This window comes from Lagenorhynchus albirostris, chromosome 2 (genome assembly GCF_949774975.1).
Source record: "Lagenorhynchus albirostris chromosome 2, mLagAlb1.1, whole genome shotgun sequence".
Lineage (NCBI taxonomy): Eukaryota > Metazoa > Chordata > Mammalia > Artiodactyla > Delphinidae > Lagenorhynchus > Lagenorhynchus albirostris.
The window spans coordinates 46,274,832-46,745,420 of NC_083096.1; the positions used below are offsets into that span (position 1 = coordinate 46,274,832).

Here is a 470,589-nt window from a genome sequence, read left to right on the forward strand (position 1 = left end):
GTGAAATGGGGGGACGCTAGAAGTTGCTCTTACGCTTTCACAGCATCCCTCTTCCTGAAGTGTTGAGAATAGACCTTAGGGGTCAAGGGTGGAAGCAGGGGCTGGTTAGGGGGTATTGCATTAACCAAGGCAAGAAGTGACTCTCCAGAGTCAAAGTACCAGGCAGGGACAGAACTTCTGCTTCCAAATATGACAGACTAAGACTCTACTGGACTATCCCCCCAGCAGAAAACATCTAGAAAAATGGGACATAATACAAAAAGCAACTACCAGAATGCCCTGGAATGCGAACACAAGCATGACTCTGGTGGGGAGGGCAAGCTTGCTTGGAGAAGGGCAGTTGAGGAACCATAAACGAAAGTTGCCCTTTCCTTGGACTTTAGCTTGGAGCTAAGTGCAGTCCAGGAGGCAGGCTCTTTGGCAGCAGGGGTGCATGTGGGAAAACTCCCAGTTTTTCTTATCTGGAGAACCAAAAATGTGAAGCCAGGAAACTTTGAATGCTGAAGAAATTAAGAAATCCCAAAAGGGCAGGAGCCAAAGAGAGGATCCCCTAACTCTGCTCACATCTCTGACAGATTCTGAACCACCTGAAACAGAATTAAAAAACAAAAGATCTGAACTGAGACTAGGGTTATCCTCAAAGAAACAGAGTTTACAGTTCAAATTTAGCCGAGAAAATAACCTGCTAATGCAAAGGAAATAACACTCATCATAGAAAAGTAATAGAATCCAGAACCTCCACAACTTATTATTCATAAAGTCCAAGATATGATTCAAAACTACTGACAAATGAAAATCAAGAAAGTGGATCACATTTTGTAAAATCTGACCCTGAGATGAATCAGATGTTGAAACTGACAGATAAAGATTTTAAAGTAACTATTATAACTATCCTCAATGAAGTAAAACAAAACATATTTTCAGTGAATGAAACTCTCAGGAGACAAAAAAAAAATCTCATCAGAGAAAAAGAAAAAAGAATCACATAGAAATTCTGGACCTAAAAATTAAAGTTTCAGAAATAAAAAAAATTTCACTGGTTGGATTTAACAGCCAAATGGAAATTACAGAGGAAAAAATTAAACGAAATTGAAGGTAGAGCAGTCATCCAAGAAATCATCCAAGACGAACAAGGAGAAAAATGATTTTTTAAAAATAAACAGAGCCTCAGAGACCTGCCACATGATATCAGTCAATCCAACATACATGTAAATGAAATACCAGAAAGAGAAAAGAAATAGAATGGGACGGAAAAAAATGGAAGAAATTAAAAATTCCCCAAATTTGATGAAAGAAATTTGCAGGTGCAAAATGCTAAATGAATACCAAGTAAAATGAACACAATGAAGTCCATGCTGAAGTCAAACTGTTTAAAACCAGATAAAAAGCTTGAATGCATTTTTAAAAATGCATTACATATAAGGAGAAGTGCATGAAGATTCATAAATTGCCCTAGAATGTATTACATTTGAATGAAGTCATTAACCTTTGCCTCTACAAGCAGCTGCTAAGCCCTAAAGAAGCAAATGACACTGAAATTAGTAGGCTCCTTGAAGCACTGAGCACTGACACTAATTCAAGTAATTAGAGGTAAGTAGATCTTTCTCTCTCACCTCTAAAGATCCCAATCAGTTCAGGTGATGGTACTTATAGAAGCATTTAAGAGTGTTCTGTTCCTCATATGAGGAAAGGGGAAATTTTATAAATCAGTAAGGAGATCCAGTGGAATTAGGTACTATGTGAACAAAGCTCAGACATCTTCAAGGGAAGAGTTTCAACTTCAGAAAAAAAAAAAAAGGTGTATGGAGCAGGGAGGTTAGGGAATCCCAAAAGTATACAGAAAGAACCATAAACTGGAAAAAAAAAAAAAAACAACAGGCTAATGCTATCCTTTGGTAAATAGATGAAGTTCTATTACTTAGAAAAAGCATGGTATATTTAAGCATAAATATTAAATGCTTCTGACTTTTGATGTCATCATCTATTATAAAGAGTTGAAGAATGAAAATAAAATGTCTTTTGCCATTCGTATTAAACAATGGAAACATAAATAAGTCTTGGTGATTGGAAACGGTTAAGAAAGAAAACAAAATGTTTAGGAACACTTAACCTAGTATTTAAAGTACAGTCAAAATGTCTGTTGTGACAATCTAGAGGAAAATCCACCAAGGACAAGTTAGAGTTTCAGCTTCTGATAGACTGAAGAATTTCTCCTTTTATAAATGCTTCAATGGTTCACTATATCAGAGAACCAAAGTGGTTAGGAAAAAAGCTAGATAAGTAACAAGTAAAATTCCCCCTGAGTATACTGGGTGAAATCAAATTCAGTGTAATCTGGCACTTGCTCTACTGATTTCCCATGTTGATATCTGAGCCAGACCATTTTATTCCTACCAAAAAGTCTGTAATGTTTAGGCAGAGACATTAATTCAGTTAGAGTCTTCAGAGGAAAAATGAACTTTGAATTGTGATACGAATGTTTAGCGTGTTAAAAAGAAAAAGCTTTGACACAGTATTTGTAAGACAATGATCTCAAGCTGAAAAATGTAGGCTAGCATTCTGGATCAGCTTTTAATTCACTGATTGTAAGAATGTTCTTATATATCTCGTTCCTTCTTTTGTACACAAAGTATACAATTCCCCATTCTCTGTGTTTCCAGGAGAATAGGTGAGATGCTGATACTTAAAGTAAAATATTTAGAATGCTATGATATTTTACTATTCATATGTATGAGCACGAATGAAGAATCTCATACATATAGAAAAGAATTCAGAATAATCAAAATATGTTCTCTCCAATTTCTCATAAATTTAAGAGTGCAATCTAAATTCCCCGTTTAAAAAATCAGAATATAGTATATTTAATTTTTTAAAATACTGCTTACCTTTGGAAAAAAACCAACAAAAATAAGGTACCTAGAATAAAAATGAGCAAACCCTTTATGGAGAACATTATAAATGATATTGAAGCTCATTAGAGAAGTATATCTGTCCATTAATTTAGGTCTTCTCTAATGAGCTTCAATAACATTTATGGGTCAGTTTGGGGCGAATTGCCATCTTTATAATACTGATCTATAAATTGTATAAACTGTAAATTTCAATCACAGTCCCAACAGGGATTTTCTAATACTCGATAAACTGATTCTGAAATGTGGGCATAAAGGGCCCAAAATAACCAAGACCCTGCTGATGAACAAACTGAGGGAACTTATAAAGGTCTGTAATTAAGAGTATGTGAGGGCTTCCCTGGTGGCGCAGTGGTTGAGAGTCCGCCTGCCGATGCAGGGGACACGGGTTCGTGCTCCGGTCCGGGAGGATCCCACATGCCGTGGAGCGGCTGGGCCCGTGAGCCATGGCCACTGGGCCTGCGCGTCCGGAGCCTGTGCTCTGCAACGGGAGAGGCCACAACAGTGAGAGGCCCGCGTACCGGAAAAAAAAAAAAAAAAAGAGTATGTGATATTTCTACAGGGGTAGATAAACCAACAGAATCAAGTAAAGAGTCATACAAATATGGACAGAGATGACATTGCAGACACAATGCAGGGTTGAGGCAATGAATACATATATGTATACATATACATAATATATATGTACATGTATATTCATATATATTCATATACATGTATGTATAAAAAGAAATTGGATCCCTAATTGCACCATAAACAAAATCTGATTTCTTCTTTTTTTCCACTCTTTTTAAATTGAGGTATCGCTTGATTTACAATTTTGCATTAGTTTCAGATGTACAACATAATGATTCAATATTTTTATACATTATACTCCATTTAAAATTATTGTAAAATAATGGCTATATTTCCCTGTGCTGTACAATATGTCCTTGTACTTATTTATTCCATGCATAGTAGTTTGTATCTCTAAATCTCATACCCCTATCGTACCCCTACCCCCTTCCCTCTCCCCACTGACAACCACTACTTTGCTCTCTATATCTGTGAGTCTGTTTCTGTTTTGTTATATTCATTTGTTGGTTTTATTTTTTAGATTCCAAATATAAGCGATAACATATAGTATTCATCTTTCTCTGTCTGGTTTATTTCACTAAGCATAATACCCTCTAGGTCCATCCATGTTGTTGCAAATGGCAAAATTTTATTCTTTTATATGGCTGAGTAATATTCCATTGTATATATATGCCACATCTTCTTTATTCATTCATCTGTTAATGGATGCTTAGGTTGCTTCCATATCTTGGCTATTGTAAATTATGTTGCTATGAACATTGGGGCGAATGTACCTTTTTGAATTAGTGTTTTTGTTTTCTTCAGATATATATCCAGGAGTGAGATTGTCCCATTATATGGTAGTTCTGTTTTTAGTTTTTTGAGAAACCTCCGTACTGTTTTCCACAGTGGCTGCACCAATTCACATTCCCACCAACAGTGTACTAGGGTTCCCTTTTCTCCACATCCTTGCCAAAATTTGTAATTTGTAGACTTTTTGATAGCCATACTGACAGGTGTAAGGTGATATCTCATTGTGGTTTTGATTTACATTTCTCTGGTAATTAGCAATGTTGAGCATATTTTCGTGTGCCTATTGGCCATTTGTATGTCTTTTTTGGAAAGATGTCTATTCAGGTCTTCTGCCCATTTTTTAATCAGGTCGGTTTTTTCTTTTATATTAAGCTGTTTATATATTTTGAATTTTAACCCCTTATTGGTCATATCATTTGCAAATATTTTCTCCCATTCAGCAGGTTGTCTTTTCACTTTGTCAGTGGTTTCCTTTGCTATGCAAAAGCTTTTAAGTTTAATCAGGTCCATTTGTTTATTTTTGCTTTTGTTTTCTTTGCCTCAGGCAACGTATCCAGAAATAAATAAACAACAACAAAAAAGAAATAAACCCACACACCTATGGTCAATTTAATCTACAACAAAGGAGGCAAGAATATCCAATGGGGAATTAGAAACTGTTCTAATTTCATTCTTTTACATGTAACTGTCCAGTTTTCCCAGCACCACTTATTGAAGAGACTGTCTTTTCTCCATTGTGTATTCTTGCCTCCTTCGTTGTAGGTTAAATTGACCATAGGTGCATGGGTTTATCTCTGGGCTTTCTATGTGTCTTTTTTTGTGCCAGTACCATACTGTTTTGATTACTGTAGCTTTGTAGTATAGCCTGAAGTCAGGGAGTGTGATACCTCCAGCTCTGGTTTTCTTTCTCAAGATTTTTTTGGCTATTTAGGGCCTTTTGTGTTTCCATACAAATTCTAAAGTTATGTGTTCTAGTTCTGTGAAAAATGCCATTGGTATTTTAATAGGGATTGCATTGAATCTATAGATTGCCTTTGGAAGATTTGGAAGATTGTACCTTTTTTTCTTTCTTTGGATGATGGTACCTTTTGACCACCTTCACCCATTTACCCCATCCCCTGCCCCAGCAGCCACCAATCTACTCTTTGTTTCTATGAGTTTGGCTTTTCAGGTTCCACATAGAAGACATCATACAGTATTAACCTTTTTTCTATCTGATTTATTTCACTCAGCATAATGCCCTCAAGTTTCATCCATGTTGTCACAAATGGAAGGATTTCCTTCTTTTTTATGACTGATATATATAACATCATACACACACACATACACACACACATATAGAAATTGCTGGATCATATGGTAGTTCTATTTTAAATTGTTTGAGAAACGTCCATGCTGTTTTCTGTAGTGACTGTACCAATTTTTATTCCCACCAACAGTGTACAAGTGTTCTCTTTTCTCCACATCCTTGCCAGCACTTATCTCTTGTCTCTTTGATAATAGTCATTCTAATAGATGTGAGGTGATATGTCAGTGTGGTTTTGATTTGCATTTTGCTGATGAGTAGTGATGTTGAGCACCTTTTCATGTACCTGTTGGCCATTGTATATCTTCTTTGGGAAAATATCTATTCAGGTTTTTTGCCCATTTTTAATAGGGTTATTTGGTTTTGTTGTTGGTGTTGGTGGTTGGGTTTTTTGTTTGTTGTCTGTGTTTTTTTGCTATTGCATTGCATGAATTCCTTATTTATTTTGGGTAGTAACCCCTTATCAAATATATGGTTTGCAAATATTTTCTCCATTCTGTAGGTTGCCTTTCCATCTTGTTGATCATTTCTTTTGCTGTGTAGAGGCTTTTTAGTTTGATGTAGTCCCACTTGTTTATTTTTTGTTTTGTTGCCTGTGCTTTTGGTGTCATATCCAAAAAAAATCATTGCCAAGATAAATGTCAAGGAGCTTTTCCCCTATGTTCTCTTGTAGAAGTTTTACATTTTGGGGTCTTACATTTAAGTCCATTTTGAGTTAATTTTTCAAGTGGTCTAAGATAAGGGTCCAAGTTCATTCTTTTGCATGTGAATACTATTTAGATTTCCCAACACCATTTATTGAAGAGAATATCCTTTTCCCCATTGAGTATTTGTGGCTCCCTTGTCAAATGTTAATTGGCATATTTCTGGGCTCTAAATTCTGCTCTATTGGTCTATGTGTCTGTTTTTAATGCCAGTACCTTACTGTTTTGACTACTATAGCTTTGTAATATAGTTTGAAATCAGGAAGTATGATGCCTCCAGCTTTGTTCTTTCTCAAGATTGCTTTGGTTATTCAAGGTCTTTTATGGTTTCATATGAATTTTATGATTTTTTTTTCTATTTCTATAAAAAATGCCATTGGAAACTTGATAGGGATTGCATGGAATCTATAGATGGCTTTGAGTAGTATGGACATTTTAACAATATTAAGTCTTTTAATCCATAAAGATTTATGGTTCCATTTATTTGTGTCTTCTTCTGTTTCATTAATGTCTTACAGTTTACAGATCTTTTACTTTCTTGGTTAAATTTATTTCTAAATTTTTTATTGTTTTTGATGCTGCTGTAAATTAATTAGATTATTTTCTTTATTTCTTTTTCAGATAGTTTGTGTTTAGTGTATAAAATGGCAACTGATTTTTGCATATTGATTTTGTATCCTGCAACTTTACTGAATTCATTTATTAGTTACCCAAGCAGATAAAAGAGTTTTGCAAAGACTGTGTAATCTACTCCACTGTGGAACCACTTCTGCGCCAAGCTTTATCTACAGACTAATTAAATCTGCACTACATCTCATACGTATAAATTTCTGTTTTCATTTTTTTGCGGTATGTGGGCCTCTCACTGTTGTGGCCTCTCCCGTTGCAGAGCACAGGCTGTGGATGCGCAGGCTCAACGGCCATGGCTCACAGGCCTAGCTGCTCCGCAGCATGTGGGATCTTCCCAGACCGGGGCACGAACCCATGTCCCCTGCATCGGCAGGCGGACCCTCAACCACTGCGCCACCAGGGAAGCCCTGTTTTCATATTTTATACATGCAGTTATGATTAATAAAATATTCTGTTAGTATTTTTTAATTCAAGTATAGTTGATTTAAAATGTTGTGTTAATTCTGTTAATATGTTTTAGAACCTGCCAAGATCAAGGGAAATTCCATTCTCTTTGCCAGGCCATAATTAATTAACAGGCTCTTTTTGTAAATCAGTAAGGAGAACATTCAGAAAACTAAAATACACTCAAGAACACCAGCAACTGTCCATCGATCCCATCTCATCCCAGAGAAAAGGCAATGTCAAAAAGTCCCTATGGCCTATGCAGGGTAGTCCAAGAGACTCCTTGCACACAGTGGCTGAGGCCAGAGCAGATCATGCCATTAGGTACTTTTGGTGGTTACCAAAAATACAACTACTGTCATGTGCAAGGTCTTATCTTCTTTTTCTTTATATTCGAAAAAGGGTCTTCATTCTAAAAAGTATTAGGAACTATTGTTTTAGATAATAAAATGAAGAACTAAATGCTTTTATATGCTCGTAAGATGTTTTTATATGTTGAAAATAGAATGATTTTTATCTGTTTAAAATAAGATATTTAACCATGTAAATTCAAAATTACTGAGTTTGAAAATTTGTATATTTAAACTAAAATTTTGGTTTTGATACTTTAATCACCTGAAACCTGCAACTGCCATATGATTGTGACCATTCAGTATCTTTAAAAACAGATGAACATTTGAAAGCACTATGTAGGCTAACTATACATCAGCTATTTAGCTCATTTTTTTCCATTTTTAACTGAATTTTTGGCTTTTCTAGAAATGATTGTCTATATATGATAATTATATAAAAATCATGTAATATTCCAGATTTCTCTCTTCCCACTTCCTATCCTACCCTCCAGTCATGCTGTACTCATTGTGATTTCTCATGTGCTATGTTCTCTCATTCTTTTGCTTTTATAGTTCCATCTGCCTGAAATTCCAACCTCTCCCTACACTCTGCCCACTGGCATAAAACATGCTCCTCATTTTTCAATACTTAGTTCAAAGGCATTTCTTTAATACGGCATTTCCCAACCACGTTCACTCTCTTCCTTTTCCACCATAAGATGTATACCACTTTATTACATTTATTCGTTCATTGGATGTATCTTAATTATCCATGCGTTTCCAGCACCTGTGCCTTGACACAGCAGGCAGTGAGGAAACCCTGAAACAAATAAGTGAATACAACTTAAGAAACATATCTAGTCTTTTCAAATGAGATAAAGGCATGTATTTTAAATTTGTGTAAATGTGTTTGGAATTGAAAAACATTTTCCTATGGTGACTATTATATCGTTCTTGGATGCAGGCCAGAGCTTAGACAAAACTTTGAAAGTGGAACAGTTTAATTTTAGCCCTTTCCACCTTGGTCATGGCTCTTTTTCTCCCTCTACCTTCCCATATCCTTTCCCCCTCTTGGACTTGGAGGCCTCAAGCCCACATATCAGAAATCCACAGGATTTGCTTTGTCATCAAAGGCTTCCGTGCTCCAAATGAGGATCCCGTTCTGTTCCCTTCATCAAAGCTTCTTATAGTGCACCTCAGTTTAGGTACTGAGATTATGAACTCTGATTTAATTCACACAAATGTAGCAATGACAGAAACTATTGCCTAAGATTCTTCTCTCAAGTGTTTTTGTGTTGAAATTGGCATCATTGTCAATTCAGATAAATGTTTACATTGTAGGATTTTAGGCAGGTTAAGAAAAGGGAATAAAAGATCCAAGTAGTAAAAAAAAAAAAAGGTATTTCGGTGCAGGAAAAACTATCCCTGTTGATTCATCCAAGAGACTCCCTTCTCCAACTCTGACCCAGCAGGACACCAGGGCAGGACACCTTCTGCCCCTTTCTCTAGAGAAGAAGGATTCAAACACTCAACACCCAAATGATTGACACTTAGTAATTTCATAAATGTTTGTGGAATGAACAAATAAGGCAAGCATTTAAAAATGTTTTTACATAGAGAGAAACTGATGTCCAGAGAGGTCAAGTCTCCAAAGTCACACATATAATAAGTGATGCATGTGAGACAAAAATTTAGCTCCAACTCTAAGCATCCGTTTCTCTTTCTAGTGTTACTTCTGCCCCGAAGTCATTTATTTCCTCCTCTTCTTGGCTGCTGGAGCCACAGACACCTGAAGACTCTTTCCTGCAAGAAGCCCTCTGTCCACCTCAGAGGCCCTGCCCCTGCCACAGCTGTGCTGAGAAGGAGAGGCAAAGAGGTTTTGTTGTCCCTGGGGAAAGACTAAGAGGGAAGTTCCCTGGGCTGGCACAGTGTGGAGAGGGGAGGTGAGCAAAAGTGCTTACTTCTAACATGCATGCAAGAACTATGGGGGACAGTCTGTTAGCAGCAGAGACAAGGAGATGCGTGTGGCTTTCAATTCAACAAGTTTTCCATGGAAAGAGCATTATAAGTGATGAATATTTTGAAGCACAGTTAGCTTTTATTTTTAAATTAGTTTTTACAAATTAACTGTTTTATAACATTGATTGTATGAGGAAAGAAAATCATCCAAGACTTGCATCACTGATTTCTAAAGAACTTGTGGCATAAATCTGTTAGTAAGATGAGGACGCAACTTTCCCGGAGCTTCCCCTCCTCGCTCCCCACCCCTCAACCCCCGTCTTTAAAATGATCCACTGTTACCTACCCTATCATGCCCTCAATGACTAAATGAACTCTCTAAATTGACTAAAAGTTTTAAATAGGTGTTTTTCAAGGTGCATGGCTGTGAAACTTGATTTTATCTGTAGACCAGGCCGTAATTATTTTAGAACTCTGTGCAGCTGATTTCATTAAAATGTCATTAGAGGTCATACAGGGCGCAGCACCAGTGTAGTTTTGGTGCCTCATTTCATTTTTCAAAAAAACATGGATTTGGATAAGCTTTGGTAACAGAGGTGAAATAAGACAGAAACATGGTTCCCTAGCTTTAATGCCCTGCATTTACAAATGTAGGCCATTAAACCAAGTTTTGCTGGAGTGGGGATCTTAGTCTTGAAAGATGAGGGAAACAGGCCAAGAAAGGGAAAGAAGGAAGACAGAACAACATGGAGATGGTCTCCATGGAACCTTTCAAATAGTCCCTCCAGCAACATGTCCCCTGCATAAGTGGCTGTGCCTTTGTCTGTGCCTCCAATGTGGCTGGCGTACATGCCTGTCAGGACACCTCTGACAGGTGTTTAACTCTCAGCCTGCCCTACAAAACTGAGAGTGAGGGCAATTCCTGTAGGAGGATGGAGCAGAAGGAAATGTCTGCAGGCCATTAAACATAAAAGTATGAATGTTAGCAAAGAGGTTAGAGCAGGAGACAGAGATTTGGAGGCTGCAATCACCGTGGGAGAACATGTAGGGCTAGAAGAGTAGTACACGGTGAAGGGGCTTGCACCCAAGTAGACTCAGAGGAGACCAAGGAGGAGAGATGACACAACAAATCCAGGAAGGTGAGAACTGAGGATAGTTCACTGAATCTTCCAATACTGAGGTCATCTATGGCTTGGCCAGAACAACCTCAGTAAAAAAGTGGGAAACCACATGCACTGTGGTAGGAGAGATGGAAAATGAAGAAGTGGAGAAAGCAAGTGTAGAGCTCTCTTTCAAAGGGACTTGGCCAAGAAAGGGGATTGCTAGAAAGAGAGCCAAGATTTTTTGTTTTTTAATTCTTTAAGGATAGAAGAGGACTGATTGAGTTTTTCTTTTATTTCTTTTTTTAGTTTTCTTTCTTTTCTTTTTGATTGATTGATTGATGCATTGGGTCCTCATTGCTGCACGCAGGCTTTTTCTAGTTGCGGCAAGCAGGGGCTACTCTTCGTTGCCATGCATAGGTTTCTCACTGCAGTGGCTTCTCTTGTTGCGGAGCACAGGCTCTAGGCACATGGGCTTCAGTAGTTGTGGCACACAGGCTCAGTAGTTGTGGCGCATGGGCTTAGTTGCTCCACGGCATGTGGGATCTTCCTGGATCAGGGCTCGAACCCGTGTCCCCTGCATTTGCAGGCAGATTCTTAACCACTGTGCCACCAGGGAAGTCCCCTGATTGAGTTTTTAGCTTGAGGGAAAAGAGCTGATGGAAAGGGACAAGTTGAAGGTTCAGTAGAGTGGAGATAAATGGAGAAAAGTCCTGGACTAGAAGGGAGAGGATGGGATCAGAAGCTCTGTCATGAATAGGCACCTGCAAGTAAGCAGTGCATTGATAGGGATATTAATTAGAGACAGGGGCGTTTAGGGAGTTCAGTAAAGGAGGTGATATTCTTCTGAGGAAGGGAGGGGGTGGAAGGAGAGTGAAGAAGGTGTCTAATAGTTGTGGAGAAGTTTGGATACAACTAGTAAAAAGACCGTGTAGGGCAAGCTGGGATTGGAGGTCATCAATCCATCCTGCACACAGATAATTTAAAGTCTACACAATTCCACAGAGAAAGAACTCCCGATTTTTTAACTAGCTTTCCTCCATTATGTTCAAGATTAAATATCCCTCAATAGTGTATCCTAGCAATTTCACTTTATCTGCTAATTTACCTTCCCTCTTCCTTCCTTCTTCCTTATACTTCTCCTCCAGCATGTACAGATTTTCCCTCTCTTTGTCAGTTTGGATCATTAAGGAGAAAGAAAACCATCTAAGCGAATCTCCTCCTTAACATGCCACCCTGTCAGGAAGCTCAGGACCCTGAGTTGGCAGGTAGAGGACCTGGCCCCCAAGGGGCTTTCTTTAATTTCAAGGGTTCGATCTGGCTCTAAAATTCTCCAAGTCTTCCAACTTGATCTTATTGGGGGTCTACTCAGTCAAGAATGAATTTAAAGAGCACTTGAGTGTGAGGAAATGCAAACATTCTGCCTTTGTGGAAGTTAAAAAACTGTTTATCACAGTAGTGAATCATTAGGTGACTTTCCATTTTAGAGCTCTACCCATTTAGTCAATAAGTGCATTATGAAAAACTGGATACATTGCATCACTGTGAAGGACTTTAGACTGCGGTTTGCAAAAGCAGAATAAATTTTCTTGGAGTCGTACCGTTATGTACACACGCTCGCGCGCGCGCGCGCACACACACACACACACACACACACACACACACACACACACACACGCATTCACACGCCCATTGGCAGACACGGCCACACCTCACGGCTCTGGGGGAAGCCACAGACCTCAGCTGTACAGGCTGAGCCTGGACTAGAGGAACTTTCCGCGGGACTCGGGACAAACTGCCGCACCGACACGACTGTCTGCGAGCCTGAGTCCCAGACGAGCGCCGGCGGCGGCAGGTACTCCGGGCCCCCGCGGCAGGGCCTGAGCAGTGCAGCTGGGGCGGCGGCGGCGGCGGCGGCGGCGGCGGCGGCGGCGGCGGGAGGGTCCCGGGCTGCCGAGGTCTTGCCAGTGCGCGCGCGCCAGCCGCCTCCCCTCCGCCCCTCGCTGTCGGCCTCGGGCATCCACGGCCGGTGGTCCAGCCGCCCGCCACGGCCCTGAACATGGCCGCAAGCCCCGCTGCCCCCCTGGCCTGGGCGCTGCTACTCCTCTCGTGGGCTCTGCTCCGCGGCGGCTGCCGGGCGCGCTTCGCTGCCGAGCCGGACTCCGAAGACGACGAAGGGGAGGCGGTAGTATTCTCCGAGTCGCCCCTGCAGAGACCCACGGTGATGGTGGCCGTCCTCGCGCGTAACGCTGCGCACACGCTGCCTCACTTCCTCGGCTGCCTGGAGCGGCTGGACTACCCCAAGAGCAGGATGGCCATCTGGTGAGCTGGCTGCGCCGGGCCGGCGGCGGGGGCGGCGCCCGAAGTGTCGCTGAGGGGAGAGGGGGCCGCTCGGGGCACGCGGAGACGAGGTGCGCACACTCCTCACAGCCGGCGTGGGTCCTGGGCGGATCAGCGGTCGGGGTGGGGAAGGACGCGCGCGTCTGCGTGCGCACCGGCTGCTAACCAGGATAAGCTGCCCGCCCCGAGCTCCCGTGGGGACAGTATGGAGCGGGGTGACCTCGTCGCTCTCCCGGACAGGACTGGGGAGACCCCGCAGGAGTGCTGCCTTCTCCCCGCTTAACACTCGCGAAGATTCCTTTTCCCCCACCTCATATCCCTCGCCCCGGAGTGCGGGAACAAGGTTGCCCGTTGCCGCCTACTCGTCCGGACGCGACATGGACCGAAACTGCGGCTGGGGGCCCGGGGGGGGGGGGAGGGCCCTCCGGAGTGGCTGGAGTGCGCTGTCCTGGCTTCCCGGTGCCAGGTTCCTGCTCCCAACTCAGAGGCTGGAAAAGCGGCTCAAGGTTCTCCCTGGGTGTGGGGAGGAAGGGGAGAAGGGATCAGGACCCAGAGTTTGAGGCTAGTTGGGGCCAGCTGTGTCTTCCTAACTACGTCACCGCCGTGGGTCCTGTCTCCTCTGAGCGCTCCAGGCTGTCCCGGCCCTGCATCCTCCCGGGACCCCGCCGCAGATGCAAACCGCGCGGGGTGCCTTGGGGTGCCGGCGTCCTGGGGACCGAGCCGCCCCGGGGAGGCAAACAGCTAAGTTTTGTTGCACTTAGGGTAGAGACCCGGGCCTAGGCCCTGTGCTTGCTGTGGAGGTGGCTGCCCACTTCAACTTTCCCACTTGGTTCTGTCTCCACATCTTTTTATAAAAGCAGGTATCAGAGGGTGAGAAGTTGGTGGCCAGGTGAGCCGCTAAGGGGCCTGTGGAGGAGGAGGTGGGCACTGGCCAGGGGAGATAGGCCACCAGATACATGGACAAGAGGCCTCTGGTCTCTTGAGGAAGACAGAGCCCAGGTCACTCTGGAGCAATTTCTGTCTTGTGTTGATAAAGGGAGCTGTCCACAGACAAGACATCCTTAAAGCCACGGTTGGGCATAAAGGGAAAAGGAAGGATAAAGCAGTAGCTGGAGCTGGCAGCCTAATGGTACCTGGTGGGAAAGGTGCAGAGGTGAGAAAGCAAACATGAGATATAGTGCAGCACTGTGCTATACACTGCTTTACTATATACCCTGTTATACGTGACGTTTGCCACGGAGAAGGGCATGTTATGTGGAAAGTAGGAACGTTGGTGCAGTCAGATTTTAAACCAGAAAGATTTTTTTTAACCATTTCAATACCAAAAGAAAATTTTACAAATGTCAGTTCTTAGATGCTTTCTTCAAAAGAGATGCATTACAATATAGTCTTGGTCTTTCTGCATTGTTTAGTTTTAAAGAACATCACAATAGTTGCTATAGGAAATTAGTGAGGGGGGAAGTGAGTACCAGGCACAGGTTTTGCTACCTGATGTACAGACATTACCCCTTTTATCATATAGTAGACTTTTAAAAGATACTATCATCCTTATTTTACAAACGAAGAAATTGAGGCTTGGATCAGTTCAATAACTCAGTCACAGAATTAATAAATGGTTAAACTGAAATTTCAACACAGGTTTGTTTCTAAAGACCACCCCAGAAAGGATAAAGGGAACATGATACAGTATAAGCAAAATGTACATAAAGCTACAAATAAGGAGACTTGAGTTGTTTTGTCACTAGCTTGACATGTAGTTTTGGGCCAGTGGCTTGGGATCCATAGACCTCAGTTTTCTCATCAGTAAAATTAGGGAATAGGAACAAGTGATTTCAAAACTCCTTTCCAGCTCTTGAATTTCATAGATTTTGTGATATGATCAGAATCACTCAGCAATGATTGTACATCCGAGTTCCCTGGATGTTCCAGATTCTGTGGATGTTGGTGTTCTCTTTAGATGGGTAGCATTCTCAATTCTGCTTAGACCTTAGGGACCTCTTTTCCCTCACCCTTATTCTTGGTCCATGTGACTGTACCTTTATGGTCTGTGTTGGAAAGTAAAGGAAGAAACCCAAGGCTTGGGTAAGGCCTTGGGCAGCCCCTACATTAACCAGCCACTAAAGACTCTTCTTTGAGTTCTGGCTTAGAAATCTTATATAATTTATTAGGTAATAATAATAAAATGCCAGTTTTTAAATAGTCCTTTACAGCTTTCAAAGTACTTTCATCACCTAGTTATCTCATTTGATCTTAACTACCATCCTATAAAGAAACAAGATTATCTCCATTTCATAGAAGATATTGTGTCTAAAGTAACTAACTTACTGAAGATTATATTTACTTGTTAATTTTACAAATTTAATAATAATATTTAATAATAAGAGCTCACAGTTCTTCTAAGCACTCTACATTCATTTTCTGGTTTCCTCTTCACAATAACCCTATCAGTTATGTCTTATTATTTATACCCTTTCACAGATGAGAAAACTGAGGCACAGAGAGGTTGTGCAAGTAATGACCTTCTTTTGTGAGAATCAGGCACTATGCCAGGTTCAGGCTGGAAAAGGTTGAATAAGCTGTGGCTCCTCACAGATAAGTATGGCTTTTTAAAACTAGGCAGTGTAAGGTGATCTGAATGGCATTTATAGCATTTGGGAGAGTGACAAAAGACTTCTATATAAATCAGATTGGGGCAGTTGTGTGGTCATGAAAGTTTTTTTGAGGAGAGTTGACACTTAGTTTGAACTCAGTTTTGAAGGACAAATAGGAATCCACAAAAACCTGGGAAGGAAGGAGGGTTCCAGAAAGAGGGAGAAGCATGGAAAATAAAAAGGTACTGGAACATTAACCAGAGCTTCCTAACAGGGGAGATAAAGTGAGTGGCAGGTCTAAGTTTTGCAAATCTCCAAACTCATTGCACTGTACCCTGGAGCTGCTGACTTCATGACTAGTGCTAGAGGAGTATTTGCGGGGAAGGTGATGGGTTATAACCCTCCAGGAGAGGCAGTACCTCAGTTTAGGATGCTGCAGTTTTGAGGGGCTTCTGCCAATGACTTACTCTAGTCTCTCAGTCCCAAGCTCTCCTCAACATTCCGAGATGCCAAACTGGCTAGTCTCCACTCTGCAAGGCTAGCACATGCTGAGGTCAAAAATGGTCGTGTCAAAAATGGCCAGAACTTCATAAAACAGAACCACGTTGGGTATAGAGACTGGGCTGCCAGCTTCCATTTCATCTTATTTTAGTAACTCTGTGCAGACTCTCTCTTCTTATTCATCTGCTTACTTCTAACGATGGCTGGAGGAGCATCTGATAAGACTTCTTTCCTGTATGAGTAATTGAGACCCTGGTTCAATGATCGTATTCAGATTTCCCGGTGGTGTGATTTTTTTTTTCCCCTCACCTAAAGTTCTGGACCAGATCTGCACTGAGTGCCAACAAATTGACCTGAAAACTTTTTCAGAGGTTGAGTGCGGTTATCTCAGTATCAAGTTTATTTGGATTCAGTTGAATTAAGGAAAGTTTATATTTTAGAGATATTTTGTACCGGCATAAGGGAAAACTTATCACATTTACCTATCTGATCTCAAAACCCCACCAAACTAATTGTTTTCCTTCAGATATCACAGTTCTGTGATAAGGAACTGAGATAATCCTTGTGTTGTAATTAAAACCAGCACTGGGTTAATGGGGATCACTGCTGTGCTGAGATGAAGGGGACAGGTTGGCATTGTAACATGCGGCAGTGCGCTTGAGTGGGTTCTCTTTAATTCAGTGGAGCCATGAATAGTGGCCTTAGCAGTAGAGGGAAGGCTGACCTCATCCCCCTTCCCAAGCCTATGATTAAGGGGGGCAGTGGCAAGTAACATGATGATGGAAAATGGAGCAGGGCACAAGGAAAAACATTTGACCCAAAAGATACATTAAGTTTGTCTTTTGGAGAGCCTGCTGCTCTGTGTGGGAAGACGGTTGGGATTCACGGAGTCTGTGCAGTCACAAGGCAGTAACTATCGTGTAATTACAGAACAATTTGGGCATTTCATTTGGTAGAGTTTTGAAAAGTAATATGTATGCTAAATTGAAAACCGTCATATGGCTTTTAAATAAAGAGATGTTTCTGTTGACATAAACATTAACAATGACGAACTTCTACTTGTTCTGGGGTACTGACCCTGACATTTTGCACCAACTTTGTGGGGTGTTTGGGGATTAGCTTGGATTTATCTCTACGTTTTAATGCCCAACCAGTAGCATTTGGTGAATGTTTAACTTGATACACTAATATAAGTGTGTTTACAAAATGTTCCAAGCTACTAGTAATGCTAGTTTTCATCAGTGGTGAGAATGATGTCACATTTTATCCTTACAATCTTGACATTAAGTGTTTATGTTTTCCCTCTAGTTGCAGCTCATGGCTGAAAATGTATATGGTACTTTGGTCTGCTTCTCTCCATTAGTTTATTTCTCTCACCTTACCCCCTCCTCCTCCTTATTTTTCCCAGCCTGGCAGTTTATTACGGAGGGCAGGGTATGCAGCTTACAGTCAGATAGACTAGGGCTCAAATCTCCTGTGTAATCATGGGCACATCATGAAGCTCTAAGCTGAGCTGCCTCATCTGGAGATGACTAATAATAACACCTACCTCAAAGAGTTGTTATAACAAGCAGATGAGATAAAGTATTACAATGTCTTTTACACACATGCTACTAAATAGATAATAGTTGCTATTTCCTATACATCTTTTCCTTTTTGTCTCATCTCCATTACCTTTCTCATCGCAAATGAAACTTTTAAAAAAGAAAATACGTTCAAAAGAAGCTCTGTTTATTTTCTTCCTTCCAACAAAAAGTTGTCAGCATAATGGAAACTAACATTCATGGAGGGGCCGTTCTAAACACTTCGGTGTGATAACTGATTTACTCCTGACGGCAACCCTAGGTGAGAAGTGTCATTACCCTCTTCACTTTACACAGGAGGAAACTGAGGCACAGAGAATTTACATAACTTGTCTGAGGTCACAAGGCTAGTGCACGGTGGAGCCAGGATGTGACTCAGGCAGCTAACGTCGCAGACTGAGTACAGATGCTCTGTTTAAGATCAAGAAAAGACCAATTAGTTCTAGTTTTTGCTTCTGTCAGTTGACCCACCTTAGGAAGATAAGAGTGTCAGTGTTTTCTTTCAAAGAAGAATGGCTCCTTCTGCTTGAATGACGCAAGGGACTCAGTGGCTCCCTTCCACTGTCTTGATGATTTTGTCACTTAGGCCCTTTCTAGTTACTAAACTCTGTTCTGTGTTGGTAGATTTCACAGGAACAGAACGAGACTAAATATGTGGGTTGTACTTAAATATGGAGGTCACTTGTTATGATCACAGCTATATAGCAACAGAAAGAAATTTATCACGTATTGTTAGTGACAAACGAATAAGGCCGCATTATTCATATGCATGGTGGCTGCAGCATTTTGATAAGACAGAGGGTCAGTTTTTCAGCCTTTTTAATTAGTGGTCTTGGATTTGGTTGACACGTAAACTCAACTTTCTTCCAAATAGTCGGAGACAACTATCAATCCTCCCTCCACTGTACAATTTTAAAACACAATTGGACCTCAGAATTATATATTTCCTTTGGGTAAAAACTGAAGTCACCTATCCTCTTGCTCTAGTTTAGACAAATCACTTGCGAGTTAGAATGGATGCCTAAATTGTCCTGGATCTGTTTTATTAATTGACTTCCATAGGTGGGGAAACCAAAGCACAGGGCAGTTAAGGGATGTTCCCACAGTATATTACATAATAAATGTCGGAGTGAGATAACAGTTTTCTAGATTTTAAACCCTATATGGCTGTTTTAATGTTGAGTGTTTTATAAGGAATATAGCTCATGACTAGAGGAGCATACCAGTTATTCTAAGCAGGGTTTGGCTTTACGTACTTGTCTTCAACTCCTTTCTCCAGGTGATTCTATAGCTAGTGCGTGGTGCACGCTTATGACTCCAGGTACGTAAGTGTGCTTCCCACGGCCTTCTCCCTTGACTGTCTCGGTGGTGGTAGGAATGAACAATGAAAACTTTGTAACCTGAAAGGCGGTTGGTTGTGCCTCGTTCCTTTTTCCAACACTTAAATGTCCTCATGGGTCCTATCACGGTGTGGCACTGTCTTCAAGTCTAAGGCATTCTATAGTAGGACCATTATAAGGCTTATATAGGGACTATAGTAGGACTATTATAAGGCTCATTTCTGCACATTTCTTCAAATAACATAACAATATACATTCGAGTTAAAGTTTGAGAGAAAATGATTAGCCTGTAGTTTGGTTCTTAGTTCTATTCCCCAGTTACCATATTATGAAGAGGTTTCACTATATGTGTTTAAATCATAGCTGTTATTCATCAGGAATTACAAAGTGTGTGTATTGTATACGTTTTGACGTTTTTATTCTCAAAGGAGTGATCTGTTCATTTTATTGCATTTACATCGTTAGCATATCAAAAATTGCCGCTAAAAGAAGTTAAATCCGTCAGAGTCCTTGTAGGTTTATAGTAATTTAATTATTTTAGGCATTTTTCTTTCCTGACGTTTTCTTTTTAAAATTGAAAAAATAATACTCTCCCATAATAAAACTCCAAAAAGTGTGAATGGGAATACAAAAAAAAGTTAATCTCCCTTCCACTCCATACCACCTGCCAGGGGCAACCATTGTTAACAGTTTCTTGTGTATCATCTAGAAACTTTCTGTGCATATACATATATCCTTTTAAGTGTTAACCCAAATATTGGTTGGCCAAAAAGTACATTTGGTTAATGCATATGTTGTTCAATAAAGTTCTTGGTGAAAACGAGTCTTTCATTTTTACTTAAAACAGAACAAACTTTTTGGCCAACCTAATAGAAGTGTTTGCTATCTCCTATTCTGCACAAATGTGATGTTTTTAAGTCAATCTCTCTATCCCAGGTTTTTTAAACTCTGCCATCCCACCTGTACCTATGTCCTGGCTGGCACAGTGAAAGCCAGCTTCACGCAACACCTGTTCTAGGTAGTTACTCTGAACCCTCCCTGATGATACCCATCTTGCTCTCTTGTTCTTGTGTCTCTGGCCCCCAGAAATGTGGCCCTTAGCCCATTAAAAAAAAAACTTTTTTAAGAAGCATAACACACATCCAAAAAGTGCATCTATCACAAATGTATAACTAGATAACTTTTCACAAACTGAACATGCCAGAGTGAGCAGCACCTGCCCCACCAGGCCTGCATTTGTCCACAGCAACAAATGGTTAGCCTAGGAGCTGCTGTCCCCCGCCCGGACTTCGTCCCATCAAGCCCACCCTCTGTGCACTTGTGATTGGTCCCTGCTGTCTGGCCCGTGCAGGCATTTGGGTGGTGACCTTTGCTCCCTGCTCAGCCTCCTCAGGAGACTTAGGACTCGAGTAGTAACTGCTTTCTAGAACCAGCAGGCTTGGCAAGCTGCCAGTGAGTGACCTAGTAGTAAAGTGATCAGGATTGTTTTACTTTTCCCTCGGCTCTCCATCCCTATGGTTGGAAAGCTATGCGTTAATGTTCATAAAGGTAAAAACCATCTCGTTATAGGTAGTAATTGAAAAGCCATGCAGAATATAAATAGAGTGGCTGTAATTAATTCACTGGAACTTGCTGCCGTCCAGAGCCATGAAAACGCAGCATTTGTGGTTGGTGACATTAGCGAAGTCTCTTGTATGAATTAAACCTTAGATTTGGCTGCAGGGCATTCCTTTTCCTCTCTAGGAGCACTGGACAGAAATCATTTCGGACTTAGACTTCCCGTAATAGCCTCATGACATCCTACCAAGGTTGAATTTATGATATCATAACACACTTCATTTAATCGAGGCAGTCATTGTTATTATTTAGTTGTTTGTCAAGTTCAGCAAGCTGAAACCTGTCCCTGACTTAATTGGTTTAGCTGATGAGATCGTGTTCCTCTGCAAACATAGTGCAAAGTAATCCTCTTCGCCCCAGAATTTTTTTTTTTTTTTTTTTTTTGCGGTACACGGGCCTCTCACTGTTGTGGCCTATCCCGTTGCGGAGCACAGGCTCCGAACGCACAGGCTCAGCGGCCATGGCTCACGGGCCCAGCCGCTCCGCGGCATGTGGGATCTTCCCGGACCGGGGCACGAACCCGTGTCTCCTGCATCGGCAGGCGGACTCTCAACCACTGCGCCACCAGGGAAGCCCCCGCCCAAGAATTTTTGATTAATGTTTCAATACCCCTTAGAAGACGTGCATTTCAAAAACATAAATGATAACTTAAGTGATGATCCTAGACTACACACCCCTAAGAAGATGGCAGAAGGCTGTGTGTGGAACCAGGCGCCTCTGATGAAGCAGCCTCATGAGTATTTGATTTAAGTGATAAATTGCCTACATTGGAAGAATTCTTTACCTCCTAGGTTTGATCACTTCGAAGTCTATTGAGGCACATGTCAGGCTGGAGAGAGGAAGTTCCTCAAATGGAGCTTTCCCCATCCACCACCCTCCCGGCAAAATTCATGTGTTGAAATTCTAACCCCTAAAGATGATGATATTAGGAGGTGGGGGGTCTTTGGGAGGTGCTTAAGTCATGGGAGTGGAGCTCTCATGAATGGGATTAGTGTTCTTATAAAAGAAGCTCCAGAGAGATCCCTCACCCCTTCCACCATGTGAGGACACAGCAGGAAGTCTACAACCCAGAAGAGGCTCTTCACCAGAACCTGACCATGCTGCCATCCTCATCTTGGACTTCTAGCTTCCAGAACTGTAAGAAATAAATTTCTGTTGTTTATAAGCTACCCAGCCTGTAGTATTTTGTTATAGCAGCCCAAATAGACTAAGATAGCTGTCAAGCCCAAGGAAACCATGAAGGTGGCCCAAAGTGCCTACATTTTAGGCAGTAAAGAAGTAGAGCTCTTGCTTTCCATCCCCTTTCCTTTCTGAGACTGGTTGTATACATTTTGGAGGTGGGAAGGGCAGCGGGCCACGTCAAGCTTTCCTGTTCTCACAGGGCGAGAGATGATTCTGAGAAAGGGGAATACATGGATGTATGTTGATAGACATTCTCCCTAAAAGTCATATTAAGTGAGAAATTGCCACTTTTCAGGGCCTTGGGAAAGGCAGGATTTTCTGGAGACTAACAGTGGAACTTAAATTCCTGGGCTGTCCATGAGAAATATGGTCATGGGCATTTGGGGCTATGGCATTTCCAACACAGAGTCCCTTGCTGGACTGCTGGACTGCTTTTTAGTTTCTTGGATTCCAGCCAGCCCCATAATCTGTCCAAGCTCCACACACCACAGTGATTATGGCTGAGAACTGCCAAGATACTGGAAGGTTGCTGCCAGGTGGAATCAGGATTTTTCATGTCATCACTGCAACATTGAACAGTAAGCTTATATGAAGCTCCTACATTGCTGCATTCCCTCTGCTAGAAGCAGGTGGGGTGGGAGTGCATTCAGACAGTCAGACCGTGTCTTATGTTTCAGATGGATTTTGTGGAGTTGGCCTTTAAGGCTCAGCATACTAAAATGTTTTAGAAAATTACAAATCTCCTTTATGCCTTTCCTCAATCTTGTTAGACTTTAAGATTTACTGGACACATTGATTTCTAGCCTAGAAAATTCTCTTTAGCAAGATAAACTATGAATTTCTAAAGCAGCAGACTAAAAAAAATTATATGCCTCCTTTTATTTATTTGACCATCATGGATTGTCTAGGTGGATAAATTCAGGTAATCATGTTGAAATTAGTAGTTGAGGTGGCCTCAAAGCAACTCAACCCCATTGGTCGAGTTCATTGGCCATGAGTGGACGTGGCCCTCATCACTCTTCTGCTGACCTTTTGCTATAAGGCTGCTGGGCTTCTACTAGTGGTTCCTAAATACTGGTTCATGGGCCAGCTGTATCACAACACCTAGGACATTTGTTAGTTACATAGATTTCTGTGCCCCGTTTCAGCCACATTCAATCAGATGGCCTGTGGAAGGGGCCTGGGAATCTGTGTCTTAACCATGTGCACAAGTAATTTGTATACACTTCTGGATCTGGGAACTGCAGGAGATGAGCTCCCAGAAGCCCCCATGAAAAATAGGGGGCCCTCATGGAAGGACTGAAAGCTGTATATGTGTCTGAAGTACAGGCCGTGGGATTTTCAAAGCTTGGTAATTTGGCACACACTGGAATCTTCTAAACCCCAGGTTCCAGATGCGTAAGCAATCAGGAAGGCCAAGGGGTTTCTTATTAAGAGAAGTAGTAACGTACAGGATTACAAAGAAGAGGCTCTGCCAGACAGACATCATCTGTGTTTTTTATTGAGTCAAGCACATGTGTTTTCCCGTCTTCCAATAGCGGCTATTTAAAAAAAATAATATATATATTTTTTAAGGCAGTGCTCCAGATTACCCATTGTAGGAAGTGCCTTGCACTGGGGCTCCGTATAATGTGACACTCCCTCAAACCCTTTTCTTTGCTCAGGTATCTCACATCATGAGCTCATTAAGCATGTAGGTTTGTAGAAGGAAGGATAGCTATTGATGAACATCTCTTAATAGACTGGAGGGAAATCAAACCAGTGCATTTCCTCCAAATAAATAGTAGTCGTGTGAACCACTTCAGTCTCCATATCCCCTCATCTTGATTCTTTTGTTGCTGGTATTTAATTTTCTTACCTTTGATTTTCTCTCTGGCATGCCTTTAAAAACTCCTCCCCTCATTTGGGAGAAGAATAAACAGTCTACTAAATGAGCTTAGTTGAAGTTCAGCCTTAACTACATGATATTACAAAGTCTCTAACCTAGTGTCTTCACCGGTTATGAATCCAAAATAGAACTTTTGGGAAATTTACACTATTCGAGTCCGCCGTACAAAAGATTTTTCTGAGTTTGTCGCTGCTGCACGGAAGTATGTTCAGAGTTGATATAGTAGCATTATTATAAGCTTACCAACAGGCAGCCTTCTCTGGGGATGATCACAGCTCCATTGATAAATCTCATACAGTTCCACACCCTCGCTTTATTGTGTCCTCTGGTGACCGGTCTATCACAGATTCCACTGTAAATGTCCTCAAGTTTATGTGTCCCATTTTCTTTTTCTTTTTTTTTTTCCGTTTTCTTTTTTTTGCGGTACGCGGGCCTCTCACTGTTGTGGCCTCTCCCGTTGCGAAGCACAGGCTCCAGACGCGCAGGCGCAGCGGCCATGGCTCACGGGCCCAGCCGCTCCGCAGCATGTGGGATCTTCCCGGACCAGGGCACGAAGAACCCGTGTCCCCTGCATCGGCAGGCGGCAGGCGGACTCTCAACCACTGCGCCACCAGGGAAGCCCCTCCCATTTTCTTTTTAAGTCCTTTTCCTTCCCTGAAATGTGAGCTGCATTCTACTGCTTAATGCGTCCTGCCAGGGAGCTAATGATCACCTGGGGAGGAAGATGAGGCCAGGTTCCCCGGCGGGGGGGGGGGGGGGGGGGGGCGTCTCCGGAACTGTTCCCTCCAGCCAAAAGCAGCCGCCTCCATTTTCCCCCCAGTATGCAAATGCCCTCATTTTGTTATTTATGTTGTCTTGTGAAAGGACTGGGAGGCATTGTTCATTTGCTCGCGCTGTGTCACTTAGAACAAACCCCTTATTCCCTCTGGGCCTCAGTTTCCTCTCCATAACATCGGGGAGATGTGCCAGAGTTGTGGCTCTCAAACGTGGCTGCTTATGAGAATCATTTGATGAGGTTGAAAAAAGTACTGATGCCTGGGCCCCACCCCCAGACCACTTAGGTCTGAATCTATGGGGTAGGACTAGGGCAAGTGACATATTTTGAAAACTTCCCAGGGGGTGATAATGCGGAAACAAACTTGAGAACCTGTGGATGAGACAGATGTTCTCTCGGGTCCCTTCCCCGTCTGACATCAGTACCCCCTTCATGGAGTGAGTGGATCTAAAGAATTGTCATGAATCGTAACTCTGCACGATTGATGTTTCCTGGACCCTCAGCCCCATTTTAGATATTTTTCGGAGATCTGAAACAAAATATCTAAGTTTTCTTGGAAGCTCATTTGTAGATCACCCTGTTGTGTGCTGTGCCCAGAGGTGTTCCCTAATAGTGTCGTCTCCTGTGGAAGGCCTGCGCCACATGACGACTGAACTGCCAAGGGGACCATGTGGCAGCAGGAGGGCTGGCCTTGAGGGCACAAATTGGAACTTCTCAGGAAAGGGCTGCGTGCACCAGGTGTAGAGCAGCTGTGGCCGAGGGCTTCCTTCCTGCGGTACACAGAGGCTGCCCCTTGGCTAAGGAGCTGCGGACATCAAGGCCTCTAAGCACATCCAGCCGGGCTGTGGCCTTTCAGGATTGCTCCCCAGTGTGTGTTTTGGTGTGTTGCCCAGCCTCACTTTCAGGCATTCTGTTTCATACTGGTGTAGGGCCTCTAATCACCTCTGGGTATTGGATTTCTGATGTTACTTTTAATGGCTTTGGATTCTAGCTTCTTTTGTTTCTAAATTTGCATAAACAGTGCTGCCTTTGTCCTGTGGTCTTGACACAGCTTCAAAGCCTTGACTGGGCATCAAAGATGTACTGGATCCTCATTTCTTAGGCATCAGATTGCAGCAATGCCAGAAGGTGACTGAAGGTTACAGCCCCACTTCTGGGCCAGTTTTCTGTCTCCCAAAGATTAGAGGCTGCCAAGTCCCCTTTGATAATGGTGCTGAATCTTAATAGCTTTTCCCAAAGCCTGGGCAAATACTAGTGAACTAAAGGGACACTGCTGGCATTTGTCTGAGGAGGAAAGGACAGTAACTCACTAATATTTACCGAACTCCCCTACCCCATGAGAGGCAGATTATTGAGCCCCACTGGGAAGCATGAAGTCCCAGACCCATTGGCCAGTCTTTGCTGATGTTGGCATGGTGACGGCCAAACTCTCATTTTCCCATGAGTCTTATCAAAATAAAGGCAGTATTTGAACTCTCAGTTATCCATGCATGGATTGTCTGTCTTTTGGATATACAGAGGCCAGCTTTTGATAATGGACCAGTTTGGTCCAACCATCCAGCACCCCCTTGAGCTCTCTCTCTCTCTCTCTCTCTCTCTCTCTCTCTCTCTCTCTCTCTCTCTCTCCCCCTCTCCTCTCTCTCTCTCTCTCTCTCTCTCTGTGCCGCCCAATAGTCGTGTGTTTAGACAATGGAGAGTGATTGTTATCTCAGTAACGTTCCACATAAGGCATTCCAGTATGAGTTTTATCTGGTTTCTTAGCTGTTGGCTCTTCTGCATCATCTATGCCATGCCCCACCATATTTTCGGATTTTCTTGAATTCTCTACCTTGCCTTGGTCTCCTTAGCTATAGCATGAGTACTGCGTAGGCTGATCTTTAAAGAATTTTCTAGCCATAGCATGCCGTGGATTTGCAGTTCCACCACCGACACCATGAATAAAACAGCTTACTCTGTTGCCACATTATTTAAAATGCCACTTGGGCCTTTGTTTCTTTATTTGTACTTAGATGTAACTTTTCAGTAGTTTTGCCTTATCCTTGTCTCATATCCTTGGTGAATAGACTGATGGTTCATATCTACATCAAATTATAAAAATTAAACATTTTTTTTGCCCTTTGGGATGGTTAATTTTATGTGTCAATTGGGCTGAGCATGGTGCCTGGATATGTGGTCAAGCATTATTCTGGGTGTTTCTCTGAGGGTTTCTGAGATTTATATTTAAATCAGTGGACTTTGAGTAAAGCTTTCCATAACGTGGGTGGGCCTCGTTTAATCAGTCGAAGGCCTGAATAAAACAAAGGACTGACCTCCTCGAGCGACAAGAAAATGTGTCGTCGCACTGCCTTTGGACTTGAATTGCAACATTAGCTCTTCTCTGAGTCTCCAGCCTTCTGGGCTACCCTACAAACTCTGAACTTGCCAACCTCCATAAATGCACAAACTAATTCCTTAAAATCATTCCACCTCTCTCTCAATAGATAGATATGAAGTAGATATATTATATTGAGGTATATATTATATATATATATATAGATAGATAGATAGATAGATACATTCTCTCTCTCTCTCTCTCTGGCTCTCTAGCTATCTGTTCTATTGGTTCTGTTTCTCCAGAGAACCTTGACTAATATAACCTCTAACCTGAAAGAAAATACCATCTCTTTCATGAACAACAACAGCCAAAAGAAGGGCTGTGCTGAGAAGAAAAAGAACACAGAGAATTATGTCAGAGGAGATAGTTCCAGATCTGAAAGCTGGGAAAACCATTGCTGTGGGCACCAGGGATGGAATAGTTGTGGCATGAGTGCATATATTGACTTCTCTCATGCGTGCAAAATAAGTAAGTGCAGGTCTTCCCTAGAAGGTCCCCCTTTTTTTTGAAGAGGCAGAAATAGGAGTTGGACATTTGCCATTGTGATGGGAAACAACATATGTGTTTGTTCTTTGCAAAAGCTGCTGGCCAGCGTGCAGACCTGTGTATTTTGCTCAGTCTACCGTGTGAGGGAATTAGCTTGCATGTGCACTTTGGGGTTAGGAGAACCTGGCAATAGAAGTCACGTTTCAGCAGGCTAATGGGCTATTGCACTGAACTGATAGCTCCTCCCCAGGGAGAGGCTTTACTTCACAGCGGTGTCATTTACCGTAGAGATGCTGAAGATTGGTCCGCACTGACACCTTCAGAGTCCAGGAGCATGAGTGCCTGTGAAAGGTCCTTGTAACATGGAGCTGGTTGGGGCCGCGTCCTTCTTTGCTGAGGCTTTAATGTAGGAGCAGAAGAAAAAGTTGAGTTTTTGTATATAGGCTCTAGAAAGATAAAATCAGGAGGGCAACAATTTTCTTTCCAAAGAGAGTTCTCATTGGTGTCTCCGACTTATATTCCTGGGGTTCAGCCTCTAAAATCAAATTCTTCCTTTTTTGAGCTCAGTAAAAAAGCAGTCCTGCTGGATCAGAATTATCCTGAGAAAGCACTGCTCTTTGGCTGCCTCTCTCAGCTCGCTCTGATCTTGGCTACTCAGCTGATACTCTCAAGCTGCAAGCTAGCTGCCTGCTTTCCCAACAATCTAGCGCCAGCTGTTTTGAGTTTCTGAAGTAAGATTTTTCTAGGATGCTTTCATTACCCCGGGGTTCAGGCATGGTAGCATAAAATGTGCTAATGAGCTTTTCCTCTGATATAACAGTAAATGTGATTTAAGGCACAGAAGGTCAATTTCTGCCCTGTAGTGAAGTGGATTTTGAAGCTTTTCCTCTCTTCTGTGTAACAAGGTATCTGAGATTTGGTGTTGCTTCCCCTAATCTGTGTATCATCTGTCAAGTTTTAGATAATAAATTGCACTGACATTCTGTAGCTTTGAGCTAGAAAGCAAAGAGTTTCTCTAAAAGGAGCACTTCATCTTTTTGATGTCAAAGGAGAAGCAGATAAATAAACCACGGTCTGTGTTTCACCTTCTGAAATCATTTCTCCGTAGCAGATTTTTGGGGTTCTAGTTAAATCTAGTTAGCTAGAATCTAGTTTGAGATTCCAGTTAAATCTCACTACTTTTACTCCTATTCTTACTAACATCATAGATTTGTCTCCATTTTCTCTTTTCCAATCCTTTCTTTTTCAGTTTTTCAAAGCAGCATTTTTCTAGATAGGTCTTAGTTAGTTTACTGATGGATTGATCTGTTTATTTAAATATAGAATTAGCAGTACTAGAAATGCAAGTGTCTTATCTGAAATAATTAGGAGAAGCTATTCTTCGCATCACCTTGTAAAAAATGATTATGAATTTGAAAAAATCCAGACAGATAATTCTTGTTTTCAGCAACTTAAAAAAAACTGTGTTTGCCTTCCTTGGCCTTTGATCCCTAAGAAGACCAAGGTTACCACATGGCTATGGTCTGTAGTTAATTTCACCCTGGGTGGTAAAATAATACACTGTGGTTTCCAGACCCCTGAACAATCAACTGCTAACAAGTGAGGTCATTTTTGGTTGAAGGATTGCATATGTCATGGTCTCAAAAGACACATGGGCTGCAGATCCTGTCTGGGGACCTGCTTCCAAATACTTGTGTGAACTCCTCCCAGCTCAGTTTGCACTTGGCCTTAATCTTACTTTTACACTTCAAAGAGCTTGAGTGCTGCATATCCCCAACTAAGTAGATAGTAAAACAAAACCAGCAACCTATTGTTAAATGAAAAATGAAAGGGACAACAGTAGTCATTTTATGATTCTTTTCATCTAATTCTGTCACTAAGAAGAAATTCATATATTTTTTCAGGCTCCATAGAAAAGTAGACAGCTTTTTTTTTTTTTTTTTTTTTTGGTACGTGGGCCTCTCACTGTTGTGGCCTCTCCCGTTGCTGAGCACAGGCTCCGGATGCACAGACTCAGCAGCCATGGCTCACGGGCCCAGCCGCTCCGTGGCATGTGGGATCTTCCCAGACCGGGGCACGAACCTGTGTCCCCTGCATCGGCAGGCGGACTCTCAACCACTGCGCCACCAGGGAAGCCCAAGTAGACAGCTTTGATTATTTCTTTTAAAGTGTTTTAAATATTGAAGTAATATGTAAAAATATAAGGTGTATGGGTATTTGCTTGCCTTATCTTAAAGGCCTGCTTTTTTAATAGTGAACTAACTGTAACCAGTGGTATGGTAACCAACCTCCATGGTGGCCCCCAAGGGTCCTTGCCTTCCGGTACTCTCTCTCCCAGTCTCCTCCCACGCTGACTCACATGGCCAGTGGCATGGGTGGAAGTGAGAGTGCGTGACTTTCGAGGTCAAATCATAAAAGGCATTGCAGTTTCTGCCCCAGTCTCGTGGATTGCTTGTCCTGAGGGATGTCCCCCATGCCATGAGGACATCAAAACAATCCCAAGGAGAGGTCCATGTGGGAAGGAACTAAGGCCAGCAACCAACAGCCAGCATCACCTTGCTGCCATATGAGGAATCCACCTAGGAAGTCAGTCTTCCAGCCTAGTGCGGCTTTCAGGTGACATCTATTTACAAGCTCATGAGAAACTTCAAGCGCAAATGTCCTAAACACCTGACCTACACATCTACGAACATAAGCAATGTCATTGTGTGAGATGCTGGGTGTACAGATATAGGCTCTGCATCCAGGGAGCTTCTGTTTTACTGGGGGAGAGCAGTGACAGACAAAAAATAAACAAAGCAGATGATTTTAAAAGATGTGTTAAGGAGAAAGTAAAACAGGATAATGGGGTATAGATGAAGTGCTTGGACAGAAGAATACTTCATATATAAGGTGGTCAGAGAAGGGCTTTTTGAGAAGGTGATACTTGAGGCAAGGCCTGAATGATGAGAAGGAGCCACCTTGGCAACAGAGGGTAAGACGGGAGAAGAGAAGGGGAACCAGGCAGATTCCTAAATCAGAGAAAGATTACACTTGTTGGAAGGAAAGAAGAAGGCTGGTGTGGCTGATCTGTCTTGGACTTAGGTCAGATTTGCCCTCTAAATTGCATACCATTCTTCTTTGGGCTTCTTTTGGGGAAAATATGGTCAGTTTTCAATATCATCAATAATAGTATAAAGTTTTTATTTTAATTCTTCTCAACCTGTGTAACTTATACAATTATAAGTTAGTGGAAATAAATGTGCTGTTAGTGGAAATAAATGTGCTGTAAACCTTTGAGCATTACGTCAGCAAATTCTCTACTTTTCCCCTGCATCCTGATTACACAGTGGAATGTTCTCAAAAGACTTTTTTTTTCTTTTTTTCTGTATGTCACCAATGGCAATGCCATTACTAATAGGATTCCGGGGGCAGTATTCATAAAAAAATTAAAGTGCTTTGTTTTAAAATGACAAAATAAAACTAAACACAACATATAACCCCAGCAATAAATGAAGACATTCTACACAGCCATCCAAAGAGTCTAAAAAAACAAGTGAATGCTGGACATCGCCAGTTCTGCATATAACTGTTTCTTAAACCACAGAGTAGGAGTGTTGAACGAATGCACTAAGCTTAGGGCATGCATCACTGAGTGTTAGTTGCATACTATTTGCTGTACTTGGTTTTCTTGAGGCATGAAGCACAATTTTGCAAAAACACAGATCGGTGTTTTAGATCCTGCTCTGTATCTTTCCGTGGAAATCATCTGAACGCAGTCCACTTTTGATGTCCTTGGTCCCTCTGTTAACATCACAGCATATCTCATCTTGATTATAAAGAACATTTCTCAGGTCAGCTCTAGGCTAAACAGAGCAATTTGTTTTGGGTTTGCTTCAGTCTGTGCTTAATTTCTGAGTTACAACTGTGGAATATTAAACCCCTTAAAAACTCTTCTATCCGTTTCAAATGTTTGAGGCTTTGATTTCTTTATCTCCTAAAACAGGAATGAGACCACCAAACATAAAGAATGTGAATTAAAAACAATCTGCTTTTGTTGAATATTTATTCTCTTTTTATTCTTCTACTTTGTCAATTAATGTAACCGAGAGCTATGTCAGGCTCAAGTGCAGACAAAGGCTACTGATTACTGATTTAAAAAGAAAAACTCTGCAAATCAATATTCGAGTTATGTTTTCTGCATAAAGCCATTAGTTCTGTGCTGGAGAAAAGTCTCAATGGGTAATTATTTCAGACCAGTGAGCTCATAGCTGTCTGCTTGGCAAAGCTCAGCTCTGGTTTCTTCATGAAAAATAAGATAACTGCCAGGATTTTTCTGTCTCGTACCTGAGTCCTCACAAGTGCTGCCTGTCACACCTTAAGATTTAGCTTCTTAAGTCGATGACATTTCCTCTGCCTCTCATACAGTGTAACCACAAAGTGAGTTGATACTGAGAAGCCAAAAATCAGAGCAGAGAGCAATGATTTAATTATTTCAGAAGCGAGAGGCACATTTATGGGGACTGTGAGAAAGGACTTGAGCCGTTCAAATTCAAATGTTCAAATTTAAGACGTTTCAAAATCTAATCTCTAATAAAGTAATAATTATAATCTGGTTTACTTTAAGCAGATATATGGTTCCACAGAGATCTCTTCTGTTTTTTGAAAGCTTCCCTATCTCCCCCTACATTTGACATTCTTACTGCTTGCCTCTGGCAGAAAATATTTCTTCCTTCTCAGTTTATTCTGGTCCTGCTGTCTGGAGCATCTTCCAGCATAATAATTTATGACTTATGACATATTTGGTTTTATAGGGGCCTCTGTGTCAAGTTTGGCTTTAAAATATCTTAAGCTTTTTCACTTAGGTAATTTATGCAGTAATTCTATGTATATTTTATTAAATATCTAGACTTTGAAGGTAAAGTGAAGAATGTGTGTAGTCTGAAAAAGGGTTATACTGTTCCTTGATTTTATTAGCAATGAGAAGTTTCCTATGAAGGCAACCATTGTTAAGATTTGTTTTCCATTTTGTTTACTTTGCTTCTGAAGATGTCTTGAAACCTTGATTTCTGGGACTGGAATTCTTTATATGCTTCCTAGGAAAGGAAATATAACATGCCATTTAGAATAATGAATACCAGAAAAACAACATCCTTCTTGCCCCTATAATACTTTAGTGGAACAAATCACCCATCCCCCCAGCTCAAACATAATGAGATGGGAAGAAGAGGTGTTCATTTTGTACAAGTTAAATCTCTCAGATACAATTTTTCAAAGTAGTTTTATTGTTCTCAAATACATATGGTAATTAGGGTAATTCTATTGCTATCCTTAGAGAAATCGTTAAATTAATATATGGCACTTGTCTGCTTAATATCTTTATTGATGGTATATGAATTAGTTTTCTAAATAGTTTATTATCTTATATAGTACTCTGCAATATAGTACCCTTCACTTAATCGTGAGAGCTAATATGAATTGGATACTTATGGTGTCCTGAGCATTATGATAACACTTTCCATGAGTTAACTCATTCAGAGCTCACAACAACCCCGTGAAACACCTATTATTAGCCGCAGCCTCATCTGACAAAGGGGAAACTGAATTGAGACAAACTAAGATTTTTCCAGAGCCATAGACTTAGTGGCAGAGAGTGACCTGACCCAGGCCAGAGGCAGATTGACTTGGAAGTTAAGCAAGCTTAAGCTTCAGTCCCCCTGCTGGGGTCCCATTGCAATGTATTCCCATCTGTTTTGGTAAAACATGCAAAGGGAAAATATTTCATCAGCAATGGGCTAAGACCACGGAGCCAACTTGCCCTCCATCCCTCTTCCCCTTATTTCGGGTGGTGATAGAGTGGCAATGGTTGTATCTGGGATCTGGTTAAGAGGAGGCTGACTTGGGGATACACTTAGTTTGGGGATAGTGGGAAAAATGTGGTTCATAGTCACTTCCATGTATAGTTTATTACTCTTGTGGTCCACTTGACACACAGGTGAAGGACCGAGGGTTCTGCTGCGTAGCTGGTCTCAGAAGTAACTGAGGTGCAGAGGAGCAACAATAATCGAAACTTGTCTGTGGAAAATACTTCCAGTCATCAGACATGAAAATTTTTAAGTGGATGATTTAGTTCTCTCATAAATTCCTGGGCAAAACAAAACTTCTGTTAGAAACATACTTGGTAATATAGTGAATACAGTTGAATATAATAGTGTCCGAAGCTATTGGACACTTCCTTTTTTCTATGGGAATCACATGGAACAGAATATATCAGAATTGCTCTCTGAAGAGCACAACCAGAGGCATTGTGTCTGAGTATATGGAAGTTTTCTGCATCCCAACACCTCAGCTTGTGTTCTAGCAGACCGAAGGCATCTTGGCTTCACAAAGTCTGTCAGATCCATTTGAAATGGCATTCAAAACTGTTAGCAACACAGTGAAATGGCTTGAAAGCTTTCTACATTATTAATAATAAAAAGAAAATTCCAGCCAACCTTAGTTGAGGAAAGACTAAATTATATTTCTCTTCTCTTTATACATGAGATACTGTAAAATAATTGCCATATGAAGAGGTGATCAGAGTTTTTTTTAATTTTTATTAAATTTTTTTATTGAAGTATAGTGATTTACAATGTGTTAGTTTCAGGTGTACAGCACAGTGATTTGGTTATATATATATTACATATATATTCTTTTTCAGCTTCTTTTCCCTGATACAAAATATTGAGTATAGCTCTCTGTGCTATACGGTAGGTCCTTGTTGGTTATCTATTCTATATATAGTAGAGTGTGTATGTTAATCCCAAACTCCCAATTTATCCCTCCCTGTCCCTTCCCCTTTGGTAACCATAAGTTTGTCCTCTATGTCTGTGGGTCTATTTCTGTTTTGTAAATAAGTTATTTGTAATTTTTTTAAGATTCCATATATAAGCGATATCATATGATGTTTGTCTTTCTCTGTCTGACTTACTTCACTTAGTATGATAATCTCTAGGTCCATTCATGTTGCTGCAAATGACGTTATTTCATTCTTTTTTATGGCCGAGTAATATTCTGTTCTGTATATGTGCCACCTCTTCTGTATTTATTCATCTGTCGGTGGACATTTAGATTGCTTCCATGTCTTGGCTATTGTAAATAGTGCTGCACTGAACATTGGGGTGCATGTGTCTTTTCAAAGTAGAGTTTTCTCTGGATATATGCCCAGGAGTGGAATCACTAGATCATACGGTAACTCTATTTTTAGTCTTTTAAGGAACCTCCATACTGTACTCCATAGTGGCTGTATCAATTTACATTCCCACCAATAGTATAAGAGGGTTCCACACCCTCTTCAGCATTTATTATTTGTAGATTGTTTGATGATGGCCATTTTAACAAAATCTAAGAAAGTAAGTTTATAGAAGTATGTCAGGTAGTTAATAAAATGTTTTTTTCTGGATTTTGGATGTTTGTGGCATTTCTCAGCCTTTGAAAATTTCTTATAATGACTTGATTATAAAACAAGTTTATTAATGTGTTATAACTATTCATACAGTAATTTTCTCATCCTAAGTAAATATTCACTTTCATACTTAATTTTACATTTGGAATCTTGTATTCCTTTTCTTAAAGTGGGTTCCCCCAAGTTATATAAGCTCCAAGCCCCATAAAACCTTGATTCAATCCTGCTGAAGCCCTGAGATTTCAAACCCAACTGCTGCCCTTCTGCACACCTCTACCACTTGAGTGGTACAAATTGTCCCTTTCAAACCTTGCTTTTACTTTTGGTAGTCTCACAAACCAGCTGTTCTTTCAATTAAATTTTCATGTTAGGGCTTTCTGAATTAATGAAGTTTATCCTTATTTAACACTGAAATCTCACTACTGAAAAAAAAAATCCCCAAACTTGGAGTTATAAATAGTATTTCAACACCCATCTTCATGTCCCGCAGTAAAATGCTTTGAAAACATTCTGTCCGGCTGCTTTGCCACACAGCATGGCAATTTGCAGGACGACTCACCCTACTCCAGGCTTGCTATATAATTCCCTCCTGGATCTTTGGTGTAATTCAGGGAATGATAAAAATTTTAGTGACTGATAATTTATAATCACAGTGGAAATTTTTAAATCATCTTGACTCTGAGATAAATGTAGTACCTAAGGGTTATTGAGTCCATAAAAAAACCATTTTGTCACATTTTATTAACTGTATATGACCTCAGAAACCACCATGTGCCTATAAATAAAGCCACCCATGACAATATGAGGTTTGGAGTAAGAATTCATTTTCATAGCATCACCTTTGACATTTTAAGATCTTCAGCATATTCACTGAAGTTAATATGTTGTCAAGAAATTATAATGAGTTAGAATTTCTGTTTGACTTTCACATACATCTATGATGTCTGCATCTGGGACTCAGGATATTTTCATAGTTTCACATAAATAGCCTTTTACTTAATTCACCAAATCCTCTACACACTCAGAAGGTGCCCTGAAAACAGTGTGACTTGTCATCTGCCACCGAAGCCTCACTTCTTCACATCAGCCACATGGTTTCTTCTTCAGCTTGTTTTCTAACTTTCAATATAATGACTTCACGGCCCAGGGGCGGGGACTTGCTCTGTGGATTTCAGAACTAAGAATGTTCCACATGTACCTGTGCAGGGAAAATGAGCAAAATAGTCTGCATTTCACCAAATTAGAAGATATGCAAATACATGGAGGTATACTTTTATCTCTTCATTCACCAAAGATGTCAATAATCTTTCTAATGGCAGGAATTCTGTTCTGAAAGTGAGTAAAATACTGCCTCTCTCTATCTTTAGAAGCCCAGCATCACAAAAGAAGCCCAGGGGGTTCAGAAACAAGGCAGTGTTCTGAGAGCCTGGAGGGGCACTGAGACGGAGTTGGAGAGTTCGGTTATGGCTCCGTGTTAACGGCCATCCAGAAAAGCGCCAGGATTAGATGTGTATTTACCTTGCATTTACATAGGATGTCCTGCTCTAAGGAGCCTTCAACTCTCACTCTGTCATGCCCTCTACAATCTTATCTTTGTCCTCTGTAAGACTTCATTGATCCTACTTGCTACCAAAGTCCCTTTTGTTCTTCCGTTCCTTCTAGCCTGGCCCAGTTGCAGATACCTTAGATTTCCCTTGTCTTTTTTGTTGTACTCACTTAGAAAAAACCAATCCCAGATCAGTCTTCCTGCAGTCTCTACTTTGGGGTCTGGTTCATTCCCCTCCTCATTCCCCTAACACACACTCATGCTAATTTTGCCACGCGAGTTGAGCTCTCTACCCTCAAGTGGGCCCAGTGATCCTTCTGTTTCCCAGTTAGTTGTTCTTGTTCTGTTCTCCACTCTTGTAAGTCTACTTACTCCATCATCTCCACTGACATTTTCAGCATATCACCTTGCTTCTGAATTCAGCAAGAAAATGGAAGCCATTTGATGACCATGGTTTCAATTTCCTTGCCTCCTTTAATCCTATCTGGATGGAAGAGAGATTTCATCTTGCCTAAAGTAAACTTCTCAGTTTCTTCTCTGGATCCCATCCTCTTCCTTGACTTTATCGTCCCAGTAGCCTTTATCTCATCTTCTTCCCCTTAATTTAGCATTAATTCAGTGGATGTTTATTTCTCACTTGTTATGTTTTAGACCTGGGGATACAATAGTGTTAGCTCTCAAGGACTTAGAGTCAAGCTGTTTGAGAGAATGGTCTACATTTGCCACTTTTGCATTCTCACCTGCATTCATTCCTCCTCTGGTTTCTGTAATCTGGTTTCCCTAACCTCCTCTCCATTGAAAGTTTCCTCGCCAAGGTCACCAGCAATTCCAGTCATTAAATCCAGTGGCACTTTGACAACTTCTATACAGTGATCTTTCTGCTGCATTCCATCATGTGGACCACACTTTCCTTTTTTATAAGAGTGTCTTCACTTGGATCCATAATTCCTCTGTCTTAAGAATTCCTCTTAATTCTAACTCATTATAATTTCTTGACAACATATTAACTTCGGTGAATATGCTGAGGTAATTTTCTTCTTACCTTGTTGTCTTCTCTTTGGCTTACTTCTTTCTCACTTCATAATCCTTAAAAGTGGTGTTTCCCAGGGAATCTAGATTGGACCTTCTTCTCATTGGACAACCTCACCCTAAATGGTCTTCTCCATTCCTGTAGCTTCAGTTACCATATGTGTGCAGATGACTCCCAACTCTTAATTCTACCCCTGATTGTTTCTCCAGAGCTCCACACCTAGTGGCCTCCTAGACATCTTCATGTGGATGGTCCAGAGATTCCTCTAATTTGTAAATCTCACACTGAACTCACTACCTTCTCTTCCCTTTTCTCAGCCAGCTGCATCTCCCATGTTCCTACCACCATGAACCATTCCCTCAGAACAGAAACATGGACCTCTCTGCTACCATTCATATCAAGTTATTATTTAAATTCTGTCAAATCTTCTTTCTTAATCCTCCAGAGTTTTTTCGCTTTTCCCTATCCTCTCTGCCATGTCCTTAGTTCAGGTCACTGTACTCTCCCATCTCCTAATGGATTGCTCTGCCCTCAATCTCTACCCCCAATAATCCATGACCCACATAGTAACCATCTTTCTTTAAATAAAATCAGGCTTTGCTACTTCTAAACTTCTGATGGCCTTTGAAGGTAAAGTCTATACATCTTGAAATGGCACACAATGCCCTTCAAGTTAAAGGGCTTCTGCTAGTTCTCCAGCCCTATTTGTCCTCCCTCCTCCTTTATGCCCCATGCTGTAATCATGTTGAGCTGCCTTCCAGGGGACCACAACTCTCTCTGATTTCTGTGTCCTTGTTAATGCTCTTTGCTAGATCCAGATTGCCTCTCTACTCTTACTTGCCTGTTTTTCAAAGTTTGTAACAGACCTTACCCTCTTCCAGTAGGGTCTCCTGGGGGCTGTGATCTGGGCAAGACCTCTTTGGTGTGGTTTCATGCGTCTTCCATAGCTTTCTTGTAAAGGTTTTTAAATTACCTCTTTGCTAACAGGGCCTGTCTTCTGATCGTATCCTCGGATTCTGGCACTGAAGTGCCTAGTAGGAAGGGGCTCAATAAATATTCAGGAAAGGGTAAATAAGTTATTTTAATAGATTCTCTCATCAATATCGACTTTATTTATTTACATTTTATGATAAAACTGAGGCCCCCGAAGATAACTAATGGTTTCCTCCCAGTTCCTCAGGGGCTTATCTGGTTACAGAGTCGGGACCCCAAACTGAGACCTTATGCTTCTTTTCCCAGAAGCAGGGGTATTGGAATTCTCTTCTGTGGGAGCCCGTCTCTTATTTTGCTTATGTGATGATGGAAATGGAGTGCATTTTAAAGTACACAGTGAGGATGAATTTCACGTTTATTAGAATCCCACAGCCACACTGAAAACATAGTTTTTTTGTCATGACACTAAGTTCAATAAAACAGTGATTCATTGTTTCAAAGAGTAATCCACCCTCATTATGCAAATTAGATTCAATCTTTTTTTCCTCTCTCTTAAGAAAAAGAATTTTGAAATGTAATCCACTATGGTGTTTTCATTTTTCTCCTCTGATAACCCTAGATGCTGTAGGATACCACATACGCAGTTTCATTTAGATTTCGTGACTATCAAAATCTCTAACGAAATAGTTTCTTTTCTTTGTTTGTATTAGCAGATAACATTTTTCAATGGTTCTAATCACTTATAAAGACATCTGCACAAAAATGCTTGTAAGGATAGTGGATTAAAAATCATTTGTACTCACCATCCTAAAGAAGGAGGCAGCAGAAATGTTGTAAGCTGTGGATGTGATGGGATTCAGGAGAGATTTGGGGGAATCTCTGCTCTCTTTCTTTTCTTTGTTATTCTATTTTTCTTTCTTCTTTTTGGGGAAGAGGGTTCTGAGAAATGTGTTTCCAGAAGGCATAAGGAAGGACAAAGAAATATAATTCTTTCTCTGCCCTTTTCCTTCTCTTACATCCTTCTTGGAGATAACAGTATTCTGAATCATAATAAAGTATTTTATAATAACAGCCAGGGTAAGTGCAGGGAATTTGTACAATTTGCATTTCCTGCCAAACTATAGTGGTCAGGTCACTTCATTATTGGTTTATATAACAATCTGGGAGCATATTGACCAACAGATCAGACTGCTGCCCACTTGTGTCTCACATATGGATTTTACACATAGGGTTTACACATTCTAAAAGTGAGACAAGACAGACAGCTCAGAGAATTGCATAAAGATACTATATAATTACATTGAGAGCTAAGGGGAGGTGTAAGATTGTGATGCCTTGGATTACTAAGAGTGGTCTCTGACCATGTGTCAAATATCATGTCAGCCAATTGGAATGAGGAAGTTGGTTTTGCACGTACTGGCTGGCACCTTAAATAAGAGCTGATAGTAGAGATGGAGTCTGCCTGGGTTTCTGTGCAGCAGACAGCTTTGAAGGTCACTGGAGGTTGGAAAGAGACAGGAGCTTGTGAATAGCAGAATGGTCTCCAGTTTGCTGTCTCTTTCTGGATACTTTCTCTTTCCCAGTTAAGCCATCAGGGGAGCTATGTTGGAGAAGGGTGCTAAAATGAAAGCTTTACTGGCCCAGATTCCAGCTTTCAGTTAAATAGGCTCTCAAAACAAACCATGTGGCCAACACTTGTGTAACTAACATTAACTTAAGAAGTGTTTACAAGTGTCTCTGTGTTCAGCTCTAGGTCAGAACGTGCACTAAGGAGGGAGGTGAAATATAGGTGGTATTGTTCTGACCATGGTTTGAATTGTTTCTTGAAAAGGCTGCAGTAGCTCTTGGATCTCCACTAGCTTCTACGGTAGGTTGCCGCTACTGGTGATTATATGTCAAGCAATGACCTTCTCCCAACTCGCAGCCCTTCACTGAGCTGCCATATGGTGCCACTGAGAATTAAAACCAGACCTTCCTTCCCCGCTGGTCTGTTGTCTTTGCTTCCCCTGGCTGTAAGGCACCACTGGCTCCCTGCTTGGTGGCTGTGATTCATCTCCTCGAAGTTGATGATCATTTGTTTCAGTTGCCCCAAATCTGGCCAGGAGTTCTGTTGGTGCCTCTGTGACAGGTGGCCAGTACTTTTGGAGCAAAGACTGGCCCGGTTCCAAAGGAATCTTGAAGTTCTTTCCTCCAGGAGTTGGTCAAAAGCAGGGCGTTTGGCAACTCTAGCCTCAGATTTTTAGTTGCCCCGTCATTTTCCTTTCTATCCTTACATAACCACTATTCTTATGAACTAGAGTACATGAGCAAGAGTGGAATGGATATAAATTATGTCCAAAAAGTAGGGAGAGAAGTCATATTTTAAGTCACCAAAATAAACACAAATTTTAAATTTAAGCCAAAATCTTTTTTGTTTTTTACCTTTGTCACTGTTGACTTCATGGGATGCCACCACCAGTGTTCTGGGTGTTCAGAGATTGGAAAAATGTTGTGTCATCTTCTGTCAACCATACAGATATAATCCCCAAGATGATCGACTCATAAATCTCCATGTAAAGTCTGAAAGAAACACAAAAACTGATGTTTCGATGTTTAGAGAAAGGAAGGGGGATTCATATGGAGGGCAGAGTGTAAGACAAGTTGACTGAAGAATTGCCATTTTCAGTTCATTTAGAGTTTCTGGAATAATTGGCTAATGCAATGCATGTGGCTGAGAAAGAGACCAAGATAAGAATCACACATCTGTTAATTTACTTATACTTCACCTGTTTCCAAAAAGGATTTGAGGGAATTATGTTGATTATGAAAATGCCAATCTCTTAATAAAATGTAATCCTAGGAATGTTGAAACAGAGGGGAATTTTTTTTTTTGCTCTTAATTCACATTTAATTAGTTATGTTTAATTCTGACAACTCCCTCTCTGATCTTGACTTCATTCAGGTTCATTTCTCAAGATCTGGAGGTTAATGTGTTAGAACTCTTAACCCCAGGTTTGCAAGTTTACTTGTCTGTACCTCTCATTGGATTTTTTTTTTTAGTTTAAGAATAGAGTTCTCTTTCTTTAAAGTTTAATTTATTCAAGTATGATTGATTTACAGTGTTGTGCTAACTTCTGCTGTACAGCAAAGTGATTCACTTATACACATATTATACATTCTTTTTCATATTCTTTTCCATTATGGTTTATCACAGGATATTGAATATAGTTCCCTATGCTGTATAGTAGGACCTTGTTGTTTATCCATCCTATATATAATAGTTTGCATCTGCTAATCCCAAACTCCCAATCCATCCCCTCCCCCTTTGGCAACCACAAGTCTGTTAGAGAACAGACTGTGAGTCTGTTTCGTGAGTCTGTGTCTGTCTCACAGTCTGTCTGCGAGTCTGTTTCGTAGATAAGTTCATTTGTGTCATGTTTTGATTCCACATATAAGTGATAGCATACGGTATTTGTCTTTCTCTTTCTGACTTACTTCGCTTAGTATGAGAATCTCTAGGTCCATCCATGTTTCTGCAAATGGTATTATTTCATTCATTTTTATTGTTGAGTAGTATTCCGTGGTATATTTGTACCACATCTTCTTTATCCATTCATCTGTCGATGGACATTTAGGTTGTTTCCATGTCTTGGCTATTGTGAATAGTGCTGCGATGAACGTAGGGGTGCATGTGTCTTTTTGAAATAGAGTTTTGTCTGGATATATGCCTAGGAGTGGGATTGCTGGATCATGTGGCAACTAAGAATAGAGTTCTTTTTAATTGTGCTACAACCTTACAAGTATATACAAAAGACTTTCATGGGGATTATCTGTTTTTTACTTTTTATTTTGAAGTAAGTTAAAGCATTACAGGAAAGTTGCAAGAATAATACAAAGAATTTTTTATACCAACATTTTGTCATATTTGCATTATCATTCTCTTTTTCTATATGTGTGTATATATGTATTATTATTTTTTGAGCTGTTTTAAGATAGTTTGCATACCTCATGACTCTGTATTTTTCCTAGGAACAAGAATATTTTCTTACGTACCTGCAGCAGTTCAGTTATCAAATTCAGGAAATTTAACATTGATACAATACTACTTGAATTTACAATCTACATTTCCACTTCCTGAATTGTTCTAATAATGCCTTTACAGAATTTTCTTTCTTCCTTCTTCCTTTCTTTTTAAGAACAGGCTCCAGCCCAGGATCATTTATTGCATTAAGTCATTCCATCCCTTTTATCTCCTTTAATCTGAATAAATATTTAATTTCAGCCTTTCTTTATCTTTCACACCACTGAACCACTGACCTTTAAAAAACTCTACAGGCCAGTCATTTATAAGATGTCCCTCAGTTTGGTTTCTCTGATGTTTCCTCATGATTAGCTTCTGTTTAGGCATTTGGGCTGGAATACTAAGTCAGATGTCTTTGGGATCCATCTGGAGGCTGATGTCTGTTTGCTCCTTTCTGGTGATGTTAATTTTGATCAACATGTTAACACAGGTTCATGTGTTTCCAGTTTCTCCATTGTAGAGTAATTTTTTCCTTTTGAAATTAGTAATTTGTCTCAGTAGATTTTAAGTTCCTCGTTAGCAGGAAACATTCTGTGTTTCCCAGTGTATCTTCATTGTGGACCTTGGGACCTGGTAAGTGCAGGTACGGAGTATTTGTTAGATAAAATGGATCTGGGTATATATTCTACTTTAGTAGGTCTCAGAGATTTTGGGGGGAAAGACGAGCTAACTTTGGTAAGGGAAAGATGAAAGAAGACTAGCCGGGTGGGGCTGTTTTCAAGATATTTGTTTGAGGACCCAGGGAGTGTGTGTCCCTGGGGACCTGTCTCACAGAACTCCACACCAAATGGAGCTGTGGTCTTGTTTCTCCGAAGAACCACAGTCCCAAGTAAACGAGCTTCTGTTCTTACTCTTCTTCAAGAGTGACAACAGATTAGGAAGGAAAGACCTATAAACAGTTTAAAATAGGAGGCACGTGATTTGTTGCAAGTATAAAATATATTAAAAATTGCTTCAGTTGCTGTTAATTTAAAATACGGTATTTTATCAAATCCAAGATACACCATGATTTTATGTATTCTGAGAGAAACAAAGGAAAGCTGCCAGTTAAACTAAAACATACAGTTTTCTTATCACTTAGAATTTTTATACGATCACATTGGAGGCTAGGATGTCAACATACGAATTTGGGGGGAGCGCAAACATTCAGTCCATGACAATAGGCCTGGCGGAGGAGAAGTCCGGTGATTCATACCAGGAGTCTCCTGGGAAGTAATTCAAGTTAATATCAGCACACGGGGACCAGATCTGCATGGCGTGCACCAGCTGGGTGGGGCGGAGATGGCAAGGCAGAGTGTGGGTGGGCTGTGCAGGATGCTGAGAAAGCCTCTAAGAGAAAAATTATCCCATCAGACTAATTCCAGGCAGGAAGGGCAGGGGGGTGGAAATTCTGAGTATGACACGCCTGGTCATTTGGTAATCAACAAAGAAGTACTACGGGCAGGGAGTGACTAAGCAGCTAGGAGAGATTAAGATGACCAGCTCCCGTGGGGTGATGGGGGTCGGGGGAGCTCTACAGGAGCTAGAGGTCCTTGCAAGAAGGTGAAGGATCAAGTCAGGTAGTTGGGGGACCTGATGCTTATTGATGAGTTTGTGTCTTCTGGGAAGCCTGAAGAGGTTTGGGGCTTCCTTGATATTCATTCATTCATGCATTCATTCAGAAAATCTTTCTGGAGCCCCCACTTTGTGCTCCTTCATGTTTTGCTATAGATCTGCCCTGGTTACAGGCAAAGGGGGCGCTGAGCACAAGCTAGCACTTTGCAGCAGCTTGCATGGGGCCCACTGTTTTTAGGTGCCTCCTGCCCTCAGTGTGGGAATTCCCTTCTTCTTAGTAGAAAAAAAAAAAAAACTTCCTTTGGGTGGAAAATATGAATTATTCCCAATTATTTTCATGAACCTCATTATATGAGGAAGTCTTTTAATGATATTCAGAGTCAATCCCTGGACTAACCACTGATCCCAACCTCAGTGAGCGACTCCCACCCCCCATCCCCTTCCCGGATACATGGCTTCCTGTTGCTCCGTACTGAGATTGTTTTGTAATAGAGCAAAGTAAAATGATTTTTCTACAGGAATTCCCAGAACTAATGTTCTCTAAATGTCCAAAAAGGGCCAGTCTGTCCCTCAGGATGTTTGTAAAGCATCCATTATTCCTATTTAGAAGTTATGGAATTAGAAAATTCTGTATCATGTACTGTTTAGTTGCTGAGTAATTTTTATAGAGAACTGGTTGTCTCTTGCTACAACTCCTCCTAAAAGAGTTTTGTAAATTTAAGGAAATGGGAGGATACTTTAAAATGCTTAAGGAAGTTGTTGTAGAACGTGATTAAGTACTTTAGTTGTTTTGGTTTATCATTTCTATTCCTATTTCCTAGTATTGTTTGGAATAAGTCCTCTGAGTTAATGGTTACATCCCCTTTTCTCCATTAACTTTACAGTCTGGCGAAGAGGATGGGTAAGGGTGTTTCTGCTTCTTTTCCTGTCATTACCAGATTTCAGAGCACTTGTATGAATTCTAAGGACACATGCTTTCCTGCAGTGATTGGGGAAGATGGACTTTCTACCTTTCACATTTTAGGTTCTCACCTGACTGCCCAATGCCTCCCTTGGTTACACGGGACAGGGGCTTAAGCCCGTGGCCAGCTTGCTGTTTGGAAGATGTAAAGTGAAAGTTGTGTTCAATGTGCACCTTAATCTATGATTGAAATAATGCCGTTTTAGATCCTAGGCACTAGGCTAGATGGTGGTAATTTTTTTAAATTAATAATTCATTGTGGAAAAGAAAGTGATACAGATTTATCATAGTGCGACACTATACTTGATGAAGTTGGTAACATGTTCCCTAATTTTAAAAACTGGAATGCCTGTAATATTATCTTCATCTTCTTTGGACTTTTTAGCACATGCGCTCAATGGGGATTCGGGCTTTTAGGGTCATGTCGCTAGTGGGAGCTGGCAGGCCTGCTTGACTCTGGTCACATCTTCCTAATAAATGTCCTTTTTTATACATACTTGAAAGGTGCAATAATACATGCACATAATAAAAGAAAAATCGAAATGTTATGAAATAGCACACAGTGAAAGCTAAGTCTTTTCCCCACTCTAGATCTCCTGTCTCACTCTCCAGAAACAATCAAGGTTAAAGGCTTTATTGTAAACTCTTCTCGAAAATTTTTATACACACACAAAAAACATGCTATTACTGTGCAACCCCAAGCTTCATGACATAAAAAGACAACCATTTTCCTACGCTCACCAACTCTGTGACTCAGAGATTCAGAAAGGGCACAGCAGGGATGACTTTCTTCTGCTCTGTGATATCTGGATCCTCAGTTCAAAAGACTTGAAGGCTGGAATCATTGAAGGCTCATTCACTCCCATGTCTGGTCCCTGGACTGGGTGGCGTTGAAGACTGAGACTGCTGAGCAGAGCACCTACTTATGGCCCCTCCACGTGCTGTGGTTTCCTCACACCATGGCGGCCTCTACATGGTGAGTTTGGGCTCTGGGCTTGAGCCTTCTGGTCAACAAGGAGAAAGCTGCCTCACCTTTCTGACTTAGCCCTGGAGGTCACGCAGTGTCATTTCTGCTACCCAGATTCAAGAGAAGGAGACCAGCCCCCATATCTTGATGGGAAGAGTATCAAGGTCACATCACGAGATGGGAGATATTGTTTCAGCTATCTTTGGAAAACAAAGTACATAATCTTTTTTCCCCCAAATGGGAATTTACTCCACTTGAAGATTATTCCATATAGATTTCTCAAGCTAACAGCTGCATAAAAATATACCACTTGAGTACAAGTCATTTGCTTAACCAGTCTCATACTGTTGAACATTTAGTTTGTTTCCAGTCTTTTGATATCACAATGATGCAATACATATTTTTGATTATATATTTTATGTACATATCTCAGTACATTTATAAGATATATTTTTAAAAGTGGGATTCTGGGTCAAAAAAATGTGGAATTTTAATGTTGGTCGATAGGAAGCCTGATTTTTTGCATCAGAATTGTTTGGTTGAATGTGATTTAAAACAGAAACTCAAAATAATATTGACTTAAACACACGAGAAAATTCTTTTTCCCCGTAAAGGAATTTGGAGATAAAGAGCCCAAGGCCGGTATGGTGATTCCATAGTATCATTAGGAGCCCAGTGTTCTTCCAACTCTTTACTCTGAATCTCTACTTTGACTTAACTCAGAGACAAATATATCCTTTGTCTTCCTAGTCCTAAATGGTTACTGGCCATCTCATCTAACTTCCAGGAAGTAAGAAGGAACAAAGGCCACCCAATCCCCTTGCTTTAAGAGCACTTCATGGGAATCACGTGCAACATTTCTTATATATCATTGTATATTGTTATTATATATATATATATATCCCAATCTTATACATTCATAGGTGTGTTACTTAAAGGAGTGTATCCTTTTCTCTGAGTGGGGATGTGCCCAGATAAAATCATAGTTCTTATTACCAGGAAAGAAGGGGAAAATGGATACCAGGAGGTAACTAGTAATTTCTGTATCATTTCTTTATATGTATCATCTCTGATTTTCATAGAGACATAGTTATAATTATGCCCATTGTTCAAATAAGAGAACTGAAGCTTAGAAATGGTAAAATGTTTGCCAATGGGCCCCAAAATAGAAAGTGTGGAACAAGAATTCAGACCCAAGTCCTTTTTCTACTATTCTAAACTAGAAGAGGACTTCAAGTTACAAACTCAACATTTACTCAGCCTGTTCTATATTACTGCTTTTCTCTGAGATCCTAGTAAGGTGCTTTAGTACTGTTTTGTTATGTGGTGTTTGCATTGTGTACACAAAGATTAACCTTCCCACGTGATGATTATTCTTTACGTGGAGCATTCTCTTCCTGTTGCTACAGAGCAGAAGCAGCCTCTAACAGCTTCCTTTGCACCTTGATTTCAATGACTTAATCATCTCCGCAGCTTTCCTCTGCTGTTCCTTCTTTCCGATCGTCTAGCCTCCTGCTCCTCACATACAGTGAATCCTTTCATGAAGAACGGCTGAGTCATGAAAGGGAATGCAGATGGCCACGAGTTTATTTGCAGGCCTGGAGTCCAACCCAGGTTTCTTCTTGCAGCCTGCCGGGCAGTTACCTGACAGCTGTCCACTCCAGGCCCAGCGGACGATGTTCGCTGTCGGGATCAGGGTCTCAAACACTTGGTGGTAGGAGCACCACCTGTGGAGCTTGGGACTGGCACGCAGTGAGCACTGGGCTTCCATCCCAAAATCCTGGTGGAGGAGTGTGTGCTTCCTGCAGCAGCAAAATGGGAAAATCGTAGTCTTCAAAATGGAGTGAGGAGGAGAAAAAAGGAGCATGGGGTAGCATAGCTAGAGAGTTTAAACTTTGTCATTCAAAATCTCCAGTTGAAAGACCCTTATAAAGAAATGAGATTTTTGTACCAGAGAAGCATAAAGCCCCAAACTGCAGGCCTGTGGAATATTCCCAACTATAACTAAGGGTTTAGACTCCTGACTGGACCTAAAAAGATTGTAAAGACTGAGATTCAGGGGTAAGAAGGCTCTGGAGCAGGGCATTTCATGGGGTTTTATAAATGAGACAGAATATTTCTATGTGATTCCAGCCGACTTTCCTAATAACAAAGAGACTCATATACTAAGTTCAATAATAGCTTAATCAAAAATAACATGAATTGAATTGGCCTGTAATAAAAGTGCTTTGGAAAAATGTGATTCTCTGTATATATGAAACTCTGAAATAGGGATGTGTGAGTCATTTGTAGAAATGAAAAAAATATGATGCTTTAACTTAGAAATGCAGACAGTATAAGAGCAGATTAATAAACTGGAATATAGAGTTGAAGATTTATCCTTAATTCGGTATAGAAAGTCAAAGAGATGGAAACTATGAAGGAGAGGTTTAGACATGTGGTGGAAGGGATGAGAAGACTTAATATATGCTTGTTGGAATTCCAGGAGTAGATTTGAAAGAGAATAGGGGAGAGGCAGTATTTGGACAGAATATGGCTGAGAATTTTCAAGAATCTGTAAATGATACCAGTCTTCAGATATAGATTCCAATGAATCCCAAGCAGGGTAAGTAAAAAGAAATTCACTTGATACATCATAGTTAAACTGCAAAATATATATATATATATTTTGTTTGTTTGTTTTTTTGTTTTTTTTGCGGTACGCGGGCTCTCACTGTTGTGGCCTCTCCCGTTGCGGAGCACAGGCTCCGGATGCGCAGGCTCAGCAGCCATGGCTCACGGGCCCAGCCGCTCCGCGGCATGTGGGATCTTCCCGGACCGGGGCACGAACCCGTGTCCCCTGCATCAGCAGGCGGACTCTCAACCACTGCGCCACCAGGGAAGCCCTGCAAAATATATTTTTTTAGAATTATGAGACCATAAAAACAGCAGAGAGAAAGGATAGATCACTAAAAAAGAACAACATAGTACAGCTGAGTTTTCAAGAGTGAAATCAAAGCCAGAATATCTTTAAAGTGCTGAAATAAAACTGCCCTCCTAAAATTCTTTAACTGGCAAAACTTCCTTTCAACAAGGAGAGTCAATGGAGACATTTTCAGACAAACAAAAACTGAGAGAATTTTCTACAAGCAGATACCTACTAAAGAAGCATCTAAGTTTCTGTACTTCAAGGAGAAGGAAAATGATACCAGAAAGAAGATTTAAGATGCAGAAAGCAGTGGTGAACAAGGAAAATGTTAAACATGTGGGTGAATCTTAAAAAATTATTGGCCTTGTAAAATGGTAACAATGTCTAAAGAATTAGAAAATCAAGATAGAACTAAAATATAGTATAACAATAACATTTAGTTTGGGATGTGATGTGACTGAGTTAAATCATTCTAAGGTCCTTGTATTGGTTTGCAGAGAGTAAAAATGTTTGCTAAATTAAAACTTTGTTAAGTTATATACATATATTCCAATGACAACTAATAACTATTGGAGGAGAAATTAATGAAATGAGAGGAAAATATCTCAATCTAAAATAAGTTAGGAGAGGAAAAATTAAAAAAAAAAAAGAACTACTGTAGCTGCAGAACACATATTCTTCCTCAGGCACACATGGAATAGTTATAAAAATTAAACCCATATAGGATATAAAGCAAGCCTCAAAACATTTAACAGTATGGTATCATACAGACTGCATTCTCAGATTATAGCACAACTAGACAGATATCAACAACAAGATAACTCAAAAATTGCCATATATTTTGAAAATAAAAATCTCAATTATAAATAACTCAAGGGCCAAGAAAGAAATAATAATGGAAATTTAGAAGACATTGAAGGTTGCATACTACTAAATAAGCTAAGCGGCGAAATTAAGTCACTAGGGAAAAAAATAGCATAAACCCAACAAGAGATGAAGGAACAAAGTAATACAAATAAGATAGAAATTAATAAAATAAAAACTGAAGTAAAAAGAATAAATCAATCCAATATTTAATTCTCCTAAAATATTCTAAAAATCAATAAAATCTGGTAAGACTGATCATGCAAACACTATAAGAAATGAAAAAGAGAATATATAAATAATGATAAAACTAATGTTAAGAACAAAAATACTATAAATGTTTATACTAATAAATTTGAGAAATTAGGTAAAATATTAAAAAATCTTAGGGAAAAGATACAACAATCTGATTCATGAAGAAAGAGAAATCTGTATGTTCCTAGAACCATTAAAGAAATTTAGTCAGTAGTTAAAAAATCTTTCCACAAAGAAACCATTAGGCCTAGAAGATTTTCTAGATTAGTTCTACCACCTATTTAATGAACAGAAAACTCCAACATTCTGTATACTCTTTGAGCTATTAGAAAAACAGCAAGTACTTTCCAACTTGTTTTATGAGGTTAACATAACTGAATACTAAAATCTTAGAAGGGCAATACAAGGAAGGAAAATACTGGCAAATCTTACCCATGTTTTCATAGATGTAAAAATCCTAGGCAAAGTACTAGCAAACTGAATCCAGCAATGTTAAAGAGATATTTTATCCTAAGTTGGGTTTATACCAAGAGTGGAAAATTAGTTCAACATTAGAAAAATCTATAAATGTATTTTATCACAATAACATATTAATGGAGAAAAACCATGTGTTCATTTCAATAGATGCAAAAAATTTTGTAATATTTCACCATCTAGGAAAGCAAGAAAACTTTCTCAACCCAATGAATGCTACCCACAAACCAAAATTAAGCAACAAGAAAAACCAAACACCAAAGCAGACTGTAACAAACATGATATTTGATAGTGAAATGCTAAAGCATTTCCTTTAAAATTAGAAACAAGACAAGGGTGCCACTGTCATCACTTTTATTTAGCTTTGTTCTAGAGATTCTGGCCTCAGCAGTAGAAGTAAAAGAAGAAATAAAAGGTTAAGGATTAAAAAGGAAGAAATAAGACACCATCGTTCCCATATGATATGACTGCATAGAAAACCCAATAGAATTTGCAGATAAGTTATGAGAATTTATAGAAAAATGTAGCAAAATCCATATACAAAAGTCTGGATTTCTATTTACCACCAAGTAACAGAAAATCCATTTAAGAAAAGATATTATTTATAACAGCTACCAAAAATGTGAGATACAGAGGAACAAATCTAACAAAAATAGGTAACGGTTTTATAAAGAAATTCTAAAACTTTATTAAAATCATAAAGAAGACAATGTGGAGAAAGAGATGTTCATGGATAGGAAACTCATTAAAGATATTAGTTCTCTCCAAGCTGATCTATAGATTTAATGCAATTCCAATCAAAATCCCAAGAGGATTTTTCATGAACCTTGAGGAGCTGTGATTATAAGATTTATTTGAAATACCAAAGAACCAAGAATACCTAAGTCATTCCTAAAGCAAAAGAACTAATTGGTGGGGGGCAGGGGGGCAGACTTTTTTTTCATCAGAAAACACCAAAAAAATATTGGGAAATTATTTTTGCACCTGACAGAGGAGTAGTATTGAGAATAAACAAAGAACTCCTATGAATAAATAAGAATAATCAAAGAACTCAATAGAAACAGGGGCAAAAATCATAAACAGATATTCACAAAAAAGGAAGCATGAATGACCATAAATATATGAAATTTTGTACTACCTGATCAGTAATAAAGGAAATGCAGATAAATGCCACAATTAAATATCATTTCTTACCAGCCAGGTGGGCCAAAATTTTAAAGCCTGACAACACCAAATATTGCTGGAAATACAACAGGAGCTCACATATACTACTGCTGGGAGTATGGATCTCTGCGACTACTTAGAAAACAGTTTGGCATTTCCTTGTAAAAGTGAATATTCTCAGACCTCTGACCCAGGAATTCTACTCCTAAATACACTATTGGCCATGCATATCAGAGAATACATACAACAAAGGTCATAGCAACATGGTTCTAATAGCAAAACCTGGAAACACCCTAAATGTGCATTGACAGTCAATAGATCACTGAATTACAGCATTAACAATGGATTAACTATAGATATAAACATCAACATATGTGAATTTTAAAGTCAAAGGTAAGGCCACAGAAAACACACATACTATGAATTTATTTATATAAAGTTCAAAAACAGTCCAAAATAAAGTATTCATTGTGTAGGGTTACATACATTTGTGGTGAACATGTAAAGAAAAGCAAAGGAATTAATAACCAAAAATTCACACTAGAGATTACTGGCTGAGACGGAGGAGGAGTGACTAGGAAGGACACATAGGGGACTTCAGAGGTATTGATAATACTTCTTAATATTTCTTAAGCAAGGTGGAGAGGGGCACATAGGTACATTTACCACTCTTTTACACGTATGTTGTATTCACTTTTGTGTGATGTAGTTTACAGTAAGAAATATGACAATTTATAATTTCTTAGCTTTATGTAATGCTGTCCCATAAAACTTTATTTTATATTTATCTTCATAACACCTCTGTTAATCCTACAGAAAACAAATCTGGGATATAAATGTATTTGCTTGAAATTCCATACGAGGCTGGCTGGGGCCAGATCCTAAGTCTCTTGTTCTATAGAGAGATTTCTGCTGCTCGCCATTTCCCATGCCATTAATTTATTGTTCATGTATTTACTTGTCCACCCATTCATTCACTGAATAAACTGTCTTCCTTTTTGACTCAGGCACTGTACTTTTAAAATTCTCTCAAGGAGATAAAAGTCAAGAATATAAAAAGCTTAAGTACTTACTATTTTGATTATCTGAGTGCCAGTGGCCTCTGGGTGCATATTCACCCAGGTACACAGCATTATAGTTCAACATGTGTACACACTACACAGTGATCACCACCACCACCACCATCCATCACCATACAGTCGACCCACTTCACCCATTTAGCTCACCCCCCAATCCCCTTCCCCTGTGGTAACCACTGATCTGATCTCTGTATCTATAAATATGTTTTTGTTTTATTTTGTTTGTTTATTTATTTTGTTTTTTAGATCCCACATATGAGTGAAATCACATGGTATTTTTCTTTCTCCATCGAACTTATTTCACCTAGTATAGTATCTTCAAGGTCCAACCATGTTGTCACAAATGGCAGAATTTCATTCATTTTTATAGCTGAGTGGTATGCCATTGTGTATATATACCATATCTTCTTTATCTCTTCATCCATCAGTGAACCCTTAGGTTGTATCTATACCTTGGCTATTGTAAATAATGCTGCAGTGAACATAGGGGTGGATATACCTTTTCAAATTAGTGGTTTTGTGCTCTTTGGATAAATAACCAGAAGCAGAATAGCTGGGTCATGTGGTAGTTCTATTACTAATTTTTTGAGTTTTCCATGGTGACTGCACCAATTCACATTCCCACCAACAGTGTATGAGGTTTCCCTTTTCTTCACATCCTCTCCAACATTTGTTATTTCTTGTTTTTTTGATAATAGCTATTCTAACAGGTGTGAGGTGATATCTCATTGTGGTTTTGATTTGCATTTCCCTAATAATTAGTGATGATGAACATCTTTTCATGTGCCTGTTGGCCATCTGCATGTTTTTTTGGAAAAATGTCTGTCCAGATCCCATCTTTTAATTGCGTTGTTTGTTTATTTGTTTTTTGCTCTGTTGAGTTGTATGAGTTGTTTATATATTTTGAATATTAACCCCTTATCAGATATATGATTTGCGAATATTTTCTCCCATTCTGTAGGTTCCCTTTTCATTTTGATGATGGTTTCCTTTGCTGTGCAGAAGCTTTTAAGTTTGATGCAGTTCCATTTGTTTATTTGTGCTTTTGTTTCCCTTGCCTTTGGAGTCAGATCCACAAAAACATCGCTAAGACTGATGTTTTTAATGTAGCGAAAACTAAGGGATACAGAAAAAGCAGTTCTAAGAGGGAAGTTCATAGCAATACAGGCTTACCTCAAGAAACAAGAAAAATCCCAAATAAACAATCTTACTTTACACCCAAAGAAACTAGAAAAAGAAGAACAAATGAGTCCAAAAATAGTAGAAGGAAGGAAATAATAAAGATCAGAATGGAAGTAAATGGAATAGAGACGATAAAAACAATAGAAAAGATCAACGAAACTAAACTGGTTCTTCGGAAAGATAAGCAAAGTCAACAAACCTTTAGCTAGACTCACCAAGAAAAAAAGAGAGAGGACTCAAATAAATAAAATCAAAAAGGAAAGAGAAGTTACACCAGATACCACAGAAATACGAAGGATCATAAGAAACTACTATGAAAAATTATATGCCAACAAATTGGACAACCTAGAAGAATGGATAAATTCCTCGAAACATGCAATCTTCCAAGACTGAATCATGAAGATATAGAAAATCTGAATCGATGATTACTAGTAAGGATAATCAAAAAATCTCCCAACAAACAGAAGCACAGGTCCAGATGGCTTCACTCACATATTTCTACTAGGTCATGTCCTTCAGCCTTGCACATATTTGCTTTCTTCAGGATCTCAGACACCTTCTGTGTGTCCTAACCCATCCTTCAATTTCTCTCAGCAGGTAAGCTGCTGTCTTCTCCAGTTAACACCCTTGCCTGTGTTTAAAGAACACTGGTGCCCTGAGGTTTTAGGGCAGATAAACAGCACTCAGCTGACAGGTCCTGACCTCCAGGCAGGCCAGCCTTTGTTCGCAAGGTGGAGGATTCAGTGAGCCTGCAGGGCTGTCAAAACATTTATTCTTGTCTACGGAGAGAAAACTTGGCAGAAAATATTCTGCCTTTCTCGGAGTTCCAGAGTCCGAGGTTTGAGCTAGGTCTCCTTATTGCAACTTCATAGTTTTCTCTTCACTTGTCTCATTGGTCCTGAGTTTTGGGGTTTCTTTATTGAACACGGAAACCTAATCACTCTCTATACCTTTAAATCATTTTATGATTAGGTGGATTTATTCAGCTTCTAGTGACTTCTAAACATTACCAACTTGAACTTTCTGCATTCTGTTCCTCATATAGGTTTTCTTTCATTAGCTCAAAAGGATCACATATGTCTTTCATGGGCCCAGCATTGTATTGGGCGTTGGAGTGTCAAACTAGTTAGGATGGGGCTGAAAAGAATACTATAAGATTTAAAATAAAGGAAACCTAAGATTTGTTTCATTAGATAACACATAGATAGCTAAAAGAGCAAAACATATACGCATGTATTATAGTTGGGATTGAAGATTAAGGACAAGAGATAAGGGTAAATAATGAATAAAAAGGGTTATACTTTTTAAAGAATCATAAAGAGATTAGGGAAAGATGGTAAATTAGAAAACCCCATAAAAATACAATTAAGGGTATAAATGAAGACAATGCACTTAAATATATTAAGGTAATTGGGATATTTTTAAGTAAATTGAGATATTAACAGAAAAAAAATTGTGACGAAAACCCAAAAGGTTTCCTTAGAAAAACAAATAGTCAAACCAAAAAAAAAAAAAAGAAAAAAACCAACACACCAGCTGGCATCAAGGCAGTGATACATGAAGCCTTTGAGCACTTGCTGGCCTGACGTGGCTCTTCTCCCCTGGGCTCAGGGTCCTCACATCCTGAAGAGGGTGCCTGGGGATATCCCCTGCCCCTCTCCCCACCTTCCCCACTAGCACAAGTGAATACTTCTTTTTCTGAGTTCTACACATTCATTGTATTCTATTTTGCTAAGGTTTTATTCAAGATTTTTTTTCATCTCTGTTCATATATATTTGGAATTGTTCATTATAGATTTGGGATCCCCAAATCATTTTTGTGAATAAATTAGTTTTTTTAAAGATTCTTTGGTTATTTGGAGGATTTTTTTCCCCACTGAATCAGGGCCAAATGCCTTTTATTGGATTACACTGTCTATGTCTTTTATAAACTGTATATATATATACAATGTATACATCCAATTACAGTGTCTTGCTACGTGTTTGGAAATTTTGTATATTCAAAAAATGACTATTGAAGTTATGCATCAGTACTATTATTTCTCTCCATTTTGTTTCTTTCTGTTAAGTTTATTCTTTCTGTATGTTGTGTCTTAGTCTTTATAACAATACAGATGAAACTACAGCTTAGAGATGTTAGGTAATTTAGTCAGACTTAATAACTGAAAGATACCAGAAGCTACTTCAGTCAGCACACAGCTTCCTGGATAGGATGGACTCTATCTGTAGATAGTATAATCCGATACACTTGACTTTATTTTCTATTTTTTAAAAATGTGACCAAATATAAAATTCTTGATATAATGCCTGGTATTTTGTTATTCCTGCCCCTGAGATGTTACCACAAGGAAATCTCTTCTTCTATTGCTTTTGAAAATTCATCTTTAATTTGCAGGTTAATTAGTCTTGAATCCTGCGTCCATCACCTACTAGCTTTGTGGCTGTTTTCTCATTCATAAAGTGGGGAGAATACCTATTTCCTAGGATGTTGTGAGGATTAAATGAAAAAATACATGTGATTCATTTTACCAGATCCCCATCTTGAGTGCTGCCTTGCACAAAAGAGCTCCTGTTATGTCTTCGTACAAGTAGTAGTCCAGAGAAAAATTCGGTTCTTCTCAGGCTATGCTCTGCTGAAGAAACTTGGGTCAGTTGCTTCAAATCTGGCTCTAGGAATGCCTAAGTCTCTCTCTAAACATCAGCTATGTGGGAATGAAAATGAGAATGTCACCAGTGACACGTTATGAGGTAACTTACAGAAAAATTGAACTGAAAAATTGGTTAGGAGATTCTGGGGGAGTGAATTTGAAGGTTGGACCTCGTTGGCTTCCTTCCCATGATGCCACCAGGAGAATGGGGCTGCAGCTGAAGACTAAAGCTTGCCTTAGACCAGGCCTGACCTGAGGCTAGGGAAGGAAGGGCAGTGAGAGCTACTGTTGGGCTGCGTGGTCCTGGAGAAGCCACTGTACCCTCTTGTAGGTCTGAAAGGGAAGTTGCAGCCTTCTCCCTGCATCGACTGGATCTGAACTCTGTTTATGACAGTGGGTGCCAAGTCCTTTTGCTGGTTTTCTAATTCGGTTTGAGGGACACACCCTAATGAAAGCCGGGAAGAGTGATTCACCTGTTGTCATATTTACCATGACCACATTCCATTTGCTTGAACTCTTCCCTGGCCAAATGTCTCCAGGGATTGCCTTCAAAGCAACTGATGACACCTGCCCCCCTACTTCCTCCCGAACAGGCTATTGGGCTCATTGAGAGCCTTTCAACAGCTCAATACCCAATAGCATCTGACCCCAGCCTGTTTCCAGGGCCCACTTGAAAGTCAGACTTTCCAGATAAGGATTATGAAGCAGACAGGAAGTGCTCTAAAAGATATTTCCCCAATCTTGTCTGATTGTGTGTTTCATTTTTACAGTAAAGTATCCACATTTTAAATGTTTAGTGATTAAAAAGGAAGGTGGGGACACCAATCTTGCATTCAGTTATTCAGTTAGCGTCCCTTTACTCAGTGCCAGATGCTGTCCTGGGCTTGAAGATACAAGGACGGGCAAAGGCAACCACATCTCTGCCCTCAGCTTATAGACCAGACACGAGAAATAAATTACCCAGTACTATAGAAATAAATATAAAATTGCAACTCTGATAAGTACTAGAAAGAAGAGATGCATGGTACCCAAAGAACTTATAACCAGGGGATTTGACCCACGTGGGGAGGTCAGGGAAGACCTTGGAAGCCTAAGATCTGGGATCTTTGTCCTACTTTCCAAAGTCACAGGATGAAATTTGGGGCAGGCTTTTAAAAAGCTTGTGTCTCCATTGTCTTTTCTCTAGATCCTGGTGTCTCCATTCACAACAAGGGCAAAGATCCTTAAGCCTATCCATTAGAGAGGAGATAACCAAGTTAACATAAAGCTTTGAGAAACATTAAAGAGAGAAATCAATTAGCCATTGTTAAGTGCCACTTGCTCTTCAAGGCATTATTCAAAATTGTAAGAGCTTGAAGATAAGAGGCCAGTGACCCCTGGGGGCTCTAAAATAACATATATGCCCATGGCTACAGCCATTTTACTAATCACATAACATCTGTTGGTATATCTATCACTTTGAAGACAAAGCTGCAATATACTCTCTACCTTTTAAAAAGTATTTCCTTCTGTTTTAAATTTTACTCCAAGTACAATTTCAAAAAAAGACTTAGGTGTTAACAAGACAATCATCTGAGTCCTGTTGTGTGACTTCAAGTCTGGCTCTCTTACTGAGTCTTGGGGCATGATGTGTCCCCTCTTGGACCTGATTTTCCTCATCTGTAAAATAGGTTGATAAGAATACTGCCTCATAGGGTTGTTGTGAGGTTTAAATGAGATGTTACAACTACAGCGTTCTGGTTCAGTGCCTGTCTGGTAGTGAGCGCTCAGCTGAGGCTGCTCCCTTCCCTGCAGAAGTGTAGCAAGTAATAAAGGTAGCAGAGACCCATTGAGACCCTATGTATTTGTGCATGCCCCCCTCCCCAGTAGCGTGTTACAAAGCCATGTGGATCCTGGAAATGTTGGGAACACAGAGTGTTCCTTCTCTCTGCGTTAGTTTTCCATAATAGAGGTTGGAAAAAATACCATCAGAATAGCCTCCTGTTTGCCTCTGACACCAGGAATAAGAGTAAAATACCTTGAAATGGCTCAAAAATTTGTCTTGCTACTCTTCGATTTGCATGAGTGAGTACAGAATAAGAACGTGGATCTAACACCTGCCAAACAGTAGTCCCTGCCTCCCACCCCTCCCGGGAAGGAAACCCCAAATGAAGTGATGTGGGGAGGCCAGACTTAGAACTTTTCAAAGCAGGTAACTTCAAGGCAAACATTTCCTCTTCTCCCTCCTGAGCTGGCCGGGTGTGTTATTACTGGAACCAAGACAACAGGTATTGGGTAACAGCGAAGGACTGGATGGAAATTTTTCACCAGCTGGAGCCAAGTTCTCATTCTAGGTGACTCTGTGGGAAAAAAACAGCCTTGAAGTCAATTTACATATTGGACACTTTCTGTCTGTTCATGTTTCTAGCCCAGCTTTTTCAATGGGGAAACAAGTGCTATAAAGGAAAAAGTTTGATAGCTTTTGAAAAAATCAAAATGCTTTGTATGAGTTTCATATTATTCTGTTTGCTGCTTTTTCTGCCTGCGTGATAGACCCTTAATAAATACAGAGACCTGTGTTTTGATTTTGTCATCAATTTATGTGAACATTTATTTATTCTCTTAGTCATTCAACAAGCACATGCTAAATGTTTATTATGCACCGGGCACAGTTTTTGAGTGAGAAATTTGGATACATGGTCTGAGAAATATAAATGAATTTATGAAGAAAATGGGTCAGCATGTTAGACATCACTCCTTCCCCAAAAGCCCATCATATATGGCTGCCAAACCTGTGTATGAAAATGGAATAAAGTGGGCTGGCACTTCGTATGTCTTTTGAGCATTTCCTTTGAGGAATTCAAAGAACAGATCTATCCTAAAGGCAATACCTGTCACAATCTAGCAAAATATATTATTTCGGATAATTATTCATTGGTTTATTTTTCCTAGTAGGGCAAGATGCCGAGGACCCAGGAAAGCGGGACACACATCTTCACTGCTTCCCACGCTTACCCCTTTCCTGAGGGACGGCTGTGTCATCCCTGACCTTCAGCAGCTACCTCACCATGTGACCTATAAGTCCTAGACCAACAAAATTACATGTAGTTCTGAAAACACATCATACTGTTTCATACCTCTCTGTCTCCACACTTACTCTTCCTCCTTCTGCAGTATTCTATCTACTGTCCACCTCCCTCTAGATATCTGCTCGTTCTTCAAATCCCAGTTCAGGCTTCTCATTATTTGCCCCCTCCCACACTTTCCCAGCCACTCTCTCCTCTCTGGTACTTGGAGACCTTGCTATACATCCACCATTGCAAATATCACACTAAATTACAGCTGTTTATTTATACAGACCTTCCCTGATTTATGATGGGATTACATCCCGATAAACTCATCGTAGATTGAAAATATCAGAAGTCGAAAATTCAGTTCACACACTTAACCTACTGAACATGATGGCTGAGCCTAGCCTACCTTCAGCATGCTCAGAACACTTACATGAGCCACAACTGGGCAAAATCATCTAATACAAAGCCTACTTGCTAACAAAATGTTGAATATCTCATGTAATTTATTGAATGCTGTACTGAAAGTGAAAAACAGCAAGGTTGTCTGAGTACAGAATGGTTGTCAGTGTATTGGTTGTTTCCCCTTGTGATCCAGTGGCTGACGGGGAACTGCGGCTACTGACCCTGCCCAGCATCACATCTTACTGCTTATCAGTAGCCCAGGAAGAGATCAAAATTCAGAATTTGAAGTATGGTTTCTACTGAACGCAAATTGCTTTAGCACCATCGTAAAACGGAGCCATCGTTAGGTCAGGGACCATCTGCGCACCTGTATTTTCCATTAAACTGTGTTCTCCAGCAGGTGCTGTGGTGCCTGGCACAGAGGAAGTGCATAGGAGATGCACAGGTGTCTGTTGGACTGAGAGCACTGTACAGGTATTTTTACAGTTCTTATTAGAAGTTTATGGGAAAGGAACCATCCAACAAATATTTGTTGAGCACCTACTGTGTGCCAGGCACTCTTTGAAATGCTAGGCATAGAGCAGTGACCAGAACAGACAAATGTCCTGCTGTCATGGTGCTTACAATCTACTCCTTAAAGCTGTTGGTCATGGGTTCAACTAAAAATTCTATTACTAGGGAAGAAGAGGAAAAACTGATATTGAGACAATTAGCAGTCTTTGCCACACTGTTCTTTCCCTTTCTCTGTGTTTAAATGGGCATGTGGCTTTTTTATTCTTAAATAATGGTAGACTGTGATAATTCTGCTTTCTCTGACTTAAATGCGTGTGTTGAATTTTGTTTATCATGCATCTTAAGAGCCTATTTAATAGGCTGTCTTATTTCTTATTTGAGGCTGTGTTTGTGTGTGTTGGGGACAGCTAGAGAGAGCCCCGTTTTCAAAGTAAGTTATCAAAAACTCCTTCACATGCCGTTGTCTCCTCACAATAGCCCAGTGAGCTAGGCATGAACAACAGTGTTATTACTCCACTTTACAGGTGGGAAAATTAGGCACAGAGAGTTCAAGTAAATTAAGATTAGAGAGCTAATTGTCAGAAGAGCCGTGTCTCCCGTCTTGATACTTTTTTATTTGGTTAAGGATGTGGTTAGTTATATAATAGTGTCAAGTAACTCAGGCTCACTGGGTGACTGAAATATTTACTGTTGTTTTTAACTACAGTTTTCTCTAGAAATGAGTGAATCAAAGTAAATCTTTCTGTATAGAACACAGACACTTCTTTCACCTTTCTTCTGATCCTCCACCCAAATGCCCACCTTTTCTTTACATTTTTAGCCCAGATAGCCAGTTTTCTTCTTCACACAGAGATTGGATCCTAGTGGTGAGTTCTCCCATCGTGCTTCATTTAGCCAGCCCGGTCCTTGGGCTGTGACTTTCTCAGTGGGGACACTGGCCCCAGTTCATCATGACCTGTTGTTTAATGGCTCTGTGTTTGGCCAGGGCATTGCCCTGCCAGGCCTGAGGACCAACTGTTTACATCGGTAGCCTTTCCCAGCTTCTCTGCTGAGACCTTGCATGCTTGTTGATTGCCGCATGTTCCTGAGTTGCATCTCTTCCTATCATATACAGTCAAGACATTCATATAGCTGAGTAAAGGGGCCCTTTTTGTTGCATTGGAACAGAAAACTGCACGTTTCAGAAATTAAGAAAAATACGTATCAGAGATGAAGTAGAAGTGAAAAGAGAACAAGCTTTGGGAGAGAGTCTCTAAGCCTCAGATTCCTCACCTGTAAAATGAGGATAATAACACCTACGTTGAGAATTACTATAAGGGTTAGAGATATAGCTGGAAAATGCCGAGCTTAGTGCCCAGAACATAGTGGATTCCCCATAAACGGGAGAGAATAAAATAAAATCTATTTTGTTCACTTTCCATAATATTTAAAATTTGGGCAACAATCCCAAGGGAAATGAAAATGCAGGTTGACACAAAAACTTGTACATGAATGTTCATAGCATTGTTCATAATAACTAAAAAGTGAAACAACAAACTTCTAATAACTGATCAATGGGTGAACAAAATGCGGTCTATCCATACAATGGAATATTATTCAGCCATAAAAAGAAGTGAAGTACTGATACGTGCTACAACGTGGATGGACCTTGAAAACATTATGCTAAGGTGAAAGAAGTCAGACACAAAAGGCAACAGTTGAATGATTTCATTTATATGCAAATCCATAGAGACAGACAGAAAGTAGAAGAGTGGTTACCAGGGGCTAGACAGAAGGGAGGATGGGAAGTGGCTGCTAACAGGTACAGGGCTTCTTTTGGGGCTGACAAAAATGTTCTGAAATTAGATCATAGTAATGGCTGCACAGCTCTATGGATATGCTAAAAACCACTGAATTATACACTTTAAAAGGATGATGTTAGGTGTGTGCCTTGTATCTCAATAAAGCTCTTATTTAAAAATGGGGGCAACAGTAATTAGGCCTTAGTTGCTCTGCAAAGAGCTGTTACATATGGCATTTGTGGGAAGTGTACCTGTATGGTCAGCCCATGCCTGTATCATTGTTTTTACTTTTCTCTAATAGCAACTCTATTGCTATTAGACTGACTGAAAGAATTATTTAGACCTTGCTCAACCTGTGCATGTCAATCTTTCTTTGTCATTGAAGATGCTTTCTGGGTATGTGAAAGCAGAGCAGTGATATTACTGCTATCCTCCCAACCATATTTGAAATATTGAATTACTGAAATGTGTGCCCTGAACATGTGCGGATGGATGGGCAGTGGCTATTAAGAGGTGAAATAATGTGGTCTTTGTGTTGGGTCCCTGGTTTCCAGAGAGCCGCTGTCATGCTGGAATATATTCGTGGCGTTTCAGCCTAATAGGTTATAAACAGACTTTTATCTCTAAACCTGGATATCTGGCTTCTCTTGAAACGATAGGAAAGTCTAGCATTTCTGGGCACACATTCTAGCATGGCAGCAATCAGATGGGGCCTGCGTGTGTCTATGCTTAACAGTCCTTCTCTCACACTGTCGCTCACTCCTTTATGTTATCTGTGCTCAGCCTTTGTAGGCATTTGGGTTGAACTGGGGAAAGTCCTCTTGAAATTGTTCATTCATTCACTCATCAAGCCCGTGATTAGTGCCTGTTTTACACAATAATCTGTTAGGTGCTGGAATAGTCCTGTCCTCAGGGAAGAGAGTCAGGTAATGGAGAAAGACATAGAACCAGTTAATTATATTACAGGAGCAGGTTCAATGTTGGGAGTATGGGCAGGGAATTGATGTGTAGTTACAGGTGTGGGGGTGGGAGGTTCAGGGCTCCTGGAGAATAACACCTTTCTGGATCCTGTGGTATTCTCTCTCTAGTATTGGTGCTTTAGTCGTTGACCGTGCAGGAGAACATTTCACCAGTAACTCCATTTCTTCAGGGCACACCCACAAATTTAAAAACTTAATAGAATTGGAAAATCCAGCAAGGAAGAGAAAAGAGGAAATGAGGAGTGGGTGAAAAGGAGTGGGAAGAAGAATAAACAAAGGACAAAAGAGAAGAAAAACAGGAAAAAGTACTTAGGCAAACAAGAAACATACTTACCTTGTCTCAGACACTGCCACTGATGTTTTCATGGAATTCCAAGGATTTTGACTCCAAGGAAAATTATGCTGAAGGGAACTTCAACACAGCTTAAAGGGAACTAATGAATCTCCCCATTTTTCTTGTTTTATTTCCTCCCATCCATTCACACTGAGATGATCCCATTGGTCATGGTGATTAACGTCTTTAACGATGCAGAGAATTCCTTCCAGTTTGACGGGTGGGCATCCACTCTCTGTGGGTGAGTGCGGTGGGGAGGGTCTGAGCTAGGGTTGGGAGGGGCACCAGAAGGCCTGAAGGAAGAGTCCAGGCTCTAACCCCCACCATTTGTGTGGCTTGAGCAAGACATAACCTCTCATCCTCAGCCTTCTCACCTATAACATGGGGAGATAAAAAGAATGCCTACCTAGCTAATCATGAGGCTCAAAATGGGACAGTGCAAGACATACAGGTGAGGGGTTCTTAACACCAAGAGAGGAAAACTATAGCTCACAATCAAAAGTAGCAAGAAATGGCTTATTTGTAATATGTTTAATTAAGTTCATCCTGATTTTATTAAGATGATATTGGGCTTTGGAATTGACTGTTAATGGGTCAGTCGGTAAATTTTAACCACTTCTCTTTCCTGCCCTTTAGGAATGAAATTGATTACTTGGTTAATTGTATTTTCAGAATTAACATTTCTTTTTACATCACTTTTACCCAGTCTTCAGGTGTGTAACGCCTATGATTGTTTCTGGGATTAAATGGTACATACTGAGGAAGGATACTGAGAGAGTATAAATATTTATTTGTTGGTGAGGACGGTTTCATGAGAAGTGAGTTTTCCTGATTTCTTAGTTCATTAGGAAGAATCGCTACTAAGTGACTTGGTAGGACCTAGGAGAAGGCTTTTGTTGGGAGAGATCCCCAGCCCCCAGTTCATATTTGTATCCTGAACCGTATCTATAGCTAGTTTCCACCCAACAGAAGGATTCTAGTTCTTTAAACAGCTCTGCACAGTAACCAAGAGGCAAGAGTCTATCATCACATTTTGCCAAGTGGCCAAGCATATCTCTTCCCACCTTGGCAGAGCAGCTGCTCGTGAAGCTTTCCCTGAGAGCAGAGACAGAGGACTTGATGACATTCCCTTCCTTGAAGATGAATTTCACTAGTTGCTTCCAAAAGTGAAATATTATTTTGAGGTGGAACTCTCTCAAGTTGGAAAATGCATTTTTTGCCAGATTATTGGTCATGGTGTGAATCTTCCAGGTGGTGACTAACTTTGTTGTTCATTCCGTCACAGTTCCCTTGAGCCTCTTGGAAGCATATTTTGCAGGTTCTAAGGCAGCAAAGATCAATCGCTGCACAATATTGCTTTCCTCCTGCCCCACTGACTGCAGTCCTGTTGTTCTGTAGCATCAGAAGTCTAGACCTTCTGGGGTGGCAGGGAAGCTAAGAACATTCCCTGAGGGTCAGTACAGGTGGAGGTGATCAGAACTACCATGTCATCAGTATCTGTGTTCCACCTGCTGAGACATCCAGCCTGCATCTTTTTTTTTTTTTAACATCTTTATTGGAGTATAATTGCTTTACAGTGTTGAGTTAGTTTCTGCTGTATAACAAAGTGAATCAGCTATATGCATACGCATATCCCCATACCCACTCCCTCTTGCGTCTCCCTACCACCCTCCTTATCCCACCCCTCTAGGTAGTCGCAAAGCACCAAGCTGATCTCCCTGTGCTATGCAGCTGCTTCCCACTAGCTATCTATTTTACATTTGGTAGTATATATATATATATATATATATATATGTCAATGCTACTCTCGCACTTTGTCCCAGCTTCCCCTTCCCCTTCCCTGTGTCCTCAAGTCCATTCTCTACGTCTGTGTCTTTATTTCTTTCCTGACCCTAGGTTCATCAGAACCACTTTTTTTTTTTAGATCCCATATATATGTGTTAGCAGACAGTATTTGTTTTTCTCTTTCTGACTTACTTCACTCTGTATGACAGACTCTAGGTCCATCCACCTCACTACAAATAACTCAATTTCATTTCTTCTTATGGCTGAGTGATATTCCATTGTATATATGTGCCACATGTTCTTTATCCATTCATCTGTCGATGGACATTTAGGTTGCTTACTTGTCCTGGCTATTGTAAATAGAGCTGCAATGAACATTGTGGTACATGACTCTTTTGAATTATTGTTTTCTCAAGGTATATGCCCAGTAGTGGGATTGCTGGGTCATGTGGTAGTTCTATTTTTAGTTTATTAAAGAACCTCCATACTGTTCTCCATACTGGCTGTATCAGTTTACATTCTCAACAGTGCAAGAGGGTTCCCTTTTCTCCACACCCTCTCCAGCATTTATTGTTTGTAGATTTTTTGATGATGGCCATTCTGATCGGTGTGAGGTGATACCTCATTGTAGTTTTGATTTGCATTTCTCTGATGATTAGTGATGTTGAGCATCCTTTCATGTGTTTGTTGGCAATCTGTATATCTTCTTTGGAGAAATGTCTGTTTAGGTCTTCTGCCCATTTTTGGATTGGGTTGTTTGTTGTTTTGATATTGGGCTGCATGAGCTGCTTGTATATTTTGGAGATTAATCCTTTGTCAGTTGCTTTGTTTGAAAATATTTTCTCCCATTCTGAGGGTTGTCTTTTCATCTTGTTTATGGTTTCCTTTGCTGTGCAAAAGCTTTTAAGTTTCATTAGGTCCCATTTGTTTATTTTTGTTTTTATTTCCATTTCTCTAGGAGGTGGGTCAAAAAGGATATTGCTGTGATTTATGTAATAGAGTATTCTGCCTATGTTTTCCTCTAAGAGTTTGATAGTGTCTGGCCTTACATTTAGGTCTTTAATCCATTTTGAGTTTATTTTTGTGTATGCTGCTAGGGAGAGTTCTAATTTCATTCTTTTACCTGTAGCTACCCAGTTTTCCCAGCACCGCTTATTGAAGAGGCTGTCTTTTCTCCATTGTATATTCTTGCCTCCTTTATCAAAAATAAGGTGACTGTATGTGCATGGGTTTATTTCTGGGCTTTCTATCCTGTTCCATTGATCTATATTTCTGTGTTTCTGCCAGTACCATACTGTCTTGATTACTGTAGCTTTGTAGTATATTCTGACATCCGGGAGCCTGATTCCTCCAGCTCCGTTTTTCTTTCTCAAGATTGCTTTGGCTGTTCTTGGTCTTTTGTGTTTCCATACAAATTGTGAAATTTTTTTATTCTAGTCTGTGAGAAATGCCAATGGTAGTTTGATAGGGATTGCATTGAATCTGTAGATTGCTTTGGGTAGTATAGTCATTTTCACAATGTTGATTCTTCCAATCCAAGAACATAGTATATCCCTCCATCTGTTTGTATCATCTTTAATTTCTTTCATCAGTGTCTTATAGTTTTCTGCATACAGGTCTTTTGTCTTCTTAGCTCAGTTTATTCCTAGGTGTTTTATCCTTTTTGTTGCAGTAGTAAATGGGAGTGTTTCCTTAATTTCTCCTTCAGATTTTTCACCATTAGTGTATAGGAATGCAAGAAATTTCTATGCATTAATTTTGTTTCCTGCTACTCTACCAAATTCATTGAATAGCTCTAGTAGTTTTCTAGTAGCATCTTTAGGATTCTGTATGTGTAGGATCATGTCATCTGCAAACAGTAAGAGTTTTACTTCTTCTTTTCTGATTTGGATTCCTTTAATTTCTTTTTCTTCTCTGATTACTGTGGTTAAACTTCCAAAACTATGTTGAATAATAGTGGTGAGAGTGGGCAACCTTGTCTTGTTCCTGATCTTAGAGAAAATGGGTTCAGTTTTTCACCATTGAGAATGATGTTGGCTGTGGGTTTGTCATATATGGACTTTATTATGTTGAGGTAGCGTCCCTCTATGCCTACTTTCTGGAGAGGGTTTATCATAAATAAGTGTTGAATTTTGTGAAAAGCTTTTTCTGCATCTATTGAGATTATCATATGGTTTTTATCCTTCAGTTTGTTAGTATGGTTTATCACATTGATTGATTTGCGTATATTGAAGAATCCTTGCATTCCTCGGATAAACCCCACTTGATCATGCTGTATAATCCTTTTAATGTGCTATCAGATTCTGTTTGCTAATATTGTGTTGAGGATTTTTGCATCTATGTTCAGCAGAGATATTGGCCTGTAGTTTTCTTTTTTTGTGACATCTTTGTCTGGTTTTGGTATCAGGGGGATGGTGGCCCCGTAGAATGAGTTTCGGAGTGTTCTTCCCTCTGCTATATTTTGGAAGAGTTTGAGAAGGATAGGTGTTAGCTCTTCTGCAAATGTTTGATAGAATTCGCCTGTGAAGCCATCTGGTCCTGGGCTTTTGTTTCTTGGAAGATTTTTTAATCACAGTCTCAATTTCAGTGCTTGTGATTGGTTTGTTTATATTTTCTATTTCTTCCTGGTTCAGTCTAGGAAGGTTGTGCTTTTCTAAGAATTTGTCTATTTCTTCCAGGTTGTCCATTTTATTGGCATAGAGTTGCTTGTAGTAATCTGTCATGATCCTTTGTATTTCTGCAGTGTCAGTTGTTACTTCTCCTTTTTCATTTCTAATTCTATTGATTTGAGTCTTCTCCCTTTATTTCTTGATGAGTCTAGCTAATGGTTTATCACTTCTGTTTATCCTCTCAAGTTGCTGGCTTTTAGTTTTATTGATCTTTGCTATCATTTCCTTTATTTCTTTTTCATTTATTTGAATCTGATCTTTATGTTTCTTTCCTTCTGCTAACTTTGGGTTTTTTTTGTTGTTGTTGTTGTTGTTCTTCGTTCTCTAATTGCTTTAGGTGTAAGGTTAGGTTGTTTATTTGAGATGTTTCTTTTTGTTTTGTTTTGTTTTTGCGGTAAGCGGGCCTCTCACTGTTGTGACCTCTCCCGTTGTGGAGCACAGGCTCCAGATGCGCAGGCTCAGCGGCCATGGCTCACTCGCCCAACTGCTCCACGGCTTGTGGGATCTTCCCAGACCGGGGCACGAACCCATGTCGCCTGCATTGGCAGGCGGACTCTCAACCACTGCACCACCAGGGAAGCCCTGAGATGTTTCTTGTTTCTTGAGGTAGGATTGTATTTCTATAAAGTTCCCTCTTAGAACTGCTTTAGCTGCATCCCATAGGTTTTGGGTCATTGTGTTTTCATTGTCATTTGTTTCGAGGGATTTTTTGATTTCCTCTTTGATTTCTTCAGTCATCTCTTGGTTGGTTAGTAGCATATTGTTTAGCCTCCATGTGTTCGTATTTTTTACAGATTTTTTTCCTGTAATTGATATCTAATCTCATAGCGTTGTGGTTAGAAAAGATACTTGATACAATTTCATTTTTCTTAAATTTACCAAGGCTTGATTTGTGACCCAAGATACGGTCTATCCTGGAGAATGTTCCATGAGCACTTGAGAAGAAAGTGTATTCTGTTGTTTTTGGATGGAATGTCCTATAAATATCAATTAAGTCCATCCTGTTTAATGTATCAGTTAAAGCTTGTATTTCTTTATTTATTTTCATTTTGGATGATCTGTCCATTGGTGAAAGTGGGGTGTTAAAGTCCCCTACTATGATTGTGTTACTGTCGATTTCCCCTTTTATGGCTGTTAGCATTTGCTTTATTTATTGAGGTGTGCCTATGTTGGGTGCATAAATATTTACAAGTGTTATATCTTCTTCTCGGATCGATCCCTTGATCATTAGGTAGTGTCCTTCTTTGTCTCTTGTAATAGCCCTTTATTTTTAAAGTCTATTTTGTCTGATATGAGAATTGCTACTCCAGCCTTCTTTTGATTTCCATTTGCATGGAATATCGTTTTTCATCCCCTACTTTCAGTCTTTATGTGGCCCTAGGTCTGAAGTGGGTCTCTTGTAGACAGCATATATACGGGTCTTGTTTTTGTATCCATTTCAGCCAGTCTATGTCTTTTGGTTGGTGCATTTAATCCATTTACAGTTAAGGTAGTTATCGATATGTATGTTCCTTTTACCATTTTCTTAATCGTTTTGGGTTTGTTATTGCAGGTCATTTCCTTCTCTTGTGTTTCCTGCCTAGAGAAGTTCCTTTAGCATTTTTTGTAAGCTGGTTTGGTGGTGCTGAATTCATTTAACTTTTGCTTATCTGTAAAGGTTTTAATTTCTCATCAAATTTGAATGAGATCCTTGCTGGGTAGAGTAATCTTGGTTGTAGGCTTTTCCCTTTCATCACTTTAAATATGTCCTGCCCTCTCTTCAGGTTTACAGAGTTTCTGCTGAAAAATCAGCTGTTAACCTTACGGGGATTCCCTTGTATGTTATTTGTTGTTTTTCCCTTGCTGCTTTTAATATTTTTTCTTTGTATTTAATTTTTGATAGTTTGATTAATATGTGTCTCAGTATGTTTCTCTTTGGGTTTTTCCTGTATGATACTCTCTGTGCTTCCTGGACTTGATTGACTATTTCCTTTCCCATTTTAGGGAAGTTTTCAACTATAATTTCTTGAAATATTTTCTCAGACCCTTTCTTTTTCTCTTCTTCCTCTGGGACCCCTATAATTCAAATGTTGGTGTGTGTAATGTTGTCCCAGACGTCTCTGAGACTGTCCTCAATTATTTTCATTCTTTTTTCTTTATTTTGCTTCCTGGCAGTTATTTCCACCATTTTATCTTCCAGCTCACTTATCCATTCTTCTGCCTCAGTTATTTTGTTACTGATTCCTTCTGGAGTATTTTTAATTTCAGTTATTGTGTTGTTCATCACCATTTGTTTGCTCTTTAGTTCTTCTATATCTTTGTTAAATGTTTCTTGTATTTTCTCCATTCTATTTCTGAGATTTTGAATCATCTTTACTATTATTACTCTGAATTTTTTTTCAGGTAGGTTGCCTATTTCGTCTTCATTTATTTGGTCTTGTAGGTTTTTACCTTGCTCCTTCATCTGTAGCATATTTTTTTGTCGTTTCTTTTTTTTTTTTTTTTTTTTTTTTTGATGGGTGGTGCTGTATTCCTGCCTTACTGGTTGTTTGGCCTGAAACATCCAGTACTGGAGTTTTCAGGCAGTTGGATAGAGCTGGGTCTTGGTGCTGAGATGAGGACTTCTGGGAGGCTTCACTCCAACTGATATTCCCTGGGGTCTGAGGTTCTCTGTTAGTACAGCGGTTTGGACTCGGAGCTCCCACCACAGGAGCTCGGGCCCGACCTCCAGCCTGGGAACCAAGATCCTGCAAGCTTCATGGCGCAGTAAAAAAAAGGAAAGAAAAAAAAAGGAATAAAGAAAAAAAGGACTAGTACAATATCAAAGAATAAAAAACAAAATAGAATTAGAAAGATACAAATAATATTAGGAAAAATAAAACCATAATCGTAACAACTGCAACAAGTTAAAATAAAACCACAACAGAAGAAAAAAAAAAAAGGTTGTGAGTGGGGGGAACAAGCCAAAAGGAGAGAACAATAACAAAGTATAAAGAATAAAATAAAATTAGAAGAATAAAAGATTTATTAGGAAAAATAAAAATTATAAAAGAATCAACAATAGTGAATCAACAAGGTAAAACAGAACCCCATTCTAAAAGAGGAAAATGGAAAAAAGAAAAAAAAAAAAAAAGACTTGGCTATGGGGACGGAGTTTAGGTAGGGTTGGAAACTAGGCAGGGGAGGGCTTAGGGTGGGGTGGGACCTAGGCGGGTCGGGGGTGATGTTTGAGCCTGCGGCGTGGTCTAGGCGGGGCGACGTTCAAGCCTGGGGTGGGGCCTCTGCTTAGCACATGGCCAGAAGGCGAGAGGCAGCAGGTGGAAAGGAGGGCCTCTGGAGTGTGGAGTTCTGGAGTTGGGAGTTAGGGTCCTGAGTGAGGGTGTGTGGTGGGGCTTAGGCCCAGCTCATTGGAGGGGGTCTCCCTAGAGGTAGGGCCCTGGGTGGGGGTGTAGGGGCGGGGCTCGGGCTCTGTGCGGCAGGAGGGAGGCTCCAAGGGCAGAGGATTAGGCCCGGGAGCCCAACAGGCGCCCCAGTGCCTAAGTGGACAGGGAAGGAGCTGACCGCGTTCCCTTCTGTTTCTTTGCAGCCCTCCCCACTGTCTCCCCCAGGGTCTCCCCCATCCCCTTTGGACCCCTAACCGTGGGTGGGTCCTGCTGGGTGTAGGAACTCCTCCCCTCCCCCAGCCATCCCTCAGGGGTGTGGGTCCTGAGGTCCAGCCTTTACTTTTGCTCCCCCTTCCCTCCCTCCCACTCCCTCAGGACCCGCATGGCTGGAGGGGGCCTAGGTGGGCAGAGGATCAGGCCTGGGACCTCAGCAGGTTCCTGGGGGCCCAAGTGGGCAGGGGAAACCTGGCCATGCTCCCTTTTGATCCTCTTCCCTCCCGGTGGTTCCCCAATTTCCCCCTTCGGGCGTGAGATCCCTTCCCCTCCCCCAGCCACCCCTCAGGGGCGCCAGTCCCATCCCACCTCCACTTCTCCTCCCCCTTCACTCCCCCCACATCCCACATCCTACCCGGTCACTGGGGGTCCCCCACCGGTGTCTGGTAGGTGCCCTAGTTGTGAGAAGACACGAATTCTGTGTCCTCCTAGTCCGCCATCTTGACTCCCAAGGCACCAGCCTGCATCTTTAATATGGCTCCAGTGGCCCCACACTTACCAGTGAGTTTAGCCCTCACAATCTCAGTAGTTCTTATAAAAGGAAATGAGTCAGTTGTAATTATTTCAAATTGGCTATTAGTTTAGGAGCCAAGACTGAGGAATGAAAACTGACCTTCTAAAACAGGGAGAAATGTCAGTGTGTTTAGATGTTGCCAAAGAAACCTCTATTTTATTTTTGGCCACAGCCAAGTAGGAAAGCTCTGTCATCCTGCAAACATGTTTATCTACTGGTCTGCTCCAGGGTCTCTTGCTTTCCCCTGTAACAGTGACAATGCACCTGCTGGCCTGAGAACTTCATGAGCCAAGGAGATCCCTGTACATGCTGTTGATTGTATTTGCAATATGTGTTTACCCCCGTCCTAATGTGACTTTGAATCGGAGACTCATGGGCCTTTGCTGCCTTGCACAGCTAGGGAAGAGGAAGAGGCAAGAGGAACTAGAAGCAAAATCAGAGAGAAAGCAGATGTGCAGCTTTATGGTAAGAAGTGGCCTAGCCTTCCCCCTAAGGCCATGTGGATGTTGCACCTGTATCTGCCACCTCTTCCATTTCAGGTACTAGCTCCAAAGAAAGCCAGCAAAGACTATTGGACAAAGAGGGGACCAACCATGAGCCTCACAGCTGTATCAGGGCCACAGCTCTCCTGAAGGTGGAGGAGGGAGACCTCTTAGTGGCTGGCAGGTCCTGGTGCTCCTTAGAGATAAAGAAAAGTCGCTGTCCCAATGGGGCCTTCAAAGAAAATTAATTATGTGATGATTGGCACAGCTCAAGATCTGAGCTCTCCTTACTATGTCAGCCGGAGCCAGAGATTTAATGTGATTTAATGTGATTCTCCTCTGGTTGGGACAATTGAAGCAAAGATTGAACAGGCTTAGCCTCCCAGCAGGCTGGTCCTCTGGCCAGTGCTTGCTTGTGCTTTCATAAACACTGGTTTTCCAGTTTGATTAGTGAAATCACTAATCACTGTAAATCACTTGTAAATCACCTCTCCAGATGTATCTTCACTTCATTTGTTTCCTTCAAGGAATTCTTTAGCAATGTCCGTTACCTCTCTGGGTGCCTTTCCTGATCTGATTGGGAGAAGGATGGCAGACTCATTTTCCACGGGAGTGGAGGGAGCTGTCAGTTTGGGAGAGAGCCCTCGGCTTCTCCTGAAGGGGTTCACACCTGCTGTGTCCTCAGCGTCCTAGCTTGATGGAAAAATCCATCTTAGCCACAAAGACTTTATTTTATTTTTTTAAACATCTTTATTGGAGTATAATTGCCTTACAATGGTTAGTTTCTGCTTTATAGCAAAGTGAAACAGCTATACATATACATATATCCCCATATCTCTTCCCTCTTGCGTCTCCCTCCCTCCCACCCTCCCTATCCCACCCCTCTAGGTGGTCACAAAACACCGAGCTGATCTCCCTGTGCTATATGGCTGCTTCCCACTAGCTATCTATTTTACATTTGGTAGTGTATATATGTCCATGCCAATCTCTCACTTTGTCACAGCTTCCCCTTCCCCCTCCCTGTGTCCTCAAGTCCATTCTCTAGTAGGTCTGCGTCTTTATTCCCATCCTGACCCTAGGTTCTTCATGACCTTTTTTTTTTTTTAGATTGCATATATATGTGTTGGCATACGGTATTTGTTTTTCTATTTCTGACTTACTTCACTCTGTATGACAGACTCTAGGTCCATCCACCTCACTACAAATAACTCAATTTCATTTCTTTTTATGGCTGAGTAATATTCCATTGTATATATGTGCCACATCTACTTTATCCATTCATCTGTTGATAAGCATTTAGGTTGCTTCCATGTCTTGGCTATTGTAAATAGTGCTGCAGTGAACATTGTGGTACGACTCTTTTTGAATTATGGTTTTCTCAGGGTATATGCCCAGTAGCGGGATTGCTGGGTCATGTGGTACTTCTATTTTTAGTTTATTAAGGAACCTCCATACTGTTCTCCATAGTGGCTGTATCAATTTACATTCCAACCAACAGTGCAAGAGGGTTCCCTTTTCTCCACACCCTCTCCAGCATTTATTGTTTGTAGATTTTTTGATGATGGCCATTCTGATCGGTGTGAGGTGATACCTTATTGTAGTTTTTACTTGCATTTCTCTGATGATTAGTGATGTTGAGCATCCTTTCATGTGTTTGTTGGCAATCTGTATATCTTCTTTGGAGAAATGTCTGTTTAGGTCTTCTGCCCATTTTTGGATTGGGTTGTTTGTTTTTTTGATATTGAGCTGCATGAGCTGCTTGTAAATTTTGGAGATTAATCCTTTGTCAGTTGCTTCATTTGCAAATATTTTCTCCCATTCTGAGGGTTGTCTTTTGGTCTTGTTTATTGTTTCCTTTGCTGTGCAAAAGCTTTTAAGTTTCATTAGGTCCCATTTATTTATTTTTGTTTTTATTTCCATTTCTCTAGGAGGTGGGTCAAAAAAGATCGTGCTGTGATTTATGTCATAGAGTGTTCTTCCTATGTTTTCCTCTAAGAGTTTTATAGTGTCTGGCCTTACATTTAAGTCTTTAATCCATTTTGAGTTTACTTTTGTGTGTGGTGTTAGGGAGTGTTCTAATTTCATTCTTTTACACGTGGCTGTCCAGTTTTCCCAGCACCACTTATTGAAGAGGCTCTTTTCTCCATTGTATATTCTTGCCTCCTTTGTCAAAAATAAGGTGACCACATGTGCATGGGTTTATCTCTGGGCTTTCTATCCTGTTCCATTTATCTATCTTTCTGTTTTTGTGCCAGTACCATACTGTCTTGATTAGTCTAGCTTTGTAGTATACTCTGACGTCCGGGAGCCTGATTCCTCCAGCTCCGTTTTTCTTTCTCAAGATTTCTTTGGCCATTTGGGGTCTTTTGTGTTTCCATACAAGTTGTGAAATATTTTGTTCAAGTTCTGTGAAAAATGCCAATGGTAGTTTGATAGGGATTGCATTGAATCTGTAGATTGCTTTGGGTAGTATAGTCATTTTCACAATGTTGATTCTTCCAATCCAAGAGCATGGGATATCTCTCCAACTGTTTGTATCTTCTTTAATTTCTTTCATCAGTGTCTTATAGTTTTGTGCATACAGGTCTTTTGTCTCCTTAGGTAGGTTTATTCCTAGGTATTTTATTCTTTTTGTTGCAATTTTAAATGGGAGTGTTTCCTTCATTTTTCTTTCAGGTTTTTCATCATTTATATATAGGAATGCAAGAGATTTCTGTGCATTAATTTTGTATCCTGCTACTTTACCAAATCCATTGATTTGCTCTAGTAGTTTTCTGGTGGCATCTTTAGGATTCTCTATGTATAGTATCATGTCTTTGTGTCCTGTTGCTTGTGGAGCCTCACAGCAGGTCAGGCACTGCACTGTTACATTTTCTACAGGACTCTGAAAATAGAACCTTTAACTAAAGCCTCATGTTTCCTTCAGGGAGCTTGCATCTGGGCCTTTTCTATATCTCTTTCTCCAACCCTCTGAAGAGACAAGCGCCTGCATGTTTTCATGATTACATATTCAAATGGAAACACACTTTCATAAGAGGGATTAAAAGGCAGCAGTTAGAATTATCTGCCTGGATTTCTGTTTATTTGCCTTTGCCAGGGGAGTGGAGAGGCAGGGCAGTTGGTCTTGAGGGGGGAATGTAAGCCTTCCTCAGTGGGCTGGTGTTCTCTGGGACAGTGCAGGAGACTGGCCCTGCTCATAAAAGACCAGAGTGGATGAACCTGTGACCACAGCTGGAGGATTTGCTCATTTCCTCAGAAGCCTGAGAACAAAGAGAATCTTAACAATTTGGGGAAGTATCTGTACAGGAAATTTTTTAACTCCATCAGGACAGTATTTAAAATCTCTGCCTCCACTTTTAATTAGAGACATCTATCTTTGCATACACCAAGCAGCTAATTTCTCTGGATGTTTGTCAGTAGTGGATACTTAGGCAGAGTTTGGAGTTGTTTAGTCTGTACTCCAGGAAAGTAAATTTCATACAATGAGAGCTTTGTTAAATTTAACTTTGTTAAAATGATTAGGAGGAAATGCATCAACGTGTATGGAGGACAAAGAGAATATAAATCCTGTGTAATGAAGAAACAACAGTCAAGGAAAGAAGTAGATGCTATCTAAAATTTCCTACACTATTTATAAGTAATTTGGGAATAATTTAGAATTCCTAAAACTTTTGGCTAACACTACCGTCAAGATTTTTTTGTTTTAACATACTCTTACTCATAGTACTTTGAGTGAAGAATAATGTGCATTGGAGTGGATTTCCAGTTTCAGGAATTGCTCTACACATGCTTCATACTGTGAGATGAGTGGTTTGACAATTCTAGTGCCCTTCCTGGCTATGATGCTGGCCATCATGCTGGACATTAGTGGCTTGCGGCAGTGTGTGAGAGTGGATGTGATTTTTGCTGACATGCTACACTTCTCGGCACAGTTGCAAACTGGATGGAGCCCGTGTCTCTCTCCCACATTGCTTCCTGGCCCACTTTCTCACCTCCTTGTACACCCCCATCTCTGTCCCAACGTACTTACCTGGTATCCCCCAATACCGTCAGCTACACACATCACCTCTCTTCCCTCCAGATAATGGAATGTCTGGGTGGGCCTGTGGGTCTCTCTCCCTCCTAGACCTTGTTTTGAAGAAAGGAGCTGATTCTAATCTGATTTCCAGAAAAGACTTGAAAGTAGATCAGGTGGCCATCGGCATCACCTCTTGATCTTCTGTTTTTTGAATAATGTTTTAAAGAAGGATAGTTTTCGTTCAAATATCCATTTTATGAAATAAGATTTTCAGATATTAGTCATAGACCTCTATCCTTCATTTTTCTATACCTTGTGACTTAAGTGCATACCTTCACGTTACTTGGTGTTTTATAGAAATTTATTCCCTATGTAACATGGAGTTTCACCATGCTTTGCTTAACAATGTTTTTTCTCTTGAACATTCCTAAATATTCTCTCACTTAAAGATTTCATTTTTTACTTTTGGAGCAGCAGTGACCACCAAAAGCTCAAGTAGGAAAAACAAAAACCATTATAGATTGGGTTTAACAAAATCCTATTTACTGAAATTGACATAAATGGAGGACATGACCACTGTTCACATCTCTTCATTTGCTCTTATCAAGGCTCTCAGGGAACCACTGCTGCTGATAATGCCAATAGCTTTCCCTCCCAGGAGGAACTGCTGAATTGCCAGTAAAGTATAAGCCTTTTAAGAGTCTCAGACACCTCTATCTTCCCATGACTCTTTCTTTCCTGTTTGCCTGCCCTCCCTCCCTTCCTATTTTAATTTTATTCAGTGTGGTTTTAAAAAACCAAGAATAGGTGTTGAATTTTGTTAAAGACCTGCTTAGCATTTACAGAGATAATCATATGATTTTTCTTCAGGTCTATTAATATAGTGAATTATATTAATGAATTTCCTTTATATTGCACAATCTTAGGCTATGATATATAATATTTTCTTAATAGGATATTGGATTCTCTTTGCTAATACTTTAGGATTTTTGCAGCATATTCATTGAAAAATATTGGCCTATAGTTGTGTGTGTGTATCTTTATTAGGTTTAGATATCAATATTGTACTTGCATTATTAAAAGGACTTGGATTTTTTTTTTTTTTTTTTGGCCATGAGGCTTATGGGATCTTAGTTCCCCAACCAGGGATTGAACCCAGGCCCCTCAGCAGTGAAAGCACCGAGCCCTAATCATTGGACTGCCAGGGAAGTCCCCCTTTTTTTTTTTTTTTTAATGCTCTGGAGAACAAGCTACATAACATTGGAAATATCTAATCTATTAAGATATCTGGTAGAATTCCCTTATGAAACCACCTGGGCCAGTGTTTTCACTTTTCTCTTTATTTCTTCCAAGAAAATTGTTCTGTTTAAGTTTTGTCTCTCTAATGGAGTCAGTTTTGCTAACATGCATCTTGCTAGGAAGTCTTCTATTATATCTAGTTTTTAAACTTATTTTTCATTGAGTTGCACAAAGTGACCACTTATGATATTTTTTAAAAATTCCTTCCATATCAGTCATATTCCCGTCATCTTTGTCATTTCTTATTTGTAATTTTTGTGTTGTCTTGGTTAGATTAACTAGTGATTGTCTTTTGTTGATTTTGTTCTCAAAAAAAGTAACATTTCTTTTGTTTATTAGTTCTGCTCTTTTTCTGTTTTCTACCTCATGACTTTGTCTTTATTTCTTTATGCTTGTTTGTGTTGTTGCTCTTTTTCTAGCTTTTTGAGTAGGAGTTCAACTCATTTATTTTTATTGATTTAAGGATAAAAATACTGAATTTTTCTCTGACCACTGCTTTAATTGTATCCCCCAGCTCTGATATCTAGTGTTTTCATTATTTATATTTAGAAGTTATAAAGTTGATTTGTAGCTCTTATTTCACTCAATAGTTGTTTAATAGAGAGTTTTTAATGGAATTTGGGGGGTTTTATTTTATTACTAATTTCTAGTTTTATGACATTGTGATCAGAGAATGCTGTTTATATTATTCCAATGTATAGAGGCTTTCTTCATAATGTAATTGTTGGTCAGTTTTTGTGAGTGTTCCATGTGCACTTGAGAAAAAAGTATAACCTCTATTATTGTGTTCTGTAGATCCTCTATATATTTACTTTTTTCCCATTTGCACTTTCTTCAACTGAAAATGGTATATTAACATCTCTTATTATTGGTGCTTGTTTTTCCTTGCAGTTTCTATGCTTTCTGCTAAATCAGGGGTTGACAAACTACAACCTGCAGACTAGTTGCCTACTTTTGTAAATAAAGCTTTATTGGAGTACAGCAATGCTCATTCATTCATGTATTGTGTATGACTGCTTTACTGCTACAATGACAGAGTTAAGTAGTTGCAACAGAGAGTGTATGGTCTGCAAGCCTAAAATAGTCACTATCTGGTTCTTAAAGAAAAGTTTGCCAACCCCTGTGCTATATGAAGGTACATGGATATTCACATTTATTATATCTTTGATGTGAATTATATCCTTTAGCATTATTAGTAGAATTACAATTTTGCTTTGTCATGTTTAATATTTTTTGGCCTGAATTCTACCTTATTTAATGTCAAGTTTACAATCCCTGCTTTCCTTCTTTCTTTTCCAATTGACTGGAATATCGGTTCATTTTTAGGTGTTCTGAATAACTTTGTTTTAGTTGTATATCTTATACTCAGCATGCGTTTGCTTTGTGATAAAATTTGAAAATACTTTTGTTTTAATAAGTGAGTTAAGCTCCTTTTGAAGTGGATCAGTTTATTAAACTTTCAAGGTAGAACAGAAACAAGTTTTGTGTACATTGTTTGAAGACTTTTGAAGGTACTCTATGGTGTATAAGTGATGGTAGAGTTAATCCAAAATAGATAGGTGAAGATACCTTGGATTTTGAATTTTATACTGGGAACTGTTATTGTGACCTTCCCCTCTAGTGCATACGATTGAAGCAGCACTGGCTAAAATTTTTGTTGGACTTGAAATGAAAATGCAACTCTGAATAATTGCTTAAATCGAGGGTTGTTGTTATGTAAGTTAAAAGATAGAGTTTACATCTTGGATAACTAAAAATTCAAACAAACAAGAAACTTTCCAAGAATATTAGTTACCTAACTCTACTTTAATTCATTTTATGTATATACTATTTTAGTACAACCACTTATTGATTCTATTGGCCAAGTCCTGCTTAAGGATCTAATGACACAGAGATGGTTTAAAGCAACATCTCTCACTTCAGAAATTCATTGTCTAGTTTGGACCATGAGGGAGTCATTTTCATACACACAATGTCTAGAACTGGCCATTCTCCTTTCAGTTAATCTGGGGTCTTTTGCTTTTCCCCCTCTTTCTTTGGATGACATAATAACTGAAATGTGTTGTGCTTTCTTTCATGCAGGGCAGCCACTGATCACAATGTGGATAATACAACAGAAATACTCAGGGAGTGGTTGAAAAATGTCCAGAGAGCCTATCACTATGTGGAGTGGAGGCCTATGGATGAACCTGAGTGAGTAGCAAGAGAAAATTTTGTGAACTCATTATTCACCCTTCCCCCCTTAACCAGTCTTCCAGCCGTGTTAGGCTTCCAATCTTGGGGGCACATGTGACTTTCCCTTGTCTTTTATCTCTGTGTCTAGTAAGTTACAAAGACCTGCCATTTCTTCCTTTGACAAATCTTCATGTCTCTCTTCCTCTTTACTCCTGCAGCTACTGGCCAAGTTCAGGTTCTCATTAGTTCTCAAGTAAATTACCACAGCAGCATATATTTTTAAATATTGATATTATTTATTCATACTTTGAGGATAACCCTTTTATCCTTGAGGGAGCATAGTGAAAAGTTTGTATACTTCTGACATACACCTTGCTTTTTCACTCATCATATCTTGGTAATCATTCCAAAGCAATAGTTAAGGAGTGTCTTCCATTATTTTTATGACTGCAGAGTATCATTGTGTGGATGTATCATAATTGTTTAATCAACCTCCTACTGATGGACATTTACGTTATTTCCAGTCTTTACCATAGCAATTTCTTAGTAGCCTCCATCTTCAAATCATTCTCTATACCACACTGTCAAATCAGTCTACCTAAAATACTAGCGATGTGCTGTCATTTCTCTATTAAAAAGACTTCAGTGACTCTCTAGTACCTACAGAATGAAGTTCAAATACCTGATTTATATTTTTAAAAGATTTCATAAATTTAGCATCCCTACGTATACACCAATATTTCCTAAAAGAAAACTGCTTCATCTGGATGTTGCTACCAGTTAACTGCTACCAAAAGCTGTTGCTAATCATTCCAGTTACAAAGATGTACCTTCTCTCAACACTTGTATTGCTTATGTCCTATATCTTCTTGTTTGACACAACAATAAACTTAACTAACATTAACTATCTGATTCATGCATTTTTTTTCTAAGTATCTTTTTTATTTCTTTGGCAGGGGCTAAAATATACAAATACTTTATATTTCACTCAGTGCTATGTTCTTGGTGGGCACTAAATTTATACTTGTTGGATGAACAAATAAGTAAATGAGAACATGAATAAATATATTTAAACTTACTACTCGAAATGTTTCCAAGGCTACTACAATTCTAGCTTAAGAAATTGTAGAAATAGGATGAATTAAGCTGCTGAAATTTTGCCCAGGATAAGTCATTTATTGGAAGCCAAATATGTATTATCATAATAAGAAGTTCTATTCCAGAACAAATTTTTGTTCTTCTAGTCTCTCTTTATATAATATTTTTATTATGTGTATGTATGTACATATCTACATATATATCTCAAATCTCAGTATATGGTCCATATATGGAGCAAAATTTAACAACCAAGTTTGAACACTGTAAAAAATTTTGAACAATCTTTTGGAGTTCCTTAATGGAATTTGGCCTAATTAGAGTAGCCCAGAAAGACTCTATGTACCTCTCTTGCATCCTAGTAATTTTCTCCATTGCCAGATTTTGACTAAATATATTGTATGCCAAGGTCATTGTGAGAAATACCAGAGAAGGCGTTTTTGGGGGCAACATATTCAGAAAAACAGAAATTCCACTGATTTTTGTAGAAACAATAATTGAGGAAGACATTCCAGAGACTTCCTGTGCAAAAATAGTTTTATTAATTTTATTTGTATGGTTACGGTCTCATTGTTTTTTGCGGTTTCTCATTCACTGAGGGAAATGTACTGCCAGTGCAGCATTAAGAACTTGAAGTGGTGGCCAGTTTGGGGCCACTGCGACTTTATCAATGACCATACCAGTTGGGAGCTTTCAGAAAGGTTCTTGAGGGTGTGCTAACCCACCTGCCTCCATGGCCGTGGACGAGTCCTGGCCTGGCTGCTTTGTGGATGTTGATAGAAAGCCCAGCATTATGCATCCGCTCCATGATCTCACTCCATCTGGGGCAGATCAACGTGTTAGACTCTGTGGAATCATTTACTCAGACTTGACCATGTAAGGTAAACCTTTGTTTTTCCTGGGAAACTCATATTTTGATGCTGTAACATTTCCAAATTTATTTGATGTCTAAATGTATAAGACTGTCTAGGAACATGAGCGTTGGGGTTATGCCTGGATTCAAATTCTGACAGTACCCCTTATTAACTGCATAATGTTAAGCAAATGATTTAACCACTCTAACCAATTTCCTCAGCTCTGAAATGGGGAGAGTGGTAGCACTTACATCACAAGGACTCAGTGAGTTCTAATGAGAACCCACTGAAATATTTCATGTAAAGAGTCATGTGTATGGGAAGCAGCAAATTACTTAATCTCTCCTTGCTCCAGTTTCTTATCGGTAATAATGGAATAATGATAGCCATAACAGTATCGACTTCCTAGGGTTACTACTGGAAGATTAAATGAATTAGTACATAGTGCCTGGAATATATAGGCACTCAATAATTATTAGCTATTATTATTATTAATATTATTGCTATCATTACTATAGGTCTTATCCTGATGAAATTGGACCAAAGCACTGGCCTGGCTCCCGTTTTGCCCATGTGATGAAACTACGACAGGCAGCCCTTCGAACTGCGAGGGAAAAATGGTCAGACTACATTCTGGTAAAAACAGATGTTTAATTTCTTGACAACTGTTATCTAGAATGTTTCCAAATCAATTGTTGATAATGTAGGACTGTGGGAACAATCAAAACAACCCTTTTTTAGACATCTCCTCCTCAACGTTTTAATAAAGGCACAAGAAAAAATCTGGAGAACTTAATATCGGGATACCTGGATTTCATCTCAGACTCATTCCTGGCATTTTTAGTGAATAAGCAAATAAGCTCCTGAATTATTCAATCTCTTTATTGTAGTAGGCATAAGAAACTCTAATACTTTTTAGTTCATAGAGAATGCTATGGGTAAAGCAATATAAAAGGTCTTGACTTTTTAGAAGAGTTTTGGGGATATGAGAAATTGATTACGTAAAAAGAGATTCAAATTAACAGTTCTGAAATGCTATTATTCCCTTTTGCTCCCAAGTGTCTGGGGAATGGTATCTCTTGCTTGGCTTCCTGGTTGCTCCGAATTATGCTGGACTCTCCTGGAGAATTTCTCTCCATGAAGAGTTTCCATTACTTCCCTCAGAACTTCGAGAGTGGTCCAGAAAAATGCTGGACTTGACAATTAAGAATCAATGTTATCCTTATCCTCCAGGAACCTGTCTCAGTTGGAAAGGACAGCTCCCTAATCAGCAAGAAGCTACAGTCCCTATTCCCTTTGGAAAATTGACACAGGCTTTTCTCCCCCAAAATTTATGGGAACAAAGTTCTCCCTCTGTGGCCCCCAAAATCCATTTAATTCTTTTGGCAAACATTTTCCAGTACAACACTACAAATAACGCCAGTAAAGCAAAGCCAGTGTTGTTTCATTAAACTTATGGACGTCTGTTCTCTGTCACTAGACTCTGATTCCTAAAGGGAATACTGTTGACCTATGTCCATCCTCAGCCTCTCAGCCACAACAAAAATCAGCCCAATAGTTTATCACACACATAATTTCAATACAAATAATTTCATAGAAGTTTCAAATTGTGCTGATATTTAATGTTGTATAGCTGTTTAAATGTCATTGAAGTGTACAAGTGCTGAACTACAAAATTTTTGGTGAAGAGATTGACTCTCAAAGAATGAAAGCTTCTGATTATTTACTTTGTGTGTTGCAGGGGGGAGATATACATAACATAAAATCTACCATTTTAATTTTTTTAAGTGTACAGTTCAGTGTGATTATTTTATATGATAGAAACTGTTGCTATACTGTCCCTGTAAATGAATCAGTGTTAACATGGATTTCTGGTAAGAATGGGAAATAGCTTCATTGGTTAGCATGGGTTGCTATAATGTACTTTAAACAAAAATTCGAATTGTAACATTAAGATAGCATTTATGGATTGGTTTGGGGCCATTTTGGCTTTACTATTGACAACCTGAATAGGTGTGTTCCTTTGTACCTAGAGTGGGCACTCCGTGAGTGTGAATAAGTCCTTATTTAAGGGCTTGAGAGCCATTAGTAGCTTATACTTAAACCACTAACCAAGGTGTAGGTTAGGTCCTCGTTGAGTATGTGCCCAATGATGATACCAATTCATTACTCAGTGCCTTATGCAGAGCTAAACATGTGGAAGTTAGACTAAATGTATTTTGCCTGAATGAAAGCCGTCCAGCTGCAAGGGGTTTCCATAAGGAAAACACGGATAACATGGATAGCTGGTTCCATATGTCATGAGCAAGTTTCCATGATCCTTTGCCAAGTGTTGGGTTACTCTTGTACCCGTTACTGAAAAGCACCTTTTCATGCGACGTTATCCTTTTCTTTTCCTAGTTCATAGATGTTGACAACTTCCTGACTAATCCACAGACCCTCAATCTACTGATTGCAGAAAACAAAACCGTTGTGGCCCCCATGCTGGAGTCTCGGGGCCTGTACTCTAATTTCTGGTGCGGAATCACACCTCAGGCAAGTCTTTTGGGTAGTGAATTAAGGTTATGAGTTTTAACAAGGAAACCACCTGTCAACAGCCCCATCAATCTTTTTCTGATTTTCTCCCTTGAAACATGCCTGTCATTGTGTTATTGGAGCAAGCATTTTTAGGAAAGGTGGTAAATCCAGGTCCAATGCCACAACCCCATGAGCTCTTCTGTATTGATGACTTATGAAGAAATTATTCTAATGAACTTAGCATTAGAAGCTTTAAATTCACCACCATAGCTTGCTGAAATTTGTACTTTTTTTCTCCCTGATTCAGAGATTTTCAAAAAATTAAACATTTTTTTTGCTCATCAAAGCTAACATAAGAACACTAAAAAACTGGGAAGAGAAAAACGTTTTTTAAAGAATCATTTTAATCCCTACCACTCTAACATCATAGATGACAGCTTGCATGTTTTTAACTATATCATCAAGTGGCTATAATGCAATTTACTTAACCTTTCTCTTAGTTTAAAAACATTTAAGTTATTTGCAACTTTTTTTTTTTTTCCGGTATGCGGGCCTCTCACTGTTGCGGCCTCTCCCGTTGCGGAGCACAGGCTCCGGACGCGCAGGCTCAGCAGCCATGGCTCACGGGCCCAGCCGCTCCGCGGCGTGTGGGATCTTCCCAGACCGGGGCACGAACCCGTGTCCCCCGCATCGGCAGGCGGACTCTCAACCACTGCGCCACCAGGGAAGCCCTATTTGCAACTTCTAACTATTATGATGACCATCATAATTAATATAAAATTTTCCATATTTAATATTATTTCCTTGGGACAGCTTCTGAGAGCTGGAATTAGTGAGTCAAAGAGTATTAAATATTTTAATGACCTTTGATATGTTGCCAAAATATTTCCAAAGAGATCTAATAATTAGAACTGCCATGGTAGATGTTTTTACAAAATTTGAGTTAAAAAAAAATTTCAAATTTCCATCATCTCTCTTTTCCATTGTAAAATATTCGAAGTCTGGAGATCTGTTGCAGTGAATGTTTATGGCTGATTATAGTTTTTATTCTTTAGTTAATAAAATAGAGAGATAAACTGATCAATGTAGTACATATCAATGTAGGACAAAGATTCTTTAAGGGAAAAATTATATGTTAAGTGTGTTCTCACGCTCAAAGAGCTAAATTTTCAGTCCCTCTTTTATATTTGGTTTGGTTTTAGATGAAGAATGAGGCCAGTGGTGTGCTGATAAATATATAATGACTGGTTCTCTGTGGGGGAAAACCCTTGATTGGTAGCATTTACCAGTTTTCATGGTGTAAGGACTTCTACCATACAAATGTTGTTTAAGCTGAGGGAAAGGTTAAGTAAATCGCAGTACAGTCACTTGATGATATAATTATTACAAATATGCAAAGCTTGCTGTCTATGGTTTATTTACAATGGTGGGGATTAACGTGATTTTTGATTTTACAGATTTTAAGCTACCAACGTGTCAACTGACTTGCAAACTTCCTGGCTCTAGCACGCTGCTGGATGCAGCGGTACTCTTTCGTTACAATTATCTCCCGTAGCTCCAAGAGATTTTGAATGCATGTTATCCACATGTCTTTTAGGGACAGATTAAGTTCATATTTATAAAAGCCAATCAGTTCCTTGGGGAGAAGCTGTTATATTAAATTTAAGTTCATACACTCTCAGTTAATAATCTGCAGTGCTTCACATGGCAGAATCACCCTGGGGTGTTTTTAATGAGTTGTACATTGACACCAGCATCAAGAGTGGATTATCTTAGTAACCGCAGCCTCCCAGTTTCTGTTGTCTTATTTGCTTGAATATTAACAGCTCACTTACTCTGCACAGTGAAAGTAAAATCTAAGCAATTTAGAGGCAATTCTAATTTGTTTCTGTTTCTGGCTCTCTATCATCCCCAGTGAGGCTTCTGCTAAGGCAGGAACAGAAACAGCCGATGACTTCATAAGCTTGAGGCAGGCCTTGGTTTCCAGAGCCTTTAAACACATCCAAAACCAAATGACCTCAGTTTTATCTGGTCAATAAACCAGAATCATTACCAACAACATTCAGTTTATGTGGAAAAAATGACACATCTATTGCCTCTGCCTGTCTGCAGGAAGCATATTAAGTCTCTTTCTCTCTTTCTTTCCTTCTCTGCTTCCTTCCTCCCTGCCCCCAGGCTATTCAGTGATTCATTATCATCATGAGTTTTCCAAGCTTCTCATTCTGACAATATTGTCCTAAGTAGTCTAGAACCTTGTATTTGACATGTGTTCTTAGGCGGTCCTCTGAAGAACCAGTTTTCCCTTTGTCCCTTGGAAGAATATTGATAAGTTGAAGGATGTTAAGTGATCCTTAAGTTTAAGGCTTGTAATAAAATTGTAGGAATAATAATACTTCATATAATGCGTTACAGTTTCCAAAATATCTTCACAGACCGTATCCCATGTGATCCCTTCTACAACCCTGCGAGATAGACAAATCAGCTTTTACCCCATTTTTTCAGGAGAAGAAACTTAGGCTCAAAGAGGTTAAGCATGGGCCTAAGATCAATCAGCTAGATGGTAAAGATGACTCTAAGACGCACATCTTCTAAGTCTTAATTTGTGATCCTTCTTCCTTACCACGTGGTCATTGTGAGCATTAGCTCAGCTAGAACACTAGTTGAGACCCTGAAAGGAATGTCAGAGATGAGGCTGCAGTGCCTAATGTGTGGGTACTGACACCACTGCAGAAAGTGTGACCGTAAGGGAATGTGACTGATTAATGAATATGAGAGAACTTTTGCAACTACTGAGTATTGTGCCCTTCAGAGTGCTGGCCCTGTGAAACTTTACACTCATTCCATGAGCCTGCCGTTGCCTAAAATGTTTTTGGAAATGCCTTTCCAAGCTTCACATGCTTTTAAGTATGTTTTGTCAAGACACATCTTCATCTTCTCTGGAATGGGTTTGAGCTTTGGCAATAGTCAAGTTATAACTGGTGCCACTGGAGTATAAAGCTCCAGTGGTTTCTGCACCCCATGAGGGCTAATAACACTGGGGTTGTCAATTTACTGCTAAGCCTCCAGCATCTAACACAGCCTGGATTACAGTAGGCACTCAGTAGATGTTTGTTGAATGAACAGTTGAGTTTGGAGGAAAAACAAGCTGGGTTGCTCCAAACCAGTGTGTTCAAAAACCACAAAGTAAGTGCATTGGTTGTCCTGTGTGCTTGCCCAGAGGGAACTTTCAAAAGGGGAATCCCCCCAAAAGTGTGGAGCAGTGGCAGCTCCACCAGGATAGTGAATAAGTAATTGCATTGAAAAAAGACCCCATTTATATGTTTAAGTACTGCATGTTTAGTTAAAAATATCAGCCAATGTAATGTAGTCATTTTAATAATAGCCAATATTTATTGATGCTTTCTTGGTGCTAGGTACTGCTCTAAGCACTTTTCAGGTTTACCTTCCTTAATTGTTACAGACAACCCCATGGAGTAGATAGCGCCATCATTCCTATTTTACAGATGAGGAAATAGGCACAGCAAGGTTGAGTAACCTGACCAATACCTACAGACAGTAAGTAGCTGAGGTGTGATTTAACCTCAGGCAGCCAGATCCCAGAACATGTGTTCTTAACTGCTCTGCTCTACCACCTCTGATAACTCATGTCATATTCAATCATTAGTCAACACAAAGTATACTTTTATGAAACTATTAAATCAAGAGATATGCTGAAGCCAAAATTATTTCTGGTAACAGGACACTTTTTGTATTGTTTTATATGTAAATAGCATTTCCTGAGCTCAGCTGGAAATTCTTAGGCCAAGATAAGAAGAGAGAAGGTGACTTTGCTTGGGGACTTGTACTTAACCTGTGATGACTTAGGAGTCAGCCTAACAGAAGATTGGGAAAGAGGAAGCCCTCAGCTCAGTGAACATAACCCAGCCATTTGTTCCTTACAGGGCTTCTATAAACGGACCCCAGACTATCTTCAGATTAGAGAATGGAAGAGGTTGGGCTGCTTTCCGGTCCCCATGGTCCACTCCACATTCCTAATTGACCTCAGGAAGGAAGCCTCTGACAAGCTGGTGTTCTACCCTCCGCACCAGGACTACACCTGGACCTTTGATGACATCATCGTCTTTGCCTTCTCCAGCAGGCAAGCAGGTACTTGTTTGTATGTGGTTGTACTGCCACCATGGAAACACTGCAAATAACCAGCTCCTTTGTTTTGTGCATTTTATTAAAAAAACACTCTTAATAAGGAAATAGGCTTCCTATTCAAGTAGTGTTAGAGGCAATTAATTGTCTGCAGTAACCATACCAGCACCCTCTGTGTTGCTGTCCCTGTGAGCACCAATGACCAAGAGCCAGGACTGGTCCCTACCCAAGAATCCACTCTCTTTTAAAAAAAAAAAAAGGTGGTGGTGGTTGCCGTGGGCCTGTGATTCGTTCTTTACGGTGCTATTGCATTGCTTTGTTCAATATAGGAGTCCTTTACTTAATTAGAAAACTGTGACAGAGGGCCAAAAGTACACTGGGGAAGACCCAGGCTTAAAAAATGGAAGTTTATTTCTTCTCAAAAAAAAAATCAGAGCTAGTACAGTGGCTCTGTTCCACAAAGTTTTCAGAGACCCAGGCTCCTTCTCTATTGCTTCTCCACCTTCCATGAGGTATTGTCCTTAATCCTATGATCCAACATGTCTCATCAGTATAGATGCATTTCAGCTGTTGAGTGAAAACCATAGAGGGGAGGGCACTCTCCGGCCCTTTAAGGGTACCATCCAGGAGTTGAACACATCACTGCCATGCATAGCCCATTAGCCAGACTTAGGACATGGGACCACACCTAGCTCAGAATGTTGGGAGGCTCAAAATGTCTTTATTCTATGCAGTCTAGAGCCCCAATTCTCTCTCTGGGAGGAGAAAACAAATTTTGGGAGGTAACCAGCAGTCTCTGCCACAGTCCCCCTGGAAGGAAAGGCAAAACCAGACTTCACTCTTTCATGAACCATTGTAGACTTTTAGAGGACGACAAGTCAGTAGGAAAGTAGGTTATTACTCTTGTGTCACTTGCACATGCAGTCAGGGAGGATATAATTCACTAAAGTGGTTCAACATGAAGATACACAACATTCCTAAAGCAAGGCTTTCTTCTCAGGATCATTCAGACCTTCCTGACAGAGGCCAGGTCCCATTATCAATGAGCCAGAAATGTGCCACTTAACCACTAGCAAAAGTGAGTTTAGAAACCGGGCAGATGGTGTATAAACTCATGTGGCTGTATGGTCAGGGTGGATGAGATCATGCACAGACCCCAGGCAGTTGAGGCAGGTTGCTGGCCGCTGCGAATATTAACAAAATTCAAGCTACAACTCACACATCAGGCCATCCTAGAAGCCTTAGGTATCCCACTTGTCAGTTGTAGATTTGGTAGGAATGAGAATATTTGGTGGAAATGTGGAAAGCTGATTATTTTTTCCCTTGGCAGCTAGAACCATTTAGACCCTTTGGCCAGGTGTAGACATGTTTTAGGTCTGTGTCAGGGCAAAAGCAAGGTTCTCATACTCATGTGGATTGGAAGTTTTCATGAAGGTCCTTGTGTCAGCGTTAATGGTAACTGCTTCTTTCCACTTGGTCTGTGATTGGCTCTGATTTCTTCTCCAGGATGGGAAGCAGACTCAGGGCCTTCCCAGTCCTTCAACTTGTGCCAGTCCTTTTGCTTAAGAGCTTGAAGTAAAGATGCTCCAAGAAATTGAGCTATTAACCATTACAATAATGATCTTTGCCTAACAAAGGCCTCCTTGATAGACATTGCACAAGGCATTATTGTGACCCAGTCACTAAATTATTATGATATAGTTTTTAAAACCAAGAATTGGATTTGGGGCTGGAAGAATGACATGAGCTAGATAGGAATTTTTCAGCTATGCCCCTTGCTTGGCCTGTTCACTTTGACTTCATTCTTTATTGGTCAGATTCCCATAGGCCTACCCAGGACATTGAAAGCAGGTGCAGAGGCCCAGAGCTGTTTGATGATTCCGCTGGGAGGAGAGAGGCAGAAAAGCAAGGAGAGAGGGTCAGTCCTGTAGGCTTTCCTGCTGTGCCTAGCATTGTGTTAGGCTCTGTGACAGTGGGGGAGATAAGATCTTTACATGTGGAAACAAATAATAGTTATGAAGCACTGAAAGCTGAGGGGTCAGATCAGTGGTACAAACTGTGAATAGGGCAGGAGTCAAGATAGGAAAGAATGACTGTCATTTGGGGGAATGAAAGAGCTTTCTTGACAGTCGTGTGGCTCTAAAATAGCACTTTTACTCAGCTTGAAGTATTTTTAGAAGAGACTTGAATGAGCCTGGAGTTCTGTGCAGCCCATGGAGTGTTTCTAAGCTCTTTCCCTCTTAGGTTCAAAGCAAGGCACTTCCCTTCTCTCTTGAAAGAGTCTTGATGAAAGATGATTTATATTCTTTTGTTCTCACTCTTATGAAGCTCCCTAGCTATGGATCATCCATTGGAGTATCTTTTTTTTTTTTTTTTTTTGGTGTGTTGGGTCTTTGTTGCTGCACGCGGGCTTTCTCTAGTTGTGGCGAGCGGGGGCTACTCTTCGTTGTGGTGCGCAGACTTCTTACTGCGGTGGCTTCTCTTGTTGCAGAGCATGGGCTTTAGGCGTGCGGGCTTCAGTAGTTGGGGTGCACGGGCTCAGTAGTTGTGGCTCGCAGGCTGTAGAGTGCAGGCTCAGTAGTTGTGGCGCCTGGGCTTAGTTGATCCGCAGCATGTGGGATCTTCCCAGACCAGGGCTTGAACCTGTGTCTCCTGCATTGGCAGGATTCTTAACCACGGCACCACCAGGGAAGTCCCATAGAGTATCCTTTTTTAAATGTCCAGAAGGAAATAGAGGGTCCACATGTCCCAGGCAGGACCATCTAACCACAAACCTCGACCCTTAATCTTTCACCTCCAACTCCAGGCATTGCCACATGTGGGTGAGGCGTGACAGGGGCAGTCCAAGGGTGCTGGAGTGCTGGGGCGTGGCTGCCCATCCAGCCCAAGAAGAGAGCACAGGGGTCATGGGCAAGTCTCCGTGGCTCTAATGAAGCCAGGGTTGGGAGTTCACCTCCCGCTGTGGCCAGTGATCTGGGCTGTGTGTCACGGCCACAGTAACCACCTCTGGCACCAGCCAGTCATCCTCCACATGTCTGCCGTGAGTCAAAAGAGGCAAGAGATGTGGGTGACGGGCAGGCAGAGCTTCCTCCTGCACGTCACGGGGAGTGCTTGAAAGTGCCTCCCATGCGCGGGGATGGCAATCCAGAGTGTTTACTGGTTTTGAGACTCGGTTTCCAAATCCTGGGTGGGTAGAGAGATACTTGACGTTGGCTCTTTAGGGGCAGACATTTGGCACTAATGGCTCTTTAGCGACAGAGGTGTGACCTTGGGCAAATCACAGCTTCTCAAACTCTGAGCTTCCATCACCAAGGATAAAGGTAGGTAGATCAATCTTGCAATGTTAGGGTACTAAGTGAGTGCAAGAAAATGTTTGCTATCTTCATAAAAGAAGTACAGGCCATCAATCTTGATGGTAGATCAATCTTGCAATGTTAAGGTACTAAGTGAGTGCAAGAAAATGTTTGCTATCTTCATAAAAGAAGTACAGGCCATCAATCTTGATGGTAGATCAATCTCGCAATGTTAAGGTACTAAGTGAGTGCAAGAAAATGTTTGCTATCTTCATAAAAGAAGTACAGGCCTTCAAGGTATAGTATCCTTCACCATTCTTTTTCAAAGAGAAAATTGTTTGCCCCAGAAGTAGCTTTCACTGAGTGCCAAGTTCCTTCATAGATTTTATCTAATTACCAACACATTTTCTTTTAAATTTTTTATATTTTTATCGAATTATCCAGGTAGATAGTTGAATCAATTCGAATAGTCCCCCACAGTTTATTATAAAATCAGAAGTCCCCTGGGTGTCACCTCCCTGTACCATTTCCTTCTTTTAGAAGACAAGCACTTTTAACTCTTCTAGATGATGGTACAAGTGTAATAGTCACATCCATGTTTCTAAGTAGCATGTTTATAATACTGCTTCTTGATTTTCTGGTTTTGCTTTAGGCAAATACCTATTGACTCACTAGTGAAGAGGAGGAGTTAGTCCTCTTCCCTCCCTCTGCCACGTTCACGCAAACGCATTCTTCCCATCACCCTGTCCTCTTGATGTAGTTATGTGGTACTTTAAGAAAGAGCCATGGTCAGTGTTTTTGTTCTTATAATCATGTGAACCTAATTCCATTTATGGACTATGGCTAGTTTTCCTTTCATATCTGACCTAACAATTGCCTTTTATATTTGCTTAGTTTTATTATTACTAATGCCATCCAAAACTAATCCCTGACTGTCTAAAACTCCTCTTAGAATGGTCAGATTCAGCAGATGTTCTTTGTGTGTGTGTGTAAAGATATCTGTCTCAGAGCCTCCTGTTGTTCTCTAACGTGAGAGGTGCCACAGCTGCGGAGCTGCAACTCCCTCCTCTTCTCTTCTGTATTGACCCTCCTGTTCACTATGTCCTGCATATTCCCTGTTTTTTGTTTTTTGGTTTTTTTGTAATCTTCCCCCGCCCCTCTTTCTTCTCCTTCTTCTTCCACATCATCCAGTCACTGTCTGAGGAAGTGTGATGGCAAGTAAATATGACCTTGCACGTCTGAAAATGCCTTTCTTCTCCCCTCACACTTGATGGATAGCTTGGCTAGGTCTCACCTCCCCTTTTTACTGAAGCTTTGGAAAATTGAATGGTAAAATTATTTACCTAATTAGGGTAGAGAGGCAACCTAAACATTAAATCATTTCCCTTCTGTTTCCTGAATTCATCACGACTTTGCAAGAGGGTCCGTTTGGATTTGAAGTTTCTCAGAAGCATTCATGTCGGCAAACAGTAGAGCTAGTGAGTCCTGTTGGTGAAGGCAAGAGAAGTGACAGTGCTTGCTGGACCAGCCCTGTTGGGAGCCGGGTTCAGTAAAGGGGAGGATAAGAGCTCTTTTCTTTGTTCGTTCTTCTCTGTTAATGCCACAAGACAGCTCCACCTGATTTGGCAGGTGATGCAGCTGACTGGAGGAAATTTCATCTGCACAAAATAGAGAAGTCGCTGTGCAGGTAATTCCCTGTCTGCAAAGCATAGGTGATTATAGAAATTAACAGATCAGAAGCTTGGACACATGGACCAGAGCTTGGCAGACTCATCCTTTTACCTAAGCAGTCTTTTCATTAGTCAGGACTGTCAGTTGCTGGATCTCTCTGAGACCCTCTTGATTCCAATATTCATAGCTACCTGGTTGAACACAGGTGCTATATATAACTCTTGGAGTTAGCCAGCTGGGGCTGTGAAGACGGGTTTTGAAAACAAGAGGGCTGTGCTATGTCTCTGGTATTGTCATACTGAAGGTTCTTAACAGGACTTGAAATGCAGACTTTCTTTTGTCCCTTTCTGTCTCTTTTATAGAAGTTTCATGTCTGTTGGATGACTCCAAATCCATGCGTGCTAAGAGAAGAAATCAAACCATGGAGAATCATGGAAAATTTTAAGTTTTCTTTGTTTTTTATTTTTTGTTCTACATATGCTTAGAGTTAGCTTTAATAATCTGTCAGCCTTACAGGATTTTCCTGTTTGCTTTCATGTCAAATGTGGCTTTTATTCCTCATTTTCTCTTTATTTCCTGTAGGTGGATTACAGCGTTCCATTCTGTTCTCTGGAGCGGGAATTCCTTGCCTCCTTTTTGATCCCATCATGCCTTTAGTGTTCATTTCAGGCCACAAGGATGCTGTCTCTTCAGAGAGAAAAAAATCAATTTCCTCTGAGCCGAACAATGGCCCAGGGTTTTTATTTGTCCCAAATTCTGGTTACACTTTCTTAATAAAGGAGCATTTTTGAGGTCTACACAACCTGCCCGGAACAACTACTTGTTCAATTTCAGTGCCCAACTCAGCTTTGGCCACAGCCTAGTCTCTTTTTTCTTAGTTGTCACTGTAGAACTAAGAAGTGTATTTTCTGATTGGCCAGTTTTGTCCCTCTCTTGTGTCCTCAGGCATCCAGATGCACCTCTGCAACAGAGAGCACTACGGCTACCTGCCCATCCCCCTGAAGCCCCATCAGACCCTACAGGAGGACATTGAGAACCTCATCCACGTGCAGATAGAAGCAATGAGTGAGTGACCCAGGGGCCTGGTAGTGGCTCATGTTCCGTTGCCACCGTGAACATACCAGCCACTTTTTCCCTCTCCCAGGACTGGAATCTCACAGCCATTCGTCAGCCAAGGCTGAAACATAGTTGTTCATTTGTTCATTCATTCTCAAACTTTTCCTATGTGAAATATGAATATGACAAAGTCTTTGCCTTCAGGGAGCTTCCCTTCCACGTGGAGAGCTGGGTACACGGTAAATACATTTCACACAGTGTCCTAAGGGCTATAATGGTATTTTGTCTATGGATTTAAAATCTAACTTTGTTGCTTTCTAATTATATGACTTTGGGCAAGTAATCTAACCTCCTTAGTTGTGAAATGAAGATAAACCATCTAGGGTTTGGGGGCAAATTCCCCATGATATATGTAAAAAGTATACTAGCAAAAACAATAATTATGACTTCAACTTAATAATAGCTTATGGTGTAACAGATACCATACTAAACATGTTTTGTACTTTGTCTCATTAATCCTTACAACAACTCAATGAAAGGTTTTATTATTGCTCATATTAAAGATGAAGAAATTGGGATGTAGAGAGTTTAAGTATCTTGCTGTAGATCATTCTGCTAAATAAATGATACATTGGGATTTGAACCAACCTTGCTATCTCCAAAGCTCAGATTCTTAAACACTGTATCATATTGCCTCTGGGTCTGGCATGATGTCAGAACTGGTAAATGCTCAATGATCAGGGACTACACTAATTATTATGTGTAATGAGCAGTGGTGTCCAAAGGAGAAAGTAACAAAAGCACTCTGCCTAAGGGAGGATGCTGGAAATGGCTACCCAAATGAGAGAATATTTGCAATGAATTTTCATGCAGTATCTGAGAAACTCTGTTATTCATCACCAGAGCATAGGATGTGTGTATGTTGGCAGTCGGGGTGATTGGGGAGGCACAATGGGAAGCAGGGCTAGGAGGTAGGCAGGAGCCCAGTTAGAAGGACCTCTAATGTATAAGAAGGTGTTTGGACTTTTCCTGAAGGGAAGAGAGATTTTAGCAGCGAAATGTCAGGTTAAAAGGTTGAAATGTCGGGATTTAGAAAGGTCACTCATGGTAAGAGAAACACGGCTGAAGCAGCATGGGGCAATGGGTGCTGGCCTTAGGTCAGAGGTGAAGAGACCGTTTTGGACATTACATGGTAAACTAGGCAAAAGGTGGTGAGGATCTGAGCTAGGGCAGGAGCAGTGGGAATGGAGATAAACTTATGACATAGACTTGAAAGGACTTAGCCAAGAATTTGTGGATGAACAAAAGGGAGGCAGAGGAAACCTTGTAAGTTCTGACTTGAATGTCTGGAATGACTGCAGGAATTTTAAATGCATGTAGTTTAAAGGAGACATTTGCAAAGAAAAATCATGAGTTCATTTTTAGACCCATTGAGTTGCTTGTGAATATCTGTTTCCTGCTTCTCACCCCCAGACAATAAATCCCTTGTTCATGTTAGTCTCAAGACATAGCCCATTCCCTGCCACCCAGTAGGCACCCAGTAAATATTTGTTGAATGAATGAATGAGTTGCCCAGTGGATAGATGGAGAGATGAATCTGAAACTTAAGTTCTATCAAGTCTAAAGATGTTGAGTTGGGATTCATCAACAAGATAATGTGATATCACAGAATTTTAAGAAAACAGGAGCATGAGATATGGAAGGAAGTTCAAGTAAGATAAGGACTGAAAAAGAGTCCAGTGGGTTTTTTTTCAGCTAATTTCCATAAGAAGAATGGCTTCAGAAAAGGCTGACTCAGAATTTAAAGTGTTTGAGAAGTAATTAAAAAGCAAGGACATAGAGAGAAAGCAGAATTTTTTCTTTTAAGAAACATGGTTAGGACCAGAAGGTAAGACAATAATAATTATAAAGGTTCATCAGAAGATTCCTTTAAATAGCAAGCTCTCCTACTGTTTTTACACAGGATTGTGTTTGCAAAACATCAGTTAGCCCAGTATACCAGGGACATATTGGTGGTGATGAGCAAAGCATATCTGTAGACTATACCTGGGATGGAGAGCAAAGCACCCCTGACATTACAGCCTTTGTTGCTGATGCACATGATAGTTTGCAAGCCATTTGGTCTTTCCCGGTCTCAATGTCCCTGAGTTTGAAAACAGAAACAAGAGATCACTACTATTCTCTATGAGTACAGAGAATAATAGAGATAATGGAGAAATAATAGAGTATTAATGGTAGTATTAATACTCTATTAATAATAGAGTAGAATAATAGAGTATTCTTGGGGGGAATGAAGATTGAATAATCAGCTGGTTCACTGGGATAGTATGTCTAGGACCAGCCCTTAGGAATTTCTTTTGTGAATTTCTTTAATACATAGTGTCTCTGCCTCTTCTCTATGTTGTAGACACAGAGGCCAAGGGCAGTATCTTATTGCCTTCTATCCCAATCACCTAGCACAGTGCCTGACATATAATTGGTAACAAACAAATATTTGCTGAATGCATGACCAGACAAGTGAATGAAAGAATGAGCAAATGAATAAAAACTGTGTTGCAAAGAACATGCAACATGAAGCCAGAATAATGGACTTGAACCCAGGCTCTATCCTGTAAGAAGGGAGAATCAGCCTCTCAGAGCTTTAGTTCCTTTATCTGTGGAGTGAGGATAATAACACTGACTTTGCTGGGCTGAGAGGAGCAAATAAAAGAATATACATCAACTCCATAAAACAAAGAGGTGTTGCTATTATTAGGACTCCATTTAATGCTTGGTGATGTGTGTCTCCTTATCATCCCCATGCCATGGCTTTCAATCTTGACTCCAAGTAGATGTCCACCCAGAGAGGCTGACCAGAGCCTTGCCTTCTCTTCTTTTCCCCCACAGAACTGAGAGCATAGAAAGTTCCCTGTACACAGAAACACACACACTGTCAAAATCAATTTTAATGATTACAAATATGTACAACACTATGCTAGGCAGGTAGATTTCATTTGGGAAGAACCTGTAATTTATAGCTGTCGTTATTGATCCCCCGTACACTCCAACTCTAGTGAGAGGCACTTTATATATGGCGTTTTATTTAATTCTTGTATTTACCTTCTCTAGTTATAATTTTGTTAAAATTTTACATCCTGAATTTTAAAAGGCAGAGCATAATTGGGATAATAAAATAATTGGAAAATAAACCTTTGAGGGTAATAATGCAGAAACACACACTGAAGGCCTATGTAGGATTAAGAAGAGGCTGGTGATGATGAAATCACAGCTGTCAAGTGTCCTCAGGAAAGATGAACTAGATGCTAAACGCACTAGTTCATCTGGAACCCAATGGGCAGTTAATAAATGGCTGCTAATAGACTGTACAACTGAAGCATTAGAAGAGGCGTAAAATTTATGTACAAACACCGAATGCCTACCTACAATGTATGAGTCACTCTATGAGGGTACTGGGGATTCACAACATTTTACAACCAATTCTGTTTTGGGTGTTTATATTTAACTAGGGAGACAGGACAGACATTTTAAAAAGACCCCAATGATGCAGTATATTGCTTTGTGAAAGGAGCAGTTATAAGGGCAGTAGGAATTTGGAGTAAGGAGAGATTGCTGTGGGCTGGTGTGATCTAGGAGAGCCTGACAGTTCTTAAGCTGGGCTTTGATAGAAGTGTGGAGTTTAAACAAAGGGAGTGTTATAGTGAGGGCACTATACGTAGAGGAAACAGACTGAACAAAGGCATTGTTCAAAAAGCATTCACACCCTGGAAGAGAGCAGGCTTTAAACAGTAGAAGGCAATAAAGTTTGAGTGTTGGAGGGGTTTAATCGTTATGATTCTTGAATGCTCAGCTAAAGTACAATGCCCATTCTAAAAGCAGTAAGGATGCAAGGAAGGCTTTAGAAGAGCGCATCAGGCTATAAGTATTTATTAAACACATACTACGTTCCATGGATTGTTCATATGCTGGGGATGCAGCAGTCGACAAAACCAGCAGAAGCTCTGCCATCAAGGAATTTATATTCCAACACAGAGAAATATACAATATACAATATCAAGGAAGTAGCCACGTGAATATGTGGGAGAAGAGTGTTTCAAGCAGAAAGAACAGCACATGCAAAGGCTGTTAGGAAACAGCCTGGGGTACTCCAAGAACAACAGGCCAGTGTGTTTGGCATGTACAGAATGAGAAGTTGAGTAGGAGATGCGGTTATGGTGGAAGAACTGTCCAGATCATGCAGAGCCTTGTGGCCACAATAAGGAATTAGGACTTTATTCTTTGGGTAACAGGATTCTATGTGGGTGGGGCAGGGAGAGTGGCATGATGTGATTTATGTATTTAGGTAAATCACTCAGGCTGGGGTGTGGATACTAGAGTGTAAAGGGACCAGTACATCTCTCCTGGTGAGAGATGATGGTGGTTGGAATGCAAATTGTAGTAGGAAGGTGAAGAGAAGCAGGTGGATTTGGGATATATTTTGGGGGTCGAGCCAACAGGACATACAGAGACCTGGATGCAGCCCATGAAGGAAAGAAAGGAATCAGTAATGACTCCAGGATTTTGGCCTAGTATACCATTTAATGAAATGGGAATGGCTTTACAGGAAAAGACTTAGGGAGGGAAGTTGTGGTCATATAAGCTTAAGATAATTATTAGACATCTAAATTGAAAGTTTAGGAGATATTTGGATATATGAATCTGGAGTTCAGGGAAGAGACTCCAGTTGGAAACAGACATTTGAGAGTCATCAGCATTAAAAGGATATTTGAAGCCATGGGATAGTGTGAACTTGTTTTGTAGGAGAACGTAGAAAAGAAGAGGAGAGAGTGGAGGACAGATCCCTGGAGGACACAAACAGGCAGAAAGCTGGAAGGAAGAATTAAGAAGTGATTCAAAAAGGAACCAGATGCTGTTGAGAAGTGAAGTCAAATGAGGATACAGAACTCATCACTGGTTCTCTCAAGGTAGAGATCTGTGATGACCTTGATAAGAACCACGTCAGTGCAAACGATTGGAATAAAGCCCACTGGAGTGGGCTGAAGAGAGGGCCATGGGGAGATGAGAAAGTGGACTCTTGTTGGCACGGGAATAGAGAAGTAGGGTAGTGGCTGTAAGAGAGTGACAAATCAAGGGAGAGGTTGTTTGGTTTTGTCTTTTATGCTGTTTGTGGGGTTTTTTTAGGTAGGGTTTTAGCATGTTTGTATGCTGATGAGAAAAATCCAAAATATAGGGAGAATTTAATGATGTAGCAAAAAGATAATTTAAGATCCTTGAGAAAACAAGTTCTAGATAGAACAGGGATGCTATCGCAGATGGGAAGGCAGAATGCGTAGGCAGAGATGCAGCTGGGTTTGTAGACTTGAGGTGGAAGGAAAAGGTAGGTCTAGTTTGGCTCTAAACATTTTCTCTATGACATATATAGTCCAGTCAACAGCTCAAGAGAGATGTTGAAGATTCCAGGAGAGAGAACAAGACATAAAATAGACCTCTCAGGGAATGGGAAAATAAATTTACTAGGGAAGTACAGCTGCATCATTTGGCAGTGTCGAGTGCCAATTTGACATCTGTGGCTATAATTTTGAAGTGACTCAGTATACGCAGTTGTGTGAATTTCTTTCATAGTGTTCTTCTTGGTGCTAAGAGGACAGTCAGGTTTAACTAGGATTGGGGTTTTGCTAAGCAAGATCAGTAAAGGGAATCAAGGGTCTTACAAGGGATGAACTATGAAGTCTAGGTTGGGTACTGATGAGAGTGAGAACAAGAAGGGTGTGATGGATGCAGACATGGTAGTGGGTCACTGAAAGAATGATTGTTGGTTCTAGATTGTTGGTTGTCGGATGGATCACCATGTGGATGCTGAGGTTTGAAAGAACGATGGCAGGGACACTGAAACTGTGAGCCGGAGGTTGGAGACATCAGTGGCTGAGGGAACATGATTAGGAGGTACAGAGTGCTAAAATATGCTTCAAAGAAGCCAGTTTTTGAAGGATGAAAGAGAAACAGTTTGCAGTGAGTTGGGGGACATGAGAAAAATCAGCGTTCACTCTGACAGCTGAAAGGGAGGCAGTGTCCTCAAAGGAAAGCCAAGTTTTAGTCAAAACAAAAAGGCAAAGAGACATTAAGAAAAAGTGAAGGGACTGAAAATATCAGGGAGTTTGTGAATTTCAGACTGGAGTTTCTGAGATCAGAGAAGAGTTTGGGCTGGGTGGAGATGGGGTATAACAACAATGGCTAACACTTTTTTTTTTTTTAACATCTTTATTGGAGTATAATTGCTTTACAATGGTGTGTTAGTTTCTGCTATATAACAAAGTGAATCAGCTATACATATACATATATCCCCGTATCTCCTCCCTCTTGCATCTCCCTCCCACCCTCCCTATCCCACCCCGCCTCTAGGTGGTCATAAGGCACCGAGCTGATCTCCCTGTGCTATGCAGCTGCTTCCCAGTAGCTATCTATTTTACATTTGGTAGTGTATATATGCCCATGCCATTCTCTCACTTCGTCCCAGCTTACCCTTCTCCCTCCCCGTGCCCTCAAGTCCATTCTGTACGTCTGCGTTTTTATTCCTGTCTGGCCTCTAGGTTCTTCAGAACCTTTTTTTTTTTTTTTTGAGATTCCGTATATATGTGTTAGCATACGGTATTTGTTTTTCTCTTTCTGACTTACTTCACTTGGTATGACAGTTTCTAGGTCCATCCGCCTCACTACAAATAACTCAATTTCATTTCTTTTTATGGCTGAGTAATATTCCATTGTATATATGTGCCACATCTTCTTTATCCATTCATCTGTCGATGGACACTTAGGTTGCTTCCATGTCCTGGCTACTGTAAATAGAGCTGCAATGAACATTGTGGTACATGACCTTTTTGTTTGTTTGTTTTTGCGGTACGCGGGCCTCTCACTGTTGTGGCCTCTCCCGTTGCGGAGCACAGGCTCCAGACGCACAGGCTCAGTGGCCATGGCTCACGGACCTAGCCACTTCACAGCATGTGGGATCTTCCTGGAACGGGGCACGAACCCGTGTCCCCTGCATCAGCAGGAGGACTCTCAACCACTGCACCACCAGGGAAGCCCCCGACTGTTTGAATTAATGTTTTCTCAGGGTATATGCAGAGTAGTGGGATTGCTGAGTCGTGTGGTAGTTCTATTTTTAGTTTTTTAAGGAATCTCCATACTGTTATCCTTAGTGGCTGTATCAATTTAAATTCCCACCAACAGTACAAGAGGGTTCCCTTTTCTCCATACCCTCTCCAGCATTTATTGTTTGTAGATATTTTGATGATGGCCATTCTGACCACTGTGAGGTGATACCTCATTGGAGTTTTGAGTTTCATTTCTCTAATGATCAGTGATGTTGAGCATCCTTTCATGTGTTTGTTGGCAATCTGTATATCTTCTTTGGAGAAATGTATATTTAGGTCTTCTGCCCATTTTTGGACTGGTTTGTTTGTTTTTTAATATTGAGCTGCATGAGCTGCTTGTATATTTTGGAGATTAATCCTTTGTCAGTTGCTTCCTTTGCAAATATATTCTCCCATTCTGAGGGTTGTTTTTTCATGTTGTTTAGGGTTTCCTTTGCTATGCAAAAGCTTTTAGTTTCATTTTGTCCCACTTGTTTATTTTTGTTTTTATTTCCATTTGTCTAGGAGGTGGGGCAAAAAGGATCTTACTGTGATTTATGTCATAGAGTGTTCTTCCTATGTTTTCCTCTAAGAGTTTTATAGTGTCTGGCCTTACATTTAGGTCTTTAATCCATTTTGAGTTTATTTTTGTGTATGGTGTTAGGGAATGTTCTAATTTCATTCTTTTATATGTAGCTGTCCAGTTTTCCCAGCACCAGTTATTGAAGAGGCTGTCTTTTCTCCATTATATATTCTTGCCTCCTTTAACAAAGTTAAGGTGACCATATGTGAATGGGTTTATCTCTAGGTTTTCTATCCTGTTCCATTGATCTATATTTCTGTGTTTGTGCAAGTACCATACTGTCTTGATTACTGTAGCTTTGTAGTGTAGTCTGAAATCAGGGAGCCTGATTCCTGCAGCTCTGTTTTCCTTTCTCAAGATTGCTTTGGCTATTCAGGGTCTTTTGTGTTTCCATACAAAGTGAAATTTTTTGTTCTAGTTCTGTGAAAAATGCCATTGGTAGTTTGATAGGGATTGCATTGAATCTGTAGATTGCTTTGGGTAGTATAGTCATTTTCACAATGTTGATTCTTCCAATCCAAGAACACAGTATATCTCTCCATCTGTTTGTATCATCTTTAATTTCTTTCATCAGTGTCTTATAGTTTTGTGCATATAGGTATTTTGTCTCCTTAGGTAGGTTTATACCTAGGTATTTTATTCTTTCTGTTGCAGTGGTAAATGGGAGTGTTTTCTTAATTTCTCGTTCAGAATTTTCATCATTAGTGTATAGGAATGCCGGAGATTTCTTTGCATTAATTTTGTATCCTGCTACTTTACCAAATTCATTGATTAGTTCTAGTAGTTTTCTGGTAGCATCTTTAGGATTCTGTATGTATAGCATCATGTCATCTGCAAACAATGACAGTTTTACTTATTCTTTTCCGATCTGGAAATCTTTTATTTCTTTTTGCTGTGGCTAAAACTTCCAGAACTATGTTGAATAATAATGGTGAGAGTGGGCAACCTTGTCTTGTTCCTGATCTTAGTGGAAATGGTTTCAGTTTTTCACCATTGAGAATGATGTCGGCTGTGGGTTTGTCATATATGGCTTTATTATGTTGAGGTAAGTTCCCTCTATGCCTACTTTCTGCAGGGTTTTTTTTTTAATTATTATAAATGGGTGTTGAATTTTGTCAAAAGCTTTTTCTGCATATATTTAGATGATCATATGGTTTTTCTAGGGTTTATCACATTGATTGATTTGAGTATATTGAAGAATGCTTGCATTCCTGGGATAAACCCCACTTGATCATGGTGTATGATCCGTTTAATGTGCTGTTGGATTCTGTTTGCTAGTATTTTGTTGAGGATTTTTGCATCTATGTTCATCAGTGATATCGGCCTGTAGTTTTCTTTCTTTGTCTGGTTTTGGTATCAGGATGATGGTGGCCTCGTAGAATGAGTTTGGGAGTGTTCCTCCCTCTGCCATATTTTGGAAGAGTTTGAGAAGGATGGGTGTTAGCTCTTCTCTAAATGTGTGATAGAATTCACCTGTGAAGCCATCTGGTCCTGGGCTTTTGTTCGTTGGAAGATTTTTAATCACAGTCTGAATTTCAGTGCTTGTGATTGGTCTGTTTATTTTTTCTATTTCTTCTTGGTTCAATCTTGGAAGGTTGTGCTTTTCTAAGAATTTGTCCATTTCTTCCAGGTTGTCCATTTCATTGGCATAGAGTTGCCTATAGTAATCTCTTATGATCCTTTGTATTTCTGCAGTGTCAGTTGTTACTTCTCCTTTTTCATATCTAATTCTATTGATTTGTTGAATCAAAGTCTTCTCCCCTGCTTTCTTGATGAGTCTGGCTGATGGTTTATCAATTTTGTTTGTCTTCTCAAAGAACCAGCTTTTAGTTTTATTGATATTTGCTATTATTTCCTTCATTTCCTTTTCATTTATTTCTGATCTGATCTTTATGATTTGTTTCCTTCTGCCAACTTTGGGGGTTTTTTGTTCTTCTTTCTCTATTTGCTTTAGGTGTAAGGTTAGGTTGTTTATTTGATATGTTTCTTGTTCTTGAGGTAGGATTGTATTGCTATAAAGTTCCCTCTTAGAACTTCTTTAGCTGCATCCCATAGGTTTTGGGTCATCGTGTTTTCATTGTCATTTGTTTCTAGGTATTTTTTTGATTTCCTCTTTGATTTCTTCAGTGATCTCTTGGTTATTTAGCAGTGTATTGTTTAGCCTCCCTGTGTTTGTATTTTTTACAGATTTTTTCCTGTAATTGATATCTAGTCTTGTAGCGTTGTGGTCGGAAGAGATACTTGATACGATTTCAATTTTCTTAAATTTACCAAGGCTTGATTTGTGACCCAAGACGTGATCTATCCTGGAGAAGGTTCCATGAGCACTTGAGAAGAAAGTGTATTCTGTTGTTTTTTGATGGAATGTCCTATAAATATCAATTAAGTTCATCTTGTTTAATGTATAATTTAAAGCTTGTGCTTCCTTATTTATTTTCATTTTGGATGATCTGTCCATTGGTGAAAGTGGGGTTAAAGTCCTCTACTATTATTGTGTTACTGTCAATTTCCCCTTTTATGGTTGTTAGCATTTGTGTTATGTATTGGGGTGCTCCTATGTTGGGTGCATAAACATTTACAATTGTTATATCTTCTTCTTGGATTGATCCCTTGATCATTATGTAGTGTCCCTCTTTGTCTCTTGTAATAGTCTTTATTTTAAAGTCTATTTTGTCTGATATGAGAATTGCTACTCCAGCTTTCTTTTGATTTCCACTTGCATGGAATATCTTTTTCCATCCCCTCACTTTCAGTCTGAATGTGTCCATAGGTCTGAAGTGGGTCTCTTGTAGACAGCATATATACATGTCTTGTTTTTGTATCCATTCAGCCAGTCTGTGTCTTTTGGATGGAGCATTTAATCCATTTACAGTTAAGGTAGTTATCGATATGTATGTTTCTATTACCATTTTCTTAATTGTTTTAGGTTTGTTACTGTACGTCTTTTCCTTCTCTTGTGTTTCCTGCCTAGAGAAGTTCCTTTAGCATTTGTTGTAAAGCTGGTTTGGTGGTGCTGAATTCTCTTAGCCTTTGCTTGTCCGTAAAGATTTTAATTTCTCTGTTGAATCTGAATGAGATCCTTGCCAGGTAGAGTAATCTTGGTTGTAGTTTTTTCCCTTTCATCACTTTAAATATGTCCCGCCAGTCCCTTCTGGCTTGCAGAGTTTCTGCTGAAAGATCAGCTGTTAACGTTATGGGGATTCCCTTGTATGTTATTTGTTGTTTTTCCCGTGCTGCTTTTAATATTTTGTTTTTGTATTTAATTTTTGATAGTTTGATTAATATGTGTTTTGGCGTGTTTCTCCTTGGATTTATCCTCTATGGGACTCTCTGTGCTTCCTGGACTTGACTATTTACTTTTCCATATTAAGGAAGTTTTCAACTATAATCTGTTCAAATATTTTCTCAGCCCCTTTCTTTTTCTCTTCTTCTTCTGGGACCCCTGTAAATCAAATGTTGGTGTGTTTAATGTTGTCCCAGAGGTCTCTGAGACTATCCTCAATTCTTTTCATTCTTTTTTCTTTATTCTGCTCTGTGGTAGTTATTTCCACTATTATATCTTCCAGGTCACTTATCCATTCTTCTGCCTCAGGTTTTCTGCTATTGATCCTTTCTAGAGAATTTTTAATTTCATTTATTGTGTTGTTCATCATTGTTTGTTTGCTCTTTAGTTCCTCTAGGTCCTTATTAAACGTTTTTTGTATTTTCTCCATTCTATTTCCACGATTTTGGATCACCTTTACTATCATTACTCTGAATTCTTTTTCATGTAGCGCGTATATCCTCTTCATTTGTTTGGTCTGGTGGGTTTTTACCTTGCTCCTTTATATGCTATGTATTTCTCTGTCTTCTCATTTGCTTAACTTACTGTGTTTGGGGTCTCCTTTTCACAGGCTGCAGGTTCATAGTTCCCGTTGTTTTTGGTGGCTGTCCCCAGGGCTAAGGTTGGTTCAGTGGGTTGTGTAGGCTTCCTGATGGAGCAGACTGGTGCCTGTGTTCTGGCGGATGAGGCTGGATCTTGTCTTTCTGGTGGGCAGTACCACGTCCAGTGGTATGTTTTGGGGTGGCTCTGAACTTGTTATGATTTTAGGCAGCCTGTCTGCTAATGGGTGGGGTTGTGTTCCTGTCTTGCTAGTTGTTTGGCATGGGGTGTCCAGCACTGTAGCTTGCTGGTCATTGAGTGGAGCTGGGTCTTAGCGTTGAGATGGAGATCTCTGAGAGAGCTCTCTCTGATTGATATTATGTGGGGCCGGTAGGTCTCTGGTGGACCAATGTCCTGAACTCGGCTCTCCCACCTAAGAGGCTCAGGCCTGACACCCAACCAGAGCACCAAGACTCTGTCAGCCACTTGGCTCAGAAGAAAAGGGAGAAAGAAAAAGAAAGAAGAAAAAAATAAAAGAAAGTTATTACAATAAAAAAGAAATGTTATTTAAAAGTAAAAAGTAAAAAAGTAATAATAAAAAAAAGATAGATGGAAAGAAGAGAGCAACCAAACCAAAAAACAAATCCACCAATGGTAACAAGCACTATAAATGATACAAAAAATAAACCAAACTGGACAGACAGAATGCTAGGACAAATGGTAAAAGCAAAGCTATACAGACAAAATCACACAAAGAAGCATACACATACACACTCACAAAAAGAGGAAAAGGAAAAAATATATTAAAAAAAAGGAAGAGAGCAACCAAATCAATAAACAAATCTACCAATGATAATAAGCTCTAAATACTAAACTAAGATAAGCATAAAACCAGAAACAAATTAGATGCGGAAAGCAAACCCCAAGTCTACATTTGCTTCTAAGGTCCACCACCTCAATTTTGGGGTGATTTGTTGCCTATTCATGTATTCCACAGATGCAGGGTACATCAAGTTGATTGTGGAGATTTAATCCACTGCTCCTGAGGCTGCATGGAGAGGTTTCCCTTTCTCTTCTTTGTTCACACAGCTCCCAGGGTTCAGCTTTGGATTCGGCCCCGCCTCTGCATGTAGGTCGCCTGAGGGCATCTGTTCTTCGCTCAGAAAGGATGGGGTTAAAGTAGCAGCTGATCAGGGGGCTCTGGCTCACTCAGGCTGGGGGTAGGGAGGGGTACATTCGGAATGCGGGGTGAGCCTGCAGCGGCAGAGGCTGGCGTGACGTTGCAACAGCCTGAGGCGCGGCGTGTGTTCTCCCCGGGAACTTGTCCCTGGATCACGGGACCCTGGCAGTGGCGGGCTGCACAGTCTCCTGGGAGGGGAGGTGTGGATAGTGACCTGTGCTCGCACACAGGCTTCTTGGTGGCTGCAGCAGCAGCCTTAGCATTTCATGCCCTTCTCCGGTGTCCGCGCTGATAGATGCAGCTCGCGCCCATCTCTGGAGCTCGTGTAGGTGGTGTTCTGAATCCCCTCTCCTCGTGCACCCCGAAACAATGGTCTCTTGCCTCTTAGGCAGTTCCATATTTTTCCCCAGACTCCCTTCTGGCTAGCTGTGGCACACTAGCCCCCTTCAGGCTGTGTTCACACAGCCAACCCTAGTCCTCTCCCTGGGATCTGACCTCCGAAGTCCGAGCCTCAGCTCCCAGCCCACACCCGTCCTGGCGGGTGAGCAGACAAGCCTCTTGGGCTGGTGAGTGCCAGTCGGCCCTGATCCTCTGCGCAGGAATCTCTTCGCTTTGCCCCCTGCATCCCTGTTGCTGCGCTCTCCCCTGTGGCTCTGAAGCTTTCCCCCCGCCACCCCCCATCTCCGCCAGTGAAAGGGCTTCCTAGTGCGTGGAAACTGTTCCTCCTTCACAGCTCCCTTCTAGAGGTGCAGGTTCCATCCCTATTCTTTTGTCTCTGTTTATTCTTTTTTCTTTTGCCCTACCCAGGTATGTGGGGAGTTTCTTGCCTTTTTGGAAGTCCGAGGTCTTCTGCAAGCGTTCAGTAGGTGTTCTCTAGGAGTTGTTCCACATGTAGATGTATTTTTCATGTATTTGTGGGGAGGAAGGTGATCTCCACGTCTTACTCCTCTGCCATCTTGAAGGTCCTCCTGTCTGAAATGAGTCTTTTATGTTTATTTACCTATGTTTACATCTTCAGGACCCATGTAATATTTCTGGCATATAATACATGGTCAGTGTGCAAAAGTGGGGAAATTGGAGCCAAGGCACTTCCACTTCCCTCCAGGTGAGGAGAAAAGACCTCTCCAAGTTCCGGCTGTGGCTCCTATGGCAGCTGGCGTGGCGGCACTGGCTAACACTTTTAAAAGCCCTCTTCATGTACTTGCTCATTTAGTACATTAGGAGCTGTATGGAAAATTGGGAGATGAAAGGCAGGAGGCTGGATCTTGTAAAGGTGATAGTCGTAAATGGGTTGTGAGGCATGAGGAGATTGGTTGTGCAAATCAGAGCATGAGGCGATGGGAAATCTTAGGTACCTCTTCTCAGTGACATTTTGAGGCAACAGAATGTCATGTAAAGTTCATTAGGCATATTGGATCTGAAGTCAGAAGATCTAAAACTGAGTTCCAGCTCTGCCAATCACTCACTATTTGACCTTGGCAAGACTACATCTGGGTTGGTCTCAATTTCTGTATCTATAAAAACAAACAATACCACCCCCCCCCAAAATAAAAGTGAAGATAAAATGACATGGTGATTATGAAATCAGTTAACAAATTGTAAAGCACTTAAGTGCCAAGTGTGACTGTTATGGTCAAGAATAGAGCTATGCCTAAGGAAGAAGGTTATTTTGGCAACAGTGTGCATAATCAGTTATAACGAGGCAAGACGAAGAGCATACAAGTGTTTGAAAAATATTAAAATGGCCCAAGCATGTGAGTGAGGGAGGACCTGAGCTAGGGTGGTGGCTGCGGCCATGGAAGAAGTCCAGGAGAAACTATAGACAAGTGTTAGGATTCGCTCCAAGCACAATCCCTCCAATATATCTCTGGGCGTGACTGGGCTGGTACATTGTACACTGGATGGGGTGTGCACCAGTGTAGACCACAGAAAGAGCAACAAAGGAGCGAGGACTTACCTAACTGAGCTACTGTGAACCCAGCCCAGTTGCCCAAGGCCAACTTGATGCTAATGGCTACCAAGGTCTAGCTCTGGGGGTAGAGGAGAGTGGGGGTTAAGGGTTCAGGTGCAGGAGTCAGACCTAGGTTCAAATACCAGCTCTATGAGCTCTGTGATCTTGGGCATGTTATTTAAGTCTTTGTTTCCTTATCTGTAAAAATAGGGATACTCAGATCTATCCTGTGGTACATGTTATGAAGATTAAATAAATGTAATTACATATGTCAAGAGTGTAGCCCGGAGTGCAGTGAGTAGTAAGATCTCTATACCAATAGTTATTATTATTCCTAGATCTTGAAACTATCCTGGAGTCAATGAAGCACATCCCAATTGGTGGTAGAGTGAGGGACATGTATGGAGAGGGATTCAAAGAGGAACTGAATTAATTATGAATGATGGAGTCAGAAATGATCCCAAACAAAAGCTGGGATGTACCTAATCTTCAAGTCTGATGTCAGCAAAGATGCATCCCTTCTCCCCACATAGTAAGCTTCTTAAGTCTAATTAATATCATCTCCTGTTTTTCCCTATGGCTTAGCTCTACCTTCAGTGACAAAACCCAGGCCTGTGTCTCATATTTCTGCTCAACGGTGGTCTTCAGGACCAGCCACTTGTGGCTTTTGGGGGGATACTTGTCCTGTGAACACAATGACTACCCATGTTTGATGGAAGCAAAGTGGCTAAAAGCAGACTCTTTGGCTGAACTGTTAAAGCCAGGCAGCCCATGTGAGTGCTGAACAGAGACCAACAGGGTGGAAAGGGTAACCCGAAATATACCGCCCTCCCAAGTCTAAGGCCCGATGAGAGAGGGCCAGACAGCTCTTCAAACAACATGAACAGGAAGGAGTTGGTATGTTAAGATTTTTTCTCGTAAAAACCTAACGCTGTACATGGTGACCCCACAATCAACATCTGTTGATTTTAAAAGAAATTAATGGAGTGAGGTGAAGCAGGGAGGACCAAAATATTCTGTGTTGCTGAGGGAAACAGAAACACACACACTGTGTACTCATAGAAATGTGACGGTTAGGATCAAGATTGAAATAATAAGACCAACTCTTGTGTTTGGCTTAGGAAACCTGTTTCACTACTTTCTACGGTTTCACATCGTTTGATCATAAGTGAAACTGGATGTCGTGGTTTCTCTTTAATATACCAGTGGAGGCTAAGTTAAACAAATAATACCCTTTGGACAGGATCTCAATCAGGACAGGTGATGTTATGCTGGAATATCAAAGAATGCTGAAATCTCGTTGGCTTCATACAACAATGGCTCGTTTCTTGTTATGCAAAGTCTACAGTGGTCCTCGTATGTTTCCTGGGCAGCTGTCCTCCACATGTTGGCACATCATTCTAGGCTGCTTCAATGTTTTAGCTTCTCCATATCAACATAGGCTGCTAAGATCATTGAAGTGGGGCTGGGGCAGGGGTGGGAGGAGGGTTTGGAGAGTTGAGTGGCAGCAACTCATGTGGCCATGACTAACCTGAAGGTGGAAAAGCCCCTCTCATATGCCTGAAATAGAGGGGAATGGATACCGGTGAACAGTAGCAATGGCCATCAACTATAGTTCTTCAAACAACCCAGTTACCAGCTCTCACTTAACATTTTCCTTGTATTATGTCTTCAAGGAAAACCAAGTGAGTACTTTGAGTTTGTGAAATACTAAAATTTTCAAGACCTTCTCAGGTTCTTTAATCAATATTACTTTCAACCTTTAAAATATATAGTTTATAAAGAAAGCTTTTTTAGAGTATGAAATAAATAAAACTTTTATTACTTGAGATGCAACACCCCTCCCATCTGGAAACTTCCTTGTTAGCCCTGTACCAAGTTCTGGGATGTGGGCTGGGCCTTGGAGGTGAGTTTGTGTTAAAATAAAGGACCTTTTGAGTACCTGTAGCTAAACCTGCCTGGATGGGATCTTAAAATAAAATAGTCCCAGAGTTTTACAATCTTAAACATATAGAAAAAAACCATTCTTTAGAAAAAAGTCCAGCCTATTTCTGAGCTCTTTCATCATGGGCCACTGTGAGTAGTAGCTAGGAGTTATTGAGCATTTACCGTGTTCATCTACTGTGGCTAGCGCTTTGCATGTAGGTCTCATTTAAATTTTATAACTCTAAGAGATACACTTTTATTATCCTGATTTTACACACAAAGAAACAGGCTTAGAGAGGTCACCTGTCTGCTCCAGACCTTCCTAGACCAAAGTTTGGACCCAGGTCATCTGACTTTAGAGCCCTCACCCTAAATCATTACCCTAGACTACCTTTCAAATGCTCTTAAAATAGCTCTTGAGGGAAATGGAGCAAATACTGCAGTCTGCATATAAACAGGTGCTCTCAAAACCAGCGTTGTGACCATCTGGGGTTCTTATATAGCCACTCAGTCCTAGAAAACTGCAGTTATCCCCTGCCCTGAACATGCAGGCTGTGTTTCTAGAGGTCAGACCTGTGGTTGGAATGCTGTTCTCTGAGCCTCTCACTAACAAAACACTCTGTGTGTTTCTCGTGTCTTCCAGTTGACCATCCTCCAATGGAACCTTCCCAGTTCGTCTCAGTTGTCCCTAAATATCCAGACAAGATGGGATTCAATGAGGTAGGAAAGGTGTCTGTGTGTATGTGCACGTGCACCTGTGCACCTGTGTACGTCATGCTTATATGTTTGTATCAGAACACAAGCCTGACACACGTCTGGGAGCCAGCCAGACCAGCTTGGCTGCTGAAAAGAAACCAAGGTCTTGGAAAAGGTTCTCAGTTTTTGTTGTGCCTCAGTTCACTTATCTTAAAAAAGGAGCATCATGGTAAAAGTAAATTAATGATTGAGTCAGAAAGACGTTACTATTTAGTCATGAAAGTGATGTTTTCTAGGAGCAGATATTGCCATATTTTATCAAGCTTCAAGGGTAAGGTAAGGAAGATATATATTTTAGGTATTGGAGGACTTTAACTTTATTCTGAGTAAGCGGAAACCATTCTGGAACATTCTTTGCTTTATTTTCTCTCTGCTGTTTTTCCATGGGAAAAGATTGGAGGGCAGAGTTTAGAGGACAAAGCAAAAGTGAAAAAAGAAACCTATTCTAAAATTCTCCCTTCAGCAGGCAAGAACTTCATAATAGTGCTCTGAGAGTCATATTTATTATTAAGTTTCAATTGTGTAAAGAATGAAGCAGAAATATAAAGAGATGCCTGTCTTAGTAATATGCACAGCAGATACCTAGTGGGACCAGAATTGAGACTCCAAGTCCCTGAATCCTTCATGGGTCCCTCATGTCACATAACTGCTGATCAGTGTTCAGGAGCTTGGTGGTCTAGAAGCTAGGACAGTGCCTCAGGAATCCACAAAACTGAGACAGAACTTTTCTGTGAATTTTGGATATGTTATAAGCCAAGCTTTGTGCTGCATGCTCATTGCCATTGATTAATTGAAAGAAAATGCCCTGTTTATCCCCCTGTACTATGTCATACAGGTCCCCAAAGTACAGCCATCTTAAATTGCTGCTGGAACTGGAAATTGGAATTTATTCTATAAAATGTATTTGCAGGCAGACTTCAGGAATGGAAAGGAGTATTTCATGAATATTAAGTGGAAAGGAATTAGCAGCTATTATGCTATTTCCACAGAGGGCAGGATGAGACAAGATGATTTTAAGTGTGGTAGAGAAGAATTAGACTAAAGTGTACATAGTTTTATAAACAATCAGGGCTGCAGAAAAGTTGGACCACCCAGGCACTGAACCCACTTCCACATATTACTACAGCTTTCCTTCCCTGCAGCTCTCACCAGCTCTCAGGTCTCCAGGTAAAAGAACTCAAGGGTCTTTACATATATTCATTTTTCCCTTTATAAACACATTCCAACGAGGATCAAGTCAGAGCAGATACAATGGGACAAAGCAGGATATTCTAGCTCTGGTCTTCCATTTGGAAGGACTGGGTCACTCTTAGAAGCCTTCTGGAAAAGGCCAACTCTGTAAAGGATGCAGATAGGGGGACTCTACTCTCCTGAACCCTGGTCGTCATCTCTGTGCTCGGAACAGAGATAGGATAGTGGAAAAAGGGATTTTCAGGGGCCTTTTCAACCTTCCCAGTACTCTGTGACCTTGTTGGTGGTGTCTGGGCTGCATTCGGCTGTGTGGCTTTTTGTTTGTTTACTATTCACTAAGTATGAGCGAGCCGTCTGTGTTTTTCCTTCATGGCTGCAATTTTTATTGCACTTGTCCTGGCAGGATTGTTATTTACTAAAGTCTTCCCAGACTAGAGGTCTTGGATCTGTGGGGACTTTTTGTTGTATTTCTGTCAATTTTTTGTTTTTTGTTTTGTCTTGCTCTCCTGGAGTGACCTCAGGTAGCTCCGTGTGAACACATGAGGAAATGCCCATTCCTTTCCATAGCCATAAAATTGGGAGATGGAACATGGCCCATCACAGTATGATTCTAAACAGGAAGAAAATGAAATATAAATGAACATGACTCATTAAGTTTTAAAATCCCAGGTAACAAGGCAAATACAGTCACCACAGAAATTGTTTTTTAAAAAATAATTGCCCAGTTATAGGGGTAAGACAGGAATAAAGACACAGACCTACTAGAGAACGGACTTGAGGATATGGGGAGGGGGAAGGGTGAGCTGTGACAAAGCGAGAGAGAGGCATGGACATATAGACACTACCAAACGTAAGATAGATAGCTAGTGGGAAGCAGCCGCATAGCACAGGGAGATCAGCTAGGTGCTTTGTGACTGCCTGGAGGGGTGGGATAGGGAGGGTGGGAGGGAGGGAGACGCAAGAGGGAAGAGATATGGGAACATATGTATATGTATAACTGATTCACTTTGTTATAAAGCAGAAACTAACACACCATTGTAAAGCAATTATACCCCAATAAAGATGTTAAAACAAACAAACAAACAAAATAATAATAATTGCCCAGTTAGATAAACAACGGAGGTAATGAAATCATGATTTCATGATACCTAATCCACTTTGCTCTGATTCAGATGGATGATTTCTTCAAAGAGGACATCTTGCTCCCCCATCAGTTCTTTGCCCAGAGCTGTATAAATGGATAGAAGTGAGAATATTTTGTAAGGAAGAGTTGAAATTTTAGTTAATTTAGCTTTTGATCCAGTAAAACATATAGCATCTTGATGATTACATTCATAACGACTGTGTGAACCACAGCTTAACCCCCAGTAAAGTCTGAACTCCAGCCTGCTTGTAAGACATAGTTTCTTCCTTATTCTAGACAGCATAAAGCAAACTTTATCATAAACCACATATCATAGACATTTTAATCTGTACTGGTCTTGAGAGATGAGGTTGTTCAACTCCCTCTTTTTACAAACAAGGGAACTGGACCCTGGAACATGAAACGTCTTCCTCAAAGTCATCTAGATGGGTCGTTAGGATGAAGCCAATGTCATCCGGCTTATTCCTGGAGGGTTCTCCTTTCCCATGCTATTCAGTATTTCTTACTGGTAGCTGAAGTCTCCCTCTTTTGCAGGACTAGTTTAATGGACAAAGTGAGTTTATTACTGCTCGTAGAAAAGAACCTTATTAAAGCACATAGATATCTGTAATAACATTCATGAGCCTTTGGGTACTTATTTGGCTCCTTAAATCTGGGAATAATCAGGCCAGCCTCATTATCTGTGTAACTCCCTGTAGTAGCTTCAGGATATGTGTGTGTTTAGTGCAGTCATTGGGAATTTAGGGGCTGAGGTGAGGGGCTGCAGGAAGACCCAGTCCTCATGCGGGACAATCTGAATGCACATTTCTGGGACTTCATGGACCAGTATGTGTCCCCTCTATAAGGTTTCCCTCAGATCCACGTGATGTGGAAATGACGCCTTTTCCCAAAGGGCTACCACCAAGTGCAGGACCCTTTCTCTCTCTACTTCTTTCAGAAAAATTCTAAGGGAGTTGAAAACTTCTGGTAAAGAAGCTACTCAAATTAAGACCTTGGTAATTCAATTTGGAACCTTTGGAACTAAAAGGAATTTGTTAAGACTAGATTTTTCTTATTCTTTGAATGACTTTAAATTTTTCTACCGTGGATATAAATGATAAGAATAGCTAATATTTTGTACCCAGGTGACAGGACCAGTATTATCTCAGTTTTACAGATGATGAAACTGACGCACAGGAACTGGTCCAAGGCAAACACTTAGTAAACTTAGGTCTGCTGATAAATCTAACCATTTGCCAAACTGCTTCCTACCCCCTTCATCTCATATGTTTTAGGTTTGATTTACCTTTGGCCTCCTGAAGAATAACTTTTTGACCTGATATGAAATATAAATAAATCTTCACCACAGTTTTCCCTGTCTTTTCCAATCCTTATTCCAAAACTTTGTTCATTACATTTACTTTACTTTTCAAATAGCCTAGAAAAAGAGTTGACTAATCTGTGTTTCTTTTCCTGTTTTCTTCCTGCGTTAGATTTTCATGATAAACCTGAAGCGTAGAAAGGACAGGCGGGACCGGATGTTACGTACCCTGTACGAGCAGGAGATTGAAGTCAAGATTGTCGAGGCTGTGGATGGAAAGTGAGTTGGGGTTTTTCCTCGAGCCTTTGCAGATGTGGTTGGAGTGGGGATGCACCCTCTCTGACAGAGGTTTAGTCTTGGTGGGAGGAATCTGCACTCATTGCAAGATAGACACGTCTTCACAGTGCAGCCTACTTTGGGAAAACTTTATGACTCATAGTAGCTTATATATGTTAATTTCACTGAGTAGAGCAGAAATCCACTCACCATCCAGTGCTCTCTGGTCTTCATTATGCTGAAGGTTTGCACTGGTTGTGATTTTCCACTGTCTCTGGGGGTTCTTCCAGTGGTTGTGGTGGTTTCCAGCCCTGTAGTGCATTGGAAGGAATGCGATCAGAGTTGCATTCAGAGCCTGATTTAGAGCAAAGCGTCTAACCTGGGGTGACCTGAAGAAAGTAAATGGAAAAAATGCATAACAGTCTGTGTCTCCTGTTGCATGAGATGCTTGCCACAGTCTGCCTGGGCTGATCACTTTTCCCAGGAACATGTTAGGAAAGTCACATAGGGTACCCAGTTAGATTCCTTCAAGGGTTTTTGTTATTGATGTTGTTCTGTTTTGCTTTGCTTTGCTTTTTTATTTGACACTGTTATTTCAAGGCATAGATATTTGCAAAACCTGCAATTCCATGTTATATGTGAATTTGGAATATGAATGGCTCTAAGGAGTATGACTAGAAGCCGTTGTGGAAGTTTTTATGACTCCTTTAGAGAATCTCATCAGTGTTTCTCAAAGTGTGGCCTGGACACCCATGTCAGAGTCCCTAGGGGCTGGTTAAGAGGGCAGCTTCCTGAGTCCCAGAGCCGCTGAATTATGATCTGTAGGGAATCTACGTTTAAGAAGTGTCAAGGTGATTCTTTGGTAAGGTTGCCACATAAAATACAGGATACCCAGTTAAATTTGTCTCAAACATTGCATGGGTCTTATTTATACTAAAAAATTACTGTTTATCCAAAATATAAATTTGACTGAACATTCTGTGTTTTACTTGCTAAATCTGGCAACCCTATTCTTGGATGCACTAGAGTTTGGGAACCACTGTTTCAAATACCTCTAATAGCCCCAATCTCCTTCATAGGCCATACGGACCAAGAAGAACTAGTTGAATTGTGGGAGTTTTTTATATACTCTGGATACAAGCCTCTTGTCAGATATATAATTTGCAAATATTTTCTCCCATTTTATGTCATCTTTTCACTTTCAGGATGGTGTCCATTGAAACACAAAAGTTTTTAATTTGATGAAGTCCAGTTTATATTTTTGTTGTTGCTTGTGCTGTTGGTGTTGTATCTAAGAATCCATTGCCAAGTCCAAAGCCACAAAGACTTGGTTCTGTGTTTTCTTCTAAGAGTTTTATCTTTTATATGTATCTCTTACACATTAGATCTTTGATACATTTTGAGTTAGTTTTTTATATGGTGTAAGGTAGGGGTCCAATTCATTCTTCTGTACATGGTTATCTAGTCCCTGCACCATTTGTTAAAAGACTATTCGTTTCCTTTACTGAATTGTCTTGGCAACCTTGTCAAAAAATAATTAACTCTAAATATAAGGGTTTATTGCTGGATTCTCAGTTCTGTTCCACTGATGTGTACACCGGTCCCTATGCCTCACAGTAGCTTCTTATGTAAGGAAGTATGAGTCCTTCAACTTTGTTATTGTTTTTCAAGATTGTTTAGGCTATTCTAGGTCCCTTGGATTTCCATATGAACTTTAGCATTAGCTTGTCATTTTCCACACAAAAAAAGACAGTTTGGATTTTAATAGGAATTGCATTGAAGCTGTAGATCAATTGAGGGGAGAATTTCTATCTCAACGATATGAAGTCTTCTGATTCATGATCATGGGATATCTTTCCATTTATTTAGAGCTTTAATTCTTTGATGTTTTGTAGTTTTTAGTGTGCAAGTCTTGCATTAATTTTGTTAAATTTATTCTTAAGTATTTTACTCTTTTTGATGCTATGGTAAGTGGAATTGTTTCCTTAATTTCATTTTTAGATTGCAAATTGCTAAGTGCATAGAAATACAGTTGATTTTTGTATACTGAGCTTATATCCTACAACCTTGCTGAACTCATTTATTAGTTCTAATAGTGTGTGTGTGTGTGTGTGTGTGTGTGTGTGTGTGTGTGTGTATGGTCAGGCCATTCAAGATGGCTCTTCTCTTGCTCTTTGTACGTCTGCTTTACCAGTCTCTGCTTCACTCACATGACTATCCAATCCCCTTAATTATAGGGCTTAATCAGTAACTACCTGCATGTTTGCCCCTGCCCCAGCTGCTGGTTTCCCTGGTAACTGATGAGAAAGCGTGATGTTAATTCCCCCTATAAATGGTAAACTCCTTCTCCCTGGAGTAGCGGAGATTTCTGCGGCGTCCTGCCTGTTGTCTGCCGCACACAGTGGAGTGATGTTCCAGGACTGTTGGCTTCAGACTTGTAAGATCCCCCTGTCCGGTAAACCATTGATGTCTTTGTGGCTGTGTCTGGGCTCTTTCTTCAGTCTCGAGGCTGAATAATTATAAAGCTTGCAGACCTACGGGGTGCAGTTCAACAACTGTCGAGCTAGCCGGGAGGCTGAGGAAATTCCTGTGAGCACCAAAATGTTGGGAAATAAGGACAGGTAACGAAAAGTTGTGGGGGTAATCCTGAGGTGGCTGTCCACTAGCACATGGGGCCCTGTGGCTGCTGTCCTTGATGAATGGGGGCTGTCAAGAGAGCCTGGATGGTCAAATTGGGACCCCAAGGTGTGGTATCCTACCAAGAGTGATGGAGGAGAGGAAGAAGATTGGGACGAGGTCAGAGGTCCCTTGTCCCACAGGATACAGATGGAGAGCAGCTCCTTTCCCCAGACTGGAGGCAACTGACCACCATGAGAGATGTCTTTCTCTTCCATTATATTGATGATGTCCTGTTAACCTCAGAGTCTCTGACCAGTTTAGAAACATCAGCCCCATGCTCATGGCTCATCTGACTGCACAGGGATGGCTAGTGAATACAAACGCTTTGTTTAGTCTGCAACATGTTACAGCAGGTGGAAGACATTACAAAAGGCCTACCGGAGTCCTGGAGCAACACAAAAAACCACTCTGCAGGATCTAGAACAGCCGTGCACGACATACAGGAACCCCATGGACATCGATGGAGACCAAGGAACCCACTTTACCGGCCATGAAGTTGAGAAATGGGCTGATAAAAGTGACATACACTGGTATTTCCATCTGCCCTACAACCCCACTGCTGCCAGGCTAATCGAAAGGATAAATGGATGATTTAAACAACAACTGAGATGGGAAACTTGCCCTCTCAAGTTTCCAGGAGGCTAATTCAAGCCCTACAGACTAAAACTGAACATCCCAGGAGCTATCATCCCAGTGCCTATGCCATGTTAACCCTGAGGCAACTAGTCAACACCATCCAAGTTCAGCTGTTGACCACCAACGGACCATTGCCAACTATCGGTCAGGACAATAACTCACTTTTGCCCTTCCACAGGATCTACCCTCAGGGAAACACATTATAAAATGGCCCTGGGACTGGCAGATAAGTCCCCGGTGGTTTGGATTTGCCGCCCTGTGGGCAGTAGGATTGGAAAGATTTCACCTAGCTTCTACCCGGCCCCACCTGAGACTACTAAGGTAATTAATCAGGACGCCCTACTGGAAAAAGGCACCATTATATTATTCTTGTGCTCTGTTGTTATACCGTCTCTCTGTAATTCAGCAGCAGCTGGGCTGTGGGGACTGAAGGTGGACAGGCTGTATGGTACATCAGGCCAGGCAAAAAACCACAGGCGAGGGTATGATCTCAGAATGCTGTTACTGCTTATAATTTGCTTAATGGTCATAATCTCCCCTGTATTGTGCCTGTTGAAACATCACATTCCATCCCTAGCATCAGTGGAGGGAATCTGTTTGAGGACTGGGCAAAAACAGTGGCCTTACTGCAAACTGAGTCGGATTACTGGGTCTGCAGTAAGATGCCAGAGAAAGCTGACGTCATTAATGTGACCACGTTGGGGACGACTGCAGACTCTCACCTTCCTGTCCTGCGAGCCAAGCCCCTGGCTTACTCTTGGTACTCCTTAGCTGCTATTGTTTGTGTTGCATTTGTGGTGCTTGTTTGCAGTGCACCTCTGCATACCTGAGCCCAGGGATATCTCAGAAGAGGGGCAGACCAAGACTGTAAGGGTCGTGCAGGGTACTTAGGGGTGGAGTGTATGGTCAGGCCACTCCAGATGGCTGTTCTCTTGCTCTGTGTATATTCTCTGCTTGACCAGTGCCGGCTTCATTCACATGACTATCCAATTATCTTAATTATAGGGCTTAATCAGTAACTTGCCCCCTGCCCCAGCCACTGGTTTCCCTGGTAACTGATGAGCCCACCTGAAGTCAATTCCCCCCTATAAATGGTAGCCTCTTTCCTCTCCTAGGTAGCAAAGATGGCTGCTGTGTCTTGCCTGTTGTCTGCCATACACGGTGGAGTGTTTCTCCAGGACCTTTCATTTCAACTTGTAAGATCCCCTGGCCAATAAACCATTGGTGTTGCTGTCTCTCTCTCTGGGCTCTTCCCTCTTTCTTGAGACCAGGCAATTACGAGGCTTGAAGGCCTTCAAGGTGCAGCCCAACAGTGTGTGTTTTCCTTTGGATTTTCTCTATACAAGGCTATGTCATTTGCAAATGTAGATAGTGTTACTTCCTCTTTTCCAACCTGAATATCGTTTTATTTTGTTTACCCAATTAAGTTACCCTGGCTAGATCCTCAAGTACAATGTTGGATAGAAGTGGTAAGAGTGGACAGTCTTGACTTGTTCCTGATATTAGGGAGAAGCATTCAGTCTTTCACCATTAAATACAATCTTAGCTGTGGAGTTTTCACAGATGGCCTTGATTCGGTTGTGTGTTTTTTATCATGGAAGGGTATTGGTATCTTAGTTTGGGCAGCTGTAACAAGTTACCATAGACCAGGTGGCTCAGATAACATTTATTTCTCGAAATTCCAGAGGCGGGGAAGTCCTAGAGAAGGGTGCCAGCATGGCTGGATTACAGTGCGAGACCCTTTCCTGGTCTGTAAGTGGCTGTCCTCTTGTGCCTTCATACAGCAAAGAGAGGAGAGAAAGCAAGCTCTGTGTCTCTTCTTATAAGGGCACTAATCTCATTTATGAGCATTGCACCCTCATGACCTAAGGCCCCACCTCCTAATAACATCAACATGTGAACTTGGGGGGAATATAAACATTTAATCCATATAGAGTTGGATTTTTGTCAAGTTTTATGTCTATTGAGATGATCATGTGATTTTTGTCTGTTAATAATTAACAGACAAACATCCATGACTTTTTTTCACATGTTAAACGAACCTTGCAATTCTGGGATAAATCCCACTTGTCATGATGTATAATGCCTTTTATGTGATGCTGGATTCTGTTTACTTGTATTTTCTTGAGGATTTTTCTATTTATAGTAATAAGGGATATTGGTCTGTAGTCTTCTTGTGATGGCTTTTTCTGGTTTTGGTATCAAGATAATACTTCATAGAATGAGTTGGGAGGTGCTCCCTCTTCTATTTTTGGTAAGAGTTTATGAAAGATTGGTGTTAATTCTTTAAATGTTTGGCAGAATTCTTTAGTGAAGCTCTCTGGTTCTGGACTGTATTGTGGGACATTTTGTTTTACTAATTCAACCTCTTTACTTTGTTATAGGTATATTTAGAATTTCTATTTCTTGAGTCAGTTTGTATCTTTCTAGCAATGTGTCCATTTTATTCAGGTTATCTAATTTGTTGGTGTATAATTATTCATAGTATTTTCTTATCCTCTTTACTTCCATAAGGTCAGTAGGGATTGCCCCCTCTTTCTTTCTTCATTTTAATAATTTGAATTTACTCTCGTTTATTTGGCTAAAGGATTATCAATTTTGTTCTTTCCAAAGAACCAACTTTTGGTCTTATTTTTTCTCTATTTTTCTATTCTCTATTTCATTTATTTCCACTTTAGTCTTTGTTTCCTTCCTTTTGCTTGCTTTGGGTTTACTTTGCTCTTTTTCTACTTTCTTAAAATGGAAAAGCAGATTATTTGAGTTTTTTTTTTTATCATAGGCGTTTGTAGCTGTAACTAGCCCTCTAAGTACTACATTAGGTGCATCCTGTAAGCCTTGGTATACTATGTTTTCATTTTGATTTGTCTCAAAATATTTTCTCATTTCCTTTGTGGTTTCTTTAACTCATTGGCTGTTAAGGAGTGTGTTGTTTAATTTCATATATTTGAATTTTCCAAGTTCCTATCAATTTTTAATTTCATCATGATTGTGGAACATATTTTATATGATTTCAGTCATCATTTTAAGTGTACTGAGGCTTTATGGTCTGTATAGTCTTTATGGTCTAACATGGTCTTAGAGAATGTTACACGTACAGTTGAAGAATGTGTATTTTGCTGCTTCTGGGTAGAGTGTTCTATAAATGTTAGGTCTAATTGGTTCTGTTTCCTGGCTAGTTCTATACATTACTGAAAATGGGGTATTAAAGTCTCCCACTATTTTTGAATTTTCTGTTTCTCCTTTTAGTTAGGTCAGTTTGTTTCATGTTTTTGGTCTATTGTAAGATGCATATGTATTTATAATTATGTCTTCCTGATGGATTGACTCTTACCATTATAAAATATTCTCCTTTGGTAATTTTGTCTAAATTTTTTTGTCAGATATTACAGCAGTATAGCTCCTCCAGCTCTCTTGTGGTTGCTGTTTACATGGTATATCTTTCTCTATCCTTTTACTTTAGACCTATTTGCCTTTGAATCTAAAGTCTGTCTCTTGTAGATAGCACATAGCTGGATCGTCTTTCTAAAAACTCATTCTGCTAAGCTCTGTCTTTGATTACAGGGTTTAATCCATTCACATTTAATGTGATTACTGATAAGGTAGGATTTACACCTGCTGTTTTCTATTTGTTTTCGATACATCTTATGTCTTATTTGTTCCTCTATGCCTCCATTCTTATGAGGCATAAGAATGTCCATTCTTTTATGTTTAAAAGATATTTTCTACTTTAACATTTTAATTCCTTTGTTTCTTTTCCTATATATATTTTTAGTTATTTTCTCAGTGATTGCCCTGAGGATTACAATTAACATCTTAATTTATAGCAATCTAGTTCATATTAATACCAACTTCCTAGAAGAAAACGGGGGAATAAACTCCTTGACACCGGCTTAGGTGATGAGTTTTTGGATTTGACACCAAAAGCAAAGGTGACAACAACAAAAAATTAAACAAGTAGGACTGTATCAAACTAAAAAGCTTCTGCACAGCAGAGGAAACCATCAAAATAAAGAGGCAGGCTACCAAATGGGAGAAAATATTTGCAAGTCATATATCTGATAAGGGTTTAACTTTCAAAATATATAAAGAACTCGTACAACTCAACAGCAAAAAAAAAAAAAAATCTGATTTAAAAATGGGAAGAGGATCTGAATAGAGATTTTTCCAAAGAACACATACAGAAAACCAACAGGTATTGATACATGAAAAGTTGAGCAACATCACTCATCATCAGAGAAATGCAAATCAAAACCACGAGATCTCCCCTCCCACTTATTGGACTGTCTGTTATCAAATAGACAAGAAATAACAAGTATTGGGAAGGATGTGGAGAAAAGGGAACCCTTGTTCACTGTTGGGAATAAATTGGTGCAGCCACTGTGGAAAACAGATGTTCTTCAAAAAAAATAAACTACCATGTGATCCAGCAATTCCACTTCTGGGTATTTATCCAAAGGAAATTTAAAAACTAACTTAAAGATATATGCACCCCCGTGTTCATTTCAGCAATATTTATAATAGCCAAGACATGGAAGTAACGTAGTGTTTGACAGTAGATGAATGGATAAAGAAAATATGTGTGTATATATACAATGGAATATTATTTGGCTATGAAAAAGAAGGAAGTCATGCCATTTGTGACATCATGGATGGACCTTGAGGGCCTTATGCTAAGTGAAATAAGTCAGAGAAATACAAATATGATATCACTTATATGTGGAATCTAAAAGCACACAAAACAAAACTTGTAGAGAACAGATTCATTGCCACAGGTGGGATTGGGAGGTGGATGAAATAGGTGAAGGGGTAAAATGTATAAACTTTTTTATAAAATAAGTCATGAGATATAATATACAGTGTGGTGACTACAGTTAATAATACTGTGTGGCATACTTGAAAGTTGCTAAGGATAAATCTTAAGTTCTCATCACAAGAAAAATTTGTAGCTATATAGTGATGAATGCTAACTATACTTATCATGGGATCATTTCACAAAATATACAAAATATTGAATCCTTATGTTGTACACCTGAAACTAATGTTATACGTCAACTATACCTCAATAAAAAAATACCAACTTAACTTCAATACTATATAAAAACTTAGCTACTATATAGCTTCATTCCTTCCCCCCTCCTTTGTTCTATTGTTACACAAATTATTTCTTTATACATAATGTTCTTTATACATTATTTGCTCTTATTGCTTTATGCAGCTATAATTTAAATCAGATAAGGGGAAAGTTATAAACAAAAGAACACTTACATTATTGGTATTTATTGATACCTATGCAGTTATATTTACCAGTGCTTTTCTTTCTTTATGTGGATTTGAGTTATTGTCTAGTTTCCTTTCGTGTCAGCCCAAGGGATTCCCTTTAGTATTTCTTGTAGAGCAGATCTACTAGTGACACTCTTTTTGTTTATCTGGGAATATCTTAATTTTTACATTTTTGAAGCCTAGCTTGACTAGATATAGAATTCTTGGTTGACGGTCTCTTTCAGTCAGCACTTCGAATACATCAATCTTCTGCTTTCTGGCCTCCACGGTTTCTGATGAGAATCAGCTATTAATCTTACTGAGAATACTTTGTATGTAGTGAGTCACTTCTCTCTTGCTTACAAGATTCTCTCTGCATTTTTATCTTTAACCTTTTTTTATGTCCAAAGGAAAGATGTACACATACACACAATTTCTCTTCTGATTCCTTCCTGTCCTCATCCCTTCCAGTGTTTAATAGTATTTAAGCTTTCTGTTAGCCATTCTCCTTCACTAGGAAAATACCTTTTCAAAGTTGTCAATAGTGATGACACTTAAGAACTGTGTCGGGCATTGCGAGGGGTATATAAAGTATAAGACTCTTTCTTGTCCTCAGAAAGCTCATAATGCTACCACAACACATTAACCCTGAGGAGCTTGTAAGGAAGAATGGGAAACATGAGGAGTCCTTCTCAGTGTGCAGAAAGGCTCCGGGGAATATGCAGAACTCTTCCTTCTGGCTTCTGTGGTGGGGACCTCTCAACCTGTTAATTTTGGGGCATGTTCTGTCTTGCAGGGCACTCAACACAAGCCAGCTGAAGGCCCTGAATATTGAAATGCTGCCAGGATATCGAGATCCCTACTCCTCCAGGCCTCTAACTAGGGGTGAAATTGGCTGCTTCCTTAGCCACTACTCTGTCTGGAAAGAGGTAAATAACGCTTCATTTCAATGTGCCGTTCTTTAATGAGGAGGAAGGAGAGTGGGACCTTGTAGGTGAACTCGGGCCAGATATAAAGTGAACCCATAACTGTTCTGGGAGTGTGCTTGGAAGCTGTCCTTGCCTTATGTCTCCCTCTGACACAAGGCCAGTGACAAACAAGGAAGGGTAGCCTTGGTGCCACTTGGGATGATGGGGAAGACACCCACGTTCTGGGGACCGCACTCCTAGTGATGCTTCCTCATCCGTAGTAGGAATGCCTTGTGTTTATCTAGCATGTCATCATTTATCAAGTGACTCAGTATAAGAAATCACCGGGAAGTCATGTGAGATGGGTTAGGAGAGATGGGCCCATTTTACCCAAGAGAAAATAGTTATCTTGTTCAGGCAAGAAGGGGCAGAGCCAGGACTTGAACCCCTGTCTTACAGATCAGACATTGATACAGGTGGTATTAAAGTGTGGGGTTCTTGGTTAAGGGTCAGTTCCCACAAGAAAAGAGAGTCCCCAGAGAAGGTCCTCTTGAAAGGGCCTTCTCCCTTTTACTGATCCAGTCTATGCCTATCTTTTTTTGTTCAAGAAACTTTGTTTTATAGATAAACTTTAAATTTTATAGGAAAAAATATGTAGATCATAAGATACTGGCCAACGACATTTCACAAATTAAATAATACAGCCAGGTTAACCAGCACCTACATCAAGAAACTGGTTACCAGCACCCCAGAAGCACAGCCCTTCTCTGCGTTTTTTCCTAGCCATCAGTTCCCCAAGGGTGACCACTCTCCTGACTTCTAACAGCACAGAATAATTTTGTCTACATTTTTCCTTTTATTATGTGTACACACCGTATGGTTCCATTCAATCTCTCAACATTACATTTGTGAGCTTCACCCATAACTTTGCATTTAACTGTAGATCATTTACACTCATTGCTGTAAATACACCACAGTTTATTTATCCATTTTACTGTTGATGGACTTCTGCTTAGATTCCAGTTATGAGCTACTACATGTTGTGCTACCATACTTTTGACTTTTTGATACCTATTTTTTATTAGATAAATAAGTATCAACTTTTCATAAGGTATCTTCCCACTGGCCTTTACAGGTAATTGACCGAGAGCTGGAGAAGACTCTCGTTATTGAGGATGATGTGCGTTTTGAACATCAGTTTAAGAAGAAGCTCATGAAGCTGATGGATGATATTGATCGAGTCCAGCTGGATTGGGAACTGATGTGAGTGACAAGATGACAAGCTGTTCAAAGAGTACTGAGAGGCTTTCAGTTCTTTCCAAGGGGCAGAGAGCCCCAGCTTGTAGGAGATGCAGCTCAAGCTTCCATTTACCTGGTTTTCTCTCCATAAATGTTCCCAGAAACAAGAAGTGAGTAGGGGATAACCATTAGATTTTGCATCTCTATGCTCCTCAGGGTGAGAAAGAAACTTTGGGAGATTCTTTGAGACCTGGAGTCTACCTGCAGATCAGGGGCCTTCAGACTGAGTGTTCACCTGGGAACACAGCAGAAATCCACTCATGAACCAGTGTGGTACATGGAGGGAGTATGTAGAGGGAGGACCCATTCAAGGGCAAGGTTCCTGTGTCACACTTGAGCCTCAGCTCCCAGGAGAACAGGTTTCCTCTGTAGCCTCTGATGGTGTGGGAGGTTTGGAAGGTCAGTGGGAGAGCTCCTGCTGGGGAGGGAAGCTGTGCAAACAGGGAGAACACTAAAGTTGGGCTTAGTGGAGGCTCAGAGGCTGTCTTAGAAAAACCAGGCTCATCAAGGGAGTACTGGCTCCAAACTGACAATTTAGTTAATGCTCGTTGCCTGCTACCTCTGGGAATTGAGCTCTCTCTTTTTCTTTTTATGCTAAGATGACACTTTTTACTTCCCTCCAATGAGGCAGAAAGTTCCCAAGCATTATGTTCACTTCCCAGCTGTGTGTCAAAGGCAGTTTCATCAAATCAGAGGCTGTTCCTTTGGAGCAGCTGCAGCAGACAAGCTGTCCCTGCTCCTCCCATCCTTGGAGGGAAACTTAACTATAGGCCCGGGTGGAATACTTGTTCTCTTAGAAAATGTACCATTCTGAGCTCAAAAAACCCAGTAGTGGCTCAAGTAACCTGTGGGAAATAGACCCAGGACTATGTAATAAAGACTGGCACCCTGTCATGTGATTAGATTCTGCACTGTCTCTTCAGAGCATTGTTCCTAAAATCCTCCAGAAGTCCCCACACCTCAGCCTTTCTGAATCTATGGCTCTGCAGCCTGTGGTTAAGGCCCCACAGGCATGGAGCCTGAAAGCTATTTTATGCTTACATGACATGTGCAAAGGTGATTTTCCCTTAAGCCTTGGAATCACAGAGGACTGGACTTGGGCAGTCTAAGGCTTAGAGGTGACATACATCCCAGTTCACTTCCAATTTGGTTGATGCGTTTCTCAGGACAAAGTACCAACAGATCCAAGAAAGAAAAGTTATTGTCCTGGTAAGGCTACAGGAAAAAAAGATGTTTCCTAAATTTCCCAGACTGATCAAGTCAAAATATTTCATTGAAATCTATTATGTAATCATAAAGAATTAGTGGTTTCAAATTTTTCACATCTCATTTTCTGAAATGAATAAAGCAAATGTTATTTGAACTCAAAACATGAAACCAGATAGACTGTCTGTGACTGCAGTATTAAGTTTCTCCAGAAAAAGAAAATAGTAAGTGGGAGGAATAGAACAAGCCATTGAAATCATCTAGGGCAGCATGTCAGTAGAAAGATAATGTGAAAAACATCGTTTAAAGTTTTCTAGTAATCATATTAAAAAGATAAAAATAGGTGAAATTAACTTTAATAATACATTTTATTGAATCCAACATATCAAATATTATTTTAACATATAATCAATATTTTAAATGTATTAATGAGATAGTCTATATTCTTTTTTCATACTGTCTTCAAAATCCAGTATGTATTTCATGCATATAACACATCTTAATACAGCTGCTAAATTTTCAACTGTTGAAGTAAACTGTAGTCCTACTGAAATAATACATTTTATCTAACAGAAAATATTATTTTACATATCTTCGATTTTTTAATTACAATTTGAATCTAGTAAAATTAATAAATTGAGCACAAACTCAGTTCCTCAGTCACTCTGGCCACATCTCAAGCGCTCAGTAGGATTTTCTCTTCCCCTTGGTACATGAGAGAAATTCAGGCTCTTTGCTCTGAAGAGACATTGACTGAGAGACATTGACTGAGAGACAGGTATATTTGTCCTCAGAAGAACTGAAGGTGAACATAGACTTATTCTACAAATCCTAGGATGTTTCAATAAGTGGGATCCCTTGAATGTTGAAAGAGATAGCTTTAGGGCAAAATAGAGCAAGTCAGCTTTACCTAGCAGGTAGGAAGCCAGACCTCCTCAACTTGGTCCAGGCAAGTGGGAACAACTAGGCTCCAGACAAAAGTAATGGATCACAGATGCATGAGTAGACTGGGGAAGGTAGGAATGGCTGAGGGTACATCCTGTGTTGCAGGAGTTGTTCATGGAAGACAGGACCCAGGAGGAAGCATAGGCAGAGCTGGGTGAGAGAGAGAAAGCCAGGCAGGTGTTGTCATTCATTCTCCCCTGGAGGAAACCCCCTTGGGGCTACTCTTGGCTTCCTAGGTCTTTTACTGTGGACTGTATCTTTCCCAAAGCATTTTCTGTCTTGTGTTTACCACCAGAATTTGGAGAACTGTGCAGAAAATATCAACTCCCCAGGCTGAAACTCTGGTGACTTGAAAGCAAACTCAGGATTCTCACATCTGGCCTTTGTTGTCCCCTTCCAACCACTATAAACACAGCTAGAAATCCTATACCATCTTTGGGAAATGATCTGAAAGACGTTTTTTGTCTGAAATGTTTTTTATTTTTATTTTATATTGGAGTATAATGGACTTACAATGTTGTGTTAGTTTCATGTGTATAGCAAAGTGATTAAGTTATAATTTTCAGATTCTTTTCCCATATATGTTATTACAAAATATTGAGTATATTTATTTCCCTGCGCTATACAGTAGGTCCTTGCTGATTATCTATTTTATATATAGTAGTGTGTGTGTGTTAATCCCAACTTCCTAATTTATCCCTCCCCTCCACCTTACCCTTTTGGTAACCATAAGTTTGTTTTCTAAGTCTGTGAGTCTGTTTCTATTTTGTAAATAAGTTCATTTGTATCATTTTTTTGGATTCCACATATAAGTGACATCGTATGATATTTGTCTTTCTCTGTCTTAGTTCACTTACTATGATAATCTCTAGGTCCATCCATGTGGCTGCAAATGGCATTATTTCATTCTTTTTTTATGACTGAGTAATATTACATTGTATATGTGTACCACATCTTCTTTATCCATTCCTTTGTCAATGGACATTTAGGTTGCTTCCATGTCTTGGCTATTGTAAATAGTGCTGCTCTGAACATTGGCTGCATGTACATTTTTGAATTACAGTTTTCTCCAGATTATATGCCCAGGAATGGGGTTGCTAGATCATATGTAGTTCTATTTTTAGATTTTTAAGTAACCTCCATGCTGTTCTCCATAGTGGTTGTACCAATTTACATTCCCACCAACAGTGTAGAAGGGTTCCCTTTTCTCCCCACCCTCTTTAGCGTTTATTGTTTGTAGACTTTTTGATGATGGACATTCTGACCAGTGTCAGTTGATACCTTATTGTAGTTCTGATTTGCATTTCTCTAATAATTAGTGATGTTGAGCAACTTTTCATGTGCTTTTGGCCACCTGTATGTATTTTTTAGAGAAATGTCTATTTAGATCTTCTGCCCATTTTTTGATTGGGTGGTTTGTTTTTTGATATTGAGCTGCATGAGCTGTTTGTATATTTTGGAGATTAATCCCTTGTAGTTCACATCGTTTGCAAATATTTTCTCCCATTCTGTACATTGTCTTTTTATTTTGTTTATGGTTTCCTTCACTGTGCAAAAGTTTCTAAGTTTAACTAGGTCCCGTGTGTCTATTTTTGTCTTTATTTTCATTACTTTAGGAGGTGGAACCAAAGAGACATTGCTATGATTTATGTCCAAAAGTGTTCTGCCTGTTTTCCTCTGTTTTATAGTATCCGGTCTTACATTTAGGTCTTTAATACATTTTGAGTTTATTTTTGTGTATGGTATTAGAGAATGTCCTAGTTTCATTCTTTAACATGTGGCTGTCCAGTTTTCCCAGCACCACTTATGGAAGGGACATCTTTTCTCCATTGTATATTCTTGCCTGCTTTGTTGTAGATTAATTGACCATAGGTGTGTGGGTTTATCGCTGGGCTTTCTGTCCTGTTCCATTGATCTATATGTCTGTCTTTGTGCCAGTAGCATACTTTATAGTATAGCTGGAAGTCAGGGAGCCTGATCCCTCCAGCTCCGTTTTTCTTTCTCAAGATTGCTTTGGCTATTTAGGGTCTTTTGTGTTTCCATACAAATTTTAAGATTTTTTATTCTAAATCTGTAAAACATGCCATTGGTAATTTGACAGGGATTGCATTAAATCTGAAAATTCCCTTGGGTAGTACAGTCATTTTGACAGTATTGCTTCTTCCAATCCAAGAACATGGTATATCTTGTCATCTTTGATTTCTTTCATCAGTGTCTTATAGTTTTTGGAGTTACAGGTCTTTTGCATTCCTAGGTAGGTTTATTTCTAGGTATTTTATTCTTCTTGAGGCGATGGTAAATGGGATTGTAACCTTAATTTCTCTTTCTGACCTTCTGTTGTTAGTGTATAGAAATGCAACAGATTTCTGTGTATTAATTTTGTATCCTGTCACTTTACAGAATTCATTGATGAGCTCTAGTAGTTTTCTGGTAACATCTTTAGGGTTTCCTATGTATAGAGTCATGTCATCTGCAAACAGTGACAGTTTTTTTTTACTTCTACTTTTCCAATTCGGATTTCTTTTATTTCTTTTACTTCTCTGATTGCTGTGGAGGACTTCCAAAACTATGTTGAATACAAGTGGCAAGAGTGAAAATCCTTGTTCCTGATCTTAGAGGAAATGTTTTCAGCTTTTCACCATTAAGTATGATGTTAGCTGTGAGTTTGTCATATATAGCCCTTATTATGTTGAGGTAGGTTCCCTCTATGCCCACTTTCTGGAGAGTTTTTATCATAAATGGATGTGGAATTTTATCAAAAGCTTTTTCTGCATCTATTGAGATGATCATAATGGTTTTTATTCTTCAGTTTGTGAATGTGGTGTATCACACTGATTTGTGGATACTGAAAAATCCTTGTATCCCTGGGATAAATCCCACTCGATCATGGTATATTATCCTGTTAATGTCTTGTTGGATTTTGTTTGCTAATATTTTGTTGAGGATTTTTGTGTCTATGTTCATCAGTGATAATTGGCTTGTAATTTTCTTTTTTTGTAGTATACTTGTCTGGTTTTGGTATCGGGGTGATGGTGGCCTCATAGAATGAGTTTGGGAGTGTTCCTTCCTTTGCAATTTTTGGAACAGTTTCAGAAGGTGTTAACTCTTCTCTAAATATTTGATAGAATTCGCCTGTGAAGCTTTCTGGTCTGGGATTTTTGTTTGGGAGTTTTTAAATCACAGTTTCAATTTCAGTACTTGTGATTGGTCTGTTCATATTTTTTATTTCTTCCTGGTTTAGTCTTAGGAGATTGTACCTTTCTAAGAATTTGTCCATTTCTTCTAGGCTGTCCATTATATTGGCATATAGTTGATAGTAGTAGTCTCTTGTGATCCTTTGTATTTCTGTGGAGTTGGTTGTAACTTTTCCTTTTTCATTCCTGATTTTATTGATTTGAGCCCTCTCCCTTTTTTTTCTTGTTGAGTCTGGCTGACGTTTTATCAATTTTATCTTTTCAAGGAACCAGCTTTTAGTTTCATTTACCTTTTCTATTGTTTTCTTTGTCTCTATTTCATTTATTTCTGCTCTGAGGTTTATGATTTCTTTCCTTCTACTAACTTTGGGCTTTGTTTGTTCTTTCTCTAGTTGCTTTAGGTGTAATGTTAGGTTGTTTGAGATTTCTCTTGTTTCCTGAGATAGGGTTGTATTGCTATAAACTTCCCTCTTAGGACTGCTTTTTCTTCATCTCATAGGTTTTCGATCAATGCATTTTCATTTTCATTTGTCTCTAGGTATTTTTTGATTTCCTCTTTGATTTCTTCAGTGATCTGTTGGTTGCTTAGTAGCACATTGTTTAGCCTCCATGCGTTGTGTGTTTTGTTTTGTTTTAGTTTTTTTTTTTCTTGAAGTTGATTTCTAATCTCATAGCATTGTGGTCAGAAGAGATGCTTGATATGATTTCAATTTTCTTAAATTTACTGAGGCTTGCTTTGTGGCACAGCATGTGATCTATCCTGGAGAATGTTCCATGTGCACGAGAAAAGAATGTGTCTTCTGCTTTAGGACAGAATGCTCTATAAATATCAATTAAGTCTATCTGGTCTATTGTGTCATTTAAGGCCTGTGTTCCTTACTGATTTTCTGTGTGGGTGATCTGTCCATCGATGTAAGTGGAGTGTTAAAGTCCCCCACTATTATTGTGTTACTATTGATTTCTCCTGTTATGGCTGTTAGCATTTGCCTTATGTATTGAGGTGTTCCTATGTTGGGTGCATATATATTTACAATTGTTATATCTTCTTCTTGGATTGATCCCTTAATCATTATGTAGTGTCCTTCTTTGTCTCTTGTAATAGTCTTTATTTTAAAGTCTATTTTTTCTGATATGAGAATTGCTACTCCAGCTCTCTTGATTTCCATTTGCATGGAATATCTTTTTCCAGCCCCTCACTTTCAGTCTGTATGTGTCCCTAGGTCTGAAGTGGGTCTCCTGTAGACAGTATATATATGGGTCTTGTTTTCGTATCCATTCAGCCCATCTATGTCTTTTGGTTGGAGCATTTAATCCGTGTACATTTAAGGTAATTATATGTATGTTCTTGTTGCCAGTTTGTTAATTGTTTTGGATTTGTTTTTGTAGGTCTTCGTTCTTTCCTCTTTTGTTCTCTTGTGATTTGATGACTATCTTTAGTGTTTTATTTGGATTCCTTTTTCTTTTCTTTTTTTTTCACTTTTTATTTTTTCATTTTAACATCTTTATTGGAGTATAATTGCTTTACAATGGTATGTTAGTTTCAGCTTCACAACAAAATCAATCAGGTATATATATACATATGTTCCCATATCTCTTCCCGCCTTTTCTTTTTTTTTTTTCCCAAAAGGATGAGAATGTGGTTACATGTGTAAATTTCCAAAGCCGGCTTCAGTTTGCAGCTTTTGCCTGGGGCTCAGGCAGGGATGATGCAACTGCAGGGGAAGCTGAGGGAAGCCTCAAACCCAATGGCAGGTGGCATCCGTTTGGAGCGAAGGCAGCTGCAGATTTTGCATCCTAGGCCACTGATAGCCATGGCCCTGAGGTCCCTTCCCTTACCCACTTGCTGCCCCAGGTTCAGGTGCTCAGCCTCTGTGCTCTTCCTCCTGCTCCCAGCTGGGCTGCCTCATGAGAGCTGGCCCTTAAGGGGGCCAACACCTGGCCCCAGACCTTCTTCTCCCCATCTCCCAGCATTACCTACTTATCCCTACCCGTGCACAGAGCACTGCAAACTTTTCTCTACTATGTGGAATATCAATGACTTTAAATGACATTTATTAGACAGGACTTTAATGTCCAGGGATATCTGTAATGGTGAGGTTTCAGACACTGGAAAGGTCAATGAGAATGCTCACCAGAATGGAAAATCCTCAAGGTTATCACCACAGCATCCCTACCAACTGGGTGTTCCATTGGTGTTGAATACCTCCAGTGATGGAGAACTCACTGCTTTACAAGCAGATCCTTTCCTTCTTGATAGTTTTTTTTTTCATTTTAACATCTTTATTGGAGTATAATTGCTTTACAATGGTGTGTTAGTTTCAGCTTCACAACTAAATGAATCAGTTATATATATACATATGTTCCCATATCTCTTCCCGCTTGCGTCTCCCTCCCTCACACCCTCCCTATCCCACCCCTCCAGGCGGTCACAGAGCACCGAGCTGATCTTCCTGTGCTATGCGGCTGCTTCCCACTAGCTATCTACCTTACGTTTGGTAGTGTATATATGTCCATGCCTCTCTCTCGCTTTGTCACCGTTTACCCTTCCCCCTCCCCATAGCCTCAAGTCCATTCTCTAGTAAGTCTGTGTCTTTATTCCTGTTTCACCCCTAGGTTTTTCATGACATTTTTTCCCTTAAATTCCATATATATGTGTTAGCATACGGTATTTGTCTCTCTCTTTCTGACTTACTTCACTCTGTATGACAGACTCTAGGTCTATCCACCTCATTACAAATAGCTCAATTTCGTTTCTTTTTATGGCTGAGTAATATTCCATTGTATATATGTGCCACATCTTCTTTATCCATTCATCCGATGTTGGACACTTAGATTGTTTCCATCTCTGGGCTATTGTAAATAGAGCTGCAATGAACATTTTGGTACATGACTCTTTTTGAATTATGGTTTTCTCAGGGTATATGCCCAGTAGTGGGATTGCTGGGTCATATGGTAGTTCTATTTGTAGTTTTTTTAAGGAATCTCCATACTGTTCTCCACAGTGGCTGTATCAATTTACATTCCCACCAACAGTGTAAGAGGGTTCCCTTTTCTCCACACCCTCTCCAGCATTTATTGTTTCTAGATTTTTTGATGATGGCCATTCTGACTGGTGTGAGATGATATCTCATTGTAGTTTTGATTTGCATTTCTCTAATGATTAGTGATGTTGAGCATTCTTTCATGTGTTTGTTGGCACTCTGTATATCTTCTTTGGAGAAATGTCTATTTAGGTCTTCTGCCCATTTTTGGATTGGGTTGTTTTTTTTTTGTTATTAAGCTGCATGAGCTGCTTATAAATTTTGGAGATTAATCCTTTGTCAGTTGCTTCATTTGCAAATATTTTCTCCCATTCTGAGGGTTGTCTTTTGGTCTTCTTTATGGTTCCTTTGCTGCGCAAAAGCTTTTAAGTTTCATTAGGTCCCATTTGTTTACTTTTGTTTTTATTTCCATTTCTCTAGGAGGTGGGTCAAAAAGGACCTTGCTGTGATTTATGTCATAGAGTGTCCTGCCTATGTTTTCCTCTAAGAGTTTGATAGTTTCTGGCCTTACATTTAGGTCTTTAATCCATTTTGAGCTTATTTTTGTGTATGGTGTTAGGGAGTGATCTAATCTCATACTTTTACATGTAGCTGTCCAGTTTTCCCAGCACCACTTATTGAATAGGCTGTCCTTTCTCCACTGTACATTCCTGCCTCCTATGTCAAAGATAAGGTGACCATATGTGCGTGGGTTTATCTCTGGGCTTTCTATCCTGTTCCATTGATCTATATTTCTGTTTTTGTGCCAGTACCATACTGTCTTGATTACTGTAGCTTTGTAGTATAGTCTGAAGTCAGGAAGCCTGATTCCTCCAGCTCCATTTTTCGTTCTCAAGATTGCTTTGGCTATTCGGGGTCTTTTGTGTTTCCATACAAATTGTGAAATTTTTTGTTCTAGTTCTGTGAAATGCCAGTGGTAGTTTGATAGGGATTGCATTGAATCTGTACATTGCTTTGGGTAGTAGAGTCATTTTCACAATGTTGATTCTTCCAATCCAAGAACATGGTATATCTCTCCATCTATTTGTATCATCTTTAATTTCTTTCATCAGTGTCTTATAATTTTCTGCGTACAGGTCTTTTGTCTCCTTAGGTAGGTTTATTCCTAGATATTTTATTCTTTTTGTTGCAATGGTAAATGGGAATGTTTTCCTGATTTCACTTTCAGATTTTTCATCATTAGTGTATAGGAATGCCAGAGATTTCTGTGCATTAATTTTGTATCCTGCTACTTTACCAAATTCATTGATTAGCTCTAGTAGTTTTCTGGTAGCATCTTTAGGATTCTCTATGTATAGTATCATGTCATCTGCAAAGAGTGACAGCTTTACTTCTTTTCCGAATTGGATTCCTTTTATTTCCTTTTCTTCTCTGATTGCTGTGGCTAAAACTTCCAAAACTATGTTGAATAAGAGTGGTGAGAGTGGGCAACCTTGTCTTGTTCCTGATCTTAGTGGAAATGCTTTGTTTTTCACCATTGAGGACGATGTTGGCTGTGGGTTTGTCATATATGGCCTTTATTATGTTGAGGAAAGTTCCCTCTATGCCTACTTTCTGCAGAGTTTTTATCATAAATGGGTGTTGAATTTTGTCAAAAGCTTTCTCTGCATCTATTGAGATGATCATATGGTTTTTCTCCTTCAATTTATTAATATGGTGTATCACGTTGATTGATTTGTGTATATTGAAGAATCCTTGCATTCCTCGAATAAACCCCACTTGATCATGGTGTATGATCTGTTTAATGTGCTGTTGGATTCTGTTTGCTAGTATTTTGTTGAGGATTTTTGCATCTATGTTCATCAGTGATATTGGCCTGTAGTTTTCTTTGTTTGTGACATCCTTGTCTGGTTTTGGTATCAGGGTGATGGTGGCCTCGTAGAATGAGTTGGGGAGTGTTCCTCCCTCTGCTATATTTTGGAAGAGTTTGAGAAGGATAGGTGATAGCTCTTCTCTAAATGTTTGATAGAATTTGCCTGTGAAGCCATCTGATCCTGGGCTTTTGCTTGTTGGAAGATTTTTAATCACAGTTTCAATTTCAGTGCTTGTGATTCGTCTGTTCATCTTTTCTATTTCTTCCTGATTCAGTCTTGGCAGGTTGTGCCTTTCTAAAAATTTGTCCATTTCTTCCAGGTTGTCCATTTTATTGGCATAGAGTTGCTTGTAGTAATCTCTCATGATCTTTTGTATTTCTGCAGTGTCAGTTGTTACTTCTCCTTTTTCGTTTCTAATTCTATTGATTTGAGTCTTCTCCCTTTTTTTCTTGATGAGTCTGGCTAATGGTTTATCAATTTTGTTTATCCTTTCAAAGAACCAGCTTTTAGTTTTATTGATCTTTGCTATTGTTTCCTTCATTTCTTTTCATTTATTTCTAATCTGATTTTTATGATTTCTTTCCTTCTGCTAACTTTGGGGTTTTTTTGTTCTTCTTTCTCTAATTGCTTTAGGGAAAGGTTAGGTTGTTTATTCGAGATGTTTCCTGTTTCTTAAAGAAGTATTGTATTGCTATAAACTTCCCTCTTAGAACTGCTCTTGCTGCATACCATAAATTTTGAGTTGTCGTGTCTCCATTGTCATTTGTTTCTAGGTATTTTTTGATTTCCTCTTTGATTTCTTCAGTGATCACTTCGTTATTAAGTAGTGTATTGTTTAGCCTCCATGTGTTTGTATTTTTTACAGATCTTTTCCTGTAATTGATATCTAGCCTCATAGCATTGTGGTCGGAAAAGATACTTGATACAATTTCAATTTTTTTTAATTTACCAAGGCTTGATTTGTGACCCAAGATATGATCTATCCTGGAGAATGTTCCATGAGCACTTGAGAAAAAAGTGTATTCTGTTGTTTTTGGATGGAATGTCCTATAAATATCAATTAACTCCATCTCGTTTAATGTATCATTTAAAGCTTGTGTTTCCTTATTTATTTTCATTTTGGATGATCTGTCCATTGGTGAAAGTGGGGTGTTAAAGTCCCCTACTATGAATGTGTTACTGTCAATTTCCCCTTTTATGGCTGTCAGTATTTGCCTTATGTATTGAGGTGCTCCTATGTTGGGTGCATAAATATTTACAATTGTTATATCTTCTTCTTTGATCTATCCCTTGATCATTATGTAGTGTCCTTCTTTGTCTCTTCTAATAGTCTTTATTTTAAAGTCTATTTTGTCTGATATGAGAATTGCTACTCCAGCTTTCTTTTGGTTTCCATTTGCATGACATATCTTTTTCCATCCCCTTACTTTCAGTCTGTATGTGTCTCTAGGTCTGAAGTGGGTCTCTTGTAGACAGCAAATATATGCGTCTTGTTTTTGTATCCATTCAGCCAATCTGTGTCTTTTGGTTGGAGCATTTAGTACATTTACATTTAAGGTAATTATCGATATGTGTGTTCCTATTCCCATTTTCTTAATTGTTTTGGGTTCGTTATTGTAGGTCTTTTCCTTCTTTTGTGTTTCTTGCCTAGAGAAGTTCCTTTAGCAGTTGTTGTAGAGCTGGTTTGGTGGTGCTGAACTCTCTCAGCTTTTGCTTGTCTGTAAAGGTTTTAATTTCTCCATCAAATCTGAATGAGATCCTTGCTGGGTAGAGTAATCTTGGCTGCAGGTTTTTCTCCTTCAACACTTTCAATATGTCCTGCCACTCCCTTCTGGCTTGCAGAGTTTCTGCTGAAAGATCAGCTGTTAACCTTATGGGGATTCCCTTGTGTGTTATTTGTTGTTTTTCCCTTGCTGCTTTTAATATGTTTTCTTTGTATTTAATTTTTGACAGTTTGATTAATATGTGTCTTGGCGTATTTCTCCTTGGATTTATCCTGTATGGGACTCTCTGTGCTTCCTGGACTTGATTAACTATTTCCTTTCCCATATTAGGGAAGTTTTCAACTATAATCTCTTCAAATATTTTCTCAGTCCCTCTCTTTTTCTCTTCTTCTTCTGGAACCCCTATAATTCGAATGTTGGTGCGTTTAATGTTGTCCCAGAGGTCTCTGAGACTGTCCTCAGTTCTTTTCATTCTTTTTTCTTTATTCTGCTCTGCAGTAGTTATTTCCACTATTTTATCTTCCAGGTCACTTATCCGTTCTTCTGCCTCAGTTATTCTGCTATTGATCCCATGTAGAGTATTTTCCATTTCATTTATTGTGTTGTTCATCATTGTTTGTTTCATCTTTAGTTCTTCTAGGTCCTTGTTAACTGATTCTTGCATTTTGTCTATTCTATTTCCAAGATTTTGGATCATCTTTACTATCATTATTCTGAATTCTTTTTCAGGTAGACTGCCTATTTCCTCTTCATTTGTTAGGTCTGGTGGGTTTTTATCTTGCTCCTTCATCTGATGTGTGTTTTTCTGTCTTTTCATTTTGCTTATCTTACTGTGTTTGGGGTCTCCTTTTTGCAGGCTGAAGGTTCGTAGTTCCCGTTGTTTTTGGTGTCTGTCCCCAGTGGCTAAGGTTGGTTCAGTGGGTTGTGTAGGCTTCCTGGTGGAGGGTACTAGTGCCTGTGTTCTGGTGGATGTGGCTGGATCTTGTGTTTCTGGTGGGCAGGTCCACGTCTGGTGGTGTGTTTTGGGGTGTCTGTAGACTTATTATGATTTTGGGCAGCCTCTCTGCTAATGGGTGGGGTTGTGTTCCTGTCTTGCTAGTTGTTTGGCATAGGATGTCCAGCACTGTAGCTTGCTGGTCGTTGAGTGAAGCTGGGTGCTGGCGTTGAGATGGAGATCTCTGGGAGATTTTCACCATTTGATATTATGTGGAGCTGGGAGGCCTCTTGTGGACCAGTGTCCTGAAGTTGGTTCTCCCACCTCAGAGGCAGAGCACTGACTCCTGGCTGCAGCACCAAGAGCCTTTCATCCACAGGGCTCCTTAATTTGGGATGATTCGTTGTCTATTCATGTATTCCACAGATGCAGGGTACATCAAGTTGATTGTGGAGCTTTAATCCGCTGCTTCTGAGGCTGCTGGGAGAGATTTCCCTTTCTCTTCTTTGTTCTCACAGCTCCCAGGGTCTCAGCTTTGGATTTGGCCCCGCCTGTGCGTGTAGGTCACCGGAGGGCGTCTGTTCTTTGCTCAGACAGGACGGGGTTAAAGGAGCCGCTGATTCGGAGGCTCTGGCTCACTCAGGCCGGGGGGGTTAGGGAGGGTCACGGAGTGTGGGGCGAGCCTGCGGCGGCAGAGGCCGGCGTGACCTTGCTAGCCTGAGGCACGCCATGCGTTCTCCCAGGGGAGTTGTCCCTGGATCCCGGGACCCTGGCACTGGCGGGCTGCACAGGCTCTCCGGAAGGGGGTGTGAATAGTGACCTGTGTTCGCACACAGGCTTCTTGGTGGCGGCAGCAGCGGCCTTAGCGTCTCATGTCTGTCTCTGGGCTCCGCACTTTTAGCCGCGGCTCGCGCCCGTCTCAGGAGCTCTCTTAAGCAGTTCTTAATCCCCTCTCCTCGTGCACCAGGAAACAAAGAGGGAAGAAAAAGTCTCTTGCCTCTTCGGCAGGTCCAGACTTTTGCCCGGACTCCCACCCGGGTAGTTGCGGTGCACTAACGCCCTGCAGGCTGTGTTAACGCCGCCAACCTCAGTCCTCTCCCGGAGCTCCAACAGAAGCTGGAGCCTCAGCTCCCAGCCCCGCCCGCCCCGGTGGGCGAGCAGACAAGCCTCTCGGCTGGTGAGTGCCGGTCGGCACCGACCCTCTGCGCTGGAATCTCTGCGCTTTGCCCTCCGCACCCCTGTTGCTGTGCTCTCCTCCGCGGCTCCCAAGCTCCCCCACTCCGCCACCCGCAGTCTCCGTCACCTGCAGTCTCCGCCTCCGAAGCTCCCCTACTCCGCCACCCGAAGTCTCCACCCGCGAAGGGGCTTCCTAGTGTGTGGACACTTTTCCTCCTTCACAGCTCTCTCCCGCTGGTGCAGGACCCGTCCCTATCCTTTTGTCTCTGTTTATTTTTTTCTTTTGCCCTAACCTGGTACGTGGGGGGTTCCTTGCCTTTTGGGAGGTCTGAGGTCTTCTGCCAGCGTTCAGTAGGTGCTCCGTAGGAGTTGTTCCACACGTAGATGTATTTCTGGTGTATCTGTGGGGAGGAAGGTGATCTCCGCCTCTTACTCTTCCGCCATCTTCGCGGAAGTCCCCAAAGCTCATTTTCCGCCCGAACAGGGACATGAGCCCTGGATCCTCAGATTAAAAGTCTGATGCTCTACCGACTGAGCTACCCGGGCCCACTCTTTTTCTTATTTGTGTGTATATCTATTGTAGATTTTTTTTTGTTTGTGGTTACAATGATATCGCAATCTATATAAATACAAGATTGTTTTAAGTTGCTGGTCTCTTAATTTCAAGTACATTTCATATATCCTGTATTTGTACTCTCCTCTTCTCATGATTGCTGGTTTTAATACCATATTTGTGTGTGGATGATTTCCTACCTTTATTGTATGTTTGCCTTTACTGGTGAGCTTTCCCATTCATACTTTTCTTGTTTCTAGTTGTGGTCTTTTCTTTTCCACCTAGAGAAGTTCCTTTAGTATCTGTTGTAAAGCTGGTTTGGTGCTGGTGAATTCTCTTAGCTTTTGCTTGTCTGTAAAGCTTTTAATTTGTCCATCAAATCTGAATGAGAGCCTTGCTGGGTAGAGTATGCTTGGTTGTACCTTTTTCCCTTTCATTACTTTAAGTATATCATGCCACTAATGGCCTGCAGAGTTCCTCCTGAAAAATCAGGTAATAACCTTATGGGGATTCCCTGTATGTTATTTGTTGCTTTTCCCTCATTGCTTTTGATATTTTATCTCTGTTTTTAATTTTTCTCAATTTGACTATTATGTGTCTTGGCATGTTCCTCCTTGGGTTTATCCTCTATGTACTCTCTGCAGTTCCCGGACTTGAGTGACTGCTTCCTTTCCCATGTTAAGGAAGCTTTCAGCTATTATCTTTTCAAATATTTTCTCAAGCCCTTTCTCTCTCTCTTCTCCTTTTGGGACCACTATAATGTGAATGTTTATGAGTTTAATGTTGTCCCAGAGGCCTCTGAAACTGTCGTCATTTCTTTTCATTCTTTTTTCTTTATTCTGTTCCGCAGCAGTGATTTCCAATAGTCTGTCTTCCAGCTCACTTATCCTTTCTTCTACCTCATTCATTCTGCTATTGATTGCTTCTAGTCTGTTTTTCATTTCAGTTATTGTATTGTTCAACTTTGTTCTTTATATCTTCAGTCCTTTGTTAAATATTTCTTGTATCTTCTCAGTCTGTGCCTCCATTCCTTTTCTGAGATTTTGTATCCTCTTTACTATCATTACTCTGAATTCTTTTTCAGGTAGATTGCCTATCTCCACTTCATTTTGTTGCTCTTCTGGGGTTTTATCTTGTTCCTTCATCTGGAACATACTCCTCTGCCATCTCATTTTGTCTAACATTTTGTGCAGTCTGTCTTCCACAGGCTGCAGGATTATAGTTCCTCTTGCTTCTGGTGTCTGCCCCCTGTTGGGCAAGGCTGGTCTAGAGGCTTGTTCAGGCTTCCTGGTGGCAGGGACTGTACCTGCCCACTGGTGGGTGGAGCTGGGTCTTGTCTCTCTGGTGGGCAGGGTTGTGTCAAGGGGTGTGTTTGGAGGCAACTGTGGGCTCAGGAAGACTTTAGGCCTACAGGCTCTTGTGTGGGGCCAGTTCTTGGTGTCAAAATGGAAGCCTCCAGGAGAGCTCATACCAATGAATGCTCCCCAGTACCTCCACCACCAGTGTCCTTGTCACCACAGTGAGCCACAGCCTCTTTCCTGCCTACTCAGGAGACCCTCCAAGACCATCAGGTAGCTCTGCCTCAGGCTCCTCTGAAGTCATTGCTTTCACCCTAGGTCCCACTGTGCATGAGACCTTGTGTGCATCCTCCAAGAGTGGAGGTTCTGTTTCTCCCAGTCCTGTGGAGTTTCTGTAATCAAGCCCTGCTGGCCTTCAAAGCCAAATGCTGTGGGGGCTCTTCCTCCTAATGTCAGAGCACCCAGAACAGGGAGCCTGATGTGGGGCTCATAACTCTCACTCCTGTGGGAGAACCACTGCAATATAATTATTTTCCAGTTTGTGGGTCACCCACCCAGTGGGTATGGGATTTGATTGTATCACAGATGCGCCCCTCCTACCATCTTGCTGTGGCTTCTTCTTTATCTTTGGATGTAGAATATATTTTTTGGTAGGTTCCAGTCTTTTTTGTTGGTGGTTGTTCAGCAGTTAGTTGTGATTTTGTGAGAGGAGGTGAGCTCAAGTCCTTCTATTCTGCCATCTTGTCTCGAACCTCTGAAAGATCTTTTAATCTCTACATCTCAACTTTCATGCTTCAACAGTCTGCTAGGCAAGAATAGTTGGGATGTTGATAAGTGGAGCCACAGAAATGGCCCCATTGATGGGAGATGACAGCCATGGTTGATGTGATGTGCCTTGTTGTGTGATACATTTAAATAAGACACACTTGGTCCAAGCTTTCAAAAGTCTGCAGAGCTGTGCTCCATTCTTATGGATGTCTAATACTAAAATTGGAATTTTCTGCTCCACCCATTTCCTTTTAGTTATATTGGCAGGAAGAGGATGCAACTAAAAGAGCCAGAGAAAGCTGTGCCCAATGTGGTAAATCTGGTTGAAGCTGACTATTCTTACTGGACTCTGGGCTATGTCATCTCTCTGGAAGGAGCACAGAAGCTTGTTGGAGCCAATCCTTTTGGGAAGATGCTACCAGTGGATGAGTTTCTGCCAATCATGTACAACAAGCATCCTGTGTGAGTTACCCTGAACTGCCTGCCTATCCCTTGAGCAAAATCCATTCATAAATTATGCTACTTGGTTTCTGGGTAATACTTAATATATTTTAAGGGGTACTACTTTCCTAAGTGATCTGTCCATAATCATGACCCAGAGAGGCCGATTTGAGTGATTATCCCCTTTTACAGATGGGGAAGATGAGGCAGAAATGGTGAGTCTTGCATAGGAGTCCTCTTTAATACCCAGCGGGTAGTTTAACTGGACGTAATCTGCTCAGTCCTCTCATCTCTGATTTTCTTACTTCCATAAACCCATATACACCTCAAGGTGAAGGTCATCTTCCTAAACACCTCAGATTTTTCTGTTCATTTCTTAGTTCATTGAGTGTACTGTTGGCCAGGCAGTAGCTCACAGGCTAGTTGGGAACCCAGACTCGAGAACAGTCATTGTGATATATTGTGATACCTGCAATCACAGAGATGTGTTAGAGGCTCAGAGAGAGTGGAGGTGGCCTCTGAGCAAGGTGTCCATAGAAGAAGGCAGTGTGTTGCTAGAGTTCCTGTAGCCTGGGAGTTCACTCTGACCTAGTGCTTATCAAGGGCATGGTAAATTATGGGTTTATGTGTCAGTCTCCCCAATAACCTATGAGCCCCTGAGGCAGGAACCATCTTTTATCTCTGTGTCCTTAGAGCCTAGTCCAAACTCTATACATAATAGCTGCTTGATCAGTGCTTCCTTAAATTCATTACTGGAGCAGAAGACCAGGTTCTAACCTTGGCTTCTTCTCTCAGTTGCTGGGTGATTCCTCCCTAGATGGTCTTCATGTTAGCAGTTGAGTGTTCTTGTCCTGCATCTTGCTCATTTTGTCTCCTGTCTTCAGTAAAGATGGATAACGTGTCGGAGACTGATTTTTATCTCTGCTTCCCAACATAAACATGGAGGTCAATCATCATCCCCTCAACAGAAAGGAAATTGAGACCTAGCAGCCAAGCAGATGTCACCTCATGTAATCTGCACAGGAGCCCTGGGAGGGAGGGCAAGTCATCCCTCCACTTTACACTCACTTGTCGCTGGAATGCAAAGCCACGCTGGTGTGCCTCCAAGCCTACACCACATCACTCAACCCTTCATTGCCATCCAGCTCCCAGCCGTCTAATTTATTAATCCGGGAACAGAGCATTTTTCTACAAAGTGATCACATTTATTTATTATTATGGTCCAACAGAGCTTAATCCTTAATTTTTAGAATAAGACCTGAAATTCATTTTTAAACTAGTCTATCCAAATACAACAGAAACATTCTGACCTTTTTCTTTGTGCATTTGTTTAGACCATCTGAAAGCTTTTAAAGAAAACTGTATTGTGTTCGTAGACTAAAATTTTCCACACAGGACACAACTTGAAAAATAATCAAATGAGTCTATGAGAATTTAAGAGATAACAAGTGGGGCTCTTTTCCCCTGTTCTGTAAGTGTCCTGCTCCCTCACCCACCTGTACACCTCTTGTTTTCAGTGCTGAGTACATGGAGCATTACGAATCCAGGGACTTGAAAGCCTTCTCTGCAGAACCCTTACTCATCTACCCAACACACTACACAGGCCAGCCAGGGTATCTGAGTGACACGGAGACCTCAACCATCTGGGACAATGAGACAGTGGCCACTGACTGGGACAGGACACATGCCTGGAAGTCCAGGAAGCAAGGTCACATCTACCGCAATGCCAAGAACACAGAGGCCCTGCCACCGCCAACCTCCCTGGACACTGTGCCTTCGAGAGATGAGTTATGAGGGCTCCATGGGGGGGTTACTGCCCTGTGGTTTTCCTAATGGGCTGTTGATATGTTTGTTCCAGTTTCTTTTCATGGTCACGATCATCTAACCAAAGTGGTCTAATGTGATTGATCAAAATTAGTATATTTTTGACAGGGGAAGGGAATAGGGAAACTAAACCCAAATTTCCTAGATGGCTAGAAAATAGGCTTTATGGAAACCATTAAGATGAACTTCAATCCAGACACCTTGTCCCTCAGTTCATTACCCATATGATACTCGTTCTCACATTGAGGTTGAACAGCATGGCTCAGAGATTCATAAAAGGGAAAGGTGATCACCACACTATCACATCAATAAATGGGTAGGCCTGGCAGCCAAGTCAACTGGACCACATCTATTGGTCTAGTGTGCCCATTTTATGTCATAGATGTGACGTTGAAAACTTGAGTATGTTCTAAGTTCGGGGTGTGGGGGAGGGGGAATCAGACCATTTAAAATCAAATTAATTGGGCTTTTTCTTTAAAGGCATTTGCCGTGAGCCTTATTGCAAAGTGACTTTTTCATCTTAGTCCCCGTAATCCAACAGGGATGGGTATTTGGGTCTGTGTGTAACTTGGCATTTGACTATCATGGCAATTGAAGCTCCCATGAAGAGATGTCCATTTTGCCATGAGCATATAGTTTCATAGATATTTGAGGGTTTGTGTAGATATTTGAGGAAAGCACTCAAACTTTGGCCTTCTTTATTATGGTCGCTTGAGTTGGGATGCTCTATTTATGAAGATAAATTTAATATATAAGGGGCTGGGACTGGTGTGTAATTGCTGTCCCGGGGGTTCATGTGCTGCCCCAGCACGTCAGACTGTCCTCTCCACCCTGAGCCTGGGAGTGAGTTGCAGGTGTGAGTTTTCTGAGTCACTGTTAAGAGGCAGAGCACATCTTTAGGCCAGAAACTGTCCTTGCCTGGGATTTTCATTCTATTTTGAATTATTTATTTTACAAAATGTGGGGGAAGTGTCTGTAGGATAAGGCAGGGAAACATATGTGTTAGGCTTTTATTGCCCCCTGGGAAGTGGTGAGTGTAGACACGTTGGTTCCAGAGTCTGGTTCTTCTGCATTTCCCAGCCTGACTCTTACAAGGAGGCCTGTTGAGTGGGAGGTTCTAACCTTCTGGAAACAAATGATTCTCCACCTGAGGCGAGAGACCTTGGTTAGAAACAATGGACTGATCAACTGATTTAGACCAACAACCAGGGACGCCTTGGAGTCAGGATCCTGGGCAGACCACCTCTCTGCTTTCTTCATAAATGGATTTTATGTAAAATGCAGAGTTGGACTACATCATCTGTTTCAGCTCCACAATCTGTGATCCTTGGATATCTCATGATGGTTTGTTTCAGGTTTCTGTTCTCATGCCTGCAAGCAGTAAAACTTGGTCTCCAGAAATCCCCTCCCCAAGCATCCTGTCCACACACGCTCCTCTCTCCGTGTCCTGGGTGTTGACTCTGAGCTTCATGCTTTGGAGCAGAACCCGTTGGTGGCCTTGCTGGGTGCACCAAGCTTCCTGCTCCCCATGAGGGCACCAGGCTGCAGGACAACCCGGCAGCTTCCTTCCACAGAACACCAACCTTGGCCTTCCCTCTTGACTTATGGTTGGTTCTTCTGCATTGACCAATAAGCCAGGAGACTGAGGGAGGGGATCTCAGCTGCCTGATTTTTACTGCTTAGACATAGCTATCAGAGCTTGACTCTTTGTCTAGAAAAACAGAGCATCTGGGGAGCCAGTGAAAAACCCTTAGGCGATTCCTAAGGTTTCCTTGGGTATGCTGTACTTCGTTTGTGTGTTTGAGTGTGTGCAGGTGTGCGTGAATTTCATGTTTTGTTTTTTTTTTAAAGGGGTGGGCGGAGGCTGAGGTATTGGGAGTAGAGGAAGATTTAATTAATTTTTGTGTGGTTATGTTTCATAGAGAACATTGGTGGTCTTTTTTTTTTTCTTTTTCCCTGTCAGCTGGTCTGGTGGGTTTATGAATTCCCATTCTTTTTTTTTTTTTTTGAATTCTCATTCTTAAAAGACATTGTTCATAAATTCTAGAATTTTAGATTAGGACTGTTCTACTGTGAATAAAATTCTGGCTCTTTTAGCCCAGCCGTTGCTTTCCTCCACTCAGGTCTAGAATCCCAAGCAGTGTTCTTTCATTGTGAACATTGTGAGCTGCAGACGCAGCTTTTCTTTAAAAGGTCATCTCTTCAGCAATCCAGGGATTCCTTGACCTCATTATTCTCTCCTGCCTCCCGTCTAGCCTTAAGTCAAGACATTAGACCTTTGCGGTGTCAGAGGACTTTGCCTCCGTCATGGCACCTGCTGTCTGCCTCTGGAAGTTAAACCCTCTCTGGATCTTGAGATCCAAGGTGTAGTCTTCTGGATGGCCGGCCCTGACTTCAGCAGTGCTGGTGCTGCTAAGTGTGGACTGAGTGTGTACAACGTGCAGATGACACACTGCACGGGCCTTGCTTTGTTCACTGGGGCCTGCTCCAGGAACTCTGGAAAACAAGAGCCAGCATCCCAGCATCCTACACTGTCTGTCATGCTCTGTCATTTCAGGGTGGGGAAGTGATAAACTACTTGCCTTCTAGAGCACTTTGTGAAAAATTAAAAAACGTGCAACTCTATGATTGTTCATTGGTTCCTCCAACGCTGGTCAACGGCCAACACTGCTGGAATTTCCAGGTCTGCACCGGCCAAGGATGTCAGAGGCCAAAGGTAATCATCACTGCTGTGCAATCCCTGTGGCAAAGAACAGAGGGTGGTCACTGGCCTTCCTGTCCAGTGGGACATGTTTTAGACTGCTGGAGAGGTGAGTAAGCCAAAAAGGATTCCAGGCCTCCAGTGGGAGGGTGATTGATGGAGGATTCATTTTGCATTTCTGTGCTATTGGTCAGCCTATCTATCCATTCATCAAAAGATACTGAAATGCTTGTCCCAGGCCAAAGAGATTTATCTTGGGGCAAAAAAAGGAGAACCCATGTTGGCCTCAATGACCCCCTGTATTTCAGCTCAGGCTCCCCCCCCAAAACCTCAAAAACCAGGTGTGAGCGCTCCCTTGTTTCAGGCCCTGTGCTGGGCACTGAGATGCTCAGAGGTCTAGAAAAGGTCCCTACTGCTGTGGCGTCTGTGGTCCAAAGGAGCAGCCATGTAAGCAGGATGGCTTTCTTTCAGAGGCTGGAACAAAAGGGGCCATAGGACCCAGGGAACCTGGTTCTGCTGAGGAGGGGGCCATTGGGGGCAGCTTTGCTGGGAATGTGACAGTTGTGTTGGGTTTGGGGCTGTGGAAGGGCCTACTAGGGAGTGATGGGGAGCTGGGTAGGACCGAAGAGTCAGCTGTGTGTTGGGGTTATTGACAGGAAACAGTCTTGAGACCCGATCATGATGGCAAGGCGGCTACCCTCCTGCTCCAGACTATTCTCACGAACGCAGAGGCCGTTGTTTCTGGGGGGAATTCTAAGTTTGGTTGCTCTCCTGACAGACAATGCAGAGATTTCCGGTAAAATGCTGGTGTCGGAAACAAAATTCCCGTTCAGCTACACACATGGGAATATTTTCACTTACAGTTGGAACAAATCCATCTAATTAGTAACTGTAAGATAAAGATGAGTTTTCCCAAGAGGCTTCTACAATGTGCTTTAAAGACATTCTTTCCAAGTAAGTGATCTTTATGACTGACAAGAAATTAATTCAGTGAGGATTTAACTAATGACAAGGTGAGAGTTAAAGTGAGGCTGGTCATTTGATAAAATAGCATGTCATGGATGGTCTGTTCAGAAACCTCAGCACAGGCAGCCTTGGAAATCATTTCACCCACATTTTATGTTTTGTGGGGATGTTTGTTATCTCAGAGAGAACCTTCCTTCCCTGGAGACTTCCTGATTAAATGTGTCAGTGGGAGGGGAGCCAGGAGGAGAGAGCAGTGACATGGGAGGGGACTCCCTGTGAGTGGGCTGATGGCATTCCCTAAATCGAGCAGGGTGGCTGAGACAAGGGTGAAGAGTCTGGCCAGTGGTGGCCAGTATGTTGTTTTTGGTTTTGTTTTTGCCTGCTTGGAAAAGAGAGAAATGATAGGTTTTAGTACATTGTGTTAACAGATTACATAGAAAATGGTGCCTTCTCTTTAATTTTTAATTAAAAAATTTTTTTTAGTTGAAATATAGTTGATTTACAATGTTATGTTAGTTTCAATGTACAGTGAAGTGATTCAATTATATATGTGTATATGTATGTGAATATATACTTTTTTACCTTCTCTTCCATTATCGGTTATTATAAGATATTGAGTATAGGTCCCTGTGCTATACAGTAGGTCCTTTTTGGTCGTCTATTTTATATAGAGTAGTATGTATATGTTAATCCCAAACTCCTAATTTATCCCCGCCTCTCCTTTTGGTAACTGTAAGTTTGTTTTCTATGTCTGTGAGTCTATTTGTTTTGTAAATAAGTTCATTTGTATCATTTTTTTTTTATTCCACATATAAGCGCTATCATGATATTTGTCTGTCTGGATTACTTAGTATGATAATCTCTAGGTCCATCTGTGTTACTGCAGATGGCATTATTTCATTCTTTTTAATGACAGAGTAATATCCCATTGTGTAATATATGTGTGTGTATATCATATATATACACATTATATATGTGTATATGTGCCACATCTTCTTTATCCATTCATCTGTTGATGGACACTTAGGTTGCCTCCATGTCTTGGCCATTGTAAATACTGCTGTTATGAACACTGGGGTGCATGTATCTTTTCCAATTATGGTTTTCTCCAGGTATATGCCCAGGAGTGGGAATGCTGAATCACATGGTAGCTCTATTTTTAGATTTTTAAGGAACCTCCATACTCTTCTCCATAGTGGCTGTATCAATTTATATTCCCAACAACAATGTAGGAGGATTCCTTTTTCTCCATACCCTCTCTAGCATTTATTATTTGTAGACTTTTTGATGATGGTCATTCTGAACAGTGTGAGGTGGTACCTCATTATAGTTTTGATTTTCATTTCTCTAATAATTAGTGATGTTGAGCATCTTTTCATGTGCTTTTGGTCATCTGTATGTATTTTTTTGAGAAATGTCTATTTAGATCTTCTGCCCATTTTTTGATTGGGTTTTTGTTTTTTTGATATTGAGCTGTATGAACTGTTTATATATTTTGGAGATTAATCCCTTGTCAGTAGCATCATTTGCAAATATTTTCTCCCATTCTGTAGGCTGTCTTTTTGTTTATGGTTTCCTTTGCTGTGCAGAAGATTTTAAGTCTAATTAGGTCCCATTTGTTTTTGATTGTTCCTGATTTTAGAGGAAATGTTTTCAGCTTTTAGCATTACGTATGATGTTAGCTGTGGGTTTGTCACATATGGCCTATATTATGTTGAGGTAGGTTTCCTCTGTGCCCACTTTCTGGCGAGTTTTTATTGTAAATGGATGTGGAATTTTATCAAGCTTTTTCTGCATCTATTGAGATGACCATATGGTTTTTATTCTTCAATTCGTTAATGTGGGGTATCACACTGATTGATTTGCAGATATTGAAAAATCCTTGCATTCCTGGGATAAATCCCACTAGATCATTGTATGTGATCCTTTTAATGTCTTTTTGGATTCTGTTTGCTAATATTTTGTTGAGGATTTTTGTGTCTATGTTCATCAGTGATAATTGGCTTGTAATTTTCTTTTTTTGTAGTATCCTTGTCTGGTTTTGGTATCAGAGTGATGGTGGCCTCATTGAGTTTGGAAATGTTCCTTCCTCTGCAATTTTTTGAAATAGTTTCAGAAGGATAGGTATTAACTCTTCTCTAAATGTTTGATAGAATTTCCCTGTGAAGCCATCTGGTCCTGGACTTTTGTTTGTTGGGAGTTTTTAAATCAGTTTCAATTTCAGCACTTGTGATTGGTCTGTTCATATATTCTATTTCTTCCTGGCTAAGTCTTGAGAGATTGTACCTTTTTAAGAATTTGTCCATTTTTCAAGGTTGTCTATTTTATTGGCATATAGTTGATAGTAGTAGTTTCTCATGAACCTTTGTATTTCTGTGGTGTCAGTTGTAACTTCTTTTTCATTTCTAATTTTATTGATTTGGAGCCCTCTCCCTTTTTTTCTTGATGAGTCTGGCTAAAGGTTTATCAATTTTGTTTATCTTTTCAAAGAATCAGCTTTTAGGGCTTCCCTGGTGGTGCAGTGGTTGAGAGTCCGCCTGCCGATGCAGGGGACATGGGTTCGTGCCCCGGTCCAGGAAGATCCCACATGCTGCGGAGTGGCTGCGCCCGTGAGCCATGGCTGCTGGCCCTGCGCGTCCGGAGCCTGTGCTCTGCAACGGGAGAGGCCACAACAGTGAGAGGCCCACGTATCACAAAAAAAAAAAAAAAAAAAAAAAGAATCAGCTTTTAGTTTCATTGATTTTTTTCTATTGTTTTTTAGTCTCTATTTTATTTATGTCTGCTCTGAGCTTTATGATTTCTTTTCTTCTAACTTTGGGATTTGTTTGTTCTTCTTTCTCTAGTTGCTTTAGGTGTAAGGTTAGGTTGTTTATTTGAGGTTTTTCTTGTTTCCTGAGGTAAGTTTGTATAGCTATAAACTTCCCTCTTAGAACTGCTTTTGCTGTGTCTCATTGGTTTTGGATCATTATGTTTTCATTTTCATTTGTCTCTAGGTATTTTTTTTATTTCCTCTTTGACTTCTTTAGTGACCCATTAGTTGTTTAGTAGCATATTGTTTTGGTTGTTTAGTAGCAGGTTGGTTAGCCTCCAGGTGTTTGTGGGGGGGGGGCGGTTTGCAGTTTTTTTCTTGTAGTTGATTTCTAATCTTATAACATTGTGGTTGGAAAAGATGCTTGATACAATTTCAATTTTCTTAAGTTTACTGAAGCTTGCTTTGTGACCCAGCATGAGATGTATTCTGGAGAATGTTCCATGTGCACTTGAAAAGAATGTGTATTCTGCTACTTTGGGATGGAATGCTCTATAAATATCAATTAAGTCTATCCAGTCTAATGTGTCACTTAAGGCCTGTGTTTCCTTACTGAGTTTTCTGTCTGGATGTTCTGTCCATTGATGTAAGTGGGGTGTTAAAGTCTCCCACTATTATTGTGTTACTGTTGAGTTCGCCTTTTATGGCTGTTCGCATTTGCCTTATATATATTGAGTTGCTCCTATGTTGGGTGCATATATATTTACAATTGTCATATTTTCTTCTTGGATTGATCCTGGATCATTATGTAGTGTCCTTCTTTGTCTCTTGTAACAGTCTTAATTTAAAGTCTATTTTGTCTCATATGAGTACTGCTACTCCAGCTTTCTTTTGATTTCCATTTGCATGGAATACCTTTTTCCATCCCCTTGCTTTCAGTCTGTATGTGTCTCTAGATCTGAAGTGGGTCTCTTGTAGACAGCATATATACAGGTCTTATTTTTGTATCCATTCAGCCTATCTGTCTTTTGGTTGGAGCATTTAATCCATGTACATAGCTATATGTATGTTCTTATTGCCATTTTATTAATTATTTTGGATTTGTTTTTGCAGGTCTTTTTTCTTCCCTTCCTCTTTTGTTCTCTCCTCTTGTATTTTGACGACTATCTTTAGTGTTGTGTTTGGATTCTGTTTACTTGTGTGTATATCTATTAATCCATTTTTGGTTTACCATTACCATGAGGTTTTGATATATGTATGTTTTGATATTTGTCTGTGTATATATATGATTGTTTTAAGTTGCTGGTCTTTTCATTTCAAATGCATTTCAAGATTCCGCATTTGTACTCTCATCCTCTCACAATTATTGGTTCAGATAATCATATTTGTGTGTGGATGATTTCCTGCATTTACTGTATGTTTGCCTTTACCAGTGAGCTTTCCCATCTTGTAATTTTCTTGTACCTAGTTGTGGCCTTTTCTTTTCCACCTAAAGAAGTTCCTTTAGCATTTGTTGTAAAGCTGGTTTGGTGGTGCTGAATTCTTTTAGCTTTTGCTTGTCTGTAAAGCTTTTGATTTCTCCATCAAATCTGAATGGGAGCCTTTCTGGGTAGAGTATTCTTGGTTGTAGGTTTTTCCCTTTCATCACTTTAAATATATCATGCCACTCCCTTCTGGCCTGCAGAGTTTCTTCTAAAAAATAAGCTGATAACCTTATGAGGATTCTCTTGTATATTATTTGTTGTTTTTCCCTTGTTGATTTTAATATGTTCTCTTTATTTTTAATTTTTGTCAATTTGATTACTATGTGTCCTGGTGTGTTCCTCCTTGTATTGATCCTGTATGGGACTCTCTGTGCTTCCTGGACTTTGGTGATTGTTTCCTTTTCCATGGTAGGGAAGTTTTCAGCTATTATCTTTTCACATATCTTCTCAGGCTCTTTCTCTTATTCTTCTTCTGGGACCCCTATAATATGAATGTTGGTGCGTTTGATATTGTCCCAGAGGTCTCTCAGACTGTGCTTTTTTCTTTTTATTCCTTTTTCTTTATTTTATCCCGTGACAGTGATTTCCACCACTCTGTCTTCCAGCTCACTTATCTGTTCTTCTGCCTCATTTATTCTGCTATTGATTCCTTCTTGTGTTTTTCATTTCAGTTATTGTATTCTTCAACTCTGTTTGGTTCTTTATTTTTTCTAACTCTTTGTTAAAAACTTCTTGTAACTTCTATGCTCTGTGTGCATCCATTCTTTTCCTGAGTTCTTGGGTCATCTTTACAATCATTACTCTGAATGGTTTCTCAGGTAGATAGCCTATCTCCACATCACTTAGTTATCCTTCTGGGGTTTTATCTTGTTCCTTCATCTGGAACTTATTCCTCTGCCATCTCATTTTGTCTAAACTTCTATTTGTATTTTTATATGTGTGGAAGGTTAGTTACATTTCTTGACCTTGGAGAAGTGGCCTCCGCTGTAGGGGATGTCCTATGTGTCCCAGCAGTCCACTTCCCTCTCATCACCCAGTGTCTGGGCACCAGCTGGTCCCAGGGTAGGGTATTTGTAGACTTAGCGCCGCAGGCTGTGGGACTGTATATTTCTTGCTTCTGGTGTCTGCCCCCTGGTGGGTGAGGCTGGTTTAGAGGCTTGTGCAGGCTTCCTGGTGGGAGGAGAAAATGGTGCCTTCTCTTATTATGCAAACGGAATGAGGAAATGGCTTGAATTGCAGCATGAAGAGTTTAGGTGTGCTTTCAGGAAGAATTATTAAATACTGAATGGGTTCCAGGCAAGTGGTGGAATGGCTCCATTAAAATTTGTTGTTGGGCTGGAAAGTGGCTTCCTTTCTGGTCTATAGATTTGCCTAAGATGGCCTGTGTCTTAGCCTCCACCCGTAGGTGTACTGATATTGAGATGATCTTAGCTCGGGTCCCTCCTGCCACACCAGGGAGGCTACTCACAACCCCAAACCGCCTTCCTGTATGCCCTCAAAAGGGATGGAAAGAATGAAGGATCACCTCTGAACACTGGTTTCTCTTTAATTTACTGAGTTTATTTTTTCTGCCCCTCCCTGGAGTTTCTTCAGCTTGGCTTCCTCTGCTGTGGGCACTTTGACCAAATCTCTACGTCTGAACACCAGCTTCGTGCCCCACCCCCCCGATGGTCCAGAGGAGGCTCCTCTGGGTGCTTCCTGTTCTAGGGGAGGCTGGGCAGGCATCTGGGCTCTTGCTCATGAGGGAACATGATTTTCAGTGTCCTGGACAGCGCTTGCTCTCTATTCTTCAGAGAAGATTAGAAAATAACTTGTGACAAAGTGTCCTCTCCCAAAGGGAACTGGCAGTTCGGGGAAGACCCTCAGAGAGGAGTTGAGATGTTTGTATTGATGGTGTGGTCTGAAGGGTTTTAACTGCTCTGTAAAATGCCAGCATGAATTGGGAAGACTTGAAGGGGATATTACTGTTTAGAATGGCCACAGGGAGGAAACCATGCCCATAGCTGAGCAGGGAGGGGACAGATGAGGGGTGCAGGCCTTAGGGAATTAGAGGGGAGAGGAAAGAGGCAGCTTCCAGGGCACAGCACAGAGGTTCAAGTCCAGGAGAGAAGTGCAAGGGCCAAAGGGATAAGAAAACAGATTCAGGCTCATTAGTGGAGAAGTGAGCCTGGTGCACAGGCTGGAAAGGGAGGGAACCAGAGGGAAAAAAATAGTAGGAGAGGCTTGGAATTGAAGTGGCAACCCCAGCCCTTAAAATGACTATTTTATCCTTGCAAACCTGCAACAACGGGAGAGGCTGAGGTGGCCGTGAGCTGGACAGCATGCAAAGGAATAATTGGGATGCCCAGGGCCCCCAGTGCCTGTGGAACAGCAACAATTCACTGTCCTGCATGTGAGTCATCCCTGGGCAGAGGGAGAGTCAGAGCAGAGAGCCCCATTCTGCAGGGAAAGAAAGATACAGGTCTGGGAGAACAGGGGAATGGGGGCTCAGCTTCTGGTGAGAGACCTGTCCCCCCCTGACCACAGAAGGAATCCAAAAAGGGTGGGGACCCTGACAGGAATCACCTTAGGCTCTGGGAGGGGGATGCTCCAGCTCAGGGCCGTTTCACACGGGCCAGTGGCTTCCTTCCGAGTCCGCCCAGTGTGTGTCCCTGTGCAGCCTCAGCCCCGCCAGGAGGCACTGTGGTCAGGGCTGCGCTGGGCCCACACTCCCCTCTCCCCAGCCTCTTTGGAGTGGGTCTGTGGAGCAAGCTGCAGGAGCCCTGGCTGCCCTCCAGCTCTGTGAGTCAATCTTTCCCCAAAGCAGCAGCAGGCTCAGTTTTCCCAGGGTGCTGTTCAAGCATCTGAAGTCCCATGTCTGAGTGTCACATCTGCCCTGTGTCATTGCTTATTAGGGAAGGAGGCTGGAGGGCTTCTAAGAAGACAGCACGCCCCCCCCTTAGGCCACGAGCTTCCCGGGAATAACAGCAGTGAACTCTTAAAGCAAGCACCAGAGGGAAGTGCTTTCTTTACATGTGCTGTGTAATGTAATATACTACATGAACCTCCAGAAGTAGGAACTATTTTCAATCCCCACTTTTTAGATGAAGCAATAGCTAAATGACTTACCTAAGATAGTAAGTGGGCTGGGAGTCAAGAGCTAGGCAGTCAGATCCCACCCACACCAAACTGCAACCATGCAAAGCTTCTAGAGAGAAAGTTTGCCTCATTTCTTGCTTCCTCACTAACATCTAATGTTTCTGTCGCTTTCTCTCTCATACACACACAGCCTGATGTATAAAAAAAGCTCGGCAACCCCATCCCCTGTTTACTTCTCATCTATGAAATCTCATCTATTAATTTTTTTTTTAGCTGATTAGACCAATTCGCTGGCTTGCTGGAGGCTTGGACGTCAGATGTTGTATAAACGAGGATCATCAGAAGTAGACATCTGGGGGCAAGGTATTATTTAGAATGCTTCTCCCATTTAGAATGCTTCTCTCCCATTTTGAAACTGGTGCCCTGGTATTGGGCTGGCCAAAAAGTTCGTTCGGGTTTTTTCCAGGAGCTGGTATGAAAAGCCCGAACGAACTTTTTGGCCAGCCCATCTTTTTTTAAAACGGCTGGAGCAATCTAGAAACAGTTTAAATCATTGACTTTTCGTCTTTTTTCAACTTGACTTACCGGTACCCTTTGTGTGGGAGAGTGTGACTGCAGCACAAAATGTTGCTCTGAGTTGAGACAATCGTAGGAATAAAAATGATTTCTTTTGAGGAAACTGTGACGAAGTACTCGATACTGATCACTGGTGTTCGCTCCTTTAACTCCTCATTCAGTTGGTGCTTTTCACCCACCCCACGAGTTCATCACGCATCCTAGGTGGGAGTTAACTTGCAATGCCATCCTGGTCCTTACGGCCCCGTTTCCCCATCTGCAAGATGAAATGATGCTCAGGATATCAGGCAGCAGTTCTCCGACCGGCAGCAGATCTCTCCTTGGAGACTTGACAGAACCAACCAGATGCACATCTAACCAAGGTAGCCTGTGGAAATTCACATGTAGCTTTTGGAAATTCACATGGTTGGAAGGCTGGGGATAGAGCCAACAGACCCCAGGCATCCTGTCCAGCTCCAGCAGGCTGTAGAGGAGCATCTGTCAGGAAAGCCCAGTCCACTGTGACACCCACATAGCAGGGTTTGGTCATTCAGAGCCCTGCCCTTGACCTTTGGCAACTGACGTAACTGCTCTGGGCCTCAGCCTCGGGATCTGTAATACAAGGGCCAGGACTACATGATTTGTAAGATTCCTTCCAACCCTTAAGAAAATGTTAAATATCTCAAACTGTTAAATAAGTGAATTGCCTCCACACAGTTTTCTGGGTAGAGATGTTGAGAAACCACACCAAGTGGTGGTTTTCTAATTCAGAGTCTTAAATTAACTAAATTTGGCTTCTATTTGAATCTCACAGTTTATGTGGAAACACTTTAAATTTCCTAGATTTTTTAAAATTTGACATACACCTACATCTGCAAAGTAGCTCCTAGTTTAAAGTAGGGACCACATGAGAAGCATGTAAACTGGTGGTGACCGCATGTTAGAAATAAATTCTATAAGGCTAATTCTAAACAAAATTAAATTACTCTTGTTTTTTCTCCTCCTTTGAGCACCTCTCTTTCTTCAACCCTTCCTTTGCTCTGTGCAGCCCCCATCTCAAGTCCTCACTGCCATCTCCTCCAAACACTTTTCGGAGAATGTGGGAAGATGAACAAAGCCATGCACCCTAGTGAGAAGACAGAACTCCTTTGTGCGGGGACGGAAATGCTCGTCTAGTCCAGGTGCCCTCCTACATTTCCCCACCTCCCCTACGTTTAGATTGGAGCCATAGACTGGCCAACGGACTGTGAATGGAAGTGATGTGGTCCCTTTCGTCTAAGGCAGTCAGGAAGAGTTGTGAGTTTTCTCTACCATCACTGGGAGTTGAAAGAAAAATCTGAGATGGCGGAGTTGCAAGAGGGAAGCTGCCTGGACCCTTGGAGCCGCTAAGGAGAGCTGCCCGATTTGCAATACCTAGTTCAGTTTTCAACGTGTCATATCTTAAGTTACTGAGATTTCATGGTTTGTTACTTTAGTCTAGGCTAGCCTAATAATCCCTTCCAGAATTATTTCATTTTAACAGAGATCTTAGGGGAAACGGTAACTCAAAACAGGACAGAAATAACTTTTCATAGTGGAACTGTGGATACAGGTTGTAACTGGTGCCGTTGCGGCAGCCCTGTAGAAAAAGAGGGTTGACATCGGGGCAACTTCTCGATACCACTAAAAATAAATACTGTATGCCTCTAATGGTCCTGTGCTGCATGGCAAATTTGAAAAGGCTCCAAAGAAGGAAATTTTAAGACATTATTCCTTCAGGCAAAATCTCACCAAGCTGCTTCTGCAGGGAGGCAAAACAAGGGAACCCATTTTCTCAAATGATCTTGAAAACATAGTCACCTAGTGCCAGACATAGAAATCCCTTTTTTTCCTGCCCATATTATCGATTATTAAAACACCTACTTGGCTTTCTCCACTATCCCACAAGGACCCAGAAAACTTGATAATTTGGATCCATTTAGGAATCCCTTTTTTTTTTGGAAACAATGTGACGGAATGACAACATGCATCTGTTGAATGAAGCTGCCTTTTGGGAAGACCTTGTTTCCTTCCTTCCACAGAGGCCCTCCCGGCTTCCGGAGCACCGTGGACGGTTTCAAGAATTGTGCAGATGGTAGCAGTTGGAGACTCAGGAAAGGCTGTCAAAAAGAAGGCAAAGTACTGCCTTGGATCCCAACTCTAAGTTTGATTTTATACAAGGTGTCCCCAGCCAAACTACTCCTAAGAATGCTGTCCAGCAAGGCATCACATCTGATGGCAGTCTCCTAAGACGTCATTCTTTCCCCTAAATGCGCATGACACTTACCAGTGGAGAGGGTCCCTCCTAACTGTGCCACTGGCTTTCCCTCTGCTCCCTCCAACTGAACCAGCATGGGCTTCCAAAATGCTCCTTGACATACCTGGAACCCAGATCCACCAGATTAATACTCCAGATACAATCCCTTTGGGTCTGGCCGCACATGCCAACCAAGTCCCAAGCCAGTTTATTAATTTGACCGAAAGGTAAACAGATGATGGAGATGCAGAAAGACAAGCATATGCGAGCAGCTAAAAGTATTAACCCGGCTGTCCACCAGGAAACAAATTTAAGACATTTAAAGTGGCATTAAATAAATGAGGCTACGTTTTATCTACTTGTAACTTCCATTGTCTTTTTTAAAAAAGGAAAAAAAATATATATATATTTTACATTGCAGTATAGAAATCTAGACTCTACATGTACAGTATAAATACACAAGGCGAGCACGTGGGCACAACACGTATGTCTTGGTAGCCGCGCCCTAAACCAGGCCAACAGTTCTACATTTTCTTCTTGACCTTCCAACCAAGAAATTCAGGCTGAGGCTATGTTTCCTTCAGTCCCCATGACGTCTAGCACCCTGGCCATCCCTCCTCCACGCACAGAAGCACAAATCGAACCAGCCTCGCAAACACAGAACAAAAAGTGCTTTTCAACTAGTTGAAACCAGTCGGTCTTTACAATGCGGTCTGATCTAGAAAGACCTAAAGGAAATCTGAAGCCTTCCTGGCTCATTCTCGTTCTTGGGTCCACCGCCACAAATCTCTAGCCTTTCCCTGGTGTTTCTTGCAGATTTCATATGGCTATTTATGTAACATAGATCACACATAACCTTTGGGAGCTGTCTTACAGGATAGGAGGAAAAAAAAAGCTCCACGTTACAATCCGCACTTCATATCTGGGTTCATTCTTTATTTTTGGAATAAAAACCTGGTATTTTGAGAATTTTCTTCTTAAAAAGGACAACATTCTGAAAGTGCTTCTTAAACGTGTCAACATCCCACGTATGGCTTTGTAGTTCAAACCCCAGCCACAGCTCAGATTTGGAAGGGAGAGGATGATGGTGGTACTGGAGACAAAAGTGTCACTTAACAGTGATACTGTGATACCAAGTGTGGAAACCTGAAAAAAAAAAAGTTATTGATTCCATCTGGAAGAATGTACCTCTTTAGAAACGAGTTGGATAATATACGGAGCCCCATTTCTTTCCCCATGACTAGGCACAGGAAGGCTATAAAAGTTAATAAGTAAAACAGGACACTGCTCTCAGCAGTGAACATCTTCCGAGGGGCTAATCACAGAGCAATCGCTCTTCAGAAGTCGTTCACAGGCTCAAAATCATCAGTTATAGTCAATCGCAGTAGGAATTTCTACACCTGAGGAACAAATTGCACGTAATATAGAGGTACTGCGATCCAGATGGCAAAAGACTGCAGACATGTAGTTTCACATGCAAAAGGCAATCAGAAAAAAACAATGAAGTAGTGGCATTCCGAGACAGATCAGGGTCCACATGAGTCATCCTCCTTTTGTGCTTTCCTTTCTGGCTGATAAGTTACCAAAGAACATGGCTGTATGTGCAAGAATGATTGTGATATGTTCTTTAGGGGCGGGGAGGGAAACAAACAATGAAGTTGCCAGAAATCAAAATGGGCTTGTGTTGCCTCCAGAGGTGTCACAACGGCTGGACCAGTGGCTCCGACAGTCCTCCAAAGCTGCTCCTAGCCCTCCCTGGGGTAGCAGAAATTGGCCGATGCAAGCAGAGGTCAAAGCCACTGGCTCATCCAAAGCCTTTCCGAGGAGGCCTTTCATTCAGCCCGTGGCAGTTCCCGCCTCTGCGGTTGTTCTTTTCTGGTGGCACTTGATCGAGAAAGTAATCCTCTCCCTTTATAAAGATAGTCTGGACTGCTTATAATACTGGCACCAAGGACACTCTGTATTCCTAGGGTTGATTCCGTTTACTTGGAAGGTATGAGACGAGGTTCTCAGTTCCTTCTAGTTCCCTGTAAAAAGTGACCTCGACTTCCCAGGCCATTGTGCAAATTTGTTTCTCCATAGTCCAGAATATCCCATAAGTCCCTCATATTTATATATATACACACACATACCAAATATGTGTACATACATATATATTTATAAATGTGGGTAATTTTGCATTTCGGTCTCAGGTCAAAGAGAATCATCCTTTCCGTGTCAAGTTCGTCTCCGATTGCCCCACGACGCCTGTCATAGTGCCTTGCACACCAGAGGTACTCAATAAATATCTGTCCACCTCACCAATGATCCTCTAACACTGGGTGGCAGCTGCAATCACCACGGCCTGTTCTCAGCCCCACCCTGCCTTTGGCAAGCAAGGGGCCACTGGTCTCTCCTTTCAGAGGGTGATTTTGCTGTGTCTGTTGCTCCAGCAGCCCCGTTTGGCTGTCCTGGGCAACGTCAGGCTGGTCCGGCTACGCAGTTTTACTTGCTCTTCCACAGAATTCTTTTTGCGTAAGATGAAGTCAAAGTTCACTTGGCTGTTCATGGCATAGAAGACGTTTGCTGAGTCTGGGATCACGAGTTCTAAAAAAGATGAGGAAAGAGAAGGTAGTCAGCTCGTGTAGGTCAGCCCAGCACTGACCATGGCAGGTGGAAATTCTGCTCAGACACACGGCTGGGACTATGGCCCTTTGTCCCTGGAATGCAAACGGAACCAGACAGTGACCACCACTCCCTCCCCGCAAATCGGTTCCAACAATTTCCCAATCCCAAGTTAAAAAACCTAAGTGCGAATCCAATCTTAGAAATTCAAGCCACGAACCAAATGCGCAAATGCAGGATGTTTTAGCTGGAAAGAAGTGCAGTAGGAAGCAGAGGCCTACAGGAGTTAAAAGACATTCCCAAGAGCACAGCTCGTCAGGGGCAGAACTGGGACCCAAACCTGGGTTTCCAGCCTCCCGCAGGTCATTTTCCACTCCACTATGCAGTTTTTCACAGAGACTAAGCGAATCCAATAACACGGGAAAAAGGCAGAAAATCTACACCGTTTTCCAGAACTCTTTACTTGGAAAATCAAAATATTTTTTAATTAATCCCAAATCAAACCAGTATGTTACACCATTTGAGGCCTTGCTTCCTTAAGAACTTGCATTTTAATATTAAAGGGCAACCAAATAAGACAGTATCTATCTCTTAACATTTAAACCATTGCCTACTGCAGTGACTCCCACCTATATAGATAGCTGCAATTTTTGAACAAGGATTATTCCAAGCATAATATGAAGTTATTGAGCAAAGTGATCTGAATTCATTTTTATTTTTAAAAGAAGCTATTACTCTTTAGCACTCAGGGGTAATGGATAGCTTAAAAAACCAACAGGGAATAAAAAAGGTAAAATGTGCAAGTCTTGCTTTGCGGCAGTGGAGTGACGGAGGCAACCAGGAGAGGTGTCTGCCTGCAGAACTGGATTAAGTCGACCTTATGTTAACTTCGACCACTGAGATTCCACAGCACGACTGATGCAATCAGGTTCTGCGTGACTCCGCTACATTTTGCACAAATGTTCCATAAAGGATAACTCCCTTCAAGTGTCCCCAGTCTCCTGCCCACATATTCCTGGGTCAGTAACAACCTACCTCACAGCTATATATCAACATATCTCCAATACGGTACACTTTGGGGTGCGTTATTTCCTGTCATAATCACCCATGATGCACAAGGAACCAGTAGGGTATTGTCGCCATTTAACTAATTAAGGACCAAGGCCCAGGGAGGTCAAGCAGCCCACCTGCCACCACACAGCTGGTGAAGCTGGGCCCCAGCTGCATTCCGGGACTCCTGGACCTTCACACCCACTGGCTTCACCTTGGCGTGTTGGTTTGTGGACGACACGGTAAAACCCAAGAGACCACTTTTCAGGCTTGGACTTTTAACAGTAACTACATTAAAAGATGAAACTGAGAAAGGTTTGCCCCACGACCTTGGGCTCAGCTGGATGAAAGAAAACTTCCAAGAATTTTCTCAGAGGCTATAGTTTTTCATCGCTAAGAAAAGGTACGACTCCAACTTCGCCTACTCTCGTCGGGGCCCGAGATCTAGCCCTGGGTGATTTGTTGGTCAAATGGAGTATGAATAACTGCTCCCTTCCATCATCCCCGCCTTGTATAATTCTTCTTTTCCTTTCTAGGGGGAATGCTTGTTGGGGAACAGCCCTCCCTTGAGACACTTGCATTGGTCTGTGCTGGGTCTGTCAGCAGACAGGGTTGGCCTCAGTCAACAGTATTGGCTGTTCCTTGTGCACTTGGAAAAGAGACTCAGTCTGCCTGAGTCTCCTTCTCGGATGTGACACGGCATAGAGGAGTTACCTACCAGCTCGCCTCCTACCCCTCAACAAATACAACCCCAATTCAGATTAGCAAATCGATACATGCAGGGGGATTATGTGCCTGGAGTTTTCATAAAAGGGATTTCTTCAACTAATGGACTCCTAGGCAAACTGGAGCATTTCATAATCACCAGTTCTTTGCCTCAGTAAGTGTGAGGTAAAGAACCTTCCAATCCTGGCGCTGGAAGCTTTTGCCTCTTGAAGATCAATCATGAATAAAGATAACTGAAGGACAGACTCTCATAAGTGGTTAAACTGAAACCATGAGAAATTATCACAGGAACTGCGACCTTTCTGGACACACACTATTGGTTAATGGAGGTGCGTGACAGTCTGCAAAGAGCCAACAGACCCCGTCCATCCCCCAACTCCTGACACAGGGAGCGACCTCTTCCTACAGGAAGGCTTGAGGAGAAGTTTACAGAGAACGGGCGGGAGGAACGCTCAGCAAAACCGCAGAAAGCAACAAGGGTTGCTGGGGGACCAGCCTGAGACACTTGATTCTACAAGCGAGGTGATGGCATATGGCTCCCGGCAACGCCGCCCTAGCGTGATTAAAAACCCTCACTTGGGCTTCCCTGGTGGCGCAGTGGTTGGGAGTCCGCCTGCCGATGTAGGGGACACGGGTTCGTGCCCCGGTCCGGGAGGATCCCACATGCCGCGGAGCGACTAAGCCCGTGAGCCATGGCCGCTAAGCCTGCGCGTCCGGAGCCTGTGCTCCGCAACGGGAGAGGCCAGAACAGTGAGAGGCCCGCGTACCGAAAACAACAACAACCCTCACTTGGTTCCATTTAAGAAAGACATTGTGTCCACTTTCCGTCTTCTCACACTGGGGCAATCTGCCTTGAGAAGGAACACGCGCCTACCTTTGTCCTCCGAGATGACCTGTACCAGCTCGTACCCCTCAGCCGGGTCCGAGTCCAGATTGTGCTTCAACATCGCCCTCTGGATCACGGCGGGAGTTTTATCCTGGCTCGTCAACTGGAAAGACAATGAAAGGGTGTGTAAAGCATTTAGCTTCATGTCTCCTGGAAGAGTTGTGCTGACCTTCTTATTCTTGCTGTCTTGTGCCTTCCTGGGAGAAATGGCCAGGTGGAATGAGAAAGGACCAAGAGCCAGCACTCCTAAGTTCCAGTCCTGGCTCCATCCTCAGATAACAGGTCATCTTTTCTCTCGGTCACCTGCTCTCTCAGAGCCACAGTGTCTTAACCCCATCAAAACAGAGAGACTGGGTGCCTTGCCAGTTCCAATGGAGGTTCCGGTGGAAGAATATATATGAGGGAATTGTGAAAAATGCACAGCGTTTGCAGTCCTGGGCCAAAATTATCCTCACCTGTTGAGCACTGGTTACAACCTGTGGGTCAGAACGGCCACGGTTCTGCACACTGACCATTTCAAAAAGCACAAGTGGGTCTACAACCCAGGAATCCCACCCCTAGGTATCTACCAAGAAAAATAAAAGCATTATGTCCACGAAAGGACTTGTACACAAACATTCATAGCAGATTTATTCGTAACAGCCCCAAAGTGGAATCAACCTGCATCTCCATCAATAGGAGAACAGGGGAGGATAAAGACAGTGTAGTGCGTTCACGATAAGAGCACGACTCAGCAGCTAGAGGGAGCTGAGAACTGAAACATGCAACAATGTGATGCATCTCACAAACATCACGGGTGAGCCAGAGAAAGCAGCCGCAGAAGATGACACGCTGCAGGAGTCTGTTCTTTCAAAAACAGGCCAAATTAACCTGTGGGGTTAGAAAACTAGCTAACCCTATCTTCAACTAAGGTTAAAGCAGGATTGAAGGGGCATAAGGGAATTTTGGACGGGGCGGATAAAAAATGTTATTTATCTAGACTTGGGGTGGTGGTTATATAACAGAAGTATACATATGTAACTATATGTATACATATATATGGTTATAGTTATAAAAACCCAAAGAACTGAACACTTCAGATCTATGTATGTAATTACATGTAAATTACGCTTCAATAAAAATGAGCTTCTAAGTGTTTAAAAATAATAAATCTAACATTTTTTAAAGTGCAAGTTAAGCCTCCTCTCACCCCAATTCTCCCCTTCATCTCTGCCCATCAGCCAGCTATTCTCAGGGTGCTCAGAGCAACAGGAAAAGGGGGCTGACTTATGTACTATCCCTTGGGTGATTTCTTTAAATTTGAAAGAAAGCAAAATGAAACACAATTATTCTTACTTAAAAATAAAAGCTGGGCTTCCCTGGTGGTGCAGTGGTTGAGAGTCCGCCTGCCGATGCAGGGGACACGGGTTCGTGCCCCGGTCCGGGAGGATCCCACATGCCGCAGAGTGGCTGGGCCCGTGAGCCATGGCCGCTGGGCCTGCGTGTCCGGAGCCTGTGCTCCACAACGGGAGAGGCCTCAGCGGTGAGAGGCCCGTGTATCACAAAAGAAAAAAAAAAAAAAAAAATCTGTTCTCACCAAGAGGTAAGAGGAGAGAGACAGCCAAAAAAAAGAAGAGATGACGACATAGTAGTCTGATTTTTTCCAAGAAACTGTTATTGTGAGCCCAAGGATGTCTGGGCCCACAGGCCTCCCTCCAATCTGGGGCAGCAGCTGTATTTGTGATTCAGTAAACAATATGCATTACAATGGGGTCCCTATAAGTGACAAAGACCGTGCTCAAGGGTCTGTTACCAAAACATCTGGCACCTCCTTACACAAGGGAGAAAGAGATGCATACAAAATTCTAAAGGAGAAAAATAAATTTTTTTATAGTCTAAAGGAAGTACTCCTGCAGCTGGATCAAACTGGTCCAGGAGCATAAAAAGCCAGAGGAGAAAGGACACCAACTTGGGGGATGGTTGTTGGGTTAAGGTGGTTAATGTTAAGTTATCAGCTTTAAACCTACCTAAGGAGAAAACCAGGCTACGCTTGTTTTACCTTAAACCTCCCCAGGTGTGTCCAAACAAGGATGGGCTGGCCGAGGGCTTTCCTTGAGAGTCTGTCACTTTGTACCATAAACGCTACTGCGGGGAAATGATGATCACAGACAATACTAACAGCTCAGCCGTGCAGCCTTACGCTGATATCCTGAACCAGCACTGGCCAATAGATACATATAGTTCGAGTCTCATCTGTAATTTAATTAATTAATTTTATTTTATTTTTATTTTTTTTAGTTTTTTTTTAATGTGGACCATTTTTAAAGTCTTTATTGAATTTGTTACAATATTGCTTCTGTTTTATGTTTTTTCTGGCTGCGAGGCACGTGGGATCTCAGCTCCCTGACCAGGGATCGAACCCACACCCCCTGCGTTGGAAGGCAAAGTCTTAACCACTGGACCGCCAGGGAAGTCCCTCATCCGTGATTTTAAATACCTAGTAGCCACATTTAAATTTTTTTCAAAAGGGAAATTTTAATATTTTACTTAACCCAATATGTCCAAAATATTGTATCAGCATAAAATCAATACAAAATTGTTAATAAGATATTTTACGTTCTCATTATTGTTATTTTTTTGTACCAAGCCTTCAAATACCTGGTGTGTATTTCACACTTACAGCATATCTCAATTTGGACTTTGCCCATTTCAAATGCTCGGCCACCACCTGTGGCTAGTGATTACGATACTGAACGGTGCTTGGGTGTCACCCTCATACACCTTAAATAGGAATGCGAAACATCCCCTGTGCCCTCCCCGGAGCTTAGTTTTCTAACGCCACAGGTTGGGCCTGCTTTTGAAAGATCAGACTCCGGCAGGATGCGGGATATCTGATTTCTTTGGCTCAACGTGGTGTTTTAGAGGTTCATCCACATCGCTGCGTGTTCAGCTCTCGGTTCCTTTTAGTTCAGAGACACCGTAGTTACCCAGCTGGCACTTAACTCCCCTGGTTGGCATATGTGAGAGAAGCCATGTGAGTAAACCACCCTGAAAATACAATAATGCGACTGACGACCTCAGCTGCCTGGCGGCGCCCCTTCCTCTCGGACACTCCCTTATCGCCCCTCCCTCACTACCACGTGGGTTCCGCCTCAGCCCTTCCTCACTCGCTGCGTGACCGCATCCAGCCGGTGGAGCTGGACAACTCCCAGCGTTAGACCCCAGCACCACCAGCCTTGCACCAACCTGTGTTTCTCACCATCTACTAGCTGATGCCATTTGGATGTCCTGTGGTGACCTTGGATTAAGTGCACCCCAAACCCCCTGCTCCAGTAGTTACACTGCACTGGACAGGACCACCAACCATCCGGCTGCCTGGACAACCTTTCGTCCTCCCTCTTCCACTCGCCCAGAACAGTAACCAAAAAGTTCATAACTAAATGGATGAATTCCATAATTCTAACTTAGAAAAATCTTGCAAAAATCCATACCATCTCCAGCCACATGACCATCATTCAAACCCTTAACACGTCCTACATGGAATATAACGGCAGCTTCTAACTCGCTCCGCCACCTCCAATCTACTCCCCCTGCACTTCTGAATCAGGTCTCCACAATGCCAGCTACTTCTCTAAAGAACAAATCTGATCGCCACCTAAAAGCCTGCCATAAGACTCTACTGCAAGATTAACACAAACTCCTTCATGAGGCCCGCAGGCCCTTTACAATCTGATCTGACCTCTATTAAAGTATTTAATACGTTTTGAAAAATGCTTTATGATCTCCTTTTTGATTATAAGTTCCTCAAAGACAGAAATGTCTCATTCATCTCCCTGTTCCCAAAGCCTGGTCCAATGACTAGTACACAACTAATGTTCAAGAAATATTTTGTTGATTCAGTGAATGCTTTAGTAAAGCTTTTCTTCAGATGTTAAAAGACAGTGACTCCTTATCACTTACATCATATTCAAAGCTGAGCTTATAAGCAGTCAGTGTGGCTCGAAGAAGGCAAGTCATGAAGATGCGGAGAGATGCGAGATTTGCATTTTACTGTGGGGTTTTACTGCAAAGGAGAGTCTGCTTTTCAATACATGATACATCCTTTAAGATAAGGAGTCTATTCTTGTAATAAACACACCAGACCTTACACACCCAACATTATTACCAGGAGAGGCCCTGTACGTATTCCAAAAAGACTGCCATTATTCAACACATTTTTGGGACTGTGCTCAGAAACAGTTTTTACAGGAAGCTCAAGAAGGTGTCTTATTTATAAGCATAGCTCCTCGTGGACGCAAACTGTATGTCCAGCTTGATCACCCACTTTACTAAGTCTGAGTCCAAGTGACTAAAGGAGAAAACTTTGCCACCACCGAGGAGATTGCTAAGAATGCACAGCAATTCAGTGATAAACGCAGACACGTTAATCCCCAGGAAGACCTGCAAGGAGGCGTGCAGCAGTGGCATCTTCCCTGGGATGCATTTATGTAGTCATCTCAACCGAGAGTTTTGAAGAGGGTGATACTGACCCGGACGAATAAGGTTTAGCAACTTTTAAGACGTAAAAATTATATCCTATACGCACTGCTGATATGCAGATTTTTATACATCATTAGTCTATATCCAGGGAGATTTCGGCATTGATGCATGTGGCACATACTCATTTTGTGTGAACGCACGTATATGTGCTGACACGGCACGTGAGTACTCGGGTGTCGGTCTGAGAGCCTTACCATGATGCTCTTGTACATGTTGCCATTGTTGTCCTCTATGCTGATGCGGATTATGCAGGTGTCTTCGTTCTGTTGGTTGTAAACGGGGGGCAGCACTGTCGAGGTAATGGATGTCACAGAGACAGAGCGCTTGTGGATTTTCGGGTTGTTGTTGCAGGGCGGAGGGGAGGAGAGGGGGTTCATCAAGGACGACATCCCTGAGGAAGCTGTGTCCATAGAGTGGATGGAGGAACATGAGGAAGAGGACTCGGAGAGCTGGAAGGGTAAACACAGCCCAGAAGGAAACAGAACTGTTAGGAACCCTGGCCAACAGTGTGCTTCCCAAGTTTCAAAGCAGAGGTCGAGGTTGAGACTAATAAACTTCCGTTATTTCCTCCACAGCCGCCCACAGCACACGTGCGTCTTATTTCTGGTGGAAGCACCCCCATGGCAGATGCCTGTCAGTGACTCAGTACTCAGCAGAATCACTCTGCATCATGGGAGGCAAGGTGGTCCTCTCATTTCCAGAGCTTTTAGCTGCTCTGAAGGAGGGTAACCAGCAGGTGGCAGCAAATACCAGAAACTAGAGGCAATATGGGCTTGTGAAGGAGCCCCGAAGCTCACCGGGCAGAAAGCCCAGTCCTACTGCCTCGAGCAGGAAGGACGCTTGACCTGCCCCCAGAGATCCTTTCTACTGTGATTCCATTTCACCGTCAGATTTTGGAGCAGGAGAGAAATGGCTATATTTTTAGAAGTCTCTAAGATGAGGACCACGGATTATCCAGCTCTGCAGGGAACATGAGCCCTGGAAAGGCACCTGGAGATGGCCTGGCCCCAATCCCTCTCTACTGCTGAGGAACCTGAGGCCACAGCTGTTGACAGCACCGTCAGGCTGTGCTCTCAAGTTTCCTGACTTCCATGGCCAGGTTCGCAGAGCAAGGGTGCAGCAAGGGTGTAGTCGGTGAGAATGTGGTGAGTGAACACAGCGCACCACTGCCCCAGGGATGCTCAGCACTGTGAGGCTGTGAGGTTTGTGATGAGCTTTCAGACATCTTACCTCATTTTGGTCTCCCAACTATCTTGTGAACAAAATTCAGAGCATTAGAAATACGAGGGAAACACGATTCAGAGAAAGAGAGTGACTTGCCCAAGGGAACACAGCCTATGAGAGGCTCCACCACTTAACCACATTTGCTTCCAGAACCAACTGTACACATTTTCATGTTGTATACCAAGGATAATTAAAGAATGAGGTACTAGAGTTAATGTGTTTTTCTGATTAACGACAGGGTTCTTATATGTGCAACACCAAATACCAAAGAAATAGGATGCCCCCAACTCATTAGGTGGTGGTCCAAAAAAATGTCATTAATTGAATCATTTGAAATAGCAATTCTTTTTATAGAAACTTACAAATAATTTCTCAAAATGAGCTGAGCTAAATTATACCACATTAATCCAATAAAATAACCTGGAAGTCATTTAAAAAATAAATAACTTACTAATTTCTTTCATACCCATCTACCTTCCCATGGAAACAAAGTACAGAAATGTAGCTTTCTGATTCTCTGGCTTCCAAGTAAAATGGAGTCTCCTCTATTTTATTTCCTATGACTTCCCTTTCCTGTGGCATAACTGTACATCAAATAACCATACATTCAATTCGACTGCATCATTAGTTTAATAGAGCCAGCAAGATGATGTGACAACTCTAGTAATGCAGGAGTCTAACTGAGGCTTTATCATAACATTGTTTAGTTACTTTTTTTTTTTTTTCTTAGCTTCCCAAGTGAATCAACTTAGTGGCTCAATTTGAGGGCTAACTGGTGGTGGATAATTTTAACAGCCTGACTTTGCTTGCAGGTATACTACACAGTAGCCAAGAGGGTCCCCTTTCCAATTACTGGTTCAATTTTTTCCCCTTCCCTTTCCTCCACATAAATCCTTTTTCTTTTGTTAGATTTTTTCCCATGATTTTAATGACATTTAAGATAAAGCCTTGAAGATGCCTGGGTTATATAGCACCATTAAACAGACCACCTCTTGAGCCCAAATTCTTACTGGGAATTTAAGTAGTGTGGAGCAAGTGTGAAATAAATGTTTAGAAACCACCATCAGGGGAATGAAGAAAAAGGAATGCAAATTACACTTTACTCAAAAGAGGGACCTCACAGTGTGGCCAGTGGGAAAGGCAGGGTGGGCAGGGAGGGTTGCAGGACCTCAGGGTAGGGAGGAGCTGTGAAGGTCTCTGGGGCCAGCCAAGCACTGAGCAAAACTGAGGCCTTTCCAGTTAACATTCGGAGCTTCTGCAGCCCAGCAACTACTTGCGTCCAATTCAATTACTCATTTTTAAACCCACAGAAATTCGTGACTCTGAAAACCGTTCATCCAAAGAATTAAAATTCATGACTTGCGCAAGAAACTGAAGAGCCGGTGTCATAAGGGGGGAGACAAAAAGGATGCAGCAAGGGGTGTGCACAGGACACACGCAGGGCTTCTGCATAGCTTTAAAAGGGATGACCCGGACCTGTGTGCACGTCCACTGCATCAACAGATGCAAATGCGATTCTCCCTCCTTCCTGGACAGGGAGAAATCCCACAAAGATGTGGGCAATAGCTTAGTTGTCACTGTTGTACAATGTCCATCAACAGAAATGGGGCCTAAAAAGCTTAAGAACCTGTCAAAAGGTGAATGATGGGGCCTCACTCCAGATTTTGACAAAGTCAATGCTGAGTGTCAAGTCACGGAGAATGATTCCATCCTTGATTAAGGAGATATGCTTGAGAGAACAGCCAGTCCCTGGGTGTTCGCAGAGCTTTCCTTCAATATTTGGGGCATTAAAGATGTGTCTCCAGATTTCAAAGCAAAAAGGTGAGAAATCCCGCTAGGGCAGCATCTGAGTCATCTCAGGTCTAATGAGCCCTTCCTGGATTGGCTATTTTGTGACAAGGCCACCTGAGGGTTCCCAGGTTGCTGCTGGTGCTTATAACGCAATGTGAAACAGCACACGCATCCCCTTGCAGAATGGCAGATACAAATGAAAGGAAGGAATTGTTACCAACACCCTACCTCACTGGCCTAAGCATAAGCTAAGGGGCCACAAGTCACTTACACAGCAGGTCTGGCCACAGCCAAGATCCTCCCCCAAATGGTGCAAGTCCTATAGTCACATCGAAGTTGACATCTCTGACCCAAGCTCCTTGACCAACAGACTGAAACAGGTGTGTATAGAAGATGAAGGTGGATCTTTTGTTTCCTTTTCACTTATTTATGCAGCTATGGAGAATAAAAACTCTCTCTGGGAATTCCTTTATCACCTCTCATCACTTTCCCTTTTGGCGGACACAGTAGATTATACACTTATTACCAATTCCTCAACCTCCCCTGCATCCGTGCCCTTTGCCCTGAGACTCCACAGTTCCTCCCATGAGAAGTGGCATGTAGTTCCCCACCTCATTCATTTATGTGGGATTTGGCCACATGATTTGCTTTGGACAACAAATTTTGGGAGACAGAACCCAACTGAAGCCTTGTTACGCGCTTGCAGGACGGGGACTGCCCTCTTGCTTATCCAATGTAGCGCGATAAGAGCATGCCCTGGGTGGCTCCTAACTCCAAAAATAATGAGAGGCAGGTAGAGCAGACCTGGACCAAACCCATGGCCTAGAGTCAAGCGCAATCCAACCTGCAGGTGCAGGACAGAGGCTAAATGGTTGCTGTTTGAGGTCACTAAGTTTTGGAGTGGTTTGCCCTGCGCCATTATTGTGGTGAAACCTTGGCTGAGACAAGGTATGACACCGAGAGACTGACACATCTTTGGCTCTTGACTTTTTGCTCCAAGAAAATTCTCCATCTCCTGAATAAAGTGTAGCTCATGTTACAAGTCGCAGTCCTTCAGTTGCCTCTGGATGTGGGAATGGAACAATATTTCAAAGCCTCAATGAATGTCGCTTCTAGACATGTTTCTATAAGGAATGAGTCCCCAGGTTGAACTCTGCTTTTAACACCTCTTAAAAACATGACTTGCAAAATGCTGTAGAGTGATCAACTGGAAAACAGACACCCCTCGTGTGGCAAACACTAGATCAGGTGCCCGCATTAGGAATTACGGAAAAGGGTTAAGTATATACCTTTTTTTGAGCCTCATCAGGTGTGTCCATGGGAGTGATGGAGCCCTCCTCCGCCTCTGAGTGATTTGACTCACAGGATGACACACTGACAGAGTCCATGCTCTCACCAGAGCTCCCGCTGGCAGTGGACTTGGGCTGTTCTTTGGTGGGAGTGCTACTGGTGATAATGTCCGACCCCAGAAACAGTCTGCAGAAAACATAATGCCAGGCATTCAGGCTCTTACAAATCTGGAATCCATGATTAAGCAAATATTTTTGTGTTAATTGAATCCTTGATGTTTTCTCGGTCTTGTGTACCCTGTCATTATTATTTTAGGGAAACATTTGCTACAAAGTTTCTAACAGATCACAGTAAACATCTTGTCCCAATAGATTATTCCCAACCTCAAAGAACACACAGATTGCTTAGCTGAATGAAAGGCCATATTAATCTGAGGTCTTTCTGGGTCAACGGTTCTCCATTTTTTGAGAGTTCTGTACCACTTTGGCAGGGTCAAATTGTCGTGGCCACACCCCTATCACTTCCCACCATAAAATAAAATCCAGGAGGCAGAAGAAGGAGGCCGGCACTGCGCTGGACAAGAAACCAAGAAGGAAGACATCTTTTCTAACAATCTAGTGAACTAAAATAACCTAAACTCCTTCACTATAAAACAACTAGATGAGAAACGTTAAAAATTCTTTTTAAAGTTGGGCTTGCAAGACAGTAAGAAAAGTTCCTGCGGGCCAGAGATGAAAAGTGCACTGAAAACCAGAACATGCAAACTAATTCTGCTCTGGATGGGGAGTGGAGGTACCAACCCTGGCAAAATAGGCACATGGGTTTCAACACGTACAAAGGGTCCAAAGATGAGGGCTTCTGTCTATGTAAGGTGGGCAGTGAGTACTGACATCTTTTACAAAGAGCCAGGGTCCTCAGAGGGCTGTACCCTTAGTAAAAAGATGGGCTAAAAGAAAAATCTTCCTACTGACATAGGAAGACAGCAGTGAAACTTACCTGTTGGCCTGAGCTTGGGTAGGAGAAAAATGTCTCCCCTGATCATGTGTGATTTTAGCCAGCACCTCACTCAGATCTGCTATTACTTAGCTGATCTAGGAACTAGGAACTCTCAGGCCAGTGATCCTTCTGAAGAAACTAGCATTTAAAAAACAACAGCAACAACAACAAACTTCCTGGAGGAGTACACCTTCAACATAGGCTGCAGAGAATTCCCTGATAAAGATGAGCTCACAATACAAAGTTACAAAATACACACAAGGAAATAACCCACCCAAAGAGAGAGTCAACCGGCATAACAAAACAGCAAATCTAGGCTCCTGAGATCTTTAGATTACAAGAACTGTCAGAAAAAAAGTAATAATTTATTCATTCATTCATTCAACAAATATTTGAGTATCTACCATGAGCCAAGCTATAAAACAAGTATGTTGAAAAACATTAAAGACGTACAAGAAGAAACTGAAAATGGGAGTTAAGAGCGAGACGCTCTGACGAAAGGACAGGAAGATAATTTGCAAAAACTATTTCACTTCTAGAGTGAAAAAGGTAGTGACTTAAATTTAAAAACTCAGTGGAAGGATTAAATAAATGTGGAAGAGAAAAATTGTGAACTAGATGATATGTCTGAAGAAAATCCTCAGAGACCAGCATCAAAATATAAAGACATGAATAATAAGAGAGGGTAAAAGACACAGAGAATGGAATAAGAAACGCCTGCATGTATGTAGGGAGAATTCCAAAAGAGGACAAATGAGAGAATGGAAAAGGGACCACATCTGAAGAGACAGTGGCTGAGGAGATTCCAGAACTAATGAATCACATGAATCCTCAGATCCAGGAACCACATCTTGAATAGGATAAATAAGACTAAATCCCCACTTAACCTGCACAGTGGTACATCAAAGACAAAAGAAGTTCTTAAAAGCAACAGGGCAGGGGGCATAATGCAAAGGAACAGAATTCAACGGACATCTCAAAAGCAACAACAGAAGTCAGAAGACATGGAATAATATCTTCAAAGTGCTGAGTGAAAGTAACAGTAATCCTTCAACTCCATACCCATCTAATATAACTCCAAGAGTGAGGGCAAACTAAAGACTTTCTCAGACAATGACTGTTTACCATTAACAGACAGCAAGGAAGGAAGTTGTAAGATGCAAGAAGGAATGGCACGTAAAGAAACTAGCAGACAGGCCCAAACCCAAACAAGCACTGGCTATATAAAATAACAGAAACAATGAAGATGGGTTTGATTTTTTTTATTAAATAATTTTGGGAATTACAAGCTCAAATTCCAAGACCTAAAGCATATCTTTGTTCTGTCTCATTTCCACCCCACCATCTCTTGCCCCATTTTCCATGTCACTTCCTTTCTTGGACCTCCAAGCACTACTGGGGCTTTGGGAAAAAAGCTAAACTGACCACAATTCACAGAAGAGAAAATAATGCTACTGTCTTACTTCTCCATGAATTACAAGGTAGACCTTTGAAGGCTGTGAATTAGTGGTCCTTAGCCCGTTAACTGAGAGTCTCTAACTTAGAACTAAATTGTTCAAAGACTAAAGGTTCTTCTATTGGTACAATTCCATGAGGTCATTCTGCTTTGCAAAGATTAATTCTAGCACATTAAGCATCTCTGACCTTCCAATGAGGCACCTCTTCCCCTAAGCCTCCAAAATTCTCTCCAATCTCTTTGGATGATGGGTGATTAAATGTGGGGAGAGGAAGAAATACATTTTCAACACTTGTAAAAAATGCTAAGATCATAAAACTTTTTGAAAATGAATGATGAACAAACACCTTTATATGTATAAGGAATAAGATGGGGGACATGTGACCTGTGCTATTCCTAATAAATGTTCAAACTCAACTGCAGATACCAAGGGCTAAACTCAAGCATATCGGCAAGATTTCACTAACGAGAGAGATGTATGGAGTGTCCACCACACTTTGTGCAGGACTCTGCACGCTGACAGTACTGCCTCTCCTGGATGTCACGTGAATATCCTCACAAAGGCTGCACGCTGCCAGAGTGGGTGCTGGAAGGGGACCCCGAGCTGCTAGAGCACCCAGCACAGTAAATACAGATACTCGGAGTCAAGGGAAGCAGTTATATAAAAATGAGCATGCAGTGGCCACTTCCAGGCACAGGGTCTAATTAGACTGACATCAGTCTTCCTTTCCTTCCTTCCTCCTGAGCCTTTCTCTCCTCCTACTTTTCTTCCTTCCCTCCCTCATCTTCTCCCCTCCTCCACTTCTTACTTCCCATTCCATCTTTCCTTCCCCTCTTCCTTCAGAAAGTATTTCTCCACTAGGAAGACGGTAAAAGAGTTATAACCTTGGCTCTAGAGCTAAATCTTGGATTTGAGTCCAGATCCTACAATAACTAGCATACTACTTACCTTGTCTGTGCCTTACTTTCCTGGTTTATAAAGTTGGTATAATAGCAGGACCTACTAGGTTATTTTGCGGATTGGACCAGAAATACATGTACTGTTTTCTCAGAACAGTGTTGGCACACGGCTCAATGTATTCATTCAATAAATATCTATTAATCATCTATGTGTCGGGCACCAGTCTAGGTTCCGGGGTTAGCAATGAATAAAAAACAGACATAAATGCCCGTCTTCATAAAGTTTGCATTCTAGGTAATAAACAGACACATACAACATAGAGCACGTCAGCCAGAGGGAAATGCAATGGAGAAATCCAAAGCAGCTGAGGGTGAGACAGTGTCCCACGGGCAGGTAACATGGACAGGCTGTAGTATTAAATAAGGTGGTCAGGGAAGGCTCATGAGAAGGTGACAAAGATCTGGGGGAAGTGAGGGAGTGAGCCATTTGGCTATCTGGGGAACAGTGTTCTAAGCAGAAGAAACAGCAAATAAAAATGAGTGTGACTTGTGTGCTCAGGGTGGCCTGGGGGGCCGGAGTGCACAGAGTAGAGTGAGAGGGAAAGGTGAGAGGACAGACGGGGATGGGACGGGCAGATGGGGTTCGGTTGGTACTGCAGGTCTTGAAGGGTCTTGAGGGCCACTGTAAAGACTGGATTGTACTCAAAGGGAGACAAGGTGTTACGAAGTTAGCTACGCCTGGCACTGAGCTGGGCAAACAGCCATGGGTATGATGCACAAGGTTCCTGCTCTCAGGTGGCTTACATTCCAACGAAGGTGACCGCCGGTATGATTGGGACTGACTGGGCAGACGGCAACATTAGACAGGATGCTCTCTCAGGAGGTAATGGTTTTGCCGACATCTGAAAGGAGCCAGCCCCAGAGAGAGCACACGCCAGGCCACAGGGACATCTAGTGCAAACACCTGGTGCATCTAGCGCAGAGCAAGCCTGGTGTGGTTGAAGGATGGCTGGGAGACAGGTAAGCCTGGATCCTGGTGAACAAGGGGGCGTGTCGGACAAGAGGAAGGTGGTAAGAAGAGTAGGGGAAAATCACGCTGCACCTAGTGAAACAGGATAAGGAGTTCAGGGCTACCTTAAAATAAGACCATCAGAAGTTGTAAAGCAAGGAAGCGATGTAATCTGGTATACATTTTAACACATGACCAGACTACTGGGTGGAGAACAGATTGCTGGAGCAAGGGTGGGGCCGGAAGCCAGTACTGATGTTGCTGGAGTGCTCCAGGCAGGAGATGATGGTGGTTCAGACCAGAGGGAACACTGGGGAAGAATGAGTGGATTTAGAAAACCTATTGAATTCATGACAGAAAGATAAACTATTTAGTGAGTGAACTGGCTCAGGGGAACTTTGTTGAATACCCTTCCCCTCCCGACTCAGACGGGACCCCCTTGGGGCCCCGGGACCCCAGGGTGGCACTCACAGGCTGAGCCTCTTCACCATGCTCTTCCGAGGCTTGGGAGAGGTGGCACTGGCATCGGCAGCCGCTTCGATCTCACAGGAGAGGGCGTAGCTGGGGGAGAGAGGGGAGCTCATGAGGGCGGAGCTAGGGAGGCGAACAGATTTAAATCCACACGATTTACTGGCTTCCTTTTAGAGGCGGGCTCTGAGTATTCAAAGTAAAGATATGTACCATGTTGTTCTATGGCGAATGTCAGAGGGTACTGACTTAATGACCAGACTGTACAGATTGGCACATCCCTCCTCAAAGCCCTGCTGGTGCACAGTGAGGCTGTTTAGTTTCGCAGGCGTCAGACACATGAATTTGCCTGCTCTGGCAGCATCAAAACCTGACTCCCTTCTGTTTTCCTGATTGTTCTCAACCCACTGCTGGGCCAGGGGATGAATCATTTCTTCTCTCCCACCTCCCTCCCATTGCTCTGTGTGTGTGTGTGTGTGTGTGTGTGTGTGTGTGTGTGTGCTCGCGCGCCCATGCACGTGCTCAACTTACTGTTTATCTAAGGGAAGTGAAAGAAGAGACATTTGTAAATGATCTAATCTTCAGTAAATAGACATAGGCAGTTATATTATTGATAAAAATATATAAATATGATTTCTAATTGACAAAACCTCCTAAATTAAAAATGCTCCAGATTCAGACGTCTATATGCCAGGCAGATATAACTTCCACAGGCACAAGAAGAATTTATATCTGCCTTGAAATGTCTTTTATGAAAGCTTGTAGCTCTAGCTAGAAGATGTACTTGATTCTCGGTAGGCGAGGAAGGCTAAGTGGTGAATATTAGCTTGGGAAGTTGCTTATTATGTGTACTTTTTTTAAACCTAAAGATGTATCCAGGTAGTTGATCAAGCAGAAGTATTCATTGAGATGGGAATTATTCAAATATTAACTTAAGCCGTAGGGGTTTTATAAACAGCAAGAAAAAAATGGGATGTGTTTAACAAGATTCCTTTAATCATTAAAAAGTCAATTCCACAGCTGATATTCTGAGTCTGAACTCTCTGATCCAAACCACCAGCCATGGTGTGTATGTTCCATATGTGAGAAGGATATCCACAGAGGAAGTTCATACACACTGATCATCAGACCAGAAAAGGTAAAGAGAGGCAGCAACTGTTTTGTTTTCTACATAGCAAAGAAAAAGTCTCATTAACTGATGAGTACTCTGAATTAAAGGTTGTTTTTTTTTTTCTTGAGTCAAAGGTTTTAATGTAACAGGACCAACCCATTCTGAGATTTAAAAGGACCTCAGAAATCATCTGGCTTGCAAATGAGGAAACAGGCTTCCAGGGTTTACATGACCTGTCCAACATTATATAACCACCTTCAGAGCTTAGGCTTAGAGTCAGGCAGACCTGAGTTTGATTCCAAACTCTATCACTGACCAGTTATAACACTTCTCTAAACCTCAATTTCCTCATTGGCAAAATACTTATTTTGCTGTCAACTTCACCCTCCCTGCTGATAAACTTTCAAGGAAATCCCCTAGTCTACAGCAAAAGTCAGCAAATATTTTCTGTACAGGGCGAGTCGCTGTTGCAACTACTCAATTCTGTCTTTGAAGCACGAAAGCAGCCATAAATAAGAGGGAAATGAAAGGGTTGTGTTCCAGTACAACTTTATTAATGGATATTAAAATTTTAATTTCAAATAACTGCCTCACGTCACAACATTCCTCTTCTTTTGTTTCTTTTTCAACCATTTAAAAATGTAAAAACAGGAGGTAGGCTGGGTATGGCCTGTGAACTCTAATCCTCTGAACTACAGGGTAAAGGCTACACACCCCTCCCTGCTGGGCCAACATTCAAGGCACTGGAGTTAATGTACCTTTCCAAGCTCGTCAACCTCTATTTTGACACCCATCCCTTGTGAACCAACCAGAGTCCAATTGTTCTTCCAAATGCCAAGCTGGTCAGGCCACCAGGCCTTTGCTCACGTTCTCCTCTCTGTCTGGAATGTTCTTCTCCAGTTCTCCTGGTGAAATCTTTTCTTTCTTTCACAGCCCAGCCCAAATGTTAATGCCTTCATGTTATCTTCCCTTTTTCCCCCCCTTCCTTGGCCAAGTGAACTGTTCCTGCCTATGGGTCCTGCAGCACTGTGACTATCCATTGTATTTCAATTCTTCATGAGTCTGTCTCTCCTCCCCACTTGAAAGCTCCCTCAAAGCTAGTACCAATTACTAATAGTGACAAACATGGTAACGATGCTGTCTCAAATATGATTACATTTAATCTTCTCAAAGAAACATTTTAGAGTAAGCATCCTGAAGATCAGGAAGAAGAAGTGACTTGTTCAAGGTGACAAAGATAAATAAATGGTAGAGCAAGAATCTGAAAGCACATTTTCTGATGCCATCAGTTCAATTCTTCCTGCTATACCATTAACCTTTGAAAACCGAGGATCTGGAACCTTGGAGCTGCTCACTAAATAGTTGTTGAATAAACGGCCAAATGAGGAACCAGATGCAGTATCCCTCTGGCCAACACCACAGCTCTGCGCTGATGGGCAATGTGTCCTCCTACCTCTCCTCCTCTGTTAGGAGCTGCTGCCTCTGGAACCACTGGATGAACTTTGGGTCTGGGGTCATACAATAGCTGTTGCAGGCAGACTGTAAGAGCTTGATTTGGGCAATCACTTCAAATTCCTAGAGCAGACAGAGCACCAAAGAGAAAGAGTGAATTAAAAGGCCAACCAAATATACATCTTTTCAACATGAAAACACACCACAGTAGATAAATGATGGACAAATGCATCTAGGAGGATTCTAAAGTACTGCTTGTAGCTCTGACTCACTGGTGTCTTTGCATGCTTTAGTGGTCAATCCTTCTTTCTCCTTGAAAAAAGCAATTTATGTGAATAAAACAAGCTACCAAAGTGACCCAAACTAGGTACTACCTAAAGTCATAGTGACTTCCTTTTTCTCTTTTCCATCTCCATTCTTGAGACAGAAAAGTTACTTTTTAAGCCTGAGTCCTTCTAAAATGTATTTAAAAATTCTACTTCCTAAAAGATAAGGAAAATAATTACTCTAAGTCAGGAAGCACACAAGTTTCCCACCCCCATCTTCTTCAACCCTTACCCCTCAATAAATAAGTTTTGGTAGGGCTGAATATCTAAACAGTCTAGGGCCTCATAAACTTGAATGTTTAGATTTCCTGAATCCTTGGGGTATTACTACTCCAGTAAATCATTTAACTCAGTCTTTTAAAGCTCACAAGAGAAGCAAGTGTATAATTATGTCCAAAATTATTTATACTTCTTTAGATGTTTCAATAAAGATGTTTTTAAAGTCAGCAATGGAAATAAGCTTTAGCTTTAGGTTTTACACTCAAACTTTCCCTAAGTTTAACACGCTAGTCTTAAAAAGAAAGAGATTACCATCCAGGGTTATTCTGAAGGGAAAGGACAGAGACGGGTAACTGTGGAGGCAATAACTGAATTTGTTTTAATGTTACAGGACAGAAGCAGCCCAACAACTGGCAGATTCCGTAGGTGTCAACTTCCCATCCAGTGACCTCCACCCTTGGTCTCAGTATCCAAGGAACATTTATCATCAAACGCTACCAGGGACAGAAGGCTTACATTCGTCTAGGGTAGTGTATCTCGTTACTGATGAGTTCAGCCTGGTCAGCTCCTAAAACTTTGGTTTTAACTGCAATGTCATTTCCTCCTGGAAGTTTCTCTGACCCCACAAGTTGGGGCTAGATGCCCCTCCCATGTGCTCCTATAATACCCACTACTTCTGCTCACAAGCCCTTATCAGGCTGCATTGTAACTGCCTGTTTGTCTACTTTCCTCCTTGACTGTGAACTTTATGAGGGCAGGGAGCTCTGGGCTTTTTCTGCTGCAATCCCTAAACCTACCACACTGCCCGACCCCTGTTAGGTCTGCAGTCAACGTTTGTGGGATGAAAGAATGAAAGAATAAGTAAAGAACAATGAGAGTTACTACGGGGTGAAGTTATTATTTTTCTCACTCATATTCCTTGGAATTGTTTAAATATACGATTTTAAAAAACACTAAACCCACAGCGAATTTTCAAAGCTGTTTTATCTTTTTTCATGCAGTGTGGAACTCTTCTACTCTCCACAGAAAAATTTCAAATTGATGTTGCACACCCCTTCCTATGCTGACAGGAAAGGAAAAGAATAATTATCCACATGTTAACAATGAAGACCGTTTCCTTTCCTCTCTTCAGTAGGCCTACAGGAGTTAACCATCTTTATTAACCCTTCCATAACATATACTCTTATGAAACCCTTTCTCCTTAATAGAATGGACCTGTTATTGCTGAAGCTGATTGTAAAGAAGGAGATGATGAGGGGGTAAAGGAAGAACTGCAGGCTCAGGAGAGACAGGACAGCATTTGAACCCTGGCTGTGCTACCCGGTGACTCTGGTCAAGTTACTTCATTTCTCTGCGTCCTGGTTTCCTCACCCTTGAATTGAGGATGATAAAACCTACCCCACAGGGCTCTTGGGCAATACCACATAACAACATGCCAAGGACAATGACATCTGATAAATTTTCAATAAATGCTAAATTTTTTCTGCCTCTGCAAAAAATTTAAGTCTCCACTCCTCTAATTTTTTTCGTGCCCAGATGAAGTAAAATGGAAAACCACAGCCAAGACCCCTACTTACCCTTCTCCTCTTCTCAAAGTTTATCAGCCCACCCTGAAAGAAATTTTTTTAAATGAATGACAAACCAAGCTACTTTGAAACTCAGCCTTATTTGTTCTAGGTTTTTGTTAAAATAGCTCAAAGGGATAATAAAGTCACAATTATTCATGACACTGTAATTATGGCTACAATGGAGGAAAAGAAACATCATTCACTTAAAAGAAAAACATTCTTTTAATTATAATAGGACAGGATTGGCAGACGGCCTTCTCTTAAGATGTCTGAAACCAACTAAAACAGTCATGATAAAGGATTTACAACACAGAATCCAAATACATTTGCAGAGACAGTAAAGACAAAAGCTTGAGTGAATGTTCTGTTACACTTTGTTTTCTTTACCAAAAGCAACAAAAACAGATGGTCATTGACTCATACTGGAAACCACATTGTCAATGTTTTATCAAAAGAAGTTTATCAAACTTCTACACAACATCATCACCGAACACCGAAGTTAAGTTTCAATTCTCCATCGTCCCAGTTCCTATTCTCAGTAGGCTGAATTTAACTTCTAAATCATTGGTCACTCCCCCCAAATTCCCCAACACTGATGAGTGTTTCCTGAGATAAGCTGAGGCAGAGGATGTGAAGAGACGGGAGCATCTCTCTCTGAGGGAGCGTGTCCACAACATTTACGACGACCTTGGAGGTGGGAATTTGCAAGATAACTGCTACTCCTTCTAATTATGATAGAGTAAAAGCAGACTGACTGACTGCATGTGATAACCAGGAAGGTGAGATAAACTTAAATATACAGGAGATCCTTAAATTTCATTTCAAATATCCAATCTCTTCTCCATGTAATATTCTACTGTATTACTGTTACTAACAAGTAGCTTGTTTCACTTCTTTCCCCATTCTGAGAGAGAGAGAGAAGGTAATCATCTGAAACAATAAAGCGATACTTAAAAATCCACGAGCTTGACTGACTCCCTACCCCAGCAGGTAGAATGTGAGGGTACACTATCCCCCCAGCTCCACCTGCCAAAGTCCCACCCAGCACCTCGGTCTTTGCTCAAACCCACTCCTTCCTAGGGATCTGCCATGACCTCCCCTCACAGGGAATGGATCGTGGCCTGTCCTCTTCTCTCTTAGCATTTCTGTTTGAATTCTTACTATTTCTGTCCAGCACTGCCTGCTTTGATATATCCCTTCCACTGGACTGTGAGCCACTGCTGGTGTCACTCATCTTCGTATTCCTCAGAGCATCTAGCACAATGCCACGTTCATAAAAAGCCCTCGATAGGTACAAACAAAGGTGTATTTCTCTCCTGGGTAACCAACGAGAAGGCTGCCGATCCACCTGCACCAGCAGCCTGGAACTCACCTCAATGTAGTCCTGAAGGGCAGTGTCAAGCATGGTCAGGTCAGTCAGGAAGGTGCCCAGGTAGGGCACAGTTCCCTGCATCACACCCTGAAGAACAAGCACAGTAAAACCATCTTCGCTGTTATTGAAAGTTCAGCGTTTCAATAACCTCCACACTGGACCAAATGGACCTGTGGCCCGCTACAGTCAGCAACGTGCCCATTTGCAGATGGAAGCAGCAGTCTTTGAATGGCTAGGTGATCCTCGACAGCATTTGGAGAATAATTAAGGACCATTCAAGGCCTCATCTAAGGCCACTAGTGCTAACCTACATGAATGAGATTTTTAAAAATCCCTACACAAATAGGTCAGGAACTCTGTCACCAAGGTAACTTTCAAAGTCATGAAAACCAAGCCTCAAAGCCAGGAGATGGTTCAAGTGTGTTCACAGTGGGGTTTACACATTGCTTAGGCTCAGGTCAGAGGGACCTCTGTTCTCTTTCACAGCATGTGGACACTCCCGGTGGTTCAGAATGGCCCTGGGAGGGATGGTCTCACCATTGGTAGAGGATTGGGCTGCTGCCCACTGGAGAAGTGTGACCACAGGAGGACGGGGTGTCACTAGTAAAGTGGCTTGGTGACTCGGTTCTGAAGAATACAGGAGGGAAAGGGAAAAACAGTCCCTTTAAAGTAGAAAACCTGCCAAACTCTACCTTAACCAAGTGATGATGGCTAATATCACCAGTGACATCAGATGTCATTCACTCCTTGATACGATAAGAAGACACTTCACATCTGTGATATTCTTCCCCAAACCCGTGACCTCAGTCTAGTCACTAGAAAAACAACAGACACCCCCTGGTTGTGGGACATTCTAAGGATACTAGAACAGTCTTCCTGAAGACCGTCAGGTAATGACAAACAAGGAAAGACTCAGAAACGGTCACACAGCAGAGGGTACTAGGATGGCAACTAAATGCAGTGGGGTGCCCTGGGTTGGATCCTGGAACAGAACCAGGATGCTCATGGAAAACTGGTGAAATCCAAGTCAAGTCTGGGTTTCAGTTAACAGCAGTATGCCCATGTCGGTTTCTTAGTATTGACAGATACGCCACGGTTACAGAAAATGTCAACGGGTGGGGAGGTGGGGAGGTGGGGAGGTGGGGAGGTGGGGAGGTGGGGAGGTGGAAGGGGGATGGGGGAGGGATTCACAGAAACTCTATGTATTATCTGGAACTCTTCTCTAAATTCTAAAATTAAAAGTTTATTTAAAAAGAAATTTCCCCGGGCTTCCCTGGTGACACAGTGGTTGAGAGTCCGCCTGCTGACGCAGGGGACATGGGTTCGTGCCCCGGTCCGGGAAGATCCCACATGCTGCGGAGCGGCTAGGCCCGTGTGCCATGGCCGCTGAGCCTGCGCGTCCGGAGCCTGTGCTCCGCAATGGGAGAGACCGCAACAGTGAGAGGCCCACATACCGCAAAAAAAAAAAAGAGAAAAAAGAAATTTCCTTCAGAAATAAAGGTAGAAGCACTTCCACTGCAGGTATATACATACTATATTAATTTCACCAAATTTCCCTTGAAATCATCCCTATTCTCCACAAGGCCACAGAGGCACTAACCATTCTGAAGAGAAAATAAAAAGGGGCTTCCATGGACACCTTATCCTACAGTCCATTAAGGCACTTATGGAAATTCTGGCCAGAAAACAGTCTCCACCAGGGCAGGACAAGGCTGCCTGATGTGTGTGCAGCTGGCTGTTTCCTCAGCCAGAGCTGCTTCTTGAGGTTCACTCCAGGCAGGGCTTTGTCCTTCAGGAACTCTATGTCAGCTGCAGTATGTCCTTCCCTATCATGTGTACAAGGTCTCATCCTGAACTGAAATAATCTCTCTTTTCTTAACGGCTATTTTTAACTTGTCTTTGAACCACCAAAAAGGTCTGAAGTGCTGTGAATGCCTTACAGGCTTTATGTTACAGAAGACTCCCATCACTCAAAACCAACATGTCTGATTTATGCCCAGCTTTCCAAAGAAGGAGAAAATCTTCTCAAAGCAGGGATGACAGTATTTTGAGTTTGTCAGTCTCCATTCTCCTCTCTCTGGTTTTCCCCTTCTATGCTAAAAGTTAGGAGGGTGTTAAAAATAAAGCCAATGATGTCAAGGACTACCTTTCAGTCTTGAACAGGGAGGCATCACGTTCCTTTGAGTACTGAAAAACTAGAAAGATTTGGCTAGTACTTGGGGTTAGTGACGAGAGCCAGAAAATGACTAGAGGATTTGGAACAAATGAAAAGATCTCCGAGTACAAGGACCAAGTCCTCGTGGGAGCTGACACTCTCTCTCCCCGGCAACCAGGTACTGGGCCACCGTGTGTTCCAAGCTGGCTACAGTAGGCATTCCCGTCGGGGAACTGAAGCCCAGGGGTCTCAAGGCCAAGGTCGCGGTAGCTCCTAAGTGCAGGAGTGGATAAAGAAGACAGCAAAAGGGACAGAAATCTACCTGCCGCAGATTTTCCCTCACTTCCAGAAAATAAAAATGTTCCAGAAAACAATGTGATTTGCGACTTTCAGTGTTTATTTCCTGCTGGGTCCAGTGGGAGTGAAAATAGCTTCAGACCTCCCAGGGCTGCTGAGAACAGATGAGGTAAAGAATGGAGAACTTCTTTGAGGGCAGGGGCACCCTGCAGACTAAAGGGTCCAGGGCCATGCAGGAGCCCAGCCCCTGACATAGGGCTGCTCTCTGGTGGGCCCTCAGGGAGACCCAGGGCCTTACATACCATGTCCTTCTGGAGCTGAAGCCGCCTCTGAGTGCGCTTCTGGTTTTCCTTCACGCTGCTGTCCAGGTTTGCAAATTTTGAGGTTCCTTCCTAAGAAACAGAAGCACACACAGAGGAAAGTGATACAGGGGCAAGTGAAGGGGCACCTAGTTTCTGGGGCGGAACCTCTGCACAACTATCTGGACGTCATGCAAAGTGAAGAGGCCTCCAGCAGGCTCTGGACTATTATGCAAACACTCGGCTGGCTACTGGTTGAGCCATCTATTCTTGAGGGTGCCTGGTGGCCATGGCTTATCCCGTTCCCCCCCCCCATTTTGTAAGAAGAGCCCCTGATTTGGTTATAAAATCAATCATTAATACAAGGCAGGCAATTCCTGGAACTGGAGACAATTTTTACACATCCCAAATTTCACTTGAAGTAATCACACATCCTGGAAATGAAGATCGCTTCCTCTGTAAATTTTATGATTTCTTGATCTTGGCCTGAAAGGCCTGTGCCACCATTCTGTGAAAGAAAAGGGACTATTTCTGTGGTATTTCTTAGCTAAATGAAACTTTTTATACCGGAAGTTTTCTGAGGAAGTCCAGCACTGATCTGTGAAAGCCAGACCTTCATACATTTTTCTCCCCTTTTTCTCCCCCAGTCCATCCTCCCAACTTGCCTCTCAGGTTTGGAACTCCTACAAATCAATCTTTCCTCCTGGCGCCTGAGAACAGATGGCTACCCTTTCTCTCCTCCCATCTGTTGCGACAACAAACTCTTCTACATAATGACTAATCTCCAGTTTTGCTGACTGAACATAAAGTGTTTTTGGTTTTGTGGTTTGGGGGGTCTTGTTAAGTTCTCATTTTCCAGGAACTGCATGAATGGGAGGCAAATTTCACAATTCAGTAGTGCATAATTGCATTGTTTTTCCATTAGTCAGTTCTCCCTGGGTTTATCATATGACCACAGCACGTGACTTTTCACTACTGTACGACTACGAGGGAATCTTTTCCAGTGACTTAGCCTTTCCAATGACAGTGCGACATCAATGTCTTGTATCATTCACCAGCCTTTACCCAGGTCCAGGTACATCACTGGGGACAGAATCCATAGTGACTCATTACCAATTTTCAGTCTCCCTATTACAAGTGATAATAAGAAGAGGTATCGTTTAATGATTCCCTGCTTACAGTTTTTCCTGGGGATGAATGAAAGTGTCCTGAAATGTGCCACTTCCTGTGCTGGGTGGTTGAGTCCTCCCAAACTATTGATAATTTTTTTTTGAATTTTATTTTTTTTATACAGCAGGTTCTTATTAGTTACCTATTTTATACATATTAGTGTATACATGTCAATCCCAATCTCCCAATTCATCACACCACCACCACACCCCCATCACCAGCTTCCCTCCCTTGGTGTCCATACATTTGTTCTCTAAGTCTGTGTCTCTATTTCTGCTTTGTAAATAAGATCATCGATACCATTTTTCTAGATTCCACATATATGAATTAATATACAATATTTGTTTTTCTCTTTCTGACTTACTTCACTCTGTATGACAGTCTCTAGGTCCACCCACATCTCTACAAATGACCCAACTTCGTTCCTTTTTATGGCTAAGTAATATTCCATTGTATATTTGTGCCACATCTTCTTTATCCATTCATCTGTTGATTGATATTTAGGTTGGTTCCATGTCCTGGCTATTGTAAATAGTGCTGTGATGAACACTGGGGTGCATGGGTCCTTTTGAATTATGGTTTTTTCTGGGTATATGCCCAGTAGTGGGATTGCTGGGTCATACGGTAATGCTACTTTTAGTTTTTTAAGGAACCTCCGTACTGTTCTCCATAGGGGCTGTATCAATTTACATTCCCACCAACAGTGCAGGAGGGTTCCCTTTTCTCACATGCTCTCCAGCATTTGTTCTTTGCAGATTTTCTGATGATGCCCATTCTAACCAGTGTGAGGTGATACCTCATTGTAGTTCTGATTTGCATTTCTCTAATAATTAGTGATGTTGAGCAGCTTTTCATGTGCCTCTTGGCCATCTTTACGTCTTCTTTGGAGAAATGTCTATTTAGGTCTTCTGCCCATTTTTTGATTGGGTTGTTTCTTTAATATTGAGTTGCATGAGCTGTTTATATATTTTGGAGATTAATCCTTTGTCCATTTATTCATTTGCAAATTCTGAGGGTTGTCTTTTTGCCTTGTTTCAGTTTCCTTTGCTGTGTCAAAGCTTTTAAGTTTCATTAGGTCCCATTTGTTTAGTTTTGTTTTTATTTCCATTACTCTAGGAGGTGGGTCAGAAAAGACCTTGCTGTTGATTTACATCAAAGAGTGTTCTGCCTATGTTTTCCTCTAAGAGTTTTATAGTGTCTGGTCTTACATTTAGGTCTCTAATCCGTTTTGAGTTTATTTTTGTGTATGGTGTTAGGGAGTGTTCTAATTTCATTCTTTTACATGTAGCTACCCAGTTTTCCCAGCACCACTTATTGAAGAGATTGTCTTTTCTCCATTGAATATCCTTGCCTCCTTTGTCACAGATTAGTTGACCACAGGTGCATGGGTTTATCTCTGAGATTTCTATCCTGTTCCATTGATCTATATTTCTGTTTTTGTGCCAGTACCATACTCTCTTGATTACTGTAGCTTTGTAGTATAGTCTGAAGTCAGGGAGTCTGATTCCTCCAGCTCCATTTTTTTCACTCAAGATTGCTTTGCCATTTGGGGTCTTTTGTGTCTCCATACAAATTTTGAGATTTTTTTGTTCTAGTCCTGTAAAAAATGCCATTGGTAATTTGATAGAGATTGCATTGAATCTGTAGATTGCTTTGGGTAGTATAGTCATTTTCACAATACTGATTTTTCCAGTCCAAGAACATGGTACATCTCTCCATCTGTTTATGTCATCTTTGATTTATTTCATCAGTGTCTTATAGTTTTCTGAGCACAGGTCTTTTTGCCTCCTTAGGTAGGTTTATTCCTAGGTATTTTATTCATTTTGTTGCAATGGTGAGTGGGATTGTTCCCTTAATTTCTCTTTCTGATCTTCTGTTGTTAGTGTATAGGAATATGAGAGATTTCTGTGCATTAATTTTGTATCCTGCAACTTTACCAAATTCATTGATTAGCTCTAGTAGTTTTCTGGTGGCATCTTTAGGATTTTCTATGTATAATATCATATCATCTGCAAACAGTGACAGTTTTACTCCTTCTTTTCCCATTTGTATTTCTTTTTCTTCTCTGATTGCCATGGCTAGGACTTCCAAAACTATGTTGAATAATAGTGGTGAGAGTGGACATCCTTGTCGTGTTCCTGATCTTAGAGGAAATGCTTTCAGTTCTTCACCACTGAGAATGATGTTTGCTGTGGATTTGTCATATATGGCCTTTATTATGTTGAGGTAGGTTCCCTCTATGTCCACTTTTCTGGAGAGTTCTTATCATAAATGGGTGTTGAATTTTGTCAAAAGCTTTTCCTGCAACTATTGAGATGATCATATGGTTTTTATTCTTCAGCTTGTTAATATGGTGTATCACGTTGATTGATTTGCATATAGTGAAGAATCCTTGCATCCCTGGGATAAATCCCACTTGATCATAGTATATGATCCTTTTAATGTGTTGTTGGATTCTGTTTGCTAGTATTTTGTTGAGGGCTTTTGCGTCTATATTTGTCAGTGATATTGGTCTCTAATTTTCTTTTTTTGTAGTATCTTTGTCTGGTTTTGGTATCAGGATGATGGTGGCCTCGTAGAACGAGTTTGGGAGTGTTCCTTCCTCTGCAATTTTTTGGAAGAGCTTGAGAAGGATGGGTGTTAGCTCTTCTCTAAATGTTTGATAGAATTCACCTGTGAAGCCATCTGGTCCTGGGCTTTTGTTTGTTGGGAGATTTTTATACTTTTTTTTTTTTTTTTTTTTTTGCGGTACACGGGCCTCTCACTCTTGTGGCCTCTCCCATTGTGGAGCACAGGCTCCTGACACGCTGGCTCAGCGGCCATGGCTCACAGGCCTAGTCACTCCGTGGCATGTGGGATCTTCCTGGACCGGGCCACGAACCTGTGTCCCCTGCATTGGCGGGCGGACTCTCAACCACTGCGCCACCAGGGAAGCCCTTTCGGGAGATTTTTAATCACAGTTTCGATTTCATTACCTGTGATTGGTCTGTTCATATTTTCTATTTCTTCCTGGTTCAGTATTGGAAGGTTATATCTTTCTAAGAATTTGTCCATTTCTTCCAGGTTGTCCATTTTATTGACACAGAGTTGCTTGCAGTAGTATCTTAGGATGCTTTGTATTTCTGTGGTATCCATTGTAACTTCTCCTTTTTCATTTATAATTTTATTGATTTGAGTCCTCTCCCTCTTTTTCTTGATGAGTCTGGCTAAAGGTTTATCAATTTTGTTTATCTTCTCAAAGAACCAGCTTTTAGTTTTATTGATCTTTGCCATTGTGTTCTTTATTTCTATTTCAGTTATTTCTGCTCCGATCTTTATGATTTCTTTCCTTCTACTAACTTTGTGTTTTGTTTGTTCTTCTTTCTCTAGTTCCTTCAGGTGTAAGGTTAGATTGTTTATTTGAGATTTTTCTTGTTTCTTGAGGTAGGATTGTATTGCTATAAATTTCCCTCTTAGAACTGCTTTTGCTGCATCCCACAGGTTTTGGATCATCGTGTATTCATTGTCATTTGTCTCTAGGTATTTTCTAATTTCCTCTTTGACTTCTTCAGTGATCTCTTGATTATTTAGTAATGTACTGTTTAGCCTCCAGGTGTTTGTGTTTTTTACGTTTTTTTCCCTGTAATTTATTTCTAATCTCATAGCGCTGTGGTTGGAAAAAGATGCTTGATATGATTTCAATTTTCTTAAATTTACTGAATCTTGATTTGTGACCCAAGATGTGATCTATCCTGAAGAATGTTCTGTGTGCACTTGAGAAGAAGGTGTAGTACGCTATTTTTGGATGGAATGTCCAATAAATATCAATTAAGTCTATCTGACCTATTGTGTCATTAAAAGCTTGTTTTTCCTTATTAATTTTCTGTGTGGATGATCTGTCCATTGGTGTGAGGTGTTCAAGTCCCCCGCTATTATTGTGTTACTATTGTTTTTTCCTTTTATAGCTGTTAGCATTTGCCTTACATATTGAGGTGCTCCTATGTTGGGTGCATATATATTTATAATTGTTATATCTTCTTCTTGGATTGATCCCTTGATCATTATGTAGTGTCCTTCCTTGTCTCTTGTAATATTCTTTATTTTAAAGTCTATCTTATCTGATATGAGTATTGCTACTCCAGCTTTCTTTTGATTTCCATTTGCATGGGATATCTTTTTCCATCCCCTCACTTTCCATCTGTATGTGTCCCTAGGTCTGAAGTGGGTCTCTTATAGACAGCATATACACGGGTCTTGTTTTTGTATCCATTCAGCCAGTCTATGTCTTTTCGTTGGAGCATTTAATCCATTTGCATTTAAGGTAGTTATCGATATGTGTTTTCCTGTTGCCATTTTCTTAATTGTTTTGGGTTTGTTATTGTAGGTCTTTTCCTTGTCTTGTGTTTCCTGCCTAGAGAAGTTCCTTTAGCATTTGTTGTAAAGCTGGTTTGGTGGTGCTGAATTCTCTTAGCTTTTGCTTGTCTGTAAAGGTTTTAATTTCTCCATCGAATCTGAATGAGGTCCTTGCCTGGTAGAGTAATCTTGGTTGTAGTTTCTTCCCTTTCATCACTTTAAATATATTATGCCACTCCCTTCTGGCTTGTAGAGTTTCTGCTGAGAAATCAGCTGTTAACCTTAAGGGAGTTCCCTTGTATGTTATTTGTTGTTTTTCCCTTGTTGCTTTTAATAATTTTTCTTTGTGTTTAATTTTTGTCAATTTGATTACTATGTGTCTTGGCATGATTCTCCTTGGGTTTATCCTGCCTGAGACTCTCTGTGCTTCCTGGACTTGGACGGCTATTTCCTTTCCCATGTTAAGGAATTTTCAACTATAATCTCTTCAAATATTTTCTCGGGTCCTCTCTCTCTCTTCTCCTTCTGGGACCCCTATAATGCGAATGTTGGTGTGTTTAATGTTGTCCCAGAGGTCTCTTAGGCCATCTTCATTTCTTTTCATTCTTTTTACTTTATTCTGTTCCACAGCAGTGAATTCCACCATTCTGTCTTCCAGGTCACTTATCCGTTCTTCTGCCTCAGTTATTCTGCTATTGATTCCTTCTAGTGTGTTTTTCATTTCAGTTATTGTATTGTTCATCTCTGTTTGTTTGTTCTTTAATTCTCCTAGGTGTTTGCTCTTTAATTCTTCTAGGTCTTTGTTAAACATTTCTTGCATCTTCTCAATCTTTGCCTCCATTCTTTTTCCAAGGTCCTGGATCATCTTCACTATCATTATTCTGAATTCTTTTTCTGGAAGTTGCCTATCTCCACTTCATTTAGTTGTTTTTCTGGGGTTTTATCTTGTTCCTTCATCTGGTACATAGTTCTCTGCCCTTTTCATTTTGTCTATCTCTCTGAGAAAGTAGTTTTTGTTCCATAGGCTGCAGGACTGTAGTTCTTCTTGCTTCTGCTGCCTGCCTTCTGGTGGATGAGGCTATCTAAGAGGAAACTCTTGAGAATTTTCTTGGAGTGAGAAATCAATTCTTTCTGACTTGAATGCAATGTCCACCTCTTTCCAGGGAGTAGGTTATCCTGGTTCCCTTTCAGTTTCTCAATCACTGACAGACATTTAATGTATGGACATTATTGCAGGTATACTTAAAATTATTAAGAAGGATTTCTGAAAATTTAAGAGGCTCCTGAGAATCACAGAAGTAGGATCCTAAAAGAGCACTTAGGAAAACCTCCTCATTGGGAGGACAAAGATCTGGGATGAGGAGCTGGAAGGTTTGCTGATTTCATGACTTCATGAGAGCGAGATTCCACTCCTGGATAGAGAACTAAAAAAAGACTGACTAGTAGTGCCAGCTCTTCCAGGTGAGGTGTCAACTGAAATCCCCTATGTGCCACATCCAACCACGTTTTGGATGTGGAAGTGTTTTCCTTCCTCGGCCCTAAATCCTTTGCCCTGCAAGGTCTCACAACACCAATCCCTTGAAACTTCTTGAGACTCTTCACAGGATTTGTGATTGCATTGCTCTGGGTCCCTCCTCTGGCCTCCTTTTGCTGCCTGTGTTCACTCTCTCTTAATGACTCTTCTTTCTGACAATGTCATCTTGTTTTTCACTCTACTCAGGTATTTGGAAATACTATCCAGTTCTGTGACCTCAATCATCACCCATGTTTGGATGAATTCCAAATCTTGCCCTCCATCAACCTTCCACTCTCCTCTTGTCTCCTCTCCTCTCTGTCCTTCTTTCTCTCTCTCTAGTGCAAACTTCTCACCTGAGTCTCACTTTCTCTCTATCTCCATCTGTGGCAAAGGACAGCTGCCCTCATCCATCCTGTTCCTGGGCCTCAGAGGGGCCTCTTCTACTTGGGTGCTACAGAGACATTTGGATCCCTCTCCATACATGTTGATTAAATGACAGCTCAGCAGTTAATGGTAATTATGTGAATAGGCCTTCCCAGCCCTACGGTCTTCTACCCCAGCTCTGACTTCAGTGTGCTTGGAGCTTCGCTAAACAGACATCTCCACCAGAGACTGGGCCTTTCTAGCATTTGTTTCTAGCAATGTAACCCAGAAGAGTTCTCACCAAGAATCCCAAGAAACAAGAAGATTTGGTGAGATTCTGCCTTCCTGTTGGTTTGAAATGTGCAGACTCCATAGATAACCTGCTTGGAATGATCCAAGTTTCGGAAGTCATAAGACAGTAACAGGTTTAAGATAATCTCCGAGTAAAATAAAAACATTTGTCTCCAACAATTAAAAGGAAAACCACAGATTTTTGCTAATTCTGATGTTGCCTCAGCTGTAGTATTATAGAGGTAGCACCTTACATCTGTCCAGAAGCAGAAGAGAAGAGAGGTCATTCACGACTAGGATTACCCAACCACAAATCAGTTTAAGTCCAGGAGTGGCATATTAAAAACAGAGACCAGCCATGGTTCTTCTGAAAACCAAAGTACCTTCATTTCGTTACAACTGTGCTGAGAATTCATATCCAGAATTATATACTTAGTATGAAGAATAATAAACAAAGATGACTGGAAAGGGACCCACAGAGACGTATGACCTGCCCAAAACATTCCACTATCATTGACGATAATGTGCAGGCCACGTGAGTTCATAGCCAAGTTTTTCATCTTTGGAATTCCAGCCACGTATAAGAAATTTAACCTAGAGCACCGAGGTAAACTTCTACGTTTCAGAAAGTTTTATGGGACCTTTAATGTCTAGATATAGCTCTGCTTCTAAGGTTTCAGCCAGAAGACAGCCACCAGGCAATGAGCTGCACAGTATTCAATTTATCTGCTTTGGAAGGATGACTCAGAGCTATTGGGATTTGAATGTGTGGCTCCAATTAGTCCAGCTTTGTATTACTGACAGGGAGACCACTAAGCCATCTCCTTCCAGCCAGATGAGTTTCCATTTAAAGTCTGCAAATCCAAGGGGATGTGAAGCGGGGAGTAACACGACCTCAGCAAGCCAAGCATTGTTTAGTGTGCAGTTCATCAGGTGAGCCTAATCCAAAGTCAGACAGCAGACGCCCTGCCCTGCTCACATCATCTACGCCAGGAAGGGCTAAGAGTGGGCAAGTTGTTAAAGTCCTGTGAATGAGGAGGTCCATCAATGGATGTCGGTTTCTGAACACTTGCTACATGCCCAATGTGTTAGGCATTAGAGACATAACAGTGAAAAAGGCCCTGCCTGCAAGAGGCTTACAGGCCAGCAGGGAGACAGGTGAAATGCACAAGCGATTCTAATGGAGCATATGATAAGTGTTAGGACAGAGGAATGACGGGCTTCTGGAGGACATGGGAAGGGGCCTAATCAGACCTGAGGGTGTCAAGGAAGGATTCAAGCAGAAATTTAGTCCTCACTGAGACATGAAGGAAGAGAAGCAGGACTTAGGAGAACAGTCAAGAAGACCGTAACAGATGCTCTTACAGGAACGACTAACCTAACAGTTATCAACTGATGCCTTTTCTAAGTAACCCCATCCCCACTTGACTCTCATTCCTACTCCAAGTGTCTACTGTAAGCTTACATGTATCACTTATACTTTCTTCATTTTCATTTGTTATGCATACTTTGGTTTCACATGTAGATAGCCTGCGAAATACTAAAAAAAATTGACATTTGCACATGGCTTTCAAATATTTCCTTAGTCAATCTTCAAAACAATTCCATGAGATCAGTAGACTAAACAGTACTATTATCATCTCCAATTCACAGAAAAAGAGACTAAGGACAAGGGTCCTCTGTTCTAACAGCCCAGTTCAGGGCTTCCCCCTAAGGTAGCACATATTATAGTTTTTTTGTTTTTATTTTTGGTTTGGGGATTTTTTTTCATAATTGCCCACTTCACCTCCCCCATGAGACTGCAGTCTCCTTAAGATTGGAGGCTGCCTTCAGAACGGCTGTACCTCCCTCACCCAGCACACAGTGAATGCCCAATCAGGATTAACTGAATTACCAACTTATTTTCCTTCTCCATGAAGTTTCACATGACATACCCTGCCTCCTACTCCCAAGTGGTCAAAAGAAATAGTTTTATGCCTAAGTGATGAAAGCACTGGCTTTACAGTCCCACCAGGCTGGATTCACATTCTAGCTCCACCACCTACCAGGTGTGGGACTTCGGGTTTGTTCCTTACCTCTCTGAGGCTTGGCTAGCTGCAAAATAAGGAGGATAAAATCTACTTTATAGAGAGGCCGTGAAGATAATATCTGGTCTATGTTCCCCTCTGATGATTGCTCACAACCTATCTTTGTACCTTTCTTTGACTACTCGTTCTTGTTTAGTGTCTATATCCACCCACCAGCAGGTTAAGTTCCTGAAAACAGGGTCTGTGTTCGTCTTCTTCATACTCCCAGAGGCCGGTCAAATGCTTTACAAATATTAGATGTTTAACAAACATCTAGAGAAAGAAAATGAACCGAGCTGTAGCTTTACCTAGCCTGCCGTTCAGAAGCCAGCACTCATCTGGTGTTCGATAAAACTGCTGACGGACTGGCTGCGCAATTTAGTGCAAATAAAGGATGTAGAATTGCAGGCTTGGTCCCTGTCCTTCTAGAAGCTGTTTTGCTGAGGAGGATATTCCAGGCTCTCTCACCCACCTCACTGCCAGCACTCAGTGTTTCCAGGGCAGCTTGTTGAGGAGCTGCAGGCAGCAACGCAAGTTTCACAATCTGGTTGCGTCGCGGTGAAGCTGAGGAGCTGGACTTTGAATTTTCTCAGCCTCAGGCTTCTTCGATTTGGCATAAAAACCAAAAGTTCTGCCTTCCAGTCCCTGTAGCCTCTCTCAAGGGACTGCAGGCATCCAAGGAGCCCTCAAGCTACCCTTCCGTTGAACGGATGCCAGAGCGGTCAGCACAGTACAACCCAGCGCCCTCACCTTCATCAGTAGCTCCCGGCTGGTCAGGTGGTTATTATGGTCTGAGAAGATGTCTGAAAGTTCTTCAAACATCAGCATTCGGTCCCTACAAAAGGGATGAAGAAAACATTAACAAATGAAGATTAGTAAAAGTCCCACACCTTGGGCCCAGGTGCCCTCAGTACCTCTGGCTACAGAGGGGAGGGCTACATGAGCACAGACAAAGCCAATGACCTTTCTCATGCAGGGTGGCTTTTTTTTTTTTTTTTTTACAGGTAGACATGATCACCTGTGTGAAGAGAGGGATAGTTTCTAAACATGCATGTTATAATCATAAACAAAGATCGTTAAACTGGGGTATTAAGTTGTCTAATTGGGACATGTTCTCTTTGGCAAGTTAAAAAAAATTCTCTCTTAGCAACACACCCACAGCCCTACAGGACCTGAGAACTCTTCTTGGCCAGTCCCCTCGTTGGAGAGATGAAGATGCCAGGGTTGGGGATTGGTCTGAGCTTCCACTACTCACTGCTGAGAGCTGCAGTACAGAACCCAAATTTCCTGAACCTCTTAGAGTCAGAGTAGATGGTGGAACCAGAACGGGCTCTGGAGTCAGAGGTGGTGGGTTCCAATCCCAACGCGGCCACTCACTCCCTAAGTGATCTTAGACAAGTTGCTCAACTTTCCTGAGCTTCAGTTTTCTTATCTGCACTAGGGAAACAGTGACAGCCCCCTCGCAGGATGGCCGTGAAGGTCACCACAATCACACGTGTGAAGCACCTCCTCCTCCCTTGCCCCTCCCCGGTACACTACGTCTCCACGGGCCTCGCGCTTTTCTCTACGCCCCTCCAGGGTTACTGAGAGGATGATCTGAAGGCAAAGAATTAACAGAGGCAATGTCATTCTACACGCAACACTTTCATTATTATGAGAAAGCCATTACTAAGAACTTATGTGTCTTACAATGAGTGTAGTATTACTCTTAGAATTAAGAAAACCATTAAAGCTATTTATAGTTTGGAAAAAATCATTAAGAACTTAATTGCATGTGGGCCTAAATAAACAGAAAGAAATAGATGTCTTCTCTGTCCACTGAAAGTTATCAACATAAAGGGTTATCAGGAAAGTAATAACTGAATAAAATCTCTTAACCCTGTTCCTTGAATTTAGCAATAGAAACTATATAGAGCTGATATGCAAGTGGCTTCTCTCGGGAACTGTGATACTTCTCCAGCAGCCCCGCTAAAATATGAACCCACCAACCAATGAAGACACAAACCAGACACCCATGTTGTAAAGAATAGGGCTTTGAGGTTTGTTTTGTGGTGTTTCTTAAATACAAAAGCCAGCTGGTATTTGTAATGAGGTGGATAGACCTAGAGTCTGTCATACAGAGTGAAGTAAGTCAGAAAGAGAAAGACTAATACCGTATGCTAACACATATATATGGAATTTAAGAAAAAAAAATGTCATGAAGAATCTAGGGGTAAGACAGGAATAAAGACACAGACCTACTAGAGAATGGACTTGAGGATATGGGGAGGGGGAAGGATATGCTGTGACAAAGCGAGAGAGAGGCATGGACATATATACACTACCAAACGTAAGGTAGATAGCTAGTGGGAAGCAGCCGCATAGCACAGGGAGATCAGCTCGGTGCTTTGTGACCGCCTGGAGGGGTGGGATAGGGAGGGTGGGAGGGAGGGAGACGCAAGAGGGAGGAGATATGGGAACATATGTATATGTATAACTGATTCACTTTGTTATAAAGCAGAAACTAACACACCATTGTAAAGCAATTATACTCTAATAAAGATGTAAAAAAAAAAAAAAAGCCAGCTGGAAGAATGGACCTTCTCATATGGTAACCAAGGAGATGAAGAAACAAGTCCACTAATTTTTTTACTTGTGTTTTAGCCTCAGATTTGCTATGGTAGAAATCTTTGCCTGGCTAAGTGACTTTCTATAGTGTTCTACGTATCAACCACCAAGGAAAGATAGGATTACCTTTCACTGCCACCAGAGAAGGGTGCAGTGGGGCAAGGCTTCGTTTTAGCCCCTGACCGTCCCGTTGTTGCTGATACCACAGTTGAGGAGCAGTGATGAGAGGAAGGAGTGGGGCTGGGGTGCTGAGGATGGGGACGCTGTACGCAGCTGATTTTCCCATCATATTTCGCCAGGGCCTAACATCTAAATGATTTTATATGATCCTTATCTTTCCTAAGACTCCTGTGCAGAGGAAAATCAATCAATCCTCTTCATTCAGACTAATGAAGAGGAGAAAGAACCCAGGAAAAGAGTGGTAATCGAGAAAATTGCACTGGACTTTGAAAAGCCTGTCTGCCACTTTTTCTCCTGAGAGATAACAGAACACGAGCTCTGGAGTCCAAGTGGCTGAGGCGTCTGCAGATGTATAACACCAGGCAATAAGATCACCTGCTTCAAAACCCATCAAAGAATTATATAATAAATAACGTGACTTCCCCTGGGCAGACTTTCCTCTGATAGAGAATGTGAGCTTATCAGTAGGTTGAACACTCTGGCACCCCTTTTTCAGCATAAATCTATGAAACTCTCGTTTACCAATCTGGATCTCTGTTGGGTTTGGGTAGTGTCAGTCCCTTCAGGCTTAAGCAGCTCTGAGTGAGTTGATGAAACTGAATACCTAGACCTTCCACTCTAAGGACAGAGCCCACCAAACGCACAAGGCAGGCCTGCCTGGGGAGCAAGCTGGCCTGGCTCCCGACTGGAACTGACAGTGCCTCACACGGCACAGACTGCACTGCACACAGTATAGACTGTGCTGCATACAATACAGGTTATAAACAGTTCACGCATCCTTCCCTGTTATGGCCTGACTTCTTGATTCGTGCAAACCGAGAGAGACTTTGTTGAAAGTAGCTGACCTAGTTTGTAGTCACGACACATGCCCCAGCATCTACATCTGTACTCATGGGGGACCAGAACTGCCTCCTTACTCACTCTTCCCTCCTTTGCAAAAAGCCCTCTGGTCTAGAGTTCAGTGAAGCTCTGGACATGGGGGCGAGAGCGACAGTGAAACAATAAGGAAGGACACAATTGTTCATTGTTCGAAAGGTTACAGCAAGAAATACGAAGAAAAACACAATACAGGATGTGGGCGGTTAATCATTTTTAGTCAGGTACCTAGGAAGGAATACCTAGACGTTTTTAATATCATTAAGATAGCTTTTAATAGGCGGAAGCAGAAACAAACTAAGTGGATTCTGGTTGAACAGCAAGAACTAATGTCCTATCTGCACACGCTATCCCTCACAGCTTGGAACAGCTTAGGGCTTTGGAATGTGGCTGGAAAATAACCAGAACTAATGGCAAATTGCTGTAACTTCATCACTCCACAACCTTATCCCTCAAAGCCCAGATAATAGGCACATCCTTAAAATCATCCCCAAAGCCAATCATCTTGGCTTTGGCACCCTTTGAGAATGAGTTTGATTTCTGCAGCAGCCCTGCCTCAAAACTCATTCATGATGATGTGTAAAACACACCCTGCCTGGAACACACAGAGGCTTTCAAAGATGTTTCTCTAGTTATATAATATGAGCTTTGAAAATGAGGACCCACACCATCTATGCAGCCACGAATCAGCCCAGCCAAAGAAAGCAGAGCAGAACACTTGGGAACTTACTTTGGGACCGCGGCCCAAGTCTTTTTTAACCGATAGATGGAATTGGACTGCAGTGCCGAAACGATGGCCCTCAAGGAGGAGAAATTCTTCAGGATTCTACATTCCTGTAGGGAGAGTGATTAAAACATACAAGGTATTTAAATATCAATAAAACAGTGAGTTGGTGGTTTCCTGTTTTAGAGGTATCACAGCTGCCATGAACTCTTACCACGAAATAGGCGGCTGTATAAATACTGAACATCAAAAAGTGGCTCCTTTGCTCCCACCCCAGTCACTGAAACACTTTACAGATTTTGGCCCTGAATGCCTGTTTTTCTCCCTGTAATATATTTTCTGTGTTGTTGTTACAGTTTTATAGTTTCCAGCTTTCCCAGTAAAAACACGAGTGGAGGTGAGTCTACAGAGCTTTGCTAGAGAAAGCAAACTTTCTTCTGAAGAAAGCACACATAGGCCCTAAAAATACACATGAAAGATGACTGTATCCTTCAGACCCACAAAGTGAACCGGGCAGCAGCTGCTTCGAGGTCAGATGCTATCAAACATCTCATGACCAACTCTTGTCCAGAGAGGGGTATATAACTTGGCAATAAAAACTCACCACAAGTTGAACTTTGGCTTTTATGTTCTTAGCCAAGAGGGAATATTTTGATACACATCCATTCGGTTTCAAATGGGCTTGTGCCGCAATCATAAACATTCAGAAACACCTTGGTACTTACAATGGTTCCAAAATAACTTGGGCTTTTAAAATACAATTCCCTTTGGCAGCGTTTTCAAACAAAATAGAAAGAGAACAGGAAACATTCTGGACGTCATTTTCTGGGGAAGGAGAAAGACTGCCTGATCCTGAAACTTCAGCTACCATTCAGTCTGTAGCATCAGCAGGCAGCGACCCTGAAGTCAAAGTCCTGCTGAACGAATGGCAGGGGACGGCAAAACAGTCAGGGAGAGGGTCCCATTTGCGGCCGGAATGGGGAAGGTGGCAGCCTCGAGAGAGTGGACTGTGCCTTATGCCCAAGGAGATGCTCCGTGTGCAGGCGTATGGGGGAGGGTACTACACCCACTGTTGACTATCGAGTGCACTGTGTGAGCCTGGGCTTGGCTTCGTGCAGAACATCTGAGGCAAGAGGTCCCAGGGTGGTTGGGCATAAATGCACGTCGCTTGAAAGATCACTTCATGAAGTCACGCGGGTCCTGACTGTGAAGGAAGAGTGGCATTCTCTGACTTGGCACCCCCAAATCTGGCTACTTAACATTACTACGCCAAACAAACCCCACAACATTTTCTTAGAGTAAATGCCAAACTTCTTTACAAAAGTCATGCCCACGCTTTTTAAACGCCTCAATGCTTTCCCTTTATTTAAAAAGAAAGAGAGAGAAAGCTAAGGAGAGAGAGAAAGCTCGCGCTCTGAATTACAGTCAGTCTGGAAACCAAGCCCATGACAGCATGGTTCAACGAAGGTTCAGAATCCAAAAGTTATGTTCTAAAAATCAGGAAACTTGCAATAAATAAAGGGACTCGGGCCCAGATATTTCATGCAAATTGTGATAAACATATGGAACACATTATTCAGAAAGAGGCTTAGGCTAAGGGTTTAAAGGAGTACAAGGGGCATCTGGCCCCATTTCTAGAAAAGGAATGATCTTTGAGGAGAGGTGATACAAAAGTAAAAATGTAGCAGTAAGGCCAGTCCAAGAAAATTCAGTCATGTTAGGTCAGAAATATTTTCTGCGTGTAAAATTATCATTTTTTCAAACATCCTCTCAATAGAAAATGACTGTGATTAATGCAGGAAAAGTAAAATAAATCTTGGCTGGAAACCACCTGTGAGTCTTGTTATTTTATTAAGTTACCTACACAATTTCAAGGGACACAGCATGCTCCACACTGGGAAACTGCATCACCAAGAGTTAAGGACCCTTGGCTTTTAAGCACGTGCTATGGGATTTGGAATATATCTCAAATTATACAACTTGTATTTCTTATTATCACATAAACACACGATTGATATTTATATGGGCCAAAGTCATTGTTTGAGTCACCCTGTCACATATACAGATGCTACATGCTTGCTACAGATTTTCTAAGCAGTTGAATAGATTAAAAGTAGATAGACTATTTTCTTTTGAGACATGTAGATGACTATAAATGATATGGCGTTTGTGGCCAAAAAATATTTTTTCTTTTCAGTCTAAGAAGACAGAGAAATTCCATGCTCTATCAGAACTTCTTTTGTAGCTCTTACTTGTTGATAAATAACCTCAATTCAGAATAGGAGAAGTGAAAGTTGCATAAGATAGTTTTTTGTTTTTTCCATATAGTATTTTTCCATGTACTAAAAAGTCTGTGGTATTAGACCACCTACAGACTCAAAATAAAGCAAATTCTCTGGCACAATTATGGCTTTGCTATTTAATCAAAGACCACAAAAGAGAATGTGAAAAAAAAAAAAAGCAAAAAAAAAAAAAAAAAAGCAAAAATGTGTAAGTTTAAGCCTTATGCCCACAGATAGGGGCTTAATGAGAAAAATATATAATGGGGTAGAAAACAAAATGTGTTTTGGTTAGGATTGACCCATATAGCCCAGAACAGAGTATATTTACATAATAATTATTTGTCAAAATTGTTGTTAACTACATAGCTCTTGCTGATGTAATTTCTTCTTTTGAGAAAAAAAAAAAATCTTCCCAAATCTTCAAATACCCCAAATCCTATCAATTATTCAAAGCTAAATTCAAATGTCATCCTACCCATGAAACCTTCCTGGATCACCCCAGTCAGAAGTGATTTCTCGCTCCTCCACTTTTGCAGCGCTTGTATCATACGGCCCTACTCCTCTTCAGCCCAGGCTGAGATAATTCCAGTATATGTTAGCTTCCTTGTTTGACTATAGGCTCCTGTAGGATCAAATTAATTGTGTTTAGCTTATCTATGTCCGCAAAGGACATAAAATTGTAGCTCTGAAGCATTTAGGGGCTCATGAAATATGTGGTGACTGACTGAACACTGTTCACCTTTCCTCACTCATGAAATAAGATGCTGATAAATGAAGGTCAAGGTCATATGGCATGGAAGGAGTTGATCCGATAGACTGGACTGACACCCAGGAGAATGTAATTCAGGCCTAGGAATAGACTCTGCCCCTCCAACTTCAGATATAAAGCCCTCAGGAAAGCCCTTGATTAATGTGAAATCTGTATATTTCAGTCTTTTAGAAAAGAGATTCGAGATCCTAAGAAGGTATTGGCTCTTCAAGTCTGCAGAAAATAGAATGCTCCCAGGTACTGGAAGGGTGGGAGATAACCCTTCTGCATTGTCAGAGCAGTCCATTTGACACTGAGGCCACCAGTTGATATTTACTGAACACGGCGCAGAACCAACACTCAGGCTGTGAAAAAGCAGACATTCCATTGCACCCGGAAGGGGCCCATGAGCAGAAAGAAGTGAGCAAGGGACGAATTTTTTTAAAGAGGAAAAATAAATAAACTCCCACGTTAAGAAAGGCAACTTTTTTCTTACCTTGGAAGGACAACAAAAACTATACTAAAATAGTATAAAACTATACTAAAAACTACACTAAAAATAAATGGTTCTGAAAAACCTAGGGGCAGGACAGGAATAAAGACACAGACGTAGAGAATGGACTTGAGGACACAGGGAGGGGGAAGGGTAAGCTGGGACTAAAGGAGAGAGTGGCATGGACATATATACACTACCAAACGTAAGGTAGATAGCCAGTGGGAAGCAGCTGAATAGCACAGGGAGATCAGCTCGGTGCTTTGTGACCACCTAGAGGGGTGGGATAGGGAGGGTGGGAGGGAGGGAGACATAAGAGGGAGGAGATATGGGGATGTATGTATACGTATAGCTGATTCACTTTGTTATAAAGCAGAAACTAACAAACCATTGTAAAGCAATTATATTCCAATAAAGATGTTAAAAAAAAACAAAACCCATGGGCCCTCACATATGGTCTTTTGACTGCTTTTCAACCAAATGGAAACATCAGAGTGATGGCAGCATAATCTCCCATATCTACTAAACCCAAAGAATATTTTTAAAAAGACAATTACATGAGCAATGTTAATCCACTTCTCGATGATTTTGGCTCTCTGCTGAGTTTTGAGTTCTTTGCCCCCCAGAATGGTGCTGACAACGCATTTGGTGAGGGTATTAAACTGAGAGATGGTAGCACGGATCGTAGGAGCCAAGTGTTTGTTTTCCTTCTTGTCCCTTCGAGACCAAATGCAGCCCAGGCAGTGGTGAGGCACTACTTTCTTGAATAGTTGCTAGAATAAAAGAGGAATTGACTTTAAGGACAACACACACATTTCACATGGCAAAGCAGGTCATCTGTAAGTTGGTACTTTGTGAATGGACAAATAACCCTTTCCGACTTGATTTGCCTCATGGTGTTCATTTCAATAGAAAAAAGTAAATAATTAATACATTAACTGATCAGAAAAGCCCACGTGTTCCTTCTAAATCTGCTCAACTGAACCAATGGAACACGATGACCAAAAGAAAAGTTAAATGTCCAAAAACATTTTGACTTTTCTGTCTTGGAAGGAAAGCCAGGTAAAAATCTGTACTACTAATCTAAAAGAAGTGGTTAAGATTATGTTGACCTCAAAATCATATCCATGGTACGTCCTGGACACTCAGGATCATGAACTGTGTATAATGCATATGAATGACCACCTGAAAAGTGATTCACAGAAGTACAGTACTTGTGACACTCATCAATGTCACTATTCTATTTCCCATTATTTAAAATGAAGAAGCTAAGAAACATACAAAAGGAAAAGCTATTCAACATCACACAGTAAAAGGAAGAAAGAGGGATTTAAAGCCTGGTTTCCAGGTCTTTGCCTAAAAGTCATAGCCAATGAAGTCTTCCATCTTTCTCTTCTGCTATCAGTGTGTGAAACAACAACAAATTTGTTGAACAAATCTGATTCTCATTTGTACAACAATTTCAATACAAGACGTGCAAGGGCTTGTGTAAGACAGAGAACACCAGGATTTACTTTATATAGACTATCTGATTTACTTCTGAGAATCTATTTGCATGTTAACTAGATGGAAACTCTATGCTGCTTCCTCTAAAGTGCTAAGTGTGGAAGAGCTAAAAACCATTGTGATCACTGATAACAGCCCTTTTTTCTTTAACCAGCTAGCACTGAGCTATGAAACGTGGCTGATGAAACCAAATATGTACAGCTAACAAAAATATCCAAACTTCAAAAGACCAGGAAGCACATGTGGAAATGAGCTGCCAGATATAGTCACATGTGGATTCAGTGAATTTATTTTATCCTAACTTATACTTTGACCCCTTTACAATCCTCCAAATAAACAGTTTGGATCTTGAAATATTCATGAGTCTAAAGGGAGAGAAATACCCATGGAACAGGATAGATTTTTGTTTCCCTAGAATTAGAATTCTTATTTCCCTCTGGGTATTGAGTGCCAAGTAAAAAGCACCTTCTCCCAGAATTGTAAGAAGAGCTTAGGCCTGAATTATTCAGATGATAGATTCAAATCACATCTTCACTCTGCATTTACAGGCACAGCCTCTCTCGGGGATTTGGAAAGACTTAAATCATGTGACCCGGGGCCACCAGTACTGTCACTCCCCACATTCTAAGTAGAAGCACATCGGAGGCACAAAGAGAAGACGTACTGCATCCATGTAGGTCAGCTGCTCAGCCACGAGATCTTCTGAGAAGCACGTGAACTCTGCAGACCCGCCACCCTCCAGTTCCTCTTCCTCTTCCAGGCTGAAGGAGATGGTGCTGGGAAACCCATCTGTTCACAGGTGGAAAAAAATTAGTAATTTGGTGCTGCTGTATACAACCTTGTTTACAGAGTCCAACTGGACTTCTTTAATTTAGGAAGAAAAGAGCTGCTCCTTTAGAAAACCCACAGGGAGAGAACAGCAAGGACAATAAACCGGAGTGAAATGGAGGTTTTCCCAGTCTCTGCTTGTTCCTAGCTGCGTTATTAAGTGCAGAGGCCTCATGTTGTCACCTGGACAAACCACTGGTTCCTCGGTCAAGGACAGAGCCAGGTTAGGCAAAGTCTAGAGAAACAAAGCTGGGCTACATTCAGGGGGTCACCCTCATTTGGGGGCTCCCTCAAAACCGCTGATCAGCTCAAGCACTGATCCAACTACTTCCTAAACCCCAACTATGCAGTTCTTAATTATTGGGCCATTTATAATCAGAAGCCTGGAAGGAATGGACATGAAGGCAGGCCAGGCTCTGGGGAGTAGAACAGGCCATCTGGTATCAGAAATGTTGATGAAGTCCTCAGAATTCTCAAGAAGTACTTAGAATCCTCAAAATGTTAGGATTAGCTTTCAGCTTCCACCTAAAATTAAGTACGCATGAGACTACTACAAGCAACTCTATGCCAATGAAATGGACAATCTGGAAGAAATGGACAAATTCTTAGAAAGGTATAACCTTCCAAGACTGAACAAGGAAGAAACAGAAAACATGAACAGACCAATCACAAGTAATGAAATTGAAACCGTGATTAAAAATCTTCCAACAAACAAAAGCCCAGATGGCTTCACAGGTGAATTCTACCAAACATTTAGAGAAGAGCTAACACCCATCCTTCTCAAAGTCTTCCAAAAAATTGCAGAGGAAGGAACACTCCCAAACTCATTCTATGAGGCCACCATCACCCTGATACCAAAACCAGACAATGATACTACACAAAAAGAAAATTAGAGACCAATATCACTGATGAATACAGATGCAAAAATCCTCAATAAAATACTAGCAAACAGAATCCAACAACCCATTAAAAGGATCATACACCATGATCTAGTGGGATTTATCCCAGGGATGCAAGGGATTCTTCAATATATGCAAATCAATCAATGTGATACACCATATTAACAAATTGAAGAATAAAAACCATATGATCATCTCAATAGATGCAGAAAAAGCTTCTGACAAAATTCAACACCCATTTATGATAAGAACTCTCCAGAAAGTGGGCACAGAGGGAAACTACCTCAACATAATAAAGGCCATATACGACAAACCCACAGCAAACATCATTCTCAATGGTGAAAAACTGAAAGCATCTCCTCTAAAATCAGGGACAAGACAAGGATGTCCACTCTCACCACTATTATTCAACATAGTTTTGGAAGTCCTAGCCATGGCAATCAGAGAAGAAAAAGAAATAAAAGGAATACAAATCGGAAAAGAAGAAGTAAAACTGTCACTGTTTGTAGATGACATGATACTATACATAGAGAATCCTAAAAATGCCACCAGAAAACTACTAGAGCTAATCAATGAATTTGGTAAAGTTGCAGGATACAAAATTAATGCACAGAAATCTCTTGCATTCCTATACACTAATGATGAAAAATATGAAAGAGAAATTAAGGGAACACCCCCACTTACCACTGCAACAAAAAGAATAAAATACCTAGGAATAAACCTACCTAGGGAGACAAAAGACCTGTATGCAGAAAACTATAAGACACTGATGAAAGAAATTAAAGATGATACCAACAGATGGAGAGATATAACATGTTCTTGGATTGGAAGAATCAATATTGTGAAAATGACTATACTACCCAAAGCCATCTACAGATTCAATGCAATCCCTATCAAACTACCAATGGCATTTTTTACAGAACTAGAACAAAAAATCTTAAAATCTGTATGCAGACACAAAAGACCCTGAATAGGCAAAGCAGTCTTGAGGGAACAAAACGGGGCTGGAGGAATCAGACTCCCTGACTTCAGACTATACTACAAAGCTACAGTAATCAAGACAGTATGGTACTGGCACAAAAACAGAAATATAGATCAATGGAACAGGATAGAAAGCCCAGAGATAAACGCACGCACATATGGTCACCTTATCTTTGACATAGGAGGCAGGAATGTACAGTGGAGAAAGGACAGCCTATTCAATAAGTGGTGCTGGGAAAACTGGATAGCTACATGTAAAATAATGAAATTAGAACACTCCCTAACACCATACACAAAAATAAACTCAAAACGGATTAGAGACCTAAATGTAAGACCAGACACTATAAACCTCTTAGAGGAAAACATAGGAAGAATACTCTTTGACATAAATCACAACAAGATCTTTTTTGATCCACCTCCTAGAGTAATGGAAATAAAAACAAAAATAAGCAAATGGGACCCAATGAAACTTAAAAGCTTTTACACAGCAAAGGAAACTGTAAACAAGACAAAAAGACAACCCTCAGAATTTGCAAATGAATAAATGGACAAAGGATTAATCTCCAAAATATATAAACAGCTCATGCAGCTCAATATTAAAGAAACAAACAACCCAATCCAAAAATGGGCAGAAGACCTAAATAGACATTTCTCCAAAGAAGATATAAAGATGGCCAAGAGGCACATGAAAAGCTGCTCAACATCACTAATTATTAGAGAAATGCAAATCAGAACTACACTGAGGTATCACCTCACACTGGTTAGAATGGGCATCATCAGAAAATCTGCAAAGAACAAATGCTGGAGAGGGTATGGAGAAAAGGGAAGCCTCCTGCACTGTTGGTGGGAATGTAAATGGATACAGCCCCTATGGAGAACAGTATGGAGGTTCCTTAAAAGACCAAAAATAGACTTACCGTATGACCCAGCAATCCCACTACTGGGCATATACCCAGAGAAAACCATAATTCAAAATGACACGTGCACCCCAATGTTCATTGCAGCACTATTTACAATAGCCAGGTCTTGGAAGCAACCTAAATGCCCAGCAACAGACGAATGGATAAAGAAGATGTGGTACATATATACAATGGAATATTACTCAGCCATAAAAAGGAACGAAATTGGGTCATTTGTAGAGATGTGGATGGATCTAGAGACTGTCATACAGAGTGAAGTAAGTCAGAAAGAGAAAAACAAACATCATATATTAACGCATGTATGTGGAACCTAGAAAAATGGTACAGGTGAACCGGTTTACAGGGCAGAAATTGAGACACAGATGTAGAGAACAAATGTATAGACACCAAGGAGGGAAAGCGGCGGGGGTGGGTGGGGGTGTGTGTGATGAATTGGGAGATTGGGATTGACATGTATACACTGATGTGCATAAAATGGATGACTAATAAGAAAAAAAAAAGTATGCAAGAAGCAGTAGGATAGCCTTAAGCTAAATTCACCTGAGCCTTATTAGAGATAAGATCATCGATTAGCAAATTAATCGGATACAGACTGAAGAAGTAGGAAAAAGTAAATTTTTTCTTCCTAGGGCTCCAAATCAAAAGCATAAGTGCTCAGCACATGGAACAGGACCTCCAGTCTCCATTGTGAAAGACTGTGGACCTGGAAGACGTTCACCTTGGGTCCCTAGCCTCTCTTCCGGGGAAACCTTCCTCAATTCCTGGGTTGTTCCCCAACCTCATCCCCCTTCACACTCCTTGCTCTTCTGCCTGTCAAATCCATTCTCAAGAAGAAAAATCTAGCTGCATTCAGTTATATCTTAGCAGACATTTAAATCAGGGCGTTACTACTCCCCCAGAATGTTTACATTGTAAGCCTTTGCAGAATAAAAGACTTTTAGGCATCTTGGATCAAGTTGGGGTGGCCGTGTCTTAGTTTCCGAGGGGAAAAGGGGCGCTGAGTGGATCCTACATCACCTCCCCTGTCAGAGCACCACGTGGGTATCTGCCAACTTTGGTGACAGGTATGTGATTTAAGACTGGCCGCCTCACCCTGGAGTTGAAGGTACTGATGTGAACGGGGTTGGTTACAACCAGGTAAGGAAGGAGGGGATCTCTGCCTGCCTCTGGAGTCTGAGACACAAACAAGCATGAGCTAAAGAAAGCTAAAACCCCATGATTTCACCACTTTTCCTCCACACAATTCTGGTCCTCTCTCACTGGGTGGAGGAATAAGATATTTGAAATCCCAAAGGTTCAGAATGGGCCTCTCAACCCTCTTGCTAACCACTGTGCATAAATCTGTCCCAGTCGCTCTGCAATGCAGAGGCTGGCCCACTTCAGCCAAGGAGTATATGTGCTAAGCCTTGATCTCATTCACCCAACACTCCACAGCAGCCTGATATGTGCCTTGGATCAACGCTGCTGTATCTGAAGATTACATGGTCCTTTCTCTCCGGGGTCTAGTCCACGCTTTCACTGTTTCTGCTTTTGATTCTTTTCCAGTGGTAAGTAGGTAAAAACTTGAAGCAAGATTTCACTTTTGGAAAACATGTAGGAGAGCTTGTTTGCTTTTGCCGGCATGAAACTGGGTAAAAAAAAGCACATGGGAACCAAGCTCCTAAAACTCTTTTTCGGTAATGGTTCCTGTACTTAATAAACAGAGAGTTTAGAGAGTTCTTGATTAAAAATTTCCAAACACAGAAAAAAATCATTTCTGGGATTGCCTAAAAGCTTTACCAAAGTCAGGCCATCTCGTTCTCCCCTGCCTCAGCCTGCCAAATGAGCTGGCCTTCCAGTCCCGGTTGGAAACAATGAACCACTGGTCCCACCGGTTCCCCAATTAGGCCGGAAGCCAGGGGCAGCTCCCGTGGGGACAGCTGGGCTCTATTGGTGTATCCACTCCAGCACGAAGACAGGAGGGGAGGCCCTGAAGGGAGTTGAGGTCCGGCAGCTGGAGGAGTGCCCCTGGTATTGAAACATTCCTGGCAAATGAAGTCATCGGAGATACCGAGGACTTGGCAGTCAGCTTTTAATGATGCAATTGCATTTTCCCCTCTCTGGTCCCCCACACGTAAAAAATTCAACAGGTCCTGTTTGGAATTTAAGGGTATTTTCTTTGGCGCTGATGCAGCTTCCCTTATCGGTGTTGAGGAACCATTTCCTTTCCCTCACTGAGGAAATCAGGCGTCACTTCAGGGAAGTGCCTGTCAGAAGCTCCAAGTGGGTCAGCTGCCATGGCAACCATCCCCCAGCAGCCAGTGAGGGGATAAAACGTCACACTGAAAGACCGCCCTAGCCTCTTTCTGACTTTCTTCAAAGCCTGATGGTTCCAAGCCACCCGTGACCTGCAGTGGTGGCCCTTCCTCTGTCCTTGAAAATAGGCAGTCAATTCCTCAGATAGGAAAAAACAGCCACAGAAACTTCCTTTGGATGAGGCCATCAGAGATGCGAAATGATGGTAATCTGCCCCAGTAGGGGACAGATTACAGGGATGCTTTCCGGCTGAAGGAGAAACATCTTTTCTGAGCTTTTCAAGCTTTTGTGAGGACAGGAGCAGAACTGGATTTAATTCCTCGCCTGCTGAATGGGGGTGGTGGTTTGTGAGGCGTTTTCATTTGCTAGAAGGAGGAACCAATGAGGCAGATAATGAAGAGCAAATTCAAGTTCAGCAGGGTGTGTGATGACAAGGAAAGGTAAAAGACCATCAAGGAGATCGGCCTCTTTATGGTATTAAAGGAAACCCTGAGAAATCACTTCACCTCTGAGCCACGGTTTCCTCCCGTAGAAAATGAGGGAGTTGGACTAGGTGATCTTGAATATCCCCTTCTCTGCTCTAAAATGCTATATAGGTCCTGTAATTAGTACTTCAATAACCTTGAGAATTTTACCACAGTCCCCCAGCAGCCCGTCCTGCAGGAAACCAAGGCCTCCTATTCAACAAGTACAGGGAGAACATTTCCTCACTGTGGAGGTTTGCAGGATCAGAATCTAGCTTCTTCCCTGGAATCAAACAAGTAAGTACTCACTGTCAGTTTCTACTTCTTGCTTGTGAAACTGCTCAAGAAGGTTCTGTGCTCTTCTCTCTGGGTCAGAGCCTGGCATCATCTGCTTGAGATAATCCAGCAGCTTCTGTAAGCAAGGGAAGTGAGGGGGCTCCCGGAAGTCCTCTGCGCACTGGTCAAGCCAGGCCCTCAGGATGGAGGCGATTGCACTGAGAAAGAGAAAACAGAACGTCACTGCACTCAACTGGCTCTGGAGACGCAAAACCAGCCCTGGACGCCAGAGCCTGTCCCAGCCATGCCTCAGGAAACCTTGGGCAAGTGATCAATGGATAGTTCCCTAGAAGTTCCCAGCAATGTCAGTGAAGTTAAAGCATCTGAAAACAGCCTGACTACCTTTTATTATTTTAAGTGGTGGTTGGGGAGCTGGGGAAAGACTGGTAAGTTAAAAATAAAACAACAAAAACAGGACCATAACCTTTGGAAAAACCCACACAGGACAAAAAAAAGACACGGAAGAGAAGATTTAGTGAGTCCTGAAGCAACTTCAAAGTAACCTGTATACAACAAGATTATGTGTTTCCAATTCTGGATTCACTCAAGTCAGAGACCACAAAATCTACTGTGATAACATTTTAGGAAATAACAGACAGTGGGCCAGAACTTTGATGGGCGGAAGGGCCTAGGTTTAGGAAAGATAATGTGTAAATTTAATTTTACAAAGATCACCAGGGTTTCAGCATAGCACCAAAAACGTCCTCACAAAATTATCCTTTCACTTTTCAAATTACCAGAGGACAATGTGTTTCCAGTGGGAGAAACAGTATGAGTAGAAAGTTAGGTTTTGAAAAGTAAAGGAGAAAAACTTGATAAGCAAAGCCATTCATTGAGAGGGCGACTTCTTCTGATGGCTCAGCTGAGTCCACCTTGGGTGAAACAAGGACCAGGGCACAAAGAGAGACCGGGTCATCATGGGGGCACATTTCCCTCCTTTCATGTTACTAATAACACAAGCTTGTTCTCTTTAAGGTAGGTGCAGCCCCTCACTCAATGGAAGAGACAAACAGCTGACAAAAAGGACAACTTTGGAGTGTTATTGTCCTACGCTTCATATTCGAAGAAGGCTTTACAGCCACTCCTGAGTCGGGCACTTGCTGGGCTGTGTCCCATGCACATGGTACTTCGCCTCACTAATGACCAGCCAGCCCCAGGAACAAGGTGCAGCCATTGACGATGGCCGGAGAAGATGACAGGGACTATAAATGAATCCAAGCATGTTTTATTGACAGAGCTGGGACACTTTGTTTTAGCGAAAGACCTAATTAAAATTTTTTCAGCTGAAAAAAAATGTCTAGCAGATTTTAAAATTACCATCTGATTAGACTTCAAACAAATTGTTCACTTAGTTAACGAACTGCAAAGAAACGAAAAGATATAATGATCCATATATATGAAACCGCCGCCTGGACTTTCACAGGTGTGTCTAAACTTCACAGGTCTCAAGTTCATAGCAGAGAGCTAGACTGTGATCAAGGCAGAAATGCAGCTAAAGCCAATCTAATGCTGAACTTCTGGAACTGACGTACAAACACAGAAGGGAAAGAAATTAACTGTTTTCACTGCTGTGGAGATCACTGTTTCACCAATATGGACATGAAGACATTTGGAACGATAATATTCACATAGCTACAGCAGAAATAGATGACATAAAACCATTAATTAAGGTTGGCATTTAAAACCATAGAAATAATTCAGTATTTTCTAAATCTTCAGTGCAGATTCAAAAAAGAGAGAAACAAAAGTTTCATTCCCTCACAGAAAGCTAGAAGAAATTAATCTGGGCTCTGGGATTAATTGAAAGAACGAGCAAAATGAAATTAATGAACTTCTAGTCAGTGAACCTTCAATATTCGGGTCACTTGTCACATCATCTGTTATTTATGAATGTTTATGGCCCCCCAAATTCATATGGTGAAGCCCTAACTCCCCCTGAAATGACGGACTTCAATTATTTTGAGAGCCCACACACGGCACTCATTATTTCTCCTTTCTTCACCAAAACCAAATATCATGAATTGAAGAAGATAATGATGAGGCGGCATCCTAATATTTCATTTTTATAAGGAAGATGACTTTTTCTGTGGATAATTTCCCTTCTTTGCTGACGAGCATTGAGTCCAGAACTGGGGTGGGCACATAGGTGGGGTGATGGCACAGAACTCAGGAAAACCTGACGTTTGCATACATTATGGTGACGCTTACAGTATGGTTTTGCACTTCTCAAAAGAAGGGTGATTTAATTTAATTAGTACTATCACTCACTTAATATTTTTTAATATTTCAATGAGGGAATACTCTTGCGATGACAGTGATTAAAAGACAGATATGGAGGGATGATAATTCACATCACTAAATTAAAGATCTAAAAGAGCATCCAACCAACGAGACCAGCAACTCAATGACCCTGATAACACCTCAAAAGTTCATAACCTAAAAGAAACCCAGGTAGAAATCCAAAATTATAGTAAAAGACAGATGTTAAAACATATCAATATGTCATTTACTCATTTACCCCCCATAATTGCTAGTTTTAAAATTATAAAACAATTTACTGAAAAAAGTAAATATTACAAATACACAAATATCTATAAATTAAAACAACAAAGTATCTACCCCCTTCATTCTAATCTTATTACCATGACCTTGTGTGAACAGTTTGGAGTATATCCTTCTAGACTTTTCTATGGATATGTTTACATATTTAAGTAGATGTCATATGTATAAACCATGGATTTTTTTCCCCCATGAATAGTATGTCATAGACACCTCTCCATCCACGCCAGGACCTCTAGCTCTCACTGTTTCTCAGGGTTACGTAGTATCCATTGCATGCACACACCATAATTAATATAGGTATTCTACTAGTGCACAGGTAGTTAAGTTATTGTTAGGTTCTCACACTTACAACTACAAAATGAATATCCTTGTTTACATCTCTGTGTACTTGTATATTTCTATGGGGCACGTTGTATAGGACTTCCTTCCATGGAAAGCTGCAGCCTTGGAAGGTCCAGGGGAATTCTGAAGGGGGACCTTAATCCATACTGGACTCACCTTTAGGTGCACATTTTATCCTCCTCAGACTGGTATTTTCTACTAGCGTTGTTAATCAACTCATTTTACTCTTTGTGACAGTGCCCTTCCCACAGCTTAGCGCAAGAAGGCTTTGAAAAGTCACTACAAACCCAGACATTGAATTAAAAAGCATTTTCAGACAAAAGAGAAATGAAGGCAGAGGAGGAAGAATAAAGAGAAGAAGGAAAAGACACATACAGACAGCACAATACAACATGAGGCAGACCCCTGCCCTCTTATTAGCAGAGTTTTACCAGCATCCCAGGGAGGCAGGCTTTCTGGAAAGGCCTGGGCGTGTACCCAAAGCTCAGAGCAGCTTTATGTTCGCCAGTCCTGGGAAGAAACTTTCTGTTCTTGATAGGCTAAGAAGCAGATAAAATGTGAAACGTTTGAAATTTCAGAAGGGAAAGCAACATCACAAAATCATGACAGAGCAACAGGATTACTGGCCAGTGAGTTTTCCATCTTACCTTTCCTGGCTCCACTCCTAAGATCTAAGGTACATCCTAACCAGACCTGGTTAGTTGGAAGGTGTAAAGAACCTTAATAACGAAGGGAAGCCCTCGTTAAAAGTCACCACCTTACAGGAAAGGTGTGACTGTTAAACTAGAGAAGCTACTTGGCTCTATGCGCAGAACAAGAAATGAGGTTCCAGAGGAAAACCTGGTTCCCGTCCTCACTGTGCCACCTGTGAACAATGGGAGTGGGACAGATCACTTAGCTCCACTGACCCTTATCTGGAGAAGAGACATAAATAATACCTGCCTTCATCTACCTGACACAGATCAGTTGAATTTCAAATGACATAATGTCAATAAGGATATTGAGGTATCTGGAGAGAAACGTAACTGTTAGCAGTCTTAAGACTACTTGCCGTAAGTCACAAAAGGAAGGGATTAAAAAAGGTATGGCTCAGTGAACATCAATCAGCACTCATGGAAAGAACTCAAGGAAACTGCCACGTAAAATAGAGTGCTACAGGATACAAAGCATGCTCCTGCAACACTTGTGGCTCCAGGCCTGCTGGAGGAAGGCGAACACTGTGAACAAATACCACCCCCCCCACAGATACCACACACTCACACCACACCACACACACCACACACTCACACACACACCCCACACACACACTCACATCACACACACACACCCCACACACACACACCCCACACACACCACACACCACACACCACACACACACCACACACACACACCACACACACACCACACTCACACACACAGGCCACACACACCACACCACACACACACCACACACACACACCACACACACCACACACCACACACACACCCCACACATACACTCACATCACACACACACACCCCACACACACACACCCCACACACACCACACACCACACACACACCACACACACACACCACACACACACCACACACACACACCACACACACACCACACTCACACGCATGCCACACACACACATGCCACACACACCACACCACACACACACCACACACACACACCACACACACCACACACACACACCACACACACACCACACACACACACACCACACTCACACACATGCCACACACACATGCCACACACACCACACCACACACACACACACCACACACACACCACACACACACACCACACACACACCACACTCACACACACGCCACACACACACCACACACACACCACACACACACACCACACACACACCACACACACACCACACTCACACACATGCCACACACACACATGCCCCACACACCACACCACACACACACCACACACACACCACACACACACACCACACACTCACACCACACACTCACACCACATCACACACACCACACACTCACACACACACCCCACACATACACTCACATCACACACACACACACACCCCCACACACACCCCACACACCCCACACACACACCACACACACACACCACACACACACCACACTCACACACATGCCACACACACACAGGCCACACACACCACACCACACACACACCCCACACACACCCCACACACACCCCACACACACACACCCCACACACACCACACACCACACACATACCACACACACCACACACTCACACACACACCCCACACACATGCCACACACACACACACACCCCACACACACACACCCCACACACACCACACACACACCCCACACACACACACCCCACACACACCACACACACACCACACACACACACCACACACACACCACACACACACACCACACACACACACCACACACACACCACACTCACACACATGCCACACACACACATGCCACACACACACCACACACACACACACACACCACACACACCACACACACACCACACACACACACCACACACACACGCCACACACACACACCACACACTCACACCACACAACCACACACTCACACACACACCACACATACACTCACACCACACACACACACCACACACACACACCACACATACACTCACACCACACTCACACCACACACACACACACCACACACACACCACACACACACGCCACACACACGCCACACGCCACACACACGCCACACACACACACCACACATACACACGCCACACACACACACGCCACACACACACCACACACACACACCACACACACACACACCACACACACACCACACGCCACACACACAACACACGCACATCACACACACAAACACACACACCACACTCTCACACACACCACACACACACTCACCACACACACACACCACACACACACTCACCACACATACACTCACACACACCACACACACACACACACACACACCACACACACTCACACACACCACACACACACATGCCACACACACACACACACACACACACACCACACACTCACACACACACCCCTGAGTTAGCCCCCCTCAGGACAGACCAATTCAGGAACATCAAAGTGTAATAGAGGGACTTCCCTGGTGGTGCAGTGGTTAAGAACTCGCCTGCCAATGCAGGGGACACGGGTTCAAGCCCTGGTCCGGGAAGATCCCACATGCTGCGGAGCAACTAAGCCCGTGCACCACCACTACTGAGCCTGCGCTCTAGAGCCCGCGAGCCACAACTAGTGAAGCCCACGTGCCTAGAGCCCATGCTCCGCAACAAAAGAAGCCACGGCGATGAGAAGCCTGCGCACCACAACAAAGAGTAGCTCCCATTCACCACAACTAGAGAAAGCCCACGCACAGCAACAAAGATCTAACACAGCCAAAAATAAATAATAAATTAAAAAATTTTTAAAAAAAACTTGTGAAGACTGAAGAAGTAATTTCTGAAGCCAAATGGAAAGATTAAGATTGTGACATAATCTAAACTCAGTAAGGAGAAAAGCCAGCACTCCTCACTCCCAAGGGAACGTGTGTGTCTGATTAAGAATGACTGGACGGGGGGTGGGGAGAGCAGGGGCAAGACCCAAATCTGATGGCAGAGCAGACAACCAGGATTGCTTTCTCTACCTCAGACATCCTTGGCAAGGTGCAAATTCTTGCAGTATGTGAAGGAAGGAAGTCGTGTCCAGACCCAGGTGCGGGTTCTAAGACTTTTACTGGTAATAGAGCAGACCCCTGGGGAAAATGAATTCACTAATCCAACTAATATTTATTGAGTACCCTTTATTTTCCATATTCACAAAAACTATTTATGTGATGAATGTCACAGTAGGGGAGTCTAGGGTATTTACCTTCAGAGAGAGTAAACCTGGTCAGGGCTCCATGGAGTGCTTCCCTGAGGAAATGACGTTAAAGCTGAGATCTTAAGGATAAGGGAGAATTAGCAGGGTGAAGACTCTGGGGTAACAGCGTAAGCAAAGGTCCTGAGGTGAGAGAAAGCAAAACACTTTTAAGAGACATAAGGAAGAACTGTTTAAAGAATAGGAAAAGAGGGGAGAAATGGAGCATGATGAGATTTGTTATGCTCATTTGATTTCTTAGCCAAACAGAAATCACACTTAAGAATACCTGGTTGGAAGACATCAGACAGATGTCTTAGCTGAGAGGTATAAGGAAATAGTACAAAACTTCTAATCACTCTCAGGGACCTTCAGGCGTGCAATGCAGAGTAAGAGGGCTGACTGAGGTGAGCATTAGGCTATTATGGTCAAACCACAGATTTTTAATACACACAGGGATTTTAAGATAAATGCATTAAATCATGTTAAAATTGCATAGGTAGTAAAATACTCTAGAATTGGTAAAAGGTTTAATAAAAAAAAAACCTTCTAGGTATGAGGTCATCGCTCCCATGATGTATAACTTCCAAGCCAAGAAATAGGATTATTATGACAAAAAGAATAACTCTGTCCATTTAGAGCTTTCTCTCCCCAGAAATCTATTTGAGGTAATTTTTTTTTTTTTTTTTTTTTTTTTTTTTTTTTTTTTGCGGTATGCGGGCCTCTCACTGTTGTGGCCTCTCCCGTTGCGGAGCACAGGCTCCGGACGCGCAGGCTCAGCGGCCATGGCTCACGGGCCCAGCCGCTCTGCGGCATGTGGGATCTCCCCGGACCGGGGCACGAACCCATGTCCCCTGCATCGGCAGGCGGACTCTCAACCACTGTGCCACCAGGGAAGCCCTGAGGTAATAATTTATCGTTACTTAATCATCAGCAGAAGATTAGACACGGAAACATTTTTTAAAAGCAGCAAAACATTTTTTCTATTTTAGGATACTCTCCAAGAATTGGATCTTTCCCTAATATAGATAATGAAAAGGTAAAAAGATCTATGTAGAGGGTGGCCTTTGAAGCAGTGTAGCACAGGACACTGCCAGGCCCTCTGGGTGGGAGCCAATGCACTTTGCCCTTCAGGGAAAGAAAGCAAAGTAACCTTGACACTGACTCTGAGCTAGACCCTCCACCTTGTTCTCCTAGTCACAGAATGATTTTCTGCTGTTTCTGGGAAGGCTGCCAGTTACAGTCTGCCTCTAAGACCCCTGGCTAGATGGTTTTCCTGATGAGAAAGAACAAAGGGAGATGCAGAGATTTTTTTTTTTCCTTTTTTTGCCTGTAAAAGTATGTAAAGGATGGAAACATTATCTAGACTCGTCAAGGTAATCTTGCAATGCTTTCTTGTACATTTTCCATTGTACATTTTGGTACTGGTGGTGAGTAGAGGTTAGAACGCTGGGAGGGAAAGTAAAAGAGGAATTAAGAGAGACCCAGGGAAATAAATGTAAACAAAGCCAGAGTAGGGACTAAGCACCAGAAGGCAATATAGGGCAGAAAAGCCAGTGAAGGGCCATGGGCAGTTAAAGAAGAGGAAAACCTCCAAGGCAAGAAGGAGGAAGAAAAAGATTGGGATAGGAAGGACACGTAGTAGAAAGAGTAAATATGGGTGGGAAAGGGTCAAGGGAAGGAGGAGATGAGCTCAAAACCAATAACTCAAAATCAAGTGTTTACACACCTGTCTTTCATTCCCAAACTACATGTGCAGACCCTGGCAACTGAATGTAAATTTACAGAAATTGAAGAGAATTGTTGTGCAGAGACTTAATCCTATATTATCAAACCTTACTCAGTATGTCAGTGACTGCACTCCATTAGAAAAGGAACAAAACTAAGAGGTCCCCTAAATGCCTGTTTTTCATGAGCAGTATAGCCAATGTGGTTACACACATTCTCCGGAGTCAGACTGACTCTCTGGTTAGTCAGACAAACCCAACCTCTTTATGCCGCTGCTTCCTCATCTGTAAAATGCATACAGTAATAGATCCCTCCTCACAGAGTTCTTGTGAGGCCTAAAAGAGATAATATATCTGAAGGATTTAGAATAGTCCCTAAGACATAGTCAGTGCTCAAAAACATTAGCTATTTTCATTATTTTAAAAAAGAAGAATTACAATCTATAAGATTAAGGACTAAAGGCAAAAGGAACTACACATCAACACTGGACTCTGGTTGAGAAAGTTGTTTCCCTCGGGGGTACGAGTTAACGATTCTGATACTGCTGTACATATATACTGAAACTGAACAATTAAGTAAATGGAAGGCAGAGGGTAGAAGCTGGTTTTCTCACTGCTGGAGAGGATACTCACAAATAAGCAAGGGGAGGAAGCTAGAATGGTCCATGTGGTAAGGATTAGAGTTGAAGGCATCAGTGAAAATTCATATTTAATATAATGTATAGATGGTTATACATAGAAATATTTATAGGTATACGCATTTACACATATATTTCCTAGCCATGTCAGCTGACAGGGCCAGAAGAAATGACACCCCAGTAGCGATGAGCACACCTAGCACCCAGATCTTGGTTTCTAATATCATTCTCCAATAAAAAGAACCAGGTCAGGCTTCCCTGGTGGCGCACTGGTTGAGAATCTGCCTGCCAATGCAGGGGACACGGGTTCGAGCCCTGGTCCGGGAGGATTCCACATGCCGCGGAGTGGCTGGGCCTGTGAGCCACAACTACTGAGCCTGCGCGTCTGGAGCCTGTGCTCCACAACAAGAGAGGCCGCGACAGTGAGAGGCCCACGCACCGCGATGAAGAGTGGCCCCCGCTTGCCGCAACTAGAGAAAGCACTCGCACAGAAACGAAGACCCAACACAGCCAAAAATAAATATTAAAAAAAACAAAACTTTAAGGTCTCCTGAAAATCTAAAAAAAAAAAAAAAAAAAGAACCAGGTCTCCTTGAAGAAATGGCTGATTCTAAGACTGGGATGGGAAATATACAAGATGAGTCTAGAACGTCTTGTAGTGCCATAAAGTAAGGAAGGGCTCAAATACAATAATAGGGATGTGTGAAAGTGACACAGGAGTCAACCAGAAGAGTTCCCAATGGCCAAAGCTGGAATAATCTGAGCAATAAAATACATAAAGTAGCACTGCATTATATCCCACAGTATAAATAAATTTCCATGAGTCCATACTGATATAAGTAAAAGACTGAATAAATTAATAAATGGGCGAGACAAATCTCCCATGCCGAAGTTTTCCAAATAAATTAGGTAGATACTTTACCCTAAAAGAAGGGAAGCAAACCAAAGGGGTTGTGCATAGTGACTTCCTTCCAAACAATATAGTATGGAAAGAAAGGGGGAAAAAAGACATATGTCATGAAGAAACCTGAAAAATAACAACTTCATCCAGGTGATCAAGGCCAACATCAACAGTCGTAAATCATGTTGAAAGTGTGTGATGGGAATGGTATTTTATCTCTGTGATATTTCTCTCAAACCTCATAAATTCAGTCTGACTATGAGGAAAAATATCTGTCTAATTACAAGAAAAATTCTAATAAAGGGGTGTCCTAAAATATATCTGGATCAGTACTCCTCAACACTGTCAAGGTCATCAGAAACAAGAAAAGTCAAATACTGTCACAGCCAATAGGAACCTAGAGAGATATCCCAACTAAATGTAATGCAGTATCCTGGATGGGATCCTGGAACAGAACAGGGCCATTACGTAAAAATAAAAATAAGGAACTCTGACTAAACTATGAACTTTAGTTAACAATGCATTGATTCATTAATTATAACAAATGTGTATATTCATGTTAGAAGTTAATAATAGGGGAAACTGTGGAGAAGGTATATGGGAACTCTGTATTATTGGCTCAATTTTTATATAAATGTAAAACTGTTGTTTAAAATGTCCTAAGGGGGAAAAAGAGATGAACAAGAGGGTCCAACCTAAGTACTTAAGAGAAATAGTCTCATTTTTATCACAGGGAAAGAAGTAGAGACCACACAGTGTTGAGGTTAAAACCTGGGTTAAATCCCACTCTCTCATTTATTCACTGTATGACCTTGGACATGTTCCTTAACCTCTCTATGTCTCAGACTCCTCATCTGTAAAACAGGAATAATAACACATAGAGTTATTATAAGGGTATTAAAAGGATACTCAGTACTTAACACAGGGACTATTCCTACGAAGCAGCCAATGAACTCTAGTCATTATTATTAGAAAGAGACACCGCCGCTCACCAGTTATTTTTCAGGGACCTCAGTAACTCATTATTCTCCAATTCCTCACAGTCCGAGAAGGGAGTTTTTATGCTATAAATAGGTCTCTAATGAAAAAATTGCTGAGGCGTTCTACAGTTTTCACCATTAGAATGGAGTTTCCGTTGGGGATGACAGATGCTACAAGAACCAAGAACAGGAAGCAGGCGCTCAGATTGATGGGCCTGACCAATCTGGTCTTCCTTCTTCTTTACTCACATCCTCCAACCCATCTCCTTCCCCAGGAAACAAGCCTAACTTCCACATTTCTAACAGCTGTTTGGGGACCTTGCTTGGGGTGTTCATTTCATTAAAAAGCCAGGCAAAACAACACAGGCTAAAGGAAATAATCCCAAACTGTACAATCTCAGAATGCTAACAAGCTAAAGCACTAGTCACAACGGTGAGACTATACCCTAGTTCCTCATGTACTTCTCTCTGCAGCCCTTTTACTGTAATATAGACAAATATGGCGGCAGGGGTGAGGGGGCAGGGGGAATTTATGAGCACCAGAGATCAACACTATTTTTGAAATAACAGGCCTGAGAGCAAAACGGTGAGAAATCCAAGTCCTGGAGTCAATTGGACCTGAGATCAAATATCAGACCTGTCATTAACCAGTTGCTTGATCTTAGTCAAAGCACGTAACTTTTCCGGAGCCTCAGTTTACACACCTATAAAATCAGGACAATATCTCACAGCATGTCTGTGATGGTAAAAGAAGGTACAAAATGCCTAGCAGAAAGCCTTGCACTAAGGTAAGTACACCCCAAACTGTAGCCAGTGGTGGTGGTCAGAGAGGTGACAGTGGTATCATCATTTCCATCATCTCTGCTGCTGCAGGGTGATCAAGGGACAGAGTCTGGTTGTGATGTCTCTTTACCTTTCTCTAACATGTAGAGGACCTTAGGAGATTCTCAGGCGGCCATTTATTCTTCTCTCTGAATCAATGATTATCGATGTTGTTTCATTCCTCCATTATTAGAAAAGTAATTTCTGCTTGGGAGCCTGCACTCTTCCCTTAAATGCATAATTTTGATTCAAGATTTCAATGAGTTTTTTAAAACTATACTTTGTTTTTCTTTGTCCAGTATGGATGTTTTAAAGACAATACCAGGCTCTTTTATGTGGTTTATTGCATCTCCATTTCTACTTTTGTTTTACTTTTTAAAAATATTCCTTTCACATTATAGCCTTTAATTCTTCTAAATTTGGAGTTTTAAATCTTATTTTTGCTCTGTTCTTTACTCTTCTTTCTTTGCCCCAGTTTTGTTACAATCACTCAGATTGATTTCAATTGCCTTCTTAGGTTATTTGAATTTGATGGAATGAATATTGATTGCAAACTCACTGGGAAGACTTGTTAATACCTTCCACTGTAAAGTTTCCCAGATATTAAAGAATTACAGCCAACTTCCTTTAACTCATCTCCCTTTTCTTTAAAATGTTTCCAATATCTTGGATACTAATATTTATAGGACTCTTTACCACTGACTAAAACCTGGTGTCACTGTTTACAACTTCTGGGAAAAGATTACAAGAATGACTTTTGTATCATCTGAATGTTTGGAGATGAAAGCAGTATGATTTCAATGGTTTAAACCACTGCTATGGTAAAGAGTTTGAGAAAACAAAACATGGCATTCCAGAAGGGAAGCGATGAGAGTCAATTAAAGAAAAAAAACTGAAATTGTTTCAACATTACAATAGTAATTTTTTAAAAGGAATAAAAAAGCGTAATTCCTGAATAGTTTTAAACATCTTTAAATAAAGTTCTGTGTGTGTGTGTGTGTGTGTGTGTGTGTGTGTGTATGTATATATATATGATATTCTAATCTCAAATACATTTCAGAGAGTGAAGATTCACAGTGTCAAGGCTCTGTATGGTTAATATCCCTTCTTCATGTTCTCTTCACTTCTGAATTCAATGATTGTAATAAATCTGCACTAAGGAAAGTTTCCTTTTCCCATCTGGTTCAGATTTTATTATTCTAAATAGATAGCATTTTCTCATGTAAAAGTGTCGGCAGGAAGGAGGAAAGGGGTGCAGGTAGAATGAATGTTGGCAGAGATGTCTTCTTCTGTCATAGGAAGTGAGTTCCCTGATTTCCCAACAGTGACAAGTTTAGGGCTTGTAGAAACAAACATGGCATGACTTATTATTTACATCAGTCTAGTGCTAACATCAGAAATCACTGTGTGGCAAAGATTCCAACATCTAAAATCCTTGCAAATTGAATTCCCTGCAACTGAAGGAATTCTTACTTTAGCCAGATAACTTTAAAGGTCCTGATATCACACAAAGCCTGAACCGGGCATACTCGGGACTGGAATTACAAGTGAGAGTCACAGCACAATCAGATACTTTTTGAAATTCATGAAGAACACTAGCCAGTTGTGGTCCAAGACACCAGAAACCAATCTTTCATCTTGACTGTTTCATCTGTTATTTGCACATTTCTGCCTTCTTTTAAGTTCTTTTATCCTTTAAAAGGTTCATTAGATCCATATTCAGAAATACAGGAAAGACTGTTACCTTGGGACTTGGGAGCCTGTATCAAATGTAAGCCTTGTTCTATGCTTTACAACAAAAACTGAAAAACCAAACAATAGTTGAGCATTTTCCTTTTCATAGTTAAACCCAGTAGTGATTCCCCACCTCCACCCCCCATATCCCTGGGCTGCAAAACTGAAGGCATCTGTCCTAAAACAGGATGTTTACTTCTTAGAATGTCACTGAATTCCTGCCGTCTGTTTCCCACCTGAAATCACAAGAACACAGATTTGCAGCAAAGGAAAACAATGGGCATTTTGCTGCTCCTTGCCTGACCCCACAATACAATGCTTTAGTCCATCTCTTTATTTATGATCCTAGCCAGCAGTTCTGATGTCACGATTAATAATAAGGAAATCAAAGAAGCTGTGTATTTTTTCTTTCCTATTTTATCAAAACTGGTTACCCAGTCTTTCCAACAGAGACAAGCAGTAAAGGGCACCTCTCAAACGATCAATATAATATTTGGACCATATCTCTGCTTCTGATATTCATTTTTAAGAAGATGAAAAGAGGGATTCCCTGGTGGCGCAGTGGTTGGGGGTCCGCCTGCCGATGCAGGGGACGCGGGTTCGTGCCCCGGTCCGGGAAGATCCCACATGCCACGGAGCGGCTGGGCCCGTGAGCCATGGCCGCTGAGCCTGCGCGTCCGGAGCCTGTGCTCCGCACCGGGAGAGGCCACAACAGTGAGAGGCCCGCGTACCGCACAAAAAAAAGAAGATTTAAAGAAAGCTAAATAAATTTTATCCTAGGCATCCTTAAACTTGAAAGGATCTCAGAGCACTCATTTGTCAGGAAAAGAGACTGAAACCGAGAGAGGTGAAGTGACAGTGATGGAGGAGGAGCTTGAGTGTGAGTTCTCCAGCCTTGTTTCCCAGGGTCTGTCACCTTCCATGAGGCTGGCTCCATGGCCACCTCAGCATTGGATTCGCCTAATTGTAAGAAGGGGCATAAATAAATAAATTTCCAAATAAGGATGGTATTATTTTTACATATATTTAGATGTTCATAAATAAAGACAGTTTTCACTTGAGCCCTGCAGCAGCCTCATCACCGTCCGGCAGGGTTTCTTACCTAGGCACTATTGATATTTAGGGTCAGGTAATTCTTTGTTGCAGGGGGGAGAGGGGCCGGTCTTGCGCATGGCAGAATGTTTTGCGGCAATCCTGGCCTCTGCCCACTGGGTGCCAGAGCACCTCCCCACCAAGTTGAAACAACCCAAAATTCTCCAGATCTTGCCAAATGTCCTCTGGGGGCAAAACTCCCCCACTGAGAACTGGCATATAGCCATATCTCCTACACATCTATCAGCCATCAGGAAGCCTTCAGTCACTGCTACAAGTCAGCTGCTGCAGCTCTGAGATGATCGAGGAACTTTCCATGTGTTACATGTGGAATGGACAAGGTGCTTCCCTGATTTCCTCCAAAAACAGACAAAGCAGTGACCCTATCAAGTCCCAGAAATGATCAGAAGGGTAACTTGTGAAAAAGAAAGAGAATGCTCAAGTGAGATGAAAAATAATAAAAGGAGAAGTGGAGGGAAAAAACCCCAACAAGACAGAAGAAAGGGAAATGGAAAGAAGAAAGAGGTCAGCAGAGAGAAGGGATTTTAGCATTCCAGTATCTGTAGGACAGAGTGACCCATTATACGATAAAGTGGCATATTTTCATCAGGCATAATTTTTTAAAAAGGCAACTCAGTCTGAGGAAAAGGGTCAAGAACTTTCTACCAATTCACTGTGAGGCTTTAGGAAAGGACCATTGTCCTCAGATGATGGACCCCTCAGGGGAGTTCTATGTGAAGCTCTTTGTTAAGGCCTCATATGCTTAGAACTGTAAAGCCCTTTAAAACAGCTTATCCTGGAGTCTCACCCACGTTACTGTTCCTGGTGTACAATTCATTTGAATGAAGTTTTAGAACAGGCCTTTGAAAGAATGAGCATGACTCTTCACGTCCAGAGTACAAAGCAATTTGCTTTAACTGCTACTTCCCAGAAAACTATTTAACCTCAAAACACCCCCTGGGAAACAGCAAAGCTCTCGATAGTTTTCATACTGTTACTCTCCTCAGGGTGTTCAGGTGACTGGTTGAATGGTAGCTGTAGATGTGACGCAATTCCAAAATATGTAGGTAACAACACGCTTATTGCTGCATCTGGTCACAGATCGAGGTTACATTTGACAAGCTGGCCACTCAATTCGTAGAGTATCTCTTCTTTGACATATGTTTTAAAATTCATTCTAAAAAGGTTCTTTTTTAAAAAAAATTATCATTTCCGTAAGTTTTCATGGATACACAAAACTAACAACAACAAAACCCCTCTAATCCTACGATTCTCAAACTTTAAAATGCATAGGAATCACTTGAGGATCTTGTTAAAATGCAGATTCTAATCTAGGTCTGGGGCGGGGCCTGAGACTCTGCATTCCTAACAAGTTCCCAGGCGATGCTGATGTGGCATTTATGGGCTAGGCAGCGGCATCTGGATTGGGCACAACAATGAGATAATAAAGAACCACAAGAAAAAAAAAAAAAGGTTGTAAGTCTAATCCATTCCCTCAAATTACCTATCTGATTATAAGGCTTCCCTCCTGCAAAAACTTTTTAGGGCTGACTGCCCACTGCTTACCAGGGAAAGTCCAAACCCTCTTGAATTTGTGAGAAATTCACACCTTTCACGATAACTTCAGCTCCACTAGCTGCCCTCACCCAACATGTACACAGTGAAGCAGCTGCCCCAATTCTGTGCTGTTCCCCAAATATCATATACTCTGCACTTCCCTGATTTGATCCCACTGTCCCCTCTTCCTAAACGCCTCTACCATCCAAACCTTCACGCTCCTTCAAAGCCTGCTTCAGACGTCACCTCTTCCAAGAAGCCTCCCTAAAGCCCTCTAGGAATAAGGTATCTCTTCCATGCACCACACCTTGCACTTGGCATTCAAATATCTACACTGGTGTGTTTAGTTTTCTGGAAGGTTATGGCCCATCCAATAAAATTATGAAACTACCTGACAACTAACTCAGGAGTTAAAAAGATACCCAGTTTTCTCATCTTTATATCCCTGGCTCCTGGAGAAAAGAGTCCATCAGCCAATTGCCTGAACAGTTAAAAATTCCATAGGATTACCTCCCTGAACTTTTGATCCCAAAATGAAACCACGAGTGGTTTCAAGCACCCTAGTATATAACCTATCTACTCAAGAACCTCACTCTTTCAGCAGCCTGTACCCCTACATCGTGGATTTCTTCTTCACTGACTGCTGGATCAAATTCATCAGCATAAACTACCTCCCATTAAAAAAAAAAAGGCACAATGAAAAGACCATCCCTTGCCCTCATCCTCCGCCTCATTTCTGTTTCCCTTTACAACATAACTCTTCCAAAGAGTCGTTAAACTTGTCGTCCCCACTTCCTCCCCTTCTAACCTCTCTTAACCCACATCTGCATCCACCAAAACTGCGCTTGCCACAGGTGCCAAAGACAAAAGTGTGGCAGAATTAGGAGTCACTCCCCCAGACCCCTCTCACTTGATGTCTGGACAGCATCAGACAGAGTCGGTCACGCCCCCTCCAAAACCCCTTCTCCGCTTGTCTTCTGGAACACAGCTTCTTTCTTCTCCTTCCCCCTGCCTGCTCTGTTCCAGTCTCCTCTGCTGGACTGTCTGCTTTCCTAACTCTCAGTACTGGAGGGAACCAAGGCTCAGTCTTTGGACCTTTCCCTTCTAGATCCACCCTTTGTCCACAGGAGGTCACATCCATTCCCATAGCTTTAAACACCATGTATAAACTAAGGATGCCCAAATGTATACTTCCAGCCTAGACTTCTCCCTGGAATCTACACTCACCCAATTACCTCACAATTAACACATCTAAGATGAAATTATTGACACATGCTCCCCACCAAACTTTCTTATCGCATAAAGCCGGGGCTCCATTCTATCGCTCGCTCACACACAACCCTTGGAGGCATCCTTGCCTCTTCTTTGTCTCACATGCCGCACCCACTGCATCGGTACATCCTGTCAGCAACACCTTCAGGACTTCTGCAGAAGCTGTCCCTACTACAAGCTACTACTTCTTGTTACCACTCCTATAATGACGATGTTGACAACTACTATTACTACTCACGTCCGTGCTGTCATCACCCCTTGCCTGGACCCACGTAAGGGCCCTAACCGGGCTCCTTGCTGCCACTCTTGCCCCTGTCCCCGGTGTCATGGTCTATTTTCCACACAGAGCCAGAGTAGGCCTTTTAAATATAAACCAGGCCATAGCAGGATTCTCCTAAAGGCCTGTTAAGTGTTTCTTATCTTTCTCAGAATAAAATTCAGCATCCTTCCCAAAGCCCCCATGTGATGAGGGGCCCTTACAGGTCTCATGCCCCAGTACTTGCCACTTCATTCACTTGGCTGCAGCCTCATTCACGCCTCTACTGTTTCTCAAACACTGTTCCTGCCGCAGAGCTTTTTCCATATTCTCCTTGCCTGGACATTCACAGGCCTCACCTGCACCACATGCAGGTTTCTGCTCCAATGTCTCCAGATCAGATCAGAAAGCCTATGTGAATCAAAGTCTCCATCAGGATCTAGCCCCCCCGCCCTCCTTCATTCTTTTCTGCCTGGATTCTTTGTCTCTCTCTCTCTCTCTACTGAAATATAAACTTCATAAGAGCTTGGACTTATTTTGTTCATAGCTGTATCCCTTAGCACAGGGCCTGGCCAAGAGTGTGTGATCAATACATGTTTACTTCTATGACTTTATCTGTATTATGGAAAAAACCATGGCAACATTCCAAAGGAGATTAAAAACTCCACTAAATTACATTCTTTTAAGATAATAAGTCTTGACTGAGAGCTTGTAATGCAGAGAAGAGGCAGACTCACTTCCTGATCACCGTCTTAGACTCTGATGAACTTTGGCCTCCAACTTCTTCACAGTTTGGGCTTGTCAGGTTCCCATACCTTTATAGATAAAAACAAACAAACAAACAGAAAATGCAATCAGTAGTGTTGGAGAGCAACTCTTATCCATTTCAAGCACAACAGTTATACTTTTCAGGAGTATTTAAGGAAAGTCATATCTGTGAAATAACATCAAAAATGATACTATATTATTGATATTTATTTAATGGGTAAACATATATATGTGTGTGTATATATACGTGTGTGTGTGTGTGTGTGTATGTATAAATATACGGTCTACAAGGAAAGTGATTTAGCAATGAATCACATTACTTAAAAACTTTCTCTTAATATTTAACATTTCTTTGGATTTTTTTTCGATGAAATTACTCTTTTCCTCTTAGCAGGAGAATCAGGCGTTATGTGATGCACAGGTGGGAGATTCCTCATGAACTCCGGAGCATCAACCCCTCTGTGTAGCTACTGAAGGAAGATGTGGCTTTGCTTGCACAACCTTCACGCCTGTGCCACACATGGGCACAAGATGACGACTCCATGCTCTGCTTATGAGTCTGGTCTCCTTGAGGATAGGTCCTATTGGAGGAAGGTGATGGAAATAATTCCAAACCCTCAAGTAAAGGCTGAGATAGAGACAAGGACTGAAGAACAGATTCCTCGTGTCTCAGCAACCAAGACAGCAGCAGTGTGTACACCGAGGTCAGGCTGATCTAGGCTTCCCCAGCCACTGGGGAAGGGGGACAAAGCGGAACAACGGTTTAGAAAGCAATAGGTGCCTAAATTTTAAAATTTGTCTCATTACAAACTCAAAACTTATTAAAACATTGATCAGGGGCTTCCCTGGTGGCTCAGTGGTTGAGAGTCCGCCTGCCGATGCAGGGGACGCGGGTTCATGCCCCGGTCCGGGAAGATCCCACATGTCACAGAACGGCTGGGCCCGTGGGCCATGGCCACTGAGCCTGCGCGCCCGGAGCCTGTGCTCCGCAACGGGAGAGGCCACAACAGTGAGAGGCCCGCGTACCGCAAAAAACAAACAAACAAAAAAAAACATTGATCAGTCCCCGGTTACACTGTTAGATGTCCTTCCAACTCCATAGGTAAGCAAGTCTATTTCATACAAATATATCATGTTTTGTTTGGTTCAGAATGTTCATTTAGTAAATTCACTTTAGACTCCTAAGGAGGAGCCTTTATATTAACTTATAATGCCTAGACTATTTCTGCAGTTTCTCTTCCCATCAGTGGAGAATTCAGAGATTCCTTGGAGTTTCACAAGCTGGTAATCTGTCCCAAAGTTTTGATAATAGAAATTCTATAACTGGTGGCGTTTACATTTTTAAAGAGAACACTTCTGTCTTCTACTAATAGGATTAAGAACCCCAGTACCCTTATGGTTCCTTGTTCCTAGGATTTACAAGCCCTTTTAAAAATAAAAGCCCACCATCTGGTTTGACAGAATGCCAGTCCATCTGGTCTCCCCATCGCCCTGTCCCAGCAGGTTCTAGTTTATGCCCACAGGCATCAGCCCCCTCCCCCATCCACGTGCTCCTTCTCAAGCTCATCAGCTTTACGGACTCCTTGGCCTCCCAGAGATATTTTCCACTGGCCTCCACCCTCCCTGTTCCTCTTCATCCTGTCCTGCACCTGCTATTTAGAGGCTTCCAGGGCTACCCTTTGCTTTCCCTGAGATAAGAACTCAGTCAGATTAAGATTTATGCAGCCCCATGTGGGCAAGGCAGGGCTGGGAAATGAGATTCCTAGTAAATAAATAGAGTGGGATTTCTTGGCTCTCTCTTTGGCCACCGTCATAGCGAACCCTGTCCTCATGTTCCCTCACAACAGACTCTGGTTTATTTAAGTAGGAAAGATGGGGTAAGTGCAGTGAAGAGGGAGGCCACTGTGCCTGCCACGCATCTGACTTGAGTCATCCATAAACTCCCGCCTGCCGGCCCTCAGTGACTAAATGTGGGACTTAACCTTCGTTTGGGTCACATTCTGTGTTCCTTCATTAATTCTCTTTCTGGTTATCCCGGAAATATTGCATCTTTTATCTTCCAACTGGAACCTCTGAGAGGTCGAAATAAAAGCGAAAAAGCTTCACGAGGGAAAGATACACATTTTACTGCACCTGATATTTTTCTTTCCAGAGACGTTCATACTAAAAATCCCCTGGTCTTCCTATTCCTTGTCTTTACTTTTGCTTCTCACACTCTGCTGCTCTTTCTCTGCATTTTTCAGACTCAGAGCTGAGATGCTGGCCGGGATGACATGAACACCCATCACAGTTCTGCTCCCAGAATGTGATGCCACGGTGCAGTCAGACCATGTCACAAAGCGCTAAGTAACTTACACTGGTGAGTGAGCAAAGTTCTCTCTCCTTAATGAACCCGGTACCATCTGCTCAGAAGACCACATGGATACTTCTCCCGGCCAGCAGAGTATTATGAGTAGAGGCTCATAGTCAGGACCAGCATGACTGGTTGGTAATAACTCGGAGACAAATCAGAACCATCAATAACAAGGCATGTGTGTGGTGGTGCACACGGTCCAGGCACTCAGGCTCAAAGGCTGCAGCATCCCTAACTCTTTCTTTTTTTCTTTTTTTAAGATGTTGGGGGTAGGAGTTTATTAATTAATTTATTTATTTTTGCTGTGTTGGGTCTTCGTTTCTGTGCGAGGGCTTTCTCTAGTTGTGGCGAGCGGGGACCACTTTTCATCGCGGCGCGTGGGCCCCTCACTATCGCGGCCTCTCTTGTTGCGGAGCACAGGCTCCAGACACGCAGGCTCAATAGTTGTGGCTCATGGGCCCAGTCGCTCCGCAGCATGTGGGATCCTCCCAGACCAGGGCTCGAACCCGTGTCCCCTGCATTAACAGGCAGACTCTCAACCACTGCGCCACCAGGGAAGCCCCTCCTAACTCTTTCTTCTCTGCCCGATCCACTAGGAACATCTTTTGGCTCTGCCTTTATGACATATCCTGAATCCCAGCACTTCTCGTCACTCTGCCCTGGCTCACACTGCCCCCATCTTTGGCTGGATCCATGCAACAGGCGCTTAACGCCTCTCCTGGCAGGTCTGCCTCAAGCCGCAGCGATGCTGTTCATGCCGCTGCTCTGCTCAAAACCCTCCCCCAGCCCCCACTCTTCTCCACTCTTCAGAAAGGCCAACATCTTACCCATCTCCTGAGGCCCTAAGTGACCTGCCCCTCATATCTCTGACCACGTCTCCTACACTCACTCACTTCCCCTCAGCCTCACTGGCTTCCTTGCTGCTTCCCCACCACACACACACACACACACACACACACACACACACACACACACACACACACACACACACACACACACACACACACACACACACACACACGCGCCAGGCATCCTCCTGCCTCAGAATCTCTGCACACTCACTGCCACCGCCTCCCACGCCCACACCGATGGTGCACTCCCGGGGCTCCTGCAGGTCTTTGCTCCAATGTCACTTTATCAGTGAGGCCTTCCCTGACCATCCTATGTAAACCAACACTAACACCACTGTTTTATTCTCCTCCACAGCCTTTAACACATTCTAGTACACTGTGCAATTCATACAGCTATTGTCCATTAGAACACAAACCCCATGAGAGCGGGACTTCTGTCTCTTTTGCTCATTACTCTTTAGAGCTTAGAGCAAGGGCGGCACCCAGCAGGCATGCTGATGGCTATTGGCTGGGAGCAAATGAGTGGTCTAGTGGGGTTCCCTAGGCAGACGTGGAAATGAACCTCCCAACGACTAGGTTCATATTTGTGTCTATAAAGGCATTCTTTGGCTTTTTGCTTATACAAGTGTCTTAACCTGTCTGTGCCTTCATTTCTAATGATCTAGGAGCATAAAAAAGCTTTAGGATAGCTGCGATCATTACAAAAATCTAAAATTAAAATGCGAAAGGAACTTTTAAGATCCTAGAGCTGAGACCTTGAAGGTGTAAGTAGTATAAAAATACAAAAAAAAAAAAAAGTATATACAGTTTTACAATAGAAGCAAGATAAAACTAAAAAGCTTATAACCCTCTGGAATTTCATGGACTGGGGAGAGGACGATTATTTGCCCCTGCACTTTTCTTATCATTAAGGAGAATTAAAGCCTTACAGAAAAGAAACTAGACCAGCACTGGAATCAAGAACTCTTTAACGCTCAAGCTAGGTCGTTTGAGAGTTAAGAGTTAGTTTTATGAGATTAAGAGTGTTTCTTTGATGTTTCCTGGACCCTCTCATAGCTTCCCATCAAAAACCAAAGTCAAGTTCAATTCATTTACTCCAGGGGAGTAAATAAAGAGTGTGTATGTGTGTGTATGTGTTTAATTAATGAGTAGCTACAGACAAACCTGTCAACAATGTCACCTCCAATTTCTGCAAAACCTCCCTAGAGTTTAAGATCAAAGCTCGAACCTCTTAAGAAGGCTTTACCAAACTGCCCTTCTTTAAAGGCAATTCATAAACCTTAAAATACAAATTATCAGAATGACTTCTGACATGGTTTTCTCTGTATCACAAGGCAAAAGAAAGATTTACAAATGCCTCCTAAAGTACAGCCTTGCGCAATTTGTACTGCAGCCTAAAATTTACTAGAAAAAGAAAAAAAAAAAAACCTCAATATAGCGTTTAACTGGTTGCTAATATTTAAACAGGAAACAGTTATTTCCAGGGGGGATGGATGTATTGTTTGGCGCCTATCCGGGCAGATAAAACGTTTAATATGTGTTTGAAGGGACGACCAGGGATACTTGTGGTTCAAAGAAATCTTAAGATAAAGTTATCCCCAGGGACAGTACTTCTGGTGGTGGGGGGTGGGGGGGTGCTTTCTAACCTTTACTCTCTAACAGAAAAGTCTCGGCAACATCAGACCAGGATGGGGATAATCCCGAAGAACGTTTCAGGCTCCACTTGTTTATGGCAGGTGATCCCATGATAACGACAGTTAATAATTATTGCGAGCTCACTATATACCAGGCACTGTGCTAAGCACTCTACATGGATTGTTTCATTTAATTCTCACCATAATCCTAGATGGTGGTATTATTATTCTTCCTATTTAATGGATGAGAAAATGAGGCCCAGAGAGCTTAAGTAATTTGCCCTCAAAGACACAGCTAGTAAGTAAAGGAGGGATTTGAACCTTGACAGTCAGACTCTAGAGCCCAGTCTCTGAGTCAACACCCGATCACACAAACCATAGATATTTTGTTTATTTATTTTATGTCTCCCTCCACCAAATGATAAGTTCTTTGAGGTTAGAAGCCTTGGGCTTTTCACTTACTCGGTCATTCATTCTTTCACTCATTTAGTCCTCATTCAATGAGTATTTATTAAAGCCTATTTTCAGGTACTATTCTGTGCACTGAGGATACAGCAGTGAACTAAGCAAAGCCCCAGTTTTCATGGAGCACAATGTAGTGGGGGGAGATAAGCAATAAACTAGTAATTAGTGAATATATACTAGTCAGATGGTGAAAAGTGCAATGGAGAAAAATAAAGTAGCCAAGGGCACTCAGACATGATTGGAGGGCCTGAGGTAGCTGCTTCACATGAGTGTCCAGCAAAGGCCTGACGTGAATGTGACAATGAACTAAAATCCTCCAGAAGGCGAGGGAATGGGCCACACATATCTCTAGGAGGAGAGCCTTCCAAGCGGAGGGGAGAGCCAGGGCAAAGGCCTTGGGACCGTGGCAGGATGGTGCGCTTGAGAAACGTCAAGAAGACCAGTGAGGAAGGAGCAGAACAGATGAAGCGGAGACAGAGAAGGAGGTGAGCATGCAGGTGGCAGGGGCAGATCACGAGGGCCTGGCCGGCCATGGTCAGGGCTTTGCTTTCACCCTTTTACCTCGCTTACTGCTATATGCCCTTGAGCCTGGAGTAGAGCCTGTACTTAGCGGACACTCACTAAACACGTGCCAAATGAATTCATCAATGCCCTCTACTATCACGAATAGTTGAGGATGGGGAGGGGAGGGAAGGGAAGAAGCTACTTATTGGGGATGATGAAAGAACAGAGAGGAGGAAGTTAAAGCAGGAGAGACCTCACATGAAGCTGCTGGCTCAAGGACCTCTGGGAGCCTTTGCTTTTCTAATCAACCCCAGCCTGTGAACATCTGAAGCATTTTTTCTTTAACTGACCCACAAGAACACAGGTCAGGTATGAGGAAAATGTTCAGAAGCTGACCTTGACTCAGAAGAATGACACAGTGAAATAGCCTGCAGATGTCGGGAACACCAAGTGAGGCCTTGATTAAGACTGCAGACCGTACACCACAGAGCAGCCAGGGGCTGGTTTTTAATCGCTCCGAATAATACCCTCCACGGCAGGCACCTCTCCACCCAAGTGTGACCTGACAACTGGGTCACGGCCACCAAGCCTACCTTGGAAAGGTCTTGCTACCACCATGGAGCCAGTTATTCAAGGAGAAGACAAAGGTCAGAGACAACAGGCAAAAACTCCTTGTTCTCTTGCAAGAAAGGAACGGGTCAATGATGCCAAACAGAGAACCAGGCAGTGTGCTTTCACTCACAAGGGCTGGTTCTCTAGGCAAAGTTCTCCCATGATCAGAAAAAAAGTCAAAAAACCCAGAAGGAGCCTCAGTCCTCCCCTCCAGGCCTTTGCTGTGAAGGGCCCTCCACCTTCCTTGCCCTTCAATTCGTCACATTATCTCCATATTATTGATGATGGTAGCAGGAACATTAATGTTCCCTTAACCATCTCCCTGATAGTTAAGGGAACATTAATAGCCAAAGTACCTAGTATTTCTGTTCCACCTGATGGTTTCAAAACACTGTAAGATTTCCCTTGACAACACTATCTCCACCTCCAGCCCCAACCTACAACTGTCTGAGAGGGAGACCAAGAAAAGGACAAATACTTTACAGTCACTATTCAGCCAGGGAAAGAAAATGAAAAGGCGTCTCTTGCTATAACTTGTTTCTCATTCACATTTAAAGTTTTTTCTCAAGGCTGATGGCCTTCATGCCCTTGCTGTCAGGTTTCTTCTGTTTTCTACTGCAGGTCCTTGTCACCCATCTCTCTTCTCGGGCCCGTTTACTGCCCCCAAGAGCTTGGTGGCTCATCGGTGCCTCCTTCTTCCACCTGTAATTGGTAACAATTCTAAACCATCAGCTGCGAATCTGTCTTGTTAGCATGCTACAGCCGCTGCAGACACAACGAAGGTCAGAAGGTCGACGGAAGAAACAGGTTACAACTGGGGGCAGGGAGCACGCAGCACCCTGACAACCACAGAATCTGTCTACAAGTTGGGATTTTCCTTAGGTTTAAGATGAATTAATATATTATTAACAAGTCAGTGCGAGCCTGTGGCTCAGTTTTCCCCAACCACAAAAAGATGCTCTTGCAGAGCTCTTCAAGAATCTTCTCGGACTTACCTGGTGGTGCAGTGGTTAAGAATCCGCCTGCCAATGCAGGGGACACGGGTTCGTGCCCCGGTCCTGGAAGATCCCACATGTCACGGAGCAACTAAGCCCGTGTGCCACAACTACTGAGCCTGCGCTCTAGAGCCCGCGAGCCACAACTACTAAGCCCACGTGCCACAACTGAAGCCCGTGCACCTAGAGCCCATGCTCCGCAACAGGAGCTACCACATTAAGCCCACGCACCGCAACAAATAGTAGCCCTGCTCAACGCAACTAGAGAAAGACTGCGTGCAGCAACAAAGACCCAACGCAGCCAAAAAATTTTTTAAAAAAAAGAATCTTATGAAAACTGTTACGTAAAATCAAATACAATGACAATGAATTTAGTATCATGGTATCCCATCAGTCTGGAGACTACTTTTCTCTCCTGTGCTCACAAAACTCAATATAACATCCATTTATCTAAATTGGTACTTGCTGGCAACTTCAGTAGAGACCAAAGGCAAAAGAATTACGTTTCCCAGGACTAGGAGCTTGAAGTCATTCTCCAGGGTTAAGTTCACTCCACAAAAGGTTAAGAGAAAGAAATGTCAGGGCTTCCCTGGTGGCGCAGTGGTTGAGAGTCCGCCTGCCGAGGCAGGGGACACGGGTTTGTGCCCCGGTCCGGGAAGATCCCACATGCCGCGGAGCGGCTGGGCCCGTGAGCCATGGCCGCTGAGCCTGCACGTTCGGAGCCTGTGCTCCACAACGGGAGAGGCCACAACAGTGAGAGGCCCGCGTATTGCAAAAAAAAGAAATGTCAAATAAGAGAAAAGTGATTAAAAAAATAAATAAATAAAATTAACTCAAAAACAGCCAGTCCCCTTTTCCTTTTAAAGTTTCAGAGATATACCTTTTTTTAAAAAAAAAAAAAAAAACACTGCATTTACTTTAATGAAATTAATGAATTTACTTTTCAGAACCATACTCATACTAGGAGCAGTGCCCTCCTCTGACTCCTAATGGCCACCTACAGGGTCCTGTCACTCATGCTAGGAAAACTTTGCCTGGAGAGTCACAACCTAGGGTCCCTGGATGAACTTAGGGAAGTTTGGGAATCCCTCAGCCATAAGCCAAATTTGGTGATGTGTTTTTTTTTGCTAGAGAAGGTCCATAGTTTTTAGCAGATTCTTAAAGGGGTTTGTGATCAATCCCTCCCACCAACTGCTAGAAAATGGTCAAAACCATAGCTTTAGGTTATCAAAGGTGAATTGAAAACTTTCTGATAATCACTCAGAATGTATGTACCTTGCCTTCCAGTTTTTTTTGTCAGTTTTGCTTTGTAGTTTCCAAACATAAGCACATTTTTTAAAAACCTGCTGGGCAATTTGGTATTGTTTTCTAAAAAAGAAAGATAACTGCATGTGCTGCCTCCCTTTGCCAAGTGAAATTTTTTTTTCAAAAAAGAGCTACTTGAGAGAAACATTTTTCTTTGATTTCCAGAAAAGAAAGCTAGCCTGGTGAAGCTCTGAGGCTCAGTCCTTGACAGCAACCTTTTAGTGTTTATTCTAGCAGAACCATCACTACCATCCCGATTCTGCTGTCCAGCCACATGTTCCCATGGAGAATCCCCACTGTGATGCTGGGTGAGAGCTGGGTCCTTTTGACAAAAATAAAGATTTCCCAAAGACAAGCAACCCAGCAGTGAAGAGAATTTATTTCCATTTTCCCTCGTGTGATTACAGTTGGATGTAATTCTATAACAGTACCAAATTAAACTTTTCTGGCTAACCCAAAGCAGAGCCACAGGTACAGGGAAGAAAGAGGAACAACGCTTGTAGGTAGTGGCTAAGCCCTGTCCTTTGTTTCAGGCCATGCTTCCAGAGCTGAGTGTGTGGGCCACGCTGAACAGGGCACGAGGGCCTGAACAGAACAAGGTGAAGGTGAGCGAACACTTGACCTTCAACTTCCCTAAGCCCACAAGCACTAGATTTTTAGAGTCAATCTCTCTGACAAGAATTCCTTGTTTCCTAACGAATCATGAACAACTTCCCTTGTTCCCTAACAAGACCAAAAGTTTTGTTGATGTTATATTCGTTTTCTATCGCTGCTGCATCAAATGACCACAAACAAATTACACAAAATTACTATTTTATAGTTGTGTAGGTCAGAAGTCCAACACAAGTCTCCTTGGGCTAAAATCAGCTGTTCCCCATCGCTCACATTACTGCCTGAGCTCCGCCTCTTGTGAGATCAGTGGCGGCATTAGATTCTCACAGGAGCATGAACGCTACTGTGAACTATGCACGCGAGGGATCCAGGTTGCGTGTTCCTTATGAGAATCTAATGCCTGATGATCTGAGGTGGACCTTCGGGTGTCACTGTCTCCCATCACCTCCAGATGGGACCATCTAGTTGCAGGAAAACAAGCCCAGGGCTCCCACTGATTCTGCATTATGGTGAGTTGTACAATTATTTCATTATATATTACAATGTAATCATAATAGAAATAAAGTGCACAAGAAATGTAATGCGTTTGAATCATCCTGAAGCCACCCCCTGCCCCACCCCCACCCAGGTCCGTGGAAAAATTGTCTTCCACGAAACTGGTCCCTGGTGCCAAAAAGGTTAGGGACCGCTGCTATAGGAGACAATCCATTTAACTGCCTTTTCTAGCTTCTAGAGGCTGCCTGCATTCTTGGGCTCAGGGTCCCCTTCCTCTATCTTCAAAGCCAGCAACATAGTATCTCTCTGATCTTGTTTCCATCCTCACATCTTTTTCTCTGACTCTCTCTTTTGCCTCCACCTTTCACTTTTAAGGACCCTTGTGATTACACTGGTCCTAACCAAATAAGCCAAGTTAACTGCCTTATTTAAAAGGTCAGGTGATTAGCAACCTTAATTCTGCTTGGCCATGTAACCCAATATATTCATAGGTTCCAGGGATTAAGACTGGACATCTTTGGGGTGGGAGGCATTATTCTGCCTGCCACAGTTGGGAGTGTAAATTATTATAAATGTTGTGTCTTCTATGGTTTAATGAAATAAACCCTCTTTCTCCCCCTGATAAAGCATGAGCCAGTGAGAGCATGGGACCCTTCACAAAGCATGTGCCCTACAAAAGTTTTCAACGTTCTTTTCGATGTTAGAAGCATTTCGATACCCAAAGATTCTCATAGCCCTTGTTAGAATCCTCTTTTCTATCAGCAATACTTTCATCATCCTAATAGCCACAGGAAATAAGATCTGAGTTCAATTTACCTTTAAGCAATCTGTCTTTTTTTAAAAACCTATAACATATACACAGACTGAGGGTTTTCTTGCCTATGTGGTCATCAACACTCAAACCTGGACAAAATCTATTCAAACTCATCTGCTATAACAAAAATCTTAAGAAATGGCCTTCATTTTTGAATAAATTCTCACCCTCGTCAGGATATCCAGTGTATCTGTATTTAAAGCTAAAAAAGGAAACAAAGCAATGTTAGGATTTCCTGAAAGCTTTCCCACTCTATAAATGGGATGAGCATCCTGGAATCAACTGACCAATACATCTCAACTTTTTCATGCACGGTGGGACAAAAGATTCAATGGATGAACCAACCACTCTGTTTCCACTTGATTTTGTTGAGAGTTATGGAGGGAAGTTACTAAAATAAATGAAGAGAATGGCATGGTATTGAAAAACTTTCCTACATAAGTGATAGAAGTTAGACATAAATCACTCTGAGACAAAAGTGTAGAAAAACTGTACTATGAGTTTAATAGTAACATTTAATATAAGTGTTACTGTTATAAAGAGACAAGCACCTAGAAGTGACTTATGGTCGTCACTAGTGTAAGATGCTGTGAGGCCCTCTAAGTAGGTTAGATTCCAATACCTGCTCCCTAAGTGCTCTCTGCTCATAACCCCCTCTCTTAGGACCTGGAAGAACAAAGGAAGATATTAGTAAACCTTGCTCCTACCAAAAGAGAAGGGAGTTAGGGAATCCAATGAGCACTGCATGGCAGCATGAATCTAGGAATATTTGGCAAGTGCCTAGTCTAATTACAGAACTAATTTTCTTTTAAAGCTTAATTATTTTTAAGTGAGGTTTCACAAAAAGTAATTTGGAACATTTCTGTGTGCAATTCAAAAAGGCTTACCCAGCTTCTTATGCTAAGGAAGCATTTAAGAGCTGAATGGATCTGTGTTATGAGCTTTTAAAAGGAGGTTCGCTACAACCACCTCACAGTTCCCGGGGTGGTGGTGGGGGTAGGGTGCGGGGGGGGGGTTCTTAAGTACACATTCAATCGAGAAACTGATAAGATAAGCCACAGACAGGGAGAAAATACTTGCAAAAGGCATAACGGATAAAGAACTGTTATCCAAAATGTACAAAAACTCTTAAAACTCAACAATAAGAAAATGAACAACTTGATGAAAAAATGGGCAGAAGAGGACTTCCAGTTTCCAGTCCAGCACATAAGGAGCTTAGGAGTCACCACTTCATCCTAACAACACGTAAAAAGCTGAACAAACTGGAAAATCAACAACTCTTCTTAGATCCATCAGAGAAGTGTGGTCACAAGGCAAACCCGTGCCCACTAAAACTGAAGAGACCGTCAGACAGATACAGAAAACCACAACAGAGCAGAGCAGAAATCTCCATGGGAAACAAACGCTGAACTGTAATTGATGAATTGCTGCAGACTTAGCGTGGACAAGTCTGAGGGATAAAAACTCCAGGGGGACCCAGTCGTAGACACAGCACCACATTTCTATGAGTTTTACCTCCAGGAACTTGACCAGGTTATCATAGTTAATATAGGAGAAAAACCTCCTCATGCTTCCAGCAAGGGAAGGGGAAAAGGAACCATTTTGAAATACACTAGAGCACTCTGTTCTTCTTAACAACACCTGCCTTCAGGACAAAAAATTTTACCAGAGTCTAACCTGCTGGGGCTTTGTCAGAGCTTCACCTACCTTGGGTAAGGAAAATACCTAACTCTAGTCTTCTCTAGCCTTCCACATGGGGGAAAGGAAATACCCGTCTCCAGGCCCTTCTAGCCACCCTTTCCCTAAGGGAGGAAATAAAAACAACAGAGAAGCACTGATGAAGTTCACAGTCCAGGGGCACAGGCTAACCAGAAGACTGAAAGCTAATCACAGGACTACAGAATGCCTTCCTGTCCCCCACCCCCGTACATTACAACTACGTTACTGAATGCCATTTCCTTCCACCTGGTACATCATATCCACCTTTTATTCAAAAATTACAAGGCATGCTAAAAGGGAAAAAAGCACATTTTGAAGAGACTAAAGAAACATCAGAACAAGAGTCAGATATAGCAGGAATGGTAGAATTATTAGACCAGAAATTTATAAAGACCACGATTAACACACTAAGAAATTTAATCAGAAAAGTAGACAACATATAAGAGCAGATGGATAATATAAGCAAAGAGATGGACATTCTAAGGAAGAATCAAAAAGAAATGTTAGAGATCAAAAACACTGTAACAGAAATGAAGAATGCCTTCTAGGGGCTCATTAATAGTCTGGGCATGGCTGAAGAAAGAATCTCTGAGCTTGAGGATAAGAAAATAGTTCTAAAACTGAAAAGCAAGCAGACAAACAAATAAACTAAAAAAAAAAAAAAAAAAGAAAGAGAGAGAGAGAAAAGAAAAAACCAGAACAGAATACCAAGTACCATGGGACAACTACAAAAGGCATAACATATGTGTAATGGGAACATTAGAAGGAGAAGGAAGAGAATGGAATAGAAGCAGTATTTGAAGGAATAATGACTGGGAATTTCCCCCAAATTAGCATCAGACACAAAACACAGATCCAGGAAGCTCAAAGAACACCAAGCAGTATAAATGCCCAAAACACTACATATTCGAACTTCAGAAAATCAAAGATAAATAAAAAATCTTGAAAGAAGCCAGAGCAAAAAACAAACCTTAACTTTAACTAAAAAGGAGCAAATATAAGAATTATATATGCCATCTCCTCAGAAAGCAAGAAAAGAAATATTTAAAGTGTTGAGAGGAAAAAAAAATACCAACCTAGAATTCTTTACTCTGCAAAATTACTCTTTAAAAGTGAAAGAGAAATAAAGACTTTCTCAATCAAAAACTGAGGGAATTTGTTGCCAGTAGGCCTGCCTTGCAAGAAATATGAAAAGAAATTCTTCAAGGAGTAGGAAAGTGATATAGGTCAGAAATTCATATCTACATAAAACTCACACAAGAAGAAACAGACAATCAGAATAGACCTGTATTATTAAAGAAATTTAATCAATAATCAATAGCCTTCCAAAACAGAAAGCACCATATCCAGATGGGGTTCACTGATGAATTCTTCCAAACATTTAATAAAGAAACTTTACCAATTCTCTACAATCTCTTCCAGAAGACAGGATCAGAGGGACTGCTACATAACTCATTCTATGAGGCCAGCTTTACCCTAATACCAAAACCAGGCAAAGACATTATAAGAAAACTATGGACCAAGATCTCTCATGAACACAGATGCAACAATCCTTAAAATATTAGCAAACTGAATCAAACAGGGCACAACCAAGAGGGATTTATTCCAAGTATGCAAAGGTGGTTCAACATTTGAAAATCAGTTAATGTAATCCACCATATCAACAGGCTAAAGAAGAAAAATTACATGATCATATCAATAGATGAGAAACAGCATATGACAAAATCCAACATCCATTCATGATAAAACTCTCAGCAGACTAGGAATAGTAAGAAATTTCCTCGACTTGATAAATAACATCTACATAAATATAGCTAACATCATACTTAACACTGAGAAATGCAAAGCTTTCCCACTAAGCAAGGATGTCCCCTCTCACACTGCTTTTAAACATTGCACAGGAAGTCTTTGCTGATGCAAAGAGAAAAGAAAAGGAAATAAAAGGTATATATCAATAGATTGGGAAGGAAGAGATAACAGATGACATGATTGTCTATATAGAAAATCCAAAAGAATCAACCAAAAGCTTTTGGAACTAGTATGTAAGATTGCAGAATACAAGGTTAACATGCAATCACTTTCCTATATACCAGCAATAAACAAGTGGAATTTGAAATTAAAAACATATTACCCTTCATTTGCAGCAACACGGATCGACCTAGAGATTATCATACTGAGTGAAGTAAGTCAGACAGAGAAAGACAAATATCATATGATATCACTTGTATGTGGAATCTAAAAAAAAAAAAAGGCTACAAATGAACTTATTTACAAAACAGAAATAGAGTTACAGATGTAGAAAATAAACTAATGGTTACAGGGGGGCGGGGGGTAAGCGGCAGGGGAGGGATAAATTGGAAGACTGGGATTGACACATACACACTACTATATATAGATAACTAATTAGGACCTACTGTATAACATAGGGAAATCTACTCAATACTCTGTAATGGCCTATATGGGAAAAGAATCTAAAAAAGAGTGGATATATGTATATGTATAACTGGCTCACTTTGCTGTACACTTGAAACTAACACAAAACCGTAAATCAACTATACCCCAATAAAATTTTTTTTAAAAAACTATTACCCTTTACATCAGCACCCTCCCCCCCAAATTAAAATATTTAGGTATAAATCTAGTGTATATATATATATATACACACATATATATATGTGTATATATATATGTATATATATATACACAAGATCTATATAAGGAAAACTACAGAACTCTGATGAAAGATATCAAAGAAGAACTAAATAAAGGGAGAGAGACTCCATGTTCATGGATAGGAAGACTCAATATTGTCAAGTCAGTTCTTCCCAATTTGATCTGTAGATTCAATGCAATCACAATCAAAATCCCAGCAAGTTATTCTGTGGATTTTGACAAACTGATTCTAAAGTATATACGGAGAGGCAAACGAACCAGAATAGCCAAAAATCCAAAACACTGACAATACCGAATGATCACAAGGATGTGGAGCAACAGGAACGCTCATTCACTGCTGGTGGGAAAACAAAATGGTACAGCCACTTTGGAAGAGAGTTTAACAATTTCTTACAAAACTAAACATACTTTTCCCATATGATCCAAAATTCTTGCTCCTTGGTATTTACCCAAAAGAGCTGAAAATGTATGTCTACACAAAAACCTGCACATGGATGTTTACAGCACCTTTATTCATAACTGCCAAAACTTGGACACAGCCAAGATGTTCTTCAGTAGGTGAGTGGGTAAACTATGGTCCATTCAGACAATGGAATGTTATTCAGCACTAAAAAGAAATGAGCTATCAAGCTTTGAAAAAACATGAAGGACCCTTAACTGCATGTTATTAAGTGAAAGAAGCCATTCTGAAAAGGCTACATACTGTATGATTCCAACAATAAAACATTCTGGAAAAGGCAAAACTATAGAGACAGTCAAAATATCAGTGATTGACAGGGACTAGGGTAGGGTAGGGAGGGATGCAGAGGCAGAGCACAGAGGATTTTTAGTGAAGCAAGACTATTCTGTATGGTACTATGATGATGGACACATGTCATTATACGTTTGTCCAAACCCATAGAATGTACAACACCAAGAGTGAATCCTAATGTAAACTATGGACTTTGGGTGATAATAATGTGTCAATGATTATAATAAGTGTACTATTCTGGTGGGGGAATGTTGATAGTGGGGGTATGATTGGGTGCAGGAGTTATATGGGAAGTCTCTGTACTTTCCACTTAATTTTGTTGTGAACCTAAAACTTCTCTTAAAAATAGTCTATTTTTTTTATTGAATTATAGTTGATTTACAATGTTATGCCAACCTCTGCTGTACAGCAAAGTGATTCAGTTTTACACATACATACATTTTTTTTTAATATTATTTTCCATTATGGTTTATCCCAGGAGATTGCATATATTTCCCTGGGCTATACAGTAGGACCTTGTCATTTATCCATTCTAAATGTAATAGTTTGCATCTACCGACTCCAAATTCCCAGTCCATCCTTCTCCCTCCCTGCCCCCAGAAACCACAAGTCTGATCTCTATGTCTGTGAGTCTGTTTCTGTTTTGTAGACAGGTTCATTTGTGCCATATTTTAGATTCCACATATAAGTGATATCATACGGCATTTGTCTTTCTCTTTCTGACTTACTTCACTTAGTATGATAATCTCTAGCTGCATCCCTGTTGCTGCAAATGGAATTATTTTGTTCCTTTTTATGGCTGAGTAGTATTCCATTGTATATATGTACCACATTGTTTTCTTTTATCCATTCATCTGTTGGACGTTTAGGTTGTTTTCACGTTTTAGCTATTGTGAGTAGTGCTGCTATGAACATAGGGGTACATGTATCTTTTTGAATTATAGTTTTGTCAGGGTATATGCCCAGGAGTGGGATTGCCTGATCATATGGTAATTCTGAAAACAGTCTATTTTTTTTAAAACACACATTGAGCCCTAACTGCCTTGACAGTAACGGTATGAGTCTATAGATTTATTAGTCTCTCCCACTAAATGTAGGCAGAAGCTGGGTAATGTTCACTGTTGTATCTTCCAGTGCACCTGCTCATAATAGGCATGAATAATAGTGATTACTTATTTGTTAGACAAATAGTTCCTAAGCATCTACTGCCAGATACCATTCCTCTCTAAGGTTACGGCAATGAAATAAACAGACATGGTCTCTGCATAGGGGCAGCTATCAGGAAATAAGCAAGGTAGACAAGAAAGGTACTTTCAGGGATTTCCCTAGTGGTCCAGTGGTTAAGAATCCGTCTTGCAATACAGAGGATGCTAGTTCGAGCCCTGATCAGGGAGCTAAGATCCCACATGCTGTGGGGCAACTAAGCCCGCATGCCACAACTGGAGAGAAGCCAGTGCACTGCAACTAGAGAGAAGCCCACATGCTGCTATGAAGATCCCTTGTGCCGCAAGTAAGACCCGACACAGCCAATAAATAAATAAATATTTTTTAAAAAATTTCTATTAAAAAAATAAGAAAGGTACTTTCAAATAGTGATAAGTGCCACGAAGAAAGGAAAACAAGGTAATGGTAATCTCTTAAGCACTTAATATTTGCCAGCCACTATAATAAGAATTTTATATTATCAAGCTTAACCCTCATAATAGCCCTATAACTTAGGTTATTTTTCACTCATTTTATAGATAAGGAAATGAAGCTAGTAAGACAAAGCAACCTGCCCAGTGCCGCAGAGCAAGTAAGAAGCGCAAAACCAGAATCCAATTCATTTTCTGACTCCCAAGCCCATGCTCTTAACCATCACTATACCTCAGGCATAAATCTCACGACTAAAACAAAGACAGGAAAACTGCTTTTCCCATAAAATATCTTCAGACTCTGAAAGGAAGGGGAAGCATATTCGGCACTTATGACAAAATCTATGGAAATAAATAAAATGTTTTCGAGTTTTATATTTGATCGCTGTCTCTCTGCCGTGGAGGAACTGGCTTCACTGGCAAGGGCAGCTCCATTCTTGCTGGTTATTGGTGGTGTACCGGCTTTTACACATGATGGTGTTACTACTCCAGGTGTCATGAAATATGGATTTAAGATTACTATCCCCATGGGGGTAATATATCTGCATAAATCCTCCCAAGCTTCTTCACTTGCTATCTCCCTACCCTCCAAGAAGAGTTCTCTTTGGGAAGTAGTACATTCAGGTCAGGGGATTTGGTCTGAGTACATCAAACAAACAGAAACACTCCAGACCCTTGGACCCAGCAGGGACCTTGATGGCCCATGACCTATCTAACCATCTAATATCACTGGCCAACATCCAGTTTTGTTTTGATAATATCCTCCTCCCCCACGCAATCCTCTCTTATTGTCTCTGTCATAGAACCTAGCTCTTACCTCCCAAGGATTGTATCGATTTCAATTACACACCTTTGTTTGTATGCTTATTTAATGTTACTCTCAGCCATTAAGCATGAAGAGGGCAGGAGTCATGACCAGTCTGTTTACCATTATATGCACAGCACTTTGCACAATACATGGTAGATATTAAACACCTGGTAAATATCATTTCAATGGATGGATGAATAGGAGCACTGATGTTCAAATGACCTGCTCACAACTGTGTGAAGGGAGTATTCCTCAGGAAATCCAGTTTCCAAGGAAAATCAGTTGAGGTATCAGAGAAAAGGATAGCTGAGTGGGATAACCAAGTCATCCCTTTCTTTAAAAATAACACTAACATGGGGGCTTCTCTGGTGGCATAGTGGTTAAGAATCCGCCTGCCAATGCAGGGGACACGGGTTCAAGCCCTGGTCCAGGACGATCCCACATGCCACAGAGCAACTAAGCCCCTGCGCCACAACTACTGAGCCTGCGCTCTAGAGCCCGCGAGTCACAACTACTGAGACTGGGTGCCACAACTACCGAGCCCGTGTGCCACAACTACTGAAGCCCGCGTGCCTAGAGCCCATGCTCTCTCTAATTAATTTTTTTTAAAGTAACATTTTTAAATGACTTTTTAAAAAACATTTATTTATTTGGCTGCGCCGGGTCTTAGCTGCAGTATGTGGGATCTTCATTGTGGCATGCGGGATGTTTAGTTGCCGCATATGAACTCTTAGCTGCATGTGGAATGGAGTTCCCTGACCAGGGATCGAACCCGGGCACCCTGCATTGGTAGCGCGGAGCCTTAGCCACTGGACCACCAGGGAAGTCCCTTAAATGACACTTTAAATGACATGGGAGGTGATTTGGTGTGCTTGAAAAGAGCTTCCAAGTCAGAAAGAGACAGGTTTTAATTCCAACTCTGCCTCTTACTGATTGAATGTTTCTGAGCCTCAATTTTCTTATCTGTAAACATGCAGGTAATGATAAATGAACTAAATAAGATAAAAGTCTGTGAAAATGCATGGCAATCCAACATGGGAATAAGAAATAAGTTCAAAGACCCACTGAATCAGTCTCCTCTCTACGACCTAAAGCAAGCAAATTCAAGTCTGATTGGTCTGAAAAGCATAGTGTTTATGGGATGGCTTCAACCTTTAGTCTCTAAAAGTCCTGCACTGGGAGAATTCACTCAAAATAAAGGGGCAATTCAGATTATTACTCAGTTCCTTCCAAACTGTGACCTGAGTGCCATTAGCGGCTTAGCAAAAGTTTCTAGAGATTTAGTTCACCCCATTACGTTTGTCCTTGGCAGTTCTGCTCATTCCTGATATCAGAGAAAGAGAGAATGACCAAGAAAGAGCCCAAAAGTAGCTTATATGACAGCTATCTGAAGAAAAATCTAGATATTTGTATAGACACTTCATGGTTCTCAGTCAGGGTCACTAGCTGAAGTAGGTTTCTCCCTACATTTGAGGTTGGGTATTTTCAGCGGTATCCAATTTCCTCACTTTTTTTTTTTTTTTTAATGGTATGGTGGGAAGAATATATTTTTAAGTGAAATGTATGTTTAAAGTTAGAAAAAATAAAATCTCGAAGCCCCAACACAGCTAAACCACAACTCAAACTTTCTCTTAGGATAAAAGGAAGCCAATGAGCCCTAGAATTAACTCTGAGCCACAGTGAGAAGCACAGAAAACAGGATTTCTTGTTAACTGCTGATCGCCCCCAAGTAAGGGATAAAGCAAACACAAGGAATTAGCCATATATGACTTCAAACCACTGTCCACTGGTCAATCACAAAGGCTCATATTAGCAAAATGAAAAGAACTATTAAAAATATTTTTAAATCACAGAAAGCAAACAGTTCCATATGAGAAAAGCCACACGATTGGAAGTCTTAAGAAAAATCAAAGCTTGATTTCAAATATACTTTTCTCTGGAGGGAAATAAGTGCCACAGCATCTGCCTTCAATTCATTCATGACTGGTTAGGATTAGCACATCCCGTAATAACTTCTCGGTGTTAATTTCACAAAGGATAAGTAATCTACTATTAAGAATCCAAGAGAAATCATTTTAAAAATAACATCAGAACACCAGAGACCCAAAAACAAGTCTACCACAATTTACTACTAATAAAATAGAGTATCTAACTTATTTTCAGAAAAGGCAAGTTCATGCAGCTTTACTGCTTACCTCCCAATTACAGACATTAAAACCCCCGACAACCAATTTAAGAACCGAGTGTTTCACAGAATCTGCATTCTGGTTAAAATCAAAGATTAACATTTGGCCATAGGATATAAGAGAGAGTAGGAAATGGAATGAGGAAGAAATATTTATAATGAAGTTTGTACATATATGGACAAATCCAAATTTCTGCAGAGGAAGCATAATAAGTGGGATTTATTTCTCTGAACTTCTGTAGAACATGTCAGAGTTTCACTATTACACCATTTTAAGTAGTTGTCTACTTGTTTTCTGCACGTAATTACCTTCTGCAGTAAAATATTAAGTTTTCAGGGTGGATCCATGTTTTTTGGGGCCAGCATACATAATCTGAGGGGTCCTCTCTAAGAAAAAGAATATAAAATTATGAATATAAATTACGTAGAGTGTGCTGCAAGTGAGGGCCCCTGGAGGTTAAATACCAGCAGCTTCACAGTAAATTCATCACAAGGGTGAGAACTTACCCAGTCTCAAATTTCTGCTTCGTCCACATGGTGTCTTGCAGAGCACTGGGTATTTTATAGACATTCAGTACGTGTTGATTCCACTCATGTCAGAATCAAAGGATCTGACTATGAGATTAAATTCAAGGTCAAGCCTTGGCCTACTGAAACAGTTCAAGATATATCTTAACTCTTCATTCAGTTATACCTTAAATAATGGTTTGAATTAAATGTAATTTGAATTCATGTTGATTCTGTCATTTGACAATTGTCATCTAGGAATATTTTAACAATCCAAAAATGTCTACCCACCGTGATAGGAGAACAAACCGATTTTTTAAAATCATCAAATAAAAGCTGGATGTACATGAGCCACAGACTAAACACTCTAGTTCCTGTGTGTAGGCCCACTATTTATGATGAGCAGCTGGAATTCACGTGTACTCCTTTACTGACTATGGACATCTGTGGCCTATTATCAATGGAGTTACCCCATAAGCAGAAGAGGTTACCAATTCCAAAGAAAACTTGTAGGAGTTTTTGATGTGTTGACCTATTTCCTCATACTGCCTGCCAACAGTTAGCATACTGCATCCTTTTTATAAATATGAAACAGTGGCAAGAAAATTCATATAATTCTTCAGGTTCTATTTATAGGTGTGAGGTATTATACAAGCAAACAAACTATGAAAGAAATGACTCACTAATCCCATAGGTTTATACTCCAGGCTTAATATTTTAAGTACTGCTATGTGAAAAAAAACTACAGAACTTCCCACCTATGTCGAAGTCCAGAGTTATCTTAACCGGATCACTGCATAATAAAGTATAGACGTTTTGTGAATGTTCCTGAATTTGAACATATCAATAACCATTGGTCCAAACGATTTCACTTTATATGCATCTATGAGGAAAATATCTTGAGAAAAACTCACTGTTATCAATAACCTTATTCACATCGTAACAGAATTAGATTATTAAAGGCCTTTCTTAAGACTGATAAACATGACTGCATAAAAAGAATTTTTAATGTCTTCATAAAAAAGAATATTTGTAAACAACTTTTAAAACCAAGGGACAAATTAGAAAAAAATATTTCCAACATATGATAGGCAAAAAAACCTAATTTTGATAATATACAAAGAGTTATAATTAGATGATCAACAATTAGATAACAAAATAAAAATAAAGATATGAACAGAGAGTGCACAAAAAACACAAATGACCAATAAGTATTTTAAAACATGCTACACCTCACTCATAAATGTAAGAAACATAAATATAAAAACAATGAGCTACTTTTCAATGGACAGATGATAGCAGAGATGGTTTCAATTGCAGACATGAAAATACAGCTGGCAAGAGTGTAGGGAAAGCAAAGGGACACTCTCATTTTCTATGGACAGGAGAGTGGTTGGTACAGCTTTCTGGAGGGCAGTCTAGCAACATCTTTCACATTTTAAAATGCTTATAAGTTTTGACCCATCAGTTGCTCTTCTATGAAATTATCCTATAGAGTTCTCAACAAATACTTAGAAAATATATACTCAAAGACACTCTTTGCAGCATTGTTTAAAAGTTTAAAAACAAATTAAACTGGGGAGAGCTTAACTGTCCATCCATAGAATATTCCATTCAATAAGTACTGTAAAGCCACTAAAAAGAATATAGTAAATCTATCTATATGTGCTGACTTTAAAATAACAATAACTTACATTTCTTGAGCTTTCACTATGCCAGCCGCTGTTCTAAGCCCTTTACACATGTTGAAGAACTTACTGAGTAAAAACATCTCCAAGATAAAGATAAGGGAAAAAAGCAAGGTGCAGAACACACTGTGTACTATGATTTCTATTTATATTGTAAATATATATGATAAATATCATACATAAATAAAAATATATAAACACACATTTCTATACACCCAGAAAAACTTGGGAATAATACAGAAGGAATAATTTACAGTTATTATCCAGGAAGAATGGGACTGGAAATGGGACTTGGGGAAATAGAAATGTTTTCTTTTTATTTCTTACTTTTTTTTCATAATTTTCTGAATTGTTTGAACTTTATATACATGGATTACTTCTATTTTTAAAATGTTAATATGTGTTACCTGCCTAATTAGGTTACAGTCTGTGTCTATTTTTTTTCCCCTACTTCCACGTATTTTAAAAAACCTAATAAATGTTATTTAGGAAAAAGTAGTAATATGAGAAAACATTAACGTTTCTCTTTATACCCTTCTATGGTATAAGAATTTCTAACACGAGCATCTATTACTTTCAAAATTTAAAAAATCTACTTAAAAATCAATATTCACTAAGTCAAACAGAACACCCTATCTTCCTTCCTTCCTTCCTTCCTTCCTTCCTTCCTTCCTTCCTTCCTTCATTCCTTATGCAGGAAACCCCAGAACACAAGGATGTGGATGAGGACTCTCATGATTCTAAAGCAACCGTTTAGCTGACAGTCTTCTTCTTCCCAATACCAAGTCAATTTAATAATAATTTTTAAAAGATCAAGCTTAGGGCTTCCCTGGTGGTGCAGTGGTTGAGAGTCCACCTGCCGATGCAGGGGACACGGGTTCGTGCCCCGGTCCGGGAAGATCCCACATGCCGCGGAGCGGCTGGGCCCGTGAGCCATGGCCACTGAGCCTGCGCGTCCGGAGCCTGTGCTCCACAACGGGAGAGGCCACAACAGTGAGAGGCCCGCGTACCGCCAAAAAAAAAAAAAAAAAAAAAAAGATCAAGCTTAATTATATAAATAAAACAAAAATAATGGGGGGAAATACAGCTATCAGTTATCAATGTGTGAATTATAATGCACACTGCTCTATTTATTCTATGTAACATATGACTTAACAACATAGATCAAGGACGATATGTCTGTGCATACCCGTAAAGCAGCCAATACATGGTGACTGTTAATAGTACATTTAGCATTTTTAATTCTCACAACAACCCAATAAGATTCCTGGTTAATTGACTAAGCTAGAAAATTATGAAAACATGGAGAAAATTTTAGAGTGGCAAATGATAACTGAAATCTATAAACAATTGAATCTACCTTTATGATAGGCACTCCTAACTCTTTTATAGATGTTTTTGTGAGATATTTTTACCAGAAATGGACCGTGAAGAAGCTCCTGAATAATCTCCATGCCCTTTGTCCCAAAGGTCCTTCCTTCCAGGTAACCCTTCCTCACGCGTCCCTCTCTCAGCATACCAAGTGCAGGCGATTCAGAACCTCATGCCTTCACTCTGCAAACAGCCTGACCTTTCTGTCGCCTCTCACACCCCTTCAGATTCTTACCTGTCCAGCAGCAGCTCCAGCACTTCTTTAGTAGAGGCAAAGCCTCTGTACGTTGACAGGAAGATGCTGATGTAGGTAAAGTCATTGTCCCCAAAAGCTGTCAGCAGGTTCTCCACGAGCTTCTCCAACGTGCCAGCTTTTATGGTCCTGATCTTACACGTCTCATACTGACTGACTGTATGCCCCGGAGGCAGCTGGTCGCCTTCAACCTGTACAATAAATTCATGATTTTGATCAGGAGGAATGACTCCCTAAGGTAAAACTGAAAACATTGAAGTAGTGGAAGCATGTTTTCCCTTACTCTTAATTTCCCTACAGGAAAGTCAGGTAAGGCAATCCTCTCACCTGTGAGTGTAGTAGAGCGGGATGGGCGAGCGGGGGCGCGTAGGGGTGGTATGTGCATTCCCTTCCTCTCTAGAAGTAGAGGTATTACTTCATAGAGGGTACATGTGCTTCTACTTACTTCCCTATCAAGAACTAGGTTGCTGGCATATTCTGTCGAGAATGCTTTCTATGACCCCCAGGATCAAGTTTAGCAAATCTTTATCAATCACTCCCTTTGTATTGTTCCACGGTAAGTTCTCAAACTCATTCTCGAAGACAGCTCCTACAATGGTGCGCCGGAACCGATCGTGATGGCTTTGGAGAGCTGATTGTTAAATGTTTAGATTTGTGTGAGCCAGATGACATCATGCTGATAGCTGGAAAAAATCAGCCATGGGAGGAATATGTTCTCCACAGACATCTAGGGAGATCTGACCGCAATCTGATGTTCTTTAGTTCATGGGAGGCGATAGACTTTCTGATTCAGTGTCACTGGCAATCAACAGAGTTGGCTGAGAAGTGTCTGTACGGAGCAGATCTCGGCTAATCGCTGACGAGTAATGGAAAGGGTAGGTGGGTGCGTGACCCCTGCCTCCTGGAGACTTGCAATGTACAAGAGAAGACGTTTCCTTCTGAAAAGTAGCTATCACGTGAGAATGAAACTGTGAATAGTATTGGTAGGTATACCTGCACCTTGGAGACATAAACCATAATACTAAAGAACTGATTAGTGATAATATCTGTAAATCTTCAAAACTGAGCATGAGGGAAGTGAAATAAACTGAAGAAAAATACAGGTGTGCCTTACATTCTACAATAAACCGGTGCCTAACAAATTATACAGCGACGTGATTTTCAAAGTTTAACCTGTCCTTCATAGGCATAGGGGAAGATGCCCTACAGAGAGGAACTTTTTCTAAGCAAATAATCATTCTAAGTGATGCAATCACCAGGCGATGTCTCTGAATTTGAAGTGTGAATTGTTTTATATCAGATTTTCCTAAATTGAAATCATCAGACGTGTGAAAATTAAAGAAAAGGGGCAAAAAAGAGAGAACCGAACCTCTAAATGATGATATTGTGCTTATTAAGTCACATGTTTGCTATTTCTTCACCTGGCCTGTCAAAAGTTAAACCACTGGAAGGAAATTAGCAGGCAAGATTGCCTTCTGTAAGACCAAAGCCAAGGCCATCACTTTTAGGAGGGGCTTAGAATAGCTTAATGTCATCACAGCTAACTGCTAGCAGGAGTTAATATTAAGACTCCAGCATATGCGGTGGATGACTTGATTTCTTTATTTAATTTTTGAAAGATACTTTTACTTTACCAAGGAAAGGGTTCTGGTTCAGTCAAAATACCAAATGTTTCTTTAGGCCTCTCAGGCCTGTTGACTCAGATCATGGCCTTACAATCATTCTTTATCACACTGTATGTAGTTTTAGCATAGGCCTAATAGTATCCATCTGTCTTCCAGGAGCTTCAGTGAAACAACAAATGAAGAATATATATGGTTTCAAAGTCTAATTATGTTCTTAATTACTTGGTACAGTGTTGTCCTAAGTGTGTGCTGTAAAACAAACGCCAGTTCCAAAACAAAAGGTCCTGCAGTCAAGTTTGGAAACTATAGAGTTAAACGAAGTCCAGTATACTTCTTTGTTGTAGAATTTCTTAAAGTTTTTAACATGTTAACATGGTATGAAACTCCAAAAGAAGGATATGGTATATGACATTTTCTAATGGATTTCCCTTTAGTCTCACAGCATCTTGCAAAACATCAGAATGAACGTACTTTGGAAAATGTTAGCTTAGTAAGTCACTGTGACGCATTTCAAACTTAAATCACATATGCCACTTTTTACTTAAAAAAAAGAAAAATCAAGACACTATAAAATAAAATGTTAATTTTTATCTTCGAACATCTATGTTCCAAACTTACGGTTACCAAGTGGGAAAGAGGGGGATGGGATGACTGGGAGATTGGGACTGACATACATACACTACCATGTACAAAATAGATAACTAATGAGAACCTACTATATAGCACAGGGAACTCTACTCAGTGCTCTGTGGTGACCTAAATGGGAAGGAAATCTAAAAACAGGTGTATATATGTATACGTATGACTGATTCGCTTTGCTGTACAGCAAGAAACTAACACAACCTTGTAAAGCAACTACACTCCAATAAAAATTAATGTAAAACAAAAATCTATGTTCCTTTGATCTCTTTCTTACTACCCAAATTTAGGGATATTTTGTGTTTTTTACTTTGTCACCTCAAAAGATCTGGCCAACATAATGATCAGTCTGATAATATTAAAAAGTAGTAGTTAAAAAACATACCTCAATTTCAAATGTTAACAACAACAAAAGGAATGGCTTCTCAGTTTCTACAGATATTCAAGCTCTAATCCTAAATCAAGTTTCCTTACCTTGTGACAATGTCAGGGTTCCCTCACCAATTTTATAATTTGATGATTCTTATTTTACTCACAATGCAAATTCCACTTTAAATCTTTTCTTATTAGAAGTAATAGCTATTTAAAAGAACTGATTTTCCCCTAAGCAGTGATGTCGCCAAAAAATTCAAACACAGAGAAAAATGCTTGTCAAAGACCCTGATGAAGTGGGTCCCTTTTCCTGCCAGAAAGCAGATTTGGCAGGAAGCCAAGTTTCTCCCTTGGGAATGGAATCATGTTACTCATTAACCCAGTCGCCTCCCTTCACTCCTCCTTTGACTCTGAAAAAAATCCCAGTATGCATGCTTGATCCCCATAAGTCCCTTTAATGGTTTCCGTTCCTCAGTGTTTTTATCTGTACATTAGGAAGAACCATGATTGAGCTCACAGAATGGCTAATAGAATATTCTGCAATATTTAGATTTTAAAAATCATTCTCTCATTGCAACAGGTGAGCGTCAATGGCAATATCATAAAATGAAGTACAGGAATTGCTCTGATGCCTAAAGTCATTCTCACAAAAATTAACAATGCAATTTAAGATGGCAGAGCACTTGCTTACTCTCATTTTCTGCACATTTGCTAAGTACCCTAATATCTCTTTGCTATAGCAGGGGGAAGGCCAGATTTTCGAAGATGAGTTTTAATTTACCAACATTCAGATAAAGTACATTTTTATGAAATAAAAATTCTGTAATTATCTGCTTGTTACTGGAATTGAAATAAAATTATACAAAAGTGAAACACACAAAAATACACCACGCCTATGGAGAATGGAGAAGCTAAAATTGTAGTTTCATTTTTGCAGCAAAATATTCAATAGCTACATGACCCTTAAGAGACTTTAGGGTCTGTTTTTGTTTGTAATATCTCAATACCTTTAAATTCTAGTTTAAAAGAACAGTTGGGAGAGGCGGCGGGGAGAGCCTTGGCAGACAAGTGTTTAAAAACCCAGACTTAGAGAGCAAGACATGGAGAGCTGAGCATGCCCTCTGGGTTAGCACGCTAACAGGAAACAGCTCAATCTGGATTTAATCAGAGACCATCGCTTTACTGACAAGATCATGATACTGAGGCCACAAGAATGTTTCATAATTGTTTTTTTGGCCAATCCTTCTGCCATTAGAATTCAGCTTTTCCTAAGAGAACATGCCTGACTCCTATGGGGTAAATATCTAAAACCCTGCCCAACTGTCCTAGCCATGGAATTTCCATAATTACCAATTTTGACATAAGGGGAACAAGAGAAAGAGAATGTGAGAGATGAAATGTGCCATGTTTCAACCGTGTTTCCAGTCATTGAGAAATATACTCTTTCGCATTCTAAAATGTAAACTGTTCACAACTTGGGTGTTTCTAATTTTAAAAAAATTGTCTTCAATCAATATAATCCTTTAGTCATCTGATACTTTAACAGGGAACGTGTTAAGTAAACAACCTCATTAGACTGGAGACAGTATGAAGTCCTTCTCCAAGTCATGCTTAATCTTCAGTACATCAGTTCTCAGGCAGCCTGGCTTGAGCAGAAACGTAAATAGTGAGCACTCTTCCAGTCACACATAACTCCCTAAGAAAATCTAAATCCCAGAGCCAAGGTTTTACAGAACTTTAAGAATAGCACATTGCTCTCTGTACGCTCATCCCAGAACACCAAGGGTCCATTTTGTAACATCTATTCAAATGCCCTGTAACCACCACCCAGAAACAATAAGAAACCACCACAGTATAGGAAATGCTGTGAGATGACTCACAAACTGATCATTTGTCCATATTGCCCAAATACGTATAGATTAAACGTCCTTGCCATGCAAAGAAAAAATATGTGTATGTAATGGCACAAAGCAGAACGTTATGGAGAGGCCAGTGCATCTCAGTATAGAGATCTATTTACACGTGGGACGTTCAGAGACGTAAGGCATAGTCTATACGAAACTTAAGGCATGTGATGTCAAGCTCAGTGTGAGCTTCTGCGTCGTGTGAACTTCTACTCTGGGTGTCAACTAACTTCTTTTGCTAGGTTAGGGCTGCTAGGATGCCCAGCTAAATTTTAATTTCAGAAAAATAATAAATGAGTAATTTGGGAGCGTAAGTATGTCTCATGCAGTATCTAGGACCTGCTCATACGGAAAAATATTTGTTGTTTATCTGAATTTCCGAATGAACCTGGCATCCTGTATTTTTATTTCCTAAGTCTGGCAATTCGCTGCTAAGTGCATACAAAGGGTACGGAACAGATCTCTCATTTATTCTTCTACTTATTCAGGCACGCATTAACCAAACGGTACTATGTGCCAGGCACTGTGCGAGACAGTAGAGATACAAAGGTAAATAGCATGCAGTTCAGACACCCAGGATGTTCAGTCTGAAGGAGGAAACAGACACAAAGAAACCATTATAATGCAATATGAGTAAAATGGTGGACAGATAGGCAGATACCATGGAAGAACCAGGAGCGACTCTACATAGAGGCAGCATCTGAAAGTGACTGGAAAGATAAGGATACCACCCACATGAAAGAAAACTGAGAAAGAGAAGCCAGATTCTTGTGAGGCAGAGGCACTGAATTCCGCTTTAGTCATGTAAAACTTGGGAATTCCCTGGCGGTCCAGTGGTTAGGACTCTGCACTTCCACTGCAGGGGGCACTGGTTCGAACCCAGGTCGGGGAACTAAGATCCCACATGTCGCACAGCATGGCCAAAAAAAGGGGGAAAAAAAGAAAAGTAAAATGTGAAGTATCTTTGGGATTTTCCAATGGTACCGTCCAACAGTCAGTCAGAATCCAAAAGCTGGGAGATAGGTCTAAGATGGAAATATATAGAAGTCACATCAACTAAAACAGCTTCACCCTCCAGGCAGAGTGAACAGAAAAAAAGGACTAGAGGGCAGAGGATGGCATCTAGAAGAATACCCAAATTAAGAGGGTTCCAAGAGCAAAGATGTCAAGCACCAGAAGAAGCACCTGCACATATGGCCAATTTACACTCATCTGATCTGTGGTAGCACTTCTGGACAGAGAACCCAGGAGTGATCTTCACTGCCAGATTCATATAGATGCCAACATATGCACCTTCCAGCTAATTACACAAACATATCGAGGTCTAGCCAGCAGCATGCTGGAGCCAGCCCGTCCCGCTTGCAAGAGCTGATTGTAGACATTCCTCAATCCTATGTTCCATGACATCATGTTGGTATTGTGAATCTGGTCATGGTGGAAATATTTACACCATGGAAATTGGCAAACTGGCTACAAATCGGGGCTTTGGGTCTGGAGAGTTGATTTATCAGCACACCACTGCCTAGAAGTCCCCCTCAGATTATGCCAATGGAAAATTCAGGAGAGACTTCATTCTGGTAGAACATTTTTCTCTTTCTGTGTCCACTCCAGTTAAGGCATGTGTGTTGTCACCATGACCTCTGACCTCACAGAAGATAGAAAATTATGCCTCTGAACTAAGAAAAAAGGAGAAGAGGTAGAGGAGCATGTGCCAGACAAATTAACGTGCTCTTAAAAAAATTACAAGATCCCCAAGAGCTGACTTTGCTTGAAGCCACACACGTTAGAATGTGGTCAGATTTCTACGATGAGTACGCTTCATCCTCAGGAAAATGCTAAGAGAGCTGTAATAACAAACAAGGGCCAGTGTTTTGTCAGACAGAAATCCCAGTCCCTTCTGCCATCCTGTCTCAGCAGAGTTTCCTAGATCATCCCAAAGAGTCCAGGAACTCTCCAAGGGGAAACAGGAAGTTGTGTTTTCCATCTCCTAAAAAATGGTCATCCTCCTGGCTGTGAATCTGTTCTGCCCGGTGTTAACCCATAACAGACTGGATCTTCTCTCACACAAACCCCTACTGCTGGCATTCTGGTCCTCCTCCTTTAAGGATTTAAGGGGTCTCTAAGGAGGCAGATTCAAAAATTAAGCGGATTTAAGGGAGTTTGCTGACTCTGTTTCTCAAATAAAATAATTTCACTTTTATATGCTACTCTGCTGCTTGAAACTCAGAACGCTAATGATTAAGATGATTAAACGGCTTCCCTTTCCATCTCTGAGGCCAATTTACTATGGTACCTAGGGCAATAACTTAAAGTTTCAATGTCTCAGTCATTGGCTTAGCAAAATGAAGAAATCACATGCTATTTTGAGAAGTTCAAGGATTTACAAATATGGGGGGAGGGAGGTTTGAACTAAAATAGTCACCGCTGCACGTGCCAAATTACATCACAAATTGTCACACGGGGTTTTTAGTGTCCAGAGAGAACTTGCAAAATTCACAGCTCCCTCCTGTCTCACACATTCAGACCTCAAATGCCCAAGGTCTTGCTATGTTGAGGTCATAGGTTAACAGGCGCCCTGGCTTTCTGGAACTCATTCTGTTTTTGTGCAACCGAGCCAACCTCTGTCTGAAAAGGTCAGCAGGGAGTAGTGAGCTTCTGTGGGACCTAATATTCTCTGTGAATGAAGCCTGCTTTGAATGGAAAGGCTTCCTCACAGCCCAGCAACTTTCCCAGCCCTCCATAAATCCCACCGACGGTTCCACGGGGCTTCATCTCCTGTTGAGATGTAAAGTGTTCCTTCACCAGGCTTTGCGGGAGCAGAGGGTGGCAGTTGCCTGATGTTTCCTAACTGAATCATCAACTTGATTCTTCTTCTGCACACCACATTAAGGAATCTCTTATCCTCCCCACTTTCCTATGGGATAAATTCAGTTTTAAGCAAAGTAAACATTCAGTTCCCACCATTATTATCACCTATTACGATACAAGCATAAAAATCAAGCCCCATTATCAAAACGCCAGCAAAATCATTATTCCCCTGGGTTTCAGAATTTGAGGAATGACTATCCAGCTTCCTCCTTTTCTGCTCCAAAAATGAATCTTTCAAGCCTATGTGAGTTTATGAATTCAAATGTACGGTTGCACTTTACAGTTCCCACAAAGCTCTGGGACACAGAGTCCCTGGCAAGCACTTTTCCCTCAGCGCTGCATTTGGCACAGGTAGTATTCCGAGATCATGCACGGGCTTGTAGAACTGGCTACCTACAGAGTGACAGGGTATCTTTCAAGCATCCTACCAGGTGATCCAATCTAGGGCAAAGTATGAAGACCGATTTAGTTTACCTTGACCTCTCTCTGAAAGATACACCGAAGTAAACTGACTTTTTTAAAAACAGGTTTTCCTATTCATAAGCTGCAAATTAATTCTAAGAGAATCATCCTTATGCCCTGAATAAAAAGGAAGAGAGGGTTAACAGATATTTATTGAGCCTTTATGGGTTAGATGCTGAATCCTTGTAACAATCCTTGGGTATAGGAATTACTCTTACTTGACTTGAGGACACTGAGGTTTGGAGAAGTGAGCTGTCTCACCCAGTTAGCCAGCCAATTAGCATAACTGACAGAGTCAGAATATAAAACTAGCCCTGTCTTTCTACTACAGCGTGTTGCATTAAAACGCAAAGTGAGGGCTTCCCTGGTGGCGCAGTGGTTGAGGGTCCGCCTGTCGATGCAGGGGACGCGGGTTCATGCCCCGGTCCGGGAAGATCCCACATGCCGCGGAGCGGCTGGGCCCGTGAGCCATGGCCGCTGAGCCTGCGCTCCACAACGGGAGAGGCCACAACAGTGAGAGGCCCGCGTACCGCAAAAAAAATAAAATAAAACGCAAAGTGACACAGTATTGGGTATTCAGTCTCCTTATTTGTACACCTAAGACTAGAATCTCCATACTTCACAGCACTGTTGTAAGAAAGAGATAAAATTAGATAATAGATCTGAAAGCATGTTGAACAGTTACAAGAACTATTCAGGATTCTACAGGTAAAAGAAAATATTGTATGTCATACTAAAATCCCTCTCTTTTCATTTTCTTTCCCCTACCCCAATTACTTTCACCAAAATTAGGTCTTATGACAGCAAATATTCTCTGGCATTATCCCTCTTACTTCCTGACATTGACTGAGATCTTTAACACCTAAAGATTTTTTTAAAAAATACTGTTTTTGTGTTAAACACGCTCTTTGGAGGAAAATGAAACTTCCCCTTCATTATTGTGGTTTGTTAAATGGGTAAATTAAGTCCAAGAAAGATGAATGACTTCGCTCAAGGGCTCCAAAAGATGCCAGGAGAACAAGGTCAGTAAGTTGCATGAGAAGTTACTGGATAACACAGTGTAGGATCCCTGGGGGTTGCAGGGGGACTCATTAATAATCTAATTTCCCGATTATTAATTAGTTTTCCTACCTGCTAGGTTTATAAATCTCTCTAGTCATGAGACAATTGCCTCATATTTTTAGAAAGAAAGGAAAATGAAAGCAAAATGACAATATGATTGGTTATGTGATATAGCCAGACAAAGTGGCGCTGACACTTAATAAAAATAGATAGAGGAGAGGGCAGAGGATAGAGAGAATTGATACCTGGCAAAAACACAGATCCAATTTCCCCAAGCAAACAGAAACTTTTGAGAAGAGAACCATGTTGTCCACTAGACTTTAATGTGTCGAAAGTATATGTAAAAAAGTAGGCATGTCAGTTGTAAAGAAAATATTTATCTTCCTAATAACATGCTCATCATTCCCATGGCTCATGACCCACTCTTGATGTCAGTTAGGAAAAAGAGTGTTAAAAGAGCTCCCATTATGCAAAGAATCCAAATGAGGGGCTAAGGGAATCTACAAAAGCAATGAAAGACTATACTCTAAAAACTTAACAGTAGAGGTTACATGAATGTGAATTTTTTCATTTAATGGGATGGAAGGAACGACGTGTAGAGCTTAACATCAGTGAATATTTAATAAATTAAATAAATGCCAGGTAAATAAGCAGCGGCCTTACAGAGAGAATTTCAGCACTGATGGGGATAAAGGTCTCTTGCAACCCTGAGCTTCCACTTCCATGCCTTCATAAGGAAGGCATGGAAGTAGATTCTTTTTCTAGTTCCAGGTCAATTAATCTTCAAATACTTGTTAGTGCCCTCTGTTTGTCTCAGCAGTGAGCTAGAATAACTCTTTCTAATTTAATTGCTTTTGTTATTTCCTAAATACACTTGAGAGGATCCATTCATTCAACATCTATTTGTTGAGTTCCTACTCATGTGACTGCTGAAAGCCAAGGTAACAACAGAGAACCCAACAAGATGTTGACTTGCACAGAAAAGTCCCCTTCCTCTGCAACTAAAGGAGAAGAAAGCAGATGGATGAGCCGTCATGACTGGATCTGGGCTTGGTCTTATGAAGCCCATTCCCTAGAGTCAGAGTCTTCAAATTACCCAGTCCTGAGAGTTTAAAGCTACTCCGCAAGGAATACCACAGAGAGATATGGCTGATTTTACCATGACACGCAGATAGATAGAAGCTATGACTATAAAGAGAGCGACTCTTTCTAATCAATGCTATAGAACTGTAAATAGTAATTGGAGATGGAACCACTGGCCAAATTAAATATATACAGTCCTCAGCCATAGCTTCTCTGCGACACCTCCAGCCATGCTCTGGTAACAGACCAATGGACTGCGTCATTCATTTGTATAGATCGAATCAGTTTTATTTTTAACCAAAGGCACTACTCAACTTCATAAAGACTGTATGTTCATACTCAACTTCATAAAGACCGTATGTTCAGAAAAGCTTCTAAAGTTTTAGTTATAGTCGTTTGAGTTTCTGAATATAAGATATTTTAAGATCTTTTTGGTAAAAGATGTCACTAAAAACAATGTACATCTTGGGATTTGTCTGTTTCCTTGAACACACTAAGCAGTTTTCAAGAGGATCGCTTGAGATGCTGGATAAAATCAGATTCCTGAGTCCATATTCCAGAGATTCTGATCAGTAGACTTAAAATAAAGCCAAGGGATCTGCATTTTAGCCAGCATCCCAGATAATTTTAAATGCAGAAGATCTACTGACTACCCTTTGAGAAATACTGTGCTTGACAATGCAAAAACCAAAGATGAGCAAGGTTTATTGATGGGATAAAGGAGAAGTTGATTAACCAATATAAAGCTTAGACAAAGTCGTGTGGCCTCTCTTAGTCTTAGTTTCCTCATTTGTAAAGTGGGAACAGTTTTACCTTTACCTTCCTTTACTCACCTTGATGTTGCATGGATGATTCCCCAAAAATGTGGGATAAGCTTTGAACCGCTTGAGATAAAAGAACTACATAGTAAACTAAGGTATTATTGACACTTATTCAATGGCCTGAGATGCTTTCAAGCAAACCAAGTGATCTTTCTTATGTGTTTACCTTATGAAATTCAATGGGTTTTCCCACAAGAAGGGAAGGTATTACATGGGCCTACAGAGTTTACTTCTGCCCTCATTACTCCTCCACCTGTTTGTCGATCCCATGGAAATGCTTCCTGCAGAACTGGCACCGCGGATCCCGCCTGGAACTGTCTACCCCTTGTGCTTACAAACATCACCTTCTCAACAACAACAATCAATAATTCTAAGTGCTTTCTGTGTGTCCCATAATAACCTTAGAGAGCAGATAAATTTCTTATCCCCATTTTACAGATATGTTACAGAAAAGTGAGGCCCAGAGAGGCTACGTGACTTGTCCCAGGGCACACAGCTAAAAAGTGGCCAAAGCCAGGATTCAAGTCCAAGTGGTATGGACCCACAGTCACACTTAACCAGAATTCTATTTCATCTCCTTCAAGGGTCTCCTGTGATACTACAGGTGGGTCACTAGTTCTTGGTCCTTCACTTACCATCAGTATGGAAACATTCCCAACCTCAAGCCTCTTTCCTTCTTAGTCTATACTCTCTTTCTGGCCATTCCATACATACTACACACTGCCCCCGCCCCCCGTTTCACCTAACACAAATATTATACTAACTCCCAAATCTTTAACTCCAGTTCTTACTTTCCTTCTAAATTCTAGACATGAATTTCCAATTACTACACGTCCACCTGGATAATCCATAAGGAACTCTAACTCAACGTGTACAAAAAGAAACTCTCATTTTTTTTTTTTTTTTTTTTTGCGGTACATGGGCCTCTCACTGTTGTGGCCTCTCCCGTTGCGGAGCACAGGCTCCAGACGCGCAGGCTCAGCAGCCATGGCTCACGGGCCCGCCGCTCCGCGGCATGTGGGTTCTTCCTGGACCGGGGCACGAACCCGCATCCCCTGCATCGGCAGGCGGACTCTCAACCACTGCGCCACCAGGGAAGCCCGAAACTCTCATTTTATTCCTCTAAAATCTCACCCCTTCTCTAGCTCTGACTTCGTTAATGGTCCAAGTCATAAACCTACAAATCATCTTTATTCCCGACTTATCTCCCCTTCACCTCCAAAATCCAACCTGTCCCATTCCCTAAATATCTCTCCATTCTATCCTTCTCCCCCATCCTCACTGTCTTACCCTAATTTAGACCTCATTTCTTAACTGGGTATGTATAACAAGCACTTAAATTGTTTCACTTGCCTCTAGTCTTGCTAAAATCATCTTTCTAAAGCACAGATCCTCGTTTCAGAATAAAGTCCAAGTACCTGCCAAAGCTAAACATGCCTATCCTATGACTCAGCAATTCCATTCCTAAAAGATACGAGTATTATGCCCACCGAAAGACAGGGACAGAAACATTTACAGCAGCTTCATTTATAATAGCCAAACACACTTTCCATAGTATGTTGTAAGCATTTGTTTACTGACAGGCATCCTCCGCTAGACCATAAAATTGTTAAAGGCAAAGTCTAGTCATGTGAATATTTATAGCTCCAGAAATTAGCCTATAACCACATCAATAAGTACTTCAAGAATATTAAATATGTTTTTAAGATAAAAATGAGTTTTTCATCTAACAAATCTATCTAATGATACTATGTTCCTTAAGTAACGTTTTTCTTGATTCTTCTAAATTCAGTCAAATAAAAAAATATGTACATACACACAAGAAAAGTCTGTCCATACACAATAAAAGTATACAATGCTCGCTCATCACCTCTGAGTTGGACTGCTAAGGTAAATACCCTTTCAAATTGTTTTTACGGCATCCCTAGTAATCTTTTAAAGACACAAATCAGATCATGTCACTCCCCTGCTTAAAGCCTCTCGCTGGCTTCCCATGACACTTGGAATAATAGGCAGACTCTACCGTGGCCCACAGGCCCTTCCTGCCTACCTCCCTGACTCCACCACCAAAATCATCTCCCTCCCTCCCTAAGCCCCAGCCATACCAGTCTTCTTTCGCTTCTTCAAACCCAGCAAGCTCATTCACACCTAAGGATTTTTTTGTGTTTGTTCCTTCTGCCTAACACGCTGCTCAGCCTGATTTTCTCCTGGTGGGTCCTTCCCCTCATTCACTGCTTTTGATCAAGCGGTATCTCCTCAGATACACCACCTGGACCATCCCTCCGGTGTCTCACTACCCATCTTCCCCGGCCAGGCCAGATCATGTCATCTAGGTTAACTGCCTTATAGCCCTGACTTGTTTGCATGTTTGCCGTCTGTAAATTCTGCAACAGCAGAGCTCTTATCTATCTTGTTCACTACTATATCCCTGGGGTATAGAATAATGTCTAACACACAACAAGTGCTCAGTAGATGTTTGTTGTAATGAGTGAAAAACAATGTTGTAATTAAATGGCAAATCATTTAAAAATCTGAATGAAAGGCTGATTATACTCCATAGATCTATTGAAGAATGCCAAACTCTCCTCGGAACTAAAAAATCTTAGGTAAACAAAGTTAACTGTTTCTACCTCTTCACAGCAGTTGAGAACTACAGTGAATTCTCAAAATGACTATTTGGAGCTTTTTTTGAGTCTCCATTAATTCCATACTTGGTTATCATGATTATAAAAATTACTGAAGGGCTTCCCTGGTGGCGCAGTGGTTGAGAGTCCGCCTGCCGATGCAGGGGACACGGGTTCGTGCCCCGGTCCGGGAGGATCCCACATGCCGCGGAGCGGCTGGGCCCGTGAGCCATGGCCGCAGAGCCTGCACGCCCGGAGCCTGTGCTCCGCAACAGGAGAGGCCACAACAGTGAGAGGCCCACGTACAGCAAAAAAAAAAAATTACTGAAGTCATGGGGTGTTTTTTCTCCAGAATTCATCAAGATCGAGTCCCTGAATCAAACTACATATCACAAGGATCTCTCATTCTCTGAGGCTGACACTGTCCTCACTGTTCTGTCAGATGTAAATGCCACTGAACCAATTTCTTGCTTTGAAAACAAAGAGTGGGAATATGCTCTTGTTTTGACTTCTTGCAGCCCCAACTGGGAGTATCTGAGGAAATGAATACACAAGCTAATCAACCAGCTACATAATGTGAGTGTAAATACACTACAAGTTTACTTATGAGGTGTTGGACTACCAAGAAGCTTCCAATACTTTCTGCATGAAAGACATGGTATAAAGTAAGTAAGGAGTTTATTTGAAGCCTTTTACCGTCCCCTTTCTTCTGTACCAGGTTCTAAGCCTTGAACACTAAGAACGCTGTTGGAGGTCCCTGAATTTATAGTAAGTTTGTATTACTGAAACAAATAAGTGCTCTAACGTCGCATTATAGAATGCTAAGTAAGGGTGCTTTCCACCTTATAACAAGGCTAACTTGCTATCCCAGGCATTAAACCCTCTTCAGTGGAGGTCTAGAGGACTGCAGCTTTACCACAAATCCTACTTTCATTCATTCATTTATTCCGAAATATTTAGTGAGCTTTTACTATGCTTAAGTTGCTATACTATAAGACACTGCAGATACAGAAGTGAACACAGACATGGTCTCTATCTGCATGAAGCCAACATTCAAGCAGAGAAGACAAATACTAAACAGATAATTTAACAATTAACTATCTAATGCCAAGAGAGATCACAGCTCTCCATGAAAAGGTGCTAAAAGAACATAAGGTAAAGGGATTAGACCGTGTCCTGGTGATCAGGGAAAGTTTCACCGAGGAAACAGAGATCAGAATAATCAGCAGGTGTTCACCAGGCAAAGGTTGAGAGAGAATATTTCAGGTGAAGGAACTGCATGCAAATGCCCTGAAGGAGGAAAGAAACCTGGCATCCTGGAGGATAAAGAGAAGCTGACGTGGCCAAAGGAGAGGGAGCCAGGGTAGGTAGGGTGGCAGGAGACAAGCTTAGCCAGGAGAAGAACGGGAAGCCACTAAAAGATTTTAAGCAGGGAAGTATACCATGATCAAACATAACATGGATCTACAAGAAGAATGAACTGCAGGAAATAAGAAAGGATTCAATTAAAAGACTACTAAAGAATGCAAAGGTTTCTCAAAATGTGGAATGTGATCCACTTGCATCAGAATCACCTGAGGTACTTGTCAAAAGCAGATTCATGGAGCCAACCTACAAAATGCAGCTCCCTGTAACTGGGAAATCAGCAGTTAGTCCTAGATTATTATAATAAACTTCAATGATTAAGAAGCACAGTAATAATGCCAGAGGAATTCCAATGATCATCAAATGAAACAAACCAGGATTGAAGTAAAATCCTCTGCTTTTACTTGGGCATGAGTTCCCTCTTCTAAAATTTTGGTGGTACCACTCTCCTCTCCAGCTCCCTTTCTCCCTTACCTATAGCAAGGGACCGATTTTATTCTTTCTCCATAGTCATCAACTGATATTAGTTTTATTCAGAGCAGAAGCATACACTTACTTTGACTTGTTCCTGACAGGAGCAGATCAGAGTAAATGAACGCATAAGTTAATCAGTGCTACTATACAAGTCCATTTCTGACTAGAAAAGCTCAGACTGGGAATAATGTTATCTTGCGTTTGTGTGGCCCTAATATTCAAAGCTCTTGTATATACACAATCTCATTTGATTCTCACAATAATCCCAATTTATAGATGAGGACACTGAAGGCTCAAGGGGCTAAGTAACTGACCCAGTCACATTCCTAGAAATTGACAGAGGCCAGAGTCCAGCCCGGACCCTTCAGACTCCAAAGCCACGTTCAAGGAGCAGTGCCACATGGCTCCAGCAGGTCGGACCCCCAGGTGCTCATGGAAGGCCCCCCATGTACTGCCCTCTGCCCCTCATGCCACACACGTCAAATAGTGAGAGCCGACTGACTCCACGTCAGGTTCTGTGAATGAATCACCAACTCTCAGGTCCTATACTCAACAGCAAGTCAAAATTCCCTCTATGGGGTACTGGGAGGGAAAAGACGCCACCGTAGACAAATTACGACATAGCTGTTCCAAGTCGCCAAAACTACTTGAACATAAATATTTAGATTTCGTATTAACACGACAGAGGTCACGGGGCTCTGGGAAATTATAACTGTCTTAATCAAACAAAACATAAACTTCTCTTGTCAAACAGGTGTAATGGTCATGTTGCCAGTAGTAATTGTATGTTTGGATTTTCAAAAATGCATTCTCCTCTCCCATTTAAAAGAAAAAAAAAGCTGCAACATTTCCCTTTCCAGGAATGTGATTTAACTTAATAGCTAAGCTAATAATCACTAGCTGCTTATTTGGTGCAAACAAAGAAAGCACTGTCTCTGCAAGTGGGCACAATGGTTCTGAATGTGAGATGGATTTAAGTATCTGGTTGTGAGCGACCATTACGTTATGTAACGAACGGAGCTGCATGAATACCTATTACATAACTCCATACTGCCTGGGCACGCAAATTAAAGTGGGGGGACTTTCCCATCACATGAAAAAGCTCTCCTGAGTCACTTCTATAACTTGTAAGGTTAAGAAACTTAAATTATACTGAGCCAGGGAAATTGTGTACACAGCTGTTGTGTCCAAAATAAACCACGAAAGAGGGGAATAAGAAAAAAAATGTTTCTGTAGGGACTAGAAGGTAACTGTCCTGGAAGAGGTAGAAGGTGGCCAGGCTGGAACTGAACTGAAGAGCTATGCTTTGTAGCTCTAACTGGGAAGAAATGTAGCATTTTTCAAATATACTTATGTAATCTGATGGACACCTAGCACTTAGTTGGAAGCACATAACGTCGTCCCTCGGTAGGTATCCGCGGGTGATTGGTTCCAGGACCCTTGAGAATGACAAAGTCCACAGATGCTCAAGTCCCTTACATAAGATGATGCAGTACTGTCACACAACCCACACACATCCCCATACACTTTAAATCATCTCTAGATTACGTATAATAGCTAATACAACGTAAATACTACTTAAATAGTTGTAATAACAATGTAAATGCTATGTAGATAGTTGCCGAAGTGGCAGATTCAAGTTTTGCTTTTGGGAACTTTCTGAAGTTTTTTTTCCCGAGTATTTTCTAGCCACAGTTGCATCTGCAGGTGGGGAACCCATGGATACAGGGGGCCAACTGTATTGATTCATTTTGTCAAAAAGGCACGAGAGGCACAAGATGTCATATAAGAAAGCAGTAGTCGGTGTGGAGGCAAAACCAGTGAGGGTTTCTAATTTATTCATTTGTAAGTTTAGCCACCACATACTTCTCTGTAGCTCCAGCATCTAACTAATTCCACACCTTCTGAGACTGGGAAGGAAGGAGGCAGTACCTTTAACATTTCCTTCCAGTAGCCCTGGAAGGAAGCTGTTCAGGGTGCAAACGAGGCCAAGGAAAAAATCAAAGTTTTAACAAACCAGTACAATTTAAATCACGTTAACAGTGATCCTTCATGGGGAAATTTAATGTTCAACCTAGAAAGAGCTGTTTTCTCAGTGAGGAACCTTTTAAACAGCAACATTCTATAAGTTTTATCAATTCGATGGAAATGTCTCTGTTCTTCTGCCTTCAGAAGTAGAATATCCTGAGCATGATTTAAACCTTCATTCAGAGCTCCATGAGCCATCAGCGCTACAAGGGATTGTACATGTGTCCCCCAGAGACAATGACAGAGAGCAGTGCTTAGTCCAAAGCGAAATGATCCCATACGGTTCAATGCCTGCTATCTAATCATCATCACTTTCTCACATTCATTTATTCAACAAATAAATATTCATTGCGTCTTCTGTCTGCAAGGTACTGTTCTAGACTCTGGGGAAGAAAGGACCAAAACCCACGTCCTCTTGGAACTCACCTTCTAATGCAGGAGAGAGGCAATCAATCTGTCTGTCAATTACAAAACAAAAACAGTACCTCATACAGTAGTTAAGTGTGGCAAGGAGGGTGAAGCTGAAATGGAGGTCAGTGAGTTCCAGGCTGGGGGAGGGCTGCAATTTAAGTGAGTGGCTAAGAGTAGGCCTCACTGAGACAGTGACATATGAACGCAGCCTTCCACTGGATGGTCCATGTCTGTTATTATGAGCATGTCTACCTCTAAAAGCCCCACTCTCTTCAAATTTGCCATATCCATTATGACTATACATAAATAACCAACTTTGTTATGTATTAGGAATTAACGTGGTATATATTAAGAATGATGGCCTTTCCTATGGGGTGAGAGCTGTTTGGGCTACTCAGAGAATTTTTTCAATAACTTTCAGTTTTTAAGTATGCTCTGGAAAGCTGAAATAACCCAAACTGAGAGAGTGTTACTCTGCTGTTTTCTAGAGTCCGTAAGCCTCTAACTCCGGCGCCGCCGTCCCCTGCGCTAATGAAGTAGCCTGCTTCTCCCCCTTACCGCTCCAGCGACGCTTCTCCTGACTCCTAGACCAGCTGCTCTCTGCCTTCTTGCCTCCTGAATATGACATCACCCAAGGCCCTCACCCGTGTTCTATTTTCCATATCGTCCATTCTTACTGCTTCACTCGTCGCTGAGTGAGCAATACCCAAAGGTATTCCTCTAATCCCAAACCTCTTCTAACTGGAAAACTTCTCCAGGGTGCGATGTCTAAAATTAAAATGGCCATGGAACCCCCTTCCCATCAGCACCACAAAGAAGCTCTTCTTCCCGAAATCCCATTTCTGCCAATGGCATCACTATCCTCTCAGCTCAACTGCACCGAAAATCTTAGACTCATCTTTGACTCCGCACTGCGGTCACCAGGGAAACAGCTGCTGATGCTTTCTTCTAGGTTTTTATCTGCTCTGCTCATAGGAGGGAATGAAAACAATAATTTGAAGATGTAGTTGTGATCACTAACAAAGAGTTACCGCTGCAGGATTTACAGGAACCTTGGGAGAAAGTGATTATGTTCTCCTACAGGTGGCAGACAGAATCCCAAACGTTAGGAAAACACTGTTTTTTAGGGATAAGTTGGGAGATTGGGATTAATATATTCACACTACTATACATAAAATAGATAATAAGGACCTACTGTATAGCACAGGGAACTCTACTCTACTCTGTAACGACCTACATGGGAAAAGAATCTAAAAAAGAGTGGATATATGTGTATGTATAACTGCTTCACTTTGCTGTACAGCAGAAAGTAACACAACACTGTAAATCAACTGTACTCCAATAAAAAATTTTTAAAAATAAAAAATAAAATTAGCATAAACCTTCTGTTACAGGGAAGAGGATTCAAGAAAGGTAGGACAAATATTCCAAATACAAAATAAAAGTTTTAAGAAATCAAGGAGGTTGTACAGGTTTCCCAAATTATTTTTTAAATTTATTTCTTTTTGGCTGTGTTGGGTCTTCGCTGCTGCGCGCAGGTTTTCTCTAGTTGCGGTGAGCGGGGGCTACTCTTTGTTGCGGTGCGCGGGCTTCTCATTGCAGAGGCTTGTCTTGTTGCAGAGCACAGGCTCTAAGCACGAGGGCTTCAGTAGCTGTGGCACACAGGCTCAGTAGTTGTGGCTCGCGGGCTCTAGAGCACAGGCTCAGTAGTTGTGGCGCACGGGCTTAGCTGCTCCGCGGCATCTGGGATCTTCCTGGACCGGGGCTCAAACCTGTGTCCCCTGCATTGGCAGGCAGATTCTTAACCACTGCGCCTCCAGGGAAGCCCTCCCAAGTTATTAGCGACAGAAAGAAGGCCCCATAATTAAGGCTATATACTTAGGGTCTAAAAGCATGGTAACATGGAAGTTAACAGTCATAACGAACTGAGTCTTATGAATATGTGAAGGTCAAGTTAAAGAGCTCTCTTCAGCTATATTAGGAGCAAAATGAGGAAAGGAGCTGCTCATTCCTGATAGGTGGGGTAATGTTAACTGATAAGAGAGAAAAGAGAACTACTTCACTCCCCTTAAGCTTCTATCTTCACTATCAAGGAAAATGATCTTCAAACTGGAAAAAGGGTAGGACCAGCATGATGAAGAGGAAACTAGAGCCCAAGATAGAGAAGGCAATATTAAGAAAGCTCTTAGCCCTTTAAGTGACTTCATGTCTCTGGAGCCAGAGAAATAGCTTGAAGGGCACTGAAAGAACCAGAAGATGTGATCATAATATTGATGAATGGAATCTTCAAAGAAGCAGAGAATCATACAAGTGTCTGAAGCCTGGCAACAAGAAAACAGCGATTTTCAGACAGGAATTTAAGGTGGACTAGAAACAACGGACTGATTTGCCTACAAGCCGCTTTCGCCAATATCCCAGATGGTTTGTAAGCAATGAACACTTAGAGCTAACGTGAAATCACTGATAAAAAAAAATCAGATCAAACTAACTTTCCATCCTATTCTGACCCTAGACAAGAAAAAAGGAGTACTACAGACATGACAGATGTCTCACACATTCAAAAAAACCATTCCACCAACTCTCTCCTTAGATCTTTTTTTTTTTAACATCTTTATTGGAGTATAATTGCTTTACAATGGTGTGTTAGTTTCTGCTTTATAACAAAGTGAATCAGCTATACATATACATATATCCCCATATCCCCTCCCTCTTGCATCTCCTTCCCACCCTCCCTATCCCACCCTTCTAGGTGGTCACAAAGCACTGAGCTGATCTCCCTGTGCTATGCGGCTGCTTCCCACTAGCTATCAGTTTCACATTTGGTAGTGTATATATGTCCATGCCACTCTCTCACTTTGTCCCAGCTTACCCTTCCCCCCCACCGTGTCCTCAAGTCCATTCTCTAGTAGGTCTGCGTCTTTATTCCTGTCCTGCCCCTAGGTTCTTCATGACCTTTTTTTTTTTTTTTAGATTGCATATATATGTGTTAGCATACGGTATTTGTTTTTCTTCCTCTGACTTACTTCACTCTGTATGGTAGACTCTAGGTCCATCCACCTCACTACAAATAACTCAATTCCACTTCTTTTTATGGCTGAGTAATATTCCATTGTATATATGTGCCACATCTTCTTTATCTTTATGGATCTGATAGAGCGCTAGGGGTTCAACGGTTGTAGAGTTGTATTCCAGTCAAATACAGTAAGTCCCCTACATACGAACCTTCAAGTTGCGAGCTTTCATAGATGTGAACATCCAATCGTGTAAGTTAGTTCACGTGGCTGGCGTACATTGTCACTTGTGTGCATCCTCTACAAGTGGTTGTACTTTTGTGTACTTTACTGTACATTACTGTACAGAGTACAGTAGTACAGTACCTTCATTTCAAGCCCAGGATGTCTGGAAGCAAGCATAAAAGCAGCGGTACGTAGCCAATTGTGTTAGTTGGGTACCCAGGCTAACTTTGTTGGACTTATGAACAAATTGGACTATGAATGCGCTCTCCGAACTGAACTCATTCGTATGCAGGGGACTCGCTGTAGTCAGGGAATGCTGAATGGTAAAGCAATGTCAACCAGTGAGTACGGCTAGGAGCAGGGAATGTCTCTAGTAATATAACAAAGAGTTTTGTCTTTGGCCATGTTGTTTAAATCATTTTAACAAATGAAGCAGACAATTATATAGAACCTTATTAAACTGAATTGAAAGTTATATCTGGTACGTTGACTTATGGAATCAGAATTTTAGAAGACTTTTTTTAAAACCAGGAATATTGGGCTTCCCTGGTGGCGCAGTGGTTGAGAGTTCGCCTGCCGATGCAGGGCACACGGGTTCGTGCCCCGGTCCGGGAAGATCCCACATGCCGCGGAGCGGCTGGGCCCGTGAGCCATGGCCGCTGAGCCTATGCTCCGCAACGGGAGAGGCCACAGCAGTGAGAGGCCCGCGTACTGCAAAAAAAAAAACCCAAAAACAACAACAACAACAAAAACCAGGAATATTAGCTAAGACTAATAAAATTAGATTTAATAAAAATAAATATTTTCTACAACTAGACCTTTTTAAAATCAACTCTCCAAGTACAGGCTAAATGAGACTTAGTTTCATAAAAATTAATATTACAAAAATTAAAAAGACCAAGGAATCTCAGGTAAACATGAGTCATGAGTGTAGTACATGTGTAAAGAGACCTAATTTAAGTTCCATACATGAACACTAATATTAAAAAGAATATAAAATTGCCAATATTCAACCATTTTTAACTTACTAATATGGCAATCTCATACGGTTCAACCTAATACGATTACATGTGAATCACAAGAGAAGTACAAAGTGCTACAGAACTCAGAAAATGATAATTTACCACCATTTGGGAAACCGAAGTAGATTTGTGAAAGAAATGGCATGTGAGCTGGAATTTGGGTGATGGCTGGGATTTACACAGGAGATTAGGAGGAAGGGGGACATTTCAGACAGCGGCAACAGTTGGGGAAAAAGACCCTGGGACAGGAAAGTAGCGTAGTTAGGTTAAAGTGCGGAATATGTAAAAGTGAGACACAGGAAATAACACTAGAGAGGGAGAGACTGGAACTGAACTTTGGAGGCCCTCAAATCCACTGTAATAAAAGTGCTCAAAAATTCTATGAGCTGCCTACAGAGACCAAGAACAGTACTGGGCACATAGCAGGAGTCAAATTTGAATGAATAAGTGAATCAATGAAAGAAAGAGTGAATTATTTGTGATGGGTACAGAACAAGAAGAGGTCAACATAAACACAGCTCCTGCTTGCCAATCCACTACATCACCGACATCATAGTACTTTCCATCTACAAGGGATCTTGGAGATCATTTCGTCTGACTCCCTCAAAGATTCTGGGTAACTACCAACAGGACTGGAAATACTCAAGCAAAAGAGGCGAAAGGCTGCCTGGCCCTCTGCCAGTTCCTAGGGTAATCTGATTCACCACAGCAAAATCTCCAAAGAAGATTTCAGTTCAATAACTCCTAAATATTGTGTTTTGGACTCTTTACTGAAAATGAATGCCATCTAAGTCTACAAGTTTCGGAAACAAATGTTTGATGGCTTTTGTGGGCAACTGTTTTTAAAACATCAAACATGTCTAAGGTATAATTTTAAAGAATCTGGCTCCAGGAGAAAAAGCTGAGGCATTAGTCACATGTTTTACATTTCTTACTCTTGCCTGCCAGATTTTTTTTTTTTAATTAAGAAAGGAAAAATGGGTCAGCCCAAAAGAATTTTTACAACTGTCAGAATAAACACAAGGCCCAAGCAACCCCATAAACTTCATTTTTGGAGGCTTATCTCCGCCTCTCTCTGTGGCTTTAAGTGTCCTTTGTTTAGAGCCCAGCCAAAGACACAGCCCTGGTGACTCCCCCTACATCTTGCATACTGTAAGGACATGTTTTCTTTCTGTCAAGAGGGAAGAGGACTGGTGTGAGCCTAGATGACAGTACAGCCTCTTCTGATTTCAACAGGACACGGTGGGTGGAGGATCTAAGGGTCAAAGAGAACCCTTGTCTAACCCAGCTTGACTCCAAGGTCCTTAAGAAACCACTCTCCTTCTTAGAAAGAATCACCACCCATGAGGCAATTTTGAAGACATCTTCAAGAAGCAACTCATCAGATAAAAGAAAGTCTCTCCTGGGCTTAAGGAACACTTTAGTGCTGAGCACACGTGTCCAGACTTCGGTCGCCAAGGCTATAACCATTCTTAGTCCACCCTTCACTCTGGGAGTCCCCTGAGGAGCTACTGCTTTTAGGATGAGCACCAACGCTCAGGTTTACTTTCCTGCAGGGTCTGGTTTGGTTGAATTGTTCCAGAAGAGCTTCTACCAACCAGACCTAACATTTATATGGTGTTGCCGGTAGCAACCTGCCCTCTTACAAAGCAGACCAGGCCTCCTGGTGACGCGTTGATTAAGCTGGACCACACTAGAGCAGTGAGTTTCAAACTTCTTAACCATGATTTACAGTAAAAAGAAAAGATGCCTTTTACACATGACTCAGTACCTACTTGCACATATTTAAAACAAGTTTCACAACAATGTTATTCTAATATTTTTTATCTCATTCTGTTCCAATTTTGAAATATTGATTTTTTAACCCACTAAATTGATTTCAGAGCCCACTCTTAAGCTATACCCTGCATTTTGAAAGGCAAGGCCCTGGAGCAATACTGTCCAATAGAAAGATACTGCCAGCCACAGTACGATATTTTAAAGTTTCTAGTAGCCACATTAAAAAAAAAAGTAAATAGAAACAGGTGAAACTCATTTTGACAATATATTTTATTTAACCTGTTATATCAAAATATTATCATTTCAACATGTGACCGCTATAGAAAATGACTGAGCTATTTTACAGTGTTTTATCATACGAAGTCTTCGAAATCTGGCGTGGACTTTGCACGCACAGAATGTTTCAATTCAGACTAGCCACATTTCAGGTGCTCCATAGGCACATGAGGCTAGTAGCTACCATACTGAACAGGGCAGCCCTCAGAGCTCTGGTCCCACATTCCCCAGAGCAGCAGGACCCACAAAGGTGCCCGACAGCAGAAGGGAGGGGAGCCATCCACCCCTGCTGAACTGCACTGCATATTTGCTCACACGTCCTCATCTCACACCATACTCTCAGGCTCCTACTGAAAGCTCACAGCCTGGATAAAGGAGAGGAGATTTCACAAGGAAGAAGAACAGAAATGAGGCTTGTTAAATAATAACAAGCAGTATCGCTCTGAAACTCCTCTGAGTCCAAATGCATTCTTTTGTCTGTGACATCAGAAATATAACAAATGCACATAAGATTCAAACCAGAGAGTAACTTTTAGAGAATTTGTTCTGAAAAATATATCTTACTGATTAAAAGAACTGAATAAATAGCACGATTGCAACTATGTTAAAACGTGCGCCTGTGAACGAAGATTGGAAGATAAACAGCAAAAGTTTAAAGAACTGTGTTACTGTGGTAGAATTATGGGTGATTTTTTCCTCTTCTTGTAAAAATAACGTGTACAATGTTGTGGCATCACTCTTTTAAGAATAATATTGTTTTGAAAAGGTTCTTCCCTCTCTTCCAAAGCAAACATGTATGCCATTGAATCCCTATAAAAAGAAAAGGGTAAGGATAACATGCTTGGATAAAAGGCAAGAAGGACCAGAAGCAGTCAGAAAACTTGACCTTGACAGAGCCAATTACCCTGGGACAGTCTGACGGGAAACACCTAACGACAGCTGGACTGCCAAAAACTTCTAGCGTAGGCTTTATGTTCTGCCTGAAGTAGAAATTTAAGAGTTAAGAATGTAAGACCACGTAGCAGAGGAAACTTTGAGAGGGTAAGAGAGCAAAAGCAGCTGAATTTTACTAACGAAAACTGAAAAGTCTACAGATACTATTGTGTTATATAATAGAGTATCATTTATGTCACTTTTTAAAAAATCCCCTCTTGCCAATGAATTCTGGTAAGAGGAGCACACCCCAGAAGGTGCCGCACACAACAAGCCTGCACCCCAAAATCTCAGAGAAGCAGCTTCATCATTATGTGCATGACCCTAGTGGTTATGAGCATAAAGGGTGTCAGATGCCTTTACAAAAATGTGTTCTACAGAACAAAGCCAAAGTGCTTTGATACTGGGTTAATACAAGCTTGAAGCAAATTGCAGCCCTAAGAGACCAAATAAAATATGTGAAAACCCTAAGTAAAACAACTTTGGAATCCAAAGCAGAATTGGGTTCTCAGAGGTCTATCCTTGACTCATGATTCAAACCTGTATGTCACCAAGAAGCTTATGGATTAACTTTAAATACCATGCTATTCTACCTATAGAGGTCACCATAATAGTTAAACCAATTTTCATAAGATCATGAAATGTGTAGAAAAAAGCAACGATGACAAAAAAGAGGCAAAAGCAGCATTTTTCCTTTTTTGTCTTGTGTCATCAGTTGAAGTATAAAATACAAATTAGATTTAGCTTATTTATTCAATATTTTCCTTTTTGTTTCAAAGAATGCGATTTACATTACCAAATGGCCAAAAAAAAAAAAGTCATGAGGACACATGTTTTATAATAGAGATTAGGTCAAACAACTTCAGTATTCTTACTGAATACTGACTATGGCTTGGACATGGTTCCAAGTGATGGGAATAAGAAGATTGATTAAAGATGGTCCCACCCCCTGCCCTTGAGAAGCTCAAATGAACAGGGCAAAGTGAAACATTTTTTTAAAAAAAGGATACAATGTGACAAGTGCTGTAATAGAGCTTTTCCTAAAGTGCTAAGATGACCCAGATAAAAGGATAATTATTCCCAAAGAGGGATCAGGGAAAGTAGAAGAGTACAGATGACATTTGAGCTGGGACTTGAAAGGTAAGTAGTTTATCAGTCAATCAGTGAACAGAAAAGCACTGCAAGCTGATACAATAGCATATGCAGTGACAGGAGGAGGAGAGAGCTGCATATAAACGTGGACTTCACTGTGGATGATGAAATCTACAACTCTATATTCTCAACTAAGAATAGGGCTAGTTCTTTCAATGAAGACATAACCACATAGGGAGCTGGAGGGTCAGAGAGATGGAAGGAAAATTTTTAAGCTTTCATCTGCCACATAGGAGAGTATCATCAACCCTGTTGCTGTAACTCTTAGCAAAATAGGGAGTTCAGGTTAGGGATGGGGGCTGAAATCAGAGCTGCTGCCATCAGCGCTTTGCGGCCCAGTCATCTAAAGTTTTACAAGGCTTTATCGCTCGAGCAGACACTCATTTGTGGATTGTCTAGGTCAACAATGGATAGAAAGTCATTTTTGTAAAGAATATCATAATCCTTCAAAGCTAAACAAAGAATGTTCATGAAGAAACACTTGAATCAACTTTAGCTCTGAGAAACACTTGTGTGGGAGCGAAGCGGCAGCAGGACCCTCCAGGATACCCACAGCAGCGTGATGGGTGAAAGCTGGTCCTGGGCCCAGCGGATCCCGGCCCCGCTGCTTTGCACATAGATGATGTTACACAAGCGCCTTGAGTCAGTGTGTAAGGTCCCTTCTCCTTTTGTTCCACGTACAGAGTCAGCACATGCAGGGAGGATTCAGTGTCTGTCAGTAACACTTAACGTGAGCAAATCACTTATTCAGCATCTTTGTGCAAGAGATTTAATTTTTCAATTACAGCTCAGAGTACGGGGGTCAGTTAGCCCCACAAGTCAGCTGAGAACAGGCGTAAATAACAGAGAATGGATGCAGGAGTCTGAGTATCCTGAGAGAATAGGAAAGGATCTTACGATACTCAGGGGGGACCCTATATGAATAGAAGAAAGGCCAAGTTCGTGGGCAAGAAGCCAGAGACCCCGGAGACTATTTTTAATCCAGAAGAAGGACAGGAAGGAACAGGAACAAAACAAGGAACTCACACAGGAGAAATGGAAAGCAAGAAGGAAGCAACTGTAATAAGCAAATGGAAAGACGGTGAGAAAAATAGATCATAAAACTAAAATTGTATTCCTAACAGGGAAGCCAGGAACGCCATAAGAAAAGGCTGAAAGAGAGAAGAGAAGCCAAAAAGCAACAAGAGGACTGACTACTCAAAGGAAGTATTTTAAATGCCTGCATCTTATGAGGGTCAGTGTGGGCTGGTTGGTAACATTTTGCCTATGGCATTAGGTCATGAGTTCAAGTCCCACATCAGGATTTGGCCTAAAACCAAGTGCTGATTTTCCAGCAGCTCTGAAAGGCTGGAAGCACTTTCCATTCCTGGGCACATTAACTTTACTATCCTTCTCTGCAACAAATTAAAAGTACCCCAAAGAAAGGGAGAATCAAAGAGAATCAACAGCCATTATCTCAAAACAAAACAAAATCATACTGGAGAGGGAATAAGAAAATAAAGACAAAGTAGGAAGTTTTCATATGCAAGATATTTACTGCATTTGTCTTTAGAATCCTGTGAGTATGGGATATTTGTTTCCACATCCCATCTATTGAGAGAAGCCATCCCTGCACTTTCAATGCACCAAGCATACTACTAGTAACAGTGGTCATGACAGAGGAAACACTACTGCTTGCTGAGCATGAAGATATCATTAGGTAATCAGCAAATAGGAAGACAAAAATATAGAAACGATTCCCACTGGGATGAGGGAAGAAAGGCAGGACTAATGAACAGACCATATGCCAATCACGCACTTAGGTGGTAAGAAGGGAAAAAAAAAACGGCCTTACGGTTAAATAACAATAAGAATATCCTTGGGGCTTCCCTGGTGGCGCAGTGGTTGAGAGTCCGCCTGCCGATGCAGGGGACACGGGTGCGTGCCCCGGTCCGGGAAGATCCCACATGCCGCGGAGCTTCTGGGCCCGTGAGCCATGGCCGCTGAGCCTGCTCGTCCGAAGCCTGTGCTCCGCAACGGGAGAGGCCACAGCGGTGAGAGGCCCGCGTACCGCAAAAAAAAAAAAAAAAAAAAAAGAATATCCTTGTATTTGTATAATAATTTACATATTAAAAAGTACTTTTATATACATTAACTCATATGATCCTCACAAAACCCACGGGCAGAACGATTATCCCCATTTCACAGATGATGAAAGTGAAGATTTAGAAAGTCCTGTGACATTGTGAAAGCCACAACCTCGGGAGCAATTCAGCACAGACCTCGTTTGGGGCTCAAGTACTGCATAAGCTAATCAACATGCAGCCCAATGAGAAATTTTACCTTTACTTTAACTTGTGAAAACACAATTTACTCACATCCTAAATTATGCCCAACGAAGAATGATTAGCATAATGCTTGCCAAGCAATTTTTAGAAAAATTGTTTCCTACCTTCCCATTTTTCAGGCAGAAATGGCAAATACAGGAGACAGAATACAGCCCGTTGTTAACTAGTACAATATTTTTAAAGCATAAAAATCAGAACACCGACAAATTAACTACACAGGAAAACTGAAGGAATTTGAAATGCGAAATACTGGAGCCCAGGCAATAATCATCTTTCACTGTACAGGCAGCCAGAGAAAACACGACAATAGATATTACTTCTAATAAACAAGGATTACTACACCCTGCCACGGCCCTTCCTCCCAGACGTGCAAAATGAGAAAGGGATGTCAGGAACATGAAGCCTCACTAAGACCGTGTCTCAATCAAGCGGTCTGGATTCTACACAACCACAAGCGTCCAGGGCGGAACCACGCCTCTGCAAGTTTCCACCATGGGGTTCAAAGAGGACCCAGATGGTGGGGTCCCGATGAGAGCCCCACCACTCAGTGAGGGAGGACAGACCATACCCTAGGTTCTGCGCCAAGCACCTTACACACACAACTCACTCCTCACTGTAACTCTGTCCAGAGAGGACTGCTCATCTCCTCCCTTTCCACGTGAGGAACTCGGGCTGAGTGAGGTTAAGTAACTTCAGAGCCTTACTTCACATAGCCGCACATGGGGCAGAGGCCAGCTCTGGATTCACACCTGTCTGGCTCCAAAGCATAGGTTACCTCCCTCAACTGGCGCTCCTGCTGGAAACACCCGTGAAAAGAAAGAGCAAATACAAAGGCCCCCAGCCAGGAGAAAGAACCCCAGCCACGCCCTGATGGCTCTGGGCCCTGTTAATTCTTGGTTAGGTTGCAAAACAGATATGCTCATCAGATATGCTCATTGTGTTGTGTCATTAGGAGAAGTCAGCATTTGGATAGAAAACAGCAAATGTTTTCCCTGTGCTCCACAAACTAACCCAATGCTTCCAATTTCCTGAATTTTCTATTTGGGAGTATCAGTCACCTCAACAAAGAATTTCAAGTATTGCAATTTTAATTCGAAAAGTCATGACTGTAAAGCATTTTATTTTTAGCCAATGTCTAACCCAGTTTCAATTATTTTTACCTATATCCATTACATGTACTTTTGTTAGACAGAAACTGTCCACAGATTCTAGCTCTGTCACCAGCAGTGACAGCATGAGAACAGCATCTGACTAGAAAAGAGCTGCTGCTAAGAAAGTTGCCAAGAGCCTCAGTTGATATCACCTACCAAAGACAGCCTACTTTTAGCAGAAACACTTTGTTTCTGGCCTTCAAATTATCTTTAGAATGATGAAGCTGGAAGGACTCAGCCTTGGTTTTGCTTTTATAAAAGATGAAAATGGGTACTAAAATCGGCAGGAAACAAAATAAAGGGGGAAAGTTGAATTGCTCAATTCCTTGCTGAAAGAGCAAACAAACAGAGAATGTCTGGGGGAGTTAACATGGGATGAGATTAACTGTGTGGAAATGAATTCAAATGAATGGACCACAGATGGCACAAACAATTATACTAGAAAATGTAGGGTAATGAGTCTGTGAGTGTGGAAGGATATACAGAACCAACAACAACACGCCATCCCACTCCCAACCACCACCGTTATTATCCTTGGAAGTCAGTCATACACAGCATGCCATAAAGGAGAAGACGGCTTTGAGGAACCAAGCTAGGCAGAAACCCCATTTATCAGACCACAATACACAGCCACACTGGTGAAAAGGCACAGGTATTTCTACAGTGTTAAGCCCAAAGGATCAGTGGTAAATGACATGCCTCTCTCTCTGCACAAGACTAACTGGGCTTCCTCCAAGAAGGTGTCTTCTACCTAATGTAGTCTTGTCCTACCTTTATTCCTTCATTCCTCCCTCTATTTGTATCCTTTTTATAAACTGAAGACAGTTCCTAAAAAGAAAGTTAATCACAATAATGACACAAGGGAAACCAAGCAAAAAATAACAAAGTCAGACTTTGATCAGTTATATAGAAGAGGTCATGAGATGACATTAGAAAGACGCACCAAACCCTAAAAATGTGATATGAAAAGACATTTTAATTTATGGTGTACGTGTGTCTATGTGTGCGTGCAAGAGAGAAAGACTGAAAATTGTGGAAGCGGTAAACTAAGGAAGAATTAGATCTTATCAAATTTTTTCTTCTGTACAAGTGGAGTCAGCAATCAGAGTGAGCCTCTAAGAGCACCAATGCCAGCACCCAGGATAAATAGCTTCAGAAAGGGTTTAAAGACGTTGAGGAGGAAGAGGAAAAAAGACCAGGACACCTAACCATAAAATTTCTTGCGTCCCTAACAACACAATTATAAGTGTAACCGCTGTTGTCTAAAATACAACTCTGTAATCATAGTCCTGTGGGTTCCATATTTATTCTCCCTCCATGGCATACAGATTCAATCTGTTTAGTTTGTAAGGAAACAGAAGACTTTAGAAGGAAAAGAAAAAAAAACAAAAAACAAAACCAGAAACCACCAGCTCTCCAAAGTGCTCTGGAATCTGAGAAGCAAGCAGTGCTTGCTGCCCCGTTCATGAGCCTGAACTGAGATTCGTCTCTGGACAGGACACAGCAGGCATGCCTGGGTCTGGTCTGCAGGGCCTGCTGACAGGAAAGGAGGCATTTGCTAGTGTTTACGTGGAGCAAGGCTGCCTTGAAGTCCCCAGGACATTTCATCCAATAAGAAGAGGATGGCGCTGACCCCAGAAAGCCAGAAGGCTTTTGACCTGCTCTTTGAAACCAGGGTGGTTAAGAGCCACACCTGCCAGGCCTCCTCTCGTCACCCTCCACTCCCACCACTGTCCCGCCTCTCCCTGCACTCTCCCCCGTCCACCCTCTTTGTTCCGCTGCCCCAGTTTCATCTGGATCCTCATTCCTTTCCTCACTTCATGACCACTTTTGCCTCCTCCCCTAGTCCGGCTCCTTCCCGATGCATCCACCCATCAGCTGTCAGTCATCTTTCTCAAATGCAAATCTGATCACCCCACTCAGCTGAAGCCCCTTTAGTGCTGACTGTAGAGTATTCAGGACAAAGCAGGTTCTACAGCTTAGCACAGACATGGCTCCAGTCTTGCTCTCTGGCCTCCTTTCCCATCAGTCCTCCAGCAGGGGCCCTTCCCCCTTCCCCCTTCCCCCTTCCCCAGGCTGAGCCTCACACAGGGCTCTCATCTCTGGCCCCCATGCTTTTCCCCATGCTGTGCTCTCTGACTGGAATGCCTGTCTCTTGTGCCCCACACACCCTCATTTAACTCCTATCATCCGTCAACTCTCCACTAAAGGGCCCTTCTTCCGTGCAGCCTTCCCGGAGTGCCCACTCCCCACTCCCATCTGATTTATATGCCGCCCTTTGGGGTTCCCCTAACACCCAGTGCAGATCTCTCACACAGCACTGATCACACCTACCGCAGTATATGGTAATTAGCTTCCGTTCCTGTCTCCCCTACTACCTGAAATTTCCTTAAGAACAAGGGGTGTCTTGCTTTACTTTGGATTCCCAAGATGTAACGTGGTGTCTGGCATAAAGTAGGCTGTTGATAAATGAATCCTATCGAAGGTGAGGTTAGCAGACTCAAATGCAGATGACAGAACCATACAGAGATAGGCCACAGCAGCCAGGGAGTTCACAGTGGCTGTTTCACTAGCAAACAACCCAGAAACTGCCCCGAACTCCAGATTCCAAATCGACTCTGTGGGGATAACCACACCCATCAGCAATCCAGACACGAGCTAAGCTGAGCTTCTCTCACAGAATAAAGCTACATTCCTCATCTCCCCCCATTTAACCGATACTTGCCTTGCTTCGTTTACAGAAATCTTTTTTTTTTCTGTAAAAAGTATATCTTGGTAGAAACTTAAACGTTTTATTTATGTCAGCTTATTACTGCACATTTTAATGTAAAATGTATAAGACAGTCACTACAAGATTCTGATTACGTAGAAGGGGGATACGTACAAGGATATGCACGTCACGGACAAAGGAAACTAAAATTAGTGGGATGGGGCAGTGGTGAATTCCAGCTAAAGGGGAAAAGGTACAGTATCGACTTTATTGCTCTACTTTTCTTTCTAAATTTAAAACTCCAGGGAAGTTTTCTTTATGCTTTTACAGAAATAACAATGAAATATGCTTACAATATTAATTTAACAGCATGTATACTTTAAGCATAAGGAATTAATGTGACTCATAGTTACACTGTTATGTATTTGCTGGGGGCAGACATGTATCTTGCACTCAGCTGAGTGTCCCCGGGATTGCTGAACTGAAATGGATGTTCTTGGGTTACATGCTAAATATTCCTTACAAAGACCCCCAAAGATTCTGAAAGCAGTGAAAGGACTTAACATAATTACGATAGCTCAGGCAATTGAAACTGACCATATTTTCTTGATTGGTGTACGCCACATGCTGTACTATTGGATTATTTTAGAAACGTGTTCCCAAGGTCAAAATGAAAAATATATCAGTTGCTTCATTTACAGATGGTTGCTAAATTTTGGAATTTACTTTCTAAAGCCTAAATTAAACACTCCGATAGACAGGAATAATGCAACCCGAGGGCCTGTATTCCTAGATGAAAACAAGGATGACAGACTGTAAACTGAGGGCTCCTCTAGGGCTTATCTCCTTACAATTCTAAAACCCTTGCTCCTGAGCCTTCTGACCATACATAATGGTAACGCCTGCCAACACTAACTTGTGCATTGCCTTTCTTTCTTCAACGTTCAATTCTATCCGACCGCTCGCCTTTAAAAGGCACTGGGGGATTGTCTAGTTAATTCACTGCCCTGATTTTTGTGTTGTTGTTAAAATGAATAATCACTACCTTTGTTTGTGCCCTGCTTTGTTACAGAAAGGATGTAAGATAGCTGTAATCATTAGCTAATTAGTTTTTCTCACTCCCATGCACTCCTCCTTTTCTTTATAAGCTAACATCTTCATGCTGATTTGGGTTTAAATGAGGAGCAACCATACATTCATATTTATCAAGACAATATTTGCCTCGCAGAAAGGCATGGAGCTTGATCCGCTCATTCAACAAACACTTACTGAGTGTCTGCCAACTAGATGGCCATAGTTCTCACTTCACGGAGCTTACAGTCTAATGGGAAATACACATAAACAGGCAATTACAACAGAGTGAGGTAAATGTATCACAGAGAGATAGAGAATGCTTCTGGAACGCGCAGAAGGGGTACCTCCTCCAGACTCGGGAGATCGGAGAAGCTTCCCAGAAGTGAAGTTCGCCGAAACTCAGGGAACTGTGTGCCATTTAAAGGCAATATGGAGAGCAATGCCACGGAAACACCAGGTAGAGTCAATCCAAATACTGCATCAAAGTGAGGTCAAACTTCTCCATTCAGATGTGACAAGTGGTTATCTTACCACTGCACTCATATAACCCACTGGGTTCTATAACAGATTTCCAGTTCCTTTTATTTCTAAATGCATTCTTTTTTCTCCTGTCCTATTTTACTATCTTTACCAGCCTCCCAGCTATCAAGTATTTCAATTCAAACCAACAAGGGCCTCTGTGGGAGATAGTGTGATAAATACAGGACGCAGGGCAGGGAGGCACTGGGGCCTCCCCACAGGGACCACGCAGCCACAGAAGCGCAGAACTGAGAAAACCACTTGACTATCCGGCTGACCATTCCACTCCCCACAAACCTTGCAGAGGTGACCTGGCACTACCAATCGTGCTTGTGAAACAAATATCCCCACTTTGACTTTATCTTGTGTTTGATACATTTTTCTGAACCCTGAGGCTGCCATATTCCGAAGACAGCAAAATGGGCTCTTGACACTGAAGCCCCTTCCCTAACAGTGGGATCCTTTTCCTCTGTCCATTTGAGTATTCCTCCTAAAATGGGACATTTCCTGCTTCCAGAGAATACTGATATTTTCTTAAATTGTTTCTACACATCATTGTCAATGTACAATCACAATGCTGGGACCAAAGAAAAATAACTTTTCACCATTTGCTCTTCCAAAAATTACTTGAAATTTTTCTACAAGCTAATTGAATGGTTGGATAAAATTACCTTTTTTTTTAAATGTTGGGGGTAGGAGTTTATTAATTTATTTACTTATTTTTGCTGTGTTGGGTCTTCATTTCTGTGCGAGGGCTTTCTCTAGTTGTGGCAAGCGGGGGCCACTCTTCATCGCGGTGTACAGGCCTCTCACTATCGCGGCCTCTCTTGTTGCGGAGCACAGGCTCCAGACACGCAGGCTCAGTACTTGTGGCTCACGGGCCTAGTTGCTCCACGGCATGTGGGATCCTCCCAGACCAGGGCTCGAACCCGTGTCCCCTGCATTAGCAGGCAGATTCTCAACCACTGCGCCACCAGGGAAGCCCTGATAAAATTACTTTTTAATGTCTCTTCCAGTCCTGAGATTTTATGATTCTCTGACATAATCAGAACGATTTTTCCTTGAGGGCTATAGTTGGGTAAAATTATCCCAGTCTAAGATGTTATTGTAAAGGAAAAAATTGGGTCAGTGTTTCAATAATATTTAGTTTTTCAAAGTTGCCCAAAATAACCTCACAAAGATGCAGCTGCTGTACCAGTAAGTCCAGCCTGGTAGTTGGTTGAATATTTTACGACCAAAGACAGAGGGTTTTTCTTCAAAAGATCAACTGAACACAAAATCTCACAAAGAAAACAAAAAAGAATGTCCCAAATGTTTTTGGATTGTATGATACTTCACATCTAAGGATGTGCAATTATTTTGCTATCATTCCCAAACTGGATCTTAATTCTGTTTTGTGATCTGAGTACTAGAAACTACAAACATCGTACTCAGTCACTTAGGCTTTTTGACATGTAGTGAGAGTCGTGCCCACCCTCAGGTGCTACATAAGCTCACACGTCTTTGGTGTGTGACCCTTTGTACACTCAAGATGGAGAGCTTATCATAAGATACACATCTTCACAACAAATATCTCAATTTGCAGCTCAAGTTATCATTCAAAACATAAAGAAAAGAAAGGTGTGTTGCTCAAGTCTTGCACCAGCTGCAATATCTAGGGGGGAAAGTACATCATAAGCATCCTTGTTCTTCTGAGTTGAAGTTCTCTTCCACCACTATGGAAACAGCCTTAGGGTCCCAGGCAGCTCCCAGCAGCAAGGAACTAAACATCTGGGTTCAAATCCAGCCTCTACCACTTCCTAGCTGTGTGACCCTGGCAAGCAATTTAATCTCTCTGGACCTTTATTCCTAATGTGGAAAGAAAGAGATAATCACAATACTACCTTCCTCAGAAATTGTTGTCATATTTCGATATACCCTCACCTCACTTCAGTCTCTAGTTCACTCTAAAACCAGTTGCTCTGACGTGAGGAATATGGTCAACAATATTGCAATAACTTTGTATGGGGACAAATGGTTACTAGGCTTATCATGGTGATCCCTTCACAGCTAATGCAAATGTCAAATCATTATACAGTACACCTGAAACTAACATCAGAGTGTACGTCAACTATATTTCAATAATAAGTCACTAAATAAAATGGTTGCTTTGAAGAATTTTGAAAGGGTTACTGGAAAAACAAATATAGAGAAGCCACTCACGGCCTAAAGAGAAAGGCTTTGTTATTGCTATGGCTCGATTGGTTGAGTCACATTTAATTAAATCTGGAATTTCCAAGGACAAAAACAGTGCTTCCCAACAGGACACCTAAGATAAGAAAAAAAGGGGGATCTGGGTTGGAGAGTCCCTAGGAACTGGCTTCTGAGGACAGATTCCTCCATCAACTAGAAGCAATCTTTTTACATATTTCCCTCTTGATATTTTAGCTCTACCACTAAATCCAGGGTGAACCAACTCTGAACTCTGTATAAATATGAGAACTCTGGGAGAGGGGGAGAGAAGAGGAGTCCAGTGAACGGAACAGTCAGTGAGAATAACTAAATAACTGGGAACATCTAAATGAACCATACTTCGTGTGTTTGGGACCTCCAGAGTTAACCCCTCCATTTCTCCATGACTTACTCATTCACCGCTATTGTGTTTGGCCAAAAACTTAAAACTGTCGCCCAAGCAACATCAGTCTTACTATAAAAGAGGAACAACCTGGCATCAGAAAATGTAATGACCTTTTTGAAGGCAGCTGCTTCAGAACTTGTGAATCATTTTGAAATACTCAGCCCAAACCACATCAATACCACATTTAAATAAAATGCAATAAATACAACCACCAAAAACAAAGTGATGACTTGTCAGAACTCTAGTTCTGCTTTTCCTATCAGGTCTGCTGGTGATACACCTAATTAATTTCAAAATCATATTCCAAGTAAGGTACCTACTGGATAAGTGAAGACCTCAGGTTTTCAAGGAAAGGTTCCGACCTCTCCAGAGCACACCTGCAGATGCCACTAACAATTTACTGCCCTAGTGGGCGGTACCTCAACCCCAAGTACGGAGCATGAAGGGCCTGACTTGAAACAGCTGGGGAAGCCCAAAGCAGTGAACGCCTGTGTCAGCAGCCCAGCAGACCCATGGCAGAGGAAATCACTGCTGCTGGCCATCCTGCCTTAAACTCCAGGAATTGCAAGTCACGTGCTGCCTCTAGTCTTAACACAAAGTCCTGGGTAGTTTTGTTTCCTGTCCTCCTTCACACCCGGCCTTTGATTTCTGCTCAAAAAACTGAATTTTCTGAAACTCAAAGCCAGTAAAGATTGGATGCCAGTGCATAATCTTCATTGCTCTCAGGCCCATCAGCTGTGAAGCCTCAATATGGCCAAAATAAGGCCAGGTGAAACCACACTCCATCCTCTCTGTTCGCCTAGGCTTTTTGCGTCATCTGTCACTGCTCTCTGGTGATTACTTCTACCTCCAGATGAAGAATTCCTTCGTTCTTCCACATGATGATGTTTGCCCAAGGAGCACTGTTTGCCCGAGCTTTCCATTCCTCACATCCCCTTTAGCTGGGATATGTTGAAGGATCCATTAGGAGATAATGAAAAACTCACATGATCTCACCCATCACTTTAAAATCTCAGTGGAAAAAAATCTCGTTTATGGAAGCTGTGTTTCTCCAAAGACCCAGCCCTCTACGCGTTCTACTCATGAAGTCGTGGGCACTAAGCATGCATTTGCCTCCTTGTAGGCTCTGGAAAGGATGAACAGTGGGAAATCTGCCATCCCCCATAGGAGGCAGATTTGGAATGTCAGGTCCCCTGAGCACATTGGGTACTTGGTAAAGGTACAGGAGTAGGAGAGGGGCTGTCAGCATCAAGAGTGGGGAAGACAGAGAGAGAAAAGGATGCCATCTGGGCAAAATGGCTCTCGTCTAACACAGTGCTATTTTTTGGTCCTGTTACTCTGTGTCACTTTCTGCCACTCCACTCCCACTTTATTTGTCAAATACCTCAAGATGTTTCTAAGAGGTTCTGAATTATTGATAAACCTAAGGGAGATGCTTTGGAAAATAGTAAGTACAAAAAGAGACCGGTACTGCTAGTGCAAGCACTTGGTCATTGGTGGTTTCCTTTTTAAGGCCAAAAGAGAAGAAAAAAAAAAAAAAAAGCCTGCCTCTGCTAAATGATAATGATATTCACAGAACAAGAGACACTGCAAGTCCAAAGTTCACAATCTCTCCAGCTTTACTCACCCCTAGCCATCTTGCTCCTTTATTGGCAGCCTGTTGAATCTGGACTCTTTTGAGGGTGACATGGTACACAGCTCCTTCCTCTACCTCTTCACCCCAGTCCTGAATCGAGCTCTGCCAGGAGATGGGACAAAGAGAAAGAAAAAGAGTGTTTTTTTTTTTTCCTCTCCGCTAACCACAATCTATCCCAGCTGCTTTGCTGCTTACAACAGCACTCAGGGCATAAGATGGGCTGTTCAAAATAAATATTACAATCAGAGGAACACAAGACACATTGCGATAGAGGGAATGCTGAGATTTTCTTGGCCCCCAGCCCTTTCCTGATATCAGGATCCCCGGGCTTTTCCATTTAGTTATTTTTCCTAGACTCACTCACATATCTTAAATAGTTTTTTAAAGTCTTTTTCTTCTTCTTCTTCTTAAAGAAAGTGGGGTTTAGTCCTGATTAACTTTTCCTCCTCAAGTGAGAGGAAAAATAATTCATTTGCAGAAAAAGGTTGTCCTTTTATAAGTGGCTCCGTTATTCGAGCAAACTACATTTTAAACTCTGCCACAAACAAGTGTTTAAAATGCCAAGAGTGCTCGCTCCTTTGGAGTGAAATGCTTCGCATGTCTTTTTCTCCTCTTATTGTTTTGGAACCCACAAAGTTAGCGGGAGGTAGAAAGTTTTCATTTCCGTCAAATAATCTGGCATGTGCAGAAAAAGCAACACGTCAACTGTGTGCAGCGACCCCCTGGGTTTCCCTAAACTTGAAGTTTGTGTTGTTTAAAGAGCCGCTGGGACACAGAAGCGCTCCGCGGTTCACCCAGACTCACAGTCCTTTTGCCTTAAAAGTTTTCCTTTGCTGACACACATCTGCCCAGACACACCAAAGGCAACTGCTGAGAAAGTATGGCTTAAAGGGAGAAGACACGCAGAGAGGAAGGCGTAGAAAGCCGAGGGAGAAAGCTTTAGCTCTCAAGTCTGGAATCGGATTGCTCCGTTCACTCCGAGTGAGTCCAAAACCCGCCCAGAGAAAGCGGGAGGAGATTCCCCACCAGAGCAGCCTCGGGAGAAGGCAGAGAGTTCTCGTTACCATTTTAGCTTGCCAAAGCAATTTCATTCTCAGTTTTCTCTCCGGTGTGTGGACGCGGCATGATGCGCCCTGCTCCCAGGCGAAAGCAGTCCCCGCCCGGCTCAGCCACGGCGCCTCCAGCCCCAGCCCCGCGCGGCCGCCGCGCACCCAGCACAGACACGCGCCCGCCGCCGCCGCCGCCGCCGCCGCCGGTGCGCGCGACTCGTCCACAAAGGGAGCGCGGCGAGCGAGCGAGCGAGGGCGCCGCAGACTCCTCCCCACGCCACTCCGCCGCTCCGTGATGTCAGGCTTTCCTGTTTGTGCTTAGGAGCACACTCTCCATCTCTGAAATCCCATGGATAAAGTTAGCTTAGCGCGCAGTGATTTCTCCAGCTCTGATAGTGATCGGCAGACAACTACCCTTTCAAGTGGATCAGGTTTTCCTGATTGGCCACCAGGTGCCAAAAAAGATCTGGGTGTGGTATGAGGAATCAAGTGTGTTTCTCCTTTCCTTCGCTCAAAGAAATAAAGGGGGAAGGGGAGGTGCAAAAAAGGATGGGAGGAGGCGGTCAGAAAAACGTCTATTATCTGCCTGTTACCTATTGAATTTAGATTCAATCAGGGCGACCCCAATGAGAGTGGCAATACTAGAAGCCCAGAAGTTTTTCATTAGGACAAGAAAAGAATTGGTCAGAGAGTATTCCAAAACCCATGCCCAAGCGCTGCCCCTGTCCTGCATCAGCACACCATCAACAGGAAATGGCTCTGGACTTCTTTCTACCACCCATATGATAAGGCTCATCCAACTGTAACTGGCCACAGTGGGAGGGAAAGGGACAAAGCAGGAAAGGGTTTTGCTGAGACTGACAGCTTGGAAATGGGGCCACCAGTGGCCCCGGAGGTTCTGTGAGTCTTTGTGACTCATCACCATGGGTTGAGTTGTCTGTACTGTAGGGACACAGTGGGATAATAACTGCAGGGAAAGAGCCATTCATGAGGAGACTGCCAGAGGGAGTTTTGTCCTAACAGAAAGTAAATCAACAGCAAGATACCAGATGATAATATAATCAAACTTTGGCACGTGACAATTCCATGCCAATTGCAAAAACGTTTAGGGCTCATGTCTTTTATACTATTCAGCCCTAAATGAATTTAGTCGCCTTTAAATTTTTTTTAAAGAAAGGCCTCTCACTAATTGCCATGCTAAGGCATAAGGCTGGGCTTTGGTTAATAATAAATACATTACGAACTGAAAAGCTAGAGAATCAAGTGTACTGATGTACCCAGGAGAGCAAAATAAATGACAGTGAGGCCATATCAAGGAAAAAACAATTTGGACACTTGAACATCTTCAAGTCACTCAGCAAAGTTCCCCGCATACAACCAGAACCTACGGGGCTCAGTAACTGTGGAGAGACAGGACACTCTTTTTATAAAACGGAAGTGATCATTTCTATTTTTTAAAAAAAAATGCATGAACTAGACCCTTCTGTGACCACCAGGATAGTGTCCCCAGTGTCCAGAGGAAATGGTGTGGAAGACTTACCTCCCTGCTTCTTAAGCCATCCTCAGCTCCCAGGACCACCCCTATTCAGTGATCTTGAAGTACACAAGATGCACCTGGGGACAGTTAAGGAACCCATAAGATTAATTTCACCACTATTTTAACCTGATTTTTAAGGCAGAGAGTTCTCGTTACCATTTTAGCTTGCCAAAGCAATTTCATTCTCAGTTTTCCACTCCAGGGATATCGAGAAGTTTCTTCAACCACGCCCCTCCCGGGAAGCCCTCCTGGACAGGGCAGCTTATAACTCACAAGGCTCCACTCAGGTTTCATATCTCCTCAGCCTCCTCTCTACTCCACCAATTCCCAGGCTGGTCACCTGGTGTGTAAGGGGAAAACAGGCTTCCAGCAGATGCAACTTCAAATCCTGGTTTTACATTAAGAGTGAACTTGGGTGCTACTTCCCTGGGCTTTCATTTCCTTATCTGTAAAATGGGACAAACATCGATCTCATAGAGTTTGAAAAAGGATTAAATGGAACTTATATACAAAACACCTAGCACATGATCAGAAAAAGCTCCATTCCCTCATTATTACTGCACTTCCTCCCAAACTGCATTTTCCCAGACTCACTGAAAAGTTGTATGTATGCAATGTGGGGAAATCTAAAATGATGTCTTCTTGCTGAATAATTTCAAAGAGGTTTTCTCTGAATGACTACTTGTATTTATACCTGATAATGTACGTGATTTTATCCAAATGTTGATCCTCAAAGAAAGGTTGGTTTTAGATACAGCAATCAAGTGTTGCAGTTTATAATTTTTAAATATTTATTTTAAAATATTCCACATGCAGGCAGCTCAAGTCAGTATTACCTTATTACACATACTTTTGGGTTAAAATACTTCTGGTCAATATGTGGGAAGGATAAACCAGTAAGCCATTTATAACTAAGTTTGAATTTAGTTACCAGATTAATCTACCCATGATCTAGCATGGCCCTTAGAGAACAGGTCAAGTTTTGTTAAAAGGATATCAGCAACGTTCATACTTTTCAGCATACAAGTCTTTGAACTCCTTGGTTAAGTTTATTCCTAGGCATTTTATTCTTTTCAATGCTATTGTAAGTGGGACTGTTTTCTTAATTTCATTTTCAGATTATTCATTATTAATGTATATAAATGCAACTGATTTTTATATATTGATTTTAAATGCTGCAACTTTACTCAATGCATTTATTAGTTCTGACAAGTTTCAACACACAGTGCTGGGAAAACTGGATATCCACATGCAAAAGAATGAAATTGAACACTTATCTTACACCATACACAAAAGTCAACTCAAAATAAACTAAAGACTTAAACATAAGACTTGAAACTATAAAACTCCTAGAAGAATACATAGGGGAAAAGCTTCATAGCATTGGTGTCTGCAATGATTTCATGGATATGACATCAAAATCATGTAGTGAGACTACATGAAACTACAAAGCTTCTGCAGAGCAAACAATTATAACAGAGTGAAAAGGCAGCCTATGGTATGGGAGAAAATATCTGCAAACAACATATCTGATAAACAGTTAATATCCGTAATATATATCCATAATATATAAGGAGCTCCTACACTCAATACCAAATAATAATAATAACTGAATTTTAAGATGGGCAAAGGACCTAAAAAAAATTTCTCCAAAGCTGTACAAATGGTAACATTATGTGAAAAGAGGCTCAACGTGACTAATCATCAGGGAAATGCAAATCAAAACCACAATAAGATATCAGCTCACACCTCTTAGGATGGCCATTAATTTAAAAAGCAAAACTACAACAACAAAAAAAAAAACCAAAGACAAAAAAAAAACCCCACAAATGTTGACCAGGATGTAGAGAAAAGGAAACTCTTGGTAAGAATGTTAATTGGTACAGCCATTACAGAAAACAATGTGGAAGTTCCTCAATAAATTAAGAATAGAACTACCATATGATCCAGCAATCCCACTACTGGGTATTTATCCAAAAGAATTTAAGTCAAGATCTCAAAGAGACCTGAGTGCTCCCACATTCATTGTAACACTATGCATAATAGCCAAGATGTGGAAACAAACTAAATGTCCATCAATGGATGAATGGATAAAGAAGATGTGGTACATATATACAATGGAATATTACTCAGCCATAAAAAGAACGAAATTGTGCCATTTGCAAAGATGTGGATGGACCTAGAGACTGTCATACAGAGTGAAGAAAGACAGAAAAACAAATATCATATAATATCACTTATATGTGGAATCTAGAAAAATGGTACAGATGAACTTATTTGCAAAGCAGAAATAGAGACACAGATGTAGAGAACAAACGTATGGATACCAAGGGGGGAAGGAGGGGATGAATTGGGAGATTGAGATTGACATATATACACTACTATGTATAAAAAAGATAACTAATGAGAGCCTACTGTATAGCACAGGGAACTCTACTCAATGCTCTGTGGTGACCTAAATGGGAAGGAAATCCAAAAAAGAGGAGATATGTGTATACATATAGCTGATTCACTTTGCTGTACAGCAGAAACTAACACAACATTGTAAAGAAACTATACTCCAATAAAAGTTAATATAAAAAAACAAAAATGAAGATGTGGTATATACAGAAAATGGAATATTATTCAGCCTTAAAAAAAAGGAGGACATCCTGTATGTGTGAGAACACAGATGAACCTGGAGGACATTATGCTAAGTAAAATAAGCCAGTCACAGAAGGACAAATACTGCATGATTCCACTTAGATGAGGCATCTAAAGTAATCAAAGTGGCAGAAGCAGAAAGTAGAAAGGTGGTTGCCGGAGGGGGGGGGCGGGGGGGGGGAGGGAGAAATAAGGAACTGCTTTTCAATATGTATCGAGTTTCAGTTACGCAAGATTAAAAAGTGCTAGATAAAGGTTTTGTTGCATGGTAGCAAAAAAAAAAAAGTGCTAGAGATCTACTGTACAATATTGTGCTTATAGTTCACAGTAATGTACTGTACACTTGAAAATTTGTTAAAGTTGAGGGGGAGGTGAAGGAGATCAGAAAAGATCTATACTTAAAGCATTAGGATGTTGCTAGGAATAGTTTTATGTTGCCATATTTGGTGATGACTGACAGTCAGTAGCAATAGAAGATTCTTAGGATATAACAGGAAAAAGGAAGAGGTGTGGAAGAACCCCAAACTAAAGGAAAAAAACAAAAAGCTTTCTTGCTCTACAGTTTCAGCAGAGCCGATAAATAGAGAACTTGTAAGAGCAAACGTAAGAAGCTGGTGTGCAGATTCTTTAAGAGAATCTATCTAGAAGTGGAAATACGTAGTTTACATACTCCATTTATCATTTATTTATTCATTGGCTTCTATGATACCATACTTTTCTAGATTTTTTTCTACATCTCTGGCTGCAAGAAAAAAATGAAAAATATAAAAATTATGACAGTATACTTATGCATGTAGGTTGACATGTAGTAATACTTATGTGCCTGGGTAAATGATGAGACATTTGGCATCGAAGAGCCAGGATTTGAATCCCAGCTCTAGACAATGTGTCAACCAAGAGTTTGACCCTCACTTCTCACAGGTTTGGTGTCCTCATCTGTTTCCTTTCATGCTTATCATGAGTGTTAAAAAAAAAAAACTATCCTATATAAAGTATCTAACAGAATAAACTATGCTATATAAAGCACCTAATAGAGTGCTTGGAACATAGGGGGCCTTGAATAAAAATATATCTCCTTCCCTCCCTAACCCCACACTCTTTCCCTTTAATGTAATTCTGTATTCATTTACTGCATTTGGTTTGCAATCTGCATGTTCTTTAGATGTCTGCTTAGGTAATAGATTGTACTGCATGACAGAGAAGTAAGAGCAGTGCAAGTATAACAGACGCTGGACTTGGAAATAAGTAGTTAAGAACTTGCCTTAAAGATGGCAATATCAGCATAAGATGGTATGAAATGGGAAGGCCATGGCTTTGTCCTCAAACTCAATGCCAGCCTATGATATCCTGCTCCCAGTTAAAAGTATAGAGGAAAACAGTCCTAAGAGAGCACTAGTAATAATAATAACAACAACAGCTAAGTGAAAAAAGCTAAATAATTGAGAGGTCAGGATTCTCCTTCCATGTGTTAGGACGGCTGAGTGCATACTGCTTCTACTTCCTTAAAGACCTCACCTAAACAGATAAGTTTGAAAACCTTTCCCACTTTTGAATGGAATTGACAATAGCCATTTTGCAACATTTTATTCACAAACTATATCTTTAGCTGTCTGTAGGTCCCCAAAAAAACGTTTGGTGGAGGACATAAGCAAATAAGTTACTTATTTGCTTCTCAACTCCTTCCCCCAACAATATCAAGGGTTTGTCAAAATGCAAACTGCTTAATCCTCCCAGCGACCCTATGAAATGCTTCTCCCTACTCTTAAGGCTTATAGGCTGTGTTGCTCATTAACTTTCCATCTTCAGCTTCCCGCTATCAGCCAGGCATCGTGCTATGGTTGTTTCTAGCTCTGCTAACTGGGGTTGCCCCCATTCACCTACTCTTTGCTTGAACTTTCAACCTTGCTTTGCAAAAAAGTAAGGAGCCAGCCATGCTTGTTTACAGATGGCCAGTCCTCCAAACACTCTTAAAGCAGTAGACAGTTGCTTCTATCTTCTGAGACCCCAAAGTGATTTTTACTAATTATCACAGAGATACTATGAAGTATAAGTTAAAAATTTTCAATTCTCTATTAGGGGTTTTTTATTTAGGCAAGCAAATGACAAGTCAATTTTAGTTGGACCTACTACAACTAGAGTAGAGGCTGCCCTAGGGGGCAGAAAATGGAGACAGAAGAAACATAAATAGCACTCAACAGATGGCAGGCCAAAGGCACAGGACTCCTCTGGCCATGATGACAAACACTTTTCAACTAATAGTTTACCAATTGTTGGTGGTTACTCCTTTTTCTCAACTTGAAGATATATATTTTTTAATCTTTATTGGAGTATAATTGCTCTACAATGGTGTGTTAGTTTCTGCTTTATAACAAACTGAATCAGCCACACATATACATATATCTCCATATCTCCTCCCTCTTGCATCTCCCTCCCACCCTCCTTATCCCATCCCTCTAGGTGGTAACAGAGCACCGAGTTTATCTCCCTGTGCTATGCGGCTGCTTCCCACTAGCTATCGATTTGACATTTGGTAGTGTATATATATCCATGCCATGCTCTCACTTTGTCCCAGCTTACCCTTCCCCGTCCCTGTGTCCTCAAGTCCATTCTCTACATCTGCATCTTTATCCCTGCCCTGCCCCTAGGTTCTTCAGAACCGTTTTTTTTTGTTTGTTTCTTTTTAGATTCCATATATATGTGTTAGCATACAGTATTTGCTTTTCTCTTCCTGACTTACTTCACTCTGTATGACAGACTCTAGGTCCATCCACCTCACTACAAATAACTCAATTTCCTTTCTTTTTATGGCTGAGTAATATTCCATTCTATATATGTGCCACATCTTCTTTATCCGTTCATCTGTTGATGGACACTTAGGTTGCTTCCATGTCCTGGCGATTGTAAATAGAGCTGCAATGAACATTGTGGTACATGACTCTTTTTGAATTATGATTTTCTCAGGGTATATGCCCAGTAGTGGGATTGCTGGGTCATATGGTAGTTCTATTTTTAGTTTTTTAAGGAATCTCCATACTGTTCTCCTTAGTGGCGGTATCAATTTACATTCCCACCAACAGTGTAAGAGGGTTCCCTTTTCTCCACACCCTCTCCAGCATTTATTGTTTGTAGATTTTTTGATGATAGCCATTCAGACCGGTGTGAGGTGATACCTCATTGTAGTTTTGATTTGCATTTCTCTAATGATTAGTGATGTTGAGCATCCTTTCATGTGTTTGTTGGCAATCTGTATATCTTCTTTGGAGAAATGTCTATTTAGGTCTTCTGCCCATTTTTTGGAGTGGATTCTTTGCTTTTTGATATTGAGCTGTACAAGCTGCTTATAAATTTTGGAGATTAATCCTTTGTCTGTTGCTTCATTTACAAATATTTTCTCCCATTCTGAGGGTTGTCTTTTTGTCTTGTTTATGGTTTCCTTTGCTCTGCAAAATCTTCTAAGTTTCATTTGGTCCCATTTGCTTATTTTTTGGTTTATTTCCATTTGTCTAGGAGGTGGGTCAAAAAGGATCTTGCTGTGATTTATGTCATAGAGTGTTCTCCCTATGTTTTTCTCTAAGAGTTTTATAGTGTCTGGCCTTACATTTAGGTCTTTAATCCATTTTGAGTTTATTTTTGTGTATGGTGTTAGGGAGTGTTCTAATTTCATTCTTTTACATGTAGCTGTCCAGTTTTCCCAGCACAACTTACTGAACAGGCTGTCTTTTCTCCATTGTATATTCTTGCATCCTTTATCAAAAATAAGGTGACCATATGTGAGTTGGTTTATCTCTGGGCTTTCTATCCTGTTCCATTGATATATCTTTCTGTTTTTGTGCCAGTACCATACTGTCTTGATTACTGTAGCTTTGTATTATAGTCTGAAGTCCAGGAGCCTGATTCCTCCAGCTCCGTTTTTCTCTCTCAAGATTCCTTTGGCTATTCGGGGTCTCTTGTGTTTCCATACAAATTGTGAAATTTTTTGTTCTAGTTCTGTGAAAAATGCCATTGGTAGTCTGATAGGGATTGCATTGAATCTGGAGATTGCTTTTGGTAGTATAGTCATTTTCACAATGTTGATTCTTCCAATCGAAGAACATAGTATATCCCTCCATCTGTTGGTATCATCTTTAATTTCTTTCATCAGTGTCTTATAGTTTTCTGCATACAGGTCTTTTGTCTCCCCAGGTAGGTTTATTCCTAGGTATTTTATTCTTTTTGTTGCAGTGGTAAATGGGAGTGTTTCCTTCATTTCTCTTTCAGATTTTTCATCATTAACGTATAGGAATGCAAGAGATTTCTGTGCATTAATTTTGTATCCTGCTATTTTACCAAATTCATTGATTAGCTCTAGTAGTTTTCTGGTAGTATCGTTAGGATTCTCTGTGTATAGTATCATGTCATCTGCAAACAGTGACAGCTTTACTTCTTCTTTTCCGATTTGGATTCCTTTTATTCCTTTTTCTCTCTGATTGCTGTGGCTAACACTTCCAAAATTATGTTGAATAAGAGTGGTGAGTGGGCAACCTTGTCTTGTTCCTGATCTTAGAGAAAATAGGTTCAGTTTTTCACCATTGAGAATGATGTTCACTGTGTGTTTGTCATATATGACCTTTATTATGTTGAGGTAAGTTCCCTCCATGCCTACTTTCTGGAGGGTTTTTATCATAAATGGGTGTTGAATTTTGTCAAATGCTCTTTCTGCATCTATTGAGATGATCATACGGTTTTTCTCCTTCAATTTGTTAATATGGTTTATCACACTGATTGATTTGCATACATAGAAGAATCCTTGCATTCCTGGGATAAACCCCACTTGATCATGGTGTATGATCCTTTTAATGTGTGGTTGGATTCTGTTTGCTAGTATTTTGTTGAGGATTTTTACATCTATGTTCATCAGTGATACTGGCCTGTAGTTTTCTTTTTTGTGACATCTTTGTCTGGTTTTGGTATCAGGGTGATGGTGGCCTCGGAGAATGAGTTTGGGAGTGTTCCTCCCTCTGCTATATTTTGGAAGAGTTTGAGAAGGATAGGTGTTGGTTCTTCTCTAAATGTTTGATAGAATTCGCATGTGAAGCCATGTGGTCCTGGGCTTTTGTTTGCTGGACGATTTTTAATCACAGTCTCAAACTCAGTGCTTGTGATTGGTCTGTTTATATTTTCTATTTCTTCCTGGTTCAATCACAGAAGGTTATGCTTTTCTAAGAATTTGTCTATTTCTTCCAGGTTGTCCATTTTATTGGCACAGAGTTGCTTGTAGTAATCGTTCATGATCCCTTGTATTTCTGAAGTGTCAGTTGTTACTTCCCCTTTTTCATTTCTAATTCTATTGATTTGAGTCTTCTCCCTTTTTTTCTTGATGAGTCTGGCTAATGGTTTATCAATTTTGTTTATCTTCTCAAAGAGCCAGCTTTTAGTTTTATTGATCTTTGCTATTGTTTCCTTCATTTCTTTTTCATTCATTTCTAATCTTTATGATTTCTTTCCTTCTGCTAACTTTGGGGGTTTTTTGTTCTTCTTTATCTAATTGCTTTAGGAGTAAGGTTAGGTTGTTTATTTGAGATGTTTCTTGTTTCTTGAGGTAGGTTTGTATTGCTATAAACTTCCCTCTTAGAACTGCTTTTGCTGCATCCCATAAGTTTTGGGTTGTCGTGTTTTCATTGTCATTTGTCTCTAGGTATTTTTTGATTTCCTCTTTGATTTTTTCAGTGATCTCTTGGTTATTTAGTAGTGTATTGTTTAGCCTCCATGTGTCTGCATTTTTTACAGATTTTTCCTGTAATTGATATCTAGTCTCATAGCACTGTGGTCAGAAAAGATACTTGATGAGTTCAATTTTCTTAAATTTACCAAGGCTTGATTTGTGACCCAGGATATGATCTCTCCTGGTGAATGTTCCATAAGCACTTGAGAAGGAAGTGTATTCTGTTGTTTTTGGATGGAATGTCCTATACATATCAATTAAGTCCATCTTGTTTAATGTATCATTTAAAGCTTGTGTTTCCTTATTTGTTTTCATTTTGGATAATCTGTCTATTCATGAAAGTGGAGTGTCAAAGTCCCCTACTAATATTGTGTTACTGTCGATTTCCTTTTTTATGGCTGTCAGCATTTGCCTTATGTATTGAGGTGCATAAATATTTGCAATTGTTGTATCTTCTTCTTGGATTGATCCCTTGATCATTGTGTAGTGCCCTTCTTTGTGTCTTGTAATAGTCTTTATTTTATTTTTTTCTTGCTGTACGCAGGCCTCTCACTGTTGTGGCTTCTCCTGTTGTGGAACACGGGCTCCGGACGTGCAGACTGAGTGGCCATGGCTCACGGGCCTAGCCGCTCCGCGGCATGTGGGATCTTCCCGGACCGGGGCACGAACCCGTGTCCCCTGCATCAGCAGGTGGACTCTCAACCACTGCGCCACCAGGGAAGCCCATAGTCTTTATTTTAAATTCTGTTTTGTCTGATATGAGAATTGCTACTCCAGCTTTCTTTTCATTTCCACTTGCATGGAATATCTTTTTCCATCCCCTCACTTTCAGTCTGTACATGTCCCTAGGTCTGAAGTGGGTCTCTTGTAGACAGCATATATACAGATCTTGTTTTTGTATCCATTCAACCAGTCTATGTCTTTTGGTTGGAGCATTTAATCCATTTGCATTTAAGGTAGCTATCGATATGTATGTTCCTATTACCATTTTCTTAATTGTTTTGGGTTTGTTATCATAGTTCTTTTCCTTCTCTTGGGTTTCCTGCCTAGAGAAGTTCCTTTAGCATTTGTTGTAAAGCTGGTTTGGTGGTGCTGAATTCTCTTAGCTTTTGCTTGTCTGTAAAGGTTTTAATTTCTCCATCGAATCTGAATTAGATCCTTGCTGGGTGGAGTAATCTTGGTTGTAGGTTTTTCCCTTTCATCACTTTAAATATGTCCTGCCACTCCCTTCTGGCTTGCAGAGTTTCTGCTGAAAGATCAGCTGTTAACCTTTTGGGGATTCCCTTGTATATTATTTGTTGTTTTTCCCTTGCTGCTTTTAATAATTTTTCTTTGTATTTAATTTTTGATAGTTTGATTAATGTGTGTCTTGGCATGTTTCTCCATGGATTTATCCTGTATGTTACTCTCTGCACTTCCTGGAGTTGACTGACTATTTCCTTTCCCATATTAAGGAGGTTTTCAACTAAAATCTCCTCAAATATTTTCTCAGTCCCTTTCTTTTTCTCTTCTTCTTCTGGGACCCCTAAAATTCAAGTGTTGGCATGTTTAATGTTGTCCCAGAGGTCTCTGAGACTGTCCTCAATTCTTTTCATTCTTTTTTCTTTATTCTGCTCTGAGGTAGTTATTTCCACTATTTTATCTTCCAGGTCACTTATCTGTTCTTCTGCCTCAGTTATTCTGCTATTGATCCCATCTAGGGTATTTTTAATTTCATTTATTGTGTTGTTCATCATTGCTTGTTTCATCTTTAGTTCTTCTAGGTCCTTGTTAAATGTTTCTTGCATTTTCTCTATTCTATTTCCAAGATTTTGGATCATCTTTACTATCATTATTCTGAATTGTTTTTCAGGTAGACTGCCTATTTCCTCTTCATTTGTTAGGTCCGGTGGGTTTTTATCTTGCTCCTTCATCTGCTGTGTGTTTTTCTGTCTTCTCATTTTGCTTAACTTACTGTGTTTGGGGTCTCCTTTTCGCAGGATGCAGGTTCGTAGTTCCCATTGTTTTTAGTGTCTGTCCCCAGTGGCTAAGGTTGGTTGAGTGGGTTGTGTAGTCTTCCTGGTGGAGGTGACTGGTGCCTGTGTTCTGGTGGATGAGGCTGGATCTTGTCTTTTTGGTGGGCAGGACCACGTTTTGTGGTGTGCTTTGGGGTGTCTGTGACCTTATTATGATATTAGGCAGCCTCTCTGCTAATGGGTGGGGTTGTGTTCCTGTCTTGCTAGTTGTTTGGCATAGGGTGTCTAGCACTGTAGCTTGCTGGTAGTTGAGTAGATCTGGGTCTTAGTGTTGAGATGGAGATCTCTGGGAGAGCTTTCGCCATTTGATATTACATGGAAGCTGGAGGTCTCTGATGGACCAATGTCCTGAATTCAGCTCTCCCACCTCAGAGGCACAGGCCTGACACCCAGCTGGAGCACCAAGACCCTGTCAGCCACCCGGCTCAGAAGCAAAGGTAGAAAAAAAGAAAGAAAGAAAATAAATAAATAAAATAAAGTTATTAAAGTAAAAATAATTTTAAATTATGAAAAATAGAAAAAACTTTTAAGTAATAATATAAAGAAAGAATACAGCAACCAAACCAAAAACAAATCCACCGATGATAACAAGCGCTAACAACTATACTAAAAGAAAAACCCTAAAAAACAAACAGACAGAACCCTAGGACAAATGGTAAAAGCAAAGCTATACAGACAAACTCACACAAAGAAGCATACACATACACACCGACAAAAAAGAGAAAAAGGGAAAAAAATATATATATCTATCTTTGGGGAAGTCTGAGGTCTTCGGCCAGCGTTCAGTAGGTGTTCCGTAGGAGTTGTTCCACATGTAGATTTATTTCTGATGTATTTGTGGGGAGGAAGGTGATCTCCACGTCTAACTCCTCTGCCATCTTGAAGGTCTCCTTTGTGGTTACTCTTAATTGTTGATGATGCTTTCCTGAGGAGGAAGTTGGTTACTGGAATACTATTTGTAACTTGGGCTAATAAGCATTATAAGCTCATCTAATTATAGATTTCTGTAAAGAAAGAAGGACATCCAGAAATGTGTTCACATGGTTGAAAAGATCAAAACAGAGAACAATCAGCTCGAACATAATGCCAGGTCTCTGTGACATACAATAAAACATTCTACAAAATGGGAGACAGGTGGCCTGATGCCATGAAGGGCTTTAACCAAGATTCTGGAAGGAGTTACTGTGCAATTAGCCAAATCATATCTTGTTTCAGGGCTAAAGGAACCTCCTTTTTCCATAATAATGGTATTGAAGTAGTATTGAAAACCCCACTAAATTAGACCTGTTAGAACATAGTAGCTAGCATGACGACTATGTAGTCAGAGACACCTAGATTTGAGTCCTGATCCATTACTTCTCTCTGAGGCAAGATCTCATCTCTAAGTCTATAAAAAATAGGGATATAAACACCTTCTTCATTAGCTCATAATGAGGGTTAAATGAAATAATCCACATCAAGCCTTTGGCACCATAGTTAAAAATGTTGATGACGATGATGATGGTGTCAAGTTAACATATTGCAAAAGCTACAAGAGACTGACTACTTTAAAAATCAGACCTATAGATTGCGTAGTTCAAGATTTTGCAGCCTGAAGCTAAAACTTCATGTTACAAAGAACCATAAGCCCCACAAACTGGTTAGTCAATGAGCAACATTTACTGAGTTGCTACATGGCACAGAAAAATACTGTGCTCTGTATCCTTTCCCACCTCAAAGTACCTCCACACAGGGATCAGAGTAATCTTTCCAGTCACCATACCATCACCTCCTATCCTTAAATCCCTCCAGTAGCTCCCCATTGTTAAGGATAAAAACCTAAATCCTTTTCATATTCTATAAGGCCTTGCCCAGGTGGGCCCCTTCCACCTTACTTTATGTACATTCTCCAGACTCAGTGACCCCAGTCTTCTTTCAATGTCTTGAACATATCTGGCTCCCCACATCACAGAGCCTTTACTCATGTGATTCCCTCTTTTGGGGAACATCCCTCCCTCTTCTCCTCTCCCACTTGGGCTAAATCCCCCTCTTATGTGCTCTCATGGCACCATGTTTCTCCCTTTGTAGCTCTATCACAGCTGTAATTTTTCACTGACTTGTATGATTATTTGATAAATATCGATTTCCCCCAAACTCTATGAAGGTACAGGTAATGTTAGTTTTTTTCTCATCTCTGTACTCTAGCACCTCACACAGTGCCTAGCACATAGTAGATGCTCAATAAATAACTATTTGATTTACTGATAGATACATAGATGAATGTCATGCTGTAAATTCAGCAAATGCTTAATTGTTGCTGAGTAATATAAATAAATCTTAGATATTACCTCTATCTTAAAGTTGCTTATACTCTAAAAGCAGAAAAAGAACAAAGGGAATAAACGAAAAATGACTTTACGAAGCCACAGACCAGCAGGTACAGATTTAGAGAACAGGGCACACTGAGCAATGTGTCTCTGAGAGGACACTGAGAAAATTAGCCACTTGGTGAGCACCCTTAAAGGACTTGCAGATAATTACGGTTTTTATTAAGACTGTGTTAACCACTAGCTTTGAAGAAAAAGAAAAATATGAACTGGAAGGAAGAAAGGAAGATCTTCCCGTAGAGAGCATGAAAGCTTCAAAAGATAACATTTGCTTGGAAAAGTGGCTCATGTAGTCCAGGGAAATGAGGTTTGGATAAAGAAGGTAGTTGGTGGAGATTCCTGAATTGTTCTTAAGAGGAAATTGAAATGATAAAAGAGTGTGAACAAGATGATTCTAATACTTGTCCAAAGGACAGCTTAGAGGGAAGAAAGCAGAGAGGTAGAGCCATCTGATAGGAAGCTATTATAGTCATGTATGTGCCAAATAATTAACACCTAGGCTGAGATAAGGGTTTTGAAATAAAGAAATGAGTCTGAGTGATATTTTGGAAAAATAAATGTTGCAACTTGAGGATAGGCAGCATGTTGCAAGTACATGAGGAGGGAAAGAAAAGAAAAAAAAAAAACCTGCAGGGTTTTAAGACTGGGACGCTGGGATTGTGGTGGAGACGTGAAAATAAAGAGAAAATGGGAAGGACATTCTCCTATGGGGGAAAATATGATCAGTTCAGTTCTGGGGAGAAAGAAAATAGAGATATTGAAGTGATAGGAAGGAAAGATAAAGACTAGAAATGAAGGAAGCGAGTTGCAAGTTAGTACTTACAGGAAGTTGTTTGAAACCATGAACGCACATGATTTTTCCTCAGTGGAAGAGATGCAGGGTCTAAACTGTCTCAAAATGTACCCACAACTGAAGACGACCAATCAAAAGTAACAAGAGACAAGAGCAAGGGGGAAAGGAAAACTGGGAGAGCTTGGGTTATGGAAACTAACGCTGAAAGGAAAACTTACTGCCACTAATAATTCTCAAACACACTAAAATCAGTCTTGGAATACAGTTCAGTGTGCTTTAGAATACCTCAAATGACAAAAGATTTACCTTCTCTCATTATCACAAGACGATACACACATTTAAAAGGATTTTCCCTGTTTAAAAACATCCAAAATTTTTTTTTAATTATCACCAGTTATTCTATTCTGTGACACTCTTCAGTAAAATGTAACCAAAGTTAATTGAACCTCTTAGTGTGGTCAGTTACATAACATCAGAATTGCTGAATAGCTTAAATGTGGTGTTTTCCCAGAAATATTTGTCTTTTGGATGAAACCAAGAATGGAAAGTTTCTGCCTTAAAGGAGAACTTTTGAGAAGGCAGAAAGAAAAGAAAAACATATATAATGGAAATACAACTTTCACAATAATTAACCAAAATCCTGCAAATACAGTAACTACTCACACAGAGATACACAAAAACACAAAGAAAAGTGAATTTTACCACTTTAGAGAGCTACTTGTGGATTGTGTATCAATTAGATAATATCTTTTTAAAAATAAAAAATATCTCAAATATTGCCTTTGCCAGGAACAAATTTAGACAGATCTTTGGTTCTTGTTATTTTCCTGTTAAATTGGCAGAATCAACTCATACTAACCCATACTGATCCCGTTTTGTCTAGGACACGAAGTAAGGTCCATAGAATGAAACTGTGTTTAGTTCAGGGCAGGAGAAGGGGAGGAGTCATAACCTTGGTTTATTCGGCTTCTTATAGATAGAAGAACAGCTGATGCTCTAGAAAGCTGTCTACCTTGGTTTTTCTCCCCTTTTCATCCAGAGATTTTGTGTGTGTATGTGTGGGGGGGGGGAGTGTCTGTCTGAACTGAGTGTGTGTATGTATTACGGGATAAGACAATTGATAGAGTAGGTTGGCCTTAATCTTGAACCTTAATCATAAAATCTAATGATTTCTCTCCGGAATAACATAAACCCAACAGAAAGGCACTATAAAGAAATGACGGTGCAACTGTAAGTTATACAGCAGCCTTAGAACAAAATAAGTAACATACTTTTACTTATAGCCAAATAGATAATGTATTTCACATTATTCAAAGGAATTCCTCTCCTTAACTTACCGGGATGCCCTGCTGCGAAGTCAGTGTGTCCTCAGCCTCGGGAAACCACACCCCCTTGGTTGACGCTCATGACCTTAGCAGGAGGACCAGCTGGCTTTCCTGGCATATGACTCGGGCTAAGTTCTTGGTCTTTGCCACCTGAAAAGGCTCGGGGGTAAAGTGGACATTGGGCAAGCGGTGGGAAATCCCTCAATTTGATTAGCCCTGTAAATCCACACCAGACTCAAGCTGCCCAAAGAGGATCCAGAAGGTCCTAGAATCAGTTCCAGTAGCAAAAGAAACTAACTTCACTGTGGGTATAGGTGCCCAGGATTCCAGGACCAAATTGGACCTCCTAGGATTTTGTTGTGACCATGAACCACGTGAAGGGTATCATCCTAGGATGGTGGAGCAGCAAGACAGAGGAAGCCCAGCTGTACCATCTCATAGAACAGAGCTGCCGTCACAGTCCTGGATGGCCTATCTCCGGACTGTTTTGTGGGAGAGAAATAGAATTCCTTCTTGTTTAAACTACTGTAAATTTGACTCCCTGTTACAAGTTGCCAAAGCTACATCTTAATATACCTGTTAAATAGAGCAGAAATCATTAGAGGTAAGAAAGTCACTTAGCCAAAGGCTAGATCATAATATTCTGAGATTGACTCTCGTGCACTCTGATTCTGAAATTGTTCTGGGCTCTGAAAGGGATTCTTTGACCTATTTATGAACTCCCGTGCGATGAATGTCGACTAAGTGTTCACTACACCACAGGCACTGTGCTAGGCATTGCAGAAATAACTTTCAACAAGACAGTTGTGGTACCTGCCTCCTGGTGCTAATGGATTAGAGGGAGAAACAGAACAAACCATGTACATTACAATACGACAGATGCGGAGAGAAGGGTTGCTACTGGAGTATAGAGTCTGAGCCTATAGGATTTAGGGATCGCTTCCCGGAGAAAATGATCTCTAAGCTGAGCTCTGAAAGATGAGATGGACTTAGAAGTAGTAGAAGAAGTGGATGGGGGAGGAGGAGAGAGCAATCCAGGCAGAGGGAACAGAATAGGGGACGACCCGGGACTTAGAGGGATCACAGACCAAATAGAATCCTAGGCATGGCCCCGTAGTTCACAAAACATGCCAAATATTTTGTACCAAATGGTACTACACATTTTTCCTAAAAAAGAAGTAGCACTATAGCTTCACTTTCTGAGCACTAATTTGGCATAATAGTATAATATACTAACTGGATGTATGTCCCTTGGAAACATGAAGTATGTTTTGTTTTATTTTATTTTATATAATCACATAATCCCTCAAATAATCCTCTGCGAAGGGTCAGGTAAATAAATAACTATTTTAATGACTTTAACAGAGCACATACTACGTGTAAGGTGCTGATTGCACATCCTGGTCCCGGGTCTAAGTAAGGAAGGCAAACAAGGGAATGACCTAAGTAAGCAGGCAAGAGGGAAGGGCATGATTGCGGGCTTCTATGGAACTGTATAGACTCCAAATTCCAAATCAGAATGCTAGTGTTGCAGTTTGTTCCACTTAGAACAGCCATCCTAGCACATCCCAGGTAAGAGTTTGACCCCTGTCTGGGGGCAGGAATACAGGCTGGATGGAAGGACCTCTTGCCAGTCCACCTTGGAAATACTCGGTGTTGGTGCTACCCCTGATCATTGAATGAGAGAGAAGAGTGGGATCTCTTTTGAGGGAAGAAAAAGAAATTTAGAGAGCGTGAATGCTGTGAGCCTCCTGAAGGAGGCTTGAAGTAGGAATAGAATTTCTAGGTGGCAGGGAGGGGGTTTAAGGGAAGTAGGGCAGGAACGAAGGAGAGAGCAGTCCGAGCAGAAGGAAAAGTATGAGTCCAAGTTTAGAGTCAAATGTGAGGCCATGACAGACCAGGCAGAGGGAAGGAGGCCACCCAGCCCTGCCACACCACCTGGGCACATGTGCCCACTGCCCCTCTGGCTCACTCTCTCACCAGAGCACTCCATGAGTCATATTGATAGAAATGTGTAACTTCACCCAGCGTAGGCTGTCCAAGTTCCTCCGTGCTCTGGTGGTTTGTTTGAGATTCACATCCCTTCTTGGGGTAGGTCAGAATTTTGTACCATTTAGTTACTACAGCATGATTGTCACCTGTTTGCAGGTATGAATACCTTTGCATTGGTAATCACTAACATTTTCTGTCACTTTGCAGTTTACAAAGTGATTCTACATGCATTAATTCCTTTAATCCTCACAACAACTCCCAAAAGTAGAGGTATTACTATCGCCATTTTATGACGTAAGAAACAGAAATGTCAAGACTACAAAGACAATGTACATGCTTGGAGCCAGGCCTTTCAACTCCAAATATCACGCTACTTTCAAAAGAATACATTTTGGGTTTTAGAACATTTGTCTGCATCTTTGCTTGTATTTTTTTTTTAGGACTTACAGCACCTCATGAAGTACATTAGTTTTTCATACCCATTAATAAGTAGAGGTGCATCCACGCGGTTGCCAGCAGTCAAGAATTATGTCCTTTCTGGCTCTTTCATGAGTGTCTTGTCCTTCTCTTTTCCAGTGCCACTATCCTGGTTCAGGTTCGTACTGCCTGGCGCGATGGCTCCATTCGTCCATTCATACAATCAGGCGTGCTCCAGGTACAGTGCTAGGTGCTGGGTGTGCTGGGGGATCGATACAGAGCCCCTGCTTTCAAAGGACTTACAGTCTAGGGTGGAGAGAGACAAGTAAATAGGACCTTGCAAAGAACATGAGAATGCTTCATGGAGGGAGCACATAGCAGGGCCCCTAGCATCAAGAAGAGGCACTGAATCCAGAATCAGGGAGTTAGAGATGCCTAAAGCTGAGACGTCAATGGGAAGCAAAAATGAGCAGATGGAAAGGGGGAGAAATGCTTGGTTCAGGAAAAGGAATGACATGAGCAAAAGCATGGATGCTGATGAGAAGAAAGTAATTTCTCAGACAGAAGTGAATATAGTTTGATAGCCTGAAGGATGAGTGCAATGGGAAGGGGCTGTTGAGAGATGCCATAAGAGTCAGATTACGAAGAGTTTGGGAGCCACATTAAAGAATCTGGACTTTATCCTGGAGCAATGGAGACCATCGAAAGCTATCACACAGTAAAGTGATTTCTTTAACCCACAGTACTAGAAAGAGGTATGGAGAGAAGTGAACACATTGGAGAAGTATTAAGGAAGGGGAATAGCAGAAATTTGTTACAGGTGAGGACTTACTTTAGTTCATGTTTTACACTAGGATCAAACTAATCTTCCTGAAATACAGCTCTAATTAGGATATTCCCATGTCTTCATTGTTCCATTTCTCGCCTTTTGCCTACCAAATAAAGCCCAGACTCTTTAGCCAGCAGTGGACGCTGCCTTTCCTCCAGCATGGGCATCCTCCCCTCCACACAGCTGGGCCTCTTCGCTCCCATCTCTAGACCCGGTGTCTAAGACCAGTCGTAACCTTATGCAGAAGGAATGAAAAGACCTTGGCTCAGCACTCTGGAATGGAGCATCAAACCATTCCTCCTTCAAGTCAGGCCCCGTGTTCCAGGTCTGACTCCTGGCTTGGAAGTCTGCCTCGTCCCTTGGGGGCGGGGGCCCCGCTTCTCGCTCTCCATTCCACGCTTTCCTCCTTCCAGAGCTTGGGAGTTTGCCTGTGAACCTGAGCTTAGCGACACGAGCCTGCTAACTGCTGACAGACTTTCTTACTTCCTTATTCTTGACTACAGTTCTCAGTGCCACCTGTTGCTAGATATTCCAGTACCAGGACCTCAAGACAAGCCTCAAGACTTGTCACCCACTTCCCAATGCCAACTCTACTCACCCAGGCAAGTAGAGTGACCGCCTTTGTCATCTGTTGCCATACTCCTCTGCATATCCCTTCCAACACCTTGTCTGCCAGCCTAGACTTCTCTCGCAGCTCCTGCTCCATCCCCATGGGCAGATCTAGTCTCTGCCAGTTCGCTCTATCTTTGGCAGTGAACCAGGCCATTTCTAACAATGTCTTGAGCTATAACAATTAACCTTCAAGGCCCTGAAGATTAGGACCCACCCACCACTGAACTTTGTTTCTCACTATGTTTGTGTACCCTTTACTCCATCAAAATAATCTCATTATCGTTTGCCTTTTGTGCCCCATGCTTACTGACCCCCAATTCATTCCACCCAACCACTCAGCCTGGAAAGGGCTTTCTCCCATTTCATCTCCATTTTCTGAGGAATTCTTAATAAATTTTTTTTTTTTTTTTACGGTACGCGGGCCTCTCACTGCTGTGGCCTCTCCCGTTGCAGAGCACAGGCTCCAGACGCGCAGGCTCAGCGGCCATGGCTCACGGGCCCAGCCGCTCCGCGGCATGTGGGATCTTCCCGGACCGGGGCACGAACCCGTGTCCCCTGCATCGGCAGGCGAACTCTCCACCACTGCACCACCAGGGAAGCCCCCTTAATAAATATTAAGCCCCCAAATATGACAAGTCATAATCTCCTCCCCATCCTGACTGCAAATTACATCTCCCTCCTCTGAACTCCTGCAGCTCATTATCTGGACTTCCATTATGGACTTTATTACATTCTTCCTTATTTTAAATGTCTTATCTCCCTAAGAATATAAATAAACATCTTGGGAATAAGATCCACGTCTGATTACTTAGCAAAGCAAAATAGCTAGGGGAGAGGGGAGAAGGGAAAGAGAGACTTGGCTCAATTTCACAAAATGAGTAATGGTCCACCAAGGATTATAAGTGAACAAGCTCACACTGTCAAGTGCCTGCTTAGCATCCTTAAGTCATTCCTGAAACATGGGGGTTAAGGGCCCCTGTCCCTATAGACTTCAAGGAAATTCACTGAGAGCCCCTTAAGTAATAATACATTATTATTCTATATAGCCTCTCTATTTAGAGTTATTTCTTTGCATCTCCATCCCAACCCCAAATGCATCTGGAAGCCCCCATTCCCACCCAAAGTTTTGATGGTTCCCCGAACAGAGCTGAAATAAATTCAGTTACCCAGTTTAGATCCCTTCAGTTCCCCTTTTGGCACCTACTAGGTCCACAAGTGTGACGAAAGGGGGCACAGCAGCCTTCCCCAGTGATAGAAGGAAACTCATGGACCCAGGGGACACAGCTCTTCCCCCTAGCATGAGTAGGAAAACTAGACTGACGAGAGTGGGTGTTTATGTTTATTATTAAAACGGGCAAAGTTAGTTCTTGAACCCTGAATGATACTCAGCCTCTTGTTCCCTCTACAGCAGTGCATTCTGGACACGGAGATTGTTTTGCCAAACGTCTATGCCACAGTGTAATGGTGCATCACTATTTTGCACTCATTTTCCAGCTTTCCTCTTAGGAGCTCCAGATCCTTTACAAAGCCTGACAACTATCTCACCAAATCCAGGTACGTTAGGTAGAGGACGTTACCAAGAAAAATGAAATGATTATAATCCGCCCACCACAAGGTCTGCTCTACCTGTGTTATTCTGTAATATTAGACATCTGAGTGGCTTTCATGTCTAACATTCCCATTCAACTATAAAAATATACAGTGCCAGATCCTAGGCCAGGAGATCTAAAGGCCCAATGGTCAGGAATCCTATGATGCCAGACAGACATCAAGATGCCAGGTTTTATGAAGAAGCATTTAACTGTGAGTAAACATGCTTCAAAGCCTTTCTAGTGGTTAGTCATTCCTCCCTGCTTCCCTGTCTGAGCAATGAGCTCCAATCCCTGATGAAGCTAAAAGTGCTGAGTATACTTTAGACACATTAAAGAAGATTCTCTCTTGCCTCACGAATTTGATGAAGCAGCAGAGTTGGTGGTGACTTCTCAAAACCTCATGTGTCTGGTGTGAGATAAAATGGTCAAGCCCTATCTTTTAGATGCCTTACCTGGAATCGAAGCCCTGGTGTCCTTGTGGCAGGTACCCTGCAGACAGAATTCCATCACAGTGGACAGTCCTCACAATTAGAACCCGCATCCTCTTCTGGCCCAACGCAGGTTGAAAATTAACTTTTATGCTTTGGCACAAGAATTACTCTATTGATTGGCTTTAGAGCGTGACGATGCTCAAGGGAGGCAGGAAGGAGAGAGCTGATGTGAGCTTTATTTATTTATGTATCAGATTCCAGAAGCGAAAATGCAGAAAGCACTTTAAGAATAAAAACAGAAATCAGCTACACAAGTCTGAGAAAATATTATTTTTCTTTCTACTCAAAGTAGATTTTATAATCTTGAGAGTGTAAACGGGCATAACCTTTTTAAAGCACAATTTGGTAATATCTATCAATATTAACAACACGCTTTCCCTTTGAACAAGTAATGTCACCACTAGGAATTTACCTGATGGATATACATGGAACACTTCAACAAAACATATGTCCAAGGATGGTCACTGAAGCATTATTTGTCATGATTTTAAAAAATACATCAAAATGTCCATCAGTATAGGGACTGGTTAAATAAAAATGGCATATCCGTATCGTGGATTAGTTCAAAGAATGAGATGGATCTGGGTGTGCCAATATGGAAGGATTTCCATGACACATCACTAAGGGAAAAAAGCCAAGTGCAGAACAGTATGTATAGTGTGATCCCTAAGTGTTAAAATACACATAAGTATGTGGAGAGGAGCACATCATTACATTCAGGCATGTGCATAAAAGCATCTCAGGAAATGGTTAGCAGTGATGAACTTTGAGTAAAGGACCTGAGATGGGTGGAGGACCAGCTTAATAGGGCAGGGTGGCATTTGGGAGAGAGATCAGGGACCAGTGAAGGTTTCTTATTTGTACTACCCATTATTAAAAATACTAATAGGGGCTTCCCTGGTGGCACAGTGGTTGAGAGTCCGCCTGCCGATGCAGGGGACACGGGTTCCTGCCCTGGTCCGGGAAGATCCCACATGCCGTGGAACGGCTGAGCCCGTGAGCCATGGCCGCTGAGCCTGCGTGTCTGGAACCTGTGCTCTGCAATGGGAGAGGCCACAGCAATGAGAAGCCCGCGTACCGCAAAAAAAACCAACAACAACAACAAACTAATAAATATTCTGTTATTATTTAAATGGTTTCTAAGTTAGTGTCTTCAAGAGAAATTGGGTATGTGGCCAAAGAGGGAAGAAAAAAAGAGATTCTTGGCTGAGAGATTGATAATGCCCTCAGCCAGCTCAGCTAAAGAGGAAGTATTCCAGTCCACAGAGAGGGGGAAGACGGCCTCTGCAAAAGCTGTTCACTGTGTATTAGGGTGGAGGGGGAAGTGGGAAGAAGAAGAAGAATTGCCTCATGTGGGATTTTAATTGAATTTAATTTTTTCTACTTGTTTTACTTCGGAAAGACTTTGATAAGAGGAACTAGCCCTTGCCCAAGAGTATGAGGGGCCAAAACGTTGTCTCAGCTACCTAGAAAGACTCGGAAGGAACACTCATCCCTTCTCCACCCCACTGGCCAATCGGAAGACTAAAAGAGGTGTTCAGAGGGAATGTTGACAAAGGGTAGACCTTGAAGTAGGAGGACTGTAAACCAGCCTCAGCAGACAGAACTTTCGGAGTTGCTGTTGACTCCCTTTCTACTGAACAGCATGACTCTTTTGTGTTCTTGGACTTGGGGAAGAACCGAAGTTTCATTAATCCATTTCATAGTCCAGGCTGCTGTGGCATTTGCCATTGTCCACCCAGACAGAGTGAAGAGAGAAGACAAGACTGAGACTCAATGGAGTCCACTGCACTGAAAGACTCACCTGCCACACGACTCTTGTTTGTGATACACATGGAGGCTTTCTATTGGCCAAAACCAACCTCAGTGACTTTCATTATGCAGCGAGATTGTCAATATTTATCTGAGTGAAATATCCACAGCATTAGTCTAGATACAAATCCTATAAAATAAGCACAACTTTGACCTTATTTTCTACGTGATGGTGATCCCAGGACCACCAGTCCCAGGGTAAGCACAGAACGTTCCCCTCTTTCACTCACCATCCAGTTATTCCTCACCAGGGCAGAGGAGGGTGGTCAGCATCATTATAAGCCTCGTTGGATAATTTCTAAGTGCTGGAGCATCTTCAGGGAAGTGGACTTTCCCCCAGGCCAGGCTACTTCAGCCAGTTACAGCACAGGGCTAATAAGGCCAAGGTCATGATCTTATTTACCCTGAGGGCCAATTAGCTTTGATCTGTTTCATGGCCATATCCTGTATCCCTCAACCCAAACAGCTGTTTCAAAAGTGGATGCCCTTGATGACAAGGGGGACTGGTCCAAAGTAACACAGATGTATGAGTTCAAGATCGTGCTCATGCTCATGAGTTCATGCTCCTGGAAAAATGACACACAGCATATTAAAAATATTGAAATTACATCACCTGATCTTTGTTCCAAAGAGATCAGGAATAATAACACCAAGCAGATCTCAAAGATCTACACAACTGCGAGATTGGTCATCAGGCAGAAAACAGCTACATGTTCATAACAGCTCACTTTTGTTTTAAAAAGAAGGCTATCATACCATGAACCCATTTTTCCATTAAAATAATTCTTTAGAGAAAGTTACTTTGTTTAGTATATAAAGAATTTTCTACTTGTTTACAGGTAGTCCCTTAGGGAGGAAACTGAAATCAAGATGAGTTTTATAAAATTCTTTGCCCTTTATATCTCATTAAGTATTTTATATATAAAGTAAACTAAATGAACATTTTGGTCACTGTTTGATCTGAGCTTCACACTAATTACATACTGATTTTTTTTCTTTTATAAATTGATAGTTCTTCCAATTGCCCTAGTTCTTTCCTCACAAATATGTTCTTCACCCATACACTAAGCATAAAATACCTTCTTTTTTTCAATTGGTCCACAGAACCCAATACTTATGCTTTTCCACCACTCATAAAAAGAAACAAATTTCCAAACTGTCTTTTCTCACACTTCTATCTAGCTCCTTGTTTCTGAAGTTCCCAACACAATCCACAAACATAATCAATATCTGAAATACCATGTGCACCAGTATCTGAAGCACATATAAAGACCTAGAATTAACCTTGGGGATTATCTCACACACTCACTTTGACCCAGAATTAATGTTGAGGGCCTTCTTACATGCTTTGAAATCTGAGTGCATCTGCAACTGTAAACTCTGACCTCAGGATAATAAAAGTTTGCAATACTACAAATAAGAATCACCGTTTGTAATCCCTGATCCCAGAAAACGGGCAGCTACACTGCTCCCTTACTGGTAGGAATCTGTCCTCTGGGGGAGGAGGGAGTGTTGCTTTCTCTGTTTTCCTTCCAGCCACCTATAGATGTCCCTTGAAAGACTGAGAAAAGAGTCTACAGAGGCTCCCAGATCCAAGAGTGACAAGCGTAAAATTCTGCCGGGGGTGGAGGTAAGGGGCTGGAATGGGACCTTCTCTTTCAGAAACTCCTCCATTTACCACTGCTCACTTGCCTTCAGAGGAGCCTGAAGCCAGCCCTCAAGGAAAGATACAGCTAATTCTGTGGAGGTTGGTAGTGATCTGAGAAAGTATGTCACCCTACTCAGAGAGACTTATGCTGACTATGTAAATCTTGATCTAAAACCTAAGGCTTGTGGCTGAGCCATGGATGACATACATCAAATCAGGCTGAGGACAGAGAATCTGGGATATGGAATCCACACCTTTTTCCATCCTAGAATTTCTATGCTTCCCAGCTTCTTTCAAGAGCCTCTCCCAGTTCTCCACGGGCTATCGAGCTATCCCATCTTCCCCTGTTTACCCTGATAAAGGATAGGAACATATTTTAAAATAAGGTGCCCCCAATTCCTGCAAACCATGGAGGACGGTATAGGAACATCATTTTACTCAGTAGAACTGTACACAGTGTATATAGTTTCCTCCTCACTACTTACCTATGAGGTCACTAGGAAAACTGCTACTCTTTTAATGTCTTCCCTCTCCTGTTTACCTTTGATATCCCTCTTCTCCCTCCCTAGCTTTTCCCTTCTTCTCTATCCTGTAGTACAGAGCCTCTTTTCTTCACTACTATATAATTCTAAACACAGGCTCTGCCAATAACCCTAAGCTATTGCTGCATCATGCTGATTTGCACCAGCTGTGCCCTATGGCGGTTAACCCACACTTATAACAGAGCCTCCTTAGATCTTCCTCTGAGAACAAGATTCCACATATACATCTAAAAGTCATAACCAGTGGGGTGGAAACTGAGCCAAGAATACATAGGTCCTGCTTTGAACTACTGATTACATTAAGTAAGAAAAATAACACAACTGGAGGAAAGAAAAATGCTACCCAGAGGTGTAGCTTAAAGATTTTCTTGGACATGTACAACAAACTATTAGATGATCTGCCCCCTCAAACATCCCACTCCCAAATTTAAGGTCAATTTTCTCAATGAAAGGAAGATGCAGGTCAGGGCAGGGAGTGAAGAAAGGAAAGACTTCATTATGAAGAACTCAAGTGACAATAAAAAGTATACTCCCAAATGAGAGCATCCAGGAACTTTACCATGTAACAAGAGTTTGCAAAGCTTAGAGTCTTTGAGACCCTTAAACAGTTGGGAAATACCAAATGCACGGAGTTGGGAATTAGAGTATAATGACGTTATTCAGCAACTTTGGGCAAATCACAATCTCAGATCATCAGTTTTCCTATCAACTCCCTCCTGACGAGTCACTGGCAAGGTCACTAGCTGGTTTGTGTATACTGAATTGTCTGGCCCATTTATTTTCCATTATGAAACCATGTGTAATGGTCCTGTGTCTGAACATGATCAGATAATGTGAATGACTATCATTAGAATGTAATCATCCTTCTTTGTCTCTGTCCCAGTGCGACTGTGTTCCAGATTCTTCAAACTCCATTCTTCCTAGCTCCATAGTATAATAGACAAATACCATTCTTTTTATTAAAACAAAAATCTTCCAGATTGTAAAATTATTTATTAGTTTCAAAAACTCTGGCTAACTTCAAGATCAGGGACACAAACATGATCCATCTGACGCAAGAGAACATCAGCAGTCTAAGAAAAATATGATAAAACTAGCTTTTTATTACAAAGCTCATCTGCTTACAGATCAGGTTCCCAAAGGCTACATTCAAGTCTGTTTCACTGTAAGTCCAGGAGGATATTAAACAAGTCACTGCTAACCATCTCCTGTTGATGGCAGGCAGAAATGGTGTACAGGACACCATTTCAGGACAGCTTCAAGCCATCTACGAAAGTTCTTAGGTTGGAAATATGTAGGAGACAGAACTTCTATACTCTATACACTTTATTCACTTGGAGTAAAGTTTTCTGTCCACTAAAAATAGCAACATAATTTCAGGCTCCCCAGAAAACACGGCATTCCATTAGTCTTTAAGCACTGAATTATCAGTTCCTAACCACCAACGACATTGGTACAAAAATGGAGACCCACCCCCCAACAGTGGCAGACAGGGGTCTTGACGTTTGGAGGACAAACTCTCCCCCAGAGTCACAACGCTTTCATGGCCCTTCATGATCTGACCCCTGCCCTCCTTTCAAGCCTCATGTCTCCCAACACCTCCTGCCTTAAACCCTATCTTCCATCCATATTGAACTACTCTCTATTCCTCCATCCCCTCTAACCTCTATGCCTTTGCACATGCTTTTCCCTCTGCACAAGCAAAGGACTTCCTTCCCCACCTCATCCCTTGGTGTAGTTTACCCTAGTCATTCTCCATGTCTCATATTATATATCACTAACTCCTACACATTACTAATTACTCTTAGCTTTTCCAAACCTCCCAAATTTAGGTAAAAATATACCTCATATATGCTCCCTTAAAACCTGTATTTCCTTTTAATTGCCGTGATCACATGTATGGTGCATTAAAAAAAAAATCTGTATCGCTCATTGGACTGTAAGCTCCCTGAGGCAGGGGTTATGTGAGTCCTATTCATAGTAGGTACTCAACAAATATTTATTGAGTAAATGACTCAATTTCACTATTCTATATTTACTAAGGTAGGGATTAATTTATTTTAGATGTTTTCTTTATTTAATGACAGCAGTCATTTTATTTAACCCTTTTGTTTTGACATGTTTAATTTTTAGAATTGTAAAAGATAGAGAAATGCAAATGGATAATTGTGTTCGTATTACCACCATCTGGAATTGACAAATGTTAACAGTTTTGCATGGTACATCCGGTCTAGTCAAGACTATTTTCAAAGGGCCAAAACTCAGGTGATTTTGTGATCAGTCCTGATTTAACTAGAGAGAAAAAAAATGGAAACCATAGTATTAAGCACTAGCTACATGCTAATCATTGTCCTAGGTTTATATATACTCCATATTCAACCGTCCTAAGAGAATATTATTATCCACACTTTATGGATGGAGACACTAAGACTTAGACGATTAACTACTGCCTCAGAGAATAAACCCAGTAAACGTTACCACCATGTTCAAACCAAATTCTAACTAAATCCAAATCCACGGGGCTTTGCCCCTTATTGTCTAGATCCTCAAATCCTATCCTTATCTGGAAGGCACTTGCACTTTTTGAGCCAGAGAATGTACTTTCCCATATGTTATTCATCTATTCATTTAAAAAACATCAATTAAGTGCCTACTAAGGGTGTGTGCTGTTACCTCATAAATGCGCAGAAAATTAAGTTAATCAGGGCACGGCATTCACAAGCATTTTGAATAATTTAGCTGTGAATAAATTAAGTGGTGATATAATGCCGTGGAAGTTTCTCCAATGCAAAAGAAACATGCAACCATCAAGGCAATGAGAAAATAGCATTAAAAGGCTGAATAGATTTCCTCCCACCCCCACTTCACACAGGTTAAGGATGAAAAATGACAAGCTACATTCACATTAGATGGCCCCTGAAAGTTTATCCTGGTCCTACAAGGACTATAATGTTGTAGTTTTGGTATGAAAGGACTTTACAAGGTGGCTAGATATTTAAGAGTCATATTTAAAACTTGGTTGTCACTTATGATTTCTGCAGTGTCCTATACTTTTGTCTTAACAGTTAAGCATATGAAACCTAGGGATAAATAATTTGGCTTTCTCAGTATATCTTCTAGGCTCTCAGTTCAAATTCTTACGGTTGTTTAACGGTCGGCATGTGTGTGGCCCTATAGTTCACGTAGGGTACGGTTAAGCCCCTGCACTTTCTTTCTTGTGTTCCCTGTCTCCCTTCAGAAAATGGATGACACCTTGTTCCCTGCCCCCAGAGAAACTGCCTGTCCCTGTGTGTATACTTTGTATCAAAGGGCTGGCTATATTTCTTCCAGTAAGTCCTGAGTGTTTGGGAATCACTCACTTTTTTGTGACAGTGCTGTCAGCAGTTTGGACTTCTCTTAGTAAGTTATAATACTTCTGGACTCCCATTTGAAATCCTGGCTCTTTCTTGCTTTCCCATGTCTACCACCCTCCATGATTCCTTAAAAATAACTTCTCCTACCTTGATTGATAGAGCATGATTCTTCCATCTTAGTGTTTCAAGTCTTTTTGCCATTCTTAGTTCCTTGATCAACATTTTTACTTTGAAACAATTCAGATTTGTCCTTGTATTGCATCCATCCTACTTAAAATGAATGTTCTGAAGCAACAAGTTAGTTTGTAAGCATGGTTTGACCATAAGGGTAAACAAGAGTGGGTGGAGAGGTTATTTTGCTTACTGAGGACTCTTTTCATCAGGCTATATGTTTTTATTGTCACTGTATTTTTTTCTATACAAAAATGGTGTTGATTTCTCGGAAATCCAGTAAAATTCTAATGGTTCCTATTATTGGCAAGTACAAGCCACGGAATAAATCATATGGTTCTGGACCTTGGGTCTGTCCTTTTATGATGTCAGAGAAAACACCACTAACCCCTAGAATTTCTGTCACTTGGGTGTTCTCAGAGTAAGCATTAACACATGAGATAGTTGTTTATCCGTCCATGCATGCATTCATTCATTCATTCAACAAATGTCTCAACAGGTAGTGATGTAACTTTGAATAAAGCAGACACAGTTCCTCATGGTAGGAGCTCATAGTATACTGGAAAAGAATATAAAATAAGTGATTGCCATATAATGTGATAAATGTATATAAAGGAAACACAGGGTACTTTAAAAAAAAGTTAAGAAAGAAATGACAAGGGCATACAACATAGTCTGTGGAGATCAGGGGAAATTGCCAGGGTCTGAAGGATGAATAGGAATTAGCTAGGCAAAGTGGAAGGAAGGGTACCCTAAACAGAGATGACAGCATGATGTGCAAATGCACTGGGGCTACCAATATCCTGATATCAGAGTACAATTTTTTAAAGAATGCTAACCCTTTCCTACCAGTGACCACCCCTAAATCTCTACCTTTCTGAAATGTCCTCCATCTATAAAGTTTCCTGGGGAATTCCCTAGTGGTCCAGTGGTTAGAACTCCGTGCTCTCACTGCTGAGGATTTGGGTTCAATCCCTGTTCGGGGAACTAAGATCCCACAGGCTGCACGGTGCGGTCAAAAAAAGAAAAAAATTTTATAAAGTTTCCTCAGATTCCTAGACCCAGGTTTTTCATCAAGTAAAGCAGGTACATTTCTCAGATGCCATGTCATAAGAGAAGAGTTTATAGTGAAAGTTTTCAACTATTTCCTCTTCTGGGCCCCTGAAAGAGAGTGGGCCTTTGAACTAGCTACTCACTGATGTGGGAAGGAATTGAATCTCTCCCAGATACCCAACATTTGTAATCCAAGGGCAAATTTAAATAATGTCATTTCTTTCTCATATTTGTCCCCTCGAAGGAGAGATAAGCCTAAAGGACAGAAGACACTTCTTTCCCTTTCATGGGCACTATTTCAGTGTGTAAGCTCCTCTCCTCCCATCATTTGCCTCTTTATTGCCTCATGCCAAGCTTGTCCTGACGCCATGGAGTATTCAAGGGAATAAAAAGAGACCCTGAGGTTTACAACGAACACATTTTGGAAAACAATGAGCTGAAACAGAACTGCTTTGCAAACTTTTTCTTGGAGACCTAAGACCCACATGAATGCAAGCCCCATGAAGGAATGATTTCCAGGCCCTCAAGAAAATGGTCTTTTTCTTCCTCCCTTCCTTCCTTCCTTCCTTCCTCCCTCCTTTCCCTCCTCCCCTCCCTCCCTCCCTTCCTTCCTAAATTCACCTGGAGTTTCCTTTACTCTCTGTAGCAAAATGCAAAGAAATGTTCATGTCTGATACCGTGAAGGCATGGTGCATTCTAGGACTGGGAGGCAAACAGAACAGGCTAAATTGGTTGCAAATGTCTAAGAGAGTTCTACAGGAGAAAGCTCTCTACATAACAATTTTATCCTCCTAAAAGGGCTTGGCCTTTTCGCGCTCAAATGGTCACCTGAGCAACTGAGTCAGCAGCTAGGATAACACAAGGTTTAGAACCCAGCCTGCCTACTCCTTTTCAGGAAGAGGCCCTTGAGGAGCACACTGCTGCCTCAAGTGTCATCCCTCCTCACCCACGGGGGAGAGAGGGAGGAGCTGAGTGGTTCGGAAACCCCCCTATCTGGCCACTCCCCGGAATTATCTGTATATCTCAACACAGTGCTGTTTAGTTGGGGTTGTCTTCCTCCTGGAAAGATCACCCATAGGAACCTTGGTGGTGGCACTCTCATTGGAGTCAGGCAGCTGTGTCTCCAGTTCAAACCCTGTAGTAATTTTAAAACATAAAAAGGATCCCCGGGCTTCCGCAGAGCGGCTGGGCCCGTGAGCCATGGCCGCTGAGCCTGCGCGTCCGGAGCCTATGCTCCGCAGCGCGAGAGGCCACAACAGTGAGAGGCCCGCGTACCGGAGGAAAAAAAAAAAAAAAAGGATCCTGGAGTGTGAGGCCTTCCAGAACATGGGGGCAATCTTGAGCTTAGACGGCATGGGTCAGAAGCAACTATTGTAAAATTAGTAGGCCAGTATGGTGTAACATTTTGTACTCTTCCCCCCTCACTGATTCATTCAATAATAATAAAAGTCTGCATCTATTGCTTGTTATGTAGGACCACTGTTCTAAGCATTTTGCATAATATCACTCAGTTAATTCTCACAACCTATTAGTATACACGTTTTACAGATGAGGAAACTGAAATACAGAGAGATTAAGAAATTTAACAAGGTCACACAGCAAGTCTAGCTCCAGAGTCCACGCTCTTAAGTCCTCTATACATTTTCTGTATTTGGTAAATACTTCTTAAGCACCTACTAAGTGCCAAACACTGTGCATAATATTGGCATATACAGATGAATATGACAGAGGCCCTGCCCTTGAGAAGCTTACATTCTAGTTTGAGAGACAGCAATACATAAACATACAAGTACCATTCATGTGATGAGTCTTATGAGACAGATAAGCAGAGGTAGGACCACACGGTAGGGTCACTAACCCTGACCAGAGGGGTCAAGGATGTCTTCCTTGAAAAGGTGGTACTCGAGCACCTTCTAACACCAACACTGAAAAGTAACCAATATGAAACGTTTGATATCAGGGGTATCCCCCTTTACTTTAGACTATGAAGCTTATTGGAAACCTCATGCCATAACTCAAATGGTCTTACATGGGGCTACTTGGGACTCTGGCAGCACGAGCCAAGGGGTAAAAATATGAAGATACAAGGTGGGTAGATTGGAGCTAGAGAGACTTCCCTGCTAGTAGGTCTGTGCCCCGTGGTGATAGCAGACTGTGTGGTGAGCAGTATCTCAAGGGCATAGGAAAACTCTGTTATGATTCTGGCAGGCTTTAATGTCCAAGGAAGCAACAGGAGTTCAGGGAATGGGTGAAAATACCCAGGTTCCAAACAATCAGACTGTTCACACAATTGGACTCCAGTCAATAGCTTCGAGTATGCGGAGCAGTATTCAGTTATGCAGAGAAAAGAGCTATGAAGAGCTTAGCAGAGGTTTAGGGCCCCATTTAAATGGGATGGAGTTAAGGGCAGGGTGCAGTCTCCATGAGATACCTGGATACTACATGGGAAAACTGAGATGGAAACCCAGTCACGTACTTGGACAACACTTTGAGGAATGAAGGAGAGTTATGACTCAGTGGGCACGTTGGTGTTTACTCCCATGACACACTGCTGAGCCAAGCCCTAGGAGAGCAAGACTGATACCATTTATTGTGCTGCGGATGCTGCCCTGGCCAGGATTAAGCTGAAGTCTGGGCAGGGAAACCAAATGTAGAATCAGGTCGATTTAAACAATTTTGGTAGACAGCTTCATGAGGAGGTAAGAGTATAAATGAAGAGAGACAAGCTTGAGTTTGAATCTTACTCTGCCACTTACCAGCTATGTATCTTTGAGCATGTGCCTTAACTTCTAATCTTCAAAATCCTTATCAAAAATGTCCCTATGGCTGTGACAATTAAATATACTGATGAATATAAAAGTGCCAAGGACAGTTCTTGACACAGAGGAGGTGCTCAATAAATGATATTTTCCCTCCCTTACAGACCCCCATTGAATATTATTCGGTCTCAATATTCCATTTCTCACTATTGATGATAATGCCTACTTTACTCATCTCAGTAAAAATACTTCAAAGCATGTTTATATATTAATAAGGTCCTAGGCAGGAAATTTCTATCCCTTTGCCTCATGTTAAAATTTGTGGCAGAGAGAAGGAGTCATTCAGAATCACAAAGAAGAAGCCTAGCGCTGTCATCGAACCATAGCCTTTAAGTTCAGCAAAGAGCTGACTCTTCAGAGATGAATACAATGCACGCCCATTGCTTGTCCAAATTGTCATCCAGTTTTTCCTTTTCTTTTTAATTCTCTCTCTTCCCATCCCTCAGATGAGTATGATTTAATCTCCAAAGTATGCATGATGAACACATACTATTTCCTCCTCCAAGAATGTGATGTTACAATGTGGGCCCACATTCCAGAACTGGATTGAGAGAGATAGTCTCCATACAGGCGTTCACTAGTTTAATTTCACACAGAGAACATCTCTGTTTCACAGCCACAGAGAATATTGCTTATCTTGGCGGCCTTCTCACAAATGTAAGACATTGAGCACAGATAAGTCCAGTGCATAATGAATGAGTTGATGCAATTTCAATCAGTAACAACACCAACAACAAAAAAAAACACCACCACTTAGTGCTATACGATGGTGAATCAAATGAATCACCTTTGTACCCAGAGATGGCAGCATTTTGGTTGATGTTAAAATTTAGAGAAACAACATATTACTATGAAATCATGATTACATGATTACAGAATCACTATGAAAATGATTCATCCATCAACCATCAGGTATTTATTTCAACTTGTGTCCAGCAGTATGCCAGTGCGTTAGGGTTTCTAAGCGAAGTAGAATTAAATCTAATGGACACGGTCTCAAGGACCAACAGCCTAGCTGGAAAGAGAGAACCCCCATCATGAAAAAAAGAACAACCCCAAATAATCCCTAGCATAGCATGGACAGAGAAGAAGGACACCGAAGTGGCCAAGAGCGGTTTTGAAGTGTTCTAGGCCCCCCTTCACATGTCTGACAGAGCAGCATTTCTAAAAAACAAATCTGACCATGTCACTACCCCTGCCTTAAACCCTTTACTGACTCCCCAAGGTCCACAGGACAATTCCTGAATAGCCAAGTGAAGCATAGAAGACTTTTCGTTATTTGGTCCTTCTCAGCAGCTTCATCTCTTGCCATGTCTCTTCTGCTACAGATGCTCCAAACTGCAGGATGTCCTCTCTAATACTGCCCTTTTGTACAATTTTCCCTCTTCCAGGAATATTTGCTCTGGTTCCCCTTCTAAAACCCCATTTTCTGGGCTAACTTCTACTTTTCTTTTAAGAATGAACTCAAGTCTTACCTCTCTGGGAAGCTTTCTTTCCCTGACACCCACACCTACATAAGCTTACTCACACCTATGCTGGACTACAGCTCCCTGCTGTAGGCTTGAAAATACCTGTTGATGTATTTATTACAGCACTCATCACACTGCATTGCAATTATTGATTTATTTAACGCTGTTCCCCCAACCTATTGCCCATTTTTTAAGATCAACTTTATTGAGGCATAATTGACATATAATAAAATGTATCAATTTTAAGTACATAGTTCAGTTAGTTTTGAAAAATATGTATATTCATGTAACCACCATGACAATCAAAGGACAGAACGTTTTCATCTCCACAAAAATATGTCCAACCTCCTAACTGCTCCCTTGCTCATTTAAAAAAATAAAAGATACCAAGATTTTATAAAAATGGTACAAATGCACTTATTTACAAAACAGAAATAGAGCCACAGATGTAGAAAACAAACATATGGTTACTGGGGGGAAGGAATAAATTGGGGGATTGGGATTGACGTATACATACTACTATATATAAAATAGATAACTAATAAGGACCTACTGTATAACACAGGGAACTCTACTCAATACTCTGTAATGATCTATATGGGAAAAGAATCTTTAAAAGAGTGGAGATATATATATATATATATATATATATATATATATATATATGTATAATTGATTCACTTTGCTGTATACCTGAAACTAACACAACATTGTAAATCAACTATACTCCAATAAAAATTGAAAAAAAAAGATACGGAGATTTTATAAAGACATTTATTTTTCATGCTTGATCATTCATCAAAAACTTCATTATTTTCTGCTATATGCGGGTATTATTTATAATTTAACAACAATTAAATATTTATATTTAATGGTACATTTAGAATAGTTAAAATTAATCAATACATTAAAGATGGACTTGAGGATATGGGGAGCGGGAAGGGTAAGCTGTGACAAAGCAAGAGAGAGTCATGGACATATGTACACTACCAAACATAAGGTAGATAGCTAGTGGGAAGCAGCCACATAGCACAGGGAGATCAACTCGGTGCTTTGTGACCACCTGGAGGGGTGGGATAGGGAGGGTGGGAGGGAGGGAGACGCAAGAGGGAAGAGATATGGGAACATATGTATATGTATAACTGATTCACTTTGTTATGAAGCAGAAACTAACACACCATTGTAAAGCAATTATACTCCAATAAAGATGTTAAAAAAAAAGAAAGAATATTTTAAATTCAAATATATTTGACAAACTGATTTGTGCCTACATAAAATTTATAAATGATTCTAAGAAGTCAGTTATAAATACTGTGTAAGAAGGTACTTAACTAAATGTGGCCAAAAATAATAAAGATTCAACATTATCTAGATGATATTTTCTGATAAAGTGAAATACTTTTTTAAAAATAAGTTTAAAAAGCATATATTTTTAAGACACACTTTAACTCACGAAAGAGTGTAGGACTCACATGTCCAGCAGTATTGTGGACTGAATACTGTAATTAACTCTCCCCCTAAGAACAACTAAAAAATGCTTGATAAAATAAAACTAAAATGCCTTTTTCAATATATTGATAGGCTGACAAAAAATTAAGAACTCTTAAAAGCCAAACCTATATGAAAGAAGAACCTACAGAGATAAGCACTGAAGTCAGCCTCCATTTTGAGGGCATTGGCTTAACCAGGTAAACTTAAGCTTTGTTTTTTGCTAGACACTTATTTATCTCCCCGCCAAAATTCAATTTGTGCTTCCCTTTCCAGAGTACTGAGTCATCACTAGGAAGTGGTTGCCCAGCCAGAGATTATATTTCCCCACCTCACCTCCCTCATATCCACATAGGACAGTGGGATTAGTTCTCAGTGATGACAGAATGTAAAGTGATGTGATGTATGTCACTCTGGTCCAAGAAAGTTAAGAACTGGGTGTGTCTTCTTCAATCTCATTTTTTGCTAATTGCTATCTGAACTTAGAAGATTCCTAGGCCCCAGAGGATGGTGGAGCTGCAAGAATAAAGTAATCTGTGACCCTGAATCATCATATGGAGAAAAGCTTCATTCTCATCAGAAACACCTACATTGGGTTATTATGTGATTGAGAAATAAACTCTTATTGCATTAAACCACATGCCCTCCATGACAACACAAGGAAAATTGCTTATCTTGAAATATGGTGCTGGATAGGGGGAGGGAGAGGGGAGTCATTTCCCCCTAGAATTAATTACCACAAGCATATATATCTATAGGTTTCCAGCCTATATTCACATTGAGTGGTCTGAAAAACCTCAAGCTAAGAATTTATTTTAAAGTGCCTTCCAGTTGATAGTGCTCCCAGAAGTAAATGCAATTTCTCTCCAGAGAAAACTCCTTTCATTCCAAGAAAAATGAACCCACTTTCAAAAATCATAAAACACACAAAGAACAAAAACACCAAGTGCAAGAGCCAAAAGAAAAAACAGATAGTTGAATAAGACTCACAGCTATCAGAATTGCCAATTTAGAATATAAAACCATTATACTTAATGTTGTTCAGAAACACTCCTCCATGAGTCTCTCTTGTTCCTGCATGTCTTGCTTTGTATACAAAAAAACAAAAACAAAAACAAAAAAACAAAACAAAACAAGAAAACCAAGGCCCTAGCTGATCTTTACCTGGACCATTTTTCAGGTCTGTGTTTGCAGTGAGTATCCTTCAAGGATAAAGTAATGTCTCACTAGGAGAAAGTGTAGGCTTTCTTACTGTCTACTATAAACTGGCAAGTTCCCCAAGGTCAGTGATCCTCTCCTGTGCAAGCAGCTATCTAGGCCTATCTGTGTCATTCCTGTAGGAACTGGGACATAGGGAACCAAAACAAACATGCTGACACTCTGGCTACTGCTTCTTCTGTGACTAATAAAGTCTTTTGTCTCTGAGACAAGTCTCGTGTCTTCTTTCAGCTAATTTGCAAACAGTGTAAAATCTCATACTCTTCAAATGTCTTGACATATAGTCTTTAGAAATAAAAATATGAACAGGAAGCAAGAAACTAAAGTAATGACTGGAAGATTTCAAGAGAACAAAACTGAACTTCTAGAAGTAAAAAATAGAATAGCTGAAATTTAAAACTCAATGATTAAAGGGCAAATTAGATACAACTGAAGAGAGAATTAGTGAATTGGAGGATAGATTTAAAATTAATCAGAATACAGTACAGAGAGGAAAAAAGATAGTAACTCTGAAAGAGAGGTTAAGGGACATGAGCAAAGTGTAAGAAAAATGAGCATAAATCTTGGAGTTGCAGAAGGAAAATGAAGCAAAAGCAATTATTAGAGAAGAAAATTACAGAGATGTTTCCACACTGATGAAAGACACCAATCCATATATTTGGGAAGCCCTATGACTTCCAAGAGGTTAAACAAAAGAAACCCACACCTAAACACAGAAGAGTAAAACTGCAAAACAGCAAAGATGTAGAGAATACCTAAGCAATTAGAGAGAAAAGACATCACAGATGGCCCCCCACTTACAATGGTTCAACTTACATTTTTTCAACTTTACAAAGGTGCAAAAGTGATACGCACTCAGTAGAAATCATACTTCAAATTTTGAATTTTGATCTTTCCCCAGGCTAGCAATAGGCAATACAATACTTTCTCATGATGCTGGGCAATGGCAGGAAACCACAGCCCTCAGTCAGCCACGCAATCACAAAGGTAAACAATCAATACACTTACCACCATTCTGTACTCATAAAACCATTCTGTTTTTCACTTTCAGTACAGTATTCAGTAAATTACATGAGATATTCAACACTTTATTATAAAATAAGCTTTGCATTTAGATGATTTTAGGCTAAGGCAAGTTTTCTGAGCACAATTTAAGGTAGGCTAGGGTAAACTGTAATGTTTGGTAGATTAGGTGTATTAAATGCATTTTTGACTTATGATACTTCCAACTTATGATGGGATTATCAGGATGTAACCCCATTGTAAGTCAAGGAAGATCTGTATATTCAAAGAAATAAAACTTAGACTTTCAGCTAGTTTACCATGGAAACAATGGAAAGCAGAAGACAATGGAATATTTTCAATGTACTGAGATAAAGTAACCTGAAATTCTATATCCATCTAAACTATCATTCTAAAACTGCACTTAAAATAAAGACATCTTCAAACCAAATAATAATAATAATAAAACACACAAAGAAAGACTTTTGCTAAAGTTAGACCCTCAGAAAAGTAAACTCTAAAAGAAAAAGAAAAATTATTGGAGATGGGGTTGAGATGCAAGAAGGAAATGAGGAAAGAATGAGATTCTATTTTATACAAACTAGACTGGAAAAATTAAGAAATCTGACAATTCCAAAACTTGGCAAGGATATGGAATAGGGGGAAATTTATGCACTGCTGGTGGGAGTGTTAACTGGTACCACTTTGGAAAACAATGTGGCAATAACTTGCAAGATGGAACTTGCACATAACAGGTATTAACCTAGAAATTAGGGATATTCTTATACAGGGGCATAAGACATGTATAAGCATGTTCACAGTAGCATTGTTCATAATGAAAAAAAAACTAAATAATTGAAATGTTCATCAACATAACTATGAATAAATAAGTCATGGTATAACCACATAATGGCATATTATTCAACACTAAAAATTAATGAATTACTACTACATGTATTAATGTTGTAAGTCTTGAAAATCTTAGAAACAGGTTGAGTGAAAGAAATAAGTCACCAAAGAAATCAGATATATATCACGCATATATATGACTATATAAATAGCTTATATGACTAAACAATATTTTGGGGGAATACATATGTATGTAATAAAACTGTTTAAAAGCCAAAGAATGATTGATTAAAAACAGATTTCAAGAACATGGTTACCTTTGTAAGGAAAGGAATCCAGGGGAAAGGATGTGAAGGATTACATATACGGATTCAACAAATCAGTAAAATTCTAGTTCTTAAGTTGGTTCTGAGCTCACAAGTGTTTGTTTTAATATTATACACTATAAGTTACATGTATATTATTTTGTAGGTATCAAATATTATAATGTAAATAAATTAACATTTGGCACAAAAGGAAAAGGAATAGAAGGAGCTTCCTTAACCTTTGTTATAAAAACCTTACAGCAAAATGGTATAGGATAACAAAAAAAAAAAAAATGGTATAGGATAAAATATTGGTGAAATATTGAAGGTGAAATATTGAAGCATGCCTTTTAAAGTCAACAATGAGACAAGATATTCACTGAATCATAAATATGTTGATACTCCCCCAAATTAATCAACAAACTTATTGCAATCCGTATCAAATTCCCAGCAGACTTTGTTGTTTCTTCATATTTGCAGTACTTAATAAGGTCATCCTAAATTCATATTGAAAATCTAAGTTCCAAAAACAGCCAAGACAATTTTGAAGAGCAATAACTCAGTGGAGGGACATGCCCTACCAGATATCCAGGTTTCCTTCAAAGCTAGAATAGTTGAAGGAGTACCACATCAGCAGAGAGAGTATGTAAAGAAACATGATACACGAAATATAGCATTACAAGCTAAAGAAGAAATGACGGACATTCAAAAATGGTATGAGGATAATTGATTATCCATATGGAAAAAATTCATGTTAAAACAAGAAAGCCCCATTTCAAAATAATCAGATTAACCAATATTTAAAGGTCTGATGATATCAATAACTGGGAGAATGTAGAGTAGGGAAAATTCTCATAGGCTGCTAGTGGATATAAACTCATGTCCCCATCTTGGAGACAAATCTGCTAATAACTAGTAAAACTGAAGGCCCTCATACTTTATAATCCAGCATGCCACTTCTAGGTGTCTATGCTAGAAACATGTATAACACTGCCTTGTATTGAAAAAAACAAAGTTAATCAACAAGAAAATGGATAAATTTGACCTTATTAATCAATAGAGTATAAAAAGCAGTTAAAATGAATAAACTAGAACTACATGTATCATCATGGAAAACAGATAAAATAGAAACAAAATGTTAAGTAAAAAAAGCAAGGTGTAGAAGTAGATATACAGTATAAAGCTTATGTAAAACTTAACAGACGTAAATCAATACTATATATTGGAGATACAGATAACACGTATGCAGTATACATATTGAAATATGCATAAGGATGATAGACATCAAATTCAAGATAGTGATTACCTTTGGGTAAGGAGGGAGGGGAATAAAATTGGGTGCCAGGACTAAGGTGAGGCAAACAAGTCATCTAGCATGCAAAACATCAGGACTCATTAACTTTCAAGTTTGTGCACGTGCAGGACACAAACCTAAGAGTGAGCGCCTCCTTAAATTTTGTACCCTCAGCACCTCCCTTATCTGATCCTAGTCTTGGCCCTGTTAGGTAAGATACAAAGACTTCAAGAGCTCTCTGCAGAGTTTTATTGCTTAAAAAAAAAAATCAGTTGTGCAAGTATTTCCACAGAAAGTGTTTACAATTTCTTTGGCTGGATTTCACACGTTTAAGACTGTAGTTGTTATGATAGTTTCTTCGATTGGAATTGTCACAACATGCAGGTATTAGAGATTTGGACACCAAACACAAGTGCTCTGAGGACTTGGTACAATGATTTCTCATGAGATTCCTTTTCTCTTTACAGAATAACCAACAGAAAGACATGTGACTAAGCTTGGCAGTGACCCCCTCACCCCCATGGCTTTGCATCTTGAGCAGAGAAATGTGAGAATGAGGAGAGGGTAGAGACCAGTTTGGAATTTATACCAGGGGTAGGGCTCTGAGTAGTTCCTGCTGACTTGGTTCCTGTCCTGTTTCCAAACTTCCCATCGATTCTGTAAGCCTCCCAATATCCTCCAATAATTTCCCATTTTCTTTAAATTAGTCAGAGTCAATTTCTGTTGCTCGCAACTGGAGAGACCTAACAATACTTAGCCTCGTGCTGTCAAGGAATGAATTTATATAATTCCACACGTGTTAGTTGATCCTTAGGAATCAACTTTTTCACCACGATTTGATTTCCCATTTAGGTTTGGTAGGATTCTACAAGGACAATGTCTACTTGTATATTTTAAGCCCTATCGGTCGGGGCTAACTCCCTTGGCTGAATCACTGTGGAGTATTATTAATGTCCAAGGGACACACCCCTGACTTCTATTCTCCAGCTGTGGTTGTGCCTATGGCCCCAGAATAAAAAATTGCCAAGCTGGCCTATGATAATGGCTACACTAAGAGTGATAATTTCAAGTCTAAGAAAATACATCACTGCGTCAACTGTGTCACTTAAGAGTTGTCTTACCTCCTCTGTCTTTAAAACTTCCCATATCCGAGCGTGATCTTCCACCAGCCAGTGTCCTGCGCTTTCTACCTTGGTGGAAAGTTTGAGTTTAGACACCACATGAGCAGGCTCTCCCACGGGCTTCCCCTCCATCTTGAAAGAGCCAGGCAGGAGGCATTACGGATCTGTTTGGAAGAATAAAGTGAGATCCAGGTTAAAACACTGAGTAACATAAAAAGAGATAGGAAAGCAAATGATCACGCTTGATTTGTGGATAATGAGACCATCAACAACAGTATCACAACAGGCACCAACTTTTATGGCTACTTTTTATGTTTTAGATATTCATGATTGGTATTTTAATGCAGGAATCTGGAGGCAGGGATGCATTCTGATAATGGATGAAGTGATAAAAATTGTAAAGCAAAGTAAAAAGCATCCTCTGCCTATTCTATCTGCTTGTCACTTTGCTCTGGTCCCTCAGTAGGAGAAATGGAAATGGGTGGATGTAAGACAAGCCTGAGCGATGTTTTCGTATTTCCATGCCATGCAGTGCATGAGGAAGAAGCACTGGCTCTGGTGTCAGGAGTTTTACTCTTCAAACATCTATTAAACACGTATTTATTCGAGGCTCCATGCAAGGCATACAAAATTATTTGTTAGTTTGGTCCTTCACCTTAAAAAGCTTACTGTCTCAGGGCATAAAGTGCCATAAACAAGCAATCACAACACAGTGTATTACAGCATAATGTGTGGAACACCTCAGTAATCATGTTTCCAAACTGTAGTGGAAGCACAGAGGAAGGTTCTCTTCAATATTTATTGGCTGTGTTACTTTCCTGAGTCTCCATTTCATCAGCAGTTGCTGCAGAGACAGTATCTAAAAATTGATAACAATTCTATAAAGTCTACTTCCTTGACATCAATCTACCTGCCATTGGCTTGTTCAGAATCACGTCATGCCTGCCCAGCACCATACTGCCCTAAGGAATCTCCTTACCTCCATTCACGTCCCCTGGGTCTATCCGTCTCAGGGTAATTTTTCTAAAAAGCAATTCTGACAATGATGTTCTACCTACCAAAAACTTTGCCAGGAGAATGAAATCCAAACTCCTTAACACAGCATCCAAGGCCTCCTCTGCCTCTCTTCTCCCACCGTGCCCGGCTGCCTCCTCTGTTATTCTGTTTCAGTCCTTTGAAAGTGCTTATGGGGCTTCCCTGGTGGCACAGTGGTTGGGAATCTGCCTGCCAATGCAGGGGACACAGGTTCGAGCCCTGGTCCGGGAAGATCCCACATTCCACGGAGCAACTGAGCCCATGCGCCACAACTACTGAGCCTGCACTCTACAGCCCGCGAGCCACAACTACTGAGCCCACGTGCCACAACTACTGAAGCCCGTGCACCTAGAGCCCGTGCTCTGCAACGGGAGAGGCCACCGCAGTGAGAGGCCTGCATACCGCAATGAGGAGTGGCCCCTGCTCACCGCAACTAGGGAGAGCCCACGTGCAGCAGTGAAGACCCAACGCAGCCAAAAATAAATAAATTTATTTTTTTTAAAAAAAGAAAGTGCTTATGGATCTCAGATACATCTAGGAACTTTAAGCCTTTGTTTGTGTCACCTCTCCTTCACCCACCACGCCAAGAGAATAAAGGCCCCTCCTCCTTTGTTAGTCTCTATATATACTCTGGACAGATCTCTATCATGTCACCTAAAACACTTTATTATAATTATTTGTTTTCAACTTTATTTCTACTTTCTGGTCTTTCAAGCATCTTAACACTAGAGATGACGTCATGTACAGAGTAAGTACTAAATGAATGTTTGATGGATTAGTTAATTCAGTAATCATGAGACTCCAGTAAAAATAAGGCAGCAAATCTAATATATTCAAATAACAGATTAAAAGCCGAATTATTCCTTCACTTCAACTTTTTTCGACTTAGTGGGCTGTAAGCTCTTCATAAGAAAGGGTCAAGTCTAACATTCATCCTGCACCCCCAGACAGCTAATTCTGCAAGCAGCAATTGCTCATTAGTTAACAACAGAGTAGTTTTCTTGGAAATGTCTTCAAGGAACTGAGCATGTCTGCAAAAAGCAGGTCTTATGCTCACATAACCTACTGCCCAAATAAAAGTAAATGGAAATCGGTGTTGATAAGCTGGGCAGGGGTGATAGGTCAGAAGATTCGAGAGAAGGGTCTTCTGCAGCCAAGTTACTTCTCTGCCTCACATGCTCCACCTGTAAGCCATGGAGAGCAAGGAGTCTGCTGGCAGAGAGCAATGATGAGGAAACTGTTAACCAAAACCATTGTGAAGTACTTAGAAGCATGGAGCACTTAATACACTCTCCTAGGAACCAGGAAACAGAACCTTTATAATTAATGAACAAAGTTCTCCTGAGTGGACATAAATGATGCTGACACATACATGCAAGGAAATAAACAGAGGAGAGTCATGTGGAGGTTTCAGTCCAAAAAAAGGAAATTAAAATAAACAGGCAAAATGGAAACAGGCCAAATTAGTAGGGAAGGAAATTCCATTGTTGTTATTGGAGATAATACTGTAAACCACAAATAATAAATCAAAACAAAGTGGAAAAACTACATAAAATGGTTTTGGCTGTATCCTCTGTATATCACGGAGACGTAGCTGGATAAAATAGACAAACTGCAGCATCTCAGGGTGAACAATAGAACATCTGTAAGTGTAATACAGCCCAGTGACCCCTTGGGTCTTCCTCTACTGTCTGCCCACAGCTGCTTTCTCATCTCCACGGTGTGGGTGAAGGTTGGCAAATTTTCAGTGTTAGAGACTGAACTCTACTGTGTATTGACTTCCTACAGATTGTTCCTTACCCTGTTTGGGAGACGATGCAATTCCGAGCTTTAAACCGTTCCAAAGTACTTGGGAACTTAGGATGGATGCAGAGAGGCAGCCAGCTCTTATGAGGCTCTTCAAGCATTTTGAGATCCTCTACCCTACCTGAGACTTGAGGCCTTTTCACCCATATTCAGTACATTTCCTCACTCACACACACGAAAAGGCCATATGCATAATATTATTGAGCTCCCATTGCATCCCAGTCACTGCGCTAGGTATTTTCCACATTATGTCAAGTCCATATGATAATGCTTCACGGTAAATGTCACAGTTTTACAGCGATGAAAAAGTTGACTCAGAGAGATTAAGTAACTGCTAGAAAGTTGTAGGGTTCCCAAGTTCACGCTCTCTCTCCTAAGTCAGTTCAGAAGGCTTTCAACGCCTACCCTTTATCTCATCACTGGTGGAATGAGACCTCCCTCTCGTGCCGCTCCCCCCATGGACTAGAGTTAAAGTGTCACCGTCTTAGGTAACTGGCATAACAGTGCCCCTTGGGAGATGGTCACATCTGATGAATCATAGGTAAGAGTGAGATAGATAGAGGGAGGGAAATTTCATTTAAAAAATGGATCATTCCTTTTCCTCTTTACTCCCATCTTAACTTCTGACCAGGGCAGGCTTTATGGGTGTGACCTGCACAATCACACATGGCCTTTGCTAAGAAGGGCCCTAAGCATGGTAGAATGCTCTGCTGTCACTGTCTTAAAATTCCTAATATTTCAACAAGGGCACCCTGCATTTTCATTTTGCTCTGGGCCCCAAAATTATATAGCCAGTCCTGCTGCTGGCCCATGCATTATAAGTTTCATTATACCTTCATGCATTATAGGTTTCTTATTTTCCTAAAATGAACTAGAAGTCTATATAGTGGAGCCATTTTTTTGGTAGAATTAAAACATGAGGCATATGTCGACCTTCTTCTACCTCTGAGAGGCTGCATGCCTTAAAGCTGAACTACTGCATTCTTTCTTAAAGCACACGGTCAAGGCTTACAAGCCGACTTCCATGCACATATGAGCCCACTCAAAAGATAAGTAATCACTGTAAACCTAAAAGGCAAAACCTTCAACTCTACTTAATAATTAGTCTAAAATATCATAGTCCTTATAAGCTCTTTGGGAAATCAGTTTTGAAGAACTGTCATCCTAAAACACCTGATAACCAAAGCAGAATTTTTTTTAACCACAGAATGATGAGGACATCCTTAAGTTGGAGGTGGGGTGTAGAAAGGAACTGTATGTCTATAAAAACAAATATCTGATCAGAGAACACAGAAACAAAGTTTTGCTCAAAAATTTAAAAAGAAGTCGCTTGAGAGCTGTTTTTTGGTTTTTGGTTTTTTTCTAATTGTAAAAGAGTTGTGATTATACATTGTCTCTACTGTCTGAAACAGAGAAGTCAGATAAGAACAGGGAAGACAAGTCTGGTGAAATAGAAGAAAGATGCTTTCAATTGACACTGAGAAACAATTTGCAGACGAGAAAAGCCATGTAAAGGTTTTTGAGGTTACTGCACTCAAGTCCTAGAGCCCTAACATTCCCACCAAAGCTGAAAGGTTTTGCTTTATTTTGTTTTTTAACTTAGGTTAAATCCAAAGACCATTCTAGTCAATATTTATAAATCCTAGCTGTCTTATGAGAAATTGATAGCTGTTAGAAATTTGTGAAAATAATAATTTATGATTATATAAGTAATCAAAAAATTATATGATTATTATCAATGTGAAAGTATGTATTTCCTTAAAATTTTTAATTTCTTTAAAGTTTGTGTTTTTAAGATGTGCGTTTTCTTTTTAAAATATTTACTACATTTTGCTTATGATATAAAATACATAATAACAACATTTCTCCCATTACTTCAAAAATAATCGTTGATTGGAGGTCATAACATTTTCTATGGTGATGACAAAAGACATGTTTGAGAGCTTCATATCCTAAATGATCATTAAGTATCAAAAGTAAATAATCAACTTCTCAGGGGCTAATCTTAAAAACGTAAGTATTAAGTGACAATCTAAGAACATAAAAATTTGCCATTACTAGTGTCTGTTCCTACGATTTGATAAATATTATCCATAATGCCCATGAATAATATTTTTGAAACATGGTTTTAAAAGTAAGTGCTAGGGCACAATTTCACTGAACTCTGTATTTATTTTATTAATCCCCATGCCGGACTTTGATAAATCAATCGGTACTTTATTAAATTTGACTTTCCTTCTATGATAGTAAATAATACATGAGACAACCCTCTAAATCATTATCTTTTTTCTCCTACCTCTCTTCTTCACATATTTTTGGAAGGAAAAAAAGTGTTTAATTTTCAGAATGTTACTGGAGTGTTGTGGTGTTTCTTGTCTTTATCTATTAGGTCCATGCTTTTCTTCAGCCCTTGCAGATTCCATCATTCGTATTAATGATACAGTATTTCTGCTTTATTCCCTTTAGACACATAAACTCTTGCTTCTGCCTAAAGAAATCCTTTGATTTTTTTAACTCAACTCAGATTTCTTCTAATCTTGAAAAAGCCTGGCATTGCCCTGTCCCGGTCTCTTCTAGGATCACTTGTCTTGCTGCCATTTCTTTCCTCCTACCTTCTCTCTTCCTCATTCTTCTTCCTAATGAGCTGAGGTCCTGTCCAGATAAGGCAGGTTTGTTTATCTCTATCTCCTATTATCTACAACTCTTCCACCTAAAAAGTCTATCTATCAAGACAAGTCTTTGCATCTTAGTTTTACTCAAAGGTTTAGAATAGCATCATACAAAGAGCAATGAAATTCCAGTCAGGAGACCTGGGTTCAAATCATGTGGCCATAATAATTTCTCTATGTAAGCCTCGAGCAAACCATTTCACTTTTCAGCCTCAGTTTCCCCCTCTTTAAAATAAACAGATAAACTACAAGGCTGCTGAGACCCCTTACAGGGATAAAACACTCATCTCCCCTCAAATGTAGAAAGCAAAATATGCATTAAATTTGTTTCCAGTAGAGCTGAGGGATCTACACTACTAAACAAAACAGCAAAAAGGTTGTGATTTCTGTGGGTCACTCACATATTGTATTTATTCCCATATTATGCATGCATTCACTATTCAGAAGCCAAACGAACAGCATGAATAGCCCCTTGGAGTTGATAGATATAACCTCTGAGTTTTGACTATTCAGGAACAGCCCCAAATTTTCGGTCATGTCGTCAATTGTAAGTTGGCTGAGGCTTTGTAAAGTTGGTGTTTAGGGGTGCTCACCAATCCTTAGCATCCAAATCTAAGGGTGGTTGGGTGGTAGATTTCTCTAATCATGATTGCTATTGCAGTGCTTACAAATTGGGGGATCCAAGAAGGTATTAAGATATAGGCTCCCCAATTGTGGGAGTGCGTCACGGTGGTCTCACCAGTGTACTCCATCTGAAAAGAGAGAAAGAAGCAGCTGTCTGGAAGCAAGGATTCCTGGTGGGAAATGGAGACTGGGACACAGACAGATAATCAGACAGAAAGAACTCCAGGAAGCCATGACACAGAGAGAGATTTCTAGGTCTGGGAAAGGGGGCATGTCAAGTCATCTTACAGCAATATTAAAGTTATTTGTGTTTGAAGTGACAGCATGTGTCCATGTATTAGAAGGTAAACAGATCTTCATTACCTCTTCCCCTTTGGAATCTCAACAGGATTCTAGTCTGTATAAGGCAATTCACTTATATTCTGCATGTTGCTTTCTTTTGCTTTCCTCAGCTCTGGTCTCCCCCGCTGGACTGCCAGCTCTTTGAGAGCAAGACTGGACATAAATTTATTATACTGCTTCAATTTTTTTAAAAAGCTCAATCACTTTTTTTTTAATCTTCATTTTATTTTCTTTCCATTAAAAAAAAATTCACTGGAGTCCAAGATAACACATTTACCATTACGATGTATTTTGGAACAAATGTCAATCACCGAGCAACCATTTCCAAAGGAATTTTAATTATGTACTGTCTCACTGAACACTGAGCAAAGTTGCACAATAGTCTGTGGAGTTAGAAGTGACTTTCTCTGAAAGCAACTGTCTCCCATTAAAAGTAGAAAATTAAAGAAGTGCAAGGCATTCCATTCCTTCTTCATTCAAGTTGATACTTTTTTAAAGGCTGGTCCAACTGCACTTCAGACTTTGTGTACTTTTCCCCCCTCACTGATAGTATTTGGCAGAAGTTTTTAATAATAATTCAAAAAAAAAGAAAAGAAAGAAAAATCCAGACTGAGTTTGTACTACCCTTGTGAACCTCCCTGGAGAAATGCTGCTCTTTGCTCAGCAATTCCTGCTTGAAACAGAGAGCCAACACAAGGAAAACAGCTGGGCTCCCTTCCTGGTCTCCATTCAGAGCGGCCAGTCTGGAAACAAATCTGCAAAGGCAGACGCGGGGGAGGGAGAGGACACCTAAACAGAACAGAGGCTGAGATCACGAAGAATCCTTCAGTGTTGTAAGAGAGATAGAATTCTAAGGGACTGACTACTTTATGGCCTGCATCTTTATTATAATAAAAAGCTTAGCGATTATGTTGTTTGAAAACTTAAAATGAGATGAAACTGTAGATCACATGACTGTCCCAGGCTCAATATTTCACAGTTCTGTGGACTCCAGCTTTCACTGGCTGGATGAGGGCAAAATACGAAAACCACTAGGGGAGCATCACCCAGTTCACTAGTCCCAGGCTAATTTTTATCTTCCAGTTGAAGACAGTTGAGCTGATTGAGGTCAGAGCCATCTTTTAAGTCCCAACAATAACAACATCAATAGGGATAACATGCCCCTCACCTCCACCCCAGTGAATTCAGCATTCACCGTGCCAGGCACTGGACCTGCACTGTGCAAGCATCAATTCCTCCTCAGAACAGCCTCAGGAGAAGCTCAGATCAAGAGAGGTGAAGGAACCGGTCCTGGAGTTTCTCTCAAGCCATCCTGAGCCCGGAGCTGTGCCCTCACCACTGTACTACACTGCTACTACCCTTTAACAGTCAATGCTCCACTTACAACATGACACCATGTAAATGCGGAAAAATCGGAATTCCCAGGAATCTGAGCTCTTGAAAAGATTCAGAAGAGGACTTCTCATGGGAGGAATGTGAAATTTTTTAAATGTTAGGTTCAGGGAAGGAAATCTGTTGGGTTTATCAGTTAATGCACAAAATCATTTAACTTCCAAATAGATTGGCCCTCCCACATCTCAGGTTAAAGAGCAGTCTGTTCTCAATCTTTTACTTTACCAAAAACAGAAGTCTAATCTATTTAATTACAGTCACTTTTACTAGGCCATAGGATAATGGCAGGTCCCAAGGCGGGGAAATCTCTTTCAAGAAAACACTTCTGGGAGAGGCGTCTACAGTGAGCTGGCACTAGATCAATCCTTTTCCTCTTTCTCAGTCTCTAAGCAGCAAGGACACCATGAGTTTTGCATATAACATGTATTCTTTTTTTTTTTTTTTTCGCGGTACACGGGCCTCTCACTGTTGTGGCCTCTCCCGTTGCGGGGCACAGGCTCCGGATGTGCAGGCTCAGCGCCACAGCTCACGGGCCCAGCCGCTCCGTGGCATGTGGGATCTTCCCGGACGGGGGCACGAACCCGCGTCCTCTGCATCAGCAGGCGGACTCTCAACCACTGCACCACCAGGGAAGCCTATGTAGTCTTCATTACAATTCCTCTTTCGTTAGATCAGATAACACCTTGCCCCATTCTGATTAATTTCACATAGTAGTGATTAAATCCAGTTACTCCTGCTGAATACCCCAGACACCAGTTTGCCAGACTAAGTGCAGGAAGCTTTATATTCAGAGTAGCATCTTCATTTCCATCTAACTGTGTTGTTCCTTCCTTGATCTTGACCTCTGAAACAGAAACAAACGCCCATACGTGGTGCTAAGGCCAAAAGAAGGGGCCCAATATTCATCCAGCATGGGGGAGGGAGGGATCTGTGTACCTTGTGTCAGGATGACTTTTACCACTGGCTCACATTTTTTACTTTCTTCTCAGCTTCTTTGGCCTGCACCCGTGATGTAACATGACGGACCTAACCCATGTGGTCAAAAACTCAATGACCCCAATGAACACAGGAACACTAAGAGACAATGAAACAAGAAGGAGAAACCACTAGAGATGCTGCTTCCCGACTCTGACACTTGCATAGACCTGGTGGGCTTATTCCCGGGTGACCTGTGCACCCAGAGCGAACACAACAGAAGGGCAAAACCATATCTTACGGAATTGGACACAACCTTCCCAAAGGCTGGCATACTGTAGCACAATGACATTTTCATCAGTAAATGCAGTTACGGTGGTCATGTTCCACGTGTATTGGAAAAGATGCAATCGTTATTTTTGAATGATTTTCAATATTTCTGATTGTTTCAAAGTCTTTTAGTGAACTTTATAAAGACACTCCAACTTCTTTTATTTCTTCTATTCCTTTCTTGTCTTTCACATCAAGCTCTATGAGGGTGTATCATAGAGGATGCATCCTGCATTCATGTGTATATTAGATAAGAGGAAGCTTTTGAATTTACCCTCCATAGTCCATGAAGGATAGAACCCTCACATTATTTTGGATTGAACCAAAAGATCTTAAGCCAAAATGAAGCCACTGAAAACCAAATTCTACTCTCAAATCTCAAACAGGTTTCCAAAGCATATTGGAAAACTGCTTTGCATAGCAACAGAGTCAGGAATGTTTTCAGCTCAGCCTGGAGGGAGGACCGTGCTGGGATATATGAAATAGTTACTGACTTAGAACCTACTTTTTGTTTAAGATTGCAAATATTCCTAGCAGGGCCAAGACTGGATTTCTCATTAGGCCTTCAGAAAGCAGCAGCCATCCGTCACAGTCTTTTCAAAGGCTGCATTAAATGGCTTGTGTACATCTGCAGGGTTTCTGTGTTTGATCCTAGATTATGTTTTCACTAAGGTTAAGGGTTAGAGTTTTGACAGATGTGGCTGTAGTCTAAATGGCCCACGTTATCTGCCCCTTTTCCACACACATACAGTATGCGATAGCCAAGTTTGTGACATGTCTCAACTTTGATACCAGCAAACGAGGGGCGGATGGAATGTGGGCTTGAATACTTAGTTAGGTTTGGGTTTTAGTTTCAGAGTCAGTATGAAATCCAGTGCGGCATCTGAGGGGAAATAGGATTATGTCATTCTGTCACTGTTTCATTCCAACTAGGTTGCAGTTTCTTTTCTCTTTCTTTTATTTTCCCCTCCTCTAACTTTTACAGGACTTTCCACTTTCTCCATTTTTTTTTCATTGCCACAGCTTGACCTTGCTATTTCCAATAAACCAAAGTGGAAACTGAATGAGAGTGTGTCTCGGACTCAGACCTCTTCGTGTGAATAGCTATTGTGCAAATATACGATTTAGCATCCCTGGCTTCCTCATTGAGGAGGTCAGTGGGCCAATGTGACTTAACTGCAACAAGATGGCAAACTTCCAGGGACATGACAGTTATGTTGCTTAACCTAAATTAAGTTACCGGCACCACACTATGCACAGGAGGGATGTGCAAGTCCCTAACATTTTACTTATTTAGCCTAATCAGTGTGCCAGGTGTGTATGAGGCAAGGAGGAATAAAGATAAATAAGCACGTGTCCTCCTTTAATCGGCCCACCTGCTGGGAGTTCTTAATCTGAACCACTGGGAAGTCCACAATTATGTGAAGAGAAAGAGATATATTTCAAAATGATAGGATAAGTGTTAGAAGACAGATATGCACAAGGGCATTACCTTGAGAGCTCGGTGAGGAAAGTGTGAATCCCCCAGTCACTGAAGCTCTGAGAAGTTAAGTGAATCACCCAAGGTCACGTAGCAGAACACAAATTTGAAAACAGATCTGTCTGATTCAGAACAAAGCTTCCCTTTCCATTCTATAATGGCTTTTCACAATTTTCACAGAATTGTGGCTATGTTAATTTGGCTTTGTAACATTAATGTTTAAAGAGAAGCACTAACTCTTTGCACTCAGGTAGACGAGCAAAGGCCAAGAGAGTTATCTGAAATCTGTGCTTCCTTACCTACCAAAGCTGAGCGCCCGCTTCTTCCTATGGCCTTTCACATCCCTCTGTGCCAGCCCCTCTCCAATCCTGGGTGCCTATCACCCTTCCCCAGGCCTGCCCTTCCAGAGCTAAATAAACAGTTATGCCACTATCGCTAAAAAGTGGCAGAAAACAGAAGCAAAAATTGACATTGTCGGTTCTCTCACTTCTCAGTCCCATATGGACATTTTTGCTACAAAAGTATGGTGATCTGAAAGCCTAATTATTTTTTAAGACTTTCTTTAAAACAATATATGGACCCTATTACAGTACTCACTGACTTCTTCACTCTGCCTCTGCTCTGGGGGTTGGTGAGTTTATGATTTACAGCTCAAGTGAATGCTGTGCTCAGGTTCATTGCTCCAATGTGATTATAGCTGACAGTGGTTCTGGATACCAGAGCGATTTTAACGATTATTAACTTCACTGTGGGCTGAAAAATGACTTACACGCTAGTGAAGCTTAAGTAGGCTCAGCATCACAGCTTCTGTGCACTTTACTCCATTTCTCCACTTTAGTCTGGACACAAAGAAAGTGTGGGGTTTTATTTTTTTTATCCTTTTGTGTGTCCTAAAAAGGAATTCCAGGCTAGTTGCTTTGGACGTATAATATCATCCAGAGGATGAACTACCATGAAATCAGGTCCAAGTAGTTTTGAGGTCTTACCTGAGAAATAAGGGCACTGATTAAGTCAGCCTAGAAATCTGTCAAGAGACTGCCTGGGTGAAAGTTGATTGAGTCTCTCTCCCTCTCTGTTTCCTTGCTGTAGACCTCCAGAGTTGTTTAGATTTACTCCAGTTCCTACTGGACCGATTAGTCAAAAGTAAGTTCTGTATTCTCCCAATTAAAATCTGGAAACACTTACCTTCCATGTACAATGGGCTGTCCTGGCTGGTCTCACACAGCCAAAAAGGAACTTAAAATAGAAAGGCAGGACTCTCAGTACATTTGAGTAGCACATGGAGTGTCACATCAGTTTTAAACGTTAAGTGTCCCCATTGCTTTAGTCTGAGCTCTTGAGCCAAACTAATACCCTCACTCTCCTTTTCCATCATCTTGGGGAGACGAGGTAGTGGAATGAGTTAAAACTCCTTAGCTGATCTTCTCTGCTGGGCCAGACCATGCAAGCACCATCCTTTGGGTCCAGTTTGGGACTTTTATGAGAGAACCTCTCTGTCTCTTGGTCTTAGCCAGTATTTAGGGAGTAAGTGCTATATATCATAGCCAAAGTTTGTGCCAAAATAGTTAAATCTTGCTTCATTTGAACTACAAGGAACTCCTAGGGAGATGCACTACAGATGTAAAGAAAGTTTGACAAATATTGGTCAGAGTGAGTAATGACTTGCATACCTATTCCAGGGGGAAAAAAAAAAGATCTAGAAAAAAGAATAAGAAGAAAGGAAGGGTCAGTAAGACTTCCCCAAGGTGAAGAAAATCTATCACCTCTCTATTCCATAATCCTGCAAATGGGCCTGACAATGGCTTTCATACCCCAGTGAGTCTGAAGTAGGTTGCACACCCCTGACTTGGTACCCAAGACTGTACACTGGAATGCAGAGGAAAATTACAACTTTGATTTGTATGCTTATTTCATCTCATCTGTTTTATTTCTATTTGTTATATTTTATAGTACATATAAATGTTAGAATAATGGTGTATGTATACAATTTAAAAATAATTGTATGTATATTGGAGGACACTCCAAAAAAATTGAAGTGAGAAGAATGTTCAACCAAAACACTTTCAAAATCACTGCTTTCCACAAATAAAGCACCCATGGCTCATACTTTTTAACTCACTACAGAATCCTCTTCCTCATGGATTTCCTGTATCCTCTAATGGCAAGATACAAACTTTATTTAGGTGATACAAACGAAATTTAACACGTCATGAACTGGACAGTCTCCTGTCAGAGAACTACAAAGTGAGGCAGAAGGCAAGAAACTTTTATAGGATAAAGAATAAGGAACAAGGAAGAGACAAATAGGAAATATCAGATAGTCAACGTTGTTTGTGGTGAGAAGGCCCAGAGTGGGCTTGGCGCGTTTGGGGACTGGATGACTGACCACAATTATACTGCACTTTTGGTCAGGCAAAGCTTTTACAAGGATACAAAGTTATCTAAGTTTCAGTTTGATGACATGACACCCCAGGCAAGAGTGGCTCCATCTTGGGCCTAGAGATTTATTTCAACACCATCCACTCGGATACGCAAGCTAGCAATCTCAGACTCATCCTCAACTGGTCCCTGTTACTAAGCTCCTTATCCAAGGGATCACAAAGTCCTATTGATTACTTCTTTGAAGGCATCTCAGATCAGAGCCTTTTCTATATTCCAGCCACCACCTTGATACATACTTTCATTATCTCTCGGTTGAACTACTCCAATAGCCAAGTTACTAGACTCTCTGCCCTTGACTCTTCTAGTCATTCTCCATACCATCACCAGAGTAGCCTTTCTAAAAACCTTTCATTAGATCACTGGCCTCCTTAGGAACTTGCAATAGGAATGCACCATCACAGGATAGAGTTCAAGGTTCTTAACACAATATGTCATGGTCTGACTACGTCCTGACCTACAAGTCATATACTCCTCTCTGCTGTGCTCCAATTCTCCAACTCTCTCACATTGCTGGACTTCTCACCGTTCTCCAAACAGTGCGTTCATGCCTTTGTTTATGGACTACTCCTACCCAAAATACTCTTCTTCCCCTCACCTTTTCTTTGTCTTTGTTACAGCAGCTTAGCCTATGCCCTCCCTAATACAACAGCTATGACCTGCTTGAGCATATACATGTCTGGTACTGTAATACATTATCTCATAGCACCCTATTTTGATTCTCATTTGACATAAGGAGTAAGTAGCAGAGCCAGGATTCCAATCTATATCCGTGTGGTTCCAAAGCATATGACATTAATCACTGGGCATTAAATTTTAAAAGCAAATGCAAATGTCACCGCCTGCTGACAAACCCATTGGGGAGTTAATTGCTCTCCCCAAGTAAGTTGTTCCTATTTCTGTCACAGCATTTATAATACTGTGCTTTAGTTTGCATCGTAGTAGACTGTGAGCTCTTACAGGTCAAGGACTATTTATACTCACCTTTACATGTAGGGTACCTAGGACACGCTGACACATACAAGATGGTCAGTAAATATTTGTTGAATAAATCAACTCACAGATGTTCTGTCCTTCCTTCTTATTTTTTTTCCTCGACTCACTATGTTCCATCCCATCTTTAATATAAATGCAAAGGTGTCAAGAATGCCTGACACAGTACCCCATACAGAAAAGGCTTTATACAGCAGAGAAATTGTCAACACCTTTACAAAGTTTCCCTACACTGACTCCAAGACCTTGCCTCAAAAACAGAGCGACTACTACACACAACGACAATTTTAATGAGATATAATTTACTTATCTCACCTTAAGTGTATATTCAATGGCTTTGGACAAATGTATTCACTCAGGTTATCAACACTAAAATAAAGATAATGAACATCACTCCAAAAGGTTATTTGCTCAGTCCTCTTCCCAGTTGATCTCACCCCATAACTGTGTTCAGGGAGCCAGGGATCTGCTTTCTGTAAATACATGGGGCATTTTTCTTTTTTAGAGTTTCGTTACACTGAATATCATACAATACCTACACCTTTGTGTCTGAATTCTTTCACTTACCATACTTATTCTGAGATTGATCCATGTTGTCATGTCTTAGTAGTGCATTCATTTTTACTGCTGAATAGTATTCCATTGTTAAATATTGTATTTATACATTCACCTGTTGATGGACATTTGTGTTGTTCTCAGTTTGGATTCCATTAAATAAAACAGCATTTGTGAACAACTCTTTATGTGCACATATGCCTTCATTTCTCTTGGATAAGTACCTAAGAGTGAATTGCTTTATCATATGGTAAATATATGTTTAACTTTATGAGAAACTGCCAAAACTCTTTTCCAAAGTGGCTGTAAAATTTTACATTCCCATCAGTAGTGTATGAGAGTGCCAGGTGCATCATATCCTCACCAACAGCTGGTGTTGTCGCTCATTTTAACTGTACCCACTCTTATGTTCTAATGGATGTGTAGTGATATCACGTTATGGTTTTAATTTTCATTTCCTTAATGATGAATGACAGTGAAGATCTTTCCATGAATATATTGGCTGTCTATCATCTTTGGTGAAGAGTTTGTTCAAATTTGTCCATTTTTTGTGTAGACATTTTATTGGTTCTTTTAGTGAGTCATAAGAGGTTTTTTTTAATGTATTCTGGAAAGCCGTCTTTTGTCAGATATATATTGATAATATTTTCTCACAGTCTGAGGCTTGCCTTTTCATTTTCATTTTCTTGCTGGTATATTATGAGGAACAGAAGTTTTAAATTTTAATGTAGTCAAATTCAAACATCTTATATTCATGCTTTTGTGTCCTATCTAAGAAATTTTTGTCTACCTGAAGGTTACAAAGTTTATTCTAAAAGTTTTATAGTTTTAGCATTTACATTTAGGGCCATGATCCATCTCACGTTAATTTTAGTGTGTGATAAAGTAAGGGTTGAGGTTCATTTTTTCTATGTCGATAATAAGTTTTTCCAGACCATTTGTTGAAAAAGTAATCCTTTCCATATTGAATTACCTTGGCATCTTTGTTGAAAATCAATTGACCTTACATATGCAGGCCTATTTTTGGACTCTCTATTATGTTTCATTGATCTATGTGTCTGAACTTATGCCAATAACACACTCTCTTGATTACTGTAGCTTTACAGTAAATGTTGAGATCAGTAAGTTTTCTAACTTTACTCTTCTTTTTCAAAAAATGTTTGTTTTTTTCCAGGCACTCAGATATCCATATAAATTTTAGAATCAGCTTGAAATTTTCTACAACAAAGCCTTCTGGGATTTTTATTGGGATTTTACTGAATCTATAAATCATTTTGGAGAGAAGTGACATTTTAATAATACTGACTCATAACAATATTGATTTTATTGAGATTTCATTGAATCGAGAAATCAATTTGGAGAGGGTTGAAATTATAGCAATATTCAGTCTTCCAAGCTATCAACATGGTAAATCAATCCATTTATTCATTAATTTCTCATAGAAATATTTCTATTTTTCAGAGTAGGGTGCTCCGGACGCGCAGGCTCAGCGGCCATGGCTCACGGGCCCAGCCGCTCCGCGGCATGTGGGATCTTCCCGGACCGGGGCACGAACCCATGTCCCCTGCATCGGCAGGCGGACTCTCAACCACTGCGCCACCAGGGAAGCCCAGAGTAGAGGTTTTATGTATTTCATGTTTGGGGATGCTATTGCAAATAATATTGTCATAGTTATTATTCTCATTTCTATTTGTTTATTGCTAATATATAGAAATACAATTGATTTTTGCATACTAATTTTTTTTTTCTTCTGGTACGCGGGCCTCTCACTGCTGCGGCCTCTCCCGTTGCGGAGCACAGGCTCCAGATGCGCAGGCCCAGCGGCCATGGCTCACGGGCTCAGCCGCTCCGCGGCATGCAGGATCCTCCCGGACCGGGGCACGAACCCGCGTCCCCTGCACCGACAGGCAGACCCTCAACCACTGCGCCACCAGGGAAGCCCTATACTAATTTTGTATCCTGAAATCTTACTAAAATAACTTACTACTTCTACCAGGTTATTTTGTTTTTGGGGTTTTTTTTGGTAGATTTGTGAGGATTTACAGCATATTTGATCATGCCATCTGTGAAAAAAGGTGGTTTTACTTGTAGCTTTCTAATTTGTATACCTTTTATTTCTTTTCCTTATTACACTGGTAAGAATGTCCAGTAGATTGTTGAACAGAAGTGGAAAGGGTGAACATCTTCATCTTATTCTTAATCTTAGGGCAAAAGGATTCAGGTTTCACCATTAAGTGATTTGATAGTAATAGGTTTTTCTAAATAACTTTATTGAGATATAATTCACATGCCACAAAATTCAACCATTTAAAGTGCACAATTCAGTGACTTTAGTATATTCATAGAAATGTGCAATCATCAGCCTTTTATCAGATTGAGGAGGTTCCCTTCAATTCTTGGTTTCCTGGGAGATTATTATAATGGATGTATGTTGAATTTTTTCAGATGCTTTTCTTACATCAACTGAAATGACCATATAGTTTTTCTCCTCTATTGTAATAAGATGAACTACATTAACTGATTTTTAATGTTAATCAACCTTCTAGTCCTGGGATAAACACCACTTGGTCATGGTATATTATGCTTTTTATATGTCTCATTGTTGGTTTGCTAATATTTTGCTAAAAAATTTTGACCCATGTTCATGAAGGATATTGGTCTGTAGTTTTCTTTTCTTGTATTATTTTGTCTGGCTTTAATATCAGGATACTGCTGGCCTTGTAAAATGAGATAAGAAGTGTTTCTTCTGCTATATTTTGAAAATGAGTTTATGTTGGGTCGGTGGTATTTCTGCCTTGAATGTTTCATACAATTCACCAGTTAAGCAATCTCGATCCACAAGTTTCTTTGTAGGAAGGCTACTAATTATGAATTAATGTCTTTAATTGATATTCAGGTTTTCTATCAATTTTTGAAATAGTTTTGATTGTCTTTCAAGGAAATTTTCCGTTTCATACAGGTTGTTGAGTTCACTGGCATCAAACTGTTTATAATATCCTGTTAGTTACCCTTATAATATGTGCAGGATCGTAGAGATATTTCCTTTTTCATTATTGATATTGGTAATATTTATATCCTTTTTGTTTTTTCATCAATATAGCCAGAGGTTTATTTATTATATTGATCTTTTCAAAGAATCAGCTTTTGGTTTCATTGATGTTCTTTATTTTTTTTTCTGTATTTTATTTCATTGATTTATTATCTGTTTCCTACTGATTTGGGGTTTAATTTGCTCCTGTATTTCTAGCTTAAGGTAGATCTCTAATGATTATATTGGTTGTTTTTTTTTTAACATCCTTATTGCAGTATAATTGCTTTACAATGGTGTGTTAGTTTCTGCTTTATAAAAAAGTGAATCAGCTATACATATACATATATCCCCAAATCCCCTCCCTCTTGCATCTCCCTCCCACACTCCCTACCCCACCCCTCTAGGTGGTCACAAACCACCAAGCTGATCTCCCTGTGCTATGCAGCTGCTTCCCACTAGCCATCTATTTTATATTTGGTAGGATATGTAAGTTCATGCCACTCTCTCACTTCATCCCAGCTTACCCTTCCTACTCTCCATGTCCTGAAGTCCATTCTACACGTCTGCATCTTTATTCCTGTCCTGGCCACAGGTTCTACAGAACCTTTTTTTTTTTTTTTTAGATTCCATATATATGTGCTAGCATATGGTATTTGTTTTTCTCTTTCTGACTTACTTCACTCTGTATAACAGGCTCTAGGTCCATCCACCTCACTAAAAATAACTTAATTTCGTTTCTTTTAATGGCTGAGTAATATTCCATTGTATATATGTGGCACATCTTCTTTATCCATTCATTTGTCAATGGACACTTAGGTCGCTTCCATGTCCTGGCGATTGTAAATAGAGCTGCAATGAACATTGTGGTACATGACTCTTCTTGAATTATGGTTTTCTCAGGGTATATGCCCAGTAATGGGATTGCTGGGTCATGTGGTAGTTCTATTTTTAGTTTTTTAAGGAACCTCCATACTGTTCTCCACAGTGGCTGTATCAATTTACATTCCCACCAACAGTGCAAGAGGGTTCCCTTTTCTCCACACCCTCTCCAGCATTTGTTGTTTATAGATTTTCTGATGATGCCCATTCTAACTGGTGTGAGGTGATACCTCATTGTAGTTTTTTTTTTTTTAACATCTTTATTGGAGTATAATTGCTTTACAATTGTATGTTAGTTTCAGCTTCACAACAAAATGAATCAGTTATGTATATACATATATTCCCATATCTCTTCCCGCTTGCGTCTCCCTCCCTCCCACCCTCCCTATCCCACCCCTCCAGGCGGTCACAAAGCACCGAGCTGATCTCCCTGTGCTATGCGGCTGCTTCCCACTAGCTAACTACCTTACTTTTGGTAGTGTATATATGTCCATGCCTCTTTATCGCTTTGTCACTGTTTACCCTTCCCCCTCCCCATAGCCTCAAGTCCATTCTCTAGTAAGTCTGTCTTTATTCCTGTTTCACCCCTAGGTTTTTCATGACATTTTTTTTTAAATTCCATATATATGTGTTAGCATACGGTATTTGTCTCTCTCTTTCTGACTTACTTCACTCTGTATGACAGACTCTAGGTCTATCCACCTCATTACAAATAGCTCAATTTCGTCTCTTTTTATGGCTGAGTAATATTCCATTGTATATATGTGCCACATCTTCTTTATCCATTCATCCGATGATGGACACTTAGGTTGTTTCCATCTCTGGGCTATTGTAAATAGAGCTGCAATGAACATTTTGGTACATGATTCTTTTTGAATTATGGTTTTCTCAGGGTATATGCCCAGTAGTGGGATTGCTGGGTCATATGGTAGTTCTATTGTAGCTTTTTAAGGAACCTCCATACTGTTCTCCACAGTGGCTGTATCAATTTACATTCCCACCAACAGTGTAAGAGGGTTCCCTTTTCTCCACACCCTCTCCAGCATTTATTGTTTCTAGATTTTTTGATGATGGCCATTCTGACTGGTGTGAGATGATATCTCATTGTAGTTTTGATTTGCATTTCTCTAATGATTAGTGATGTTGAGCATCCTTTCATGTGTTTGTTGGCAATCTGTATATCTTCTTCAGAGAAATGTCTATTCAGGTCTTCTGCCCATTTTTGGAGTGGGTTGTTTGTTTTTTTGATATTGAGCTGCATGAGCTGCTTGTAAATTTTGGAGATTAATCCTTTATCAGTTCCTTCATTTGCAAACATTTTATCCCATTCTGAGGGTTGTCTTTTCATCTTGTTTATGTTTTCCTTGCTGTGAAAAAGCTTTTAAGTTTCATTAGATCCCATTTGTTTATTTCTGTTTTTATTTCTATTCCTCTAGGAGGTGGGTCACAAAGGATCTTGCTGTGATTTATGTCATAGAGTGTTCTCCCTATGTTTTTCTCTAAGAGTTTTATAGTGTCTGGCCTTACATTTAGGTCTTTAATCCATTTGAGTTTATTTTTGTGTGTGGTGTTAGGGAGTGTTCTAATTTCATTCTTTTACATGTAGCTGTCCAGTTTCCCCAGCACCACTTATTGAAGAGGGTGTCTTTTCTCCATTGTATATTCTTGCCTTCTTTATCAAAAATAAGGTGACCACATGTGCGTGGGTTTATCTCTGGGATTTCTATCCTGTTCCATTGATGTATGTTTCTGTTTTTGTGCCAGTACCATGCTGTATTGATTACTATAGCTTTGTAATATAGTTTGAAGTCCAGGAGCCTGATTCCTCCAGCTCCGTTTTTCTTTTTCAAGATTGTTTTGACTATTCAGGCTCTTTTGTGTTTCCATACAAATTGTGAAATTTTTTGTTCTAGTTCTGTGAAAAATGCTATTGGCAGCTTGATAGGGATTGCGCTGAATCTGTAGATTGCTTTGGGTAGTACAGTCACTTTCAAAACATTGAATCTTCCAATCCAAGAACATAGTATATCTCTGTATATATATCTCTGTATATATCTTTGTATCATCCTTAATTTCTTTCATCAGTGTCTTATAGTTTTCTGCATACAGGTCTTTTGCCTCCTTAGGTAGGTTTATTCCTAGGTATTTTATTCTTTTTGTTGCAATGGTAAATGGGAGTTTTTCCTTAATTTCTCTTTCAGATTTTTCATCATTAGTGTATGTGAATGCAAGAGATTTCTGTGCATTAATTTTGTATACTGCTACTTTACCAAATTCACTGATTAGCTCTAGCAGTTTTCTGGTTGCATTATTAGGATTCTCTATGTATAGTATCATGTCAGCTGCAAACAGTGACAGCTTTACTTCTTTTCCGATTTGCATTCCTTTTATTCCTTTTTATTCTCTGATTGCCATGGCTAGAACTTCCAAAACTATGTTGAATAATAGTGGTGAGAGTGGGCAAGCTTGTCTTCTTCCTGATCTTAGAGGAAATGGTTCCAGTTTTTCTCCATTGAGAATGATGTTGGCTGTGGGTTTGTCATATATGGCCTTTATTATGTTGAGGTAATTTGCCTCTATGACTACTTTCTGGAGGGTTTTTATCCTAAATGGGTGTTGAATTTTGTCGAAAGCTTTTTCTGCATCTATTGAGATGATCATATGGTTTTTATTCTTCAATTTGATAATATGGTTTCTCACACTGATTGATTTGCATATACTGAAGAATCCTTGCAGTCCTGAGATAAACCCCACTTGATCATGGTGTATGATCCTTTTAATGTGCTGTTGGATTCTGTTTGCTGGTATTTTGTTGAGGATTTTTGCATCTATGTTCATCAGAGATATTGGCCTGTAGTTTTCTTTCTTTGTGACATCTTTGTCTGGTTTTGCTATTAGGGTGATGGTGGCCTCATAGAATGTGTTTGGGAGTGTTCCTCCCTCTGCTACATTTTGGAAGAGTTTGAGAAGGATAGGTGTTGGTTCTCCTCTAAATGTTTGATAGAATTCGCATGTGAAGCCATCTGGTCCTGGGCTTTTGTTTGTTGGAAGATTTTTAATCACAGTCTCAAATTCAGTGTTTGTGATTGATCTGTTTATATTTTCTATTTCTTCCTGGTTCAGTCACAGAAGGCCATGCTTTTCTAAGAATTTGTCTATTTCTTCCAGGTTGTCCATTTTATTGGCACAGTGTTGCTTGTAGTAATTGCTCATGATCCTTTGTATTTCTGCAGTTTCAGTTGTTACCTCCCCTTTTTCATTTCTAATTCTATTGATTTGAGTCTTTTCCCTTTTTTTTCTGGATGAGTCTGGCTAATGGTTTATCAATTTTGTTTATCTTCTCAAAGAACCAGCTTTTGGTTTTATTGATTTTTGCTACTGTTTCCTTCATTTCTTTTTCATTTTTTTTCTATTCTCTATGATTTCTTTCCTTCTGCTAACTTTGGGGTATTTTTGTTCTTCTTTCTCTAATTGCTTTAGGTGTAAGGTTAGGTTGTTTATTTGAGATGTTTCTTGTTTCTTCAGGTATGATCATACTGCTATAAACTTCCCTCTTAGAACTTAGAACTTGCTGCATCCTCTTAGAACTATGATCGTACTGCTTGCTTCCCTCTTAGAACTGCTTGCTGTTTTGGATTGTTGTGTTTTCATTGTCATTTGTTTCTAGGTAATTTTTGATTTCCTCTTTGATTTCTTCAGTGGTCTCTTGGTTATTTAGTAGTGTATTGTTTAGCCTCCATATACTTGTATTTTTTACAGATTTTTCCTGTAATTGATATCTAGTCTCACAGCGCTGTGGTTGGAAAAGATACTTGTTGATTTCAACTTTCTTAAATGTACCAAGGCTTGATTTGTGACCCAAGATATGATCTATCCTGGAGAATGTTCCATGAGCACTTGAGAAGAAAGTGTATTCTGTTGTTTTGGGATGGAATGTCCTATAAATATCAATTAAGTCCACCTTGTTTAATGTATCATTTAAAGCTTGTGTTTCCCTTATTTATTTTCATTTTGGATGATCTGTCCATTGGTGAAAGTGGGGTGTCAAATCCCCCACTATGTTTGTGTTACTGGCAATTTCCCCTTTTATGGCTGTTAGCATTTGCCTTGTATATTGAGGTGCTCCTATGTTGGGTGCATAAATATTTACAATTGTTATATCTTTTTCTTGGATTGATCCCTTGGTCATTATGTAGTGTCCTTCTTTGTCTCTTGTAATAGTCTTTACTTTAAAGTCTATTTTGTCTGATATAAGAATTGCTACTCCAGGTGTCTTTTGATTTCCATTTGCATGGAATATCTTTTTCCATCCCTTCACTTTCAGTCTGTATGTGTCCCTAGGTTTGAAGTTGGTCTCTTGTAGACAGCATACATACAGGTCTTGTTTTTGTATCCATTCAGCCAGTCTATGACTTTTGGTTGGAGCATTTAATCCATTTACATTTAAGGTAGTTATCGATATGTATGTTCCTATTACCATTTTCTTAATTGTTTTGGGTTTGTTATTGTAGGTCTTTTCCTTTTCTTGTGTTTCCTGCCTAGAGAATTTCCTTTAGCATTTGTTGTAAAGCTGGTTTGGTGGTACTGAATTCTCTTAGCTTTTGCTTGTCTGTAAAGGTTTTAATTTCTCCATCGAATCTGAATTAGATCCTTGCTGGGTGGAGTAATCTTGGTTGTAGGTTGTTCCCTTTCATCACTTTAAATATATCCTGCCACTCCCTTCTGGCTTGCAGAGTTTCTGCTGAAAGATCAGCTGTTAACCTTTTGGGGATTCCCTTGTATGTTATTTGCTGCTTTTCCCTTGCTGCTTTTAATATTTTCTCTTCCTATTTAATTTTTGATAGTGTGATTAATATGTATCTTGGCATGTTTCTCCTTGGATATATCCTGTATGGGACTCCCTATGCTTCTTGGACTTGACTGACTATTTCCTTTCCCATATTAGAGAAGTTTTCAACTATAATCTCTTCAAATATTTTCTCAGTCCCTTTCTTTTTCTCTTCTTCTTCTGAGACCCCTATAATTCGAATGTTGGCGCATTTAATGTTGTCCCAGAGGTCTCTGAGACTGTCTTCAATTCTTTTCATTCTTTTTTCTTTATTCCACTCTGCAGTAGTTATTTCCACTATTTTATCTTCCAGGTCACTTATCCGTTCTCCTGCCTCTGTTATTCTGCTATTGATTCCTTCTAGAGAATTTTTAATTTCATTTACTGTGTTGTTCATCATTTTTGTTTGCTCCTTAGTTCTTCTAGGTCCTTGTTAAATGTTTCTTGTATTTTCTCCATTCTATTTCCAAGATTTTGGATCATCTGTACTATCATTACTCTGAATTCTTTTTCAGGTAGCTGCCTATTTCCTCTTCATTTGTTTGGTCTGGTGGGTTTTTGCCTTGCTCCTTCATCTGCTGTGTATTTCTCTGTCTTTTCATTTTGCTTAATTTACTGTGTTTGGGGTCTCCTTTTCGCAGGCTGCAGGTTTGTAGTTCCCGTTGTTTTTGGTGTCTGCCCCCAGTGGCTAAGGTTGGTTCAGTGGGTTGTGTAGGCTTCCTGGTGGAGGGGACTGGTGCCTGTGTTCTGGTGGATGAGGCTGGATTTTGTCTTTCTGGTGGACAGGACTGTGTCCGGTGGTGTGTTTTGGGGTGTTTGTGACCTTATTATGATTTCAGGCAGCCTTTCTGCTAATGGGTGGGGTTGTGTTCCTGTCTTGGTAGTTGTTTGGCATAGGGTGTCCAGCACTGTAGCTTGCTGGTCGCTGAGTGGAGCTGGGTCTTAGTGTTGATATGGAGATCTCTGGGAAAGCTTTCACTGTTTGATATTATATGGAGCTGAGAGTTCTCTGGTGGACCAATGTCCTTAACTCGGCTCTCCCACCTTAGAGGCACAGGCCTGACACCCTCTCTTCTTTCTTTCTTTTTTTTATGACAGGCCAGGTGTCAGGCCTGTGCCTCTGAGGTGGGAGAGCTGAGTTCAGGACATTGGTCCACCAGAGATGTCCTGGTCAGATCACCAGAACCCTATCAGCCACATGGCCCAGAAGAAAAGGGAGAAATAAAATAATAAAATAAAATAAAGTTATTAAAAAAGTATATTAAAAATAAAAAAATTAAAAAGTCATAAAAAAAGGAGAGAAAGAAGAGAGCAACTGAACCAATAAACAAATTCACCAGTGATAACATGCACTAAAACTATACTAAAAAAAGAAAAAAATACGGACTGATAGAACCCTAGGACAAATGGTAATAGCAAAGCTATACAGACAAAATCACACAAAATAGCATACACATACACACTCACAAAAAGAGAAAAAGGAAAAAAAAATATATATATCTATATATAAAAAAAGGAAGAGAGAAACCAAATCAATAAACAAATCTACCAATGATAATAAACTCTAAATACTAAACTAAGATAAACATAAAACCAGAAACAAATTAGATGCAGAAAGCAAACCCCAAGTCTACAGTTGCTCCCAAAATCCACCGCCTCAACTGTGGGATGATTCGTATTCTACTCAGGTATTCCACGGATGCAGGGTACATCAAGTTGATTGTGGAGATTTAATCCGCTGCTCCTGAGGCTGCTGGGAGAGATTTCCCTTTCTCTTCTTTGTTTGCACAGCTCCTGGGGTTCAGCTTTGGATTTGGCCCCACCTCTGTGTGTAGGTCACCTGAGGGCGTCTGTTCTTCACTTAGACAGGACAGGGTTAAAGTAGCAGCTGATTAGGGGGCTCTGGCTCATTCAGGCAGGAGGGAGGGAGGGGTACGGAATGTGGGGCAAGCCTCAAGCGGCAGAGGCCAGCATGACATTGCACCAGCCTGAAGCACGCTGTGTGTTCTCCCGGGGAAGTTTTCCCTGGAACGCAGAACCCTGGCAGTGGCAGGCTGCACAGCCTACAGGGAGGGGAGGAGTGGATAGTGACCTGTGCTTGCACAAAGGCTTCTTGGTGGCTGCAGCAGTAGCCTTAGCATCTCATGCCCGCCTCTGGGGTCCACACTGATAGCTGCGGCTCACGCCTGTCTCTGGAGCTCATTTAGGCAGTGCTCTGAATCCCCTCTCCTTGCGCACCCCAAAACAATGGTCTCTTGCCTCTTAGGCAGGTCCAGCCTTTTCCCCGGACTCCCTCCCGGCTAGCTGTGGTGCACTAGCCTCCTTTAGGCTATGTTCACGCAGCCAACCCCAGTCCTCTCCCTGGGATCTGACTTCCGAAGCCCGAGCCTCAGCTTCCAGCTCCCACCCATCCCGGTGGGTGAGCAGACAAGCCTCTGAGGCTGGGGAGTGCTGGTTGGCACTGATCCTCTGTGTGGGAATCTCTCCACTTTGCCCTCTGCACTCTTGCTGCTACACTCTCCTCCGTGGCTCCAAAGCATCCCCCGTGCCACCACCCAACACCCCCCCCCCACCGTCTCCACCAGTGAAGGGGCTTCCTAGTGTGTGGAAACTTTTCCTTCTTCACAGCTCCCTCCCCGAGGTGCAGGTCCTGTCCCTATTCTTTTGTCTCTTTTTTCTTTTTTCTTTTGCCCTATCCAGGTACATGGGGGGAGTTTCTTGCCTTTTGGGAGGTCTGAGGTCTTCTGCCAGCATTCAGTAGGTGTTCTGTAGGAGTTGTTCCACATGTAGATGTATTTGTGGGGAGGAAGGTGATCTCCACGTCTTACTCCTCTGCCATCTTGAAGTTCTCCTCCATACGAATTCTTTAAAACACATAAACAAGCCTTGAAGAAAGAAGCTCCCAGCTGTTATAATTTGTCTCATCCATTGCTCTCTTATAGAACCAGCCTTTGTTCCTTTTTTTCAGTGCCAGGGACTTGCTGTGTTTCACCTGATGTAATTTGTCCAGGCATTAATAATGCATCTTCAAGATGCAAGATGCATCAATACCTTTAGTAACAGATCTGCTGGCAGAGGGCTATATTGTATTGTGCAGCTTTGCTTTTTTTTTCCTTTGTGCTTAGTCTAGTTTCACTGGCTCACAGGATGCTGCATGCAGAGGCCTCGCACCTGTCCCTTCAGACTAGAGTTCCTCATGCAAAATGCAGAAGTTTATATTGTTGCTTGTAGAGTTTTATCCTTTTCTAATGTAAGCTTTTAAACCTATAAATTTCCTTTTAAGTTACATTTCACAAATTTTGTGAAATAATATGAGTTTTCTTTTCATTCAGCCCAAAATATTTTCTAACTTTCATGTGATATCTTCTTTGAATTGTGCATTATTTAGAAGTATGCTGCTTAATTTCCAAATGTTTGGGGATTTTCCAGGTATTTTTCCATTACTTATTTCTAATTTAATTGCTTTTTATCAGAGAACACACTACATATGATTTCAATCATTTTAAATTTCTAGAGAGTTATTTAACAGCTGGACATATGTTTTATCTTGGTAAATGTTCCCTGTGTACTAGAAAAGAATGTGTATTTTGCATATGTCAAGTGGAGTGTTCAACAAATGTCAGTTTGTCCAAGCTGGTTGAAATGTTTAAATCTTCCATATCCCTAGTATTTTCTGTCTGCTTGATCTATCAATTACTGAAAGGAGTGCTGATATCTGCAACTATGAAAATAAATTTGTCTTTTTCTCTTTTCAGATGTGTTGGGTGCTTCATGCATTTTGAAAGTCAGTTAACAGGTGGATACACACGTAGGATTATTATGCCTTCTTGATTTATTGACCCCTTTTATCATGGTGAAATATCCCTGTTTATCCTTGATAATATGTCTTATTCTGAAGTCTATTGTTTTCTACTGTTAATATAGCTAAAACAGCCTTAACTTTTCCCAACACTGCCTTTTTGTGTCTTTATATTTAAATAGAATTTTTTATAGACCACATATTGTAGGGGTTTTTACTATCCTGTCTAACAATCTCTTACCTTTTATTATAGAGTTGAGACCATTTATATTTAATGAAATTATTGATATGATTGTATTTAAATCTACCATTTTGCTACTGTTTTGATATTTGTCTCATCTATTCTTTGTGGGGTTTTTTTCCCTATTTTTTGACTTTCTTTTGGATTAATTGAGTATTTTTTAATTCCATTTTATCACCACTATTGACTTGTTAGCTATAATATCTTTTTATATTTTAAATGCTCATCTAGGGTTTATAATATGCATCTTTATCTTATTTATGTTTACCTTGAAATAACATTATATACTACCTCACATATAATGTAAGAATATTACAATAATATACTTCCATTCCCTTATCCTGTCCTTTGTGCTATTGTTGTCATATATTTTGCTTTTTCATGTTAAAATTCCCACAACATATTATTATTTTTGCTTTAAGCAATCAATTATATTTTAAGAAATTTTTAAATTATAAAAGAAAATCCTTGATATTTATCCACATATTTACCATTTTTAGAGCTCTTCATTCCTTTGTATAGATCCATATTTTCATCAGGTATCATTTTCCTTCTGCCTGAAAAACTACATCCTTGTAGTGCAGGTCTGCTGGCCACAAACTCCCATAGCTTTTCTTTGTCTGAAAACTGTTTTTATTTTATCTTCATGTTTGAAAGGTATTTTTACTGGGTATAGAATTCTAGGTTGACAAACTTTTTCCCCCACACTTTAAAGATATACTACTGTCTTCAACTCAACATAGTTTCTGAAGAAAACTCAGTTGTAATTCTTATCTTTTGTTCTCTGTGCATAATGTGCCTTTCCCCCCTATATCTACATTTAAGATTTTTCTCAGAATCAGTAGCTTGCTGTGGTTTGATTGTGAGGTTCTTGGAGAGGTTTTCTTAGTATGTTTCCTGCTTATGTATGTTCATAGAGCTCCTTAGATCTTAGTTGGTATATTTTGTAAAATTTGGAAAATATTTGGTCATTATTTCTTCAAATATTATTTTTGTTCTCTTTTTTTCTCTCTTCTCCTTCCAAAGACTCCAGTTTACATGTTAGTCAATATGACATTTCACCACAGGTCTGTTTATTTTTCTTAATTTTTAAAATCTCTGTGTGTAAGCTTCATTATGGTTAGGTTCTACTGCAATGTCTTCAAGAGGTTCTACTGCTTTATCCTCAACATTATCTATTTTTTATGTCATGTCTATTCTGCTGTTAATCCCTTTATCAAGTGAATTTTTCATTTCAGATAGAAGTTCTCTTTGCTTTCTTTTTATGTTTCCCTTTTCTCTCCTCATCATGTCCATATTTTCCATTTAATAACTGATCATATTGAGTGTAGTTATAATACCTGTTTACATGTCTTTGTCTGATAGTTTTATAATCTCTGTCATTTGGGGGCTTATTGGTGTCGACTGGTTGTTCTCCTGGCTTTGGATCACATTTTCCTGCTCTTTTTCATGTCTTGTCATTTTTTATTAGATGCCAAACATTGGGAATTTTTCATTGTTAAGTGTTAGATTTTGTTTAATTCCTTTTAAAAATGTTGGACATTGCTCTGACAGAAAATTAAATCTTTTGCAGATTAGTGTGATTTGTTTGATGCTTATTTTTAAGCTTTTTGATGTGGGTCTGGATTATCCTTTACCCTACGGCTATTTTAGCGCTACCACTAACACCCTAGTCTTACAAGGTCTTTACTAAATGTTCCATGTGTGGAATGGAATCTCTCTACTCTAACTGGTAAAAACTCAGATTATTCTTGGTTCTATGTGACCTCTAGTAATTGTTCAATTTACATGTACATAAAAAATTTTCTTTGCCATAAATCTCACCCTACAGTTATGCAGATTTCTATTCAACCAAGGACTCAAATGGACCCATAGGCAGATTTCTGGTGCTCTTTCTTAGCATAACTCCCTCCTTTCCAATACTCTGTTTCACAAATTCTAGCTGCCTCAGCCCACCTAAATTCTAATCTCTGTCTTCTCAATTCATCAAAATGCAGGGTTCTGTTTGGTTCCCTCTCCCTGTACCATGGTCCAGAAACTGTCTGGAGGGAGAAGGCCAGGGCAATCACTGGATTCACATCATTTGTTTCCCCTCTCAGAAATCATAGTGCTATGCTGCCTGATGTCTGAAAACATATGTTTTTTCCAATTTTCTAGTTGTTTTTGGTGGTAGGTTAAATGGGGACCTTACTCTCCCCCATGGCTGGAAGTGAAAGGGTATGTAAATGCTTTTGTTTGGAAAAAAACACTATATTTTAAGTACATATTATTTGTATAGCAACTCCATATAACATAAGACAGTTCCAAAAATACAACTGCTTACCTGTAAATCAAATGAAGAATGATATAAATCACCTAATATTTGAAGAAATTGTAAAAATCTTTGAACATGTAATAAATGAGGAGTTAGTATGTTATTCCCAAAACGTAATGGAAGCTTGTCAAGAAATCTAAGAATCATTTGCATCTGAATAATACAATAACTAGTTTTAAGGAAATAAGCAAATTTTTTTCAGCACTTCATCTGATAGTATTCAACTACCTAATGTTTTTTGCTCTTAGGAAAATTTTCTGACCAAATAACCTCAGCTCTTTTTGGTTGTTTCCACTTCTCCAAAATGTAAAGATGGTTTTCATACTAGGGTACTATATAGAAGATTGCCTATGACACTGGATATCTCTCTAGAAAATAAAGACTCCTCCAAATTTCAAGACTCACAATTATTAAGAAAAAACGTTCTACACCACATCTTTATTTTTATTGGGGATTGAGATTCTTCTTCCCAATCCTCTATGCCCCACAATCCTTCAACAAGACCATTATCACCACTACCATACAACTAGTCCCAGCTTACACGTAGGTTAATTTACAAACTCTTTTTTATACCACTAGTTGCTTAGAACTTGGAATGCATTTTTAGACAGGTTAGAGACTTTCTGACATGCTGTGGTATATGTTAGAGATTCTGTACAAGATCCACACCAACTTAGAGAGAAATCTTTTTTAGAAAGAAAATAGCTAAGCATGTTCACAGCACAACTTAATGACTATGGAGTTCACCTGTCCTCTGTTTTCCACAAATAGTGATGTACCACCTCATGAGCATAAAGATTGGATTAGTCCTGGCCTTGGTACTAAAGCTTGGATTAAAAGTGGCATCTCAGTAAATTGCTAGCGAATTGGTCCATAAGTTGGCCAAAGGGCAAAAGCACAAGCCAAATTTTCCATTAATTCTGCTCAACATCCCTGCCATACTCAATGAACTTCTTTCAGTGCTGCAGGCTCATTGGTGCCTAGCACCTGATTGCCCCAAGGATGTAAAACATATATTTCACTGTTGTCTCAGAAGCTTAAAAGAAATTCCCTGCCAGAATAATTGGGTACTATGAAGGGGAAGGAACTCTTGTCGAGTTTCTAACTTAAAAATTTCATTATTGGGACTTCCCTGGCGGTCCAGTGGTTAAGACTCCATGCTTCCACTGCAGGGGGCATGGGTTTGATCCCTGGTTGGGGAAATAAGATCCCACATGCCATGTGGCCAAACATAAATAAATAAATAAATAGGGAAGATTCCTTAAAAAAAAATCTCATTACTGATTATTGACTATGTGTCAGTTTATGTAATCCTCACAAATCTGCAAGGCAGGTATTTGTATTCCTACATTTTGGATAAGGAAAGTAAGCCTTAGAAAGGTTAAATAAGGTGCCCAAGGCCACATGAGAAGTTGTAGAGGTAGAGCCAAAATTCAAACCCAGATTCATATGACAGCCAAAATTGTGTTCTTAATCACAGAGTTATTTTGCAAGTCCATGTTTGGCTTTTCACAGGTACAACTCTACAACATCCATAATCCTTTCAAGTGAAACTAAACTCTCAAAAGAGAATGAATGCAAGGCTGGGTAAAACAGGAATAAAACTAACCCTGCAATCCAAGTTCATCTTGGGTTCATAATTTCTTTCTCTCCTTTCTTTCCCTTCCCTTGCTTCCCCTTCCTCCCTCCCTCCCTTCCTTCCATCCTTCTTTTTTCAACTGAGGTATAATTGACATATAACATTATATTAGTTTCAACATAATAATCATTTGATATTTATATATATGGCAAAATGATCACAATAAGTCTAGTTAACATCTGTCACCACACATAGTTACAAATTTTTTTCTCTTATGATTAGAACTTCTAAGATCTATTCTCTTACAGCTTTCAAAGATGCAATACAGTATTACTAACTATACTCACCATGCTGTACATTACATCCCCATGACTTAACTTATTCCACAACTGGAAGTTTGTACCTTTTGATCCCCTTCATCCATTTCACCCACCCACCCCCCAACCCCCACTTCTGGCAACCATCAATCTGTTATCTGTATCTATGAGCTCGTTTTTGTTTTGTTTTCAGATTCCACAAATTAGTGAGGTTATACGGTATTTCTGTCTTTGTCTGATTTATTTCACTTAGCATAATGCCCTCAAGGTCCATCCATGTTGTTGTAAATGGCAAGATTCCCTTCTCTTTTATGGCTAATATATATTCATCCATTAATGGACATTTAGGTTGTTTCCATATGTTGGCTATTATAAATAATGCTATAGTGAACACGGGAGTTTATATGTCTTTTCAAGTTAGTATTTTCATTTTCTTCAAATACCCAGAGGTGGAATTGTTGGATCATATGGTAATTCTACTTATTTTTGTGGAACCTCCATACTATTTTCCATTTTGGCTGCACCAATTTACATCCCCACCAACAGTGCACAAGGGTTCCCTTTTCTCCACATCCTTGCCAACACTTGTTATTTCTTGTCTTTTTTATAATAGCCATTCTAAAGTGTGAAGTGATAGCTCATTGTGGTTTTGATTTGCATTTCCCTGATGATTAGTGATGTTGAGCATCTTTTCATGGAGGCAATCTGCATGTCTTCTTTGGGAAAATGTCTATGCAGACCCTCTACCCATTTTTTAATCTGATTTTTTTTTGTTTTGTTATTGAGTTGTTTTGCTATTTTGGACATTAAGTCTTTATCAAATACATGATTTGCAAATATTTTCTCCCATTCAGTAGGTTGCCATTTCATTGTGCTGATGGTTTCCTTTGCTGTACAGAAGCCTTTTAGTTTGATGTAGTCCCACTTGTTTATTTTTGCTTCTGTTCCCTTTGCTTTTGGTTTCAGATTTTTAAAAATCATCACCAAGACCAATGTCAAGGAGCTTACCACCTATGTTTTCTTCTAGGAATTGTATGGTTTTAGGTTTACAAGTCTCTAAGTCTCTAATCCACTTCAAGTTAATTTTTCTGTGTGATGTAAGATAGTGGTCCAGTTTCATTATTTTGCATGTGGCTGTCCAGTTTTCCCAACACCATTTATTGAAGAGACTGTCCTTCTCCCATCATATATTCTTGGCTCCTTTGCCATAGATTAATTGTGTGGGTTTATTTCCAGGCTCTCTATTCTGTCCCATTGATCTATTTGTCTGTTTTAATGCCACTACCATACTGTTTTATTACAGCTTTGTAATACAGTTTGAAACCAAGGTGCATAATAACCCCAGCTTTGTTCTTTCTCAAGATTGCTTTGGTTATTCATGGTCTTTTGTGGTTCCATATAAATTTTAGAATTGTTTGTTCTATGTCTGTAAAAAAAAGTCATTGGAAATTTGATAGGGATTGCATTAGTCTTTAGATTGCTTTGGGTAGTATGGACATTTTAACAAAATTAATTCTTCCAATCCATGAGCATGAAGTATCTTTCCATTTATTCGTGTCTGCTTCAGTTTCTTTCATTAATGTCTTACAGTTGTTAGTGCACAGGTCTTTCACATCCTTGGTTAAGTTTATTCCTAGGTATTTTATTCTTTTTGATGCAATTGTGAGCAGAATTGTTTTCTTAATTTTTCTCTTGATAGTTCATTATTAATGTATAGAAACACAACAGATTTTTGCATATTGATTTTATATCCTGCAACTTTACTGAATTTGTTTATTAGTTCTAACCATTTTTGGGGATTTTTTGGTTTGTTTCTTTTTTTTTGGTGGAGTCTTTAAGGTTTTCTATATATAATATCATATCTTCTGCAAATAGTGACAGTTTTACTTCTTCCTTTCTGAGTTAGATGCCTTTTATTCCTTTTTCTTGCCTAATTGCTCAGGCTAGGACTTCCAATACTATGTTAAAAGTGGCAAGAGTGGGCATCTTTGTCTTGTTCCTGATCTTAGAGGAAAGGCTTTCAGCTTTTCAGCATTGAGTAGGGTTAGCTGTGGGCCTGTTATATATGGCCTTTTTCATGTTGAGGTACATTCCCTCTATACTCATTTTGTTGAGAGTTTTTATCATAAATGGATATTGACTTTTGTCAAATGCTTTTTCTGCATCTATTGAGATGATAATATTATTTTTAACCTTAATTTTGTTAATGTGGTATATCACATTGATTGATTTGTGGAGGTTGAACCATTTTTGCACCCTTGGAATAAATTCCACTTGATCACAGTGTCATCATCTTTCTATAAGAAAGAATGGTTGAGCTTGCTACCTCCTTCATAAAGTTACAGGAATCACAGTGCAGAAATTCCCTTGGCATCTTATCTGCTTCCTAACCTACAAACACCTCTACACACACATTGTTCTTATCTTTCAAATTTTTAATTCATTTATTGCATACCCCACCCTCACAAGCAAATACATTCCTCCTCTTAATCAAAGCTTATTTCTGTACACATTTCAAAACACTCCATAACATCTGTGAAACTCTCCTATCTCTTGCTTATATATTCAACTCCATCTTTACTTACTCCTTCCTACAATTTATAAACATTTTATAAAATCCCTTTTCAATTCTATATTGTCTTCTAACTACCTCCATGAATCTTTCTCCTTCAATTCAGAGATAAGCTTTTAAAAGCTTATCTCACAACATGCATTCATTGTCTCCACTTTCCACCTCTCATAACTCAACTCCCTAAAAACTGGCTTCCAGCCCCACCACTCGATCAAAATTACTTCCATTATAATCTCCTAAGACTTTCTAGATAAAAAATTAATTAATGCTCTTGAGTATTTATTTTTGTGGATTTTTACAGCATTTGGTCCTACCCCATTCATTATTCCCTCCATGAAATTTTCTTCATCACTGGTTTCCATGACACTGTTCTGCCCTGTTCTTTTACCTTCTGCAGTGCTGTTTCTTAGACTTCTTGATGGGGTCTGCTTTCATGTCCACCCCCTTAAATATTGCTGTTCCCCAGTGTTCTGTCTTGGCTGTCTTTTCTCACTCTTAATTCTCTCTTTGAATGATTTCATCTATATCCATTCCTTCAACTGCAACCACAGGGGCTGAAATCACAATGGTAAATAGCCCTGTTCCTATGAAGCTTATGATCTAGTGAGAGAAACAGTCATTAAATGAATAATCACATAAGTAATACCACCACCATTGTGATAATTGCCTTGAAGGAAAAGAATGTTCTTTGAGAGTGAAAGCAGGGGAACTAAATTAAACTGCAGGCACAGTGGAGGTTTCTATGAGTTCAGATTCAGCTGACCAAAGAGCAAGGTGGGAGGGACATATTCCAAGCTGAGAAAATACCATGCAAGGTGGCCTGAGGTGGAGAAAGTTCATTCTGAAGTTAGGAAACAACATATGTAAGGCTGCAAAAGTTAGCAAGTATCACACATTCAGATAAAAGCAGGTTATCCAAAGCGGTGGAGGAGCTGAGTGGGAGAGGGAAGAAGATAAGATTGATATATGCAGAGGCCAGAGGGGAAGGGCGTTTTCTGACATACTATGGAGTTTAAAACCTATGGTTATTGTTGGTGAGGAGCCTTTGAAAGATTTCATCTGGTGGCAGCAAGGAAGTATACTTGAAGTTGAGGAACTTAGTGTCAGAGAGACACTAAGCTATTAAAGCTATTAAAATAGCAGGAGTAAAATGAGCATCTGTAAAACAGTGGCAGTCAAAATGAAAATGAGAGAATAGAGTTAAGAAATGTGCAAATCAAAGAGACTAACACAGTGTGGGCGGATTGGATTTGCAGGTCAGGGAGAGACAGAGGAAGGGGGAAAAGATCATTCCCACTGAATGACTGGGATAATAGGGAGAGCACCGAGCTTTGGGGGAAGAAGATAAATTGAATTTTAGACATGCTGAGTGTGAGCGGCCTGTGGCTCTCCCAGGGGAAAGTGTCCAGTCAGCAGCTGGAAGTAGAGATCTGGGATCAGGAGAAAGGTCAGGTCTAGAGAACTGAGGGCAAGGGGACCTGGATCTGAGCTCCATATATGTAACTGCCCACTCAACCTCTCCATTTGGGTTTCTCAGGGCTTTTATCTCCCTCCTAACCTCTCCTCCAGTGTCCTCTGTTCTAGACAATTATACCACCGCCCTTCCAGAGCTCTGTCCAGATCATCCTTGCCACCTCCACCTTGTTCTACCCACATCCAATCAATTGCTGAGTCCTGCTCTGTCATCACAACAGGTCTCCAAAAGGTCTCAAACAGACACTTCCCTAGGCTGCAGCTTCCAACTCCCTGAATCCAGTCACCTTTAACTCTCACCAAGTCTGCTTCTTACCTGGTACCTGTGCATACACACCTACTCCCTCCCTATCCATCTCCACACACTCAGTACTGGGGGATTAATGAATAATCACATGAATAAAGGGCGATTATCAATCAGACACTTGTACTATGGATGAGTCAGTAGTATGACAGGAGAAATGGGCAACGTAAGCAAATTTTGCCAACAGAAGGAAGCCCAAAGATGCAGATCTTGGCATACTGGCAGCACCTCTGGGTCAGTTCTTACAGGTGCATAAACGGTTTGGGCCAGTGAGAATGAAATAAAAGAATAGCAACTAAACCTGTGTTTGAAGTGGGAGTACAGGGTGGTATGAAAGACTTCATTTCAGGGCACACGTGCTTGTGTGGTTGCCAGAGGCAATAGAGCTGGCTCTTCTGTGGTACTTTTTATAAGCCAGACATAGGCAAGCCCTGTACACGCAAGCATTTTTTTACTCTCATATTTTAGCATTAAATTTTCCATGAATGATTTTTAAGGTCCTTGCAATATCTCCCTGGTGATTTATCAGCTGTATTTTTTTCCCTTATTTCATTTCACATTTTTCCTACTGCTATATATCTTAGGGAATCCTTCCTTTTCATTTTGGCAGACTCTATTTTGTTTAAGGCTAATTTTTCTACCATACTTTAGATTCATCTTCCAGTTTCTTTCCTCACTCCTTCCCTCAGGTCATTCTCAGTCCTCTCTTGTAATGCCATCTTCACTTGGCTTCTCTTCACCCCATCAGACCATGTGAACTTGCTTCTAACATCTCCTTTCCTTTGAAACATCTACTTCTTCCCTCTAACCCCCAGGTGTGTCACATTAAGCCCCCATGGCCTTTAGAAAACAAAAGATAACGCCCTATCAGGGCATCGGGAGATAGAGCCCTCAGCTTCTCCTCAGGGAGAGGCCACTCTCTTCAGGATTGTATCTCATTACTCTCTACAAAGAGATACAAGTGCATTGGAGAAGACGGAATGAAAAAATCTCAGATTTCCTCAGCAAGGCTTCTCTTTATACCTACGAGAAGAGGCCACACATAAGTGAGAGCGAGACCCACAGAGACGTGCAGGCCTCCTCAGCAAGTGTCTCAGCATATAATCTGCTTGGACGGTCAATCAATGAACACTAACTCCTGGGTCAGGAGCGCTAGCATTTAGAATAGAAGCAATATGGCCCTTGACCTCAGATCTCAGGGTAGAGAAGCACATGTCATGCAGAGGCAGTGTCATATACTGATAAAAGAATGACTTTGTCCCTTATAAAGACCTGAGCTGTAATTCCAGCTCCAGCCATTTCAAGCTCTACCTTTATTAGCTGAGTGACCTTGGATAGGCTATTCAACCTTCTGAATATCAGGCTCCATATCAGTGAAACAGGGAAAATGGTAACTTGCATTGGATTGTTGTGACACATGAAGCGATTAGGGAAGAATCACATGAATAGTGTGCTTCTAGGTTTGCCTCCGGGTGCTAGCCCAGGTCAGCAGAGGGCTGGATTTGACAATGTACCTTTCAGCTTGCTCTGCAGCCATGAGCGACAACAGAGTTGAATCAGCCCTATACAGTTGAGAGTAAAGCTATAATATTGATAATATAGATAATATTTATTGAGCCCTTTTTTTGAGCTAAGCACTTTACATGCATTATCTCAGTTAAACTTCAAATTTTCCTCTATGCAAAGTACTGTTTTATAGATGTGGACACTGTAGCTCACAGAACTGACGCATCATTACCCAACCAGGATTCCAACCCCAGGGGCCTAAACTCAAAGCCCATATTCTAAGCCACTACACAAAGGTCTTGAAAGTTCTTTGCTCATGTATCCCTCAAAGAATTTTGATCAGCTATTTGGCACTTGTACACTTTAGGTTAGAATCAAAATTTTTCATGATAAGTTTAAATAGTTGCAAATGACATCATTTCTGGTATATGGTAGCTACTGAAACACTTGAAATATTTAAAAATAAACATATCACTCTTAAATATACCCAGCGGAATTTAAATACCACAGCAATTTGATCCCCATTATTATCCATTTAAAATATATGTAGGGCTTCCCTGGTGGCGCAGTGGTTGAGAGTCCGTCTGCCGATGCAGGGGACATGGGTTTGTGCCCCGGTCCGGGAGGCTCCCACATGCCGCGGAGCGGCTGGGCCCGTGAGCCATGGCCACTGAGCCTGTGCGTCCGGAGCCTGTGCTCCGCAACGGGAGAGGCCACAACAGTGAGAGGCCCGCATGCCACACACACACACACACACACACACACACACACACACACACAAATATATACTTATTTATTTATTTATTTATTTATATATATATACATATATATATGTGAACGCAATCTTCTTTAACAGAAATAAGTTCTGCTCCCCTTCCCAAGCTCTCCTTGCCCCCAACTGGGGGGGATGTATTTGTTCAAAAGGAGAGACCCCCTCTTTTGTGCCCACACCATCACCTCCTCTGAGGCTTTCCTTGGCCCAGTTTACTTTCTTCATGGCATCTATCATGATATGAAATTATCTTGCACATTTACTAACTTATTCATTTACATTCTGTCTCTCCTAAGTAGTACATTAATCCATGAGGACAGAGTCTGTCTCAGTCATCACTATATCCCGAGCACGTAATCGTTGCTTTAACTCCATGAAATTGTATTTCTGTTCCACCTCTGCTATACAATTTTTTTTTTTTTTTTTTTGCGGTACGCGGGCCTCTCACCGCTGTGGCCTCTCCTGTCACGGAGCACAGGTTCTGGACGCGCAGGCTCAGCGGCCATGGCTCACGGGCCCAGCCGCTCCGCGGCATGTGGGATCCTCCTGGACGGGCAGGAACCCGTGTCCCCTGCATCAGCAGGCGGACTCTCAACCACTGTGCCACCAGGGAAGCCCTGCTATACAATTTTATTGTAATAAAAACTAACTTTAAATTTGAACATATTTTGTAGCTAAATAAAAAATAATTTTTAAAATTTCTGTGACTATAAGGCTATAAGTTAAATAATGTTTTCTTTGTTGTATTTTCAATTATTAGTAGTATATAATTGGTCAAAGTGAAACCATGCACCTCACATTGGACTTGAACCCACGCAGCCAGGACTCGAACCCAGCCAAAACCCACAGTCTTCCAACTGAGATCACACACCTGGTTTCAGGACTTAATGAAGCTCAGGTTCTTGATGTCTCATTGCAGAAAGAATTCAGTGAGAGACAAAGTGATAAGTAAGAATTGGATTTATTTAGGGAGAAACACACTCCACAGACAGAGTGTGGGCCATCTCAGAAGGTGAGAAGGGCACCAGGGTATGGGGTTGTCAGTTTTTATAGGGGTGGGTAATTTTACAGGCTAATGAGTGGGAGGAGTATTCCAGCTATTTTAGGAAGGGGCGGGGATTTCCAGAAATTGGGCCACCGCCCACTTTTTGATCTTTCTGGTCGGTCTTGGAACTGTCATGGCGCCTGTGGTGTGTCATTTAGCTTGCTGATGTCAGTGTGTACTGAGGCTCAAGTTCTTGTGGAAAAACTCTACTTGTCTGCCATCTTGGACCCATTTGGTTCTAATCAGTTTATGTCATGTCCTCGGGCTTATGTCATTCTTTCAAAGGTTGTGCCCAGCCCCCTTCCCTCCTGCTTCAAAAGCAACATAAATACACACATTTTCATAACTAATTACTAAACATATAAAGATTTTATTGGAAATGTGTCTCTTAATGAGATAAAGTATTTTTAATATCTTGAATATGTGATGCCAATTATTTCAAAAAAACATTTTGTTTGGTGCCCTCAAGGTTTTTACACTTGGAACACTGAACTATGTCAGAGTCGGGATGAGTAAGCAGTAGATCTTCCTTTGTAAAAGGGGGAGAAAGGAGAACTGACAAAACTCCTTAACTGTATGTTAAGTGGGTCTGTGTAGACTAGCAAAGTAGAAGTAGGTTGGAATAGGTTCTCTCTCTGATCTTTCACACTAAAGTGGTCCTTAGTTTAAAAAAGAGTAAGATAAACCAACCACCTTTCAAAAACTGCACATGGCCATCAGAAAGCTGAATAGTATTGTTCTCTGGCATAGGGTTAGTGTGACTCACATGCAGAAAAAAAAACAAAAAACCAGTAGTTAGGTTAAGTTAAACATCACAGGGGACATCTGAATGACACAGTAAATGAAGAAAGAAAATAAATGAGTGTCTGCCCCAAAAGAGGAAAAATCCCCCACCCATGATATGCATTCATTCAAGAAATATTTACAGAAAGCAGGAGGGGAAAACTTTGGGTAGTCTTTTCACAGAAAATCACTCCATATTCCTTGTGGCTTAAGATTTTAGCACTTAGGATACCACAGAGGTAACTCCAAAGGGCAAGAACTAACCGAGACCCAGAGGTCATGTCCAATGGGAGGCCATATCGCTTTTTCTGATTGATTCATTCGTTAAACAAATATTTGTTGAGCAACTTCTATATACCAGGCTCAGTTCCAGGACCTGGGGATACAGTGTGAATAAAATATGCAAAATCCCCGCATTCATGGAAATCACATTCTAGTGGCTAATTTGCCTCTTGTACTGGAATTTGTAAGGTAAGGTTTCAGTCTAAAAGCTCATTTTAAAATGGGGCACTACACTTCTATATTAAAAAAAAAAAAAAAAAAAGGGCTTCCCTGGTGGTGCAGTGGTTGAGAGTCCACCTGCCGATGTAGGGGACATGGGTTAGTGCCCCCGGTCTGGGAAGATCCCACATGCCGCGGAGCGGCTGGGCCCATGAGCCATGGCCGCTGAGCCTGCGCATCCGGAGCCTGTGCTCCACAACGGGAGAGGCCACAGCAGTGAGAGGCCCGCGTACCGCAAAAAAATAAATAAATAAATAAAAATTAAGGAAAAAAAAAAGCAATAAAGTTTCTTTTTATTGTAAAACCTCCATCCACCCCATCGGCATCCAATCAAAGGCAGAGGAAGGCCACACAAGTCACGGCTGCACTGCAGACTGTTCAATGCCAACTGATAAAAATTACCTCCTCACAGTTGGTTTGTTTAACAGGGGCAAACATCTCTAAGGCTTGGAGCCTGCGATCTTCATAATTTGCAGTGGCAGAATTAAGGCTCAGCAGGGACTTCCCAATTTGTTCCTCTTATAAGAATGACACACAACATTTCTTTATTGTAACACTAAAAAACTTGATTTCCACAACTCCATTCTACTGTAAGAATTGGGATTAAGGTCCATATCAGAATGTCATCCTCCATTGCCCTTGCTACCAACCAACCCCTGCAACAATGAGACGTCAATGAAATTATTATGTGACTGTGTTAACTTCTTTGTCCAAAACCCAGATCATCCTAGTAAAATTTGCTTAATACCAAGCCTCAGAAACCTATGAAGAAGATGGCCCGCTGGTAATCACAAAGTAAGTGAACAGGAATTGTTCATGTGAATGCACGCGCACACACAGACACACTCACTCAAGCATGCACAGAGAGTTCCAAAATCACAGTATTAAATCACCAGCAGGAGTTATTGTAGCTGAACTAAAAATGAACCATTCACAACCCGAGGCTGTCCTTCTAGGCACTGACATCTTCCTCCTGAAAGAGTTGACAATGGCAGGCTGTCAAGTAAATACCTCACGGCCTCCTCCCGCTGTCCCAGGCCTCACACCGCAGCTTTACAAAGATAAAATAATAACTAATGCGTCAGTCAGGCCCTCTGTGCAATGTCTGTCAAGGCCCCTCCCAGGCCAGTTCCTGCCAGGAAATTATCACTGCCCCAGGAATGGCTGACAGTTCAAGTACAGCCCCTCCCTGGGTCTCTTGGTAAGTATGCTTCCCATTTCCACAACTCTTCAAAGTTGAAAATTACTTTAGAAACATTTTAATTACATGATTTAGGGTACTTTAATCCTCAGAACAGCCCTGCCATGTAAATCTATGCTGCTATTCTGGTATTATAGATGGGAGAACCTAGAGACTTACACAAGACCATGTAGCAGTTCACATCTGTGACCAACCATTCAGTTCTTGGGTAGATAAAGCGACTTGTAATGGTACCTATTTGCTATCAGAGATGTCCACTATGAATGTCCTCTGCTTCTCCTCTGTCTCTTTCCACCCCCTCCCTATTCCCAGCATTATGGGAACATGGTGGATACCTGAGAAATACTTAATGAGTTACCTGGCATAGCACCCCGGGGCAAAGATGTTGTTGAATCCACTGAGCACCACAGGTTCAACTGAATATAGAGCAGGATTTCCCAGATAATTATAACAGGGGAATGGATTGCCTTCCTAGTCTTGCCAAGAGGAAGCCAAAGGAATCCCTAGACGTTCACCATTCTGCCTTAGTGACCACAAGAGGGAGCTAGAGAGACCCAGTAAAAGTGGGCTACAACACTTCACTCCTCTCTGTGGTGTTCCTCTGTCACTCCCACACACATACCTAGCCACCCATTAAGTGCACTGGGGGATGGGGGCTAGCTGGAGGGCTCCCAGAAAAGTGCTCACTGAGGCTGGGAGTGACTGCAGACATCACTGACAAATGTTCACTGAACTGAATCCAGGGACAGTTCATGGGAGAAACTGATGGATGTCCCCTGCAATCTGGTTGTCTGTGGACACAGAGTCTGGGCCTGCTTGCCATTGAAGAGGTTGAGTGGAGGCAATGGGCAAAAGCAGAGTGCAGGGGGAGGGTGGCAGGCTACACTCTCAACAGGAAGATGCTGGAGTTTCCTAGGATTCAAGTGGACACTGTGGGACATGTTGAGGGGACTCTGTCTGAAACGGCTGACTCAGTAACAGGTTGTGAGGTCAACCTCCAGAAACAGGAGCTCACGGAGTAGTCAAAGAACACTAAGGCAGAGAGTTCCCCAGGGAAAGGTCTCCAAAGAAGCCAGAAGTGCAGCCCACAAGAGAGAAGACACGTGTAAGCACGTCAACCATGGAGAGCAACCAGGACCAAGAGAGAGCTGGATAAGCAGCACCCAGATAAGCAAAAGGATTTTGCTTTCCTTCTAGTCACCTACTTCCACCACTGATCCTAGAAACAAACAAACAGGAATAAAACAGGAGGTGGAAAAATGAACAGCAAGAGTGTAACATTGGGCTTCCCTGGTGGCGCAGCGGTTGGGAGTCCACCTGCCGATACAGGGGACGCAGGTTTGTGCCCCGGTCCGGGAGGATCCCACATGACACGGAGCGGCTGGGCCCGTGAGCCATGGCCGCTGAGCCTGTGCGGCCGGAGCCTGTGCTCCTCAACGGGAGAGGCCACAACAGTGAGAGGCCCGCGTACAGCAAAAAAAAAAAAAAAAGAGTGTAACATTATTGAAGGCAATAGCGGGGACGGGGCAGGAAACTGATCCCTACCTTAACCTCACTGATTTGTGTCCATTTACTAAACCTGGTTGCATAATAGATTAAGATAAATCTTGAGGTCCTTCCTGATAGATCATACCCCAATCCTGCTCTGTCACTCCATTTCTTCCAATCATATGATATGGGGTGAGAAAGCAAAGTAGGGAAATGGAGCACACCTTCTATTCTCTTGTGAACTTCATCATGAGCACCTCAAAAACGAGGGTTCACACTAATAACCACGTGATCTCCAAGGTCAGATCCAGGCCAGCTCTAATGTTAAGTAACTTTAAGACTTCAGAGAACTAAACATCGTCCTTTCTTGGTCAAAAGGTTGGGAGGCCCTGGTTTAGTGGACTGGTAGTCCTCAAAACCAAAATCTATAATCTGTTCAACAAATCCCTGTGTGACTTCAGGGGTGACAGTTCATTAATCCAAGTTTCAGTTTCCTCATCTGTTGCCTAAGATTCTTTTCATTTTTTAAATTTTTTTAAAAATTTATTTTTGGCTGCATTGGGTCTTCGTTGCTGCATGTGGGCTTTCTCTGGTTGCAGTGAGCGAGGGTTACTCCGTTGTGGCACACGGGCTTCTCATTGCGGTAGCTTCTCCTGTTGCGGACCACAGGCTCTAGGAGCATGGACTTCAGTAGTTGTGGCATGCGGGCTTAGTTGCTTTGCAGCATGTGGGATCTTCCCGGACCAGGGCTCGAACCTGTGTCCCCTGCCTTGGCAGGCGGATTCTTAACCACTGCGCCACCAGGGAAGTCCCTGCCTAAGATTCTTGAAATCTGCTTTCTGTCCATTTTCCTGGGACATGGGAAGACTTCATATGAGACCCATGTTAATAGTATTATATAGATGCTCCCAATGTAATACTACAAAGTTGGAACCTGGCCAAAATGCTTCCCTCAGGGGCTGGACCCAGTGGTACTAACTTGACAAAGCCACCATCAGAGGCTTGCAATTCCTTTCTTCTCATATAGCCACTCTTCATAACAGAAAAGGCCAGTGGTTAGTGGTGCAGTTTGGTTTATCAGTGGGCTTAACTACGTGGGCAGTTTCCTATTATTTCGTTCATGTCCGAGCAGGTTGGGGATGGGAGCAGGAAGAGGGATCAGAACATAGAATTAGTCTGGTCACAGCCTGGGAGAACAGGTATCATTCCATGCAATAAAAGGAGGCTCAGTGTGGCAGGCAAAGCACATCCAACAGACATATAATGGTCCAGACAGCAGTGGCAAAGGCAAAGGGGATGGAGTGGTACTGTCTCAACAGGTGGGCACAACACAACAGCAGAGAATAGTCAGATAGACACTCCAGAGAAGGTCTGGAAGGCAGACCATAGGCTTCAAGAAAGTCTCTCAACAGATGGTAGATCCCAGACTTCAGGTTGGAATTTGGGGCAGATCTTTAGGCCTTAGGAATAGGATAAGTAAAAACAAGGAAGGAACAGATGAATAGGCAGGTAAATTAGAACCAAGAGGAAGGAATGAAGGTGGTCAGAGGGCCAGTTATAAAAAACAACAGAGTACAGGGATTGCATATGAGAACAAAGCAAACACTCAAACATTCAAACCAGGGCTAAAGGGTGGAGGCAGACCATCAGCAGTGAGGGGAATGAAACAGAGGAAGCCTGTACATACGATCCCATGGCTCCAGCTGGGGAGAGGAGGAACGTTGGACAGGAAAAACCAGGTTGGACCTAACACAATTTATGTCAGACTTGAGCAGAATCTGAAGATGATGAGATAATACTAAAATCAAGGTATCTCTCACATTATAGTTCCTTACTTGCTCCACTCAGAATAAAATATGTTGATCTAGACAGAAAGATGGGCTCTCTAGAATACTTCTTGGATACTTGGTAAGGTGGGCATAGAGATAAAACATGGAGTTACAATCCAGGTCCATGGCCTGGAGCAAGTTTGGAACAGGCCCTGATGCCGTACCATAGATGAGATTACAATATATTGATATTTTCAAGGATGCTTAATCAGTCTGGAGCAGTAGCATTCAAATAGTGAAAATGAATTCTAAAACATCATTCAGGGAAAATCACAGCAGCACATGTGAGGGAAACACAGCGAGTGAATTCTGGGCTACTGACCCTGAAGTGAGTGTATGAGATGACAGGGTTGCCTTGCCTCAAAAACATTAGTACCACTGGCCAGACATCACAGTGCACAGTATCCAAAAATGGGCACACAACATAAGTGATGAATAAGAAGGCTAAAATCTTTACAATTCAACTAAGCAAGAGTATGGACGTTATACCTCTTCCTGTTCCAAAGCAAGGCAACGGTACAAATATGTCAGATGAGACCACTTTTGTTTTGCATTGCTGCTAAAGATCCTCTCTGAGTTCACTCAAACATAGCATGGTTACTCTAGCTACTTTATCAGTCAGGGTACAGGAAAACAGAAATCACTTCCTGTTTGTACAAGGGAAGCAATTTAGTGCAGGGAATTGCTTACAAAAGGGATCGAGGAACTGAGTCCTAAACAGCTTCTGACACAGGAGTGTGATCCAGAGATCATTGACGGCTGGAACACTGCCCACTGCTAGACTGGAGGGATAAAAGGAGAAGGGGCTGTCACCAGAGCCCACCGGCTGGGCCCATAGGAGTATGCTGGTAAATGTTTCACAATGACTCTCTGTCGGAAGGAAGTTTGCCATTTTGAGGTGTAGATGCTCCCACCAAGGCCTAAGTCATCAATGTGATATCACTAAACACGGAGGTAGGAGAAAATGAACAAAATTGTCCCTCGTTAGCACGTACGAGCTGGTTCCAGGGCAATCCTAGGCTAGAGTCACTTGATGGAAGCTGTAGACCCACATGGACTCGGCTGCTGCCAGTGCAGCCGACAGAAGCAGAGAGGGAAGGGGAATATACCCCATCATCTACTAGTGCCTCTTACTGACCCAACCCAGCCAGGAAGATGCCCAAGCAGGGTCCCCCTACAACACAGAGCAGAGTGAGGAAAGGAGAGAATGGATCTGGAATACTTGTAATATGTATTGAGTATGTGATACTTTTCACATACTCAATTAGATTAATTTGGCAAGGCAGGGTTGAAATGCATGGGGCTTAGGGCTGCAGATGCGGTATCAGCATGCAACTACAAGTTCAAATTTGGCCTCAACATACAAAACAAATGACAGTTTTGAAACTCTGAGTAAATATTTAAGAGATGGGCTTTGAGGTATTTGAGATTTTTTAAACGACATTATTGAACATCTCATAATATCATAAGATACATTTAAGAGGTATTTTGTGTACTACAAGGAGAATTTCAAGCGACCAAAATTCCAGTCATCACATATTTTTCTCATCAAACACTCGCCATCATTCATTCAGCAACCATTTCTTGAGCACCCACTCTGTGTAGACTCTGTTCCAGACACTCGGCAAACAGCAATGGACAGAACGGACAAAATCCCTACCTTCAAGGAGCCTACACACTAGTAGGGGAACTAGACAATAAAAATAAACAAGCCAACCACATAGAATATTAGAAACTGATAAGCACGACGGAGAGGGAAAAGGCGATAAAATAGGGATAGGGAGTGATGAGGGGGTTCACAATTTTTAAAAGATTGGTCAGGAAAGGCCTCACTGAGAAGGTGTCATCTGAGCAAAGACTTGAAAGAAGCAAGAGAATACACCATGGAGATGGGGTGGGGTTGGGGGAAGAGCCCTCTAGGAAGAGGGAAGTGTCCCCAGGGTGGAAGTTGCCTAATATATTATAGGAACAACAGAAAGACTGGGGCAGAGTCAGGGCAAGGGGCAATACAGATCATGTAGTCCGTTGTAAGGTCTTTAGACTTTGCCTTGAGTGAAATGGGGAGCCATTGAAGGTTTTGAGCAGAGGACTAACATCACAAGAATCATTCTGGCGGCTATGTTTAGAGTAAATAGTAGGGGTCCAACAGTAAAAGCAGGGAGGCCAGTTAGGAAACTACTGAAATATTTCCAGCTCTCAGGAGATGATGTGGCTTAGGTCAGGGTGGCAGAGTAAAAGTTGGAAGCATTGGTCAGATTGGGGATGTATTTGGAAGGAAGACACAACAGGATTTGCAGAAGGATTGGCTGTAAGGTATGAGAGTCGGAGAGAAGTTCAGGGATGACTATAATTTGGGGCCTGATAGACAACTATGAGTGGATTAGCTTTAGGGAGAAAAACCAGGTTTTCTGTTTGAACATGCTAAGTTTGAGATGTCAGATATTTAAGACAAGGTGTTGAATAGGTGTTGGACAGAACACTCTACCTTGTGTTCAGGTAGAGGTCTAGGTTGGAGGTATAAATTTGGGAGTTGTCATCAGGTAGATGGAATTTAAGGCCCTGAAACTGGATCAGATACCTAACACCTGTGGACTGAGCCTGGCAACCCTTCTGACCTGAGGTTCTGTAAAATTATTTTTAAGGCCGGACAAGAAAAATTTAACATAAAAGTTTCTCTGCTATTTGAACCACGATCTCCTCCCTTTCAGTGTGTGTTGTGCATCTGCATTATACATTAACTACATCCCCTTAGAAGACACTGAAATGCCTACTTGCCAAAAAAAAAGAAAGAAAGAAAGAAAAGGCAATTTTCTCCTAGTGCCAGCAAGGTAACTCTTTGGGAGATAACATTCCTTTCTCAATCCTGTAGGGGGTCACAATGACCCACTACTCCCCTTTTTGGACTATGTAAACAGTTAATATGTTACTTTGGTGTATAACCCTTTGTCTCAAAAACTTATATAACTGTGCTTTGGCATCTAACTGGTGGAACAGTCCTCAGAGCTTTCTGAAAGACTGTCTTTTGGGTTATAATCCTCGAGTTGGCGTGAATAAAATTTTCCATTTCTTTCTTGGATTGACTAATGATTAGGCTTTTCATCAACAGATATTTAAGGCAAGATGTTGAATAGTTGTTGGATGGAACACTATCTTCAGTGTTCAGGTAGAGGTCTAGGCTGGTGGTGTAAATTTGAGAGTCACCAACATGTATATGGAATTTAAGGCCATGGAACTGGATCAGATACCTAACATGTGTAGACTGAGTCCGGCAACCCTTCTGAGCTGAGGTTCTCTGAAAAACTTAAGATAATTCCCTAAGGCACCCATTGTATGCAACAAATTAATTTCCCTCCTATGCATCTAGAACGGTACTAGTTACTTCCCTTGGGAAAATTGAGAAAATGGTCATTCAAATTGCTTTCTGTGTTGTGTGGTTCAGACGAGAAACCATCATTGGGAGAGGCTGATTAGGGTACTCTAAAATACAGGGCAAAGAAGAGGAGGGAGCAGAAAGAAAACTGAGAAGTGGCCAGTGAGGTAGGAAGAAATCCAGGGAGAGTGGAGACCTGGAAGGTAAGTGTAGGTAGTGATCAAGGGTATCAAATGCAGCTGATGCGTTCCACAAGGTGAGCACCGAGAATTTATGGACAGATTTGGCTACACAGAGGTCTAGGGACCTTGAGAAGTGCAATTTCAGTAGATAGGTTTGGACTGGTTTTCAGAGAGAATGGGAAGAGTGAGCTTTCCTTAGATTAGAGTTATACAGTGATTTGAACTGGATCAAAACTTCCTATTAATAATTTTTCAAGCTTCTGTGTCAATCTGATTGAAGATTATTCTGAGTGGGCTTAGCTATTTAGAAAATTATACCCATTTGCAGAAATTTATCTCTTAATCAGATTTTTTTTTTGATGCTGGACAATCAACAAAACAAAAATATATCAGGTATTGAGGCTCCATGCGATTACACAAATCCAGATTTTAAATATTTGTGTTCATCATAGTCTGTTTGAGTCACTGGTTAACTTGGAAGAAGGTAGTTATTAGAAAACTGAACTTTTAAGAGAAATTCATGCTAGTAAAATTGAACCTGTAGCTCAACATATTGGACTTTCGTATAAGTTTCATTTGCCAAAAATATTTAAATGTCACTGATACGATCCAATCATTCCTATTGTTTCAAAGTTCCTTAGACACATCACCTATATGGAGAGCTTCAACCACTTGAAAGTTGACAGCTAACAATATAAAATATACTGTTCTATAGTTCTCATGATCCAGTGATCTGTTTATGTGATTTGCACAAATCACATAAATTCTCTAAACCCTAGTTTCTTTTTCTATAGGCCAAAAATGATAATACTGGAAGGATTCATTTAAAATGGTTTAAAATATAGTTTCTCAGTAATGAAAGTAAGTGACATATTAACACTGGAGTAACTGGACCAACTAGAAAGTTTGAGATGTTTACTGACCTCGACAGATGGCCCATCTGACTCAAGTGAATGGAACAAAAAGGATCTAAAATAACAGAAGGTAGAAATATCATGTGCAGAGCTCTTATAAAGGACTTTCCAGCATGCTTGCTATAGAACCAATGTGCTCTGCCGCTTTCAGGTGCCATTAGCACGATGTCATATCTGAAAGAGCAACTCCCACACATGCACTACGTCACCCACACCTTCACTTACGTGGCATCAACTCCTTCCCTCTTAGATCATCCAAAAGCTTCGGTGACTGGGGTATAGATGCTTGAGATTCTGTGGACTACTTGTTTTTCATTTTCGAGACTTTCTGAAGACAACTGCAGAAATACCAAGACCTTTGGAAAAAGGGCTGATCTTACTACATTTGGAGCCAGACTGCAAACCAAGAGAAATGGAAATATTATAAGACTATTTTCCTGAAATCCCTGTCAGAGCTGCTCCAGCAATTTCTTGGCTTTACACTTGACCTCAAAACAGGACAATCTCGTCTTCCAAATCCATCTGTTTTTTTAGCTTTAGCTCTAGCCTTATACTTAAATATGCAATTAAGTCAGGCACAGGGCTGGTAGTACCCAGACTGGCAAATCTGAATTATGATATGACCACTAGATATATAAATCAGATGGTAAACTCAAATCACAAATCCTATACCACAATATTCAACTCTAAGGAATCTAGTACCAGCAATGTACTGCCATATATTTTCAGACTATCTAAAAGACCCATGCTTCATGTTTAAATGATCCTAAGCCAGGGTTATGGCTCAGGTTAGCAAATGTCAAGAATTGCAGTTGACGTTATCTCATAGCTAGAGTTTTAAAGTCCTGAATAACTTAGAGGAAAGTCTGAAAGAAAAAGTGGTTACCAGTGTTTAACGTAAAGACTGCAAGTTGAGAACTTCAGACTAATCTTCTACTCCATCAGTCTGGTATTAGCAGACTCAGGAAGCTGTTGTAAACAGTTGGCACTGCGTAGCTCACTCCTGCCTCCGTGGAGCTATATGCTCCGGCCACAGCTTCCCCACTGCACTCTCCCGAGGACGGCTGTGTCCAAGAATTCACGCAGCCAGTGCTCTTGGAAATAAAATGTAACCTTTCCCTTCGCAAGAGATATAAAACACTATCCTACGGTCCCTCATCCAGAGCCGTTTCCTGGGCAGATGACCAGAGGAACATCCATTCAGAAAATCAGAAATCAGGTTGCCAAGCAAATGAGAAGTTAAAGAGACAATACTGAGGGAAGAACCCATGTCGTCCTGATTCTTGCTTAATAGCCCTTCAAAATCTCTAGAAGATTGGTTTCAATTTGTTCCAGGCCCAAGACACAAATTTATTCCTTCAAAGGGACAGAAAGATAGTTTTGGACAAGAGTAATCCCGGGAGGTCTAACCCAAAGAACACTAAAAGGTCAAGATCAACTTAAGTCCTACTCCAAGGGCCCTCTGGTCAGTTCCGGACCGCAGCCAACTTCTGGAGCCTGGCGCAATTCCAACTCAAACCACATGCTCGGCTCCAGAGCAACGTTTAGTATTGTCTGAACCAGAGAGGCCTCCAGGTTGCGTCGGATGTCATAGGTGTGTTCTGGTGAGCAGCAGTGCTTCCAGTTTGACTTTATTCTGGCTCAACTGTCCACCCTCACGTTTGAAGCAGAACTGGACCATCTTCTCATCCCCTCTCTTTTCATACCTCTTCCATGTAATCAAGGGCGCCACTTTATCACGTCAGACAGCATAAGCTTAATTCAAGAAAGAAAGAGAAGAAGGAGGGAAGGAAGAAAGTAAGGAAGGGAGAGAGGGTGGGATGGAGGGAGGGAGGAAAGTCTATTAAAAGAGAGGGAGAAAGATAAAAGAAAACCTAGTGGGGAAAGAATTTTAGGCCTCCATGTAACAACTTTGAAGTGTGCCCTCCACCAACCTAAAGAGCTAAGAAACATGCAAACCATACACCTCTAGGACCCTTGCTTTCCATGGCTTTCTAGGACTGCTCTGGTATAATTTGCTCCATCGTTTGCCTCTTATATAGCAAAAAGATCGTTTGATTTCCCTGCTAGCATTTTGTGCTTTGTTTTGGTTTTTTTTTTTAATTATCATGAAGTAAAATGGACTTTATTGGTGTACAGTTCTATGAATTTTAACACATATATAGATTTGTGTAAACACCACCATCTGTCAGGATACAGAACAGTACCATGAAGGAACTTCCTGGTGCTATTCCTCTGCAGTAACACCCTCCCCAGACTCCTAACTCAGCAACCACTGACTTGTTCTTCATAAATAGATTGTTAACAGTTTCTTTGGTCCACATTCCCAAACTAGAAATTCTACTATTTATAGCTTGAAAGTTAAGCATCTTGTTATGGCAGTAATTTTAATTCATATTAAAATGTATTCAAAATAAAATGTAAATTTATGTTAATAAGCATGCGATTATAAAAGGTGAGCCATCTGAATCTGTACCTTTAATTCCAGCCAACATCAACCTGGGATCAGGCAGCCCAGAAAACCCAACGCTGTTTATGAAGGCCTGGACCTTCTCTCTTGCCCCTGTGAACTTTCATTCACCCTGCTCTTGAATGCCCTTTAATCAGCCTCACATTCAGAATTGACGATGTATATAGTTTGTCTAGTTCTGACCTGCTGCTCCCTCTTGGACATGGACTGCACTCACTCCTGCACACTCTGCACTTCCGGATTCTCTAATTATTTTACCTGGGCCACCTCCAGCCTTTAAGCCCCAAGCCCCAGGAGTGGCCCATTAGACCAATATACTTTCTTGGTCCAACATGCTCTCAAGCAAGGGACAAATTCTGAAGTTACTACATTCCCCAGCTTGCTGTACAATTATCCGAAATGTAAACCACATATACAACTTTTCTGAAAATACAAGATATTAAGAAATCAAAATGTATATTATACATCACTATATTATAACCTATAATATATTATATAATATTAAAATGTATATTATATGATTCTAACATTATATATAATGTGTATACAAATATATTACTACAGATTTTAAAAATGGGTTTAGACTACCATAGAAATGATAATACATTTTGAACATTCACTGAAGTGGCCCTTTATGTTGAATCTTTATGGGTTGAACAGTCTCTTTCTTATAAAATTATATGATCTGAGAATTTACACAATATACCTTTCTTAATACTTTACTTTAAGGCTATTAAAATCCAACATTACTAAATTAACATTAGTTATGCATTTTTTAGGTTTATAAATCTGAATCAACAAGTTCCTACCATCATCAAATTGCTCGGCTCTTTGGATTAAATGAAATTCTATGTAAAAATATGGCTTACTGATGATTTAGATATCACTGAGGTTTATATGTCTACTCCCTCTCTCAGCAGCACTATCTTCTTTGACTATTGTCAAATTAGTTAATTTCCTAATGACAACCAGAGAAAAATCTCCTGTTGCACTATTTCTTTTCGTAAACTTACAGCTTGTTTGCTCCTCCATTACTGAGCTCTTATCAATCCCATAAACCCATAATTATGAAACACTTCTTCATTGCAATCCTTTTGGGAACAAGCCAAAGAACAAATGAACAGACATTTTTTTCATGTGTCTCTTTCCTCCTCACTAATTCACACTTGTGACATGACTAAGCTATCATTTCAAAGCATGTTTGTGATAGTGAAATGCTCACTAAACCCGAAGTATAAATCCATCATTCCTATCCCTGACATGTTAGTATGTTAACCTCTAGTTGGCAATAGCTGAAAAAGAGCTCCAATCTCAATGTGTTCTCTATATATTGAGCATCTAATATTAAAAGAATCTGCATCTATGGCAAATAACCAAGTCAAGTTCATTACGTTCAATTTGTATAAAGAAATACAGATTTTTATATTAAGAGAAAAATTCAAAAGGTTAAATACAATACAAAGTTAACATACAAAAATGAGTTTCTATTCACTAACAACAAATTTTCTGAAAAAAAGAAATAAAGAAATCTATCCCATTTATCAAAAACAATAAAATACTGATGAATAAATTTAACTAAGGAGGTGACATATCTCTATACTGAAAACTATAAGACATTGAAAAAACTCAAATAAATGGAAAGGTACCCCACATTCATGAATTGGAAGACATGCTACTGTTAAAATGTCAATACTACCAAAGCCACCTATAGATTCAATGCAATCCCTATCAAAATTCAAATGGCATTTTAAATAGAAGTAGAGAAAACACTCCTAAAATTTATATAGAACCACAAATGACCCCAAATAGCCAAAGATATCTCCAGAAAGAAGAACAGAGCAGGAAGCATCACACGTCTGATTTCAAGCTATACTTTAAAGCTATAGTCATCAAAGGAGTATGGTACTGGAGTAAAAGCAGACAAACAGACCAATGAAACAGAATCAATAGTTCAGGAACAAAATCGATAGCCCAGAAACAAACCCAAACATATGTGATCAACTAATATTTGACAAACAAGCCAAGAATACTCAATGAAGAGAAAACTGTCTCTTCAATAAATGGTGCTGGGATAACTGGATATTCACATGGGAAAGAATGAAACTGGGCCCATATCTTACACCACTCACAAAAATTAACTCAAACTGGATTAAAGACTTTAATGTAAGACATAAAACCATGAAACTCCTAGAAGAAAACATAAGAATAAAACTCCTTGACATAGGTCTTGGTAATGATTTTTTGGATATGACACCTAAACAAGTGGGACTATATCAAACTAAAAAGCTTCTGCACAGGAAAAGAAACCATCAACAAAGTGCAAAGACAATCTACAAAATGGGAAAAATATTTGCAAACGATACATCTGATAAGGGATTATATTCAAAATACATAAAGAACTCATACAACTCAATAGCAAAAATAATAATAACAATCACCCAATTCAAAAACGGGCAAAGGACTTGAATAGACATTTCAGATACATGCAAGAACAACAGATACAGGAAAGGATGCTCAACATCACTAGTCACTAGGGAAATGCAAATTAAAAGCACAATGAGATATCATCTCATGCCTATTAGAATAGCCATCATCAAAAAAGGCAAGAGATAACAAATACTGTCATGGATATAGAGACAAGGGAACACTTGTGCACTGTTGATGGGACTGTAAATTGGTGCAGCCACTATGGAAAACAGTATGGAAGTTCCTCAAAATATTAAAAACAGAACTGCCACATGATCCAGCAATTCCACTTCTGAGAATATATCCAAAGGAAATGAAAACACTAACTCAAAAAGAGATCTGCACCCCCGTGTTCATAGCAGCATTATTTACCAATAGCCAAGACACGGAAACACCCTAAGCGTCCATTGACGGGTGAATGGATTAAAAAATTGTGAAAAATTATATATATATAATTCAGCCAAAAAAAAGAGGAAATCCTACCATTTGCAACAAAACGGATGTACCTTGAAGGCACTACATTATGTGAAATAAGTCAGACAGAGAAAGACAAATACTGGAAGGTTTCACTTTCACTTATATGTGGAATCTTAAAAAAAAACAAAGAACTACAAATTCATAGAAAAAGAAATCATGTTTGAAGTTATCAAAGACAGAGGGTGGGGGAGGGGGAATTGGAGGAATGTGGTCAAAAAGTACAAACTTCTAGTTATAAGTTAAATAAGTACTAGGCATGTAATGCACAACACAATGACTATAGCTAACACTGCTGTATGATATTTAGGGAAGTTGTTAAGAGTAATTCTTGAGTTCTCATAACAAGAAGAAAACTTTTTTTCCTTTTCTTTCTTTTCCTTTTAATGTATCTGTATGAGAAAATGGATATTAGGTGAACCTATTGTGGTAATCATTTCACAATACATGTAAATCAAGCCATCATCCTGTACACCTTTAACGTATACAGTGATATATGTCAATAATGTCCCAATAAAACTGGGAATAAGGGTTAAATAGAATAATCCTTTAAAAAAATAGTTGATGAAATTAAAGACCCTGACAAATAAAACCAAAAAATCTCGGCCAAGGGGCTTCCCTGGTGGCGCAGTGGTTGAGAGTCCACCTGCCAATGCAGGGGACACGGGTTCGTGCCCCGGTCCGGGAAGATCCCACATGCCACGGAGCGTCTAGGCCCGTGAGCCATGGCTGCTGAGCCTGCGTGTCTGGAGCCTGTGCTCCGCAACGGGAGAGGCCACAACAGTGAGAGGCACGTGTACCGCAAGCAAAAAAAAAAAAAAATCTCGGCCAAGTCTATAACATTGTCTGCCTTTGAATTTAGTATATGTTCATTTGGATAACAATGGGATAAATTTTCATTCACAGTATTCAGTAGTAGTTCAGTACTTGGTTTCTCTCAAATAAGCAGTGTTGGCCCCAGAAGTCTGGCCTTCAATGCTTAGATGATCTCTCTTGATAATCAGCTAAAGATGCCTCATGGTTACTGATAAACTTTTGGGGAAATGTCGTAAATAAATATTAACACCTATATTGTTATTTTGCCTCTTCAAACATTAGCACAAATCTTCTTCCTCTCTCTCTTTCTCTCCCCTCCCCTGTGCCTGAATTCTTCTTTTCCCCCTCTCTTTAGGACCTCATGAAAATACAAATGGTTAAAATGTTACCTATTCTTGATTAACATTACAAAATTTAGCATTCTTTTAGAATTCTACATCCACATCTTTAAAAGCTGAACATTATCACTGTTAAACTGCCCGTATACACATACAAACAACATTTTGCAAGTATTTCCAGGGGTTTAAAACCCCTCTAAAGCCTATCCATGGATATACAAAGGGTCTATAGTCCCCGGAGTAAACCCTGCTCCACAAGTTCATTCCCACACAGTCAACCATTCAACTCTCCCCTATCCCAAGTCTTGCCAACTCCTCAGCCCTTCCTTCGGGCAATACTGCTGAGCTCAAATTAACTTGTGACTGCCCTAACTTTCCCAACTCTTTCAACCCACAAGGCTTTCTACCTTTTCTGGCTTCCTTGTAATTCAGCATTCAATTTCCCTCTAAATGATTCATCTAGGTAAGTTATACCTCTAAATCTAACTGGTAAATCCCTGAGAGCAGATACAGTGTACCTTACATCTCTGCAATTTCCCCTGCAGCACTTGAAATAATGCCAGAAGCCCAATGAATATTTATTGAATAATCAACCCACCCATCTGCTTATCCTTTAGGTAGCCTCTGACCTACCACCACTACTTTGCCCAAGGAGAAGGATGGGGCCAAGAACGGCATCTTTTTGAGCAGTACCTAGGTTATGCAGAGTTCAGGCACTATCACTCACCATTTTGTTCATTCATTTGAATGTACATTGCAAACAGGTATTAAGTTCTTACTATGTGTCAGGCACTGAGCTAGGCACTGGCGATACAAAAAATGACAGAAATTAAGCAAATATTTTATGGTGTGCTACATGCAATAACAGAGGCACACACAAGGCAGCAGTAGAAATGGAGTAGGAAACTATCTATCAAGAGGTGTTAATATAAGTCATCACTGAGAACAGGATGCTCGAAATGGATGTTGAAAGAATTAGTAAGAATTTAACAGATGAGGTAGAATGGGAAAGGCCCCCAGGAGACTAACAGCAACTGCAAAGCAACAAACACATGGAAATAGCATGCCTTTTTAAATCCCCTCCTCACTTTCCTTAGTCAGCCAACTTAACTTTCACATTCACTCACGTTTCAATAAGGCCAACTCACTTCACCTTCAGGATTATTTACTTGAAATTAATGGGGATTTACTTTTAAAGATTGACTAAGGTGTATTGGCTAGCAAATATGAATATCAAAATACTAAATAAATTTAGAATTTTGGACTTGAAAATCCAATACAAATCCAAATTACGGATTTGGAAAAAAATACATGTGACTGACTCAATATTCATATTATTAGGTTACATATTTTTATAGAGAAAATGTTTAATACAATGTTAATTTTAATGATCTGCCTGTCTTCAAGGGATAAAAGAACATCCAAAAAATGGTTTTAAAGTTATTTATTCAATATTTCCATTCCTGCATCATTCAGTTCTCCAAGTCAGTTTCAGTTTCTCTGTCTGCTGGCTTTATTAACCTCTCTTTGGGCTTCAATAACCATGGAATCACTTTTACTGTGAAGTTTAATATCCTGCTTTAAAATCCAAATATGATTCACATATTGCATCTTTAGTGTTTCTAAAACAAAACAATCTGCTTGGACTTAAAAAAAATTACTTTTCTCCAAAACACTTAAAAACATGCTTTCCAATATCTGGGAATGGGATTCATTTAAACACATGCGAAACTATAACCCTGCAGCCTGTGGAACAAAAACCACATTCACAGAAAGATAGACAAGATGAAAAGGCAGAGGGCTATGTACAAGATGAAGGAACAAGATAAAACCCCAGAAAAACAACTAAATGACGTGCAGATAGGCAACCTTCCAGAAAAAGAATTCAGAATAATGATAGTGAAGATGATCCAGGACCTTGGAAAAAGAATGGAGGCAAAGATCGAGAAGATGCAAGAAATGTTTAACAAAGATCTAGAAGAATTAAAGAACAAACAAACAGAGATGAACAATACAATAACTGAAATGAAAAATACACTAGAAGGAATCAATAGCAGAATAACTGAGGCAGAAGAACAGATAAGTGACCTGGAAGACAGAAAGCTGGAATTCACTGCTGCAGAAGAGAATAGAGAAAAAAGAATGAAAAGAAATGAAGACAGCCTAACAGACCTCTAGGACAACATTAAATGCAACAACATTTGCATTATAGGGGTCCCAGAAGGAGAAGAGAGAGAGAAAGGACCTGAGAAAATATTTGAAGAGATTATAGTCAAAAACTTCCCTAACCTGGGAAAGGAAATAGCCACCCAAGTCCAGGAAGTGCAGAGAGTCCCATACAGAATAAATCCAATGAGAAACACACCGAGACACATAGTAATGAAATTGGCAAAAATTAAAGACAAAGAAAAATTATTGAAAGCAGCAAGGGAAACATGACAAATAACATACAAGGGAACTCCCATAAGGTTAACAGCTCATTTCTCAGCTGAAACTCTACAAGCAAGAAGGGAGTGGCATGATAAATTTAAAGTGATGAAAGGGAAGAACCTACAACCAAGATTACTCTACCCAGCAAGGATCTCATTCAGATTCAATGGAGAAATCAAAAACTTTACAGACAAGCAAAAACTAAGAGAATTCAGCACCACCAAACCAGCTCTACAACAAATGCTACAGGAACTTCTCTAAATGGGTGACACAAGAGAAGAAGAGGACCTACAAAAACAAACCCAAAACAATTAAGAAAATGGTAGCAGGAACATACCTATCGATAATTACCTTAAACGTGAATGCATTAAATGCTCCAACCAAAAGACACAGGCTTGCTGAATGGATAAAAAAACAAGATCCATATATACAGTGTCTACAAGAGACCCACTTCAGACCTAGGGACACATACAGACTGAAAGTGAAGGGATAGAAAAGGATATTCCATGCAAATGGAAATCAAAAGAAAGCTAGAGTAGCAATACTCATATCAGATAAAATAGACTTTAAAATAAAGAATGTTACAAGAGACAAGGAAGGACACTACATACTGATCGAGGGATCAATCCAAAAAGAAGATATAACAATTATAAGTATATATGCACCCAACATCGGAGCACCTAAATACATAAGGCAACTGCTAACAGCTATAAAAGAGGAAATCGACAGTAACACAGTAACAGAGGGGGACTTTAACACCTCAATTACACCAATCGACAGATCATCCAAACAGAAAATTAATAAGGAAACACAAGCTTTAAGTGACACAATAGACCAGATAGATTTAATTCATATTTATAGGACATTCCATCCAAAAACAGCAGATTACGCGTTCTTCTCAAGTGTGCACAGAACATTCTGCAGGATAGATCACATCTTGGGTCACAAATCAAGCCTCAATAAATTTAAGAAAATTGAAATCATATCAAGCATCTTTTCTGACCACAACTCTATGAGATTAGAAATCAATTACGGGAAAAAAACGTAAAAAACACAAACACATGGAGGCTAAAAAATAAGTTACTAAATAACCAAGAGATCACTGAAGAAATCAAAGAGGAAATCAAAAAATACCTAGAGACAATGAAAACACAACAATCCAAAACCTATGGGATGCAGCAAAAGCAGTTCTAAGAGGGAAGTTTAGAGCTATAAAAGCCTACCTCAAGAAACAAGAAAAATCTCGAATAAACAATCTAACCTTACACCTAAAGGAACTAGAGAAAGAAGAACAAACAAAACCCAAAGTTAGCAGAAGGAAAGAAATCATAAAGATCAGAGCAGAAATAAATGAAATAGAAACAAAGAAGACAATAGCAAAGATAAATAAAACTAAAAGCTGGTTCTTTGAGAAGATAAACAAAATTGATAAACCATTAGCCAGACTCATCAAGAAAAAGAGGGAGAGGACTCAAATCAATAAAATTAGAAATGAAAAAGAAGAAGTTACAACAGACACCGCAGAAATACAAAACATCTTAAGAGACTACTACAAGCGACTCTATGCGAATAAAATGGACAACCTGGAAGAAATGGACAAATTCTTAGAAAGGTATAACCTTCCAAGACTGAACCCGGAAGAAATAGAAAATATGAACAGACCAATCACAAGTAATGAAATTGAAACTGTGATTAAAAATCTTCCAACAAACAAAAGTCCAGGACCAGACAGCTTCACAGGTGAATTCTATCAAACATTTAGAGAAGAGCTAACACCCATCCTTCTCAAAGTCTTCCAAAAAATTGCAGAGGAAGGAACACTCCCAAACTCATTCTATGAGGCCACCATCACCCTGATACCAAAACCAGACAATGATACTACACAAAAAGAAAATTAGAGACCAATATCACTGATGAATACAGATGCAAAAATCCTCAATAAAATACTAGCAAACAGAATCCAACAGCACATTAAAAGGATCATACACCATGATCAAGTGGGATTTATCCCAGGGATGCAAGGATTCTTCAATATATGCAAATCAATCAATGTGATACACCATATTAACAAGTTGAAGAATAAAAACCATATGATCATCTCAATAGACGCAGAAAAAGCTTTTGACAGAATTCAACATCGATTTATGATAAAAACTCTCCAGAAAGTGGGCACAGAGGGAAACTACCTCAACATAATAAAGGCCATATATGACAAACCCACAGCAAACATCATTCTCAATGGTGAAAACCTGAAAGCATTTCTTCTAAGATCAGGAACAAGACAGGGATGTCAACTCTCACCACTATTATTCAACACAGTTTTGGAAGTCCTAGCCACGGCCATCAGAGAAGAAAAAGAAATAAAAGGAATACAAATCGGAAAAGAAGAAGTAAAACTGTCACTGCTTGCAGATGACATGATACTATACATAGAGAATCCTAAAGATGCTACCAGAAAACTACTAGAGCTAATCAATGAATTTGATAAAGTTGCAGGGTGCAAAAGTAATGCACAGAAATCTCTTGCATTCTTATGCACTAATGATGAAAAATCTGAGAGAGAAATTAAAGAAACACTCCCATTTACCATTGCAACAAAAAGAATAAAATACCTAGGAATAAACCTACCTAGGGAGACAAAAGACCTGTATGCAGAAAACTGTAAGACACTGATGAAAAAAATTAAAGATGATACCAACAGATGGAGAGATATACCATGTTCTTGGATTGGAAGAATCAATATTGTGAAAATGACTATACTACCAAAAGCAATTTACAGATTCAATGCAATCCCTATCAAATTACCAATGGCATTTTTTACAGAACTAGAACAAAAATTCTTAAAATTTGTATGGAGACACAAAAGACCCCGAATAGCCACAGAAGTCTTGAGGGAAAAAAAATGGAGCTGGAGGAATCAGAATCCCTGATTTCAGACTATATTACAAAGCTCCAGTAATCAAGACAATATGGTACTGGCACAAAAACAGAAGTATAGATCAATGGAACAAGGTAGAAAGCCCAGAGATAAACCCACGCACCTATGGTCAACTAATCTAAGAGAAAGGAGACAAGGATATACAATGGAGAAAAGACAGTCTCTTCAATAAGTGGTGCTGGGAAAACTGGACAGCTACATGGAAAAGAATGAAATTAGAATATTCCCTAACACCATACACAGAAATAAGCTCAAAATGGATTAGAGACCTAAATGTAAGACCGGACACTCTAAAACTCTTACAGGAAAACATAGGAAGAACATTCTTTGACATAAATCACAGCAAGATCTTTTTGATCCACCTCCTAGAGTAATGAAAATAAAAACAAAAATAAACAAATGGGACTTAATGAAACTTCAAAGCTTTTGCACAGCAAAGGAGACCATAAACAAGACAAAAAGACAACACTCAAAATGGGAGAAAATATTTGCAAGCCAATCAATGGATAAAGGATTAATCGCCAAAATATATAAACAGCTCATGCAGCTCAATATTAAAGAAACAAACAACCCAATCCAAAAATGGGCAGAAGACCTAAATAGACATTTCTCCAAAGAAGACATACAGATGGCCAAGAAGCACATGAAAAGCTGCTCAACATCACTAATTATTAGAGAAATGCAAATCAAAACTACAATGAGGTATCACCTCACACCAGTTAGAATGGGCATCATCAGAAAATCTACAAACAACAAATGCTGGAGAGGGTGTGGAGAAAAGGGAACCCTCTTGCACTGTTGGTGGGAATGTAAATTGATACAGCCGCTATGGAGAACAGTATGGAGGTTCCTTAAAAAACTAAATCTAGAATTACCATATGATCTAGCAATCCCACTACTGGGCATATACCCAGAGAAAACCATAATTCAGAAAGACACATGCACCCCAATGTTCACTTCAGCACTATTTACAATAGCCAGGTCACGGAAGCAACCTAAATGCCCATCGACAGACGAATGGATAAAGAAGATGTGGTACATATATACAATGGAATATTACTCAGCCATAAAAAAGAAAGAAATTGGGTCATTTGTAGAGACGTGGATGGATCTAGAGACTGTCATACAGAGTGAAGTAAGTCAGAAAGAGAAAAACAAATATCGTATATTAACGCATATATGTGGAACCTAGAAAAATGGTACAGATGAACCGGTTTGCAGGGCAGAAATTGAGACACAGATGTAGAGAACAAATGCATGGACACCAAGGGGGGAATGTGGTGGGGGGGGTGTGGTGTGATGAATTGGAAGATTGGGATTGACGTGTATACACTGATGTGTATAAAATGGATAACTAATAAGAATCTGATGTATAAAAAGAATAAATGAAATAAAATTCAAAACAATATATAAAATAAAATAAACAAATGCAATAGTACTGCTTCAGGATCATTTTCCTACCATTTTAAGAAAAAAAATTAATAACACTGCTAAACTAAGAAATAGGTACTAATGGCATTCAAATGCATCAGTAGTCTGGCTTTTAAAAAGATTTTTTTTTAAAAGTGAAGAACAAATGGTAGCAGAGGTGCCATTCCTGGCACTTAATCCTTTTTCAGAGACCTGAACCTATAATTGCTTTTAAAGACATGAAAACCTTCATTCTTTCTCCCCTGATATATCCAAAGAACACTTCTGAGATATCTGACATCCTAGAGGATGGTCAGCAATTTATAAGAAGAACATAAAGCCTCACTGATGGTGCTACATAAAAGGTGTTTTCGTTGCTGTTGTTAATTTCAGATACACATAAACAATCAGTTAAACAAGCAAGCAAAAATTTCCCAGAAAACTCATTTCAAACTATTTTATGTCGTTTCATGAAACTCTGAGCTCAGATCTTGGCATCTTCATAGCTAGGACCCCAAAGTTGAAAACAGCAAGAGAATGAAAACCTGGATCCTCATACTAGAAGGGTGAGATAATGATAATAAAAATAAAACTAGAACTACCATATGATCCAGCAATATTCCACTCCTAGGTATTTATCTGAAGAAAATAAAAACACTAATTAGAAAAGACATATGCACCCCTATGTTCACTGCACAATTATTTACCATAGCCAAGATATGGAATCGAGCCAAGTGCCATCACGGACGAATGGATAAAGCAGTGCGGTATATACATATACAATGGAATATTACTCAGCCGTACAAAAGAATGAATTCTTGTCATTTGCAACAACATGGATGGACCTAGAAGGTATTACACTAAGTGAAATAAGTCAGACAGAGACAAATACTGTATGATTTCACTTATATGTGGAATTTAAAAATTAAAACAAATGAACAAACGTAACAAAATTGAAACAGAGTTATAGATACAGAGAACAAATAGGTGGTCACCAGAGGGGAGGGAGGTAGAGGAAGGAAAGAAATAGGTGAGGGCAAGGGCTTCCCTGGTGGCACAGTGGTTAAGAACCTGCCTGCTAATGCAGGGGACACGGGTACAAGCCCTGATCTGGGAAGATCCCACATGACGCGGAACAACTAAGCCCGTGTGCAATAGCTACTGAGCCTGCGCTCTAGAGCCCGTGAGCCACAACTACTGAGCCTGTGCGCCACAACTACTGAAGCCCACGCGCCTAGAGCCCGTGTTCTGAAGCAAGAGAAGACACCGCAATGAGAAGCCCGCGCACCACAACAAAGAGTAGCCCCCACTCGCCGCAACTAGAGAAAGCCCGCGTGCAGCAACGAAGACCCAACGCGGCCAAAAATAAAATAAATAGAAATAAAATAAATAAATTTATTTTTAAAAAAAGAAGAAATTGGTGAGGTTTATTAAGAGGCTCAAACTTCCAGCTGCAAAATAAATGAGTTATGAGTATGAAATGTCCAGTGTGTGGGAATACAGTCAATAACTATGTAATATTTTTGTAGGGTGACATATCATAGCTAGACCTACTATGTGATCATTTGGAAATGTATAGAAATATCAAATCATGATGTTCTGTAATGACAGTGTGGTAGGTCAATTACACCTCAAAAACAAACAAACTCATAGGAAAAGAGATTAGATCTGTGATTGCCAGTTGTGGGTGTGGAGGGGGCTGAAGTGGGAACTGGATGAAGGCAGTCAAAAGGGACAAACTCCCTTTACAAGTTACAAGATAAATGAGGCCTGGGATGCACAACATGATTAATATGGTTAACACTGCTGTACGTTACCTATGAAAGTTGTTAAGACAGTAAACCCTAAGAGTTCTCAGCACAAGGAAGAATATTGCTTCTTTTTTCTAATTCTTTCATGTTGTATGTATGCGACTTGATGGATGTTCACTAAACTGTGGTAATCATTTGATGATGGATGCAAGTCAAATCACTATGCTGCACACCTTAAACCGATACAGTGCTTTATGTCAATTATATGTGGAAGGGAAAAGAGTTTTTTAAACTCTTTTTTTAAAAATCTGTGCCTTTTAGAGCTTATAAATTATATCTCAACAAAGCATTGTTAGCATTACAAAATAATAATACTACATTGTATTTGTATCATACTTCATACTATTAAGAATTCTTTCCCGAGATTCAACTCATGTGATCACCCTAAACTGCCAACAGAGATAACAAACCTAGATTCCAGAAGCGATGTGCCCAAGGACGTGGGGCCGGCTAGCGGCAAGATTCGAATCAGAGCCCAGATCTTGCTGGTTCAAGAAAAATATTTTCCATTACACCAAATACAGAATAACCAATCAATCTCTCTCCCTACCTTTCCCTCATTTTGTTTTGCATTTCTTAATAGAGTCATTGATTTTTTTTAAATATAGTATTTCAGAATCCTTAGACCTTCGTTTTAAGTTTCCAGCTTTAAAAATTTATTAATCAACCCCATATCAATTGCCTCTTTATTCAAAGTTAACCTTACTGGAAGAAGGGCAATGCAAAGCAAATAGAGATGTTTTGCATTCACTTCTCTTTTCTTCTCTTTTAAATCACTGTTGAAGTGTATACTGAATGCCTCTCTCAACCAGCAACAGTTTCTTCCCATTCATTTATTGGGCCAGGCCTTTCCCAGAAAACAGTATAATTGGTTTCATTTTTAGGTTTCCACAGAAAATCTCTCAGAAATATCTCAGGGAGCACAAGATGCATGCAACAAGTCTCAAATGATACCATATATTTGCGATTATAAAGCTCTAATACCAAGCTCAAGAACATATTATTAAATAAAAGTCTCTCAACACTTTACAAAAGAGTCCTAATAAAACCAGCAAAGGAGGGGCTTCCCTGGTGGCGCAGCGGTTGAGAATCTGCCTGCTAATGCAGGGGACACGGGTTCAAACCCTGGTCTGGGAAGATCCCACATGCCGCAGAGCAACTGGGCCCATGAACCACAACTACTGAGCCTGCGCGTCTGGAGCCTGTGCTCTGCAACGGGAGAGGCCACGACAGTGAGAGGCCCGCACACCACGATGAAGAGTGGCCCCCGCTTGCCACAACTAGAGAAAGCCCTTGCACAGAAACAAAGACCCAACACAGCCGAAAATAAATACATTAATTAATTTCCTGAATCCCCAACTACTGAAAAAGCACCAGATTTCTTCCTTTCATTCATTCATTTGCTCATTCATTCGCTCATTCATTCATTCAACATGAAATTCACTATTGCCAGCAGTGTTCTAGGCCCTGGGGATTCAGTGGTAACAAGACAGGTTTCTGCCTTGTAGTGCTTACATTCTAGAGGGAGCAAGACAGGCAAGAAATCCATAACAAATAATATCCTATATGGTTAAGTACAATGAAAAATGAAACAAGGTAATGGGGAACAGAGTAGAAGCAGGGAAACCAATTGGGATGTGACTATGGTAGCCCAAGTAAAAGATGAAAGTAGGTTGGTGAAAAATAGTTAGGTTTAGCACTTGCTGATGGATTTGATGTTGATGCCGAAACTCTGCCTCCGAGCAATGGTGCCAAATTGAGTCTCAGAGACAGAGTTTTGGATGATGTAGAAAAGAATAGCTTTATTGCTTTGCCAGGCAAAGGGGGACACAGCCGGCTCCTGTCCTTGAAAACTGTGTGTCCCAACCCGGGAGGATTTAGTGAGGAGTTTTATGCAATGGTTCAAGGGTGGGGTTGCTGATAAGATTAGGGTGTGTGCAGGGCCTGCACCCCTTTAATCTGGTCTCAGGTGGTCTCCTAATCTTGATGAGCTTCTCTGGTTCCTTTAATCTGGAATGAAGAATACTAACACCTTTCATTTGTTGGGGGTGTTTTAGTTCTATAAAGAGCTCAAAGATATTGTTATGTGTGTCCCTTGAGGCGAACCAGGACCTGCCCCAAGGCTGCACTAGTGTTTCTTGGCTGTGGCCGCTCCTCCCTTGTCTCTGCATCCCCTCCCCTCTCTGATTAGCAACTGTTCAAATCTGCCCTTTGGAACTCAGGAAATGTCATGGAGGCTGGAGTCTGTTCGCTATCAAAAAGAAATGGGGGACACAGAAAGGCTTCCATGCCCAGGAGCCCCATGGGGTCCTACTCAGTTTCAATGTCAAGCTTGAGAAAGAGAGAAGCTGAGTATTACTTCATGATTTTGCCTGAGCAAATGACTGGATAATGATGCTATTAGCTAAGATGGAAAAGACCTTGAGAGAAACCGGATGGGGTGGGGACATCAAGGATCCTCTTTATTGTGAAATCAAGTTTGAGATACCATCAACGTGGACAAGAAGAAGGAGGAGAAGGAGAAGAAGGGGCAGGGAGAGCAGGAGGGGGAAGGAGAGAGGAGAGGGAGGACGGGGAAAAGGAGACAACAAGAGTTGGATATACAAGTCTGAAGCTCAGGCGAGAAGTCAGGGCTGGAAATACAAATCTGAGAATCATCAGAATTCAGACAGCATTTAAAGTCATGGGACCAGACGAGTTCACCTCAGGACATGTGCAATCAGAAGGCATTCAAATCATGGCTTTGCCACATGTGAGCCAACTTGGGAAAAGTCTTTAACCTTTCTATAACCTTTCTGTCCGGGGTTGATATATATCTGAACAGGCCAGGAAATATGCATAGCGCTACACAAATACATGTTGCTGTCAAGCGCGTAAGAAATTAAATGCCACAAAAAGGTAGAAACAGTAAAACTGGGAATGAAAGTGCAAATTTCCTGACCACGGTAATAAATTACCAGTTACCTTAGCAGAAAAAATTACCAGCAAATTCCCTGGAAGAAAGCACCACTGAGGAAAGTGAAAATAGGGTTGCCCCTACCTTTGGTCCACTGGAGAGAGAAAAGATTTTCATTAACAAATACAGCAATTGAAAATAGTACACCAAGCTATTAACAGTGAATATTTCCAGGGGCTGAGTTTATAAAGAATGATTGATACCTGAAATTTTATCATGAACACATATTACTAACTGTCATGACATATACTACTAATGGGGAAAAAAACAGTAACTTATGAGCTATTGTCAAGAAGCTTCCAATGTGAGACGCTGCCAATATGAAACTTGGAATTACCAAAGGACTATTAAAACTGGTCTCGATGGTGATTCTTGCTAAACTGTAAACTAATGTGTGTTGGTAAAGTAAAAAGCAAAATAAGAACCAAATGAATACTCTTACAAGTGCTAAGGTTTTAAAATATAATTATTCTAGAAATTTCAAAGATCCCATACACTCACCTATTATAAACTTAAAACTAATGAATAGGCAGACTTTTTTCTTCGGATTGAACCCATCAATATTTGTTCATCTTTGGAAAGCATTTTTTAAAGTAGCAGATAAATTAAGGATTGCAAAAGTACTGTCTTACCATACAGTAAGTATGGAGGAAGCAAGATTATTACCTGATTATATTCCTGCCATGCTTTTGCTTACTTATATATGCTTACCCTATTTATGTTATAGATTTTTTTCAATTTAACCTATACTCCACGGTTTTATTAGAACATCTTAGAGAGCTGCTACTCAGAAAAGACTTAATGTGATCTTTATGAAATTATAATTGCTGTTTTTAATGTCACTGTATGTTTTTAAAAATTCAGCACTAAGGGGGCCTTAAAGAAAACTGTAGTCTTTGCTGGTTTGAATTAAAAGGAAGACCCCTTCTAATCAGATAAACCTAAAGTCTTAACATGGTGAGAAATACTTTTCATGCTCTAAGTAAATCACTGAACAGAGAGCAGAATTTCTTAGTCTCTCGTAATTCAAGGTAGTAAGCACTAGATGGCACTGCTGATTCTTAACCACGCAGTTGATTTTCCAGGTTTTATGCCAAATTTAAGAATCCTATTAACAACATTCAAGTTCTTGGATAATTAAAGAAATTTTACACATTTCAAAGGGGGAAAAAACCCTTAAGCCAGTTTAGCATGTTCTCTACTATAATCCTTTCCTAATTGCTATTACTCTAAATCAAGTTCTCTAGATGAGGTTTTAAATATATAACTTTGTATAAATGTAAATATTAAAATGTTTAAATCAAATATTGGTGTACTTTCAGATGATAATTATAATTTAAGTGGAAAAAAATAAGTTTCTCCAAAGGAAAGACTCAGTTTTCAGCTTTGTTAAGCAACTTGCCACTAACATCCTAAGAGCAGGAGGGGCAAGGAGCAAGTTATGGGTTTAGCTTCTCATCTCTATGATGGTCTTAGGACCTTTATATAAAGACTCTTCTGTCCACTTTGGGACTGAAGTCTCCTGGTCTGTCCACTTAAAAACTAGAAGTGTCAATATGGCCAGTGCCCCACGCTGGCAGCGTCTGTACCTATTCTGGGCGTGTCAAGAGGGACTGACGGGACAGTGAGAGGGCTCTTGCCTCACCCTTGCACATGCTCTCCTCAACTCCTCCCGTCGTTCAGATAAACAGCCAGGGCCGGGACTAGATCTTCACCAAGCTAATAAAACTGCTCCAAAATCAAAAGCCTTGGAAAGTAATCTTACGTTTTGAAACATCACAACTTTTTTTTTTAAGAATGTTTCTCTTTTACAAAGAGATACAAAGTAGCTTCTCAACTCACCACCAACAAAAGAAATACAAGTGATGCTGAAAATCTCTTAAAGCTAACACAGAGTGCCATTCACCAATTCATTCATTTATTCAATTAATGTGGCCATGTGCCTTGGATGGTGCTCAGAGCTAGTAACGTACCAGTGAACAAAAGAGATGTGGGTCCCGGTCTGTATAAGGCCTACTATTTAGTAATAGATATTGTTAGTCATACAGTAATAATATTTTTATTGTTGCTTATAAGTCAACAGACACTGGCATCACCTCAAATCCTTTTTGGAAGTAAGCCTGATATAAACCAATGAAAATTTAACTCACTGATCATGGTATCATGGCAGGAAAGAACATGGATCTACGGAGAGTGAGAAAATAATTCAAAAGAAGGCGCTTTGGTCTTTGGTGCCCCAATCTGTTCCATGGAAAGCAAACTGCCTAGGTGGTCACACACAGCTGCACATACTCTTTGCTTCGTTTTTATGAAGAAAAGCAAACAAACAGACACTGTAGATGCTTTACGAGAAAACAAATTGGGTGGTCTTCCTCAAATTGTTACTCCTTTCCTCCCAAAGTTCCACGTCATCTACATCTGCTTTAATAACTTCATCTTTATGGAAGTAAAATATTAACATTTTAAATATGGACTATGAATCATCAACGAAATGATAAATTACAAATGCAAACAATTCTATCACATTAGAAGAAAGGCTTCCATTCTAGAAGGCTATTTTATCAAGAACCTCTTTCCTCAATTTTAGTCCTGAGGGTATACCATTCTCCAGTCATTCTGTCATGACAGACTGGTTTTAAGTCCCCGCTCTACACCTCACTCCCTGTGTGATCCTGTATTCCTCATCTCTCAGACGGAGATAATTCTGATGTCACGGTGATACAACACAACTAAGGGAGATCAGTGTGGAAAATGCTTGCAACAGTGCTTTGTACATAGTGAGGGCTTGATAACAACAACTGTCACAGTGTCCAAATTTCAGTGAAGAATTCCATTCATATATTCATAACAGGAATAGAAACCAATGATGAGTAAGATTTTAAGAGAGAAAAGCATTTAGCTTCTGTAAAGAAGATCAAGTCTCCTGGCTTGGCCATACTATTTTCTAGGATATGGGGAAAATTTAGCAAATCAGATCACTGAGCCAACGGCGGGCATCTTTAAGGAACCTTAGCAAACAAGAGATGAAACTGGCAGAAAGAAGAAGAGTCCCAATTTTCAAAATGACAGAGAATGCAAGTTCTGCAGACTACTAACCCACAACAGCATTCTAAGCAGACTATTAAAATATGCGGTTACTTAAAGAATACCATGGGGCCACCACTAAGGTTCAGTGAGTCCAAACAACACCATTTCCTTCTTTCACAGCAGACTAATACATCTAGGAAATATGACAGATATGATGTAGCAAGAAAAAAATGCCTTTGACAGTAGGTTTATACTATCCTTTGGATAAGAAGAAGAAATACAAATTGAGTGATAATACACAGACTCATTATCTGCTAAATGACTGCCAAATGCTACTTTTAATGGATACATAATTTCAATCCAGAGGGAAGTATCTAGTGACCAGTCTCGGGGCTTTATGTCAGTCCTATTCTGGTAACCCCAGTTTACTTGAATTAAGCCACAAGGCAGCCCTTAAGGTATGTCAGTTCCCTAAAAGAAGGGACGTGTCAGCTGGTCCTTTCCTCCATCCCGGCTCCTAGAACAGGACATGGCATCCCGTGGGAGTTCATTAAATACTTGTTTGAATGAATTAAAAATGTGTCACTAATATGAAGTTAAGGGGATTAATAAATATCAGCAATGACTTAATCAGAAACCAAAAGGTCTTCACAGAGCAGAATGATGGCAATAGACCCAGGTAACTGCACGCAGAGGGAAAAGCCTAGCCTTTGTTGTTAGGTGAACCCTGGTTTCAATCTCGGTTCTGCCACTTGTCAAGGAGGGAAAGAGGGGTAGTGGGCAGAGAATTGAGGTGAACTTTCAATAGAAAGAGAAAAAAAGGTCTTCCACATAAATCCAAAATTGATCACGTACTTAGTGAGAGAAGGTGCAGTTTTTAGCTAGGGTGGCATGTAACTGGGGAAAATATTAATTCCTACTCCAAGAATATAGTTTAGAATAATCAGACATGAGGTTCTATCTGGGCCACTTTTGAGAGTAAAAGCGGTCACTGTTAATTATGCTAGGACAACAGGTGCAAATTGGGGCTGCCCTCGGCAAACTGGGACGTACGATTGCACTATTTACAGCACACATCAAAAGCTCTAGACATTTGAGTTGATAAAAAGTTAAATGGATCAACGATTTGCTGTAATTGCTTTAAAAATATATTAGTTTGGGCTTCCCTGGTGGCGCAGTGGTTGAGAGTCCGCCTGCCGATGCAGGGGACACGGGTGCATGCCCCGGTCCGGTAAAATCCCACATGCCGCGGAGCGGCTGGGCCTGTGAGCCATGGCTGCCGAGCCTGCGCGTCCGGAGCCGTGCTCTGCAACGGGAGAGGCCACAACAGTGAGAGATCCGCGTACCGCAAAAAAAAAAAATCATATATATATATATATATATATATATATATATATATATATATATATATATTAGTTCACTGAGTGCTTACTATATGCCTGGCACTAAGTCCTTTACATGTATTGACTCATTTAATATTCACAAAAATATTACGGAATATCATTATCTTAGATGCAGATGAAGAAATGGAGTCACAGAGAGGTTAAATAACTTGCTCAAGGTTACTATTCAGCTTACCCTAAGGTTTACAGTAGCTGAAGAATTGGACTCCAAAGCCAGTGGCCCCTGGGTGTGGGCATTTAACCACTACAATATATAACCTTGGGCTGCACCAAAATGCATTGAATCAGGCAAAGGATAGTCCTGCTTGCCTCTGTTTCCGTCAGAGCACAGCTAGGGACATTGTTTTGATTCCAGGTCCATGGTTTTCATACAAACTAGGTATATGAGCATGTATTAAAGATGGCAAGGAGATGTGACATGATGATACATATGGATGAGTAGAAGGAAATACTTAGCTTAGGGAAGAAAAGAGTTGGTAGGTCATGAGAATGTCTCAGCTATAGGATGGTCATAGGGAAGAAAAGTTAGACACAGTCTATTTTTTTTTAGACACATTCTTCTCATCAGCTTACAAACTTCTTTTAGCCATTGGGATCCAGTTCACATGTGTAGTTAATTATATAATTAAATAATCATTCAATCAAGACAAAAGGTTCATGAAAACCTTACTACTTGTGATACACTCTGATATTTTCTATTCTATTCTACTCCATTTCTTCTCCTCCTCCTCTTTTAATGCTGGTCATATCCAACTAAAATTATTTTACAACCCCGGAGTTTAGCCTAAAATTTGAAAATACTGCTGTATATGGTCCCAAGGCGAGAAACTAAAGAGCAGTGGACAGATGTTACATGAAAGTATGTTTTAACTCAACATAAACAATAACTAAATACCTGCCAGAGCGGTTCAAAGTTGTAATGGGCTATTTCAGAACAAGGAGAGCTCCCCATCACTGTAGGTGATGTAGGTATCCCATCATAGGCTACAAATAGAGTAGAGGGGATTCAAGTATTAGTTAAACGGCTGGAATAGAAAAATATTAGGTTTTCTTTCCAAACCTGAGATCTCATTATTCTGAACCACATTTTTGTAACAGAAATAATATTTTCCCTTCAACAATGTCCATTTTCAAAAATACTTAGATATGTACCAAGCTACTAAGATGTAACGAAAGAAGGAAAGTTGTAAGGAGACAAGAAAAGAAAGAAGGGAGGCAAGAAAGGGAGGAAGGGAGGAAGGAGGAAGGGAAGAAAGGGAAGGAAAGGAAAGAAGGAAGAGAAGGAGGGAGGGAGGGAGGAAGAGAAAAAGAGAGGAAGGGAGGGAAAAACAGAAAAAAAGAGAACAGGGAGAGAGAAGAGAAATAAAACTAAATAGAATTTAAGTGTTTCCTAAGTAAATTAACGAGTTTTGCCTTCAAAATAAAGTCTAAAATCCCACTTTCCCAATCTCAACAAAAATGTAAATTGGGTTCACCAAGAGTGCGAGATTCCTAAGTACCCTGCATGAGAAAAAGAAGAAAAAAAGGCATCTGAAAATTACTCTGGGCTCTATAATTAGCTCTCATGGTTTTCTTTCAGATCATTCTGGATGATCAGATCAGAACAGAAGAGTGGAGACTGGCTCAGGACTTGATGTGTAAAATAGCTTTCAACAGGGTTCGGGCAATCCTTTTTGACAGGTATACACATTGCAACAATCCTCAAAGGCCACTTCTGGGAGACCCTCCTGAATCCTTTTGAAGATACTGCCAAGAAAGAGAAGAGAGAAAGTAGGAAGAGAAATCTAAACAGGAACAAAACAATTGAAAGGAAGACACTAACGCAAACCCCAAAGGATACGATTGATAAAGATTAAAAATTCTATTAGACTTGACCAACCATACAACCCACGATTCCTGTGGGCTTATTACTAGCACACAGTGCTCTCTCGCCACCAGGTATCTTGTTTAATCCTTAGAGCCGTGTTCATGATCAAATGCTAACACCATTGGTACAGGGCTACGGGTTGCTTTCTGAGTAAGACTGAGGTTTCAGTGGTGATCTCCACAGGGCTTCCTAAAGGAAATAAGAAAGTCCAAACTGGGGTAAATGATCTCTCCAATACTGTCAAGAGCTCACTGGATGCTGTTCACCAAACTCAGTTTCCTCACAAGGTCTCAGAGGACAAGGGCGCATGGACCAGAACAGCTACAATCCAGCCACAGCTGGTTTTATTTGGTATTACAGGGAGATGGCTACACATAAATTAAACAATAAAAGTAAATAAAAAGATATCCTCAACTGTAAACTCCTCTTTCTGACAAAATGAAAAATTCAGTATTTACCCTCAATTAATACTATAGGTACATGTACTACCGACATGTAATAGAAAGTCTTTGAAATTTACATACTCAAGCTAAGTGGTTTTGAAATGAAGTGGAAAGTAAGAAGCTTTTTGCTAAGACCATCTGGGCATCTTAGAAACCTGAATCCTGAGTTGGACCCATTCCCACATTGCTATAAACCACACTACAAACTCTCAAATCAGGGACAGAGTCCTTTGTGGAAAGATGAGTTCAGGAAATAAACTGAAACCAGACTTAAGTTTGACAAGTCAATGAAGGCAGAGATTTGGAAGCAGAAGAAAAAGAATAAAGGTTGACATAATTCAGGTAGGGTGGAATTCGAAGCATGATGGGACCTTGGCAACACAGACCAGCTGGATCAAGATGAAGACAAGACCAGGCCAGGCACTGTCTAGGGAAACACATACAAGATCCAGAGGTCTGTCTATCAGGTGGACGCTTGCAAACCCAATGTGCCATGGCCAAAGACACAGCAAGTTCACACTTGATGCAGGCAGACTTTGGGAACAGGAGAATGAATTCAAGGACAAGGTATGGCCCTGAGGTACAGATTCACAGTCAGAGCAAGACTTCTATTTCCAGCAATGTTGTGATCTAAGTCCACAAAAAACAAAACAAAACAAAAAAAACAACCTAGAAGTGCTGGATAAAATATGAGTCACAGGGAAGTGAGGGAAATTCTAGAAATTTGGGAAATTCTTCCTAAAACCAGGGAAGAACATAAACATAGATGTGTTATATTGGCACTGACATTTAGGCTGTCCAGAGAGTACTTGTTGATACGGGTAAGTAGGAAGCTTGGGTTTTCACAGCCATGTGGAAATAGATGATAAAGCCTCGGGTTTGTTCAATGTGAAGAAGTGGAACAGAGCCCCTCCTTGCCCCTATAAGCCCTCAAAGGGCTACTTTCTCAGTAAAAAGAGATGACAAGGAAACTGTCTATCTCGGCATAGACGTCTGGGGCCGGGGGAGCTTCCCAAAACACAAGGATCAAATTTTACTACCTAATTTGAAAGGAAGGAACACTTCCAAACTCATTTTAGGAGGCTGGCATTACCCTGATACTGAAGCCAGGTGAAGATGCTACAAGAAAAGAAAATTACAGGCCAATATCCCTGATAAACATAGATGTGGTGAACATTCTCAACAAAATACTAACAAACTGACTTCAACAGCACAGTAAAAGGGTCATATATCATGATCAAGTGAGATTTATCCCTGAGATTCAAGGATGGTTCAACATACACAGATCAATAAATGTAATACACACCACATTAACAGAATGATAATTTCATTAGATGCAGAAAAAGCATTTGACAAAATTCACATCCCCTCAAGATAAAACTCTCAACAAATTAGTTATAGAAGCAATACACCCCAACATAATAAAAGCCATATATGACAAGCCCACAGCTAACACCTTACTCAATGGTGAAAAGTTAAAAGTCTTTCGTCTAAGATCAGGAAAAAAACAAGCATGCCCACTCTCACCACTTCTGTTCAACATATACTACTGTAAATCCTAGCCACAGCAATTAGGCAAGAAAGATAACTAAAAGGTATCCAAATTAGAAATTAAGAAGTAAAATTAATCCCTGTTTGCAGATGAGATGATCTTAGATATGAAAACCCCTAAAGACTCCATCAAAAAAACCTGTTACAACTAATAAATGAAATCAGCAAAGTTGCAGGATAAAAAAATCAATATAGAAAAATCAATTGTGCTTCTATACACTAACAATGTGCTATCTGAAAGAAATTTTAAAAGCAATTCCATTTACAGTAACATCAAAAACAACAATATACTTAGGAATAAATTTAACCAAGGAGGTGAAATATCTGTACACTGAAACCAATAAGGCACTGATGAAAGAAATTGAAGAAAACACAAACTAATACTGGAAATCCAGTGTTCTTGGATTGGAAGAATTAATATTGTTAAAATGTTTATACCACCCAAAGAGATCTACAAATTCAGTGCCATCCCTATCAAAATTCTACTGTCATTTTTCACAGAAATAGAAAAACTATACTAAAATTTGTATGGAACCACAAAAGACCTTGAATAGCCAAAGCAATCTTGTGAATGAATAAAGCTGGAGACATCATACATTCTGATTTCAAACTATACTACAAAGCTATGGTAATCAGAAGAGTATGGTACTGGCACATAGACCAATGGAACAGACTAGAAAGCTCAGAAATAAACCTTTGTATATAGAGTCAACTAAACTCAGAAAAGGACACCAAGAACACATAATAGGAAAGGGCAGTCTCTTCAACAAATGGTGCTGAGAAAACTGGATATTCACATGCAAAAGAATGGAATGACTGGACCCCCCATCTTACACCACTCATAAAAGTTAATGTGAAATGTATTAAAGACTTAGATGTAAAACCTGAAACCATAAAACTTCTAGAAGAAAACATAGGGGAAAAGCTCCTTGACATTGGTCTTTGCAGTGATTTTTTTGGATAAGAGACCAAGAGCACAAAAGCCGAAATAAACAAGTAGGACTACATCAAACTAAAAAGCTTCTGCAGAGCAAAAGCAACAATCAATAACTTGAAAAGGCAACTTACAGAAATAGAGAAAATATTTGCAAACCACATATCTGATAAGGGGTTAATAATATATAAAAAATATATATAGATATATATAATAATATATATAATAATATATTATATATATTATATATATTATATAATATATAATATTATATTATATATTATATATTATATATTATATATATTATATATTATATATATTATAATATATATTATATATTATATATATAATATATAATATATTATATATATATTATATAATATATTATATAATAATATAAAAAAAATATATAAAGATCTCACACAACTAAGTGGCGAAAAAAAGCAAATAATCCAATTAAAAATAGGTAAAGGACCTGAACAGACATTTTTCCAAATGGCCAAAAGGCACATGAAAAGGTGTTCAACATCACTAATCATTAGGGAAATGCAAATTAAAACCATGATGAGATACCATCTCACACCTGTTAAGATAGCTATTATCAAAATGACAAACGTTAACCAACATTGGTGAGAATGTGGAGAAAAGTGAATCATTATACACTATTGGTGGAAATGTTAACTGTTACAACCATTATAAAAACCTCATAGTGGTTCCTCAAAAAATAGAACTACCATATGATCCAACAATCCCACTTCTAGGTATATAACCAAAGGAAATGAAATTGGTAACTGGAAGATATATCTGCACTCCCATGTTCATTGCAGCACTATTCACAACAGCCAAAATATGGAAACAACTTAAATGTCCATCAACAGATGAATGGATAAAGAAAATGTGGTATATCTATATAGTGGAATATTATTCAGCCATAAAAAAGGAAATACTGCCATTTGCAACAACGTGGATGAACCTGGAAGGCATTACACTAAGTGAAAGAAGCTAGACAGCACAGAAAGACAAATACTGTATGGTATTACAAGTGGAACCTGAACAAAACAAAACAAACCTGACTTCATAGAAAGAGAGTAAAATGGTGGCTACCAAGAGTTAGGAGGAGAAGTAAATGGGAAGATGTAGGTCAAAGGGCCAACTTTCAGTTATAAGTTTTAAGAATCTAATTTACAGCAAGGTGACTATAGTTAATACTATGCTATTATATACTTATATACTTGAAAGCTGCTGAGAGTAGATCTTAAGCATTCTCACCACAAGAAAAAAAAAAAGAGTTAACTACATGAGGGGATGATGTGTTAATTAGCTTGATCTTGCATAATCGTTCTACAGTGTATACATATATAAAATCATCACCTTTTATACTTTAAATACATACAATTACATTTGTCCATTATTCCTCAATGAAATTAGAAAACAGAACAGAACAAAACAATCAAAAAGAATCAAATTGGTATACTGATATTCCCTATTAAAAATGTCTTTCTACTGTTAAAAAGAATTATCCTACCTATGTAATTCAGGAACCCAGAACTGAGAAATTAATATTAAAGTAATTCAGGAACCCAGAGCTGAGAAATTAATATTAAAGTGATCAAGGGTGGGAAACACACTCACAGTACCTGTAAAAATGAAAGGCAAACTCCCTCTGGAGCAGTGGTTCTCAACCTTGATGGTGGAACTTTAAAAACTTTGAGGCTTCAGTCTCACATTCAGAGTATCTGAGTTAACTCGTCTGGTGTTCAACCTGCCATCCTAATTTTAAAGGCTCACTAGGTGATTCCAATGTGTAGCAAAAACTAAGAACCACTGCTCTGGAGAGATATACCTTCAGTGCAGGCCACACAGGATCTCCACCAAGCATGACTGAGAAAACAAAATTTTACAACACCCAAAGAAGCAATCCACCATAAGCAAGAATAGGCAGAAATAACAAAAAACAGAGTTAAACCCACAAGAACTTTAGAGATAATTGAATTGTTACAGACTATATAATAAGAACATATAAAATAAAGATGAAAAACCCAAAAATATAAAACTGGAGAAAAATACAAGCATAAAATAAAATTAGAAATGATACACTCATTGATTTTAAATACTCAATAAGTGAGTTAAACTTATTTAACTGTAGAAAAGAGTGGAGGCCTAGATGACCAATCTGGAGAAAATACCTGGAATGTGACACTGAAAGATGAATAACTGGAATTGCAACAGACAAATTGAGTCATGCAGGATAAATGAGAAGGTTCAACATATACCTAATCCATGTTCCAAAAGAAGAGAAAATGGAGGAGAGGAATATTTAAAGAGATAATGAATGACATAAAATAGTTCAGAAAAAAATACAGAGAGAGAGAGAGAGACAGGGAGAGAGAACAAAGGAGATGTCAAGAAGCACAAATGACAAAGCAAATGATGTAAATGTTAACAGTAAGTGAATCCGGATAAAAGGTCTAGGAGTGTTCCTTGTTACTATGTTTACTTTTGCAACTTTCTTCTAAGTTTGAAACTATTTACAAATAAAATGTTTTTTTTAAAAAAAATTTTTTTTGGCCACACTGCTTGCAGGATCTTAGTTCCCTGACCAGGGATTGAACCCGGGCCCTTGGCAGTGAAAGCACAGAGTCCTAACCACTGGACCTCCAGGGAATTCCCTATTAAAATTTTTTAAGAGATAATGTCTATTTTCCAGAATTAATGAGAAATAAGGATTACCAAATTTGAGTTTCAAGCAGGATAAATAAAACTAAATCCACACCTTAAGCACATTACATTGGAAACTATAAAATATGAAAGACAAAGAAAGTGTCTTAAAAGTTATCAGAGAAAACATAAATTATCTATAAAGAGCAAAAGAAAATCACAATGAGACTATGTCTCACACATGTTAGAATGGCTATTATTGAAAAGACAAGGAATAACTAATGTTGGAGAGGATATGAAGAAAAGGGAATCCTACACTGTTGGTGGGACTGTAAATTGGTACAGTCACTATGGAAAACAGTATGGAGATCCCTCAAAGAACTAAGACTAGAACTATTATATGAACCACCTATTCCACTTCCTGGTACTTACCTGAAGAGCACAAAAACACTAATTCAAAAAGATATATGCACCCCTATGTTCACTGCAGCATTATATACGATAGCTAGGATATGGAAACAACCTAAATGTCTATCAGTGGATAAATGGATAAAGAAGATGTAGCGTATATACACATTAGAATACTATTCAGCCATAAAAAAGAATGAAACCCTGCCATGTGTGACACCATAGATGGACCTTGAAGGTGTTAGGCTAAGTGAAATAAGTCAGATATGATTTCATTTATATGTGAAGCCTAAAAAAACAAAACAAATGAGCAAACAAAATAAAACAAAAACAAACTCGTAGATACAGAGATCAGATTAGTGATCTCCAGATGGGAAGGGTGCTGAGGGTGCGTGAAATGGGTGAAGGGGGTCAACTGTATGTTGATGGATGGTAACTAGACTTGTGGTAGTGACCACTTTGTAGTGTACACAGATGTTGAATTACAATGCTATATATCTGAATCTTACACAGTAATCAAAACAATATTATAGGCCTAAAAAAATATATCTATAGTGAAACAACAATTAGACTCAATAGACTTCTTAACAGCAACCACTTGGAGGATTTTCAGAGCTCACCTTATCTTCTACTGAGTCTATGATCATAATATTTTCTCTCAGCTGCCACATATTCTGTCCTAATTGAGGGAGAAGACTGAACTGAGCTCAACTCAGCACTATCAAGGACTTCAATTGGAAGAGATTGGGACAAGAGGAGCTGAAAGTAGTGATAAGCTAAATATCAATAAGTATGGTGCCCTTGGAGATTTATTGAGCATTTGCAATCCAAATGAAGAAACAGAAGTACTGCAGAATCTCATCCACTATTCACTCCCTTCCAGCCAAATGACAAGCTTAAAAGAAACTCGTCTTTCTAAATTGATATGTTAAATACTTCCTTTCACTGACAATATCAAATGTTGGCAAGGATATGGAATAACTGGAATGCTCATATGTTGCTAGTGGGAATATAAAGTAATAAACCACTTTGGAAAACAGTTTGGCAGTTCTTAGAAAGTTGAGATGCATTTATCATACAACCTAGCAATTCCACTCTTAAGTATTTGCCCAAAAGAAAGAAACACATGTCCCCACAAACACTTGGACATGAATGTTCAGAGCAGCTTTTTTTATAATCACTCAAAACTAGAAACAATACAAATGTTCATCAACAGATGAATAGATGAATTATAGTATATCTATACAATGGAATATTACTCAGTATTAAAAAGGAACAAACTACCGCTATACATAATTACACGATGACTCTCAAAAACATTATGCTAAGCAATAGGCGAAAGACCCAGAGTTCATAATTCATGAGTCCATTTATGTGAAACTTTGGAAAACACAAATCTAATCTATAGTAACAGCTAATAGATGAAACTTCCCTAGAGCCATGGGAGATGGTGATTAATAGGGAAGGCAGCGACACAGGGGAAATTTGGGACTGATAGAAATGTTCTCTATTTTTATTGTAATGATGGTAACATGAGTACATATATTTGTCAAAACTAATAAAACTGTACACTTGAGATGGATGCATTTTATTATATGTAAATGATACCTCAATAAAGTTCATTTTTAAAATTTCCTCTTGCCACAAACATTTTCAGCTGTTTTCCCACACATACTTATCATTTCATCATGATATACTTTTCCTACATTTTCTTCTCTTTGTTGTCTTTATCATTGTCTCACTTTTGAAATATAATTTTTCCCATTCATCTTAGGCTAGGTCATTAATTTGAAATTGTTTTCTTTTTGCTCTAAAAAGTAGGATATGATGGAGAGATCCTGGTGTAAAGAAAAGAGTTGTAGAGTGCTCAAATCCCAGCTTTACCGATTACTGGCTATGTTACCTTGAGCATTAGTTAAACACTCTGAACCTCAGTTTCTTTATCTGTAAAATGGAAATTGTAATAACACCACCTCTTAAGGATGTAAGGCATGTAAAAATTTTGGCAGAGTAGGCATTCAGTAAATGTTCATCTCAGTTCAACAAACGATATTTTCATTTAAATTCTTTATCGTTTATATTATAAGCTAGACAGAGGAATTAACCTAAATAAAATTCAGTGAACTTAGTTAAGTAGAATCACTACGCAATAGTGACTTAAGTGGGACTGAAGAAGTACATGAAAGCAATATCACTCATAGCTGAATCTGTGAACCAGTGCCCATCCATAAACTGCTACCAGTGTGAACAAGATAAGTAGAGAAACTGAAAGTATTTAGAAAACTTTAGAGAAATTTGATATGACCCTGTATGATCTATATCAGTAAATGTGATTCAGAGTTTAAATCTTGTATAGGAGAAGAGTAATTGCTCAGATTAAGGAGTTTGAGTCAAAATGTAAAGCGACACATTTCTTCCTTCATCAAGAAAATCTTACTATGAAAAAAAGTCAGCCAAACTAAATAATGTGCTTAGTGACATAGTAAAAATTATGAATTACATAAAAGCTAATGCATTCCATTTGAGAGTATTCTCTTTATGTGATAATATGGAAGCTGATCACAAACAACTGCAATTGTATACCAGGTACAGTGGTTATCTAGGAGAAAAGTTCTGTAGAGAATGTTTGGACGTTGAATAAATTCAGAGTTACTGATAAATAAGAAACCAGTTTGGGCTCAACTTTTTTTTTTTTTTTTTGCGGTACGCAGGCCTCTCACTGTTGTGGCCCCTCCCATTGCGGAGCACAGGCTCCGGACGCGCAGGCTCAGCGGCCATGGCTCACGGACCCAGCTGCTCCGCAGCATGTGGGATCCTCCCGGACCGGGACACGAACCCGTGTCCCCTGCATTGGCAGACGGACTCTCAACCACTGCGCCACCAGGGAAGCCCTGGGCTCAACTTTTTAAAGATATGTATTAGACAACCAGACTCGCCTATTTTTCTGAAATCTTTATGTTAATAATCTTAATATTTCCAAACAAGGAAGAAATGTAACATGTTTTCCAGTAGCAGATGACTGAAAAGTCAAAATAAACATTAGAAGCATGGAAGAACAGTTTTCACAGATTGTTATGTCATGTTTCATAGTTTAACAACAATTATCCATGCAGCAGGTAATGATTTTGATATTGCACATCTGCACAAAATGATTACCAAACACCTGACAGAATTGATAGAATGTTTAAAATTTTTATACTCCATCAAAAGAAGATCCATGCTTAGGAAATTCATGGAACCATAAACTCATTCATTGAAACATAATTTAAATTTAATATAACTTTACAGGATAAATTGTTGGAACTGGCCACTGATGCAGCATTGACAATGAATTTTGAAAATACTACATCACTTGCTTTGTTTTTAAAAAACATTAAAAATGAATATCTTCAGCTGGTGAAATTGCTTTAAAATCTCTTCCTCTATTCCTATCAGCATACCTCTTGAAACTGGCTTTCCCTATTATGATGCTATTAAAACAAACATAGAAACAGTCTGGATATACATTATATGCTGCAAATAGTGTTATCATCAATTGAACCTGGACTGGATAAAGTAACAAGCAAGAAGCAAGTTAATCACAATAAAAATTTTTAAATGGATATACATGATGTCCATAAAATGTACATATATAGGACATTGAATATAGAGATTTACTATATCCTTCATAAATGTTTTGTTTAATATAATTGTAGAATATAGTAATAGTAATCTCTGTAATAATCATCTATACATATACTTTCAATAAACAATGTAAATAGTTTTGGTAACTCTTTTCTCTTTTTATTCTGTGTTATGTTTGTTCTGTTTATATTTACATAAAGACAGACATATAGGTCACTGAGACAGAATAGAAAGCCCAGAAACAAACCACACACATACAGTCAAATGATCTTTTGACAAGGGCGCCAAGATTACACAATGGGGAAGAGACAGTCTTTTCAACAAACGGTGTTAGGAAAACTGGATATCCACATGCAAAAGAATGAAACTGGACCCTATCTTAAACCATACATACACACACATATGAAACCCTCAAAATAGATTAAAGACCTAAAACTATAAAATTTCTAGAAGGAAACATAGAGGGAAAGCTTCATGACATTGGTCTTGGCAATGATTTCTTGGATATGACATCAAAAGCTCGGGCAAAAATAGTAAAAATAGACAAGTTCTGCTTCTATTTATTAAAATGTAATTAAAAATTTTTTATGTTCATCTGATTATATCTGTTGAACTACTTATTTTAAAAATAAGCTTATGGGCTTCCCTGGTGGCGCAGTGGTTGGGAGTCCGCCTGCCTATGCAGGGGACCGGGTTCGTGCCCCGGTCTGGGAGGATCCCACGTGCCGCGGAGCAGCTAGGCCCGTGAGCCATGGCCGCTGAGCCTGCGCGTCTGGAGCCTGTGCTCTGCAACGGGGGAGGCCACAACACTGAGAGGCCCGCGTACCACAAAAATAAATAAATAAATAAGCTTATGATTTCAATGTCTTTTTGTTCATTTTTAATACAATCATTTTCATCGAAATTTTACAAAATCATTAGTGTATGATGATTTGGTAACTTAAGTTGGTCCTTCCTCACAGATAGTTTGAAACCTTTTTTAGAGCATCTATACAGAATCTGGGAGTAAAGATAGTGCCTTATGCTGCATTTTTCCTCAGTTTAAGTTTTAGGAGTGACCTTTGATTCTGAACATCTGTTGGTGTTTCCCTAGGATAATGGGGAAAACCAACATGGAGGAATTCTGAGGAAAAAAATGTGGTTTTACAAGGACCTACTGTATAGCACAGGGAACTCTGCTCAATATTACGTAACAACCTAAATGGGGAAAGAATTTGAAAAAGAATAGATATTTGTATATGTATAATTGAATCACTTTGCTGTACACCTGAAACTAACACAACATAACTCCAACATGATTGGAGTAATCAACCATACTCCAATATAAAATTAAAAGTTTTAAAAAAATAAAGGGATAAAATAACACAACATAACTCCAACATGATTGGAGTAATCAACCATACTCCAATATAAAATTAAAAGTTTTAAAAAAATAAAGGGATAAAATAACACAACATAACTCCAACATGATTGGAGTAATCAACCATACTCCAATATAAAATTAAAAGTTTAAAAAAAATAAAGGGATAAAATAAACTGTTGGGACACACACACACACACACACACACACACACACACACACACAGTGGTTTTAGCAAACTAAGGGTGGTCCAACAGAAAGTTTCTCGCTTTTAAGACTGTGCTGCCACCCTGTGGCCATTCTTCTTATGACCCCAAGCTAGAAGATGCATCCTCAGCTATTTATCTCCCTTTCCTCTCAACCCTAACACTTATCTCATCTTTCCCACCTAATTCTGTAGTGAAATTCATGAAGCCTACTGAACTCTCTGCTCTTCTTTATTTCATGCTTGCTTTTTTTCTTCAGTTTCTTTTTTGAAGTAGTTTGTTACTGCTACATGAATGTGGACATCATTATTCAGTGTCAACCAAACTGCAATGAAAGCAATGAATTATATAATTAATTGTGCACAGTACATACAAATAAAAGTGAAATATTTTAGCAATAACATAGAAATTATTTTACTTTTTTCCACCCAAAGTGAAAGTCACCTTATATAAAGCAACTAGCAACACACAAGCCATCTTGGATATATCTCAAATTGGGATGCCAGAACATAGATTAGAAACAAATTTTAGTTTACAACTAAACTAAGTAAAGGTCTTTTAGAAACATATATCAGTGTAGAAGAATTTGGCCTTTATAAGCTTCTTCATTATAATTTCATATACTTTTATATAGATAATATATATCATAACTCATCTGACTAAAGATGAAACATGGCAAGTTAACAAAGGAAGACAGAAGAAAGAAGTCTGTTTGGGAATCTAGATGTTTCTTCAACCCTTCTCCCTTCCTGAAATGTCAACTCAGCAATAATAATTGTGAGCAGGAAGCCCATGATCAAGGTCCTTTGTTTCTCTGTGATTAAATTCAGCTTTAAAAGTCATTCTGTGCAACCTAAAGGAAGCTTTGCAAAGTCAGTCTCCTTTAGAGTTTTCAAAACTAACAGATGTAAAAAAAAAAAACAAAAAACAGTAGCTTAAAAAATGGTGGCTCATGCAAAAGAATGAAATTGGATTAAAGACTTACACGTAAAAGCTTAAACTGTAAAACTACTAGAAGAAAAAATAGGGGTAAAGCTTCTTGACATTGATCTTGGTGATGATTTTTTTGAATATGACACCAAAAGTGCAGGCATCAAAAGTAAAAATAGACAAGTGGGACTACATCAAACTAAAAAGCTGCTGCACAACAAAAGAAACTTAGAGTAAAATGGCATCCTACAGAATGGCAAGCAATATTTGCAAACAACATACTCGATATGGGGTTAATGTCCAAAATGTATAAGGAACTCATACAACTCAACAACAAAAACAAAACAATCTGACTTAAAAAAGGGCAAAGGACCTGAACAGACATTTCTCACAAGACAAACAAATGACCAACAGGTATATGAAAAGGTGCTCAAACATTATTAATCATCATGGAGATGCAAATCAAAACCACAACGAGATATCACCTCGCACCTGTTAGGATGGCTATTATCAACATGACAAAAGATAACAAGTGTTGGCGAAGATGGGGAAAAGAGAATCATTGCGCATTGCTGGCGGGAATGTAATTTGGTACAGCCATTATGGGAAACAGTATAGTGGTTCCTCAAAAAATTAAAAATAGAACTGCCATATCATCCAGTAATCCCACTTCTGGGTATTTATCCAAAAGGATTGGAATCAGGATCTCAAAGAGATATCTGCACTCCCTTACTCATTGCAGAATTATTCACAACAGTGATGATACGGAAACAACCTAAATGTCCCTTGACAGATGAATGGTTAAAGAATGTGGTATATACATACAATGGAATATTATTCAGCCTTTCAAAAGGACATCCTGCCATTTGCAACAACATGGATGAACCTGGAGGGCATTCTGTTAAGTGAAATGAACCAAATACAGAAAGACAAATACTGCATGATCTCTTACACATATGAGGTGATTAAAATGTTAATTAGCTTTATTGTTATGATCATTTCACAACATACAAATACATCAAAAGATCAAATTATACACAGTAAATATATACAATTTTATTTGTCAGTTACATCTCAATAGAGCTGTTTTAAAAACTGGCTGGCTACTTGGGATTGCCTATCTCTAAAATTACCTTAAAATGCAATTGGTAAATATACTAGTGGATAGAGGCTCATTATTAAGGTAATATTTTTAAGTGGAATATCATTTGTTAAGGTCAAATAAAAGGTGAAATTTGAGGATCAACTTTTGGTTTTATATTTACCAGTTCACTGAGTTAGCAGGCGAAAACGGAGGCAAGAAGTAGGGACAGAAAGGCATGACCAGTGGCCAGAGGTGGGGAAGGAATGGGATGCAATAGAGTGAGCAAGCACCAAAGAAGGAAAATGTCACTGAAAATTAGCTATTAGCTGAGGAGGTAATGAATACACTTGAGACCCGTAAAAGGCACAAAGATCAACCTAAAATATTGACGCTAGAAGGAGCCTCCGAGAGGAGAAGGGAAAGGGCTGTTGCTATTGTGGAGACTGGAAGTTTGACTATGAGAAACAAAATTGAGTGGTGACGCTGCTGCAAGAAGCCTTCTAGGTGCTTCCATCATCCCTGATGGATTGTTTTTAGAGAAGTATATATGCTTAAGAACTTCGGGTGGTAACTAATGGAAACACATACTAGTGATCACCACACACTCCTTCAAGTGGGCTGAGGAAGAGGAGAGCGGGAATGAGGGTGAGCACAGTGAATCATGATTATCAACACGTCGAGTGCCCTAGGAGACGGTGTGGAGACGAAGGGGGCAGGGGGAAAGCATGCAGAAGGGTGAGTGGCTCTTCCATCAGCCACAGAGGAAGGGCCACAGCTGATACAGGGGCAAAGCTTGTCTTAAACTGGAGGGAACCACACACATAATAGCAAGAGTCTCCCAGGGAATGTGCAAGATGAGGGAAATTGCTAGCACGTAGTAACCCAGGTTTGGACAAAATAAAGAGCTCCCCCACCCCCGCCGCCCCGCCCTGGCTTCAGGGACTGTGGGGCTACTAGTAGAAAGTGCCTCCCTTTGGGGAAGTCTAGTCTCTGCTCCTTTTGCAGGGGCCTCCCTCTCACAGAAGGGTGAGCCTCCAAAGGAGGGGCCCTGGCACCTCCACAGGTAACAGGACCAACAAATCTTGTCCACACCCCAAGCTGGGCACCTACTCTAGATCAGAACAAAGGTGCTGAGCTCAGGACTTGATTCTCGCAGCCAGAGGGAGAAAAACCCCAACACGTTCACTTAAACAGTAAGATATTACACTTTTATCCAGAATGGAATATGCATTCATGTATATTTTCATCTCTGGAACAGGTGGTTTGAAATGCAAATAAAGTAATAAGTGTCAGAGCCGTATCCTAGCAGTAGCTACTTTGCAAACGTTACCATGGCACCAATTCAACAGCGTTCTTAGAGGCAGCCACACCTCAGCAAAGTCTTTCTAACTCAGGACAGCCAAGTTCAAAGGAACTGACAGACGCAAACTGCGAAAGAGTCCTGAACCGGTACAGGAGGTGAATTTTACAACACAATTGCCCGCTGAATCTACTTGAAACAGGGTATGGGACTTAAACGGGGAAAAAAAGGGAATGGACCAACTCCTAGGACACCTGGAACGTGATCCAAGCCTGGAGACAAAATGATGGTAATTATAACTGCTAACATTTGTTTTTAGTTGCTAACAGATTGCGCACAGATTGGGAAAGGCAAACTCCATTTTCCAATTACTCCAGTGCAAACCGTGCTTTACCAGTACTCACTAATCCTAGTTGAGTGAAAAGAAAGCAGATTGTCCTCATGTATGGATCATTTGTGTTAAACTAAGGAAGGCTGTCCTCTCACAGCCGTAGCCCAGGGGGCCACTCACAGGGAGTAGATGCCAGGAGCTGGGTTCTGCAGCTCTCTACTTCCTACTGCCAGTAGATCTGCTTGACTGAGGGCAACATGCATTTCCCAAGCACAGACAAAGCAGAAGGAAAAGGACTAGGTGGTAGTGACACAGGACGGTGGGGAAACAAGTCTTAGCCAACCCGGCCTGTGAACCAATCAAGGTTCCTGAGGTAGTCCCTGGGCTAAACAGGACATGTCTCACCCTGATTAGGAGAGAACGGAAGGTCAGATACCAAAAGTTAACAAAGCAAGACAGTCTGTCGTAAATGGCAAATTGATGATATAAACTACAAATTCTGTAAGTGTTCAAAGGAGGCAGAAATTCTTTCCTGCTTCCCCTTCAGATGAGGGTGATTAAAATCTGAAAAAGTGAAGACCTGCCAATACAGAACCGCCGTTGGTTGACCCTAAAAAGCCATCAACAAGAAGGAAACTCCAGAACTCCCATCATTACATATAAAAGCCACTAGTCCTCAAGATCTCCTTTAAGACAGTAATGATGCATCATTCATGGCCAAAATAGCTATAGGAGAGGGAGGCAAAGGAAGGCGTGCTTAGAAAAGCAATCAGGGCTTTCCATACTGCCTTTATCTTGAAAACACGAAGACTTCTCCTTCCCGGAAGGATAATTCTGGGACTATTACATACAGTTATCTCTGCACACCCCACTCCAAAAAAAAAGTAAAGGCAGAAAAGGGCCTCTTGGTACTGCTTCCATAACATTCTGACCAAATCAATCTGTAAATTTCCTATGGGTGAGTTGACATTGTAATTTAAGTTGTAACCTGGATATCAGGTATGCCGCCCAGTGGCAGACCACATTCAGGGCACAATATTCAAAAGAAAGTGAGACTTTGGTCTTGGTTTCAGCAAGTTTTGATATTCAGAGAGATCCAGTTTCAGGAGTAAGGCTGAGAGAGGAGCAGATCCAAGGAGAAAACAACACTCAGGATCAAGCAGGAGATGCTGTCGGGTTCTAGGTGATCAGCCCACTGCCAAGGGTTAGGAAGGAAAAGAGTCCAGGATCCCATGGAAAATCTATGCAAGGTGTAAGAAGCCTCAGGGAAGGAAAATACAGCACTAAGGAGCCAACTGCGGTAAACACCCAATTCTATGGACTAAGTTGACATGTCAGAGATTACATGAAATCTGGAATTTGATGGGTATGCGGTGTCCAGAGTTACTGAAGAGATATCAGCCATTAGGATAATGGTGACATGGGTAAAGTTATATCCCATCAACAGCTGGACTGAAGCTCCTAAAATATTTAATTCCCAGGACAGGATTAGCAAAGGAACGCTGCAGGTTTCAGCCTGGAGATCAGGCTGTATCAAATACAAATACTGAGGTGATCTGGGTTGAGGAAGACAGAAGTTGATCAAAGAGCTTCCATATGAGAGGCTGTAATAAATACTTCTGAAGCGATAAATTAGATTTCGAAAACTCAGAAATTAATTTTGTTGCAATGGTCAGTTTATCCCTTTAAAATTTTCTGCTTTATTCATTTTGCTGCCTGGACAAAGAGTTCAATGTACAAACAATACACACTAGAAGAAAATAACGGGGAATACTTAAACTCTTTGATGGGAAGTCTTTTCTAAATACAGTAGTAAAAAATAAATCATAATGGTAATTAGACCACATAAAATGTAAAATTTGGCTCACTTAAAAATACCATCAGCATAATTGGGCTTCCCTGGTGGCGCAGTGGTTGAGAGTCCGCCTGCCGATGCAGGGGACGCGGGTTCGTGCCCCGGTCCGGGAAGATCCCACATGCCGCGGAGCGGCTGGGCCCGTGAGCCATGGCCGCTGAGCCTGCGCGTCCGGAGCCTGTGCTCCACAACGGGAGAGGCCACAACAGTGAGAGGCCCACGTACCGCAAAAAGCAAACAAAAAAAATACCATCAGCATAATTACAAGGCTCTATAAACCAGGTAAGATATTTGCAACAAATATGACAGCTAATGTTCTTGATACATAAGGAGTTATTGCAAATCAATCAGAAGAACCTCAAACAAACAAACAAAATGGTAAGGGATCATATATCTTTCACAGAAGAATAAATACTACAGACCAATAAGCATGTAAAAAGGTATACTTTGTACCTTTTCACCAGGAATTGAAAAGGTACAAAGTATAACCATAAAGAGATACTGAAGCTCACTTCTCAAATTGACAAAGGGCATAATAAACAACACTGGGAGACAGTGACAAAATTGGTACATCATCCTAGGAAGCAATCTGACACAGCTTGGTCTAATAATACAACTTTTAGTACTCTACATTAAAGAACTGGAGACAGGAACGATTTATTTATAGAAATGTTCATCAAAGTATTATTTATAATAATGATAAGAGGAAAGAACCTGTTATAGTTTTGTGATAAAACAGCCATGAACATTGTGTTTTTTGAAGAAAACCCTCATGACAATACAAAGTGAAAAAACAAAGTATAAAACATGGTTTAATTATGTTGTGCATTGCAAACATACACAGCAAAAAGACGGGGGGGAATAGACCTGTTAACAGTGATGGGAATGTAAACTGATACAAAGTGGTATGAGGGTTTTTTTTATGTACCAGCATTTTTAAAAATATTCTACAAAAGAAACACGTAATACTTGTAAAATAAAAAGTTACTTTAAAATGTTTCTAAAACTATATTATAATGCCCCTGGCTGCTGCTTAGGAACAATGATACTGAAGGGATATTTTTGTAAAGGAAAAATCATTACTTAAAATCTTAACTTTGGGGGCTTAATGTCCAAGAAGCTATTTATTTGGAGTATCCTGAAGAATCATCTTTGCTTTCCAGAATAGTAAAGTTTCCAAAATGCTCTAATAAGACCCACCCACTGGAAATAAAACTCTCAAATGTCAATGAATGAGGGTCCACAACCCAAAGAATACTCAAGTGGCACTTCTCCAAGAAGTCTTTACCATTAAGCAAAATAGACCCTAAGATTCTATTCCCCAAAAGAAAACCACCTCCAAATTATTGCCAGTGATTTGAAGAAATAGCTGATTTTAAATACAAGCACACTCAAAACCTCCGCACAATATATTAGATACTTTCATATTCAGAAAAGAATCAAAGGAAGAATATTATGAACAAAATGCAAAACCCCTGTTTATTTCTCTGTACTGTCATAAACCGGAATCATGATAACCTGGGGGATTTATACTGTTACTACTGAGAGCTAATATGTATCGAGTCCTTAATATGTGTCAGGCACATAATAAAGCATATTATATTTATTCCATCATTCAATCCTCGACATAATCTTGTGAGATAGGTTCTATTCTTATCCTCATTTTACAGAGAAGGAAGCTGTGGCTCCCAGACATTCTATAACTTGCCAAAAGTCACAAAGCTGGTAAGCAGCAGAGCCTAGATTTGAAAAAAGACAGTCTGTTTCTAGAACTTGCACTGTTAACCCATTTGCTCTACTGCCTCAGAATCTATGGAATAGGTAAAAGTGTATTGTGCCTTTCTTTTTTGTCTCCTACCCAGGATCTGTCTAATCCTCAGGATTAGAATCCAGAACTTTCTAATCTATGGCTATAAATCACTATCTTTTAGAATCAAAGATGCTACCATAGGGCTTCCCTGGTGGTGCAGTGGTTGAGAGTCCGCCTGCCGATGCAGGGAACACGGGTTCGTGCCCCGGTCCAGGAAGATCCCACATGCCGCGGAGCGGCTGGGCCCGTGAGCCATGGCCGCTGGGCCTGCGCATCTGGAGAGTCAAATCTAGGAGGTCTAGCTCCAGAACCCATGCTCTTAATCACAATGCTTTAATGCCTCTCAAGATAATAATAATGTGGACTCACTATAAAGGCTGGAAAAATCAATATCTATTTAGTACCAGTCCTGTGGCTTTTCTGTGATCCTGCTCAAACTAGTGTACCAATGGGCATCCTCTAGACTCTGGCAGCTAGGTAGGCTGAGTGGGCTGGGGTGGAGAACTTAAGTAGGTTCTAGACCCCAGAGTTTTGGTACTTTCCCCATGCCCATTCCTTGTTACCCAGGACCTCAAAACAAACATAAGTCCTGAGATTGCCTTACCTTGGATGTCCTTGACTCTCAGGGATATACCAAATCAGAGGCCTTAGGCTTGGGAACATTGCTTTATTACCCTATTTAAATAATTAAGTAGAACTGGTTCCTTAAAAAACAAAAACAAAAAAATGATCCAGCAATTCCACTTCTGGGTATAAACCCAAAAGAATTGAAAATTGGGTCTCAGAAAAATATATGTACACACATATTCAAAGCAGCAATATTCACATTAGTCAAAAGGTGGAAGTAACCCAACTGTCCACTGGTGGATGAATGGGTAAAGTGTGGCATATTCATACAATGTAATATTATTCAGCCTTAAAAAGGAAGGAAATTCTGACACATGCTACAACGTAGATGAATCTTGAGGACATCAAGCCAAGTGAAATAAGCCAGTCACAAAAAGACAAATGCTGTATTATTCCACTCACATAGGGTACCTAGAGTCATCAAATTTATCATCTCAGAAAGTAAAATGGTGGTTGCCAGGGGCTGGGGCGAGGGTGGAATGAAGAATTATTGTTTAATGGATACAGAGTCTCAGTATTGCAAGACAAAAAGAGGTCTGGAGATGGATGGTGGTGATGGTTGTACAATAATGGGATGTACTTAATACTACTTAACTGTATACTTTAAAATGGTTAAGATAGTAAATTGTATGTTATGTGTATTTTGCCACAATTTTAAAAAAATTAAGTGGAATTACTAACTGACACCTACTGATCTCTCCATACACACACACACACACACACAAAAAGGTCATCTTTTGTGGCGGACTGAACATTAGGTAACAAGCTCTATCTCTAGTCTCAAAATACTGAGATAAGGTGTGGAAGGCTCACAGGAATATCTGAAAACCAAATATATTTTTTAAAAATCATTATAAGTTTTTTAAAGCTCACAATTTATAGTTTATTTCAAGCTATTGTGTGCGTTTATTTAGACTCTCAGTACTTAGCTATACCCTTATTTTTAGCAAAAGGTAAGTAGTAGAATTGGGAATTAAGAGACTTACTGAAAGTAGACATAATTCCCATACGAATCTGCCACTTGCTAGTTGAGCATCATTGGCTGAGTTACACAACCTCCCTGAGCCTTAGTTTCCTCATCCGTAATATGGGAACACTAATTCCTAGGCCCTAGATTAAATAAAATAAGTAAAGAGCTTATTTACCAAGTGTCTAGAACACAGTAAACACTCATTAAGTGGTTCTTATTATTCATAAAATATTAACAGAATAAGGATAGACAGTAGAAAGGGATAGAAAATGTAGGATCTTTCAAATTTTATCAACCCTATAAGTCTGAGATAGCTACTTTCTATAGGAAGTAAAGGTATGTTACTAGAACTCGTGATAATCAGGTTGGGGGGAAGAAGAAAAATATGTTGATTTTAATATTTTGCTTAGTTAATAGTAGCAATGAGAAAAGCAATATGTCTGTGATCATGGAAGATATTAAAATAATTGTACGAAATATTTTGTGGAACTTCTTGCCAATAAATTGGCAATCTAGATGAAATGCATGATTTACTAAGAAAAACATAAATTCTAAAATTGACTCAAAAGGAGAAAAAAAACCAAACAAGTCAATAACCACAGAATATAAAGATGATCAAAGATCTACCTCTAAAAATCTGAGCAAGCCCAGATAATTTTGTAAGCACATTCTACAACTTTCAAAGAAAAAACAGCATGGTAATTTTCTATTATTCAAACTATTCCAGAGCATAGAAAAAATGATGAAATCTTCCCAATTCATCTTACAAAGTTAGACTAATCCTAATATCAAAACTGGATAAAGATAGCACAAAGAAATGAAACTGTGGACCAATCTTACACATATAGATTCTGAAATCGTGTAAACAAAATATAAACTAACCAAATCTAAGAAGTAATTAAAATAGTCAAATAGAGTTTATTCAAGAAATGTAGGAATGACTTAATGCAGAAAAAATATAATTCATCACATTCACAAATTAAAAGATCCAAATCTATAAGATTTTAGCATTAGATTCCCCAAAAAAGCATTTGATAAGTTCAGCATTCCTAAAAATCATAAAGAAATAGGAAATAAAAACTGGTAAAATAACAAAGACATTTCCATTAAAATAGAAACAAAGAAGAGAAGCCTACTATCCAATTTTTCAACACTGTTTTTGAGCATCTAGCTAAGGCAACAAGATAAGAAAAATAAATAAATGTAATATAAATATTGGAAAAGATGTAAATTAACATTACTTCAAATACTATGATTTATATTGTGACAATACATGTAGCTTTAAAACAACAGTTAGCATTAATAAGAGATCCCAGGAATGGGAAAGAATATAGAATAAGTAAATTTTTAAACCCATAGCTTTCCTTTATATTATCATAAACAGGTAAAAAAATTTTTAAATAGAAAGATTCCCATTCACAAGGATGTTTAAAAAACAAGGTTTATTCTTTGATTGAGCTCTAAACTTTTTTCCTGAGATAAAAGTACAGATTTAAAATTTTTTTTTAATCTTTGAAGAATAAAGGTCCTATCATAAAATAGTTCACCCTATCTGCTCTACCTCAGTGTGTAATCATGAAGTTATGTAAAGCTAAAATTAATCACAAAGAAAACCCCAAAGATTTGAAGGTTAGTGTATCAACACTGAACCAGTTCATTTGGATATTAAGTACAAGCATTAAACCATAGCATAGTCTATGGATAACATGCATTTTTATATTGTAATAATTATGTTGCTAGAGAACAGTGGTATTAAATTATCATTACCAGAACTGAAAATTGTTTATTTTATATTTATAATACTTTTGACATGTTTGATTGAGTTCACTTCCACTTCAAATAATAAAAACAATAGTGCACAGGATTCAATGTTTTGGTTTGTTAATTAATAAATATTGACAAATTTGGGGAAAAGAGCACATAGTAGGTAAAGTACTTGGTTTAAAATATCTGAAAAAAGAGATCTATTACAGGATAGTTTCATTAAAATCCTTTCTAGGGCTTCCCTGGTGGCGCAGTGGTTGAGAGTCCGCCTGCCGATTCAGGAGACACGGGTTCATGCCCCGGTCCGGGAAGATCCCACATTCCGCGGAGCAGCTGGGCCCGTGAGCCATGGCCGCTGAGCCTGCGCGTCCGGAGCCTGTGCTCCGCAACGGGAGAGGCCACAACAGTGAGAGGCCCGCGTACCGCAAAAAAAAAAAAAAAAAAAAAAAAAATCCTTTCTAACTAGGAAGATCCTTCACTCTTTGCATCATCACAGAAAATCAGAAAGAGGTACATATTACCATTGCAGCATTAACCTTGAGAAAATTCAGATTCTGCATTACTTTAGTAACCAAACCAGGTTACTTGCACAATAAATAAAATGTCTTAAAACCATATGGATCCTTTATTTCAGGGATAAGCACTCATTTGAAAAATTAAAATAGGAAAAATAATACTACTTAAAATGAGTTAAGTGCCATGATCAACATAAAAATTTGGAATTTGCAAGAAAGTAGAAGAATGTATATTTTCTAATTAAAAGATTAATAAGGACTGCTTTCTTCACACACACACACACACACACACACACACACACACACACACACACACACAGAAATTTCCCTAAAGGTTTATATAGAGTTAACTATTAGCTAATGAGGGTAGGGAGATAATTAATGTATCCATTAAAAAAAGCTCTATCTCTAAATATGATTCCAAAATTAACTTGTCAGGTTAATTCATTGGATGGAAAGGTGTTGAGTACCCACTGGGCACTAGGTACTTACCACTGTGAGACAATAAAAAATACTGCATTGGAAAAGGACATTTTTAACATGATTACATCTCAAACGTAATATGCTTTATGTGGCTAAGAAGTAATTAATTATATTTAACACATTCAACATACAGAGCAAAATTCTGAGCAATCAAAACAATTATACACTTGAACAACTGATTTTTAAAATTCCACTCACTATTCCCTTAAGTTGATTTCTACTCTGGTGCTCTTTCCCAGTTCTAAAAAAAGAGAATAAAGAAATTTCCTAAATACGCCCTAATACAAAAGAACAGAAATGTAAGAGAAGGGATGTATTAGCTCTTGAATCCTTGTTTCCATTTGTTCTCAAATGTGCTTCTAATGTTCAATTTTCTCTTCAAAGAAAATCTTGATTTAGAAGAACAAAAAGTACAATCATCTTTAGCATTTAAACAAGTATATTGTTTAGCTCTTACTAGAGTTAGCAAAAGACTGAAACTGAGAAAAAAATATTATAACAAATCTTTATTCTAAGTTATATAATGCCATTCACCATAGTAATGATCTGATACTTTGGTATACGACTTTTTAAAATAAATATTACCAACAGGTAGAAAATTTTCCTTTGCTGTCTTAAGACAGCCCTTGGGGGAGTTTTTAGCAGTGTGTTTGCTCGTAACTTGAGTGTTGACTTAAATAAATGTCACTTCTGTCACTTAAATGATATTCTTATAGAAGGGTAATTTAATTGAGAAAAGAAAAATGCCATACTGCTTCTTCCTCCCAAGAAAAAAGGATGCATTCCATTCCTGAAGGGTCTCTAGCTATCTACCTATCTATCTATGTATACGTATATACATATTGATATAGATACAGATACATATACACATATGTATGTATATATGCCCAACAAAGGTTGACTTTGAGATCTCTCTTCCTCTTCTTTCTGATTCATTATTCTCAGTGTGACCCTCAAGCTGTACTGCCTATCACATTTATTCATTCATCAATGAATAATTGAGTACCTGAATGTATTGAGTACCTTCTGCATGCTTAGCTTTATGTCAGATGTAAAGGAAGATACAATATATACGTATAACTGAATCACTGCTGTACACCAGAAACTAACACAACATTGTAAATCAACTATACTTCAATTTAAAAAAAAAAGAAAAGAAATATAAGACAGTCTCTGCCCTCTAGAATCTATCTCTTCCAGCCGCAAGATAAAACACAATATATCATTAAGTAATTTATAAGACTAGTGCCAAAATCAGTGGTACAGATAATATGCAATTTATATTTATGCAGAATTTTAGAGTTTCAAACACTTTCTTGTATTTAATCCTCAGAACAATCTTGTTAAGTACACATTATTAGCCCCACTTTTGCAGTGAGGAACCTGACGTTCAGAATTTTAAGTGGTGTGCCTCAGTCAATAGATTATGAGTGGAAGGAAGAGTCAAGACACGAGCCAGGGTTTTCTGATTCTAAGCCCAGTTCTCTTTTCAATTACAGCACAGGAAACCAAGGACTGAGGTACTTAGGGCAGTAGCCAGCCTTCTGCTAGACGTGAAATTAAACTGAACCTGACAAACGTCCAAATTAATTTTATTCTGCAGATATTTGTATTTCAGTGTTACACACACAATCCAACTACCATTTCCTCAGTTTTAATGCTTTTTACCTGCTCAATAAGAGCTTTGCTCTCATAAATGGAGATGTCAAATACAATAAAAATCTGGCCTAGTGGGATCGTATAAATCTTAGACCATAAAAATAAATCTTAAAGATCTGGTTTCAACTAATCCTTACACATTTTGTTTCCCCTCAGCGCCAGAGAGTGTAACTCGTCCCTACCCTTTTCTACCATTCCTGCTCCAAACAACCACCTATTTTAAGATGTCAATGACTGACCCTACCCCAAATTCCACAGGTTCACCCCAGTCTTACCACCGGACCCCAGCCCCTACCCAGACACCTCCCCCTCCTTCCCAATGGTTACGATACCTAATTCGAGTTCTGCAGGTGCAGCCGCTATGCTGTTACACAGCACTGACAAAAGATATGACCTTTCGATTCCGTCCTTGGGGACCTCCCGCTGGCCGCGCAGCGTAGGTCCAACCCCGAGAAAGGGGCTCCCGGCTCGGGAACGAAGCCACGGGCAGCACACAGTCCGAAGCGATGCCTCTGACAACTAGAACGATGCTGGGCGGCTGGGCGTGCATCACTCCGCCTCATACTCCTGCCAACTGCAGGGGACTTGGTCCGGCAACCAGTCCATCCCACCTCACAGGCAAGTCCGTGCCAGCCGGGCCTTACGCAGGACCCTGATGACAGGTCCTTGACGGCGACGGCTGAAGCAAAGCCAAGGCCTCCCGCCCCCAGTGCCCATCGCAGCCAACCTAAGACCCCCTAGACTGGACCGCAGAGAAGCGTTTCTATGGAAACCCCCTAGTGATCACGTGACGCACTAGGAGGACCAATCGCCTTTTACCTCTGCCCGCCGCACCGCTTTCCGCCCTCCCTCCTGCCCCGCCCCCTCCCGCCCCCGCCTCCTTCGCCCCGCCCCGCCCCTTTCTTGCAGAGAGGCCGCACCTGCGCACTGCGTCCAGCGCGCTCCCTCCCTGGTACGCTCCACTTGGAGGAGAGCAGGGGCGGCGTAGGAGGCTCAAGAAGAGCGTGAGCCTGAGGAGGAAGGAGCTCGGCCAGCGCGCAGGCCCAGAACCACCCGAGCCGCGACTGCCCGCGACGCCTCTGAGCGGAAGAGGGAAGTGAAGGCGCCAGTCTGCGGGTTCCAGCTGGGCTGGGCTTGCTAAGGTAGAGACAGCACCGAGAGGAGGCCTTGGCCACCGATCCGGATCGGGATGTCGAAGAACACGGTGTCGTCGGCCCGGTTCCGGAAGGTGGACGTGGATGAGTATGACGAGAACAAGTTCGTGGACGAGGAAGACGGGGGCGACGGGCAGGCCGGGCCCGACGAGGGCGAGGTGGACTCCTGCCTGCGGCAATATCCTTCTGTTCGCCGGCCTCCCCACCCCACCCGACCCAGCCCCTCTTACGGGCCCCGGCTGCGGGCAGGGCGTGAGGGCGGCGGGCCCCGGCCGGGCACCGGGTTTGGAGCTGCCCCTAGCACCCCCGTCTCTTTGGGTCCCCGGTTCTGAGAGGGCAGGGGGCTCTCCCATTTCTACCGAGTTGCCCCGAGACCCCAGGGTCCCGCCCTCGGAAAGTTGCCCTTCCTGGCGCGCCGTCCACGCCCCCGATTCCTCAGGTTGCTCCCGGAGTTCTCGCCTCCCGGGAACCCGCGGTGCAGGCCGCGCCCTCGCGGCGCTGGTGCTGGACAGTCGGGCTGTTGCTGAAGTTGTCCTTCCAGAACCGTATTTACCGGAGTCTCATTATCACCCATGTCTGATTGGGAGGAACGGGCATCTTTCTTCAGTGATGTTCTTTTCATTGTGGTGTAGTTTTGTTTTGGCCCCGTTAGGATAGTTTACTTCATGCTGGGAGAGATGGGGTGGTTTGCAGAATTGAGGCCCCTCTGTCCGTGCCCTTTTTTTTTTTTTCATAAGAGAAAGGGATTTGGCAAAATATAGATTGCGCAGAATTTGTTAACCGGGGGAAAGGTAGTGAGTACAAAACCACCAAAACTGCCCAGAAGGAAGCTGGGAGCCTTTCACCTGTTAAGCAAAGGGCAGTAGAAAGAAAACACGGAATGCATGTAGAGAATCCTTGGAAATATTTAAAATAAACCCCAGTGAATAAAATAGAAAGCGAATCATTTGTACAAAACAGAATCATTTTGTAATGCTGGAGTCGTTTCCATTTAGTTAAAATGTGGCTGTCAGTTCCTGGTGGTTGTTTCTGCATATTTAAATATTCATTACTTTGAGGACGCATTTGCATCAGATCTCTTTTAGTAAAATGTAAATGTTGCAATAACCAAAGCTGTAGTTTTAGAGATTCTCAATTGCTGAATTCACTCCTTTCTAATTATTCTTGGATGTATTCATAAGATTAGGAAGCCTTGTTAGACTCTTTCCTCATCAGTGTCCTATTAAATTAAATGGGGAAATGTATGAGTGAAAATATTTGGTAGCAGCCATAGCTGGTCTTAGAAGTACCTAAAATACAGCATTAGACATTTATCAACATACAGATGTTTCTTTGGTTTCCATGACTTTCCCAATCAGCTGTTGCTGTTTTGCATTATTTAAATACTTAAGTGTTTGAGGTCTTATAAATGAGCCAGTCTGCAAAAGGCATGCTTCTCTAGAAATCCATTAAGCCTTGAAAATAACAGCCTACCACCAACCATGGGTTTTTTTGGTCAGACCTTTTTCTTCAGAACATAAGTGGTGAAGATTATTCTGTGTAAAAACATTCTTGGTGATGCATAAATGATGTTTTGTGAGACTTAACTTACTTTAGGTGACATGTGATGACTCTTAAATGGTACTGCTCTATCCATATAGTGAATCTTCTTTTTAATCAATTCATCTTAAAATATAAAGATATTGTCTCTTCTACTCTTGTTACAAGAAGAGACAAGCCCTGTTCAGGCACTACAGATGGAGGAACAAGTGAACTCTGTGGTTTTCCTTTTAGGGGAATGCCTGTGTGTTCTGACGGTCTAATTGGCCTTCTGTTTCTCATACTTGCTAACTCACTGGTGCTTTCTAAGTGAGACTGAATCTAATAGGTGTGGCCTAAGACAGTTTGAATGATATCTATTGAAATATGAGAGAAAATATCCAAAACAGAAAAATTAAGCTGCCACCTAAGTGTCATTGAATTATATCTTCTATAATGCCTCTTTTCATCCATATTGAGAGATTGCTAATGTGTATCATTCAGATTGCTAGAGTAATCTGCCCGTACTTTCTACCAGCATTGCAGTTAATATAGAATACAATTCTAGAGTTTGGTCTTTATTTTTCCACTTAGAATCACATAAAAAGATGTATTTTGGTTGAGGATAGGCTATTTCATTTTGGTGCCTAATAATTCTGATATATATTTTAGAATTTTAAAAAATATCACTCTGGATAGTGTTTGCATATGTGTCTAACTGGAAAATGAAAGGTTATCAAGGTGTTCAGTTACTAATTAGAACAAAGGATGAAACAGTTTTTGCTTTATTTTTTAAAAATTGAGTGTTCTCTTTTGTTTTCAGTATTTTACCTATGATGGACATCCTTGAAACCAACATGTTGAATTTTCCAGTATTGAACATAGCAATCATACTAATTTTTCTTTCTATGCATAATGTCAACTCTTAAGAACCAGTGGTTCCTGGGAGTTACAGCGCTTTCCTGAAGGCTGCCCGTTTTGCTATCCCCTTAACCACCATCACAGGAAACATGACAGCTGCCCTACAGGCAGCTCTGAAAAACCCCCCTATCAACACCAAGAGCCAGGCAGTGAAGGTGAGTCACAGACAACACGCGTTCTCTGCTGATATCTGAGCATTCTTCCCGAAATCCTCTGAAGCGTCACACAATCAACAAATATTTTAACTATTTACTATCTTTGACATAGAAGAGCTTACAATGTAGTTTGATAGGTAGAAAATTTATATATGAAAAAATAGCACTCTAACATTGAGTTGTGACAATCCTGCATGGTAGACACACTAAGTTCAAACATTGGAGAGATCTGTGTGTTTTTAAATTTGCTTAAATTCAGGTTGAATTTAAGCAAAGCCTTGAAGAATAAAACTTTCACAAAATAAAGAGTTTCTACTTGCTTTTTAAAGATTTTTTTTTAATTCTACCATTTTCATAGAATTAAATTCTAATATTTAATTCTGTTAAATATTATAGAAAACTCAGAAATGTGGGGGAATAAAAAAGTAATCATCCATAATCCCACCGCTGACCATAGATAATGATTACTTTTTGGTGTTGCTATATGCTTATAGAGTTTTTCTATGAGTGTTTTTTTTTTTTAATGAAAATGGAATTTTATAACCATTTTCAACTGCATAGCAGCATACATGAACGTCTTTATTTGGAAATAAGTTTGTTTCTGCAATATCTTTTTTAATGGCTGCATATAGATAATGCTGCAGTTTAGTTATATATAATCTTTTGTCATATATTTAGATAATTGACCTTTTTTTCTGTCATAAACAGTACTGAAATGAACAGTTTTTGGTAAATTCTTAATTGTTTCCTTTGAATAAATTTCTAGAAGTGAATGCCTGCATTTTAGACTGCACATTTTTTTAAGGCTTTGGTACATATGGTATTGCCAAGTTGCCCTTCAGAAAAGTTGTGTAATTATATTCCCTGTAGCAGTCTTTCAGTAATTCTTAAGAACCTGTTTACTTATTTATTGTTTAAAATGAAGCCCAGAGCATTGACCCCACTGTCCATAGCTATTCATACATCCTAGGAGCCCCAAGAATCTCCTTAGTTGAATAATAGTAAGTAATAACTTAGGTAAATGCATAATAATTATCTAGGCCACATAATCTTTTATAAGGGGAAATATTTCCTTGGTTTTTAAAAGTGAGTAATGTCATTGAAATTTCAGTTTTCCCCCCTTCTGCTTTTATATGGATGGTTTTTTATCATAGCTTTGGATGGGAGGTTATAGCTCTGGGTGCAAGGATATTTTTCTAAATAGGCTAATTGCATAGTCTTTAAGCTGAAGATAACAGGTGGTAGAAACATACTGTAAAATCTGACCAGTTGGAATGCTGAAGGTATCACTTTGTGTTGAATAGAAAGAGAAATGTTGAAAGGGGAAATGAAGTGTTCCCTGTGCTTGGCTTGAAGGGAAAAAAAATAACTTTGCTGTTGGAGCAGCCTTTTATCAAAGAAAAAAGATCATTATGAATGAAGATCACTATATCATATCTACAGTCAAGTGACTATAGATATGAAACAAAATAAGTTTTAAAAACTTAAATTTTTGTTTATTAATAACTTATTTCTGAAGGATGGTTGATGGTAGAACTGCAATTTAGTTCCCTCTTTTTTTGTTTTGTATTTTTTTTTAAGATCAAGAAGTGAAATGTATTGATTTAATAAATTGATAACTTATCACATCTGTCTGTAAGCAAATCCTTTCGGCTCTACCCTCAAATATATCAAGCAAATGTCCACTTCTGACCACCTCCACTGCTACCATGCTAGCCAAAACCGGCCTGTCTTATTGCAGTAACTTCCAAACTGGTCTCCCTGCTTCTGCGTCTGCCTTGTCTCCTGCTCTCCCCGCCCTCCTCCAACCCCACCGCCCCCGGCTTATTCTCAACATGGCAGCCAACTGGTCCTGTTAAAGTGTAAGTCAGATTATATCCCTGTTCTTCTCAGAACCTCCCAGCATCTTCTCATCTCTCCGACAGGAAGCCGAAGTCCTCACAAGGGCCTGCAGGGCTTACATGCTCTGTCTTCCGACTACCTATCTGACTTCCTGTCCTCCACTCTGCTCCAGCCACCTTGGGTCATCTTGCTCTTCCTTGAACACACCGAACACACACTAACAGCAGTTATCCTTTTCTCTGTCTGAAATACTTTCCTCAAGTACGCCACAATTTCCTCTTTCCTTCAGGTCTTTAACTCAAATGTCACATTCTCAGTGTGGCCTTTCTAAAACTGTAACCCCACACGCAAAAATGAGTCTAAATGATGTTACTTATTTACCCTCAGGATCGAGCAGGCAGCATTGTCTTGAAGGTGCTCATCTCTTTTAAAGCTAATGATATTGAAAAGGCAGTTCAATCCCTGGACAAGAATGGTGTGGATCTCCTAATGAAGTATATTTATAAAGGCTTTGAGAGCCCCTCTGACAATAGCAGTGCTATGTTATTGCAGTGGCATGAAAAGGTAAGTTATGAATTATACACTTATATGACTGATTCCTTTGTAATAGAGAATAACAATGACAGCCTCTCACCTAAATAACTATTTTGACTTTTTGGTTATACATCTTTGCTATTACAAATAAATGCATGAAAATGAAAGTTTAGATTTATGCTTACTAGCCTTGGTCTTAAGAGACGCTGATATGCAACACTTAAGTTTATTCAGTAATGATTATTATTTATTAAACACAATCTTGAACTTCGAACTAAATCAAAACTTTGAAAAGAAAATAAGTAATAAAATCAAGAATTCTTTAACAATGGCCAAAAGGTGGAAACAACCCAAGTGCCCATCAACAGGTGAACAGATAAACAAAATGTGACACATACATACAATGGAATATTATTTGACCAAAAAAAGGAAGTTCTGATACATGTTACAGCATGCATGAACCATGAAAACATGCAAAGTAAAATATGCCAGACACAAAAGGACAAATACTGTGTGATTCCACTTATATGAAATATCTAGAATAGACAAATTCATAGAGACCAGAAGTAGATTAGAGATTACCAGGGGCTGGGGAGAAGGGAGAATAGAGAGTTATTGCTTAATGGGTACAGAGTTTCTATTTGGAGAGCTGAAAAAGTATTGTAAATAGATAGCAGTGATGGCTGTACAATATTTTGAATGTAATTAATGCCACTGAATTTTACATTTAAAGATGGCTAATGTGGCAAATTTTATGTTATATTTTACCACAGTTTAAAAAAATGAAATCGGAGGTGGGATCAAGAATTCTTACATTTTTTTTCTCTTTTCATGCATTTTGTTTTGCAATGTAAGCAGATGCTAGTATACTATCTAACCCCCGCCCCCCAAAAAATAATGGCTAAGGGGAATTTTTAGCTTCAGGTAAAAAGTTGGTAAGGTAATCTTTAATACCCAACTCTTATATTGGTATAGATATAAGCAGTGTAACATTCAAATAGAACCAACCACAGGTAAGGTGTATATTCGCTAACATCTTACAGTTACCAAAACTCAGTTTTTCAGAAGCTATTATCTTGGTATCTGAGTAGAAACACACATGTAAGCTATGAATAGGTAGCAAAACTTGCTGTTTTACCTGGATCAAGTCACTTTATTCCTCATACACTGTCAGATATAAAGAGCTAACATTTATGGATAGGATTATCATACCTCCCAGTTTTCCCAAGACAGCCCCAGTTTATGCCTGTTGTCCCAACATAATCATGAATAGTTCCCTTTTACTCAACAGTGTATCAGTTTGGAGAATAATTGATATAGTCATCCTATTCATGGAATACTTTTTATTCACCAGCTGCTGTACTTTTGGTTTATGTTTCATGTGATCCTTACAACAGCCCTATGAAATATATAAATATCTTTATCATCCTCAATTTACAGATGAAGAGCCAGCATTAAAACCTATCAGCCTAGTTTCAGTATAGTTTCAGGATTATAGCAAACATTGACTGAGAAGTTAACTGTATTCTAAGCACTTTATAAATATTAACTCATTTAATCCTCATAAAAATGCTAGGACGGAATGCTTGCTATTCCCCTTTTGTAGACTGGAAAACTGAGGCATGTGTTAAGTCTTCATTTCTTCCTAACAGTCACCAGTTTTTGACAGTCTTACCTCCTACATACTTCTCAGATCATCCACTCAACCATCTCTAACATTTTGTTGCTATAGTTTCCTAAACTGGTCTCTTGGCTACCAGTTTTGCCTCCCTCAAATCTGTTCTCCACTCAGTTGCCAGAATGCTGTCTCTAACTTCCAGATCTACCCTTGTGAATCACCTGCAGAATCAACTCCAAGTTCCCAGGTCGAGCCTCATCTTCCATGTTGTTCTTCCCCTTATGCTCCATCAGTAAGAATAATAATGTGTTTTCCCTGAACACACCATAATGTTTCACACCTCTATGCCTTTGCTCATGATTTTCTCTCTGCCCCAGTGCCTCTTTACCCTTTATGTCAGTCTGCCACCTACTTATCCATTTAATGTATCGTTTTCTCCAGGAAGCCTTCCCTCACCATTTCACATTCCTCTGTGCCCTCAGGTTGGGTATATGCCCCTCCTTGTGCTTTTATAGCACCCAAAGCATAGCTCTGTCATTTCATGTATTATATTATATTTAAATGATTTGTTTATATTGTCTGTCTCTTCTCAGTAGACTCGAATGCTGTATTTGTTCACTTTTGTACCCCCAGCATCTAGCACAGTACCCAGTACACAAAGGTATTCAGTAAGTGTTTCCGACTACAAGTAAACCAGGGCTTCAGATTCCTAATTCTTAGTCATGACTTCCAATTTTCCAAGGCAAAGTCAAAGTTCCTAAGTTCTTAGCTATTAAATAGTATTTTCTTAACTTGCAAAAAGAAAAATCTGACAAACTGACTAGTCTAAACGGAACTTAAAATGGTTGATCCCAGTTTGAATTTCTTCCTGACACTGCTGAGAGCAGAACAAATGTCCTAAATTTATATTTGAGCACCTGTTTGCGGCAAAAACATCATGCTGCAGATCTTTAAGAACATATTATTATTTGAAAACAACACACTAGAATGTAAACTAGGATCTCACTAGAATGTAAGCACCTGAGGGCAGGAACTCTGAAGGTTTTTTTTTTTTAATTACTGTATCCCCATTGCTAAGAACAGTGACTGGCCCATGATAGGTGCTCAAGAAATACTTGTGAAAATTAGTGAATCCAAAATCAATTGCTGCACACATTCTTCCTTTAAGAAAAATATTTTTGGAAGCAACCTAAGGGTCCATCAGATGAATGGATAAAGATGATGTGGCACATGTGTACAATGGAATTTTACTCAGCCATAAAAGGAAACGAAATTGAGTTATTTGTAGCAAGGTGGATGGACCTAGAGACTGTCATACAGAGTGAAGTAAGTCAGAAAGAGAAAAACAAATACCGTATGCTAACACATATATATGAAATCTAAAAAAAAAAAAAGAAGGTTCTGAAGAACCTAGGGGCGGGACAGGAATAAAGATGCAGACATAGAGAATGGACTTGAGGACACAGGGAGGGGGAAGGGGAAGCTGGGACAAAGTGAGAGAGTGGCATGGACATATATACGCTACCAAACATAAAATAGCTAGCTAGTGGGAAGCAGCCGCATAGCACAGGGAGATCAGCTTGGTGCTTTGTGACCACCTAGAGGGGTGGGGTAGGGAGGGTGGGAGGGAGATGCAAGAGGGAGGAGATATGGGGATATATGTATACGTATAGCTGATTCACTTTGTTATACAGCAGAAACTAACCATTGTAAAGCAATTATACTCCAATAAAGATGTTAAAAAATAAAAGTAGAAAGAAAGATGTTTTGCTTGGTGTGAGAATTGAGCCTTTATGATTCTGCCAACATTGACACTTTGGTTTGTGTTTAGGCACTTGCTGCTGGAGGAGTGGGGTCCATTGTTCGAGTCTTGACTGCAAGGAAAACCGTGTAGGCCGGCGGGAACGGATATCTCCCATGGGGTGGGAGTTGCTGGTACAAAGACCAAAACAACCAAATGCCACCGCTGCCCTTTGGGTAGCATCTGTTTCTCTCAGCTTTGCCTTCTTGTTTCCTTTTCATATCTATAAAGAAGAAAATTACATATCAGTTTTTCTTTCATGAAATTGGGATAAAGTAGAAGAAATGTTTCAACAGGAATGTCTCATTCTCTCAAAATGATTTCAGTGATGTGTACACCAGTCTGTACATAGAGTAATTTACATTCAAGTTTAATTGTGCAATTGTTAACCCCTATTGGCTGGTGTGGGGGGTTTTTTTGTTGTTTGGTTTTTGGGAGCTGTTTTTTGGTTTTGTTTTTGACTAATAGTGAGAAATTTAATCAGAATTTGAGGCCGGTTTCCTAACTCATTGCTAGCCAGGAAATGATCTTTATAAAAAATTTTTGAGAGACTGGCAGCTATTAACATTGCAAAACTGGACTATACCCTTATTTAAACAAAATGTGTTTCTGGAACAAGTGGTGGCTGAACACCACAACCAAGTTCCAACTCTGTTTCTGCTTGCCTCCAGATTCTGTGAGTTTAAGTACGCTTCTTCCTCTCAGCATCCAGCAATCGTGGCCTCTTGATTTCTTTGTGGTCACCCAGGGTACAGAGCAAGGAATCTTGCTCTACACAACTGTATCTGTAAAATGCCAGACCCTGTTTGGCATGAGCATAAAATTTTTTTCCTAATAATATGGCCCTATTTGGGGAAACTACTCCAAATCAGGAAGGATGTGGAAACTATGATGTAGTTGAAACTCTGGGCAGCCTCTGAATGAAATGCTATTTTCTTTAGAATTATAGTAGCTGCCTTCGACATTATGAGGTATATAACTAGTATTTAATATGTCCTATAAATGTCTTCAGTGTTTTTCAGGGTAATTATTGGGATCTCAAAAGATTTGGTTAGGATCCAGACACATACACATTCTGTATTTTAGCTCAATGTTTTTTTTAAAAAAAGAAAATGCCACACATCAAAAAGTATTCACTTTGTTGGACAGACCAAATTGGTTCTCAAAAAATGACCGGTGCTTATGTAAAACTAATTATTCGGTAGCTCTAAAACAAATCACCTGAATGCTTATGACCATGAGGGAAATCAGACTGTATCTAGTATTTACGTTAGACACCAGCGTCATAATCACTGACTTGTGTGGAAACTGGTGCAGAAATTCTGTAAACTCTTTGCTGTTTTTGATACCTGCTTTTTGTTCTGTTTTGTAAAAATGACAAACTTCAGAAAATAAAATGTCAGTGTTGAATAATTTATTTTTCTCTTACTTTAATACTTATGAATGCATAGTTAATGAAGAGGAAAGAGTTCCTGTTTTACCACCAGGTTATTATACTCTTTGACAACTAATTTTGTGTAGAAGGTTTATAAAACTACTTTATTCAAACATAAGGTAGTAGAGAAGAGGAGAGAGTCATTAATAAATATTAATAATGAAGCCTCTGCAGTGATTCCGTAGCCCTCTGGATGTCCGCTGAACACCTGTAGTGTCACTGCTCAGAGACCTAGACTAGATTGTGCAGATGAGTCCAGCAGCTGCAGTCGTTTATTCCCAGCTTCTGAACTCTTTCTTACACCTCACATCTACTGTCCTTACCTACTCAAGGCAACCTCTGATTGCCTTCCCACTGCACCTGGCTAGATTCCCACTTTAAAGCTTTAGAAACTTGCAGGCAATTCAGAGGGCTATGAGTAAGAAAAGCTAAGCTATAGGTATTAGAGGTGGTCAAATAGGTATAACATAACCACATACAAACTTTAAAATGAAAACAGAAGTGATATTGCAGTACTTTTTCATAAAATTCGTCTTAACATCACTTTCATGACTATAGTGTTGGGGAAAATTCCAGAATTCCATATTTTATAGTCACAGGAATGGCTGTATTCGAAATTTGCCAACAGCTTTACTCAACGGAGATAATTAAAATATGTAACAGAACAGCACAGGGGCTGAGTCAGAACGGACACCAGCTGGAAACAAGTGGCTCAACTGATGCATCTCGGCTAGATGTCAGCCCAGGTGATACTAACTGTGACACTGCACCGTCGTGGTGGAGAGAGGGGGTATAGTCAGCATGAATTGTGGAAAACAGATGTAAATGCTGAGGGACACTCTGGACACCCATTCCCTTCTACTTGAATCTCAGTGGTTGGTTTTTAACTATTGCTGTGTGTTTTGTTTTTGCCACTCTTAAAGGGGAAAAAATGGCACACGTACCCTTTGTTGGTCATTCAATAACAGTACCGTTTAGGTAACTGTTATCGAATGTCATACTTGATACTTGATAGTAAGTATGATGATGTGTTACAGCATTCCATCAACACACAGGTGAAATTCATCTGTAGATGGGACAAATTAACTGAATATTTTTTAAGCATGAACTGTGTTCCCCATGATCACAAAGGACATAGTGGAAAAGTAACTTTGATCTTGCTCACAAGTTGCTTTCAGCCTAATTGTGAAGTAATTAGTATTTGTAAGTGCAGTTAATCAGTGTTGAGGCAGTAGTGAGATCAGGGTGGACTGGAATAAACTGAGACAGATCAGTCAGAACTAGGTCGTGCACAGGCAGAAGGGGCAGGTCCAACTGAAATGGACAGAGTAGAAAGAAGAGAAAGTCGAAGAAGGTTTTTGGTTTTTTTCTTTTTAGCGGTACGCGGGCCTCTCACTGTTGTGGCCTCTCCCGTTGCGGAGCACAGGCTCCGGACGCACAGGCTCAGCGGCCATGGCTCACGGGTCCAGCAGCTCCGTGGCATGTGGGATCTTCCCGGACCGGGGCACGAACCCGCGTCCCCTTCATCGGCAGGCGGACTCTCAACCACTGCGCCACCGGGGAACCCCGAAGTAGGTTTAATTGTCACTGTCGTATGGTTTTAATGTTTTTTACCAAAGTTATAGACAGTGAAATTTATTAAGAGGATTAGGTTGTGGTAAAGTATCTCCAAGGGACATTCAAGAAAGTCATGAGCTTTTTGATAAAAATTTTTAGCTGAAATAGTCATTGATGGTCACTGAGTCTCACCCCTTTTACAGTAGTAAAAGAATGGGAAATTTAAATTTTATAAGAAAGAAAGTAATAAAGAGCTTCACTTATAAAAAATGGATATGAATAATTTTATCCTTTAAGTATTTTTGATCATTTCTTAAAACATCAGTTATGTTTAGTGTTCATTTAAAAGTAGTCTGAAACATTGAAACAATATCAGGAGTCCTGCATAGGTCCATGTGGCCCAGAGTTACCCAAGCTTATGAAATATAACACAAATAGATATAACACAAATAGCAGGAAACCAAAGGCATAGTACCCCCAGCGTGTGGTAGTAATAATGGCTTTTAATTTCCGAAGCAAGATTCTGAGTGAGAGTAGGTGGACTAAAACACGAAAGCCACCCTTTATTGAGTACTTAACTATGTGTCAGTCCTATCATACTTTATCTTCAGAACTGAAGCTTAGAGAATATGCATAAGACACACAGTTTGCAGGAAATGAATTCCAACTCACATCTGCCTGACTCCAAGGTTGTACCACACTTGTCTCTCAACTCCGGTGCTTGGGGAACACAGGTGTTCCCAGGACAGATGAGCATGGGGCTTTCTCTAGGAATCTCTAATCTTGATGCTTGGGCGTTACTCTTGAGAGGTAAAATCCACTCCGGAGCCCTTAAATGAAGCAAAAGTTGACAAGCAGGGCTTCCCTGGTGGCGCAGTGGTTGAGAGTCTGCCTGCCAATGCAGGGGACACGGGTTCGTGCCCTGGTCTTGGAGGATCCCACATGCTGCGGAGCAGCTGGGCCCGTGAGCCATGGCCGCTGGGCCTGTGCCTACGGAGCCTGTGCTCCGCGGCGGGAGGGGCCACAGCAGTGAGAGGCCCACGTACCGCAAAAAGAAAAAAAAAAAAAAAAAAAAAGTTGACAAGCAGAGAAGTCAAAAGAAAGATTTGGAGAAGTGCTGCTACGCTAGAGGCATACTCAGTAGCACACAAAGCGTAGCGTTGCTATTTTTATATCGTGAGTCTTACTTGCCTTTTGATGATTACTAAAGTGTAAGGTAGAGGCCAATTCCCAAAACATACATAACTCCACTACAAGAAAGTGACTGAGGGTTGGGTTTCTCAAAGCATGCAGTTTCTCTTGTGTCTTGCGCTTTACCCAGTATTTTTAATAGGTTCCTCTTTTCCGTGTTTTCATAGATGATGTCTTTTAACTAATGAAGTTCTGTTTTCATTAGATTTTGTCATAATTCCATTTAGCAAGAACCAGAGCTGCAACCTCTCATTTCATTAGCCAAGTTAAAGAGTTTATTCATCATAAACTAAAAATTATTTGCTTAATTGATCCTAGGAATCACTTTGGCCACCTTCAATATAATTGCCTGGTGTTCCATTTTGGAGGTACCCCAAATTGGAAGCTTATTTCTGTCCACGCTTCTGGAGTGCCCTCACATTCCAGTTTCAAAGCCAGTTGAAGATTAGTTTTGAGGGGAAATCCTGGGAAATGGGAAATTCCTGAGATAACTCTGGGTGTGAGGAAATCAGGATCAAAATCACAGACTGCATGGATAAGGAACCAACCCACCATTCACCAGGCACCAACCCAACAGCAAATATTTGACTGTGTTCCTCGTGCATGGCGCCATCGCATGTTGGCCAGCCTTGGGTTGGGTTTGGATAAATTCTAACCTGCCGTTGTCTTCTCCACCCTTCCCACTTCTTGTTTTCATTTGCCTTGTATCCTTTCCTTTCCCTAATTCTTTTCTTCTCTATTTTATTTTTCTCTTTCTTCAGTCCCTGCATCTACTGCCTTCCTTCCCTCTCTTTCCTCTCTCTACCCTCCTGCCTCATTTTTCCAATTAGTTTATCTTACGCTCATGCTCAGGCACTCAGAATCATTTCTACTAATTAAATATGTGGTTCTCAGGCAGATTAAGTAATGCCCTCCCACAATTCCCCAAATGACTCAAAATATTTGAATTGCTTATTTCTAAACTGCAAAAATGCTGATTTTTATTTCCATAGATTGCTTTGGCCAGCCGTTGAACAAATAACCTGAAATCTAGGACCAATTTTTAAATACGTTATTTTCCCTTTCGATTTACGAATAACTTAACCTTATAGACAAAAAGAGTACAAAAGAGCACCAAAGTGATTAGGAATGGGAAGGTAAGCCCAATTAAAAAACAAATTAAATGAGCTCAGAACATTTTAGAAACGAGTGCTCTAAAAGAAGGCTTCTTTTGTCCGTATTCCTGCCATGGATTTTTGCCCCACCCCCACCCCGCCTCTCCACCTCAGCCCAACATCACTGACAGAATAGGTGAAAACCCCAGCATTAAAATGTTCTGTGTACTAAAAAGGAGTTGCCTCTTATACCAGCCCGTCAAGCTACAGAAGCCTGGGACGCACAGAAATACAGCATCTCATCGGCCTCAAGGTGGTGCTACTTCCCCAACATTGATGACCCACAAGCACCAGAGGATTCAGAGTTCACACTTACATTTCCGTTTTCCTTCATCATTTATGTTACTTGTATGTTTAAAGAGAATAAGCATAAATTATCTATGTTTTCATCTCTTTCACTATGAGACAGTTGCGTAAAGGCCGGATACATGAAATACAAATTGAATGGTATGTGACTCACCTACTGAATTCCACAGTCTAGCTTTCTAAGACTTAACACATTTTCCAGCCGAGCATTTAGCTAATGTTCCCCAGGACACCCTCTTGACCTTCCTATGAGTCTTCAGAAGACTCTATGGCCTTCCTGGAGTCATAGTAGCCATGTCTTACTCATTCTCCACAATCCCTTGACATAGTTGATGCTCAGCAGATATCTGTTAGTTGCAAAATATTGATTGAGCCAAATCATCTGACTAAGATATCTCCAAGTTCTATGGACAGGTCCTAGGATGCCTGAATAGGAGAACATATTAGAAGCAAAAGTTTGAGAGCTATGCAGAGAGTAAAATCCTCGTTAGGTTCAAATAGCCTAGATCCAATCAAGTTTAGTCACAAATTCAATTCACTTCAATGTGGACATTTAGGCAGAAAATTTATCAGCCTCAGGTGGAAATTAGAGCCATGGTGGGTAACATGTGCAGCTGTTATAGTGTGTGGCTCTGCAAGTTACCAGAGAAGGTGACCGAAGGACAGAATTCCAGCTCACATCTGACTGCCAGTGGCATCAAGGGAATTTACAATGGACCAGCTTTCGTTATTCTGTGGCATCACCTTCTAAGATCGGAGATGTGTCCCAATACTTTTTGTTTTCCTTAAAGGTAAAAATGATTAAATAGCATCCATGAACTTATAACCACCTTTCCTGACTATTTATACTTAAGATTTTCCAATCATGTCCACTCTTAGGGTCCTGAATGCTGTAAATGGACAATGCCACTGAATAACACCATGCCTCCTTTTGTTTATCCAAAAATTGAACCAAGATTCCAGAAGAACCTCTAAATTAAGCTTTTCTTCTATTTGATGACTGAGTTAAAAGTCAGTGTATTTTATCTTTTTTAAAATTTTAATTTACTTATTTATTTTCAAATAAATTGGTTTGTATTGTTCAATATCCAAAAGACAAAAAAGATGTACTGTGGTTATTTTCCCCTCCCCCACCAGTTCCCCTTTTAACAACCAACTAATATTACTAAATTCTTGGGTATCCTTACAGATATAGTGTATGCATTTATAAGCAAATGCCTATATATTTCCCCCTTTGTTTATATAAATACTAGCATACTATAAATAGTGTTCTGCACCTTGCTTTTTCGTTAAGTATAGTTTGGCAATAATTTCCTGTCAGTACCTAAAGAACTCCCTTATTCCCTTTTATGACTGTAATATTCTATTGTATAAATAAATGTACCATAAGTTATCTAACCATTTCCCTACTGATTTAGGTGGTTTCTGATCTTTTGTAATTATAAATGATGCTACGATGAATTAACGTTTAACAACATTGCATAAACCATTTTACGTATGTTCAAACCTATTTACAGATAAATGTCTAAAAGTGAAATTTTAGGTCAAAGCGTACGTATTTATAATTTTGATAGATTGCCTTCCTTAGAACACCAATGACACTTCCTCTGGTGATGTAGGAGAACGTTTGTTCCCCTCCGCCCATCTTCCCTATGTGTTTGTAATCAGACATTTATATCTTTGCAAATCTCATAGGTTAAAAAAAATGATATCATATATTTGCATTTCTTTTCATGTAAATGAGGTTAAGCATCTTTTCATATGTTTTAAGAGCCAGTTTTCTTTTCTATTTTTATATTTCCTTTGCCCAATTTGATGGGGTTTTTTTCTTATCGATTTGTGGGAGCTCTTTTTATCATAGGGATATAAGCCTTTTATTTGTCATAGAAATATCAAATATTTTCTTGCAGTTTGTCTTTTGACTTTATGATGGTTTTTATTATGAAGAAAAAAGTTATTTCCTTTTTCTATAATTGAGTTTATTAATCTTTTCATTCATAGTTTTTAGTGCTCAAGTCATACTTAGAAAGGTTTTCCCAGCTCCAAAATTAAAAATTTTCTAAAGTTTCCTTTATTGTTTTTATGATCTTCAATTTTAGATTTTTTTATTTGAAAACATTGATTTTTTTTTTCCTTCTCAATAATTACAGTTCCAAATTTAAGGATCCCAGTGATTAGTTTGTCCTCAGGCAGAAGTCCCACAGAGTTCCTAATTGACTAGCTTGCTTGCCTTTTTCAGGACTTGAGGGTAGTTTTCTTAAGATGGACAGCTAACCCTACCGTAAGTATTTCGCATGTTAAGGTACAATTCACTGTCATTCAATCAAGTATCCATTGGGTTGGCCAGAAAGTTCGTTCGGATTTTTCCATAAGATGTTACAGAAAAACCCAAATCAACCTTTTGGCCAACCCAATACAAACCAGGGGCTACTTGGTGTATGTAAGATTCAATCCTTATTTTTCAGGTATTAAAACAAGTTAATTAACTGATATCATGGTATCACTAAGTGATTGAACATTGGTTCCAATTTTCTTAGTCCTCAAACAAAAAGCAAAAGATTTCCTTAATTTGGATATAATCCCCAGTGTTTGTTCTAGCTAGAGGGAAAAACATCTGCTGCTGAGACAAAGCCATTTATGAATGACATGCTACAGCTGTTGGATCAGGAAGTATATAGGCAAGGCACATGCTGCTTAATGGTGACTGGAGTGCTGTGCTGAGTAGGACATGTTGGGAGCCAGCAGGAAGGCGAACCATGATCATTAGTGATGTCTGCACTGGGTTTTAGAGGGGCGAAGTGACAGTACGCGTGCCATTCAATTATATTCAATACCTGAGTTATTTGGTCCTGGCCTTTATCTACAGCCCCATCTCCAACTAAAAATAGGACTGTCTAATATCACAACTCCCGGGGACCCCATTCATTGGGGTTGCGTTCTAAGGCGTGCCACTCATAGGAAATCAGTGTAAATGGTGCTACCCGATGCTGTAGAAGATGATATTAACTAAAGCTTTGCTTAACCTTATGTGCCTACTACCTAAAACTGATACCTACATTTCTCTGCAGGTCTGCTCCATTCTTATTTTCATTACCAACCAGCTTCCTCTCCTTTACCAGTCAAGTGACAAAACTTGTCCATCAGAAGCCCCCCAAGTTTTCCATCTTGAAGTTCAAGCACCCAGACCAAGACTGACTTCTCTTTCTCAGTTCAACTTCCAAAGTCCCAGAGAAGGTTTCTGATTGGCCCAGCTTAAGTCTAGAACCAACCTCTGGACCAATCAACTGTGAGTAGTCGTCTGGATCTCACTTTACTAACATGCAAACTATCACAGTAACTCCATGGATGGAACATAAAGGAGAAAAGTTTCAGAAACAGGGGATTCTTCTTTCAGAAAACAATAAATATGTGTTTCATAAATAGATTCTTCTAAGGCAGAGTCCATGGATTATTTATCTCTGGTCACTTTATAAAACTTGCATGTAATTGGGGTCCCTCATATATGTTATTGAAGGACAAGGCACCTTTTGTTGAATGATGAATGCATGAATATTGGTATAGTCTCCATTTTAATGAAGTTAGCTTGGAGAATTATATTGCCTAGAGAAATATATACATTACAGTGATCAATTAGAATTTAAGAGTTTGGTTATAAACAAAACTTTTTCCACTACATGAAGGACTTCAAATGGAATATTATAAGAAATGCAGGTGATATGGTGGAATAAAACAAGCTTTTACTTTGGAACAAACAGACCACACAAGCTATGTGATCTCTGTTAATTTGCTTAACCTTTCTGAGCCTGTGTATTCATCTGTAAATACAGTGTCATCTGCAGCATAAAGTTGTTATGGGGCATAAATCAATAAGGAGTGTCAAATGTCTAACATATCTATTGGATTTTCAAGAAATGTTAGTTATATTTTCTTTCTGTACTAATTGACTGATTGATCTCGGTCTTTGCTGGAGTTACTTCTCAATTTTCCAGCTATCTTATATGTCTGTATGTCATCCCATTTGACCCTACCATTGCTGATTTTTTACACGATAGGCTCCGAGAGGCCAAAAATTATGTCTATATAACTCACTCTTTGTAAAGAATACTAAGAAGAAACCTGACTGTGCTTGGGAATTGTAAACATGCTATTTGATGGTTACAGTACCTGGATTACTGAAACAACCTTCTCACTGAGGATCACTGATCTCCTCACAGATCACTCCTCACAGATGCCTTTCAATCCATTCTCTACACAGTCAGATTTAAATAAAAGATTTTAAAATCAAAATCATATTATATTTCTCTACTTCTTAAAAGGCTTCAAAGGCTTCCCATTGGTCTTAGTATAAATCCAGACTCCTTAACATGGCCACAAAGCTCTGTGTGGATTAGCCTCTGTCTCTGAGCCTCATTGCTCCTCCTCAATCTCTGAGCCCCAGCCACAGGGCCTTTGCACATGTTGCCTCCTCTGCCTGGAATGCTCTTCTCTTCCCCTTCCCATTCACCTAACTCACTCCTCATTCAGTTTAGTTCCTCAGGAAAACTTTTCCTAACTCCATCTGATCTAAATTAGGTCCCCTTCATAGCCCTGATTAGCTATAGCCCTTTTCTTGTGTAGCACTTGACACTATTGTAATTTACATGAATTTATCTGATTATCTTTGTCACTACTAAATGGTCCACTCCATGAAAACAGGCATTATGTCTGTTTTTGCTCACCATATTTCTCCCCTGTCTAGCAGTTACCCAATATATAGCAGATGTGCAGAAAATGTTGGTTGAATAAATGAATGTTAAACAATAAAGATGACCAAGAATGTAGTTACTTATTGCCACATAACAAATTAAAACACAGTAGCTAAAACCAACAATAATCATTTTAAAAATTCTCCATTATGGTTTATTACAGTATACTGAATATAATTTCCTGTGCTATACAGTAGGCCCTGGTTGTTCATCAATTTTATATACAGTAGTGTGTATCTGTTAATCCCAAACTCTTAATATATCCTTCCCCCACCCCCTTTCCCCTTTGGTAACCACAAGTTTGTTTCCTATGTTTATGAGTCTGTTTCTGCTTTGTAAATAAGTTCATTTGTATCATATTCTAGATTCTACATATAAGTGATATCTATGGTATTTGTCTTTCTCTTTCTGACTTATTTCACTTAGTATGATAATCTCTAGTTTCAACCATGTTGTTGCAAATGGCATTATTTAATTCTTTTTTATGGCTGAGTAATATTCCATTGAGTATGTATACCACATCTTCTTTATCCATTCATCTGTCGATAGACATTTAGGTTGTCTCCACGTCTTGGCTATTGTGAATAGTGCTGCTATGAACATTGGGGTGCATGTATCTTTTCGAATTATGGTTTTACCCAGATATATGCCCAAGAGTGGAAAGGCAGGATCATATGGTTGTTCTATTTTTAGTCTTCGGAGGAACCTCCACACTGTTTTCCACAGTGGCTGCACCACCTTACATTCCCACCAACAGTGTAGGAAGGTTCCCGTTTCTCCACACACCCTCAAGCATTTATTATTTGTAGACTTTTTAATGATGGCCATTCTGACTGGTGTGAGGTGGTACCTCATTGTAGTTTTGATTTGCATTTCTCTAATAATTAGCGATGTTGAGCATGTACTCATGTGCCTATTGGCCATCTGTATGTCTTCTTTGGAGAAATGTCTATTTAGGTCTTCTGCCCATTTTTGATTGGGTTGTTTGTTTTTAAAACTATAATAATCATTTATTATCTTTCACAATTCATGTGGGTGAGGAATTTGGTGGTGACTTATTGAGTATATGTATATATATATATTTTTTGCGGTACGCGGGCCTCTCACTGTTGTGGCCTCTCCTGTCGCGGAGCACAGGCTCTGGACGCGCAGGCTCAGCGGCCATGGCTCATGGGCCCAGCCGCTCCGCGGCGTATGGGATCTTCCTGGACCAGGGCACGAACCTGCGTCCCATGAATCGGCAGGCGGACTCTCAACCACTGTGCCACCAGGGAAGCCCTATTGAGTATATTTTGCTTTGAGTCTTTTATGAAGTTGTAGTCAAATATAAGCAGCGCTACAGTCATCTGAAGGATTGTCTGTGGCTGGAGATCTGCTTCCAAGGTGGTTGCCTCACAAGGCTGGCAAGTTTTTGCTGACTCTTGGCAAGAAGTCTCAGTTCTTCTCCATATGGGCCTCAGAGCAGGGCTTCTTGAGTGTCCTCATGACATGGCAGCTGGTTTCCACCAGAGAAAACTGTCCAAGTGTGCAAGGCAAGAGCTGCAATTTTATGACCTAACATTGGAAGTCACATACAGTCATGCCCTCTGGTGGTCTTACGGGTCAGCTCTGACTCATTGTGAGGCTGCACGAGGACGTGAATACCAGGAGGTTTGGATGATTGGAAGCCATCTTGGGGGCTGGTTACCACAAATACTTCTTTCCAACATTCACATTTGAAGATCCCCGATGTATGAAACATTTGTACAAAGAGGCGGGGCATCATCCCCAAGGCATCTCTACCTTCCCTGGAAATACCCTTGTTTTCCAAATTCAGAAACGCTAGTGAAAGTCTTAAAAGGTGACCTTCTCACACAGGTAGAGTAAATTAACAAGGTACTGCCCCCTCCCCCAAAGACTCCGCCCCATTTGAGTGAGTAGGAGGTCACGTTCGTTTCCCTACTGTATCACTTCAAAACTTATCACAAAACTGAGAGGCTGAAAACGGCACACATTTATCATCTCACAGTTGTTGTGGGTCGAGAATTTGGACACAACTTAGCTGGGTCCTCTGGCTCAGGGTCTTTCTCAAGGCGTAGGGCTTGGAGGTGCACTCAGCTCAAAGTTCAACTAAGGGGGGGATCGGTTTTGCACATGTTGTTGGATTAAGGGCCTCAGTTTCTCACGGGCTGTTGCCCAGAGGCTGTCCTTTTGGCCACACTGGTCTCTCAGTCATGTAGCTCACAACATGGCAGCCGACTTCATCAGAGTGGGTGAGTGAGAGAGGATGAGACAGTGCTAGCAAGACGGAAACACAGCCTCTGTCACCTAATCTTGGACAGGACATCCCATCACTTTTGTGGTATTCTTTTTTTTTCTTTTCATGTTTTTTCAGTTTTTAAAAATTTTTTTATTCCTCCTTTTTATTTTAGTTATTACTGGCTTATTTTATTTGCTGTGTTCTGTTCACTAGAATCAAGCCAGTAGGTCCAGCACACATTCAGGGAGAGAGGATTGCACAGGGGTGTGAACACCAGGAAGCCGGGATCATGGGGGTCACTGGCTGCTTCCTACACCCACCAGCTCCCTGAGTGAAGGAGAGTCTGTGGGCCCAGCAGAGACTTTCATTGCACACTCCACCCCAGTTTTACTATTTCCCTCCCCTTGGGACCCGTTCTGTAGATAGACTAACCTGGAGTTTCTGGAAGCAGTCATGGGAAAAATTCTGTCCTCTCACCAGTATTAAGACTTCTTCCTTTTTCTTAAAAGAACAAAAAACATAGTTTTTCATATTTCAAAAGTAATACAAGCTCATTGTGAAATTACAACAATCCCAAAATATAAAAGCTATAAACTAAAGTCCCCTAGCATTTCTCCCATATCCCAGAGATAACCAGTGTCAATCCTACAGTCTCTCCCTTTTTCCAATACATGTGTTAATATCATATTCTTATTAATTTATCAAAAAGGTATGAAACTCTTCTGTAGGCTTTTGTTTTGTTTGTGTTGCTTTATTTGTAGTAGCTTGGCCATCTTTCAATAGCAGCACATGTAGATCGACCTCATTCTATTCCCGTGCACATATATCATAATTTACCTAAACACCTCCCTGTTGGTGGTGGCGTAGCTTTAAAAAAAATTCTTACCTATTATACGCATTATAAACATTGCTGCAATGTGTATATGTGCTGCGGGGGAAGGGTGTATTTGCACATTTGCATATTTCAGCAGAACAGATTTCTTGAAGTAGAATGCCGAATAAAAGTGTATCACAAGCATATCCCAAGATGCTCTCCAGAAAGGTTGTACCAATTTCAACTTTTCCAGAGCTGACCGTGAGCATCTTTCAGAGTAAAGTCCCTGGAGGAATTGGTCTGTTGCCTTATGAGGGGACCCAAGATCCTGTTAATTGTGGGAACATCTAAAAGCAGTAGAGAAAACTTATCAAAGGTCATGGATGAAATCAAAAAACCTCAGATCTATTCTCAGCTGATAGCCTAGTCCTGATGCTGCTTCGTGGCTCTGTGCTAGTACTTGACCAGGGAATGCAGCTGTGTGGGCCTCACCCACAGCTCAGCCCACACCACAAGCAGGGTGACGCTGAGATGCTCCCAGAAGACGTAGTTCCTCATCCTGGGCAAGACATTCACATGACTGATGAGTCTAGAATAGACCCACTGATTCTCCCATCTGGGGCTTTGCAGAGGTCAGTCGGTGACAAGTTCCTTCCCCAGCAGGTCAAGAGGACCCTGCAGGGCCTCTGGGTTGGGAAGTTTCCTTGCTGGAGCCTTTCTGACCCAGCAATCTGAGCTGGGGTGGAAGGAACTGAGGAATTCAAAAGCCACAAACCCCTATAAACATCTGACACCCAAAGTCAGACCATTTTGTGCACAAATTCAGGCTGTATTTGTCCCAGTTGCACGACTACACTCATGATCTCCCATGAAAAGGAAGCAGCACTCTGGTGGTGATGACACACACAGGTAATCATTCACTTAGCTATACACTTAGCATGTGTGCATTTGACTACTTGTAAATTATATTTCAAAAAGAGAGAAGGGAAGGAAGGAGGGAGGGAGCATAAAAGAGAAAGAAGAAAGGGAAGAGAAGGGAAGGGAGGGACAATAGGGGACAGCGTCCCACATCTGCCCATCCAAGCACACCTTGCCTCAGGTTGCTGGGAGAGCGAGGACCTGTGAGCCCTGTGCCCTGAGTTCCAGCCTGGACTGAGTGAGAATGAGCCGGCGGTGTGGCCCTGAGCCCTTTGCTCAACAATGGGGCATCCACGGTTGAGAGTCAATAGTAGAAGGGGTGGAGCTTTAAAGAAGAGCTTCTCCGCAATAACAACTGCGATGATGATGATGTAATAGTGTGAAGTGTTAATGGAGGATATGTCCCTCACCCTCCCTTTCATTTTGTGACCTTCCCCCAGATTCTTGTGGAGAAATAGGAGGCTGCCATTTGTCTCAGAGGAGAATTGTCATGGTGGAGCCAGAGAAGAAAGACAACAAATTTTTGGCTTTTAAATTCAAAAGCAATGGTCCTAAGTAACACTAAAAGATAGGGTGGAGGGATGGAGAATGTTTGCAGCGGTGGTCTCCTCTGCTCTCCACCGTCCTCCCCCTTCCAAACCCTCTCCCCTGCTACCACTCTCCCCACCCCTGAAAAGATAAAAAAGGGAGAGAGACCAGTTGGATGGGTACCGATAAGAGAGACTCTGAAGGCCAAGTAACCCAGAAGTAGCTAGTTTCAAAAAGGAGGGAATGACAGATGCCTAGAAAAGTTTGGAAATTTCAGAGTAGGGAAATTTGAGTAGGTTTAAACTTGAAGTGTTTGAGTATGCCTGGAACTGAATGAGATTATGTTTTCTGCCACCAGAAGAAAAAGAGAGCTAAAAATAGAAAGTTTGGAAAAATACAGACTTTTTTGGCATATCCCTATTGGTGGGAAAATGAATATTTGCCACAAAAGTACAGTTTTTTGGAGTGAATGTTTTTGCTTGTCTTCTGCATCACCCTTATCGCAAAGATGCATTTTCCAAGCCTAGAGATCACATATGTGCCCTAACTAGGACAGATAAGAAGAGAAAAGGAAAAAAAGGAAAAAAGAAAGCGTAGTCACAGCTCAGCTCTTGTCCTCTGGAGATTTTCATCCAGAATGTCAGTTCAGACATCGAATGGGAAAATAGAAGGCACTAGATTTCCCTTCTACCCTTGCCAGGAAATATATGTTTCCCAGGCCCCTGTGCCCAGGCCTGCCAGACCAAATTAGGAAAAGAGAACCACATGACAATGAGCCTCATTTCACAGCCCCTTTTACTTCCTCATTCCTGAATATGACTCAAGAGACACCCAGGAACTGGGTGAGGGAGAAAGGGTTAGGGTTATTGAGAACTGCCTGATGGCCAGCTATGGGTCAAGCAAAAAGAGATACTATGAATAAGGGTTTCTGCAGCCTGGATCCATCACCTGGACATGTGGACCCCCCTCCCCCTCCTCTCCCCACATCCCAGCCTAACACCGGCCTCCAATAGAAGTGGAAACATCCCCCTGATTCACCCTTGACATGGGGGTTTCAGTCCTAAGAGTTGAACTGGAGGACCAATTGGCTAAAGGTAACAGGTGAGCCTTTTTCAAGTTCACAGGGAGCAAAAGAACCTAAGATTCTATGGTTTTATCTCCCCAAATGGGTTCTTGGTGAACAGAAGCATGGAGTGCAGCTGAAGTGCAGAAGCCCCACCTTGGGTGCTTAAATGATTGGGAAATAGTTTCTGAAGCAAGAGCAATAATGATAACCAATCAAACACTGGCCCGAGATTTTGCAAACTGGGCCCAGAGGAATCATTTGAGGTCTAGACAGGTGTTGTAGTTTCACACGTTATAAAAAGCACAGAGTATCTTATTGAAAGCCAGGTGGCTGAAAGACAGCCAAAAGAGAAACAGGAATCCCTTTTGTTCATGGGAGATGGCACGTCAGAACAACCAATCTACTGAAACACTTGAATTCTGGAGGAAAGAAGAATTAATTTGAATACATTTGTTCAAAGTCCTAAGAACTTAAGCATAAGCCATTTCCATCTTCTGGGAATGGCTTCCAGCCCACACACCGTAGAGCATATTTTCAGCTGAACTGGTATTGTCCCTGTTGTTTTACTCTGGCTCGTCTTATCAGCCCCAATCACATGTAGGGTTTTTTAGGACAAGGACCTTGAGTCAGCCTTTGTTTAAGAGGGCACTAGCGTATGCAGATTGGGAAGCTTGGTATCAACCTTGGATTTCAATTCTCCATTTCTTTTTCACAGTTAAAAGAACAAGTATGAAGATTGATAAGAAAACGATCACAATGTAGTTTAGAAAACAGCTAATTCAGGGGTGTGACAGTTTGCCTGAACAAAATGAAAGTGAATTGCTGGTCCTTGAATTGCTAAATTTAAAACGTGAACATTTGACTTAAAAACATAACCAAGAGCCAATTTGTTAATCATTGTCCTGGAATTGAGCAAAAGAATCTGATTTTTAAAGCTAACTTCATGGTCAACTACACACATTTTTTTATTCCTCAGAACTCATCTTGAAAGAAAAAAAAAAAAGCCCTCTGCAAAAGGAGACTTCCTATTTGTCACCTGTTCAGTGCTTTTCCTCAGACCTGGTAAGCAGGGCCCTGCTGGATTTCAGGTCTTCCAGCTGGTACCCAGGTTGCTACGGAGATCCAAGGAGCAGAATCCAGAGTGAGCGGTTATCCGAAGAGTCCCTGCTTGGGGCCTGAAAACAGCTCAGTGGGAGCTTCAGCAGATGACACAGATTTCTTTCTCCAGAGTTAAAATGAAAGCCCTGGGGAGCAAGGATTCACCTGCTTCTTTCCCCAGGCAGAGAAAATCTAGTTGTTTAAGAGTCTGTCTCAAGAGATAAGCATTGGTGAGAGGATGGAAAAAAAGGGAACCCTTGTGCACTGTTGGTGGGGATATAAATAGTTTAGCCACTATGGAAAAACTGTAGAGGTTGCTCAAAATATTAAATATAGGACCATATGCTGCAGCAATACCACGTCCTGGTATACAGCAAAAGGAAATAAAAACAAGGTATCAAAAAAAAAAAAAGAGTCTGTCTCCATTTGACTTTAGCAAATGACCTCAGCAGTTCTTTATTTGTAGTTTCACAAATCACCTCAGGAAAGCTAGGAGTCACCAAATCTCCAGTCCCACCAGCAGGGACAATCTGCTTCCTACCCACCTCTCTGTCAAGGTGCCCCAGCCGGAGCCAGAGAAGAATTCTAGACCATTCAAGGGGTCCCTGTGGGATCAGAGAAGGCACCTGGGCCCAGGGCAATGGCTAAGGGAATGGACGGAGTTGCAGGCCCGGTTTCCTTCAGCTAAAATGTGCTCGAGGCTGAGGTCCACAGGGCCAGGTCCCTGGGGGGCACAAGCACCGCGAGGAAGAGCACAGGACTCTGCCAGGGAGTCCAAATTCCAGATTTCTCAGACATTTGTTAAATTTCTGGCTATTTTTGTATTTGTTTTGATATTCATTTACCTTTATAGAAATTTGTTTGAGGTCACAGAGGAAACATTTCCAGTATATTTAGGCTTTTAAGCAGCTGGAAAGTCAAGGCCATGTTGCAGAATCCCCTGGTGGCCCGCGTGCTGATGGGAGACCCCGCCTCTCCCACTCCCAGCCTCCTCTTGCCCAGCTGCTGAGATGTTGGTGGGGATCTCAGATTTATGCCCTGCAGAGACAACATGGCCAGAAGCATCCTTTGAGACTTATTTGTACAAAGCTATGGGAGCGGATGGATGACCTCCATCTCCTCCATTTCCTGCAGCAGCCACTGGTGCACCGGCCTCCCAGCCACTCTGGCTGGAAACACCAGGGGCTTCTTTTTCTTTTTTTTTTTTAGCGGTACACGGGCCTCTCACTCTTGTGGCCCCTCCCGCTGCGGAGCACAGGCTCCGGACGCGCAGGCTCAGTGGCCATGGCTCACGGGCCCAGCCGCTTCGCGGCATGTGGGATCTTCCCGGACCGGGGCACGAACCCGTGTCCCCTGCATCGGCAGGCAGACTCTCAACAACTGCGCCACCAGGGAAGCCCCACCAAGGGCTTCTTTATCTTTGATTCCTCTTCCTCTTTATCTCCATGTTATTTTTTTGCTAAACTTTATCTTCAGTTATTGACAAGCTTTTAGGGATCATACTCACAAAATCTTTCAGCTCCTGGGACTTAATGAATCTGGATTAAATAACTGGAATTTCTTTAGAGCAGCTATCAGCTTCCTCACCATCCTCAGTCTGCGTCTTCATTCCCTGTGTAACTCGGGAACAAAGTAGAAGCTGAGGAGTTCTGCTTTTGGACATCTGTTGATGTGACGCCGTCTGCACCGAGCAGCGACCCTCCCTGCTCTTCCTCTGACACTAAGAGCTCTTTGTGTTGTCCTTGGTGTTTTGTGCGGCCTCAGCCCACTCTGGGCTTCAGCTTTCCCTGTACTCTGCCTTTGATCTCTGCCCAGCCTGTGGATTCCTTCTTGGTCAGGAGCCACGTCTTCTATCATTTGTGCGTGTCTGGCCCCCTGAGAGAATTCCCTGGGGGGGGGTCCCTTTGCCTCTCCATTTCCTTTATCTCTAGGATCCCTGTGTCCCAGGTGGCTGTGTTCACCTCTGAGAATCTCCCATCTCTCTTTAGCAATCTGTTGTTTTAGAGTCCTGGGCTGGGGCACACATCTAGTTTTCATTTTTTATTGGCCAAGGCTCTTTTTAGTTTTCATTTTTAAAAAATGTTTGATATGCAACAAAACTAAGTAGAGCAAACTGAAGCAAACCCTGAAATTTAGTATAAGGGCCTACAAATGTCCCTCAGAGGATAAAGGTGGGAATTCAGATGGGCCTCAGGAAAAGCTGGAATCAGAGGCTGGAAGGTCACTGAGTTTCACTGTCTCTGTGTCCCTAAAGAAGGAGGGGGAAGAGCACAGCCTAATAGGGATTTACTCCCCATTCATTCATTCAGCAAATATTTATCATACGTCTGGACACCGTTTTAGTTGTTAGAGACACTTACAGGGGAAGCAAAAGAGAATCTTTAAGAATTATATTTTGCTAAATGGGAGGTACATTTCTAACTCTCCCGTACCCCTCCCCTTTTTTTGTATTATGAGGTGGTCAGTTTCTAAACCTTCTACACCAGTCACTGTCTTGCTTAGAACAGCATTTCCCCTTAAACACGTACTGACTTAGGAATATGCTTACCTGCAGGGAATATGCTGAAGAAACACATAAATGAATTATCCAGAGACCTGACCTTCCTGGAGAGAAAGACCCATGGAGTATTTAAGTACGTCCAGGAAAGATGCAAACCACATTCCTGGCTCTGTGGCTAGATCACATTTAGTGATGGATACTGTGGAGAGAAGACACAGGACTGAAAAGGCCAATTGCATCCAAAAGGAGAAAGTTACAAGATGTGTAGGACAAGAATTAAATCAGATTAGCCATAATTTCTTTTTAAATTTTAGATCCGTGCATATTGATTAAGTTTTTGATGTAAGATGTTAGATGCTCGGTTCTGTGGAAAACGTAAAGAAATGGAAAGCATACTCCATGCTTTCAAAGAGCTTACAGGGCTTCCCTGGTGGCGCAGTGGTTGAGAATCTGCCTGCCGATGCAGGGGACACGGGTTCGTGCCCCAGTCTGGGAAGATCCCACATGCCGCGGAGCCGGTGGGCCCGTGAGCCATGGCCGCTGAGCCTGTGCCTCCGGAGCCTGTGCTCCGCAACGGGAGAGGCCACAACGGTGAGAGACCCGCGTACCGCAAAAAAAAAAAAAAAAAAAAGAGCTTACGGCTAGCTGAAAAGATGAGGTAGAAAACAGATAATGTAACATAAAGTGCTTGTGTTTTGACGTTTGATTATAAACGCTATAGGAATTCAGAAAAATGAAAATTGTTGAGATTAAATTAGGTGAGGAAAGGCTTCATATAGAAGAGTCTAAGCTTGGCTTTTAAAGAAGGGCAGGATTCATATGTGCAGAAAAAGTCAAAGAGCCATTTTATAGTGAGGAGCCAATGTCTTTACTTGTCCTACTCAGGGTTCAGAGCTTCAGTCATTATGTGTTCCTTCATTAATTCATTCATCAAACTTTTACTGAGTGCCCAGCAATGTAGGTGCTAGATATATTGTGTATAAGGATTCATGTAACCAACCAAACTAAATCATTACAGTGACTTTAAAAGCACCTTCCACACCATTGATATTTAGCACATATTTTGAGAGTCTACCATGTGATAGGCACATAAGATAAGACTGGAAAAATCAGATGTAGGTCCTGTACTCCTGGAGCTTACAGTCTAGTTGGGAAACAGTCACTTAAACGAGTAATTACAATCATGTGCAGTTGAACACGTGGTTGGAGAGGTGGAGAGAGGCTGCTCTGAGGGCACAGGGCAGGAGTAACTAACCTCACTGGTGGGTCAGGGAAGGAGAAGACTGTAACCCTGTAGTTGTGGTAGGCAGAATCCTAAGATGACCCTCAGTCCTAAGATGCCCTTGTGTAATCCCCTCCCCTTGTGTGGGCAGGAACTGTGACTTGCTTCTCACCCACAGACTATGGCAAGAGTGAAAGGACTTTGCAGAAGTAAACGAGATCCCTAAACAGCTGATTTTAATCAAAAGAGAGATTATTTTGGGTGGGCCTCACCTAATCAAGCAGGCCCTTTAAAAAAGGGTCTAGAGACTCAGTGAAGTAGAGACCCTCTCTCCATTGCTGGTCTTGAAGAAGTAAGCTTCATAAACTCGATAGCTACAAGGCAACGCATTCTGCCAACAACATGAGGGAGCTTAGGAGAAGGTTCTTCCCCAGTCAGGCTTCCAGGTGAGATACAGCCTAGCCAACACCTTGATCTCAGCCTCCTGAGACCCTGAGCAGAGGACCCAGCTGGGCCATGCCTGGACTCCTGCCCCACAAAAACTGTCAGAGTAAACATGTATTATTTGAAGCCACTAAGTTTGTGGTGATTTGTTATGCAGCAATAGAAAACGAACACAATGGTAGACTAGACAGGACTAACTTATGATGTCTTCCTGGAGAAGGAAGGCCTTTAGCACTGAGGTTTTCAACTAGCATTGCTGAATAAGGAGACCCATGCTGAGTTTTCTGCATCCTCCCTGTGAAATCCAGGCCCAGTTTATATGTAATAAACAAGGTCTCCCTGCCCACTTCCTGAGCATTTCCTGTCTGGTACTCTTGAGGACACAGAAAGTATTCCCGGCTATTATAAAGGTACCTCACTTTATGCAAATAAGGTGATACTGCCAAACTCCATAAAATTCTATTTTTTTCAAGTACGGTTGTATTTGCTTAATTTTTGTTCATTTGCTCAATTAACAAGGGTCTACAGAGCACCTGTCATGTGCCTAGAACATGAAAGAATGAGGGAAAACTGAGACCTGGTCCCACCCTTTGAGGAGCTTGAGAGAGGAGCTTCATGTAGTAGAAGTTAAAGAATGATGAAACGCTGAGCTCTAAAAGTGGGGAGGAGGACGTTATTGCTGAGTGCCAAGGAATAATGAGAATAATAAGTGATTTCACAGGCCCCTCCCTCAGAAAAAGGAAAGCATTAAGAATGTTCTTAGCTTCCCACTGAATGAACGCATCCAACAGGGGCTTGTGATCTGTTAGCAAAGCAAACGTAAATCTTGCTTATACAGAATTTTGAAATAATTTTGAAGGCTTTGAGATATCCAACCAATGTCTTAACAAAATTTATTCAATAAATATTTTCTGGGGGACTTCCCTGGTGGTCCAGTGGCTAAGACTCTGCCCTCCCAGTCCAGGGTACCTGGGTTTGATCCCTGGTCAGGGAACTAGATCCCACATGGTGCAACTAAAAGATCCCTCATGCTGCAACTTAAGATCCTACACGTGGCAACGAAGATCCTGTGTGCCGCAACTAAGACCCAGCACAGACAAATAAATAAATATTAAAAATAAATAAATAAAAAGTTTTTTGTTTATTTATTTATTTATGTCTCTTATTAGTCAACCATTTTACACACATCAGTGTATACATGTCAATCCCAATCTCCCATAAAATGTTTTCTGAACACCTACTATATCAAGTGCTTTGCCAGGAATCGAGAATACAGTGGTTTATCTGTTAGAATGTTTTAAACGATAAAGAAGAGAAAACACTATTTAAACGGCTTAAACAATAAACGGATTGATTATTTCATCAACAAAGAAATCCTGAGTAGATTAGCACCAAGATTGGTTAATTTAGAAGCTCATCAACATAATTAAGGATCCAGGCTCTTAGTTTTTTCTTCTCTTTTCCTTAAGGCAATGGCTTGCTCTTAGCTGGCTCTCCTGATGGTCATAAGATAGCTGCCACTGTTCCAGACACATCTTCACACTACTGTCTAGGAGAGAAACAAGTACTGTTTCTTCCCATGTGTCCTTTTTTATCAGTAAGGAAAAAAAATCTTTCCCAGAGATCCTCAGCAGACGTCCCCTGATGTCTTATTAACTAGAATTCTATCTCACACCTGTGGCTAAACCCGTCAGAACCCCACTCCCTGGGGCAGTGCTGGGAGTTCACCTCTCCTGAAGCACATGGCCTCCAGAGAGCAGAGACTTGAACAAAACGGGGGTTCTACCAAAGGAAAAAAGGGGCATGAAGAGGTCCTGAGAAGGTCATCTACTAACAGTATCAATGACTGTTGTAATCAAAGACAGCAGTACTGACTGTTTCTGTATTGAGGTGCAGAAACAATCTCACAGATGATATACAATTACAAATTGTGACAAATGTCATGAGCCGAGAGAACCGTGTGCTGTGAGGGAGAAAGCAGAGTGAGCACAGGGAGGTCATGGATCAAGAAAGGGCGTCCAGGGCTTCCCTGGTGGCGCAGTGGCTGGGAATCTGCCTGCCAATGCAGGAGATGCAGGTTCGTGCCCCGGTCCGGGAAGATCCCACATGCCGCGGAGCGGCTGGGCCCGTGAGCCATGGCCGCTGAGCCTGCGCGTCCGGAGCCTGTGCTCCGCAACGGGAGAGGCCACAACAGTAAGGGGCCCGCGTACCGCAAAAAATAAAAAGAAAAAGAAAGGGCATCTAGAGGAGCTGAAAGATGAGTAGGAACCAGCTGGGCAGAGGGTTGGGGGAAAAGCATTCCAGGCAGAGGAAACCATCTGAGAACATGAAAGGCGACTGGTGCCCAGGAGCACTGGAGGGACAGATGGGAAAAGGCGTGGCATGGGGCTGGGGCGTGGAGAGGGTCCTTCCTGAACCATGGGAAAGAATTTGGATTGTATCCTAAGAGCAATGCTAAGACACTGAAGGTTTTAAAACAGGGGCATGATGTGATCCAACCAGTGTTTTTAAAAGATTCGTCTGGCTACTCTGTGGGAATAGATGGATGAGTGAGCAGAGGTTAGGAGACTATACGTTCACCCACAAGTTGATGGTGCCTTGGGGACGGGAGGGAAAGTGGACAGAAATGTGTGAACGCCATTGCTGGGTCTCTGGGGGATACAAGGATGGGGCAGTCCTAGGACATCCCCCCATCCCAGGCAAAGTCTGTTCGAGGGGCTAAGACACACGTGCACGCTTTAGTGAGAGTGATTAAGTGTCACGTGGGAGTTCAGGAGAAAGTAAGATCACGGGTTTGGAGGCTTGAGGCTAGGCCTGATTTCAGCATAGCTTCCAGAGGAAGGTGATATTCGAGCAGGACCGAAGGGCGTGCAAGGTGAGTTTGAAGGTGCACACATGGGAAGGGCAGCCCAGGGAGAGGAACCAGCATGAACCAAAGCAGAGAGGCAGGAAATGAAGGCCTAGGGGGAGAGGACAAAGCAGTCGAGTTTGTAGGGAGTTATGAAGGACATTCTTGGAAATAAGGCTGGAATAGTCATGGACATCAGCTTAAGGAGTGTTCTCTCTGGCAGACTCTGATAATAAAATAAAAAGGGGACTAGACTTAAGTAAAGTCTATGTTAGCTACAAAACCACTTGGTTTTCCTAGGAATACTCACTGTGCTAATTGAGTTTTAATTTTTTTTTTTAACACAAGCAAATAGTCCCTTTCCTCAATAACTGAAGTCTTTTTTTTTTTTAATTTATTTCTTTATTTGGCTGTGTTGGGTCTTGGTTACGCGCAGGCTTTCTCTAGTTGCAGCGAGCAGGGGCTACTCGTTGTGGCACACAGCCTTCTCATTGCGATGGCTTCTCTTGTTGCGGAGCACGGGCTCTATGTGCACAGGCTTCAGTAGTTGTGGCACACGGGCTCAGTAGTTGTGGCTCACAGGGTCTAGAGCGCAGGCTCAGTAGTTGTGGTGCACAGGCTTAGTTGCTCCGTGGCATGTGGGATCTTCCTGGACCAGGGCTCGAACTCCTGTCCCCTGCATCGGCAGGCGGATTCTTAACCACTGCACCATCAGGGAAGTCCTGAGTTTTAATTATTTATTCACTGGATGGAATCGCACTATCTCTTCCTGCCATCCCTGCTACCTGCAGGTCATTTGCCAATTTCTAACTTCTTTTTAGAATATATGCCTTCATCATTTATTGAGTACTGGTGCTGGGGATCCTAGAATTAAAAGGCACGGGCCCAGCTCTCAAGGAGTCTAGGAGTTTGGGCAGATGAAAAGAGAAATGGCAACAAATTTAATTGTTTGGGAAGAGGTGGTACAAAGGA

General features: G+C 40.7%; 3 protein-coding genes and 1 non-coding gene across 6 annotated transcripts; 2 read left to right on the plus strand and 2 right to left on the minus strand.

The window, feature by feature from the left end:
* Positions 1–12,734: 12,734 nt before the first annotated feature.
* COLGALT2 (collagen beta(1-O)galactosyltransferase 2) lies at positions 12,735–159,904 on the plus strand. The gene is made up of 15 exons (XM_060131833.1): positions 12,735–13,074; positions 80,025–80,135; positions 82,585–82,702; positions 84,467–84,601; positions 88,525–88,729; positions 94,633–94,752; positions 112,016–112,092; positions 115,936–116,042; positions 125,410–125,542; positions 126,657–126,784; positions 143,729–143,935; positions 145,432–148,454; positions 156,990–157,079; positions 157,454–157,654; positions 158,320–159,904. The coding sequence occupies exons 1-12, from the start codon at positions 12,812–12,814 to the stop codon at positions 145,706–145,708; spliced, it is 1,881 nt and encodes a 626-aa protein (XP_059987816.1). The 5' UTR covers positions 12,735–12,811; the 3' UTR covers positions 145,709–148,454; positions 156,990–157,079; positions 157,454–157,654; positions 158,320–159,904.
* Positions 141,328–141,400, minus strand: TRNAK-UUU (transfer RNA lysine (anticodon UUU)). Its single transcript has one exon. It is a non-coding gene; the product is annotated as a tRNA-Lys (tRNA).
* RGL1 (ral guanine nucleotide dissociation stimulator like 1) lies at positions 159,710–436,626 on the minus strand. 3 transcript variants are annotated; one of them, XM_060131802.1, is made up of 19 exons: positions 436,342–436,622; positions 337,584–337,747; positions 294,069–294,179; positions 255,890–256,098; positions 231,648–231,725; positions 213,114–213,298; positions 207,082–207,206; positions 205,469–205,684; positions 201,395–201,498; positions 197,752–197,836; positions 187,267–187,356; positions 184,513–184,599; positions 183,150–183,182; positions 181,029–181,150; positions 178,468–178,557; positions 173,635–173,821; positions 169,525–169,779; positions 164,801–164,915; positions 159,710–162,132 (listed from the first exon to the last, which is right to left on the minus strand). In XM_060131802.1, exons 2-19 carry the CDS (start codon positions 337,713–337,715, stop codon positions 161,945–161,947), a joined length of 2,412 nt encoding a protein of 803 aa, XP_059987785.1. In that variant the 5' UTR covers positions 337,716–337,747; positions 436,342–436,622; the 3' UTR covers positions 159,710–161,944. The 3 variants fall into 3 exon arrangements, with proteins under 3 accessions (XP_059987785.1, XP_059987795.1, XP_059987806.1); XM_060131812.1 differs by lacking the exon at positions 183,150–183,182 and having other exon boundaries at positions 436,342–436,626; XM_060131823.1 differs by lacking the exons at positions 337,584–337,747; positions 436,342–436,622 and adding an exon at positions 295,142–295,276.
* Positions 436,627–436,963: 337 nt separating this feature from the next.
* On the plus strand, positions 436,964–446,965 carry ARPC5 (actin related protein 2/3 complex subunit 5). The gene is made up of 4 exons (XM_060131843.1): positions 436,964–437,341; positions 439,685–439,757; positions 441,987–442,163; positions 445,583–446,965. The coding sequence occupies exons 1-4, from the start codon at positions 437,199–437,201 to the stop codon at positions 445,643–445,645; spliced, it is 456 nt and encodes a 151-aa protein (XP_059987826.1). The 5' UTR covers positions 436,964–437,198; the 3' UTR covers positions 445,646–446,965.
* The last annotated feature ends 23,624 nt before the right edge of the window (positions 446,966–470,589 follow it).

Excerpts from the sequence above, each read along its gene's own strand:
- ARPC5 (XM_060131843.1), top strand. The coding sequence starts at position 437,199 with ATGTCGAAGAACACGGTGTCGTCGGCCCGGTTCCGGAAGGTGGACGTG. Across the intron at positions 437,342-439,684 it reads GTGGACTCCTGCCTGCGGCA|AGGAAACATGACAGCTGCCC; the intron begins ATATCCTTCTGT and ends AACCACCATCAC. Across the intron at positions 439,758-441,986 it reads CCAAGAGCCAGGCAGTGAAG|GATCGAGCAGGCAGCATTGT; the intron begins GTGAGTCACAGA and ends ATTTACCCTCAG.
- COLGALT2 (XM_060131833.1), top strand. The coding sequence starts at position 12,812 with ATGGCCGCAAGCCCCGCTGCCCCCCTGGCCTGGGCGCTGCTACTCCTC. Across the intron at positions 13,075-80,024 it reads AAGAGCAGGATGGCCATCTG|GGCAGCCACTGATCACAATG; the intron begins GTGAGCTGGCTG and ends TCTTTCATGCAG. Across the intron at positions 143,936-145,431 it reads ATGTACAACAAGCATCCTGT|TGCTGAGTACATGGAGCATT; the intron begins GTGAGTTACCCT and ends TCTTGTTTTCAG.
- RGL1 (XM_060131802.1), bottom strand. The coding sequence starts at position 337,715 with ATGGAGGGGAAGCCCGTGGGAGAGCCTGCTCATGTGGTGTCTAAACTC. Across the intron at positions 205,685-207,081 it reads AGCTGACCTACATGGATGCA|CAACTATTCAAGAAAGTAGT; the intron begins GTACGTCTTCTC and ends CTTTTATTCTAG. Across the intron at positions 164,916-169,524 it reads ACATGTACAAGAGCATCATG|TTGACGAGCCAGGATAAAAC; the intron begins GTAAGGCTCTCA and ends TTGTCTTTCCAG.